Source organism: Polyodon spathula, chromosome 22, assembly GCF_017654505.1.
Source record: "Polyodon spathula isolate WHYD16114869_AA chromosome 22, ASM1765450v1, whole genome shotgun sequence".
Classification (NCBI taxonomy): domain Eukaryota; kingdom Metazoa; phylum Chordata; class Actinopteri; order Acipenseriformes; family Polyodontidae; genus Polyodon; species Polyodon spathula.
Window position 1 is genome coordinate 22294032 of NC_054555.1, and position 472316 is coordinate 22766347.

Below are 472316 nucleotides of genomic sequence, written 5' to 3' on the forward strand. Positions count from 1 at the left end.
TCTCCATGCTGTCACAAGGTCTTTCCTTTGTTGCCAGCGGATGTATCCAGCTCTTTATGATTTCCATTACATGAGAGTAGATGTTGAACTTCATGCTGATTTGAACTCGGCTCTCACCAAGATAAGCACCAACTAAGACGTAGCTTTACAGTAAACTAATGTGATCCATCTCCATCCATTAGCGTTGTTTTCCATCTGATGATGTAAATATCCTTCTGTCTGGTGTTGATTGCTGAAGTGTAATGCTGGCTCCAGGGATCCGCTCATTTTGCCTCCCCAGCGCATCAGCACACATAGCGGCTGCGATGCGATTATAGTGAGTCGTTCGCACGAGATAGTGGCCTCCCATTTAATATTTACACCATGTACCTTTAGGGGTTCCGTAAATTACTATGCCACGCAAACATCACATTTATTTTCCAGCATATCAAACACATGTTTGTGTCCTTCATAAACAAAACCAACATTTTTAAAAAAAAGAAAGAAAAGCTGAAATGGTTATGACAGTTGTAAATATTTGTATACTTGGAAAAGTACACCATAAATAACTTCACTCCAGATGTGTTAATATTCCAGCTAAATTCTGATTAGCTTTTCCAATTTGCATACAATTCTAGGACAACATGAAAACAACCATGGTTGTTCTGATTTTAGACCTCACCTGCCCAATGGTGACTACACACATTGACTGAAGTGTACTCACTTTACAAGTGAGTACTGTATGCTGTTTACAGTATGCGCAGTGGCGGCCTTATCTGACGATGTCCCCGTTTTTTTAGAATTGTCAGTTCTCACCCTCAAGTAGGGTCACAGGGTCACACAGGGTCATCCATTGCCCTTTAAAAATGACCCAGCCCACAAACTGGAGGTTCTACAGCACTTACGCAAATAAAAATAAAAACATATAGTTTAACAAACAAACACAAGGAACACATAGTTACCATCATTAATACGGCTGAAGACACCATCAACCAGGCCCTCCACACAGCAGCCCTGAGTAGACTGGCTTCTTCCTTTACAATTTACAATGATAGCCAGGTGCAGGGGACAATTAATAATAAAACAATTAAACAAAAACAGTTAACTCATGTTTTTAGGCAGGAAGGATATTAACACCATATATATATATATATATATATATATATATATATATATATATATATATATATATATATATATATATATATATATATATATATAATTTCTAATTGGTAATATGATCAATACTGGTGTGCTTTTAACTGCATTAAATCAATCCATAATTATAAAACACTCTATAGTGCTAAATTTAGAAATACTAATAGAATCTTAAACGGATTGCATCTTACAAAACAATTCCTCATCATGCATATCTCTTACTAGAAAGATCTCATGTGCACTTTGAAAAGAAACAAACATGGATTTTTATTTAAAAACATCATGTCTAGCACTATAGTAGTCTCAGGTCTTCCTTTCCAAAACCAAACAGCTGCTTCCCCTTGACTTATATTCTTGACCTCGAAGAGAACTCTGGGGTGAAATGACCAAGGAAGGAAAGCAGTGACAGACTTCCTGGAAGGCAAGGGAAGCAAACTGACAACTTTCTTTAATTCAGTGTAGTACCAGATGTCTTGTTTTCAAGTGAAAATACATGTTTGCTATAGCATGAAATTCTTTCAAAACTGAAAAGAAAATACAGGGAATGAGAGGTAAGATTTATGAAATGCTTTTATTAGTTGTGACTGCTTTAATAAACTGAAATGTTAAAATTAGTTTGAATTCCTATACTTACTATATCATTGGGTGATGTGGACTCCACGCCCAAGTATGAAGGATCTCGGAATGGTCCCATTAAGAAGAATGCTGATTTTGCACTCTTAGACAATTACCTTGCAGAAATGGAAATTAACCACCAATAAAAAGTACTACAAACTTGTATATACAGCTACATTTAAATATATTTTTTGTGCTTCGATCCTGGTCATTCTATCACAGAAAATTGTCTAAGCGTAGTTCAAAAATACCTAGTGTGGCCCAGCAGCAATTTCTGAAACAATTCATTCCAGATGAAGGAGAACTCTAATGGAACAGGTATATCTATAAATGCAAAATGTAACTGTGACAGATGATACAATGAACCTTGGTTGTAAACCTCCCTCCTAACCTGTGAGGTTACTAAGCGAGGACAGAGTTTTTTGGATGGGCTGGCTTGACGGTTATTTCCCCAGGCCGGGAAGTCGGTCAGTCTTGAAAAAAGTGAGACTCCGTTGCAAGAACGTATTGACCTGGAAGGGAAATAATGTAGCAGCTGCAGATTGTAAAGGCAGCTGCATTCGTTTACCAAGGGGTAACAGCATATAAGGGGGACGGAGAATCGTAATCTTTTCCTTCGCATTGGTTTGTAGTGAATAAGAACCAGAAGGACAGTGAAACTATATTGTTACTGAATATTCGTGAGTGTTCTGTTTTTTTGTGTCTGTTAGTAATCGTCTGTGTTTGTAAATCACTAGATGGCTAACACATTGTTGCCAGAGGCCAGCACAAACCCGGGACAGCAGTTCACTTGTATCACTGTAAACTGTATTGTACCACAATCAATAATTCACGCACTAAACAGACTTGTGTATGTGTTTTGTGATAAATGTGGGGATACACTAACGGGACTATTATTTTGGGACCAGCCCAGGGATTATAAATGTAAGTAATACATGCCGCTGTATTACTTACCAGCATTATTATTTACTGTCATGTGTGTTTTGATGTCCGGCACTGGACATAAAAATAAATAAATAAAACAAACCTTTTCACCTGGATTATAATTGCCTGTCTGTTCTTTAATCACCTGCACCTGCACACTATCAACCACTTTGCCACACTCACTCATTTTAATTTAAACCCGTACTTGTTTTTTCCCTGAGAATGTGCTGAGGCTAGCACCCCGCTTACAATTAGTTTCACAGATGGATAGTTATGCGTAACCTCACAGCCTTGTACTGGAGCCAAGGAATGCGTTTCAGATTTTCATTATGTTATGATAGTAATGTTTTTCTGTAATCACAAACCTTAACGTTCTTGTATGTAATCACTGAGTAGAGTACAAGACTGATGTTCCAATTATCAGGTCTTTCATCCTGCTAAGGTGGACATTTTTTTTTTGTTTTTTACAAGGCTAGACTTAATTTTATTCCTTTTAGGTAATTCTGCAAATTTTGGCTTAGCCAAAGTGACCTCCCCCTTGTGTGCATACAGTGGAGACCATTATTATTATTATTTGTTTATTTACCAGACACCTTTATCCAAGGCAACTTACAGAGACTAGGGTGTGTGAACCATGCATCGGCTGCAGAGTCACTTACAACAACGGCTCACCCAAAAGATGGAGCATAAGGAGGTTAAGTGACTTGCTCAGCATCACAGAATGAGTCAGTGAGTGATTGTACTTAACAATGTGTAAAAAAGACCTCTGTAGATAAAGTATTCCATGTATTCTTTGAACAAAAAACTTGAATTTCCCTTTGGATAGGCTGCAATTTCCTTCTTTCCCTGACATCAGGTTTAGATCAATAATTTTCACAACATCTTGACTCAAGCTGGACTTCCTCTAGCTAACACAACACTACTTCTAGCACCGATACAGATTGTCACTCTTAAACTAAAATGTAAACAAAAAGGTAACAGGCACTGAATACAGTGAACTCCAGTTCAGCACCTTTTCTAAGGCTTCAAACTGCAAAATTGCTGCTGAGATTTTAAACAACTTTAAATCATCGTTGTGGCGTAAAACTATAACCCACCCCTGATTTCCAGGGTACTGTCAGACTGGGTGGGCTCTCTGTTTATTTTCGGGGGCACTAACTAGATCACGAAAGCAAACACTGGACCAGTATTTTTCCAAAGGAAGCAGAGTTGAACTTTGGCCTGGCCTAATTGCACCAAAAGTGTGAATTATTTTTATAATGTCATAGGAGTGCAATTGTTAAAAATCATTTTTTTTTACTTCTTAATGGCTTTAGTAGAATGAACCCATGGGTTACTGTGTCGATTTTTTAGCTCTCTGCTTGTATTTGACACGATTTGTAAGTTGCCACTGCTAGTTGATCAATTCTTGTGTACAATGGTCTAGTTGTAAGCAGACCATGTGACCTACAGCAAAACAAGCAGTAAAAATCAACATCATACTGATAGCTCTAAGTGTGAATTTACAGATGTGGAGGGGGGGGGGGGGGGGGGGGGTGTATGTTACTGACATCTTTATTATACCTTGTGTTGGGCAAAATAACAGGAAATATTACCCATTGATTACCAAACCTACAATTCTCTCCTTTGTTTTTTCTGTACCTTTTACCTTTTCTTGCCTATAAAAATGTCATTTTTTTTTTCCTATATCTCTAATTTGTGCAAAATCCACATTCCTCTTAATGGGACAATAAGAGAGCCTTCACACTTTCCCTCTAGGTGATGGGAGGCCCAGATATAAGCATGTGAACCAAAACTCATTTCAACATTCCAAAACATTGAGAATTTGTGTTTAGTATAGAACGCAGCCAGCTCAAACCTCAATTCAAACCTATTTATATTGATGTCAATCTATACTGTGACCTGCTAGACATATTGCACACTACCAGACCACTAAGGTTCTTCTCCCTTGACAAAGGTTAATCACTGTTATTCTGGGATCTGAGTGCCTGTATATGTTGATAGATATTGATCTCCCTGATCTGGATCCATGTGCTTTTATTGTAAATCAATAGGGGCATATTTCATTCTGGTAAGCTTACGCTGAAATATCGAACCATTAAGCAGCGTCCTTGCAAGTATGTAAGTCCTACATAGTCTGTGTAAATAAATTGCCTGAAACAGGAAATATTACTTAAGAATGCATCATATATTCAGTAGTTATGTGAAACAAAAATAATAAACTGCATTATTATAATAAAAAACAATAAGCTTTTTTTAAACAATTCACTAAACTGACATGTATATTATCTGTACAAAAAGTTTGAATTGTGTAGCCACTGTGCTTGATACAAATTACTGGTGGATGTTCCAGTTCCAGTCCAGGCCTCTGTTCCAAATGTACTTCGTTATTTAATTGGCCCAATTCAAGTACTGAATTAGGCTTATTTTAGTGTTCTTTAGCAGGGTGTCTTATTTCAATATTTCCAGGACTCATTCACAGCAGTTAACTTGAGATGTTTATCAACTGGCACTGTATTAGTCTATTACGTGCTTGGAAAGGCAAGGTAGGAGGAGGAGGAGGAGATCCATTACTGCAGTTGACTTAAACGCAGATATTTCAAACATTTCTACACAACCACAATGAATCCCCTTTCCTCCCAAAAATGCACATTTATTTATACACTAAATCTTAACATTTATTTTTGTTTAGTGTATTTGGGACATTTTAGGGTTAAATACCTGTAACCCGTGCTTGCCCTCACTCAGTGCCTACATTTTTAATGATATTTTTATTGGTTTTTGTTATTGCAATACAAACAAAAATACAATACGATACAGGTATAGGTCACTCCTCCCACACAAATAGTATTAGATGAGTGGTGTAATCTTGCCAATACTACCAAAGGGTTTTGAAAGTAGTTTATGTACTACCAGAGCGACCAACTAGTTATCTTTCCTTGACCTGTATAAAGGCCTGCAGTTTTGAAAGAGTTAATATGGGAACTCAAACAAATACCTCATAAGTTCCTTCAATCATGTATTATAAATTGTGAAAAAACAACAGCATCCTAATACCATCACAAACCCGGTATAACAGAGAATCAGTAGCGTAATGTATTTGGGACAAATATTACACAGTGGTCAATATATGGTAGCACACTATCTAGTACTGAAATGGAAATATATTACTGCAATTATTAACAGTGTGTATAGAACTGATGGATCAAAATATGAAAATGTTTCCACAGTGGTACCATTCTACCATTATATTGCCACACAAGCTTACTCTTGCTATTGCAAAGTTGAGGGATTGCAAATAATAAAAAGTAATCTACCTGATCTAATTGCAATAAACCATCGAGCGTCACCTTGTGAAAGTGGCACAGACCTCCTGTTCTTCTTGACATAGCAGCGATATTATCACTCAGTAGCCACACTGGTCCAACACACAATAAATGTGACAATAAAACACACTTCCTCCTCCACATTTTCAAGTCTCAAGCTCAGCTATGAGGAATGTTTGTACTAGGAAACCAAAATCTCTTATTTCACTTTCATTACATCTCCATAAATGTCTCCTCAGTCTAAAAGTGCCTGTATTATGAATTAGCTGGACAAGTAGTGCATGGGTACTTGAAAAAATAGCAAGACCAAAACAGATTCAACCTACAGCTATAGCCAAACGTTTTGCATCACCTAGAATTTTAGGAGTGAGACATACTTAAAAAAAAAAAAAAATTGATCTTTTATTTAACATCATGTAATCAAAGAAACTAAAAAATCATGCAGTTGCAATCATCAGTGCAATAATCTACCGGAAGCCATAATAGTAGCACAGTATTCGTGTTAGATTTTCGAAATCTCACATTTTTCAGTTTTTTCCAGTTTTTTGCTAAGCATATGGAAAACTACAAAGCGGTATGCAATTCAATATGTTAATGTAACATTATTCAACAGGTTTCATTAGACTTTCTGAAGCAAAATGAATTCTAAGGGTGATGCAAAACGTGGTCGTAGCTGTGCACCTGAAGGGTTGTAAAGAAGTAATGCTGTGAGTTTTTACAACATTTAGTTTCTATTTATGGCAAAGTGACCAGGGAAAAAAAAAAATCATTTTAATTTTGAGGTAGTTTATTTGCACGAAAATAAATGTGTTAATATACAAGAAACATTGATATTTCATACCTGTCTATGTATAGTGAATATTGTTGTTGTCATCTTTGTTGAAGCGAACACATTGTTAATAAAATGCTCTGTTGTAATAGTAACAGATTGAGACATCTGTAGCAGTTGTGAAGTTTAGAAAAAGATGTTAATCACTTACACCTATGAATATGGCACATGACATTGTAAGAAAGGAGAGATGTATAAAGATTATATTTAGTGTTTGAGGTATTTTCTTAAGGATGCTGCTTAAAATAACCCTTTGGTGAGCTGTTGCATTTATCCTGTGCATCTGTATTTTAAACCAGCCTCCAATGAGATTAAAATTGCGCTTAGTTTTAGTATGTTTTTAAAGAGACACAGTTTTCGTATTTGTAGGTTGCACACCGTTACAAGCACATTCGTAAAGACCTTAAAACGGCAAAGAAATCTCTCGTCAATAACATTTAAAAGGTTAAAACATCCTTTATTATTTATGAATATGCCCCTGTGACTAGTAACCCCTGCTAATGCATTAATGTCCAGTCAGCATTTAGATGGTTCTTCTATATCAGCTTATAAATTTAAAGCAATAATCATTACACATCAATAGCAGTGGAAATACTTACCATAAATGGATTGGCATTCTTGTTCAAGCTAAATGGCTCCCATCTTTGTTTCTTTCTTGTAATCATCCCCAGATTGCTAACTGAGCACGGATAGATCTTTTAATCAAAAGATGATGTTTTTAAAATGCTTTTTTTTTTTTTTAAAAGTTACATTTCTGTTATTCATTTTAACAGTTGTTAAATATCTTAAAGATGTTTTTCCTTCAACAAAAGAAAATGCTTAAAAGAAATAATTTGAAAGACAGAAACCTGATACTTAATTCAGTCAAAGATATTCAGTGGGCAGACTATTTGTGATTCAAATACTGATAAATTAAGATCCTGTAGAAAACCAAGCATGGTACTCAGTTTTTCTGTATTTTAGAAAAAAAATAAATACATTAAAACAATATATTTTAATCTGTTGATTACGCACACTATTACCAAAAGATATACCAACTTGTTTTGAAGAATGCAAAATGAATTATACTGTGTACAGTGAAGATTAGTCAATGGACAAACAGAATACGGCAATAATGGGCATCTTACTAATACCATCGTGCTTTAATTTTTTTTTTAAAGCATTTATATTATTAAAATAAAAAGCATTAAGATTAAAAGTCATTATATAGATATATATATATATATATATATATATATATAATATATATATTATATTATATAATATCGCAAACCACTTTTGCAAGGCATGATTAGGTTAGTGACAGTGACTTGGCTTATTATAGAAAAAGTGCTTTAAATCTTGATTTGTGAGTAATTTGTCATTACTGGATTAATTTAATAAACTACAGTCAAATACACTCAAGTGGATTCTTTTTGTATTCAGTTAGAACAAAATATGACGTAAGCAATAATACCAGACACGTATGATTATTAGCATTTTTGATTTTGGTTAGAGACTGTTTTGTAAAAGATCAATATATCTAATTGTCCTTTAAAGAGCAGCTGGGTAGGGGTATGATATATCAACGTTATCTCAATGCCACTTCTGGTTTGGATTATCATTTTTTAAACTCACTCGCTTGGCCTCAATTGACCTTTCGGAAATATGTCCAACTAAGTATATCTGGTGCACCAGGTAACCATGTACCCTGCAACACTTCTGGTGAATATAAGAAACATGTTGGTGAGAAACCCCACATAAAATGTATGTTCTAGGAGCAGAGTGTTGCAGGGGGAAAAGTGAATGTATACACTCTGAGGTACCAGCTGCAGTACCAGCTGTACTAAGAGAGAAGGCAAAGCTCAGTTGAGGACACAGGGGTGCTTTAAACTTCAGAGTTGTTAAGTCACCAGGATGTAAAGACTGAAACAGAAAACAGGTGACTCTGAGTAGTAGAATACATGAGTCAACTCGTTTCTATACCAAGCTTTGCTTATTTGCTTTCTTCAGGAGGTCGCTGATCAATGCACTTGGTGCATACAATTCTGATTATACAGAACATGCGTGCACAATCGCACAAATAGAGATCCTACAGCTGCTGGACATTCTTTCTGAAGCAGTTTTTCTGTTGTATCTTTTTGCTGCTTTCTTTCTGCGTAATAAAAACAACCTGCAAGTATTTAGAGGGAATCATAGCAACAAGTGGGCACCTCTTTAAATCTATTAATGTGGATTCTTAGACAGTAATTACAGGCAGTTTATTCATTTTATACACCAAAAATAAAAGACTTGAAACGATTTTTTTTTTTTTTGGAGTTGTGATTGAGCTTTTAAGAAAAGCTCTTATATAAATAAGATGTAATTATTTTCTGAGGTATTCTTATTTCTTTTGGCTGACAATGTCTCTTTCAAAGTCTAAACAAATTGGACCCAGATTGGAGAGTCTGGATTGCAGATGCTGTTTATCTTAAAGGGCCCCTAGTGCTGGAACTCTTTGTTGCAAATATACTCTTTTCCATAGAAACCCTGTAAAACAATTAGATTAAGAACAGATTAAGCATTAAAACACAAATGTACTTTTTGCTGTGGAAGTATGCACTGCAGGTACTGTAGTGTTTTTATGTAATATCATGCTACCCTCACATTTCAGGTGCCTCACCTTGTTGAAGTCTGTATGGTCTACACTGGGTGAATTATACAGTCAAGGGGGTGCAGCTATTCATCAGTGATAATATTGATAGTGCTAATAAGAGGTTAGAAATTGATTTTACAATGAAGAACAGTGAAAACTCTCAACATGAATTAGTGTTATTGTTTCATGTTAATTTAAAATGTGATTTATTTAGTAATGTCCAGCATTGTCTAGAGCAGGGGTGTCCAATCCTGGTCAAGAGGGCTGGTGTCCCTCTCGGCTTTTGTTCTAACTGTACCATAAATTACTTAGTTGGACCAATTAAATGCTTATTAGAAGCTTAATTGGCCCAATTACATTAGGGTACAGTTAGAACTAAAATCAAGCCCTCCAAGACCAGAATTGGACACCCCTGGTCTAGAGTAAAGAAATTTCTATTTACGTGGAGAATCTGTTATAAAAGTTTCCCACAGTAAAAGTCTAGCTAAGTGTAATTAATCACAGTGAAAATGCTGGTAAGGTATAGTTAAGCATTGTGAAACACAGAGGTATGGTAAAGCATATTAAACAAACATGGCAAACCAGTGTAAACTGGTAAATGCATAGCATAGCCTTGGGAAAACAATGCTAAAAGTGCAAAAATGCCATAGTAAACTTGTATAAGGGATATGAAAAGTAAAATTAAACCCAATACATACCATGAATTACGGGAATTATTTAAGTATGTTAAAACATCCAAATATGCACACTGTCTTAGCCAGCACAATATATTAGTCCCATGATGCCAGATCTGAGCGGTTTTACTGTATTGGGTAAAGTGGCCAGGCAATGTACTGTACATAAACCTGCGACACTGTCTCATACTTGCACAACAGAGCCACACTTCTGTGTGTTGTACTGTATGTTATTAAGCAATAAAGCAAAACGTTCTCACATAACTACTTTGTATCTACCGGATCTCTTAACAAGGTCTCTCCCAAGGACAACTGCCTCATATAATAAAAAAAGAGAGAAAAAAAGGCTTTGACAGGTCAGGTAAATAGGTAAACACAGAGTCATCCATATTTCAAGAACTCCGTTACAGTATACCTCAGAGGCCAGGGATGAAATATTAAAAAGAAAAAGCTCTTTTCACAGGCCTTGTTCAACATTCTACAAGTGGAACGCTTTACTTAGAGACATGCACAATTGAGGAAGAAATGTCAGTCTCAAACTTTAAATTAATAATAGCATTGGCAGAAATGCTTTTTATAAGCGAAGGGCTATTATACTGAAAGCTGAGTAATAGTACACCGTATAGTGTATCCTAATAGACAGCCTAAGCGTGTATTAAATAAAGTTAACCTGGACCCAGCTTCTAAAGCGGGCTTTACTCCCCAGCATTTTAACAAGGGCAGCGTAACTTCAGGTATGAAACAGGGGCTCTGTTGACAAAATAACAAAGGTGTTGCTAATAGCACATTAATGTACACTTTAGAAATTAAATGAGGTTGTCATGTATTGTTTAAAAATCATTGATTGAGCAAATTAAATTATTTCAGTGTTTCATTAAAATTCTGTCATTTGCATATGATAATATAATATGTAGTATACTATAATATAATGTAATATTGTATAGGGTGCTGTACAATACTAGGTCATATAGTCAGAGGCTGCCCATGAGTGGCTTTCTGACCACAATTTGAGGTGAAAATCAGATTGAATCTGACAGCACCATATATATATATATATATATATGAGAGAGAGAGAGAGAGCTATATATTACAATGAATGTTGTAAACACATATCTCTAATTGTCTGTTTATGATATATTTTTTTTCTTAAAGGTAAAGTCTGTATCAGAACAAGATGTCCTGATCTTGTTGTGGTTTTAAATATTTTTGAGGAGCTCTGACAGAATTTCAAGACCTCACAAAACTTAAGTGGACTTTTGTTTAAAACCACAAATCCGTGTCTAATTAGGTATATAATGCAACCAAGAGTTTAGGACAGAATCTACTTCTAATTATAACCTTGTAGAATACTGTTTTGGAGAGGAGACATACTGAAATAATCTATACAATGTCCTAAGGCCCTGGGAAGTTCATGCAGTATTTACGTATTGTGTGTGCATGGTTACAGTGTTCAGTAGGTCCAGGAGGCCCAGTATAGACAGTGGGGTTGTGCAATTAACACATTCAATATACTGTTAATGCTTTGTATTTCACTCACAAAATGCACCAGAACCCCTGTTAAGTAGAAGAACAAGCAGATTCCAATATATCAGCACAATGCAAAGGAAATAGCCAGATAGCACTATTGTATCATGCTTCCAGAGTATAATAGGTAATTGTATTTTACCTTTGGTCCGGTGTTGGATGAAAGAGCACCATATTTGTGCTATGGTGCATTTAGTTGGTCACGTTGTTATTTTGTTGTGTCTCCTCTTGAAGTAATCTGTTGTAAACGAGGTCACCGGGTTTCCTGCTGTCTCTGAGGAAGACAAAGTAAATAAAATGCTTCATTGAATCATGAAGATGTGTTCCGTTTCATTTGCTTAGCTAATCCAATACGGTCCGCTGTCCCTGGTTCACTGAACCCATCGACGCAGACTAGCTCATAATTCAAGTGAGGGGCTTCATACTCGGCCTACAGCTTCACAGTATTTAAACAAATAAAACAGCAAAAACATATCTGGGTTCTAGTAAGGTTGACAAGCCCAATGAGCTTTGCTTCTATGGGTTTGTCTCCTCAGGAGCAGTTGTTAACAGAAATGTTATGTACCTTGTTATATACAGTTCACATACGGATTATTTGGCAGTTTTTGTATGAGAACCTTTAAATATGTTTTGGACCGCAATGAGCTAAATAGTAAAATAAAATAACAAATAAATATACAGCAGCATGGATTGACAAACAGTAGTCTAGATTCATTCTTGATTGAATTGTTGTTGTTTTTTTTTAAATTTGTTTGGTTAACTGTACATAAACTAAACAGATTACGGCAACAACAATAAAAATAAAAAAAAAACTGTGCATATATTTATTAAAAGCCCAGCTTTTCCAATGCTAAAAGTATTGGTTGGACAATTATTATTATTATTATTATTATTATTATTATTATTATTATTATTATTATTATTATGTTGTTGGTTGGCCCAAAATGGACCAAAAACTTGCGTTTTTTAAGTAAGCTGTTCTTTCACAGTCTTCTATGAAAGAACTGACTCAATTGCAAATTACATTCAGACTGATTTCACATTAAGCAATTTACTTGTTTAACCTTGTACAAGCTTATTCAAGCTTATTTTAACTGCAATTACACATGTTGCATAATCAGTTGCTCTTCTTTTGTGCATTAAATTATTGCGCCTGGAAATCTGGAGACAAAATCAAGCATTTCAATTACAACCTTATTTAGCAGTTAAGAAAATCAAGACAGATGATGAGCTGCAAAGTTTCCAGTGTCTTCAATTCACAAGATCCTGAGAGCTGCAATATTTATAAGGTGTTTAACTTTCTTTTTAAAATAAAAAATACAGAGCTTTGTATTCCAGTGGAGTTTGTATTTATTTAAATGTATAATATGTGGTGGTGCTTCCCTGTTGTTCATATTTTCTAGTTTTTCCAATTTAAATGTCGCATTTGGGGCTTTGTTAGATCAATTATAAATAGACAACAGCGCTGTTTTCAATTGCAAAGCATTCAGCTGGACATTGTGAATTGAAATGAGTCAAGTGGTTTGAAAAACAAGTTATGGAATCTAAAATAGCACAGCTTTTAGACCAGCAGCGGTGAACCGGGTGCTAATACTGACATGAAAATCCCCAAACTTTTGCAGATTTACATGAATCACTGATGATGATCTGACACCACAGCAGACATCTACTGTCTGATAGAGGTCTGTTAGCGCTGTAACCCAATTGACTTACAGTACTGAATCTAATTGTTTCTTGGATGATCTAACTAGCGGTGCAATCATGTTTTTAAGAAGTGACTTAGGTTAACTTAAACTATATCGTTTAGTATTGTAAAAACTTGGCTTTCTTATTTATAGGCTGAAGACTAAAGTCTAGCAAGCTAAGAGTTAAACAAGTTCCTGTTGGCATCGCAAGTAAATTCCACTTGGAACGTTATCTAAAGTGATCTGCAAAGAAATCACATCGCCTTTTGTTGATCTGTAAGTCACTGTCGCTACAAATTGAAAGCTGTCGTGTTGAACAGCACCTGAGACTTCAGCCTGCGACCTGATAATGCCATATCAAATGTTACCTCTCAAGTAATCGCATGCATTGTCTCCCCAAACAAGAGTTAGTCATGAATAATAAAATACCCCTTTGTTATTTGCATCGGTAGTCTTTTTGTTTTGTTTTTTGGAAAAAATATATCATTCCTTTCCTCGGGTAAGTTTAGATAATCAGCATCTAGGAGACCAAAAGTGTTTGAAGCAAACGTCCGTCTTCTCATGAGTAATACTGTAGAGGATGAACTAAAGCCCTCTGTAATGCTTCTAGTTTTTACACAGCATAATGTATGTTAAGCGGCCACTTAACTAAACGATTATTTTCATACTACTTTAAGATGTATTACTAACCTTGAACATTGTAATTAAGTATTACTGAGGAAATGCCAACACTGGTCACTTTATAATTTCTGTTTGACTTCAAGGTAATATCAAGTTCATGCAATTATTGCTGTAAACAAAAACCTGCAATTATAAGTCCCTTTCTTAAGAAGAGTTTCTATTGGAAGGAGAATTGACAAAAGGTTTATTATATTAAACAGTGCTTTCAAATTAATACCAATAGACAACAGCTACCCTGCTTTTTCTCAATAACAGAACGTGATGTGATCAAATCACATATAAAAGTGACGCATGGTATAGACAGGGTAGTACGTTCTATTTGGAATATAATGCAGAACCAGAGGTTCAGGTAAATAGGTGGCACAGATGGTTTATTCACCAGCCTTAGACTAGCCAGACAATACTAGTGTGGTATCTTACATAAAAAAGCAAGGCAGCGGGTGGGTTTCCCATGGGTAGATCTTTTGGCTGCTAATTGTTTTCTCCAGTTCCCTGGAAGAATTAGTAGACTCTGGGTTACATTTCAGATCTCCAAGTGAGGGTGTGAGGGACTGGGTCATCTTCTTCAGTGATCACATTTCTTTAGAGTAGTCCTTCAGATTAGACCTTCTAAAAACATCCTCTGTGGGGTTTGAAACCAGTTGCAATTACATTGACTGAGTTTTCATTTAAGCCAGTAACTTTCATTTGGTTTTACATTCCACTCAAAAGAGTTAGTGCTTTGCAATGTGGTGGCTGGTTAAAATAAAGTCTGGAAAACTAAACAACTTAAAGCTTCACGTTTAATTTTGTTGGGGCTGCTTACTGCAATTACTTAATGCTGTGTTTTTTTAGCTGCTCTTCAGTTTTAGTTGGCTGCCACTGATGCATACAGTATAACAGGCTAAATCAGCCTAGGTGCTTAGATAAGTGAAAGCCAGCGCCATCTAGTGATTTGCCATTATGGATAAAGTTTATTCTAGTTTTTTTTTTTTTTTTTTTTTTTTTTTTTTATCAAAAAGTACAATGTGAAGTAGTCAAAATAATTACAAACATCAAAATAAGGTAGAGGGCAGTAGAAAATGAATACTATATAATATGACTTACTTACTTCCCTGTTTGGTGACTGCCAAGGCTGGTACAATATTCAATGTAGTATTGTCCTTGAAAGTCTTTAGCCAGAAACCTGTTTTTGAGGATAAAACACAGAGAAAATGTCATACCCAGTCATTCTGCATTGGTAGTAAGTGGGAATATTTGGGGTACCACTGCACTTGTGGAAGAGACTTCTCATTAAAATGTTGTGCTTATGTATAAAGAGGAGAGGGTTACGTATTCAGCGATACAACTGTATTTAGTGAGCAAGTAGGCTGAGTGAGGTTATCCACCACCAAACCACCCATTCCTGTTGCACTGCCTTCCTAGCAATGTTTTGGGATGCCATTATATGTCTGAGATACAGTTCTCATTAAAATCTTTTGCATATTTTAAGTGGGAGAATATTATCTATTCAGAGATACTTACAGTAGCTGGTAAGTAAAGGGTTTGAGTGAGGCTAAGTAGGCAATAAAATCCTCACCAGTAGTCTTGCTGTTAATCAACAAGTATGCTGGACATTGAATTGGAATATATGAACGCTCAAGCTTTTATAAAAAGTTCTGAACTACACCTGCCACAGGCCAAAGCAAAACCCATCCCCAGGTTTCCCAGAAGCCTTTAACAGCATTATCTTACCTATGTTGTCAAATATACTTCAGGAGTGTTTCGGATGGCTACCATTTGTAAAATATATACATTTCCATAGTTACTGCATGCATTACCTCAGAAATAATATTGTAGACTGTGGAGGTATTCAAATTAGTTTTCCTATCAAAAGGTTTCTTTATCCAGAGTTATTGTGCCTCTCCCCTGTACCTTCGTCATCAGGGTGGTTTTGGTTTAAAATTATTCTGGCCTGGTTAGATGAATTGTCCCAGTTATCTTTCTCACCTTTAAATTAAGACTAGAGCTACTAGTTGCAACAAACGCATGGTGTATTTGAAAAAAAAAATCTCAGTAGTAAAATGGTAACACTGTGCCTATTAAAGATTATCCCTTGCTGCCACCAACAGTTAAGGGAAAAAAACTGCTCAATTTGTTTAGTTCAGTAGCAAAGGCATAATATTCCAACTCATTTCAGCAGCAGGCTAATACTGTACACCAATGACAGCGATACCTCGATTGCCTTAATAAAGCAGGCTCAAGGTGTGATCAGATTTCATTTTATGAAAGATTAAGGAGGTACTGTCTATCTCACAGTGTCTGTTATAGAAAGAAAACATGTCCACTTATTTGATTGTATCTTTAACTTTCTTCCCTGTGCAGAGTGTGGGGTGTGCACAATGCTGGAACCCAAACCATACCCCTGTATTCAACTTGTCCTGCACTTGGAGTGAGTCCCCATCTGTTCAGCATCTTCTTAACTGCAAGTAACTTAGGCGTCAATTGATCAAACTATACCCTGCTGGAATAAGCCACAGCTGGATTTATTGAAGCATTTTACTGTTCTGGAGAAATCACCATAAATTTCATATAACCCCAAAATAACTATGAGTGGTTAATGTAATCTAGGGTGATTCGCCAGTGCTGTAAAATGCTCCAAAACCACAGCTATAGCTGCTCCTGGGGAGGTTGTGGGTAATCATACCTTAGTGTAGTACGGTACAAGATACCATGTTTTAAAATGAAGATAGACGTTTGCCTTTCAAAACTGCACATTTGAAACTTATATAGCTAATGGAAATGCCTGTCACATTTTTAAATATGTTTTCATTATCCTGGTTGGAATTCAAATCTTCAAAAAAATAAATAAATAAACAAAACTGCCAGCTTTTTCCAACTTTCCAAAATTCCCCAGTGTGTCTGATTATATATTTTTAAATGTTCATAAAACTAATGAAGTGTTTGATTTCACATCATTGTTTCTTAAAGTGTTAATTAGGTAAACTACATTGATTGAATCGAGATTGTCTTGGGTTTGCCAAGATGCCCCGAAAAAAGGGCCGCCCCCTGTGACCTATGAGCTATGCACCCCTCACCCATCATCTGTGGTTGAATAAACCAAGTAAATTATTCTGGCAGATAGATAATTGAATAATTATTAGCCACAGTGGGTGCCTTGCTAGGATGTGGGTGTTCGGAATTAGCATACAAGACGATGGCTTTGAGGTCTAATTGTTGCAGTACACCAGTGTTACTCATTCATTATTCTTGTCATTTGGGTTGTTAATGCGAGCATTAAGAGACAGGAACAATTTTAGCAGGCAATTAAAGATGTGTCAGGCCAAGCCCACTGGGTTACTGTCACTACAATTGTTTGCATTGCTAACGGACCTCTCCTTTTCTTGTGATCGCACAGGCAGTCGCTTAACTTAACCATGGAGACACAATATTATAGGTTGGACTGCATTGCCACATTAATATGATGTCACTGTAGCTAGCAGTTACTGCAGTTTAAGTTGGTGCCAATAAATAATCCTTTATTGTTGTGCTATTTTGGTCATTTGAAGAATAAATGTTCTGTCTAGAATCAGCTTTCAGACAAATTCACAGCTCTTGTTGAATACTAAGTGGACCTTGGTCTTACAAAATTTAGCTTTTTTTAACTAGGTTTGTTCCACTTGCTTTGGATGTTGTTACAGGACTTTAAATTTACAACAAAGGACAAAGTCAAAAGAACCTTTTAGTTTGATACATTTTTGAGAGTACCTAGGCCACTATAAAGAAGTGTAGGTTTTTCTGTAATTTTTGCTTAGGCCTAATATAGACCTTTTCATAGTATTTATGATTTGTAGTGCTTGAATACTAAAATATTTTTATATTCTAAATTCTCTACACTAAACTAAAATACTCCCCACCACTACATACACACACACGCACACACACACACAAACATATACGGGCGCCACATGTTCCCACCCCCATGTCCCAGAATCAGCCGTCACAATCTGCAGCACAACTGAGGCGATGTGCCATTTGTATAACCAACAATTACGTGTTTCACACTCTAGAGGGCACTATGTGGCTAGAAACTGAAATACATCTGTTCACCAGCAGGTGTCACACGCTGAAGATCATGATACTATGGAGGGCTATCAGTAGTTGTCTTTAGGGGTCAAAACTAGTTAGTACATTTGACATATTATTTATTTATTTGTTGTGTTTATTTATCAGGGGCACATACAATTATAACATAAGTGTTACTTACATAACACAAGATGCATTGCATTTTCAATTTAATCAGTAGGCTAATTTCCATTGACAGTCCCCGGACCGACATTCATGACAACTGTAATAAATCTCCATATTACTTCTACTCTAAACAATAGCAAAACCCCCTATTGAATATCTGATTAAAAATACATACAACATTAAAATGATAAATTACCGATTAAAAGCATGTAACATTCAACAACTTACATAATCCTTTATCCAATGCGGAGCACAAGGAGGTTAAGTTACTTGCTCAGGGTCACACAATGAGTCAGTGATATTGACAAATTTTTAGAATGTGTTCTAAAAATCATATCATTACATGTTTGATCAAACCAATGTAGATGTTGACCACTATTTTAATGCATTAGCTGTGCTATAGCAAAAAACTCAAAACATTTCCCGGTCATTCTATGCAAAACCCACTTCACCCCAGACCTGTCGCAAGAGGGACTGTATAAGCCAGTAGGCGACAAATTCTAGAATATATTCATTTCAAAAGGAACGCTGTTCGTTTGGTAGCTGACGGGTCAGGAACTGGGAATGTGTGTAACATGTGGAAATGACAATGGATAAGGTACATTATTTTCATTTTTGGCATGATGTGAGCAAGGAAATTAACACGAAATGCATCCAGGGGGCTTAAGTAACATATAATGTCATATTAATAGCTTCTTTCCATTTCACTTCCTATTTTCATAGGCTGTTTGCACTCTGGTTCTGGGTTGTGTTACTTCAATGTTGAGTTATTATCATTTTTCACTAAATGTTGCTTTACCTGCCTTGAAGCTGCTTTGAGCTTAACTTGAGTGCCATGACTGAACACTTCTACACTGCTAGCTTTTCTCTAGGATATAGTCCTTCATATATAAGCCTATACTCCTGTATGTATTATTCAATATGCACAATAGCATCAACCCATAAATCAGTTTTAAATATTCATTATTCAGTGCTTTCAATTATTTAAAATGCACGTTTGTGTTTCCCTTAAACTGAGATAACACAAACAAGGTTATAATACAGGACTTTGTTTAAACCTGTGGTATTAGAAAAAAAAGGATAAAGGGAACAGCAACTGTTACTTCAAAGACTGACTCTGACTTCAAAGACTGGATCTCCTAATAGTGATCATTTGATTCTGGTGCACATCTAATCCAGCAACGACTTTTTCTGAAAAAAGATTCAAATAATCTAAATTCAAATAAACAGGATTACATTACATTTTTTAAAAACACACACAATTGCTTTAATAACCACTCAGAATGATTGCAAACATTATAAAACACTAAACACTGTTGATTTTTTTTAGTTTAACTAAAATAATAATAATATAATAATAATAATAATAATAATAATATAATAACATATACCAATTCAAAATAATAATAATTAAATTATGTCTATGTGGAAGTGGCTGCTGTGTGTTAATGGTTTGAAGAAACAAACGGCAAGAGGCTTAATATTAACATAAGCTGCATACAATTCTTCAAATCCAAAAGGTCTCTTTCCTAATTCAGTAGGTCTCAAAGAATAAAGTAGGTGTGAAAATGCTCAGCGAACACGCTCACTGCTTCAGAAATCAAATGGCTCAACAGTCGTTAATGAGGCAGAGAAGCTAGCCTCACTCCCCCCTGAGGAGTTGAAGGGCAGGGGAGAGAGAGGGAGAGAGAAGCAGATTTAGTCACTACATTATTCATCGCGTCTTGTTTGAGTTTCAAACTGTAGAAGAAGCGGCAGTTACATTTTTATATTATTATTCCAAAGACCTGTTTTACACCGAGTGGGCGAGGTATGAAAGTCCTATCACCTAATTCAAATTCCCAATGTGAACCCCCTACCTCAATGCATACTGAAAAAAATTCAAACACTCCTTTAATATGCCCTAGATGGAGGGAGATGGTGGGAAGAAATCAAACAAAACCAGCTCAAACGAAAAAAAAGTTTTATGAGACAAGGAAGCTGTTGTGAGGGTGTTGAGATGGTAGTGTCTGGAATGTTTGGAGTTTATGAGGCCTGTTTGATAAGAAGGGTGTTTTTGGATTTGACAACAGGCCTGCCATTAACAAGTAAGCAGGATTTTTTTTTCTTTTTCTTCAAACGGACTGTTTTTCCAGCAGCTTTGACCTGCCAGTTTCTGCAAGAGAAACTCTCAGCAAGATCCTTCAAAAAAAAAATGCTTGTGACAATCTTATCTTTACAGAGACTAGCAGATGAGTGAAGAAACACTAAGGTGTATTGAAAGTAAAATAATGTAAATGTGGGGTGTATTTGATTGGAACATAAGCTACTGTCCATTTGTAATCCAAAGTGTAAAGAAATGGATTGGAAAGAATCCATTAAATACACAACAGTGCAAAATGTATTGAACATATTATCATCCGCTGATGGAAATAGAGAGGCGGTCATACATACATATCCACAGATATCTGGAGAACTGCTTAGCCAATTGATATTAACATTATTTAGCATACGTCTTTGAGAGCATCAGAATCTGGTAATATATGGGGGTCTCTGTCTGTCTGTACATACGTCCATCTGCATGTCAGATTAGGGTTCAGAGTTTTATAGTACAGTGTCATTATCTTATGGGAGATGCCCTCTGAAGCAAACATGACTTTAGAATCTGGAAGCTTTAAAAACAGAGACCTATATTACAAATTTAATTTCATGTTTCAGTTTTATAAAAGCCTTCTTATCCTCTGCATTGGTCATTTAGCTGAATCCAATATATTTAATCTTTTGTTAGATACCCTCATTCTTGCCTCTAGAATGTGGCAGACATCAGTAAGCAATAGAACCCTGATTTGTAGATTATCATCTGGTCACCTCCCAGATATCAGGGTTTCATTAAGATTAGAAACTGGTCAACAGTGCCTTTATTGTTACTCTTAACATTTTAAACCTCTTTTTTAAAAGCTAGACGTTCTATCTGAAAGTTCTGCGGTCAAATATTGTGCAGCAGTGCCCAGGAATGCAGTGTCCTGATTGGTGGATGGAAGTTTCTAATGCACAGCTACATCATTTTCAGCAAAAAGTTTTCCACAGTTGACAAAGACTAGTTTTTTTATTCTTTCTGTTGCTGTGTCTTATCAGTAGAGGTTGAACGTGACACAGTGTTCTGAAAAAATAAACATTTATAGCCTTGATATAAGTGTTGGGATGTTTGGATGTACAGTTTACTATTGGTGTCCCTGTTACTGGCGGACATGCTGCTGTGAAACCCACCTTATCTAATTACTCCAGAGACACTGATTGGGACAAGGCTGGGAAATGGCCAAATACAGTAACTACCAGCTTTACACAAAACAGAACACAGCGCAGAGTGTACTGTATATTATGTTAAGTGACCCTCTGATCTCTCTCTCTCTCTATATATATATCTCTCTCTCTCTCTCTCTCATATATATTTTTGTAGTTCTTTTCTAAAATGTAAATTTACACTATGGTTAGGGTTCTTCATTCTGCTTTTATTTTTGCCTTCTAAATAGTCATAACAAGACAACTCAGGTTCTTTTTTGAAACATCATTAAAACCTACAAATTGTCCAGTGGATTGGTGGTCATGGAATAAAATTCAATTTACAGTATTTGTTCTTTCTGACCAGCTGAAACACAGCCTGACGTGTATTCGGGGCATCTAGACAGTAAGCCGACAAGTTGAGTGTTGATCATGTCTAACACCACCTTGACTTGCATTGAGTCTAAACACCAAAGAAAATGAATTCTGTTTGTAATACTATGTTTATGAGGGTTTTTTTAGATTCCACATGAAAGATTAAAACAAAATCTGATAGTTACATTAAAAGAATATGCAAGGTTTAGATTTGCAAGTTGATATTTTTTCCATTCACCTCATTCTCTTTCCTATTGCTTTCATGACTATACAGTGTCTGCCATTATAGCATGAAGTGAAAACCTGACAATTAACAGGTTTCACAATATCCCAATAAAGAACCTGTTAGCTAAAAAAAAAAAAAAAAAAAAAAACTTGAATCCGAAAGGTGAGTGATTTAACATGATCCAAAAGGTGAGTGATTTAACATGATATTTTGAGTGTTCCTCAAAAATAAACACCAAAAACATAAATGTCTAACTGTGGTAGGTTAAATAAAAAATCAGAGAAATCTTCAATTACAAGTTTATCCATATCACATTTATATTATATATATATATATATATATATATATATATATATATATATATATATATATATATATTGGTGCAACTTATTTGGTGACATGAAGCTTGACTTTAATCCACATCACAAAAGCACCACGTATTTGGACACAATGTCTTTCGCTACTTGAGAAGACTGAAGGACATTCGGTGCTCAGGTCAAAATACAGACCCCTCACTTATCATGCATAAAAATTACACAATAAAAAAGAAAGTAGAGAAAATATATGAGTTGCTAATTTACACAATCACTAACCAATTTGCATCTTCTCACAAAGAAAAGTTTCAAAGCTTAATTTGTGACTTTCAGTGCCACACATTAATAATGTATTACAGGCATTCACAGTGATGGGAACGCTTTCTTTGTGAGACCCCCTGGAGCTGAAACAACAGACTCTCGTCATTAGTATTGAGTTTCCTATACATTTTAATAGCCTTAATATTGTATAAGCTTCAGGGAGACGGTTTTGTAAAGAAGAATGGTCAAATATTGTCAAATTTAGGTGTGCATGTCTTCACCATCTCTGCTAGGTTGTGGTAGACCGACCTATACGAAGGGTGGACACACTATGACTGTTGATTGCAAGTCAAAACATAAAATTTAGTGGTAAGTAAAAATCAAAATTCCACACTCACCATGTTTTTGTAAGATTGGAGTAATCCCCACAAAAACAACACCCAAAAAACACACAGCAAAGATATCCGTAATCCAAGTTATATATCTATGTACAAGGTTTTTTTCTTCATAAATTTTTTTCTGGTAAAATTTTACAATTCATGGAGTACACAGTTTATTGTGTAAATTTTGTTAGAAAAAAAATCCTGGCACTGACATAACTTATTGTAGGGGGTGACCATATATATTATGTGTCTCCCCTTTCTTTATATTAGATGGTTCTAGTAAACAATTAATATCTGTTGGGGTTACTAGCACTGTTTTATTATAGATAGATAGATAGATAGATAGATAGATACAATACACTGGCTATAACAAACCTGTTGGGGTTCAAGCCTTTTGTTCATTATATCGAGGGGTTCATTAGTGCAAAAGGACAATCAAAATGAATGATAAACTTATTGGAGTAAATGAATGAGATTAACTATATTATTGATAATAAAAGTAGCATTACATGTACCTGCTTGTTTCATGTATGCAGTATTCTGCCTTTGCTTTTGTTAAATAATTAAAACGCAGTACAAAAACAAGAATCCCGCATTTAAGCTAAATTCTTATTCAAAATCAATCTGCCATGAATCGTTTCAAGGTGCACCAAATCTTAATCCAACATGCAAGAATCCCAAAGTGAGCTTTTATTCCAAATCAACCCGACATGAAATGTTTGACCAGGTTTATTATAAATCATATTTATAAATACCACAATAAACTCAATTCAATGTCAAGTGTTTCAACTTAACCTTTTTCAATGTATTCAATGTTGGAATGAGTTTTGATTGATATTCCACTGGGTGATGTGGACTCCACCTCCAATTGGTTAATAAATAGGTATCAAAGTCATGACCTACTGATTTGTAAAGGATGTTTTTCTGTTTTCCTCATACATTCAAATATTAGACAGAATAGGGTGGGAAAACTAACAGTGCGTAAAAGTTTAGTTTATTCTAACCAAGTTGTCAAAGATCTGGGTGACAGCTGTTTTTGTTTGCCTTTAAGTTTCTGAAGACAGTCGAGTAAAAATGTAAACTGACGGCTGATCGCTCTCAGGTGGAACAAAAGTGTGTCGGAAACCACTGAAGAAAACAAACTTCAGACGTTAAATTACACAGCACAGCTAAAGTCTCAACCGAGACTTTTCACAAGATGCAGAAGAAACATTTGTTGTCACCATTCATTAAAGTTTCTTAAACATTTCCTGCGTTCAATATTGCACATCATTATGTCAACTCAAAGCTGCCAAAAATCAATTCCTTTGATGGCTGCACAAGTAGGAAGGGGCATTAGGTTGGGTGGTCAATATCCAGTCTCTTGCTTAATACATTTCCTTCACAAATTGCCCCCACGAAGAAAATAATGTGAATTTAAAGTGTTAGTTTTCTCCTTTTTTTGTCAGTTTGGTTCTTATAAAGGCACTTAAGTTTGGCTTCTGTAAGGCACGGTGCAGGCCAGCAGGCAGGCAGGCAGACAGGTAGGCCCAAGCAGAGCTCCCGCTCGCATCTCTGCAAGAGAGCTCACATCCACCTAACCGAAACAACCCCCTGCTTCTTGGTCAAGCCACTGTGCTGGATTATACTAATGTCCACTGGGGGATAAGTGGAGACCACCAATCTAATTTCAATATGACCTAACCCACTTTAGCTGTCTGGTTTTAAAAAACATATCGTTCAAAGGCTCTATTATTCAGCTGTTATCATTTCCCTCTATCTGCCTTCACCTGGCTTTGAGTTGCTTTGAGCATGTCTGGAGAAAGTATTGGGACATATCAGTCAAGTCATGTGACCATGTGACCTTTCAGCTCTGCCAGAACCATCTGCGCTATAGTTATAAACACTGAGAGTATCAACTGCAAGGGTGGTGTTCATTCCTGTCTAGAGGATCACACTTGACATTCTCCAGTACATTAGGTCCCCTCACTGTGGTCACTATGTATACAGGAGTGTCCCTCTTTAAGGGTGGTCTCATTACAGGTTTGACTGAGGCCTAAATCAGTACTTCTCAAAAACAAGCTCCATTGCTGCTGCCGCCTCAACTTTTCCTCAAAAAACGCAAAGCCTTTTTCTTTCACTTAAAAATTCCATTTCATGTCAGCAGCAACACAAGTCTGCCTGGCAAGCCTTTTGTAGTTGTTTGTCTCCTGTTCACAGTGACAGGGATTCGTTTGGCTCTAAATGATATCAAGCAATCATTACCTGGGTAATTGACACTCCTTACCAGGAGTTGTGAAGGCCGGCACAGCTTCTGTGCTCAGTATTTCTTGTTTAATTCAGTCCCTGGGGGGAGGAGGAGGGGCAGTGACATGTTTTCGTTATTAACTCTGAAATACAGTTCCGACAGGTGACAGTTGCCTTTCTCCCCCAGTTCCCCCCCCCCCCCCCTCCCGGTAGTCTTTGTTTCTTGTTTCTTACCTTCAGCCCTCCTCTGAGTGTCAAATGATATCAGTTTCAGCCTCTGTTTGCTACTAATGAATCAAAAAAGCCATTCTTGCCCGAATCATATTATTACCATTTATAATTTTGATTGTTAATTTGCATACGAAAATTAGTCTGGTGACATGTGCATGATTTTTTTTCTTAATTCTCCTGCTAATTATAAGCAGCAAAGCCACATTATTTACATAACTAATTGTTGTTCCTTCTGCTCTTGTTTTTTTTCTTTGTTCTTATTAAGATTCTATTTTTTTTTTAAAAAGGGGGGATGTTTCTTATATTATCAACAAAGGGTTGGATTCCGCTAAAAGGGCAAAATAATTCAAATTGAAAGAATGTGAGGTTGTTTTTTTTTTTGGTGGAGGTAAACATGGCTCTGTACCATTATGCGTATGCGTTTAATAGTTGAGTTTAGATATTAACATACTCTGGCTTTTCAAAAAAATGCAAAACCTGGGGCGTGTGAAATGTGTTTCTTCTTTTACCCCTTGCTTGTTTACTAACTAGATTAGATAATCATCTTCAAAAATATGCAAAGGATTTTAATGAGCAAGCCATATGACAGTGGCACAATAAGATGTCATTAATTTTCTAGGGATGGCAAACGACTGGGGCCTTTTACTGGTGCCTGGTGAGGCTGGCCTTTATCCATTGTTGGTTGAAAAAGAAAATTGGCTTGGTCAAGAGATTGGAGAACTGCCACTGTGGTGAGGGAATATAATCTGACATACTAAATCATTAAAAAAAAAAGCATTGCAGACTTTTCCCCACCTAAAACCATATATTCTAGGGAGATACATTAGCCATGACAATCTATAACAGAAATGTTTGCTGAATGCAGAATAAACAAGTAAAATATAAACTGTAAAATTATAATAATACATATACTGATGTATCATGTTTTTCTCATTATGTTCCTTGCAAAAGTTATTTGAACACAGCTTCAAGGACACCATAAGGACATCAAAATGCACAAGACCCATTCCCCTGGTTTCTGACGACTCCTTAAATGATACAAAAAAAGTGTAGATTGTGCAATCTTTAAAAAAAAAAAAAATTATAAAAATTCTGAACATTCACTTTGTTCTAAGTGAGATCTTCGAAGTCTTAATAGGAGTGGTAGACCTCCACTCAGATATACACACACATAGCTATCAGAGACCACAGGAAGGTTTATAGCGATCCAGTCACTGTTTCATACTATACACATCAATTGCAGGGTGTGATTAAACTTAATGGCATGGAAAGGAGGACAAACCTGAGCCACACTGACCACATAAGCCACAAGAACAGACTTTTAAGTAACAGCCGAGAGCATAGACAGGAACGAAGTGACCTTTATAAGTGAAGAGCACAAGGTCATCAGTGAAGATCTCAGGTTGTAGATGGGGCTTCTGTTTTTTCAGTACTTATTCTATTTTTCTGTGTTAATTTTTAGAGATGTTCATGTTTTTTGTAGCTGCCAAAAAAGTGTGTTTATCTGGGCTTTTATTTTTTTATACCGTATTAAAAGTGAATTGATTTTTTCTGGTCTTGCCTAAACGTTTTGATGTGTTGAGGCATCCTGAGAACTGCACAAATCAAATCACAGCACAGATGGGAATCACAGTTCAGCAAAATACAGAAAACTGCTAAGTGAGCAGAAAATAAGTAGTAGTCTCTGGTGTTCTTTCCGTGTTTATAGGATAAACACAGCTTTGTTTTTCACCACGCTCTTCTGCATTTGTGCTTATATCTCATCAACAGGGGTCAGAATCAGCAACAACAGTTCAATAGAACACAATACAACACAAAACAATACAGCCCATAGCATATACTGGGTTAAGCAAATATCTCAGTTTGCATGCCTTACTTTCAAGTAGACTGTGATTGTTTCACTTTCTTGGTCTTTTCAGCTCAGCAGTGTCTTTTGTATTTTTTTAAATTGTATGTTTTGCCTCTATCTTTGTAATGTGATCATTCTGAGAGGTTCTTATTACAATTGCAGTTGTTATTCTTCTTCTTTATTAATAGGTCTATGTAAGGTGTTTTGACTATGAGTTCAGGAGCTGCTCTTCAGTTAGTTGTCTCCCGTAGACATACAGTATGTTACGCAGCCAAACCAAGTGCCTTTACAGTAGTAAACACCAGCAGCCTCTTGCTCACAGCCATTGTTTTTAACAGCAAAATGTCAGCAAACAAATGCCGTGGCTTTTCTAAAGACACTTGCTGATTTAGCCCATGTTACCTATACTAGAGCCATAGCAAGCTGCTTGACAGACTTTCAAACTCATGTGATCACTGCCTTGTAGGTTTGCCCTGGAGAGGCAAAGTTTTTGGCAACCCTCTCATTCAAATTCTATTTTGTCTTTGTAAACTGAAAACTTCCAAGCTCATACTTGAGCCTTTGACCCTGAACACATGACTTGCATACCCCAAAATCGCATGTTGAATGAGAGCTAGTGACCCTTCTTCAGCGCTCAGTTGTAAATTAACTGTGTTTTTGTAAGTCACTGATAGAACTGAAAGCCAGATTAATAAAGCAACATAACACTGCTGAAATCGCAATTTAAAAGCAAATTCTAAACAAAAGCACCAAAGAAACTAAATTGCTTTGCTTCCAATAAACCCAGGTGACAGTTGACAGGCTGATTGTTCTTTGTTTTTGATTTATGTAGAACTGTAGTGGGAGAGACTGCTTCTTTCTTTGTCTCTGAAAACAGTAAAAGTATGAAAATAAAAATAAATAAAAAAATGATATTATATATAAATTGTAAAAATTATATATTAATAGTAATTGTATTACTGTACTGATTTTACTTCCTGACTATGTAACTAATATAGCATCAATAACTGTTTAATTTGGGTTGTAGATTAGCTATTTTTTGTATTGTTACACTGCATTGTAACTGAGGAACTCTGACTGAATAGCAGCTTCTGAAAACGCACAGCTTGCCAACATCATAAAAAAGTACAGTAAAAAACAAACAAATTCAGAAGGTACTCTTTCAACAGAACAATCCAAAGCTGGACAGAAAATACGAAAAACATTTTGTTATAAAAACTGCTAACTGTATCTCTGATTCACTGTCACTGATGCAATGGGGCATGCAGCATACTCGAAAGTGCATTGTGGAGCATTCCATGCAAATCAATGTCATTTCACTTGCAGTGGTAGACTGCATAGAGTTAACCTACTTGAGCTAGATGGGATGTTTTCTGCCCCTTGTTAAGACAACAGTTAAAAGGAGTTGTGACATTTACAATGCTCAACGTGAGGCAAACTAACTACTGTCATGTAGCTGGGATTATGACATGTGAAGCGTTGACTAGTAAGACTGCATGCTCCTGTTATTAAGGTTTGGATAACACTGTCAACTACAGTGTATCTTGTTACATAGTACAGAGTGATCGTTTGAGAAATACTGTGTAATTTTACAGTCATTATTGTAATCATTAGATAATTATTTTGCAATTATCTGTACTTAGAAACTACTGCCAATCATATTTTATTAAATATATAAGGAATGAAGTGTAGCTATGGCCAGCAGTTTTGCATGACCTAGAATTTTAGGTTTGAGAAAAAAAAAAAAAAACAATTTAAACAAAATTTACATATTTTACTAAACATCGTGTGATCAACGAAATTACAAAATGAAACTCTCAAAAGTGTACTGGAAGCCATAATAGTAGTACAGTATTTTGTTAGATTTCAAAATGACACATTTTTCAATTTGTGTCGGTTATTTTGTTAAGTATATGGAAAACTATGAATCGGTATGTAATTCAATATATAAACATAACATTATTCGGTAGGTTTCATTGAACTTTGTGTGTGTGTGTGTGTGTGTGTGTGTGTGTGTGTGTGTATATATATATATATATATATATATATACACACACAGTCAGCACTCACATATTCGACACTTAAATTTTTAACTTCAGTGACAGTTAAACGAGTGTGACGCATATCTGATTATTTCATTTTGGCCTGTTCCATCCCTTGTCCATTTTTCAGGGAACACAAAAAAGATTTTAGATAAATAGCTGATAGGACTGTGTTTTAAAAAAAGCAGGCCTCCATTAAGATGTATTTAAGTTTTAGTTTTGTTGGTACAGTATTATATTTTCAACAGATTCAGAACGATATGATTCAGAAAATATCACTTGCCACTGTGGACTGTGGACATGTGGACTGTAATACAGTACATACTTCTGGCATGTATTGTAGCAGTCTGTAAAATTCCCCATTATCGACCCAACAGCAAAATGAAATCAAAATGTCACCCATGCACAGAACTGTGTAAAACGTGAAAGGCAGATTAATTTAAAAAAGCAACAACACAGCTTCCAGAATTAAAACAGTATCCAAAGTCAATATTTAAAATTGCGGAATGTAAAATCCTAATGTCACAATTCACTTGCAAATGAAAATGAACAAAAGCAACAGAAAAACATCACAGTAGTATCAGAAACTGTTTAATGATTTGTTTTGGCTGCCTTTCCATCAGTAAAACTGGAGGAAGCGCTGTGTAACTGCACAGTAAAAACTGATTCGTGCATGCTTAAAAAAAAGAAAACTCTGGCTGTGACAGATAATCAAATAAGTTGTAACATTGAAGAGATGGGCTTTGTATTGGAAAATTGGTGACGGAGTAAGACAGCGCGTGTGACGGGTGAGGGCATTCATTTGTTACATATATATAATGGGGATTGATTTTATTCTGAATACAAGGACAGTAAAATGCGACTGAGTGTCGTATATCCAAGTGCCGACTGTATATAAATGTGAAACACAGGCACAACATCTACAATCAATGTGATTTAATAAATAAAACAAAATGTAATTGTAGTGCAGAACCCTCTAATACGACACACCCTTGTAAAAACAGTTACTTTTTTTATAGCCAGCCCGCTGTGATATAACAACATTAATTTTGTCCCAGTATAATACATGCACACAGCTGTGAAAATAAATAATGAAAGGCACTGTGAAAAACAAGTTCTGAAAGTATACATTTAAAGGATGAATTGATGCACATATGCCTGTTCCATACAGGGTAATGTTATCCTTGTTCCATACAGGGTTTTATGCCTATTCCATACAGGGTAATGTTATTCCTATCCCATACAGGATAATGTTATGCCTGTTCCATACAGGATAATGTTATTCTTATCCCATACAGGATAATGTTATGCCTGTTCCATACAGGATAATGTTATGCATGTTCCATTCAGGGTAATGTTATGCCTATTCCATACAGGGTAATGTTATGCTTATTCCATACAGGGTAATGTTTGTCTAAACCAAGGCGCTGGAATCCCATTTTTTACAGTAATAGCACAGACCCATCAGTCTGCCAAGTGGTCTAATCAAAGCTCATTGCACTCATTGGTCTCCTCTTCTCTAATTTAAAAAGCACAATATGCAATAACAGGGAGTAAATAACCTGGATTAGAGGGAATTGCTATACAAATTACATTAACAGTGAGCTTTGCCAATCCTGCACTGCAGAGTAGCAGCCTAGCAGCAGCCTAATCAATGTATGTATAGCTCTATAATGCAGCTCTGCACTGCAACCACAAGCCGTCATTATTAATATGGCACTGAGATCATGGTTATCCATGTGAAAAATCTTGATGACGGCATTCAGAAAACAAACAAACCTCTACTCTTGGTTTATTGGGGGAGCAAAGACACTGTGTTTGTACAGAGCGTTATACATCCCCATGTGTTGCTACAGCTGTTTAAATAATGTACCTGACATTTCTCTTTTCATTATTTCTTTTCATCCTGACAACTTTTTACACTTAGAATTTTAAAGTCTGTTTCAAAGCTCTTTTTAAAATGTCTGCTCTAGTGCACATTTTTACACTGTCAAACAAGTAACACAGCAGTAACGATCTGTGTGGTACGGAACACAGATGCCAGAGCATTTGTTATGTTTTTGTTTTTTTTCTGTCTCTCTTACTGTAGTGATTTAGAGGACAGATCTCAAACCCCAGTGCACTACAGCGGCCATTTTGAAAAGAGCTTTGAAACAGAGTTTAAAGTTCTAAGTATAAAAAGTTGTCAGGATGTTAACAATGAAAAAATATAGATTACAGGCATGTTATTTAAACAGTTGTAGCAACACATGGGGATGTATAACACTCTATTTTTTTGGAACCCTGCTGTTTACTCTTGATAAAAATGAGTAGTATAAGAATAAAAAATTAAAAAGTAGTAAAACAGGCTGATAAAATGTCCCTGTCACAAAGACGGCTGGAGTGGGTGACATCAGACCAGAAGCAGGAAATAAACGACAGAGAGAGGTGGAGTTTGGTGGAGCTGAGCGAATGGTCTCGCTCAGCATTTAATGATTGAACAGATAATCAGAAAATAAACGGTTGCAACAAACAAAAACAGGACACGGCACTTTCGCCAAAATAAACAGACCAACAAAACGGACTAAACAAAACACGGTGAGCAGATATTTTACTACTACGACTACGACTACTAATATTATTATTCGTATTACCTCCATCTCCCATCCCGTTCTCCACTCACCGGACACACAACCCCGAGTGGGTGAAAACATGTAGCTTTTATGCAGCTGTACCATGACTAGATTGTTAATCAATCATTCAGTTGGAGTTGCGGTACAACTGCACGTGAATTAATAAAGTGCAATTCCCCATGCTCCCATATTATTACGTTTTACTTGCACGTGAAGTGCTGTGCAATCCTCGTGCCTAAATACAAATATACATTTTAAACACTCGTGTTACACAGACCCATTTATATCCCGTGTACCAATGACTATACACCAACATTAACACACAACACAAAACACACACAGGGGCAGGCACTTTGCCACATATACCCCCCCCTTGTGCAAAGCACACATGGCCTCAATGGCCACCTCCCCCCTTAAAATCCCAAAAGTCTCGGTCAAAGTCCTGGGCCAAGAACAGGGACTTTAAGGGGTTGATGGGCGGCAATGTTGCCAGTAGCCAGGCTGCTACTGGCCATGCTGTCAGCAGACGTGCTGACAGTGGGATGAATCTCTCCTTCCGCTGTACCACTGGCAGCGGAAATGCTGCCAATGGTGCGGCTGTCAGCAGATGTACTCCTGACTACAGACTGACTCCTTCAGCCGGGGAAAGTCCAGCAGCGGAAAAGCTTCTGGGGTTGGTGGTCTCCAGACCTCCCCCAAGATCTCCAGCAGCGAAACTGCTGCTGGGGAAGGTGGTCTCCTGACCTCTCCCCCCTTTATTGCCGGCAGCTCCCTCTGGGGGGACTCCAGCCCCCAGAACTCCTGCAGCGAAATTGCTGCGGGGAAAGGTGGTCTCCTGACCTCTCCCTCCTTTTTCATAGCAGGCAGCTCCCTCTGGTGGGGCTCCGGCCACACTGACCCCTTTGGCCAAGCAGAGCCGACTGTGACCTCCAGCGACCCCAGGCAATACGGAGCGACAGGCAACCCCAGGCGATGCGGAGCGACAGGCAACCCCAGGCGAAGCGGAGCGACAGGCAACCCCAGGCGAAGCGAGGCAGCCATCCTTGGGCGAAGCAAGGCACACATCCTTGGGCAAAGCGAGAAGGGCATCCTTGGGCGAAGCGAGGCAGGGAGACAGGACAAGCTGGGGTGTGGGTGTTGGCCCTCTTCTCGGCCACTGCGGCCGGGCGGTTCTTAAAGGGGCGGGCACTTTGCCTCAGTCCCCTTTAAAATACCTATGCTAAATTATAGAAATTGTCTTTAATCTTAATTTAAAAGCAACAACAGGTGATGCATCCATTACAAATCGTGGCAGATCACTCCACAACTTTATTGCTCTAAAGCGGAACACTCTGCCTTCTTTCTCTGTATCCAGGGAATGCTAAGTACAACTTCGTCCTGTGATTTAAGAAAGTGATTAGGTACATATGGGGTCAGCAATCCTTTTAGATGTCACCCACCACTGACAGCATATACTGGTAAAATATAAATGTTTTTCATCCATAACTATAATATTACTTTCTGTACTAGGTCTCAATAATACCATACTCTACTGAGATTTACTATGCTTTCAGTATTATTGTTTTTACCATACTCTACTGTGATTTACCATGCTTTCACTATCATTGTTTTTACCATACTCTACTGTGATTTACCATGCTTTTACTATGCTTTAGTTGTGCATGCTTGGTAATTTCTGTGATTAACCAGATACCTTCGTGCAAATGTATTTAAAACAATGAAACATGGTACTGAGCCAAGCGCAGTGAATTCTACAAACTGTATGTGTGGAAAGCATTAGCTGAATTTGTTTGTCTATTCTTAATTATAAGGTTTGAAGTTTTGAATGAAATACCTTAAACATGCCAAGATCTAAAAAAAAAAAAAAGATTCTGCCATTTATCTCTTGCTAATATTAACCAATATACGTTGATGAAGGCATTAACTGAAAGCATGATTTAGATTCTGATAGTTTTACCTCATGGATGAATGGCGAAGTCTTGTTTCTCTGCAGGACATACTGTGGGTTTTCCACAACAGCAATGCCGACAGTGAGATAGAAGGTGTTTGTATACGAGCCACTGTATCGCTCAGTCACTTGCATGCGCAATTCTCAATAAAGTGACTTAATATTCATCTGGTTTAAGTGTTATAAATTGTAATTATTTTAGATATTCGTGCCAGGAGTGGTGTACCTGTTTGCCAGGCATGTACACAGGTAGGGGGGCATAATACATTTTAACTTCATTACAGTGAACACTTCTACACAGGTCTGAGCAATTCAATTATTTCAAAAAAGATTTTACTTAGATAGTGCTTAATTCACTGCTACTGATAACACGCTTATTTCAGAGAGGCTGACTGGCTGCTGTAGTGTGACTCAGACTGTCTCGGGGGATCTGCATTCAAGAAGCACCTTCTGGATCTCCATTTATATTAGAAAAGCCAGCGGTCTAGAGTAAGGTAACGAGGCAAACCTACCTGTGTAGCAAGTATGTCAATGTGCATACCACGGACAGACAGACACCCCTTACATCTCCAGAATACAATTCTCTCAGACAGTTATGCCAATCAATTTTAATACCAATTTTCATGCCAATTAGGTAATCAGTTTTCTAGATATATTGAGAAATGCATAAAGCGTGCCTTACTTCCATACCTTCACTATATACTAATGCACTCTATTAGCAAAAACATTAGAACCTGCAGATCTTCAGATGTTTAGTTATAGTTGCCAATGATGCCATTAAAACACATTTTCATTTAATTTATTTTCTGTTACTGACATATGAATAATACAAGGAAAAGACTACAGTACCTTGGCTCACTCCATCAAAGCGTTTTTATTTAGTGCTCCTCTTATACAAAGATACTTTGGGTGATCTAGCAATACACCACTATGTATTAGATGCCACTGGCTCTTCCTTCTATAATGGCACTTGGACTGATCTGGCTGTTTACATGTATACATGACAGGCAACAAGGACTGGAGAGCAGCTCCCAAACTCAAAAGCACATAAACAAAAAAAATAGAGCATTTGAGCAGGAGAATGATGGGAAATGTAGCTCTGAGAGGTCTGTGCAGGTACATGGGAAGCCATCTTGAGGCAGGGAATACAATTTAAAAGTTTAAAAAAGTGGTCAAAATGTAAAGAAAAATAAATAAAACAATACACACACCTTACATAAACAGTTGTAGCAATACATGGGAACATGTAACAATAAAATAAAAAAGGTCCTTATGTACCCTTTAAGTGAGCATTAACAACTTTTTAAAAAGGCACCAGGATGTGAGAACTGAAGTAGTAAGTATGAGCAATATCTTAATTAACTTAGTCTCTCTGTATCATTTTGTTTCAGGCATCACGTCCTGGTGACTTTTCATATATTAGAAGTGTAAAGCACCCCTGTAGTCTCAATAGCGAAACACCAGGATATGTAAGAAATGCCACATTACTGGTTCTACTCTGGTGTACCAGATGTTCTAAAAGTGTTACTGAACAGGCTGTAGAGCTAAAAACACAACACATTGCTTTATTTTAGTCTTGTCTAGCTATAAACCTGTTCCAGCCCCTCTGAACCTGTGCCGGAGCGAGCAGGTGGGACAGATGAACCAATCAAAATGCTAAACTTTGGGAGAGGAGTCGGGTGCCACTGAAATGTTTCTGATTGAACAGGCTGAATTTTAGCAGAAGATGTTATGAATTCAGGAAACATTTTGAATGGAAGACTGTGGCAAAGTGGGTAAGGGTGTGCAGGTGAAGGCAATACAGCAGTGCAGAAGAAACAGACAGACAACGATATCCAGGTGCAAGGGTGTTTAATGAGTTTGATTTCCAGTAAACAATAATGATGTAAAGTAATACAGCGGCATACATTAATTTATTTATAATCCCTGGGTTTGACCAGCAACCAATAGTCCCATTCTTTATACACCCACACATAACACAAAACACCTACACAAGTCTTTAATGAGTGAATTAGTCCTTCTTCGTGAAACAAGGGAAGTGCAGATGTCCGGTTTGGTGCTGGCCTTTGGCTTCAGCTCTGGATCATGTTAGAAGTCTAAACAACAAACAAACAGTTCTTAAGGAAGTAAGACAGTACAAACAAACACAACACCCACGTTTTCACCGTTTCTCCTTTTAGGTTTTCTCTAACCATTTACAAAGGAACAGATCACTTTACTACATCCCCTTTTTATACCATCACCCATGTCCTCTTGGTTAACGAGTGCTTCCGCTCCTCCAATCTGCAGATGCCACGTCGTTTTCCGTCCAGGTCATTGAGTTTGTGTACCGTAGCTCTGCCCCTTTTCTAGATAGCTAACTTCCACTTAACCCTGGAAATAAACTGTCATGCTGTTTAGTCCAGGGTACTCTGTTCCCTGTACACAGCACCCTCGCAGGTCAGGAGGCAGATCTAACATCAAGAATCATTAGATCTCTGTCACAGAGCATTTTAAGATGTGAAATGAAAATAGCTAGTCAATACTGATTTATGACCAGTGGTATGTTACTAAAACTATCCAAACAATTGTAATTACGTTGCAGCAATACCTGTATATACAACAAAGCAGCAAACTAGGGAAAGTAATGCGTTGTGCTTTTAATTCTACAGGCTATTCAGTAAGACTTTCAGAGATGAGACACATCAACCAGGATGTGTTGACTGAAAAAAATAGCAAAGTGAATCTAAATAAGAAGAATAAATTGTTTAAGATAACCGTGACCCATACCAAGATGGTCTTTAATTCAAAAACATTAAAATGAAGCATATTCTGGATATAAACACCTTCACACTCTCCTTTTGACAACCAAGTGAAACGATACATAATATTACACCTAACAGCCCACGCTAGCATACAACAGGAAGGGATGACTAACCCCCTAGAAAAAATTAATTTATTCCAGGCCTTCAAACTTACGTTTTTTGTTTTTTTTTGTTTTTTTTTCCAAAACTTTCTCCTGCACTTGGCAGTCAGCCCTCATCCAAAGCTCTTTCGGTATGCATCAGCACACTGTACCATTTTAACGGGGTGGAGAAGTGATTTTGTGAGGGGTGAAAAAAAAAAAAAGTCCTTCAGTTCTTAATCAGGAGTAGCTCTTTAGAGGCCAATTAATATGGAATAGAGAAACAGGCGTGCAATCTGCCATGCTCCCAGTCCGAGCAATAGCTCGCCCCCTTCTCGGTATTAAAATCCTACTAATTGTGAGGTGTTTTATTCATAGGCAGGCTGAGAGTGATAATGTGTTTTCATGGAGGGACTTCATGTAAATTTCATAAACATCTGCAATGAAGTAGATGACCCTACCCACTTTCACAGCACAGACTGTGGAGCTCTGCCAAGAAACCAGGCAGGCCAATGGATGTTGATCCCTCATATGTTCACCAGGGATACGAGTTTTCCAGGCACAACTATGCCCCGGGGTAAACACACACATTAACAGCCCTGGAGTTGCAGTGAAATCTCTCTGGTAGCTGACTAAGTTGAGTTGCTTGTCTGCTTTGCAATGGAGCCTGGCTTTTTTTGACATGGCAGATAGCAGTTTCTGGGGAAACTGAGTTTTGCCTATAATAAAGAAGAATTAGTGGGGGCTAGTATATTTAAAAAGGAGGAAGCTAATATAAACCTTGCTAATACTTTAAGTGCCGAGCAGAAACCAGGACCAAAGGATGGCAACTAAGTGCAGACAGGCTTAGATCAGAGGGAGCAGACACTTCTTTACACAAATTGGTGAGGGTACGGATGGGATCCTTTAAGACCCGACTTGACAAAATTTTGAGATCAACCAGCTACTAGGAACTGGACAAGCACTGATGGGCCCAATGGCCTCCTTTCATTTGCAATTTTTCTTCTTATGAACCAAGAGGACTGGGGTTCCATCCTCAGTTATTCACTGCTCTTATACACATATGAATAGAGATGCATGATAGGTCATGCTTATGAAATTATTTAATTAGCTTTAACCCCTTTAAGTTGTCTGGGAACGTCGAATTGACAAAATATAAGTCTGGGAGTTTAAAAAGAATCCTCTATAGAAAGTGTAAATGAAGCTGCCTTTTTTAAGTACAACCTTTGCATTTAGAATAAACCACACTGAACTATAAAGCAAATGGAAAAAAATGCAATATAGCTTGCAAAAAACATACAAGGCAAACATATGTGTTGCTCTTTTGCAGGTGATTAGACACAGAGTAAATATTCCATTGTTGTTCGTTGCTTGTAGGTTGTATTTCCATTTTCGGTCCCTTTTCCTTTTGCATTTTTCCCATTGTAGTCCCAGGTCCTGTTTCTCCATCTTACGTTGACCAAACACAAGTACTGACTGGCCCTTGTACTGAAAATAAAATGAAATGTTCATGTTCACTTTCACTTTGGTGAGGGTTCAGAAAAAGAAAAATATGATTATAGACTTGAACATTGCCTTGTACAGATCTCAGAAAATACATGTTATGAGCAGAGCCCCAAGGTTACAGCAGAAGTGTACCAGGTATTTGCTATTTCAAATACCTCTCTAAGGACAGTGAAAGAAAACAGTTCCTGAGTAAAATAAATAGGCTCCCCCAACAGCTCTGACAAGTGACTTTTAAATTAAAAATATGTGCTGTTTTGCTTTATAACTTTTGGAAGCCCTTATCATTACATGAGAAACGCTAACAGAATTTCTGTTAGCTCTTGGACATGTTCCAACTCACTGCATATTTTTTTTTTTTTTTTTTGTAACCAGGCTGCACTTATTTTCATTTCAGTAACACCAGAAAGAAAATAAAAAATAGAAAAACATAATTAAGCATCTGTCCAAACTGTATTATTTATTTATTTATTTGTTTGGGGTCTGGAGGAAAACAGTGAATGCAGTAATACTTACTTTGTGAGAAGAGTGATAATTCCTGAAAACCTAAGTAATAAATGTTATGCTATCACTGGAATATAACAATGTTTTTCCATGCAGAAATATAGAGTATCTGTTCTGTGGTGGATTCTTGTGATGTAGATCCTGCTGTAAAAAATAACATTAAATGTTCTACAGGGTGTTCTATAATGCTTCTTTTCCACTGTACAACCGCGCCGCGCCATGTGAGTACAGAGCCCTCAGGGGAGCCTGGGTTGTTTCACCACTGCAGAGCCGAGCTGTTGTTACAGACGTCACACGCAATGAAAGACAGTTCTTATTAATTATTGTTGTTAATGAACTCAGTTTGCCAGAAGATGCACAAACAAATAGTGTTCAAAAATTAATAGACGAACGGTACAGCTGTGTCTTGTATCGTTATTTTTTGTAAATATATTTAGGAATTTCTTTATAATCCACACATTTTACTGATTATATCAACTTACTAAAGTTCAATTAGTTCTGTTGAAGGGGAAAAAGACTCCGGATCTTCCTGAACACTTCTATCTGCCCACAGTCTAGTCGGCGCTCCTCAGCGTCCCAAGGCTATACTTTTCTCTCATCACACTCACTGCTCGCCATGTTTGGTGTTTTTCTTTCTGGAGTGTACTGACTGATGCACCGTAATGATGAAAATCCTAAGCCCCTGGCTTGGCTTAGCTCACAGCCGGATTCAGATGTCTTGTGAGGCCAGAGTTTCACGGTTTGGTTCTCACTCAGCTCAACAAATAGCCAGCGGAGAACCACTTGTACCATACCGAGCCCTCACGGGTCAGATGTGTCAGTGGAGAAGAACTCGTACCCGTACTGTACCGAGCCCTCCCGGGTCAGATGTGCCAGCAGAGAAGTGGTATAAGTCAGGCGTCATAGCCAATATCATACATTACACAAATTATGATGTTCTCTGTTAAATCAGGTAGCCACACCCCATAGACTATCTGCTGATTTTTCCGGTTGGTTTGTACAACTGTTCTGAGGCGGAGCTCTACTAAAAACTGTATTTTTAAAAAAACGATATTCTGCCAGAATCAAGTTGTGTTTAATAGCCTGGAATCAGCTATCTTCTACTTGTATTGCAATAATTGCATGATTTCTAAATTCTGTTTGATGCATTTATAAGGGATATACTTACAGCCATCGATGTTTTCTGATGCACATTGCTGAAATCTTATCTTCAGAAGAGGTATTGCTTTTCTGTCCTGGCAATTGTATTTTAAACCCATCTCCCTCTAACATGATTTTTGTAAATTTCAATGTGTATGTTTTTTCCACTGTGTGCCCACGTCATACATACATGTTGAATCTGTCTTGTTATATTGTTGTGAGACTGGCGTAGGTCCTGAAGTGAAGTGATCTCAGTCATATTTGTGCTGTGGGAATCTAGTAGAAGTTGATTTCCCAGTTTAGCTGACAAAGTTGTACTTATTGCAGTAAGTGATTCTGTCACAGTTTGCGGTTTGGCAATTGAATCGTTTATTGAAATTGTGTTTGTATTTCACAAAGACACCAATGCAACCCAATCACTGATCAGAGGGACTAAAGATCAAAAGCAACCTTCTTTCATATAGAAATCCACAATTTCATCGTTCAGTGATTCCTTTGTATGTGCACAGGAATTAGTCCAACAGTGTTGCACATGATGACATAATGACAATGGCTGCTTTTGGAGTACATGTGTTAAGACGTAGATTGTAATAGGCCAGATGTGTTCATTACTCGATTTTGGAACATTTCCAGTTACAAAAGTGTTTCCTGTACAGCACTAAATTAATAAAGCTCTATGTGTTTTTTTTTTGTTTTTTTTTTTTGTTTGCTGTTGGTCAGTCAGTTGCTAGGGTGATGGACTCCTTTGTTATCTTATTGGCAGTGTCCTAAATCTTCTGTTTTTCTTTTCTCTCAGTCCGTCACTCTGGACGGGTTACCTTCCACCCTATTTCAGTCTCCAAATGTTTGTCGTCCTTTAAAAAAAAAAAAATAATTGTAAATCGAACCAAATGTCTGTATATGGGGAAATATGAAAGTTAAAGCTCAAATAGAAAACTAGCCAAAGGCACTAGAGGTGTACAAACCCACAATAAATATTTTACAAAGTAGTAAATTAAATAATTACTTTGTTTTTACTGTACCAAAAGATTACTGTACATATGTCAGAATTACAGGTGTAACATTTCACTAAAATAGTTGACTTCAGAATCTCATGAGCAACCCACACAAAGGGCAAACATGAAAATGTCTAGTGTCATGAAAACATTTTGTAAAATGTAAATAACTGCAATTTTTTTCATTATTTAATATTAATACTGCCTTATCGCTGTCAGAATGAAAATGGAAATTTGTCTGGTTTATCTCATCATCTCGGTACTGCTGGGTGTCTAATTTGACTTATCGAGTCTAAGAACTCATTATCTGCCTATAGCCCTGTGCTGTGTGTTTTAAGGAGCTGATATAAAATAAAGTGATCAGATGAAATCCCAATAAAAGCTAATTTTTGAGTTGCCGGCGAGGTAGAAAACTGAGAAATATATTTTAGTCAGTAATAAATTAAACCAACAGCCAACCAATTTCTGGAGTTTTAATTGAAAGTAGGGAAAGATCTAAAATAGGATTTGGGAAAATATTGCTTAGTTCTTTCCACAGCATTCTACTTTATAAGTAAAACTGTATACACTAAGAAATGCAAGTATAATGCATGGCATTTGAATTGCCATTGGTTGAAGGATAATTAAAAGGCAAATGCCCTTCAGTAAATTGCTTCAACACACAAAGGTAGATGACTTTTCAGACTGATTAATGGTATTGCTGTTAGCTGGTTCTAACTATGTCAAAAATGGCCCAATCGTCAGCTCCATGCAGGTGATCATGGCAACTCCAGTATTTCAAGTTGTTGTTACATTTCCAGTGCTTTCTATTTGAAGGTCAAGCAGACAGAAACGAAGCTGCTTTCAATGACCAGGAGATGCCACGTCGGGGCTGAGTGGTAATTGGTAGACAGGCTGTTATTAAATTGCACCGGATCGCTTGAACCACAGTGATGAAGAGCCAGAGGAGCATTATGCCAGTCTTGTTTTATTAATATTAATGCGTATCACTCTGTCTATATATATATATGCATGAATACAGACATATTGAATGTATTTTTATGGGGGTTGCACGAGGCCTGCTCCTGTAGCTTAGTCATTTCCTCTGCTGAAGATGATGTCATTGTGACTGAGACCCTTTCTATACATTGCATCCACGTGCTAACATGAGCATAAAAAAAAATGATGCAAAGTAGCATGCAAGAGATTTAATACACATGTCAAAATAAGAATGTGGCAATAGACAAATTGATCAAAGTTTGTGTGTTTTTAATTTTTAAGTAGTATAAGGTGCGCTACTGATGGTCGCTTTGGACATAATTGAAATAGGACCTTGCATTTTCATAGCCTCTGCATGTTGGACAACATGTCATCTGCAACTGTCAGCCAAAAATATCCACCAAACACTCTGCTTGAAATTTGAGCATCAGACTGAAGTGACTGAAGAAGTTGTGTGTCAAAGTTAGTGCACAGTTGAGTTTCCGAAACAACACCTTTCACCCTTTCTGTCTATCACATAGTTAGATATACTGCTCTGCTCTGTTGTTGTAACGTATAATGCCACCCCACCCCCAGCCCTGAGTGCATGTCGGAAATTATGAACAACCCCTTACTGCAGAAAGCAAGTGATTCATAAAGCTAATGATGTCTGGTACCATACAAGTCTCCAGTCCAGACAAATTACTATGACGTAAAGTAGTGGTCTTTCTCTCCAGTTTAACTAGATTTCAGAATACAGCAGAAATGGTATAATGTTTCATGAGCTGTATGTGTAAGCCTGTGTAGCAACTGTGTACTACTTCACTGAGTTCATATTTCAATACAATCGGTTTTTAAATCTGTTACATATGTTGTGAATAACACAATCTTAATTTCTTTAAAAAAATTACCAAAGTGTGGCCATTAAATTTCCAACAATAGGAGTTTCTCTTTCCACTAAAATCTTAATTATATATATCTTGTGACTTCACTTGCAAGACATGTTCATTTACTTTTGCTTTTTAATTTAACATCACTGCCTTAAAATGCTACTTTTAAAAATGAACAATTCACTTTCAATGAAACATATGAAGTAGGTAATTTTGTTTGAGATTCTATTCAGCACTGTTACTGCGGACATTAGAACAACTGTTCCTTTCTCTAAGTGTGTGTGTATATAACACACACACACACACACACACACACACACACACACACACACACACACACTTCAGTTCTAGTTACAGATGACTTTTTATCGTGATATTGTCATTTTCTGTTCAGGTTGTACAGTTCAGGTTTATAAAAAGAGTTAGAAACCAAAAGTTAGATGTGACAAACTATTAACTATTGATCTAGTTTCTGTGTATTAACTATAATTAGTCATGTGGTGGTGCATTAATCAACTGCTTGTAACTCAAGGGTTTAACTATATTCTATAAATTATAGAAATCTGAAAATATGTAACTGACTACAGCATTTAATCAATAATAACTCTCTTACAGTATATATGACTGTTTCTTCCTTGAGGTTCCACCTTCCTAACCACAGCAAAGATCAATCTTAATCGTATCTTTCAAACCCATAATAAAATATTTACCATGGCAATGTCAGTAAGAAGACTTACACCATCAGTTCAGGTCCACAGGGTAAATGTGTTCCATACAGATGTACAGGAGCACAGAGTGTACATTCAAGACCTGGGCTGCTGCCTTTCCACACAGAGTCTAGAGAGTGCTTTGTGAAACTGCTATGGAATATCAGATTACAGGTAACTAGTGAAATAAAAGTGGGGAGGGGTATATACTTATTAATTTAATAATATTTTCTGTAGTCATTGTAGAATTGGAACGACTGTGTTTACCACTAGTGTGGTTTACTATTGTGATCTGCTGTATATCTGCTCTCTCATTTTTGTATTACAATCAAAGAAATGACCTGTACAAACTTTAACTATTCAATACATGAACCTGAAACAGAGAGTACAACAGAGTAAATGTCTAAGAGTACATGACACACAAGTGCAATGGGTAGCCTGGTATTTTACATTCACTACCAATGCAGAACCACCAGAGACATGAAGCCTCTATATTTTCCCCTTAATTAACCTCTTAATTTGTGTGAATGGAGTATCTAACAGTGACAGAAGGATTTAGTTAATCACCTCATCGGTAACATACTGTACATAAGCTATCGCATATGAAACACTGTATTAAGTGTACACTAATGATGCTGGGATTACTATGGGTTACTCTACACAATCCTATGGGAGTATGCTCCAGGTAATATGATATCAACAGGCTTAGTCTGCCTTGTTACTAGTTAGGAACATCAGCTGTTTAGATAGGGCCCGAGATAGGTTAGGTTTTGTTTTGTTTATTTTCTTTTCGTTGTAAATAATAAACACATGCTACAGAGTTTCCTGGCATCCTGTGTCTAAACGTGTTTATTTGAAGAAGAAAAATGTGGATAAGAGGGCAATCCACTGCCACCCCCGCTTAGACTCAGGAGAGGCATAGGTGGACACACGCATCCTCTGAAACATCAGCCGTCCGCTTCTTTTCACTCTGCAGGCCCGCCATGCAGCCGCCTCAGAGCTACAGCATTGGAGGACCACACAGCTCTGGTCTGGGCAGCTTACAGGCAGGCCCGCAGGTGTCCGGATGCACCACTCGGGAGCCCCATACAGGTCACCATTGACCTCTGTGTAATGTCCCATCACAGATTGAATTGTATAATGCAGTCTGATATTAAAATGGGATGAGTTTTGAAGAACAGTTTCATGGTGCAGATGGAAACATTGCATTAGTAGTTTGTCTCTTTCAAAAACACACTGCCTCTATCTGGCTGAATGCATCCCTTCTTTGCCTGTCCTTGAATGCATTGTGTCCACCTGCCACTAATGTATCATTCCTCTCATACACCCTCAAACATCAGACCAGCTAACATCCAGCATCTGACTCCTATATGGTGCCGGAGCCTCACCTGTTACATTACTGTGTCCAGGTCTGGTCACCACAGAACCAAAAGGGCATTGAAGAGAGTCCAACAAAGAACAAGTAGAACAAAGAATAATTACAGAGGGTATGATTAAAGACTTTTTTTTCACAATTTTAAAAAGACTTTAACCAATACTTTGAGCTCAGCACAGAAACCAGAACCAGAGGACAAAGTTGGGAATTAAGTGAAATTAATTAGAAAAACAGAGGCTTATAGTAATTTTGTTATGCTAACAAGGGATGTGAAAATAGATTTAAACCCTGAAAGAATATGTAAAGGTGAAACTGCCACCACATTGGTACAGTACTATTGCCCTTCACAGTTAAAAAAGAAAGAGCCCATCCTGCACCTCATTTGGAATGCAGGAAGCATCCGCACTGCTGCACTCCTCTGTGAGAAACGCAGAACAGACAAGAAAAATGACGGCAGACGCAATCTCATTTTCTGAGGGGCTGCAAGTCAGCCAGGAAATGGCTATTATTCCATCGACACTGTCGGTATTAAGTTATTTCCTACTCTAAATACAAGAATGTTCATGAATATCTATTGAGTTCCAGGTACCGGTGTCTAGCTGCAGTATTGCTCACTGATTGGAGCTTTATATTCTACCTTATACACACACCTCAATCTCAGATTGAAGTGAAAGACAATGGTATTCGAAATTGGTTAATAAATCCTTAGATTGAACCTCTTTGAAGGCACACAGCCACCTCATTCCCTTTTACAGGAATAAAATGAGCAAGGTTTAACCTCTCTCTTACCGGTTTGCCTCAGTGCTTGAGGTTAAAGCTCTGCTTTATTTAAAAAAAAAAAAGAACTATGGCACGTTCTACATTGTAAGGATACCAAGTTACATTATATCTTGCTTAAATGTTAATACAAGGCACCCACACTGCCTGACCACTTTACTAGTGCCTGTACCTAATATTGGGTTGGGCCACTGTTTGCCAGAAAGTGTCATTCAGGTTCATCCCAAACATGCAATTGGATCAATTGGTTCAAGATAAAGGGATTGCAGTGGCCATGGAAGATGCTTGAAGTCCCTGTCATGCTCCGCAAACCATTCACACACAATTCCATCTCTCCAGATGGGTGCATTATGATCTTGAAAGTAACCATTGTCATCAGGGCACAGTTGCAGCATGTTGGGTGGGCATCAATCTAATTTGCATTTCTAATTCAGTAGGTTGACGAATCTCATTCCCAGACAGGCCTTAATAAAGGGTCCAGGTAGTCCATACTGTTCTAGAATCCGACCAGTCTTATTCTGTCATTCTCTTCTGTGTTGTGCTTTACAAGCACTGACCAGCACTTGTTTACACTGGTCAGGGCTGTTCTTTAAACAGGCTGGGCTGGTTTGAAACTGGTTTGAAATTGGTACAAGATCCTGTAATGCTGGTTTAAGAACATATAGTCAATTTAAGTTTATGGTAACAAGGTACAAATAAGTATTTCATAGATATGCAATTACCCTATAACAGAAGTTTATGTTAATAAAACTTCATGTTGTTATAGAAAAAAAAAAATGTGAGTGCCACCTTTCAGTATTCATGACACTTTTGATGTTTCTATTGCCAAAACTGCAGATTTCCTACCGATCCACCTGCTGTGTGGGGTCAGCATCACCCTAGCTGACTCTCAGCCCTTCCTGAAAGCCTGTGACACTGAAAGAAAAGGATCTGTTTAGTGATTGCTTTGCTGATAGCGGTTTAGTTTCTCTGAATGCTCTGTGTATTTCCCTGTACACCGGGATGATTTAACATGCTGGATGTTCAGGGTTAAGTGTCAGCAAGCAATTTTCCGCTGTTATTTCCTTCACTTGAACATTTTTTTTTTTCCAAGCCCAGTTTAGCCTTTACTGCACCAGGTGCACCGCTGTAGAGATGTGTGTGATCACAAGACAAGCCGAGAGGCTGCAGAAAGGTTATTAACAGGCCAGCTCTGTGCTTCCATACATTTGGAGAATGAGAGAATTATTTATTAGGCTGCATCTGGGATTTAATAACAGGAGATATTCCCTAAATGTGAATCCTTAAAGGAGCAGTACATTTAAAGGTTAAATTAAACATATATTTACAAACATCATTCCATACCCTTACCATTTTCTTTATCCTCTACCCTAGGTCTCCACTTAATTTCCAACTGTGTCCACTGGTCCTGGTTTCTGTGATGCGCTTAAAGTATTGGTCAGGGTTAGCTTGGTCAACTCTGTTTAAGATTTCTTTGCTCTGGGATAAATAGATTATTTTCCTTCAGCTTATTTTGTAGCTCTTTCCTTTCAACCCTCGGATTAATCTGGTTGCTCTTCTAAGAGGTCTCGCCAGTGAGTTATACAACCTGATCATAACCTCCTTGGATTTGCACTCTGCACTTTTGACTATATACCCAAGCATTCTGTTTACCTTTTTGATTGCTTCCCCAACTGTTTTAGTTCTATACCACACATTTATTATCCTTCACAAATGCATCAGCCACAAAATTATTTCACTAAGTATTTGCTTTGTTGTTACCGGTACTTTTAACAGTCTAATTTAATAAATTTGTTATTTCTTACTAAATGACAATCACCATTTCCACAATGGAGAGTTTTAAGTTTACCATTTCTGAATTTGTTTCTACTGTCATTGGTCTCTGAATTGCAGTCATCGCATCCTGGTGACTTTTTAAAGCACAGAAGTTTAAACATCTCTGTGGCATCCATAGAGCTCTCAAGTATATCTTCTCTCTAAGTACAGCCAGTACACCACAGTGTAACCATTAACCTTTTCCCCTAGTTGCTGTAGGAAATACACTAGTAAGAAATACCACATGCTGTGCTACTTTCTTACGATTCTACTGTGTGTGGTGGGGGGGGGTGGGGGGGGGGGGGGGGGGGGGGGGGGGGGGCAGGTTAATGGTTACACTCTGGTGTACCAGCTCCACTTAGACGTGGTTTGACAGCTCTATGTAGGCCACAGGGGTGCTTTTAAATTCTGAGATTAAATAGTCAGAGGATATAATGACTGAAACAGAACAGTTAAGATAACTCTGATAATGTTATACGCATAGGAATGTGGTAACATGGAAGACACATATGATTTGAGACCAGCCAGCAATATGTCTGCTAACAGATGAAAGGAGGGATTTTTTTGGAAGTTTCTATAGCTGTAGAGCTCATTAATGGCCCTTGAAATTGGAGGTGGGTGAGCTTGGTAAAGCACAGACTTGTATTCCAGCTATGATTTTTGCCACCGGCTCAGATGAGCTCAGAATATCTCTCTCATTCATGCTCGCTGTTTATTTGTCTCGCACTACAAAACATTGTTTTCTCTCCAGGAGTTGATGGAGTTGTGACTCAGTGAATTGGATTTGCTGGAGAAGATCCAACTTTATGTATCTACTTGTTTGTATGTTAAGAAAAACAGTTACAGCTTTATTATAATCAGGCTGGTTCAAGTTTGTATTTTTTAAAGTATAATTGAACACCCTGCAGTGTTTACAAGAAACACATTATTTTACCTTTGCTTAATAATGTATTGGTTATACCATAGCAATATACTTTTATCACACATCATGGGTGATAAATCACCTGCAGCATATGATTCTTAACTTTAACTTGAGAGCGTTCGTCAGGAAAAAGAGAATTCCTCTTATAAGCAGTGTTCTCATCTTGCTCCCTGTATGCGGTTTGTTCCGCTAGCATTACACCTAATTGACCACAATATTTGAATGCCTTCTTTCCTTTTATTAACCGATTCACAACACCTGAAGACGGTATAAATTTGACTGAGAACTTGTTTTCTAAAAGTGACAAATGCACAGCTTTCCTTTTGGTTTCAGATACAGCCTACCACACAACTGCTGTTCTTGACTGTAGTCGAAAGAAAACCAAACAAGAAAATGAACTACCTTTTCAAACCTCAAAGTTTTACTTTGCTGTTTAAATGTTCCCTTTGCTGTTTATAATTATGATAAGGAATTGCATGTTTAAAATTGTATTATAGGATCCCCAAGGCTTGGTAAAGGCACACCTGGTAAAAGCATGGCTGCATGGTGTGTAGGTTGAGTCATGCAGTGTAGGTTGGTGTCCTGGCTGGGCTAAGCTGCCGCTCTTTGTTGGAATTCCAGAGGGGCCATCTCATTGGATCTGGTCCTCCCGCAATCTAGAGAGGCAAAACTGGCAAAGACTGTTTCTCCTCACCGCACTACAGCAGACCCCGCTGTCCAGGTGTCCAGAGATCTCAAGTGGACACCTACAGGGCTGGCCTTTGTCCTCCAAAGGCCAGTAGCTCGCCGGCATCCTCTTTCAAGTTTCTAGCTATAAAGAGGCAATTGGCTTGATCATGGGATCAGAGAACTCTCACTAACCTTCAGTTCTCTGAGATGTTGTAGGGAATTTCTGCGATAAGGGAGTGTAATTAGACATTCTAAAAATTGGGGTAAAATAATTGAGTACTGCAAAATTTTCAAAAAGAAGAATTGTATTATGTTATTTGTGCACTAGAGCAGGGTTTCCCAGTCCTGGTCCAGGGACCCCTGTGTCTGCTGGTTTTCATTCCAACGGAGTTCTCAATTAGTTAATTGAACCCTTAATTAAACTATTCGTTAGCTTAATTAGACATGTTTTTATTGTTTTCAGCTTTTAAACAGTTGGAGATTTCAATGTAACTATACAATTTTATTTGTAACTTGAAATTGGCAACTTTTTAGGAGCTGAGAACAATTAAAAAGGTCTAATTAAGCAAATTATTTGTTCAATTAAGGGTTCAATTAAGTAATTGAGAACTCAGTTGGAATGAAAACCAGCAGACACAGGGGTCCCCCAGGACCAGGATTGGGAAACCCTGTACTAGACAACATTCAGATGTATACATTTCTACTGATAGTCCCTCAGATCCCACCACCAAGCACATCATCTTTAAAACTAGGAGCTGTAGGTATCCACTTGACATAGTAGTGGCTGTTGTAGAGCAGTGAGGTGACTCAGTCCATGCCACGAGAGCACCAGATCCAATGCAATCCTCCTTGTGGAATACCCAGAGAAGATCACCAACTTGGCACAGACATTCACTCTTAGAATAGGATCAAAAGAACAAGAGAAGTCATAAACTATCCTGCAGCTCCCAGAAAAACCTAACAACCCACTCATACAATCTACCATGTATTTCAGGTAAAAAAAACGACCAAAGGCATTAATGAAATTGCTTAGAGAAATGCTCAGCGTGCGGTGAAAAGAAGCATATGTTGCAAGGCTCATTGTTTTTGGATCCAAGACCTAAGCTGCTGCTATAAAATGAAGTCACTCCAGAGCAATGTCTGCATGTGGTTCTCAGGAAGCAAGTTCAGCAGCACTGAAAAGGGTTATTCTATCTCCTCTCCCCAGTCACGCTAAACTTCTGGGCTGCTTTGCTACTCAAGCGTGGCCTGTTTTCCATGGCTCATTTGCAGAATATAGTTTTCACATTGTCTGGTCAGACTCAGTGTCCAGGGTCAAGTATCAGACATGGAAAATCTAGTAATGTTAGAGAAAGAAAAAAAAGCTATCTGTTTAAGCAATGGATTACATGTGGCTTTTTAAATGTGCCCAATGTAATGGGACATAACTCAACTCTGCTTTTATTAGAGTAATGTATTTTTAAATAACTAGCTTCCTTACTGTTGCCAAACAAAAAATCATTACTAGTTTAGTGAGAGATTTTTTAGAGGCTAGGTGTATTACGTAATAAGGCTTACAAAATGTTTTTCCACATTTCATTAAGCATCCCTGCTGCTATAACTCATAATATCTCATAAAGATTTTCAACTAGTAAGTTAATATTTCAGAGTTATGGAAATGGTAACATCTAACGACACCCTTCACTTTTGCCTGTGGGCTAAGGTGGCTACCTTCAGGACCATGTAACTTTTTGCAATCCGAATAAACATCTGTCTCTTCAAGATTTTGGCTTTTGAATTCACATTTCTTGTAACTTTTTTCTTCATCCACAGAAGCAAAACTTTTGCTACAAAAGATTTTTCCTAAAATTCATTGTTTTCGAGAAATTTCTAGAAATTATAAATTTCCATTTGGGTATGTAAACTTTTGACTATGATTCGAAATATATATATATAAAATTCACATATTTTTTCCACTATATATATATATATATATATATATATATAGGTTGACCACTAGATGTCATAAGTTCCCGAATATATGCAAGCCCACGAAAAGTCCACAGCTGCTTTCCTTAACGAATTATGTATAATAGTCAATTGGTTAACTGCTTGTTAAAGTTAATGACACCTCGATAGAAATTGCTTAGCCGATAGCTTTGTGATGGGGGTATAGAAGCTTAGGGAAGCAGAAGTAACAAAAAGAAACCAAAACGTGAGTAAGACATCTATTGTTTGTTCCACACGAAGTACTGTTAGTTGGTGCTCCAGCTGAGAGCTAGGTTTATTGTGTTTGTTTTATTAGCAGTTGTTTTGCCACTGCCGTATAAGACTAATAAAACCAATACCGGTTTAAAACAGTAAATCAAGACTCCAGCCTGATTATTTACACTGTCCTCGGCCACTCTGTCACATTACAATTAGCAAAAATACAGTATATAGATGTCAATAGTGCTCAATCATTGAGGACAATACATCAAAACAAGTCCTCGTTGGTAAGCAACTTGTTATATGATCACGATTATGTTTGCTCAAGGCTGCAGAATCCTATTTTACTGCAATATACTTGAGAAGCAATCGACTCGTGAGGGTGCCTAGTTTAACTGTTGTGTGGTGTTGCGTGTAATAGCCTTCGAATTAAAATGACTTTACAGTACAATAGTTTACTGTCAGGACTACCACTGCATTTAAGCATCTATGGCTTACTTCTTTTCTGTTGCGATGCAAATCTCATAGTTTTTCATTAAGCAGAGATGCAAAGCTCTGCAATGACCCTGTCCCCTTCCCCATCCCCCGCTCCTCCTCCTCCTCTTCACCGGGCTGCAATCCCACTCCCTCTACATGCATATCACACAATAACACTGCTGTACACAGTATGTATTCAATGAATGTGCATTCACTTTATTGAAACAAATTTTCACTAACAGAGAACACAAAAAACATCCCTGCACTATGCAGTGGTGCAGTCCCATTTGATTAGGAACAATGCACTGTTTCCCGCAACAGTGCACTATCCACGCTGCGTATGTGCCTAATTACACGATATGGGAACAAATTCAAAATTAGCTTTTAGTGGCTGTACACGTCATTGCACTTGGTCAAGTACCAAATTACATGTAGCCAGTTTGCCCCAAAATTATTCTTAGAAACGGATTGCTTGATTCTTACAAGCAGATTATTTTACATTGGCGTTCCAGTGATTCGGATCACAATATGCGGTTGATTCTAATATCAGTGATTCTTATAAACGGACTGCACTGTATATATTATATATCTCACAAAAGAAGGAAAATAAATGTACTGAATGAATAACATATGTAGCAAATCGATATGGAATTATTATGAATCATATAAGAATTGAAGAGGGCTATAAATCGGGCATCACTAAAATATTCTCTTATTCTCCATTCTCTCTATTATTTATTATTATTATTATTATTATTATTATTATTATTATTATTATTATTATTATTATCATCAACAGCAGTAGTTTTTTTTGTTTGTTTTTTTTGTCAAAGACTGAGTTAATGATCCTGCTATGTTCTCCCTGTGCTTTGTTAGCATATAAAAAAACTTATTATAACACTCGTTGTATTTGTGATGAACCCGATACATTAGCATTTTGTGCGTTTGTATTAAGTGTGTCCAGAATGCAAAACAAGCAGTGGCTTGTTTGTGGAGATCTCCTATCAGCCTTTAATGACTGTGCCTAGGGTCATTATGAAGTGCCTGGAGGACTTGAACGACTCCAAATGATTTCTTGAGTAAATTGGCTGCAGAATGCCTAATAAATCTTGAATATATTTTTATTTACTGTGTTTACCTTCTCACAAATCCAGATTCAAGATTCCCAATTTTCAATCTAACATTTCAAACAACTGTTTAGAAAAAAAAAAAATATATATCATTGGTAACTTAATAACTTTTATAAAAATAGCTTTCAAAATGATTTCTGCTACCATAGACAAATATTAAATATTTGGAAAAGTACCTTTTGCAGTCGTGCACTTCCATTAGCTAAATGCATGTTACAGCAAAAGTTCATTATGAAACATCTCGTACTACACTAGGCGAAATGAGAGTTCTGTTACCGAGTCATTTCATCTCAGAAGTGTCTTCAGGGTCAAAGCATGTCGCTTGCTGCAAAGCATGTCAATCTACAGCTGGTTGTTTAATGACAGGAAAGAAGGCTTTGAAATGACCAGAAACATCAAGTGTACCAAGGCTGACAAATAGAGAATTTCATGTGAATATGGGAAACCTTACACATAAAACTAATGGTAACACTTTACAAGTGTCTCTAATTACTGTTTCTTTACACAGTACAGTACACCCTCGCTATGTTGGGGACCAGGCCTTTTGTTCATTATATCAAGGGGTTTGTTATAGCGAAATGACAATCAAAATGAATGATAAACTGTTGGAGTAAGTTAATGAGATGAGATTGTGAATACAAGTAGAATTACATGTACCTGTTCGTCTCATGTATGCAGTATTCTGCCTTTGCTTTATGCTATTCATTAACGAATTAAAACGCATTACAAAAAGCAAAAATCCAGAATTGAAGCTGAACTTTTATACAAAAATCAATCTGACATGAATACACCAAATCTTAATCCAACATTCAAGAATCCCAAACTGAGCATTTATTACAAATCAACCTGACATTGAACATTTTGACATGAACAATTTTTTTTTGGTTGTTGTTTTTTTTTTTTTTTTTTTTCCTTAATCAATTTTGCTTTGCACACAGTTGCTGAATAAGCCAAAAAACAGAGTGCTTTTTCACAACCCATATTCACGACAGAGATATGCCTGCGTTACTGCTTTTTCAAACAATCAGTATAGTTTCCAGCTTTGTTACAACATAAAATTATATTTGTTTCGGGTTCACTGCGCGTACTTTTTATTAAGACAAAAGAGTTGACTTCACTGAGGAGGAGGCATCCTGTGCCTGCAGACTGACATGTTGACAGTGTGTGTTTCTCTTATCTTTCATTTTTGGGGGGTCCAGAGGCCAGGTTTGTTATAGCCGAAGGTTTTTTATAATGAAGGTCATTGTAGAGTACATGTTAAGTACATTGTAATATATTAGCATAATTGTGTAATTGTGTAAGCACATATATATTTACTATGTAAATGCACAGTAATTAGAGACACTTAATGTATGCAGTTGCTATGGAAAACAAAAACTTGTTCAATGCTATATTATGAGATGAATGAAATCCATTTTTAACTTCCCTGTCCTTCCTGAATGTTAATGGCAACAATTGTTGAGAGACCTAGCAGTGACTAACTTTCTGGTATTCAAAGGGAATCTGCCTCATTCATTCAAATCCAACAGAAGCTGTTTAATTAAGGGTTAAGTGTAATGTATTTTTCAGACATTGTTCTTGTTACATAACAAGAATATTCACCCATGAAGGTGACTGTAAAAACAACCCATTCACCTCTTTCAGGGGTTTGTCTACAAATACATGAAAAGGAAGATAACAGCTACCAATCACATGTTAAGTAAACACTTAAGACATATTTCCCCTTGTTTTTAGGAGCTTCCAAATATATGTAATATTCTGTTTCTTTATTACAGTGGAACTAGGCTCTGTATGATCTATAGCATTTGACTACTGAGATACATGTGTTGTGTGTTTCTATTTAAAATCCTCAGACCAGCACGTACTCCCACTGTGTCCCCCTGTCTTGAAGGGCTCTCCTTTTCCTCCCAGTCCCTTTAAGAGTTAACTCCCAGCTGCTATAGAAAGAGAGAGCTGGGTCTGCAGAGCCCTGGCAGCTGTTTGTTTTTTCATTCCTATGGTTCAGTGGGGTCCAGTATTGATTGACAGGGAGCCTATGAGACATGCATCTGCTCAGTTTAAACCAGTTTGAACTGGTTTGTGCACATGACAGATTTGAAAAAAAAAACAAAAAAACAAGCAAAGCCAGCTAGAATTAAAGATATTGTTATGAGAGCTGAGTTGTTTTATTTTATTTCAATTCTCCCAGATTTTAGAGCTTATAATATCTGGAATGCTCTCAGAAATAATATCACAGTACCCTCGGCAAATAATTATAATTTATTTATTTAGCAGGTGTCTTTATCCAAAACGAATTACAGGTGTTGTCAAATATGTGAATATTTTGAGATGTTTGTGTGTATCTGTGAATAAATCACAATGAAAATCAAATAAGAAAGCCTTCTCTAAGTGGATGTAATCTTGGACTCACGCCATACAACTGTTGAAATGTAGTATGTATTGTTGTAGGCTTTGTTATCTTAAATTTGCACATTCTTTTGGAGGTTTTCGGTATATTAACACTTCTTAATAACCTCTTTATACGATTTTCATTTGCACCATTTGATAATTAAACAGTTTAAAAAACACTTGCATTGATTCAGTTTTACATAGCTTAATTTTTTAATTACTTAGTGCTATGTGTTGTGTGAAGGATTGTTTATTGTGGTGTACAGGATGAGTCATACAATCTGAAAATTGTTGATTTTTGCTGGGAATTCTGGGTTTTTTGCTGAGCTTCACATTGAATCAGCAGGGACTGCTTCTTCTCCCCATGCTACATGGGCCCCTACTGTCAGTCAGGGAGACATTAGTGTTAAGGGTTTATTTGCTGTTGGTAATGTTTTCATTGGCTTCTGCATTATTTTTACCATTTGGTCAAAGCATTATAAACTTATATACAGTAACTGGATATACGTTTCCTTAGTGGCTGTTACAATCACACAAAGCCATATTAGTAACCATACAGCTGTACATTCTGACACATCATAACCAATAGAAGATACTGGATAAGGAACCTTGAAGTGATCCACTAGACCATAGCACTTAACATTAACATTAAGCCTAGACAATTTACTTATTTACATTTTTCACACATTTGCCAATTATTATTTCTTGATTATTTCCTTGCACCTATAGTCTCCAAACACCACACATTTTCCTCAGCCAAAAAGGTGGTGTTGCTCTGAATCATTTTAAAACATATAACTTCCTGTTAAAAAAAAAAAAAAAAAATGTATTAGGCAGCACAAAATTTACATTTACGAATTTGAATTTCTAAATCTGCGGTGCGATCTGAGAACACCTATTGACCTTCAGTTCTCCTGAGCTGTTCTGCAACAGCTGTTGGGAACATAATTAAACATTTTAAACACGGTTGAACTTCAACATTTTGTCATAAAGTTAGCCTAGCATAGCTCTGTCAAAGTGTGCAATCAAAACTCATACATTTACTAATTCCTGCATGTGGGAGATCAGTGTGGCTCACTGTGCAGAAAAAAACACAGTTATGAACTAGGTAGGGAGTCTCCTAACTCCTTCCTTTTCCTATAAGGCCAACCTGACAGCATTTTTAGATCAAACAGCAGCTAGGAAATGGCCGAGCATAGATGGGCCGAATGGACACCTCTTGTTCGTATGTTCTGAACACCAAATCTGTTTAGTCATTTACCATTCACCATCTTTATCACAGACCTGGTGTTTGAGGTACAATAAGAAATGTAATTGTTTGTTAAATGAATAGACCATTACCGATGGAGTACCATATTAGGAACCTAATGAAACAAAAACCTGTTTAGTTAACAAAAACTGATTAGTTAAATTTAATCGGTTACAATTTACATGTCAAACAAAACTTTAAGATGATAAATGTGATTTTAGGGTGTTTTCTCCTTTACGGAATTCAACTGCAACACACATGTTCTCAGACAGATAGGAACCAAGTTAACACATTTGACATAAAGGTCACTGTATTAGCCTGGCTTGAAACTCACAGTAGCCTCGCACCCAGTCCTGGGTTTCAAAACTACCTGCAGTTATATTCTTTAAATGATCAGGAGCCAGGAGTTTAATGTTAAATAAACAACTTCTGTTAGCAAAGCTACAGACTCAGGTGAGGCTTATTCATGCTGTGATAAGTGCACTCAGTTCAAGAGCATAATTGGTCAAACTTGGCATCTGGTTATTTCAATAATATATCTAAACAAGGGAAGAACCCCAGGATTGGGTGCAGGGCTAGTGGAAATTCATTCATCCTGTTACAGTAAAGTAACTGTCACAGCTGGAAAGTTAAAGTAAAGTTAATGTACTGTGGACCACATTGCATGTGACACAGCGCTGTACCCAATGAAAAAAAAAATAGTGTTTTGAAAAGGGTTCGTAAAGTCAGGAGCTGTCATTAATTGGCTACCATTGATTGTTTAAAATGAATTTTCAGTTTATAAAAGCAATGAAAGCAGCAATAATCCCTTTGAAATCTTTTTGTCAAACTGGGCCTGTGAAGCGGTCATTAACTATCTGGAATGAATTCTCAGAGCGACTGATAATTTTATAATGTGTTTCTATCTGCTCTTTGAAAGCTGGGTGTAAAGGGAGCTCCATCTCTTGCTGATAATACAGCTGGGATGTTGTTCATTTTCAGTACTCTAATCGTATTGCCTGTAAGTAATTATAACTATCTGATTGGTCACGCTAGCCTCCCTCTTTCAGTGACATATGCATGTAACGCAGCATTTTCGTAGCAGAAGGAACACAAGGCAATAGTCATTTGAGAATGGTCACATATTCCATCCAGAGAAATCTAAATATATTTCAGTCTCGTCGGGTGTGGTCCTCACGGCGAACACACTATTGATAGTGCTATGGCAGGTGTTTCCAATCTTATTTGTCCTCCTGTGAATTTTTCAGCCAAATATTTCCAGGTACACTTGCTTGAAACGAGTGTGTCACACCAATGGTGAGCTGATTGAAACTTTTGACCCGTGTCCCGCAAGGCTTTTCTTGGCTAAGCTTACTGCATTTGACTCTATAATTATACATAAAGTGAAAGAGAGGTGGAGAGAACAACTGTTTTCTTTCCTGCAACTGCAAAATAATTTACATTGAATTGAAAGACCATGCAAAGAAAGCAATATATTTAGCGAGGAATTAAATACAGTACAGTTTTTTAGGTCAGCTGAATATATATACATATATACACACACACACACACACACACACACACACACACACACACACACACACACACACACACACACACACACACAAATACATGTAGGTTCATACCCTGTGCATGCTTTGCAAGTTGGGCCTGTGAAAAGTGTGAAGCACACCTCCATCTGTATCCCGATTCTGATTTGCTTACCAAATTAGAAGCAGCTCTTTCTTGATTCTGTTTTTGTAATGTTAATCCCACACATCACTTGCCATTTTAGAAACCTTAGTGCAAATTCTGGCAAGGTGATAAATTGGTGCAAAATTGGTGCAAGGCAAAACACATTGTGATAATTTTAATATTTATCAACTACGTAATTCATGGCAGACAATGACGTGGATTTTTGCCTTCAAATTCATGTGCAACAATGGTCATTCGAATATTCAGGTAGTTTCTCCACTGCACTAAAGAAAATAATAAATAGTCTGTTGTTTTCACGTCTCACTGCTAAAGCCTTCTCTCGTTTATCAACCAAAGAACACTGACACAAAGTAAAATGGACAGAGATTTGTGACGCATGCCAAAATATCTGATCAGAATGAAAGCTCAGCGTTAATGCTGGCCAATAGCAGCTAACAGAAACCGAAGCAGCATGCGGAATCAAATACAAGCATGGACTGCGCTGAAGGAAAGCGGCACCTATTAAAGGTTGACTAAGAGAGGAGTTACTGGGGGCTGCTTTGGCCGCATGAAATCCCACTGGTGGCCGCGTTTGAGAAACGTTGTGCTAGTGGATTTAGTAAGAGTCAACAGAATGTATGCACTTTGGTTGAAATACTGATAAAATAAGTCAAGGTACCCAGAACCTTCATTAAACTTTCACCTCTGCATTTTCTGTTCCAGTCTTCACACCATGATGACTTTTTAGAACTACGCTCATGTAGCCTCAGTATTATCTCTAAGTATAGGAGGTACCCCTGAGAATAACTATACACACTGCTGCCCCCAGTGGAGGGAAGAAATACCACATTTATTCTATGTGGTATTTCAGCTGATATATCCATAAATGAAGCTGAATAAGAACTATAATTTGCATACCTGTACCTTTGCTGTCGAATTCCTTCTTTACTTGGAAACCTACAGTAACTACCCCCTCAGCTCACAGGTGCATACAGTGAGTGCACATCCTGTGTATCCTGATGGATGGCAAGCTGGTCAGTGCTGGTGGTTATCTGGTTTTCAGCTGGTTGTGCTGGTTCAGGAGACTCTGTACTGCTTGAGGAGCTGGTCCAAGAATAAACAGGTCTATACAACAATCTCTTTACTGTAAAGATCTAAAGAGAGTCTGGATTTGATATACCTGCTGGGTGTCCAGTAAGAGGCCTGTCAATATTTGTACCGATTCTCAACTCTTAGCTGGTCACTAGTTCACTGGTCGGTGCTAGAATTTTCAGTAGGGTAGACCGAAAAATGTTATATAAACCATCACATGGCATCTGCAAAATGCTTCAAAATCTGGTACCAGGGGAAATGAAAAGCTAACACAAGATGTATTGTATTTTCATTCCCCTGATCCCTGACATTTAATTTAAGGTAATACAGGCCTGAGGCTCACTGGGCGTGAGAGATAATTGATTGAAGTCAACTTCATCTTCCAGTAAAGCCTGACGTTAAAAAAGAGGCCCTTTGTTGGCAAATCATGTGACCTCAAAGAAACAACTGTAAAGGCCTGACCTTATATGGTCAGGGCTTCCGCCCATAGCAACAGCAACAACTGAAAATCAAGGCCCATGACTAGGCAGTGACAAATGAATATTGAAATGTACCTTCATTTCAATTAGCTGCAAAATTGTAGATTAACTTTTAGTGTTAAAATATTAAATTCCATAAATCGTACACTTACATTAGCTACATAGGTTTCAAATGTGCAGAAAAAAAGCTTGCATTTTCACTTAAAAGCATGATATCTGCTACTGTTGTAAATTAGATTAAAGAAAGTTTCAAGTTTCGATGTCTTATTTTCAGGAAAACTGTTATGCACTGCCTGTGTCAATTCACCTCAGCATATCTGGGTTAAAGCATTTTATTGTTTGAATGCAATATCGGTTTGAGACCTATATACCCAATGGAAGTCCAAACAGGTAAGATATATGGAATTCAAGTTTTAGTTTCTATCACTTCAAACCCAGTGCTATATGTGTCATGAAACATAATGAAGCTAAAACTAACCTTGGATAACATGTGTGAACTGGGGTTCTGTTACTGTATTTAGTATTGGAACCAGGATTAAGAACCCCTGAGTGCTTAATGCCCCAGATAAGCCCATGCCATCCAGCCTTAATTAGGACATCATTAGGGCACAGAGTGAGAACTCAATATATACTTAATGCTGTAAGATATCACAGTCCACAAAGGATATTTAAACCAGGCTAATATTAAAAACATTATGTTGTGGGATTACAGTAAAGCCAATTCCACAATAAGACGGATTCAAGACGTTCCATTTCACAGTTGTTAGTTCATAATTTCATTTTTGCCCAGAACAGTCCAGGGGCAGACTAGCAAATCCCAGGGGTGAAAGGTCAGTGCATTAAGGTTGTGTATTAATCCAGTAAGTAACTTATCCCAGGTCACTCATCCTAGACTCCTCGTATGTATTAAGGTGCTGGTTTTAATGGAAACTGATGTTCTTTAATGGACTTCTTATCCACAACCTTCAGTTGTAGCTTACAGAAATAGGGAGGCAGAATGGGAGTTTTCTGTTCTGTAGGAGACTCAATAAGGGAGTAGCCCTGACTGACTGGCTGACTCGGGGACACTTTAGGGTGGATGTATCTGAAGGAAGCACAGCTGTGTTGTGCGGGCGACCAGATCATAGAAACTTGTAAAGGTGTGGACAAGGATAGAAAAATGCTTAGTTAGTTTAGAAGACTTTGTGTATTGGTTTCGTTTTCATCCTGGTGAGAAATATAAACTATGGCCTGCCCAGAAGCAAAGGGAAAATCCTCCCCAAACTTTATTCATAGAAAGAGAGAGTTTAACATAAATAAACAGCTGTCATTTTTATTTATAAAGGTGATTATCTATTCTGTGTTTGTCCTGATTTTCTTTTTCGTTGTACTCATTGTTTGAGTTCACCGAATGTCTCTGTGCTAATGTTGTGATCTTCAGCTGTGTGCTCTCTGTCACCCTGAATTAACATTTCAGATGCCTCAAGGCCAGACTGCAAAGCATTGCACCCTGGGGGGCAGGCCAGTCAGATAAACTATTTACATTGTAATTATGTCTTAATTGGACCAATTAAACAAAGAACCCTGATTGCTGCAAACTCCCTGAAGTGTGATCATTGATATGGCCTAGTCATGGGCCTTGATTTTCAGTTGTTGCCATTGCTCAGGGCAAGAGACAAGGCAAGCTTAACTAACCATAGAAGGAGGCCCCTGACCCTGACATTCAAATTATTTGTTTGGGGTAGAGGCTGTTTTTTTCATGTTATCTCTTAGTGAGATACATGTAGTCATGGAATCCCTTAGAATAACAATGTGGATTATTTAGGACTTTGCTGCATAACTTTTTAGGCCCTAGCAATGGAGCCCTTTGTTAAGTTAAATCAATTATGTTAATGCACATCTCAAGTGAGAGAGGTGCCCCAAGTATTAGGTTTGAGGAATGACCTGGTCTCCAAATTAATTTAACTTTAGATCCTCATGGAAATACCATGTGTGCTTAATAAAAGAAAATCGTTATGCATTTTCTGAAACATTTTCTTACCTGTTTAAAGAGTAAATAGTCATATTAATTGCCTTATTATATTTTACATTACATTAGTTGTTCTGGGCTCTGATTTTGTACTGAATGTATCTGGGTTGTTTTTTGTGTTTGGTAAAAAAGAGGATAATTCCATAGAGCTTGCCAAGCCCCAATATAAAATGTGCCCAATCAATAATTCTATTGACTGTTCTGTAGCCCTATTTTCCTAGATACAATACCCACAGCAACTACTGGGGATCTGGGATAGATAGGGTTAACAGACAGCAGAGTTCTACTGCACCCCTGCATAGGAATTTCAGCTCATTAAATATTTACAGTACTGATTTATCTCATTAAATGTTCACACTAAGGGCTGTTTCTGTATGTATATCACACATTTCTGCCACTTAGCATATTCGCAAATCATTTTAAAGTTCTGATAAACCAATGTATTTGATTGATATATTGGGGAAATAAATGTATACAAAACACTGGCTGTCGACTAAAACTATAATAATGAAGACTATGGTATACATGCTTTGTATTATTTTTCTACTCTGGGGACAAGTTCTATGTGAGTTACCATAGATGTGTTTCTAGACAATGCATGTCACCCATCCTTTATGCAAATGAGTCAATAAAGCCTGGAGTCTAAACAGAATCGCAGAGAAGGCAGGCACTGGCAGGGTTAAGAAGAAGCAGCTGTGATGATCAGTGCGTGGGTTTCACACTCTATACAGTACACACATGCCATGGGTTGTCATTATGCTGCCACAGTGCTTGCTTTTTACAGCACTTCTTTGTTAAAGTTTCCCTCCAGGGACCAAGGTAGGCACGGTATTTTGGATCCATTATTAAAGCGCAGAGGTGCTTACAAATTATCAGTCGTGATTCACAGAGATCCACTTGTGATGTTTGAACTGTTCCGAGTTAAAAGAGTCTGTGAGTTCCAGTGCATTTAAGCATTTACTCATTATGAGATTTCATAGAGTAATTACATTTTCTTTTACGTTTTAAACATTGACTGTACTGTGGGGAGTTCTAAATTCAAAGCTTGGTGAAGCTGCTATTGTGACATCACTGGAACACCTACATAGTTTGTGTGTGTGTGTGTGTGTGTGTGTGTATTTATAATTTACCCAACATAGAAATAGGAGAGTACATGGAGGATGATGTGACACCACAAAAGCATTATTCAATAATTTCAACATTAGAATTGAAAACATTGCCAAACAACTTAGTACAATTATATGATACTCTACCTGTCTGTAATATTTAAACCACATACACCTATAGTGGTCTTTAAAAAAGCACGACTGTATATTTTGAATTTCTACCAAACTGGCTGTGAAAAAAGAAAAATATAAATATAAATACATCCCATATAAAAATAACCTGTACAAAATTCATGATCCATTACCTCTTTTCGTGTGCAAGCCACTGCTGATTTGAATAATTCAGCACAGCCCTATTCTCCTGGGCTCCAATGTCTACAGTGAAGGCCAATCAGCTGCCTGTATGGCCTGTTAAGAGGGCCCCAACCTGCTGCCTTCTTTCTGTAAATCAGGATTAATGAGGCAGCTGAGAGAGCCCAAAGCCCACTCCAGCTAGTCTGGCAAATAGAGCTCTTCCCCGTGCTGGAGCTCTGAAGCAGCTTCTGCCTTCATATCCTCAGGCGGTCTCTTGTACCGCTATGGACTTGTTGATAACCACTGTAGCTATCAACCGCCACCTCTCCAACCCTCCCCTTCATTTTCTTTTCCTTGATGTTTGCTGTTTCATGGTTGTTTCCTGCTCAGGGACAGGTTATTATAGTTGCTCACTCATACAGGGCTGGGTGGGGGAGGGCTGTATTGTACAGCATTTCTCAAGGACTGCTAAACATGGCTTTCAAATCCATGTCCTTATTTCTTATTATCCCTGTTGGAGTGATGGAGATATGGTGCCTGCATGGATGCACTTATTTCACATTTTAGAGTTTCGTATACACTGCTGTGCAAAAGTCTTAGACATGTTGCGTTTTTCTACTCTGATGCATTATGAGCATCAGCAATTTACTCAAAGCCACTAGTGTTTTCTGCTATTATAACAACCTTGACTTGCATAAAGAATGAAAAACATTGAGTGAAATAGCTCGCATCACTCGATTTTCAAGGTGTGGTATCCAAAGCATAATCAACAAGTACAGAGAAACATCATCTGTAATTGACAAACCCAGGACTGGAAGACCCAAAAAGCTGTCTAACAAGGATGAGCAAAACATGAAGATAATATCCTTAAGGAATAGAACGAAGACAAGCTTTGAAATGACAACAGAACTGGCAGATGGTCACTCTTGAAATCAGGACTTAAAGGATGTGTTGCAGTAAGATCACCTCTGTTAAGAGAGGGGAACAAGACTAAAAGGCTCAAATATGCACAAGAACACAGAAACTGGAGTATGGAACAATGGTCAAAGGTGTTTTGGGCTGTTGATGGATGGACAACAACACCTGTGCCTTCTGCCAGTTCTGTTGTCAATTCAAAGCTTGTCTTCTTTCTATTCCTTAAGGATATTATTTTCAAGTATTGCTTATCCTTGTTAGACAGCTTTTTGGCTCTTTCAGTCCTGGGTTTGTCAATTACAGATGATGTTTCTCTGTACTTGTTGATTCTGCTTCAGAAACCACACCTTTGAAAATCAATTGATGCAAACTATTTTACTTAATGTTTTTCTTTCTTTATGCAAGCCAAGGTTGTTATAATAGCAGCACTAGTGGAGGCTTTGAGTAAACTGTTGATGCTCATAATGCATCAGAGTAGAAAAATGCAACATGTCTAAGACTTTTGCACAGCAGTGTACATATCTAGAGAACGGCTTCTCAGCTTGATTTGGACATGCTGTAGGTGCCACATAGTTGCCAGTGTAAGGTTTATGAATGACTTTACCATGTACCATGCTCGGTATTTTTACCACATGGGTTTAAAACATACATGACTACAGTATTTTTTTTTTAAATCTTATTAATTATCAATAGAATTTAGCCCTTTATCTGTTACTCCATTCAAGCGCAACCGGCTATTAACCAATCTCTTTCACAAGGTTACCATTGACCCTATTTCAAACCTAAGTTACCCTACTTATGTCCACAGTCACCTCTAGTAAACTGGTTTAACATTGCCAATACATTTTACTCTCATATGATATTACAATTTTGTAGCCCAAATATTGGGAGTATCAGAATACTGGGATAAAAAAAAAAGTCTTGTAAGTTAATCTCCATCATGTGTAGGGTGTCTGTTATTATTGTCAGAGATGTGAGGACCACAAAGTGAAGCTGTTAGCAAGCGTTTACATTTTAAAACAAGGTCTTGTACTACACCAGTTAAAAGAAAGCTCTCAGTTTGCTTGCCGTGCCATCCAGGAAATGTGTTACACTGACACTTCCTAGGTTGTTTCATATCAGTCTTCAGGAGGGGAAGCAGCTGGTTAGTTAGTGGCAGTAAAAAAAAGTTTTTTTGTTTTTTTTTTTTTTTTTGGGGGCGGGGGGGGGGGGGTTCTTTCAAAATTGCACAGCATGCATTCAAATCATTTTGTAAGCTACAATGCCAGCTCAGTCAGCTTCTAATTCTGCCTGTGATTCAAAGAAGAAAATTACACAGCCTGAATTTGTATGTAGTGGCTTATTATGTGCCAAAGAACTCTGCAAAATCTGTCAGGGCTGAACGGCTGTATAAATCAGAACGACTCTAATTACTTGTAATCATTTTTGCATTAAAAAACACATAACTATAGTAATATGAATTTAAGAATGGTTAAGAGGTAAAGCATTTAACAAGCTCCTTTCTTATTCATTTTTATTAAGGACAATTTACTTTGTGTGGTTTTGACTGGATGATCACCCAGAGCCATTCTAATTGTATGTTGCAATAACAAAGAGTGCATGCCTTGTCATTAGTTAAAAAGTCAAACACAATTATTATAAAACCAATTGGCTTGTCACATTAGCATCAATTTAAATGTATTAGCATTTCCGAACAGTGCACATGGTACTTTTTCTTTTAACTCCCTTTCAAAAGCATCCTTCCAATTGTTCTTTTTTTCATTCAGGACAAAAAGCTTTTTTTTTTAGAGTTTAAAAACACAAAAGGCATTTTTTTGAGCTTGAATATACATGTATCCAGCTCTCCAGATAAGGTGTTGGGTCTGGGAGTTGCTTTGAACTGCTGTACAACCGCGCATGTATTCTACAAGGTTCTTTATCGCCTCAGCGCATTTTTGTTCGAGGTATCAGTGGTAGTGTTTATCCCACGCTGTCCCCATGCAAAGCTTGATTCCAGAGCTGCTATTCGCTAGTACTACGGTATACTATGACTTTTAAACAGGGCAACAACAACTGTTTGCGTTGCATTTTACTACAGCAGGGCATCTCAAACTCAGTGCTGGGGACCCCCTGTGTCTGGTGGTTTTCATTCCAACTGAGCTCTCAATTATATACAGTTAGCTATAACATTTTATAAGTAACTTGAACTCTGCAACTGCTTAAGAGCTGAAAACAATAAAAAAAGGTCTAATTTAAGTAAATTATTAGTTCAATTAAGTGTATAGTTAATTGAGAGGTCAGCTGGAATGAAAACCAGCAGACACAGGGGGTCCCCAACATTAGGTTTGATAACCCCTGTACTATAGCAATCACAATTAGAGTTGCCAGCAATTTTACAGCTTCCAGTACCAGTACCATTAACAGTACTAAACGTTTCAGTAAATAGTGCTGAATTACCATTTTTACATAGTAACCATGACCCTATGTGCACTCTATAAGGAGTTATAAGCCAATTTTACATTTGACCTTTATGAAAAGGTCAGAGATCACAGGTATTTAACTTTTTTTTTTAAGAGTATACATGGGTTACTATATGTGTTCCATAGTAACCATGGCCCTATCTACACACTATAAGGAGTTATTAGCCAGTTTTGTATGTTGATGATGTCATCCCAGCCTTTGGCCTGGAAGTCTTAAAAAACACAGACAGTTAGAAATTAACCTTTTGTGCTTTCACAGCGACAAAGTCTGCAATTCTAGCTGAGTGATCCAAGTTTTGGCAAAAGCGTCTCTCTTCTGACATAACAGGCCCAGTCAAAAGCAGACACAAGGCAATATTGAGGTTAGGATACAGGTCCAACAAGTTTCCCTTAAATGTAGTCGAGCATAGCAAGAAGCGAGGACAATACGTTGGCTGGAAACACATTTATTTAAATTTGTGTCCAGGTTCATTCAAACACACAGCCCTATGTGCGTAAGAAGCCTGTGTATTCCCCTCATGGCACACACAAGCTAACTTTGTAGTGTTGAAATTAGTTAATTTTTTTACTGTTTTTATCTTAAATCTCACACGGCTGTTTATGGCTTGTACATAAAAACTGTGTGCAGACTTGAGATAAATACGTTTTTTTTATAGTAACTGAGTCATGACAACAGAGGGCCCCATGCAATTGTATGGGCTATATGTGCCTAAAACCGCTACTGACTGCAAATTAATTACATTACTTATATTTTATTTTAACATTACATTCTTAAACTCAGTGAACATGTTAAAATTCAATATAAAACCATATAGATAACTAAAATAAAATCTCTGCATTAATAAGTTATAAAACAGTTTGTTTAATATTATAGTCACCTTTTTTAGCAGTTGCCTCTGACGATGGTTCTAGTTGGATTTGTAGATGGACTGGGGTGTTTACGCTTCAACCAGTGAAGCATCGAATTTCTTATTCTTACTGTGATTGGCTACAAAGACAACAGGGCTAGCCGGAGATTGGATAGTGTTTGTTAGGTTGGTTTTCTGGTGTACAGATTCCTAGTGACTGAATACATTGTATTCTGGGAGATGCAGTTGTTAGAGGAAGTTTTAGGGGAGGCAGGAGGGGAGGCAGACAAGCTGTGCTGCAAAATTGCTGTGTGTTATCAATTTCAATTGAGTGCATATTTCTGATTTTTTTAATGCATACAAACCTCAGGTACGGAAGCTTATCTGGACCGTTCTTTCTTTTGGTGACAGCCTCGCCTTTTGCTTAGTGCTGCCTTGAAATAATGACATCTCTCAGGTTGAGGACAAGGAGGAAGACTAAATAGCACACAATGGCACAAACTTCAAACAGAGATTTTTAATACTCTTGGTAGCTGCTGTTAAATGAAGGCTGACAGGATTGTAGGAGTTGAGCCTGTATCCAAAGTCTGCTTGACTTTTGGTTCCCTGCAGCATCCCCACAGTGGAAGTGTTGCAGGGGGACAGGTTTATAGTTACCCTCTGGTGTACCAGCTGTATTTGGCAAAAAGATGCTTGAGAGACCTTTTGAGGCCACTTCTAACCAGGATGTGATAACTGTTATACAGTATATTGTGGGTTTGGTGAGACAAATTGAGAATCAAACTGCCAATAGCTTCTTTATTTGCTTATTATATTACAGACACACTGACTCTTGGTGGGGTCTCTTACTATTGAACTACTCCGGTACAAAAGGTTCCTACCTTATTAACTATACAATACAACAATAACTGAAACAGAAAACTGTTTTAAGTGAATCTACACAAAAAGAAAATACTTTTTAGATGTTACATTCAAAAAACTGTACTAATGACAATGTTGGTCCTTGAGAACTAAGGTCAGTGTTGCTAAAGAGATTAGCAGGACTCACAGTTCACCCCAGATGATGGGGGTACCAAGCATGGGGGTTACATTAAAACAGGCACAACCAGTATCAATGTTCATGTTATCATTGACAATTTTCACAGCCTCGCAGTTTGGGCTGCAGGTCAGCAGTTTAAAGATTGTGAAGCTTGTTTGCTTTGCCTGTGTCTTGTTGCTGTAAACACACAGTAATTGAGCTGCTCTTTTCCTCCTGTGTACCTCAGATTATATTTAATGTAATAGCGTGAGGAGGCAGAGGCAGCAAGCTCACCTCAGGGCCACAAGTTCAAGGGATCACATTCTACACAGGGGAAAACCTGCATATAATCTTTCCAACCATTCCCAAACAATGCCAGCTGTTGCTGTGAAACAGATTATCCTCCACAGCACTTCCCTATAAAATACTATACAGAAAAAACATTAAGAACACTTTTTTACAGTCCTGACTGAATTCAGATTGACGTACAGCTTCAATATTAAGGCCACCCCTGTATTCAGTATTAAGGACACCATCAGCAGTGATATCAATCCACTGATAAATGACCTAATAGAACCAAAATGCTGTAAACTACCACAAACTTGCTTTAATGGGATGATACTCATTTTTTTATTTGAGCTGGATTTTTTCTATATATATTTGTAACTAAAACAGTACATTAAGAAAAGTTTGCATGAAGTAGAAGTTAAATTAATAGCACTTAGTAATATCTTCGACAGACTTTTCGCTTATTTCACGTCAGTATTAAGACCCACCCTTCTATTAAGGCCACATTTATTTTTTTCTGTGACTGGCCTTAATAACCTCTCTAATGAGCCAGTAAAAAAACAACAACATGTGAGCTAAAACACTATCCAATCTCTGGCTAGCCCTGTTGTCTTTGCAGCCAATCACAGTGAGAATAAGAAATTCGATGCTGCATAGGTTGAAGCGTAAACACTCCAGTCCAGCTACAAATCCAACTGTAACCATCGCCAGAGGCAACCGCTAAAAAAAACGATAAAATGTGTGGGGTGGCCTTACTAATGAATGGACTGAGACTTTCCTGCAACAAATTAATACCAAAGCTTTGTGACTATAGAACAATTTCTTAGTTTGGACAATTTTATACTTTATTTAACCATTCTTGGGTTTAATTTATTTTTCTTTTTGCAAATTGTTTTAATTCTCTATCTAACTTGAGACTTATCCAGGTTTTTTTTTTTTGTTTGTTTTTTTTTTTTTTAATGAGAATTGACTGCATATGTAGAATGCATTTTTCTGTATTTTTTTCTCTCTCTCTCTACTGCAACTCTATGTAGATTATTGAAATCTGTGATATTGCCAGTTAATTCTATTTGTTGATTTCCATATGTCTGGGAAAATCCAATTGTCATGAAACTGTAAACATTTTTCACGTTCTGGAAAATATCAGATTTAAGGGAATAAGGTAATGTCTGTCCGTCCATCTGTTTGTCACATATGTACATATATCTGGAGAACCTCTATCCTATTGTGATTATCATTTCATATTCTATATAGCACTAAACTATCTAACACCAAATATAAACAGTATTTTATATATGTGGATGGGTTGGGTTAGGGTTAGGTTTAAAAGCATACCTTAATTATGGGCAGTAAAATGGAGGTGCCCAGTTTTTCCCCCAGTTGTCTTGTTTAGCCACTTTTATATTACATCTTTACATGGTTGACCTACTTTATATAACTACGCTTCTTTTATAGCTACCATATATTTATATGGCTGGTCCCTTTCTCCTGACTTGGCTGTTTTTGTACAAGTGAAATGTTTTTGGACAGACATGATACCACAATCTGGTAATAATCGGCTCTATTGTAAATCTAAACATATGCAAATGACTGTGTTATGACCATTAGGCAGTACAGTGTGTGCTTGTTTGAACAGCTTGGATTGATTGTAATATGTCTGGTCCCAGCAATCCACATTGACTGTCATGTGTGATCGGGCACTCCTAGGAATAGCCATTGCATATTGTGATCAGTACTTCTATCTTCCAAATGCAAATGCCCACACACACACACACACACACACACACACACACACTTCTGGTCCTAGCTGTGGTATAAATATCTGAAATCCCATGGCACTTTCTAAAGATAGAACAAGAATTTCATTGTCCAGAAATGGCATATTATTATGGCTGTAAGTACGGGTGCAATAAAGATAATTGTAATTTACAATTCCTGAGAATCACAGGTTTGAGAAGTACTCTGCAGGGGAGCCACTCCACATCTAACCCTCCAGGAACACAAACAAGCACTTATCTTGTAAAAGTTTATTAATACAATATAACAGCAAAAGGTCTGATAAATAATTACATCAGGAGAATCCGCGACAATAGTCTACTCTATATACATACAAACTAAGGCTGTTTTACCTTACCGTCTGGTCGGCAAAGGCACTCAAGCAACCTTCCCATTCCGAACTTCTGGCCCTTCATAAAGATAGCCAAGATATAGCCAATTAGCTTCCCACCCCCCGTAAAAGACGTGACTTGGCAAACCCGATAGCCTCCCAGCTCCAATACCACACAATAGCCTTTACCTCTTATTATGAAGAAAAAAAAGATGTTTGCTTACAAAGTATAGCTAAAAACCATGTAGTACTCCAAACAATCTCATTATAAAATATAAATTAAACAAATCAAAACACACAGGCACGCATTGCTAAAACAAGCAAATGTATTGTGCAAAAAAATAATACAAAGTGACAAATAATCAAACAGTGCTCAACAAAATCTTATAAATAAATCTGTTTGTCAACCTGTAACATCTACATCTGATACACCAGAGTCTAACCTGTGCCCCTCAAACACTCCAGTGAATATAAGAAATATATCAGTAAGAAATAGCACAACTAGTAGGGCAAATGTGGTGTTTCTTACATCCGCTGGGGGGAAGGGGGGCAGTTTAATGGTTACACCCTGGTGTACCACATGGACTTGGAGGTTAGACATGAGAGCTGACATGAAGGTACAGGGGTGCTTTTAAAAAGTCAACGGGATGTGATGACTGAAAGAGAAAATAAAAATAGAAACAAAAAGAAGAATACATGAATGCAGATAGCACTGACATTTTAGATCCATACCCAGGACTGTTTATCCGTACTTTCAAGCACTGCACATACATGGCTTAAAAAATCTAAAGAAATATGTATTTATATCAATTGATTGTGTCCTTATCAATAGAAAACTTTTATGTACGTCAGTAGCAGTAAAGGCATTGAGGCATCTTCTACCATATATAAAATTACTGCTGCTCAACTTTGTGATCTGATGTGGAGATGGAGAAATTGCTCATTATGTACCTTACCTCTGCTCTGCTAGCGATTTGTGGTTTCCAATGTCAACGCAGTTAAAGGAAGCAGCGTATCACAATATTTCTTGTGTGACATGTTAACACTTTTTCATTATACAGTGCATCATTTTTGATTCGCATTAGTCAGTCATGAAAACGCTGCTAGTCCAAAATAAAAAAAGAATAACGATACACTTAGTCTCCTACATACACTGGGTGTCTCTTTATGTAAATCTGCTCTGACCTCTTTTAGATTGATCCCACTTTCTGGGGGTTATCTATTTCAACTGCTCAAGAAGTCTTCTTTTCACAGGCCCTTTCCATTTGATCCAGCAATGCTCAACTGGACAACACATATGTACTATCACGCTTAAAGTGGTATTGCACCTTTTTTCACATTAAACTTGACCTATTATTTTCATTTCAAAGTTTTTCCCCCAAAATGAAATAAGCAGTGATGGAACAGTAATGTCCCACATTTCCTAGAGATGTCTAATTCATGGAGTTTACAACCTTTTTTTGAAACTGTACCTCTTCTGTCAGGAGGTTTCAGCTAAAGTACGCTTTACAATGTTCGCTCACTGACTGCTACCACAGTTGCAGTAAAAGGCAGAATAATCTGTTAACACATTTCTTTTTTCTCTAGTTAATATTTAATTTTACACAACAGTTGTGTTGTGAATTTGTCTGGGACTGACAAATTGCTTAAAACTTAATTACATGTCTTTGGAAGCAAAGAATTAAAAGGTAGTATTTAGGAATCTTTGGAACTACTCATATTCGCTTTCTATTGGGAAAAGTCATTATAAATAATACAAAATAGTCTGCACTGTAAGTGTTTATCATGTTACTATTTACTTCCCCTCTCTGCATAATTATGTGTGCTGTTACTAGCTAAAAATGATCCAAAGGGACTCTGTATAACTTTATGTCGCTTTGCACTTTTTGACTTCTGTGTTTTCCTTCGTTTTTCTATTGCAAGTAAGAAATGTACCAAACAAGGAAAACATATTCAACCAGCCACTACTGCTGTTAATAAAATGCAGCCCTGGTAATAAACTAAAACTGTCCAAGTATAAATATTGTGATGACTATGTGTTTATCAGAACATTTATACTTCTAAAACACGCAGAAACACTGTGTTTCACTGATTATACAAGTTGAAAACAGCAAAGATCATGAGCAGCACAGAACGCTCTCCAGGAACAATCGTCAGACGCCTGCTTCACCTTGGAAATCTTAGCAATCGAAATCATGCGTGTGTAGAGGTGGCAAATGTGTTTGTTTTTTTTCATTAGCGGTTAACTGCTAAACAAAGATTAAATAAGTATACACCGTAGTTTAGAGAATATATAATACCGTTAAACAAATTCAAGATCATTATTTTCTCTTACTTTCATTTTTATTTGTGCATTTCTGACTTGTCCTGCATACCCCCACTGACCCTTAGAAGTACCTTCAGGGGTAAGCGTACCCCTGGTTGAAAACCCCACATTTTTTCAAGTGCTCTGTGCAGGAAAATGACAATTTAATACCAACACGTGTTTAAAATGAGGATCCTTCTTGCAATCTATGCTTTCAAAGAGAGTGGAAGGCTCTCTGTATGCATGTGTGCAGCAGAACACACATGCAGGCCAACTGCTCGTCTTACACAGGCTGTCTCAAGTTTCCCCCTCTTGCTTTGATGACAGCCAGAGGAGGGAAGGAAAGCCACAAGTTTAGTGCAAGCTGCCCTCCACATTGCATCGGACATCTAGAAAGCTTTGCAATTGACAGGACTGCAAGATCTATTTATTTTCTATTTTTCTATAAATCTTTTCTTTTTGTAATCATCACACACTTAATTTTAGAGTCCAGGGTAGGGTTGAGAATAGTTTAGAGTTTAAACATTGACGTTAATTGTGTAGAATTGCACCCATTGTCATAAATATTCAGGAATACAAAATGTATTTTTATACAGCGCCCTTCACGCCATGGCACCCCAGAGCACTGTACAAAGATAAAAACTAAAAAGTAGCTCATATACATATTATAATCCAGTTACAACCAATGATATAAAAGCACATTTAAAAAAGTATGTTTTTAATTTAGACTTAAAAGTATCCAATGTTTCAACCTGCCTAATGGTAACCAGAATAGAGTACCATGACTGAGGTGCACAACAGCAAAAAGTGCTGGCTCCAGTAGATCTAACACAACTTTTTGGAACAACTAAAACATCAGAATTTGCTAATCTCAAAGAACGAGTAGGAAAATACAGAGTTAGTAGTTCTTGGAGAGAAGGTGGCCCTAATCCATGAAGGACCTTATAAGTTATTACAGCAAATTTTAAATCAATTTGGTAGCTCACTGGTAACCAACGAAAGGACCTAAGCACTGGTGTAATGTGTTGAGAATGCTGAGTATGAGAAAGCAGTCTGGCAGCTGTATTCTTGACTAGCTGAAGCCGTCTAAGTTTAGTGACATGGATATCAACAAACAAAGAATTGCAATAATCAAGGCAAGAGGTTATAAATGCATGTGTCAACATCTCTGTATCCCTCATATCCAGCACAGGCTTTAATTTGGCAACCTTTCTCAAATGATAAAAAGCAATTCTGATAACAGAATTAATACGGAAAGCAAAAGAAAGCCCAGGGTCCAAGATGGCACTCAGGTTCTTCGCTCTAGTGGAAGATTAAATGGAATTGCAATCAAAAATAATGTTGCTTAGATTACACGTTTCGCTAAACCCATTTTAGAGCCAGTTAGCAAAACCTCAGTTTTATCTGGGTTTATTTTCAACCAGTTTGTAGCCATCCATGATCAGATCACAGTGAAACACTTTTTATCTATTGCCATATCTGTCTGGGCTGGAAATGATGCATACATTTGTTTATCAGCAGCATAAAAATAAAAGCCAAGATTGCATTTCCTAATAATGTCCCCAAGAGGTAACATATACAGACAGGTATAGGTGTTAGCCTTAGTTTACATAAGTGTACAGTGTAAGCCAATAAGTACAAACTTTTAAACATGTTCAATCTTAAAGTTCAAACGTGTAGGACATTAAACATACACCCCTCGTCCATGCTTCTAGGTGTCAAACCGATATAAAAATATGTGTCCTTGCTTCTCATTAGCTTACAAGCATTGCTTTGTCTTATGACTCAGGTAAAGCCTATTTTTTCCTTGAAATGCACTTCCTGTGTTAAGGGTAATAGGACCCTGCCTGAGCCATAATTTTTAACCGCTCCTGCCACTGTGATACAATAGCACCATAGGGTAAAATGACCCCTCAAAAAACACTTCTATATGCAGTCTTCCTGTCTATCACCACGCAACATCGTTTTGCGTTCATGGCAAGAGAGCATGAAAACCAGCAGCACAGCACTCAGAACAACAAGTACAGTACAGGCTTCACAGATTTTATTTGTGTGGCGACCTAACATGTGTCATGGTTTTTCATGACAGATCTTGTTTATGCCATAAATGTTTTATATTTGTTATAAATAAGTTAACAATCAGAATATTCTGAAAATAGCACGGCACCAACTCGGGCGAGCTGAGTGCAGAGAAGTGCATTCTTCAGACCCGGTAATTTGACATTCCTCTATGAAAATATCTTCCATTAAAATTTCGAGCGAGGTTTACTGATGCAAATAGTTTGAAATGATACAATGTATTCTTAGCAGTAGAATTTGTGTTCCAGTATGCCACAACGCTCACTCACTTTTTTAAATAACTTGAGCCACAAGTGGTGTAAATGAAAATAAATAGACAAAAACAAGTGACATCTGGCAAAAAAGGGTTTATATGTGTTACTGCCTCGAAAGCAAAAACTTAATAGGATTTTGTTGTATTAATTTTACAGGAGGACAAGGCAACCTTTTTTTTTTTTTTTTCCATGTCAGTCCAAAGCTGGCAGGGGTCGTTAAAACTAATAAGGCTGGTCGGTTAGTGTAATTACTTCCTGTATTAGCTATTGATTTTACTATGTGTGAAAAATTTGATAGTGCAATACTTTTAAAAAATATATTCAACTTGTGTAAGTCATTTATACCAATCAGCAGAGTTGTGAATATAGTACAGTACGTTTAAGGAAATAATTTGAACAACCTGGAAAACGAACTTTGTTTGCTTACCAGTTTGTTTACATTATCTCATGTTCAGCTCCAAAGGCTAGGAACACGGGAGGTCGACTAAAAAACTAATAAGGCTGGTCGGCAAACCATGTTTTTTAAGGATGTGTAGATTATTACTTGAATCTACTTAGCTTTTACGCCATAATCCAAATGTATTGGCTATGTTGATTGTTTTTGGGCAGTAAAGAACTATACATGTGATGAAAAAATGTGATAGTGCAACGAATTACTATTTTTATAAAAAATAATGCACTTCAAACAGCCATTAAGTAATTTTTTGCGGAAACTTTCTGGATCCTCTGTATCATGAACAGCAAGGACTGTTAAGAGCATATTCAATGTTTGTTTTAGCTCATGGACGTGATGGGAACGTTTCAGTATATGGGGTAAAAGGCCATCTCCATTGTTGAAATGTTTGGTGTTTTTGTACACTGATAAAATTAAAAGAAACACCTATGAAGTTCAGTAATAGTTTCAAATGTCATGTTATTTGATTATTTACATTTACTTTCAGGCATTGCATTAATTCTGAATGGGTTCTGTTGCTCTGATGTTGAGTTAGCAGCATTTTGTATGTCACATTTTACTTGGCTAGCCGTTTAACAGTCCTAAACCTGGCTTTGAACTTCACTTAGTGACAATGAGTTGAAAGGTCACAATGTGATTTGAGTGAAATGAGAGTCTACTCTGTGCTGCCTGTTAGGATCCCAGATCTGCTCAGAGCAGCTCAAAGCCAAGTAAAGACATAGAAGAAAAATCACCACTTTACAAGTTGGGGGGGTTGTGTAAGCTAAAACATTTTATGTATTGTTATCAATTATAGTAACTGCTTATTATTATAACTGTATTATGTTTATTGACCCATGTGCTAAGATGTTTCTCGTTAGCCAATTTAGGGCAGGAATGTACACAGTTTAAAGAAAGAAAGAAAACATGCAGTACATAGATATTATAAACAGTGCATTACAGTATGTAGTTGTAAACATTTTTTAATATAACTTTTGGGTTCAATTACTTTTTGAAGTCATAAATTATCATTAATTTATTCCAAATGTCGATGTGCTTCCTTAGCAATTTGGTTTCATTTTATGTAACTTTTGGCAAAGAAGGCTATTGTACAGTTAGATTGTGGTATCATAAAAAGCATGAAATGGGCTATATGCATTTCATTTTATATAGCTGTCAGCTGAGAGTAAAAGAACAGTTACTCTGTGGTACTGATTGAAGCAGAAACAGCTCTCATATAGCAAACCAAAAAAAAGTCTCTATATAGTAACTAAGCCTGAAAGGTCAAAATAAGCACATCAAATAATACTGTAATATACAAATCACAATACATATGAAAAATGTATCTTTGACCATGGATTTTTGAGGATTGTATAGTATAAGTGTCTGCAAGATTGGAATTGAGCTTCCACGTGAGAGACTCAATTTATTGATTTTTATATATTTTTGAAGCACCATCTTTAAACAACTTCATATTTCAGTACAGTACGTTATCTAGCACTGAGTGTTAAATATTAAGAGATGATAATGCTTAAATAAGGTTCTCATATTAAAAATGGATGCAAAGGAAAAATTTCCTTTAAATTAGCAAAATTGTCCTACATGCGATTTGTGGCAATTGACAACGTTCTGCAATATACACCCTGCTGTAGCTCCAAAAAATAGTAAAAGAAAATGAACAAGAATGGATACACAACAAGCTCTATTCACAAAATGTATTTAAATCTGTTTTACTTAAATAATACAAAACTGTCATTCATACAAAACTGTATTTAATCCTTCAAAGCAAACACTGCTACCCTATTAATCATTATTATTAATAATGTGACGAAAATAATAGGTGATCCACATGCAGTACTGCCTCAATAAAATATACAGTACTGCTTTCTTAGTGGGATATTATCCTATATAGTGCATTAGCAGCCCATCCTTGTACAGTTCAGTATGGCTTATTGTTGGGGGGGTTAAACAAATTCATCATTCGGTGGTAGGAAATCACTATCTTGCATATTGTCTTGAAAAATGCAAAAACATATTAATATGAACTAAAATATGACTATGACTAAAATATTCATAAATAGCGGTATATTGTGTGCCAATATTAGACTTCTTTTCTTCCACAGTGTTTCACACTTAACACTTCTCAAAGACAGCGTGCCAGGAGGCCTGTAAATTAAAAGGTGTTTTGTTGGCCGCTTTGCATTACTTCAGTCTGCGAATGGGGCCTGTCGTCAGCTCGAGCTAGCTGTAATTGTGAGGAAACAAGTGCTAAACAAGTGTCAACAGTTACCAACCAAGAGCTTCATTTGGGCAGATTAAGCAGGTTTCTTATTGCCTGTGACATAATTTAGATGAATGGTGTGGGTAATCCATCAGGCAAGGTCTGAACGCTAGGCCTCGAGTGGAGCCAATAGGGAATCCCATTACCTTACATGTGTTAACAGCCTGACTCTTTTGTGTAAACAACAAAGTGGCCCTACCTCAAAAGGCTGATTTTCTCTCATTGTCTGCAAAAAAGAAAGGGACTAGCAGTTCTCAATATGATGAATTGGACCAGGGCCTGGATTGACAGGCCAAGCAGGGCAGCTCACCTCGCTGAGCAATCGGAGCTCAAGAGTAGGGGAAGGGGGACACCCTGTGGCAAAAGTGTAGCGCTGTAGTCCAGACCTTTTAAGGGGCTTCAGAGACGTGACAGATTTAAGTGAGGAAAGACTACCTGCCAAGTTCATGTTTTTGGAGGGATACCAACTAGTTGAATTATTTTAGCTGTCATTTTGTTTTTGTTTGTTTGTTTGTTTGTTTTATGTCTCCAGTAAGCAGTATTAGTGTCTAAAAAAGCTAAATGATAAAATAGTATACTATCAATAATTACAAAAATATGTGTACCTCACCATTACTAGTTTAGTATGGTGAATTTGCAATTTTGTAGTACATTTCCATAATACTTTTACAAATTAATGTACTGTGCTTATTTACTGCGGTATACAAAGGGATTTTATTGTGGTTCAAAATTATGTTGAATTTACCATTGTTTGGTACACAGGCCTTGTCAAAAAAGCTTTAACTCCTGAGTTATTTATTTATTTATTTATTTATTATTTTTATTTAGTCATCACCAATGGTTTTTTACCCCGGTTTTCTCCCCAATTTGGAATACCCAATTATTATTATTATCCCAGTTCACCACTGCAACCCCCCAGCGACTCTAGAAACAGAGGCTGGAACACTAGTCCTCAGAAACGTGTTCCTGCCAATTCATCATTTTTTGCACTATGGATCCACAGCAAAGCCACCATACAGTGTCGTAGGACAACACAGATCTGAACGGCTCCGCTGCAGACCCGTAGACGTCCTATCAGCCACAGGGGTCGCTGGTGCACGGTGAACCGTGAATTGCCCTGCCGACCTAAGCTCTCCCTACCCGGGCGGCGCTTGGCCAATTGTGCGCCGCCCCTTCAGAACCCCCGGTTACGGTCGGCAATGACATAGCCTGGATTCTAACCTGTGATCTCCAGGATATGCACTCCACACAGAGCACCTTTACTGGGCGCGCCACTCGGGAGCCCTTCTCTTGAGTTATTTAAACACTGTTGTTGTTAAAGAAGTCTTGATGGATTGATTGTAGTTTGATACTGTATGCATTCAACTTCCTAGGCTGGGGTTGGTTTTTTCAGTGAGTAGTTTCAAAAGTTTATTAGTAAATTCATTTTTTCACATTTCCTTTACCTTTGTATGATGTTTACTATTGCTCTATTACTGTAATTTCACAGCAGCAGTGCAAAATGACTTTACATTTACAAAGTCCAAGTTTAAGGACAGTTGTACTCTTTCGGTTTCTTCTTTGACGATTCTGACAACAACGCATTGGACAAACATATAATTAATACTTATAGATATGGTGTGTTGTTTTTTTTAAGTAATTATGAAGGATTATACTCATAGTGATTTGGTGTTATGTAACCTTTTTGAAGACGATTTGAATGCTGCATAATGTCCAATTCAAATAAAGTGTTATCACTCAAAACTGCAGGCTGCTATTGCTCTACACTCTACACTGCAGCTGGGTGCCCATAACTAATATGCCCATTTTGATTTATTTTTTCATTATGACCTGATGAAAACTCCAGTGGTGAGCTGCAGTAGGAGTTCATAACAAAAACACATCAGCTCTGGCCAGCATACACAACTGCTGGTCAGTACTGGAAATGTCCATTTAGCGGGTTAATTAGACTATTTAGGGCAGTGGTCCTCAAAGCTATCTCCATGGGCAAATGTGTGCCCACAAGACCAGAGATGTACCCCTGATGGCAGCTGATACAACCCCTTGAATATTGCAATACTGATGTATCAGTAGGGGAACTAAAGTCTGCTACATTGCATTTTCCACAGTTTGCTCATTTGAATTCATTGGTAGTAAACATCTCTTATCCTTGGCTGAAAGGCAGTTCGGATCTTTTTGAGAAGCTTGTGCCCCAGGCTAGTTTATGTGGATGCTTTGGATGTGTTTCCTTTTTTTTTATGTCATTTTGATTTAAAACGGAACTTAATTTTGATAGCGGCAAAAAAAAACCCTAAAGGGTGGATGCCCATGCAACTGAAACTCGCTGTAGGGAATGTAAACCAAGTTGAGAGAAAACAAGGCCTGACAAAGTACATTGATCAGAATGGTAAATGCTGTAAAACTGTAGTAAGTAATAAGCCATGAAACTTACTATGTAAAAAAAATTCAACATGAATGTGTGAACACTGCATCTTTGACACATACTGTCGGAGAGGGAAAATATATTTTCTAAATGTTTACTCTAGTCTTTACCTCTGAATAGCAAACACTTATTTGGTTTACAAAACTAGAACCAAACAATGAATACCTAGTACTGTGAAAAGAGATTTTTTGAATCATGTTAATCTAGACGATTGGTTAATTCCAGTAATCTGGCTTCTGATAATCAAATAACATATTTTCACTTACACCTGAAGAAGAGACTTTTGAGTTCCTGAACTCTTAGTATTTGTATCAGGTAGTTCAATAAACAGTATCAACTCTTCTACTCAATTATAACTGCCCTGCCTACTTTATATTTATACAGACAGAAAGCAGGAGGGGCTGGCAGAGTGGAAAGGTCACACTGTCACATGATTTGACTGGAACGAGAAAACCTGCTCAGAATGAATGACTGTAAACACCATAAAACAGGAAAGAGTGTAAAAACAAAGCAATTAAAACAACATTTAAAACCACTTAAGGTGGAATTGTCTCATTTAAAAAAATAGGAGTTCACAAAGAGAGATTTAGTGCTATGTAACTTATTTGTTGTCAAGAGGTTTTTAATTAGCTTTTTTTTTTCATTGTTGAAGTTCATTTTTTGCCATGATAACTTTTGAATTGTGGTGTGAGGCGAGAGGGGGGTGAAAGGGAAAGGCCGAGTCACAGAGGCTTCATCACACATCCAGCAAACCTGCCCTGACAGGAGGAACTGCCTTTTCTTTGCTGCCCTGGGCTGTGCTCAGCTACCTTTTTAATACCATCTTCCAAAACATGCCCTCCATATTACTGCTGCCAGGAAGTAGCAAGCCATGCATTAGATCTTGCTTTGCAGCCATCCTATACCATTGGTAGACCATTATAATGAGAAGCTCTCACAAACAGCTTGTATTTTTATTTATACTGAGATTGACTTGTCCTGTACTTCGTCCTGGTAACAGCTTCAAATTGTACTTGAATTGCAAACTGGAAAACAATTCACTCAAAAAACATAGTTTTCTCCTTTTGGCTTTTCATCCCTTTTCTATCAAATAGATGTTTGATGCCACCATCTGGACAATTTATAACAAAACAAAGTGTTCTACAAACTGCAGTACAGAAGAAATAATACTGCTTCAGACAAAGTGTCTGAATAAATACAAAATCTGCTGTGTGCAAGTACTTTATCACAGCCGACAGATGAAATGCCCCCTCCTTCCAGTAATCACAGGATAGAAGTGGTATATGTTGTTGCTCTCTGTTCTATACACCTTGTTATGAAATATGCTACATTTTGATTTCCAATTTTTTTTCTCAATACCAGAATATAAGGCAGTTATAGAAGTGTCTAAATGTTATAAATGTATTATTATTATTATTATTATTATTATTATTATTATTATTTGATAATATAATAATAATATGAATAATATTATATAATAATAATAAGGACGGATTCCTCCCTATTATCGGGTCAGGAGGTCGTCGAAGCTTAGCGTTGCACATTATTATTATTATTATTATTATTATTATTATTATTATTATTATTATTATTATTATTATTATTATTATTATTGTTGTTGTTGTTGTTAAGAAGATATAGAAGCTGTATGAAAACTAAACCCAACCCTAGATAAATAAGAACATATACAATTTAAGAATGTGCAAGTATAATATATTTGTGTGCTTTTATTGTATTCGACTGTATTATGGTTCTCAAGATATTTCGAAAGCTGTTTCCAAGTTTGTTGGTGCTTTGATGCTTGGTTATTGGTAAGAGCATTCAGATGTTTGTGACTAAATATACACAAGATGATTAATAGTTGTGTCAGTATTTGGAAGACTTTTTCAACTTTACAACAACAAAAAGCTATTGTATAAGTAGAACAACAAGGCTCAGGCAGGGTGTGAACCAGCAACCTTGCACACCACAACCGCTCGTCTTAATGACTGTGCAAAAGAGCCACGCTCCTCTGCATTCATGTAACCACATTGTTCTTAGATAGAATATGAAAACCCTATTTTTTTTTTTTCTAAGTGAACAGGGCCCCATTCACACTTGGCTGATATTCCGTTTCTCGGTACGGTTCGTTTGAGTTTGGAACGTTTGCCCTTAAGTGTGAAAGCTCCAAAAGTTCCCGGGAAAGATTAAAACGAACCATTCAGAGACCACATGAAAGAGGTGGTGTCGGCACGGTTGTATCCATTCTGGGGACAGTTCGCTTATTTTTGCTTCAGTGTGAAAGAAAAGCGTTCTCAATTCAGTTGCGAACGGCAAACGTATCAAAGTGTCAATAACTGATGTAACAGAGTTGGAATTAAAACCAGAAGAATCTTGTATACAATAGTATTATTGCCATCATTGTACTATACCTTGCAATTGAAGATGTCACTTCACGGGGACGAAGAACAAACAAACCCCATTCACGACATCAACAGCATCATTTGTGCTTTATTTTCAAAATCAGTGCTGTTCATGTGAGGCATTTCAAAATTCACTTCAGTTGCAAAGTCAGTACAAAACAGTGATAGCACTTTTTTTTTTTCCACTATTATAAGAAATTTGACTGAAATATAGCTTAGTTTGGGTGAAAAGAAACCAAGCTTGTCATTTAGCAATCTTTAATTCACACTGATCAGAATCTTCAAAAACTTGTGATCACAACTCAAAACTATACATGAGCAGCTAATATGAAGTGTTGTAGTAGCTAATCCATCAGCTCCACTCAGCGGGGGGGGGATATAAAAAAAACAAAAAAAAAAATGTTTTCATTTATTAAAATTGTATATATGACATGACAGTCTGTAGATGGCTGGGTTGATTCTATGATAGTATTAAATCAGGTTGATGTTATGGTAGTATAACATATATATTGTAAACAACACCTTTAAATTACAGTTCCTTGCCCCATTCATCCATAAAAATATATCCAATCTTAGAACTCTCCCCTAAGGCAATGGTAGTCATGACAACCATATCAAAAACCTCCCCTCTTTGTCAGAGGCTGAGAGAGGGAATCCATGAGCAGAGTTTCTGCTGGCTGACCCCCTGCGACCCCTGGCTGTCAGCCTGGCTGTCTGCCTGTGACTCAGATCAGCTCAGCACAGCACACTGAAGACTGCAGCAACATTTCCATTCCTCTCCTCCCCAAGCGCAGCTATAGGAAACCAGACACGCAAACAAACCGTTCAGCTGATGCCTTCATCTCTGTGTAGCGTTGACTGTTTGTGGTGGTCATCTTAAACATTGAATGGGGTGTTTGTTCGGGTGAAATCGGTATAGAGTGTGACAAATAAATGTAGCATTGAAATATCTATTGTTGACCTTACTATAATTTTTATCTAGGTCCACATTAGTAACTGCAACGTTTATTGTAGGCCATGTGGCAATACAAGAATCCCATTTATTAAACACTGAGTTTCTTACTTTTTCTTATCTATTCCAGCATCCTTTTCCTCAAACCGATCAAAACTTTCAAGGCTGCCCAAAGTATGTAGTACAAACAATAATTCCAGTATATTTTACCTATTTTCTATTCCAAACGAGGCATGCATAATGGAAAACTTTCAAAGCTTTTAATGAACAGTATTTACAGACTGCTCTTTGAAGACAGTTCCAGTGTGTTCCTTCATTCCCTCAAGTCAACATTTCTGTTATTATATTGACTGCATTTTTGTATATATAATGTATGATCGATCACAAAGTAACAATAGCAACAGAACAGGGCATCTTTAGTTTTGTTTAGGGGTTCTAGCAATCAGTCTACTCTAAAACGCACTTTTCCAAGTGTAAAATGCAAAGCATTTTTCTACTCTGAGAAATGTGGTCCCCCTTCCATTATTTAAAAACTAGTTGTTATTGATGAATAACTACAATGTTTAATTCACTTTTAGTGAAAGGCAGACCTTGATGTTACTTCCAAAAAACAGTAAGCAGGAATTGTATAATTAATTAATTGTAACTAATTGTGTAATTAGTTTTGCCTGTGTAATTACGTTATTTTCAACATGCCTGCGTTCCTTTATGTGACCTTTTGACGTGGAATAAGCTCCGGACATGCAAAACTGAAACAGCCTTCAGTGAAAAATCAAATACACATTTACCATAATGTGTGGATCTATATAATAAGAGAGATGAATATGGACTTGATTGAAGTTTTGAAAATCATAAAAGGAGCTGACAAAGTTAAGTCTAGTCAATACTTAGCACAGAAACCAAGAGCAGAGGAGACCACTGGAAATTATTTGGAGACAGACGATGGGTCGGAGATACTTTTTTATACCGTGGTGAGGGTATGTTGTTGATGCTGAATCAGTGGGTTCCTTTAAGGCAGAGTTTTGATATCAGTTCGCTACTGGGAACCGGATGTGCACTGATGGGCCAAATTGCCTCCTCTTAAAAAAAAATTATGTTTGCATGTAAACTACAGTAATTCATCTTAGGTAAGATTTACAGGAATTAGTTTGTTATAATTGTGTTGTTTTGCTCTGGCGAACTGTAGGGATTTTCAAACTAGTCATAATAGCAGCTGAAGGTGTGTGCGTGCGCGCGTGCGCGCGTGCGCGCATGCTTAGAAGTCACTGCCAGACTGACCCCTGTGAGGGAATTAAGGTAATCAGGGCAAGTCGGCCTAACTGCAGTTAGAGGTATGGATTGAGAAGTATTTATAGGGATGCACTGTCAGACACTCCTAATATCTTTGTATTCAAATTGCTTCATTACAGCCACTTCTGAGCCTTCTAATCTTGTGTTTTCCCAAGGTGGGCTGGAAATCAGTTGTATGGCTGATAATGTGACTGATTTTGACCAATGACAATAAGCAAAGTGAAATGTAGATTTTATTCCTGTGTTTTTAGAATGTCCAGTTATTGTGGTGTGGAGAAACAGCCCTAGTCCAGTTTGCCAGAGACAATTTCAATGCTTCATGTGGAATCCTTATGAGGATCAGTAATTTAGAGCACAGCCAGGTCTCAAACCTATGCTGTTCTTACTGTATAACATCCTGCATACCACACGGCCGTGCCTTTGCCAGGTGAGGCACTTGGGGGGCCCTTAACATCTATGGGTAAAATGGAGTGGGGGGGATCCTATTACCTGTAACATATGAAGCAAATGTAAATGCAGGATTACCTTATGAACCCATTATTTTACAACCAACCTATTTTTCAGCCAACATTTGCGGTGTTACTAATTATTTTAAGATATCCCACATTCATTTGGTATTTTTCTTAAACTCAAACCTAATACTGTTATATTAGGAAGAAAAAGAATCAGTGTCAGTCAAAGACAGCTTAATGGCTTGAAGGTGTTTGGTTTTCCTAACCTCCTCTCTGGTCCAATTACAGTTTTTAATCTATATGTAGATAATGATGACCAGAAAACCCAGATGAAATGTCAGGTGTGGGGAGGTTATTAGCTGCTTTTTAATTACCGTCCATCACTCAGTGCCGATTGCACTTTCCTTATAAATGAAGTGACTTTACATAGAGCCTATTGAGTTGAATTGAATACTGGCTTAAAATCACAGAGTGTGTGTAAAATGGCCATTTAGGCTTGTGATTTTCTATTAGAATGGCATCTAAAAAGAGTAATAGATATTGAGCACATTTTAAAGCAGTAAAAGTGCATGCAGTGGATTACTGAACCGCTGGAATGAAGTGACCAATCCCCTTGCTGACCGCAGGACAGAAAATCATTCCAGACTCACAATGTCACTATGTCATGAAGCTGGGGTGTAGCGAATCTTTTATACTGACCAGGCTGCTTTAAGCTATGCGTGGCTGTGCTAGAAATGTAGATTTCCCTTCTAAGACTGGCCCCTAAGAAGGAGAAAGCATGAAAAGGTATACTTTGGAGGATTAAACATGATTGTGGGACACTGTAGCTTTAAACCAAGAGAATGGATATTAGACAATTTAATTGAACAGCTGTTTGTGCTTTTTTTTTTTTTGTCCATCCATTATCATGTTTTTAAAATATAATTCTGAAGCAGCCCTGCAGGATACATGATTCATGAATACGTCAGACTGATTGAAATGAAACATAAGTGAGAGAGAGAGAGAGAACACATTGGCATGTTTTTCATATTTGCCAAGAGTCGTTTAAAAGTACTTTTGTTATGGTATTAATGTAGCCACTACATCTCTCAGTCAAAGAACACAGCAGCATTGCACCAGGGTTATTACATTAGTTTACTCCTATGAAATCTGCTACACTTGCATTTCCTAGGTCTTTTCATCTCAGCAGTGTCTTCTGGGTCAAAGCATGTTACTGATTAGAAGCATGTCAGTTGGGAAAGCAGATGATTGGTTAATGACAGGAAAGAAGCCATTGAAGGTGTGGAGACCAAATAAGTGTTACACCATCTGAAAGCATGCATTGCAAACAGAGATTTCTTAAGCTTGAGTAGTACCAGCTAACACAGAAACCAGGACCATAAGACACTTTTAATCGAGCGGAGACAGACTCGGGACAGAGGTTAGGAGACACGGTACCCTGGGTGGTTCAGTTAGCTATTAGGAACCTGATAAGCATTGACGGGCTTACTTACTTTTGATTCTCCAGGTTAATAAACTGCATGCTTTATAATGGGTAGTACTTGAAATATGGGGCTGCATTGTTGTTTCACTAACCTGTATCTAAAGGTCACTTTCAGTGACATTCTTAGAATTGTACCCTATAATATCATTTAGACACACCCACGGCGTCACAGTTTTGTAACACTGATACTGTTTGTGCACTGTATGAAAACTGCTTGGAATTGTTCAAAAACGTTTTTTTTTTTTTTTTTTTTTTTTTAATGTTCATGTGATGGAATGAAAACAAAAGAACACTCCATCACTATGGTCATATATCATTGTATAAAAAGACAAAAAGTATTTTTAATACGGGTTGGTTGTGATTAACATTGTAAAAGTCAAGTGATAACAAACTGCTATGAAAAGATACAGTAAGACTTACTTCCGAGACCACCGCTGGAGCTATTTTTGTATTTGGTAATTAATTGGTGCACATATGATTTACAAGGACACAATGTGTTACTAGCGAGCTGTAAGTTTATTTAAACCTCCGACTTTCTTTTAGTTAAAAAAGAGAAGTGAAAGCCCTTGTTTATTTTTAAAATTCATTTTGTTTTTTTTAATAAGGCGTGGCGGGCACTGTAGAAAGACATTGCTCCTGACCAATCAACAATTTTTGTGGACCTACCTAATAGAATACACTCGTTCGAGTGACTTATGACTGGGATGAAAACACAACAACTTGTAGCTGGAAAAAAATGCAAAAACTCTACAGTGTTGTAAGATTATTTGTTATTGTTTAAGACCAATAAATTCAGGACCAGTAATTATTTTAAAGTAAGGCTAACATTTATATTTACAAAATTAATAATTTGTGTAAAATATAAAAAATGTATAAAAAACATCAGTATTGTGTTTTATAAAATTGTAATAAATAAAAAATACTTACTGTTAAAATATAAGTCAATTGGTTATGTATATTATATATGTATTGGTAAATCGTACATGCAGTTTATTATATAAACTGAAAATTGATGCATTTTGTGTTATTTCTTTTTAAAAACCGAAAAATAATTTTTAAAAACCAACAAATTCAGTCCTATTTGTATGTAATGGATTCATCGCAACTGCTATCCATCTGAAACTGCATGATTCAATTAAGAACATAAGAACATAAGAAAGTTTACAAACGAGAGGAGGCCATTCGGCCCATCTTGCTCGTTTGGTTGTTAGTAGCTTATTGATCCCAAAATCTCATCAAGCAGCTTCTTGAAGGATCCCAGGGTGTATTCAACAACATTACTGGGGAGTTTATTCCAGACCCTCACAATTCTCTGTGTAAAAAAGTGCCTCCTATTTTCTGTTCTGAATGCCCCTTTGTCTAATCTCCATTTGTGACCCCTGGTCCTTGTTTCTTTTTTCAGGCAGAAAAAGTCCCTTGGGTCGACACTGTCAATACCTTTTAGAATTTTGAATGCTTGAATTAGGTTGCCACGTAGTCTTCTTTGTTCAAGACTGAACAGATTCAATTCTTTTAGCCTGTCTGCATATGACATGCCTTTTAAGCCCGGAATAATTCTGGTCGCTCTTCTTTGCACTCTTTCTAGAGCAGCAATATCTTTTTTATAGCGAGGTGACCAGAACTGCACACAATATTCAAGATGAGGTCTTACTAGTGCATTGTACGGTTTTAACATTACTTCCCTTGATATAAATTCAACACTTTTCACAAACTGTATCCGAGCATCTTGTTAGCCTTTTTTATAGCTTCCCCACATTGTCTAGATGAAGACATTTCTGAGTCAACAAAAACTCCTAGGTCTTTTTCATAGATTTCTTCTCCAATTTCAGTATCTCCCATATGATATTTATAATGCACATTTTTATTTCCTGCGTGCAGTACCTTACACTTTTCTCTATTAAATGTCATTTGCCATGTGTCTGCCCAGTTCTGAATCTTGTCTAGTTCATTTTGAATGACCTTTGCTGCTGCAACAGTGTTTGCCACTCCTCCTATTTTTGTGTCGTCTGCAAATTTAACAAGTTTGCTTACTATACCAGAATCTAAATCATTAATGTAGATTAGGAATAGCAGAGGACCTAATACTGATCCCTGTGGTACACCACTGGTTACCACACTCCATTCTGAGGTTTTTCCTCTAATCAGTACTTTCTGTTTTCTACATGTTAACCACTCCCTAATCCATGTACATGTGTTTCCTTGAATCCCAACTGCGTTCAGTTTGAGAATTAATCTTTTGTGCGGGACTTTGTCAAAAGCTTTCTGGAAATCTAAATAAACCATGTCATATGCTTTGCAATTATCCATTATCGATGTTGCATCCTCAAAAAAATCAAGCAAGTTAGTTAGACACGATCTCCCTTTCCTAAAACCATGTTGACTGTCTCCCAGTACCCTGTTACCATATAGGTAATTTTCCATTTTGGATCTTATTATAGTTTCCATAAGTTTGCATATAATAGAAGTCAGGCTTACTGGTCTGTAGTTACCTGGTTCAGTTTTGTTTCCCTTTTTGTGGATCGGTATTACGTTTGCAATTTTCCAGTCTGTCGGTACCACCCCTGTGTCAAGAGACTGCTGCATGATCTTGGTTAGCGGTTTGTAAATTACTTCTTTCATTTCTTTGAGTACTACTGGGAGGATCTCATCCGGCCCAGGGGATTTGTTTATTTTAAGAGCTCCTAGTCCCTTTAACACTTCTGCTTCAGTTATGCTAAAGTTATTTAAAACTGGATAGGAACTGGATGACATGTGGGGCATGTTGTCAGTATCTTCCTTTGTAAAAACTTGTGAAAAGTAATTTAATATATTTGCTATTTTTTTTCTTCATCTACGATTTTGCCATTTGTCTCTCTTAAACATTTAATCTCCTCTTTGAATGTTCGCTTGAATTACTTTCCATTTCAATTCAAACAATTAACATATTGACACTGCCAGTTCACTACCAGTATACACTTTATAACACACACATTACAAAATCAACTACCAGTTTCTGAGATCAACTCACACTTTTCTAGTTGACTATTTGGCGCTACCCCAAATAGCTACCGTGACATTTCCATCTGATATAGGGTGACCAGACGTCCCGGTTTCGCATCAAAGGTCCCGGTGTCCTGACATTTTGCTCAAAATCTTAAAAAAAAAAACTCCCGGTTATCAACCACTTCATGTAGCGCGACACATTCTAAATATATTTTTGTCAAAACAACGTAAATCATCTCTTTCTGACACCAGCAGTGAAAACAAAATAAAAAACAAGGTACTAGCGTAATCAAGAACATCATTTTTATAAAGTGATTAACGCAGGCGTACGTGTTTATTCCTCATTGCACCATGCATTTTCGTTTAGTTTATATTCAATATGAATTTTACAATTGTGTGGAATAAGCTCATTTTGTAGCTGTTCAGTTCTGGCGGGGTTTAGCCGAGTCAAGGCAGCGACAGGTTGCAAGCATCCGAATCCACCAGGTAAAACCACATCAACAACGTCAATAAATAGAGACATACTGATGCAGTAAAAAAAAGAAATAAATGACAAAACATAAATGCATTTAATGTTTTTATTATTATTATATTATTATTATTATTATTATTATTATTATTATTATTATTATATTCTGTATAAAAGTACACAATATATATATAACACAATAGGGCTACTTAAACTAATTAGCTACAAATCATACACCCAGGAGTGTACTGAAATTCGTTAGCAGCTTATAAAAAAAAAGATAATACTGAGTGAGAGGAAGGCTATTTAAATAACTATTAAAATAGCCTATATTTAAATGGTTTAATTAGTCTTATCAATTATTTAACAATGCGTCCTGGTTTTGAGCTTTGAAAATCTGGTCACCCTAAGATACAAATTATCTAATACAAAGAGATTTCCGATGGCTGTATCACATCATTATCAGGGTCTGCTGCTATAGTGCTCGTATGCTACTTAATTAGGACTCTGTCTTGCTTGATTGCGTTGCCCATGCTGTTAATGGAGCCATCTTCTATTGGTTCTGTTGCATTTTCTTCAGGGAAATACGCTTTATCTTAATCATACCCCAATGGTATTTTTCAAACATTGATGTAAGGCCCTGCAAGCTGCTGCTGCTAACTCAGAATGGAGACCTGAAGGCAGAGCTGGAAACTGATCCTGTGCTGTATAGGGTCAGTGCACCAGCATGCATGGATGTAAACCATGGCGCGGGCAGGAACTGACACTTCTGAAACAGAAGGTCAGAGCCTGGCAATCCCCACTGGGATCGCAGACAGTGAAGAACATCAGTCTCACAGGAATGTTTGCTGCGTTCTGTTGTTTCAGTGCTATTGACTCTTGCACGGGGAAATTACATTTTTAGTCTTGCACATTTTATGCTACGATGAGGCCAGTTTTTGTTCAACAACAAACCGTTTAGTTTTTACCCCAACTTTTAAATGATACAAATTAAACACACATAAAGAAAACAAACCCAAAAATACATTCATTTACAGGGGCAGGCCTCAGCCCTGCCATACAAACTTTACAGGCATTTTAAAGTTTGTAAACCTTTCCCATTTACAGGGTCCCAATCTGGCTCCAATTTCCGAGGGCATTTAATAATTAAAATAATAACATAAAGTACATACATAATGAGCATTATATATTTACTCAATATGCACAATGTCAGGTTTTAAATAGTTAAAATAAACAATATCAATATAAACACCACACCTCCTAATGGTCCCCATTAGCATGACCAAGCTTGTATACTATATAATCTCTAGACAACAAACTGCAAGGAAGAATTCAATCAGGGACCAATGTAATCAGAATCTGTACGCTTTCATCTGACAGTGCTTTCATGAAAATAGCATATAATACACAAATCATCTGGGGGGATTTCACATGACAAGACATTGAAATTATTACACAGGAGTGGGTGTCATGTTTGAGCATTCATTGGAGAATTCCAGTGAGCCTCTCTCCCAGCACTCTGCACACAAACACTTAATTGCCCTCCGGATTCTTGCTTTCTTCATGATTGCAAGACAATTTGCTTTGACATACAAAGCAGGAGGCTGTTTTGTGAAGAGGGGGAGGTCTCTGTGGGCTCTTTATAGCTTTCAATCGTGACATGCTCCCCGCAACAGTTTGAACCCTTGATAAAACTGTGAGCAAAAGTTGCTAATTAATCATTCTGCTTGCACGAGTCGCCTTGTGGCATCTTGCAGCACAATCCACTCAATTCTGATAGATCTTGTTTTCACTGCTAATGGGGATATGTGGTTAACTGATATGGAGGGTAGTAAATCAACTGCTGTTGTTTTCCCTTTCATTGGCATCAGTTGGTATTGTGTACAGAGGATACTGAATGTGTTGGATTTACAGAATATAAAACTGGGAAAGGAAGGCTTGGTGGGCAGGTTATTGGAGAATTGCAGATTGTTTAATGACTATCATGTTTTAAATATCTCTGACGGTGTATCATTGAAATATATGCAAGGAGCAATTAGCAAATTCTGTTCATTAATAGCTTCTAAAAAATACTATTGAAAGATATGTTTTACACTAATGAGGGTCTTATTGGGTTTCATGAGATAACAGGAAATATCTTATGGGATATGGGAATTCTTTGCAATCTACAAAATGTCTTTCAAAAGTAGTCCACAAAACAAGTCAGGCCTGCGTCTTACAAAGGATGGACAAAAAGCTTCTGTCAACAGTACAAATAGTGTAGCTCCTAAAAGATCAATTGTGCTTAAACAATTAAATACTGTCAAAGTGATTGTTTCATTCAAACCAGCAAAGAGTGGTTAATTAACACTGTGACATTGATTCATCATGACTGGAATCAATACCATAATACGTATGACTGCTGAATCAATGTGAGCACAGAGCTCAAAGCAGCTCCAGTGGCTGAGATGGGAACACTGGTGCGGCCTGTTTTTATTATCTTAGAAAAGTACTCTGTAGGCTTTTATAAACTCCAGACCTCAGATGCCAACACTACCCATTTTACTTTTTTTATATTTTAGAGGATTTTCTACTGTTTTTTTTTCTCTCTGAAATCAGTTTGTTTCCAAAGTTTTATTTAAATCCTGGTGGATGCACTGTGACATCATGCCTTTTGGCTTCCTTCTACCTCTGATCTCTATCGAATTTCTCCAGACTTAAGATTTACTTTGACTGCCTCAATGTTTTATGATCACTTCATAAGCAACAGATATTAGGGCCCCTAGGCCACATAGATTCTGAGCTGCATAGAATTTAAGCATTGTGCCAGTCAGTGAATATATATATATATATATATATATATATATATATATATATATATATATATATATATATATATAAAAAAAGAATAGTTTGAAAGTTATTTTGTTGATGAGTGGTAGCTTGCCAATATAAATTTCAAGCTCGGTTTTGTGCCAATAATTTTAGCCATGGTGTGCTAATATATTATTAGGTTATTTTAGAGGTTTATGGATTATACAAGAGCAGTGTGTTCCTTTTAATTGCATACCTGATCATTGTATATTCCTGTTTAAAAAGGTGAAGCGCATTTCTGATGAAAATGCACACGCAGTAGATTTCTGTTGATTGCATATCCCATGTGCCCTAACAGTTTTATGCATGTAACCAGAATATGCAATTATCACGAACATATGCATTTTCATAAATGTGCTTCACAATGGTGTGCAATTATCAGATATAGAATTAAATATAATACAATGCATATGTTCCTGATAATTGCATACTCTGGTTAATTGCGTAAAACTGTTAGGCACATGGGCTACGCAATTAACAAGGATCAACTGTAATATGACTTAACATGATGTGCATCTGCTATTATTTAAAGCTGGATTTCAGCAGCCTAATTGTGTGTGTTTACAATTCGATAAACTTGAACTGAGTTTAAAAAATGTCGCCTCACTTCGCTAAGCACATTTTTTCTTAAAAGTAATTACTGTAAAAATGTTTGTATAAGTCTATTTTCTAGGTATTTTTAGGGGGTCCTAAAAAGGTGGGAGCGACTTATACACTAGTGTGACCTATAGGCTTTTTCCTGTAATTGTTGTCTCAAAAAAAGAGTTGCGACTTATACACTGGTAAAACTTATACACTGGTACAACTTATACAGTAGTTTTTAAGGTAGGTGTAATTGTAAAGGTTTTCTTGCATTAATCTGTAGGTTTTTTGGGGGCGATCTGGCATTGATTGCTGGTCTTTACTACAAGCTGGTAATCCTGTTGCCTGTGTGATCAGTCAAATGCATTTCTTGGGATCACTAAACCCTTTGTTATGTAGTGGATTGTTGGATACTAGAAGACTAAAGGCAGTTCTTTATTTTTTAAGGTGTGTTTGGTTACAAACTTACTAGGACTTTCTCCCAAGTTAAATCAGGATTTAACACTTAACTTAGACCCTAGTTGTCACCAGTCTTTCGTGTTGTTACATTGACTTGTATAGTATAGACCAGCGTTCTCCAACCCTGGTCCTGGAGAGCTACTGTGGCTGCTGATTTTCATTTCAACCAATCTCTCAGTTACTTAATTGAATCAATTACTGGATTAATTAGTCAAGATTAACAGGTGTTCCAGATCTTTAGCCACTGATGATGTAAAGACGCCTCTAAAAACTGCTGGATAGGGGCTCTCCAGGACCAGGGTTGGAGACCCCTGGTATAGATTATAAGAAAGACGACAAGAGACTGTACATTAAAGATAGGAAAATGCATTACTGTTTTTGATTAAGATACAAATACAATAGCAGTTTGGATCTTTTTTTTTTTAAAGTTATCATAAAAGGAATCAACTTTATTTAATTTCTTTATATCTTGATTTATATCTGTATGACAATGCAGCTGTGAATACTTTGTTGTGACATTATTTTGCAAGGCTGAATAAAAATGGTCACATGACAGACTTGTAAAGTGTGTGTGTGTGTGTGTATATATATATATATATATATATATATATATATATATATATATATATATATATATATATATATATATATATATATATATATATATAAAGTGCCTTGCAAAAGTATTCAGACCCCTGACCAATTTTCTCATATTACTGAATTACAAATGGTACATTGAAATTTCATTCTGTTTGATATTTTATTTGAAAACGCTTAAACTCAAAATCTATTATTGTAAGGTGACATTGGTTTTATGTTGGGAAATATTTTTAAGAAAAATAAAAAACTGAAATGTCTTGCTTGCATAAGTATTCAACCCCCACACATTAGTATTTGGTAGAGCCACCTTTCGCTGCAATAACAGCTTTAAGTCTTTTGGGGTAAGTATGTACCAGCTTTGCACACAGTGTCGGAGTGATTTTGGCCCATTCTTCTTGGCAGATTTGCTCCAGGTTGTTCAGGTTGGTTGGACGACACTTGTGGACCGCAATTTTCAAATAGTGCCACAGAGTCTCAATGGGATTGAGATCAGGACTTTGACTGGGCCACTGTAGGACATTCACCTTTTTGTTCTTGAGCCACTCCAATGTTGCTTTGGCCTTGTGCCTGGGATCATTGTCCTGCTGAAAGGTGAATTTCCTCCCAAGCTTCAGTTTTTTAGCGGACTGAAGCAGATTCTCTTGCAGTATTTTGTTGTATTTTGCTCCATCCATTCTTCCTTCAATTGTAACAAGATGCCCAGTCCCTGCTGATGAGAAGCATCTCCACAGCATGATGCTGCCACCACCATACTTCACTATAGGGATGGTATGTCTTGAGGCATGGGCATAGGTTTGCGCCACACATAGCGCTTTGAGTTTTGGCCAAAAAGTTCTATCTTGGTCTCATCTGACAACAAAACCTTTTCCCACATCGCAGCTGGGTGACTCTCATGCTTTCTGGCAAACTCCAGACGTCCTTTCAGATGGTACTTTTTGAGTAACGGCTTCTTTCCTGCCACCCTCCCATACAGGCCAGTGTTATGCAGAGCTCTTGATATGGTTGACTGGTGCACCATTACTCCACTCCCAGCCACTGAACTCTGTAGCTCCTTCAAAGTGATTGTTGGCCTCTCTGTGGCTTCTCTCACAAGTCTTCTTGTTTGAGTGCTGAGTTTTGAGGACGGTCTTTTCTTGGCAGTGCCTGGGTGGTGTGATGCAGCTTTCACTTCCTGATTATTGATCCAACTGTGCTCACTGGGATATCCAAACACTTGGATATTATTTTGTACCCTTTCCCTAATCTATGCATTTGTATTAATTTATCTCTTACTTCTGTAGAATGCTTTTTGGTCTTCATTTTCCTTCAGATTCACAGCCTTACCAATGATCCTTCAACAGTGGGGTTTTTATCCAGAAAATGTGACAGAAACTTTAATGGTTCACAGGTGGAGGCCAATGGAAAGGTAATTGTGTCCTCGTTAGGGCAATTTCTTTCATGGGTGCAAACTGGGAGCTTCCACAGCACAGGGGTTGAATACTTATGCAAGCAAGATATTTCAGTTTTTTATTTTTCTTAAAACCAGTGTCACCTTACAAAAATTGATTCTGAGTTTCAGTGTTTAAAAATAAAATATCAAACAGAACGAAATTTCAATGTACCATTTGTAATTCGGTAATTTGAGAGAATTGGTCAGGGGTCTGAATACTTTTGCAAGCCACTGTGTATAATACAGTTATTTAAATATAAGGGTTTCTTCAATATCAGCAATACGTGAGATATAGGGTTTTGATTACATCACCTCATCGTAATGTAAATTCAAATACACTGGGTGATTTTAAAAACACAAGAAAATCTTTATTGATTAATCAATAGGATGTTTTTTTTTTAACTCATGCACTTATTCTAATTGTGAAATTCAACAAGCTTGTGTTTTTAATTCTGCAGCATATCAACATAGTAATACAATACTGTAGGTATTAGTCCTTTCCAAATACAGTGATGGTATTTTATTCAGTTTCAAATGCGATAAAACTCAAAGTGAACAGTCTAAAGCTCAGCATTAATACAGAAAAAATTTAATAATAATACATTCAACCAGAAGTCGCAATAATGTTACCTAAAGCCATGTATGTAGAGAAATGACAAAATGAGGGAGGCGTTGCATTAAATTAATACTTTGAACTTGATCTGCTTTTTCTTGCGCTAAGGCAGAGTTAGTAGCCTACTGTATAGCCTTCTGTTTGTTGCTGTATGAAGAGGAGTGAAGTATTAAAAGCCAATACCACTAAAACAGTATACTATTAAAAATACACATTTTACAATGTGTGCATTTTCCATGGGAGATCTGTGAAGTGCTAGTAATACATATGAGATTTAGTTGAATAATTGTGTTAGCTCTGTGTACTTTAATGCAGAATGCTGGACAGGGGACCTGTTTTTACACCATTGTACTAATATCTAATCAACACATGTTTCTGTAACAAGATTTGGGGGTAGCTGGGAAGGCCAGGGAAGTAAATTCAGTGTTTGTGAATTTTGAAGGTCAAGAATGTGTTTGTCTCTGGGGAATGAAGAAAAAAACAAGTCCTATTTTGAAATGTTAGGATTCCCAATTAGAGAATTCTTGCAGAGTTAAGTAATGATGCAAAGAAGAGTCACTGCAGGCCAGCAGCACCACCAACTGGAAATATACTGCCTGACGCTGCTTTGTGTGAGTGAAGGGGTTTGTATAACATTGTACATGCCTGGAAGTGATGACCCACTGTGGTTTCAGGTAATCAGTCAATTAATGCACAGTGATGATGCATAGAATACTGACGGTTCGCTGCACACTCCAGGGCTTCTGGTGTTTAAATGGTATATGAATATTCCTAAATCATTACTGCCTCTAAATATGATGATAGCTTGAGAGAATTGAATCAGAAAGCATAGCTATTACAGATGCAGATTTGCTTTGACCAGCCTCTGATTTTCAATGACCCTGTCGTGTAGATCTAGATAGTTGTGTATTTAAAGCCATCTTTCTCAGAATCGCATTGACTGCTGTTACCCAGCCAACTCTGGACCCTGAAAGCTTCTATTTTAGTTCTTGAATGTGTCTTGTACTTGGGTATTCTCATTGCTGTCCTGTAATTAGCATTGTTTTGAGTGATTTGCTGTGTGTGTGTGTGTTCTGTTTGAACTGAATGAATATGTTGGTGCCGTATGAGTAGAACATAGAGATACAAAAAGAATGGGTAAGAAGGTAGTCCTCAAAAGTTGTGATTTTATATTCATTTTTTTATGTTTAGAGCACAGGGCCCCGTCTGGATTGACATCAGGCCTGAGAAAAGAGAAATAATTATATTGAGTTGTCTGGCCTTCAGTTTATAGAAACGGAATTTTCTTGAAAAACATTTTCCAGTCCATTGTCCACTAACTTTACTGCATTATATTTTTTGTAATATACTTTATTGCACTGTTCGTTGGCATCCAATGCTTTTCAATGGGTTATATTTTCAAATCTCACAACTTCAGGGGTAAAGATTTTGGTACTTTCCATGATTTTGACTGGTTCTCTACCCTGGTGTGGATTACTGATTATATTAAGCATAGAGGTGAACTCTCACAGCTGAACTACAATCTAATATTCTAGTAGGATGTTGGTAAGGAGAAGCTAACATTACAGCTGTACTGTGCGTACTGTATTTTTACACAAACTGAATGGGAGGGACGTAGTTACGCAGAGGAGCAGAATTCAGGTAAGAGAAATACAATCAACATGGGACCTGCATTTTAGTCACCTATGGCCTCCATGTTAAAGACCTTTCACAAGTCAATACCATTTAAACCTGTCACTTCAGCATTTATGCACTTGTGTGGGTTTTGTGAAAATTTACAAAGTTAGCACAAAAGACTTAACTCTGGAAAAAGTAGGAAACAGACACCTAAGAATATTTTTGCCCCAAACTAAAACCTATTCTGAGTCACTGCAGCTTATTAAAAAATGTTGACACAGAACATTTGAGTTTTTAGCCCGTTTAAGTCTGTGTGCTGGAAACGTAAATGAGTAAATAAACCTGACCTCCAGAGATATTAGAATGCCAAATGCCAGTTTGACATTTCCAGTGTCGCCGGGTTACACCGTCCCGAGCGTCTGTTATTAAACAAGGGTGCGACAGAGATGTCTACGTTGTTCAGAGTCACCAGTTCACAGTCAGCCCCCACCCTTTTACACATGCAAGCTTTGAGGTGTTTGGAGAACTGTAAACAGGCTGGCTGCAGGGGTGACGTCAGGCCAGAAAGAATCACACAAGCAGGCAGTACTGGAGTTGAAACTGAGACCCTGAGGCACCGTACGTTTATTGAATGAAAAAAATAAAAGATTTATACATAAAACAGCACACGGTACTTTAGGCCAAAATAAATTGACAAACAAAACAGACAGTTGACAAAAATTAAACAAGTATCGTGAGAGTCCTCTCGCACGAGTAGCATTTGTTATTTCTTACTTTTTATTTTCTCTCTCCACTGATCCAACACACAACCCTGAGTGAGTAAAATGTGCATCTATATATACTGTTGTGCTGGGATTCAATTACTAATTAATTATTCACTTGAATCCCAGCACGTGAATTAATTTGTGCAATCCTCTGCTCACATACGTTCTAAAGGACACAGTTCGTGTGGGAGAAGTTAGACAACAAGCAGTGGAAGGGTTGAAGAACATAGACAGCAGTGCTTTACCGGGCAAACTGAAACTCTGGTGCTTTCAGTTTGGTCTACGGCCAAGACTGCTGTGGCCACTGACTGTGTATGAGGTTTCTTTGACAACAGTTCAGAAGCTAGAAGCTTTAATCAGTTCATATGTCACGAAATGGTTGGGAGTTCCATGCTGCCTCAGCAGAGTGGGACTTTAGGTAAAGGAATACTGCAGCTACCAGTCTCTGCTCTAATCAAGGAGTTTAAGTGTGCCAAGGTACAACTGGAAATTACATTAGTAGATTCACATGACAAATGCATAAGGGAGGCAGCACCTGTGTTCAAAACTGGAAGAAAGTGGGCGGCAAAGAAAGCTGTGGAAGATGTTCAGCATGGAAGAGGGGGTCTTGGTCTCACTTCAGCTCCTCCTACATGGCACAAGGCAACCCCAGCTCAACGGAGGAAGCTGTTAGTCAACGAGGTGCAAAAGCAGGAGGAGAGGATTAGGTGTGTAAAGGCCATTTCCCAGGCCAAGCAGGGAGAATGGATGAAATGGGAAAGTGTGGAACAACGCAAGATCGGCTGGCAAAACATATGGACAATGGAACAGAGCAGGATCAGTTTCCTCATCAGATCAACATATGATGTTCTCCCATCACCACAGAACCTAAACCTCTGGGTGGGCGAGGATCCCTCATGTCCTTTGTGCTCATCACCTGCAACATTAAGGCACATTTTGATAGGATGTAAGGTGGGTCTTAGCCAAGGGTGGTTTACTTGGCGCCATGACCAGGTGCTTCAATGTTTGGCCTTAGCATTGGAAGACAAGCGTAACCTGACCAATAAGTTGCCAACAGTTTCATCAAAGCATTACACATAAAAGACAATATTCCTATGTCCAGGAGAGTAACCATCAAGAAAAGGTGTTAAAACCAAGCCTCACTCAGGACACCTGGAAGCTGCTAGAGACTGGAAAATGCTGTCAGATGTTGGTCAACGGCTTATTTTTCCACCTGAGATTGCCACCACTAACCTTCAACCAGACAATGTCTTGTGGTCTGGATCAGAACACCTTGTTCATCTGTTAGAGTTAACAGTGCCATGGGAGGATGGTGTGGATGAGACGTATGAGAGGAAGAAACTTCGGTATGCTCAACTAGTTGCTGAAGCGGAACAGCGAGGATGGAGAGTCTGGGTTTACCCAGTGGAGGTGGGTTGTCATGGATTTGTGGCACACTCTACAACCCGTTTTCTCAGAAATGTCGAGTTCAGTGGGCAAGGGTTGCGTCGCACAGTGAAGAACTTATCTGAAGCAGCAGAAAGGAGTAGCAACTGGCTGTGGTTGAGATGGAAAGATTCTGGCTGGGGATCTCAAGCACAATAGGATGAAAGCAACGCTGATGTCATGGTAAGTAAGCTAGGCTGAGTTGAGTGGGGGATGGAGGGGGGTGATGCTGGGATGCCAGAATCACTGTCATAAGAACATAAGAACATAAGAAAGTTTACAAACGAGAGGAGGCCATTTGGCCCATCTTGCTCTTCTGGTTATTAGTAGCTTATTGATCCCAGAATCTCTTCTTGAAGGATCCCAGGGTGTCAGCTTCAACAACATTACTGGGGAGTTGATTCCAGACCCTCACGATTCTCTGTGTAAAAAAGTGCCTCCTATTTTCTGTTCTGAATGCCCCTTTGTCTAATCTCCATTTGTGACCCCTGGTCCTTGTTGCTTTATTCAGGTCGAAAAAGTCCCTTGGGTCGACATTGTCGATACCTTTTAGAATTTTGAATGCTTGAATTAGGTCGCCACGTAGTCTTCTTTGTTCAAGACTGAACAGGTTCAATTCTTTTAGCCTGTCTGCATATGACATGCCTTTTAAGCCCGGAATAATTCTGGTCACTCTTCTTTGCACTCTTTCTAGAGCAGCAATATCTTTTTTATAGTGAGGTGACCAGAACTGAACACAATATTCAAGATGAGGTCTTACTAGTGCATTGTACAGTTTTAACATTACTTCCCTTGATTTAATTCAACACTTTTCACAATATATCCGAGCATCTTGTTAGCCTTTTTTATAGCTTCCCCACATTGTCTAGATGAGCCCTCTTGAGGTGTCGTGGGCTAGTCGATGAAACACCAAGGATGGAAGGTGCCCAGTTGAAGATCCCAGAGATGTATCCTACTTAGCTCAATCCAGACGGTTGTCATGATGATGCGCTGGGCAGACCGCACTGTGGTTGATCCCCGGAGCCAGTACTGCAGCCGTTGTGTGTGCTGATGCGCTGGGGAGGCAAAATAAGCTGATCCCTGGAGTCAGCATTACACTTCAGCCATCAACACCATACAGAAGGATATTATCAGATGGAAAGAAACGCAAATGGATGGAGATGCAGATGAAGCATGAATCAGCACGATCAGCATGAAGTTTTAACAACTACTATCATGTAATGGAAATCACCAACATTAACAAACCATACTCAACATATAACACAAAATACACACGGGGCAGAGCACACTGCCACAAGAACCTTTTGTGGTGTTCATTTCTTTTCAAACACACAATATAAATACATGTTTACATTCTTGCTTCAGGACTGTAATATCTAAACAAACAACCTTAGGCTTTTCTTCCCCTATGATAAAAACAATGATATGGTTGATAAATAAGAGACAAGAGTATTTTTATTAAACAGTCATCAACTATATTTATAATATATGTTTTGAAAGCATGTGTTATAGAAAAACACTAGCGTAGTGGTGGGACGCCCTCTGATCTCCAATGCTCCTGAGATATTGTTGGGATTGATCGCTGAGGTCAAACTGGACATTCGAAATTGGGAAGAAATAGGATATGCATACTACATTAATAAATAAATAAAAACAGTTAAAGGTAATGTGTTTCTTGTTCTTTAACTCTGTTAAGTTATCTTTGAGTTGCCGTTTTTGTAGGGAGGGGCTTGATGGATTTATCCATTTGTGGTGTGTGACTTGTCTTGGGAGGGTTTACTCATTCTCAGTCAAGCTATACTCAATTAAGGATCCTAAATAACATTTGAACATACAGTCAACCAAAGGGTGATAAAATTCTAATCACAATATATTTTCAACTTTTTCCAGTGTGTCCTGTTAATATTAACTGGCTAGCTTGCACTGTAGATTGATTCCAAAGCAATGAATAAAATAAGACAAACTTCATCACTCTGTGATGCCTGACAAGGGCAAACAGCTGCAGCACGAGCTTGATCCTGCAGCTCTAATTGGCTCCTGGGGTCCACAACTGGCACTGGTCTTTAGAAACCCAGCTGATTGTATCTTGAGGACCACCTGCAAACAATCTTTCTGGAGACCCAGCTCGTTCTTCACTAGCAGAATACTGACAGCTTCCCAGGCCTGCTGTGTGGTGTTCTTGTGAGCTGCTTGTCAGAGAACAGGCTTGCACACTACATAATGGAAAACTACAAGGCAGAAATGTCATCTGCCATATGTAGCCCATGCGTTTGTGGAACTAGACTGAAGCTCACATCACTAATCGATTTCTCATGGAAATGAAAGACTAGTAATATATAGGGCTGTAACGATTCATCATGTATCGATGATTGTGATGTATCGTATGTCATGTATGTTTGGAAGTGTTGGGTGGCTACCTCTTATCAAATTGAGTGTGAATTTCTCTCATAGTCTTTGTTGTGTCAGGCTGTGTCGGGTCTGTCATACAAAGCAGCAAGATAAACTGCACTGTCAACTGAATTAGAGGTAGCTACCGACACTAATAAACATTCGAGTTATAACGAAAAGCAGGCTATATTCTATCTGATATTAACACATTTAATCTATTTATGTAGAACCTGTTGCAGTTTAAACATTTTGACATTTTGAATGCGTTGGCATTAACATTGTGAGTGCGAGATCTACACTTATCAGAATTCTAAGTGTAGTTGCCGCTAATGGGTTCCAAGGGAATGTTATAATAGAGGCATGTATCGAGACCTATAACACAGCATAGCACAGTGTGGCTTAATGGTTCTTGAAGAATGTGTTTTATAGCTGGTATGAATACATATTCTGCCCTTGCTCATTTCAGGTTTGTCTTTTAACAAAGTAGTCCATCATTGAATGACCCTTTGATCTTGCTAGGGATCATACGCCTTCAATCATTTACGCAACTGTTGTTACTAACTAGAGTATTTATTTACAAAAACAATACAATGCATTATTTTGTTAGAAATGCCTTTAAAATCTTTTAAATGATTTAAACAGTATCTAGTTTATTTGTCCTATGTGTTTGCAATCTCATATGTCTGCCATATTTAGGTCATGTTACTTATGAAGTCTCAGCTGCATCAACAGTACACCATGAGTTATTGTCAGCACACAGCTGTATTTCTCAATTTCGTACATAGGTTCCATTACCAGTGTGTTCCAGTACAAGTTAACCCCCTCACTGCTGCTTTGCTCCTTACCCTATATTCTCAAAGCTATTTACTTCAGATTGTCATTAATGGACCTGATAAAGTTATTTCAAGTTGAGGATTTCTTGTGTTGCAGTCTTTTGGGGTTTTCTTTTTTTTTCATTCATTTTAGAATTGTAACTTTTCCCCTCAGATAAAGTTGTGCTAATGACACTTTGGACTTCTTGGTTATGAGAATCTAGCCCAGAGTGTTGTATCTGTATAGTCGTTACACTGCTGCATTCTATTATTCTCTCAATAAACTTCCATTACAGGTGGGGTCCAGTAGATATTAACCATTTCATTACCACATTGTTTCAGCATCTGGACACACAGATCATGTGTCCATTTTACTTCAGTTTTATGAACTATTTGATCTGATTCAACATTCCCCTGATTGGTTGCTTTGTTTTTGTTCACAAAGCACTGACATTTCTAGTTGGTATAATAATTCTGTACGTTTTACCACTCGTGCAATCCCCTTTGATATGCAGATGTTTTGAAAGCACATTTATTAAAAAAAAATGGTACCGTACTAAGTTAAAGAAAGCTGTCAGGTTTGATGCCTTACTTTCAGGTAGTCGGTTACACTTGCACTTCCTGTGTACGTGATTTCAGCTCTGCAGTGTCTTCTGGTTATTGACAGGGAAGGGATGGTGACAGTGTCCCTCTCCAGGTGGAATGAGCAGGAAAGTGCAAGACCTGAAAGTAAGGCATGCAAACTTGCTTTTGTTACCTGGTGTGGTGCCGGGGATCATGTTTTTAAATACTTTCTTTCATAACTGCACAAGTGAGACCTGTGCATTGATTGAAGGTTACAACTGGTAAAATTTTTATTTGCCACAAAACCTTTCATGGCAAAAAGTCATTTTGGATACCACAAATACCAATGCCAAAAATTCGTTCCAACTTTCCATCAACCAATAATTCAAATTTTCACTAACTAACTCCCTACAGCCAGTATTCAGTTCAATGTGTGATCAATTTACTTTTATAGACAGACAAGTGTGCTTTAACAGCTTGTAATAAACCTGCAACTGGAAAAATGGTAGCACTTTCTGTAGCAGCAACTAAGTCAATTCTCATCATCTTTAAATACAAACAGTATCTGTTAGGAGGCAGTTCTGGTCAGATGGCCAGGCACTTGGGAATCGGTTTGGAGTTCTAAAAAGGATTTTTAAGTTCTGTTGTGAATTACAGTCGACCCATGAAGACCTCTTTTTCAGTCTTACCTACAGTAACTTGGTGCATCTGGATCACATTGTAGTGGAACTGAAACCAGGTGTTTGAGTCAAGAAAAAAGAAAGAATGGATAAAACTTTTGTTTTATTTTTAATTTTTTGTAAATATGGTTACACTGGGTCCTGGCTTTTCTCAAATGAAAACATTCTGTAAAACGTACTAATGATAAGAATTGGTGGGTACATCAATACTGATAACCTACTACTTATGTTGTATTAATTGTTCATACGGTTAGAGCAAGTAGTTTCAAATTACATTTTCATTATTTTTTTTTTTGTTTTTGCCTTACATATTTATGATGTTTGGAATCATTCTGTGCGGTTCTTATTGCAATTCAAATATTGTGTTATAAGTCTGTGTTAAGGTGCTTGAGTCTGGGAGCTGATCTTCAGTCCCATAGACATATGTAATGTAACTGAAATCAGTCAACATTTCTTCATCTTAATAAGTGGCAGCGCCATCTATTGGGCTGCACTGCGTTGCCAACAAAACAAAACAAAAAAGAGGCGCAGCAAAAGTGGCTGACCCCTAGATGGCGCTGATACTTCTCTAAAAACACTTTATGTGTTCTAGCCTATGTTACATATATCTCAGTCAACTGGAACTGCAGAGCAGCTCCTGAGTTCAGACAAAAGCATTTTAAAGTGTTACAGGATGCCCTGCAGTGTATAATGCATTACGATACCTTTGCTGTTATCCGTATTGAAGCATTGTATTTTTAAGCATATCGCCGACTCTTTTGAAATTTGTAATCGTACATCATGGGACATAAATAAACTGGGGAAAAGATTTCCCAACATTTATTCAGGAGCTTTTGTCAAGAGAAAAAGGATGCCGTGTATCCAGATCACGCTCCCTCCTCTGCATTAGTGCTGCTCCCACAATGCCCATTGTTGCTGGAAGGAACACGATCTGGCTATGTTGCAATGTTTAGAATAAGAAATCTCTTTTTTCTGGCAAACAATCCCAAATAAAAGACGGAAAAAGTTGATTTACCTGTGACGTTTAAATTAAAAATATCAAAGCAATCAGGATTGTGTTGAAAAACATACTGCTGCAATACAGACAACACAGGCTACACAAAGGTAATGTGTTTCTTGTCAGCACTGCAGGGAGTTCAGTAAGACTTTAACACATTGTATCTGAGTAACTGCACAAAAAACAAGGACATGAAATCTGAAGCACTCAAGTACAGTAAGTACCTCGAGTGATAATGTAAATCAGCTTCTCAAACTGTGTCAGAGGCAAGTGTGGACCGGGCAGCGTGGACCTTTATCTCAGGCCAGCCCAGCTAGCTACCGCACAGCACGAGCTATTACACCAGAGCAGCATGTCATGTGATGAAGAGGCTCCATCAGAATGCTTGTGATGAGGTTACTGGGGAGGCTCATGAGACAGGATAATGCTGAACTCAATTCAAGAAACACTGATGTAAAACTGCAATTTTAAGGCAGCACTCAGGGGGATGTATTATAATGCTAAATCATTCAATCAAGTGCTTGTAATGATCAATATCCAGGATATTTTTTTTTACTTTTAAATCAGTGGTTCTCAATCTGTGGTCCGTGGACCACTGGTGGTCCACCAGCTCCCTTCAGGTGGTCTGTGGAAAGGTTACATAATTTCGGAAAGGTAGAGGCAGCATAGTTTATAGATCCCATTGCAAACCCAAAATTTGAGACCTTAAAAACTCAGCTGCAGAAGCAGGAAGAAAATGCATTCATGGAGAATATTTCCAAGTTAAAAAAAGGTCTAAACTGACCTATGTTGTGTATTGGTCAATTAATAATTGAAGCGTGCATCAGCAAGAATAAATTCCTCTATGCATTAAACAGTACTATATAACTGCATGGTAAAAAAAATCCTCAACAGCCAATCGGCGTGCAGCAGCCAAACATTCTGTTTTATAAATAAAAATTACAGCTGGAGATTCATAGCTCATGGGTGGATTATAACTTTCCAGATTATCGATTCACACAAATCAGCTCCTGCTGTAATTATCAATTTAAAAAAACAATCCTTTTTTTCCCTCTCAGTAAATTCACGTTATGAAAAGTAAACTAGAGCCATTCTTAAAACTCCAAATTTAAAATAACTTTGCTCACAGAAACAGGTACACCCATCGCATTAAAACTAAGAAAGGTAAGTCAATGGTTATTCTTAGTATTATAGTGTTTTTTTGTAGGTGCTTATTTTTCAGTCAACTATAGTGTTTGATTGTGTGGTCCGCCGAGATAAAAAGAAATCTAGGTGGTCTGTGAACAAAAAAGTTTGAGAGCCACTGTTTCAACATTATTTAACTTACATTATTGTGAGTGTCAGACTGTCGGGGTATATGAAGGTGTCTCTGTCTGTCACATCTATCTTGAAAACACAATCTACATCCTGTAAATCTGTCATTTTAATGTACTTTATCTCATTTGCTTACCTAATAACATCTTAATTATACCACTTATCCTATTTTCATTAAGCTATTTGTATTCTATATTATTCTGTAATAGTGTTGATATACAGTATGTCATGGTAATCCATTTTTTTCGTCTTACTCTAGTTTTGAATCTGTAGCCATGGCACTGGATGTATGTCACTGACATGCTCGCTTATAAGTGCAGGGCTGTATTGTGTTTTGAACACTGCATTAACTGATTTGCCAATATGTTCATTGTTGAACACTATATTAATAGAATGAAAAAATATTTTATAAACCAACCTACATAGATTTTTAAAATGAGAGGAATTCAAACAAATATTCTGTGCAGTGTGCATTGATTTGAACAGGTTTTACAGTCCTGAATTCTGACCGTGGCAAACTCCATTTAGTGCTGTGAATAACCCACTTCATAAACATTAGCAAGCAACTGTTGTCTTTTCGTCCATTTGTCTACTAGCGTTTATTATGCGAAATGCAGCCTGCTGACCTTTAACCTGACTGGTTGGCATAGCAACAGCAGTGCAGAGAGAATATTTCTCAGAACAGCAATAAGAATGCAATGTGGAAAAGGGCGTATGAGCTTGTCTAAGAAGCTATAAATAGATCCCGTTTTCTAGTCTCAAACCTCCTTGAAGGCTGCAAATGTGTTTGTTCTTTCCAAACTGAGTAGGCTGTTGAGGTTCACAGTACTTCAGCAGGGATTTGTGCTAGCCATTAATTTGGCAGATTTCTGCTGATTTTATTTTGCATATAGAAACTATGATAAACTTCTTAAGCTGTCTGAAGCCTAGGTTAGACTGGTTGTAAGGGGTGCCACTTTTGGTGAATTGCATTGTTTTAAATAAGCAGTTTAGTAAATGCTAAACAGCTGGCCCAGGTCTTGTATTCGGCGTGGTACCAGTCTTGGCCATCTCCATTACAGAAACACCTTTTGGTTTGGTATTTTTACTACAGGTTGGTCTTATTAAACAGGTAATTTAACAGCAGCTTAATACATTTAAGTCTTCCTGAGGGTGACTTTAATTCTAAATACAGAGCTGGCTTTTTATTGCAATAGGAGTTAATCAGGGCTGTAAAAAAGAGGGCTTAATTTTGAGGTGGCCGTAGCAAAGTGTTACTGTGTCTGGGGTGCCGCTGCTCTTCTCAGACATTTTTCATTCTAATGTTTTCCAGGAATTTGAAGAGGTGACAGTTTTCTACACAGGATATTTAGTGCTTTTAAGCATGGTGGGGTTTTGTAAAGGGCAGCTATGTGGGTATGTAATCACATGGCAAGATCACAGAGATTACAGGCACTTTAGGCCAACATTAGTAGTTAAACTGTATGACAACATTTTAAACGTAAAACACCTTTATTCATAATGTGGGTCATGCATGCCTTTATTTTAAGTGGCACTTTTTTAAGTTATTAATTGTTAACAAGAAAATTACTAACATATAAATGCATGCTGTTCAAGTATTTATATGGCAAGTATAAAATCAATCTATTCGTTAATGTGTTGATTTCAAAACAAGAAAAACTGCTCTTCCCTCGCCTTTTTCCTCTCATCCAGGGCACTGATATTTTGACTGCTATACAGAGGCCGTAAACTGACAATAAAAATGTTACTTCTCTTTTATTTATTTTTTCATCTATTTTTATATATATATATATATATATATATATATATATATATATATATATATATATATATATATATATATATTTAGCATTTTCATCCTGTTATCATTCATATCTTTTGGCATGCTTGTTGTCACTTTGGTATGTATTTACAGGTGTATTGGTAAGTTCAAAGGCATGCTAGATTTCAAGCTGTGGTTGGTCGTCTTTGGAACACCTGAAACATTGCCTGATAGTCCAGAACTCCAGGTAGCCAAATAGTTTTAAGTTGTGTTAAACATTTCAGCTCTCTCTGGCATTCCTTAAAATCCAAACCTGCATGGATAAAAATGCTAAAAAAATGTTTTTTAAAAAATGATTTGTTAGCAAAAATATTACACTTTTGTCTAAACTAATGTCAGATTCATAAAGTAGAGGTTTCGTGGCTCTAAGTTGCTTATGTTTTTCAATGTTTCAGAATCTGTGTAGAAAAAAAGCCCAGGAGCTTATGCTTGGATATTTGTTTGTTGCTGTGGAAACGCAGGTACCCCTTAAGTTTCATATACACGTCCAGGTCCCTGTCACCCGTCCATCCCCCCCATTCATAAAGATGAATGCAAGTGCAAGCCGCGGGGCTGAGATATTTACACATGTGTATTCCTAAACACCAGGTTCTGACAGTGACATTGATAAAAGTCACTAAAAAAGTCTTGTAGGTAAAACTATTTTTAAAAATAGTCCCTTACATTAGATCAAGAAGACTGTGTGCATTTGTGCACAACCACCAATATAATAATAATAATAATAATAATAATAATAATAATAGTACCCAATTTATGGACAAAATTGTGGGCAAAGTGTTTGAGATACACGCAGTGTTGGGGAAGTTACTTTTAAAAAGTAATCTGTTACAGTTACAAGTTACTTGAACAAAATTGTAACTAGTTACAGTAATTGTTAATTGTCAACTGACAAACTTGTTTGCCCCGCCCTATTTTGCTGTTCCAAGCCCGCCCACAGACTGGATATAGCATGCAAGGTTTGACTTGCACTGTTGAAGCGCTTTCTGATTCCAATGTTATGTATTAGTCATTGTCCCTTTTTTTATGTTTTTACGAAAAGTAATTGCATCCACTACCACATTTCGTTACGTGTCTGAAAAAGGAACCATTACAGGTACAAGTTAATAAAAAATGTAATCAGATTACACTAATGTGTTATATATAATGTGTTACTTCTCAAACACTCCATACATGTCAGTTTGACTGAAATAATAATAATAACTGAAATTGGAGGATGTTCCTGGGAATTGAAAGTAGATTTTGGAACCCAGATCATCTTGCTCCTAGCCTTCATCTCTTATAAGTAGGCCACACTGCCCCCATCAAACTGTAGAAAAGCAGCTCACATCCCAAACACAATCCCAGTTGAAGTATCCAATTAACCATCGAGCACCAAGAAAGCTGACAGTTGCTGTTCTCAGATTGAAAAAATAACCCATTTCTCCTCCTCCTCCTCCTTTGCAAATGGAATGTGTGCAGTTTACACTAATTAACTGTCATGCACAGGGTGAAGAAGTGGCAACAGTGCAGGATGCATGGTTTCAAAACCCCTGCTCAGAAATCATTTTTTTTCTTATAGGTAAATTAGAATTATTACACTGTTAATTGAAGCGGCAGTTAGCACAGCAATTATAAAGTGTGGGATATTGACAAATATTAAAGTGCCAGAGGGCAGAGCTTTTAATTGGATTCTATTTCGGGGTCATCTTCCGGTTACAATTTAAATCAGGGCTGTCCAGTCAGCAATCCGGGCTGGAAAAGCTGATCAAATTGAAAATGTGATCGGCTAGCGGAGGTTAATAAGCATGCTGAGAAATAAATAGCTTATTGATTTGATAATAACAATAAGCTGGCTTTCAATTTCGACAGAAATGACCCCCACCCCTCCCTATGGTATAGTTTTCCTAAACAATGCACAGAGTTAAAATCTTCTTGTGAGGCAGATTGCATTTGGAAACATCACAGGTGGAATTAAGTGTACAGAGTAACCCTAATAAGTACTCAAATCAAATGTTGGTACAATAATGTTTGATAATAGGTTTTATGTCAAACTGTTGGCTGTCAACACAAATTGTCCAATAACTCTTTTTATAAAAGCAAATTGCACCATGCCTGAAAGGTTACAAATGAAAGTATAAAGCAATCTGTCGGTTTATAGGATGTTAGGACAGTTGGTGCAAAATCAAGACATTTATCATGTTCATCATATAGAGAGTGACAGAGAGACAGGCAGACCGTCACTATCAGCTCGTTTTTTCAATGCAGACACTAAAACTATACAGCAAACTAGTCATTTAGGAATAGTAAAGTTACAAGTATATTACAGCCATAGTTTTTTAAACAAAACCAACACAAATAGTTTAAGATATAGTTTAAAAGTGAAACTCATCCTATATTTTGTTGTTTTTGTTGTTTTTATAAAACTAGTAGTACTGCAGTAATGGTAAAGTATTTATTGTACTTTGTGGATTCTCACTAATCTGAATCTGTGATTTGTTCAGAGTACAGATCATAATGTACCAAATAAGTGTCTTGTCTAGTGTGTGTTTTCTAATAACGCAGAGAGATCTGTAGGTGTTTTACACACTAACGGCTTGGCCTGACAGCCCGGTGAATTGAATGGGCTGGATGTGAACCACAAACCATGCGGTTCAAAGACAAGTGACTTAACATTCAGCTAAAGGGCAAGCTCTATAGCTGAAAGGTAAGCATGTGTCTAATGCTAATGTCACTATTCTTACTCATCAGTCGCTTGAAGACCCATTACATTACTTACACAAATTATATTTAAGTTTGTTTTCAGCATTCATTTCCTTAGGATAGCATGGTTTGGATTATTGGATAATATTGCAAATGCAGTTTTTAAACATAAATACAGTAACAACTCTGGTTTAAGGTTAACCTGGTCCTATAGATATTAATATACAATTATAGTACTATAGCAATTAAAGTAAAATAAGTGTTTTATTAAAACCTATACCAATAGTAATCCTACTGCAAAAATAGGAAACTGCTATACAATAGTAAACTGTATCAATACATTCCAAAGACTGTTTTTTCTTGTAGTTTTATTACATAGCTTGAAACTCACACTATCCCTGTACCCAGTCCTAGGTTTCAAAATGTAATTTTTATTTAAATGATCAGGAGCCAGGAGTTTGATGTTAAATAAATTGTTCTCCCATTATAGCTGCATGATCAGTTTCTATTAGTAAAGCTACAGACTCAGGTGTGACTTATTCATGCTTTGATAAGTGTGATCAGTTCAGAGCAGATTTCCCAGCGGCCTGATTGTTCAAACTCTTGACACCACTTCAATAATATACCTAAACAAGGGGAGTTCTGAAACCCAGCAGTGGGGCAGGTCTGGTATGAGTTTCAGTCTCTGGTTGTACTGACTGTAGTTGTTTTATCAATGCAAACATGCATGTTCTAGATTTAAACAAGTACATTGTATACTCCGGTTAGTAATGCAACAATTTATGACTGTCACAGGGGGTCAGGTGTTTTGCACGTGATGTGTTTGTTACAATGGTAAAGCGTGGATCTGGTCTTGGATTAAATGAAATGTATGGTGCTGACATAGTCATTATAAACTATAGCAATGGTGGTTCCATTAACTGTGATTATACTGAGGCCCTGGTAATCTGAAAGTGCAAATATAACATGATAACCTGTTATGTAGGGTCCCCTGGACTGGTTGACATCCATAACCTAATGTTGCAAGTCTAATATTGCAACAATACAGTTACATTTATATGTGAAATAATATGCTATGCTTTTATCATATACTGTTCTGTTTATAAGGGCACTGTACCATGTATATTCTATATATACTGTACAGGTTCATACTTCATAGTATATATTGCGTATTAATAGAATTAATTTTTAATTATATAGTGCATTAGGTAAAACTACCAGAAGATAGTTCATTACAATTTAAATTCAAATGCAATTATGTATGAATGAACTTATTTTCTATTTAACTTATGTGAAGTAAGCATCAATTCAGGATACAGTAAAAAGGTGCTTATTCATCTTTATAAATGTTAGTGTTATAGATGAGACACCTATTATAAAGCATTACTGTACACTGTAATTAACTTTCCTCTGATAGCTGGCTGGCTTTCATAGTACCACATGTAATATGTCTCTCTACACCAATAAGGGTTAATTATCTTCATTAAAACAATGGCTCGTTTATAAATATTAAATAATTAGAACTCAAGGCTGAGAAAAACCATAAAGGCACTTTGAGTTTTCATAATGGCTACAGTGTGAAACTAAAATAATAATAACAGACAGCAGGGGGCGATGTTTCTGAACCACAATGCTTTCCATCATACAGTGATACAGAAAATAAAATGTTGGGATGTTTTAACATGATTATAAGAACTCTACAGAGAAATATTAGTGATCCCTCTCTATTTCCTCTCCAGCCCAGTGATGGAAGCCCCTGTAGAGATGTAATGGAGTTTGCAATTTCGTTTCAATAAGGTAGCCTTTTATACCTTCCAAAAAGGCTATTGAAACATGTTTTAAACAGTTGCTTTATACAGCTACTTGTTCAAAAATTGGTTCATTGATTTTAATAATAATTAAAAATGGTCAAAGTCAAGGGTACTTTTTGGACTCTCTCTGAGTAACTGCAACATCTGACAGATTTTTATAATGATGGTTCAAATATAAAGTCTCATCTGTGTGCTCTGCAATGGAACCTGGCTCGTTTGGGTCAGAAGACAATCTAGGAACCTGGGTTCGATCCTCAGTCTACCTCTAAGCGGACGTACGTTTCCAGCTACACAATAGTGCCTCATAGGGAAGATACCACCCCCTAATGGTTGAAACAGGGATTTAATCTATCGATGCAATGTGGTTCTGCATGAATCTGTTCCAAATGCTGCTGTGCCTGTTTGCTAGTTTGAGAGCCAAGTGTTTTTATAAGTTACACTAATACTATTTCACAGTTGTCCAGAACGTTCTGTGACGTTACAGGGTGGTCAAAGTTGGCCCTTCCAGTCTTGGTCATTGTTCCAACCCTGTTTTAAATTGTTTTAAACAGAATAACCCATTAAAGCTCTGCCCAGACCCTGAAGCTGTTAATGATCTCTCCAGGACTGTGATTGGAGCCCCCAGGGTTACACTGCTAAACAACAACAACCCCATGAATCATGAATCATTTATGCAATTTTATGTCTTCAGAAATATGCAAGAAAATGAATAACAAATGTTAACACAACTTTAAAAAGGTAGATACAAAAAAACAAGTTGGTTTTCTGCCACACTGACATAATGGAGCAGCAGGGAAGGTAGGAGGACCACATTATTGAAAACCACAGCTTCTTTACCTGCTGCCAGATATGTGAAAGACTCCAAGGGTATTCTCATGCGAATGTGTTAACACAATGGGCCACATTATGAAAGCAAGCATATTGCATTTGGTACTGATATATTTAATTTGGGTGTTACAACTTTTTTAAAGCAAGACTTTGGTCAGATTTGACAAGGCAGGTCTGTCTTTTACCATAGCCCCAGGGCTTAGATTTCCATGCATTTTAATATCTACAGACATTGGTTAAAAAAAAACATGCTTTATTTTTATAAGTGGAAAACAAAGACAGGATTGGAAAGCCAAACAATTAAAGCATGCTTTCCAAAACCACACAGCGTGGAATGTGAAAGGTTTCTAGTGCGCTATTGCCACCTACAGGCAGAAAACAGTTAATGCATCTATTGGTACAATACAATGAAGATCAACTGAACTACTTTTAAAAGCTTTTTTTGTTTGTTTGTTTGTTTGTTTTTGATGCAATAACCCTAATACGTGCAGCGCATTATTCATTTTGATTAAATTCAAATCGAGTATTTTGTAGATTCATATCCATTTTGTACAAATGTAAAGCTGTAGTTGGTGCCAACAATCCATATTCAATTAAATAGAAAGTCGTTTGAAATGGCATTTGCTTTTTATTTGATTGTTTCATAATGATGATTATGATCATTCTGGATAGTTATTGCAATTATTCAAATAGTGTGGGTTTGTGTCTTTGTTAAGCTTCTTTCACCCAAGATCAGGACTCCTGTAGACATGTTTAAATTACAGAAGATCCATCAGTGTCTTTATATTAGTAAGCACCAGCACAATCTAGAGCACTGCTATGTATTGCCGGAAAAACATAATGAAAATCCAAACTGACAAATCACTCCTGTAGGGGGTGCTGTAAAGACACTTGGGCTGTTCTAGCTTGCTGCCCAGTGCTATATATGTGGCATTGAAAAATAGGCATGAAATGGGCATGGGAACGTACCCAGGGCAGGAAAGGGTTAAAGTAATTGCAGCTAACAAAATCATTCCATTCCATTAGCTGCATAGTTCTCAAATGTGCAGTTTCTTTAAAGAAACATATATTATAACAAATATGTATTTTCATTTTAAAACATGATATGTGAGAATACATTACGATCTCAGTTTGCTTGCCTTCCAGGAAATCTGTTACTCCTTTACCACCTTGGTCATTTCACCCAAGCAGTGTCTTCTGGGTAAAAAACATGTTTTAGCACAAGGCTAAAAGCATGGCTTGCAAACAGATTTTTTTAATCTGGCCTCTCATGTTTTAAATTAAAATGACATGTTTTTTTAAAGCATGTGTTTCTGTCAAAACTGCACATTTGAGACTTCTATAATGGGTGGATGTGATTGGCAGAGAAAATGCATGCCTTAAAAAAACAACCTTAAAAACAATCCAGTAAAATCATTTTGCCATCATTTTGTAGGTCTTATATTTTTCTATATCAGTCACATGCACATTAAGGAGAATATATACATATTTTTTTTGTAATGGTATTTTATTTGAAACTATCAGTGAAGAGAATGTAGCAATCAATCCTTGTTCTGCAGTGCTACACTCCGGGTCAATACATTCAACATGACTTTGCATGAAGGAACGCAGTGGATATTGAAAACGCATCAATCATGAAAAAAGCAAAGATTGCTACTGGGAAGGCAAGCCTAGATAGGGCATAATATGAAACAAACATACAGTCTAAAAAAAAACTAAACATTCTGAATTATTTTTCCTTTTTGTTCTCTGTCTACAGTTTCCAAAGATGGAATGTGAGTTATCTCTTTACAATGTAAATGTATACAGTACTGTACCAGGAAAATACTGCAGTTCATTTGTGTCTGTTATATGACGTAGGCTGTAAGGAAACTGCTGCCTGTGCTATCACTGCTTCACCAGCAGAGGTCACTGGAGCTATTAGGACTCACCCAGTAGAGACTACAGGAATCACAGAACACCAGAAAAAAAAGACTAGATGACTATGAAACAAAAAAATCATACTTGCCAATATTTAGAAACAGTTCAGCAGACGATCATCCCCGGGGGTGGGTTATATGCATCATATTCATGGGAGGGGTCATACGCAAAAAAAACACTATCATATAACAATAGACATATCCCCTGAACTTAACACCACACGACCAGCATGACAGTAAACATAGACACAATGAAGCGTTCTTACCTTTGTATACCGGTAAGTTAGTGATCAGCAGATGTGTCAGCCGCACGAAGAGCACAGCGTGTGGTTTTCACTAACACTACTGTGCAGAATAAATTATTTTTTTTTTCTATGGGTAAATATCGGGACTTCCTTCCTATGCATCGGGACGTGGGACATTTGCTAGGAAATCGGGATTGTCTCGACCCTAGAGGGATTGTTGGCATGTATGAAATTGTACACACAGAAAACAGAAAACACAGAAAACACTTGTGTTGTAAGACTTGCCATCTGTTATACGCACTCTGTTTGCTGGTCCTGCAAGACATTATTGAGGACCATTTGCGCTCAATCACTGAGATATACTTTTGGCACCTGAGAAACACAGCGAGGCCTACAATAATACCTTGTTTGTCTTACTGTGATTTCCACTGCAGTGGTTTTATAATTACACCAGTGCTACTTCTTCCCTACATCACTGGGGTCTTGCAGATCAGGTTATTTGTGTTGTGGAGGACGGGGCTCAGTACCAAGAAGGTCTTCGTACATCATAAACAGAACCACGTCATTCACATCACGCCAGGAGTTGCTGTTAATCTTCCTGTATTATTCTGATTTTGTTGCAGCAGCTCATGCTGTCCCAAACCGATGCGGAGACATTCATCGTTCACGCTTTTGTAACCTCAAGGGTTGATTGTTGCAAGTCCTTCTTTGCTGGTCTCCCAGGTGCCTCGATGAAAAGGCTCATTTCAAGTCTACACACGTTTCCCCAGTTTTGAGGTCGCTAAATTACCTTCCAGTGAAGCACCATATTCATTTGAAAACATTGCTCCTCACTTAAATGGCAACCCATGGTGTTCTGCAGGTTTGTGTGAGTTACTATTCCTTACAAATAAGCCCTCACCTCGAGATCGCCAGTAGCAATCTCTTGGTAATTGCCTGTTTAAGAAACTTGGGAGGGGTGTTAGTTCTCTTCACTATGTAGCTCTCATCCCAGATAAATGAGAATGTCATGCCCACCCTTGAGGTGGGATGCTTGGGTAAACCTCTCGAGTAGGCATTCAATTCTCACCTCACATACTACCCCATGAGTTATTCTCTATATAACAAATCTGAAAGTGGAATCTCATTATGGGGAAAATGGGAGCCAGGACAATGCCGCCGCATAACCCATTCTGTGGTATGAAGGATTTCATATAGTAGGGGCCCTGTATATTTAAACCATACACTTTACAATGTGCCTATGAAAGGTAGCAGCAATAACCCCACATGTGTATTTTAAAGTATTGTACATGTGGAAAAACGCTCCGTTGCTGTGTTTGTGTGGATTTACTCATTTTGCACTGGTGCTGACAAAGGAATATGCAAATGTTGTAACTCAAAATCTAGATGTTGAACAAGGGAGGTGATAGAAGTGAGCACATTGAAAAAGACATTGACATTAAAAAAATAAACCCTGCTCATATCACTTGCAGCATAGTGGAAACTCACTATTAAGGCCAGTCAAAAGGACCAACAAAATGTGTTTTGTTAAATTTCTGATATTGAACAGTACTGTACTTTACTCTGTGCCAGGCTGCTTCACCTAGGTTCTGGAGCAGCTGTCGAGTCATAGTTGACAGATTGTCTTTCCCCATGTATAGCACAAGCTACACCAGTAAAGTGTTTGTTGAAGTTTAAGAGCAGCACTGTTTAATGAATCAAGTCTCTTTATGGATTGCTGTCAGTAGATGTACAGTACCTGTACACTAGATGGCGCTGGCTTTTACAACTGCTGTATATCTGACAGCTATAACTGGAGAGCTGTTCCTGAACTCAGGTGCAAGAACCCGAGCACAGGAAAAATCATTAAAGACAATATTTGAGTAATTGCTGTAAGAACCACTCAGAACATTGGAAAAATATGAAAGTACAGGGTGCAAACAAAGTATATTGGCAACGTCTCCATGATTTCATATAATAGGTCTCAGAATGTCCTTAAAAAAAAAATAAAAAAAAGGCTGCGAACGTTCTGATAAATTTTTTTAACGGTAATGTGTTTGAAGTTGCTGGGGAAGAATACTTATCGAAGCTCCTCGCAAATACTTCAATGCTGTACATCGTAAGGTCATTGAAAACACGTCAGTCAAACAGTGATTGCTATTCGAATGCGCGCCAAAGCATTTAGCTTCTAGGTGTTTGAGTTGTTTTTAAAGAAAATACATGGAAAATATTTGCCTGTGTCAATGTCCACACATACTGTGAACAAATTACCTTTCAAAATCCAGTACACTTTTAATATAATGTGTGCGTCTTTCATGTAGGAAAATATGAGATCTACAAAGTGATGATAATGCAGAGTAGATAAGATTTACTGAAATTATTTTGTAAGTATTTTTTTTTCCTTTGATTTACACAACCTGCTCAACACTTTCAATGTGTGAAAAAATGGGAAGGGGGGACAAATCAATCTAAAATAAAAACCTGAAAAGTCTTCATTAGATCAGTATTCACCCCCTTTGCTATGACACTCATAAATAAGCTCAGGTGTAACCAATTGCCTTCAGAATTCACACAATAAGTTAAATAGAGTCCATCTGTGTGCAGTACAAATGGTTCAAATGATTTCAGATTACATCTGTCTCTGTAAGGTCCCACCGTTGGGGAGTGCATTCAAAGCAAAGATACTACCATGGAGACCAAGGGGCTTTCAAAACAACTCTGGGATAAAGTTGTGGAAAGGCACAGATCAGGGGGTATAAAAATATTTCAAAGCCACTGAATATCCCTTCAATGAATCTGCTTAGAGCAGGACGTCCTCCCAAACTGAGCAGCTGGGAAAGAAGGGCATTGGTCAGAGAAGCCATCAAGAAGCCAATGACAACTCTGAATGACCTACAGCGTTCCATGGCTGAGATGGGAGAAACTGTCCATGTGTCAACAACAGTTCAGGTACTCCACAAATCTGGCCTGTATGGAAGAGTGGCAAGAATGAAGCCATTTCTGAAAAAGCCCATGTAAAATCCTGCTTGGAATTTGCAAAAAGGCATGTGGGAGACTCTCAGAAGATGTGGCAAAAGATTTTGTGGTCTGATGAAACAAAAATGGAACTATTTGGCCTAAATGCAACTCAACACAGCACATCACCCAGGTAACACCATCACTACTGTGAAGCATGGTGGTGGCAGCATCATGCTTTGGAGATGCTTTTCACCGGCAGGGACTGGGAAGCTTGTCAGGGTAGAGGGCAAAATGGATGGAGCTAAATACAGGCAAATCCATGAGGAAAACCTGCTTCATTCTGAAAAAGACCTAAGACTGGGACGGAGATTCACCTTTCAGCAGGACAGTGACCCCAAGCACACAATCAAACCGACACTGGAGTGGCTTAAAAACAAGAAAGTGAATGTCCTAGAGTGGCCCAGTCAAAGCCCGGACTTGAACCCGATTGAGAATCTGTGCAAGACATGAAGATTGCTGTCCACCGACGATCCCTATCCAACTTGATAGAGCTTGAACAATTCTGCTAAGAAGAATGGGCGAATATTGCACGATCCAGATGTGCAAACCTGGTAGAGACCTACCCAAAAGACCCACAGCTGTAATTGCTGCCAAAGGTAGTTCTACCAAACATTGACTCAGGGGGGTGAATACTTATCTAACCAAGACATTTCAGTTTTTTTTACTTTTCATTAACTGTTGTTTCACAATAGAAAATTTTCTTGCCTCTTCAAAGTGTTGAGTAAGTTGTGTAAATCAAAGGAAAAAAATCCCATTTAAATAAAACAAGATTTCAGGTTGTAACACAACAAACTGAAAACGTCCAAGGGGGGTGAATACTTACTATAGGCACACTATATATATATATATATATATATATATATATATATATATATATATATATATATATATATATATATATATATATATATATGTGTGTGTGTGTATGTGTGTGTGTGTGTGTATAATTTGAATCTATTTACTCTTTAATGTGGCAGTCTGCATCTGGTGTTATAAATGTTCCTGGCTTGGCCAAATTGAAAACTCTGTCTAGCAAAACCCATTTCTGTAGGTCACATTGCATGAGAAAAAGGGCAAGCTTATTTTCTGAGTAGACTGAAATGCGGCATTCATTTGTGAGCCGATTGAAATGAAAATGGAAATCGCCTGCAACGCACATCAGCAGTGGCTCCCAATCTGTTCCATGACGTGAAGGGACTGACCCACAGCCTCGACCAGCACAGCAATTAAAACATGTATTGTTTGTACGAATCATATCGCTCTGGTACTTTAGATATCCTTATACTCTGTAGTGGAGACAGGCATACGTGTGCATTTGTGTCGCACTTCAGATTTTCACATCTACTGTTTGTAGAGAAATGCTTGTTTATTGTCATTAAACATCCTTCCAGCACGGTTTAAATAATGTGGCTTCTTCTCTGGGAATATGGAGGTTGTCTGTCGGTTCATACGACTGTCTCTCTGCTATTTTACAACTGCTAGCACCAGATAGGCGACTAGTCAAATACAAAAGTGACCTCAGAAACTGGTAGTTGACTAATCTCACGTCACATGGTTGACATAATTGAGAAGTGTGCAATGGAAGTGCAGTTGTGTTTGCGATCTATTAATATACAATAATTGACCAATCAGAACAATAATAGTTTTCAAACAGTTTTAAAAAGTAGTGCACAAACAGCAAAGAAAGAACACCAGACATTATCAGATACTTGAGTAAATTGAATTCTGCAGCAATGTCTCAGACTCTGGAAGTATGTGGAGGCACCTCCTCAGTCACTATGGAAGTGTACCTTTAAATGCAGTGGTTTTGGTGTCAGTCGTGGATTTTCTTGGTATCAATAATTTCACACACTTGAGCGGGCAAAACAGATACCTGGATTTCATTTTGTTTAGTTTTTTTTTTTTTTTCATGGAATATACTGGTTGTATTGTGGTGTATAATTCAAGTCAGAAGAGGGCAGCAAAGTAATGAAATAATAGCTCCCTTATCAAATGATTTTAAGTGGCACTGCAGTGGCAGTGGGCGCTCAAGCACAGCTACAATAGTATACACTATTGGTAGAATGATACCACCGTTGGAACATTTCCATATTTTGACACAATGGTACATGTATAATTTCTATTGCAGTACAACATGGTACAGTCTGTTATCAGCATTAAAAGAATGTTACAATATTGGTTTAATATCCATTAGGTAATGAATATTCATATCCATTGCAGGCAATGCTGTAGTTTGATAGTTATTAGTTTATTTTTTATTTATTACAGTCTTTGCGGTGGAAATTGAACAGTGATGTACAAAAATGAGAAACAAACAACATGAGAGTGCTTGAGACCTGTACTGTAATAGTATGACTTAGCTGTTTGACACTAGATTTGAAAAATCAATGGGGTTTTTCTCCTTTCCCAAAAAGTAGGAGGTAATTTAAAACTGGAAAACATGAAAGGTTTATAATGTGTTTGACCCCTCACTGAAGCCACTTTGAAAATGGTTTCTTTCCTTTTTTTTTTGTTACTTCAGGTTTGTTTTAGTAATACTGAGGAATGCATTAATTTATGCATCAACAATCGTATGATCGTATTTACTGCCCTGTCTTTTGTACCTGTTGGATCAGCTACAGGAATAACTGATCGACTATAATTGTGATGTCACCGAGGGGAGACACTACTGGTAGCCATGGAGATAGTATCAGCACCAATAACCGAAATGAGGAAGTACAAGAGAAATGAGAAGTTCTATAACGAGCTGGGCTTTTCAAAACTGTTCAATTCAGGCCACACATAAAATCACTGTAACTAAATGTGACACCTCAGCAGAGGACTATAATGGGACAGTAAATATATTAATGTAATTAGCCCTTTAATAAGTTACTTGAGAAAAGACTTAATACAATTAATTGGAAATGTGGCCTATTGGACTTGTACAGAGAGACAAGCTAACCCAACAACATTATCTCTAATTATTTCCAACTGATTAGACATTAGACCCTAAACTACTTGACCCATATGTTCCCAAACAACACCCCTGTGCTCCCTTTTAATTATAGATGCACTGATAAGTTTTGATGGTCATGATTGAGCTGTTTTTCTTCTTGATGTAACACTGGCAGGATAACAAAGTCAAACCAGTATAGGGAGTGTGCAAAACTACAACCGGGGCAACTACGCTCAGGCTAAGCCACCACCAAGCCGTGCAGTAATCCGACAACGCCAGCTCTTAAAGAAAGAGCAACTCAAACGTAATGTTTCCCAATTTTGCCCTAGTTTAGCAGCATGAGTTATTTTACTGGAAAGGAGCAATGCATGAACTACAAGGAAAGTAGAGGACAAGCAAAATTTTAATGTTTTTATTTATAAGATAAAATATCCATTTCGCATTTATAAAATATATCAAATGGATCATTTTTTTCCCAGGGCTTCGTAAAAGCAGAGGCATATTAGTTATCAGCTACACACATTGGACACAGTAGTTAACATGTCAGCATCACAGGTTATAAAAGCACTGAAGGGAACCTAAGCAGAATAAAGCAATCCAGAGTTAATTGCATTGGTGAATTGGAGATGTGGTTGAGGACTCGGTCAACAAAATGTATTCAAATCAATATAACTCAGTGCTCCAACTAAACAAAACCTCCAAGCCCTCAATCTCACCTCCAGTGGAGTTCAGATACCGAGCATCTGGCACGTACTCCATTGACTAAATAATCCCATTCTCACAGCTAGCAAAGAAAGAAAATTGATTTTCATTTTACAGGCTAATCACATAGGAGCCATTCTGGATCTCGCTCTACCACTCTCACTACAAGCTGGTACCAGGCTAAGAATGTAGCAGCAGCCGCAACCCGCAAGCTACAATTGCTATATGCAGATACACACCACCACCAGTATACATTACAGTTCATAAACTTCACACACAAAGTCGCAGTTTCTCAAAAAACCCTACCGCTGCTTCTACTTCTCAGCCCGTCATCCATGCTCACATGAACTGCTCGTTATCCTAACGTCGTCCCACCTCTCCCCTCTTCCTGCTTAATGAAGATTTATAAAGTACTCAGCTACAAACAATTGGACTAATTAATCAATTACAACATTTCCTTAAACACATTCACATGTGCTTTAAAAAAAAAAGAAAACATACCAATATAAAAGAATCAAAGTGCAATAAAAAAGACACATCTTAAATTATAAATACAAACTAAAGTGCACAGAAATCTTAACCCTGATACATTAAGAAGGCTTTGCTTGAATTTAAAAGCTTAAAGCATTCTTCTACGACAAAGCGATTGGGCTGTTTTATGTGCACTTGAATATGTGTTGAAATGAGTGATAAGCCTAATGGAAGTTAAAAGCTATTGTTGTCACCATGCAATTCTAAACAATTTGCGTTTCTATAGTGACTGTCAGTGCAACAACGACTTGAGATTTACATGAGTGAAAACATTGACAATAAGCATTGGCAGAAGTGTCTTGTGTACTGAATTAAAACAAGAGAGCCACACATGTCCTTGGGAAGAGAATTCAACTATCATCATTCTGTACAAACAGTCCCTGCAATATAAGACAATGGAAGGCTAAGGTGAATAGCTGGACTCGTGCAAAGAATTGTAGTCCTGTAACTATTATGTGCTGCTTTATTACACATATACAAGCAAAAACATCCAAATATAGATATTTTCTATTTATGACCAACCTTTATTTACTTCTCTGTCATTTTTTATTGAAAAGAGGGGAAAAGGTCCATTTAAGAGACTATTGTTAAATGGCTAAGGTAGGTGGATGTCACTATTGTGAATTGACTTTGCAGTTGAATGGAATTCCAAAAGATGTCTCAGCTGTGTTTTTTTTTTTTGTTTGTTTGTTTTGTTTTTTTAATGCAGGTCAACCATACTGATATAAAGAATAAGCAAAGTAAAACAGTAAAAACTTTCTATGCTACGGCTGACGTCATAAATTGGTTTTCTCTGTGATGTAATGTTGTGAAACTGGCATTCTGATTGTTTGAAAGAACCTTTGTCTTATGATAAGAGCTTAACGTGGCATGGGTATAAAATATAACAATTACCCAGTGGGGTAGTCCTAAATAGGAACGCCACTAAAATATAGATTTTCTTAAACAAGAATTATTATACAAATTCACATTTTGTTTGTATAGGGAACTTCTAGCAAAACATATAATAGGTAATGCATTCATCACATTTCTACAAATATTTCCCAAAGTGTCTTCCTCCGCCTTGTGAGAATGCTTTACTTTATGTGTCTGGCAGAATGTTCATGTCTGAGCTGCTTCTAGAAAACAGTATCAGAACTGTGTTCCGGCACATTCCGGCTCAACTGCACGACTGCAGTGGCTTTAACTATTGTATTCTTGTTGTTTAGATTCACTTTGGATATAATTTTTCTCTTTCAGTCGTTACACGCATTGCCTTTTCCCCTGCAACACGACAGGAACTAAATGAATGCATCCGTTAGAAATATCAATTAGCACACATGTGCTATTTGTTACACCCATGAGTGTTGCAGGGGGACCAGTTATTGGTTACACTCTGGTGTACCAGCTGTTCTTAGGGTGAAGACAAATTTGAGAGCATGTATAGGCAACAGTAATTTTACCTTCAGAAAGTTATGATTGAAATTGAAAATTATGTCCAAAGTGATTCTTAACAAGAAGAAGAATTAGTTAACAGCTGCTGTTTCGTTCACAGACAGATTGCTCATTCTGGTATGGGAATGAAATAGCAGTTATTAAGCATTTCAGAATGTGTATTCTATACTATTCTTTACAGGCTGTTGATACATGTGTCATCATGCTGATAGCTCTGATGCACAGCCATGACGGGGGTGTATGTTACTGACAGACTTGTTTAACATTACAGGATTTGTAATCTATGGTATAGGACTGTGAATAACTCTTGCATGGATGGTCTGGTTAACATTCACTGCCACACTATTTGGCCACTCTGTCCTCCATGTTTGCTAGACAGATGGCAATAGGGGTATCTAACACCTGTTGAGCAGTTTCAATGATGAAAACCAAATGGGACAGCATGTATCAAGTGGATTTTTGACTGGAAAGGGACGCTATCCAGCAAGGATTTATGGAAATATGCCTGTCATAGAAAATAATTAATCTGTGTATCTGCTCTTTTCTGCAGCATTATAATAAGTAACTTGACTTTAATATCGGGAAAAAATGACATGACGCTAAAATGAGATTTGAAGATCCTCCAGATTATAATTTTGTGTTAAAGTCTCTGTTAGGATGGACAAGCTGACAAAAAACCCATCTGTATTATCCATGGGTCTTCAAATCTCAGCTCAAAGATACGCCATTTTTACAATGTGACATACAATTATGTCAAATATTACCTGCACAGGTGATACAATCAGTGGAACACCACTTTTTCAATTGTTTTTGGAATTAACATCATTTAACAGTTATTGGGAGCAAGACCATTTAGTCTAAGTTATTGGGAGCATCAGATTGTGGGGATATATGGATGTCTCCTTCTGTCTATGCCATGCTTCCATTTGCACATGCATCTAGAGAACAGTTATTTCACATACAGTAAATCAGTCAATTTAATACCAAGGATACCGATTTCTCATTGTCTTACCTATTGACAGCTAAGTCTTGAATACCACTTATTCCGTTTGCATTAAACTCTTCATTGCTCTTTCTTATTCCCCTATATTCAGGACATGTTGACATGTTTCATGATCATCAACTTCATCAAACTCATTTTGAATTTACAGCCGTGGCGGCGGATGTATTTCACTGACAGACGTGTTTAACTATCAATACATACTTTGAGTCAGCCAACTTGGGATGAAAAAGGGCCTTCTTGACAATTGTACGTTCTAATTATGTTTAGACATACATGACATTTTTTAAATTTCAGACAGTGGATTTAGTGCTGATGAAAGGTAAGGAACAATAGCCCTAGCTACAAGCCCACTCAATGATTCTGTACTACCATTATTCACCGAGTTATATGCTTTAAAGCAATTTGAGTTTATGAAATGTATTAAACTGTAGGTACGTGTCACTGAAAACCAAACTGTGGATGATGTGACAACTGAGCTGGCTCCAGCTTATCTGTTAATTACCCCAATTGAGCTGGCTCCAGCTTATCGGTTGATCTTTATTGTGTTACCTTGTAAATACCTGTCCCCCCTGTTGTTAATTACCCCAACTGAGCTGGCTCCAGCTTATCGGTTGATCTTTATTATGTTACCTCGTAAATACCTGTCCCCCCTGTTGTTAATTATCCCAACTGAGCTGGCTCCAGCTTATTGGTTGAAAGAGAAATGGCCCTGTCTCTCTGTAAAGGTATAACAACTGTATGCTAACTCTGTATGGCAGAACACTGCTCGGGTTTTTCCTAGCACTGATGTGTTGAGCTGTTCTCGTTTGCACAAACTAATAAAGCTTTATATCTCTGAACACCTGGTGCAGTTGGCTCTTTTAGTTGCGGACCTGAAAAGTTCCACGACACATCAGCAAGTCTGTACAGTAGTTGTTTTTGAGTGACGGTTGGCAATTAAAGATACACATTTTCATGTTCAACTCGAAAGACTTCCAACATGCAAGATGTCTTTGTAGCACCCGACTGTTCACAGTAAGATAAAGAAGGGAGATGCAAGTGATTGAACTGGTTTCCTAGGCAACCAGACGGAGGAGTTTAAGATAACAGTTTTGAAGGCCAGACTGTTACTTAGTGACTAATGATTTTCTTTCTAAAGCAAGCTTGTAAACCCCCACAAAGGCGGTCAGCTGGCTATATCAGCTGAGCTTTCTATCTTTTGCATCCAATTTGATACTGACAGGAGCTTAATTTGTCAGTCATTTTGACTGCCAGTTCTTACATTTCCCAACAAAATTGATTATTTTCGCCAGCAGCAGATTTCCCAGCCTTATCTGAAATGAAGTGATAATTACCATTACATGAGATACCCGGTGAGCAAATGGCTTCAGTCCTCTGTTCAATAAGAAAATGCCCTTGAGGTATAAAAGCAAGTTTTTTGTTTTGCATTTCAAATGACTGCAATGTAAAGTGGTGGGTATATAGCGTAGCCATGAATATTATATTGCCTTTTCAGTGTGAAAGCAAACATTTGGATACCATTAAACTAAAATAAAATAAAATGTGTTTCATGGAACCCATTCCTCTAACCATGCTTCAAACTAATAACTATTCTGAAACCAGTTGAAGGCTTGATGCAAAACAAAATCTGGACTGAAACCAAAAAAATATGCATTACCATGTTGTCATCTCAATTAATACTGCAATCCGAAATACAATTGCGATTGTAAAACAGAAATGGTTAGAATAAAATGGCAATATATTTAGAGAGCAGATGTCTCGGAGGGAGTTTCAACATTACTCGTCCCCAGCGAGCATGTTATAGATACTGTATAAAGCTAAGAACATGAACATTTAATTACCTGTTTTAACCACAGGGGTCAGTATTCTATCCCATAGTGTGCCACTTCGATTAATTGGCTTCTGAGCACATTGAATTGAATGGAAAGGCAAGGGCTGGACGTGAACTGCTAACCTCATGGTTCAAAGATGAGTATCTTACCATTCAACTAAAAAACAAGCTCTGTAATCGAGAGGCAAGTACAGGTCTGATGCCAATGTCAGTATTATTACCATCAGCCGCTAAGAGGAGATCCATTACAGTAGCATTCTACTAACGGCACCCAAATCAATATATTGTTGCCAAGGTGCTACCACAGCACAGAACTATTAAGTTGTCATTGTAGTGTCACTGCTGCTTTGCTATTTAAGGTAATTAAAGGACATGTGGTTGTAACATTTTTGAAAAACTAACGAGGACAAGACTAAATGTATTAACAAGCGTCTTAATTCCCCTTGATTTTACCTTGAGTTGCCGCTTCAGACAGCCCCTGAAGTCACATGCCGAGGGCTTCTCTCCCTACAAGTGCCTCATTTATTTCTACTAGGTTCTTAAACCTAAAGGCAATGTCACATTGGCTTAAGTTAATGGTGAAAGTTGCCTCCTTTTGTGTTCCGGGCCGAAGGGAATATAAAAGGATGCAGAACAGGATTTTAAAAGCCTTTGATTATCGACCTGCAAGCCACTCGTTTCTTTTAAGAAGAATATTTCACTTTAAAGTAGAGTAAATGAAAAAGTTTAACATAACAATTGTTAAGGGGAGTGGTGAACATGTTCTAAAGCAGACAGAGTAGAAACATGTGGCGAGGTGCGGTAGCTAGACCTTTTAAGACTTTGCATCCTGTGTTTGCTAACCCAAAAAGCAAACCCAAATCCTGGATGTAAACTTGATCAAAGCAAAAGTTTCAGTATCTCTGAAATCTTACTCACAGTACTTATGTGCTTACTTTCTATTGAAACACGAGAATCTCTTTGCTATGCTTGTGTTCTTGAAGAACACTTGCCACAGGGATAGGCAGCTTTTATATATTACAGACCATAGACTGTGGAGAATATTTCGGCCAATTACAGCACACATTTCACCTGCTGTATTCTGCAACCTATCACAAAGAGACCCTATTCTCAACATCACAGTACCAAACTAAAGACACTGGCAAAGACTTCAAGTTGACATAATGTATGTCATTGCTTGTAAGTTTCTTTTAGTAGTTCTGGTTTGTGGAAGCAAACATGTAATAGAAAAATGTCAACTTGAACCAAAAGTTCACTTATTCCCCACCTCCCCCCCAAGTGTTGTTTTTTTTAGTTTGTTTCCAAAAGAGTCGAAAAACCAATACTGGAGCAACAGAACTCCAAACCCTGACTACAATCTATTACATTTCTTCAGCACATTGCTTCCCCTGTCTTCTCAGTCAGTCTGTAAAGCCATGCTGCTGTGTTAAGCTGCAGGCACATGGCTGATTAAAGTCAGCCTGCTCCAATTTGTATACAGTGTACGCTCTCATTTAGATAATGATCAAACAGTAAAGACCATGATATAGAATGTAAAGGCCACTGCTTTGAGAGTAATGGGTGATTCAGTGCAGTCCTCTGGCAGGATTTGGCTATTTTCATCCTTTTTTTAAACAAATAAATTTAAGAAATATCTACTGTTCTGTAGTCACCAAGATGATGCTCAGTTACAGAGGGGCCTACAGGTACATATTGCCATTATAAGTTTGCCAAATAGGTTCCACAGTGAAAGTGTGCCACAAGAGCAGACATGCATAGGGGTAGATGGGTCACATGCTAGTACACACTGAACCAGTCGAGAGACAAGGAAAATGCAAACAGTTTGGCTCTTAATTTCAACTTCTATCTTCACAGGTACTTGTAGATTCCATGCCGCTGACCCCAGCCCCCACATGATAACCCAAGGACCACAAAAACAGGCAAGTAAAACTTAAGTTTTTTTATTACATCATTATTTATACACATCTTAGTTGGATAGATAGCTACTGAGAACATGGTAGATGGAAATCTCTACAAATCAGTCAAGTATAAGGGTAGCATGCTATGTGCACACAATTAATTCTTTCCATGATTTGCACGGTCACATGTACCACAATTCAAGCTTCCAGTTAGAGGTAAGAAATACATGTAAACAAAATGACTAGTTAGAAGCACAGTAATCAATCATATAATATGCCTAATATGTAAACAAAACTAGTTAGTAACACAGTAAACAATCATTTAGTATGTTAATTTAATCAGATAAATTACACTTCCCCATAAACCACTTGTTCAAGTGTAACAGGCATAACACTGTTTTTAGACAGCAAAAAAAAATGTAACTGCAATAAGCTTATAAATTAAACACTAGTTCTTCCACAAATTGTTTGTAACATGAAAAACTTCCAAAGAAACAAGTACTTCCCATACATTGTGTATTTTTCCAGTTCTCCATTCACAGGTAACGTCTTTTCATCTCCCGTCTGCTCTTGGTCAGTTCCAAACCGCTTCCCGTGGCTTCCCATGTTTCTCTGCCAAGGTGTACCGAAGTAGCAGTTTATATAGGGAAGGTAAGGCTGTTAATATCTGGATGAATTTCAGCTGTGGATGGTCTGTCAATTAGCAGCCAATTTGTCTATTTAAGTCCCTATGCTGCCTCTTGGTAGGGGTGTGAAATATCACTCTCCTTGTTTAGAATCACTTTCTAAGCCATTTGTGTCGATTGATCATATCTAATAAAAAAGAATGGGAACCATGTCGTAAACACTGATTAGCTAGCTCTGGTATTTGTTTGAGTTTACATTAAAAAGGAAAATAGGTGTGAATGGGAGGTCTTAGCATTGCTCCTTTATTTGGAGGCTCCTTGTGTGAAACTTTCTTCAACTCCCACTCATCAATGAAATCCTTGGTGGTTGCTAGGTTACAGTAAATGTGTACCGTTTTCTACAGAATAAACAAAATGAAATGAATTCACATATATAATACTAGTGGTATACATAGGATAGATGATTGCAGGCCATTAGGTATACAATATTTATCATATTAGTTTCATAATCAGTGGTATAACCTTACTCCATGTTTCACATGTCACTTACTAGATCAATATCATTACTGTTTCAGTCCTGACATCCTGGTTAAAACTCAAAACTTGAAATCAGCCCAGTGGCTTCAATAGAGCTCTCAAACACCTCCAAGTACAGCTGGTACACCAGAGTGTAACCACTAACCCGTCCTCCTGCAACACTTCATGTAAGAAATACCATATTTTTTCAGGTTGTATTTCTTACATCAGGGGGTGTTGCAGGGGGCCAGGTTAATGGTTACAATATCAATACCCAGACAGCATGTGTGAGGCTAAAGGGGATACATTGCCCAAGTACATAGCAGGATGTGCAGAACCCCTTATTCAAAAGCTAATGGAAATCTATGCATATGTTTGTCTATGCAAACCAGTACTTGATCTGTGTCTTCATGTATGTGTGTGTGTGTACTTATGTCTGTGAGTGTCTAGTTCCATATGAGGCTATTATTGCTTAACTATGTTGCCATAAATCTAATTTGTGAACTGAGTGAAAACCAGCTTTATTGGTGTTGCTGTCATGTTAGTTATATGAATAATGAAGGCTTTTAAAGAAATGTGTTAATAAATAATGACACCATAACGGAGCAAAACGGCATCTTGCAATTTTGAAAAAAATGTGTGCTAATGCTGTCAGGTCACTATTTTCATAATCTTCACTTGAACTGAACCCGTGGTTAATAAACTGCTATTTATGATTCTGTCATCTTATATTTATATAACCAGGGCTCATACGGTTTAGCATTTTCTTCTCATTTGCAGAAAATAAATGTTGTGCTGAAAATTAATGCAATTTAAGCAAGCAATATCTCCACTAGACTTAACTTGTCAGATTCCATAACCACAGTAATGTATGACACACAACTCTACATCAGTAAACATGTCGTTAGATTTAATGATGCAGCCAACGCCGTTCATCCGTAACTTTAAACACACAATCGGAAATTCTGAAATGAAAATATAAGAAATAAACATTTTGGTCAATGTTTTCATCCGTGATTAACAATGTATAAAATGTAAATAATCAAAACGCCTGTATGTGTGACTTTCTAATACCAGCACAGCCAATGCATGGCCTGCATAAGGGGTTAAATTGAAAAGGAACACACACATAACTGCCTGTCAAAATGAGTAACGGTTGTAATCTTTAGGACGCCAGTGTCCATTGATTAATATAATTGAGTTTAAAGGAGATAATTGAATCGCAGTTGGCACATTGCAGCTGTTTTTTATGTTGACAGGTTAGGAAAAAAGGCACAGCGAAAAACTCAATTTCTTCCACTCTGTTGCTTCTCCATTAAGAACACTGAACATTACTTCATATGACCTCAGCCACAGAAGTCAGGTAGAGTGTAGGATGTTGACAATGTGATTGCCTCATTTTTCTAGATAGTTCTATCATCCGTCAGGTATTTGGACAGCAGTGAGCACTATAACCACATTTTCAAAGAGTTTTAAGAAGAGAAATGCTTATTGACTTTATTATAACTGAATGACTAAATGTTTTTTTAAAGGTCTTAAGTACTAATTTGTTTCTCAGTTTTGTATATTTACGATTGAATTTTCATCATTCAGAGAAAGGTAATTGAAGACTGGAGTAAATGCTTTGAAGTTTTCAAGTTTGGTCTTAAAGTATCCAAGTGATTCAGGATAAACATGACTAAGTATTCCACACTCCATACCCTCACCATTCTGGAGGGGTATCTCCCTCCATCCGTCCTAAGTCTATTTCCACTTAATTTCCTCCGGTCCTGGTTTCTGTATATTGGTTAGGATTTATTTTTTATTTGATTATTTGAGTTTGATGAAACTCTTATTGGCTTCTCTAGAACAGACCCTCATGCATATCAAACTTGATTTAATTCATAAAACAGACTTTGAAAAGACCTTCTTGATTTAGCTCCTGAGGTAAAGGGTTAGTAGCTTCAAATGCCATTGCCACTTCTTTTTTACACGCCTTTATTGTTTGATGGTACCTGCAATCATTTGGTGGTTCTATTGTTCCTTTTATTTAAATTGGCCTTGACCTGGTATTGAGCTTGCCTGGAGAATCCTAACCTCTCCCTCATTCCATTAAAATCAAATGACAATGTGACTTGTTAACTCTGCCCCCCTCAACTCGCTCTGTGTACCTACATATATATATATATATATATATATATATATATATATATATATATATATATATATATATATATATATATATATATATATATATGGTAATATAATATACATATATATATGTATATATATAATATATGTATATATATATATATATATATATATATATATACATATATATACACACATATATATACATATACATACATATATACATATATATGTATGTATGTGTGTGTGTGTGTATATATATATATATATATTTTGATAGGGGCTGTGGGTTTTACACTGACAGATGAGGAGAGACATGGAGGTGACATTGACAACTCCACTCAGGCACACAGGATTTATTTCAAATAAACACAAAAAAATAACATGTGACGCTACGATTACCAGCAATCGTAGAGCATTGGAGGACATAGAAAACAAGTTTTTATCGAAGGCAAAAATCCCTTAACTAATTCCGTTTTCTTTGAATAATTAAAACTCCCGATGATCGGCGGTTTTGGCTTCCTCTTCACAAAGCTCATGGTGATCGAAAGATTTGGGCTTTTCAGATTTGTTTTTCAGGTAGCGTGGACAGTCTGTGTCCTGTGGTTTTTCAGCAGCCATGAAGTGAGACGCTCCGTCGGGACATGTCCACCTGCCGGTTAGGAATCGGCACCTAGACCAATCAACAGTAGACGGATTGTCTGATAACAACCTTAGGAAAATCCAGCATTTAGGCGCCTTTTCAGATGCATTACTCATGGTTAAAAGGGGAATTAGTTAGTAAGCCAGCAGAAACATAAATAAAGAATTATACAAAACACACAGTCCAACCTTTTTAATATGTACATGAACAGCACACTACAATTATTAAAAACAAACACTATAAACATACACATTGCATTGTACTGTAGGCTATATTTTGAACAGAACATTCCAATACTGTATAGGATCAGTTGTAAAACCAATACATGTGATATACTTGCTTTAATTCAATAGGTCATTATGCAACATTCATAACATAAAGGCCAAAATGACATTACAGTATTCATAAAGTTTTTGCCAACTACAGTGCTACACCATTCTACTTAAGAGACTTCAGTAATAACAGTAAAGATGTTAATGGTGACAGGTTTCCTACACAGACTGAATTCTCAATTACAGTACATTTTAGTTTGTAACAAATACTAAGACATGTTATAAATATTCATATGGGGGTTTTCAAAGTGAACCCGAAGGATTACCCGCATAGTTATACGATGCATGCCACCTTTTTGAAGGTCATATTATTGATACATAGTTTCCTATTTAAAAAAGAAAGAAAAAAAAAGCGATGCTTCTAAAATGCATTTCTTATTAAAAGTTAATTGAATTTGACCACATTTTTTATCTGGAAGATTTTGATTGAATAGCGCCATAAAACAGAGTGTATCAGGCAATCAAACATTGCGGCTGATGCCTTCGTCTGCTTCTTTCCTGTTTACTACATGCTGAAAATAACTATTGCCTTTACTAATATTTGACGAAGAAATACAGTGTGTCGTGGACTAGTCTTTGGGAAGATGGAGATCGGTGTTATACTAGTTCCTTTGGAGGTGCACGGATAGGTCTTTCACATTACAGACTAGAGCAGCTTGCACTGAAACAAGTTATAAACCTCCAAAACATTAAGCATAAAGAAAAGAGTTGCTCCTTATCACCCAGTGAGTGCAGTCATATCTACTCAGCCTGGCATATGATAATACACTGAACTGTAGGTCAATGGTTACGCAACAGAAAAGTCTATCAGTAAACACATAAGGAAACTGGAAGTCTTGAAATGAACTACTGGGGAAAGCATTGCTTTTGCTGACCGAAGAATTAGTCGTATTCATACCCATAAAGACAGCATTGGGTTAGTAAAGAAACCCTTAAGCATTAGTTGGATTAATATTGCAGTGAAGATGCATTTTTATTCTGTCAGTCCAGTGTCTGCTGATTTACTTTAATGTTTTAATAACATTACATACTGTAAGCGTGTGAAATCTCACATCAGGCAGATTCAAAGCACCTTGATATGTTAGTAATATTCAATATGCATTACAACCAGACAGATATATTAGTCGATTAGTAGTCAAGTTAGTCTATTAGTACCAGAATTCCCTGGAAAATCAACGCCCATTGGGGTGAGCTTGTGTTAAGGATTTATTAGCAGTAGCTTCAGTATTCATATTGTTTCATTTTCATTAAACAAAGCACTGTCATCTTAATATATGGATAGTGTTAATACACACATTCAGAAGGGGGAGTGTTTAAAACGTGGTGATTTTAGGACTGCCATGCTGGCAAACTACATATGACTCACAAAATATCAACTCTTTATTTGGTGGTTTATATGTACAGATTTTTAGACTTTCTTGCTTAGAAAGCTTTATTCTTATAGCTTGACAGAGCACATTAATATATGCAAGTTGCTATAGCAACGCATACCCAAAAGCTATTACGAGATCTAGAGAAAACCATTTTCAATCTCATTCTCACGTTCATCTTAAATAGCATTTTTGAATGTCTATTTCTGATACATTTAATATGGTTTTATAAAACTGTTTTCTTGTTCTAAGGGGAGTTTAAGTTTGCACTTTTCAAAACGTCTTTAACTAGCGTTTATCATCACCAAATAAAGCGCAATTTCAGTTTTGAATAGGCACACTTTGTGTTAATCAAACAAGCTGAAAGCCCTCTTTGCCAAAGTGATATTTTTCTGGTTTAGTAATATAATTGTTTTAGTGTCTGGAGTTCATAGTTAGAACAGAAACAGGCATGTTAGAAAACTCAAATGAATGCTTATTAGACCTATTCCCTGTGTGTTCTTTATGATTCTCTTTGGTTTCTTCTTAGATCATTATTGTCCATGCGTATTAACTATTCCATTAACAATGCTTCTGAAAAGACTCCAAGACTAAAGGTGGCGATCCAGTTCACGGATGAAGTGTTGCACACTGCCTGTGCAGCACTTAAGTGCTTTCCCATACAAAGCCTACAGGAGTCTTTTCAGAAAAAGTTTTTGCTGTTAGTTAGTAAGCATGGAAAATAACGATCTAAGCTGAAACAAAATAGAATCAAACAGAACTTCTGTAATAGGATTTTAAACAGGTAAGACATTAACTATTAGGAAATGTCAATGTAAAGCACCCATTTTATAAGATGAAGTGTAAGATGAAAAGCACACAGATAGGGTCCTCTGAAACAGCTGCATTCTCCTAGAACCAAAGTTGACAGCATGCATTTAGCTTTTCATCTTTATAGATTGAGCAGCACTCGCAGGCCATTTTTAAATGTGCCTCTGCACAATGGGGGTCCCAGTCGCTCAGTCCTTAAGCTGTCTGCCTGGATTGTTTTTTTATTCTCTTTTGGGAATTCATCAGCTGCAGGCGACTGCATTATAACACGTACACTATGGCAGTAGGGACATTATATTTCCAGTTTGAGGTCAAATTTCCTAACTGTAGTAAATGCCTTTTTATATAAGGCCAGTCAAGGGACCAACAAAATGTGGACTTACTAATGAAAGTACATAGAATGTATTGCTAGAAATGAAAATTCCATTTGTGGAATAGCCAATATATTGAACTGGTTAGCACTTTATTAAATAGGTTAACTATTTTGATCCTATTTATTTTATTGTAATTTAATTTAATGCAAATTTTCAAACAGCTTTTTTTTTTTGTAGTTTGATAGTTTGCAGAATGATCAGTCTTATCAGACAGGTAATTTCCCAAAGGGTTGATAGATTTGGGACTGCAGATGGTGACCTTAATACTGAATACAGAGGAGCCTTCATATTGAAGGTGACTCAAGGTTTTACTTTATATATAAAATGTCAGAGACATCATATCAAGCCCTAGTTCCATACAGTATTTGTTGAAATAAAACTGTATGCAATAAGAAATATCGGTATACTATAATACATTTTTGAAGAACAGTACCATGTATTATTCCCTTACATATATAAATAACATCCCACAGATCTACGAATGTATAAAAGGTTTAAGACAGTTAGGTATAAAGGAACAATTGTCAAGTGTGCGTATGTTCTGCTTAAGAACTGTAAGCCGATTTTATGTGGCTTTTTAAAAAAGACAGCAACTCCATGGGGTTCTATATAAAGTAGTCTGCATGTACATTAAAGATCACTATTGTAAAGACATGCAAAAATGTAGTCACCCTTCTCACAGTCAATATCCTCCTGTTTTGAGCTGTTCCTAGTTTTTAACATCTTCCTAAATCTGAACTTTCAAACGCTAGCCCACCCGTACCATCCAGATAGAAACAGACACATAGTGTTAGTCACATGTCAGATATACAAAAACATGCTTCAGTTCTCCTGGGTAAGCACCACTGCCACCACACATTCATGCTAGTCAGTGTTTCTGTAACAGAAGTGTTAGTAATAAAAAACACTCATAGCGTATTTTAAAAAGTTCACAGAAAATAATTTAATTGATAGTAGTAGGAAACGTTAGTAATTTTGCAGATTGTACAGTTAGTATAAGTTTCTACTGTAATGCGTTAGTACAGTTTTATTATTTTGTTAGTAAGAGTGGTTAGTATATTTGCAACATTTAGTAACAGTGTTAGTACAATATACATCAGAAGCATACACTATATATAGGAATAGTGCTCTAATGTTAGTTATTAATGAATACAGCGGTTAGTAAAAGCATCAAACCATTTAGCAGCAGTAACTTTAGCAGTTGATTCTCCCAGAGAAGTTAGTAATTGTAACAACATCTGTTAGTATCAGCATTAGTTTTCTATGTTAGTTTGAAATCACCAAATGCACACTGTTATCAAAATGGGATACAAATACAAGCAGCAGACCAAGCACTATCATTCAGAACTAACAGCTGGGTGAAGCAGGGCAGGGGATCTTTCCATTAGTCTTGTAACCACTTTCCAAAATCCTGCATTGCTTCATGATCAATTTGATCCATGTGCAATATGTGTTCCAAATCCATTGTTATGACATTGCTGATAATCTTATGCTCTGTCTGGATTTTTTCCACAGTATTATAATTGTATAATATGTGTTTTTATTTAAAGACTAAGACAGCTGTGTTTTTATTATAGGTCCAAGTTAAGAGGCTGTTACAGCAATTGTGTTTAAAACCGTCAGCTGGCAAGTTTTTAATAGATATTTCAAATCAATGTTGTCACTTTCTGACTGATACATTGTATTCAGTTTTCTAATAAGAATAATAAGTTCGGAAATTTGTAAACTGTAAAAACTATCCTAAAAAAAAAACTAATTTTATATAATTTTAATCAAGTTTACATGACATATTTCCAACATATAAAATTACAATTTTGAAGAGCAAAGAATCTGAAAATATATTTTATACAGCATTTGAATATTATTATGTTTATTAAAAATGTAGATATTACCTAATTATATATATATATATAAACCTTCAACAGGTTTGAGAAGTGGTTAGACTCCCATAAAAGCTGAAAAAAGCTCCCAGTAAGAATTACTGTGGGTCATATAAAATCCAATATATTACAATTCAATAATTTTATATTAGTTGTAATACTGTATAAAAAGGTTAGTACAATGTTAATGTTAGGTTTTGTTAGTTTATTAGGTTGGGAACTGACAATATACCCAACACACACACACACACACATTCTCTATAGTAGTAAACAATAAATAGATGTATATGAATGCATATATAGCTACACAGACAAACAGATACAATAAATTGGTATGATGGACATGGACAGACAGACATATATGGTTAGTTATAATAACTGAGTAGGCTGGATTTAAAAGTTCGTACAGGAAAATAAAAACATACTTACTTTATAGATTTTCTGTTAATTTTAGTTAGTAGTTAGTAACCAGGTTATTCACAAATATTAGTTATTGCACCCCATCCTGTCGGAGGAGTGGCACTCTTCATGCATGATCAAGACAAGGCTTAGAAGAGAAAGCAGAACTGTGTTTGAGCTAAAAAGAGAAGGACAGGAAAGAAGTGGCCATTTTATTAGTAGGAACCGGTGCATTGTACATGCTGGGATAAATATTTGAATATTCCTGTTGTCTTTGGTGAAAATATTGGCAATAAAGACCAAGTTTAGGTTTTAATCTACTGAGCTGAGTTAGAACATATGATAGGCTAGCATGTTTTAATATTTCAATATGTTGTATTGTACAATTAATGAAAGAATATTCGGATATCCATCAGAATCTTAACACAGTTATAATACGAGAGAAGTCAAACAGCATGAAAGTTAGTACAGTGCAGATACCAAGAAGACACACAAAAAGGTTAGATTTGTTAGTCTGCATTGTTAGTATTTGTTTAGTAGTTCAAATAGCAGCAGTTTGTAGTTAGTCATACTTAATTAATTTCAATAACCGGGTAGCATTTAATATGAAACATGCAAAGATTGTAAAAGTAAACAAAAACAAAAGCTTTGTAGTGAAATAAAAGTGCAAGCAACAAACACATTCCTGTTTAAAAATAAAATAATCAGATTTCCCAGTACCTTCTTTCAAAGTTCTCTTCAACTGTTTCCATAGCAAATAGCATGCTAACATAGAGCACCCTGTTGCGTCCCTAATGTATAAAACATTAAGGCCTTTTAAATATTTAAGACGCTTGATGGTTGCCAGTGTACCCATTATAGAAAATATTGCGTTGAAGCTTTCCTCTGCTTGTTCCATTGTGCTTTGAAATGTAAAATCTAATGTTGGTTTTGTGGGGCAAAGAACCTACATTTCATCTGCTATTTAAGCATGTCCCTCCATGGATAATACATGCATTTTTTGTAAGCCTGTTTCTTCCACACACAAAAAAAACCAACATCTTTCTGAAATTTCATTTTCTTAAGCCAGTTCTACTGGGCTAAATTGGCAATTAATCTACATTTAAATATATTATATATATATATATATATATATATATATATATATATATATATATATATATATATATATATATATATATATATATATACTATGATCATTACCAGAGCAAGAAAGCCTTACAGCGCTGGCACTTTCACAAGCTGCCTATTTGGTTCTCCCGTGAAACATAATTTTATTGATTTTGTCTTGATATAATATGGTTGTCCTCATATTCAAGACATTGAAAACAAAAGCTGTTATATGATTCAGTAGTTTAAAGAACCAAGGGTGATAATACTGTTGCTTTAGCTGAAGCAGACTTTCAGTGCACATCGTTAGTATTTGAGAAAACAACATTACAGGATTCATTACAGGCAGTGCATTTTCCACAGCTACTAAACAGCAGCAGCAGCGGCAGGATGATGGTAAAGTGATAAAGGGAAGGCATCTTTCATCCGCTGTCGTGCTTTTTTTACTAACTTCGTAACGCAAAATGATTCAGCATGTCTGACATCTACATCCATCAAGGCCCATTTGTCACCTGAAGTTTTTTGCGTTTTTATAATGAACTTTAACTTATCAATTGAATTTGGTTGGAGGTTTATGAGACCAGAATTCTTGCTGTGCCTTCTTCCCGCTAACCAGTGTCGACCCAGAGCAAGTGCGCACCACGGTAGGCTCCTTCGTTAGGACACAGGGAAATGGCAGCCCCCTCCATTGGTGTGTAACTGGACACTGGCTTTTCACTTCCGCTAGGCGTCACTCAAATCCTGGGAGCAAAACAGTAAAACCACAAGACTTGTAAGCAAGAAAAACAGCTCACAGTCAGCATTTTTCTTTCTGTTGTAATCATGTCTGGGTTGGCTTCAAAGGGCAGTGTTAACTCTTGGGCCAGAGCAATAAATTCTTGCACTGTTGGCAAAATAAAATAACTGTACAGCAGTCCGACATATTTCGGGTGCTAAATGATCTCTCGCTGGCAGTATCAGCACTGTAGTGGAAGTGTGATATATCGGTACTGAGGGTGAAAGGACGAACATTCTGTTGCAATGGGATGAGGCTGCCATTTGCTGAACAGTACCACCGGGCTGTAGTAAGAAATATGTTGGTTTTGCTATAACCCACCCTACACATCATTTTCACATTTTCTTCTCATTTTATTAACCTGCACAGATAGTTTCTGTAACTACAGTTTTCAGTAACCCTAAACAGAAAATATTATAGTCATATATACAAACTGTTGAAGAATTCTACTTCATGTCATCGTTTTAATTGTGTTTATTTCTCTTGCTACTGTTTTGTTATGGTGTTTGCAGCCATTCTGAATGGTTTGGGGTTATTTTTCTCCAATATTAAGTTATCATTTTTCTCTAAATCTGCCTTTAACTGGACTTGCGCTTGTCTGGAGAATTCCGGGACTTTCCAGGAGAAGTTCTGGGACTGAACAGCCTTCCCCATTCCATTCAAATCAAGTGACCTTTCAACTCTTCCAGACCCTCCTAATCTGAATTTTATATAGACAAAGCAGATGTGGGGCTGGCAAGTCACATTGTCACGCGATATAAGTAAAATGAGAAAGGCTGTTGATTCCCACCAGACAAGGTCAAAGCAGCACAGTCATGTAAAGGCAGATTTAGTGAAAATAATAATAATTGGAGCAACGGCACCCTGATTGCAAAACATCATGCAACAGTAACTGTCAGTACAACTGTGTAATGTTACAAATCTATTGCTGGTGATGCCGTGGTAATACACAGGTATTCATAATAGATTTTTTTAATAAAAATAATAATTCAAGAGCTATCGGCTGGACAAAGACTGTGAAGAGCAAAACCTACAGGTAAACCTGGGATTGTTCTCTAGGGATTGCAGACAGATGAACGATATTGAAAATAAATTCCTGATAGTGTCGAGCACTGCAGATAATCCTCTATTGCATCTACACTGAAGCAATCCGATAACGCACATTTTCTAGGCCGATTTGACACAAGCCAAGATATACTGAACTTAATCAGCCATGAAAGAAGATTATATTTATCTGATTTTTTGACTTAACTTAAGCTAGAGGTTACTAAAGCATAGCTGAGTATGGGGTATGAGCGATTGAAAAAAAAAAGAAAAACCTTCAAATTTCTTCCTACATGTAAAATTGATTAAATATTTTTCAAACTCATGTACAAAATGCTAAATGCTGTTAAACACACATAGAAGACGACAGCAATGACTTTGTAAGCTGTATGTAGGAGGTAAGCTTATACCTTGCATCCATACCACTGTCTAAAATGCCTTGGCTGGGCTCCACCATGTGAATCTACTGATTTGTCACAGTATTTAGCATTCTTAGCGGATAGAAGCAACTTAGTAGCATTTCCACCCGTGCCACCATATTTACCCAAAGGACTGGGCAATTAATTATTTGCACCGACTTTTGTTTAAAGAAAATGTAATGTATGAGGCTGTTAGATAACCCTGCACAATGCAGGCAGTGGAAAACCGCATCTGAAACTGACAGTCCATCTTTACACTGGATTCTGAGATCTGTTGCTCCAATTTTGAAGATGAAGTTGTTTATGCTTTGGTATCATACAGCATGTTTAGAATTTCTATAATGAAGACAAGCTAGAAATGACCACAACGGGTGTCCATGTGCATCGAAGCCTATGTAAGCACACATGTACAATTATGCTCATTCTAAGGTAATTTTCCCGATTTTAACGCGAGTGCCAGCTTTCAGTATGTTGTTTAGCGTTATGAGATTAAAGTGTATCACATTAGACCATGGATGCAAGGTAACGACAATGATCTTAAAATGAGCACAAAAGTGGGCCTACATACAGCAGAATTCGATACATAGGGCAATTATAAGAAAGTGGCAATAGACAAGTTCATTTCTGCAAATAAATTCTATTGTAGTTCCATTGAAGGTAAACAACTTCCATAGTAAACAGTTCATCTGTGGTCCTCACTTGTACGTAAAACCCCCATCTTGTTTGTGTTCACACTTATCACCCATGTCATGAAATAAAATTAAATCTACATATGAACCACAAGTTTTCCAATGAATTCCAGTTAGTGTTAAAAATAGTATTTCCCCCTGAGGGCAGTACAGTATTGCTTAGCTCACCTCAGTGCAGCTCGACAGTGACAGATTCAGTAAAGCTCACTCTCAGATGGAGAGTCCAGGAAGAAGAATATCCTTGGTGTGTTCCTGCACTGGGTGATCCGTTACAAAGCTGGAGAGGTACAAAGTAAAACAGAGCAGCAGAAAGTGGAACAAAATCTCACCTGATTTATTTATCTAATGAGTACCGGGACACATTTCAATGGTACACTACCTTCAGGAGTTAAAGGACAAAAGCCTGTATTTATCCAGGGTAAAATTACTGGGTCTCAAACCAACTTTACTCTGAGAACGAGGCCATGTGGTCTTAAAAAGCTTGAGGCCTAAAACTCATGATATATTTGAATACTGTTTTTGATAAACTAAACAGAGCTCCTTAAACTTTTCTATACTGTTCTTAACAAATGTAAAAAATACTCCTTTTTCATTAAGATTAAGTGATATTCATGAAATTGTCAAACAGTACTTTTGGATTCTTTAAATGGTGGCTCAACAACGCTGATAACCATTTTAATTATTTTCTTTTTGTTTCAAAACTAGAAAATGTTAAGAACTTCAAGAGTCAATTTTAAAAATGTAGTCGCCATTGTAAACATAGTACCTGCATAATAAAAATGAATTATTAGTAAATAAAGCAGTGTTTTTTTCTTTGTACTGGGGCAGTTTGTTATTAATCTACCGGTATCCTTTACAGGTAGGGTCACCATAAGTCCCAGGAAAACAGGGCTTGTCCTAGTTGTCAAGTTAAACTTTTGTGTCCTGATCAGAAATAGTAAAATTGTTAAACTGTCCTGGTTCTATCGTCAGATGACAATAGAAAGAAAACAGTGAATTGTTTATTGTATGTTTGCAATAAGTGTTTGGTGGCTCCCTCTAATTATGTTGCTACTGTGTAAGAAATGCACTCTCAACTTGATTAGAGGTAGCTATATAATAATTAGAAACATACAATTAATAAATGGTGTTACTGTATACTATTTTAATGTACTCAGAGTTGGTATGGCATCAATCAAGTCAAAAAAAGTAAAAACATCCCAGTTTTTCTCTCTGAAAATCTATTAACCCTATTTCCAGGTAGCACAGTATAACAATGTACAACAGGGCTGGACTAAAGGGCAGTAACGTTAGAATGAGTCATTGATGGATATGGGATTGGTCACAGTACTGTAATAAGAGGCAGTTTGGGGTCTAGTATTCCGATTCTGTTTTCTATACATTATTTTACCCCCTTTTGTTTCCCCCAGTTTAGAATGTCAAATTATGTGCTAATTGTATATAATCATTTTAAAAATAATCTTAAATAGAAAAGAGATATACAAAACTGTTGTTTTAACAGCTAGTTTCTGTGACAAAGCTACACGGTGTGGGTTTCTTATACTGGAGATATCTTACAGGCATAGCACAATAATAAGCAAGGCTCTTTAATACATTTTGCAGCAGAAAACTATTTATCCAGTAAACAGTAAATGCTCCCCAATCATGATATTTTGAGCTTTCAATGAATGCTTACCTTACCAAAGAAAATAGTGTGATTCAGATACGGCTCATACAGTTTGGGTGGGATTTCCTGATAAGAAAAAAAAAACATTTTATTGATATTGTTTAAATAAAACACGTCTTCATGTATGTTGCCTATATTTTGTATTATATGACCACTGGTTAGCAGTGTGAATTTCGGTTCGGTTTTGCTTCTCAGTTTCACCATTCACTGAAGACCTGATTTGAAAAAATACATTGTGTGGAAAAATGTGTTACTCTTGTTCTAACTAAACATTTTTTAAATATTTCTCTCAGCTTGAAACATGTTATGTAGCCACATACCTACAAATAGACCTACTGTAGCTCTGGTAAATGCTGCATTGCCAGGCAACAGCTTCAAATTCCATTTTGATGTGTTTTTACTCTCCCCTTATCCACTGTATGTGTGGTTATCTCAATTATTAAAATAGTGTGTTTTATTTTTTGAGAATTCGTGTTAAGTGCTTTGACTGTGAGTTCAGTTGTAGCCATGTGTAATGTAGGCTGGATCAGCCAACGTCTCTCTATATTAGTAAGCGCCAGCACCATCTCTTATACTGCAGTGTATAATCTGAAGTGATAGATCACTAGATCAGCTCCTATGTCTCTAAAGACACTGGCTTATCTACAGTAGTCTATATTGCATGTATCTACAGCAGGCAACAAGAACTGAAGAGCAGCTCCTGAGTGCTGGTGAGACCACCTTAACACAGGTGAAGAAATACAACTCAGTATGTGTGTAACTGCAGTGAGATTCACTCTGCAGTGAGATTCACTCTGCACTGAGATTCACTCTGCACTGAGATTCACTCTGCATTGAGATTCACTGTGCATGACTGCACACCTCATAAGAAGGGTACAGTGAAAAACAAAGAAAAAATGAAGTCTGAAGCTGCTTTTTAAGATTTCAGAAAATCCGTACTCATAAGAGAATTGTTTCTTTGAAAATTACCATTTTCTCCGACCTGGTAATCGTGTTTTATGGCTACAACTCAGCTCTCTAAACTAAATTCTATAAAACAATATAGTTTAGTGAGGTATTACAATTAGTTTAGGATTCAAAGCTAGGAGTCCACCGCAATACTACACAATGTATTATTTCTAATCCATATTCTATATATTAATATTCTTGTAATCGTTAATGCTTTTCTCTAGGGGTGAGCAGGAATAAAGCGGCTGATGTGGTATCATCTATCTAATACAGTCCATGAATACAATTACAGTGACCCTGTCAAATCTAATAGCTTTACCTTGTCAGCTAAATAAGAATGTTAACATCCCCAGTACTGTATTTTAATACGATCAGATTTGTACATACACTGCACATACAATTCCCACTTAAGGAAGGGAACAAGAATTTCAGGTTAGTAAAGTTAATGTAGATTACCAATTATATTGTAATATAAAGGTATGAAACAATATATCAATATATTGAGGAAAATATTACAAAATATATTAATAAATACATATATCAAATTAAAACAAACAGCCATGAGCTGTATATTCGCAATAACATGCAATACAAATAATACTGTGATACACCCAATATTGCTTTATCTATAAATATAAATGTAAAGCTATAAAATATTGGTAACTGAAGTTAAATTTAAAAAATCACAAAATAATAATACATTGTGTGCCAATATAAGAGTAGATGCCTTGATTCCTTCACGCAAGCTGCACAGAGAAACTCTACCTGGATTTATTTTTGCAGCATTGGGAGCTCTTGCATTATTAATCCTCTAAACCATGCAGCAGTATCTGCAGGTTTCTCCAAGCATGGCTTAAAAACAAATCCCTGTGCCTGCGCCTCTTCTCCTTGCAGCACGTTGCTGTGGTGTGAAATCCTTTAGGGATGCATATGCTATTGCAATTTGCATTGAAGCTCAATCTCATCAGATCCTCAACAATACCAGTGTTCCACAAAACAGCCCTGTCTCCTAAAACACACCCATCTCCACTAAACCCTTGCCGCTGTGCTTCCTATTAGAAGAGAAGGACTCATCTCTGCTCTGCTTTCTTGCAGTAATCTTTAAACTAAAATAGCACCTCTCATTAATACATGAATTCAATATTTAACCAAAATCCAAAACAATCCTCTTTTTTTATATAGCAAGACCTCAGCCATAAGCAAACTGGTTTATTGAAATAAATGCTGCACATATATATATATATATATATATATATATATATATATATATATATATATATATATATATATATGTGTGTGTGTGTGTGTGTGTGTGTGTGTGTGTGTGTGTGGCTCCTTCAGAAAATAATGTAACATTTAGAAATACAAATAATGAATGATTATCAGAACTGACAAATCCAGCAGTAGCATAGATATGTGTGTTAATTTCTACCTACACTAGGACTCCCACTCACTAACAGCAATCTCCCTTAGATATGGTGTTCAAACACATTCAAAGATCACAATTCTAGGATCTCTCAATCTTTCAAAGACTGAAAATGGTACTCCAGCACCATACCCTGTAACTTTTGAGCACATAAAAAACGAACACCTACAAAAGACACTGCTGATAAATAATAGCAGAACAGTACCTGTATTCCTTTTCTATGGCCTTTTATATGGGGAGGGTCGACTCGCCAAGCCCTGTTCCTCGGATGCTGCTGTAGACTGTTAGCTGATTTGGCTCTGACACTTATCCACAGAGAGATTAGGAAGATATCTGGACGAAATCTAAGCTCCTCCCACTCTCTCTCCCTAATCCTACTCTTTATCCACACCACATTCTGAAAAGACAAAATAATCACCCTCTACTCACTCCCCTTAAAGGACAATAAATGACTGAGCCTGAAGCAGTCAGTGAACAGTACAAAGTACGCGTGCACCTGCCTGTCCTACATTATGATAGGAAATGCATGTATTAAGCAATGCCCTCTAAATTGGAATATTATATCTGGCTAGTTTTCTGAGGTGTTCTTCATCAGCGTTTCTTAATGTTTCTGCACTCGGTTACTTGTTTAAAGTCACCACTATATGTTATCTTTGGGGCTGTCGCTAAGCAAGCCTGAGCAAGGTAGCAAGGCTAGTAAAAAAAAAAATGGCCACTAAGGGTGTGCACAGGAGTGGGGGGTACTGGTAAACACTCTAGTGGACATTTTTTTCAATTTTACCCCCATTTGTCTCTCCAATTACACTCCCTCACAGCGGCAATCTCTGTAGAACTGAAAGTCAGTGGCTGTCCTTCAATCCCACCACCAAGCCATTGACTCTTGACACCCAGGAGCTCGACAGCTGTTGTCGGCAAGCTGCTGCCTCCTGGTGGAGAAAGGCCAGCCCTGTATGTGTCTGCATGATCTCATACTTCAATCCATTTGACAAATAACCTACCATTATAATGTATATATTTATTACTTGTATTTAAATGTCACACTCCAGGAGAAACACAGCCAGTCTACTACTCTGAAGAAACCCTAGCATCAGCTTTAACAGGGATGAGAACACAGTGGATTTGGAACAAATATTGCACTGTGGTCCTGATAGGGTTGCACACAAATTCCCAAAACTATTGGGAAAATCTGCAGTGTCCAATAATGCTAAAAGAAATTGATGAAATTCAATGACAAACATTTTGGATATAAGTGTTAAACATCAATGTGTTTAATCTTGAAATTAAGACATGTAGTCAAAACGTTTAACATTGTTTTTTACAATAATATTAACAACCAATATATTAATTACTACATATACCATCATTGGGTGTTTCATATCTAAACAGTGGTGTCAAAATACGGAAACGTTCCTACTTTTGTACCATTTTCTATATTGCTAGCTGTACTACCATTGTCCCTTAGTTTTGAACCTTTGCCATTCACGATTACCGGGTAAGGAACAGTCGACAAATACATATCCCATATGCTCCCTGTTAAATGACCTTTACAGTGAGTGGTAAACCATTAAGCTTCTCAATGCGTCCACAAACAGTTTAAACCAGGTAGAGAGCAGTGCTTGTGCCAGAAACAATGGAATCTCCTTCCTTGTTAACTTGAGGAAGATGCTGGCTGCTGCTTGACAAAACAGTGCTATTAATGCCAGAGTAAATAAAGAGAGAATTCTGAATAGCTCCTGAATAATGAACCCATCTGTAGTGACTACTGAATGGCTTTTGTGGAGACCCAGCTGCTGCCTTTACACAAAACACCGACCTCCCATTGTCAGCCTGCTGCTGTAGAGCAGACCTGAATGCCATCTGTGTTGCCACGGCAACTTAAACCAAAATAAGCCCAGAGGCAGGAAAAGAGTTGCATTTCAAATAATATTTATCACAACAGCAATACGGTTTCTATTTCCATATTAGAATAAACGCTTCGTGCTTGCGCCAGGGAGTTTTGTTTTGTATTCAGCTATAGAGATTTTAAACCATTCGTTTTTTTGCACTGTAAATAAAAAAAGAAGGGCTTGGAGAGTACTGGCTTGATACTGTTGTTCCAAAGGGCAGGTTTCCCTGAAAAACATTTTATCACCTGCCTGCTTGTATGTCCTCTACCTCACATGACCAATTCTGTTGTTATGCAAATTGCGCCCTTGTCAAATGACAAACCTGTATTTACACACAGCCACCTTACCAGCCATTAAAGGACTAATATATGCAATGTACCCATAAATCACCACTCCTAAGGTTTTGCTGAGAATAATGTGCTACTTTTTTTATCACAATCTGGCTTAAACATTGGTGTTATTCATGGAGTACCTTGAGGTCTTAGCTCAAAGCTTCTCCATATAACTACAAGCCAAGCACCATGCTAAAGAAAAAAGTTATAGACAAGTTTGGTGAAGGGCATAAAAAACAGTTGACATAAAAAAAGGAATTTTTGAAGCAAGTCATGCCAAATTGACACTTTTAGACAGAAACTCCCCAGAGGAATCCTATTTAGCTACAGCAGAGAGGACCAGTAATATCTGTAGGATTGGGAAAATAAAAGAAAATGATACCAAACTCATAGAAAGATTGCACAAGGATAGAGATAGCGGAGTACACTTTGATGGATCTCTCCTAACACAACAGACTAACAGCTCCCACCTGCTCCCACCGCCCCTACAGCACACTCCACACAACAGGCTCCATAACATTAAAGGCCTAGGGGTCGACTGACCTTTCACTGGGCTTGTGTTCATTCAACTTCACTTTACACACAAAGCCACTGACTAACCTATTAAGTAACAGGCCTTTTTGGCCTGTCATCATTGTCTTTTAAACAATCATTACAAATCTCCCTTTCAGAGCAGACTGAGCACACCCAGCAAAACAATGAGTTGCAGCTTTACACAGAGAGAAGATTCTATACTAACGTTACAACCACAGTCAGGGCTGTCGACTGCATGTGAAAAACTCTAGTTTGTGAGGTTGAATTTCAAAAAATAATAATACAGAGGTGTGGCTATGCATTGTATCCCATGTGATTCAGAAATGGGCATTACAGGGTAAAGAAAGCAAGCGCAAAATGGGTAGCAATTTTTGGGGACTTTTTGTTGTTGCTGTAGAACATGAACAATGTTACACAGTAAAATGAAACACAGTTAAAATTTGAATTGACTGGAAAATCAGACAAACAAGATCTTGTTGGTCTATTATATTATGTAGTTCAAATGAATTTGTACTGTAGTATATAAATATCGACTGCAGTTGAGGCTTACAGTGGAAAATTGGTGCCTAGAGGGATAAGATAGTGAGAAATAGTGAGCAGTAATATGTTTTTACTTGATAATGAAGGGTATACATTATGTTTATGGTACCTTGAGTCACTGACGCACTGATACGTGATGTATTGACACTAGTGTAACAAGCAAGTAACAGCCTAAATGTAGCTACAGCACTGACACTGTACCCCCGACACAGTGGGGGGACATGATTACCAGAGGCAACACTGATGAAATGGCACATGTAATTGTGCTGAACAGTATTTTATGTATAGCCAATGACAGATTTCCTCTGTCTTATAATCGCTAAACATATTGTCTAGATTACAACATACTGTATAAGTTTTAATATTTAAGCATAAAAGTAAAAAAGCAGACCTATGATTTTTTCTATTCATAACCAGCCATTATTTATTCCTTTGTCATTTTCATTGAAAAGATGGAAAAGGTTGCTGCAGAGCATACAGATATGGCCTATTGTGATGTTACTGCTTTAAACTGAGCAAAACGAGAGGTGTTTTTTTTAAGCAGGTGATGTCAACTGTACCGATACTGAGAATAAAGCATGGTAGAAACTCAATACAGTACTTTAATTGTTATGAATTGGAATTATTTGTGGATGAATTATTTAATCATTTGACCATTCTATGACTGTTCAACTTTCATTATTCTTATCTTAACTGGTTTCAGCTAGCTTCGTGGTTAGGCCATGGTGGTCTGACTCGAAGGGTATGAAGTTCATCAAACTATACCTCAGCATAAAAGAAAATTCTTTATGGCATACTGCAGGCTGAATTTTAGAATTCGGAGTATTGTTTGTTTTACATACGTAGCTGAAAAGTACATTTTATTTTACTGTTTCTGAAATGTTTGAAATATGACTAATTTGTTTCTCCAATAGTGGTTTTCGCAGAGACATAAATGAGATTTAAATTTGAAGAAAACAGCCATTCGCAAAGTAGTGAAATAGCATTTTCTTTACCAAAACAGCCATTTTATAGTTTGTCCTAGCAAAAATGTATTTTAGTTTCTTGAAAATGTCTAAGAAAACAGACTGTACTGGGTTTTACAATTGAAAGCAATTATATTTGAACCTATGGTGGACAACAGTAACAAAGTAATTTAAAGAATGTTTATTAGATAAGGTATTCCTCTTCTGGTCAACCACAGTTTAACAGATAGCAGCTTAATTGAATTTCACAAAGAAAACGTCCTTCTTTTAACTCATAATTTTTCATGTAGTCACTTCAGAGATAGCCAGCTGTAACATCTTAACATTTAACACATCAGTGTGCTGAATGTGGTCTCTGTATAAAAGGTGCAAAGTGTAACTCTCTGTTCTATGCACAGTATAATGTTATGCTTGTTCCTTGCATACTGAAAAGGTCAAGAAATCTCAAATAAATGCCAGTGTAGCCTAATGCAAATGACAGTGGATTCAGTTGTGATTATAAGAAAGCTTTGCTTGACAGACCTGTTTGGGTCCCCACAGGCAGAGCTAATCTTTAGCGTCTCTGATAGTTTGCTATCTTCTCTCCTCACTATCTTTTCTTGCTGCCAGGCTGACGAAATCTCAGGAAGCCCAGCTAAGAATTCTGTCGTCTTGCTCCGTCGCTCGCTACGCATGCTGAGGTTTGAAAGTCAAAGTGTCAGTCACAATTTACACCCAAAGATGTAGGATTCAAATATCAAATGGGTGGTACAGAACTAGAACGAGAAACACCTTGGTGTTGTAATAGACTTATCGCTGTCAACAACCAGACAGCGTGGGGAAGCAATACAAATAGGAAAACTGTAGAGTGCAACTCAAAGGAGGTTAAGACCAGGTTGTACAATGTACTGGTGAGACCACACTTAGAAAACTGTGTTCAAATCTGATCTCTGCAATACAAAAAGGATAGTGTGGCCTTGTAGAGGATCCAGCTAAGGCTGTACTTACATTGCAATAAACACAGTAAACTGTACCATGAACCAGTATTTATTTTAGGGGTGTTTTTCTGTGATGTACTGTACAATCAACAATCATTACAAATCAAGGGTTAAGTGGTTTCACCCACCCTGCATTTTTTATCTGCCTCCATTATTTGGTTTATTTTGTGAGTTGATTATGGGTGTGCACTATTGAGTAAAGAGTGTTTACCATGCATTTAACTTTAGGTGTGGCTAATAGTAACACACATGCAAATTGGAGCTGAGCGCGTCTTCAACCAAATTCCAACTGGAATTCATAAAACAAATATATGTGACCTGAGAGAGCTGACGATGTTCTTGTATTTTGGTTAGCCGCGTCTACAATTTAGAACAGACTCAAATGCATGTAGAGATAAACTGCAGCCCTGAATGTTTTGCCACTCACTAAACCTTTCAACTTAACTCAAGACATCCTGAATTAATTTAGCACTGTGAGAGGTGAGGACTCGGAGCTGGCTTTCTAGACACATCTGATTCAGCTGTGTGAGAATTTAAGAAATGACAGTGTTTGATTGGCACTGCGCGTTCTCAGGCAGCTTGGCACATCACTGTATGTGATCCAGACAGTGTGGAGCTCTGGGTGTGGGTTTTCACACAAGGTGGTTAGCGCACAGTTTCTGTGAAAGTCTCATTTGTGAAAAGAGTGAAAAGAATACATCAGCATGCTGTAGGGTTAGAACGAGTACTAATTTGATTCCAAACGTTGAGGTAAAACCAGTCGAATAGACAGACTAGTCGCCACTTTAAAAAAATATTAATAAATCATTTGCACTAGATTTTAAAACTGCTATTTATTAATGTTCTAAAATGTAATTTATATGTTAATAGATTAGGACTACTTCTTCACAATCACTTGACATGCAATTAGGACAACTGCTTTTTGAGCTTGACATTCACTGTTGTTATTATTAGACTAGGCAAATATTTAATGCTATCTGTAGTGTGCTGTACTATTGATGGTATCACAGCCACTTTCAGTAATTCAGGACAAACCCCCCACAACACAAAAATAAAGGAGTATGCAATATACAGCATGAACAACTGCCTCCAACTTCCTTGGTTTGAGGGTCCGCCTGCTGGAAGAGGCAGTAGACCCCCACGACATGGGAATGAATCAAACGCAATACTGGGGGAAGTTCTATTGCTCTGCCAGAATCGGAATGAATGTCCTCCCTGTCTGACCCAGGTTTAAAATGTAAATCCATGTGTGAAGCTACACAAACGTGCTAGGGCTACCATGCAACACATGTGATTGTGTAAAATAAATCTAATTTATAAAAGGGCAAGAATGGAAGGAGCCAACTTATTGGCTAACAAGTGTTCCAACATGTGTAAAAATGTCATTACCAGCACAGCTTGGAACCACTTTGCCTGATTTACTTGACAATCTATTCACTTTGGATGGGGTGGAGCGGAGCAGGGTGGAGCAGGGTGGGCGGAGCCATTTTATAAGCACAATAACACACACAGGGTGTTCAAATTGAGTCCAAAATCTTCAGATTGAGCAGTTCATTTACTTTGGTTTATTTTAGTACATTCTGTAAAACCAGAACACCGTTTTTTACTGTCTGAAACATTTACACAATTATTTACACAATTTGACTATTTCATTGCGTGAGCTGTACCAAGGTTTGCTGAATTTGGTACTTAATTTACAAATAACATGGACTCCCTTTCCATTGTCATCGATTGTCACAGTTGTCAGATAATGGCCACTGCCTCAGGCATTAATGTTTCATAATAATAATCGTAATTAATAAACATAATAATTAGGATTAGCAGTTTATTTTTTAACAATATCAGATCAGACTGAATGGTTTGTAAAAATGAAGCAAAATGGTTCTGTGAAAAAGTTTGTGCTACCAACTATAAAGATACTGTGTCAAAGTGTGTGGTCTGTTTCATAGATATGGCCAGGGGTTAAAGCAGTGCGGTAGTGAAAGTGTTAATCGACAAAGAATGTTAAGAGCTGTGTTAACTATTGGGGCCACAGGGGTGTTTCAGCACAAAACAGTAAAAACAAAAACAAAAACGTAGTGACTCCTGTGTGTGGATCATTGCAGTACCCCAAGGAAGCTACAAGATGAAGCAATAACACTAATAAATGTACTATACATTATACCTACTGTACACCCTGTATTGAATGGACAGATGACATGTTGGGTCTATTTGTATGCCCTTTTGATGCTAGGGTCCACAACACCAGTAATGTAATTGCGCACAAAGCTATCTGTTAGATATAATGTAAGTACATTAAAAAGTTCAATAAATACTAGATTACTTTACACAGTGAGTTCAGTAAACTAAATATTAAATTTCCTGGCAGGGCTCATAATTTAATTGATACCCCAAGTATTACCCCAACCTGTAATGTAGCTAAAATAACCTAAACAAACTGGACTGTCAACAAGATATGTTTTCTTGTGAAATGGTGTTCATAGAAAGGCTGATGATGATGCTTTATACAAAAAGGGGGCCCTTACCGTAATAAGCTGAATGCTTTGTCAATTTACATTCTCATAATGAATTACTCGACGCAGTCTGCTTCTCGGCAGGTTCTTGTTAGCAGATCGAAGTGCGTCGTGTGATGATCTTGCAGAAAACAAACACAAAGTAATTTCTTATTAACCTCATTCAAAAAAAAAGAAATCCCTTCAAGTTTTCATGCACACAAAAAAACCCGTTGATTTCAAGTGGAATATTATTGCAGTATTTAAACATGTTAATATACTTCGGGAGTACGTAGCTTTTACCATTTGAAATGCGTTAATGTGCATGTTCATCAATAGCCGGCCTACCCTTTTGTATTGTCTAATATTTTGGAGATAACTCACTTGATAAAGACGATTTCGTCTGAACGCCGTTTGGGAAATGTTAACTCTGATACCGGTGCATCAACGCTTGCATTAGACATTACAGAAAAGGGTAAATAAACCAAAATAAATGGCAATAAATACACTAACAATACAATTAAAAAAAAAAAAAAGTATTTTAAGTGTTCCTGTTCATATTATGTCGTGATGTGATACTTTTTTAAACCAGGGAAATTACATCACCGTTACAATTATATTTTCTACAAAGGTTTCCAAGTGACATATTTTCAAGACAAAACTGAATTCTAAAAAAAAAAGAAAATGTATTTAACCATAAAACTTTATTAGTGTTTTGTACGCCCTTTTTTTTCTGTTTTGTTTTTTTTTTTGTTGTTGTTTTTTTCTAAGACTATCAAAACGCGTTTTAAGTTTGGACCTCTGCATTCCCTGTAAGAAACCAGGAAGTGTCACAGGACAAACCTAAGCCGAGTGATTGTACAGTTGTTGTTTATATAATTCTCAGTGTAAGTACAGTAATGCTAAATGGCACAAACTGTGGTTATTTACGTGCAGTCTGTACTACTGTACACTGAGGGGGTGTTTTTTGTTTTTTGTTTAATAAAAATAATTTTCAGAAACTTGTTATTAATAAACTAGCCCATGTTAAATTAAAAATAACCCTCCCGGTAATGTGGGGTCTCATTTATTCATTTGTTTGCACTGACTTGAATTCCATGTCCAGACATAACTTAATGTATAGTTACATAGTTAGTGAGCATGCCTGTGTTATTATTATTATTATTATTATTATTATTATTATTATTATTATTTTACAAAACAATTAGTATTGTAATTTATTGATTTGCATTTGCAAGATAATCTGTTCTTGGCAGTACAAAAAAGGCTAACGTTAGTAGTTCGGTTAAGATTCGCATGTCCATCACGTAATGGATGCCGACTTGTCCATAAATAAACTTTATATTGTGGTATGATACCACCACGGTATAATATGTTCTTCTTGTGCTTTATCATGTAAAAATACACTTCAAAATAACACTGGACTTTTCCCATCTTTATATTAAGATACCAAGTACGGCAGCAGAGGGAAACAAAGTGCCCCTGCAGTGCCGCGACTGTCTGGCTTGGGGCAGATCACGGACCATTTACACCTTAGCAGTGGCAGAACAGCCAACAATAGTGTCCTGGTCTCAAACAGTAGGATCACCTGTATTATCAATGTCTCCCAAGACGTAGTGAACACGCATTTCCCAGATATCGAGTATGTCAGAGTACCAGTCGCCGACTCACCTCGTTCACGCTTGAATGAGTATTTCGATTTGGTAGCAGGCAGGATTGACGAGGAAGGAGCCAAGAGCGGCCGATCTTTGGTGCATTGCAATGCGGGCGTCAGTCGATTCACAACGCTGTGCCTGGTGTATCTGATGAAATACCGCAATATGACATTGTTAGAGGCGCACCGTTTGCCAATAATGGCTTCTGGAAGCAGCTGATAGATTATGAGAATACACCTCACGGAAAGGCTATTGTCAGAATGGTAAAATCGCCGATTGGGGAGATACCTGATATATATGAAGAGGGCTCCAAAGGGATGATTCCATTTTAAATGTGTTTTTACCACTCACTGTATTTGAACGAAGAAAGCTTGACTCCCCCTATGTAATGCAGTTGTCTTAGGTGTAAAATGCAACCTAAAACGCACATTGTCAATTACCAAATGTGCCTGAAATGTATGTATTTCTGTATGTGTTTGTGATTTTTTCCATTACTACAATATAAAACATATTTAACATAGGGACCAATCGTTATTAATATTAGTTATGCCTGCACAGGATGATGGGTCAAAACACGGGCTGTAGACCAAATACCGGTTGCGCTAATGCACTGCAGTATTCAAGTCGTTTTTTGCAGTCAGTATTATAATGAAAATCCTTAGACACTTTAACAATTGCACATGGCTTAAGCAGAACATGGTGATATTTTAATGTTATATACAATGTTACTGCTGTTTTTGGTTAACAGGAACGTGTTTAAAATAAAAACTACAGTAGAAATGTATTTGTTTTGTTGTCTTTTTGTACCTTTCTGTCATGACAAAATAACAGATGGCCCACATGTTTTAAATAATGTATGTATTTCATAAGGTGTTGGTTGTGTTCATTGATTTAAACAACAGATAGAAGTACAAATGAATTGTGTACAACAGGCAAGAGTTAAGAAATATGACAAAATATATATATATATATATATATATATATATATATATATATATATATATATATATAGATATATATATATATATATATATATTTTTTTTTAATTGAGCTTATCAAGATTCTTAAACATTTTACCAAGAATTCCTACCAGTAATGTTTTTTTTTTTTTGTTTTTTTTTTAATCCAATATAGTAAAACCTGTATTTAAGGTCACCTTAACTAAGTGGTCGCTTACTGTTAATATATAAGCATTACAACACAGAAGTGTTCAAACAACAAATAATTCTACTCATTATTGCATTGATTACAATAGTGTGCATACATACATACATACATGTCAAAAACTTTTTTTAATAGTCTACTGTACTGTACATGTAAAAACTAAAGAAATCCTGAATATACACATTGCAGTGTTCTGTATACTGCACTGTGCCATTATAAGTTATATTTCGGACATTTAATTACAGATATGTTACAATGGTGATTAATAAGAGGAGAGTGACATTAGCAAGAGTGATATTAAGTGGGTTACAATCATTTAGTCCTTTTTTGTCACTGGATATTTGTTGGCACTGGTTGGGCAGCAATTAAGAAACTGGATATTCACAACAAATAATATACATCATTTAAAATAATACATGACTCAACCCTGTTTCTGTGCTGGGCTGAATGGTAGGTTTAGATCTACACAATTCAACCAGAAGTTGGCACAGCTTGTATGGTAGCGGCATTCATTGTAGCTCAGGATGTCTTTGTCTGAAGCAACCTGAAGTTTAAAAACAGGGTGCTTTTAGTAGTAAATCACAAGGCTAAAACTAAGAGTACAGGCTGTGATCAGGAAAGTCAAAAATCCATTGCCTTGGCAAGCTGGGTCATTACACGAGTGAAGTTTAAAGAGTAATTAGCTTCAACTGTAATTCCAATGGCATTATCACATTCCCCATGCTGTTTCCATGAAGCCAGGTAAAGGCAGATTTAAAGAAAAATGATAATAATATTGGAGCAGAAGAACAAGAACCACTGAGAACTATTTCAAACGCCATTCTATAGCAAGATCAGTCTTTTTTTTATCTGAATCCATCTTTTTTTGTGTTTGGGTTATATGTTTTTCTATAAAAGAGAAACTTTGTACTATCACAGTAATCTTAACTGATGTATTCTATTTTATATTCTGTTCTTTTTAAAATGAGAAGTTTAAAACACTTAAAATGCCTCAATGTAGCTCTTAAACAAGTAATCTCTAAATACAGCTGGTACATCAGAGTGTAACCATTAGCACTGCCACTCTTCCCTCAGTGGATGTTAGAAATACCACATTTTGTTTTATACAGGATTTCTTGCTGATGTATTGCTTTAAACTTCTGGGTTTTAAAAAAGTCACTAGGATGTGATGACTGAAACAGAAAATCATATATAAAATAAATCTGAAGATTGCACTAAGATGTATCAAGCTGTGAGTAGTAACCAAAGCAAACATCTTATTACTCAATCACATTCTCACAAAAATGTTTTGCTTTTTATCTTTGTTTCTCCGTCTCACACTAATAATGCATTTGTGAGAAATGTTGTTCTGAAGAGGACGGGTGAGGAAATTTGTTTTTAAAGGCTAGGTAAATGGATATTTAAACTAAACGTGAATTATGGCACCGTTATCCTTATGGTGGCTTTTAAAAAGTACCAAATAACAAAGCCCATGATGGCTGTGCACAATTATCTAATGCTAACACTTCAAGGTGCTTCATTAACCATTATTGATTGCCATGGCTTTTTTTGCAAATCCTGGTGAGTCTCACATTGCTATCTACACAGATGAATGCATTGCACAGAAAAATGATTGAGAATCCTATTTTCTACCATACTCATACTTGCTACAGAGATGTTTTGTTATCTCTTCTTGATTTCTGATTGAATTAAGCAAGGCGAGTTTACTTTCATTCTGTTACCCCTGAGGGAGAAAGAGGCAGCTTCATTTAAAAAATCTAGTGCAAAAATGAGACAGAAAAGCAATTAAAAGTTACGTGTGTGTCAGAAAGAATTACTAACTATGGAGGATGTAGCTCGTATTGGAAGTTAAAACGTGATTGAAGGTAATTGTGGTTATTATTTTTGAATTGTCCAACCCTGTTAATGATTGAATTACATGGAAACTGATTAACAATCATTGAGGGTTATATAACCCAGGGGTCTCCCATCAATAGGTCTTGGCTGACCTCAAAAGAAGAAGGTGAGATCTTGGGGCCAAAGCAGCATAATTATTCCTTTAAGGCTATCCCTACTTAAACCTATCGTAATTATCAAAGGCACTGCTTCGATTTTTCAGTTGTTCATATTAGACAAACAAAAAATCCATTCTTAGATGGTTCATTTGTGCACACAGATTTCTTCTTTGTGCCAAATGATTCATTCTGTTACATCAGACATCCGTTCTCCTTTAATTTAGCTTGTGAAAAATGGTTAGCAGCCGTTAACGACAGTACACATTCTGCAACTGTCTTCTCAAGATAAAGGTGGCTGAAGAGACTCAGCTGGATATGAATGATTGATGGGTATCCTCTGTGTGTAATTTATCACTTGACAGTGTACAGGAGGAATATAACTGTATGTAAAAATGTTGTGGGCCTTGTCATTAGACTGGTGACTCAGTTTCAGAACAGGATGTAAAAGTCTTTTCAATTGAGCAACAGTAGTGGATTTAAGTAGCCCCATACGAAACAGAATTGGCATATATTGCAGGCCCTGATATGGACGTGATGCAGCCATCTGAAGATTATTTGGATCAGGTGGCTTGCCTCAAATGACATCACACTATAATAGCTATACTGTTTAAATGTTTCTTATTTAATTACATGCAGTAAAACGTTGAAGGTCTCAGTACAGTGACCCCCTCACAATTAAGGCCCACTCATTTACAGTCCCCATTTGCTTATCCTGGGACTCTAGTATTAATTTGTTGCAATACATTATATGAACAGTGCCCTCATTGTTAGGGGCTGCGGCTTAAATTGAACCATGCTGTTTATAAAAGCCAACGTAATGACCAATGAGCTCTTAAATAAAACCCCAAATACAAATTCTCTGAGGTATTAAAGGTCATGGTGAATGAATCAGCAGTTACATCATAAATCACAGTTAGTAATATGTCAAATCTGTTTTGCAATACATGCATGTGCAATAAGGAGAAGGGTTTAAAGGTAAAATGAAGGCCCTTTCAAGCTGAAACATACCTTTGTTTCCATGGACACTTGTGATTGACAAACCCCACAGCATTCATATTGGAGATCGGGCTGAGGTACATCAACCAACCCATTTAGACAGGCTTCAGTGGGCTGGAAAGCAATGCAGACTGAGACATTTCACAACACACTGGACCGACACATTTATGTTACTTTTGGTTCAGAAAGTGTGTTGCTGATGTTATTTGAAGCTTAGTTTCACATAAAAAATACTGTACAATTGTATTCTTTATGACATTTCTCATAGTTTTTACAACTTGTGTTTTAACTAGTTAGGAGAAAAAAAAAATGTTTACCTTATTTCCGTTTGCAATTTCTAAATGTAAACAAGCTATACAGTCCAGTAAAGCAAAACACATAGCAAGGGATACTGTGTGAACATGTTGGACAGCATTTTTAAACTTGAAATACTGTATTATGGATTGTAATTTAGGCTGTGGTATATTTTAGAATAGATTTTTTAGAATATTCCTTTAGAAAGTCCATAGCAGCAGCTCCCCACATAGCTCAGAGGAACTGAAGGGAAGTCCTCCAATTCCATGACCAAGCCAATGAGCTCTTTATACCCAAAACTCGAGCGATGTTAATGATCTACCTGCCTCAGCAGGACAAAGGCCAGGCTTGCAGGTGTCAGCCTGAGCTTACCAAGCACCAAGGAGAGCACCAGAGCCAACTAGAGCTCCCTCTGAAATCTCCAACTAACACCAGCAACTTCACGCAGCCAGGACGTAAACCTGTGCTTCCCTGACTCTATGACTCCCCCTGCACACCACGCAGCCGTGCATTTACCAGGAAAGACACGCAGGGACCCCATATCTTTTTGTTTTTAGCCTGTGTTTTTACTTTAAGGTGGTTCACACAGATCATATTACAAACATAAATCGATACACATCTTAGCATCTTTGTTCAACTGTCTTCTGTGGGATTTTTATGTGTTTGTGAGGAATGAACATGTTCAAGTTGTCTTTACTACATGTACACGAATTGTGACATTTTCCTACTGACAATAATAGAAAATAAAGTATATTTTTCCTTATTTTCCTTATTTTGACTTATCTTCCTCTGAAGATATAGTGAAGGAGGTTGTATATGTATGCGTCCGTACCTAAGCCACACTTCAATTTTGGCATATATCTGGAGAAAAGCTGATCCAGTTACCATGAAAGTTAGTATTAACATTATGCAGCATATATTTCTGACAGTATCAGATTCTGGTGATATAGTGAGATGTCTGTCTGTAAATCCTTCCATCTGTATGTCACATTGTTTGCATATATTTTTGCACAGATCCACTTACAGTATGTAATTGTGATTAAACATTTAATTGCTAATTCCTAGCCTATACCATTCTATATGTTTAGAATTTACAATAGTAGTGGGGGATGTGTGTTAGTTACTTGTTTTTAATGTACATGACTTTACTACACTGTAAAAACATGAAAACATTTCCAAGAATAGCATAAACTGTAGCAAACCACCTTAAACTTGAGATTTTTTTTTCTTTAACTTTGTAAAGCGTGCATCAGACCATCAACATTAACCTTTACTACAAGAAGCACTGTTATCCCAGAATAAGACAAATGTTGCCATGGTTTGATGAAGCTTGTTGTAAAATCAAGGCAGTTATCATGTTCACCAAGTGACAGCCAGACAGACGGAAGTATGGACATGATCAGCACATAAGGATCCTCATTTTCTGAATGAATACCCTAAACAAGCAAAGAACAATACGATCTTTAGCACGAGTGTAAGAGGACCAATGAGAATGTTGCTCCTTAAGTCTTTGGTTCAAACACCTTCAAATAGTTTGCTTTCTTACCAGCGTTTGTAATACAGCGGGGCTGAATGTTAGGAACGCCTGTAGATTATTCCACAGTAACTCAATGTCCTTGACACTGCGTTGGAGAGCTTCGTTTGTGACGCCACGGGTTCTCATGCCTCCTTCCACTCTCTTAGACACTTTGTAAACCTCAACTACACCTTAATAAAAAACAACAGCAGGGGTTGAGCTTTATAGAAAATACAATTAATGTCGCATTCCCTATATTTTAACAATATAGCAATATATATATATATATATATTATATATATATATATATATAGATATATCTATATAATATATATATATATATATTATTAAACATCAAATTAAAAAAAATATATAATCCAAAATATTCAGTATTGTAACAACGCAGGACCACTAGAGGGCAGGCTTTTAAAAGATCAAATTCCTTTGAGGACCACAGATATAGACACAGCATTTCTTGTGAATGATCTACTGCCAGATCACTGACAATATGATGGGTTAACCATTGTGTATGATCCCTACGGTAATGTGACCTGTCTTTGAGGACAGAAAGCGGGTGATACAGTTCTGGAAATGGGTGATGGTTTGTAGACCCATATGTAGATTCTGGGTAATACAGCCTGTTTTACATTGATGTGTTTTTAAATCATAAAATCTAGTTTCCAGTTGCGGACTCATTACTATTTTTCCAACAGATCTTTTAACAAAGAAAAAATACTAGTAAATACCGCAGAATGTTTGGCAAGCTCTCTCTTTATTTTCCAGAGTTTATATCTACGTTCCTGTTTGCTCAATTACAGCATACAGGTAGCATACAGGTAAGTTGCTGATGGCTGCTATGAAACTTTTTATTACAGTTCCTACATAGTCCCTGTTTTAGTGATTTTTAAATACCGCACTGTGAATATACCTGAGATGTAGGTCTTCCCTTGAGCAGAGAGCAGCACCTCAGTGCAGACAGAGGGATGGCTGATTCCGCATAGCATATCATTAGCCTTTCTGATCACCTGCACAGGAAACATACAGCAAGCCATCAAAACCCTACTTCTTAAAGGAGTGCTAACCCATGGTTTATACTGGTCCCTTTGTATTGTGTTGGGAATCCTAAAAGGACATTGTCAAATACCACACCATAGATTGCTGCATGTATCTGCTGGTATCTTTGCTGTACGTTACATGATAAGGTACCAGGAAGAAGCAGCAACTTATTAACTATGGTGTAAAGGGCTAAACTAAGGGAGCTCAGTTAATAAGATGTTGGGTCAAGTTTTCAAAAAGTAGTTTCCGTTGTATTATTGCAATTAGCATTATAATAGGTGTAAACTCAGTGAGTGGTGTTCAAACAAAGGCTGGGCTGAACCACACTACAAGAGCTGCACTATCGAAAGCTATCACAAGCACTACTATGAAAGCAGGCCTGAGGTCTGAAATTTAAAAACATTATTGAGATTTCCTTTTATGATATGCCTGCTGAAATGTTTAAGTGTGACGTACACACAGATAGATGAGCAGACAGACTCCAAAAGTCCCCAGAATCTGATACAATAATTTACGATAAAACATTTTTAAAAAGTTTAATGGCAAAAATTTAACGTGATTTAATATCAGGTATGAAACTTAGTGTGCAATTGATGTATCCTTGAAATTATTTCCATACAGGCTGCTTGGATGGTATTTAAGCACAATTGTATTTTTAATTACCTTGTAAATGTTCTCCAGGCACCTCTGCAGTGTATGAATGCTGGAATCCATCTGTGGGAATAAGAAGTACATAGAACGATGTTAGCTTTAATACAAGACTTGACGATGGACTGGTCAGTATTCTCTGACATACAACAAGCAAAACAAAGCTTCTGGGATCACCTGGGATCTAACCCCAGTGACCCACATTATATAGTTACCATATTTTTTAATTAAAACTGCAGGGTCCCTCCGTCATGTTCAAAATTGAATTCCTTTTGAGCTGTTTGCTATATTCTTCCAAACACCTTACTGTGTTGTAAAAAAAATGAAATTGTGTTCAAATTCAACAGGTTTTTATTTAAAAAAAAAATGGGAGTGAATTGACTAAAAGATTAGAAGCCGTCTCAGCACATCTTCTCTCAATAGCAATTGCGGTAGTCAGAAGCACATTGAAAAAACCTCATCTGCATAGAGCAACAACAGGTCAGTAAAATAAGAGATGATGTGCAATCAGTGAGAATATTAAACTGAGAGGAGAGGCCCAGCTGTAGGAGATGAAAATGGTGCATTATTCATTTCTTTCATTTTAAAAAAGGATCTGCCTGGCAGCTGTTCCTGTATAGTGTAGAATCCCATTGGGTTCCAATCCCAGTTTATTACCCTGAATAATTCCTTAGCAGACAAGCCATGGCAACGCAGTGGATTTCGATCATATATTGCCCAGTGATACCATACAGCAGTAGCAAGCGTATTGTGCGTTCATAGCAAAACAAAGTTATGGTAAATAGAGCCCACAGTATGAGGCAGACGCTGTCTGGATAACTAGATCTCCTGAGTCAAGGTAAAAGGCATGCAATGGAATAAGAATCTAAAAGAAAGACCACAGCACTTTAAAATGGAAAGCACACTTACCCTGCTCGTCAGGGCCTGCCCAGTTGTATTAGCCTGCACGCCTCTCCGTGGCTGCGGTAAAACTCAGGAAACAGCTGGATTTAGAAACCTGTGTACAAAAGAAAATGTGTACAATGAAGGTAACTGTTGTAGAAACCAAAATCATCCCATGCAGTCCCTTTTTTAAGAATGAAGTTTCAAGGTTGCTGTACTGCTGAAGGGTGGAGCTTGTCTGTGGTTACTATGCCCTCAGAACAAGGCTGTTTGACAGGGCTTGAGCTTCCTGCCTTTTGGCCATGAATACTTGACAACTTGTCGGATACACCCTGTATAGTGTTGACTCATTTCCTCTGTTCTAACCTACTGTCAATACATATACTGATAGAGCCTTTTAGTGCAGTACAGGACTGTTCAGTAGATACATTGAAGCTGTTTGTTTAATGTACTGTATTATTGCCCTTATACATGTTTCCCATAGTAAAAGCATAGCAGTGTTTAATGGTGTAAGCATTGTGAAAGCATGGTTAAGCAATGTTAAATGCAGAGTATAACAATGGGACACACTTAGGAAAACTGCAAAATGACTGTGCAAATTGATTGTGGTAGTTTTTCAAGAGTGATACGGGTTCATTTCCCCAGCTTTACACAGTAGACTAATAGAATAGAAGTAACTGAGCTGCTTTTCCACACATCCTTCAAAATGACACTGATATTTGTGTGGAAACTGGGAAATGTAGGTGCCAAATGGAAACAGAGGTAAAGAAAGTTGGAAATGTATCTTTTATATTTATTCAGCTGATCCTATTAGGAATTGATATGTTGTGTGCATGGTGTCACTAATTATTATCTCTTTAGTCTGCTCAGACTGTGCAAAATGATTGCTGTCATTTTTTACACAGGACGTATGTGATTAGAAATCAAAATGTAAAATTGTACTCAAACTACTATTAAACTTTTTTTTTAATTTTTAATTTTTTTATTGTGTCACATTATCTATGCATGGGATGACACATAGGATGTTGAGCCATTCTCTTTCACAAGATATTGAGGGTAATTAGTCTATGTAGCTATATGGAGGGCCCTCTTCTGTGTGTAGTTATCAGTAATTCACACAGCAGTACCTATGGTCTATGCAGGTAATGGTGAACAATATTCAGGTCTTTAATACATTTTACAGCTGCGGTAGGGGAAGATATGAACACACTTGTTTGCGTTACATTAGTGTTTAAATATCCCAAAAATAAACATTCTATCCTTTAATCGTGAAGCTGGTATTTCACAAAAATATTTTTTTGAAGAGGGTTTGTAAACTAGAGGTTATAAACAGTTTTGAAAAAATAAGCGTGATCCAAATAATCTGCTGCTTTGCAGAACACCTGGTTTCCTGAGTCAATAATGTTCAACAGATGGGTGTGCAGAAACTCTGCACTGTCAATAGTTTTCTTCATCCTAACGATAAAGATAAATATGCATGGTTATGCATGCTCTGTGGTTTGCATGCTACTTATGCATTCAAATTATTGCAGGCATTTGAAAATCTACCAAATGGGCAAACCTGCATGACTAAAACCTAGCAGCAGACAAGGCTAATGAACTGTACTTCCGCCAACAGACAGCAATGGAATTTACATGTATTTCCATAGAAAAGGAATGTGTCATGTGAGGGACAACCCATTTAAAACCATCAGTCTTATTAGTGATTATCTTATTTTGACATCCTTTCACTCAGTGATCGGGGGAATCTTAGTCCATATCAAAGAGAGCACTGTCACGTGACCATAAACAGTCTTGCACAAAGAAGACTGCACAGCGATCTGATTCAAGCATTCAGCATTCTGAAAGGTAGGGACAATGTCCACCCAAGGGACTTTTTCAACCTGAAAAAAGAAACAAGGACCAGGGGTCACAAGTGGAGATTAGATAAAGGGGCATTCAGAACACAAAACAGGAGGCACTTTTTTTACACAGAGAATCGTGGGAATCTGGAACCAACTCCCCAGAAATGCTATTGAAGCTGACACCCTGGGATTTTTTAAGAAGCTGCTTGATGAGATTCTGGGATCAATAAGTGACTAACAACCAAACGAGCTAGATGGGCTGAATGGCCTTCTCTCGTTTGTAAACTTGTTCGTAACATCCAGGAGTAGATTTAATTATTTCCTGATGATTGGTAACAGTGACAGTCCTAAATTGATGTTTTAGGATTGGTTTTTACTTTATAAGCCTGTCTTATAAATACGACCAGTTTAGGTGGTTACAGTACTCTAAAATAAATGTAATATAATACAGTATTCCAAAAAGACCATTTGGTGATTCCCATCAACGCTGGCTGAAGTATTCTGAATATGTCATGTATGTGAATGTACTGATAAGTGGCAGGTTGGTTTTACTTACATCTCCAGGGGGACTTACATTCCTAAAGCTAAAGCTTCATTAGAGGGGTACAAAAAAAATGGACTATCAGTGATATCTGCTTTCTTCTAATAGGAGTCTGACTTTAATAGAATTAGTAATTGCTCAGCAGGCTGGGCTGTGTTGTGAATGGGAGCCTGTGTGATGGGTTTATTGAAACTGTACAGTATCTTGTCATTGTAGGATAACAGGATTTGGGAATGCAGTGAACGTGTTATGGCAGATGTCATGTAATTAAGTGTCAAATTAAATATCGTTGTGGGACACTGCAGGTGTAATTGGAGATTACAGCCTATATTTATAGCTGACCTTGTCGCATAGCATGAAGCAGACTCCTCATTCCCACATAGGGTAAGAGAAACCATTCTAAGAATAAAAAACAGATGCCTAGAACTGTTCTCTCACATCAGAATCACTGCAAGTTTAACTTAAAAAAAAAAAAAAAAAAAAAATCATTATTTTATTTCATTCAATTTAAATATTTTATCTCTTTTCTTACCGATTTAGAATGTTTAAGAAGAAATGGTCCCTGACGATTTTGCCCACCAATGCAAAAGGCCAGCGTTATCACATAGCCAGGGCAGGTACCAGCACTGCCCCGACTGTACGAGTCACAATGCACGCCACAAGGACATGGCTTTACCAGGTGAGCTACTCAGGGATCAGGTGGTCTATTTTATGGATCAAAACAGTGTTGGATCCAACTACCACTCCTCTATAACGATTTTAATACTGACCTCCTTTTATAAAAAGAAAAAACAGTGGGAATATATCAGTGAAAATACATAAATTTATATAAGCCTGTGTCTTGACTTAAAATAGACAGAAACACACAGACAACAAATCTTTCTTCAACCAGTATTTATACAGTCCTTTGTATTTGTAAAATACACAAATATAAATAAAACAGTTATTTACATCTAATAACAACAGTATCGTTATATACAATACAAGTTATATGAGAGTACATTTCAAAAGTCATCCTTTTAAAAAAAAAAATTATATTGTGCAAATTCACTTTTCGTGTACGGGTAGGTGACATCAACATTTGCATCAGTCCCATGGTGCAATGCTTGTGATAGTATTTGTTTTAATACTAAGCAAAGCTGGGCCTAGTGCCATCATAGTCTCCACCTTATTACCTCAATGATTATGTCAACTTGCAGTTAAAAACCTTCAACCTAAATCTACCTTAAATAGATATGAATACTATTTCAGCCTTTCATAAACTGGAGCTGAAATGCATATTTACCAAGGGTTGGAAATTGTGAACAAAATTATTTCTGGCTGGTGTTCAGAACTGAATCAAACTAATAATGACACAATACTATGGGTACTAACTGGTATAACTCTAGCTGCCTTAAATGCACTTGGTGTGCAAATGTCTTAGCAAGAAAATCCAAGGTGATATTGTGTGCGTGTTACTGCAACAGACCTTACTACAGGATTCTAGCTGTGACTATTTACTTTTATTTTTCTGAAAGGATTAGAATTGTATAGCGTATTTGCAAAGTATTTCCTCCATTATTTGATTCAGTCCTATTCTTTTAAAAAGGAGAAAAACATTGGTTAATTTCACAAATCTAGAACCTGACTTCTGGTAATTGATACAATCCAAGGCCTCATAAGCACTCTCAAGTTGTTTGTTTCATTTTGTAACAGTGAATGTTCTCCTTTCAAAAAAAATAGGAGTTTATTAAATAAAAAAAAAAAAGATGCTCCTAGTTTTATATCCTTTAGTTTTACGTTAATTGATTCTAATTTCAGCTGGGGAAAAAAGGAAACCTTAATATATGGCACTTGTATTAGAGCAGGTTAGTTTGAACAGGCCTTCTTTAGAACGATTATGTAAAAGCCAATGTCTGTGATACAAACAAAGATAGCACACCACCCCTAGAAACACTGTAAACACTCGACACTTCACCCCCCCCCACTTGATCGCTCACGGTGTCCCCTCACTCAGTCTTGGAGTCCTTCTCTGGCTCGGACGGCGTCTTTCTCGAATCTAAATATTCGGCGATGTAGTCTGTGTTCTGATACAGGACGATTCCTGAAAGCGTAAACACAACTCCAGCACAGCTCAGCGCAGAGAGTTCGCTGCCGAACAAGAACTGTGAGAGAAGCAGGTTTCCCACCACGTTTAAATTGCCCAGGATGTGCAGCGTAACGGCCGAGGTGAGGGTGAGGACACAGAAGCTGGCGAGGTTGTACAGGACTGACCCCAGGCAGCTCAGCAGGATGAACACCCACAGTCTGTGGTCATATTTAATAGGAGCCTCCAGTACTGCCCAGTTCTCCAGTGCAAGCGCAGCAATGAAGAGGATGCAAAAACTCGGAATGGCCATCAAGTAGAGCAGGAAGACTGAATTGATCTTTTCCTCTTGGAGGAGAATACCTGAAAACACAGAAGAAAACATGAGAACATTTACTAACAGTTCCAGTTAGCTGGTTGATCACAAAACCTATTCCATCCCCTCACCCCTCATCTCCTACCCTCTATCCTAAGTCGGTCTCCATTTAAGTTCCAACTGTCCTAAAGTCCTGGTTTCAGTGCTGTGCTTAGAATATTGGCAAAGGTTAACTTTGGTAATTTGTTTAAGGATTTTAATTAGGGGAATCCTCCCCTAATTATTATTTGCTATAGGCTAAATAAATTCAGTTTCCTCAGTCTTCACAGCTCAATCCCCAGGATTAGTCTGGTTGATCTTCTTTGGACTGTCTCCAAGGCCGCAATGTCCTTTTGGTACTGTTTTATCAACAGTGCATTTTACAACCTTTCAATCTCTCTATTAGACTGAACTACTATGTCACTCTGCATCACTGTTTGTAATACAGAAGCACCTGCCAAATTAACTATTAAAGTCAGCTTACTCTGATGGCTTTCCATTGTGACTGACATTTTCAAAAGGGAGACGTATCTATTTTAGTGTCTTTACTCAAAAAATAAGAGTCCGCTGATCAGTCTGTCTGTTTGTCTGTCCATCCCCAACTCAGTAACTTCCTTGATTCTGAACCACTATACACCTAATCTCCTACAGATGTTTCAGGGTGCATTTGGCTAGACCCTGATATATAACTTTAAAAGAAAAGATTTGAGGAATGTGCACAAAGTAGAAAATACAATGTATTCAGGACGTTTGCACCACAGAATTTTCCACTCTAAATTTAACTAAATGAATAAAGCCATTATATAGAGCCAACAGACGTCCCCTTCACTATGCAAATACATAAAGCTATATAGTTCAATTTCTACAATATTGATCCAAATCAATGGTTTACTACAGTAGCTCCATCTACTGTAAACAGCCTATAGTGACAGGTAGGGGTATGCTGATCCTCGTACTTTTAAGACATTTGAAGTCATTAGATATTAAATAAATGGAGTGTTAATTACTCAACACAAAGCAATGCGGCCCCTCGGTTGCACACTTAATCAATATCAATCTGGCAGTGCTATTACATATGAAACCTGTCACGATCAAGCTAACTAAAAATATATTTATATCCGATAAGCGATTATTTGTAGTCCCGGATGAGAGGAAAATTTGCTTCCAATTGGCTTTTAAAACTCAGTTGTAAAGGTCAGCTCTTCTTGTTTTGAATTCAGTACATTCACAAACAGGTTTGTTTTTAATTTACTTAATACCTGCTGACATACAGTATTTCTTAAAAGGTAATTACAAGTATCAGCACCCCCTAGGGACAGGAAACATTCACCCCAAAGTCATAGTCAGTTCATTTAACAGAATGTCTATTAATATTCTGCTTCTTAAATAGCATTACCCTTGTGTCACTGTTTCTGCCAAGAAGTGGTTACAAGGAACCAGTCGCAGTCACTTCCTATTCCCATAGATGGAGAAAGATCAGATGAGGGAGTCTTTTTTTTTTTTTACTACAGCTTACTAGACAGATAATAACCCTGTAATTTAAGCACACAAACATGTACAGTAATGTAATACTTGTATGGTATTTTAGAAGCATTACATCACTCTTGAACTAATAGCATGTAAACACTTTCTGATAGGGTTCACTAGAAATTCAATGTTATTTTAGTGTCCTTCAAAATGTGGGCCCTTGTGCACTGATCATCCATCTGTCTGTCTGCAAGTCAGGCTGTCTGCCACACTCTACATGGTGAACAGAACACTGCCTTGAATTTTCAAGACTTTCTCCCTGGCCTCCTGTAGGCCTTTCGGATTGCATTTGGTTATAATCAGAATCACATTTTCTACAATTTGCAAGGCTCTATAAAATGGGAAATTTGCCAAGCCAAAAATGAACTATTGCGTGGAAGCCAATTCACCTTTAATGAAACTACCACAGGGTATATGTTGTCTAGTTTGCATCCATTTATTTATTTATTTTTTATCTCCAGTATCTACCAACATTATGAGATGTGGTAAACATTAAAAGATAAAATTGTTTAAAGATGGTGCTCACATAAAAAAAAAAAAAAAAAAAGAAAAACCAGACCTACATAGGATATGATACAAATGGAAATAATAAAGAAAGAATGTGTCAGTTCATTTCTGCAAATCTACCCTATAGCAATTACATTAAAAGGTGAACTTTCATAGTAAATATTTTTGCCGATCACTTGTAGACAAAATTCCCCATTTGTGCAAGTATTTACAAGACAACGCACATCCTCTGTATGTGCTGCTCTAGTTTTATAATTAACTTGTTGAAATGTGTTAATAAAATTACCAAGTGCCATAAATTAAGCCGATGATATTTCACAAACAACTGGTTCTGCAACACTTTAAAACAAAGGGTGCATATGAATTTCAAAGTAACTTTTGAATAGCTTGTGTTTTGTGTTTTTTGAGTTAAAAACAGCCAGCTAACACTAGCATTGAGAAAAGTCATTCAGGACTCCACAATCTGTAAACCCCACCCATTCCTTTTGCAGTACAGATAGAACAAGCTTTTGTTTTAGATCTCTTGATTTAGGACAAGATTCTGTGAATCTGGGGCGAATAATTAGATATTTAATGTATTTCTTGTTTTTCAGATATTTTAAAAGGCCTGATATACTGAATTGTAAATATGTTATAAGCTCCTGTTAAAATAGTAACCCTTTTTAATTCACTGAGTGGCAGTTTAGGCATGAGGGAAGGTGTGTGCCTGCAACTGAAACTACTTACATGGTACAGATGGAATGTAAACTAATGCAGCAATATCTCATTTCTTATGAAACAGGGGGAAAAAAGGGACACCATGGAAAACGCAGTAAACGGTCACTTGGAATAATATTGGTGTAGAATTGAGCAGCAGGTAAGATAAGCCAACGCTGTATAAATAACACTTACTCTGTTGAATGGATTTGACACCTCGTAGCATTGTAGCAGCACAGACAAAGAAACATCCCTTTGGATGGAACTGCACTTCTCCCATGATGCTGAAAGAGGCTCCCAGGCAAATGGGCATCATGGCTGTGTACTTCAGTATATGATGCTGCTTTCCAAGAATAAGGGCAGAGATGGCAAGGGTAAACAGTGGGGTGGTGGTGTAGATCATCTGTGCAAAGGATAGCTGAACATAATTCAGCCCAATGTTCCCAAAGGCAATACTGGCACAAAAAGTTAAACTTAACATAAAAACCTTGAATTTGGCATTGGCACTGAGATCACGGTCGCTGCCCCTCTGCTTCACGAATCTCAGCTTGATCAGTCCATAATCAATGATAATAGCTGTGAGCATATGCAGGGATGATAATAAGAGAGGATACCTGAAATTATACACTGCGAAAATCCATTTGTTTAAGCTTGATATTGTAGTGCCGGTTACAAGCCATACAGAAACAGCAGTCAGGAGATGGAGCATTTCCTTGGGCGACCTCCCAGTCCGTTTCTTTCCACACTTTAGGAACCCATTAGTTGATGTCATGTTCGAGTCATCTTTTTTTATCTGAAACAAACACATTTAAGAGACAAACTTACTATCCCTTAAAAATCGGATCGCTTTTCTTGTCTGGTGTAGATTCTGAGGTAATGTGAATTATTTCCTTAAAACTGTTCTATTAATAACTGGTTCTCAGATTCAAATAAGTTACACCCCTTGGTTTTAGGGCTTTCAGTACAAACTGTCTGTTGCTAAGAATGTAAACACAGAGGCTTCCACGCCTTTTTAACATGTGTTGTGTGCAGTTGCAGGATGTGGCAATCGTGGGTAATTTAATTCGCTTAGCCTTTGCGCGACCAGAGTATTAAGACACGCTGTACTGCATTGCCGGTGAAAACAAAACATCACAAGTTTACACTGCGTGTGTCTGGTTTGTAAAATGCTAACTCCTAAGTAAAAAAACAAGAAAAAAAAGAAAGAAAAAAAAAACACACACTATGATGTAACTAACATTTTTAAAAAAGCTTTGCCACAAACCTACAGATTGAAAGAACGTCATTCATTGAAATCATGTGACCAGGGCAGAGCACTGCGTCAAGCAGGACCAAAACAATGCTATGTTTAAGCATTCAGAATAATCCCATTCTTCATTATTTCTGAGCAGAAGACAAGCAAATAACGATTAAGTCATGAATAAAACATACGTTAAACTGCTTTCGATTCCGAATGGTCTAAGTTGTGGACCTTTACGATGCCTTTAGTTTAATATAACAATAACTATAATGATATTTTCACCAAGTAAATTACAATTCCAATAAAATAACAGAAAATAAAAAGTATATTGTATACCATAAATATGACGGAAAATACTTACGTTAGTGTTAAATGCCCCAAAAATTCGTAACACGGTCTGCAGTGGTATCACAAAAAAAAAAATCTTCAAGCAACAATGAATGAATGACTAATTACATGTAGTTGTGTATTGTTGATGTGCTAGCCGAAGTATTTGTTAATCTATTTAATCGTTCGATACACAGACGGTATAAATCTGTGTTTGCCCTGAACAATTTTAGAGTAGGTAGACATAAGAACCCTCATTCATTACTTGCTCATCGCTGAGTTGTACAACAGCTCGCCACGCCTAAATCATTACCGCTGCGAGTCGTATCCGTGCGACGAATTAATAGCTTATTTCCTGATATAAATATATTCAAAGGGGAAGCCAACAATTAAACCCCACGTACCGTCTATTCGTTTAAGCTCCACAGAAGCAAGGATCACAACGCGACAAACATCAGGTCCCAAATGTAGACCAGTTCTGCTTAGAGACTGGTGGAAATAATGTGACCCTAGAAACCCCGTAGATTTAGGAGAAAACAGATTTTGTTTTCGCTTTAAAAAAAAAAAGAAAAGAAAAAACAGGACGACAGACGCGTTTACTGCACTGGTGTTATTTGAGAGAATACTGCGTTTTAATTTTAAGATAATGAAAAAGAAGAAAAAAAAAAAAAGTTGTCCAACGTGGGAAATGTAATCAAATCTAGTTGATAGCGTGTAATCTGCTTGACATAGTTTGCAAATCGTTTAAATATTAAGTAAAATAATCTGATTAAAATGTGTCTATGAAAAAGTTCTTCCTGACAAATGCAAATAAAATATATCGCTAATTTAAATATAGCTCATTTTACTCCTCTCAGCCAAATTATCACCTACCTATTTATCCTTTTGCCACAGGGACAGTCTTTTATCCGTGGGTTTGCAAAATTCATCATTCAGCTTGTTGCTAGGGCTGATGACTGTTGCTAACACAGTAACAACCTTGGGCTTTTTGTCACTTGGGGAGGCGGGTGGATAGGCGGTGCTTAGGAAGAGTAACATACATACCTTTCCTTTCGACATCTTCAGAATTGCAAATACAATACCGCAATTCATATGTTAAAATAAATGGCACAGTGCATTCCCATTCTCTGAAAACAGTGTTAGGCAACCATTGATTAGTTGTCGCTGACATTGTGTCTGTCTCTGAAGCTGTTGCCTGAACCAAAGTGTAGGAGTGAATGCTACAGACGAAAACAAATAATAATAATAAAAAAAATAACCAGCATTCCATCAAGCTAGGAACTACACAGACCACCCCTCCCATTTCCAGAGCTTAATATTGACCTTTCCCTACCAGCACAGTTGGGATCCGTCTCCTCTAAACACATCTTACAGACTTCAGGTGCTGGCGAAATTAGTAAAAAGTAATAGCTGTTTCTTTTTTTTTCCTGAAATGTAGTGCTATTCAAGTCTTTGATTCATGTTGAAGCAAGGATACAGCATACACACACCCAGCTCACTTATTCCCTTTCAGAATGTATTTCTTAGTATTATTTAATAACAACAATGCCACACACACACACACCCAAAAAATAGACTGCTTGGCCTACACATTGTAATTACTCATGCGATTCCACAGAAAAGATACATTTATTTTGAGTGCAAATTAAGAATGTGATCTGTTATAGAATGATTTGGGTATACGTCTACCCATTCTGAATCTGCACATGTCGACAGAACCATTCCAAGCCAGGCCAGTGTAGAAAAAGGTACTAATACAATTGTAATGGAAAAACACAAGTAGCACTAACATAAAAATGCTGACAAATTGTGGTTAGCAGATGTCTTTAAATGTTCTTGGTGTTGACCCTGATCCAGACACTCGGGCACGTGTTAATATAGATAACGCTGGTGCAACAGGGTAGCCAGGATAGAGACTCAGAGACCAGGAAAGCTGCAATTAAGCACTCACATGCACTTTATAAAACAAAAAGGCACACAGGCCAAAATAAAGGTATTAACAAAATACAAAAAAACATAAGCTGCACATTCACCTTCACTACTAACAAAAACACAGATCCAAAGACACAATAATAAATAACAAACAAACAAACAACCAACCAAACACACACACACACGACAAAGGATTTTTTCCCCTTTTATCCCATGTGGCTGGAGCCTAATTAATCATCAATTAAATACATTCTTCTGTTTTTGGGAGGGATAGGAAATTAACCCCATCCCTGCCAACCCCCACCAAAACACCACAAACAATATAATTTACAGGCAGGGCTCTGTCCTGTCACAGATGGCCTTGCGCACATATAAAAAATAAAGCTTGCAATAAGATGAAGCTTGTGAAAAAACAACTCCATAATTGGAATGAGTTGTATAGTCCTGTTGCAGGAAATGTGGGGGGTGTATCCTGAATAAACAACATTAAGAGGGTTATTGCTTTTGCTTGAAGCTGTTCCCAGTGTGAAAAATAAACTATTATCTTGGAAGAAATTGTTCAGTGTTTTTGTTCAAGAAAGAAGACATGCATATTGTTACCTACACCAGCCCACTTAGTGCCTAATGATTGGATACCAGCAACACATGTTCAGTGTTTCTATTATTATTGAGTAAAAGCTTCAAATACATTTTTATGTTATCCTCGGTGGATCTTATTGCAATTACTCAAACATTGTTTGTTTGTTTAGATCAGCTAAAGTAAGAACTGGCACCATCGAGTGAACTGCCACTTTGGGTCAAGTTTCCTTTAGTCTTTCTGGCAGTACACTGCTGTGTATGAGAAAGCTTTTGCTGCTCTAACCTACATTACATATATCTATGACAGGCAATCAGAACTGAAGAGCAGCTCCCGAACCTGGGTGAACGCTCCTGAGCACAAACACAAGTTAACTGAAGCTTCTTACTCTTTTAAGGGGCATATGCGTCCCACAAATAAAACGCTGTTAACTTTCTTATTTTTGCAAATGAGGTGCACGAAACAGGGTTTAAAATCTACTGACAGGTTGGATCTTGACATACAAATTGTCAGTTTCCTCCTCGTGATCCTTGAGTCACGCTCAAATGTATTTTAAGAAGAAGAGGTTTGAACAGCCACTCAATTCCTTGTGTACCTGATGGGATTAATGGTTCAACCAGCCCATGCTAGAATGGATAGGATTTTTAATTTCAATGCAACACATATACAAATAAATACAATACCTTCCAATGTTTATTAGTATCAAAAGCTATGACACCACATAGATGAGGTGATATTTTATGTAACGAACCTGACATTGGTTTTTTTTGTCAATCAGATTTTATTTTAATCAGAAACATTCCATCAGCATTAACCCGTGTACTGTTTAAGAAATAAGTGCATCAAGGATTAAAAATCAGAGTAAATAACAAATCACATTTGCTTTATCTTTGTTAGAGAGCTGTAGTAAAAGCAATCCAGAAAACTAATACCCTGAAGCATCTGTGGTAACCTCACCACTGTATAGTAGTACTCACATTTCCACCCATTCTAAACAGCAGTGGCCATGTGTTCTAGTTAGTATCCAGTTCCTTTTAAAATGCAAACGACTAAGAAGTGACTTGTTTTGCTGGTTCAATAAAAGGGATCAACATCAATCTTGGTTTTTCTCTTTGTAATCTTACCTTACCTCAGTTCTACTCTAACCAGTTACAACCCTTTAGCGAATGCAAATTACAGGAAGTGACTGCTTAATGATAACATGGATTATCCAGATCAGCATGAACTGCATAACGTCTTTCTGGAGTTGTTTTGTAAATCATTTCAGAACCCTTTACATCACATCTTTGGTAGATGCAGGTTGAAAATGAGTCCATTTTACACACAAACATGTTTAGTTTATACATTTGTTTATATTCAAAATTCACAATGCTGTCTGCAGACTCTACCAGTATGTATTTTGCAAACAAACGTCCCACACACGCAAACTCAGCATTGCTAGCAATGTTATACAATGTAATACAATCTGTGAGGTGGCTTATTTAACATAGCATTGTGTTGCATACCTCTTACCAAATTAGTAGCAATACAATGGACAATACTTGCTCATTATCCAATCTTAATACTAAACAGTGTGCAGAGTATCAGGACCACTGTGCAATATGTGTTCCATATCCATTTTGTGGCAATTGCTAGTAATTCTGCTAAAGGAGTTTCTTCAGGGTAATATGACAAAATGATAATGTTTTAGGTATGTTTCACAAGAAAACAAACATTTACCAATTACATGTCTTTTCTTTTAAGCAGTGAGTATTTAAACATGAGGTGCACAATATTAGGCCTTAAGTGTCAGATTAAATTGTATCATAGAAAAAATAAATGTGGAATTGAATAAAGTACATTGTGATACATTCTGTTTGTTATCCATGTATTAATTACATTCGTTACAAGTGAATGTGAAAGTTCTAATAATCATGTGGTGAAATGCTGATGATTGCAACAGCTCATTGTCCAAACTACCACTTGCTTTTTCTTAAAATGAATGTGTCTCCGTGTTGAATTTTATAATCTGCAATGCCTGCAACAGAAAAAAAACACAAGTCATAAAAAAATTAGAAACACCTGCCACAACACTGTCAGTAGACCCTCTCAGCTCGAGCGAGTGACTAATGACTTCCTTCTTATTTTTCTCACCTTCTATCAGAGGTGTGTCTGGAAACTTGATGAGCTGCCAGTAGGTTCGGTCTTTGTGCTGGGTCATCACTCCCGCAACAGTGGTCAAGTAAGGACCCCATAGGCTATCCACTGTCTCATACCTGCAGTGTAAAAATAATTAATCAGTATTTTATCAGAGAATAAAAACAGCTGACATGTATCACAGCATTTTCTACTTGTTTGGTTTTGGTGCTGTGCCACATCTTTTCTCTTTGCAATCTGCTTTATAAGCTTTATAATCAGCTCCATGATAAACTGCTATCATCGTTCTCTTTCCAGCTAGTAATCAATTAAAGACTAACTGTGTAAGGCTGTTCACAATAGTTTATTGTATAAGAGATTATCCTCAGTCAGAATTGGGGGCTTGGACCAAGAAAGTTTGCTCTATATTAAACTAGAGTTTGGAAATCCCCCCTCCCCCATGACATATCCAGTACTGATTTTTAAAACTAAAACTAAATGTGTTACTAAAATTATCATGGTCCATCCCATGATAAGTCTTATACATTCCCCTGCATGACTAGACTTTCTCATTTACTGTATACAATATTAATGTGACATCTGAGATTAAAAGTTACCCTGGTGTAATTTAACGAACGTGTTCCACACAAGGTGTAATTCTACTTTTGGGTGCTAAATGTTTGATGCATTGTAACGAGATGTGCGTACAAATTAAGGAAGTTTTTTAATAGCATTTAATCTCACTGGAGGCCAGCTAATAGCATACTGAGAAGCCCAAAAATGTAGACACATTGAAATCTAGCATCTAATAACTTAATATTCAGGAGGTGCTGAGTGTAAACTTTTGCATTTATTCAAATCAAATGACACTGCTGCAAATGACACCATGTTGCTAAGCAAACAAGGAGCTTGATCTAAGGAAAGTAATTTGGTTTGGGGGCTTGTGGGTTATTCATACTTCCTCATTCGTTGAATAACTACAGTACTCCATGAACATTCATGGTACTGTATATCCTCTATGTGCCATCTACCTCTATTGACACAAAATACAGTAAACTGCACCATGAACCAGGGGGGGAGTGAACACAAAATACAGTAAACTGCAGTATGAACCAGGGGGGAGTGTACACAATCTACAGTAAACTGCACCATGAACCAGGCGGGAGAGTAAACACAAAATACATAAACTACATTTGAATTAATGTCACTAAAGCATTGTACACAACTAGGCTGGTGGTTCTTACGAGAATTCCTGTGGTTTCTGTCTCTGCATCTCCTTCAGTGCGTCGTGCAGTGACGAGCCCTCGGGGACCCTCACTCTCCCTCTGTAGATCACATGCCTGGGTTCTGAGCTCTCCACCACCACACGCACCATCACCTTCTCAAGGGTCAGGTCACCAGCAGGGGGCCTTGGCTCCAGCACCAGGCTGTCTGTTACAACAGAGACACACACAAGACACAGGGGCCTTCTTTAGCACACGTTATACAATTAAGCAAGAACTTTAGGGCCGATCAAGATGGATGTCAAATCAAAGTATCTGTACAGTATCCAGACACAATCAGGAATGAGTGTTTTTTATTTTTATTATATAGAAACTAATTTTTTTTTATATACAGTACTGTGCAATAGTTTTAGGCAGGTGTGAAAAAATGCTGTAAAGTAAGAATGCTTTCAAAAATAGACATGTTAATAGTTTATATTTATCAATAACTGAGTGAGTGAACAGAAGAAAAATCTAAATCAAATCCATATTTGGGGTGACCACCCTTTGCCTTCAAAACAGCATCAATTCTTCTAGGTACATTTGCAAAGTCAGGGATTTTGTAGGCATATAGTCAGGTGTATGATTAAACAAATTATACCAAACAGGTGCTAATGATCATCAATTCAATATGTAGGTTGAAACACAATCATTAATCAATCAGAATTGGCAGAAAACAGTGGCACCCTGGTACACCCATCTACTGGCAGGAGAAGTCTGGTCAGAAGTGGCCTTCATGGAAGACTTGTGGCCAAAAAGCCATACCTCCGACGTGGAAACAAGGCCAAGCGACTCAACCATGCACGAAAACACAGGAACTGGGGTGCAGAAAAATGGCAGCAGGTGCTCTGGACTGATGAGTCAAAATTTGAATTTTTATTTTATATAAATATTTGGCTGTAGCAGAAGGCAGTTTGTTCGACGAAGAGCTGGAGAGCGGTATTAAGAAAACCCAGCGGAGCTAAACCAAGTGTGCGTAAAGTGCTGCGCGATCCAGGACTTGCATAAACTAGTAAGTATAATAGAAATGGAGCTAGAAGAAGTGCGACAGCAACAGGATCAGCAAAAGCCACCAGGGAGATAGAAGGTCAGAACAGCTGGGTTCAGGTAGGTGGAAGCAGGGAAAAAAAGAAACTTCGTCAAACACAACCACCAGAAATCAAAACAACCAACAAATTTGAGTCACTTCAGAATTTTGATGAGCAGAAACAACAACAAGAGAACGAAAGGAACAACATCCAGGACCCTATTGACAGTGGTGACCAGACAGCAAAAAGAAGAGAGGTCATGATTGTTGGGGACTCCATATTGAGAAACACAGAAACTTCAATTCGCAGTATGGACCCCCTTACTACAGCAGTGTTCTGCCTTCCGGGAGCCTCGGTCAAGCACATCACTGAGAACGTGGACAGGCTCCTAGAACGAACAGGAGATGACCCTGTAGTAGTCGTCCACATTGGTACAAACAACATTGGAAGAGACAGACCAAAATCCCTCCAAAACAAATTCAGAGAGCTAGGAAGGAAATTAAAAGAGAAAACCAAAACTGTGGTATTTTCTGGTATACTACCGGCACCTTGCAAAGGACCATATGGACAGCTGGAAATAATTAATCAAAACGCATGGCTGAAGACGTGGTGCACACGGGAAGGCTTCACCTATCTTGATCATTGGACCACATTCTACAACGAGGACTATCTGTATAGACGGGACGGACTGCACTTAAATAACAAGAGAACCAGTCTACTTGGAGAAAAGATCCTCGAGCAGGTTCAGAAGCATTTAAACTAGAAAGGAAGGGGGGAGATATCAACAAAAAAACAGAAGGGAGACCGCATCAAAACAAGAACAACAACTCAGGTAAGACAACCATTAAATGTATTTATCTAAATGCTAGAAGTATCAAAAACAAAATTCTAGAACTTGAAGCTACTGCACTAACAAGTAACTATGATGTGATAGGTGTTACAGAAACTTTGTTGTCTGAGAGTGATGGGGACGAATATAATATTTGTGGGTATACACTGTATAGGAAAGACAGGCAGGACAGAAGAGGAGGAGGGGTAGCGCTATACATAAGAAACAGTCTTGAAGCCCAGGTGTTAAACCTGGACAAAGAAAATAAAGCCGAATCAATATGGGTCAGAATAACGGACAAAAATTCAAAAGGGCATAATAATAGGAGCATGCTATAGACCGCCAGATTCAGACGGTGAGCAAAATAATCTGTTATACAATGACATTAGAAATGCGTGTAGCAAAGGAGAAGCCATACTAATGGGGGATTTCAACTTCCCCCATATAAAATGGGAAAACCCAGTGGGCACAAAGGATGAAATAGAAATGGTGGAAATGACAAATGACTGCTTCCTAACACAATTTGTCAAGGCACCGACTAGAGGGGAGGCATGCCTTGATTTAGTCTTTTCAAATAACGAAGACAGAATAACTAAAACAGAGGTCAGAGAACCACTGGCAAACTCAGACCACAACATGGTCTCATTTGAAGTGTTTTTTAAAACCCCAAAAGTAAAGACTAAAGCTAAGGTTTACAATTTTAGAAAAGCAAACTATGAAGGTATGAAACAGAGACTAACAGAAGTAGATTGGAGTAAAATAGAGAAAACACCCACAGAAAAAGGATGGTTGTTCTTCAAAAATGTAGTACTAGAGGTGCAAAACAATTACATCCCTAAAGTAGACAAATCTAAATGTAAAACTAAATGGCCAAAATGGTTTAATAGATCAATTAAAAAACATATTCAGTGAAAAAAGGCATTTTACAGAGCATTAAAAAAGGACCAAAAAGAAAGTACACAGAAAGAGTACACGGAACTGCAAACGCAAGTCAAAAAGGAAGTTAGAAAGGCCAAGAGAGAAATAGAAATGAACATTGCTAAGGGGGCTAAAACCAATTCCAAAATGTTTTTCCAATATTACAACAGCAAGAGAACATTCAAAGAGGAGGTTAAATGTTTAAGAGATACAAATGGCAAAATCGTAGATGAAGAAAAAAATAGCAAATATATTAAATGATTACTTTTCACAAGTTTTTACAAAGGAAGATACGGACAACATGCCCCACATGTCATCCAGTTCCTATCCAGTTTTAAATAACTTTAGCATAACTGAGGCAGAAGTGTTAAAGGGACTAGGAGCTCTTAAAATATCCCCTGGGCCGGATGAGATCCTCCCAATAGTACTCAAAGAAATGAAAGAAGTTATTTACAAACCGCTAACCAAGATCATGCAGCAGTCTCTTGACACAGGGGTGGTACCGACAGACTGGAAAATTGCAAACGTAATACCGATCCACAAAAAGGGAAACAAAACTGAACCAGGTAACTACAGACCAGTAAGCCTGACTTCTATTATATGCAAACTTATGGAAACTGTAATAAGATCCAAAATGGAAAATTACCTATATGGTAACAGGGTCCTGGGAGACAGTCAACATGGTTTTAGGAAAGGGAGATCGTGTCTAACTAACTTGCTTGATTTTTTTGAGGATGCAACATCGATAATGGATAATTGCAAAGCATATGACATGGTTTATTTAGATTTCCAGAAAGTCCCGCACAAAAGATTAATTCTCAAACTGAACGCAGTTGGGATTCAAGGAAACACATGTACATGGATTAGGGAGTGGTTAACATGTAGAAAACAGAAAGTACTGATTAGAGGAAAAACCTCAGAATGGAGTGTGGTAACCAGTGGTGTACCACAGGGATCAGTATTAGGTCCTCTGCTATTCCTAATCTACATTAATGATTTAGATTCTGGTATAGTAAGCAAACTTGTTAAATTTGCAGACAACACAAAAATAGGAGGAGTGACAAACACTGTTACAGCAGCAAAGGTCATTCAAAATGATCTAGACAAGATTAAAAACTGGGCAGACACATGGCAAATGACATTTAATAGAGAAAAGTGTAAGGTACTGCACGCAGGAAATAAAAATGTACATTATAAATATCATATGGGAGACACTGAAATTGGAGAAGGAATCTATGAAAAAGACCTAGGAGTTTTTGTTGACTCAGAAATGTCTTCATCTAGGCAATGTGGGGAAGCTATAAAAAAGGCTAACAAGATGCTCGGATACATTGTGAAAAGTGTTGAATTTAAATCAAGGGAAGTAATGTTAAAACTGTACAATGCACTAGTAAGACCTCATCTTGAATATTGTGTTCAGTTCTGGTCACCTCGCTATAAAAAAAAGGCTAAAAGAATTGAATCTGTTCAGTCCTGAACAAAGAAGACTACGCGGCGACCTAATTCAAGCATTCAAAATTCTAAAAGGTATTGACAATGTCGACCCAAGGAACTTTTTCGACCTGAAAAAAGAAACAAGGACCAGGGGTCACAAATGGAGATTAGACAAAGGGGCATTCAGAACAGAAAATAGGAGGCACTTTTTTTTACACAGAGAATTGTGAGGGTCTGGAATCAACTCCCGAATAATGTTGTTGAAGCTGACACCCTGGGATCCTTCAAGAAGCTGCTTGATGAGATTCTGGGATCAATAAGCTGCTAACAACCAAACGAGCAAGATGGGCTGAATGGCTTCCTCTCGTTTGTAAACTTTCTTATGTTCTTAAGTTTAGCTGTCTCGGTCACTGAAGCTCCTGCCAAGCAAGCCCCAACAATCACCCCTCTTTCAAAGTCACCAAGGTCTCCTCTTGTAGCCATGCTAGCTATAATTATAGACAACCAGGCCTGCCCAGCATTTTTATACATGACCCTAAGCATGCTGGGATGTTATTTGCTTAATTAACGCATGAGCCACACCTGTGTGGCAGCCCTTGCTTTCAATATACTTGGTGTCCCTCATTTCCCCAGGTGTTTCCATTTTTTTGTCAACTACCTGTGTGTGTGTGTGTGTGTGTGTGTGTGTGTGTATATATATATATATATATATATATATATATATATATATATATATATATACACACACAAACACACACACACACACACACACACACACACATATTATATATAATATATATATATATATATATATATATATATATATATATATATATATATATATATACATATATATATACACACACATGCACATATACAGCTCTGGAAAAAATTAAGAGACTACTGCAAAATTATCAGTTTCTCTGGTTTTACTATTTATAGGTATGTGTTTGGGTAAAATGAACATTTTTGTTTTATTCTATAAACTACTGACAACATTTCTCCCAAATTCCAAATAAAAATATTGTCATTTAGAGCATTTGTTTGCAGAAAATGACAACTGGTCAAAATAACAAAAAAGATGCAGTGTTGTCAGACCTTGAATAATGCAAAGAAAATAAGTTCATATTCATTTTTAAACAACACAATACTAATGTTTTAACTTAGGAAGAGTTCTGAAATCAATATTTGGTGGAATAACCCTGATTTTCAAGCACAGCTTTCATGCATCTTGGCATGCTCTCCACCAGTCTTTCACATTGATGTTGGGTGACTTTATGCCACTCCTGGCGCAAAAATTCAAGCAGCTCGGCTTTCTTTGATGGCTTGTGACCATCCATCTTCCTCTTGATCACATTCTAGAGGTATTCAATGGGGTTCAGGTCTGGAGATTGGGCTGGCCATGACAGGGTCTTGATCTGGTGGTCCTCCATCCACACCTTGATTGACCTGGCTGTGTGGCATGGAGCATTGTCCTGCTGGAAAAACCAATCCTCAGAGTTGGGGAACATTGTCAGAGCAGAAGGAGGCAAGTTTTCTTCCAGGACAACCTTGTACTTGGCTTGATTCATGCGTCCTTCACAAAGACAAATCTGCCCGATTCCAGCCTTTCTGAAGCACCCCCAGATCATCACCGATCCTCCACCACATTTCACAGTGGGTGCGAGACACTGTGGCTTGTAGGCCTCTCCAGGTGTTGGGCAAAGCTGAAAATTGGACTCATCAGAGAAGATGACCTTACTACAGTCTTCTACGGTCCAATCCTTATGGTCTTTTGCAAACCTCAGCCTGGCTCTTCTTTGCTTCTCATTGATGAAGGGCTTTTTTCTAGCTTTGCACGACTTCAGCCCTGCCCCTAGGAGCCTGTTTCGAACCGTCCTTGCCGTGTACTTCACCCCAGCTGCCGTTTGCCATTCTTTTTGTAGGTCACTTGATGTCATCCTACAGTTGCTGAGTGACATTTGAATGAGTTGGCGGTCATCCCGGTCAGTGGAGAGTCGTTTTCGCCCTCTGCCGGTCTGTAGCTTTGTTGTCCCCAATGTGTGCTGCTTGACCTTGTTTTATGAACCGCCGTCTTTGAAATTTTAAGGATGGAAGCAACCCGACGCTCACTGTATCCCTCTTCCAGTAAAGCCAGAATTGAACCCTTCTTTTCCTCACTCGTAACTTTCCTTTTCAACTCTTTGGGCATGGTCAATAGTTATTTTTTTATTCCAATTACTTTTGAGGTACTACCAGCACTGTTTTGGCATCCAGCTGGTCCTATTGCAAGAGGATAGTGATGACCACAGGAGTGGTTTTTATACTTTTCCTCGTTAAATAAGATTTGGTTCAGGTGATCCCCTAATCAGTACCTCATTCAGTAGAATTAGGTGTGCCTGTGTTGGAATTCAACAGACACTGGAATGGAATGGCTGCCATACATGTAGAGATGCTGATTTAAGAGAAAATTTGCAGTGGTCTCTTAATTTTTTCCAGAGCTGTATATGTATGTATGTATGTATGTATGTATGTATGTGTGTGTATGTGTATGTGTGTGTGTGTATATATATATATATATATATATATATATATATATATATATATATATATATACACACACACACATTACACATACATATATATATATATATATATATATATATATATATATATATATATATATATATATATATATATATATATATATAGATAGATAGATAGATAGAGAGAGAGAGAGAGAGAGAGAGAGAGAGAGAGAGAGAGAGAGAGAGAGAGAGAGAGAGAGGCTGTCTTTTGAGGGTCTGTCTTTGACCCTTTTGATAATCTAAGCTATGCAAAGAGGGGGTTGAAAGAGCAATTGAAAGCACAATGAAAATAAAGTAGTAAACATCAAGGGTATCTCCAGTTTAGATTGCTCACCGTCCTCTCCAGTGCAGTCCATTTTGCTAATGTCCAGATAGGTCTTTTGATGGAGCACTGGGAGTAGTTGGGATATAGCCATTGGGTTGTGAAAGGTCCCCAAACTCATCTCAGCCTCCAAAGTTTCCATTACTGTAGAGCACTGAGTAGCTACAGAATTCATAGCCATCAGAGCCTAGGATATATGCAAATCAGATTAGTTTTTTCATTAGTTTAAATGTACTGTTTGTGTAATTAATTTTACCTTTTTATTGCCTTTGATGAAGTCCTGTCGTTGTATTTTGTACTCATTGTATTGTAATCTCTTCTAATGTACCATAGCTGCAAGGTCATTAATAGTTCTAAAAAGTTACATATGTAACCATGTAAAATGTACACACTGCCTCATTCTGGTCACATGGGGTCTGATGTTGATCTTGTTGGGAATATCTTGTAAGATCAAAATTGTTTAAAATCACTGTACTGGAGTTTTTTTTCTTCTCAGATTCTATAAATAATGTTATGTGATTTTAAAATGCTTGTATGTAATGTTTGTACAGTAGTTTCAAATTAAACATTTTAATTATTTTATTTACCCTTTCTTTTTTATGAGAGTGTTGAGAGTAAGGAATGAGTTAGCTTGCCACATTGGTGATGCTGCATCCTTCAAGACCCAGCTTGACAAAGTTTTGGAATCAGTTACTAGGAAACTGGATGAGCAGCAGGGGGACACTGTAATGTAGCGAGGGGAAATGACCCTTGTTGATTTTGTCTCCCTAACCCACGGCACGACCAGAGCCAACGTGAGGCATCATGTGGAATCCCCAGTGAAGATCACAGAATTTGCACCGCCAGAACGCAAACATAACTCACTCTGCATACCACGTGGCTGTGCCTTGCACAACTTATTTGTAGTACTGTCTGAAGGCTGTAGTGTGGTTTAAAAAGTATAAACGTAATGACGTTGGGTGTATTGTAGGATCTACAGTCTTGGTATCCCAGTAGAAGCGAATCCCACTGCAGTGCAATGCATCTTAATCCACCATGTGGTGGCTTTGTCTTTCTATTTGTCATCAAAGTTTTCTCAGAGCTAGTGACCCTGGGGTGCAGTTCTAGTGATCTTGGCAGTGAAGAGGTTCAAATCGCCTGCAATCCTATGACCACTGACCTGAATCGCAAGTGGGGTACTAAACACATTCCCGATGAGCCCTTTCTCGTCCTGGGCTTTCACCAGCTCTGCTTCCAATGCTTCCAGAGTGTGCTGGACATGCTTGTTCAGCAAGGCATCGTAAAACTTTGCAGAGTCTTTCAAACACTGAAACGCCAGCCCTGCCATTGCCTGAGTGTCTGACAAAAACAAAATAATATGTAAATAACATGCAGCAGGGATGGAAATACCACTCCCATGTGTAGCAGTGTGATCCATTCCTGGTTTTAGTATGAGTTTATGGAGTGGATAAACCTGCTATGCAATGCAAGTCTTATTTCATTCCTTATACAGGGAGATGATTCAGTGAAAAAAAGAAAAACTATAAAACTTGAAAGGGGGTTACATATGTATATGTAACTAAGATGGATTTACCAGTGAGCAGGAGGATGAAGGGAAATGTAGTTCTGAGAGGTCCATGCGGGTACATGGGAAGCCATCTTGAGGCAGGGAATGCAACGTAAAACTTTTAAAAAGTGGTCAAAATGTAAAAAAAAAAAAAAAACTCACCCCTTACATAAACAGTTGTAGCAACACGATAAAATAAAAAGGTTCCTACTTGATACAGTTTACTTGATACAGGTTTGAAATGGCAGTTATCTTAAATAATGTATTATTCTTGTTTCACGGTATGTATTTTCTTCTGTTTCAGTCATCACTCTCCTGTGAACTCAGCTGAAATCCCAATCATGTTTTTTCTCCCAGTACAGCTGGCTCCAGAGTGTAGCCATTAACCTGAACAGGCAGGGTGTTTCTTACACCCACTGGAGGACAGCCATTCATTCAAGCAGAGCATCACCATGCAGTTATCAGCAGGGAAGCTTGCACAGGAGAGGAAGATGATCAAGAAATCAGTCTCACTCTCACACCTTTAGTGGGGTACTGGACTGCAGTCATCAGCATGTTGCTGTAACTTTGCTGGGCTTAAACTTTTTCCGAATAAATTTCAATGATGTGATGAATTGGAAACTAAATACCATGGATGGCACATGGTTAAAAGCATTACTCAATTTTATAAACCCTTTCCATTCTACCACAAAATACACTTATCAAAAAGTTAAAAACACAGTATTGCATTCGTAATTACAACAAATATCCTAAAAAATGGAACAGTTATAGCTCTACCAAGCAGGTGCACAGTTTGCGTTTGAAAGCAGTTTCCAAGCCTTCAGTAGCTCAGACAGTAAAGCTGTCAAAGTAAACATTAGAAGCGTCTTACCCACGCTGGCAGAGTCTTTGTGTAGGAATGCACCGTGCTTCTCGGCCTCAGTGAGTTTGTGGATGACGTGGGGATTGAGTCGCACTCCATTCACACACAGAGACAGCACTCCCAGGCTGTACTGGTAGTAGTTGGTTAACGGTCTTTTGAAACCTGAGTGGAAGGGTAAGAAAATTAATGAAACAGACTTAAATCGCACCTTTCACCTGAATAATGTCGTCAAATACTTTATTATTAACACATACAATTTATTGTAAAGTCTAGCAATACAATGCCAACAATCTCTTATCAGGACTATTTTTCTATATAATAATTCTCAATTTTAGTTAAACAATAACTAAATTACTTACCTGGTTCCAAATAAAATAAAATAAAAATTCACTAAAATATTTTAGAGAATTATTTTTTGTGTTCCATATTTAATGCTAGCATAATTGTATTCTTCCATTCCAATATTTGATGGTACAATATGAAGAACACAAAGCTCCCAAATGATATGATATTTATTAAATAATTTGGTATTAAGTTATTGTCCCATACTCCAGAATAGAAAATGTCCTATGGGAAAAAATGTTTGTTACTGAAAATAAGGTTTTTTTTGTTTTTGTTTTTGTTTTTTTTTAACTTGAATAAAGTGTTTTATATTTATATAAGTTTTGATTAGAAGGAATCACCACTTTACTAGACATTTTACATGCTGACAGTGCTACAGATTCCATAGCAATGCAACAATAACATATAATGCTTTCCAGCACTCTACTCCTTCCCAGACCTACCAACACTGATAACCTGGTGCAATACTGTGTTCTACAGATTCTAAAACATTCTAATATCGAAGGTTACATTACAGTCTAAAATGACTATAATCCCCGAGTCTAAATGACTACAAATAAAAATAAGTTGTTTTGAAAAAGTGCAGTTTACTGGCAATGTGTTGCTTCTCATGGTGCAGCTGTAGCTTGAGGTGCTGCAGAACCTTCTTGTCGTTGAGAGTGGCTGTGCTGGGGTCTATGCACGCAGCTTGCAGTGTTAAGGCATACAGAGCCAGCAGGCCGGTGACTGGCTGGGGCTTGAGTTCAGACAGGGAGCTGTGCAAGACAAAACGACACTTTATTAAACAAACAATCATTCCAGATGTCTTAGTGCATGCATATTCCTGCCAACTGGGAAAACCCTAAGGCAAACATATATATGTCACATTGAGTTTTACACATTGGCCTCAAAACATATATGGACATGCATTGCCTGTTTTCCATTTCCTCCGCAGGTAATTGTCCACTCTTCAGATATAAACTGACCTCGTGGTACAGCACCACTCCAAACTTTTACCCACTTTCTAGTAATGACAGATGGAGATACACTAATTTGCTATTACACCTATTCAGAGCTTTCTGTTTCAGGTCTTATTGTAGTAATATGAGAAACAAATATATGCATAGTGCATCAAGAAATATTTTGACAGGGGTTTAAATTATGGGTAGGGCAGGTTAAAGAAAAACAGCATCATTTTTATTAGAGGTTTTTCAGGAAGTGGCAAAATTCAAAAGAAATTTAAAGCCATTCAATAAATTGTAAGCTTGATGCCCCATAACTAACATTTACCAAGTGTACTACATAGCTGCTGGTAGTCCATGATGAATAAATGCGATTTAAAGTTGGTATGAACTCATTCTAAATAGTCCATTATTTGTGATCATTTGATTGTACAACACATCCATAACACATCCATAAGGGATCCAGTTCCTCATAATTACCAACTGAAATTGTTAATTCTAAGTTTTATGTGGAAATTGGAAGCTCTATTCTCTAGTATAGCGCCTGTTAAACATCAGTAATCCGTGCAGGCTGGGATACAGAAGCACCTGCCAACTGAGCATCTGCTATCCGCTTTCTATTAATCTGTTAGAACTGCTGACAATGACATGCAACTGGGCTACAGTAATTATATATACAGTATTACAGACACCTCAGTTATACAAGTGTGCTACATGTAACAGGTTATTTTTAATTCTTGTTCCCCACCATTCTATATTAGGATGTGCTGCCATCTGTTGGGGAAATACAGTCAAAACATTCTGATAAAACATTCACTTGCAGCGAATACTGTATGTTAAATAAGCACAGTGGACCTTACCTTATAAAATAACATGTATTTGCATTTCATTAGAAAACAAACTAGACACCTTGAATATTGAAGTTTAAACAGGTTTAATGCCTGCTGCTGACAAGATTTGCAGAAAGAGACAAACTTTTGAAACTGCTGAGGCCAAATGACTTGGGAAGTGAAACAGTAACACTTGTTAATAATTTCATAGCTATGACCCCCATAAAATATGAACCGCTGAACCCAACGGAGGCTACCTGTTCAGGCTGGGCACCAGCGTGGTCTGCAGCTTGGTCAGGTACTCCTGTTCCAGGCTCAGGCTGTGTGTGCTGGAGAGGCGCAGGCCGAGGTACACACTGGGGTTGGGCTGCTCTGATTCATCCTGCACAGACCTCAGCAGCTTCTTGTTCAGTGATGTGATCAGGTTTGTGTTTCCACTCGAAACCTCTGACAACAAACAATGAATACCTTTGTAAGAATTGTGATAATACATTCACAATACTGAGACCTCACACTAGATTGGAGCCAACAAAAAAATTCCATACATCTTACCTATTATGAACTTCCATTCACTCTATAGGTCTCAAATGTGCAGTTTTGAAGAAACATTTTATAGATTAAAACTTTAAATTTAGAATGAGGTTTTAGTCAGGTTTTCTGTTTTTTGTTGTGAGGCTAATGCTTACCAAAATCAACTACAAAATAACTGCTGAGTTAATATGTTTGTACTGTCTAAGTACCACCCAGACGTACAGCAAAAACTAATCCAGCATTATTATATCTAGTGGTGAAAAACTTGCATTGGAAAAAATGCTGACACTGCAACTTCATTCAGCAACTCTGATTTGTGCACTTTTTTTTTTTTTTTTTTTTTTTTTTTTAAATCAGAGCCGTCCTTTAAAATGTGCTGATCTTTTTCTGATTTACTGGTGCATGACTCTGCATCTCACACATCCTCAGCCACAAACATGAGCAAAGTGCAGGGACAGTGAGTGCAGGGCCAGGCTGACCTGTAACAAAAGTACAACACTAAGCTATTCTGATTACAGAGACAGCCAAGGAAGATCACTCAATTAATCACTGGGACTGCACTGCAGTTTGAGTCATTCCAGGTTTTATTATGAGCCTAATTAGACACTCTTGTGCTTCTTCTATTCACTTTGGCTATTCACGCTCACAGCAAAACATGGAATGGCTCGGACTGACATGTAGACATCAATATTACAGACACAGCAGCATAGATGATTTAGGTTAGTAGATGGTGCTGTGGTACTTTCTTAAATATTGTTTTACTGCCTTCTTATCTTTTTATGATGTTTTCCTTTCACGCTTGAGTGGTTCTTTCTGCATTACTAAAATACTGGGTTAGGGTGCTTCCATAGAAACATGTAACTAGATCAGCCAAATCTCCTTATAGGAGCCACTGACCTGCCACTTTGGATTAGGGTTATTTTTGTGTTGCTGGCAATACACAGCTGTGCAGTAAATGACGCTGGCACCTGCTAATATAAACCACTGGCTGATCTAGCCTACATGCCTGCCTATGGCAAGGAACTTAAACTGAAGAGTAGCTCCAGAACTCTGAGCCAAATTACCTTCTGTTGCAACATTTGAGTAACTGATTAGAATGATAACAAAACTCACACAAAGATAAGGAGTTCAGTAAGAAATCATTACTTGTCACTGCTTACTCATATTATTTTGCACATGACAACCACATGATCACAAGGTTCACACAGGTCATCAGCAGACAAGTGGCAATACTTAGCACTTGAATAAGTCTATGCTCTAGTGCCAAGTTTACATAATTTGTTTTCTTAAAGAAAATAAATAGCTTTCAAAAACTTCACAGGCCCCACTGTAATGTTCAGTTTACACTGAAGTGTTATTCACTGAGCTTATAGCTCAGGAATCAAAACATGTATTTTAAATCACTTTTTTAATGACAATACTCTATAGGAAACACCATATTTTAAAGGAGCTTATAATTCCATTTTGTGCTTTAGAGGGCAAGCATTCAGCATCCTCCCTTTTGTACTCAATCTCCACTTCATTTCCAACTGTGTCCTCTGGTCCTGGTTTCTGTGCTATACTTAAAATATTATTTCAGGTTAACTTTGTCTACTAAGACTTCAATAAAGTTCCCCTAATTCTTCTTTGTTCCAAACTAAACAGATTGCTTTCCCTCAACCTTCCAAACTCATTCTTGTAGATCCTGGTTGCTTTTCACTGGACTCTCTCCAGGGCCACAGTGTCTTTTTTGTATTGAGGGGACCATAACTAAACACATTTTTCTACGTGCAGTCTCTACAGTGTATTATACAATCTCATCATAGCCTTCTTTTATTTGTATTCTGCACATTTAACTATAACTAAGTATTCTGATCACCCTTTGAATTGCTTCCCCACACCGTCTGGTTATACAAACTATTGAAATAATACCGCTTTACAATTACAGCATTAGTTTGACTATAAGCGACTAATTACCTCTATATAATCGAGTAGCATTCAGTTAAGTGACTGTATATATAAAAAGAAATACTTATTAAACCCAGGTCCTTTGTGAATGTTCATATCAAGTAGCAAATGACAACAAGTTACCACAGTGCAAGTCGGATTTTTACTGGCACTAAGACAGCTGATTTATCTACTCATTTCTCATTCTCTAAACTTAAGGCCAATAATAAATAAATAAATTATATATATATATAATATATATATATATATATATATATATATATATATATATATATATATATAATTATACTATATATTTATCACGTCAGCCCTGTGTTAGTGTCAGCTGTTTTTGTGGGGGCTTCCTTACTGCCAGTAGAATTTGTAGTGGTAAAGAAACCCCCCAAAAAAGACACTTCACGCTAAAAAAAAACAAAACAAAAAGGCATTTAAAACAAGTAGTATACATATTAGATTTTAAAAAGTTTAATCTCACCACATATCTTTCCAGAGACAATGGAGAAAATCCCAAGCACAATCAGTGCCAAAAACGTCGAATCCATTTTGATATTACCTGTTTCAAAAGACAAACATTTTTAAAATAATTGAAACAGTCCCTTCTGAAAATTGTTTTCAGCGTTCCTTCCCTTATGTCCTTTGAAAAAATATTGAAATGCAGGTGCTCTGACTGTGGTCAAATATCATTGCGAGTAATTTACAGTATCTTGGCACACAATAAGTGACTTTTATATAACTTCAGATCTCAAAATAAATAACATATGCTGTCTTAGGAATCTATTGTAAAGGAATAGAGACACGCAAATATACACAGAACAAACTAAAACCGATATACACTTAACGTGTACAATGGTAAAACTAACAGCATAGCAAAGAACACAAAGTCAAACATAACCAATATATATATATATATATATATATATATATATATATATATATATATATATATATATATATATATATATATATATGGTAAATCCATAGAATATACAGCAAGCATGGTAAAAACACTTACCAAGGTTTTAGTTGTATTGTCTGTTTTACGAGGTTGTTAAGACTGTTATAATATGGCTAGTGTTCCACGGTGCATGTATGTAATCAAACTGTTTGTGACCACAATACTAAAACAGACAGCCGTCACGCTAAAAATCTTAACAAAATGTAAACTCGGTGTTCCCGACAACAGTAACTTCCGATGTGAATCTGTGTTATATAGTTTGTAAAAGCCTACAGTTTGGCATATTCGCTCTCACAATCACATGACATGCCTGGCGAATGACAGCTCTATCAGGGTGGGGTTGTTCTTCGCCTAGACTTCGCTTGATTTATAATGTAAATAGAATCTCTAACGAGGTACATGTAGTGACGTTTTGTTAGCATTACCCAGTATCGGCATGACCCTACCTGCAGCAGGACGTGGTTATGACTGAAAAATGCTCTGCTACATTTTATTTTTTAGGGACAGTCATGTTTCCGTTTCGCTGAAAACGGTCTGTGCTGCGAGAACATGCCATTGACTGCCTTGATATATAGAAATTTCAACCACTCAGGTTTCAACACAGTTTGTCTTGATTGAAAAACACATTGACCAATCACAGCTTGCTTTAACCCGTCAATCAAAAGAGCGTCAGTACGTAGATGGCCCTACATATCTCACGTATCGCGTAGCGGCCGTTGCTTGCTACTTGATAATATTGGCGCAAATTTTAAATCGGTGAAACGTCATAACCAGAACGAAAGTCAGAAAACAAATAAAAAACAAGGTAAGCAGTTTGTTTTTAATTTGTGTTGTGTTCGTAAAGTGACCACGGTTAATATAACATCTCCAAAACGAGATTTTGTATGAAGTTTAGCGAACCGGTACACCGTGTGTTGAAGTTTGAACTGCGATTAGGAGTTTTTAGTGAAAAAAGGGCCTTGACAGAGCTGCTCAATTTATCGTTATCCTGTCCAGTACTTCAGTGCTGATAAATTAAGGTACATTTGACTTTTTAAATGTCAGAGTTTGTTTAAGGAGATTTTTATTCATATATTTTTTTATTATTATTATTTTATTTTGTAATTCTTGTAGTGCGCTACCAGTTGGTAATATGTGCCAGCTGTGCGACTGATTACACAGTACGTCATTAACAAATGTAAGCTAATGTTGAAAACTTCACCTGTTAGTGGTTTCCTTTTTATTGTTCTTTTCTAAGATGTATATTATAAACGGGGTATTTGGGCATAACTGTAAATTACTAGTGACCTAAAAGTATTTTTAAAAAATCGCTTAATCTAAAAAAATAAATAAATAAATAAAAAATCCGGCTTTAGTTTGTCACTATTGCCAGAGCTACCGGTTGAGCAATTGCTTAAATAAAGCATGAATTATCTTAATGTTTTATTGTTATCTTTGGGCATTTTAATAAAATAACACTGGGGACTTTCTTAGAAGGATTCGGAAATGTGCAGTCAATTTTTTATTTTTATTTTTATGATCAGGTCTGGATAATATTAAGATGACAGGATACACGTGAACTGAAAACACAGTGCAAGCTTGATTGAAGCAGTTTATAAATAGTCAAACCCCTTTTATAATTTCAAAGGGACTAAGCATAAATTGTGACAGTGTTGGCAGAGCTGACTATCAGGAGTTTACAAATAAGCATAAACATTTTTGCAACAAATTAGTGGTTTGCTGTGATTTTATACTGTCTGTTACGCTGTACATACAAATAAGAAAACTGTAAAAAAAAAAAACTGCCGTGTTCTGCAAGATATATTTTATACTGTACTTTTTTAAACAAATTGACTACTATACAGCAAATAACTTGTATATAAACCTTATAATCTTATGTGTTTTATTTCCCAAAGTGTTATTTAGTGGGTGGAAATGAGTTGTATTACTGTTAAATGTGAGTGATCTTAACCCATGATATGTCCAAAGTGATATCACATATCACACGCTTGTCCCCAGTGACTCCCATTATATTCTGTCCAGGGCATTTTCAGATGGCGATTCAGTAATAAGAGAAAGGTGACATTAACAGGAGTGATAGTTAACGTGTTTGACTCTGACCGTAGTTTAAATCAAATGTTTTCTTCCCAGGAAGATGAATCGGGCTTCAAGTAGCCGGCAGTCTCTGCTGCCGATGAGGGTAACTGACAATGGCAGAATGAGCCTAGCTACTCCGCAGAGGTGAGTGTTAAGAAAAGCCACTGGTTCAGCACCAGGTAACTTAAATAAAATAAAAATAAAAAATACCAGAGGCAAAGTAATAGAATAATTTCAGTGTTATTTGGAAAATAAACAAATATGGGCACAGATACATGTATTAGGCAAAGTAATTTTGTAGTAGAGGGAAAAAAGAAAGATATGTCCTATTAAAAATAACAAATCTGCAATAATTGTAATTTTGATGGAATTCAGAAAGTAACAAAAAAGATCTGGCAATTCATTAACAGTTAAGTGAAGCAAGTCCATAGTTTTAGTTTTAAAATTCCTACATAAATTGAGTTTTGTGCATTATTAATATTGTCATGTTACATGTGATTTAGACATGAGCGAAAACAATGCCGTGCACACTGATCAATTTTTCAGATTGATTTCGAAAAATGTTGCCCGTTATCACAAAATATTTAGGGTCCGGTGAAAAAATTGGGATGGTTGGGTAACCCGAGCCAGATGTTTTATTTTTTTGGCCTTAAGTAGTTTATTAGATTACCATACTTATCTAATTTTGAGTTATCTTTCCTTGACCTTTGTTTGACTTGTCATAGAATTGAGAATTGAGAATCTTTTTGGTCATAATATTTTCAGTTGGGTTTTTACACAAAAATGTATATTTTTCTACAGTTTAAAATGCTTCAGATCAAGACTTTCTCTTTTCCCCATGAAAACTTGGATCAGAGATTGAGGGATAGAGAACAGGTTTTAGGTTTTAAAAATATAAATTGTTGTGGATTTTAGAAACCCACACTATTCCAGCACACAGTTCTGGGTTTCAGAACTCCCCTTGTTTATGTATGTTATTGAAATGACAGGTGCCTGGAGTTTGAGCAGTCAGGCCTCTGCAAAATCTGCTCATATTATACTTATCACAGGATTAATAAGTATCACCTGAGGTTTAATACAGTAGAGAGGAGTAACAATTTCTTACGTGTCTGTCGTTTTTAATATAGTGAATTGTTTCTCTGGTTTTAGGAAACAGTTGCCTTGTTCTGTCTGCCAACAGAAGGCGCATGGCACTTGCAACCCAATAGGATAATGTAGGAATGAAATAAAACTTTTAAAAAATGTAAAAGTTTAATGGCAATGGCTAGTTCCCGAAACAGTTAACTTAATTTTATCATTTTACAAATCTGCTGAATTCATTGATCTTGACTCCTCCCCCAGACTGCAGGTTACCTAAAAATGATTCTCAAAGTTTCTTTCCTCTTATGGGAACTAGACTCAACCATTGTCTCTCCTAGGATTTCATAAATCAGATGGGAGGGTCCAAGTAATTTAGGGAGTTCTTCCTTTACAATATATCAAAAAAAATTAAATCCTTGTTTTTTCACACAACTATTGCCAATTGGATGGGACATTTGTTTACAAGAGGAACTTTAATCTTCTTATGTGATAATTTATCTCAAGCAGCAAGGGCCCAGGCTTTGGGAAGTTGAACATAGCAAAACCCCAGTCTGGAACGAAGGAAAGAAGAACCAGTTTCTTTGGGAAAAGGTAACTACAAATTACAGTTATGAGAAAAGGGCACTTCTGAGACTGAGAGAGACTTACTTCACTGTTCCTGACTATTATGTAGTACTGTGTTTTACTTGGAATTTGATGAGATGTGGGTAGGGGGATTCTGCATAAAAAGTAAATATACAAGGCATCTCAATCTCCGGCAATACAGTGGATTAATGTACACCATGAAGCTGAATTATGAAATGTCCATGATGTCCTCATTCCAGAAAGTCATGTGAGGGTTGGAGCTTTAAACTACCTACTGCAATACAGTACAAGTGGTGCCAAAAGTTGATTGGTCACTGCCTAACATGACTGTCTGTAATGATGAAATATAAAATGGCAGCTACTGTATAGGGTATGATGTCCTCATTACCAGGGCAGCATAATTCACAATCCTTCAGAATTGCAAACATCCTCAAGCTGTTGGAATTAATTTTAAGTAAACCATAAGTGTATGTATGTATGTAAACACATATCTTATTTTAGGGCAAGTGGTGCAGGAATGTCTCGTAACAGCACTTTTGGTGGTTTTGGAGGCGCTGAGAAAATCAAAGATCCACGTCCCCTCCATGATAAATCCTTTGTCCAGCAGTGCATAAGACAGCTGTGTGAGGTAAAGGAAAACAATCCTTCATTTCTAGCTTTTATTTATTTATTTTTGCAACTGGTTTTAAAAAAATCATTAGTTGATGAAGCCTTATATAATTTGACACCCATTGCAGAGCAGTTTGAGCATGTACCTTTTGTACAGGAAAACCTCAGTTTGCTGTGCAATGGGAGTGTTAAACAATTCCCTGAAACATCCTGTCTTTCTCCTAGTATCTTGGAGAGAATGGTTTCCCTAGTCCAGTTACAGTGAAATCTTTGCAGTCACCTACCTCCAAGGAGTTTCTGAAGATCTTCTCCTTCATATACAGTTTCCTGGATCCAACTTTCCAAATGCCAACTTCAAAAATTGAGGAAGAGATTCCAAGAATTCTTAAAGACCTGGGGTAAGAGAGAGGCATTGGACTATTTCTCCAACTGAGTGAAGGTAGATCTAATTTTTGGGGCTTCTGTTTTTTGGTTTTAAATGATAAAACACCCCTGATACAAAAAAAATAATGAAATCTGTGCTTGGCCAATAAACACCAGGGGAAAAAAGGTGGAAATGGTTATGCAATTCACATTCACCTCTTTCCCATTTAAAGAAAAAAAAAAAAAAAAACTTTCCCACTGCAGCTGGACAATGTCGCTCCTTCCTGACTTGTAGGTTTAAAGTATTCAAAACAAATCTATGATATATACAACAACTATTGAGTGGCAGCACATTTCTAAATTTTTATTGGCGACTCCTGCGAGATTTAAAAACATGATTATAATTAGGGATTTAAAGTTGTGTTACAGTTAAAATATGGAGGATTTAAAAGAGAATTGCAAATTGTGGCAAAGTTAAAAAAAAAAAAAAAAAAAAAAAAATGTGCCTGTGACCATAAGGATTTAGTTGTGGAAGACAGCAAAGGAAAGAAGGTACAACTTAAGTGTGCAAGCACTGTCGAGTTACTACTATACATATTTTGACCAAAACAAAAAAAAAAAAAAAAACGCCCAAGCATTTGGAAAGTGACCGAAAACAATGATTTCATACAGTATAAATAGCGAAAGCCCCGAAAAGAGAAAAGATTTACATAAAATTCAAATAGTTAAAAATAAGCACAGAAATAATTTCATAAATGAAAAACAAGCCCCAATTATAATTCAAAGCTGATGTGTCTGACAATCTTGTTCAGGTTAAATTTAAAATATAGGTCTTTGGTGTTGGTTTTGTCTTGCAATGTTATGCACTCATTAGAACATACCCTTATGACACTCCAATTTTTTTGTTGCTCTCTTATAGACAAATTTTTCCATTCAATTTAAAACTGGTGAATATTAAATATTTAAAATTGTTAAAATACATTTGTTCCCCTTTCATTGCAGATATCCATTTCCTATTTCGAAAAGTTCCATGTACTCCATTGGAGCTCCTCACACTTGGCCACAAATACTGGGAGCATTGATTTGGCTGATAGACAGTGTGAAGGTGAGTGGTGCTGTATGCTATTAGACAGAATTACTTTATAAATGGCAGCCTCGGGTTACTAAAGCCAGTAGATCTCAGTTGTACTGCACATCATACTTATGTTAGTAACATACTAGTAGAAATTGCCTAATTCATCTATTTCTGCAGCTATTTGATACCATGAGGGAACAAGACTTACTGTTTCCAGATTTCTCTGATGGTGGGATTGAAACAGAGGACGGAATTGAATTTAATAAGGTACTGCGTTGAATTATATACTTTGCTTACAGTAACCAACCCCTGTGAATGAAAGTGTATTGAGCCTCTGTGTTATGGAGGTCGATCTGGAATCCAACTCATACTTTGCTCACATTGTATGTTTATATACACCTCAGAATGTATCGGACTGTTTTTGTGTTTTTGAATAATATTGTATGTGTGTAAACCAGTCTGGATAACTAACACTGCATCATATTTAATTTAAATATCACATACAGTACTAGGGGGGGCTATATATATATATATATATATATATATATATATATATATATATATATAGGTATATAATATATATATCTATATATATTACGTTTGAGTGTTTTGACCTGTTTATTTCCACCTCTCTTTTTTTTTGTTTTGCAGCTGTTTATTTCTTACACTTCCAAATGCTATGATCGCTTTATGCAAGGAGCTGACACCTTTGAAGAGGAAGATGCAGAGTTCTTACCTAAATTGAGTATGTATCCTAAGAACAGCAAAATATACCAAACCAATCCAGATTAAATCCAGTCAGTGCAAGGAATTAGGGTGCCTGCAGTTTTGCAGAGCCAGTAATATTACTGCAGATGGGTGCACATGTTTTAGAAGACGCATATTTATGTATATTTTATCTATCAAGAGAAAGCCATGAAACCCCAAGGTATATAACTCCATCTACATATAAAGTATTTCTATTTACAACACAGGTCTCCTAAAGCTATATCTTAACACTGAAATTTACAAACTAGGTCAACTAAACACAGTTGTTGTTGTTATTATTATTATTAGATTTTTTTGGGGGGGGTGTTTTTTTTTTTTTTGTCATGAAACAATTACATATTTTTAAAGTTTTTCTTAACTTTTTGATAACATATCACAGTATAGCTATGGCCAAAAGTTTTGCATCACCCTGTGAAATGATCTCATTTTGGTTCATAGTCGACTGAAACCTGCTGAATAATGTTACGGTAACATTGGATTACATACCACTTTGCAGTTGTTCATATGCTTAATGGAAAACTGACAAATGGAAAAATGTGAAGTTTAGAAATCTAACAGCAAATACTGTACTACAGTTATAGCTTCAGGTAGGCTTTAGCGATATCATTTTGTAGTTTCATAAAATAAATTGTTAAATAAAAGATTTCAAATTATATGTGTGTGTGTATATAATTACATAGCGAAACGTTGGGCAGCTGGCTCTTTGAGCTATATATATATAATATAATATAATATAATATATACACACACACACACACATATACATACAGCTTTGAAAAAAATTGAGACCACTGCAAAATTATCAGTTTCTCTGGTTTTACTATTTATAGGTATGTGTTTGGGTAAAATGAACATTTTTGTTTTATTCTATAAACTACTGACAACATTTCTCCCAAATTCCAAATTAAAATATTGTCATTTAGAGCATTTATTTGCAGAAAATGACAACTGGTTAAAATAACAAAAAAGATGCAGTGTTGTCAGACCTCGAATAATGCAAAGACAATAAGTTCATATTCATTTTTAAACAACACAATACTAATGTTTTAACTTGGGAAGAGTTCAGAAATCAATATTTGGTGGAATAACCCTGATTCATGCGTCTTGGCATGCTCTCCACCAGTCTTTCACATTGATGTTGGGTGACTTTATGCCACTCCTGGCGCAAAAATTCAAGCAGCTCTGCTTTGTTTGATGGCTTGTGACTATCCATCTTCCTCTTGATCACATTCCAGAGGTATTCAATGGGGTTCAGATCTGGAGATTGGGCTGGCCATGACGGGGTCTTGATCTGGTGGTCCTCCATCCACACCTTGATTGACCTGGCTGTGTGGCATGGAGCATTGTCCTGCTGGAAAAACCAATCCTCAGAGTTGGGGAACATTGTCAGAGCAGAAGGAAGCAAGTTTTCTTCCAGGACAACCTTGTACTTGGCTTGATTCATGCCAAAGCTGCCAGATTCCAGCCTTGCTGAAGCAGCCCCAGATCATCACTGATCCTCCACCACATTTTGCAGTGGGTGCGAGACACTGGCTTGTAGGCCTCTCCAGGTCTCCATCTAACCATTAGACGACCAGGTGTTGGGCAAAGCTGAAAATTGGCTTCAGCAAGGCTGGAATCGGGCAGATTTGTCTTTGTGAAGGGCGCATGACTCAAGCCAAGTACAAGGTTGTCCTGGAAGAAAACTTGCTTCCTTCTGCTCTGCTCTGAAATGTTGTCGGTAGTTTATAGAATAAAACAAAAATGTTCATTTTACCCAAACGCATACCTATAAATAGTAAAACTAGAGGAACTGATAATTTTGAAGTGGTCTCAATTTTTTCCAGAGGCGTGTGTGTGTAATGTAATGTAATATAATATATACATTTTTAATTCTGTCTAAAGCCTAAAGTCCTAAGTGGTGCAAAACTTTTGGCCATAGCTGTACATACTCAAAAAATAAATAAATAAATAAATAAAATGATTTTTAAAGACTGAAAGTCAATCCCTATTAACCCAAAATTCTTTTTTTTTTTTTTTTTTTTTTTTTTTTTTTTTTAAGCGATCTTGTTAACAGTGATTTCTGTTGATTTTAATGTTGCGCAATGAGCTGCAAAAACTAAAAGCATACATTTATTTTTGATCTATCCAGAGAAATGTTATGTTTTTGCTAAAAGCAGTTCCTCCTGTATGGGTAAAATTGCATCTTTCAAACTAAACTGGATCTTTTGTTAGTGTCATTTTCGTTACACTTAAGGTGTTCACTTTAAGAAAAGATGCAGCCTAAATAAAGCCTACTGTAATATCTGCAGAAAGTCAGTAAACAATGAGAATCCACGATCCTGCTATCAATTGGAAATGTATCAGTGCAGTATACATTCAAGTCATGTGTAGGATTTGTATGGTTTTGCAGAGGATCTTTATAATGTTGATGAAGCCCATTTGGAATCGCTGGCAGAAAAATACAAAATTCTGACTGATGAGGTGGAAAGACTGGAAAAAGAGAGTCAACAAGTAAGTACATTTTTTTTTAAAACTCAACAAATATTTTGTTTCCCAAGTTATTGAGAGTATCGGAATCTGGGGGTTTCTATTATCAAAATCAGCAATTGTCAGGATTTACGTCTCCATTATTTGAATGAATGTTTTTTTTTTTTTTTTTTTTTTTAAGGATAACGATAATTGGATTAGTGTTCCCCTGTTCAGTATAAACATTTGAACCAATTAAAATAAGATGTTTTTTTTATATCTTTTTGTTTATTTCAACAGGACAGATTAATGACAAAAAAGTCAGAAAAACTTCAACTACAGACAGATTTACAGAAGTACCAAAGTTACCGCAATAATCTGGAGTCTTTCAAAAGCAACCTGGAGCAAAAAGTGATTGCAGTCTCAGAGGAGTTGGATGGGGCAGGTATTGTTGCTTTTCAAGTTTAAATATTTTGAACTTTAACAGAGAAAACCTTCTCCCACACACCTTATCTCAATTGCAACGTCACTTGTTATTAAAGAAAAGTAACTAAATCATTCAATTAATTTTATTTTTATTTTATGATGAGACATTCCCATCATGGCGTCTTTAAAATTATATATTGTGTGTGTGTGTATGTGTTATATATATATATATATGTAAGTTCTTTGTGGAATTTGTGTTTTTTGTATGTTTTTGAATAGTCTTTCAAAACTCAGTTACATTTTTCATTTTGAATTACAGTTGGTGAAAAACATATAATTTGTACTGTATTTCAGAAAATAAATCCCTTGGGAGTATAATTATATGGCACCACATCACATTACCGTATAAAACATTACAATATCTATTTTTGGATATTTTTGTTTTGTTTTGTTAAAGGTAGTCATCTTTGTTATAATAACACTAGTTTTTGTACTGGGTGGTAGTTTTGTACCTATGGGCTGGTTCACACATTAAGATTTGTCTGGTGAAAAACAATCTTACACATGTCTGTTTCCAGGATTGCAGGTTGAAGCTTTAAAACAAGAAAATGGACGACTGCAACACATCTTTGAAAACCAGAAATTCTCTCAAGCTGATATAGAGAGAATAAACCATGAAAGAAATGAACTGCAACAAACAATTACAAACCTGAACAAAAGTCTTGCAGAAGCTGAGCACCATATGTGGAATGAGGAAATCGCCCTTGCAAAGTCTAAAGAAGCTGTATGTTTTATTTATTTTAATGTATTCTTTACACCACCTTGTCCAGTTGCAGCCATCTGTAATATTAGCAGCCTAGCTATTAAAGGGCATTCTCATTTTTTTTTTTAAAGTAGAAAGGAACTTGTCAATTTCACATCAGAATCACTGATTTCATATTTACACATTTCTGTAATCTACAGATGTGGTTTGTTTTTAAATGGGTGCTATCCAGTTTATTTTAATAATGTGTTAACTCCAGTTAAATCAAATAGTCAGGGGTCAGGGTTTGGGACTGTTTCTCCTCACAGTGCTTCAGAAGACCCTACTAAGCTGTTTGGAACTACTACATTGAGAGAGTATACGTTGACATTCTAAAATTGGGGAAAATAAATGGCATTTTAAGTGTCAAACTAAAATCATCAGATTTATCCAGATCAGGTGTTTTTTCTAGTATTGCAAATAAAACTCCACTGTTATCTCCTTATATCCAACAAGTCTTGAAGTACCAATCCAGTGTGGGTAGCTGTTTCTGTTAGTTAATATACCTTCAGAATATTAATGTACTGGTTTTATAGGTAAAATTGTTTTTATTTTTTGTTTTCTCTTAAGGTGGAAGCCGAACTAGCAAAGTATCACACACTTGCCAGAAAGCTTAAACTCATCCCAGCATCAGCTGAAAATGCCTGTGGCCATGACTTTGAAATCAAATTTACCATGGAGTGTGGTCCATCCAGAATCGGTCATTACAAAAATCAAATTCATGTATGTTGATTTATTTTATTTGACAGTCTACTCAACATTTGTTTGCAAAGTGTATTGATTCTGCAATTTTTATCATATTTTGGTGCAAAAAACTAATTAAATTGAAAGGCTTTCCACAGTGCTTACGCATTACTCCAATTTATTAATTGTTTAAATTAGACTCCCCTGATGAATATGATTGCTCAAGTGGAAGAGGAGATCAATAAACTGGTCCCCCAGAAACTAAGCATGGTGGAGACCTCGGAGCAGGTAACAGATATTTAATTGATGTTTAAGGTTTGATTTATTGCCAAGTTATTTTTGTCTGATTGCAGTTTGACTTGTTTTTTCTATAATGGGGTAAATATAAAAAAATATATATAAATCAAGAGGGGTTGTTTTAAGTACTTCAGCTTGATTTTGTATTTACTATTTAGTTAAGTATAATACAATATTTGAATGCTTTATCAAAGTAATTAAGATTTTAGTCTAGCAGAGTTTCACTTTCCCAATAGCCCATGTGATAAAAGCCAAAATATAAGGAGAGCTATTCCTTGCTTAATGTTTGAAAAGCATTCATAACAAATGTGAGTATTTTTACTCCATATCATTTTATAGTGACCTCTGTTTAATTAAGGTGAGCTCCATGATTGCTGACAAAGCAAATGACTTGAAGCTGCTGAAAGAGCAGCTACGAAAGTTGGACGAGCAGCTGGAACAAGAACTGCATGTAAGTCTCAAGGAGAATCAAACCATGATATGCTATCCTAAACGGGTGCCCAGTGCAATATTAACAATGTACAAAAACTGTGATGGCAAAAATAGGCTAGAACAGGTGGGAGCTATCCAAGGTTCTGAAACCATAGTTTGTGCTAAAGATCATCATCCAAACCACAATCACCAATCTAACCAATGCCTAAAGAAGAATGTCTCTGAAAAATGACCTTCTCTTTTAATTATATATGGGAGTTATATTGCAATATTTTATTTACAGAAATACATTGATTAACCAAACAAAGTTGTGGACATCTCCTGATCCCAGTCACAGTCTTTGCTGTTTGTAACGTGGTTGTGTTTGCTGGCTTGCAGGAGGCAGAGCGTGAGGAGCACAAGTGGTCGACTGAACTGGATTCCTTGGAGAGTCATAAGAAGCTTTTGGAGAAGAAAGTTACTGACGGTTACGATGAAGCTGTGGAACAGTTAAAAGCAACTCGGCAAGAGTAAGGAAAATATTCTATTGCATACGTTCTGTCTATCAGAAGTATTTGTTTTCTCTCAGCTGTTTTTATACTGGATGTATATGCAGTCATGCTTATCTTGTATGGCTATTTTATAAGTGGCTATAGTTTGGAAAGAGGATTGTGCACAACTTGTTAGCGGATATCAGAGTTGTAATGACTCGACTCGGAATCAAGTCGCAATTTTTTCATTGCCATCAAATAACTCTAATTGACTCCCTGCTAAAAAGACGTGACTACACTTATGCAAAAAAGTCTCCATCTGACAGTCATTATCTTTATCAAAACAAACTTTTCATTTTCAATACATGCAGCTCCTCTCTAACACACGCAGTCATCTTGTCATTTTGCACATAAACAGGTTCCTGCCATGGTTGCTAAGACCATTGCTAATGAAATAAAAAACACCTTTGCAGCCTGTAGGACCATTCTGTGATCATAATGTCACAAGCAGCAGGGAGCCCTGGAATCAAAATGTGTAGGCAAGAAGCAAAGACAGATTTCTGATCGCAGAAAATGCTGAGGAAAACAGTAATTTTTGAGTTGTCACACACGAAAAAAACAAAACAACAACATCATGACATGGAGAGTTGTTGGGGAGAGAAACAAGCAGCCGCATTGTAATGACAATGACAAAATTTGAGAGAAATAAGCTTTTTGTACATATCAAATTTCTGGGATCTTTTTTCAGAAACATGGGACCAACACTTTTACCTAATTAACAGACCTAACACAGTGGCAAAATTTGCTTATAAATAGATCAAGGAATCAAATTCACTCAAATGGAAAGATGAAACAAACCATGGACTTTTAATGGTGAACATAAGTGGGGCAAGTATAGTATGGGGCCATATTATTGTGTATTCTAATTTTGTATTTAACATCTATATAGATGTATAGATTGCTAATCTCCTGTAAAACTAATCTGATTAAATCAAGGTAGTTTGAACTGTCAGAACCAGTGTTTAGTTTGTGCACAGCCCCGGAAGCTCTAGGCGTATTCCCTATACCTCCTATTTAAAAAATGTCAAAATGCTTTATTTTTAATTTCTCAACACAGTTGTGTCATGTCTGCAAGTTCTTGCGTGCGCGCTAGAGACAGTGCACTGCCATGTTTGTAGCCTACTTTTAAATTACTTTACAATCTCGGCTGAGGGCCTGTATGTAAGATGACACTGGTTGCAACTCTATTGTCATTTTTTTATACACAAATAAGCTTACTTGATTTGAGAAATGTCATGAATGATACAAGCAGCTTCTTACACTTCTTGGTTTGATTAAATGAGTAGTACACAACAAAATATGAAAGCTGAACATTCACTTCAACAAAGAACAACAACTTTAATGAAAAAAATATATTGTAGCCTATTTAAATAAGAACATTAGTTGCTATATTATATTAAACCAAAACAATAACAAAAGAAAGATCTGGTTCTCTTGCCTTTTTCAATGAATATCATTTTAATTAAGAGAATAAAAACATACTAAGGTAACAACTACCTAGCCTAAGCTTTTAATTAATCGTTTTACCAGTGTTTTTTGTTACACATCGATGGTAATAGTGCAGACCGTGGGTCAAACCAATGTTTGTGTTGGGGTGCGTATTTTATTTTATTTTTTAATCCATGTCGTCCTTCTGGATTCCTCATGAATGCCTTTTTAATTTGTTTGTTTTTTAAACCATTTAAATGCAAAACCATAACAACATATATAGGTTTTTTTTATTATTATTTAGTATTTGTCCTGCGATTTGCCTTTTAATTAATTTTTCTGTACATACTATTGCTTTTGTATATGATGTAGAATACGTGCATGTAAACATCTATCACTAGTACGTACAATACTCTTTCAAATAAAGGTGTTATGAATTTGAATGTGCGTTTCTTAAGGACGGCGTTATTGTCATTTCTTGAGCCACGGCACCTCTGGTCAGGACTAATGACTCCAAGCAACTCGAGTCAGATTGGTGACTCGAGCTTGACATGTCAAAGACTCATCTCGAGGCTTTACTCCCCAATGCCTCAACTCAAGTCCCAATTTTGGTGACTTGTTACAACTCTGGAGGATATATTTACAAAATGTTAAGGTATGCTAAGAAGACTGATTGATCTGCATGCAATTGGAGGAGAATCGTAGTATAACTAACTTTAATTTTAAATTGACTGTATGACGATTAACACAGGTTTAGGTATTTTCCAGGCAGTCCTGTATCAGTCTTATGTAGGGGATGTCAAGTTTAAATCTGTACACAATTTTAGTTTAGTACAAGTTACATGTCCAGACTCTAAAACAACTTAAACACCAAATATACTTTAATTCAGTGTTGTTGACTAAAAAATAAAATAGTCAGGTCACAATTATACAGACAGTCGGTCAAAATGTATATATTGAATCATTTACTGGAAAGAACAACCCCTTGTATTGTGAGTGTGTCATTGAATTAATATTTGGATATTTAAAGAAAAGATCATTTGCACCCATGTCCATAACATTTAATACAGAAAAAGATTAGAATTCAGGAATCTGTATCGCAATAACCCTACTAAATAGAGAGCTCTGTTTTAATTACATAGTTTAATCTTCATTACATTTGTGGAATTAAAGCCCGGAACAGACAGGCACGGTACGCTGGCATTTTGCTGCCTGTTTACTTGCCATTGCTTTAATATGGTGTTAGACAGATCAGTGTGGGGCGATACCGCTAGTCCCACTGTGACACCAAGTGGTGCCGCTCAAATCAAATCTTTCTACAGAGGTGTCCAAGCCCTTAGAAGTGTCTAATCCCTCCCATATTTCATAGGACAGATGGGTCAGTATTTTATACATCATTCCTGATAAGCAGGCTTCCTGTAGACAATTTGATACGGTTATCATTTGATTTTTTTTTTTCTGTTTTTTAAATATCATTTCTGTAGTTCACTACTATTTTTACTAAATAACTGGCTGTAAAATGATATATTTTCTAACACCAGTTGTAGGCTATTTACTGTCAGCAACGTATTATGTTTCTTTAATAATAATAATCTATTTTTATATAGCGCCTTTCATAAGACTGCCATCACAAAGTGCTTTAGAAGGTACGAGACTAGGGTGTGTGAACTATGCATTAGCTGCAGAGTCACTTACGACGTCTCGCCCGAAAGACGTAGCACAAGCAGGTTAAGTGACTTGCTGTGGGTCACACAATGAGTCAGTGGTTGAGCTGGGATTTGAACCGGGGACCTCCTGGTTACGAGCCCATTTCTTTAACCACTAAGTTAAAGAAGAACTAAGTTCTTTAAGTTGGTCGCTCATTTCATACAACTGCATATAAATAACAGCTTTGATAAACTTTGATAGCATCACACCCTATAGAATTAAGTATGTTTCAGAAGTTCAAATGAAACTGCTGAATAGTGTTAAGTTAGCATATTGAATTGCATATCACTTTGCAGTTTTCCAAAAAAAAAAAAAAAGTGACATTTCAAAATCTAACAAGAAATACTGTACTACTGTTGTGGTTTCCAGTAGACTTTTGCAATATTGTTTCTTTGATTACATGATAAATTAAAATATTGAAATTATGTTCATATAGGTTTGTTTAATTGTCGCCAAATTCTAAGTGATGCAAAACTTTGGGCCATATATGTAAATTATATTTTGAGTACATAGCGTACAGTGTGGTACTGACAACTACTGTGCCATTTACATTTTTTTGCAGTATTATAAGAAGTCAGTCGCGTACTGCTTGTGTGTGCTCGGGTGTGGACTAGCGGTATTACACTGTTAAAATGCCCAGCAATGCCGCAACATGTCTGTGTTCCAGGCTTAATGCTTTCTGTTCCATCAATGAAGACTACACCATAATTGCCTAATTTTTATAATCACTGTAGTTTGTGCGACTGAACAAAAAATACTAATGAGTTACTTTACTTGTTTGTTTCAGGTACCATCTAGTGTTGCAGGAGACTAGCGAAGAGCGCAGAATTGTGGCAAATAACCTGAGCAGCGTCCTTGACATCGTAACAAACCATGTGTCGCTTGTGGAGGTAAACCAGTTTTATTTAATCTGTTGGGATAGTGTCTGGTATACCTACAGTCAAAGCGAGTGCAGGGTTAGAATAATTAAACTCCCTCCAGAACATTGTCTGTATGGTGCAGGGCTACATGGGAGGGATACAAGACCATTCTGAAGTAGTTACCGCTTCTAATACCTCAGGGCAGTTTAGTGAAAATCTGCAGTGAAGTTAAGGAAGTGTTCTGCATCAGTTAGTTGAATCTTATGAGCTACTATTGCTGAACAAGTTAAACGGAGAGGGATTAAAACAAAGCTTGGTCTGCTTACAGTAATTTAGATCTGAGGTTTACTCTGGTGTCTATAAATGTATAAAATACATTTTAGTGTGAAGGCTCACCTAGTAAAAGCACTACTGCATTGAGTATAAGTTTGAATCTTGTTCATGGTGAATTTCCTGTGGGGAAATACACAGAGCTCTGCATTGGTCTTTGCACTCCTGGGTTAGGCAGAGACTGGGACTTGCTTAGCCACATTTGTTGCTTAAGTTCAACAGGTGAAAGGAGACCATTGGCATGACTGTGTGAACAGAGTTCGTCAGTTGATCTTCAGTCCTACTGAACTTAGTGGGTTTCGTCAGTGGGGAAATATTCAAATTGGAAGGCTTTTCAGAAATCCTAGTTCTTCCATATAGTTTGTAGACTTTAGAATTTAAAAAGTCAATTAAAAAAAATAAATAAATAAATCAAGCAGTATTGTATATCTCTGCTGTACACAAAGCTCAAAATGGTGAATATTTCTTTCCAGAAATTTCTGCAGGACCATCACAAAAGGGTTGATAGAGATTACCAGGATGTAATTAAGGAAGACCCCCTTGAGCAACTGAGGGAAATTGTGGACAAGTATATCCACAAAGCAAACTCTATATAATATGTTTTCTTTTGTGCCGGAGAAGGAATTCAGTACAAAAATAAATAAGTTCTTTGTTATGGATTTCCATTTTCAGTTTTTTTTCTCTTATTGTGTATCTTTTACATGTGTTTTTTTTTTTTTGTTTGTTTTTAAAAATAAAGATTTGACTTGTTTCTGAGACTTGTGTTTGTCAGAAAGAACATTTCTACAGCATTAGAAGCTTCAGTAAAAACATTTATCTAAAACCACTTTTTTTTTTTACAATTCAATACTCAAATAAGGTTTCCGTCTGTGTAATAGACTGCTTAGAATTATCCAGTACATTCCTTTTGCTAGTTAGTAAAGAATAGGTCACTTCCTAAATGAGATGACAAGGAGCATGAAGGTAAGTCTTCTGAATTACTGGACAATTTGGGGATGATGACATAGCTTACTAATGAACAGGGGTGCTAGAAATCAGTTGTTGGAGCATTGGTAACAATCAGTTCAGTTAACAACATCAGTAAATTAGCTCTACCTTTTACATAAGCTTTCATGTCCAATATAACTGTTTCAATGTAGAGAAGTTCACTGGGAAACTGGCTTTTCAGAGCACAAGTTATTAATGCAGAATATTTACAGTAGTTTCTGTCCTTTCTTTGATGTCAGACTGGTAGAAAAGTCATCTTTTCTAAACTGCTTTTCACTGCATTATTTTAAGCATATCTTAAGTCTCTTAGACTTTGATATGGATAGATGCTGACAGTTATCTTACAGTGCAGAGCAAGTTTCTTTTTTTTCCTCTGCGAAAGACCAAAATGATTATTTTATGTTTTATTCATAAGTTGCTACACCATGAAGTTAAAGAAAATGTAACTGAAACTAAGAACAAGAAAGCATGTGAAGACTTTGGAAATCCTCTGGTGATTGAATAAAGAGCTTGAGCTTGTCTTAATTTTAATTTTTTTTTACTGGGAAAGCAAGGTGAGGATTATAGCATTGTCGACTGCATACCTAACATATAAAATAATCCTGTCTATGCATTCGTGATGCAGACTTTTTAGCATTTCTAGATTCATAATCTAAATGGATATTTTTGCACAAAGCATTAATTTAGTCTTCATTCTTCAAGTGACCTCTTAAAATAAGGACTTGTGTATTTTTCTTCACTGGTACGGACTAATAAATTGTGAGAGGATCGACGTTCAACAACAGTTTGCAGTCTGATGGCAACCTTGCGCTCTAAGCAACTGGAATTGTACTGTACAAATAAAGGTATGCTAACTATTTGTATTATCTGAGACTCCAAGATTAAGTTAAAGGGGATGCAAGGTGTGTAGTGGAGAGTGGAAATTAGTTTGGACTACAAGAACAAATGCAAATTTCGTGTAGCATTTGTTAATGTTATTTATTACAGATTTATTTTATTTTGATCTTTGCATAACTTCATATGAAGCTTTTTCTTTAAGTACCAAACTATATTGAACAAGTTTAGCCTCCTATTGTCTGGGAATGTTGAAGTAATCCGGGACACACTGGTGATGCTGACCACTGAAGGTCCAGTGTCCCATGGTGTCTTTTTTTTGTTAATTTTTATTTTATTCTTTTTCTTTTACAAATAAGATTCAAAGAAAAATAAAACATCTAGAATGGTTACAAATGTATAATACAGTGTTGAATATGTTGAAGATCCAATCATTAATTTATCATTAGAAATGTTATCGGTAGTATTTTTTTTTTTTTTTTACAAAATTGAACAGGATTGTAGAAAACTAGCTTTAAGTATGTAACAAGCAGTTACAGAATTGAAGATTAAATATAGCCTGACTACGCCAATGGGAAAATTACACCCCAGAATATTAAAAAAAAAAAAGATTTAGGTTAGGATGCAATTATTATTTATAATGTCTCATTTTATATATATATATATATATATATATGACAGAGAGAGAGAAATGACTGACCTGATGGGGAAGCTAGGTCAGACATCAGAGAGGTCTCTGGCGGTGCAGGTGGCCGCTAGGCGACATCTTTGGCTGACGCAAGCCAAGGTGGTGGAGACAGAAGGCTGCGTTGCTGGATGCCAACCAGATGTGCCCCCTCCTAAGGCCAAGGGAGACCGCCCCTGAGGGGCTCTGGCTGCCACCTTCCCCCCTCACAACTGGACTGACCACTGGACACGACCCATGGCAAGGCTGCACCCAGGACTCCTGGGTATTAACAACTATGAGGCACGGTTACGCTCAGCAATTCTGCTTAGGCCCTCCACCCTTCAAGGGTGTGCTCTTTTTCCACCGGCATGTGTGATTCTCCTTCAACAGGAAATCGCCATTCTTCAGCAGAAGCACGCTGTGCATTTGATAAACCCAAGCGATGCCCCTAGCGGGTTCTACTCCAGGTACTTCCTGGTGCCCAAGAGGGACGGTGGTTTCCAACTTATTCTGGACCTCAGGGTATTCAACATGTTCATCAATAAAAGGAAGTTCAACATGTTAACCGCACAGCGTATCCTCAAGCCCGTCCAGCCGGGAGACTGGTTCACATCGATCGACCTGAAAGACGTCTACTTCCATGTCCCGATCTGTCCCATGCACAGAAAATATCTACGCTTCGCTTCAAGGCAACACGTACAAATTCTGCATGCTGCCGTTTGGCCTCTCACTGGCGCCCCGCACATTTTCCAAGTGCATGGATGGACGCGCCGAGGCGCACACCAGACAGGTCATAGATCATGTGACGAAGTTAGGACTCTCCATACATCAACAGAAGAGCAACTTTGTACCGTCCCGGTCCAGTGTTCCTAGAGATCAAATTGAACTCCGTGAGCATGCTTGCCTCGTCGGAAGACAGGATTCGGTCGTTGGAAGTCACGCTCTCCCAATTCAGAGAGGATGCTCTTCTACAGGTCAGAATGTTTCAAAGGTTATTGGGGCTGATGGCAGCCGCATTGAGAATCCTTCCCCTAAGGCTGCTGAGAATGCGCCCGCTTCAAGCCTGGGTGAATACGCTCAAGGTGCACCTGGTCCGCGATCGACACCGGCTGGTGCGAGTGTCCAGACAATGCCAGAAGACATTGGAGTGATGGCTCTGCCCCGGCAATCTGCGCCTCCGATCTCCCCTCGGCTCTCCTCACAGAAGGGAAGTTGTCACTACGGACTCCTCCAGCCTGGGCGAGGGTGCGGTCTGGAATGGGAGGGAAATATGAGGTCAGTGGAAGGGACCTTGGCAGCAAGCGCATATAAATGTCCAAGAACTGCAAGCAGTAGCCCTGCTGTTATCTCATTTTCGCTAGCAGTTAGAGTAGAAACACATGGTGGTCCAGTCAGACAACACGACAGTGGCAGCCTACCTAAACCATCAAAGCGGCCTGCACTCGCATGCAGCACACAAACTCCTGTCTTGGATGCACAGAAACTTGCATTCAATCAGGGTGGTTCACCTCCCTGATGTGGACAGCAGCAGAACTCCTGTCCAGAGGAGCTCCAGACAGCTCAGAGTGGAGACTGCACCCTCAGGTTCTGAAACAACTTTGGGAAAGGTTTCGTACAGCACAAGTCGACCTTTTCACCATAGCCGAGTCCACTCATTGCCCCCTATGGTTCTCTATGGAGAGAGACGGGGGCCCACTGGGAGTAGACGCGCTAGCTCACCCCTGGCCACTGGGGCTCTTGTATGCATTCCCTCCATTACCTGTGGTGGGAAAATTACATCTTATGCAATTTATGTGTTAACCTCTGAGCTGTCTGTACATGGGTTTGCTTAGCCTGTCACAGCAATGTAATAAGACGTTTGAAGTTTATTTCTATAATGTTTAAAATCAAGAAATACACTTACGTAGTCTGGACGCTTCTCTTCCTCTTTCAGTCTTCATCACACATCTTGTTAAGAGGGTCTAAGGTGGACCGGAAATGTCCATATTTAGTCATGCTTTGAAGTAGACTGCAAAAGAGCCTACGTGACAAGACAGAGATTGTCATGGTGCCAGGAGGAACAAGACATGTTCACTAAAGCCATAATAAGTTTATTATAAGTAGTTATGATATCAGTTACATGATAATTTGATGGGGCACTTTAATGCTGCTACTGCTATGATTGTTTAGGGTTTCCATGCTCGGGTTTAAATGCTATTACAGGTTATAAAATTTAGGTATCATATAGTGATAATGTGTTATTATCATAGTTGTCTGTGAAGATACATCTTCTTTCATTCTGAATGTCAGGTGGCCCTTATAAGGAATTGAAAAAGTACTGACATTTAGCTAGAAAGAGGAAGTATTGTCTCTTTAGCGAACGCAAGCTGCTTCCATGGCACTTTGCAAGAAATGTCACTGACTTAGGGGGGGGGGGGGGGGTGGGGGGGGGGGGCTTGCAATTTAAATATGATTAAAATGAGACCAATCATAACAATCTTCCGAGTTGTTGCTATCTGCTAATATTGAATTAAGCTTCTGTGATTGGCTTGCAATAACTATAGGTTACAAAGTATATATTATGCATACAAGCTCTGCAGAGCTCAGAACTTTGCTCGTTTTCCTAACACCTGCGTGTGTTGATCGTTCTCAGGTTTGCAAACTTTAACTATTCAATTTATTTACCCAATCTTGCCTGTTCTACCGAGTCTCTGTCTTACAGAAGTTTAAAGTGTAAACTTCCACCACATACCACTATTACCACTGACACTAGATAGGATCAGGGTGGAGAACGCCCAGGTTTTGCTGGTCGCACCCAGATGGCTGAGGCGCCCCTAGTTTGTTCTCCTCTCCAACATGTTGTTGGGCCAACCGTAGCAGCTCCCACTCCGCAAGGACCTCCTGAGCCAAGCGGAAGGGTTATTATGGCACCTGAATCCAGCCCAGCTGCAACTCTGGGTCTAGCCATTGAATGGAGCCGTCTATCCAGACAAGGTTTGCCAGATGCAGTGATAGAGACACTACAGTCTGCTAGGGCGCCTAACACTAGAGCCCAGTAATCATATAAATGGAAAGTTTTCCAAGACTGGTGTATTGCTGGGGGCCATGATCCTGTGACCTACCTTATTGAAACAATTCTAACCTTCTTACAACACCTGTTTGATGCAAGAAAAACTCTGAAGGTCTACTTACCAGCAATATCTGTGTGCCATGATAAAATTGTCTCCGTGTCCAGTGGGGCCCACTTCCTGGCAGTGCAATTTCTTAAAGGGGTCCATAGGCTCCGTCCTCCGATGAAAAGCATGGTCCCTAAGTGGGATCTGGAACTGGTGCTGGGGGTCCTTACAGGTTCCCCATTTGAGGATGGCCTCAGCAGAGCTGTGCCCTGTTTCCCTCAGTGGCGTTTTTATTAGCCATTATGTCTGCCAGAAGAGTAAGTGAGCTTCAGGCGCTGTCCATCAATGACATGTGTATGGCTTTCACTGGTAATGACTCTCGGGTAACATTAAGAACAAACCCAGCCTTTTTGCCAAAGATCATCTCCTCATTCCATATTAACCAACCAGTGGTTTTGGAAGCTTTTAGACCTCCCCTGCATGAGTCAGAGGAGAACTGTAGACAGCACATGCTTTGCCGGGTCCAGGCTCTGTGCTGTTACCTGGATTGCACAGTGTCCTGGAGACAGTCCAACCAGCTGTTTGTCTGCTATGGGTCCCACTCTAGAGGTCAAGCCCTGTCGAAGCAACATCTAGCGCACTGGGTGGCAGATGCCATACGCTTGGTGTATGAACAGATGGACTCCCCCGTGCCGGGGGACATTACGGCCCATTCTACCAGGGGCCAGGCAACTTTGTGGGCTTTCCTCCATGGCGCCTCCTTGGATGAGCTTTGTAATGCCGCTACATGGACAGGTAGTCAGACATTTGCATGTTTTTACCACCTTGATGTTGCAAACCGAGCGAGACCCTTGCTGGGCTCTAGGGTGTTGCAGGCGTCATGAGGGCTCTGAGGCTATCGCAGTGGGGCTGTACTGTTGGTAATCTGGAGCCATGACAGCTTTGGTACAGCTTCCCCATTTGGTAATGTTTATCATTCCACTTGAAAGGGAACATTAGGTTATTACCATAACCCTGGTTCCCTGAAAAGAATGACAACCATTACCCTTCCAGAGCATGTCCCCAGCTGACCTTCGATTTCAAAAATGGCCATGTGCTACTGTGAGGACGCCCCTCTTCAGCAGGAAGTGGGATGGACTTCCACCTCACAGCAGTGCCCTGATAGGGCAGCTTTTTTTAAATATATGCTCAGTGATTGACGGGTCAGAGAGGCTCGTCCCATTCGGTAATGGTTGTCATTCTTCATGGAACCAGGGTGATGGTAGTAACCTAACGTTTCTTTAATCCTCTCCTCTTGGTCTGCTGTGTTTTTTTTGTGTGTGTGTGATCGGAACTTCATCTGCGGCTTGGTAAATTGGCTTAATGGTTTGTTTGTTTTAACGTGCTTTTTAATTTTGCCTCCTGTTTGTTTAGGACGGGCGTGTCTGCTTGTGTACACTGTCTGGAGGAATTGTTTTTATTTTATATTTATATATATATTGATTCTTTATGAACTGTAGCTGGTATTATTTTGTAATCCTTGTGTCTGCAGAATTCTGGAGTGCCAGCCACTGTTTCTCTTACTGTTTAGTATTATTTTTTAACTGTATTATATTGCTGGTTTTGACAGCTTTTTTTTCTATTTTATTTTGTTTTACTGATGTACACTCTTACGGTACCTAGCGCACAGGCTTAACATTAAGATTAGACAGTTCTCGTTGAGAATCCCCTTACTAAAACTAACGAAGATTGTTTCATTCTGGTTGTTGGAACTCTGTTCCTCCGACTGCACTATCAGTCGGGATAAATTGTCACTTTAAACTGAGTTTGTGTCCACGTTATCATTTAATTATTATGGTTTAAATCATTGTATCGTGGCTTGTGTTGGTTCTTTTTTAGGTTTCAAGTTTACTTGATTGGCTAGAGCTACAGTTTACATTATTGGCACATTTTGAGCATAAATATACTTTTTATTAGCTAGTAAAGATTCCGTCTGATACGTCATTTAATTATTTGACTCGATAATAAACTCTGTTTTTAACTGCATTACTGTCTCTGTTATCCTTCCTTCCTTCATTTGAGTGGGATGTGAAGGTTTTATTATCTTTTCAACCTCTAGTCATAGTAGACATTAATAACCCGTCCCCTCAACGATATCTCCGACAAATACCTAAACACAACCCCAAAAAGTAATACACATTTAAAAGAAGTGTGCCGGCCGTGCACAAACTAAAATACAAACCTGGCAGCATCGATACGAACGAAAGTGAGAGCGCAGACAGAGAGAAAATACCAAACGCAATCTGCTGTGTACTTTTCCCACCCAAAAGTAAAATGTCTAAACAAGGAACCGGCTCACCACCTCTTTACCACGAACACTATCTTGTACAGGTGCCAACACCAGTGAGCACCGCTTCAAAGTTATGCTTTCTGTAAAATATTCTAATCACTCTCAGCTTCCCACGAGTTCTGTCAGTCCTCTGTTACAGAACAACAGCCTGCCTCTGCTTTTTCTCTCCATATCCACTTTTTAAAAGGGAGATTAATCAGCTAATGACAAACAGGTGAGGAAGGCGAGATCATCTTGTGTAGGTAATTGACCGCTGCGTGCGTGGGGCTGGGAGACTGCAGGGGAAGAGATAGCAAAAATTAGCAGGCTGACTGCATCACGCATGAAATGGGAGGGAAATATAAGCAACTAATGAGAATCACTGTAATATACATAAAGCAAAATATTAAAAACAAATATACTAATAAACACACTTGTTACAAGTATATACATCTCCAGAATCAGAAAATAACTGAAATATTTAACCTTCCAACTGTGGCTTTAAAATACATTTGTGCTTGTCTTGCAATATTATCACTGTGTTCTTTGCTTGTGTGCGATACAGATATTTCAAAGACCACTCTATACCTAAAAAGTTGCCTCTACCAAGAGACACACAGAAAGGTTCCCCAGCATAATAAAACAGCCGTTTATAAAGCTAATAAGAAAATGGATATAAAGCATTGGTTAGTACTCATTTTAAAGGAGGATGCAATATTTACATGCGTGTCATGTTGATTTTGTTCGTGGTGTTTGCAGTCATGAACAACTTGTACCGGCGGCACTCCACAGCAGAGTTTCTGACGCACACGCATCACTCGAGTTAACTGCAACCCTGCATCTTTCCCTTCTAGAAAAAAAAAAATACCTAGGATTGTCTCTTGCTTGTTAAAAATAAATAAATAATAAAAAGCTCTGTGGAGAGGAAAATATAAAGCTTTATTTTTGTCCACAGACAGTCTTGAAAACCATATTTCTTTAATAAGATAATTGGGAGGTCCTTTGTTTCTTCTTAAAGGAGTGATGGCAGTGGATGCTGATCGGGTCAGAGTTCAAATTGTCTAGCATCTTCTCTGCGCAGGGTGGTTTCTCCATCCTTAGCTGTATGTAAAACATGAACTGGTATTCACTGCAACACTACTTGTGTTTAGGGAGCACCCGGAGAGCCAGTGTCCAGTACACTAGAATCGGGGAGCAACTACGTCTGGTGATCCCAGCGCCTGTGCAGTGTTCCGTCGCCTGCGGGGGGCGCCTGTGCAAATATGAAAACCCCATCAAGTGGACCGAGGAGGAGCAGGCAATTAAAGGGTTATACTTGTCGTGGTAAATCGACTTCCTTATCATATCTCCTTCAAAACAGGATGTTCTTTAAGCTTTACATCCACATTTGGTCTTGGTCTTGAAACCAGCTTATATAATATATATATATAACCATTTTATATAATACTGATGCTTGGAACTTTTGTGTTTACATCCTTGAAGGATATTACTTTAGCAGGATTTACTTTGGTCCTTGAGAGACTGTATCAGCTGTTCTAGATCTGTAAAATGAACAAATTAGTATAATTCAACACAAACTTTCTACTTTCCCAGCAGTCAAAACATTAAGCACCTTTTTTTATAGGTCTGAAAACTATTGCTGCAGGTTGAGTGAAGATCTTTGAGATAAATGTTGTGAAGTGCAATACCTGGAGGCAGAGTGTAAGAGAAATTGAGAAACACATACTTTTACATTCCACTTCACAACTGCTGCTCATTCTATCAAAGATGCCATTCCTCTTCGTAATGCTTGGAAATGCACTAGTATCTAGTTATTACAGTATTTTGATGCTGTCTGTGTATTTTATTTCTATTTTTCTTCATTAGGATCACTGAAAGCATTTTAACAATGTCACGGCCCTCTTCTGAAGCCATACAGCAGCATGCCATTATCCAGCAGTTCAAGCAGTAAGTTGGAAGTGCAACGGGACGTGGTCGAAGACGGTGGACCCACATTCAGGATTTCGCAGTTGCATGTAATTCCTTGGCTTCCAGTGTAAAATAAGCAGTCATGGCAGCTACTGGCAGTGACCAATGATGATGTAATACTTGAATGTCTCCCAGGTGACAGGGTAAAGTTTAAAACTGCCAAGCCACGCTGGTCTCTTCCTCGATTTTAGTTCATTTATTTGTTCATTTATTTGATTTTCCAACCTATCAAACAAACCTCCATAGCTACTTCATTTGAAACCGGACCCCTGCCACGCACAAGGCATTCTGAGCAACTACAAAGAGGTCTATACTGTGTACATGAAATGACAAAGGATGGAGAGCTGTTTTCAGGTTTTGAAACAGACATTGATTTAATTATTTTTTGTCACGTAGCATGAATAAGACCTTGTTGAGTGCAGGGTAAGTCATGTAATCAGGAGATTGCCAATCTTGGCTGGGGGGCCCAAAGGATATATTGCTTTTGCTTTTCAGCTCCTGTGAATTGGGGAACAAAATATTATGGGTGCAGCACATCTCTCCGCTCTTCAGCGAACCCTATTAGTCAGGACCTCTCCTCCTCTGTAATATCCATTGCTTAGGTTGGGCTGGTTAGGTAATAGGAAGAGAGCTCGTCTGTTCATCACAAGCTTGCTATGACATCAGCACAACAAGCAGAGAAAAAAATATGGACCACAAATATATACACAAAACAGTACAAAAAGAAAATACAGACAAATAACTTTTTATACTGCAACGTTTTTAAACTAAATTGAGCTTGATTATGGGACACTGAACTGCAATAAATCCCGTCTGCAAATGATGACTGTTTTTCAGTCCTGAACACTGAGGTGTTGTAAGCTTGTGGCCTGGTAACAGTAAGTGCTATATGCTGTGACTTTTTTGAAGGTGACTGTACCTGATTGCCCTGTTGAAGCAGACTGCATTGGTAGCAGCTGGCTCCACTGTGCACAGTGAAACCTGGCCTGTAGGGACTCGTTATTTAAAGGAAGGTTACCTGCGAGTGTCCTTCACAAGAGACCCCTAGCTGAGTGCGAGTCCCAGTGGTCCACCTTTGCTGAATAAATATGGCCAATCTTTGAAGGGAAATGAAAGCAAAATGCCAAGCACTGATTGTAAAATGTCAAGCGCCTGCTTGTTCTTTAATTTATTTTTGTGATCATCTGGGTGACTAGTATATGTAGGAATGCCTATTGGAGTCCTTCAATCTTACCAATACCAACACACATTAATAGCAAAGGATTTGATCATTTAAAAAGTTTAGTTTAGCCAAAACTGGTTTACATTGCATTGAACAGTTTTACAGTTTACAGTTTCAAGTCAATGCAACAATCAAGACCAGAAACAATCTTGATTTTTTTTTTTCCATCTGTCCAATATGACTGACCCGCAGCCATCAGTTTTGCCATTTTCACAACTGCTTTAAAAAAAAAAAACTGAATTTAATTATATTGTCCATTTTAGTGCACTATTATCCTGAGGTCTGTAAGTCAAGTTTGAAGAAAAAACATCACAAATTTCTGAAACCTAGAAAGCAGAAACCCTGAGAATATGATGTTTGCAAGGGGACTGGAGGGTTTCTATCAGGGGTTTAGTTGCAAACATAGCACACTAGGCCACTGTAAACAGACATGTGCTGAGGGCATTGTCAGAAGCATGGAAAAGAGTTCCAGGGTATCATTCAAAAAGAGCAAGTAGTTCCTTTACTATCCTTGTGCCTTTTTTTGCAAAGAGGGCTGTTATTGGTTTAGGGTTCAAATGTTATCCAAGTGTTTAGAATTTTGCCTAAACATCTAACCATTGTCAAATACGCAGGCTGCATATAGGAGTTGGATGTATTGTTTGCATGGTAGTAAGTGTACAGGCCAATTTATTTCATATTCAGTATTTGTTCATAGTACTTTTCATATGCCATTCATACATATTGTAGTCATTTATAAGTGATGGCTTTTCTGATAGGTTACAAACATTTCCAATATGTGAAACATTCAAGGGTTAAACATGTTAATCCTACAGTTGAATAGTTTAGCAAATTAAACAAGTGAACACCCCTACCAATCACTCTGAGTTGTAGTTCTTTTTCTCAGATAATTTCATATTGATATTTTTGTACAGTCTAAGGAAAGAGCTTCTAGTTTTGACATTGCCAGCTCAGACCCAGACGCTTCTGACAACTGCCATCCTTGTTTCATTGAGAAGCTTATGAGGCTTTCTTCATGGCTACCAGTATTACTGTATAATCACAGTAATGGGCACATGGGTTTATACTTGGGTGTTTCCTGTTTTTAAAGTATGCAAATTCAAGAAGTGGTGGCTTAGATAGGATGTTAATAAATCTCTGCCACTGTATACAACAGCAAGCTAAGTGACCCATTAAAAAAGACCACAAAGTCTTGATTTGAAGCTTGATTTTCCAATAGATTTTCCCTTTTCTTTCCCATCAGCTGTTTTCTAACATAATCCTCCATACTATCACGTCTTACAAATAAGTGCAACCCACTTATGTAGAGAAGGCATCTTCTGATGCTAGTATACTCTGCTCGATTCAACCAGGGAACACTACTGGAATCAATGGAGACAGTCTCATATTGGAAGTTACATGTGACTCCGATGGGTCAAATTTAAGCTAGCGTTCCTTATTATTATTATTATTATTATTATTATTATTATTATTATTATTATTATTAATTGTTGTTAAGTTTTTACTGTAACATATGAAAACATATATGAGAAGAAAAAAAAAATCTATATTCTTTTCCAGTTTACTTCTATAACTTCACATGGAAGGACTACAGAGTGGTTTCTCTGGCAGCTGTGCTGGATATTGTGAAGGTCATGGTGTTTGCACTGCAGGAGGGCAGGGTGGCTGTGCACGGTCACGCTGGTCTGGGCAGAACAGGTAAAGCACTTTATCAACCCACCTGTAATAGGAAGTAAATGTACAGCCTTGATTAGCACTAATATTGTACTCCCTAACTTCAAGCAACATTAGTTAGTCAGGATTCGTGAAACCCTCCGAAAGGCATTTACTATTCCAGTATATCAGAAATATAAAAAAGGCTACTGCCCAACCCAGCCCTGAGTCCTGTGAAATCAAAAGGAACACTGTTCTATTAATGTTTTATTGTTTATTATGCACGAGAAAACAACTGGAGGCTATTAATAGAAATAAATTTGTATTTATGTTTTTGCAGCCGTGCTGCTTTATACATTTCTGGGATGTTTAAATAAACCCTTCAGTCATAAAACTTGTTTCATTAATTTCTTGCCACAATTGCCTGCAGGGGTCCTCATCGCTTGCTACCTGGTGTTTGCCACCAGAATGAGTGCTGACAGAGCTATCCTCTACATCCGAACGAAGAGGCCCAGCTCCATTCAGACCAGGGGGCAGCTACTGTGTGTGCACGAGTTTGACCACTTCCTCCAGCCTCTCTGGGCCATGTTCTCCTTGTGCGACTCGACTGCCCACCCCTTCACCCTCTCCCAGTACCTCACCCGGCAGCGCTACCTCCTTCACTGCTTGGAGGCACAAAGACTCAGGAACTTGCCAAAAATCATCTGCTTCATCTGTAGGATCCTAATGGGACTCTGCGAAAATAAGAAATGCAAAACAAGGTCTTCGGCGCAACACTGCAGCCTGCAGGCTTTATCCAGGGAGATAACCGAGACTCTGTCTATGTTATCTGAAAGTGAGGTGATAACTGTGGCAGGGGGAGATCAGGTGTTGACTCCCGCTACCATTTCACTGGCCTCCTCTTTTATTAAAGAACAGAAAGGGCTCAAGAATGGAGAGCTCAAAGATTATCCCCTCAACATCCCTTAAATAGAAGGATGAGCTACTGCGACTCAGACCTGCAACAAATAAGCTTACACTTTACATCTGACAGCAGAGACCTAGTTGAGTCGTTGAGTTGCCTGAAGATCAGGCGACCCCAAGGAGTCCAGACTGTATGTTCCTCTGGTCAGATCGCCAATCAGAAGACACCAGATGATAAGGATTGCCAGAAACTGACATCAAACTGCCCTGCCACTGCCACATGGCAGCAGAGACAGTTGAAGATGTTCAAACGGAGTCAGATGTTTGTGGAGGGAAGTGTTCTGCAAAGTCCTGGTCCACCACTAGGCATAAACCATAACCTAAAGGAATCTCCTGACGGTAACATGAAAGCAAAATGTCCTCAATTTCCCAGGGTGCATCGCTCTCAAAGGATGGGTTTGCATGCTGACAGTAGTTCTCCAGCACCCGTGGAGCAGGCCTTGTCTTGTGCAGTGAAAAGAGAAGGTCACTACAATGGGAAAGGGGAGCCATCATGCAGTAGTGGATCTCGTGGGAGTATGCAGCTGACTGTGGCCCTTACGCTTGCAGACCAGCATGGAAAAAACGGAGACACGTTGGAGAAAATCCTGTCCTGGCAGGTACTCAAAAATGAATCCAAAATGCTAAATCATAAAATCCTGGGTCTCAATTGTAAGAGGTCAGTAAAAGATTTTAGGCAGTAGCCTTTTTTATATTTCTGATATACTGGAATAGTAAATGCCTTTCGGATGGTTTCACGAATCCTGACTAACTAGAAAACTAGACTAAAAGATTTTTTTTTTAATAAATTGTTTTCCCCTTTCAAAGTTTATTTAATTGCTTTAGAGTCTAATGGCATTTTTTATTAAAAGATGAAAGGTTATGTGCCGTGCAATCTACAGTAAATGATTGCATTATGAAGTGAGGCAATTAATCTCTTAATGAACATGTGTATTCATTAATCTCAGAAGTTATTGAATACACTGTACAGTGAGGTAGAACATCAGAATCTTTTGCTTCCACAGTGGACATTGGAGTGCATTACAAAACTACTGCCAAATCTGGCACAATTCTTTGAATTGACTGAACACAGTAAACCAACTGTAACTGCTTAATGGATTTATTTTAAAGTGTATAATGTTATACACAGGCATTTATTGGACATTTGCACTGTAATTGTGCATAAAAAGGTCTGACATACTGACTTCTATCCACACCGTCATACACTCAGTGTGTGTGTGTGTGTGTGTGTGTGTGTGTGTCTATATATATATATATATATATATATATATATATATATATATATATATATATATATATATATATAATCACACACACATACATACATACATACACTGAGTGTACAAAACATTAGGAACACCTTCCTAATATTGAGTTGCACCCCCTTTTGCCCTCAGAACAGCCTCAATTCGTCTGGGCATGGACTCTATAAGGTGTCGAAAGCGTTCCACAGGGATGCTGGCCCATGTTGGCTTCAATGCTTCCCACAGTTGTCTCAAGTTGGCTGGTAGTGGATCTCTGCTCTGAATAGCTCGTTCCATCTCATCACACAGATGCTCAATTGGATTGAGATCTGGTGATTGGGCAGGCCACTGCAGTAGCTGAATTCACTGTCATGTTCGTGGAACCATTCCTGGACAATCACTGGCCTTGTGGCGTGGGGCATTATCCTGCCAAAAAAATCCATTAGCAGATGGATATACTGCTGCCATGAAGGGATGCACCTGATTGGCAGTGATGTTCTGATATCCTGTGGCATTCAAATGTTGCTCCACTTTTATCAAGGGGCCCAATTTGTGCCATGAAAACACACCCAACACCATCACACCACCACAACCAGCCTGCAATATGGACACATGGCATGATGGATGCATGTACTCATGTGGTTTTCTCCATACCCTAGTCCCCCCATCAGCGTGAAACAGCAGGAACCGGGATTCATCAGACCGGCAATGTTTTTCCAGTCCTCCAGTGTCCAGTTTTTTCGTTCCTTAGCCCACTGCAACCGCAGTTTGTTGTGTTTTGCTGAAAGAAGTTGAACTCTGTTAGGTCGTCGGCTGCCATACCCCATTCGTGTCAAGGTATGGCGAGTTGTGCATTCTTTCGGCACTAATGTTGTACTGGACTGTCAGTCTCGGCACAATTCGTGTCAACCTCCTTTGGCCTGTTTCATCAATGAGCCATTTTCAACCACTGGCCTGCCATTGGCTGGATGTCCTTTTGGGTGGTGGACCATCCTTGATACACACGGAAAACTGTTGAACGTGAAAAACCCAGCAGCGTTGCAGTTCTTGACACACTCAAACCGGCGCACCTGGCACCTACTACCATACCCCGTTCAAAGGCACTTAAATCTTTTGTCTTGCCCATTTACCCTCTGAATGGCACACATATACAATCCATGTCTCAATTGTGAAAGGGTTAAAAATCCATCTACACTGATTGAAGTGGATTTAACAGGTTACATCAATAAGGGATCATAACTTTCACCTGGGTTCACCTCGTCAGTCTATTTCATGGAAAGAGCAGGTGTTCCTAATGTTTTATACACTCAGTGTATATATATATATATATATATATATATATATATATATATATATATATATATATATGATTGCAGCAAGAATTGAACTCATCTGAAGAAGCGTGGGAGAAGCTGGAGAAGGAGCTGGACCCAACTGTCCTGAGTGGGCTTATGTGGGGATGGCTAGAACACCTCAAGCAGCCTGTGCTGTCAGAGGCGGACTACAGACAGCCCCCTCCAGCATCTCCACAAGGTAAGTCAGTTATACGTATATTGACTGGAGTTGAGGCTTTTGTGGGAAAACTGATATCCCAAGGATTATGGACAGGGGTTATTTCTCACTGCAGGTCGCTTTTCAACCCAAGGGAACAATTTTCCATATTAAGGTAAAATGCTGTCAATATCGGTTTTATTAAACCTGTGACATCAGAGGGCAATTGTTCTTTGACTGAGTGCTAGAGTTACTTTTTGCCAATTTGTGAGCAAATGCACAAATTATTTTTGATCATGTGACACTATTAGCCAATAGGGTAGCAAGTTTCAATCTAGGCATTTAATAAAGGACACTATCATTTCTGCACCTACTGTTATCCTCTGTAGATATAGTGAAGATAGTTGTATCTATGTTCATATGTTACACTAAATTTAATGAAACCTAAGGAGATCTGAATCTGGGGCTATAGCGAGGTGATCAGTCTGTCAGTTCATCCATCTGTCTGTATGTCACACTTACATTTCTAAATGCCTTATCAGGAGAACCAACCGTCCAATTGTGATAAAGCTTGTTTACATCTTTAATATCAGAATCTCTTGGTATCGGAGGCTGTGCGCATGGTTTACTTTTTCATCACACTGACAGCTCCAATTTTGTATTATTAGCTGTGTGATTGCTGTAGGTTGTCCACTGGAGACACCAAGGCAGAGGTGATGATGTCATGCCACACAGGCATGCAGGATTTATTCATGTAGCAGCACACAGGAAAACCACGGCAGGTACCAATAATGGTAGCAGCCAGGCGACAATACACGGTAGTGTATGATGTAACTTAAAAAAAAAAGGATGGTGAGTAAGTAGATTCAAGAAAATGCACAGAGTCCTTTTCTTCAATCGGTTGTTAGGTTTATTGAAATACGCAGGGAGTCTGGTCCCAGGTACAGGAAAAACAGAATACTTGTTGTTACAATTTTTGCATGACATTAAATACCCTTCTGTATAGATGGTCCACCTCCTCTTTCTCTGACATTTAACCAATAGCAAAGATACAACACATTATTCTGTTACCATATACTATGTGTATTTAATTTAGTGTGTATGTGTGTGTGTGTGTGTGTGTCTGTGTGTGTAGTCTAGCGTGACGACCTCTGAACTCAGTGCATTCTTCAGACCCCTGGCGCCCCAAAAGGTCCATACATCTAGTTTTTGTCATCTTCCTTGTTCATATTTCTCTGTTTTGCTTGAGACTCTTTGAGTCCAGTGGCGTTATCTCTTATTCTCCCTGAGAACCTTTGGGTCCAAAGCTAGTCCCTGGGAGCCTTTTAGCCCCTTTATTTGCTTTTCATTCCAAAAGTTTTAGAGCCTGGCCCCTTCTGGTCCACAGCATTGTTATCTTGTTAGCTTGCAGTCAATTCTGGTCAAGAAGCTTGTAGACGCAATGTCTCTATCAATTGTTAGCAGTACATGCAATTTGAACCAAACAGTCTGCTATCTGCAATATTAGTCTCTTTTCAGAAAAGAACACCAGTATAGCTCTGCCAGTCCACATGCATAGCAAACTGCTAATCAATTCTCGATCCATGTTTTCCAACAGTGTAAAAATACAGAAAGACTAAAAAGATAAGTCAAAACTTTGCTGTAAAATAAAAATTGCTTCGCTGCTCATACTACAAACAAGGTCCTGCTGACACCCCTGCTAAATATACTTTTTAAATGTGATTTTACAAATCCTGAAACCTAAGCCCTGATCCTTTCAGCGATTTTGAGGATTGGCCCTGGCTCTCAGCACTGGGGTGTGAGGGGCTCCTTTTATAGTGAGATGCTCCACCGGGACGCACCCACTAGCCTGTCAAGGTCCCGCAGCTGCCCAATTCTCGGCTATGACACCCAGTTTGCTGCGCATCACAAGCAGTGTCTGGCTTTCTCCTACAAACATGTGCATGCGTCCAAGAAGCCAGTGACAGAGCGCTGTCCATGTTACAAGCTGATACACTCGTTCTCTTTAAAGGACTGATAACCAAGACTTTCAGAACTTACCTTAACTTTTCCAGGGACAAGCTGAAACTTTGCTTTGCGTGTTTGACTGTGTGGCCAAACTGAAGGATTTACCAGCCGACCTTGAGGACAGTCTTCTTGGTAGAATCACTTTCGCCTTCACAGGGGTAACAATTATGAGTGTTATGTTCTATATAAAGTATTACCACAGGAATAACAGTACCAATAAAACATGTGTTTGAGGTTGCTTATAGCTGAAATACCTGTTACAATGAAGCTAATGTTAATAGTTTTAACAAAAATATACTTGTTTAAATGGTATAGCTATTGAAATAATTTCAAATGAAACCGTTTAAAAATAATATATCTTAGCAATTAAAAAGCATGTTATAGCAGTTTGTTTTTTGTTCGTTTGTTTTTGCCAGGTGAGAAGTAAAGATGACAATGCACCAACAGAACAGAGTGAATTCCTAAAGAGAACACTGAAGAAGCTTTTAAAAGAACGAAAAAAGAGTTAATATAAAACGCTGGCTGAGAGCATTGCATTGGCACTGGTCCTCCCGCAGGTTAGGGTGGCAAAACCAGCAGCAACTGTTTCTCCTCATCACACTACAACGAACACCTGTAGGGCTGACATTTCATCCTCCTGAGCTCGTCGGCATTCGCTCAAGAGGCAGTTGGCTTGGTTCATTTGCAAATTTGAGTTACAGTAATTCTAAAATAATACAAACAGGGTTAATCGGCATATATTGTCTCAACAAATGCATTTTAAAATAGCAAAAATGTGGCATTAAATTGTTACAAGAACTTGTATGTATTTGAGTATTAATGCTGCTCCTTTAAGTCCACGTTTTGTTGGTCCACGCTCTGTCAAGAGGAAAGTAGGGGTCCTATGCTGATGTTAGTGTTATGAACTCATCAGCCACTAAGAGGAGATCCACTACAACTTGATGCACCTTTTGAGTTCTTGTTTAAATATGTTCAACTATCTGCCAACTCCAGTCTTTTTTGCAAAAGTATTTTAGTTGCTTTTACTTTGATGTATGAAATGTATTGAAAAAATGTGGAAACAATAAAATAAAGGCTACTTAAAATGTGAGAAACTATAAAGAATTATATGAAATATAATTCCATATTTTCTAGGTTATTAATAAATCAAAGCTACCCTCTAATCCAATGTCTGTTGCTCTAAATAAATCATTATTCAGTTGAACTTCACTTTATTGAAAGGGCAATTCCTATATGTTGCACGTAGCCTGTGTGCCACTGGTTTCTGGATTACTGTTGTAAAGGGCACATCCACAATACCAGGTGAGATTTGTGTCTAGCTCCTGTTGGGCTTGGTGGGTTGAGTATGCAGACATTATTTACATACTCTCACATTTGTTCTCACAGTGAGAAAGATTTTCAAGTTGGAGTTTGGTTTGTGATCACCAAACTGGGCAACGATTCCAGTACTCTACAATGTGTAGCTAGAATGTATTTATTGTATTTATTATTATTATTATTATTATTATTTATTATTATTATTATTATTATTATTATTATTATTATTATTATTATTAACAATGATATATCTAATTCATTTTTTAAATACAAATTCGTACTTCTGCTTGTTCATTTTGCATACCGTATCCTTGTTAACCATTGCGTATACAAAGACCTTAATAATACTTTCGCTTTATACTTGAGGGTGTACAATACAATGTAATTTTGTTATAAAACAAAACTGTTAGGCCTACTTAGTTCCCACTGACACGACCTTTTAAAACTGCTGGAATGTTTACATTAAGTTACGATTTTGCTACAAGGTTGTTTGGCGGCTTATCAATGACCACATGAAGCGAGTTATCTTTAAGCGCCGAGTCTGCTGGCATGTAAACAGACGCCGGAGGAGTAGGAGGAGACGGCGCCATGCAGCTAACGCATACGGTTATTTTCGTAATAATACGGTATTTGTTAATGTTGTTAACGCCCATTGCTCATCTTGTTCGACTGGAGAATATTCTCGAAACGACAGAAAGTTGACGGAACTAATGAGAAGATCTCACTCGTATTTAAAAGGATATCTCCATATTATTTTTTGTTTGTAATACTAAAGGCCCAACCTGGAATATAATATGAGCGGCGCCTCCTCACAAGCACTGGACAGTCTGAAGCCAGGAGAGGAAAACGTACCCAGGTACTGTAAAAGTGACCAAAATCTTAGTCAGTAGAACAGCTGAAATTGCATTACGAGCTCTGAGCGTTTCATTTCATTTGTTGTTTTGTGTCCTTTTCTAATTGCGACAATATGGTAATTTTTGTTTTTTCGCCTGCTTACTGACTCGGCATACAACCAAACCTAGCAGGACGATGCTGGCCCACAGCTGGCCCACAATTGGCGGCCACCGAACCCCACTTGTGCCGGAGGATTTAAACTTTCAGAACCGCGCTGCGGAGGATTGCTTCCAGTCGGGAGACCCAGGTTTGAATGCACAGCTGCTCACAAAGCATTCGGAAATAAACTGGCTTCCTACTAGCCTGAGTTGTGGAAATAATAAAAAACGTCAACACAGTGATGTTGGAATGATAGGACGGAACTGTAAAACTATTAAGATTAACCCCGTCTCATCGTCTCGATATGTGTAAGTACCTCCACTTTATGCTGCACTGTATATGTGATTTTTTTACTTAAACGTTGTTAGTTTATTTTTGTTAGTTTTTTTTTTTTTTTAGAAAAAAATGGTGTCACTGACCCAGAATTGTAATTGCAAAGCTACACGATGTAACTTTTGTGTTTATGAACTTTGGGTACTCCGTGCTGTGGCTTTTTTTTTTTTTTTTAAGCAGTCGCTCATGTTGTTGTCGTCATACTAACTCAAACTAATTTGGCAAATTTATAATGAACTGTTGATTACCTGTTGGCCGGATTACATCATTTGTACTATTACTTAAAAAAACATAGAGATGCATGTTATTATAATAGTTATTGTTGTAAATAAAACTAAACAGGCGTAGCCTTTGTTGTTATAGTTGATTAGTATTGCTTTATTAATGTATTTATAGCCAAGAAGGTCTAAGAACATTTTGTGCATCTTAAATAATACGTGACCTGCAGTCTGACATTGCAGACTAGAGTTGTGTTGTGATCTACAGCGGTATCATGAAGTAGCACACATGTTTTGCTTTATCTTCTAAAAACTGCAAAACCAGATGACTTATGAATTGAAGAAAACTTTCCTTGGACATTGATGTGTGAACTTTAAGAACGGACCGCTTCTCCGAAGAGTTTAACAAAAACTTTACAGGTTTACGCAAATTTGATTTCCCTACAGTAAACCTCGCTTAAGGTCAGTGCTATTTGATCGTATTTTTTGACGTTGCCAGAAAGGTAACAACATGTGCTCTTTGTTTAGGAGCTGTGAAAGACGCTACCAAAGAAAGCATAAGAGGGAACACGATGAAGAGTAAGTATCAGATCTATGGTTTAAATAGAGCTGGGACAAACATTGTATTTTCATGCAAATACAGCACTAATATATATTTTTTAAATAACCTTTTACTATGTATTTGTACACTGAAGGTGTTAGAGATCAATTTTGCAACTAACTTTTACATGCAAATATTGGTAAACTGCCATTAGGGGTATGAAATATTTGTGTGTTTTTCACCACTTATTGATTAGTATATTCCACTGCTCTGTTGCCATGCAGCTCTCAAGTTTCTAATGTGGGTGTGCCTAGGCAGTTAACTCATTTACTTTCATCCTCTTGTGTGTTTTCAGGACTGCCACTCCCAGGAAGAGGCAAGCTACAGAAGAGATGGTGAGAGCCTCATTCCAAGCGCCCTCCTTTCTCCCTGAGGGTGTGGCCCCTCAGCACTGCTGGGGAGACCTCAGTGCCAGCCCCCAGCAGCCTGCAGAGCTGGAGGGGCAGGCAGCCCACATGGAGGTGGAGGGGAGGGAGAGTATGAAGCATTGGGGGGCAGCACACAGGAGACTGCAGGAGATTGAAGACAGGTGAGACAGGTTAATGGACATATAGGTTGCTGCACGGTTATGTCATTTTAGTTACACCTTTAATTCCATACAGAATATTGTTCTGTACGGTATTGTATACAGAGGTCGAGAACATACCACATTGCAATGAAACCTGTAAAGTATCAGAATTTGGGGATATTTAAAGCCAGCCTGTCTGTCTGTTTACACTTTAATCGTATAGTCAGTTATGATTAAACTTAATGAGTGGAAAGGACTTAGAGCCTCTGTTAGTTTTCTTTTTTTTTTTTTTTTTTTTAAACCGTTGGATGTTATTGCTACACTGTGTATTCCTAATTGCTTAACATTTTGAATTTCTATCTCGTTCTATTTTCATTTTGACAAGGCTTTTATTTTGTTTTGTCATTTTCTTAGTATAATTGTGGAGGATGACGACGAGGACTTAGAAACTGCAAGTACGAATTCTAGCTTCCCTGTGCTGGTCATGTCAGACACCCTTCGGGAAGGATTGAAACAGGGACTCGGGGACGTGATACCACGGAAAATAGCACAGTCCCTGTATGTGTGACTCTGCTAATGATGCTTCTGACGTACAGTACCAGTCATTCTACCACTAGATGATTTTCAATTTTTATTTTAAAGGGGAAGTCTCATTTGAGCTTTAAGATCAGTTGTTCATGTACAACATATGAATAAAATATCTGAAATGTGTTGTTCATATACTCATAGCTGTGCATGTTGTGCAGGGCCTTTGAAACAGAGTTCAAACTGACTTTTTAAAAGTTTAATAGCCCTCTCTCAACCATGGCTGGTGGTCAGTCTCATACTTATGGCATTGAGCAAGGGCGTACATGTTTACACAAAACTGAAAATATGAGTTGAAAATACCAAAACAGAAAAGTGCATTGTTAACTAGGGCTTCATAAACAGACACTTCTCAGACAAGAAACTCTAGCTTTGGGAGGGGATGTAGGTTGTTAAGAGATTGTTGTTGCTGACATGTCTTGCTCTTTCTCTTAACTGTAAGGAACCACTCGTGTATGGAGATGGTGATATGGAGACCCCCAGAGGATGTTCTGTGCAGCAAACAGAGAGAATCAATAGAGAGGCTCAGGCAGAGTACAGACTCCAGTCTTGTAGCAGGGGCTCCGGTGTTGAAGGGCGGGGATATTGAGCTCCAGCAACACCCTGCACAGACCCCAGTGTACAGAGATCTCAGCCAGCACAGCTGCACCGAGGAGGATATGGAGCTTTAGGCTACAGCTACAGGCAACGTCATGCAAGGTACCCTTATTTAAAACATACAATTTAGTCGTTATACAGGGTCATTCATAAACATTACACCATAGGGGATTAAAAAAAAAAAAAAAAATCACAATCTCTTGTTTCAGGCTTACAGATAGTCATGGCAGACAGGAAGACCTGTATTTTTACTGAAACTTAGTGTTCATGTGCAAGTCAGTCAACACTGTGTTTTACAATTCTACAGTGAGACACTTATTTGAAATAGGGATAGTTACCCTGAATACCAAGACAATTGTATTAATTTTTTGCTGGATTACTTTCTAGTCCATGCAGATTGTTATATGTATTCCCTCTCTTCGTACATTTCAGTGCTTATGTAAAGTGAGGACCAACTGCATTGGCTACAGTCCGGCACGGTGCTGACAGGCCACTCAAGCAGAGAATGCCAATTGTCCAGAATTGTGCCAAATTCAATGGTGGTATTGTGATGTAGACCTCCATACTCAAGCACAGTCCAGTAGTGAAAGACAAAAGTTATTGCATTGTTGTATATATTGCAGTAATCCTTCGCATATCCAAGTGCAGAGGGACTAGAGTAAGGGCGGATATGTAGTCGGATGAATGAATCCTGTTTTAAGTATCATTATACACAGCTGTAACAATTACTATATTCACACAATTATTGTTTTGAGATTCAGCCTTTATTGGGGAGCTCCCCTAAATCCCTGGTTTAGAAAGATACAGGGTATTAAATCTTTTGACAGAGTATCTGCCTGCAGTGCAGGTGCGTGCATTCGCTGCTGTGACAGGAAAGCAGGATTTATTTACATATCAAAACACTGAACAGCTCACGTGACACTACAAGCAACAGTAGTGCAGAGTACATACAACACAGTGTATGAAAACTTTGGTGGGATCTGCAATATCTGAACTAATCTTTTCTGTTCAGTAATAAACTAACGCTGCTGAAGAGCTAGATCATGGCAGATAAACGGTCAGGGCAGATATGTGACAGATTACTGTATATATTTCTTTAACATTTGTGCTTGTAAATAATGCATTATAAAACTTTTACTTGTATCTTTACTTTGACTTGTAACTAATTCTCAAAGATACTTGGCCTTGGCAGAGCAAAATGTCCAGGGTATGTAATGAAAGAAACTGCAGGCAGCACCATAAATTGAGGTGTGTGTGTGTGTGTGTGTGTGTGTGTGTGTGTTGAGAGAACTAATAACAGTGTACAACCAGATTAAAAAGTCACTTTTAGGTTTTGTGTTCAAAGCAGAATATCACTTTCATATTTTGCAAGACCTATAGTTAGTGCAAGGCTCCACCTTGGAAAGCAGCTGTGAGTTTGGAGTGTTCTATAAATCTCATGGGAAAGCAGTTGTGTGTGTTGTAATATAGACGCCTCACTTTTGTTTTTGGTGTTTTTATTATTCTTTAATTTAAGCATGTGAAATATGGACCGAAATGAAGTGTTCTGTTAAAACGGGCATTCGATAAGCTTTTTTTTTAATTTTTATGGCAAGCCATAGTAAACTATTAAAGTTTGTCGACAGACTTATTGTTTTGTAATAAACGCTGTTGCAACATAAATTCGTTGTTTGGTTCTTTAAACCTACCCGTTTAGTGTTGATTACTTTATGCACCCGAGATTAAAAAAATAACAATGTTTTACAAGGGTACTTGTATATGTGTTTTAATAAAAACCAATTACAATACATCTATACAGGGTATAAAAAAAATGTACATCTGTGTAAATTTAATGTTTATAAATTTACTTTTGAAATTACTTCAGTTCTTCACAGTATAGAAAAAAATGTTACAAAAGCATTGTAGATATTACTAATTTAACAAAAACCATCACCTGCTAAAAATTTGATCTCTTTTTATAATTGTTTTTTACAGACATGTAATCTAGCCCTCAAAAAAACTATTAAATAATGTGTGCATGTATTTAGGTGTGTATGCAGAGCATCCCTGGGATAGTATATACACACAAAGTTCAATTTAAAATGTTATGTTTTCATATTTAGGAATTTAAAGATATTGATTAATATTTCTGCAAAATATACAGTATAAAACACTAACATTGTTACAGTAATGCAAATTGTAATTCTATTGTTGAGAGCAGTAACATGCATTTTTTCTAGCATAAAAACATGTACAGCGAAATCTTTTAAAGCTCTTTCGCAATTAGAGCTGGTCTGTGTCGTTGTGGACTGGATGGAGGTATATAAAGTGTGAACTGTAACAGAGAGGAACGACCCTTCAGAGGAGTGGTTTTCTGGTACTGGATTTGAATCTTGTTGGCAGCCTTTCCGGCATCATACGAATCTATTGAAAGAAGAAAACATTTGGATTACAAATGCTAATAGATTGTGCTGAAGGGGACTTTCTTATAGACTTTTCTTTTTATCTTAAGTCAAACTAAAGCATCCTTTTTCCATGGCTATTTATTTACTTATTTGAACTTTAAAAAGTTTCTCCAGCCAATTTCACTAGCTACCCATCTTGCATGGCAGTGCACCAACCCTACTGTGTGAACAAGACTTCATCTGTTTGACACAGTAGTGCTTTTACTAGGTGATCCACAGGGATGTTCCAGTTGTTCCCTTAACTCAATCGAATGGGGAACGATTGGAACCAAGGAATGAAAATTGAAGGCAACATGGAAATGCTAACATTTCCTTTTCTACTAGGCAAGTATACTAAAAGGTACAATTGCTGTTGGATACTACTACAATAGTTTTACGTTTTTTATTCACCTGTAAATACTGTACACCCTCACTATAACAAACCTGTTGGTGCCCATGCCTTTTGTTCATTATATCGAGGGGTACTGATAGCAAAAGGACAATCAAAATGAACGATAAACTGAGTAAGTTAATGAGATGAGATTGTGAATAGAAGTAGAATGTACCTGTTCGTCTCATATATGTAGTATTCTGCCTTTTGCTTTATCCTATTTGTTAAAAAGAATCAAAATGCAGTACAAAAAGCAAAAATCCCAAATTGATGCTGAACATGAATTGTTTCTAAGTGCACCAAATTTTAATCCAACATCCAGGAATCCCAAACTGATCTTTTATTTCAAATCAACCCGACATGAAAAGTTGCTGAAGTTTTTTTTTTTCATTAAATCAATTTTGCTTTGCCCCATGGTTGATGAACAAGTGTTTTTTGACAACCCACATTCAAGTCATGACAGAGATATGTCAGCGTTACTCCTTTTTTCAGACAATCAATATAGTTTCCAACATTGTTGCAACATAAAATGATTTTCATTTCGGTTGCACAGCACATGCTTTTTATTAAGATGAGAGTTGTCTTCACTACGGAGGTGGCATCCTGTGGCTACAGACAGAGATGTTGACAGTGTGTATTCATATTAATTTTTTTATTTATTTTTTATTTGAGGTTATTATAATGAAGGCCGTTATAGCAAGGGTAACTGTAGTATGTATACTGAGCATCTGTTTTAGAGCAGATGCAGTGACTTTTTATTGTGCTGATTAACAATTGACATCACGAAGATGCTGCAAAATGATCTGTTGAACTTGGGCAGGTGTTGTGCCTGTCATTGACCGGCTGTGTCTGGTTATACCGTCTCGCCAGGTTTGAAATTGCTGAAATTGCGAGCCACAGTACGCTGCCCTTGACCAGCCTCCAATATGCCAATTGCACGAAGGCGCTGCTCTCTTGACAGACAAGCTTTTTTTTTCTGTGATTGTCTTTATTGCTTGCAATTCGACAGCTGAAATCACTCCATATCCAGTGTCCAATCAACTGTCTCACTAATTAGGTGATTTCGTGCATATGCTTCAGTCAGTCACTCAAGCGTGTCATGGTCAAGGATGAATGATCGAGTGATTAAAAATAAACCAAAAAATTTTGTCAACATCCATCATTTTATATACCTTATTTGGTTTTCGAAAATAAATGTGTTATAATAGTGATAAGGTTCGTTTGATGCTTGGTATAGTTTTAAAATTTGACCACTGATGAATGTTCAAAATGTTTTCTAAAATGTGATTGAATAGTTTTTCTCTCTCTGACTAGACTTGTCACTTAGTACAGCAGATGACTCTAAAGCTTTGCTAGTTTGACTCACTGTTTCCCGGTAGGAGCCGGCCATGTCGTCGAGGCTCCCTGGGTGGTAGATGCTGTTCTCAGCACGCAGCTGCTTCACACGACTCTGCAGGTGCCGGAGCAGTTTCAGTGTGCTGAAGTCCTGGGGCCCAGTAGGGGGTGCTGTGCTCAGGGAAGGGGTGGAGGCTGAGCACAGGGGAGCAGTCTCACACCTCTCCTGGGAGGGGGTTAAAAAAAAAAACATTAATCTTTTGAAACTAGTGTCAACAGATCCTGTTGAGAGGCAGCCTGGCACATGTTTTTTTACGGCATTATTGCCTTTAAATTGAACATTGTTCTGCTTTTATTACACAGTAAAAAGTGTAGTAAACAAATGTTTGGCTTGTAGCTACAACATTAACAAAAATGTTGTCTACTTGATTAAGGGGCCAGTTACTTATGGTTCCGTTTAAGTTCACTTAAGTTCATCTTACTGCTGCACAAAAGTTATTCACTGCTGGTTTTGCTTTCATATGCACTGAAACAAACTGCCCAAACAGTTTGGTTCAATTTGAGAAAAGAAAACTCTGAAGACTGCATTCAGATCAATCATAAAAGCCTTCAAATTAACCAAACCATAATCTGTATAACAAACTGTAAAAACAAAATGTGGTTTGGCCCTTAGAGTGTGTGTGTGAGATATAGATATATATATAGATAGATAGATAGATAGATAAAATCACAGAAGCTCAGTTATTACCATTGATAATCTTCTCATTTCTGATTCCAGCTTTTCTATTTTTCTTTGGTGATCAGGTTTGTTCTTGGACATCCGTCTGAAAGGAGTAAATTATATGAAAGGATATACAGTGAAGTCTTCACGAGCATTCTGAATGCCATTTTAAGAAAATGTTGTTGCATCAAAATGCTTATTTTTTCTAACAGAGATCTACTTCATTGTGGTTGGAATTGTAACTTCTGTCAGACATTCTCGTTCTAAAAAGTAACATGAGTTGGCAGGACTGAATTTAGCTGAAGAGAAAGTTAGTGTGTTAGTGTTTGAAAAGCAAGGCATAAACCACTACAGTACATATGAGTACCATTTACTGCACATTAGCATTCTTATACACTATGATTAAGCATTATAAACTATGCATGAGCAACTAACCTACTAATACTGCTATCTCTACTGAGAAGCTAGTTACCTTTGCTTTAACAAATCAGACTTGCATCTGTGGAAGTAAAAACTGCAAGTGAGCAAAATTTCCAAAGCAATTTATCACTATCAAGTGAACACACTGTAGCATAATAATACACCTGATCACTTGATTGGCTTGACAGTCCTGGAGTAAAACAAAAGTGGGGGTAAACATAACTTAAGAAATAAATAAAACGAAAACTAATAGCCTTCACTGTTTTCTACTGTGATTTACATGGACACATACGTTCACGCTAACTGTAACAAACTTGGATCAAATTCAGATGAATAGATCCCAAGAATCAGCCACAAATCATGCTCAAGTAGGTCTCAACAAGATGGCTTTTCACAAAACTATACATGTATAAAAGTAGTGAAAATACAGTAACAAAAAATAAATAACTATATTGGTTTAAAAAGACTAGAAAAAATTTAACGGTAATTCACACATTTTGTTGGGCAAATCCACTTTCCCTGCAATCCAAGCAAGATAAAAAAGGTCTAGATTTATAAAGTTCCATTTTGATAAATGTCTTACTTCTCAAGCTCAGAGTTGAGTTCCTCCTCAAACTTGGCGGCCAGCTTGGCGGCGGTCTCGTCCTTCCAGTGGGTCATGTTCCTCTGGATGGCTCTCAGCTCGCTGTCCTTCTCACGGAGCTGCTGGCGGAGAGACTGGCACTCGCTGCCCCCGGAGTCTTTCAGCAGGGGGCGCTGCAACTTACTGATCTCCTCGATGTGCTCCTGAACCAAAAACACACACAGCAGAGCGGATTACTAACTCATTGATCAAACACAGCTTCAAGCAACGAAGGATGTGGTTACAATCAAGTTGAATACAGTAGTCTGGAGGCTGAACACTTAGGACTCCCTTTCCCAGCAGAGGCAGTAATGTTGGACATTTGCATATTACCTTCACTTCAATTAATGTTAATAAAAAACACAACATCATGTGAAACTTCTGACTCCACTTGAATTTTTGATCCTATGTATTTGTTGTTAAACGGAAAGAGCAGTATTCTCCCTGATTGTTCTGCTGTTGATCTTTTAGTTTTCCAGACTTCATTTTGACTTTGGCACATCTGCGGCCTATTTATCCAGACACAACGCTACAAGCTCACTTCCTGCGTTAGCAGAAACCCCCCCCCCCCCTCCACCTCTCTTACACAACACAATCTAATGCGAGTGCAGACAGGAAGTGAACATGAGGTGTGCTGTTATGCAAATGTGAGTTAAGCTAATGCTGAAGCCAGTATGTCCTGATCCTGATGCTATCGGTGCAGGGTCCGCGTGTACCTGGATGAGGCGCTCCTTGATGGCCTCCACCGCCGCCTCCTTTTCCAGATACAGCTCCTCACGCTGTTGCTTCAGCTCCCGATCCTGCAGCACGCCCAGGGAAGAGCTCAATTACAAAATACATACAAAGTACACCCTGATGAAGACACTTGTGAACCCAGTAAACCCAGGGTACCTTGTCTTGCTGGATGTGCAGGACGGTGCGTCTCTGTGTGTCCAGCTCCTGGTGCAGCTCCAGGATGTGCTGCTGCTGCTCCTCACAAGCCCCGCGCAGGGCCTGCACAGCTTGGGGAAGGGACAGACGAGAGGGGCTGCTGGACAGGGGGAGGAACTACAACTTGGAATGGCATACTGACCAGTATGGGATCAGATGATTTGTCTTTTAAATTGATGTCTAGGATTTTTCTTTTTTGTAATTTATCCAAACATCTTCAGATTTAATGTTTATAATTCTAAATGAGTCTGAAATAAAACTGAAAATAAATGTTCAATTAAATGTAATGTTTCCTTTAGTACACCAAACCATGAAATGTCTGAACTACATAAAGGATTTGCTTATATGGCTGTTTTCACGGACCCTGATTATCACTAATGTTGCACTCTAAGCTAACATTTTCGTCAAAGATCCAACCAGCTGCTAGTGTTTGTTTTGTCAGTCTGATCAAAGCAAAACAAAAACATTACTAGCAAAACAGAAGCGGATAAATGGTGTTGTACTAGTGTTTTGAGAAGTGACTGACCTGGGTCTCTGGTGTGCTGGGCTGGCTCCGGCTTTTTGCTCCCTTGTGCTATGTATGAAGTCCTGGATGCGGTCGCACACCAGGCTGAGGTCCAGCACTGCTCCCCTCTCCAGTCGCTCGGCCTGTGTCTGCAGCTCCTTCTCCCTCCACGCTGCCTTGTCCAGGCCAGCCCTGAGCCTCTGCACCTCTGCCTCCTCCTGCTCCAGCCTCAGCCTGAGCCTCTCCACCTCACGGGCCTTCACCTGCCAGCACAGGCTCTGGTTAACACTTAGCACTCCTACTGCAGTCTATACAGTCTGCATCTTTTCATTGAGTACAACTAATGTACTCAATGAAATGGTCCAAATCTAATATCTTCTTTGGTGCTTCAGTTTCTACTATACAGATATTTTAAAAGACCACACTACAGATGAAAAGTTTCCTGTTGTAGTTCAAACCCACTTCAATGCTGTAAACAGACCATGCAACCTACATCACAGGATGCAGCCATTTAGCTATAGTGTTGTACTTGAAATATTTGCATATCCTGAATTAACATTAAGCCAAACAAAACAAGTGAAGAAACCAAATTCATATAACAACAAAAGGGAGTTCAGGGACTCCAGAGAGGCACATCCAATAAAGGCACTCCACTTGGAGTGCAGGATGCACCCTATAGCTTGAAGGAGGACGCGAGTGCTCATCCTTGTCTCTCCCGAGTTAGTGTGGGGGTTGCAGCGGTAAGCTGGGTTGAATAACTGGGCATTCCAAATTGGGAGAAAAATTTGTCACCACTCCTGGAATTGAACACTATAAAGTAATCTACCATGTCAAAACCTAAAATAATTTAATATAGTGCTAATCACAATATTTCTCAGCAAAACAGAATTTCAGAATGGATATATAAAAAAGGAAGTCCTTTTGAAATGAGACACAGAATAATAAGATGAAGGATGCAAGGCAAAGAGGGGAAACATTTAACATTCCGTTAAGAACGTCTGCCTTATCCTTTGCACTTGCTTTAAAATAAGACTTTCGCACCAAAAAAACAAACTGTAAAGATGCAGAAGTGCGTGGTTTACCTGGTCCATCTCCTCCCTGACTCGGAGTATCTCCTCCTGTTTCTCCTCCCTGAGAGAGCTCCGCACCTCACTGACAGCCTCCTGCTTCTCTCTCTGCAGGGCTCTGCTCTCAAACTCCAGCTCCTGCACTCTCTGGGAGTCCACGGCACAATACAAACAACACTATTAGAATGCCAACATAAAGCCTGTTTCAGCAGAAACACTAATGGGGGCGATTCGGAATGAAATAGTTATGGCACTAGTGGAGTTCCATTACATATATTACAGGAAGTGAACAGTGTGCTAGCAGGAGAAACTGGCTTCAAAGTGGAATAAAAAAAACAGCACAACAAAAGAATGGGGTTAGGAGCAAGGGTGTTAAGGTTAATGTACAGCTTATTCAACATAAACTGAACCAATAAATGTTGGGAGGGGGCAGGTTCATGGCTAGTATGCATACTGTTATTATTTAGTATTTTAAAGTTTAAATGTTCAGGTACTGTCAAGTAGGGGGCGCTCTTTTCTTGTACTGTATTATGTTAAAACTTTCCATCACAGAGCCTTGTATTTAGGAGTAGGAAAAAAACAGCAGTTTAACAAGGAAAATAAAAGAAATAAAAAAAAAAAAAAACACATGATTTGGAACGTTAATTATTTTCATCATTGGTGGAGGGTAGGGAGGTGGGAAAATGTTCATCCAGACTCACAGTTGCTATTGTATTACTAGAACTTACAGTTTGCAGCTCGATAATTTTATTCTGCAGGGGGAGTGCTTTCCTCCTTTCATTCTCCAGGTCCTCCTTGATGGTGTGCATGGCTCTCCTGCTCTCCTCCTCCAGTATCCCACGCTGCCTCTGGAGCTCCTCTGTCTTCTCTGTTTCCCATTTCCTGTGTTCCCGGAGCAAAGCCCCCTGCACCTGACAAGACAAAATAGGGGCTTCAGCACCATCAAACACAAGTGCATTCACGTATTTGGAGCTAACAATATAATTCCAGACATGTTCACTCTTTAAATGTGCAGTTTAGAAAGAAACACATGCTATACCACACATGTGTTTTCATTTAAAACATCTGATCTGGTATGTTAATGAAATCTGTTTGCAGGCCTTGCTTGTCTTGTGTTTTCTTGGCTCAGGACAGTGAAATTGCTGATGCTGATGTAAAATGACCTGGGAAGTGTAGCACTGACATTTCCTGGAAGGCAAGGCAAGCATAACCTTTTCAAACCTTGTGTTGATGTCATGCTTTAAACATGCTTGCTATAATGCGTTTCAATCAAAACTGCACACTTAATAAAAATGCACAACAGGTAAGATTACAACATGTCCATTGCAACCTGTCTAATAAGAGAACCCTTACCATCTCTTTGGCTTCCAGTTTGAGGTCCTCAGCTAGCTTCCTTGTGGACTCCTCTTGCTGCTTGAATGCTTCCTTCAGCTTCATAGTTTCTTCATCTTTTAACTTTAGTAGAAATTGCAATGGAAGTATGAGATCCAAGTACCATTTGATTTCTTAAACACAGTCTGGGCTCCTAACAGTGTATCATCTATAACTATAAAACATTCAATAGTGTGAAATTTGGAAATAGTATTAAAAAAACACCAGTGACTTTTTTTTCTATTTCATTTAGGGTCAAACACTATTTTAATAATGGATCTAAATACATTAAACTCTTTCATGCAGTTTTTTCTGGGTTATTCAAGACAATAAGAAAACAGATGAATGAGGTCTTTTTAATCGCAGTTAAGTTTTGAACTAACTTTGTTTTATTTGAAAGCACCGCCTCTGACCCTGTGCTAGCAAATACAGCATATGATAGATCATTTTGTAAGCGTCATAATTGCAAGTGTGAAATCTAATTCCACTCCCAGCTTATTTGGGCATATTTAAAGTGTTCCGTTTAAGAGCGTCATAAAAACAAAGTCAGTTTAGATAAATGTGGAACGAACCAGTACACAAACTAACTGAAATGAGTGCCGATTCATTAACAACTCACAGCTGACAAGGCTCTCGGGCTGTTCTTGCAAGTGAAAGCCAAAGCAGTCTGAAGTGTAAAGCTCGTGTAAAGCTCACCTGGATTTTCAGGGTGAGTTTCTCCATCTCCAGTGTGAAGGAAAGTGCTTGGTGCTTTACAGCCTCCAGTTTGTCCTCCAATGCTTGGTCCCTAACCTGAAGAAGAGAATAAAAAGAACGCAGAAGTTGCTTAACTAACATGTGTTCACATACCATGCAGAACAATTCTTTTTTAAATATGTATGATATATTTTGTGCTCAATTATCCATCACCCCCCCCCCCCATTACACCCCCTTGCTGCAGCAATTCTCTGCACCTGCTCAGTAGAACTGAAGGTCAGTGGCTGAAAGAGAAATTGAAATATTACAGCACAAGCTTACCTGCTGGATTTCTTGCTGTTTGATTAAATCCAGTTCCTCTTTCAATTGTTGTTTCGCTTGCTCCTAAGGTAGATAGATATAAACAATCAATAAGTTAAAATGGACCAAGTGGGTCTTAAGAACCAATATTAAAATAAAGTGCTTGGAAATTTCTCCATGGGTTCTCCCCCTCCCATCTCCCGTGTGTTATCCCCCTCTGCCTCTCTTCTTTCTCCATGTGTTCTCTCCCTCCCCCTCTCTCCATGTGCTAGCCCTCTCTCTTTGCCTCTCCCCCCTCTCCATGCATTATCCCCCTCTCTCTGCCTCTCCCCTCTGCATGTATTATCCCCTCTGCCTCTCCTCTCCCTCTCTCTAGCAGTTTACTGTCTATCTCTTCTCTACCTCTCACATCCTCCAGGTGTTTGATTGAGTCTCCCCCCTCTTCTCACCTCTCTCCCGGTTTTTGACTGTCTCTCCCCCCCTCTCCTCTCTGCCTCTCCCCCCTCTCCCTCTCACCTCCTCCAGCTGCTTGTCACGGTGGAGCTGCTGCAGCTGGCTCTGGTGTTCCTGTGTCAGGGTCTCTCTGGTTGTGACCAGGGCCTCTTGCTCGGCCTGCAGGGCGGCCTGGCCCTCCCTCAGCCTCAGCAGCTCTAGTTCCTTCTCAGACAGGATGCGCTCCAGTGCCGAGATCTTCCCGTCCTTCTCCAGGAGCTGGACCGATGCCTCCTGTACCTGCCTGCCCAAGGCCTGGCTCGCCTCACTGCTCTGCAGGGCCAGCTTCTGCAACAGTGCAGGACAGGACAGGTGAGATAGGAAATCTATACAGTGGCTTGCGAAAGTATTGACCCCCCCTTGGCATTTTTCCTATTTTGTTGCCTTACAACCTGGAATTAAAATGGATTTTTATTTGGATTTCATGTAATGGACATACACAAAATAGTCCAAATTGGTGAAGTGAAATGAAAAAAATAACTTGTTTCAAAAGATTCTAAAAAATAAATAACAGAAAAGTGGTTTGTGCATATGTATTCACCCCCTTTGCTATTAAGCCTCTAAATAAGATCTGGTGCAACCAATTACCTTCAGAAGTCACATAATTAGTTAAATAAAGTCCACCTGTGTGCAATCTAAGTGTCACATGATCTGTCATATGATCTCAGTATATATACACCTGTTCTGAAAGGCCCCAGAGTCTGCAACACCACTAAGCAAGGGGCACCACCAAGCAAGTGGCACCATGAAGACCAAGGAGCTCTCCAAACAGGTCAGGAACAAAGTTGTGGAGAAGTACAGATCAGGGTTCGGTTATAAAAAAATATCCGAAACTTTGAACATCCCACGGAGCACCATTAAAGCCATTATTAAAAAATGGAAAGAATATGGCACCACAACAAACCTGGCAAGAGAGGGCCGCCCACCAAAACTCACAGACCAGGCAAGGAGGGCATTAATCAGAGAGGCAACAACGAGACCAAAGATAACCCTGAAGGAGCTGCAAAGCTCCACAGCGGAGATTGGAGTATCTGTCCATAGGACCACTTTAAGCCGTACACTCCACAGAGCTGGGCTTTACGGAAGAGTGGCCAGAAAAAAGCCATTGCCTAAAGAACAAAATAAGCAAACGCGTTTGGTGTTCGCCGAAAGGCATGTGGGAGACTCCCCAAACACATGGAAGAAGGTACTCTGGTCAGATGAGACTAAAATTGAGCTTTTTGGCCATCAAGGAAAACGCTATGTCTGGCGCAAACCCAACACCTCTCATCACCCCGAGAACACCATCCCCACAGTGAAGCATGGTGGTGGCAGCATCATGCTGTGGGGATGCTTTTGATTGGCAGGGACTGGGAAACTGGTCAGAATTAAAGGAATGATGGATGGCGCTAAATACAGGGAAATTCTTGAGGGAAACCTGTTTCAGTCTTCCAGAGATTTGAGACTGGGACGGAGGTTCACCTTCCAGCAGGACAATGACCCTAAGCATACTGCTAAAGCAACACTTGAGTGGTTTAAGGGGAAACATTTAAATGTCTTGGAATGGCCTAGTCAAAGCCCAGACCTCAATCCAATTGAGAATCTGTGGTATGACTTAAAGATTGCTGTACACCAGCGGAACCCATCCAACTTGAAGGAGCTGGAGCAGTTTTGCCTTGAAGAATGGGCAAAAATCCCAGTGGCTAGATGTGCCAAGCTTATAGATACATACCCCAAGAGACTTGCAGCTGTAATTGCTTCAAAAGGTGGCTCTACAAAGTATTGACTTTGGGGGGGTGAATACTTATGCACGCTCAAGTTTTCTGTTTTTTTGTCTTATTTCTTGTTTGTTTCACAATAAAAAATATTTTGCATCTTTAAAGTGGTAGGCATGTTGTGTAAATCAAATGATACAAACCCCCAAAAAATCAATTTTAATTCCAGGTTGTAAGGCAACAAAATAGGAAAAATGCCAAGGGGGGTCAATACTTTCGCAAGCCACTGTATATATACATATATATATATCAAGCACTTTCCTCTGACTACATATATACAGTGCTTACCCGTTATAATCTCATTATAGTGCAGAATCAGTCATAAAATGTAGGGTTGTGGCTCCCATTTGCTCCACAATGTCATTACAGTAGCCCTTTTATACTCGTTATAAGTTGGAACACAAATAGCACTGTCTTGTAATTTGGCTCCCCACAATATATATAAAAATAAAACAATATGTTTCTTATAGTCAAACAGAACACATCCCACCTTTTTTTTTTACTGCACATTTATTTTTCACAAAAAGCAATGTATTTAGTAAGGAGCTAAAACAACTTTGAGCTTTTTTTTCTTTGCTCTTTCAGTTGCAATCTTTGTTTAAACTGTGACACTTAGCCTGGTTACTTACATTTTTTTTGAAGATTTCAAATTGAAAAAATGTAGTTAGTCCACTGTTATCCTCGAGAGTTCAAATCTACTGAAGATTTTTGCTAAAATGTTTAATTAGTACCACTTTATCTGAACCTGAACTCACAAGGCAGCACGGATTCAAGTAAACCTGTACCTCTGCCTGCTCCTCCTGCCTCCTGTTCATCTCTCTCAGCTGCTGCTCCAGTCTCCCGCTCCTCTCCTGCAGCAAAGCCTCCTGGGCTGCCCGCTCCTCCAGCTCCACCTGGCAGTCCTCCAGCTGCTGTGGGGTCAAGCACCATCAGCACACACACAAACACACAGATACACACATACATACACACACAAACACAAACACACACACACATATACAAACACACAGATACACAGACACACACACACACTGCTCTGCCTTCATAAGGCATTCTGTGGTTGACCAATTCACAAACCATGTTGATCAAAAGTAAAAAAATCAGACAGCAGTCAACTTTCTTTTGTCTTGAACATCCTACTCTAATAGAGCCAGATTGCTGCTTTTCTTAATAAGAGTACTGAATAGAAGTTTATTGAAATATAAAAGGTAAGGCTTTTTGAAAACTAAAGCAAGTAGACAAATGATTCAGCTCTTGCCTTCTTCAGTGTAACTCTTCAAGGCACAAGGTGAAAACATTTGCCTAATTGACTTAGCTTCTTAGTGTTAAGTTAGAATGAATGGCTGGGACATTAAGATTGAGATATCAGTGCCAATCACATCCCTGTGACTGCGCCGCTGTGCAGAACAGTCTGTCAGTACCTCCTGCAGCAGGCTGATCTTGTTCTGGGCGCTACGTTGCTCTGTGAACAGCTCGCTCCTGGCGCAGCTCAGTTGCCGCTCCAGCTCTTGCCTCTCCAGGACAGACAGACCGCCCTCCTTGAGCCTCAGCCGAGCCCTGAGCTCCTCACGCTCCGCATTCAGAGACGACACCTGCACAGCACAGCACCGGGTCAGCACAAGCAAGGGGCTCTGCCCAGACTGAGGGCTAGTGTCTGCAAGATCTGTCAAGGTTCCTAGCGCTTCAGCCCACAGAAAGTGGGAACCAGTTGATCAATTTATGTCGGACCGCAGTCAAATCGCATCAGAGTCAAATCAGACACTATTCAACCTGTTAGCAAACCACGTTGGATGAAAGACAGAAATCAGACCAGCAGTCAAACTGAAGTTGAAGCCCAAGTGAAAATGAAAAAACTACTGTTTTACAGATGAATAACATTGCTGTATATCAGATGATTACTATATTGCATAATCATAATACTACTACTAATAATAATAATAATAATAATACAAATGAAAGTGCTCCCGTCAGTACTCACTTGGTTCTGTAGGGTGCTCTGCTGGCTGTTGTATGTGGCGGAGCACTGTCTTCTGAGCACGCTCAGTTCCTCCTCTAGACTCTGCACTTCCTGCAGACACGAGTCCCGCTTGTACTCCAGCACTGCCAGCTCTGCCCTGCAGGGAACACCAAAACAAACACTGACTGGGGTTGAGGCTTCTAGTGGAAAATTACTGCCCTGAGGGGTAATCACCACAAAGGGCATCCAATTTATATTTCTGCCCCTCTGCAACAGTGGGAACTGTGTGTTCAGAAATGGAAAACCTCTACACAGTTTGAGGAGACAGGAACACTGTACTGATAAAAGTAAAGAAGAAAAAAGCCTGGAAATGTAATTGGTAGAAAAGGCTGCTTGTTTTCTCAGTACCTCGTCTCCTCTGCCTGGCTCTTGCTGTCTCTGACCCGGGTCTCCAGCCCTCTTGCTTCCTTCTGGCTCTTCTCAACTGCGCACTTCACCGACTCCAGCTCCTGAACTGCATGCTGGAACAACAAAACAACTCTCACACAGTGCTAACCACATCGTGGGGACCATATACTAAGTTCTTTCAACCCCAGTTAGATCATTAAATGTATTAAATGCAATTAACTTATTAGCAGAAATTAGGTCATAGCTTTGGGAAGTGATTTCCTGTAAATTGTTGTTATTAATAAATAACAATCGAAATTGAAACATCTATCTTCTAGATCAAATGTAGTTCATGACAGAAGAAAATGATCAAACGTTCTGTTTGATTGACTGGGTCCAACCTGTCTTTCGTCGACTTGACTTTGGTGCAAGCTAATTACAGGACATGTTTTTCCAAGCCGTCAGCAGAAATAAAGCACTTGGGATATTGTATCCCTGGAATGCCCAAGCATTCTGCAACCCATAATGTACTGCGTATGAACAATGACAGCTTGTGAGGCTGGATTAAAAAAAAATATATAATAGAGGGGTAGCTAAGCATTGTGTCCCATGTGATACAGAAATAGGCATTACAGGGTTAATTAGGGGCTGACAAATTATGTTGTTTCATTTCAGATCTGGAGTAAAGAGCTTTGAGCTCTTGGTATTGGTTCAGTACCTTTTTTTTCTGAAGAGCCTCAGTCAGCGAATGCTCTGTCTCTTGCACCTGGGCCTTCCTGTGTGACAATCTCTCCTCCTCCACAGCAAGATCCTAGCAGTAACATGTAAAACAGTAACATGTCAATAATTTACCTGAACAGAGCTCTGAGAATCATGTCTAAAATGTAAAGACATGATCCTGAAAGCTCCACTGAGGCCAAACTGGATGCAATTTGATGTGCTAAGATTCAGCAAAACTATTTTGATGCAGACACAATGGCCAGGTTTATCGTGGTCTTTACAACAAAATGAAATTTGCACCAGTTTTGTTTGTGAAAGAAAAATAAGGTTTACTTTTAAGTCTTTCAATGAATTTCACAAGCTGTTTATTAACTGTCTTACAAAATGATTTTTACTTAAAACACCAGCAAATGATAGAAAGTGTATCTAAACAGCTACAGGAATACAACTCTGAAACTCACTACCCAAACCAAGCTGCTTCTTAACTCTGTCTTCGATTACCATTCATCGATTTATAGTGTTCAGATTGCCGGAGTGTATTGATTGATCTTAAGCAGAGATTCACAGCATTAATCAACTGTATAAACACAGAGACTAATAAGGATGGATCTTGTAGTGCAAATACAATAGGTGCTTATTAATTGGCACCTTTGTCTTTGTTAATTGTAGTAATACACAGCTTGGGTACAGGCTTGTGTTATCGAGTATTTTCTGTGGTCAGCTTTTAATGAAACTAAGGATTTGGCTGCTAGTGCCAGACTCCACTGACCCGACGCAGCCTGGAAACAGATTCTTCTAAGATCTGCCGATCCGAGTCCAACAAATGGGAAGAACGCTGAAATTAAAAAGGGTGAAGCGGTGATGTCAAACAGACAGAGCTACTACTGTATTGATACAGACCCAACAGCTGCTTTATCAATTTGTACCAGCTTTTGTGAAAGAAAAATAAAACTTTTCAGTAAAGTTTTGTATCTTTAGATGATTTTTTTATTTTTTTTAGGACAGTTATTTTACTTACTTAAAAAAAAAAAACTGCAAATAAATCAGACTCAAACAGCCATAATTTCACAAATTATTTCCCCCTAGTTGCTAATGCTTAGGAAAGCAGCATGCTAAGGACCAAAACAATTTATACAAATATTTTATACAATTTATCCTCAGAATTATTGAATGAAACAAAAACACAGTTAAAAAAATCTACTGACTATCTATGAGATTTATTCATAAATTCAAAACACTCAATCAAAAATACGAGGTAAAATGTATTGTAAGTCAAGTAGACCAATGATTCATCAGTGTACTGAACACACTTAAGGCAAGAACCAAAACGTTTGTCTGCTTGGCACGACACTGAAATGGCAGTTTAACGAGAAGCGAGATTCCCTTTGTTTACTGAAGCGGTCCTCATACCCGGTGTGCCTCGCTGATCTCCGAGCCCAGGCCCCGCCCCCAGGCCAGTTCTCCGCCTCTCTTGGGACACGAGTTCCACTTCACTGGGCTGCTGGTCCTCCACTCTGCACTGCTCTCCATGAAGCGCTGCTCTAAACTCTCCTCCTCCTCCTCGTCAGTCACCATCCTATCAGAGCTCTCGAACCTAAAACACAGGAAAGACTGTATTCCATCCCTATCCACAGACTTGCAACTGTGCAACACACCAAACACATGCATAACATCTTCTAGGGAAGTCATTAATAAGGATGCAAATCTTAAAAACAGTAACTCTCTACATATGAGGTAATAACGCAGTAGTAACACACATTGTGTAGTTACATTGTAACAACAAGCTCACTTACAAACTACAAAAAATAGCAACTGCCATTTTTTTCAATTAAACTGTATTTATACAAACCTGGCTGTGTATTCACAGTGTTATTACAATGTTATTATAGTGCAGTTAGTCACTTAATGTAAAGCATTTTGTTTTGTTAAGTATTGTTTTTTTCTTTAAAGCCTATTTAATTAATTAAATCCCATTATTTCCCAGACCAGCACTTTCCCAGTTTACTTAGGATGCCATTCTCTTACCTGCACGCATCCTTCCTGGGGCTTCGGGATCTTTTAGTGGAGCGACATCCGAACGGAGCAGCCACAGATACACTCTTCAAACCTTTCCAAACAAAACCAGAGCTTTACCATCGCACACAATTTACAACTAGAGAACCACAGGACCCTTTGAAATACCCATGCTTCATCATTTACAACTAGATACCACAGGACGCCTTGAAATATCCATGTTTCAGCATTTACAACTAGATACCACAGGGCCCTTTGAAATACCCATGTTTCAACCACGACTAGTCCCTGTATTTTCTTTCTTCTAACATTGACTTTTGCAAAGAATAACAGACATGCTGGATAAAATGGTTCTCAACAGGCTCTATTCCAGGATGGGATACAAGAAACAAATAAACCACCCACCCTGAGCAGAGCTTTTCTTTCTGCGCAGAATGTCATGGAACGTGCGCTCAATCTGCTGCAGTTTAGCCGTGTCAAGATCACTGTGGTCTGAGTAGAGGTCATCTGGAGCAGCAATCTTAGCAGATACAAAGCCTTGAAGACCAAGAGCCATTGTTAATGGGTAGGAGAAATTGTATTTGCACAAACCTTATTGTGACAGACATTTTTTGAGAGGAATACAACTAAATGGGATACAACTAGCACACACAAAAAAAAAAAAAAAACACTTGTTGCAGAAAGGAACACTAAAATAATTATTCTGGAGTAGTTTGAATTATTTAAAACTCTACTCACATAAAGTCAGAAAAAAACAACATATGAATCCAAATTAACATGTATTTATACTAAAGTAATACAAAAATGACTATAAAAGATTTAGAAGTGAGTAGTTTTTCGAGATTTACGATTGTACTGTATTTCCAGTATAATCGTAAATCTCGAAAAACTACTCACTTCTAAATCTTTTGTAGTCATTTTTGTATTACTTTAGTATAAATACATGTTAATTTGGATTCATATGTTGTTGTTTTTTTACTTTATGTGAACGAAAAGACACACATTTGCCCGTTTTCCCATTGGAAATAGTGATATTTTGAAATATCACTGTCCTTGTCAAAAAAGCAAAGTTTGTGGGGAATAATAGCCATTTTCTATACTTTTGAGGCATAAGCAATTAGGAAATAACACTTACTACCCAGGAACAAAAAAAACAAAAAAAAAATTGTTACACAGTGTAATATATATCTAATATCTTCTATGCAAAAGGTTTGACAAAGTGGAACCCTGTCCCCTGACCCTGTCCATGATGTCCCCTTTCTCAGTGTGAAACGAAAGCTGCTTAAACCTATTCAAAGCCTCAAAGACAGTCTTACCATTTCTGGTACTGAGTGCTTTCTGAAAGTGCTTCCGGACTCTATCTGTTTTCACTGAATCCAGATCGCTGTCTATGGTCACTTCATCAAAACTCTTTACAGGAACCCCTTGTAAAAAAAACAAAAAAACAAACAAACACAATTACATTAAGTTTACAGCAGAACTTGTAACCACAGTTCTAACTTAAAATGTTCTTTTGTGAACAAAAAGAAAGCATCCCCGTGGTAATAAAGTAAAGGGAATGGTTTGTAAACATGAAGTAAAACATGAGTAGTGCTTGTAAAGTCAAAGTAATAAATACAGCCAGGAAATAGTTTCATGATTTTTTTTTTTTTTTTTAATTTAGTCATTGGCAATTATTTTTTATTTTCTCCCAATTTGAAATGGCCAATTATTATTTAGGCTCAGCTCACCGCTACCACCCCTGCGCTGACTCGGGAGCAGAGAAGACGAACACACGCTGTCCTCCGAAACGGGTGCTGTCAGCCGACCGCTTCTTTACATACTGCAGATTCACCCTGCAGCCAGCCAGGAGCTACATCGCCGGAGGACAATGCAGCTCCCGGGCAGCTAACAGGCAAGCCCGCAGGCGCCCGGCCAGACTACAGGGGTCGCTGGTACGCGGTCAGCCGAGGACACCCTGGCCGACCTAAAAGTACAGTTTATGGAAGCTATACTTTGCAATGGCTATGGTGGCACTACCATTTTGATTAAATCCAGGCGCTATTTTATTCTAATTGAATAAGTGAAGGAAAAAGTACTTATTGGACGTAAACAATCTCTTACCAGCAACATGCTTGACTGCCACAGTCTGAAATGAGTCCACATACTCTTCTGTGCCAATGGTATTCAGGCTGGACTCGGAGCCAAAGTTCTCATAGTTTTTTTGGTTTATTCCAGCTGCTGAAAACAAGACGCATAAATCTTGAGACAGAAATTCTCTACCGTCCCTTTCAATGGCAAGGAAACACACACCAAAATTTTAGCAAACTCATTCATAATGTTGTTTTCGCATACAGGGGTTGGACACACACAAAAAAAAAAAAAAAAAAAAAAATCTGTGAAGCAGCACACACTTTCGTGTCACTGGGCTGCCCCTCACCAGGCCGATTAAATTCATATGGATTCTGTAATATAGAAAAGCTGTATCTCAAGTAATGATGCTCGAGACAGCAGCTCCGATAGACTTTGATGGATCCAGTATCACACAGGCCCATTGCGGCTCTACTGAGAAGTGTTATGACAGGTGTTTACATTTTTTTGTCTAAGGTGTAAGACTTCCCTGAAAACAAAGATAAGCTGGTAAACCTGTCACTCCCCCAAAACTGATTTTATGATCTATCTTTCTCAACTTACTTGCTCTATGTGATATTATGATCTTCCTGTCTGAACTGGGGCTAGATGGACAATGGCTATTAAACTGTCCTTTAGCTGCTGAGGATCTAATGCTTAGGCTGCTGCTTCGAATGTGCCTTGACCCCGAAGTGGTTGTATGGTGGTTTGACCCAGGTAATAAGTTAGCTGCTTCAAGTCTGTAGGAAGATCCACGAATATAAGGACAGCTTTCTGATCTGCTTATAGTCTGTTGCTGGAAAGAGGAAAGGGACACCACACCAAATTCATGTTGATGCACCCCTTTCCTTTCTGGCTGATATAAGTTTCCATTTCTTTCTTCTGGGTCACTTCCATTCACTTCTCGTACGCATGAAGTGTTCTCCTTCCCACTGGAGAGTCTGACTGGAGAAGGACACTTATCTTTTGACAATGCATCTTTTTCCTTAGACATAGAGACAGACACATCTGAACAAGTGGATGACTGAGAAACATAAGTGGAACCATATAGGTTTATTCCATTGGCAAAGTTCTCTTGGCCCAACCTACGCTCCCCGTTGCCTCTTACTGAAGATCTCTCACAGCTGGGAAACATCTCTTCAAGGGCTAGAGGTCCACAACTTTCCTGTTGGATGTTCTCTTCATTCATTCCTATCAACAAACAAGGAGGCTCTTTCACATTGTCCTTTTGGGAGACAATAACAGATGGACTACCACCTTCTCTGAACAATCCTACAGGATTACTGCTATGGACGACACTCCTCTCCTTCCCAAGAATGCTCAGAGAATCCGTAATGTTGCTCTGGCTAAGCCTAGAGATCCGGCCACCAAGAGACTCCAAGCTGTCTCTCCGGTTTCTTGATAGAAGACCTGTACCTGGTGTCTCCTCAACGTCCATAACAGTCCCTTGAAGATCGCTTTCTAAATCCTGCTTAAACTGCTGGACGATATCCAGTCTCCTTGCAGTGTTTATCACGACAATTTCATTGTCGGCCTCTCTTTCTGCGGTGCTGGCCTTGCTTATACTCAGAAAAGACTCTGGTTTCACGACACTTTCTTTGCTTGTTATTTTTGAAGAGCGTTTGCCAGAAGGGGAACATCCAGGGGTCCCATCGTCACTGCTCAACTCCCCGCTGAAGTCTGACTGGGGGTCTACCATCCCTTCTTTGAACTTGGTAATAAAATCCTCAGTGCAGACACTCTCTGTAGTATTTAAGTCACTCTGGTACCCTGGGGCATCTGTCTGTTCGCTTCCCAGAAGCTGCTTCAGTCTCCATTTGTATTGTTCCTTTTTGGAGTCTCCTCCTTCCTGCTGGCTCTGTTCAAACTGACAAGCTTCTTTATTCTGGGTTGTGGAGCACAGCCTCGGTTCTTCATGTTCTGTTAGGGCAGGGAAGAAATATCAAATGATAAAGGATCTCCAAGCAAGGGTTGGACTTTGGGGAATGGGGATGTCACTGTGCTCAAATATGACAGGATGACGACCTGGTGAAAGTGCTGGTCATGAACCAACAAACCTGCACAGGGCTTGCCGCCCGGAATCTGATTTGACCAAAGAAAAGATCAAAAATAAGGAACCAAAATAAAAACCTAATTTGCGTCTTCGCTGCTCCGATTCTCCGAAGCCAGGAAACAAAAAACTATGAGGGCGTGAGGAGGGAGTGTTAGAAAATAATAAAAAGAAAAAAAGACCCATTATAATTTATTTTTTAAATTAACATGTGCGATTTAGTGACAGCCTTTTAGGTAAACTGAGTGTGCGGAGTGTGGATGTCACTGTGCTCAAATAACAGGCTGACGACCTGTTAGGGGTTTTCCACCTTCCCGGAGGATTACATACTTGGCAGCAAGGAGTCACCTTCCCGGAGGATTACATACTTGGCAGCAAGGAGTCAAGAGGCTGTATTTTTTATCTGCTGGGTCTTTTTGTTGCGGAGTTGGTGTCAATCACTGCTTCAGAATTTTGTGATCTAACTTTCATAGCACAACAGCTAAAGATAATTCAGTGGGGAGTGGCCATATGCATTATTGTGGTCTACCATCATACTCTTATACCATGGCATCCCCAATCGCTAACATTCTTAAACCCAATCTCCTGCTCAGCTAAAGGATCACGTGAATAGAAAGCTCAGTGATGGGTTCAAGCCACTTACTACAGGCTCTTTGCAACTCAAGTGTTTCCTCCATTTGCAGTTAATGATACATAAAACAACTGGGATTGTGAAAAGGGAGGTTTGTGTTGCAAGGGCTTTCCAACAAAACATTGATTTAACAGTTTTATGTAATGGGTGGAGTAAAAAAACATTGGTCTACCTGCCTTGGAAAGACTCTATAATGTAAATGTATATTTCACATATTACAATGTCTTTCATGTACTTTCATGTATTTATTTCAATGCTATTCCCCTGAGTGGCACCTGCATGTAACACATGTTGATTTTAATTAAATGCTTTACTGGAAGTCGTCATTGAAAGTTAACACAGTATTAAAATAATAATAATAATAATAATAATAATAATAATAATAATAATAATAATAATAAATCAGTATATCTATTTGGCAACAATATATAAAATAGTATTATATTTTCCAGCATAATTACATGCTATTGCCATCATTTTTAATGAATGTATTATTGTTCATTTGTATTTTGCCCAATGCTTTGAAAATTTTAAAATATATTACTATTACAGTTAAAAGGCAACCATAAATAATATATATCTCCAGAATGAAACCAAGGGGTTGTGTGTTGACAGGGAGCATGTGAAACTTACTGTCTCATAGTCTATTCTACATACAGACAAGACTATATTTCGGTACCTGCTGACCACCAATATATTATATGAAACTTTCACAAGCGATCAGTTGAAAATAAACTGGGACTGAACAACATGAAGAGACTCATACCAATTAACACAAGAGTAAAAATGAATTCCCTAGTGAAATTCAGATGATATGAAATGCAAAATAACTTCCCACAGCTGTTTAAACTTTATAAAAATGTAGAAAATGCATAAAAAAATGAACCAATATTTATTTTACTAACAAATCCCAATATAAAATATACCCACAATCTAATTAAAGCTGGCTTCACGGTTCTTGTATTAGTCTATAAACTCTTAAAGCCATGTTTGCACACAATTCTTTGCCTTTCAACACCCAGTAAGATGCTGAACTCTTCAAAAAGTTGGTAGTTACATGTTGGATTCTATCTTTCAATGTTTTTAATATCCATATTTGAGGAACGCTACGACAATGCAGTACCAGTCCACCATACCAGTACTCATGTGTTTCCATTGTGCAATGCTTAACTGAAGTGGCACAAGTTGTTCCCTGGAAAGTCATCTACAAGATCTGTTACAGCAAAAAGCATTTTACAAGAAACATACCTCATTAAATGGCTTATAAGACATACAAGCCATTACTCATTTAAAATAGAACTATGGTGCATCTAGATTTATACACTCACCTGTTCTTGAAGTCTCTGCTTTACATTTATAGGAAATACCCTCAGCAATCCCTCGTCCACTGGGGCTTGGAGCCTGTCCAGAGCAATAGAACCAGCAAGTCATACAATCCTAGCTCAGAATCGGTGACGTCACTCCTCTCTCACACATCTAGACCACAGGAACATCCAGGAACATCCAGACCACTGATTCCAACACTTTCATGACATTAGGGATCCTGACTGAGGACCCCCACACAATGAATCCATAGAAATGTGCAATCTTCTCTTACAATCGCCCACATTACTTTTATTATGGTACACATTGTTAGCGCGTTGGGCATTAGAGCTGACACCTGCAATTATGATATTAAGTGTTGCGTTTAAGCACCCAAAAGCAAATAAATTGGTCTCCCCATTCTGTTCTGTTCTAGAGAACCAGTTTCATTGGGATGAGATAAGAGAATAATTATACTGGAGTAACCTAACTGCCTGTCTATCTGTGTACATGTGTAACCCTAACCCTTTACAGGATGTAGTGACTCAATTATGCAGCTGATTTTGTGGTACTGTTTACCCAATGTATACCCCCTGTTTACTATCTTGGAATCCCCTCTTCAAAATGAAGCAAGACATCCCTTAACATTTTGGGTGCAACACTGATTTTATGAGATGCTCATTAAAACATTTGCAAATGTTTGAAGATACCAAGTAAGGGGACAAGTATAGGTAGTAGAATATTCATTTAGTCACTGTAGTTCACGGTGATGAACTTTCCGATACAGCCAGCTCTCATTCTGGATTTACAGCATGTTAACCAGCGCTCCGACCTGCATTTCACTGAGCTGGGCATCAATGGCATCCAGAAGACAGTCACAGTGGTCTCTTGGCCGTACAGTTGTGCTGGAGCTGGATGACTGATGCTCTTCATCCAGGTCTGAGCAGCATGAAAACACAAAACACACACCACAGCTTCACAAGGTTTCACTGCCATTACCGTCAACACAAATAACTAGCTCTACCTAACCCCCAACTCAAAACAGCAATACAGTATGATCAGCAAAGATGTGTTCACCTGAATGGAACTGCCCATCTGCATCTTCCAGACCAAGGTCAGCGCCCTCACAATCACTGTCTGCCATGACCTGCTGATGAAAAACTAATTAAAACAACTTCACTTCATTTTATTGTGAACATAATTAGTCGGCTTGTAGTAACCAGGCACTTTGCTAGCCCTTACCATATCGTACACTAGCTGGCCACTTTGTCAATTAAAAACCACTCCACAGTAGAATATGTAGTAACATTATTTTACCAGGTCTTCCTATGGATGGAAATAAGATTGTAAAGCAGTTTAATTTATGGTTTTACGACAAGTTTAATAAGACACACCATAGCTTATTTCCTATACACAGTGGCTAACTTGCATTAAATTGAATGAATGGGTGAAACTGCTGTACAATAGTAGTCTTATTTCCACCCCTGTCTTCCCAACACTGGCTTAGCCCTCTTTGTGCCGCAATGACTGAAGGTGTCTTGGACTGTGGCACAGTCCTCCAGAAGCAAATAGTGGGCAGATAACTGTCTCCACAAATCTTTCAAGTTCATCTACTGTAGCTGTGGGCAATACAATTGATTCTTGTTCAGCTATTTCTTCACTGTATTCCTATTTGCCACATTTTTTATGAAATAATGTTGTTGAAGTATCTAGAGCAAAATGTATCTTTCCTGTATCAGTAATTTAATTCAAGCTCTCTTTTAAAAGAGCAATTAGACTCAAATGGCATTCTAACAGTCTGATTTTCCCCTTACCTCTTTGTGATATATTCAGTCTTTTTGAACAGTTTGCCTTTGTTGAAATATATTGTGTTTTTTTTCATATGATCTAGTAAAGTTTTGAAAATCCCAACTTCTTATACCTCTTGCAGGTTCTCATTGTAATAAAACCCAGATAAATTTCAGCAATGGAACTCGGGAACGACTACTACTGCATCGTAAAAAGAGACAAGGATAAAAAAAAAAAAAAAACTAGTTAAAATGTAATCTGAAGCTACTTTAAAATTGGATTTGGAGATATTTCAATTTAATTGTAACATTCTTTTCCATGCTAGGCTAAGTTTACCGCTATGTCCCTCTACTATTCTTGGCAATAGTCTGGAGGCAGTGCTGTCCAGATACAGTGTTTCAGCCCTCCTCCGAACGCTGTGGCTTGGGAGCCGTGTGGCACAAGATGCCAGCAGCCTGCTCAGACATGCCCATGAAAGGGGCTCTGTGTTCAAACTGCATAGAATACACTGTGAACACAGACCCCCCCCTATCAGTGTTAACACAGAAGTACAACATTAGAAAACCCTACCATGTCTAGCATACACTTTGAATAAGCAGACTGCCAACCACTGTGTCTGAGGAATGCATTTCTCTACACCCAGAAGTACAAAGTAATAGATTACTGTACGGTACCTTCACATGAGTTAGGGTAGGTGCAGTATTCACATTGATATCTTATTTATAGGAAATGTAAATCTGTTATCACTGTGTCCGCCCAGGATGCATGCATTTCTAACTTCCCTTTAGTACTACAGCATGTGACGTTAACCTGTGTGTATGGATTGATTTATAAAAACAAGGAAATAACCACTGAAATGTATATATCATTGCTTAATGATATCCCAAAGACTACAGGCAGGTTAATTACAAGAGATCCCTTTTAAATAGACGGAAAGTAAAATTATACCACAGCAGCAGACCGAGAATTGCACTGAGCAATCAGATAAATAGTAAGGTGTCAATTTGCACAATTATAAACTAGTTAATTCAAAGGTAATCTCTCCTATATTCTAGAAGCAGCTGAGTTACTGTAAGTGCAGCAATTTGTTCTAAAGTCTGCACTTATACAGTAAAATTGTCACAGCCAGTAATACAATTACCATTTTTGTACAGTAAAATCCACACAGCCAGTTATACGATTTTTCTCTTATCAACTACTACATGTCACCATTTTCAACTATTAGGTGAAACTGATGTTCATCTTTAATTATAAAAAACAAACCACACCAATGAATACTGTTTGAGTACAAGCAGGTACTGTAGCAGTTAAACCGTGTCACTTCCTGGCGCCTGGTAACTAGGTCTGGAATGTCATTATCATGCGACCGGCCTACAGGTTCAGTCTGGACAACAGGGTCGCCCCGGAAACGCCCTCCCTCAGCGCAAAATGGAAGCAATAAACTTCAAATCCGTTTGCTGCTTTTCAACTGAAGTTTGGTGCCGACTGCTGCGCCAGACAGAGAGAAAACACCAACACCATGTTTTTCTCATGTCAGAAAAGAGGAGGTGTGGCAGTTGAATTTCATATTTGAAACTCCAACCAAGCTGTTTATTTCAATGAACCACTTTGAAAACACAGCCGGAAGAACAAAAGCGACGAGAACTTGTTTCAAACAACCCTTAGAGAACTACTTTAATGCAAATACAGTTTTGGCCCTACAGTAGCAATGTAACAGTTTTGTATTAAGAACCCTGGTTCACAAAAGCACAATGGAACAACTCAAGCAAACAATTTTTTGTTAAAAGCCCAAACCATGCCCGGGTAAAGTTTTGGGGGTTTTTTTTTTTTTTTTTTTTTTTTTAACCAAAATTAATAATAACAGATAAAAGCAAATTACATATTTTATACAGTATTATCAAAAGCTGAAACAAGGAAAAACATCATGCAATGAAGCTAGTGATATGGGCTGGAATATATTTAAATTTCATGTGAAGACTGTCGGTTTAACCTCCCCATGCTAAACGTACTGTCCATCTGATAGGAACATGACATTGGCAAAAGACATGGTATGAAAGCTGCAAGTCTAATCCACACACATAATCTTTGCATTTTAACAACATTTCATTAGCAGCTATGATTGCAGAAAGCTCCAGGACAACATGTGACTGACAGGGAAAGTGATCATACGAGTTTCTGATGTTATTCTTCATTTTGTCCTGTTCCAGGAACACCTCGCCTTAAAGCCACCTCAGTAAAAAGACCACATCACAATGAAGGCTACTTTTCTGCAGTGCTGATTTTCATCCAGTGACGGTGATGTCAAGTCAAAGCAGTTACAAGTGAAGGCAGTGTGATGAATGTTCTTGCTGTGAAAATCCTGGCTCAAGGCTCTATTACAGGGCAAGGCTTGAGAACAGTATAGGCTGAGTAATGGGGGAATAAATGTAAATTAAAGACGAGAAAGCCACAGTCAAGACACGATGGGGAAGCTAGGGAGCAGCACTAATAGCAACTGGAATCACGTGTACTGGTCTCTGCAGGGGCACCACGACACATGGTCCTACTTTCTTTACATGATCATATAGTAATAGAGGCAAGTATTGTTTATACTGTAATTCTAGACAAAAAGCTTATTGCAGTTCACCAAGTGTTTCTGAATGAATGTGATTTATAGTTGGTAAGAAATGAGTTTCTTTTTTGTCGTTTAACAAAACAGTCACTCACAAGGGCGCTGGAACTAGGGGTGCTGGGGGTGTGGGGCAGGCATTGCATGGCTTCCATCATATGCAGGGATTACAGTTTTGTTCAATGGCTTTCAGCACCCCCACTTTAAAAATTGTTCCAGTGCCATTGACCCTTCATGAAATTATCATTTGATCATATTATGCATCATACAAGTAGACCATCAGGACCATCGCATGTATTGTGATAAATATTATATTATGACTTCCTTTAAAATGCACTGGCCATCAATGGCGCTAATTTTCGATTACTTTACCTAAAGTAGTGCTAATCAGGGTCTGTGAAACCTGCCGAATAAGAACCAAGATGATATCTTGCAAAAAACAGCAAAGTTGGTACCTAACTCTGTATTTATACAAAAGATTTTCCTCAGTCCCTGTGTATCACTTAGTTGGTTCGGGGTTGTGTTTCTCCATACTATAAAAGGTGCCAAATGAATAGCATCAGTAACTTCAAAACACTCCATTGGAATTCTAACGTAAAACAAGGATATATTTTTTTGTGGGTATAGTTTTATCATGTAATGAGAAAGTGCTGGCACTTAGGACAAAGAGCTCAAAGTCAGATAAAGGCAGATTCTGGGAAAAAATGTTGTACTGAGAACCCTGAACCACTTTAATAACAAGGGGAATGTAAAAAATGTAATAATTTTAATGACATTTAACGATAGTTAAAGCAGTTGAAGATTAGTGCTAATCCCAGGCTTTGTGTAAAAACTGTAAACTCTCATTCCTTTAACCCTCAATGCCCTCTTTAAAAAGAGTAGCATGAGCTGGAATCTGATCAAACACGGATAACAAGAATGTATCCAAGTACTTCTAGACAGACAAAGTTTAGTTGAAGAGACCTGACTTAAGCACCACTTCCCAGCTGCATTCCTAGTATTATGGAACGCGGGTGATTCTCAGGGTCCAAAGTAACGATGAGCTGGCACACAATCTTCATGCCCACAATGAAGAGTTAGTTTAGATAATCTGCTGGTCTACAGTGGCGATTTCCATGGCAATGCTCATTTTGTCTACCCAGCTGCTAGCCAGGGTGAGGGCACCGCTCCAAATCACTCTGGCATTCTGAAGTGTGCGACAAAAGTTTCAATAACAGCAACTCAAACCAGCTCATTACCATTTCAAATGTAAAGTACTGTCACTAGACATTTTAATTTTGTTACTTATGGATTTGAAAAAACATACTGAGTTGACCTCTAAAAACATACTGAATTTTTTTTGATGATAACAGAGAAATTGATTTGACCTCAGAGCTTGTGTCTGGCTGCAGCAGTCTGCTCTTTGTTTAGTTTTTAACTAAAGCTATTCTATTAGAATTGCATGTAACAGGTAAAACCAAAGCTATTCTATTAGAATTGCATCCAACAGGTAAAACCAAAGCTAGTGTATTACACTGAACAAAAATATAAACGCAACAAGTAAAGTGTTGGTCCCATGTTTCATGAGCTGAAATAAATGATCCCAGAAATTTTCCATATGCACATATTTCCATATTTCTCTTAAATTTTGTACACAAATTTGTTTACATTGCTGTTAGTGAGCGTTTCTCCTTTGCCAAGATAATCCATCCACCTGACAGGTGTGGCATATCAAGAAGCTGATTAAACAGCATAATCATTAAACATGTGCACCTTGTGCTGGGGACAATAAAAGGCCACTCTAAAATGTGCAGTTTTGTCACACAACACAATGCCACAGATGTTTCAAGTTTTGAGGGAGCATGCAGGAATGTCCACCAGAGCTGTTGCCAGAGAACTGAATGTTCATTTCTCTACCATAAGCCGCCTCCAACTTCGTTTTAGAGAATTTGGCAGTACGTCCAATCGGCCTCACAATCGCAGACCTCGTGTAACCATGCCAGCCCAGGACCTCCACATCCGGCTTCTTCACCTGCGGGATCGTCTGAGGCCAGCCACCCAGACAGCTGATTAAACTGTGGGTTTGCACAACCGAAGAATTTCTGCACAAACTGTCAGAAACCGTCTCAGGGAAGCTCATCTGCATGCTCGTCATCCTCACCAGGGTTTTGACCTGACTGCAGTTCGGCGTTGTAACCGACTGCAGTGGGCAAATGCTCACCTTCGATGGCCACTGGCACGCTGAAGAAGTGTGCTCTTCATGGATGAATCCTGGTTTCAACTGTACCGGGCAGATGGCAGACAGTGTGTATGGTGTTGTGTGGGCGAGCGTTTTGCTGATGTCAACATTGTAAACAGAGCGCCCCATGGTGGGAGAGGGGTTACGGTATGGGCAGGCATAAGCTACAGACAACGAACACAATTGCATTGTATCAACGGCAATTTGAATGCATAGAGATACCGTGACGAGATCCTGAGGCCCATTGTCGTGCCATTCATCCGCCGCCATCACCTCATGCTTCAGCATGATAATGCACGGCCCCATGTCGCAAGGATCTGTACACAATTCCTGGAAGCTGAAAATGTCCCAGTTCTTCCATGGCCTGCATACTCACCAGACATGTCACCCATTGAGCATGTTTGGGATGCTCTGGATCGACGTGTACGACAGCGTGTTCGAGTTCCCGCCAATATCCAGCAACTTCGCACAGCCATTGAAGAGGAGTGGGACAACATTCCACAGGCCACAATCAACAGCCTGATCAACAATATGTGAAGGAAATGTGTTGCGCTGCCTACCTTTTTTTATTTTTATTTTTTTTTTTAAAAGATATCTGTGACCAACAGATGCATATCTGTATTCCCAGTCATGTGAAATCCATAGATTAGGGCCTAATGAATTTATTTCAATTGAATGATTTCCTTATATGCTGTAACTCAGTAAAATCTTTGAAATTGTTGCATGTTGCGTTTATATTTTTGTTCAGTGTAGAATCGCATATAACAGGTAAAACCAAAGCTATTGTATTAGAATTGCCTGTAACAGGTAAAACCAAAGCTATGCTATTAGAATTGCATGTAACAGGTAAAACCAAAGACTATTCTACTGAATATTTTGTAAACGCTTGCATGAGGAAGTATGCTTAGGGAACAGAAAAGCAAAGGAAGTGGAGGGACCCTTTTTAAGGCTGCACCCTGGCACTGCATGCTCCAGTCTGCAGTATGAAATCGATTGATCAGTCGCTAATTTGAAGACATTTTGGTTTACACCAATTACTTATTACCCTGTGCCTCTTTAATATTTTAAGGAAAACACAAACTGAAAAACAATTAATGTACAATAATTAACTGCAGGAGATTCTGTTTTAACTACATTAAAAACCCTTCACATTCACACTGATAAATGTTCTTAGTGTAACCGGCGATACTCACTTCAGATCATGCAATTATTTCCAATACAAAATTGATGACACTTTAAAAAAAAAAAAAAAAATCGTGAGTCAACAGTGTCGGTCAAAATTGATGACACTTAAAAAAAAAAAAAAAAAAACTGAGTTGTCACGGTATCGGTAATTATATTTCAATTATCCAACTGACCACATTGTGTAACACAGTATACCCGACCCATATATATATATATATATATATATATATATATATATATATATATATATATATATATATAATGTTTCACATTCAAATCACTTAGGAATTTCGTATCAGACTTCCTCCAGGACTTTTTTTGTGAATAGACATGAACTGCAAGTTATACCCATCACCTCGCAAATCACTTCCCCCGCCCCTAGACTTACCGACACGCTACTTTACAACAGATTACACTTTGAAAAAAAAATACAACTAAAAAAAAAAAAAAAACATTATAGCAAAACATTCTGTACATTGTCGTTCTTAGCATTAGTATTTGCTATATTGGAATAGGGTTACGAAAACAGTAATTTTATTCTGTGCAACTTGCAAATTAATTTAAAAGAATATTTTGGTTTAAAAACTCCTCATTTAAACCAGCTTTACTCTAGCTCTTGTCTGTGCAAACTAAAAAACAATTCACCAAATGTACGTCAAGAGATACTATTTATTCTGCAAATGGGACACAGGACCTGAAAACTTTCAACTGCACACATTCTTACATAATTTAACCGCAGTGCTAATGCGTTAAACATTGCAAAGAAACATTTCCCAATCATTCAAATTCCCCCATAGTTTAGAATAAAAACTGTACTTACTTTTTTTTTTTCAAAAACTAATTCTTAACTGCAATCTTGAGTTAACCTCCAGTTTCTCATGTGTCTGCAACAACTCCTGCACGTTCCGTTCGTAAAAAAAAACGTGATTGACAAACCCCGGCTCAGGTCGCTTAGCAACCACCAAACGCCGGAGATCTTCAGTCGCTCAGCAACCATGTACGCCGGAAGTGTCTGCTTTTCATGATTGGCGGATGCAGCAGCAGCAGTTGTGAACAAGGGTGCAGTGCAGAAATGTGAGGCGGGAGTTCGAGCGCCAGGGCTGCATGTTTACAACTAAAACTGGGGCGTCATCAACATTACCTGCCCCGCTTGGGTTTCACAGCAAAGGCTGGTTATAAAGATAGTGTACTGATAAACATGCAGACTATATACGCCCTACAGGCACTGCAGTCAGACTCACATAACTTATGGGTTGCTGCTTTTCAGCTGGGCATGTTGGTTCAAGAGCCTTGGTTGTGGTTTAAGGTAAAAGCTCCACTTTTCATTTATTTGCATGAATCCTTGAAAAGCTATGTAGGTTGCTATCTTACCTACCTATTACTGCAAGCAGTAGCTGGTGCAGACCTGTTTGGCTGGAGTTATGGAGTGGCAAGCAGATTTAAAGTGGGGAAGAAGCCTGGCTCGAGTCTCTACAGCTTAGCTTTGAGGTTGTAAATAAACTACAGTATATAATCAACAACTTTCTTTATGGTAGATAATACACAGATTCATGCAAAACAATCAAACAATAAACACTTTGGCACAGAGGTATTATATTTAATAAAACTCATTGGGTTACGGTGTGCATAATTCTACCATGTTTCCTATTCATGTATCTATTTTATAATGCATGTTTTTCAGGGTTTTGGCAGGGCTGTGTCATGAATCCCATTGAGTTCATAAGCATTTCTGTGAGGGGAATATGTCATTGCCATTCTGCTGCTGGCACAGGGTTTTTAAAAACTGGCACAAACTACTTGATGAGCCAGCTTCATATTTTCAATGTTATTCACATTGACCTTGACCAAAGACGGCTGACATACTGTGGTCAAGTTCGATCATGAGGATCATATAGAACAATGAACTGTTTTGTGGTGGTGATTTAAAAAGCTGACATCACGCTTCAAAAGCCTCAGCTCTAAGAGGCCATTTGAGGTAGTGACTTATTTTCAGGGTTTTAGAAACATTACATAACCCATATCAATCGTACAGATCTTTTCAATATATTCTTCTTCACAAACTATTTCGTCAAAGATCAGAAAAATTCAGTGTAAAATTGAAATGTTGGGCAAAGAAAATTTAAATTTTTTTTTTTTTTTTCCTCCTAAAATATAATGAAGACAGGTGGCATCAACAGTGCCAGTAAACTGCAATATTGCTGAGCAAACCTGCTTACTCTTTGATGATATAATTCATCTCTTGTGGGAAAAGGATTCACAATACCACCTACACAACCCTACACAGAAAATATGCAAACAGCTCATATAACAGAGTAGTTAAGGATACCATTTGCATATGAGGGATTTGCAAATTTACTAATACAATTCATAATTTGAAAAAAGTTTAGGGTCATTCAAAAATGTGAACCTTTATGCATTGATCTTGTCTTTCTGTCTCAGTCTACACCCTGAAGACGAATACCTTCCATAATCAAATCCTCGTAGAGAGGATGGGTGGAGACTCTCCCATTAGGGGAGGAACGGCTCATTGTCTATAGATGAATCGTGATAGTTTCTTAACGAGATTTCGTGTATCCTACAGTATGTATCATGATACAGGACCGAAAGCACATCCATTGCTGTAGTTCACTAAATGGTTCTTGAATGAGAAATGTGTGTTTTTTATAGTTGGTATGAATACATGCTTTCCCTAACTCACTTATTTTTTGTCTTTTAACAAAATAGTCACATCATCAAATTATCTTTGGACCTTAAGTTTGACACAAGTAGCCCACCAGGACCATTGCATGCGAGATTAGTGTATCTTTACATCACTCTCTCCCATGTCCGATAATTAATTTTAAACTGTTTTTGTATATATAAAATATAAAGCATCCATTTTTGCACACTTCTAAGAACTACAATATGCTCCATAGTCAACAAAACTTTATTTTATTTTTTTTTAAAGAAGTTTGTATAAATTAAAAGGAAACAAAATAAAACAATAAAATATAAACTCCATTAGAAACTATTAAGAGGTTATTACCGATAGGGCAAACATCTGGTGAACACTTCCCACTGGTCTGGCAATAGCACGGAAGTGATTCACCTGTTAATATGTCTCTTCTGTTTTCAAGTCTTCGTGGATATGTAGTGTACTGCTGCTTCTCCTTGAGTGAACCCTTTAATGCCCAAGACGTGTACAAGACATTTGTTACATTGTAATAATTTGATTTGATCTTCACATTTGTACATTCTGGGCCATATTTACAAGGTGTTTGCCATTCAGAAGGTTAATGTAAGTAGTTTCAAATGGAACTGATCATTTTATATATCTGTTCAGGTTGTGTTGATGTTTGCAATCATTCCAGGTAGTTCTTGTTATACTTAATGTTTTGTTTTCATTATTATTTGTATATTTAGAGTTGCTAGATTAGCCAATGTACCATCTAATGTTCTGTTACTTTGGCTCAATTTGCTTTTCCATTGCTGGCAATACACAGCGCTCGATGGTGCACGCACTCACTTATATAAATACCCTGCTCTTTATATTGCATGCAGCAGGCAAATAGAACAAGAGCAGCCCCTGAACTCAAGGTGAATTGATACCTTAATACAGGCTTATTAAAAACAAACAACAAAAAAACACACACACACAAGTTCCAAACCCCATTTGTAACCTGTTGAACAAACTGTCACCTAGTGAGAGTCGAGGAAAGTAGAATGATTTTACACATTTTGTGAACACTAAGCACCAGTTTTACACTGGCAGACTGGGGGAAAACAACTGTAAAAAATGTACACAATGTTTTCATTAGGCACTAAAGGGTTACGTCAAACAGCAGAAGTTCATGATGGTAAAACCTTTAAGATATAAAATTCAGACAGAAAAAAATCTGTCTTCATCATTTTACCTTGATTACAAAGAAGCGTCAAAGATCAAATAATTCATATAACTAATAAAAGCTTTGATAAAGACAGAAAGCAAAGCTAAAACCCCATTAGATTATTATAATTATTAGTTAAGAAGACCCATGAGCACAGTTGAAGGGTTTTGTATGGAAGCTGAGCTATGTACAGTTCTATCTGATCATTCTGTGTATATCCTAAGCACTTTCAGGTTTTGGGTTTATGCATGGAGTTGTTCGCTACAGTTTATATACATCCATATCATGCATCCTGACAAAATCTAACATGCTGTTTATATTTTTATTACCAGAGGAACTTTGGCATTTTGCTGCTGTTTTTGCTACATAAAATGCAGAAAATAGTTACCATTGGAACCACCATTTTATATTTTCCCTAGGCAAGACTTCAATTTCATGTGTCTTAATGAGCATGGAATTAGTACACTTTTATAGAAAAAAGCATACCAGACTTCAGTTTCAGACACAGATTTGAAATTCACAGACTGTAGCGAACTACCAGACATAAGAAAATGCATTATCCAATTCTGCACACCTCACATTATTGATAAACTGAATTTACAAATAATGGTGTCACCTTTCCAATACATCCACATTTCAAACACTAGATAATAACTTTAAATTACAAAGTTAACAGTTTTGCACCAGTCTGTGTAATGGTAAGAACCATCATGATGTTGTTTTTTCTGACACCGATTTTTGTAAAGGTCACCTGACGGGCAAAACATAGCTTTGGTTCAATGTGAATCACTTCACTAAAGACACAGTCAAAAATACATTTGCTCAGTGGTAATGGCATCAGATTAAATGTCTGTCTACTTAATATTGTTTTACTCAATGCAAAGGGGTGGTATTTGAACAGGTGAAGAGTTACATTCAACCAGCTGGGTAGACATGATTCTGAGAGCTCTGTTGAAGCCACAGGGGTGCCTTAAACTTTTGGGAAATAGATGCCATGACTGAAACAGAAAACGATCTTCAAATTGAAACAGCAATCAGTGAGTGAAGATATCTGTGATACTCCATACCTGCACCAAGTTGCTCTTTAAATGAAATGAAGACAAGTTCATTTTTTCACATAGACCAAACTGGAAGTTTTGTTCATTAAAATCAGTCACCTTGGAAGATTACGCCCAAGAAGAACAATAATGTATTATACAAATTATATTAAAAAAATAAATAAAAAAGCAAATCACACCAAGGTGACGGTTACTAGATTCTATTCTGATAAGTTGAAAGTTGTTGTTTTTTTTTAAATGCAAATTTACAATTTGTTTTTTGTTTAAAACAATTGCACTATATACAGTTTTTATTGAATTTTATTTTCTTCACAACATATTCACAGGAGCAGCTGAGTGGTAGGAATTTTTAACCCAGTGACTTTCTATACCTGTTTCCAGTACCAGCAATGATATATTTTAAAAAGCTATGGATGTGCTGCCACAGGTAGATGTTATACAGACACCTGCTTCCAGACTCACAGAAGTAGAGGATGTGTCATTTCCTAAACTGCACCAGTCTAGTGGAGAATTCCTTTTTAGAGTACAAGGGATTCCTCAGTCACAGCCTGCCTAAGCAGATGTAATTGCTGCTACCTGATGTTTAACACATATTTAAACTGGAAAAGCGTATCACCAGTCTTAAATGGGTATCTTTGAAGCACAGTTAAGCTACTTTGACCATGTTCCTTATGGAATTATATAATCGGCATTAAAAACATGTATTTAAAAATGCCACAAAATTTCATAATGTATCATTTAAGAAATGAATAAAACCTTTTGTAGAGTGTGTAGCGTGTCTCTTATTGCATAGGAGACATCATGCTGTTTGGGTGAGAGGTTCTGTCCATTCAAACTGTGTGAAATGACACCTCTTAAATTACACCATAAATCACAAAAAACAACATTGTGGCCAGGAACTACTATTAAACATGAAAGGGCATTTTTTTAGACGCCAGTTTTGAGCTGTTCATCCATGCACAGGATTAGAATACAGTAATTGGTATAGTTCTCATATCATTTATAATATTTTGGATAACTTATTGGTATTTGATGTTACAGTACAATGCCTGATCCGAGATTTACTTTTGTAATGTAAATACTTGTGTGTTGACTGCCGTTAGCAGCAATCATGTGAACCATGACTGAGGCTCTTAGTTGTTCCAATAATACCATCTAGCCAGTTCTGAACCCCTTCTCTAATTTGGCTTTTGACGTCATCAGGAAGCGAATGGCACCTGCTTGGTGTTTTTCAAAGGAAGGCTTTCACATGTTGTCTTAATGCTGCACTGGTGGCTAATTCAAATCTAATAAATCACAAATTAATAAGAACCAACATCTGATGGGCAAAACGCAGCTTCGGTTCTTTGTCAATCAATTCGCTGAAGCTGCACTAAAGAACATCAGTGTGTCCTGTGTTAATGGCATTGGATGAAATGCCAACTTTGTATTGTTTTATCAAAATAACCCTGGAGGACAAATGGCAGGTCCGTTTGAACTCAGTGGACAACAGCATACCGAGCCAAGACACTAATCTACACTCCCTAGAGTATATGACTTGCCCTGCACACCACACGGCCGTGCCCTGACCAGGTCAGCCACTCAGGAACCCCCAATCTTTTAATTCTTTCAAGCATATTTTTGGTGTTGTGCCACCTGATGACCTCTCTCAAAATTACCTTCAATCTTCCAATTCAAATGAGCTTGCTGTATACTTTCCCAGAGCTTTCTTTCCTCTGGGAACTCGGAGAGAAGGTGTTAAGCACCAGATCCTTCATTTCAGTTTGACAGAGCGGTATTGATTGTCTTTTAAAAGTCCAGGACCTACTGGAAAAAGACACATACTGTACCCTTTCCGGCTTACTAATTGCTCTGTTTTTTAAAGGTATTGTTTCCATTAAGTCCCTTGAGAAGGTACCTTCAAAGAAGCTACACTGGTGGCATTTGTTTGCTTGCAGTGTCTTGACACAGCATGACAGCAAAGTAACATTCCTGATTCAACTTTATACCACACACACTGCTAAAACAGCAAAAGATAAAGTATCCTGTATGTGGCCTTTACATACAGTTCACAAATCATACCTTATTTACTGATTCATTCTGCCTTAGTATTACTATTTTGAATTCATGACCCATTCCTTATTTTATGACCATTTGATATAGTTTGTGTAATAGCATACACAACCTTTAGATAATTCACTGTTATATGGACCAGTCCACTAAATATTACAGTTATCAATATCTGTGTTATTGTTGTTGTTTAGAATCACTTTGTATATCATTTTCTGTTTCACTCATCACATCCTGGTCACTTTTTAAAACTCTTTTAAAAGCATCCCTGCAGCTTCAACAGAGCTTTTAGAAACATGTCTCATCTCAAAATGTTACCATTAATTGATTCCGTGCAACACCTGTGGATAGAACATTTACTGCATTTGAGCCAATCACAGGGAGTGTGGCCGGTGAACAGGTTAATGGTTACACTCTGGTGTACCAGCTGTACTTAGAGATAAGACATGTTTGAGAACTCTATTGGTTTCACAGGGGGGTGATTTAAAAAGTCACCTTGATGTATCGATAAACGGACAATGACATACAAAGAGAATCTTAATAAGCTATTTAAGACCATCTTTCAAACCTGTACAATTAAAAAAGAAAATGTTTAGTTTTAGAAATGATCATCAGAAAAAGCTCAGAGGCTGTATTATTTGAAGCACACCCTGCGACAACAGAAATTCTCTAATTAACCCTGTACCGGACATTACACTTGTGTTTACGCGTCACTGCTGTCACTGGATTGCTATCAAATGCCACCACTGTTTTTCTCTCCTTTCTCTGCCTGTGTTTCTTTCAGAGGGTTACACATTGTAGATCACTGTAGTCGCAGCAAGTGGTCGTTACTTTGCTTGGTTAGTGTCACACACCAAGGAGTCTGGCGGTTGTGAGTAGTTTGGGCTCCAGTGCAGTCTAGATAGATAAAGATATTTATATGCATTTCCTCACTCTTTTTCTCTTTTCTATTGCTGAAATAGAGGTTTTCGAGGTCCATCTGTCTCTGTTTCCTCAGAATATATCAGGGCACTTCTTCCAATCCTTTTTCTCTTTTGCCTCCCAGTAACCCCCCTTATATACAAAAGCAGTCTCCCGAGATATGGGGTCCACCTTCTTCTCAAACCATAGTGGTTGATAGCCTTCGTATTCTTTGCCTGCAGAGATAAAAAACAAGGGAAACCCAATTTATTCCATGCTTTGACTACACCATTAACCTTTTCAGTGCCTTCAGTGTCTTGTGATTTAATTGTCTCTCAATGTACCAATGATGACCGGACAGAAATGAAAAAACGTATTAAAGGGATCTTCATTTTCTTAATATTGAACCTATTTATTTCCTATGTTATGCATTTTGTATAAGCAACAATAGAGTACTACCCAATAGAAGCAACAATAGAGTATTAAAATAAAGGGGTAAGAAATGAAATGTAGATGGTTTAAAATATCCCTTTAACATCACATGCTGTTTTATGAAAGAAGTATGTTTGTAACGTTGTTGACTGCATGACTGTACTGAAACACATATGGACGCTGCATGTGCCCTCCTGAGACACACTGTGGAGCAGTCCAATTTGTTCATCTGGTTTGTACAGACAGGACATAAATAAACAGAGGAGTGTGGGGAGCACTGGGACAAGGGCAGCATTAGGATCAAAGTGTTTCTGCTCACAGTATTAGTGAGACTGAACTCACCTTTACACCAACATTGACTAGGTTACTCACCATTATCATGATCAGATCTGAGGCCTACATCTGACCTGCTAACCGACTGCATCCTGGACATATATTTAAACAATAATGTTCCAAACTGGTGGAGAAACACTGCACAGCTGTTGCACTGTTATCGTTCAGGTGATACAGTTTTTATCCCATAAACACGGCTTACCAAATTAGACTTTTGTCCCTTATAGTAATGGCTTATAATACATATTAACAGTAATAATAATAATACCTAGGTTGTCAGAAAACCCAGCCTTGTTTAATATGCTTTTTTTTACTATGTTATCTACATACTATACTACCCTCCCTACACAATGGGATTTCTGTGAACTATAGAAATATTAACACTTTTACCTGTTGGTTTACACTAGATACAAAGTGCTGTCTACTCAACATACTGAAGTCTCACTATAACCTGCAGTAGTTATCTCCATAGGGGACACATATAAGCAATATTATTAATATTTAAAAAATCAAATACTCATTTATATTAGTGAGAAACAAGCCCCATCCATAGGAATGTAAGTGTAAAAGAACAGTCTGAAAGTTTTGGCATTTCTTGGTCCAAGTTATACTCCACATGTGTAATGCAGCCCACTCTCCCTGTCATTAGATTTAGCAATGAGTCACAAGTGCTCACAGTAACCTGAGTCTATACTTATCAGCTGAGTTTTACATACTTGTTTTTTGCATAAGAAGAATGTTTTAGCATTGTTTTAGTTTCTAAATGTGATCACACATGTAAAGATGAAACATTGGGCCCTACTCACAAAACTTGACTGCTTTATGTAATTGTTTTTTTGGCTTGTGTTTATAAACGTTATCATTGGTGAAACATTCTTTGAACATCTAACCCTGTCCAAAACTGTGTTAGAAAGACTATAAGACATAAACTGCATGACTTGATTTCATTAATCAAAATGGTCTTTGAAAAAAAAAAAAAAAACAGTCTGTGGCAGAGCAAAGCTCTGCCCTTTAAATTGGCAGAGATGGGGTTAACTCCCCCTACCTGCCTGGGTTTATTATGTTCAGGTGGCTAGAGTTGATTAGTTGATTAGGTTGATTAACAATCAATCAGCGCCCAGCCACCTGATATAAAAGGAGGCCTCTGCTTCTCATTTGGGGAGAGGGAGCTGAGGAAGCAGGTTGGTGTTTGTTTTGTGGTTTTTGAATTTTTCTAAATCCAGTGAAGGCATTGCCCAGCCTGGAAACTTTATTTTTGTGAGTTGTTTTTGCTTTATTTATGTTTGAGTATCTGTTATTTTGCCCTAGTGCATTTTATTTTTGTTTATTTATAATAAAATTGTTATTTTTTTGAACTGCAGTCTGTCTCTGGGCCTCTATCCACTTGCCAGCCTGCCACACAGTCCTTAAAAACATTCTTAAAATAAAAGTTTTACAAATAGTCTCCATTAAAGCATTTAATGTTTGTTTTGGTGAAGTAAATAAAGTTTTATAATCTTTAAGGCAAAAGTTCTCAAACTGTTTTGGTTTGGGAGACCCATTTTTAAAAACTATTCCTAATAAGAAGCCCAACTAAAAACAAAGCAAATCACAAACTGTATTGCAGTAAACGCAGATGTTTTTATGTAACCTGTCTCTCACTATACAAAGGAAGGGTCATTTTTCAGTACATTGAATATATCTGTTGTTTTACAAAGGGGAGGTTTCTCGAATTTCCTGGGGGCCCAATTGGCACCCTTTGCTGACCCAGTTTGAGAACATCTGTCTTCACAGCTTGTAAAGGGGACCTCATTCTGGACAGTTTCACAGACGGTGTGTATGTTTGTGGCTGATAAATATAGACCCGGGTCTCATATGCTACTGTACCACGACAAGAAGTCTACAGCGAGCTAAAGGAAAGAGCTTGAGATCATCAGGAACTCACCCGAGTCATATTCAGACTCTGAAGTCATAAAGAGAGAAAGAAAAAGGAAAAAGAAACAAGCAGAGGGATAAGTCAGCATTGTCAAGCTTGTCACATCTAGAGGCCACCGTTAGGCCTGTTCTGCTGTAAAATAGCTCACAGGAAAATATGTGGTTCGGAAATGTGATAAACCCTGTTGAAAACAGCGGTGTTTAAATACTACAGTAATGTGGAGTGGCTCTTGAAAACAGATGGCACTGCAGTCACTGCACAGAGTCTAGCCGTGGCAATTTGGAACATCTTAACTCATCTTTCTTACTTCATTCTTTGATATACATAGTGGTCTTTGCGATTTGATTTTGACAGGATTCAATTCGGCTTTCTTTGATGTGTGGTAAAAGCATTGCAGCACGTAGTAAATAGTAAAGCACAGTCAATAACACATACATATCGGAAGAAAGCCTTGATAAACATGTAACTGCAAAGTACAAGCATATGCTAGGAAATATTATGCAAATGAATTTATGTTAATATGGTATGTCAATTAATAGTCTACAGCTCTTTTCTTGTTAAAGTAAAATGCCACTTAAAGAACAGCAGACAAGCATCAAATTATTTTTTTCTATAAAAGGCATACTGTCAGGTAGCAACTGCCATTAACATTTAAGAGTTGAATTTCAAGCAGGCCACAGGCCAAAAAAAGCTAATGCTGCTTGTCTGGACCGTAACTATTTAACATTTAATAGTGCGTGATTCAGAATTGCTAAATGGTGGATGTTTCTACTAGACGCTTCTTGTAGTATTTCTAAAGCACAGTTTTAGCTAAGCAACACACGCAGTGCTAGGAGTCGTGTGGCCCCCGTACCATCATCCTGAGCCTCCACAGCCTCTGCCTCTCTCCTGCGCCGCACGGCTCTCTGCTTCTCCTCCAGACGCTGCTTCTCCACGTTGGCTTCGTCCCAGCGCCCGCTCTCCATGAGCCGCTGGTCCGGCCGCCGCCGGCTGTCCGTCGGACACACCCCCTCCTCGGGCTCGTTCAGGGTGAGAGCCAGCTCGGAGAAGTGGTACATGTTCTCAGCATTCTCCCTGGAGACAGGTTATACACTTGGTTTATGTAGTATAGACTGCTCTTTTGTGATTGGAGCTAACGAAATAGTTCTACAACGCCTGCCTGTTGTACACTTCCATTCACTGTAATGGGTTTTATTTTAAAAGTACACTTTCTGGGTCAAAGAATATTACCGGCTGCAAAGAACGTCAGTCAATAAAGGAAGCAGCTGGTTGGTTCATGACAGGAAAGAAGCCATTGAAAGTGTTGAAATGTCTCCCACTAGTGGACATGACCAAGCAAGTGCAACACATTTGCATGGCTTGCAAACAGATTTCTTTAACCAAGTGTAGTAGCATGTATCATTTCTTAAGATAAAATTCATGTTTGCTATAACATGGGTCTCTTTAAAAACTGGACATTTTAGACCCATACAATGAAACAGGTAAGATTTATGGGATGACTTTGTTAACTATCACCACTTTAAAGGGAAATTGATAGTACAAGGACTGATCAGTATTCACTACTTATAGCTGTTAGCAAGTGCTTTGGTTTTTCCTTGTTTTAAGGCCCTGGATTTTAATAAAAAAAAGGGCAGGCAAGTGCCGCTTGAGATGGATCAGTGATTCAACTCGGCAACAGGCTGCTGTCACTATGTAGTCAATGGGCTCTTTATAACATGTGTTTATCAAGCTGTGTCGAAGGATTTGGAACCCCAGTAACAGTGAATGGTAGAGATTCTGTACAATCTTGGTTGAAACATTGGATTTCAGTTTTTTATTATCGAGTTGAAAAAAGTTTTCAACTGACTTTGGGGGGTCTGGTTTATAGGCATCTTTAGAATCGAACTCAACAAATTCAACATTTAAACATTTGAAAATGGTTGTAAACTAAATATGGCAATGGGACACTGCAGCTTTAATCTGCTCCATGGTCTTAAATAAATCAAACCTGATTTGACTGGACTTGCTTCTACCTGAGACTGCAGATTGTCCTTGCATTCTTTCCAAACCCAGTAAAACCCTTACATGGGATTCTTCAGAAGAGACATTTTATGGAGCTCAGTCAGCCCTACACGGCTCAATGGCCCTGGTTTAAAGACTCACGGGAGTGGGTATTTCTCCCAGAGCAGTTTGGACGGCAGGGTCTGGTACACTGTCTTTTGCTTGCCCTCGGAGCTGCTGTTCCCTTTACTGCTCTGCACGATTTTCGAATACTCCAGCTTATCATCCCACGTGCCTGAGAGGATGTAGTGCGCCTTCGAATCTCCGTCCGTCACCACGCCTGTTACCTGTGAGAGCAGAGCGAGGTCAAAGCAAAATCGAGAGATTCCCCGGAGGTAAATTAAACTTCAAGCCTTTAGTGTTACTTGTCTTTACCACTGCCCTCATGGTCTACCATCCTCTAAGCAAATGGACATAAATCCACTGCAGTCCCCCTCACTGCCAGCAAAACACACAAAACCGCTGCAAATGCAGAAAAGAACTGTTTAACTTGGACAAGTTTGGTCCTCTGCACAAAGCTTTAACTTTAAACAATCATACTCTGTTTCAATTTATAAAATGCAGCTGTTGTAGAAACTGTTCTCGCTTCTTTAACAACAAGGCTGTACAACAGTTATGAATATGAAATAAAAAAAAAAATGTACATACAAATTTGAAAACACTTTGAAAAAACAAGTTTGTCTCATGAGCTTTGTGTAGGACCGGTTATCATCCATGCTGTTTACTGTACAGCTGTTGAACTGAATTCTAAATCCTTTTGATTGCAGCAGCAGGTTTTACACAGAAGGTGACACATAAGGTCCACGAAGGGATACAAAACAAAAATGTAGAGCTCATGTGTAGGTTTTATATTGTTGGCCAGGAGAGGGCGCCTGTTAAATGTTCCAGCAGATATCTCTTATTATCCTGTAACACTTGCAACTGAATTTGACCCAAAGAAAATGTTACATTCACTACATTCATATGTCTTCAGTCCTTACCACTTTATTTTCACTTTGACTTTGTAAGCCCATTTATCTTTCCACCATATAAATGATCTGCCCCACTAGGACAACTTAAGATTGAGGCTATCCCTGTGCAATTAACAAAATCACACCGCTATCCCAAAACATTAACCCTAAATATCCCATTTCACTTCTCTCTCTCTTTTCCTATATCATTGTTATCTATGTGTTTTAGTTTCTTAGTATTACCTTCATTTCTGATGGAATGTTTTGAAGTTATGGATAAATCTCCACAGAAATCCTGGCATCATAGGCATAATATTGGGAGTCTCTGTCTTTCATTCAGGGGTGAAATGTGCAAGCAAATAGGATGGAATTGGGATCATTTTGATGTGTGGTGCAGATAGTCAATGGGGTGTGGCAGCCTGATTTTAACAGAGAATATTCTAAGTGTCAGAACATATAATACTGATTAGTATGCCTACCTTATGGGACAAACTGTACTATGAAGGGTGATTGTTGTAACCAATAGTTCAGTAGTCATAACCTAATACTACTTTTATGTAGTAAAGCAAGACAAATAAATCATACATTATTATTTAATATTGTATAAATTGGGACTGGAAAAATACCAGTTACAATTGTTAAATGAGTGTGGTAGAATAGCTTGTGTTGCACAGTAAAGCTTCTATTACTGAAGACAATCATCTCTGCACTGGTTTCTCTTCAGCAACACACCTACACACTTTCCAAACTCAATATTCACTTACTGGCTGCAGCAGCACTTTCATTAAATTTATCTTTGAGGGTCTGAAGTAAAAATGACATTGTCACTTGCATTGTCACTTACAGATGACAGACTCTGAGCTCTGTTGTAGTGTCAGCTGAGTCAGTGAGACGATCTGCTTCTTACCTTTCTGGCGACGTCCCTGGAGAAGTAGCTGTAGGGCGAGAACTTGAGCTGGCAGGTTTCCTTGGTTTTATGATTAACTATGTCTATATCCCCCGACTGCAAAGGAAAACAGGAAAAACAAGTCAGCAGGTATATCCCCTGATCTGAGTAACAATAACGTGGACTAAGTGTCCTGACAGTTACAGTAGGTAAGAAGGGTGGCATACCACCTACCCTATATCCCCTTCTCAGGGTATTTCAACCCCAGCAGGAGATAAGAAGAATAAACAGTATAGCTAATCTTAATGTGATGTCATTTCCATCTGATACAAACTATTTGTCACAAGCCATGTAATACAAGTTATCTGATACAAAGACATTTTAGATGGAAGAATCACTTTAATATCAGCATCTATTATGCAGGTACATTAAACAGATGTACTATATCATTATGTGGCTCCCAGCTTGAAATTCACTTTCACTATAGAGAAAAGACACATTTTTTTAATGGGACAGTGTGCATATGAACACACTTATATAGTATTTGAATCACGAAAGACAGTTAAACCATGTTAAATGAATTAAAAGGACCAATTTAAAAGGAAAGTAGCCCTCAGTTCAACTTTAATGTGAGGACATGCTGGCTGTAAAGGTCATCTGTCTTTCTTTCTTTCTGTCCCTTGGGCGCCTATTATAGAATAATGTTTGTTCCTATCCCAACATCTCTTTAGCGATCCTGGCGCGAGGCTTGTTGTTCAGTTTATTGGAGAGGAAATGACGCGGGAACCCCAGACAAAACATGTCCCAGTCCAATAGGTGTTTGATTCCTACGATAGTCGATCACAGCTTTCTGTTCCAAAGGTCACTGAGAATACACACGAGATGCCCGACTCTCTGCACACACAGTCAGAAACTATCATTATAACAATAGTGTGTTACATTGAAAACTATCATTATAACACTAGTGTGTTAAATTGAAAACTATCATTATAACACTAGTGTTTTACCCTGAAGAAACCCAACTGATCACAACGTTACCAGAAATACAATGGATCTGGAAAAGCACAGTGGTACACAGTGGTCTAGTAGAGCTATATTACTGTAATTATACCACACAAAATTGTAATGGATCCCACTGCTCAACTCATTTGTAGAAACATTAGAAGAAACTTAAAATCAATGACAAATGTTTAGATGTCTTCAATGCTGAAATTTGATTCACACATCAATGACCACCAAGTGGAGAAATGCGATTGTCTTCCTAATGGCGTAACTTGCACCTTCTACACCTACGCAAGGCTCATTTGATTATTCACCAATTAGGTTCATTCTCGCCATATTAACAATAGATATATTGTATATATGACTGTATAAGGGCCCTTCACTAATTCAGTTTTTTTTTTTTTTTATTACCTGTAAGTCAGATAGCAGAATAAAGTGGGTGTACTTTGCAAAATCATCAGCCGCACATTCTGCTCAATGAGATCATTAGGAGATCCATCACACTTTCTCACTTGGGGTTGGAGACATCAACTAGTCATATAAGGATATGCATTAAAACTCAACACAAAGACCAGTGGAAAGGCTTGCCATTGAATGTATTAAGTTTATTTTAGTATTTCTAAATGTAGAACTTTTTAGTGTTTTCTAGTCAGGAATTAATTGCCACTTGAGGTTGGGAAGCCTGTGGCACTACTATACGGTGAGTCAGCTCCTCTAGTTTTAAATGAAGCTGTAACAGGGAGAGATCTGTGCTGACTCTGCTGGCGTGTTCACGGGCTGCAGGAAGAGGGCGGCAGTCGTCCAACAACCGCCTGTGAGTCATGGCAGTGAGACGGGGAGGTGGGAAAGTGGGTGTGTAGACTTTCCCCCTCTCTGAATGGCTGAGAGGCGCGTCTTGGGAGATTGTTAGCCCTATAAATTAACGCTCCGTTGTTTCCTCAGGTCTGCCCACTTAGACGCAACGAGAGTGCGGGAGCACTGATCCAGGACCGGGAATCAGACGAAACAAAGAGTTTCATAGCGAGACAGAGAGAGCGGGGAACCCTTGGGCAGACCCTGGCGTATTGTGACAGAACAGGCTAGTTAGCCTACAGAGTAGGATGGTGATCCAGGTCATGCGGGTAGCGACGACCGGGATAACGCTGCAGAGTGCAGCACCTTTTATTTGTAGTTTTATTACTGTTTTATTTTCCATTGTTCTTTTCGCCTTCTGTTTTCATTATTATTTCTTTGAGCACCTGCGAGTACACTTGCTGTTCACGTACCAGCTGTGGTATTTCCGTGGTGCTGTCTATCATCGTTGATAGGCAGCCCACGGTCAACAGTGCCCTCTGCCAGAAAAAGCAAGAACTGTTTGAAAATAAAACTGGGCACCTGTGTGGTGTTTTCAAGTACACCTGTCTGTCTCCTAGTCAGTGAATTACCCACACCCCTTCCACAGAAGCCTTCAACATTGCTTGTACCAAACAGGTTTTGCATGAATGCCCATTCTGATGAATAAGCTCAGTTAAAATGCATGATTGTGGACAATCAACTGCAAATCACCCATGTAAGATACTTGCATGTTTTGAGAATCACGGGGTTCAAATGAATGTGCACGGTCAAGATTTGAGTTCAATTTCTACAGTCCAAGGAGAACAAAAACAATCCTTTGCTAATTTTGAGTACAGTATGTATTGGTTTGGCTGCTGTGAAAATGTTACCAGTGTGGTACCATTCTACCAATGGCACCCTCATTCAATTGTAGCTACCCTTGTTCTTTCATTGCTCCTTAGTACCATGGCCATTTACAGTTTCCATGCCAAACTCAATTAATCAACAGTTCTGAACCTATTCTTTAAAATCCAGTTAAACACCCTAACTCAGTTCCAGCTTGAAACTGGTTGATATGCAGAATATATAGAGGATTTGGGAATCAATTCCTTGAACCTCAAATAGATTTTTTTTTTCCCTCAGAGTATTTACGCTGACAAAGGGGCTTTCTAAAGACAACAGACCTGATCGATCCAGAGCTTGCCCACAATGATGTTGTGCACGGTAGAGGTGACTTTCCTCCAAACATAATGGTTTCCGCTGGAGTGGAACTGCAAATGAATGGCACCTGAGGAGACACAGAGACGCGGGTCAGAGAGCAGTGAAGACCATGCAGTACCAACTAACCAGGCAACTCAAACCCACCAGCACACAGTACAAACTAACCAGGCAACTCAAACCCACCAGCACACAGTACAAACTAACCAGGCAACTCAAACCCACCAGCACACAGTACAAACTAACCAGGCAACTCAAACCCACCAGCACACAGTACAAACTAACCAGGCAACTCAAACCCACCAGCACACAGTAGAAACTAACCAGGCAACTCACACCCAATACACAGTACTTCAAAACCCCCAAATATGACGGGTCTTATCTTAAGTGTAATAAAGTAGCCAGCACATTTTCACCCGTGAGCACGTCTGAGTTTTGTAACAAGGCCAGTATAGGGGTGCATTTGAACCAGTCGACAAGGTATATAAAAGAGAGATGGTAGATCAGTATGAGTCACAGAATAAATACAATAGTTTGCTGTACTGAAACTTGAAAGTAAACCACTTCATTTTAAGACCCCTTTAACCTGGCTCAGATGATCTGTGAGACTGACTGGAACATTTTCACAATGCTCTCTCTCGGGGGTTTAAACATTTTGACCCTTGAAACAGAAATTCTATCAAACGTTTGCAAAACATCTGCAAACTACTGCAGGGGATATGCATTGCACAAGCCTGTGAAATTAACTCTGAACTACATTTTTACTTAGCAATCATAAAAATAAAAAAAATGGGGGTAAAGTATAAGAAATTAAGTAAAGCAGATGAACAGTTTGGTCAGCGCCTTTGTCACTACTCTAATGAAGCATTAAATGTTCATCTACTTGACAAATCAATCCCTTAGCTTCTTATAGTTTGAGGTGTTTAACATGGATGTATTTGGGATGCCTATATTTAACATAACTGAATAACTGCATGAGATAATATTGATACCTACTACACTATATAGCTGCAGATGTTTTTTTTCACTTAAGAATACATCAAGAAAATCAATCTTATAAGAATATGAAAACCATAAGAGAATACAGCCATTTGGTATGTGCTATGTGGCTTACCTTACATGAAGACAATTTACAACTGTAATATATAACTGAAATTAAATAACTGTTTGATAAATACAGTGAAATTTATTGCAATTGATACTGTATATGGGTAGGGTGTTTCATTTTTATAAGAAATGTTTTTTTGATTTATGTTATAACAAGAGACACATCCATGCAATGTATTAACTTATTATACATTCACACAAATGAAGACTAACTGTTAATTATGAAACTTTGCCACATGTTCTATGCACTGAATACACAGGATAAGATGTACTGGAATATTACTTAACTGATATTGATATTGTTAGAAAGAAAGACAGCTATTGTGTGCGGATCACAGACAATGACAGTGCTGCCAATGAAAACACACAAAGACAGCAGGGATGTCAGGCTCATTTGGTGACTCGCTGTCAACATCACCAGTATTGTGCAACAGTCACTCACCCAGGCAGAGAGAGCACTTTACAACGTATCCCTCTCACTCCAATGCAAGGACATTAAGAGGTACAAGAATGAACAGGACAACCTCAAAATCACCCCCACTTGAAGCGATAACTTTGAAAAGCAGCAATTTATTTATTTCAAATGACCATATCAATTAAATTGCAGAGTGAAGAAAAACTAGACATGATAGATTGTAGAAATGCTAGATTTAATGAAACATATTTGATAAATGTTTCTATAAGAAGTCTTTATTAATGTTTTCTTAACGATTTCACCGTGTAACAATTTTTTTTTTTTTTTTTTGTTCCTGGGTAGTAAGTGTTATTTCCTAATTGCTTATGCCTCAAAAGCATAGAAAATGGCTATTATTCCCCACAAACTTTGCTTTTGTGACCAGGACAGTGATATTTCAAAATATCACTATTTCCAATGGGAAAATGGGCAAATGTGTGCCTTTTCGTTCACATAAAGTCAGAAAAAAACAACATATGAATCCAAATTAACATGTATTTATACTAAAGTAATACAAAAATGACTACAAAAGATTTAGAAGTGAGTAGTTTTTCGAGATTTACGATTATACTGTAATTTTATACTTTTGAGGCATAAGCAATTAGGAAATAACACTTACTACCCAGGAACAAAAATTGTGTTACATAGTGTTTTCATTCTAAACATTTCCCAAAGAATGTACTAATTTATTTTAGTATTTGACTTATCGTAGTTATTTTGTATTTGAATAAACTAAAATAATGACTGTGAAATATATGAATTACTTATGATTCACTTGCATTTATTATTTGTGTTGTTATTACTAGTATCAAGTAAATCATGCACATTACTAAGAATTACTTCTAGTCCATTTTATAATTTTAATTACGTTGAATAATATAGAAACCTTTTTTTATTGTTGTAATAGATTATTCTAATGGAATATTTATAAAGGTTTATGTATCATGTTTAAACCATGTTTTCATGAACTATTGAAAAGATCAGCCCTGACTTCCAATGCCTGACCAATATTTGGCACCATAGCCAAACCACATTTAACTTGGAAACATACGAGTTTCAGAACATGTCTGCACATGCACACAACAGGCCTTATTATATAGGGGGAATATTTTGGGAGGGACAGAAATGCAGCTGTGAGTGCTAACAATTCAAACAATTGACCATGAGTGACAACAGTTCCATGGTTTACCACAGTGATGCCCAGATATTCTATAAACCAGTGGTGCACAACTTTGACTTTGATATTAAATTAGATCCATTCCAGTCCAGATATTTATTTCAAGCTGGTCTGAAATTTCCTAGTTTCGGGCCTGGCTGGAACAAAAACCCAGACTAGAATGGGTTTTGAGGCCCAGTTGTGCTGTGCGGTTGGCCCAGCCATGTTCTGCTGTGCTGGGCTGCTGTTGGTTCACTCACCCAGTGGCATGATGGAGAGGTATTTCCCGCGGAACTTGCTAGCGATGGTGATCTCCTGTCGCAGCGTCCAGCCTCTCTTTGAGTACACGTGGTGCGCTGCCGCAGGTGGGTGGTGGCTCACCTGTCAGGAGAAACGAGTTCCATCAGCGGGCAAACACCAAGCCCCCTCGCCTCGAGTCACACATCTCCAGAACTCAGCTGAGCCGTGCTGCATGGGACAGCTCAAACCACTGCACTGGACTGCAGGGATCCTATACCATATCACCCTGACCTTTCATCAAGGTCTCTGCTCTCGTTCTTCTTACTTAGAGCCACTTCTGGAGGAACGTATATATTGTCAGCGTGCAACTTTACATGTTAAGATCCCAAGCAGTAATACCGCAGAACCCCATCAACACAGTGGATAATTACATGTTCTAATGACCTTCTTCTCCCATGCCGGCTTGGGAACCCAACACAAGCAGATAAAATGAATTGTATATGCTTGTATTTTACATAACACCCCATATAATATTTTTTATAATATATAGTTAAGTAAGAATAATTCAACAATATAGATTTTAATGAGACATAACTTTCATTGGACACAAAGAAAGGTGTATCACATCAGGGTCTACTATACTTGATTTATATTAAAAAAAAAAAAAAAAAAAAACACGGCATGATTGAAAAACTCTGTACTGAACTATGGGTCTGTTTAGCTGAAACATCCTTAATTTTTATCTTAAGTAGTATCTTACGTTTCCTCTGGGTAGATGTTGCTTTTTATAGTTCCGCAGTGACCCATAAATCCATATATGCCGAGACGGTAAAAAACACATACATAATTAACAGGAACTTAAACTGAAGAACCATAAGCTACAGCTCAGACAGTGAAAACGACTGGTGCTCATGGACATTGAGCCCTAGAAGATGTGACCCAGTGCAGAAGGAAATGGGTGTCTTCAGGGCTGTTTGAAAACACATGCCTGGGCTGCCCAGCAATCTTCCACACGACCCCAGACCACCTTCACTCTACAGCGTTATCGCTACACAGCAGCTGTCTATTGCTTGGCTCTCAGCTCCAGTGATTTCTAATTGTAGCAGCGTTATTAAAATGTGTGACTCACTGCCTCTATCCCAGGAGGGCACACCATGCCCTAATTCCAGAACATGTTAATGGATTCTAATACATTCTGCAACAGTTGAAACTCCAATAAATTCACTTTTTCGACCCCAATTAATATCTATTTAGGTAATTCCTGTAAATGCTTGAATAAAATACAATATATACATTATATCGAAGGCCCTGTATTCTAAGTTTTTAACAATGTTAACTGAAAAATCCTCCAGTTTTACAGAGACTATAGGTCTGTATTTACCGATCTTCACCCACAGTTTGGCAGACTCAAGCATACGAAAATACCGATTTACACCAAGACAATGGTGTATACATTCAGCAGATACTATATATACACACACACACACACACCTATCTGTCTATCTATCTATCTATATATGTTTTTCAGTGCAATATGGGGCTGTCTGATTAACATACTGAACTTAAGTTCCGATACAGTTTAACTTCACCAGCTTCACTCATTTTGCATTCACAAGGAATAGAAGCCGGAGAACTGCTTTTCCATCACAGAGTATTTCCCCCGATATTTACCTGGAAAACTGGGAAATTCATTATTTTCCCAGCTGTCCCTGTTTTCATTGTTTTTAATAAAACACTGATTCATTCCCAGGAAATCTATTGGATGAGGGAGGGAGCTCTTTCTAAATGAACCCCTCTGGTTTGCTTTGTGTTGTTGTTTTGGGTTTCACTTGCGGGAGGGTTTAGGACTGAAATGGAACCTATCAGAAGCAGCTACACTTCGAACTTTGTCGCACTGAGAATGTCAATGATAAAGCATTCTCAGTGTTTGGTGGCTACTAACAAGTTGATCGTGAACTTTCTCTTGCACTCTTTCTATGACAGACCCAACAGAGAAATATGTGTGCGAGAAATACCTTCTCAACTTGATTAGCGGTAGCCACCGCACACTTATAAACAACAGTTTTAACAACTAGTGATTTCTTATGCATGATTTATAAATGAAGCTGCAGTAGCTGCTGTGGGGCACCATGGGGCGCCTCACCTGGTGCCTCTGCCTCACCTGCTCACACAGGGAGCGGTAGCCCTGCTCCTCCAGCCGGTCCAGCTCGTAGGTCTCCCCCAGCAGGGGGTTGAAGGGCTTGGCTGTGCGGTGCACCGTGGTGGAGTAGGAGGACACGGAGAACGCAGCCACGTAGCACATCTGCTCCATGCTGCTCTCACACTTGGCAGCCTTGTCCAGCAAGTCGTGGTACTCCATGTCTTCCGTCAGCCTCTGGAGCATGGACAGCGGCTCATTGAAATTCACCTGCATTGAGAAGAAAGGTTTAAACACCAATGGGGGTGAATCTAGAACATGAACAGCGGCTCATCGAAATTCACCTCTTCTTTAGTGTCTCTATGAAATATGTACAGTATCTTTTAACTTTGAAAATAAAAATCTCTCTGTATTTAATCACAATCGGTTACATTTGTGCATTAATTAAATATCTGGAATACAAAAATGAGGAATTCACCATTTTTATGTATGATTCCTCCTTGCCTACATCCAAGCCTGCTGGCTTTAACTGGCGTGACATGCTATTGTGCAAAGGCAATTTGTGAGAGGAATAAGTAATTAAGTTTCTTCTGAGTAGTTCCTGGCTAGTTTTATATTGTTAAAATATTTATTTCCTCTATAAAAACTTAGGGCCTGGTTGTTATTTCTGTGACACAGTAGGCCATTTCAAGAGAAGGCTGAGGTTGTACTTCATACATAAAACATGTATTGCCCTTTTTGATTTAAGGTTTAAACTTTAAAAGGCCATTTTATTATCATTACATATTGGAAAATGGGCACCTTCAGAAATCTAATTTTGTTGTTTGTGAGGTACAGCATTAAATCATGTCGAAGCACCCCAGGGAGAAGGAACTGGCTCCCAGACAACCTCAAGCAGCTTGCCCTGAATCTACATCATCAATGTCTGGGCTCTTCATAGCACATCACCTCTGTGCCTGAAGCTGATAGATCACTGCAAAAGCAGCATCAGATTTATGGATTCCAGCAGAGAAACACATCAAGGCACAGCTAGACAAGTAACTGTCTGCTTCCCAGGGCCACACTTGTGTAAAAGGATTGTCAACTACCTAGCTTTCAGGCACTCCAATTAAACATGATCGCTGGTGGGGACAATAAGAGCCGATGAGAAAGGGAAGAGAATCACGATGCTATCACTTAAACTCTTGAAGAGCCTTTAAATGTGCCTATGCTTTCCCATGGTTATACTATTCATTCACCATAGCTTACCATGGTTTGCCATGTTTTTAATATGCATTACCATGCACCTCTGTGCTTTAAAATGCTGCCCTATGCTTTCCCACGCTTTCATTTTGCTTTATTAAACGTTGCTATGCTTTTACTGTGGGAGACAGGCATTGTCAGAGAGGCACAGTGAACTCACGTACTGGCATGGGGATCTTGGAGAGCTCCTTGCCGATGCAGTTCTTCATGATGCTCCACAGGTTCAGGCTGTAGTTGGGCTTGTCAGGGATGCGGGTCCGCCTCTTCTTTCTCGGCATGACTTCCCTCATAGCTGATTCATTACAGCCAGCCTGGTGCTGACAGTCTAACACCTGGAACAGGCGCAACACGTTAGCCTTCAGAGGCTGTTCCCATCGCAACGTTTACCTTGGTCAATGTGCACAGTCATCGTCCAGCTGCTTCCATTGTGAACACTACTAAACCAGTGCAAGCTCACATAGAGGCACCTCGTAATTAATTTATTTTTTTAATAATTTATGATTGTGTATTTAAAGCTTTCAGTGAAAACCTGTCTTTGTTTGTCACCAGTAGAAATGTATAGGACTGAAGAACAATAACATGTTACTGTACATGCCAAACTATGATTTCCTGAAGTTGTATTCAGTGCCAGTGGCTAATCTAGCCTGAAGCTAGCCTACACCTCTGTCAGCATAATTCATGACAGTTACTTTCAGAAACACTGAGGCAGACAGCTACTGAATTTAGAGAATGCTGACCACAGGCAGCTCCAGAGCTGTCTGGTCCTAATTACAATTTTCCTGGTTTCTCTACTGAACAACTATTCAACCCTGGAGGTTTAAGTTTGGCCCTAAAGGAAATGAGTTTCAATCTAGCCCCCAGTGGACATTAGTCCACATCACAAAACTAACAGACACTTTACAGCCTCTGCTTGAAAGAAAGCAGGACTCATTGAAAATCATTTGAAGCACTCTGAAAGGAAAAGATTCTCTCCATCCATATCAAATCTTCTATTTCAGGATGGTGTCGATTAATTACTTCATAGCATAACTTCCATTGGTTGGAACTGAATACCTATGACTTGCTGTAGCTTCTAGCATAAGAAACAGTTGAGATGTCCAAAAACTAGGATTATGCCAATTTTCCAAGCAGATTTTACCTTTAACATGTTTCATTGGGCAGGTATTAATTAAACCGGAGAGAAACCTGTCAAGACATGTTAATTGCAAAACACATAATGATGCTTTTCCCCTTTATTTGCAATCTACACATCATTAAAGGGGACTGTAAATAGGGTGTACAACACAGTATACTTACTGTATTATCACTCATGTTTTATGGTTTCTAATAATTGTTTTTTTTTGTGTTTTTCAGTACATCCTTCACTTTTTTTTTTTTTTTTTAAACTCAGCATGGTTTCTAGCAATATTTACTCTAGTAAAGACCATTACAAGATGGTTCTCCACAAGGGCTTTTTGCATCATCAATGCAAGACTAAAGGTAAGAGACTGAGACTATTAAGTTTTCTGTGCAAGTTTCCTTGTAATGAAATTGCCTGCACCAACTACTCCATTGAGACAACTTTAAAGTGGCTTTTCTTTAGGTTGTTCAAAAAATAAAAAAATTGTTTTTCAAAATTTTGCATCACAACATATTGAGTGAAGCTGTGCTGTGTAGTTCAGAGAAATCAAATAATGTGTCTATTGATGCCATGCAGTCTTTTGTAACTAGGGCACATGATGGAAGGGTATTTTTAGTTTTTCTTTGTTCTTTAGGGTTTTTTGTTTTAATATTTTGTAGCTGAGCAAAATATCTGCTCAAAAACAGAACTGACCGTTCCTTTCTGGTAACCAGAGGAGAGTGAACACAAAATACAGTAACCTACACCACGAACCGGGAGGAGTGAACACAAAATACAGTAACCTGCACAATGAACCAGGAGGAGAGTGAACACAAAATACAGTAACCTGCACCATGAACCAGGAGGAGAGTGAACACAAAATACAGTAACCTGCACCATGAACCGGGGGGCGCGAACACAGAATACAGTAAACTGCATCATAAACATGACTAAATGAACGCAAAATAAGCAGTGGCTCTTGGTGTTAATAGGCTATAACCTACAATTAGAAACCCCAGTTATATTTTTGTAACATATTTCAACTTACACTGTGCATTATTTCAACTATTCTTTCTGATTTCTTATTAAATGGTTTGAATTGCTGGATGATTTGTATTTAACATAGCCTCTCATTGTGGTACTTTTTGTCCATCAACCAATTTAGCAGTAACATGAAGGCGCTACCATTTCAATGAAGTTCAATATAACAGGTCTCCTGAGTCCAAATCAGGCTAGGATAGCGTAAGCAAGCCTGCTGAATTGAAATGAATTAGGCTCTGCTTTGAAAAGCCAGCCCCTGTGAAACCAGTCTTTAATGACTACAGAAAAAGCGCTGTTGGCAGAAAAAAGGCATCTTTAATGGGTACCCCACGGAGATTCTAACTGTGTCAACCAAAGCTTTATAATCCATTTCTGTACCTCTTATTAATCCCATTGGGTATCCTAGCCTAGGTCGACAGGTACATAAAATACATATTTTGCACATATGGCTTGCTCCTTTTCAATGTTTATTTTACAGGGACTCGCAAACTATCCTAATAAATCACTCACCTTTGAGAATACGTATTTGACTGGGGTTCTTCATTAGAATCCCATGAAACCTGTTCATTACACAGCAGGCATCGCCACTTTCATGAGCTCCTTCTGAGCTGCTGAGCATGCGGCATGCTGTGATGAAGTAAGGAGTAGATGCTGGTACCTAAAGTCAGCAAGTCAGGTGTGACTGACATCTGTTTGCTGGGATTTTCTTTAGCATGGAAATTTCAGCCGCATTTGGTAAGCTGTTGCTCAGAAGCAAAGAATAATAATTGTACTTAAGGTTTCACGATACAGTATATAAATAAGTTACTCTAAAAGGCTTGTATTACGTAATTTTGTGAGCCTCTGAAAAATAAATGTCAAACAGGCTACATCAATCTAGAGAACAGCTAATCCAACTGTGACGGGACCTGGTTAGGGTATTCTTAACCACAAGCTATAAATAGCACCAGAATCTGAGGATATAATAGTTAGGAAACTCACATGATCCTCCAGGTTCCAATCGTTGGGCTGTCCTCCACTGGCCTCGCTTTGATTGCTCCCTAAATGTCTGGAATCAAGCACAAAACACAGCTCAGGATCCAGGGATCAACAGGGCAGGACGGAGACAGGGCTGCCAAAGTGACAGCTCTGCTGTATTCTACTCCTCCCTGTTCACAAGTGCTGACAGCGTCAACCAAACTATGAACTGAAAGTCATGCTGTGTACAAACTTGTTTACTCCTACTGATTCAGAACTCCAAGATCTGACTCCATAGAAAAGAATCACATGTGAGTATCAAGTCAGTAAATGTCTGTTGCAGTACTTACACAATATTTTGTGGTCTCATACACTGACTGGCCAAAACAAATCATGCAAGTTTGCAATGTTTGTAAATGCATGTGATCCCCTAGACCTATATAAACTGCGTGAGAGCTGCGTGGAACTATTTAGCAACAATAATGGTAAAGCAGAAGGACTTGCTATTAAATTTCCTGTGGTTGCTGTTTCCTATCTAACCAGATCACTTTAAATAACTTTCAGTACTTTTTTGGCATTATGAACTGCTTTGGGCAGCTCCGATCTATACCGAAGCTTGTTGGATTGTTTAGATTTTTGGCTGCAGTCTCGGGATTAGAGTCTTTCATCTATCCTGTCAGGTAGCTGCAAGATTCACCCCGCTAACAGTAGATGCACCCATTACTCTATGCTTCATTTTTGTATTTTTAGACAATTTACATTTTTTATAGCTTCCCCACATTGTCTAGATGAAGACATTTCTGCGTCAACAAAAACTCCTAGGTCTTTTTCATAGATTCCTTCTCCAATTTCAGTATCTCCCATATGATATTTATAATGTACATTTTTATTTCCTGCGTGCAGTACCTTACACTTTTCTCTATTAAATGTCATTTGCCATGTGTCTGCCCAGTTCTGAATCTTGTCTAGATCATTTTGAATGACCTTTGCTGCTGCAACAGTGTTTGCCACTCCTCCTACTTTTGTGTCGTCTGCAAATTTAACAAGTTTGCTTACTATACCAGAATCTAAATCATTAATGTAGATTAGGAATAGCAGAGGACCTAATACTGATCCCTGTGGTACACCACTGGTTACCACACTCCATTCTGAGGTTTTTCCTCTAATCAGTACTTTCTGTTTTCTACATGTTAACCACTCCCTAATCCATGTACATGTGTTTCCTTGAATCCCAACTGCATTCAGTTTGAGAATTAATCTTTTGTGCGGGACTTTGTCAAAAGCTTTCTGGAAATCTAAATAAACCATGTCATATGCTTTGCAATTATCCATTATCGATGTTGCATCCTCAAAAAAATCAAGCAAGTTAGTTAGACACGATCTCCCTTTCCTAAAACCATGTTGACTGTCTCCCAGGACCCTGTTACCATATAGGTAATTTTCCATTTTGGATCTTATTATAGTTTCCATAAGTTTGCATATAATAGAAGTCAGGCTTACTGGTCTGTAGTTACCTGGTTCAGTTTTGTTTCCCTTTTTGTGGATCGGTATTACGTTTGCAATTTTCCAGTCTGTCGGTACCACCCCTGTGTCAAGAGACTGCTGCATGATCTTGGTTAGCGGTTTGTAAATTACTTCTTTCATTTCTTTGAGTACTACTGGGAGGATCTCATCCAGCCCAGGGGATTTGTTTATTTTAAGAGCTCCTAGTCCCTTTAACACTTCTGCCTCAGTTATGCTAAAGTTATTTAAAACTGGATAGGAACTGGATGACATGTGGGGCATGTTGTCAGTATCTTCCTTTGTAAAAACTTGTGAAAAGTAATCATTTAATATATTTGCTATTTTTTTTTCTTCATCTACGATTTTGCCATTTGTATCTCTTAAACATTTAATCTCCTCTTTGAATGTTTGCTTGCTGTTGTAATATTGGAAAAACATTTTGGAATTGGTTTTAGCTCCCTTAGCAATGTTCATTTCTATTTCTCTCTTGGCCTTTCTAACTTCCTTTTTGACTTGCGTTTGCAGTTCTGTGTACTCTTTCTGCATACTTTCTTTTTGGTCCTTTTTTAATGCTCTGTAAAGTGCCTTTTTTCGCTGAATATTTTTTTTTAATTGATCTATTAAACCATTTTGGCAATTTAGTTTTACATTTAGATTTGTCTACTTTAGGGATATAATTGTTTTGCGCCTCTAGTACTACATTTTTGAAGAACAACCATCCTTTTTCTGTGGGTGTTTTCTCTATTTTACTCCAATCTACTTCTGTTAGTCTCTGTTTCATACCTTCATAGTTTGCTTTTCTAAAATTGTAAACCTTAGCTTTAGTCATTACTTTTGGGGATTTAAAAAACACTTCAAATGAGACCATGTTGTGGTCTGAGTTTGCCAGTGGTTGTCTGACCTCTGTTTTAGTTATTCTATCTTCGTTATTTGAAAAGACTAAATCAAGGCATGCCTCCCCTCTAGTCGGTGCCTTGACAAATTGTGTTAGGAAGCAGTCATTTGTCATTTCCACCATTTCTATTTCATCCTTCACGCTACCCACCGGGTTTTCCCATTTTATTTGGGGGAAGTTGAAATCCCCCATTAGTATGGCTTCTCCTTTGATACACGCATTTCTAATGTCATTGTATAACAGATTACTGTGCTCACCATCTGAATCTGGCGGTCTATAGCATGCTCCTATTATTATGCCCTTTGAATTTTTGTCCGTTATTCTGACCCATATTGATTCGGTTTTATTTTCTTTGTCCAGGTTTAACACCTGGGCTTCAAGACTGTTTCTTATGTATAGCGCTACCCCTCCTCCTCTTCTGACCTGCCTGTCTTTCCTATACAGTGTATACCCACAAATATTATATTCGTCCCCATCACTCTCAGACAACCACGTTTCTGTAACACCTATCACATCATAGTTACCTGTTAGTGCAGTAGCTTCAAGTTCTAGAATTTTGTTTCTGATACTTCTAGCATTTAGATAAATACATTTAATGGTTGTCTTACCTGAGTTGTTGTTCTTGTTTTGATGAGGTCTCCCTTCTGTTTTTTTGTTGATAATAACTGTCATAACATTATAATAACTGTTGCTTTGACTAGAGATTGTGTAGACTATCTTTTATATTTTACAACATGAACTCACAGGTTATTCTTTATGATTATTTGAAATACCCATATTCCGAATAGTTGTGTGCTGTCTATGTAGTGACTGTGAAAGTTCCAGCAGTGTTACGATTAAAGGCAGGTGTTTAGCCTGTGGGGAGAGAAGCTGTACTGAAGTGAAGAGCAAGGCAATTGACAGAGCTTGCTGTCACCATCAGTTCTCCTGCTTCTATTTATAACCATTGCTTTAAGGCCCTACAGACAGAGAAACCTGGAACAATACAGAACAGATCCTAATAAAGTGGCCTTCTACATCAACCACGTGAAACACAGAATGAGCTCAGAAAAACCCAAATCAGTGAAAGAGACATAGCGCTACTTCTTATGCGTTACCTTGATCATTACCCTAAATGATTAGTTTACCTAATGCATTAGTAACTTAGAAATAACAGTCAAGGACGCTTCCAGAAGTCATTCTGAATGTGCTGTTAATGATATAATTATTCAGGATGCTTTATGAACACTTGTCTCTGGCTATTCACTTGTAATGATGTGCTGGATAATGCACTTTGCTGCATCTGTCTCTCCAGAACAACTTGCACCGTTTATACAGCCCCCCACTGCGTTTTGCTTAATCCAGTGTCAAATTTCCTTATGATATAAGGTCACTGAGCATAAATAACACAGGCAGAGAAACTGATTTTAACATCCCATGGGAAAGTTAGAAAAATATCCTTTGGGAAATACCATTATAACCCCAGTCTAAGACCTTTAAAAAACCTTTTGCATCAATTGGAAACACAGGGGATTTAGAACAGTATTGAAGAGTAGCTTCAGAATGTCCTTGTAATTTATTTGTTATATGACTCTGACTGCTTCTGGGTGCTTTTGCTCCAGTACAGAGTGCATCGTGTCTCTTGGCTCTGAACTTGCTTTGAGCTTGCCTGGAGAATCATAACTCGCTGCCACTGCACAGCCTTCCTCAGTCCATTTGAGCCATGTGGCAATGTGACCTTTCAACTCTGCTGGCCCCAGCTAATTAAGAGACATAAAGTGGACTTTAACCATCAATAGCTATAAACACACAACCATAAGCTACACAGAAATACTACAAATAAACTTAGACAAACATTTCAACATGTATTTACCCATGTCTTGGTGAGAAGATGAAAAGGTTTACTTTATTTGATCAACCTAAATCTATACTAATTGAGCTAATGAAATCTTCCTTTTGCTATGTACAGGTTTCAGTTTTCATATGATGTTTTAAAAAATACAGTATCTAGTACTATACTAGATTAAAGAAAGCTGTCTGCAAGCTTTACTGCCAGGGAGACTTGCACTTCCTAACTCAGTGAAATGATCCACAATCCTTCAACATCAAGCTTGCTATCAATAACATGACATGCTTTGCAGTCAGTAACATGCCTCAATTGTGCAGACACTGCTGAGGTGATCTAAAAACAGTAACAGACTACCTGAAAATAAGGCAGGCAACTGAGTGCTTTCTTTAACCATGTCTGGTACCATGTAATGAAATACATGTTTGCTATAACACATGCTTCTTTTAAAACTGCACATGAGAGTGTGGAAGTTATGAGCACTAAAATTGCCTTTAACAACTGTAACAGCTCATCCTGGTTTCACAGGACTCACCTGCAGGGGCAGCGAAACAGATGCAAGGTGTAAAACAGATGTTTAGTTAATTGCACTTTTTTCTCATCCATAATTGTATCTCATCTGTCTTGCAGTCAATTGAACTCCTTAATACCTTCACAGAGTCACAGAAAAAGAATCAACTGGTGCACAAATAATCTGCGAGAGGCAAGAGCACATCTCTGGGCCTGTGCTGCATGTTAATGAGGCAGCACTAAAACCAAATGTGACAGCATCTGCCGTTGGATCCATCACATGCTTCAATTTGATTGGACTAATAGGTTGTTAAACAGCTTCTTTATAGATTGCCATCTGGCAGCTTTTAGCCCCAGTAATATAGGCTAACCCATTGTAGCATAGCATATATTGCAATATATTTAAACTACAAGGAGTATCAGGTTTTTTTTAACAGAAAAAGAGCCGTTTCCATTCCGAGACTTTAGCTGAATCAGCTCGTAGACAGGTTGCTGTCACTGTGATCCTCTGTTACTGTTTGCTTATCAAAAAACTCCTGTCACTCTGCAATCTCTTTGCAAGCTTTCAGGTATTCTTGCACTGCCTTGGTAGTTTCACCAGCTATGTGCACGTTCAAACAGCTTAGTTATAGCGTAAGTCTTCACAAACTTTTATACATTTCATGCACATCCATTCATTTCATAGGTTCCAAATGTGCAGTTTTGAAAGAAAGACATGTTTTTGCAAAGTGCATTTCTATTTTAAAAAATGGTATATGGTACTACAACAGTTTAAAGAAATGCTGTTTGCAAGTCATGCTTTCAGACAGTATTGCACTTCCTGAGTCATTCCACCTGAAAGGTGAAATGGTCTTCACCCCTTCACTGGCTTCTAACAAATCAACTGCTTCCCTATTGACTGACAGGCTTTCACCCCGTAACATGTTTTGACCCAGAAGACACTGCTGGGGTGACATGAACCACGAAGTAAAGTCGTACCAAACTTCCTAGGGGGCAGTACCAGATGTCTGTTTTAAAATTAAAATAAATGTCTGTAAACATATGTTTTTTTTTTTAAACTGCACATAACTAATGGAAGTGCAAAATGGGTAAGATTTATAAAAATATTTTGTTAGCTAAGAATTATTACAGTATTTCAGGAGAGTGAAACTGGCCCCACCCTAATGCCTTCTTTACTGTCACTGACTAACCAGCTTTAGCCATGGATTGCCCCTGAAGGCACAGCTGGAAGTTTCAAACAATGAACCCTCCGAAAAGAACAGTGCAAACATCACTCGTCAGTAGTAATTGTGAGCTACGTGAGAGGAGAGGGGCGTTCTTTCCTTCTTTCTTTTCAGAAATGAAGACAAGCTGCTAACTACAACAATGGTTCGAGGGAACCAGCGCTTCTCACATTTCCAATACAAAAATATTCAGATTTGGAGCAGGTGACCTGTACAGGTGGCACTTACTGTAACTCAGGTTTGACAAAGTGCTTCTCACACTTGAAATTGGAATTTAAAACATGTGTAATCCCCGACGTGTAGTCCAATATGCTTCATAAATATCATGATTAAAAAAATGACTCCCTTTTCATAAATACTTTCTTTAAAGTGATTTTCAAGACACTAAACAACTTAACTTTGGAACTCTGAGGTCAGTGTTGTGGATTAACACATTACTCATAGCGCACTATTGTAATCTGATTCCACTGATTGTGGTCCAGCATATGTGGCTAGTTTCCTAGGTTAGCCCTCTCTTCCATTTCCCGTACCTGTGCTGTTTGTGGTCCGCTGCTACTGTGATAAAGGCTGGCGCATCCTCCATGGCATCAAAATACTCAGTCTCTTCATCTTCGTCACTCGCTTCCCCTTTCAAAGGTCGCACACACTCTGCACAGGAAACAACACACTGGTAGAGAGACTGGGCCATGCCACTTTCAAACTGCACAGGAAACAACATGCTCTGTTAGAAACACAAGGTCTAAAAGATTGATAATTGCCTACATCATTAAAAAATAATGGAAGTTGTTTCAACGTGAATGGAACTCATCTATTACCACGTTCATGTACTGAATCTACCGTACGATACTTGCTTTGTTTATTTGTTCAGCCCTCGTGCCATCTTGTTATGTGTTTATTGTTCTTTCTTTCAACTCTCAAATCAGAACATCCCTTCACAGCATCACACATTAACTGCTCCATGCCTATTCTGGAAGAGAACCTACCGAATAAAATACAGCCATTCCACAGATTTTCCACACTATGCACATCCATTCACTATATGGGTCTCAAACGTGTAGCTTGAAAGAAATTTATGTTTAAGCAAACATGTGCTTCATTTTAAAACATGATATCTGGAACTACACTTGGTTAAAGAAATTTCTGCTGAGGCGAAATGACTCATAGAGTGCGGTGCGATTTCCTGGAAGGAAAGGCAAGCAAACTGAGACCTTTCTTTTACCACGTCAGCCTTAAAATGAAAAACACATGTTTGCGATGTTATATTTCTTTCGAAATGCACATTTGAGACCAATGCAGTCAGCAGAATTGCATGACAGGGTAAGAATTAGGAAAGTATTTATTTCATGAGCTAAAACCACTTTGCAATTTGTAATGACCCTTTAGTCTGCCAGTAAATCTATAGTTCTCAGTACCTTTATGAACAGTACTTTCTTTTCTGTATATTAATTGTAAGTAATACCTACCTGGGAGCCAAAAGTAAGTCCTAATAAAGTGACCGGGCAGTGTATAGCCTTATGGAGACCCACCTCCCGGGATTCCGGATATTACAAAATATATTTCAATATATTGCAAAATATGTTCAAATCCATTTCTAAATGTCAATTTACTAAGTGATGTGTGTGTGAGTGGTATGTACAGTGAAGCAGAGTAACTCTGAATATTACTGCATTGCATGGTATGTAGGTGAGGCTTCTATTTTTAACTCATAAAGCAGTCCTCTACAACATATTCACTCCCGGTCAATGACCGCTCCCCCAGTTACTGTTCTTCTCTGTCTGCTGATGAAGAATGCCTTCATTTGCACTTTCACTTCACTCCTTAGGACTGCCAAGAAAGACACACACAGATCTGCAGTGTTGCCACATTCACATCATCTGTATAGCTATTCAGCCCAGTCACCACAATACCATTTAACCCTTCAGTGCCTCGATTCTATAACTGTGATCACCCTCCACAGTGTCTTTCCTGCCTTCAATGTGAACACTCAGTTATAAGATATACAACAGTACTAAAAAAAAAAAAGAGATTGCATTACAACTTATTTTTAAAAAACAGGGCCGTGAGGTTGACCTATAGCACAGAAACTTTTCAAACTGCCCTACAATCCAATTGCATACTGGTGTACTGTTTGTGTGTTTTCAATGTTGTTTGTTTAATATCATAACTAAGTCTGGATATACCGTAGGTCCAGACCTGCTAGTTCAATATTCAACACAATATAAATCAAGCAATCTTGACAGTTAATTGATAGTCACTGTCAAAAGGGTTGCTTTGCTCCAGTCTGCTCAAAACAGGCGAGTCTCGCTGATATAACCAAAGTTCATTAAGGCATGCAAATAAAGTTTTGTTCATTCTGAATTCCTGCAAAAATAAGTGTGGGATGTGTATGTGGCCATTCCCCAAATTGGTTAACTGCTTGCCAGCCTTTGTTCTGGTGCTCATTTAGTTCATAGAGAGAAGCTGTGCTCTCTGTCATATACTGAGATAGCCTTAGCGTGGGTGCATCTTTATGTTGTATTTGTTTGTTTAACTAGAAGCACAGTAAGCTCTGAACTGCAGTCGTCCGCCTGTCTCTGCTCTTCCCACTGTCAGCCAGCCTTGACTGCAACACTACCCTACTGCACTTACTGTATTGAACAAGCCTGCTAAATTCAGGTCTGCATAACAATACAAAAGAGAGATGGACCATGTGGCGCTTTCACAGAGTGTCCGACAAATATTCCAGCATGCTATTCCCTAGCCCTAATATAGACTACATGAGTTCTAATACTCTTTCAGACTAGAGGCTGGTGTGAAAAGCTTCATCATTTGCTCTCTGAACTAAATAGTTTTATCTGCTCCAGAGACAAAGACTGCAGATTCTAGTGCCCCCAGAGACAGCACTGTGATGTGTCGACAGTGGCTTCCATAGTCCCCAGGTTTTATTTACAGCTACCCAAACCAGTAACTACAGAATGATAGCTAGCAGTACCATGGAAAGGTATATCTTCAATAGTAAAATTATTGCTTTAAATTTATTTATTTATTTATTTTCTATCTCCAATCATATGAGTGATCCTTTCAACAATTAACACAGACCTATGGAAAAGAAACAGTATTTGAGTAAAGTGCTCTCACCTGGGTCCAGGCGCTGTTCTTCAGTTACAGTTACCTGCCATAGACTAAATCAGCCAAAGTGCAGAATCAGTGATGTCTAGTGATCTGTCACTTTAGATCAAGTTTTTGCTGGCAATAGATGGTGCTCACACTGGTTGATCTAGTCTGCATTACATATGGCAGGCAACTGGAATTGAAGAGCAGCTCCTGAAGTCATAGTGAAGGTGCTTTAACACTTCTTCATGGGTACCTGAGCTATCTACATTGGAGATAAATTTTGACTGAACTGGTGGGTAACAGAAAGGAGGTTCCAGTCCATTAACAGCTTCTATACTTAGAGCTCTACACAGGGAGGACTGTGAGTCATTCTGACCTGAGCGATACAATCAACAGCAGACCAGGCAGAGGAGCAACTTGAACTGATTGCAGACAGCTAAATAACTGGCTGAATCGTACCTGGTGTGCGCTTCCTTTTGTTACATTATAGAATGTGCAGTTTGGAAACAAACACACGTTATAGTGAAGGTACTCCATTTCGGTTCATTTTGTATACAATTTCCTGGAATTTATCAATGTTTATTAAATGGGTGCAAATCTGTGAAAATAATGTTTTTAATTAATGTTTTTTCTGGGTAAATATCATGGCAGTAATATTTGGGACAGTCGGCTTCTAATCCTTGTTCATGTAAACCGCATAAAGCTGGTGAAGTTTGACAGGAAAGGAGGTGTTCAATGAGTAGGAACAATTTCACCTTCCATGAGAAATGACCATGCAAGTGTAGCACTATCCAAAAGCATGGCTTACAGAGAGACCCTCATAGTACCAGATATTGTGTTTTAAAATGAACATGTTTACTATAGCATGTGTTTCTTTCAAAACTGCACACCTGTGAGCAATATAGGGAATGGAAGTGCCCAACAATTAACATTAATGACATTATTCTGTAAGATACACTTTTCAGTGTCTTATATGGAAGCTGGCAGTTATTTTTCTAGACATCTTTAACTGGCAGACACTGACAATTAACAAAGATTAACAAGCTTGACGTGTTCAAGCTGTTCCTTGTAGTTCCGGTTTTCAATTTATTTCTAATTCTCCACAGCCGATCACTCATGTGAAACCCACAGTGATATACAACAAGGCTGTGTGGAAAGCGTACTGCAAAATAAGATTCATAGATTGCTCCTCCCCTCCCCCTCCAAAGGACACAGGGGAAAATAACCTTGAGAAAAGCAGCTGGGCATTTTGAATCCAGGTCATGCTAATACACTGGGGACTGAGAGGATGGCAGAGCTAACAGACCATGTTTTAAATATAATTCCATGGCCTCTGCTGCACTGCCTGTCTGCCTGCCTGCATTTGAGAGTTCAGCTGAGAAGAGGAGAGGAAAATCTGCGGATTGGTGTGCTCTGGACTGTCACCAAGGAGAGTTTACACCGACCAAACGTTTAGTAAAATCACTCAAATTTATGATTTCGAACAACTAAATGAATCCTGTTTTTAGCTACTTTAGTTTAAAGGGGCTTTCAGCTGTTTCTCAAAGTTGTCCAGTGTCTCTGTTTTGGGTACAGACTATATATAGAGGTATACTCTGCGACAAACTACAGTATAATATTCCAGAAGGATTCTGAGAAGGAGAAGCAAGCTGGTCACGACTCAATAGGAGCTGAAAATGTGAGTCTGTAGTAAAATAAGAAAAACAAATACATATGGGTCAGCTACAATACAATCCATATACTCAATGATGCACCATGTAGTGATCCCTTAAATACATGGGCTGTATTGTAGTTTGTGAGTGTATATCAGGCTTCTGATATCCTAGTGAGGGAGACGGCTGTCTCCAGGTACCTTTGCTTATAGACTTCTGACTTTCCTTCTTTAAGACTCCTGGATGTAAAAAAAACAGTTCTGTTTGTACTTCCAAACAGTCTGACCTCAGACTGTGCTGTGAACTAATGTGATGTTTGTTTATCCAATGCACTGTGTCATGTTGGGATTTGCAATCCCAGTGGAAGTGAATGGCAGAAAGATTGTACTTAGTGACAGACCCAGCTGTGAACAACATTATACAACACGCACCAAGGGGGTGCTGTGCTGTCTTCTAGAACAGATGGTAATTTCTATCCTCTGCTAATCTACTGGGATTCAAGATGTTGCCATGGTTACCAGAGGCCTTCACACTGGTGCTGCTAACAACACTGATCCTAATAATATTTTAAAATACTTATATTTTGCAGGTGTCAACCAGCAGAAAAAACACAACAATAATAAAGGAACTCCCATATATCTGTTCTTTAAAACTACTTCCAGTTTTTTGTTGTTGTTGGAAATGCCTCTTAAGAACTTTACAGTTTTAGGATTTCATTTATAACCTGACCTCCTATTTAGTGCAAGTAGGAGCGCAGTGTGCCTATTTGCTTCACAGAGTACTGCAGAGAAAGCAGGTTTAAAAGGAGGTGGTGTGGGTAGTTGATTCTAAAACTACAATTTAAAAACATAAGAACATTTGACTCAGTGTCATAAATCAGCCTTTACTGTTTTGAGCTTGTCTGGAGAATTCTAAGTGCTGGCACTGACCAGCCTTCCTCATTACAAAATCATGTCACTATATGACCTTTAAACTCAATTCCACACATTTTCCATGCCATGTAAATCCAGTCACTAAACAGGTCCCAATATATAGTTCTGAAGGAAATCTATGTTTTAATGAACATGTATTTTCATTTTAAAAACACGGTATCTGGAACTACGCTAGCTTTGCTTTAAGACAGTCTTGATCATTTCACCAATTGTTCCCAACCCTTCAGTTCTTATATTTCCAGTTAAAAACCAGCCAGCTGCTTCCCCTAATGCCATACATGCTTTGCAGCCAATGAGAAGCTTGACCCCCGCGGTGAAATGACCTAGGGTGTGCAATCAAACCGAGAATTACTGTCAACCTAGTGTAGCAGCAGATGTGATGTTTAATAATGTTTGCAATATCATTTCGTTCTTTCAAACATTTGAGACGTATGAAAGAACTGTATCAGCTACCACCACTGTGAGTCAGCCTGTGCAGTGCATTAGAAAGCCAGGTGGTGGTGTTGTCCCCGAGTATCACTCACCTGTGGCAGTGTTGGAGATGGCTGGGGTGTTGGTCAGAGCAGGCGCTTGCCTGCAGGCTCGCTCCAGGCTGTTGTGCTGCTTTGCTAGTTGCTCGATGGTCTCCTCCAGACGGATCCTCTGCTCACGCTCATACTGCAACGCTCGCTGCCATTTCCGACTGTGGGTCTCTGCTAGCTCCAGGAAATCACGGCATGCCTGCAACACACACGGCACAGCACTTCACTGCACCAGCAACACTTTCTTGAGAACTTCCAGTGAGGAATGTTCAAGTCAGGGCGAGCTATGCACAATATTGGTAGCATGATTCATTTATTTATTTGACACAAATTCTCTAGTCGTAATACTTGGTTTTTAAGAGTGTCATAGAGACAATTGAACTTGGTTATAGTACTAATCCTTTAACACACAGTACATACACAAGGCCCTAGGTCAGTATTTACCGATTTGCACCTAAAATATGGCCCACTGAAGCATGTGAAAATACTGATTTACACCATGAAAATCCATGGATTTAAATTTGGTTGCTATATTTATGCAAATAAAAAATACATGTTTAACACACTGAACTCAATACAATGATACAGTTTAAATTCATCAGCTTTACATGGTTTGCATTCACCAAGAACAGAAGCCGGTGAACTGGGAACTTAATTATTTTCACAGATTTTTTTTCTTCTTCTAATAAGCAGTAAAACATTCCCAGGAAATTGTATATAAAATATTATCCAACAATAATCAGTAATGACAACTAAGAGAGTATGAAGCTGTATCTTAAAACTCAGTAGAGTGTCTACAGATTTAACATCATCAGGCAAGGCATTTCATAAACTGGGGGTCAGAGATGCAAAAGAACGAGGACCAAAATCTGTTTTTAAAATGAGGGACAGGGGCAACTCAGTCTTAAGTCACATTTCAATTCATTCAGCCCTGGTGTTAATCAATTAAACCCTCGCCAAACTTAGAAATCCAAAGGACAAATTGAACCATTTATTTTTAAAACAGTGAATTAAAAATTGCATATTCCCAACCCAGACATGAACCCTGCTATACCCTGTGGAAGCCCAGGACGCTACCTTCTGTGTCATTCGGGGGGGGGGGGGGGGTTCAGCAATATTGAAACCTCTCAGTGACTTTATGTTTGAGAGCAGATACCTCTGGAGTTGTGGGTGTTTCCAGGAGCTGCCTTTACTAGATCAATCAATAACCTGATGATACTACAGTTTAAACACCAGCAACCCATATTACCGTGTGTCTATATCCTAGCAAGCTTTGAGGCAAATAAAGACAGCGTTTCATGAATCCTGTTTGCATGTCGCATTGTGCCTGCTTTAATGGCAAAGCAAATGGGATGGAAACAATGCATTCTGCATCTTGCACTGTATTTACACTCACCCATATAACAGACTATTAAACCCCTTGAACTAATAGAAACATATGTATATAGCTTAAAATGAATAACACCTGCCATAACATTGTCAATAGGGTGTGGAGCCACTGTAGACAGCCAGGACGACACTGATTTGTGTGTCTAAGTTGTTCCAGAGGCATACAGTGACATACAGTGCGACAACTCCCTAACGATTACTGAAGTATGTATATATATATATATATATATATATATATATATATATATATATATATATATATATATATATATATATATATATATATTTGCGCTGTATTGGTAAAATAAGTTAAAGTATGTTTCAGTATGTTGAAAAATATATTCAGTGCAAAAGAAGCTTACCTAAAAAATATCGACACGTATATACAGATACAGGGAGATGCCGCTTTTATATATAACTGAATAGAGTGCTTGTCATGGATGTCATTTGCACAACTAATCAGTCACATGAGGACTAATTTACGCAAAAGTGTGTGCTACAGATGGCAGGTATTTCATTTCATTTCCTATTCTGTATTCCGACATCCGCCTCATATTGCCGTCTTTGAAATACTTTGCTTTCCACTACAGCTGCTACCATTCATACAATGTGCATTACACATTAATACAGGCTAGTTTTAGCTCTGGTTTTCTGTTTTTCTTCCACTAATCCCAAAGAGATCCTTATCAACACAAATCAATGTTCAGCGTTTAAGAAGCCAGACAAAGAACCCTACATCAGCCGTTTAAATCTTAGGAAATTTCCCTGTCTGCTCGTTTAAAACCAGCTCAGCACTAATTTAGGATTCATTAAGGCTTTTTCTGATGACCTCAGAAAAAACTGCTGCCTGCTGCATAGCACTAACCATCTGGGTGATAATATTATTCATGGCATTCAGGAAAGAGTCATAACGCGCACAACAGCCAAAGTACCTCAGCTACCCGAAAACACTATTCATCAATGTGTATAGGGACACAATACTATTCATCAATGTGTATAGGGACACAATACTATTCATCAATGTGTATAGGGACACAATACTTCCATGTGGCTTGGTACAAGAAACAATCACAACTTCAGTTACAGAAGGAAATGATTCTTTAAGCACCGGGCTATGACCCTACTGTGTCCCTCAATCATGTTCACTTTGACACTGCAGCACACGTCCTTATGTTTTAACCGCATTATTCAACAGTAACCCTCTGTGCACTCTGTTTCGGGTGCAGTGTTGTTTTATTTACAAGAGTAGAGACACAAGCTTCCTCTCCACTCGAAAACTGCTTGAAAAAATGTTCGAGACAAATGAGTATTCCTGGTAACCAACTAGAACGGACTGTGGCATCTGCCATTGCCATGTTCATACTGCAGCATCTGCTCTGCGACTTGCTAAAGATGGCAGACCTGCCTTGGTTGAACTGATTCACTAGAAAATCAATTGGAACCTAATGGTGCAACTACACAATTATAACATGAGATGTACGGCAGCACTTCTTGAATGAGCTGGGCACAGCCACGCTGTTTTACGGTATACATGAACAATGAGTGTAGATGGGGTAATGGAAGCCAGGCAGTTTGAATTTGTAACTCAGCTAGTGTCTTCACTTAACAACAAAACACACACACACACATCATTAATAGATACTTTTGTGCTGCAGCGTTTTAAATGGCTGAATAGGAAGAAGCAACTAACACCTTTTTTTTGTTTGTTTTTTTAACCAGCATAGAGGCATAAACTATACTTTCAAGACCACAGAGGTCCTTTCATCAGGTAAAAGTGGATTTGGATAGAATTGCCTTTGCAACCTCAGGTGTAGCAGATTGACTTGAAAAAGCCTCTGCTAACTAGAAATTCATGTTTTTGGACCTGGACAACTGGTGGGGATTGCACAAATAACAGTGGTGTAGCACATACTCTGAATTATTGATTTAGGATTGATTAGGAGCTGTATAAGCAGCTGCATCTCCCTGCTGCAGTCACAACCTGACAGACTGTGGGACAATGGTGGATGCTTTGTTGGCAGGTGCTTCCGTGGGCCATTCTGGAAAACAAACTGCACTACGGTAATCATTGAGAATGGTCTCCAGAACAATTTAAACACCTTGCAGGCCTGGCAGCCCACACTCTACAAAACAGACTGATCTGATGTGCAATTCCTACGCACAGGTATTAAAGTACGTAAGATGTATACATTTTCATAACCATGGACTGCATGACTCAAAGTGTCCCCTTTTCTGAGAAAAACTTTTCACATGAAGTATGAACAAAAAAGCATGTGACCAGTTTCCTAAGCATCAAGGTTTAAATTTAAAAATCATCACTTCCTTATGACACAATCTGCTGTTAACAAAAACAATGCGACTGAGCAAGGAAGCAGACCTGCCCACAGGGCTTCTAAAGGTCAGTACAGGTTCTAGTTCCAGGAGACTAGGTTTCAGGCCACTGCATGGTAGAAACTTGGTGTTTGATACAGCAAAGTTGTCTCCTGGAACCCGGTTTCAAGCCACTGTTCCTGAAAAAGTGGCTTTGTGTTCCCTCAGCTTTATGTTTTTGTTCTGCTAATATCTGAAAATTAAATTCATCCTAAAGTATTGTATGTACTGATGCCAATTTCTTAATTATTACTATAATTTTTTTTAATATAGTGTGCCCAATTATCACGGGGCATCTGGCCAGTAGGGGCCACTGTAATGTGGAGAGGTGCTGATATTGCCTCCTTAACCCGTGGGAGTGCCAGAGCCAATGCATCACTCAATATGGAATCCCTGGGGAAAAACAGCAACTTGGCATAGCCAGGATGCAAACCTGTGCTCCTCTGACTGTACGACTCACCCTGCACACCCTGCTGGCCTTACCTTTGCAGCTGTTCTTGTGCTAAAGTGGTTGTAGCTAATAATTTGAAAAATCATACCTATTGTGCATTTCCATTCATTACAGGATTAAAATGTGCAGTTTTGAAAAAATATAGCAAATCTAGTAAATAGTTATAAAACTATCCCCACCCTTTAAAGGCATTCTTTCCTAACCAACCAGATGCTTCCCCTATTGACTGAAATGCTTTGAAAGAAACTGCTGAGTAATAGTGTGATACCACAATTCATGTTTGATAATGTTTGCAATTTGTACAGAACCGTACTTTTGGACGTAAGTAGCTAATGGAAGTGCTCAGCAGGTAAGATACATACAATGATTCTGTCAGCTAAAATCTAAGGGTATTCCACCCCTGCATATCTATAATATGGAGTGTAAGGACTTCAGGAACTTGAAGGAGTTAGTCATATATTGCTGTGTGGTAATTCACAGTATATAAAGCTGTCTGCATTTTTTAGTGCTAATCCCCTTACTGCCTCAAAACTAATATTTGCTGTAATGAAAAAATAAGCTAATCCAGCATTCATTTTGTACAAGTGCTTTGCTACATTCATAATGCCATGGAAAATTCAAATTTCTCATAAAATCTGCAGACAGGTTTACAGCTGCCTTTTCTTATATGCCAAGCAGGGTGCCATTGTTTCTTGCAATCCCCATAAAATACTGATTTGTAACAGGAGACCAACTTCAAAAGTTCTGTGCCTATGCCCCTAATTAATACCCAGTGGTAACCACATGGAGTCAAGCAGTCCTGGTTATATGAGGCCAGCTGTTGATGATCCAGGAAAGCTATGGCTCTCACATATAACTTTAAAGTAACTGTAGCGAACACAATAGTTACATAAAATTTCTCCACCATGCACATCTATTTTATAGGTCTCAAAAGTGCAGTTTTGAAAGAAACATCTGTTATAGCACTCTTTTTTTATTTTATTTTTTTCATTTCAAAACACAGCAGCTGGTACTACACTAGGTTAAAAAAAACTGTTTGGAAGCCATGCTTTTGACTGTCTTGTACTTCTTATTTGTCCTGGAGAGTGAGCTTGTCCCCTTCCCTTCACTGACTTCTTTCCTGTCAATAACCAATCAGCTGCTTCCCCTATTGACTGACATGCTTCTAGGCAGTAACATGCTTTGGCCCAGAAGACAATGCTGAGGTGAAATGACCTAGGGAGTACAAGTGCAAACAGATAACCGAATAATAAAGCAGAGAAAGTGAGCTTCCTTTAACCTCTGCGGTCCCAGATATCATGCTTTCAAATGGAAATGTGTGCTATAACATGTTTCTTTTAAAACTGCACATTTAACGCTGATGAAAGTGGAAAAAATGACTATAATTTAAGAGAATTATTACTTTAAGGTATAACTTAAAAGAAACTAAAAGTTTTGCCTAGTACACTGAACACTAGCTGAAACCCTTTTTTACTTGGTTTCTTATTAGTTCTACCTCAGAATTCTGATTGAGCCTCAGGTTAAAGGACTGTTGTGACAGATTGTGACAAATATTCTGATTAGCTGTGGAACTTAGTACGAGTTATAATAATTACTACAATATTGTTCACTCACAAAATAAAGCTGTAAACACACATATTGTATATTGTGCTAATGTCCATATAGCAAGAATTCCAATACTGGCATGTTTTTACACTTTGCTATGCTATTACTGTGGAGAACATTTATAAGGGAATAGCCCACTTGTCCCCATTGAATCCCATTCTATTGTGGCTGTGACATTTAAAAGTGGTGATACTAAGCTGAGGCTGACATTAACAGGAATGCTATTCAGACTGTATATCTGGTGATCAGGAGGTCATTTCACAGGCTCTAGGACCCAACCAGCATCCTGGGAACATGATGGCTAAAACATTTCTATCATGCTTTTATTCCAATGGTGAGTTTTTTTATGAACCTCCTTTATACATCCCTGTATATTCGGTAAAACAGACAACACGGCTGCCACTTTATCTATATACTCTCAATATTCTCCCTTCACTTTCCAATAAACCCTTATCAGCAGATAAGGAATTGCAAAACCTGCTTGAGCAGATGGGAGGTTGGGAGATACATATTCTGGTTATCTGTTAGCTTCTCTATTTCCAGGCTGTGGGGATGAGCTGATATCAAACCCGCATTGTGAATCTGTTGAGCCAACAGACTCATTCACGGTCGCATTCTCATTTCTCAGTCAAAATGTCAATCTGATCAACGTGATACCAACCAAAGGGTATTTCTGAAAACACAGGGTATCCAGCGTTTCATTTCAGGCTTAGATTAGACACACATTCCATTACAATTGTAACCTATTAGCAGAAACTACATTTTGAATTCCGCTCAGAGTAGATCTTGCACTCAGAATGTCAATGACAAGCCATTCTAAACGTTTAAACCACCACAGATTCAATATGCTAATATCAGCTGTTCGAATGTTTTATATTTACATTTAAATGACATGTTTATACATGTTCTGGGGCTGAGGCATCAAGTGACCTTGTCTGGGGTGACATTTTCCAATAAGGAAGAAGTTCTTCCATTTTGTTTAATAAACACGGCTGGCCCCATTAATCCCAGAGACAGGTGGGTGCTTTTCAAGGAAAACCGCAAGCTCACAACACCAATTATTCAAGCCAATCCAATCTCAATAGAAAACTGCTTAAACAGGTTATCAAGAGAGGAAAAGATTAATTTGCACCAAACAAAGAGAGGACGATACATTGATGAACTTACAACCCCAACATTATAATCCTCTTCATTACCAGCTATGAATATTTATGTGCCTGGGATGAATATAATAACAGTGTGTCACCAACAACAAAAGGGTATAAATGAGTTCACACACGCAATATATTACTGAACCACTGAAATGATACGCCACTGCCTGCAGACACAAATACAGTGCAGCTGTTTCCACCAAATACAACAAAATTACTCCTTAGTTACTGCACTTGTATTATCTAAATACTAATGCCCCGTCTAAATACAGTGCTCTGCCTTTGTAAGCCAGCTCTTTGTACAATAACTTATGAAGCGGCTGGGGTCCCATAGAGAGCGCTGTACTGGCCTTGGTGCTCCCATGGTTTAGGGTGGAAAACTGGCTGGGGTTAGTTGAGCAACCCTTCAGAATGTAGCCTTTTAATTCACACTTTTTGCTGACAAGACCAGAAGGAGGCTAGCTAAACCGGGCCTCATCTCCAAGGTTCAGAGTCTTTGCAACATCCCCTGCCTATGTCATAAACATGTTCTGTGGGTTCAAGCGCTTGCGTTGCAAGCAAACAGCAGGAGATTGGGAATACCATTCCCCACATTTCACAGAGCACTTCTATGACTGTGGGAATACCATTCCCCACATTTCACAGAACACTTCTATGACTGTGGGAATACCATTCCCCACATTTCACAGAGCACTTCTATGACTGTGGCCTCCATTTTAAGAGATTAGATATCACTCCCACATCACCGACACCACAGCTGCCAGCTTGTATTGTATTTCTGGCCTTCAGTTAAAGGAATATACTGCATTCTACATTTGGTGGTGTTTTTGCTTTCATGGGAATGGGGATGGAAAAGGATTGTAGGTCCATCCTGTGTATTTCTGCATGCAGTGTTGTGACCAATGCAGCCCGCTATATATATATATATATATCATGCAGTATCCTATACTATGTTGTATATATACCCATATCATAAAGTTGTTAGAACCCAGACAGTACTTATACCTAAACAAATGTGCGAAGGAGTCTGTGCTGGCAGATTACAAGTTCACAAAACAATGGACTTGAGTTTATCTTGAGACATGCAACTGTGACCCAGTTTACAGTCAACAAACTGCCAGCTAAGCATTGTAATCTTTCTACTGAATGCTGCAACCTATCATGTGATGTGTCAGTGGTTCCCCTGCATAATATTGCCTCATTGCTTCCTAATAAAGAGTCTGCCCTGTATTGATGGTGTAAAAGAGCTGGGAAGAAGTCCTTCAGTGGACAGCAGGAGTCAGACAGGAGTTCAGTCAAAATGCTTAGAGCCTTCCAGAGGTGATAAATCACCCTGCCTCTGTGACTTTCACACCCTCACAGAATCGATCTTTAAAGAAAACATATTTCATTTTTTTTAGGCTGCACACACAGTTACAACCTTCATGCTTGACAATACATTCAGTATATTGTCAACGCCTTCTGGACAAAGGCTCTGACCAGGTTAAAACAGATGGTTTGATTTGGAAGCCTTACTATTTTCAAAGAACGCCAGCATTTAGAAATCAAAACAGAGACCTTTCAATTAAAAATATTATTAGTGAACACTATTTAGAATTATTATTACTAATTTCACATCACGTATCAGAAATCAACCAATCACTGTTAAAGCACTTGTCGCAATTCCAGCAGATCTTACCTTGTGTATAGATGTTATCCTGCACATAAAACATAAAGCACAGTTCTAAAGTTTAAAAAAAAAAAAAGAAAAAACTTTTAAAAATGTTTGCTAATGACCTGGAGCCCCAGTCAGCCCCCTCTTCTGGATAACTGTTCTGTAAATAAGTTTTAGCATGGAGATTATGGGGTAACCTGTGACCGTTTGCTATTTTATTTTATTTATTTATTTTAAATTTGGAATCGCCAATTTTTTTTTCTTCTCATTTTCTCCCCAATTTGGAAAGCCTAATTATTTTTTTTATTTCAACCCGGCTCACCACTGCCACCCCAGCGCTGACCTGGGAGAGACGAAGACTGACACACGCATCCTCTGAAACACGTGCCGTCAGACCGTCCGCTTCTTTTCACTTTGCAGGCCCTCCACAATGCTACGGTGTAGGAGGATCACGCAACTCTGGGTGACTTACAGGCAGGCCAGTCTACAGGGGTCGCTGGTGCGCAGTGAGCCAAGGACACCCTGGCTGGCCTAAGCCATCCCGACCTGGATGGCGCTCGGCCAATTGTGCGCCGTCCCCTGGGAACTGCCATCCACGGTCGGCAGTGGAATAGCCTATATTACCTATATTATCTATATTACTTCTCATGCACTTCTCTCACTACGTTATATAGATCTTAATGCACTTTCGTTTTGCACAAGGTAAAGAAAGTTTTCAGTTTGCTTGCTCTGCTTTCAAGAAGTTTGTCGCAGTTCCACTACTTTGGTCATTTCACCTCAGTAGTGTCTTTAAAGCATTTTATTGGTTGCAAAGCGTGTCAGTCAATAGGGAAAGCAGCTGGTTGGTTAATGATAGGAAAGGTGGTGTTCAAGAGGTGAGGTCAATTTCACCCTCCAGGTGAAATGATCAAGGAAGTGCAAGAGCTGCTGAAAGCGAGGCTTGAAAACAGAGATGTATTCTACCTATTGCAGGAGCAGGTATTTTAAATTGAAAACGCATGTTTGCTGTAAAAAGCGTTTCTTTCAAAATTGCACATTTGAGATCCATGAAGCGAATGAAAGTAGATGACGGCTATGATTAAAGTAATTACAGCCACTGTAACGGAGAAGCACTGGATGGTGGATATGTGTTCCTGACTTGCAGAAGATGCCCAATTACTTTGATTCATTAGACATGATGCTTTCCTCAAAATACCGCTGATCAGAATTCATGAACGCAGTAAATACATTTACTTGAGAAAGAAGCATTCCAGAACTGATAGGTTTCTTCATCAGGCAAGATACTGGGAGAATAGATGAGAGGAAAGTGCTGATTTTCACAATTCAGATTGGAATTAGAACAACATGAATCACAAAGACACAGCGTGAGCTGAGCAATAAACAGCCAAGAGATGACCCTTACAAAAACACTGCTGCAAACTCCTCACACACATGCAAAACAACAGACTCTTTCTTCATAATGTCCTAACCTAGCTTCATCACACAACGTGGATTGTGAGAGATTTCTATTGAATCTGTCTTTGGTTCCACATACGCGATTGAAACTGTGTTTTTAGAAGCAAGCTTTAAAAAAGAAAGTTAGTTTTCACTGTACATTACTTTATGCAAGAAGTACTGATGAATCCCAGACTTTCTCTTACAATTTGCTCATGAAAAACCTTTTTTTTTTTTTTTTTTTTTTTTTTTAAATTTAGTAGTCGCCAATTGATTTTACCCTGTTTTTCTCCCAATTTGAAATGTCCAATTGCATTTTTAGGCTCAGCTCACCGCTACCACCCCTGCGCGGACTCGGAAGTGGTGAAGACAAACAAACGCTGTCCTCCGAAGTGTGTGCCGTCAGCCCGCAATGCAGCCAACCCAGTGTTACAGTGTCAGAGGATAACGTAGCTCTGGGCAGCTTACAGGCAAGCCCGCAGGCGGCGAGCCAGTCCTCAGGGGTCGCTGATGTGCGGTGAGCCGAGGACACCCTGGCCGACCTAAGCCCCCCCCCCCCCCCCCCCCCCCACCAAATCTTGCCCATCTCCATCTCCATCTCTCTGAAGACTGCATGGGCTATAGTAAAAAGTGTACACTGACTTACATTGATCATAGCATTGGAGGTGATCCTGAAGAGGGTGGCTCTCTCGTGGACTGATTTGATCTTGTCTCCGCTCTCGGTAGGGATCTTCAGGCTCTCCAGCTCGCTCAGGGATCTCTGCAGGGCTGCCCCATGCTTGCCGATGAGGTCGTTGCAGGTGCTCAGATCCTCGAGCTTGCTGGAGAGGGTTTTCAGGGTGCTGTGGATCTCACTCTTATCTGACTGAGAGGTGGACTCCTCATCCCCTGAGTCATCTGCAATACAGAGAAACAAGCTCACTAAATAGTATATGGTGCTGTACGATACAAGCTGAAATTTACGGCAATGGGCTGAAATAGTCACAGACAATGTACAGCATGGCAATATAAAGAAAACAGGGTGAATAAAATGATGTTCACTGCTGGAAAACCTACTAACCCTGATCACCAAACACTACCTGTTGGTATTCCTGAAAGATCTCAGACTGGTAATAGATTCCCGATCAACACAAGTCAAAAATGAATCCTGTGGGGAGCTGAGTGGGTGTGAGATACCGGAGATATTAACAGCAACAGGGTAGAAATCGCTGATGGAAAAGCACACTACAGTTCCTTGAATTTTTTACAGTGTTGCCAATGCTAGAAGGCAACTATCAGAGAATTGGGTGTATGGGGGTATCTCTGTAGTTGTTACTGTCATACATGTAGTGCACAGTGGGCATGTAAAGTCTTATAGAACACTCTGCAGTGTTGAGAAGAAACATACTGTAGATTATATGTGGTCCTTATAGCAGAAATATATTTTTCAACAACTTTCTGCTGGTTTTGCTATTTTTATTCACACATCATGGGCCGTAAATCACATAGGCGATACATTTCTCAACTTTCGACAACTTTGCCTGGGTGGTGTGGGCTGGCTCAGGCAGTGTTTGGCTGGCAGATCTAAGCAGTCAGTTTTAGCCTGGCTTGTTTGATAACATACAGTTTACCTCATGAGGAGAGCAACTGAGTCCATCAAACCGCAACAGCACACAGTAGAAACAGAGATGACATCCTGGAAACGTACTTTAAGCTCAACGCTGTACTGTCTTGAGAGTGAGACAGCAATTACAACATAGACTGCAGCTGTGCCATCCCTACACAGACAGAAGCAGAAAAAAAGTTATACTATGTCTTATAATTGTAGCTGCACTCCCTTTTACAGTGGTCTCCAATTGCATTCTTACATAGTTAAAATTTAAGAATGCAGAATGACGTAATTCTGCTGGTTCCATTTGCAGTCCACAATCTACAACCTGGAGACACAGAATCCGAAGGTCACCTGTATGAATCACATTTTTGAATAATTGCTATTTTTAAATGAATTCACCAGCCTTTCCCTGAAAGCATAATATATTCACAGCTCTACATATTTTGTTTTTCTGCAGTCCAAGCTTCTAGTGTCTTTCGCATTGGGGAGATTGGTTTCTGTCGGTCCGCAATTCTAGCCGAGGCTGACAAGAGTTCAAATGGAAATCATTTTGCCAGCGGCAGACAGAAACGTAGCCTTACAATGAGTTCTCACTGTAGACGTGGCACTTCTGTAATGGCCACTTCATAAAAACAAAGCATTGCTGCAGCTGGGCTGTGCTTCGCCAGTGAAAAAGGCTGCATCTCTCGATGACTGCTCCAAAACTGCAAGGACCCAGCTGCCACACAAGCTGGTGTTCTGCAGGAAAGATGAAGGCTGAGGGCTTCCAACTCACCTGGGTCTGGACACTGCTCTCCGAGTAGGGACACTGGAGTCTCGGCGCTTCAGAAGTTAACATCTAGTTCTGTTTGCCTAAAATGAGGTTCTCTAACAGTACTAAAAATACATTCCGTTTTATAACAAACGCCGTTACAAATATCTTTTTTGGTGAATTTCAATTTTATTGCTTTTTTTTTATTACTACTGTGGTCAAAACTCCCCAATGGTTCAAACTTGTTATTAACACATTTATTTCAGAAACGACAATAAAGTTTCCAAACCAGAAATAAACAACTATTTTTTTTATCTATAGATATTCTGGTCCGTAGAGATCTGTATGTGTATGTGCCTAAACACAGAAAGCCTTGATGCAATGATTAATGAAGAATATCCAGTATTTCACAGCAAAGACACCCACAGATATGTTATTGATATACTGGAGGCGCTTGTTCATTCACTGCTTGGCTGCTGTGTTTGGATTGAGTTGGGCCATCACTTGCCCTGATCAACACATAACTCCATAAAGTACTAGAAGGTGTCTCAAGGGATGTTCATCCATTCACTAATATATCACCAGTCCAATTTCTATGAAACTTGCTAAGGACCTTCTTTGGCTACAGTTATGCAATGGATCATGACCTGGGGGTATAGGAAGGATGTCTGACTGCCTTTGTGTTATGCTTACATTTTCTGTTGGTGAACTTCTGATAAAATCTACTTATTTTCACCATTTTTGCTCAGTCCCTTTTGAAGCGACTAAGAGGTCTGACTAAGAGGTGTGGTGGGCAACGGTGAATAATACACAGCGTTTAAAAACAAATACATACATGTATAAGCATGAGGCATTTATATAACACTTGTGTTTCTAACAGATTAATTATCAGATGCCAAACTGACCCTAGCCCCTTAATGACTCGCAAGGTTAGTGGTAATTTAGGAACAGTTTTCAGAGTTTCACTGACTATACAACTCCTGATGCACAACAGACTACCACCTAACAGCTCATATTTACAACTGATTAACAGAGTCTTTCTGCGTCATACCCAGCTATTCCCAATGGAGAGCACATGAATTCAATTATGGACGTCCAGGATAGTGCATTTTGATTAGCCAGTAATGGAAATAATGCTAATCCTGCTAGTATTTATTCGTATTTATTATTTATGGGATGTGTCAGGGGACCAAGGGTGTTATTATCTCTGCCTGTTAATAAACACTGCAGCAAACACAACCCCAGCCAAACCCGCTAACATCACTCCTACCACCCTTCTCTTGTTATCACCACATTGAGGTGTCCTGGTCAGAATACAATAGGAGTCAATAATAATATAATATCAATAATATAATAGGAGTCTGGCATATAAAGTAAGGTAGCAACATGTTGCATGCAAAGCAGTGTAATGTGTGTGTTTACTGTATGAAAAGAAAGGATATTAAAGAAAATAATAAATGCAAAAAATTGCTGTAAGAACACTTGCAATTGCAGTGCTTTTATTGGACAATACAGATTGTGCAATTATACCTTGTTGAACCAAACTGTGCATGTGCAGTTTGAAAAAATCTGTCACCACACTTTATACTTAATTGCAAATTATACTTAATTTATACTTAATTGCTGCTGTAATCATTTTTATAATATAAAATACAGCTCCTTACCTACTGACAATTATTCTCTTTACTTATTGTTAAGTACTAGAAATCAGTTATGTTTTGTTTCTGCAGTCAGACAATCCTAAATTAATCAATTAAAAAACAGGCAACAATATTCCCAATAACCCTAAATATATATTCACGGTTCTCGGAATTCCTTCCTTTCCTATTTATTATCATTGTAAATTATCGACCTTCAAATGCATGAAAGACATGCCCTTTCAAACACGACCCGATTTACTTGAATTACATAAAACAAACTTAACATCAAGGTTATCGGGGAAAAAACAAGTGTAAGACATGGGGCAGGTGTAACAAAGCTCATCTTTTTGCAGGCACACAAGACCTCCCCTGGAATCTCTCATCATCACAAACAAAGGAAACATCCATTCAGAATTTTCCCACTTTAGCTGGAATTAAAAAAATATACTACAGTGTACAGCCCTATATAGCATTTTACACAGCAGTATGAAAACAGTGGCGGATCTGTTTGAATTTAAATAGAATCCTGCCTGGTCTTGTATACTGCTGATTAGATACATTGATTAGACCCCAGTATGCATGCTAGACGGTATTAAATACAGTGTAATTTCATGTTAAATGGTTCAAGATTGTTCTTAGATTCTGAACATAAGAACATACTGTAAGAACATGAGAATACTTATGGGTGGCTGTTCCACCCATCAATGCTCATCCGGTTCCTAGTAGCTAACTGATCTCAAAACTTTGTCAAGTTGGATCTTAAAGGATGCCAATGATTAAGCATCAACAACATAGCTGGGTTACCCATTCCACACCCTTACAACCCTTTGTATAAAGTGTCAGCCTCCACACCATTGCCAGCTGTGTCTTTTCTGTTCTGAATTAAAACTATTGGCTAGGGTTAACTTAGCCTACTTAAAATTCGTTTTATGAATACACATCAGACTTTGTGAATACGGACCAAAAACAATAAAACATTTTAAAATCATAAAACACACTTTAGCTATTGCTACAGGTAACCTAATGAAGACAGATAGGCTGTAATCTGATCTCTTAACGAGAATAAATATCACAAGTTATCCCTTTAAATGTTCAGTTATTTTTTTTTTTAATTCAGTATTTCTTTTCTGTGCAAAGTGCATTCTAGTTTGGTGGATAAAACGCCTGAACAAACAACTCAACACAACACTGTTAAATTTGCTTTTGAAAAAAGCAGTGCAAACTGCTTTAAACCAAGCCCAGCGTCTCTCCGTGAAAAATGTATCAGTCCCAATTTAGCACAGGTGTGTCCATTAGCGAGCAGCTTTTACAAATCATTTTACAAAACCATCATCCTATCGCAGCAAAACCTAATGCAACATCTGCTTACCACCTATTACATAAAGAAACGAAAGAGATATCTATAAAAATAGACACTGTAACAATGTGTATTACTTACTAGCATAACATCTAAGGCATGAGTTTTTTTGTCAATAGCAGAAAACCTGATAACTTTACAGTCGCCTTATTAATTCTTACCATAAAGGTGACCTTGAGTTTCCATTTCTAAAGCAATTTCCCAGGTAAAAACCTCCACTCCCACGGCCTGCAGTGCATCGGCCTGCAGTAGTACAGGGACTGAAATGGTGAGCCGTGCCCTTGCGTTAAAAGGACTTGCATATAAAAAAAGAACTAATGCAACATGAAGCAGCAAGCCCGACAGCCAGAATCTTCATAGCAAAAGATTGGATTACAGAGGCTGGGGTTTAAATCACACAGCCCTTCTGAACGTGTTCACAAACCTACATGAGCAGCATTGGAATTCTTGGAGGGTTTACTTTGCTATGCCACACCTTCAACAATGTTGGTCTGTTAAGAGAGTATGCTTTGTACAACATGCACAGCTCAGAAACTAAAGTTCAACCAATTACAGTAGCACAGCAAGGGAAAGGTTAAAGATGCAGAGGTCTGTTTTAATGATCTGAACTGTAGCAGATCAAAATACTGCTGTTCTTTATCTATCAAACCAGTTGGGGTTTTCCCCCAGGATAAAGTTACTGATCATTTTTTTAATATTACTACTGTACATGCATTCAAAATTACCGTTCCATTATGTATCCCCATATACTCTCCATAATCAAGCATCACAATTGGAGGCACAATAAGCAAACGTTTTTTTTTTCTTTCTGCAATCAAGATTTACAGTTGAAATTGACAGAGACTCTGTTCTAGGCTATTTGCTTACAACCTCATTGTTTTAAAACACTCAAAACTGTTCAAAAGACTAATCTTGAGCCCATTCATTTTTATGCTACGACATAACAGGCATCTTTGGCTGTAAAAACAAACAAAAGCCAAATAACTTATCGCCACGTCAATTAAGCTGACAGTCTTATAATTTGCTCAGTAAGGTAACTGTCTTTTAAAACACATTTCTAGTTATTCTAAATGAGCTATTTTTCCAGATCCACTTCAATTGGGCATCCTCTATAACTCTATTTAATCAGGTCCTAACACATATCGGTATAAGGGTCAATCCAGCCAACAGGGGTTACTGAAAAAGAACACGCACTGATTGGACAACACGTTTGTAGCCCATAATAGTTCCCTGCACATTGTTTTCATGGAAACAGGTGGGTCTTGTCCAGTGCTGAAGGTTTCTGTGATTTGGGTCACTCATTAAATCACACACACTCATTAATTCTCAGTTGCTGAAAGTAATTAATGAAGATTTCACAGTACTTGTAGTATTAAATTACTTCGCTTTAGTTCTACAAATGAATATTAGTCATTAAGGGCTGTGATTTTTTAGTTTTCATTGCTGTGTGAATATGAACGTGACTCTCTACTATATAGTCTGGTTTTACAGTCCCTGTTTAATCCAAGATTAGTGCTAAGCAGGGCCTGTGAAACCAGTCACACCTCTTTTTATATGCATACTGTGCAAGGAATGTGTTAGACAAATATATATCCAACTGAACTGTGAAAAAACATACATTACTAATTGACCTCGGCACTTAATCATAATCTGTTAATCTATATTTTGAGACCCCTCTTCCCAGTGAGTGGTGAGGGGTTGGAATGGGCTACCTAGTCATGTCGTTAAGGCAGAATCACTTGGATATTTTAAGACCCAACTTGACAGTTTGAAATCAATCAGCTACTTGGAACCAGCTTCGATGGCCAAATGGCCTTCTCTCTTTTGTAAAGTTTCTAATTATGTTCTTAAGTGGTGCAGCCAGACAAAAACCTTTTTTACAGCCTTTTCACGTGAAACCGGGTTTAACCCTAACATCTCCTAGTCACTTACAGTTTTTAGACAAGACACAGACAAGTACAAAACCCATGATGAAACGCATGACAAGCAACACGATCAAATCAAACTGCACTGCACTGAACACACCAAGACCAGCCGTATACCTTAAACCCACTGTACAGGTTCAATGCAGAACTCATTATGCTGTATACCTAGGGTTAAAGTTTTAAAACACTGATCCCAAAAAATAAAACACACCAGGGTAGCCTACTAGTATTTGGTACCCCTGTTCTTGTTGCAGTTTTTATTTTGTAGCAATAGAGGTGCATCAGCTGATTCCCATCCGTGATATTATTTGATTTGAGAACCTCTCAGGATGAATCTCTGCAACAGGACCAGAATTAATACTAAAAGACACTCAGCACTATTGAAGTTATGAATAATACAAGAAGGAACATTCCCATTCACTTTTCCAATTACTTAAAAAAATTAAAAAAAAGATAAACACAGATTTATATCCATCTACAACATGAAAGAACACACACACACAAAAAATAAACATTCTCTTTGGGTAAACAGTGCTCAGACAATGAGAATACACTTCTAACCCTCTCAAACAGTTGAAACAGGTTTCACAAACTGCCAACTTGATTTCATTAATCAAAACAGGCTAGGAAAGAAAAAAGACCTTAAGAAAATAATCCTTTGTGGACAGGACTTAATCTTGTTCGTGCAAATACAAGGTCTGAAAAACCCATAAAACACTGCTTTAAATATAAAGATTTAGAAAGTGTCCACATACTCTATTTAGTTACGCACTCCAGTATTTCAATATTTGTTTTATTCCAATGTCCCTGATAGTGCCCCTCATCGCTTTCTCTACATTTCATCATCTTTTTTTTCTTATCTTCCGTACTCGCTTACTTTGTTTTCACACATGGTCACCGTGTTCCAATGAATAGCAATGCTATGCTTGTATAACTATTCATTATCATTTTGGAAGCTACTCTACAGCATACAGGTGCCCTGCAGGAGTCAAACACATTAGTACAGTTCAGAGTTTTTATAACAGCTCTTATGCAACATAATGCTAGCATGTTATCCTGTTTTTGCATTCTGTGCATAAATGATTCCTTATGAATGCAAATTCATTTCAACATATGCTTATGCCAAAAACCAATCATCCCTGGGTGAATAATGCAAGGGGGATGGTAGCTCAGATGACATTATAACAAAGTCAAATGGATAAGTGAAATGCATTGCTCCACCTGTAATGGCATTGAGGAATCACAGAATATAGCTGTGTACAGCTGAAGACACTGCGGTATATTTTGATGATCTGAAACGGGCAAATCCAGATATCCCATCGCTCTTTTACTCCTTACAGTGATGCTTCCAGATTTAGATATGCAAGGCCAGATTTAGATATGCAAGCACCTACCAGCCAAGCACCTCTATTTATGTCAGATTTGCAGTCTTGACTGTCAAGACTGAAAATTACTTCCAAACAGTAGATGCAGCCATTAGATATAACAGAATAGATATCTGGAATTCCATAACAAATTCAATAACGAGGGAAGGACTGTTTGCACAAAAGTATGAGCTGAATATAAAATATGTGAATGTTGCCTTGTTTGCCAGAGAGGAATGACAGACAGCAGAGTAGACACTCCAGTGCAGTTGTGCTCCTTTTCTGTCATGCTCTCCTCTCCCACCCCTCCCCCCCCATTTAAAGTCAAGTTATTGGAGGCTGTGAATTAAACCGTTGCCATGGAAACAGCTGAGCTACCCACGTGATTGGAAATGGGGGTTATTTTTAGAAGCGTGGTGACGCACTTTAGTCTTCTGTATGAATAGCTCGTCTGCTACGGGGAGGAAGCAGTGGGGAGTTTGAGAACAGACAAATCAGAGAAAGAGGGAACTCGAAAGCCAATGAATTATTTAGTTTGCAAATCGATATTCCCCAGAATCTGCACTCATCTGAGAGGTTCTCTTCACAATAGCCACACATCTTAAAGGAAGGTCTCTATATTCAACACAGGAAAGCAACATCAAAGTGGTGCTTTTTCTGTTGTGTTTTGCATTCCTTTTTTGAGACAGATAATTGTGGTAATGGATTACATTTTACGTGAAAAAATAACATTGTTAGAGGACACTGGCTAATGCATGGAAAATCAGAAAGTGCTTCAACAGTGCAAGTTGAACTTTACATGTCACATGAACACTTTTGACATGTAACGCTTTACAAATGGCATCAGAGGAGGAAACAAGTGAGATGATAGCTGGACCTTTGAAATAATTATTTCAAGCTGAAACTTAACCAAACCGAAACAAATTTCTCTGTGAAATTAAGTCTGAGAAGTAACCATTTGTAACTGTAACTAGTTAGATTGGTCACATTCATATATTGAACAGCCTCTGGGAAGTCAAGGTCAGTGTGAGTTTTAGCACCAGGACTGCCCAGCTTAATATTTCAGAGATGCAGGGGAGAGAACACTGACACAAGAGAGGCAAAATAAACATACAAAACAAGGCTGAATAGAAAAGCTAAGGACCCATTTGGCAAACACATATTTGTTGGATATTAAATACTGAACATTGACACGGTTTACATAAAGGATACTACAGGAATGTTTATGTACTGTGTGGTTCTTTACAGTTTTGGAAAATGAACACAGCACTCTCTATATACGGTTTGTTAATTGAGTATTCAGTTTATATTAGCACTACAATGGACAATGAATATGTTTAAATATGAAATAGCGGGATTTGGGGAATTACTTTCCAAAAAGCCCTGCATCTGCTTGGCAATGTGGTGTAATTTGGAAAAGTGCAATTTGCCAAGTCATTCTGTTGTTGGATTTGAATGAATGCAATCCAAAACTGGATCAGGTAAAAAGTTATTGTCGCTGTAGAGCTAAGTATGAAAAGTAACTCAGTGTCATGACTTGCCTTATGCAAACTTTTTAATGCTTATTGTAAAAAAGTAGCATATTATAGCATTAAGAGTTGGGTCACATGCATGCCAATGAAACACTGGGAGTTAAAACCAAGTTCAAATCAGTCATGACTGTTTCCATCATCAACAGACTGAGATCAAACCGGCTTGAATTGGGACTCTGAAATCTGTCTCTCCAGATCAATCTGATGGAAGATGTTACCTAATGAGCAAGAGGAGGCTTGTATTAATATTGCAAAAGAAAACTGCACAAAGAAAAAAGAAACCACTAAATAAATAAATACGTAAACTCGTAATAACGTAAATACATTTTAGGCTTTTAAAGGTTTCTGACCTGTACCTCTAGCAGTTATGGGCAACACTTTTTTCATTACTAAGTGAACAAATCCTACAAGAAGGAGACTACGGTTTCAATCACAAACTAGAACACATGCAAGTCCCCATTGACCCTGTTACTAAAACTCTGAGCAACAAAATGTGGCGTGTGACAAGTGTGCCACAGATAAATAGAGATAGATGTACATATGAGCATTGCAAGAGTAACACAGATAACAATCGTAAAGACAACCCACATTGTTTAGCCATGTATTAATATACTCTATACAGCTTGAGCTACCATCACATTAAATATATGGTTTATTTATCACTGGTAGTTAATTACAGCTTTTCTAATTGAGAATGCATATTACCGCAAAACAAGACAATACAGCTGCCAACTCGTAATGCAAGCTTTTGTCTTGAAATTAAATCGTCTTCTCATACTGTCTGCTACACAGACTACGTATGTACTGCATTGTATATCACAAAACTTCAAAACACAAATAATCATTTACCGGGGTAAAATAAACTCAGTATTTCAAATTGTTTTTCTAGTTCTAGTCTTTAATTAGTCTAGTCTTTAATTAAAGACTGGGATATTATTACAGACAAACTCAGGTTTCAGAACGCCCGTATTTGTGAGATGTGTAAATAGTGTTTTGCCCCATTAGGTATAATTGGCTATTAAAAAGATCCCCACACAGACAGTGCCAACAGTAGAAAAAATCCAAATCAGCGTTTGACTGACTTTATGAAAAGGGAAGAAAATTATATTAAAACAGTCAGTCAACCAGATGTTTAGAATGAAAGAGAAACCTTAAGGCTGAGCTCATGGACCATGCAGAGCACTATTTCCCTTTGAGAGACTGTCCGAGACTGTCCAGAATATTACTGTTTGGTTTTGTTTTTGTAAATTGAGCAGGTGTTCTCTGTTAAATGTGAAAATATGTCCCGACGTCAAATAAGCGTTCCTGCTAATACTTTTGTGAGTATTGTCAACAGATATTGTAAGCATATTTTCCTTTCTTGTGTTGAGTAAATCTTGTGGTGTTATGGTAGATACACCCATAACTATAAACTATCAATCAAATATTCTAAATTAAAACTCTAATGCACAAACTTTAGAGTGCCCAATTTTTTTTACCCACAGCTACTCCCCAGGAGAAGTGAAGGTCAGTGGGCGTCCTCTGATCCCACAACTAAACCAATTACCTCTTTACACCTCGGAACTCAAGAGCGGATGTCAGTACGCTACAGGCCACTGGAAGACAAAGACCAGCCCTGCAGGAATCCACCTGAGCTCACCAGGCCAGTAGGGTCTACTGTAGGGCAATGAGGAGAAACAGTCCTTGCAGAAGGACCAGAGCCAATGTGACACTCCCTCTGGAATCTCCAGAGAAGACTTTACAGGGCCAGAGTGTGACCCTGTGCTCCACTGCACACTACAAGGCCATTACAAGGCCATGCTTTTACCAGGTGAGCCACTCGGGGACCTCACTAAGGCACAAACTTTTGAGACAAACTATTTCTTAAAACTACAATTTTATAACTAGATATACATATATTATATATATATATATATATAGATAATATATATTGATATATATATGTATATATATATATAGATATATATTTTGAACTTGTACGCATGTATATGTAAATTTGGTTACAATGCAAGTAGCATATAGACCCATTATTCTTTTTTATTTTCAGAATTCCTTCCGCAGTTTCCAAAGTGTGTATTTCGTGCTTTAGATTCTGAATTTTAAATTACCTTCTTCACCTCCCTCCCCCCCAAAGTCTTCGAAGAACACAGCAGTTTCAGAACACTGAACAAATTCTCTGAGCAAACAATTTCCATACCAAAGCAGTCCCATGACATCTGTTATACTAAGCTTCGTTAATTGCAATCCTACAATGACAAGTGGCACCAAAAATACCATTATTTTATGCATTAATGTGTTCTGTAATGTCTATCCAGAAACTGTGGTCTCACAGTGGCTATTCTGTCAACAGGCATTAGCCTGCCTTGCTAAACACCTGCTTCATTAGAGCACAGAAAACAGACCAGCCTTTTAAACACAATAATTCCATTAATCCTACCTGTTGTTCATTAACAATCATTATATATGTTCTCAAATGTGCAGTTAACATGTATTTATATACTGTACTACATTTGGTTAAAGAAATCTCTGTACACAAACCATGCTTTCAGTTCCACTTGCTTGGTCAGTTCATCTGGTCATAGCTTCTTAACTTACCAGCTGAATCCCCTACTCACCGACATGCTTTCAGCCGGTAACATGCTTTGACCCAGAAGACACTGCTGAGGTTACGTGACTCAGGAAGTCTAAGTGTAATTAGATTTTGTTGATAATAAGGCTTTGTACCTGAGAACTTTCTTTAAACTAAAGTAGTACCAGATTTCATGTTTTTAAAAGAAAACAAATCTGATACCTGTATGAAGCTAATGGAAAAGCAAAACCAGTACAACTTCTGAAATGATTTAGTTAGCTTCATCTCTCTTTTTACTGTGTATGTTTCCTATTTAGAGGTTCAGCAGACTCTAATCCAAAACACTTGGGACCAGACCTGGTTCAGGTTATGAATTTGTCTGGAGTGCTGATCATAATCTGTACCACACTAAAAATGAAATATCAAATCTTTTTTTTAGGTTTCTGAAACTTACATTTCATAAAAAGGTGTAATAACTAGGGCTGTCAAGCGATTAAAAAAATGAATCGCGATTAATCTTGAGATTAAAAAAAAAAAAAACGCATGTCAGTTAATCGCATATTTAATTGACACAATTACTGCATCCATCTCATTTAAGTTTCTTATTTCTGATTCTATTATTATTATTATTATTATTATTATTATTATTATTATTATTATTATTATTATCCAAAAAAACAACCCAACATAAAACCCTGTTTTTCTATTTCTTTTTCTATTTCGAGTTTATTACTCACTTTACAGCATTTACAATTATCTGTTTATTATTGCTGTTTATAATAATAATAATAATATTTTATTAATAACTTGTAATTGCCTAAATAAATACAAGTACAAATAACCCTCTTTCTATCTATCAGAAAGTAAAAAACCTTCACAAGCCCTTTAGTTTGAGTGCTTTGCTACATAATGCGTCTCTGTGACTAATGACAACACTCATTCAATCCTGGCATGCACTCGAGTGTATTGAAACTAAGGAGAATTACGGTGTGCTAAGAGGGACAAGAAAGGAGTGCGATTAACATGCATTAAAAAAATGTAATCTCCCAAAAAAATGTTCGAGTTAACTGCGATTAATTGACAGCCCAAGTAATAACCCTTTCCATAAAAACCAAACACAGACAGATGATACAGAAGTTTGGTTTAAACAGCTGCTATCAGCCTGCTTTTCAAGTTTTGGATTTGCAAGATTACTGTATACTGTAATTACTTAGTCGCATCCCTAATTTCAGAACCAAATAAGGTTGTGCATTCTGCTGCTGTTGGTATTATTAACTCATCAGCCGCTTGGAGGAGATCCATTACACTTAATCATAGCTCATCCTCAAGAGCAAGCACAAGTGTGCCTGTCAGCCCAGGATCATAGGGATTCGTATGTGGCCACCCCCAGGATCCAGAGCGACTTTAAAGACAGTCACATGTCTTGCAAGCAGGCATACACGCTACAGCTCACAATGCAAAGAACCATTCAAATAACCAGTTCCAACTTAGGGCTCATAGGGCTCCACTGTAATGGCCTGGCATTTCAGCCTGTTGAATTGAATGGAGAGGCAGGGGCTGGACACGAGCCGCTAACCTCACGATTAAAAAAACTAATGTCTTATCATTCCACTTAAGAGCAAGGTACAATAAGTACGTGTCTTCTGCCGATGTCAGTATTATTAACTAATCTGCCACAACACAATATAACTGAGGAATTTCAACAGGAAACCAAAAGCAGTGCACTTTAAACTGCAATCATGTTATTTCATCACAGACCGTGTTTTGTTGATTATAATCTGCTATGCAACCTGTAAACTAAGGTAGCAGAGTCCTATAAAGTGATGGCAGAGGAAAGAGAGGAGAAAGTCTTCTGGAGATGGCTCCCTTACACCTGACACACACCAGCGATGAGGGATGAATGCTGAATAAAGCCCTTTAACAGTTGGATGCCAGCAATTTAAAGCACAATGTCTGACTGAACAGCAAAGCCTTGTGGCTGTGAAAACAGCAGCTGGGAAGTGTGTTGATCCCAGTAAGGGTGGGCAAACAGCTGATTGCTTTCTGCATACATGCGGCCCGACAGTGAATTGTCACAGTATTGTGACATTTATCATGATGTCCAAGAAACACACATACTGTCGGTTGAAGAGCTTCTGTATTGGCTGTGGGGTGAAATTTGATGGTAAAGTACAGCACGTGCCTGGCTGTTGCATACTTGTAGTCACTCTGAGATCAAAAAACTGAACTCCCACTTTTTGGGTTACCACTTTTAAAATGCGCAGGTCATCACGTCTTAGTGACTTTAAAACGCAAAGGTTTAAAGAACTGATGTGGACTAAATACAGCTCTCTGCATCTTGCCTAAACTTACATCAGTGTAACTATTAACCTGTCCCCCTGCAACACTCTTGCTCTAATTGTGGCATACCACATACAGCAGAGCAAATGTTATATTTCTTTTATCCACTAGGAGCAGCATGTTGCAGGGGAAGAAGTTAATGGTTACACCATAGTGTACTTAAGAGTTTAGACATGATTTTGAGAGCTCTATTGAGGCCCTAGTGCTTTAAATCTCTGAAAGTGGCCAGGATCACTCACACAGAGTCTAAACAAGAAGAAGAACACAGAACATTAGTTAAGATACTCTGATTCCGTACTTAATACCTACACTAAGCTACTTTTTACTGCCAATATTGGTATTTAGCAATGGCAGTAAATAAGATCGTATCCTTCCTGTTTCACAGCTACATCAGTAACGTCTGCTGGTGAATCTGCAGTGAGGCATTGCATTTGGTCAATGAAGAGTATCCTTACTTTTATTTATGTGATATCAACAAAAGCATGCTTTAGAAGTTCTCAAGGTATAGTTAACATTTACAGAGGTCTTAGTCTGATCAAAGCAAAACTACCTTTTAATATGTTTGCCAGGAGAAAGAAGATTTTCCTTCTTCGCATCACAGTATATCCAGATCCATCTCCCTCTGGCAACAATGATCTGTTGTGACTGCCACACACTTCAAATAGGAGCAGGCTCTGAATACATTACAATGTCTAGGACAGAAATTCTTTCTCCTAGTGAACTGTCCTGGGAAGAAGTTGACAAATATTGTTTCCATCTAATTCATAAGCTATGAAAATAAAAATGTCAAAACAATTAAAGAAAAATAACCATATCTCTGTAATACGGACAAATAAGGAAGCAGCAAAAATAGAGGAATGTATTTCTTGAAAACACTGCATGGTCCCTTATAAAAAGGGACATCATAGTAACAGCTTTGCAAATTATAATAAAGCTATGTAAAAGCACGGTAAACCATGGTAACCTATGGTAATTGCATAGTATAACCATGGGAAAACTGTAGAATTACAGTGCAAATTAACCATGATAAACTTTCAAGGGGTGCTCTGCAACCCTTTAAATCTGTTACTGTAATTTATAATAGCAATAATGCCCTAAATGTATAAGCCACTCTAGAGACAACAGTATATATTCAAAGACAAATTCCATCATGCTGCCCACCATGCATGAGAAGTAACCATTGATGTGATTCAACAACATAGGAATACTCTGCAAACTAATGGATTCCAGCCAAAGTCAAGAGCTACATTTTCTACACTACACTGATGCTCATCCCAGTGTAGTTTATAAACACCCACAAGCCTCATACCACACACCTGAAATAGCATCCAGCACTGATTATAACAATTGGTTTAAACTTCCCCATGCTCTAGTTTCCTCAGAAGCACTTGACACTGATAGTGGCATGCAATCGGATAAACCGAGCTTTAATGCATAAATGCATTACACACAGACAATCCTCTGAGTGTCCTCTGTAATTACAGCAGCAAACAAACCAGAGATATACCACAGGAGGTGTTTTTATTAGTCAATTATAGAAATATTGAACAGCTGCAGGCAGCACAAGCATTTAAAACCAGTGCGCTATGTAAAGGCAGTCAAACCACTGACACATGCGGGAGAGGGAGAGGGGGAGAGAGCATGAGAGAGAGGGGAGGAGAGAGCGAGAGAGAGAAAGAGACAGGGGGAGAGCAAGAGACAGTAAGAGGGCGAGAAAGAAAAGGAAATTCAAAGTTGTCATGCTGATGGGAAAATCCTTTCTTGTATGGGCTGGGTTGTATCATTGATCATGCAGTAAAAATAAATAAATAAATAAATAAATACCGGTGAAATGTGATGGCTTAATGGGAGGCCTCAACACAAGGAAGCCCAGACAAGCCACTCACTAACCCTTCTTACATTTACTGAGGCAGCCCGAATTGCAGAAAGACCGAACGGCTCCCGTTTCCCAGCAGCCCCTACCCTTCATAACCTCAGCGCTCGGAGCAGCTTTGGCACTACAGTCGCATGAACAAAATTTGTGTCCTTATTTAGCAGTCAGTTGAAATACTGCATAACTGCATGCGGAGTCCAGGCAGAAGCCTTCTCTCTCTCTCCCTCTCCCTCTCTCTCTCTCTCTGCGCACACACTCTCTCACACACACACACACACACACACACACACTCACGCTATACACATTATCCATTCCTTCCACATTTTTTTTTATCAATGCAGCACCGAAAAGGACTCGGCAGCAGCAGCCATCTAAAGCTTGGACCAGAATGCACTGCTCAGTGCTGTACTTGAGTGCACAAGTCAATACTTAACTACTTCAGAAGCTGCTTAGATCAGATGCTGTGCTGCTTCTTAGAGCGCCAGTCTGGTAGCTTCTATAAAAGGAAGAGGAGGAAATACTGCTGTTCAAGTGTCAGCAGGCCAATTCATTTGTGTTTCTCATTAGAGGAATCAGTTTGGTGGTCTTGAGCTCCACTTCAGTGCAATCGATAACAAAGCCAACACAAGACAATATGAAAACCTGATAGGAAAACAAAAAAGGATACACCATGAATGGCCAGTAAATGGAGTGCTGTGGTTGGTCTATGAATGAGAATGACCGACTTACTGATAAGCACCTGATGGGGACAAATGTGCCGTTTACAGCCATCCCTGTGAGTGAAACAACCATAGCACTCTGTGAACGTTCCTGGAGTCTTCTGTTTAAATACAAGTACAATGTATGCAAGTTGAAGTATGATTTAACCGAAATGAAACCAAGCACTGCATCTGCTTAGCAGCGTCATTTAGAATGGTGTGATTTGCTAGGCAATTCTGTTGTTGGATTACAGTGCATGCGAGATAGAATCCAAAATGAGATCCGCTAAAACATTAAATAGGTGAGTTTAGTTTGGAATATTTGCTGGGGGAAAAAAAAAAAAAACATCGGTCAATATGACACTAATGACATGCAACATCTTAGAGCTGCTCATTGGTTGAAGCACACACAGGCTGACAGTGCTGGGAATCTGAAGTCCTCTTCTCATAAAGCATCAGTGATTTGTGCAGTCTTGGGTAAGGAAGCACCTGACAATTGAGCTCCTGATATCAGCTCTCTACCAGACAATAGTGACTCAAAAACCCACTTGCAAAAAAGACTTCTAAAAATGTAGCGTGCCCAATTATTTTATCCCTGTTATTTTTTACCAGGGGTTTACTTACGTTTCCACATACCCTGAATCTTAATTACTCATTGTTTGTCTAATTCATACATCATTTTGTTTCAAAAGCCATGGAATTGGTTAATATAAACCCTAGTGAATATTTAAGATTCAAGAAGGCTATCATGGTAAAACTATGAAATTTCTATAATTATCATTGGGGTTAACAAACTTTTTCTCGGCACTGTATTTTACTGAAGCACTAAAACCGCTATAGGTACGTCCCCAGTGCTTTGGATAATATACCCTGCTCCATACACAGCAGCGGCTCCATAGAGTTCCTATGGTTTGGCTGGATTTTAATACAAAAACTTCTGTTTAAGTAATATGCATTATACAAATAAAAAGTATGATTTTGCATGTGAGAGACATTTATCGTGCAATTTACAGTATTCACACATTGTCAAATGATTGCGTGAATACAAATTACTAATAAACTCAAATTTGCCAGTCGCTTCTTCCAGATATGTTAATGATGCTTTCCCATCTGAATCCAAATGTCACTTATAACAAAGTGATTTCTATTCACAGCAGAACACACACAAATGCTGTATTTGGTTGGCAGTCAAAAACTTAGATTGTCCGTATTACATATTGTTGGTAGTTTACATATGTATCCATTATATCTCTTATCTAGCGTTAAACAAATTAACCTTTCTTTGACTGAGTACCTGTTCATCTCTTGTCTAATAATTTGTCAAGGAATTTCTACAGAATTACAATGTGCCAGTCCAGGTTTATTCTCACAGTACTGTTTCCTATTACAAAGCTTCAGGAGCTTTGATATGTGGGTCAAAAACATTGTAAGAGCTGCCATCCATTACTGAACCACACATTATTTTTATTACACTGTATACTGTACAGTATTTAATCATTTTTATTACAGGCACTGTGTTCAGCATTCCGTGCAGATTGTATTGAATCTGAACTCACAAATGTACTCATGCATACATCAAAACACAAATAACTTGTGATGTACATAAAAAAAGAGAAACAGGAGTTATTTTAAAATTATATTTTAAATTAATTTTGTTAATTTCAATATTGCAATGAATGCTCATTTGAAATGCAGCCAGCTGCCATGTTGATTGGTTGAGAAACATGGAAAAGTATGTTTAAAATGCCCAATATCACCTCTCCTCTGCAACCCACTTACCAGCCAGGCAGATTAAAGCCAGTCGCCTTCCTTCACCTGTTAAACTCACCACTAACCCTGGAGACGAGGATCTAGTCAGGGAAGCATCCACTTAGCCTGGTTTAGGATTTGTTGAATCGTAATAAGGTCATTTCCATTACTCTCTTTAGCTAATGGGATATAGCTTCACAGTGTTTAACAAACAAAGATACAGAAAAGAATTTTCTCTGCAAGTAAAACGAAACTCTCGTCAAATACCAAGTGCGCTCCCCCTGTTACACCCCTCCCCTCCATTAAAACCCTCTTGAGGTCTGCCGAGTAACAAGCATCAGTTTTTAACATACTTAGTTATGATGGGCAAGACAGCAGATCTGATAGAGGGTGTTTATCCAGCACCACACTCAACTGTATATAATAAGCGCTGCTTGCTTACTTATATGTACAATTTTGGTGTACTTTATATGATTTACAGGACACGGTCCCAGTATAGGAAGACACAATATCGACCATAGCGGCTTTATATTTACATTCCTGAATATGTCAACTACTGGGACAATTTCAAGTCCAAATTAGAGGAAAATAAATGTTTACAATGTAAAAAAAAAAAAAGAAGAATAATAAGAATAAGAATAATAATACATGCAGGTCATCAATATAAAAACAACAAAGCATTTATTCCGAAAAGACTTTTTAATGCATGTCATTAATCCTCCAGATATATAAGTTTGAAGTTCACAAACGAGTTACTAATTCAGTCCTTTCCCATAGCTCTGGGAGCAGCCCTGCAGCTTCTCTAAATTGAGCCAATTTCCCCTGTGTCTCCACACCATCTGCTCTCCTTAAAGGGTTTGCAGCTAACAAAGTCATTCCAGAAATCTTACCTGCTGTGCCAGGTTTATAGCACACCTGTATTTTCGTTTTGAAATATGATATCCGGTAGTAAACTAGGTTAAATAAATCTCTGTTTGCAACCCTTGTTTTCAGGTTGGCACCCACTTCCTTGGTCTATTCACGACTTTGTACAGTAGCTATTAGCATGGCCCCCCGAAGCCACTGCTGAGGTGAAATGGCCTAAGAAATTAAAGGCACTGAACAGACTGCTAGAAGTGCACAGCAGGTCAGTTTGATGGCATGACTTTGATAGTTGCAACTGACAATCTACTTTAATATAGTACTCAAAAAAAAAAATCACACTTATTTTTTTAAAGGATATCAATTCCAATCGACCCCTGTCATGCACCACAGGTCTTAATAATAATCCCAATGATAAATATAATAACCCCAATGATAAATGCTACAGCTGACAGCCCATCAGATAAACCCAGCACCTCAGACTCAACAGCGACATAAATTTGTGAAGCCGCATGTCGATATCTTCTTGAAGGATCACCCTGGCCTTCAGAAGAGACAGATTAAAACACTCCTAGGCATAACACCGATATCCAGATAATTTTTAGTGGAGATGACTTAATTAAAGATATGCTTAATACCTCTGAATTTGTATGATGCCTTTAGCTGCGTTGAGCGAAGCCCTGGAATCATGTGAAAATGTGACCTTTAAAACTGTCTCACTTAATCTATGTATATACAAACACATATAAATGGGAGGGGCTTGCACACTGGTCACAAAATGTCACATGGTTTGAATGAAATGAGGAAGGCTGTTCAGTACCAGCAGTTAGGATTCTCCAGACAAGCTGAATGCAAGTTCAAAGCCAGGTATAGGCAGAAAAACTTAATACTGGAGCAACAGAACCCAGAAACACTCAGAATTATTAAACATATAGTATTAAACACAGCTTTAGCTAAAGATTTCAAATGTATTTTTTATAGTGTATTACGTTATTTCTAACAAGCAAAAATACTGCCGTCCAAATATGCAAAGCAATGCTTGAGAACCAACACAAAGAACAGAAAAAACAGTCAGAAATCCTGACACTGATAGAGACAGTATGCATACACATTACTGCCCCCTGCATGTCAACTCATGAGCCACTTTGGGAAAATTAGAGCTGAAGCCTGCTTCACTGCACATATTTTTTCAGCACGCTTCTTTTTAAAAGATAATGACAAGGTCCAATATCACCTGAGCCAGCAAATTAATGTGACCCTGGCTCAAAAGTGTGAAGGAGATAACATTTAAAAGATATTTTAAGAGCCTGCTATTCATATACTACCAATGTTGTGTTTAGCTTCATTTTACAAGCACACAGTAACATTAAATGTGTTTTGGTGAACAGCAGTCGTTTCTATTAAAGTACCTTCATATTTAATTGTCTTAGTTATTTTTATAATGTTTGGCATCATCCTGTCTGACTGCATTTAGTGAATGCTGTATGGAAGTCTGTGTTAAGGTGCTTTCACTTGAGTGAACAGTTCTTGTTGCCTGCCATAGAGTAATAGGGTAACACCTTCACACAGACCAGCACATAAACCACAACAGTGTTTAGTAATTGCAATAAGAACTACTCATAATGACTGCAGACTCACAAAAAGGTAATGAGGAGAGTAAAAATAAATTGCTCTTAAGTTCTAGCACACAAAACTGATGCATGGATCATTCAATACCAAAGCTTTGGAAAACAGCATATCTAAATTATATATATAAATATATATATATATATATATATATATATTTCACAAAATATATATATAGATATATATATATATATATAATATATATATATATATATAGAATATCAGAATATAGTCAGAATATCCACCTGACAGAGTTTTCAGTAATAATTTAACCCCCCACTAATGCAGTATATTTTTAACAAACACACCTACATTTTACAGAATTCCTTCCCAAATCAAGACTGGAATAAAATCATAATGAAAAAGCCATGTCTATTTGTTTCTGTTTAAAATACAGCATGCTTGCGTTTCCTAGCGTACAGTTGGATGCAGTCCTGACCTTGCCAGTTAATGGAGACAGGCAGCGCATTCTGATAAGCTTGAAGGCAGAGATGACCAATGAAGTTTAGGCACATTATGGTCTGCTTATGATCGCAAGCTGAAAAGCTGGCACTGTCAATAGGCGACTCAGAGAAGCACCAGTGATAACTTTAAAACCAGCCTGAAAACCAGGGGGAAAAAAAAGCACAGAGACTGCCTGATACTTATTTTTAAAAAAATCAATGATATAAAACACAGAGTGGCTCTTTTGAGAGCAATCTCTCACTCCGGCTCAGGAAAATGTCCTCAGTGAGCTTATTAGCAAATAACACAAGGCAAAAACAAGGCCAGGCTATAATTCACCAGAGTACTGCTTTAAATAAATGACACCAAAAGAATAACCTTGTTGTCTTGATGAAACTGCAAAGAAATCAGCAATAACATCTTAACTCAGATCAAAGGTGCAGATATTTTGGTTAAGGTAACAGAAACTCTAAAGTGCAATAAAATATTTTAAAAACCTTTAAACTATTGCTTACAGAATCTAGGAAAACAGCAATTGGTAACAGGAACTGAAGCACCAGAGGAATGCAAGAATCCTTGGGAACGGAAGCTATGCTATTTGCTAGAGAACAGTGTGATGTGCAATTACAGTATGTTTGTATTACCTGCTTGTATATAAGTAAGGGGTCAGACACAGCTAGTCAGGTTCACTTAACTTTCTGCTGCTGCTGTTGACCCAACAACAACTGACTGTACAGCTAATAGTCTAACCATTGTTTTAAAAGCTAGTGACCTACTTTAATCAGTCTAGAATTCAAGTTTGTAAAGTGTATGTTTTAATCTGTATTATTTGGAACTAATAAATATTGTCTAAATAATTTTGAATTGTAATTATACTTTACTGATAATTGTTAGAAATAAATATTACAGTTGTAGGACATAATTAACAAACCAAATTCCTTACAAAACAATAAAGTCTAATTGAGTCGTTGATATTGACAGACATTTTTACATTTTGAATCAGCTATAAATCTGCACCTATTCAGACTGAATTCCAATTGTAAAGCTTACATGTAAGAGCTTAAATCCACAAAAAGGAACATTTTAAAGGTTTTTTTAAACTCCAGTACACATTTAACTGAAAATAAACAGCACCCCCATCAATATGTGTGCATCTCCCACCTGCTGTCCTGAATCTAAACAGGTTAAACGAGTTAAATATAAAAAGCTCCTACTTACAAAAGAAGAATCCACTGTGTCTATCTCCTATCCGCTCTGTCCAGTGCAGAATGCTCACAACTTTCTTGTGCAAATCACCCAGAAAGCTGCTGGATGAAGTTGAAAACTAGAAAGGCTGCTTAATACAGGACTCAGCCCTCTTAATCTGTAGCTGGCTTCAATGTTTAGAGAACAAGCTTACAGAGAGAGAAAGAGCGAGAGTGCAAGGGAGGGAGTGTGAACATATGAGAGAGAGAGAGAGAGAGAGAGAGAGAGAGAGAGAGAGAGAGAGAGAGAGACAGCACCAAGGCAAATCCCCACAGCAGCTCCAGACTAACCAATCAATCAATTGCAATCTATTTCTTCTGCTTTTTGCAAATTAGCACCATGGACAGGTGCTAGTCCCTTCAACAAATATAGCTACAGCACATCCCCTGGCAAACGTACCCAGAAATGAATATGTTAAAGGCAGAACAGTGTTCTCTCATGAAAAGCAGACTTGATGCATAGACTTGATGAGGGGGATATCAGCAGTTTAGAGGGTAAACATTTTAAGTGTTAAATGTTTAGAATTGTCCACATTAAATATCAGCTATAGAGGCCAGCTGTAGTGTTTATACAGTAGAAAGTGTGCAGTGTAAGGTTATTATTTCAATATTTTGGTATTTTCTATACCCCTCAAAATGTTGTACACATGTAGCCTCATCCACACCAGTGTAGCATCCACAAATATAGGGATCTACAGACAAACATCACTAAGGGGTCGGACACATACCTTTAAAAACTTTAGCTTTTTAATATTAACTCCATTGTCGAGCAAACGTTTAAGATGGGCTCAGGGACAGAAATAAGACCTCCATTGCAGTTTGATCCATTCTTGCTTTTACTGTTAGTTTAAATCAGACACACATGTGCGTGTTACCTATAAACTGTGGCTAACCAGGCTCATTTATGAGAGTGATTAAAAATATGGATAAAACACAAATATGCAGGTGACATGAGCTATCTCTGCACAGTTAAGGATTAATCTGACGGTTGTATAAACCTACACTGCTTGGTAGCCAAGCATTTCTACCAGAACAGAGCTTCAAATCACTGGGCTGCTGGAATGACTATTAATCAAGGTGCAGATAGGGTACGGTAGAAACTGCTGCTTCACTTAAAGTGAACAAATAATACATGTAAATCTTACCTAGTATTCTTATCATTTCGTAAGGCTTATATTTTATTGTATGTAACACATGCACACACTATGGTAATGAACACACTACATTTACAAGTATAGGTAACTGCTACATGGTTCCCTTACCTTAATTATGAAACAGGAAAGGTATATTAAAAATGACTTTTTTTTAACTAGTTACTATCCATCAAGTAATTATATACATTAAGTTATTGCAGCTTTAAAATTGCCTGGTTACTATCAATGCATTTCAATGAACAACGGGAGACTGATGATATAATAATACTCTATTTTTATATAGCACTTTTCCTAGTGGACCACCATGACAAAGCACTTTTACAAGATACGAGACTAGGGTGTGTGAACAATGCATCAGTCAGAGTCACTTACAACAATGTTTCACCCAAAATTCAGAGCACAATGAGGTTAAGTGAGGTTAAACTCAGGGTCACACAATGAGTCAGTGGCTGAGCTAGGATTTGAACTGGGGACCTCCTGGTTACAAGCCCACTTCACCATCCCGCCCACTGCAGTACCTCAATGCAGTGGAAGACCTCCTTGGAAATCAGGGTACTTATCTTGGTTACTCAATGCAGAATAAAACTGCTGTTTAAGATCAACCTCCTTTTACTAGCAGATCACAGCGTACGTCTTAATGTAGTACTTCCCTTTTTGAGTTTTAAAGATACTTCCGAAGACTGTCTTAATGTTTTGCTACAGCCAAGCTGTTAGTTAGATATAGCTTCCAACTAGAGCTTTTGCATTACTACGCTAAGGAGTGTTTGAAATATGTATACAAATGTGTTATCTTGACCATATATATTTTTTCTTGTTTAGGTTCACTTTGTATAATATTCAGTTTCAGCCCTCTTATTTTGACTTAATGCACCCCTACAGCCTCAACCGAGCTCCCAGAACATGTCTGACTTCCAAGTCTAGTTGACATCACTATGAAATAAAGCAATTGCAAGGTTAATGGTTACACTCTGGTGTGCCAGATGTACCTGGAGGCTAGACATGATTCTGAGAGCTCTACTGAGGCAACATGGGTGTTCTAAACTTCTGAATTTAAAAAAAGTCACCAGGATGTGAAGACAGAAACACAGAATCAAAGTCAATCTAAACAAGAAGTAGACATACCAAGCTACTTTATAAACCGAGATCGGAGGAGGATTTATTCACAGCAACAGCAGATCACATTCAACTACACACCCTCAGCATTAACAAGGGGTAACATCATTCTACATTATTGATTTACTACAATTCCTTAAAAAGGACAGAACACATGAATTCCCATATTCCCGGTTGATCCATGTTTATGAACACACAGGACTGACCGACTTGCTTCCAAAGACACCAGGACCTAGTGACCTACTGTATCAGAAAGCAGATTAGACAAACGGGCGGAGGATAGAAGCTCCCAAAAGCAATGTCTGGAGATCCTCCAGCAACCAGGTATTAAGCTTTCACATGAGACTACATACTGTTCTGAGCTGCAGTGTTACACAATATTTACAATCGTTCATGTTTGATACGCAGTCCCAGTAGGTCACCCCACCAATTATACCCTTTGCAGTGACCTCAAGCACTGTCATTAGCTAAATCTGCAAGATCTTTTGTTCTTCCCCCGCTTAGAAGAGCTGGAACAGTGAGGCTGGCTCCACTGTAGGCACACTAGCTACACAGCTTTATAAGAGCGAACGCTATCACAACATGTCTTTTCAAGCTTTTTTGTAGTCATTATAAAGTCAATAGAAATAATCATCTGTTGTGTTAATAATTAACCACTAAAGGTGATTATATATATATATATATATATATATATATATATATATATATATATATATATATATATATAGTAAGATAGCAGGGAGGGGGTTAAAATTCCTCCCTGCTAAAACCATGTGAAAATGCACTGTGGGTGAATGGGCTAAGGGTTTTGAATTGTGTTAATTGTTTTTATTGTTTAGTTAATCCCCTGCACCTGGTGCTAATTGTAAATTGGAGCCAGGTGCAGGGTATTTAAGAGAGGCAGCCAGTCTGTTCTAGGCTGCTGAGGAAAGACCCCAACACTCACTCACACTCACACTCACACTCACTCTCACTCTCACTCTCACTCTCACTCTCACTCAGAGAGAGAGAGAGAGAGAGAGAGAGAGAGAAAAGAAGGTAGGAAGGTAGGTAGGTAGGTAGGTAGGTCGGTCGGTCGGTCGGTAGGTAGGTCGTATCAAAGGAAGGTATTGTGTGGAACGTGAGTTTGAGTTTTTGCGTGACAGGTAAACTGCTTAGCCGTCCTGTGGTTTAGTGAGGAACCAGTCTACGTTTAGTCAGAGCTCCAAGAGGGAGCTAGGTGTTTGTTTTGTTTTCATTTCTGTGTTTATTAAAAAGTGTGTGTCAGCGCCGTAAAAAAAAAAAAAATCCATTTTCTGAGTCTTGGGTCTACTTTAATGGGGCAACGAACCGTGTGAGTGCAAAGGATTGTTTACAATATATATATATATATATATATATATATATATATATATATATATATATATATATATATATATATATATATATATATGATCTATCTATCTATTCCAGAACTGTATTAAAAATATCTAAATGGAGTTTTCTAAAATCTGTCATTTCTCTTTTGGTTAGGGTTCCTTATGCATAAAATTGTATCTGCTGCAGTAGTAGTAGTTTTGCTTGTAGAAAGTGGCAAGTAATGGGCTGGAATATGAGACTGCATTTAGAATACTGAGACTCCACTTAGACTACTGTGTTCAACTCTGATCACCATGTTACCAATAGAACATTGGAAAGTCCTGCGGAGAGCAAACTGAATGTACTTAGCCGGAAACACAGAGTGTTTAAGTTAACCCTAGGCAATGCTTTAAGTGCAGAAACCAGGACCAGAGGACCAGGAATTAAATGGAGAGTTCAAGGGTATGGAATGGGCTACCTAGCTCAAAGTAGCTACCAAGAACCAGATGAGCACGTATGGCCTCTCGTTCGTAAACGTTTGAAATTAAATTGCACTTTGCATTGAGGGAGCACGTGACCTAACTCATTTCAACATTTCATTTGTAACCAGATTTAAACCCTGGTCTCTAGAGGTGAAAGACATGTAACCTGCAGGTCATTAGATTTATGTCTGATGTTTTTTTAATGTGTTCTATCTAGATGATTTGCTATATATTCTGATCTCATAATTGGAATTAGAAATACTGCTTGCAGTAGGAATGGGTGTCAATTTCCGCTCTTAAATGAGTCCCTGGGGGAAACTCTTACACGACTCTGATTACCAAGTATAATTTCAGCAGCTCTGTTGATACAGTGACCTTCGTTTGAATATTGTGATTAATGATCCATACGCCTATCAGTGGAGTTGCCAGCACGAGTAATGCAATTGGAATAACAATTAATAAACATGATGTATTACTTCATTCTAAGCATGGTAATTGCACGTCTTAATATGACCTGTTGTATGTCTTTATTGATGAGAAGACCAAAGGACTGATGTCAAAGATACTACCACTAATGTGTGAATTGAAAAAAAAAAACTAAATAAAACCCTTATTAAGCTCTGTGTCAGTAATGAGTAAGTACCGTGGTGTCCACGTTGACTGTCCTACATTAGAATCAGCTGAGGTTTCTCCAATATATATAACATGAAAACCTTACAAATTACCAAATAATGAGCAGAGAAGATTTTTTATGAAGATTGTAAAAGCAAAACAATAGAAAGAATCTACTAGGGATACAGTATTTGTTGCCAATAGAAAATGATCCACATAAAACTGACCCTACTGTATATTTTCTTAACTGTCTAACCCAGATGTACTTGATCCTGTGGTTTGTGGAAAGTGGGGTTGAGCACAAACAAGAACTCTAGTCTCATGTTTATATTTTCTACAGTTTGTGCTGAAATCCCACATTAATACTTAATATTCATTTTATATTTAATATTTACAAAACAATGCTTTGCTCCAGTGTCTGATCCAATTATACATGAATAGAATAGATTACCTATCATTTGAATTAATATATTACTGCAATAATTAATCAGTTACCACAACCTTATGAAAGTTTTCCACAGTAATGTGTGGTTTCCCATGCTTATGCTACAGTACATATCAAATCTAAGTTGTTTAGCATTTCATGTTTGAACACAGTTTACTGTGCTTTCCCAATGCATACTGCAATATGCTATGCATTTACATCAACATGGCACAGCACTATACACCTATATAAATGAAAACAAAATCAATAAAAGTTAATACAAAAAAATTAACAAAACAAAGCCAGTATCTTGAAGCGTTAAGCCTTTAAACCAAAAAGCCACATGACTCCAATATGGGAGTCGTCTTAGGTCGCAGGTGAAAGTAAAGGGTGCAAGGAGTTTTATTAAGACTGTGAATGTGAACTTGCTAGCTGGAATAGGTTATGAGATATTAGCACTAGTAAGTGCAGATTTGCATTTCCTTCCAGGAATGCTTGTAAAAAACTGAAGATTTTAATTGACTAACACAATGATGTGAATTTTTAAGATTGCTTTACAAGCACTACCTTTGTTCCACACCATGACAAAGTGTACTGCATTGAACAAGCGCCTCCTCGCAGGGTTCATGCTTGGCTACCTTTAGCGTTCACTGCTTTTGCTTTTACCAGGAAAACAGACAATAAAAAACTGACAGCACAGTTAACAGTGAAGGATACTCAGACCTAACCAAAGCCATTTCAGAAATCTACCCACTCAATTCACCATAGGGAAGAGCTTTTAGGAAGAATGTCCAGTGTGTAGAGAAAAAACATATAACGTTGTTTTTAAAAATTGTTTACCGGGGATAGCTTTCAGGATTTTGAAAGTGGTTTAACTCACAACACTTTCAGAAAAGCCACATGGAGATATCATTATAAAACCAGTTTGTTTTTTCTGAACCAACCCTTTGTAAACGCAAAGTAAATGGCCGTGCGAAAAAGCACGTGGTCTGTATTATTGACACGGCCTGGAGGCCAAAAAGACGTTGAAGTGAAATGGTTCAAAATTACCAAAGAATGCGTGTAACAGAACTTGATGCAGAGAATCACAGCATACAGTTGTGTACTGATCACATCATCTGAAAAAAAGTCACAGGAACACCTTTTCTTTTGTTTTGCTTGTAATACACAGCAGTGCTCTAGATGGCGCTGGCACTTACTAATATAAAGACACTTGGAAGTAGCCTACATTATATATGTCTATGGTAGGCAACTAAAACTGAACAGCAGCTCCTGAACTCAAAAGACAAAGCGCCTTAACACACACAAAAATACAAAAACACAATATTCAAGTAAGTGCCATAGGATCCACTAAGTAAGGGGATGGTTTAAAATTTTAAAATAAAAATACATACAAAAAATATATCTACCACATGGTACACAACAGATCATTACAGGTCCTACAGTATCTCTTGTAATCTGTGTTCAGGGTTACGTTACCGATTCCTACATGCATCTACAGCAGTAATAAACATGCTGTTGTCAGTAGCAATCCCACACTTTCAGCCTCCTTCCCCTCAGAAGGTATGCCAGCACTGCTCTCCATGGCAACCAGTATCACTGCCTGCCTGAATGGCTTTTCACAACCTATTTACAGCAGACTAATTCACAAAGAACAACCCCTTGTGTATTCATACTACATCAAATCAGATATAACTTGAATACAATTCCAGTAATATTTATAGTTTGGGCGAAAACTGAAATGGAAACACCTTTGATACGTAGCACATACTTTTTGTGGAAATGGGCTTGCATGACCAGTACATTCTGGACACCATCAATGTAGAGAGCTATGGTTGCAGGCTTGAGTAGCTCAGTTGGCGATATATTATATTTGCCTGTAGATAAAAGGATTACAAGTTAAAATCTAGCCTGTGGTGCTAATCTGGTTTACTCCCTACAGCAGCTTCCCATCTCAACCTCCAGCACAGTAACATAATCTCTTTGAAAAGGAGCTCCAGGTGTCTCAAACGATGACAGAGATAGGAGGTGTTGATACAGAATCTATCAGAACAGCCTGTGTCTGTACAGGCATCATTTTCTATTATAAAAGAATGGAGCACAATTAAACTAAGTAGTGTACTACGTGTTATAAAGCAAATGAAATGTGTATTAGTGATGTATCCTACATTACACATGTCTGTGGCAGCCAACTAGACACGAACAGCAGCTCCTGAACTCGGTCAAAGCGCTGTGACAGTAATTGCAGGGTATATACAGTAGGTCTCAAATGTGAAGTTTTCAAAGAAACATGTCATAGTAAACATGTATTTGAATTAAAAACATGATATCTGGTACTACATGAAGTTATAGAAATCTCAGTTTGCAAGCTATGCTTTTAGATTGTCTTACACTTCCTAGAGAAATTGTCCTCCCCCTTCTATGGATTTCTTTACTGTCATTAACCAACCTGCTGCTTCTCCATTTGAATGACATGCTTCCAGCAACATGCTTTGACCCAGAAGACACTGCTCAGGTGAAATGGCCCAGGAACTGTAAAGGTTTCCCGATTATAAGGCATGGAAACTGAGAACTTTCTTTAACAGAGTGTAGCAGCAGATACCATGTTTTAAAATGGAAATACATGTTTGCTATAATATGTTTCTTTCAAAACTGCACAATTGAGACCTATGATGCAAATGGATGTGTAAAATGGATCACTTTAAACCATAGTATTTGAGTAGTATCAATAAGAACCACTCAGAATGATTACAAATGTAAAAGGGAACAGAAGAAAAAAAAATAATGTGAAACTACTTACTTAAGAAGTTTTATGGTATCTAAATTCTACAATAAACCACTTTGATGTCGAAATGTTCAAATGTTTTAGGGCCTGGTTACAAGCACAGAGAAGTTAATTCTCCTTAAAAGGACAAAACAATTTACAATTTTTGTTTTTTTTAATACAAACTTTTCTTGGGAATATTAATTTTTAACACATACATTTCTCAGAAACATTATTCAGAATTTCAGTCATTTATTTCCGTTACAAAGAACTCCCAGAAGCCTCACTCTTCATCTTGTGCTCTCAAAAAAATACAGCTGCCACTTTCACTATGACGAACATGTTTTCAATGCTGTTCGCATTTCTTCATAGAACCACTTGCAGTAGAATGTGGTAACACAAAAGAGCAGCATTGAAATACCTGCAAGGAGTTATAAAAACATTTTCTTCACTAACAGCTTTGAAACAAAAAAAAACGAATACAAAGTTGACAATAATGTGTGCGTCTGAAATGATGGCAATACATATAAGGTAAGACCTACTATACTAGAATTATACTCAACTTACTTTAATACTGAAGTAATCTGCTACTAGAACAGGGATATTGAGAGACACTGTGATGTATTGTGTTGGCATAAGGGGAGGTTGCCATGGTCCCACATCATTGAATGGGAATTATTACTGGAACCAAGAACAGGCCGCAGGCAACTGAGACTCACAGCACATAACTGCATCATTGTCCCAAGAGGAAAGACACAGAGCTCTTACATAGTAACAGACATTTAAAGATATTACCAAATATACAACACGCCACAGTTACAAATCGATTTCAGCATTCAGAAGACATTAGCTTGTCTTTACCTTCAAAAAGGTGTATACACACTGCATGGATACTTTATAAGGACCTGTATTTCATACAGAGTTGGGCTACCATTTGCCCTGATCACAGCCTTGGCACAATGTGGCATAGACTCCACAAAGTGCTTGAAGGTCTCTCGAGATATCCATTATCCACAGATATCCATAACCAGCCAAGCCTCTCTACCGTCTTTTCCCACTGTCCATCATTTACTGTTTGTGGGCAAAGGCAACCACTTTCCTTCGGTTGTGTTGTTGCTGATAAACTCTGACGACCTTGGAGCAGCCTTCCAACACGACTCTTACTTGTAGTGTGGCACTTTCCCCAATCTAGAATGTCCCACAACAGCTCAAAGAAATGAATGACAGTGGCCTCCGACCCCACTAACAAGCCACTCACCTCTTTACAGCCAGGAACTCGACAGCAGATGAGCTACCGGCCCTTGGAAGACAAAGGCCTGCCCTGCAGGTGTTTGCTCAAGCTCACTAGGTACCTGGCCAGTAGGGGTGACGAAGCCAGTGCAACACCCAGAGATCTACAGAGCCAGGAACCTGCGCTCCTCTGACTGTAGGACTCACCCAGCACACCGTACTGTTGTGCCTTTACCAGGCAAGACTTTACTTTAAAACCCTACATAAAAATTCTTTATATATGCAGCGATAACTAATCCTGTTTTTATTTTTATGGAGGCTAGCAAGTCATACCTAACAGTATCATCAGATTTATAGTTGTGACACAGATGGGCTGCTATAAATACTGCAATGATTTGTGGTTTGGCAGATGGTGTTAAAGCAGGTAACGCCAAGCAGAGTGTCTGTGGAAGCCTCAATCAGACAAAGAAGACAGGGAACCTCAGAGGCAACTGGCCTCTGGCCAAAAAATAGGATAACCAAAGACTGACTTCACAGTGTAAAAATAACTTGAAAGTGTTTTTAACTGGGGCAATTTAACCCCTTACAAAAAGGTCTGATCCACAAGATCGCATTACAATCCCAGTGTATTACCCTGAAGAAACTTTAGAAGCACTCTTAGCAGACCACCAGATAATGCAGCACAATGGCTACAGAGCCAGCATTTCACACTGCCTGATGATTTGGTACCTTGGTGACATTATATCTTTGGCATTAAGAAATTTAAATTTAAATTAAATTTTCACTAGATCGCAAGTCAAGCTTTGGGGAAGCTTAATGCTTTATATCATTCTCTTATAAGATTTATAACTAGATCATTGGCTTAGGTTAGTTTATAGAACCCTGCTTGGGAAAACTGCACTATATCTGCACAACCTGTTACAGTTCTCTGCTTCAGTTTACAATTTAAGATCAGACTATGGCCACTGTTTTTGGGTGTAATTCATTTCAGTTTGCAGCTGCTTATGACTGGAATAAATTTCAAATCAAAATGGTGTTTGCCTCTTGATCAGATCGCCGTTTGAAATGATAATTTGTTCCCAGTCTTCTTATCTGGTAAAATAAAGGTTAAATGAAACAAATGAAAATGGAATGTGAAGACTGGAACAATAGCTGACTAACAGAATATTATTGATAACACTGTGTAACAAAAATGTTTTTTTTTTTTTGTTCCTGGGTAGTAAGTGTTATTTCCTAATTGCTTATGCCTCAAAAGTATAGAACATGGCTATTATTCCCCACAAACTTTGCTTTTGTGACCAGGACAGTGATATTTCAAAATATCACTATTTCCAATGGGAAAATAGGCAAATGTGTGTCTTTTCGTTCACATAAAGTCAGAAAAAAACAACATATGAATCCAAATTAACATGTATTTATACTAAAGTAATACACAGATGACTGCCTAGATGGGTTCTTCCTTTGTCTTTTAGTAGACATCCCATTTGTCAAGAATTATATGCCAGGGGCAGTTTTATAAAATACTTTAATTCAGTCCTCTCTCTATTGTGGAAGAGAACAGTGGTATGGTTTCATTTTAAAAAGCCAACCACCTAAAAGAAGACTGTGAAAAAGTGTGTTTAGTGAACGATCAATAACTGTAAATATTATCATTGTCCAATCGTAGTAATGGTGGTAATGGACAACAGACAGATTAAGCAGTCATGACTACAGGCAGTACTGTATATGGACACTCATTGTGGTCCCATTCTACCAATGGCAGCCTCTTCCCATTGCAGCTGCCGTTATCCTACCATTGCCCAAGTACAGATCTACTGTATTGCCATTGATCCGGCAAAGCAAACTTTGGTGTTTTAACTGAGCCGCAATCCAACATGAACATGTACATACTTACAGGCTCCACCGCACTTTACAGAAAAAAAAAAAAAACTTACGTCACACAATTAGCAAACAATGGCACAAACGTACGTTATATAAGCACATTCTGCTTGTCAAAACTATAAAATAGCAGACCATCCTTATTATTGAGAATACTCACATCCTTGATGTTTGCAGCGATGTCTTCTTGAATTCAGCTATCACCAGTACAAAGGCGGGTGTGATTCTAAAAATATCTCTAATGACGGGCTGCAATGAAATCCTGCCCAGCTGTTTCCATGTATCCCTCACCTAAACACACATCCCTGAGATATAACAAGTCTGTGGGGAGATATTATCAGCCAGCAGGGCTCACGCAGTGCCCTGGATTCACAAAGCATGAAAACACTTTCATTACCAGCTTTCTCCGGAAATCCAAAACGCCAACCTTGTCCAAAAATACGCACTCTACAAGCTTTCGTGCTGTTATAACTGATGACCGTTTTCCCTTTGTACTGTTTGATTGCATTTTCTGGTTCTGTACTTCAGGTTCATTATTCCCTGCTGGGATGCATATCCCTGCCAGCATTGATCTAGTGGAGACGCCCATCACTGCATGTTCTCCTGTTTTACCCAGGGCCCCTTTATTACTCTGGAAGGCGGAACAAAAGCTGTAGTTTCATTAAGGATCATTGCAGATCAAGTCCACCTTCCTTGTGAAGTCTATGCCATGTCAAGACTGCGATCAGGGCAAATGGTGGCCCAAACTTATCAGGTAAAAGGTCCTAACACAGTGGCCATCTGGTGTATGTGTGCCCAAATCTTGACCATCATGAATGAACCTTACATCAATAAAAATGTTCCATTGTAAAACATAGCAAAGTGTAATGAAGCACAGTGAACGCATAGAAAAAACAAAGGCAAGCATTGTAATGCACAGGTATGGGAAAAAATGACAAAAAACATGGCATGCCATGGTAAACTATAGTAAATGCATAGTATAACCATAGAAAATTTGCCATGCAAATTTAGTGTGGTAAACTTTTAAAAGGGTATTGCTGGTTCTCCTGTGACCAGCTGGAGGCTGGTAAAAGTTCTGCTACACCTGTATGTGTGAAAAGTGAATTTGTCGAGGGTTAGACAACTCTTGCAGAGCATTCCCCGAGCAGACAATTCCTAATGGAAATCAGTCCAGAGAAATATGCAATTTCAGTGTCATCCCTGATAATATCTATGCAGGCTCTGCCAGCTGTTTAATGAAGCAGAGATGTGTGCGCTGCAGGCCTGCAGATCACTGCCAGTGTGATTCGAGCCTCAGAGCTTACAGTCCACTTTTGGGGTTTTATGATCCATGGTAAATGACTAAATCATTGCAGAGCGGCTACCTCTGTTTAAAAAAGGGCTTGGTTAAATAGCTCTAAATGAAAATCATTGCACATTTAATGAAATCACTGCACAAATCAAACATGCCATGCACTTATAAAAGAATCACAACAAAAACACGGCTTTCCATTTGAAAATACAGTATCAGGCACAAAACTACTCTGAAGAAAGCTTTTTCTATAAAGTGAAATAGCAGCTACCTGTAAGGCATGCGAACTGACTGACAGCTCTTAGTATTGCACCAGATATTTGTGGTGCTTTTGTCGAACTACATTTTTACCTGTGCACACAGTGGATTTAGGTCATAGTGATTTATGTTTCCACTGTACTGATCACTGATTTTACAGATAGGGGGTCGCATGTCACTGACATGCCGATTCAGATTAAATCTGTCTGTGCTAAAGCTCAATCAGACCCAGCACTGAAAGCTCCCAGCTTTCCTACCTGCAGTGCCACCTCCTGTAAAATGTATTCCGACATTCAACACCAATGGCTTGTTTCTGGTTATAGCGCCCCCTCTTGTGGTCACCTAAAAAAACTGCACAAACACAGAGCTCTGCAAGACTCCTTTGTTTTTACTACTGTAATTATCATTTTCAATCCCGATTACATTTTAGCATGACTTTATTATTGAATATAAGCACAGGTGTTTATCTATAAACAAGCAGAAAAAATAATGGGGGTACAGAATGTGTTTTTTCACATATAAAGGGGAAGTCAAGTGCTCCAATTAGACTAAGGGAAAGTCAAGGGATAATCAAACAGAAACTGATAACAGGAATCTCTACAGGTTTAAGGGAAAGTGCTATTACGCTAATGAAAACTAAGAACGGTGTTACTAAAGCCATCATTTCAACCTACTAGATTTCTGCATCAGTTCTAAGCTGGACAAAGCTGGAATTCAAAGTAATTGATGCAAACAAAATAGTTCCATACATTTTCTCAGCCACGCACATCCATTTATAATCCAGATCTAAAAATCTCTACAGTCTTGAAAGAAATACTTTGTTAGTAAAGATGCATTTTCAATTGAAAACAGGATCTCTGGGACTGATGGACCGGGCACGCTAGCAATAATACTGGAACTACAGGGTATGTAAATGCATATTAAACCATGTATTTATCAAATAAAAATATAAAACAGCGATGTGTTAATCAAAGAACTGCAAATTAAAACAGCAGCTTGAGTTTGCAGATATTAGTACATTAAAAGAGCACAATCAAGGCTTTAAAATTAACTTTCTTAATTATAATTAGCGCCTTATGATGGCCTCCCTTTCATTATCATACAAATCTATTGTTTTACTTTAATTCAGGACAGTTTTCAAGTACAGTACAACCCTACAGATAAGACCTTCCTGGTATATAATTATCACTTCCTATACTGCCCGACCATTGGAGTAAACCCACAGCACGGGAATTAACCGTGTACAAGGAAGCAACAGCAACTTTTAATCTGTAGCAAAACATCCCTAATTAAGGAACAGAACATGAGCAGGAAAGATTCACACACAACAAGGATCTGTGGTAATATTTCTAGCGCTAAGAACAGATGAGATATTGGACTTAAAACCTTATACCAGTTTAAAGATTACAGTGCTAACAAGTATAGTATAGAAACAGGGGTTGGGAAGAGTGAATTAATAACATTACATTTCAAAGAGGTTAGTGTAGATTTAATTTCTTTACCTGGATTAATTCTAGCTGAAGTTCTGACTGCATTAAACAGAACGCGCTCATTTAACAGCTGTGAGTCTGTCTGTTTCCTGCTTCTGCAACAGTGCAGCCCTGTAAACAAGAGGCTTCATCTCAATACGGCCATCAGGCATTAACACTTAAAACAGACCCAGAAAAAGCTAGGCTGCTGTAGGTAACAAAACACTTGCATCAGTCTTGTCTGTCGTGCACTTCCATTCATAATAACCACCTGAATTGTGCAGTTTAGAAAGAAACACATCTTATAGCAAACACGTGTTTACATTTTAAAACATGGCATTTGGTACTAAAGAAAGTTCTCAGTTTGCTAGCCTTCCAGTCTGTTATTGCTTTACTTTCTGCACCTCAGCAGAGTCTTCTGGGGTCAAGGCATCTTACTGGCTGAAAGCATGTCAGTCTTTAGGGGAAGCAGCTGGTTGGCTACTGATAGGAAAGAAGGCCCTGAAGGGATGAGGACAATTCTACTCTCCGGGTGAAATGACTAGTTTGCAAGTGCAAGACTACCTGAAAACAGTGCCAGCAAACAGATTTTTTTTAATGTATGGAATTAATTTGTTAGCTAAAATCACTGTAACAGTTAAGATGTTTCCAAAGCAAATGTCAAAGATATGTTAGTGTTCTATACCAGTACTGTAAATACAGTGTAAAATTAATTTTCCCCATACACACACATGATGTACACATTTAATACACACTGATGAGCTGTAATTTACAGATCTATTCTACAGGTAAAAGCAGTTTCAAATATCAAGTTAATTGCCCTTGAGTTCATGCCATTTTTCTTTGCTATTATCCATTCAAATCATGTGATAATATGATAATATGATTATATGATAATATGATTCTCTAGACAGACTCCGGGGAAGCTCAGAACTGACGATAACTCAATATTGTAACAGAATTTTGACCCACTCAGAATGACTGCAAATATAATAAGAAAAAAAGTAAGGGAAATGTAAAAAGGCAATCAAAATACTGACAATACACCCTCTAATGAAAAGGCATGCCTGCTCTCACAAAAACTATTACAAATAATTCCTTTTGTCTACAGTAGTACTGCCTGAGTAATACTGAACTTCATTCACTGTTCTGTAATAATGAGCTATGCCTTATTAATGTTAGGTGCAAAATCATGCTGCAATTGCATCAGTTTCATATGTGTCCCTTTACTCCTAAATTGCATAGATCTTCACATTGCCCTTAAATCAAGAGACTTTTTCAACACAAATGAATAAGGGAAAGTAGAACTCCAGCCCATTGTCACAGAGATAGAAGTAGTTAGTGCCTGCAACATGTAGCACACACTTGTGTGCAACCAGACTGTCCCCACAATGATTCACTTGTGATGGAAATGGATTCCCGGACATGTATTCTGTAATCTCCCTGTTTCAGTCACAATACAAAAGTAAGATATAGGGTGTTTGGTTGACAGGTGCTTCTGTATCCATACCCGCACAAACTAATAATGGTTCACAAGAAAGTGATGATTCTATGGGAATCAGAGATTGCGGTCAAGGCTGTCTATACAGTGTTCTGGCAAGTGTTTGTTTTGCCTCTGTTGCACATTACTGAGAATAAAAACCAACTGAGGGGCTGGGACTGTTTCTGCATTAGAAAGCAGATGCTTTCAACCATTTCCTGTGTCAAAGCTCCACCTGCTGGACAGCTACAGGAATAACAATACAGGGATTTAAAGTGTTGCAGCACAGTCTGCTGTGTTCATGAGCTTGTCTGTAAATTGAGAAATATTTCAATATGAACCACTGTTTTGCTGATGGTCATAAGACAAATGCTCTCTCTTCTGATAAACGTTCCCAAATTAAAGTTAAGAAATACATTTCCAGCTCCTTCGTGATTTGTGATGTGCAAATAAAATATCAAAACAATCTGGATTATGTTGACTAATAACACTGAGATACTGACAACATGGGTTACAACAAAGGTAATGTTTCTTGTAAACACTGCGACTGTGCAATGTTGTATTTCATATTCAAAACTGGTAGGGCTATGCTGTAGTGTTGTACCTTCAGGGACCTTTTAAAACAAGAAGATTTTTTTAATGAATAATTCAACTACACAATGATGGGGGAGAAGTGAAAACAGTGCTGGCAGTGCGATATATATGAACTGGCTGTGTGTTTAAGAAAAACAGCATAAAAATCAAGGTTCAATATAAAACAAACAGCATGGCACAAACTGCAGAAAATCAAAAGAAACAAAAAAAAGCAAAGAAGGACAAAAAAAATAAATAATTACAAATACATAAATAAGTAATACAGTGAATCCTTGCTATCAGGACCAGTCAGGGTCCAGTCACAATGTAGTCTTAACAATTTATTCTAGGATTTTGAATATTTGTTTTGACAATGTAGCCAATATATTTAATTGGTTAACACTTTATTGAAATGTTTAACTGCCCTATGTTTATTTATTTTTAGCATTTTTCCAATTTACAGTTTTGGTTAGTACACAGCATATTGGTCAAGAGGCAATGTAATGTCTTGATATATTTGGGACTGCTGATAATAACCTTAATATTGAATATCAGGAACACCACAATGCTGTGAGTATGCTGAGTCAACCCCTGATGGAGCTGAACTGTCCTAAAATTACCTTTTTTTTATTACTACTCTGCTTTCTGTTGTGTTCAATCATTCACATTCAAAACAGCACGTCAACTCTACCCAAGGAATATTAAACTTGTAATAAATTACGTATTATACAATGTCGCTGTTCTAAACTATCCTTTTCAGATACATTTTGAGGATTCCTGTGGTGTTATGAGATAGGTGTCACAGTGTGCAGGCCCTGCCTTTACAGAAACAAATACATAAGGGTTAATAAATGCCGGAGTGCCTCTCCCAGTGAGCTTTACAAGACTGGTAAAAAAAAAATAAAAAAAGCAAGCCAAAACATATATCTGTGTACTTTGTCTAGAGTTTTTATTTTACACTTTATATATATAAATAGGTGTCTGCAACTAAAATCAGGGCAATTCATAAATAACACCCCATATGAAAAGACACTATAGAACATGTTTTTTTGGGTTCAGGTTTTCAGGTCGGTGGTCATGAAGGGCAGGAAGGCAGTGTTCAGTGTTCAGCCTCAGTGTTCACGTATAGAAGACAGGACTTCTATACATGAACTAGCCGAGGCCTTCCTTACATCCAGGCAGGCCAAACCAAAGTCACACAACAATGCAGCGTGAATCATGTAACGGCTTCTGTGTCAACTGGTAAACCCTCTCAGACCACAGCCAAGTACTGATGAAACAATACAAACAGCTGCTCTGTAATAATGTTCTTTTTACACATGCTGTGTTGCTTAAGAATCTGTGTGCACAGAGGTAGTTATTGAGGACAGAATCCTGACCTCCAGTTCCGCAAACCCACATCTGCTGGGCTAAACTAGGAGTCTGTTATTAGACTCAGATACTGGAAAGAGTTCATTGTAACACACTGTCAACAAAACAGGAAAAACAAAAGCCTGCAGTGACAGGTTTCTAAAGGCAATGCGGCGTCGAGATTGCAGACATTGTGTTAAACTTTAAAAGGAGCGCAAAGCAAGGTTTTAAAACCTGTTTCCTTTCAGTTCTAGTGGACCCAGGGGGTTTATTATTTAAAATAATACTAATATTTTTTGTCATCCCCACATCCCCAAAAGATTTGCAAGCATTAGAAATGTTGTTTTACCATGTGGGGCCGGAGTTACACAACTCTGGAATGTTTTTCTCCATCACATATGGTTTATGTATCAACCACAAATGGAGGAAACACCTCCCCAGAATGTGGTCCACCAGAGCTGAAACTCTGAGGTATGGAAATAGATTTTAAAACCTTGTTTAGCAGAAAATGAAGAAACTGTGACTCCGCTCCCATGCTTTAATAGTTAGCTCCCATGCAGAGGCTCTGCTCTGGACTCTACCTGACTGTTCGTGCATCATTCCAATGGCTTTTGCCTTTGCTAACTCCAGGGCTGTGACCCATCTCTGCCTCTCCACCTCCGAACTTGCCTTCAGGTGGTAGGAGCGGCCCCCGCTGGTCAGTACGATGTTGCACGAGTCCTCCGTGTCGATGTGAGCCATGGCCAGGTTAATGGTGCCTCGACAAGTGTGGGCCATCTCAGCTTGCGTCCTGAACGGCAAAGAGAAGGAGCTTTAAACCACAGAATCAATGCCGGAAGGTCAAAGAAGCTCGACACGAGAAAATCAGTGCAGGTTAATGTGGTCCCCTTGCATGACCTGCCTGTCTGGGATTGTCAGACACACAGCAAGCAATTTCAGCTTGCTAAAGGGAACGTCTGCAAAATGAATTTTATTTGAAGAGGGAACATGATTGGGGATTATAAATGTTTCACCCCAGTCATTGCTGGAAAATGCAGAACATTTTAGGGGTAGCACAGCTCTTGTGAAATGCTCATTAAAACAATTAGCATGTATTTGAAGAGCAGACAATTTCTATCTAAGGACACCAAGATATTTGGTAAAGAAGTGATAAAGACAGGAAAAACATGCTGCAAGCAACACAAACCAGCACAGGAATCGCTTCCCCAAATCCACAGAATGATCTAAATAAATAAAGTAAATAAATAAAAAGTTAGTAGTTCCATAAACTTTAAAAACCGGCCCCTTCGACATGAATCTTTTTGACAAAAGAAGATTTTTTTAATACTTTCTCTCAGCGATAACGATCACTTTCGTAAGAATGAACCCCTGGGTGCTTTTCCTGTTTCTTTTCATCGAGTCTTGTTGACAAAAGACCACACTGACAAATTCTACAGCAAATTGCAGTGCAGAGCTTCAGCAACACTGGGGCTCGCCCATTCCCTGGAGGGCAGCCAGTGCTAATGAACCAAGCACAGGAGCGTCCCAAGACAACAGACAACATTTTAATGAGATTAGCAGTGCATTCCATTAGCAGTTTACAGGATCATCTGAACAGTATACAACGATTTCAAGCAGTGCACTGCAACAGACTAATGTCATTACAATCCGATGAACAGTTCTAATACATTTATAAAACGGATTAAGGAATGTCCATACCAACCTGAACCACAACTGGATGACTGCAGTTATCGATATGTAAACTGTAGGTATGGCATACCTATTAATGGATGGATGGATGGATGAACCAACAAAGGCTCACCATAGATCCAAATGCCATGAAGAATATTTGATCAGGAACTTCCAAGTTTCATCACAATTGGATGAGCGGTTTTCAAGACACAGCTAAATAAAATGTCTCCTTTCTCTAGGGATACGTAAAAAAAGTGCTTGGGAAACACAGAAATATTGCAAGCTTTATATGAAATTTGACTTTTAAAAAAATGTACAAATAAGCAAGCTGTTTAGCAGTATAATTAATGTAAAACACAAAACATTTGAACTCTAAACAGAAATGCTATTCCATCCTGAAGGTGAACCGGTCTTCATGACGCAGATATGAGGAAAATGGTAAATAAACTGTGTACTGAAACAAGAGCAGTGTTACTCAACTTTTATTAAAATGACACACTTGGCTGCATAGTGGAGAACAAGGAGCCAACTGTTTCTGGTAACAAACAAACAAGCCTGTGTGTGCTGGACAAGCACTTGGAGACCAGCGATCCAAACACAGGAATTTAGAGAAAATAGATCTGTTCTACTAATGCAGTGTTTTTTTGACAGTATACAGACAAAATAGTTTTCACTCTAATGTAACATTATTCAGCAGGTTTCTTTCGACTTTATTAAGCAAAATTAGTCAACGCTATAAGCAGATGCAAAACTTTTGGCCATCGCTCACTTTTGATTCCAATCTTACTCATCACACAAGGTTATTGCAGAGTATGATGTACTGGTGGCTCTAAAATATGTGTTTGCTAATGACCCCTCGACAGCACTGAGATATACAGCTTGTCTGAGAACGACTGAGCACTTTTAACATTGACTCCTACCCGCTTCTGTGTAAGGACAATCACTGTAAGTAGGTGGCTACAGCTGAATAACAGTTAAAACATTTCTGTAAGCTGTCATCATCCTTAAATTATCTTGAAATGCACTGTAGTTATTAGACCAAAGCCTTCAGGCACCACAGTGATCATACGCAAGGGAAAAATAGAAACGCAGACTCTGATGAAAGGCAAAGGAGCCCCTGGTGAAGGGCAGTGTGTAATACACTCTGAGAAACGTGTACTGCTTGGAAATGCCTGCTATATTGCTTGCAGTATTTAGCACTGTGTGTCCCATAGTGGCAGAGCAATGGCACAATTAGGTTCAAATTAAGATCATTTATTGATGCTGAATGTTGCATAATTCTAGTTGTATACACTTGAAATCTTAACAGAAATTTGACTATAAGGGCTTACTGGTGTTAACTGGGGCAATTACCTAGTATAACTATACCTCTCTCTCTCTCTCTCTCTCTCTCTCTATATATATATATATATATACACACACACACACACAATGAGCAGGGTTCATTTTCTCCCTGCTGAAAAAAAAATGTGCAAATGCACATTGGTTTAATTTAATTATATTTGTGTTAATTGTTTTATTATTAATTATCCCTTGCACCTGGTGATTATTGTAAATTATAGCCAAGTGCAGGGTATTTAAAGAAAGCCTTTTTGTGTGTTTTGGTTTGTTAGAGTTGTGTAACAGGTAAACAGCTTAGCTGTCCTGTTTTATTGTTTAGGTTCCTGCTTGTGTGTTCAGTTAGTGCTCCGAACAGGAGCTAGGTGTTTATTTTTTTTTGTGTGTTTATTAAAAATAGCGCGCAAGCGCTTTTAAATTTCTATTTCTGGGTCCTGGGTTCTGCTTTGAAAGGGGCAACAATGTGGTGCACCACTGGGCAGTCTGTGTTACAATATATAATATATAATATATATATATATATATATATATATATATATATATATATATATATATATATATATATATATACACACACACACACAGCTGTGCAAAAGTCTTAGACATGTTGCATTTTTCTACTCTGATGCATTATGAGCATCAACAATTTACTCAACAAACTAGTGTTTTCTACTATTAGAACAACCATGACTTGCATAAAGAAGGAAAAACACTGAATGAAACAGCTCGCATCACTTCATTTTCAAGGTGTGGTATCCGAAGATAAATCAACAAGTACAGAGAAACATCATCTGTAATTGACAGACCCAGGACTGTAAGACCCAAAAAGCTGTCTAACAAGGATGAGCAATACTTGAAGATAATATCCTTAAGGAATTGAAAGCAGACAAGTGTTGAATTGATAACAGAACTGGCAAAAGGCACAGGTGTCGTTGTCCATCAAATCAGCAGTACGAAGGTCACTCTTGAAATCAGACTTAAAGGATGTTAAGAAATGGGAACCCAACAAAGGCTAAAATAAGCACAAGAACACAGAAACTGGATTATGGAACAACGGTCAAAGGTGCTTTGAACTGTTGATGGATGGAGAAGGACACATGTGCCTTCTGCCAGTTTTGTTATCTGGTATTGCTCATCCTTTTTAAGAAAGCTTTTTGGGTCTTCCAGTCCTGGGTTTGTCAATTACAGATGATGTTTCTCTGTACTTGTTGATGATGCTTCGGATAATATATACACACACATACACGCACACTAATGTAATTAAGTAAAAATAACAATATGATAAAGTTCCAAGGTGTTTGTGGTTTTTGTATTATTATTAATTGCGGCAAACAAATTTATGCTGTAATCTTGAGATACTGTAGATCAGATCCATACCAAGCTGTTCTTTAAATCTTGGATTAGAAAGCTAGTGTTGTATCTCTACCCAAATCCTCTGTCTGGAATATAGACATGGTCCAGTTTAAGAAGTAAAGGTGTTTGCACTAAGATATCAGGCACATGGTTTAATCTATGTAAAGCACCAACTAGTTTCTATACAACTCGCCACGCAGAAGTCTTGTCTCTAAGATACAGCTTGCCATAACAAGCTTGCTGCTACAGAAAGCAAACTGTAACCAAGCCCAGCAGTATTAGAGGTAGACAGGGGTGCTGAGTACTGGGGTTTTTAATGTGAACAATGCACAAGATGTTAAATATGGCATTCACCTTGGAGGCAAAGTTTTAAAATAAATACAAAATAATAATTACTTGTACCTGCCTGTGACAGGGTCTTCCTTGGGTCACATGTGTGGGTAGCCGCTGTTCAAGCATACAGAGAGACAGAGGTGGTGTTGAAACGCCGGCACAGGCGCGCAGGATTTATTAACAAAAACAGAAAACGAAAGTAAAATAAAGGCGGTCATGTGACGTTACCAGCGGTGGTAACGCACAGAGGACAAATACAGCAAACTGTACAAAAAGTGCAAAATAAAACACAATACCCCAAACTATAACTCAAAAGGTGCCGTGAAAACGGCAGGCCTTGCAGCAGCCCGTGGGTATCCCCACCCTGCCCCAGCTCCCGCCGACACCCCCTGACCAAATCCTGAACTACCCCTTCCCCCGAGTCCCCTCGCCCTCTCCGGGGCCTGTTGAGGGATCGATCCGGTGGCCGCGCTCTTCCCAGACGGTCTCGCCGGCGTTGGCTCCGCCGCCTGGTACTGTTCCGCCAGTTCGACCGCCCGATCCAGAGTATCTGGTGCCTGTCGCTGGACCCATAGCCGAGGTCCCGGGGACAGACACTCCAGAAACCGCTCCACCACGACCAGCTCCACCAACCGGGCTTTGGTGACCGCGTCCGGGTTCAGCCAGCCCATGGCATAATCTTTTAGCCGGTGGGCAATAGCTCGGGGGTGCTCCCCCGCCGCAAACTGCTCCTCCCGGAATTTCTTCCGGTAGCCCTCCGGGGTGGCTCCCACACGACTCAGGATGGCTGCCTTCAGCAGGGGGTAATCCAGCATGTGCTCCGGGGACAGTGTCCTCGCAGCTGCTTGAGCCTCCCCGGTGAGCTGGGGCAACAAACAGCTAGCCCACTGGGCTTGGGGCCACCCGGCCGAGATCGCCATGGCCTCGAACACATCCAAGTAGGCATCAGGTCGATCCTCGGCCGTCATTGGTGGGTCTCTGTAGGGAGTGGTCTGGAGCTGCGGGTCTAGCCGCCCCCTGCACTGCCGCGGTGAGCGTCTGTCGCAGGAGGTCCATCATCGCGGCAAACTGGGTAGCATCCTTTGCCAGTCTGCTCCTTCTGTCAATGCACTGCTTGGGGCAGTGCCACTGTATCCCACTCTCACACCACATGTGGAAGGGTGGTGGGTAATTCACTGACACAGGAGACAGACAGGTGAATTTGGCAACACCGCACAGGTGCCCAGTTTTATTTCAGGGTGCCGTTTTTTCTTTAGTGCAGCAGATGGCGCTGTGGGTCCGTGGTCTGATTTACCAACGATGGTAAACAGAACCACGGGCATACCAAGCGATCGTACACAATACCGGTGCCCTTGCAGGTGCTTCGAAACAATAATTCAAAACAGAAGGCACAAAGAAACAGGGAAAATAAAACAGTAACAAAAACTACAAAGAAAAGGTGCTGCACTTTGCAGCGATATCCCGGTCGCCGCTGCCCGTGCGACCCGGATCACCGACCTACACTGCCGGCTCACTAGCCTGCTCTGATATACTAATCAGGAGCACCCCCGAGCTATTGCCCACCGGCTAAAAGATTACGCCATGGGCTGGCTGAAACCGGACGCGGTCACCCAAGGGTTCCCCGCCTTCAATGTCTCACTCTGAACCTCCGTTTCTTTCTCTCCCACTGGTTCTCGGTCGTTGACTAGCGCTTCCGCACTCTCGGCGCGTTTAACAGGGCAGAGCTGAGGAAACAACAGAGCGTTAATTTATAGGGCTAACAATCTCCCGAGACGCGCCTCTCAGCCATTCAGAGAGGGGGAAAGTCCACACACCCACTTTCCCACCTCCCCGTGTCACTGCCATGACTCACAGGCGGTTGTTGGATGATTGCCGCCCTCTTCCTGCAGCCCGTGAACACGCCAGCAGAGTCAGCACAGATCTCTCCCTGTTACACTGCCATATAATCCATTACTTTGCATTACACTCCCTCTAGTAAGCGAACATACTCAGGTTTTAGTGATGGAAAACGACTATTACTTTGCTCCATAGATGGTTCGGATTTGATTAGTTGCTTTTCTATTTCTGCAATTTCTGTCATATTTTCATCAGAAAAGTTGCTGTCCAGTTTATCCAAATTAAAACAAAGGTTGAAGTTAATAACAGAATTTTCCATTTTGCTATGTTTTAGAGAGTTTTATTTTTAAAATACCGATAATTCTATGCACAGGATGACATTTATACACAAGTGGCATAGGAATGTTTGGACATGCTGCTCTGTGATTGGCTGATTTCTCATATATGATTATAACGGACGGAAATGCACTGCAGTTTTCAAGCACTGAGCCCTTGCTGTGCTGCATAATGAATGCCGTGTTATGGCTAGTCCCAGGGTTATGCAGTGCACTGACACTGAATCCTCCTCTTAACAGCTGCTTGCAAAGAGTGGGCTACACACACCAATGGCTCAGCGGATTTGAGAATTCAATTATTCTCCAACACACAGCATGTCATGTTAGAAAAACTTACCAGAAGACAAAAGTTCTTTTTCATCCCTTGTAGTGAACATTTTACAAGTAGGTTTGTAGGTTGGTAGATTTTTCTATTAAAAATGTACTGATTGATTTATCGTCCTGGTGCCCTTTTTTGTCATCACATATATATTATATCACCAACACAAGTATGTTTTCATGAAGAATCTACATGTTGCAATTTACTTTTTAATAATAAGGTGTTATCAACATGTGAAGTACTGTCGAATGTTACTGCCATCTGATTTGCTGTTCAGTAATTGGTTAAGGAATGCATTTCTGTTGTGGTTTGCATTGGCATTTGTTTCTGCCAACTCGGGGGTCTTTAAGAGTGGAATGTTGCCGAAGTAAGTTGAAAATGAATATTTGCGATGGAATCTGGCTCGTTTTTAATGGGTATATATTTTAATTCATATTTAATCCTATGTAGACCAACTTGTGCAATTCTATCAAATTTTAAGGTAATTTTTCCAACTTCGCTTCCATTTTTTAATAACATATTTAAACAGATTTAGTGTTCATTATTTTTATTTAAGAGATATGATTAATATTACAAGATGATATTGTTTAAAAGATGGCACTCGTGTTAAAAAATTGAAATACGCAGCGCACAATTGGCCGAGCGCTGCCCTGGTTAGGTCGGCCAGGGTGTCCTAGGCTCACTGCCCACCAGCAACCCCCCTGTAGTCTGGCCGAGCGCCTGCGGGCTTGCCTGTAAACTGCCTGGAGCTGCGTTGTCCTCCGACTCTGTAGCTCAGAGGTAGCTGCATGGTGAGTCTGCAGTGTGAAAAGAGGCGATCTGCTGACAGCACAGGCTTTGGAGGGCAGCGTGTGTTCGTCTTCACCACTCCCAAGTCAGCGCAGGGGTGGTAGCAGTGAGCCGAGCTTAAATAATAGAATTACAAGTAATATAAAGTTTTAACATAATGCTATTTACTGCAAATGTTTTATAATGCCAGCTAGTGTTTAATATACATATATTTGACTGTTTGAAAATATTTACGACTAAGATTGCATTTACGACTTCCGTGAAAGGAAAGCACTGATGAGAAAATGTTGCAAGTTGCAGACCCTTTCTCTTCATTCTGAGATATTGTGAAATACTAGGGATACCTTCCAGATGCCCTTTTGCCAAGGTTTGTAGAAGTGCCTTCAGGCATTTTTCAAGATCTCTTTATCGTGCACCATTTTTTGATACCACACTCGGGTAAACATCATATGTAGGGGACAGTAAAAAAAAAAAAAAAAAAAAAAGAAAACTTTATATAAGAACACATGAAGCTGCTTACTCTTTAACTCAACATAAAAAGTGTATAAATATAATCAAGATTTGGGTGATCACTATTATCGAGATTCTTCTACAAGTCCTTAAATTAACCTTTGGTTTGTTTCTTGCTAGTTTTTGTAACTTATCAATAATTTTACTTTGTGAATCGGTGTAGACTGCACACTAAAGTTAACAGGGGTGCAGCTGTTGTCTACCTACTATCATCAGCAGGGGCGCACAGGAAGCCTCCTTCAAACACATTCCTGCAAGGACCTGTAATCTGTTCATACTGGGCTATAACAGACTAGCTTGTTCCAGATATATACCCTGTCTCAATTCTCTGGAGCATGGACACAGCAGCAGGTAGCATTCTCTACATGCATGCACTTTCCCAGAGACAGATATTAGATTCACTTGTTGGGTCCACTGTAAAGTTGTTTCCCATAGTTTTACAATTATAAACAGTTTGTCATATCCCTTATCAAGGTCTGGATATTGATAACATATTGCAGTTATAGTATCACAAGCATGCTGTACTATCATTCCACATGCCGAGTTTCATCATACTTGGCAATGCAAGATTCCACTGTACTTGCTGAAGTGCATTATGGGATACTCTCCAATAGCTCAGCTGATCAAATGCCAATGTATTGTGAAGGAAGTAGCTGTGGCATCATGGCATGTTAACATGCAAAGTTTCACAAAATAAAATGAAACAGCGCCAATGGAAGTTGTTAGTCCTTTAATGAAACCTCAACCTGTCCGTTACCACCACCTTATTTTTTCCATGTGAATCAAATCATATTTCTGCTATTTTTGTTGTATTTTTTCCTCCCACTTTCCATCCACTTTTGTAATGTGAACGCCATTTTTAAATAACATCAGTGATACATATTTTTTAAAAAAGAGGATATTGTTAAAGATTCAGCTCAAATAAAAAAAAAAATGATGCAAGGAAGGAAAAAATACACAAGGGGGTCAAAGTAAGATTGGATGCACAAGGAAAAAACAGAAATCTGGTAAGTTTGGTTAAATGCACCCTCTGGTAGTTCGGTTAAATGTGAAACCACTTCCATGGTAAACATTTCATTTTTAGCCGCCATTTGCCATTCCCATTTTATAGACCCTTGTTCTTTGAGAAGTTTCTATTCAAACAAATCAGGTCTATACTCATGCAAAAGTAGAATGTCCATACCAAGTTTCATCACAGGGAGCAGTTCCTAAGAAAAAGCAAACAAGTGTGACATGCCTCCACTAGCTTTCTCCCTGAACCCATGCAGGGCCTAAGACCAGCAGCCAAGAGCCACAGGGCATGCCCATGCTCCTTCACCCTCCTTAGTTCCTGTAATAATTTAAACTGGTGTTGGGATTTTCCAGAAACACTATGCTTTTGCTCAGACAGTGCAATTGTGCTATTGTTGTAAACTATAACAACATTCTTGAAAGTAAAACAGCACAGAATATAAATTTAGCACTGCATGTGGTTACCTTCTAGCTTTATAGTTGTGTTCCTCTTGCACAGAAGCAAAAGTTTAGTAATCTGAATCCCAATAGATTTGGTCATTAGCAGAATTAAAATGTACCTGGAATTCTCATGGCCACAAATCTCCAGGAAACATAAATCCATAGATCTGACATGGGGAAGAACAAAATATCACATTCACAGCCGTGCTTTCAAAATAACACACATTATTGTCCATTCATTTTCTCTTTGGTTTAAAGAAGAATGTCAAGTTAAATATATAAAATGCATAATCTAAACATAGAAAAAACATAGGTTGGATTCTGTCAATATAAAGTTAGAGAACCCTATATATAACCATGGCCTACATCCACCATGTGTCCATGTGGCCTTAAAGAGACCCCAGCGAAGAGCTACCAGGCTAAACTCAGGGCTTAAAGGATTGAGCTATGAAGATATGTTGAGGGAAATTAATCTACTTCTCCGAGAGTTGACAAAGTTAACCAATATTTCAAGCACAATACAGAAACCTGGATCAGAGGACACCGTTGGAAATTCATTAGAAACTTAGGACAGAGGGTAGGAGACAGTTCTTCACAGAGTGGTGGTATGGAATGGGCTACCTAGTCATGCTGTTGATGCTGAATCGATGGGATCTTTACTTGACACAGTTTTGGGAACAAGTTTTGGGCCAAATGGCCTCTAGTTTATCAATTTTGTTATGTTCTTAAAACTATAATATTTTTGACAAGCCAACAACCTCATTAAAGCTATCAAGATATTTAGTGAGCAAGCTGACTAACTGGGATAAAATAAATGTCTCAATCCCAACCTCAAGTACTAAAACACTGCAGGATTGGAGAATATCGTTTTGAATAACTGTGCTGTACATTGCACCCTATTTGCCATCTGCACTGTTTGGCAATGGCAGGAAAGAAGGCATTGAAAGACAAAAATAGAGCAGGGGTAAAACGCAGGGTCCTTAAACACTTTCAAGCCTGCCACAGCAGCCTGGCAGGGGGGTTTGAAACAACCTAACCATGCAACATCAGGAGCTGTCACTGTCGCATGTACATGCTTAGATACTGATCGTTGTAGCAGCTCCAGCACTGCAACGGTTAGTGGCAGCTTAAGGAAACAAAGCCAGACTAAATAATGCAGGAACCTTTTTACTAAATCATTGTAATCTTTAACACTACATTAAAACCATGTAAAGCTGCAAATTGTAAATTAATGAGGTGTTAGCATTTTAAAGTAAGGTGTTCCAAAGTGGACTGCCAGTAGCTCAAATAATCAGATTAGAACGTGATGTCAAAACTATACTGTTTCATTCAGGAGTTCTCCTATTAGTTGTCAAATAATACAAATGTGTTCCATGTGCGAGATCTAGATAACATTTCAATTTAAAAAATCTGATCCCATACACCAGGTTACAGTAAGCTTGGTTTGCATGCCTGGAAAGAGAAATGGTCTTTCAATGCCTTCTTTCCTGCCATTGCCAGCCAGCTGCTTCTCCTAATAACCCCCTGAAGACAATGATGGGGTGACCTAGTGAGAGACAGACAGTATGAAAGCAAGGAATACAAACGGGGAGCTGACTTTACAGCAGATACAGTATCCATGTTGCAAGTAAAAAAAATGTTCAGTTTAAAGTAACAGATTACATTTATATTAAAAGCCAGCATCGATGCCCTCTGCAACAAGCGATAATTTAAGAAATGTCGAGATTAAGACAATGTCAGAAAAAATATACCTACATTCTTCATACATAGATTTTGTAAGCAAGTGTGTGCACCATATGTTTTAAAATATCACCTGCATACCTACCCAACTTTAGAAGCCGGTCTTTCTGTTTTGCAATACAAAGCTTAATTGTGTCTTTAACCTCCTACTGCTGCAAGTAATAGCAGGTGAATACATTGCAACACTAAAGGATAAACACAGTAGCTTCAAGTGTTATTTCAATTACTTTTGTTACATCTTCCTTACTATATTTGCTATTATCCTGAGTGGTTCTGAGTTCAGTTGCTCCTACATTAAGTTATAATCACTTTTATTTAAATCTGCCTTTACCTGGCTTTCAGCTTATCTGGACTGTCCTAAATGCAGGACTCATTCCATATCAATCACGTGACAATGTGTGACCCAACAACTGTAATAACTCAACATTGTGGCAACAGGACCCAGAAACATTGAAAATGATTGCAAACAGCATACAATGGGAATGGGGCATATAGAGAAGCAACTAAAATGCCATCTGAAGTTATTCACTCTGTCATTATCAGTAATGGGTGATCGCTTGGTAAGAAGTCCTGTCAAATGTAATGACACACGTAGGAACAGACACTTACTGGTTAACAGACTGCGGAAGCCTGCTTTCCACTTGGCCAGTTTCAGACTGTTAAATGACCCTGACCAGGAGACAGGAGACAAGGCATCTAATGCAATAACGTTACAGAATAATAACCATGGGGAAAAAAGATCCATCAAAGGGGAATGCTTCAGTTCTATTGTGTATGAACAGGAACTTTGAACATCCTGGTACAAAGCACAATTCTTTATTCTTGTATCAAGGTTGTCTGTTCTCCTTGAACAAAATACTGCACATGCTGGTCAATGAATTGAAAAATATTTTTCTGAATCCCCTTCTAATCTCCGAGTCACATGATTAAATGATCCTCCCATGATTCTAGCAAACAGGGAAACTTGTAGTGGTAAAGCCCAGGGCAAGCTGAAAACATTTCCTTGTATGATGATTTAGATTTTTAAGTTCTGTTCCTACAAAACTATTATTTCTTTCAAATAACTTCTTAATTGGCTGAGGCCTGAAAACTCCTGGAGTATGTACAGTAGTAAGGCAAGACCAATGGGCTAGTCTCAGATATTTCAACCCCAAGTCAAACTGTTTTAACATAGTGTGCTAATATATTTACTGTATCCACCTTTCTTACTGGAAGCCAAGCAGCAACAAGTACTTTCCCACCATATTTAAAATGGAATTATGAGCTCTAAATATATATATATATATATATATATATATATATATATATATATATATATATATATATACACACACACACACACACACACACACACACACACACACACACACCCTATCCTTTCAATTCGCTGTACTCTACAAAGTTGGATGTTGTATTTCAAAACACAGGGAACAAACAGTACACTCATTGCCAGGTGCATCTCCGCATTAATCACTGATAGCTTTTATAACTGACGCCAAAAAATGCTTTAGACATTTTAACAAATCGCGGTTTAACATAAACGACCACTAGTATTTAATAATTTACTCCTAAGTAACTTTTTGACCATCACTAAGTACGACTTAGAATAACGCATTGTACTGGAAACTGCTTTCAACAACTGACATAATGGTATGTTATGTAAACATCTTTGCACAACGCATACACACTCCTAAATTACCTGTAATATGATAGCAGGCCGTTGCTTAGAACGAACCATCGGCGCTGGTACCCCTTTATGTAGTTTGTCCATTTAAAAAGCCAGCCTTTGTAAGTGTCAGAGCAGGGGGCAGTGGCCCCTACTGGAACCGCTGATGCCGTACTGGAAGCGACGTTTTTAACCGGGTCGCTCATCCTCCTGTCTGACATACTGGGGTTTGCACGATAAACGGGGCACCGCGGTGGGAACTAAGACTATCCCGCCGAAGCAGCTTTCCCATAAACTACTCGCCGAGGACCGTGAAGATGGCAGGAAGGTCCCTGATACATAACCGCGCCCCCTTCACATGACGGCGGGTTCGGTGAAATAGTACAGTTGAGCTAAAAAAAAATCGCAGTCATGTGACTTAGCAAAAACAGCGCCTCACACGTGATCCTAATTGAGAGGCAGTCCTGGGATACAATTGGGATTTTTAAATAGAGAATTAACATGATTTACCGAAATATGTAAGCCTTTGTTTTTTCTAACTTGTTTTTCATTGAGGTGTGAAACCTCAGCCATTAATAATACAATGCGTTGAAAAGGCAATTGTAAAATGAAAATAGCAGCTGAGTTTGCTTTAGTTTGTCAGGGGCTGGACAAAAAAATAGAAACATCTGCGATAACAGTGTCAATAGGAAGACACCGATTCTACGATACATGCATAGTATAATGTGAAATGCATGGAAAAACTGCAAAAATACAGTGGTTGCACTGGTGCAAACATAAAAATCAAGACTAGCGTGCTCATATATAAGGTGTGTAACTGATGCATTAAGATCTCCCCTTCTTGACTGAAGAGCACAGAGGGTACGTCCTCTCCACAGTCACTGACACTGGAGCTGGAAGTGGGCCTCAGTCCCTCAGGGGTCTCTTGCATTGTGGCTGCGCAGTTAGCTGTGCAGCAGGGAGCACGTTTCTAGGGGTTACGGTGGTAAGTGCATTTCTCACATTCGTATGTGTGTCACTCAAAGGTTTTTCACTGTAGGGGCATTTCCTTGAATTTGAATACATTTAGTCTTCATGTACAAACATTGATATAATTTGAAATCTGGGCGTCATTTTGACCTGCTGATTTTGTTATTTTTAACCAGCTGCTCTCGTTCGTTTTTATTATAGGTGGTACGCGCCCATGTCTTACAGAGGTTGATTATCAGCTGTAAATAATAAGGATGTAAACTCCTGAGGTCATTTGCAGAGTACTAGATTTTCTTGTGCTTGCAAATCTGTTTTGTTTGAGTTACACACATTAAAACTGTATGCTTCTTATAACTAATACCGCAGCCATGATATTCTTATATACAATGCATACTTTCAATAAGGGTTTTAAACCTTCTAATACAAGCTGCAATTTTACACTAAAATGCATTACTGTTCTGCGTACTCTACCTCCTCGTACATCATGTGCTTTCACTAAGTGATATTATAATATGCTGATCCATTACACGGATCCTCCAGTCTAGAGATATTAACAACAGAACATACTTCCTACTTTCACTAAAATGCGTTTGATTTGTATGTATATTTGATACTCATGCAAATGTATGCAAATGTAGTCTGGATGGGATTTTTTTTTTTTTTTCATATTAAAATAACCACACAAATAAATTTAGAATATTGATAGTATGAAACCAAACAGTCTTTATCAAGCAGGCTCTGAATCATAAACTGGGGAGTGTAATTTGATTACATTTTTCTTGACGTATCCACAGGCTTTCTTTTTGCACAGGTGGTACTTCTGTCAAGCGTGGTCCAGTAAACTACAGAGCAATGGGGTGTTTGAATACATTTGCACACTGGTGTATTTGTAGTACAACACACCGACAAGGATTTTACACATTGTCTATAGTTCTGGTTTCTATTTTCTATATACTGGTTTGTGGGTTAATTCCTGTGATCCGTCTAGCTTGTTCCACTTGATCAGATTGGCTAAACTAATTAACTGGATCTTCTGTTTAGTACACCACAACGAGGATTCACTTTTTTCAGTTCATTGGGGTTCTCTATTCCTGAAGTTAGTCTGCTTGTATTGGAGTAAACCACTGGTACTCTGCAATTGACATACATTTGTACTACCAACTCTAATAATTTTAATGTTTCATAAATACATTTAAAAAGTCTGTGGTTGCAGGGCTATATTCACTACTGTGCTAAGTTTGCACACATTACAAAACTAGCAAGAAACAACCAAGATGAATGTACAGCAGGACCTCTTAAACTACCCCTGGAGTTAGTCATTTGCAATATTTTGCTTTCTTTTTCTTTGGCCCATTTAAATTGTGTGGTACAGCATATTGTATTCAGAAAAATCCATCTGTGTTAAGATACAGTATCAACTCTCACTTGCAGTACCATTTTTTAACCTAAAGATGGCGTCAAACTACTGTTTGTAGGATATATATCTAATCAAAACATTACATAGGAACAGAAACAACCTTGACTTGCATAAAGAAGGAAAAACATTGAATGAAACAGCTCGCATCACTCGATTTTCAAGGTGTGAAGCATAATAAACAAGTACAGAGAAACATCATCTGTAATTGACAAACTCAGGACTCGAAGACCCAAAAAGCTGTTTAACAAGGATGAGCAATACTTGAAGATAATATCCTTCAGGAATAGAAAGAAGACAAGCGTTGAATTGACAACAGAACTGGCAGAAGGCACAGGTGTCTTCTTTCCATTCTTCTAAGGATATTATTTGTTTATTTTTTATTAAATGAAGACACACGTTTGTTATAACACATTTCTTTCAAAACTGCAGAAATGAGACTCAATATAGAGAATGAAAATGCACTTTAAACATTGAGAAAAATGGAGTGCAATGGAATCTGTATTAAGGTGCTTTGACTGTCTTCAGATGCTGCTCTTTGGTTCTAGGTGCCTGCCCTAGATATATGTTACATAGGGTAGATCAACCAGTGTCTTTATAGAAGTGCTATCGAGTGATCTGCTACTTTGGGTGATGTTTCATTTTGCTGGAGTGCACTGGACAGGGCTGTAGCTTACTAATACAAAGACACTTTGGCTAGCCTAAATTATATAGGCAAATACTGAAGAGCGTCTCCTGTACTCATAGTCAAAGCACATTAAACAGACATACCAAAACCAAAGACATATTTATTTGCATGATTTTAATAAGAACCATGCAGAATGAGTAGTAAGGAGGCAGTACAAAAATGTTTTTTAAAAAATGCAATTTGAAGTTACTGTTTCTAAGGGTCTTGGAGTTCTTCCTCCGTCTCTATGTAATAATAATTCATCAGTCAGTAAAATCATTTCTTCATGAAAATCTTTGCCTCCGATTCCATATGTTAAAACTATAGGTTTGTTTGAACAGTTCAATGTTACAAACATTTGTATTTTTAAAATGCAGTACCTAATTATTTTACCACCTTTTCCCTGCTCATTTTGAATGTTCATAGATAGTACTTTTAATTGGGGGCATTTTCCCAACAGCAAGTACAGGGGAGTTAAGCCACTTTGTTTGATCAACTATCAGGATACCATCCCTAATTTAAATATACCCCTTCTCTGAAAATTTATTGAAGTTGTAAGAAGTCAAGTTGACAGTGTTGGAGTTAAGTTCACTTAAGGGGAGCTTTGACTTTGTCGAAGCCGTTGATTGCCCTCACCTGTACCCTAACTGCAGCTACTCTGCTCGGGGGACCTGAAAGTCAGTGAGTGACCCCTAATCCAATCACCAGTCCTGCAGGGATCTGCTAAAGCTTACCAGGCACCTGGCCAGTAGGGTCCACTGCAGTGTTGGTGCCTTTTTCTCTTCAATAGGAGCACCAGAGCGGACTGAATTACTCACCATGCACACCACGCGGCCTTGCCTTTACCAACCATTGTTATTTGTGTCTCAGTCAGTACCTGTTCATATAGTAAACATGGGCTTCAAAGTTTTTCTAAAAACTATTTTATAACACGTCAAATGTGTAAAGCAATGACATACAGAACAGGCTATTCTGGCAGAACAAGGAGGGAGGATAAACAAAAATGAAGGAGCAATTTAGAAAGCCTTCTTAATCCTGTGCTTAAGTGTTGCACTTTTATAGCCTTTATGATTGGCGTACATAAATGCAGCCATTCAGGCAGCAAGGTACTAAAAAATGTAATTAGTATTGTGTGTATTCTACTTCATACCATAGGAAAATATGAATCAGGCATTTCACTATTCAAAAGGACTCAAATCAATTGACTCCACTTGCTGTGTCTAGTGAAGTGAAATTGATTTATTAGGTACCATGTTGTGCACAAACTATTCAACTGTGGCCAAGTCTGTAGCCCACAAGCTATCATCGGTCACCTCAATCCTTCTGAATGCCAATAGTGCAAGTTCATTATGAAGATTAATCAGATTTAGGTGTGTGAAAAATTTAATTTGTTCATGTAATCTTTACCAATCTGCAATGTTTACAATCAGTCATTGGGACTATTTTAACAAACTAAATAGTGATTGATCTTAAATCTTTCAGAACGATAACTTTGCAAACAGCAAACCCCACTATGACTAAATCATTTCTTATATGGAAATAAGTCATTTAAAAGATGATATACCCAAGACCGACTGCTTTGCCAATATAACTGTTCTGATATATTGCTGTTTTCCCTTGGTTTATTTTTTGACCTCCCATTTTACATTACTAAATACAAGTGTTGTGTTACTAGTTTTAAGACGCAATTGTTAAGATATGTTTAGATCATTACAATAAACACCAGGTTTTTCTGATTTTCATTTTAATTTTTTCCATATACTTTGTGACTACAACATCTTCTAAACCTCTTGTCTATTTCCAACATTGTTTAATTATACTTGAACAAGACTGGTTTCTGCTGTATTAAACCAAGCAAACACTGATAAAGGCATAAGCCAAAATGTGTCTAATTTCTTATGACCATTCTAATGCACTGCAGGCAACACCCCAGCACTGAATTAAACACTAACACATTGTTCTTGTGAATATATTGTTTTTCTTTATTCACAGTAACAGCACCTAAACATGGTCATCCACTGCATCAGCTCACACACACACACACACACACACTGAAGTACAGGAGTAATGGTTAACACAGGACCTGGTCTGGGCAATGTCACATGGGACTTGGAGCAGACATCTGCAGCCAAGAGCTCTCAGGGGGCCCTTGTGAATGTTCTGCACTGGTCTTGGAAGCTCCATGTCTAGAACTGGGCACTGAATGCAGCTCAAGGTGGAAACAAAAGCAACTTTTTATTTCGATAGGAACCCAACTTATTTTAAATGCTGGCACTATGATCTACAAATAAACAAATATGTATTTATTTAGAAGAAGCTCATATACATATTGGAAAGAGGGGTGCATGTAATTCAACTTTCAAATTTATGAGATTGCTGGTGAATACGAATGCCGATTACCTGCATGAGGGTCTATGAATAACAGTGACAAGATTCAATAGCTTTTTTGAACAATCAATTGCTATGCACCTTAATTTAGGGATAGATCAGCTCCAAGCCTCTTCTATTCAGGCCCATTGATAAAGTTACAACACACTTAAAATACAAAACCCACTGAAAAGAATTGGAATGCTTTAAAGGAAAATACTAAACACAGTCCACTGTGCTCACCCACACTCACACATACAGTTACAAACACACGGGCAGATTTGGTCAGCAACCCCAAACAATTAGTTTCAATTAGTAAAGATGCAGCATTCCCTTTCAGACCAGTGAAACAAACAAGCTTGTGAACAATTGCTAGGCAGTGTGCAACTTAAGTTGGAAAACTTGTTAAACTTGAGAGTGCGCCAACAAGGTGTATGTAACTTAGTGGTCAGAAGGTTGGTGTGTAGTGTGGAAGTATTGGGATAAAGCAATAGTTAGTAACTACAGTACTATAGAAGTACATCATATATCTGGGGAAGAGGCAGCCTGTGTAAAAACCATTAGACCCAAATACACAGAAATTAACAATGCTCTCATTCTTCAAACACAGTTTGAGAAAGAACTTCCAATGTAGAAACAAAAATACATGTTGCTTAAGATAAGGGAGGGGGGGATATTTGGATTTAGCTTTGAAACAATTGGTTTCTAATACATGTTCTGCATATCAGGTGATTGGGAAGGCAACGGTTCAAATAGTTTGTCATCACTTGAAGCAGGAGTATTACTCAAGGCTTGTGGGTTTTGGGATCACTGCTTTTAAAGGGAATTAAAAAAAATACTGCATCTCCACTTAAATGATCCAGAAGACACCAAACCTACAACAATAACACTAGGGACCTGCAGATCAGTTGTAAATAGAATAGATTCATGAAGATCTTCAACCTGCTGAGACATGCTTTAAAACAAATAGGGTAGCGTATCAAGAGCCCTGGGTAATGATTGCTCCTGGGAAGGGAACATCAAAGATGTTCATTAAATGGATAAAAGCTACCGCAGCATGCCAATTAGTTGCAGAAGAAGCTTACATTTTAATACACCTGCAGCTCATTCAGAGAGTATGATGATTCTTAAGGTTACAATAACAGCCTTTGTGAACCCACACCATTATCTAGAAACAGGATTCCAAGCTTTCAACGGGCATGTTTACCTGTATTACTGGCAATTCTACTGGCAGTGAATACCTCACTTATCCACCCACAAGCAAACTAGTTACTTTAAACTTTCAGTACATGCAGCATTTGATGTGCAATGAGCTGCCAAAAAACTGTGTATATTAAAAGAGGTCTGGTCATTGGTTTTTACTGTTTCTTAACACAATATGCAGTGTGGCTGCGGAGTTCAGGAGTTGTTCATCCTAACAAAGGTTTATTACATTTTAAATACATCAGGAAATGCTTCACGTTTTATTGTACAGAATTTCTATTGGTGCCCCGTCCTGCCCAGGAAGGGTTGCTGCAATGGTGAACGAGAAGGGGATCCTGGGTGGTGATGTTGCGTGCAGGGTCTCCCAGGTGAACACCCAGCCCCTCCTCACAGCCCCTCTGAGTTCTTCTGCAGTGCTGGCTCAGTTTTTCAGCATTGCCTCGTAGGACTGCAACACAAACTGGGAGATCTCAGGGGCTCGGCATTTCAGGGAGAGCTGCAGGGAGAGGGGGAATTATTAGTTTAAGTGAGAAGAGAGGGAAGTCAGGAGAGATAAAGAGAGAGTAGATGGGTCTGCATTAAAGGATACTGGTAAGTGTGGGCTTAGAAAATGAGAGAACCATATCTTAAAAAAAAAAAAATAAACCTGTTATCTTTAGAATTAAATCTGCAGAGCTGTTGGAAAGTCAAACAGGTTTTATATTGATTATAATGTGCACTGCATACAATCAGAACTGTGGGGTGCACTCTAATCATTTTACACTGAAAATTAGACTTCCAAATGTAATTTATTTTTCCTGTTTATTTGAATGGACATTTTAAGAAAAACACAAAAGGTTTGTTATCCATTCCGAACCTGCATTAAAATATATGTGAAACACACAACCACCACCCAACTTGGAAACAAAGGAAGGTTTGTATAGTATGTGGTTTTCAAAAGCTTGTCTTATTAACATAGTAAACAGATAACACCTGCATGCCATTTCTGCAAAAGTGTAATAGTTTAAACCTTTTCACATAAAGGATGACAAATCATATTTGGTTTTTATATATTTTCAGACTTCTCACTTCATGTATATCATTAACTTTGTGATTAGAAGACTATAAATCCAAACCACACACATAAACATACAGTAACAGTATATGGTGACAGAAAATGAGAACGATGCCCATTCAGATTTAGTTAGATTTTCATAGCAAATAGCAGTGAGTGCATGCGCAAAGAACAAAAACAAAATGAAGTAATAAAAATACAGTTAATACAGTACCTCAGCTGAAACATCAAAATGCATTTTTTTGTTAACTTATTTTGGTTTTGCTTTATATTTGGAAAGATAGCCGCTAAAGAGCTATGAAATTGCTTTGGAGTGGAGAGAAGATCTGTTGTTCGGTTAGTAGCAGAATATAATTCAAAAGATGGAAACAGGAAACTACTAATTTTTTCCCCTATACATTATGCCAAGACCCATAGGTCTAATTTATACGTGTGGTCCTAAAGCAGTTTTGAATTATTATTATTATAATAATAATAATATAATGTGCACCCCACAGTTCTGATTAATAATTATAATTAATAATAATTAATAATAATAATTAATAATAATAATAATAATAATAATAATAATAATAATAATAATAATAATAATAATAATAATAATAATAATATAACTTGATACATCTTGCATTTTATCTGCAGAGGATAGAATCAAGTTGGCGGGGTGTCTCGTGGTTTTGCTATCTTGGCAAATCCCTTAGTAATAAAATTATTTTTATTTGAGATTTCCACTATTAAAACAGTGAACCACAACTGCTGGAAGGCTCAATCTATCACTAGAGAAGTCTCTACAATCTGGGTCAACAGTTTAGGTTCACACAGCCAGTCTTTGTGCTTTCTATACTTCAGGAAGCACACTTCACCAAAACCAAAGTGTTTTGCCAAACCAAACAGCAATCACAGTTTTTTTAAAAATACCAAACTCCTATAATGAATCTGAAGTGCCCCTGTTCCTTATGTCAGATCTCTCTTGTGAAGGTCAAGTGCAAAGAGTAAGGATGCTGACGTTTACCTGACAGTCTGCGGATATATATCCACTGTACAAGAATTGTGCCAATATGTGGGATGAACTTGGACACATTCATAATCACAGTCCTCTGCTACCTCTCTGTTAAATAATAATGACTGATGGATTAACATCCCTCCTGACACATTCCAGCACCTTCAGTGCACAGTCACCATGTCTTAACTTGTAACTCATTTAACACTCAATCTATTCTTGTAGAGGGTCCTCTAAGGGGATTGAAAAAGTGTGGTGCATATTGAAAAAATGTTTTAGTGCCTTTAGGTGACAAATCATCTTGTACTGAAACACGAGAGTGGAGGCTGCTTTCCCAGTGTGTACTCGGTGGGTGAGATGGAGGGGAACATTGCATGGGTAGGTGGGCGGATGGGCTCTCTTCTTGATTTGTATGGTAGCACTGATTCTACTCTGATCAGCCTCTGTGTAAGTGCGAGGTGATTAGAACACAATGCTTGTACTGCCATTTACAAACAAAGTTAATCAAGCGTTCCAGGTGGAAGGCAAAACTGCGTCACAGGCCAAGCTGTTACCATGGGGACCGTGATTAGCAACTACTGCAAAGAGCTGTCCTAAGGCAGAGAACTACAAAAGGGACGACTGGTACGTTAAATCACATTCGCTCTGGTGAACTGAACCACTGTGCTTCAGTTCCACAGCTTAAAGTGATGACATTAGATAAGCCTCCTGCCATTCCATAATAAAAGCAAAAGTTTCTCACCCACTGCAACCATTTATTGTACGAGAAAACCATTCCCTGGAGACGAGGGAGAATGGGAACTACCCACTGACAACATTGAAACCCTAAACCCTGAGATGCTTCATCAAGCTGACACGGACAGAGGTCATACTGAGTAAGCAATGGGATAAAAAGCTCCCCCTGGTGGCACATTCTTTTTATCCTGTTAGCCATGGTACAGCGAATCTACTTACATTGCAGTTTACTCCCTAATCGGTGCAAGTAAAATGGCAACAAAAGTTAACTCCCTCAGTCTGGTGAGATATGAAATCTCATCCCAAAAACGTATCTGTTCTATCCCATAGTTGCTATTAGGATGGCCACCACCTGTATTTCAAGCTCACATAACATGAACGTGAAAATACTGCAGAGTTGGAACACAGCACAACCACAAGGGAACAAAGAAGCACAGAAAGACAAAGTTAAGATAAACTGTCTGTCAATAAGAGAGAAGCGCATAGCAAAGCAGTGAGCAATTAGGTTAGCTGTAACTGAAATAAATCAATAAAAAAAAAAAAAAAAAAACTCTGACCTCCAAATTCTGTAACATTATGTAAATACCATCAGCGGAGGCATGCAACAAAACAAACAAAATTAAAAACATGTGACAAATTACTGAAACAAAATCAGTGACATTTCAGTGTAGAAATAACAGGAAAACATACACAGACATATAAAGACATGTCCTAGGAGCAATGGTTCTCAAACTTTGTTGTTGGGATGCCACTTTGAAGTGAGTTGAGCATGGCACAACACCCCAATAAAATGCTAGTGACCAATAAATTATATCTAAAAATCACATTTTAAACATTCACATGAATAACAAAACAAAAAGACACAGGGCTTGTTTAACATATCAGCACACACAGATTAAAAATGAAATGTCTACTTTCTATATAAATATAATGTATTTGATTCATTGATGCTATAGTAGCTAGTATGAAGAGTTGATCAGCTAGTAATAATTTCATTTCACAACTCCCTGAAAACTTTCTGAGAAGCACCCGAGGTATTCATTTCTAGAAACGAATACTTCACTAACAACCCCGCTGCCATCCTAACATAGGCCTGGCAATCAGTTAAAGACCAAGTAATGTGAGAAGAACATGGTATACATTGCATTATTTGGAATAACAAGGTTTGTATCATCCAGCGGCATTACCTGTGATGCTCAAAGTAAGGGTTTTGGTGGCATGTCACAACTTATTGTGGCCTGTTTTTCTTTGTATTCTCAGTGGTAGCGCTGTGCAGAAACTCAGATTTTCAGTGTAATTCCCTTTAAGTGTTTTAAATCATTTTCAGATTTGATATTTAAGTCAAAATGTCAGTCCCACGGATGAGAGTAACTTTCGCATCTAAGCAGCTTTTAAAAAAAATCACTCAGTGAGGAAGTTTATCGCCATTGACTGGCATTCAATTGTAAATGTGAGGGGAAAGGCAGCTTAAAAAATAGGCTTAGCTTTAATTCAATACCAGCCAAAAAAAACAACATCTTAAAAAGGGAATTACTCAGAAAATCTGAGTATCTGGATTTGCTCATGTACTATTCCGGAAGCAATCCCAGTTGGCCACGGCTTTAGGTTACTATTGTGGGTTTCAAAACCCTTTGCTACTGCTAGAAGATCTAGAACAAGAAAATGTGAAAACATCTAAACAGCCTTACTGTTTCAGTAGGTGGGGCGCTGTGCTGACTACCCTAATAAAAGGAAGTATAGCTCGGGACTCACAGTGAAGTTGGGGCTGCCTGGCTGGATGCGCAGTTCAGCCAGGATCCAGATGCCATTGGTCAGCTTCATGGACTGGTAAAGCATGTCCTGTCCCTCCACATTCCTCTTGGCAATGGTAAAGATATTGTTACTTTGGAGCTTGTTGCTCACAGCATCTGGGAATATAAATCATACAATGTTTAGCCCCTCAAATCTCCCTCACATCTCTCGTCCTCTCTCAACACCTTATGAATTCACATCAGAAACAGAAAAATAATTATTTTTTGTTTGTTTCTGACATCTTTCAGTCAGCCAAATGACTACATATACAATTTGTTGTAATTTTACTATTTTTAGAATCACTAATACATACACACACAACCAACGGACAAACATTTTTCAATATTTTTACTAAAAAAATGAATGAAGTCCTAACACATGTTTACAGGCTACGTTTATAATGACTTTTGGCACTCATAATGGAATGTTCTTTTTCTAGAATTTTGTTATTATAGCACCATCTTACTATACTTTTCTAGATTTTGTATGGAGGGGGTAGACCAGTGCCAGTTTGATACCGTTAACATTGTTCCATGGGTGAAAATGCATTCAATTCCAGGGATACTGTTGTAATCCCAATGCAAATCCTGTGTTAAAGAATGCTTATCACACAACATCAGAACAAACAAAATAAAAAATAAAAGGCTAAGCCAACCAGAAAAGGGCACAAAACTATTGGTACATCAGTGCTGCCCCACGACCGTCAAAAGTATTTCACAACAGACTTGTCTGAATAATTTCAAAACAGGTTAACCGGGTTATACTACATCTTTTTTCATATACATTAAAAATACAACATAGTTGAGATACACACACTGTCAGACTGTCACTGAGAAATTTGTTGCAAAACCATTAAAAAATAAAATAAAAATAAAAAAGAACCAGGTGAAGTGGATTTATTTCAGGAATATTAGTGCTACACAGACAGACAGGATGTCAAGATTTATGAAATTATAATGACTTGATGTACTACCTTGTTCTAAATGAATAACCAAAAAATGCAACCTCTTTAAAAATGCATGTCCAGTCGGACAGCAAGGAAATAGTATTAAACCTATAATTCAAAACCTGCTTGGCATCCTAAACCCTTGCTCTCGCTGCAGCCTGGTTCAGAAGCAGCTCCTGCTCTTAATCCTTCTCCTAAACACTGTGAAAAAGGTCTTCTAAGAATAACCCTGGGAGAAGGCTAAATGGCTGCTTAGTTCTATAACAGACAGCAAATTGATAATCCTCTCGGGAGAGAGAAAAGGATGGCTGCCGTTCTCTCGTACATTACTGTGCTGACAGCAGGGTTCGGGCAAGGTGTTGAGCAGTCAAGAGTCAATTCTTCAGGCATTCAAGCAGCACAGCAGAAAGACACAGTGGAGTGCTGACAGCTTTTATCAGCAAATGGCAGGTATGGGGGACAGTGCATCTGCCTTTTAGATAGTGGTTGAAGGCTTCAGGTCGGCAGTGTCGTAAGCCACTTCACTTTTACAGTCAATTAATCTGCCCTGTGGAAGGATGTAGGGCTTCTATTTCCAGCTCCATCATCACTCCCATTCCTAATACAGGAGTGAGTGTATCAGCACACTGCTAGTGTCTGGAATAGTTTCTCATATAAGGTGTTGAAAAAAAGGACCAAATCCAACAGGTGGTACAGTATTAACAAAATGCAATGTGTGATGATGCAGCTGTTGCTGAATTTTTCATAAACTCGTTAGTGTCAAGTTTACATAGCTTACATTCCAAAGTACTGTAATATGTTTGGAATACATATTTTAGTAATACTCCTGTAGTGTGTTAAACTTGCTAGTCTATGTTTTGTTTTTATTTTTCTCTTGACGCTACCCAGGCGTAATTACCCCAAGCATTCAGCTGTTGTGCACAAGCTTTTACTGAACTGCAATGACAATAAAATGATAACGTCACGGGAAGACGAATGCACTGAAATTGTATGGTACAACCATAGATATTTACTAGAATAATTATATTTTGTGTGTGCCCAATTAATCGATTGCTATTTTGAGGCTTAACTGAACGGCCCTAGTGTGTACTTTCACTACATAATATATATATATATATATATATATATATATATATATATATAGACACACACACACACGTTGAAGTGCTCCCTCGTTATAAGACTCTCGGTTATAATGCGTTTTGGATATAACGCTCCTACATGAGGTCCTCCAATTCCCTACACTAGTGATTCATGCACTATTTCTACAGTAAATACAGTACCGGTTTTCATACTGTAAACAACTTATCAGTCTAATTTCTGTTTCTGTCTCTCCCTTTTGATACAGTATCTGAACTGAAGATAAGCTGAGCTGGCACTTTATAAAACAGACATCTTATTCAGCATTTGTTTTATAACTAAATAAATAGCAGGCCTATTACGTGGTTATCTTTCCTAATGTATTTACTTTTTTTGCTGCGAGAGGAGCTGCAGCTTTCTCTGGGGGACGAGACGCTTCAGCTGCGCTTCAGCCCCACTCCGGCAGCTGAACATGGGATGAGCCCATTCCCTCTTCCTCTCTCCCAAACCGCCTTCTTTCACGCACTTGGTTTGCTTGTCTATCGCTTTGAACTGAACTCCCAACCGCCATTTAGCCAGGCTATTTATAGTTTTAAAACTGCTAATTAAAAATGACCCATGAGTGGGAATGTTACCTTTTGTAAAAAATATAGCATAGTGCTTCATACATAGTTAGTTCACAGAAAATTACATTTTTGCTGCATTATATATCCAATCTAGAGAGGGAGTTATTTTATTTTGTATTTTAGTCAGGTATGTGCTGTGTCCAGCGGTGCCCCCAACCCCCTCTCCCATTTATAACGTTCTTTGATTATAACGCTCATATTGTGTGTACCTCGAGCACTATATATTTTTTTTATAATTTATTTATATAATATAAATCTAATATAAATCTAATCAAACTTGTCCAAGTGCATAAGGTCTTGTTAATATGTAAACATGAAAGTTACACGGTTACATTATTGAAGTCAAGCTTAATTATGTCAGTTATGTCCTCCATAATTGTAAATATTGTTTAAAAATAAATGCCATCATTGAAACAAAACAAATCTACAATGTTAACAGGACTGCAGTTGAAAGCTATCGACATTGCAACAGCACTGGTTATAGTATCGTACATGGCTTGATTCATCCGTTTGCAGCGATCCTGAATTTCTAAAAGAGTACTCTGTCGAAAATGATGCATTTCATTTGCTGTTGTATTGTCTATAGCAGAAGAACTACTAGAAAGTGTATTTTGAGAAGCGAAAGCATGTTTAACCTGCAGGCGGTAGAGGAGACTAGATGCACTTCTATGACTGACAATGGAACTCGCTTTGATAGTAGATACAAGTAACCCTCTAATGAACCCTTTCAATCTAATGAACCATCAGAATGTTTAAAAAAAAAAAAAAAAAAAAAAAAACCTTCACAAGCCCTTCAGTTTGAGTGCTTTGCTACATAATGCGGTTCTGTGATTAATTTTATACTCAAATGATGACGACACTCATTCAAACCTGGCATGCACTCGAGTGTATTGAAATGGTGCTGCAGGAAGTGAATTATGGTGTGCTAGAGGGACAAGACAGGAATGCGATTAACATGCGTTAAAAAAATGTATCTCCCAAAAAATGTATGCGTTAATCACAGAAGTTAACTGTGATTAATTGACAGCCCGAATGAAAATACGTTTGTATCTCAAGCCGTTTGAGATTGAAGCCTTTAAGATTGCAACATCGACAGATTTACTAAAACACGTCGGCTTTGTAGAATAAAAAGAGGACTACAACGATTTGGCTATTCTTCAATCGGGTGGACAGCAAGGCTTTTAGAATGCCATCTCACCTGAGTTTAGGTGGCAGTCCTTGATTTGGAATTGTGCTTCATTATCACTGGGAATGTCTTTCCAGGTGGCCAGAAATACCTGCCGTTCTGTAGAGAGAAAGATAAACAGGGCAGGAATGAATGAGAAAGGCAGACAGAGACAGGGAACCGATACATTGCATTCAAGACAGCAACAAACTATGCAAGTTAATGTGCTGAGCAGCACTGTACTGGAGGAAATAGTTATACAAGATGGCATACCAGATAATACTCCCCTTTCTTACCAGTTTTACTTTTCAATGCATGTATTGACTATTATGAATACTATTAACAGATCTCCAGTGGAAGATCTTATTTATTGTTTTAGGATTCACTGGTGCAGTACAGTACTGTATGTCACATTTTCTAACTCACTAGTGCAAAGAACCAATTACAAACAGCCCTGACCAATAAGGCAAATATGAAAGACCGCAAACCACGATCCATCCCAGAACCATATCCCTAACCCGTTAGTGTGATGTAATGGGGTTACTCACCCATCTTGCCATCTTCTACAAACAGGATGTTAATGGGATAGAGGCTGCTGAAGTAGAACACATCAATATTGTTCTTCACCGCAACCTGTTAGAAAAGAAAAGCTGCAATTACTACTAAGTGGGAATTTAAAACAGACATGAAGGCATATGCTGTTTGGGTATGTTTGTGTTGCGAGATATGTCAGTGTTGCAGTGCGCTGACTGCCGTCTCCTCTAATTGTCTCAATCTTTGCATCTGGCATTTTGTTTGTAACTGTTTATGTAAATTTGCAAGTCAAACAGAGCAAGCAAGCAAGCATAACAAGGTGGGTGGATAATAATAGGCTCCAATGAGACAGCACATTTCTCTCTACAGGAAAAACAAAGACAGTGGTAATCCACTGCTTTAAAATGCAGTTTAAATGTTTGGTATATGATTGGGAAATACAAATACTGGAAATACAGACCCAAGTAGCTCAGTGGTTACTGGGCTCTTGTGCCAGACTTGCTGGGTTCGGTTCATAAAGCCAACCTTACTGTTAATGGAGACCTGGAGTTCAAACCAGGGAAGATTAAAACCAGTTATACGCTGTGCCACTCCTTGGTGTACCAATGGCTTGGGGTTTGTCCAGTTTAATCACGTTAAATAAAAGGGATTCATATCATTACTGTACCATTAGAAAGCTGAAACAAGATGGCATAGACTGAGAAAGCAAGGGAAGAACTGTTTTTGGAATGCTGTTTTGTAAATTGCTTTGTTTTGCAATCATTTGTACAGATTTTCTTTGTATAGTAGGCCTACACGTGCAATACCGTACTTTGGTGTTTCAGACTCAATGATGTACCTGACATTGTTCATTTCTAATGCTCACGCAACTACAATGTAGTACAAATGACTCCCTCTGTGATCCGAAATTTGTACATATCCAGTGGACCCCTGGAACTAATTAAATCAGATGAATGGTTCTACTGTAATTGAAGGAAACCACTGGGAGAAATAGGAAAAAGCAGCCAAAACTGAGACACCTGCTGGAACCCTAACCACCCTTCTCTTTGTGCCCCAACAGTCCTTCACTGACAACTGCAGCTTGGCCAGCACTCATCTGCCCTTGATATCTGAGCCTCAGGGAGTTATTACTCAGCTTGGTGTTATTTATTTATTTTTTTTACAATTGCTAATCCATCATCAGCTGTCAGAAATACCACATCAGCACCAGTGACAGTTCATATTGCCTTCCCTCTGAAGCAGCCACTAAAATGGATGGTGATTCAATTATCTACTTTCAACTCATTCCACTGCTGTCTGTTACAACATTATTCACAACGAGGCTGAAATGAACTTTTTTTTTTTGAGAAAATGCTGCTACGAACACCACCCTCGTTCAAAGATTTGTATTTTTGTCTCGGTATGCTGCCTGCCACATCCTTGGGGTCTTTGGTGCAGAGTACATGACTCAAATCTCTCATAGACATATTTCTGGTGTTCACAATCCTATTCTAATCCTGGCCCTGAATCACGCAGTCTGCCACATAGTAATGAATACAACTTCAATAAGCTTCATTAAGTGAGGAATGGCACCTGGAAGCAGTCCAGAATCACAGTAACTCACCTGAAGGTTGTTCAGTGGGTCCATCTTCATGACGGGCCCCACAGTGCTGAGAGGCAGGGACACCTCGATGGTCTGGTTGGGGCTCAGGGGTGTGGCAAGCTGAAGGGGAGCTGCTGGAGACAGTCCAAAACTGGGTGTGGAAAAGAAGACAAAAACAAGTCAACACTTCCTCTATCCCTCAACACATCACACAGGGAATTATAAACAAGTGTGCAGAAGTACACATCACTTTCAAAATCATGCAGGCGGGCAAAAAAAGATTGATTCAACTAATCCAAAATCTAAACTGTTGGAATCAATCAAAAGAATTGTCATTTGAAAAACCAAGATTTCAACAGTTTGTGAGACTGTACTTATATGCTTAAACCTTGATCCCATTTTACATAATTTATTTTGATCCCAATGACTACTTGTCAGTGTATTTAGTCTGAACTAGTCATAATTTATTTTTATTTTTTTTCCAGTTAAGGAATTGAAACTCAGACACCTTCTATTTTGAAGATGAGATTGTCACAGACCTGGGGCACGTTTAGTGCTACTCTATTTTTGCAGTGGCTGTGCCCACTTCTAAGGTCTAGGTAAATTATACCTTAATCTACAGCAGGGCTACTCAACCTGGCCCTGGAGGGCCGCTGTCCCTCCTGGTTTTTGTTCTAACTATACATTAAATTGATTAATTGGACCAATTATGCTTCTAATAAGCATGTAATTAGTCTAATTAAGTAATTTAGGGCATAGTTGGAACAAAAACCAGAAGGGACACCGGCCCTCCAGGACCAGGATTGAGTAGCCCTGATCTAGTCTTTTCAGGCAACTTCTCAGAGGGTCAAACGTTATCATCACAACCAAATTAGACGCTAGAAGTGTCAACATTGAGATAAATAACACTGGGAAGCAGAAGGCACAGCTGGGTTCAGATGATGGTGCACACTGCCCTCCCCCTCACCTGTTTCTGTTGAACTGTATAGCGAAGTCTGTCATGATCTGCATGGCCTTGTTAGTGAAGGTCACATCCATCTGGATGGTGCCCATCCGACGGGCAAAAGTTCCAGAGATCTCAAGACCTTTGGCTTTCATGGCAGGCAACCACACCTGAGGAACACATAGAACACCTGGTCAACCTACTGTACCAGCCCATCATATCACACCTGCCAAACCTAGTAAGATGTCTGTAATACAATGAAATCTTAATTAACCAGTCTCTCAAAGGACTTAAGATTTGCGGCTGTTTCAAACTGTTTATTCAAGCTGCCTCGATTATTGATGGAATGTGTTCTGGGGCTTAAGAGCAGGAGGTCACTTATTTTCAGATGTGCATGCGATTGCTACTTCTCCATTATGTAAGATGAATATACATATAGAAAAAAAAACCAAGGATCAATACAGCAGTTCAAGCCTCTATTTAAAAGTTTTAGACAGCAAAAAGTAAACAAACCAGATTATGCGCGCATGCATAGTGATCTCTATAGAAAGCCATCTGGGTCAAACAAGCATTGTGCTGCTTTAGAGCGAGTCAGAATCTCACGGGACAGAAAAAAGGCAAGCATGTCATTCTGAAATGCCTTGCTTAAACAGTACCAAACTTCCTAAAAATGCTGTGTAGTGATTTTTATATCCATTGTATATATTATTTATTTTTTTCTGTGACTTTCTGTTACATGGAATGTAATAAACGAGAACGGAAACCCCCCCCCCCCCCCCCCCCCCCCCCCCCCCCCCTTAGTTTCCACGGTTGTTTGAAAAAAGAAAACAAAAAGAAAATGCGTTGTCAACTTTATGTGCTATTTATTTCGGGAATAAACAAAACAACTTTTAACTTGAACTGCTATTTGGCATCCTTTGTTTTGTAGTTAATTCACTGGGGTAAAGTAAGTCCTACACAACTTATTCTTTACTCCTGGGATATTTTTCTATTTTAATGTGTTACATACTGTAACTTCTTGGTGTAAAATAAAGGCACACACACAGGCCACGCCCCCCCGCCCTGCTGCTATGCTGTCTCTGCCTACGTTCAGAGCAATAGAATGGCTTTTATTACATTTGAAAAATGAACAAATATCCAAACAAATATTTAAATTATGAGCAAATATCCAAACATGAAAATCCCGTGTTCAACCCAGGACTAATTTAAATACGGCATGTATCAAGATATGTCCGCAACAACATAAATTATATGTCATATAATAATGGCAGTCTTGTTTTTCACTGCAATAATATTATCACAGCCAATTAGAACAGAAATGTAACAGAATTCTCTCAACAAAAGAAAATGCCGCTAAAACAGAACCAGACCTGAGGTAGGAGATATGAGACAGGAATATGGGAGATATATGCATCTACACCTCTCGAGAACATTCTGCTTCTTAATGAGTTGGATGTTGGTACTTCCTTTACAAATACACTTTGAGTAAATACCCTGTGTGCAAACCATACTTACAGTTTTGGGTATAACATAGGATCCAGTGGGCATTCCCACTCCACTGCCCAGGTCAAACAGGTCTCCGAGACCACCCCCTACTGGGGCATTCAGGGAGGACGGCATAACTGCAGGACCTCCAAACCCGGCTCCAATCTGGTGAAGAAAAAAAAAAAAGGAAAATGACTGACTAGACAAAGCAAACAGAGATACAGTCGGTATAAGTTGTGCCGCAGCGGAGGAATAGTGCTACAGATTTCTTTCCTGTCTGCCTGTGTTACTTATGACTCTTATGATTTGTCTAGTTTATTATGGATCACTGCGTCTAGGGAAAAATATCCAGAATGCCCTTACAATCATCCTCAGCGCATCACTACTTATAAAATAACTACTACTTCTTCTTGGCATCTCTAATCGCCTGTGCCTTGCACCCATCACTGATGTAATTGCAAAGCAACATTTTGAACTGTAGACTCCCACTTCTGCCCTGTGGTGACTGCAGCTTTACCACTATTGCTGGTTTATGCCACTTCTACAGATAACTTTGTTGTCCTGTTAACTTTCTCTGTTATACAGATTTCTGAAATATAAACCAGGTTTCTAAAGCTAAAGATGCAAACAGCTGGGAGTAAGCAAGTTCTGGTTGCTGCTTTGTGCACCAAGAATATTTCCTTTGAAGTTAAAATATTGATTGTGGGCTTGAAAAAAGTACTTGACATTATTACAGCAAGCGGTTCTATGTGCAAAGTATGCAGAATACACTGTCACTGTTCATATTCTGGAGACGTAAATATATTCAATGAATGTGCTCTTCCACTTGAGCCTAACTACCAGGACAAAGAGAGACTCAACAAGACAAGAAATTAGCTTATTTTTCAACAAACAAATAGTCAGACAGCATTCAAAATCAAAGGAGATTGTTCAGTTTAAGGGCAAGTAGGATCCAGGAAAAATGCAATTAGTTTTTACTGTAGCTTTCACCATCAGGATGTTCTTATAAATGAGGTGCATATTTCATTGTCTTACAATCAAATGAAGTTGAATTTTGCAATGATGACATTTCCAGTTAAAGTCTAACCTTGTTGTTAAGCCATACCCCCTCTATTAAATTCCCCAAATATCTATTTAAAAAACAAATATTCTATCTATTTATTTGCTCTCTCCCTGATATATTTATTGAGATGTAACAGCTTAAATGTAGGTTCCAGGAGATGGAAACACAAACACACTATTAAATATTTAATCACACTCAGTTCTTATATTACACTCTGTGCTCCATTCTGGGGTCGCGTTACGATATTCTAATCTATTAAGGGATATAAACTTACCGCTGGACTTCCTCCTAAATCACCACCAAGCTACAAACAAAAACAAAAAAAGATTTTTAAAAACTAAAAAGGTCCACCAACCACCACAATGAACCACCTACTTCATGCCACAAGTTTTATTTTAGCTAATATATTTATAAAACAAAGATAGGCAGCAACATTTTTAAAAAGACAGCATGCTAGAAAGGCTCGCATTCATGCAGAAAATGAGGTTTGACAGCTGACAGTAGCAAAAAGGAATGTCAAGTGTTTTCTTTTTCCAAAGGATGTGCACCAATTTGCTATATTTCACTATTGATGAAATAATGAAAATGCCTTCCCCCTTCCCAGATGAGTGTTCAAGCAAATTCCGTACCCCCCCCCCCCCCCTTAAATTACCGCTTCTGTGTCATCCCCCATCTGTAGGATTGAGGACAGACAGATAGGAGCAAAAGAGAGAGGAATGTGAAACAGAAGAGAAGAGGGGTTAGAGACAACAGAACATAAGAGAACATGCATTTAACACCAAACTGTCCATATAGCCCCCTCCAATGTGTTAATTCACCTACATGAACTAGTCTTAGATCAAACACAGACCTTTACGTAGACCCTTTAGGAATTAGTATGGTAAGCAGGGTTAGGTTTATATATTTGTATTTCTTTCTGTTCACTCTCTTGACTTCCCCCGGCGCCCCCCTTGCATTACCAGGCTGTCGAGTCCTCCACCCAGAAGGTCCATGGCTCCCATCTGCATGGCGGAGGTGATGGCGGGGGTCCCTCCGCTGGTGGGTGGTCCCAGGTCCAGGTTGAGCAGGTCCCCCAGCAGGTCCCCCTGGGAGGGGATGACAGCGGACGGCTGGTCGGCAGGCTGGTCTGCAGCAGGTTGGGCTAACTCAGGGCTCTCTGGGCTCTCGTTCCTGTCAGGACAGCCGGGAGAGAAGGGGAATGGGTGAGCACAGGCTACATGAAAACAAGACGGGCAATCCAGTGCTGTCACACACACAGGCCATTCAAACCAATTTATGCAAAGGATGTTATTTTGGATTTTAGAACACACTGCCAGTGGGGGACTATTTTCTTAAAAGCTGCAGATTCAATATCGCCACACTTTTATTTAATAATAATCGTGCTGGCATTGAGCCAATCCTCATTGATATGCCCACTAGAGTAGCTACAGGGGAAAGTCTGTCTGATCCATAGTCTAGCAGACCGGCAGGACGACTTCAAGGAGAAAGATCTACCTGTAGGAGATGTAAGCAAACGGGAAATACAAGGTCTTTATAAAAAGGATCCTGAACTATGGTAGAATAAAGTAAACGGATAGCAATGAATTGTGTTTTAATGTTAAACTGACCAGGACTGTGTTTAAAACCTCAGAGAATCTAATTGTGTTTTTATTCAATAGATTCTTAAACAAAAAAAAAAAAAGTTGCTCTCTCTGGGAAACTGTATAAATATTTATATATGTAGCTGCAGCATTATCTACTGACAAGAGTAAAGAACCAAGATCACACATCCTAGACAAATTCCAGCTTAGCTGCAGACTCATTGTGACCTTAGCAAGTCTCTCAGATTCTGTCTCTCACAATGTTCCTAAGAGTGCAAGCCACACCCACTGGAACTAATCTTAGGGATTTTGAAATAAAATACATTTGGGCTGTGTAGGAGTAACAGCTTGGGGTATACACAATTCCTTTGTGTCTTCGAAACGGAAACAAATAGTAAGATTTAAGACATATATTTAAAAAAAATGCATGCTAACCCATCCCATTACATTCCATGACTTCCCAAAGACAATTTCCAAAGACAAACATTAAAAATAAGAATTACTGTTACTTTTAAGGAAAATATCAGGCTACACTGCAGAAGCATTAGTCGAACATTTTAAAATACGAGACATATAGAATTTTCACAACTTTATTACAAACATATCAATTTTGGAGAGCATTTTTTTTATATTTAATTAAACGAATATCCCCAACCGCATTTTTAAGCGCCCTTTTAAACCCTGCATATGTTTAATCAAAGACATGAACCCAGCAGGCGACACTCACGATCCAGTCCTGGGTGGGAGGCGCTTGTGCTGCACCCCGCGGCTACCCTCCACAAAGGCGTTGGGGGGTTTGTGGTAGACGGAGGCTAGGGTGCCGATGTGGCAGATGAGCTCATCCAGCAGGGTGGGCTCGATGAGGTCCGTCTCCTCCGAGATCAGGGGTTTCTCTGCCAGAACTACCTCCTTGGCAGCCACTGGATCGGTGGAGAGCAGGCGCCAGTAGATGTAGCCGCGGTCCCTTAGGTCAGGATTATCGGAGTCCTGCAGGGGAGCAATGGTTCAGGGTCAGTTTCAAAGGGGCGCCAATTACTGCTGCACTGCCCTTTATGGGTTCTCAGATTTACATGAATAAATGAATAGAAATTAAAAAAGCATGGAAGAGTATCTACATTTTAAAATAATCAGTATTTCAAAATTAATGCCTATGATAAAATTGCTTTGATTATTGGTTGAGTAAATCACTGTGTCACTTTTCCCTTCTTCTCTAACTACTTACAACCAACTAGTTCCAAAACTGCCTCCTCCAGATTCACATTAAACTGTAGGAAAGTAAATAAATGTTCATATCTCATTTCATTAGCAGCAGCTGTGCACTGGTTTCCTATTCAACCTCCCCCACAGCCTCGTTCCACTTTAGCAGAATTTTAATGCAGCTGTGCGTTTCGATACTGATGATTTATATGGAGCTCTGTTTACCTGCCCTCCCACATGTGACTCATCTCTCACATCTGATCACAACAAAGCATGGCCAGCTCAAGGTCGCTTAGGTGTAATCTAAGAAATTATATTCAAAAAAGGTCACTAAAACCCAGTTCTCTGTTGTGCTGCATGAGACACAAGTCCTCATTAAAAATGAATATGGGTAGCAGACACACTGCAGTCTCTTTGTAGCAGAGCAGATACAATTAACCCTTTCTTCCTACTGTAGACAACCATAGAAAGCAATTACATTATAGCTTTAAAGAGTAGTTTTGCTAAGGTTTTCCAATCAATGTGCTTACCCTTTCATTGCCTTCAGTTCTGTTCCTCTTATTGTGCTGTGAAACATTTCATTTCCTCTTAATGTTATTCAATTGGAACACTATTTGAAGGTAAGACAGTGTGCAGTTCATTTTCATTTTTTCATCTATTAAGAATGCCCTATGCCTCCATTGCTAGGCAAAGAAATGTAGAACTCTGCCCAGCACATGCTAAACCATCCTACGTTACTGAAACTGTAGGACAGCTGAAGGACACAGTTTAATACTACCTCTGAAAGAAAAAATGTCTAGCAGAGAGAGTGCACTGCAGGACCCTGATACTGGGGTCCCACATGAGGAGAAGGCTGCTCTATAGTGTATACCTTGAGATGTTTCAAAGTTGAGACAGCTTATTAGAAAGGGGGTAAAATGATAGAATACGGAGGACGGGAGACACTGACATTGAAGATAAGGATAGAAAACATAGGGACTAAACCTTTAAGGCCAGGAACATACCCACTTCTATCCACTAACAACTTCAAAATTGGATTTCCCACTGACAAAATAGCCCATAAAATGATATATGGCATGGATAAACAGAAGCCATTTTCAAATAATTTTTAATTGGGTTCTATTAAAGCAACAGCTAATTTGATCCCATATCACATATTAAACAGCTAGATCTGAAAGTGCAATTATTGAAGGCTTATCATTTTACATTCTGAGCTACTGTGGATACAAGCATCTTTTAACTTTGCAAACTGATGGGATTACACATTCTAAACCTTTTAACTATAAAACGCTTTTGAGGTCTTATTTTATAGTGTGAAAACCCTGACAAAGCTCAGAGCTCTCAAAGATTTCCTGATGTTCCAGTAAATTTATCAGCTCTGTGGGCTGTGCATTCATTTGTTAAAGGCCAGCAACTGGGTTACATGATTATACCCCTACTACTGCTTTATAAACTGGTTGGGTCAGAACTCAACAGAGCAAACACAGTTTCACTGTGCATTTACAAAAGACGGCTTCCTTACTTGTGTAGCCAGGCTGAGTACTTGCTGCACCAGTTCCTGCGTCTCAGTGGGTTTCTTGAGGAAAAGTTTCACGATGGCCGTCAGCAACTGAAGCTGGACCTGAGAGCGAAAAGATTGGGGCAACAATTTTAGTTTCACTTTAAAAACACAAAAGGTAAGACAGATACTCAGCCCTACAGCAACCTTCATGCTTTAGCAATTTCACAGGTCTCATATGCAACGACCCTTTCATCATTCGACCCTTGCATTACCAGTGCTCCTATACCATGAGATTTCGATCAGACTCTGCTATCTGCTCCTATGGTTGTCTCCCTGACCTCCTGTTAATACCTGTGTGCTTTCATCATGGAATCCTTCCAGGAAGCTCTCCAACAGTTCGTCTGCATTGTCAATGCGCTCAGCATATTCTCCCACGATCCAAATCATAGCAGCCCGGGCCTCTGGCTCATCCAGGGAATCTAAGTTCTCACACAGGGTAGCAATGACACTCTCGTACCTGCAATCACAGGATGGAAAGGAAAGGATTAGCAAAAGATAATATACAGATAAATCCAGTCTGGAATACTGCTTTATGCAATTCTAAGACATTACACTGAAATCTGTTTTGCAGAAATGTGAAGAGGGGCTCATGGAGCACTTGTTTTCTTATTATGAATGTTTAACATATAAACATTAATGGAGGGTGCCTGAGCTAATCTACAGACACTGAAGAAGGTCATTACGCTCAGTGTAAGTAAGTCCAGTGCTATTTAATAAAGAAATTTGTACTCTTTTGGGGTTAACGTTAGGCTGCAGTACTGGCAGATGGAGGGCATCAGTACAAAAGCAAAGACGTGCTAATACAAAGCAAAATAAATAACTACAGTGCAGTGAGTATCACATTTAGATAGGCAGCACAGAAAGTGTAGCAAGACAGAACCTACTTGTTGGGGTACTTGCGGAAAATGTCCTTAATGACCACGATGGCTTCTTGCACCACATAGTTGACCTTGGTTTGTATGAGATCGAGCAGCGTGCTCACACAGCGCTCCGCTGATTGCTGTAAAACAATTGCACCGTTTATCTCAAGAGCATTGCCGATAGACTACAGCATGCTGCTGGGGTTGACTCAGATCTGTGCCCTGCATATTTCAACAGCTTTACGTATTGCTTTTTATCCTTCACATACTTGATTAAATGTATCAAGATATAAAACATTGCCTCAGCTCAATGACTGTTATATTTTCTGGATCTACATGAAACCAATACCTGACCACAAACTACCTAAACAAATTGGTATTTCTAGATTACAATTTAAGATTATATTATTATACAATTTAAGATCATAAGATTATATTACAAGTGCTTCATCATTGTGTCCCCCTACCCTCTCCCCAACAAATATTATGTCCACTGTGTCAACCACATTCTTGATTCAAAAATGATATACAGTATACATGGGAATACATTATAGAAGGGGTCACTATACACAGGAAGTCAATACTTAAAACATGAATTACAATAGGAGGACAGTATAGGTGCCTCTACAATAGTAACTATGTGGCAGGGGCATGAACTTAATCCTTAATGTATTGTAAAACAGTCTTGGGAAGAAGCAATCTAATTGAAGCACCTACCTCAACTTTAATGGCACACCTGCCAATGGCACGGACTGCCTTCCTCACAAAATCCACGTCCACCTCTGTGGCATATTCTTTCAGCTCAGCCAAAACCTGTGGTGACAAATTTACACAATTACTTTAGAATGGCCTTTTAGAATGGTCTTAATGTAGTGGAAATTGTCTAGTCATACAGTACAGTTATGTATATCATGATCTACACTACTAGAGCCAAAAACACACTACTGATTTTACTTTTCATAAACCCAATGTAGTTGCTATATTATTCTACTGTACTTACTGATCTTTTTCTACATTCAATTACCTTTAACCTAAATGCAATTGTTGTGATTGATATACTTGGATACTGTTTTACATTACTCAGCAACAGTCTATTCACATTTTAATGTCATTCTAAACAGAAGGGTTCATATATTTCTCATTGTTTCCACAATAGAAGTTATAGTTGCATACCCTAACATAAATGGTAGATACTGAATGTCAAAGAACAAGAGCAATGTGAATAAAGATACTGTAGGAATACAACCAGAATCCTAAAAATTAGCATTGAAGTGAGAACCTTATAAAAATGACAGAGGTTCACTACCGCTACAAATTCATAATTGTATTCAGCCTTTGTCTACAGTTGCCAAAGCATGCAATTATGTTTCTAGTTTTGGTTTTCACAGACTCATGGCTGCACACAATACATCCCTGAATATTCATTTTTTGTATCAGCAGTTTGGATAATCCTGCACAGATGCAGAGTTTGTGTCAAGACGAAAAGAATATAACATTTCAAACCTGCAATTATTCTACAATACCAAAAGGCACAAAGAAAAAAAAAAAACTGTTTCACTTGGCTTTGCAGTAAATCAATAATGATTATACCCGTGGGGTTAATTGCAACACGCAAGCAATAAATATCTTGGGTTTCACATGCCTTTGTCTGCTGTGCATTACACACAAGTAACAGGCATGGAACATCCCTAGAATATGAATCAGGGTGTTCAAATCAATTTGTTGCCAATATGACAGGCTGTTCTTTTTATTTGTTGAATAAAAAAAACCTTTAAAAGCAGAAAAATCACACTAGTTATGATTCATGTCCTGGGTTTCAGCACAGCCCTCAATTAGAACATTTTTCAAATGAACAGATGCCAGAAATGTTGGCGTATGCCCCGAGCCTGTACGTTTACTATTAAATTGTGCATGGAGCTATAAGGAGGAAGATTTTTGCCTGACTGATCCTGATCATTTAAATAATATACTTAACAACACACCAAGCACTGGGTATACCAGTCCTCCCTTTAGTGAGATACTTGTAAAACAATGTCTTTTTTTATACCGACCTGAGCAATGTTAGCCTGGGAGGCCAGACGTATCATGATGTCCAGTTTCTCCAGTTTGACATAGATTGGATCGTTGTACTTCACAAAGAATACCTTCATCTCGTGTTTCAGGATCTCTGGTCTGGGAGAGGGAGGTTTAATTAATGTCCCACATATAACATACGGGCTAGTTAAACATTAACAGAATTCTGACCACAGAGGCTTTAGGTTTCCTTGGCTATTTGTCGCTTGCCATTCAAAAGTGGTTAAATGTCTTCATTTTTATATTTAGTATGACATTCTGGCTAAGGCCTCCATCACATGCTCTTATCTTGTACTGTGTAGCTCAGAGTGATGGAGTCTCAAATGACCCCAGGTGGAAGATCATACCTTTTCTGCACAATGAGGTTGATGTTACGGAGGGCCACATACTGCAGCTCTGGCTCTGCAGACAGCAGGGTGACCAGAGGGGGTGCTAGTTTCTTCAGCAGCGTGCTGTAATAATCCAGGTCCTTGGGCAGCATCTCCATGAACTTCATCAGCACCTTGACGGCAGACAGCACGACGGCAGAGTTTGCGTGGGAGAGGCGGGGGGTCACACGCTCACAGATGCTGCAAGTGGTGAAGAGAGAGACAACACAGCGGTCAGGGTTTACAATGAGGGACAAGTGATTGGTTGAAAGGGATTCAAAGTTGGGTGAGAGTGTCTTTCTCATATTCTGTTTTATAAGAAAACCTGGCCTTCATCACCAAGACTCATAATAGTTGGCCAATAAAAGTTTTTAAAAAAAGTTAAGTTCACTCTCATACAAGATGCCTATATGAGGGCATTTCAAATGTTAACTCACCTGTATAAAAAGATAATGAGATAATCCCTTGAGTTACCAATATAAGCAGGTTTCATTAAATATTTCTCTGGTAGACCAGAGACATACCAGATTGTGATAAGAACACAAACAGAAATGAACTGTGTCCAGGGGAAAGGCATGGTAGCTTCAACGCACAAACACTGTTGAACAATGTTCAGCCGAAAGGACAGGAGTGGGACAATCCTGCTGACACTCACCTCTGGGACTCCCTGTCATCCCGTGGGGTGTAGTTTGCGAGGCAGTCGAGGATGAAGATCTGGCCCCACTCTGTGCACTCGTTGAGGGCAGTCAGCAGCTTATTTATAGACTGTGGGTTCAGGTCCAGCAGATTGCTATTAGGGTGGGACTCTGCAATCTCTGACAGGGCAGCAACTGCATTTGCCACCACCTATAGGACAGCAGACAGCAAGGGGTTAATACAGTATTGTACAGCACACAAGTATGTGACAGCTCTGAGCACACACACACAGGTGACTCACATACCCAGTTTACACTTGCCAGCCAAAGGCTGTTTATAGTGGCAACATTTTTATTAAATCAGCTGTATCAACTACATGCAATGTCTGAGCAATATCACCTCCCCGCTACCTCTGAATGTAATTTGTATATTTGCTGTTAATATTTGAAATGGCAGTGATCTGAGCACACTCAGCATAGCTGCAAGCTACTGAAACTGCCTGGTTACAGTGCTTCTCTCTGCACCAATAGGTTAATTTAGGGGGAATGTTATGAGCTGCCAGTTTACATTTTAATAATGTCCTGCCCTGTAATAGCAAAAGAAAAACGTACTGTATATTACATTTAACTGTTGCATTACACTGTTGTCCACATCTGTATATACTCTAGGTTTTCACTCCACCTTGCTGTTATTAGGAGCCATGAGACACCTGGTAAATAAAAACTGTTCCTCTCTTATAGCTGCATGAACAATTACACTACATTCATTATTAGGTAAGCGCGATTGGCTCAGAGCAGATTTAGCCTGACTGCTCAAATTATTGGTACCTACTGGGTCTTTCTAATAATATACCTAAACAAGGGGGAGTTCTGAAAGGACTGGGTCTAGTGCAGTTCATTCATCTCGAAGTGCAACAGCAGTACTAATCAGCTAATGAAGTGCTAAAAAACAGCAAATCCACAACCAGTTTACCATGGGATTGGAGTCCGAGATCAGGTCCTTGAGGGTATCCAGAAAGCCCTGATCCTCCACCAGCTGGGCGTTGATGTCGTGCAGCTTGGCCACGCAGACGGCTGCAGTCTTCCTCACGTAGGGGTCCTCGTCCTTCAGGCACTTGCGCAGTGGCTCACACAGGTACTCTGTGATCTTATCCACACGGATACAGCCCATAGTGCGCACAGCCAGAGCGCGGATTAGAGGGTTGGGATCCTCGCAGTCCTGGATGAGAACAAAGTACTTATTTAAATGGGATCATTACTCTTTGTTTGTAGCATTTTCCAAGATTTGACACTTGTGCCACAAGCCATAATGCTCAAACCTAGCTGTGGATACTAAAAATGTACTCTACCCTTTGCTTGTGTTCTTGTACTGTAGTTCTGCTGTGCACAGCTATATAGGTATTGCTTTTAATTGTATTTGTGTATGTTTATGGACTATTTGCTGAAGACACTGTAATAAACACTCATGTCTGTCTATAAAAGTGAATTTAAAGCTTGATAGCTTGATCAGTACTGTTTGGTTTGATTTATTTGCCAATAGAAAAACCAACCACAAATAAAGTGGCACTAGCCGTCAAGCCTGACATAAACCCATTTAACAGTAAAAACTGATACTGGAATGCATCTGAATGGGAGTATCTGGGTTTTTTTGTCCAGCAAATCATAACAAAAGCTAGACGGGCTGTGTTTGGTTTGACCGACCTTACATTCCCTAAGTGCCTCAATCCACCATCAGTATTACCTTTACGAAGGTGTTGACAGCCATAATGGCCATGTCTGGCTGGCTCTTTGCGTAGTTCATCAGATAGAGATACACCAGCTTCTTCAGCTCCAAGTTATCTGTCTGCATGCAGTTCACAACATCAGGGAACAGGGCACTGGAAGTGGGGAAAACCGGGGGGGTTAACTATATGGATACAACTGGAGGGCTCTGATGCATCAGCAAGGAAGCTTTCAACTTTACAGTTGGAAAATCAATTTTATCCATGACCAGCACTAGGAAGCACGATGGTTTCCAATACCCTCATATATACAATCAGCATGTTCCCACGTTAAAGCTAGAATCATGCTGGGGTCTTAATGGGATTCGAGTGCATTGATTCCTCCAAACCTGACTGAGTTTGGCTTGTAAACACATTTGTTTTCGAATCAATATCAATCAGTTAGAAAAGGGCTGATTCTTTGTGCATGATGTCACTCCACCATGCTTCAAAGACACTAACTTTGCTGTCAGTTCTCCCAGACATCCAAGGAAACCCAGTTTCTATACCTGACATCCTTGCCGACGGTCATAGACGCAATCACTTTCTTCACAGCCTCCTTCTTCTTCTCCTTCTTATCGCTGTTTAGCTCTGCCTTCAGCTCGAAGATCTCTCCTGCAGGCAAACAGCCAGATAGTATGAACAAGCACAAACTTAGAACAGGGCAACTCAATACACTGTAAGGAATGGTAAGCAAGCACACATACAAGCAATGCAGTTCTCTCCACAAGCACACATACAATACACATGGTGACTTGTTTGCTTGAGCATGACTATACCTATTATTGCATTTGAGGAGGTAGAGACTAAACGGCATTAACAGGATTAAATGGTTTTATCTTAAATCACAGAATAAAATAATTACATTATTAAAGCACAGGTATAATGGCCTCCCCTGGTTTCATTAATTCTATTTATTCTTATAAAACTTCAGGGTTTGATCCCTTTACAGTGGTCCAGGCGAACCCTCTTCACAGAAAATACAACATATGTGTAAAGAAAGATACAGACTGACATGTACCACCATATTTAGATTTCTTGAAAACTGTCCAGATCAAGTGTGACATACAGGCGCCTCCATTATATTCCTGTTTCCTGAGATATGCATCTTCCATAGGGAATCATAATTGACAAGGGGGACAAGCATTGTAGAACTATGGACCAAATCAATCCAAATACAGGAAAGTGTTAGAAAATGCCACATTTAACTAGTTACTTCAACATTTGTTGCCTGGCCTTGAGAGACACAGTGGGCAAACAAAGCACTATCTCCTTTCCTCCTGGCAAATAATATTACTGAAAATTGTCTGAATCCTCTTAGATAGAAAATAATCTCCAAACAGCTGCTCTGCTGTGTATGGGAAGATAAACACAAAAGCTTAGCAAGCAGACTCAGGGTCCCCAAAGGCCAGGCTTTTCAGAGAGCACCGTAGAAATGTCAAACCTATTTCTTACAATTGCTGCATGTCACTACATGTCAAGAATAATGAACATCTTTTTTTTTTTTTTTCTTCTTATGAATGCAGTACTGGTATTTTAGAAATGACAAAAAACTATCTATCAACAGTGTTGCAAAGATCTAAGAAACTGACGCTTTGATAGAGAACTTATTGTAGTATTCAGGGATTTTATACGCAGTGTTAGACTGATACAGTTATTACAATGTGTAATTGGGCTCTGAAGCTAGAAAAGGACAAGGGTCTATAAGATGGGAATTTTGCCTTTAGAATGTTCAGCATTGCACAGGTGGGCCTACATAGCATTTGAAACACGTGGAAAAATAACAGTATGGCAACCGACAAGTCCTATAAATATACCATATGGTAGCTCCATTAAAGGTGCGACAACTTCCACAGAAACACAAACGCCCTTGTCATTTAATACTAATCAAGTGAGTGCTCGGAGATCCAGAAAATTCAGCAAAGACCAATTTGCCAAGAAATTCAGGTAAAGAGTACTGAAATCGTATAGCAAGCACACACAGACGTGTTCTGTTATTGAGGAGATATGAATAGAAGTGGGCTACTGTATCTTAATCTGTTAGGTATATAAACTTTATTTAAATTATTAAAAGAGACAAAAAAAAAAAAAAAAAACTACAATTAGCTTTAATTCTTTCAAGACAACAGAAACAATCTAACTCCAGTGGTAACTGTTGTGCAGTCCAGTAAACACAGACCCAGTAGGTAACCAATCCCAATGCTGCTATAGTTTTGTATGACATATTTCCATAAAAGACACTGAGAATTATTATTTATAATAATAATAAATTAGAATGCACACAAGTGTATTAATTAATTGTATGCAGTATGTTTTTTGCAAAGTTACTCAGTGCTTAAAGTAAAAAACTAGTGCCAAAATGTTTTTAAAACTGTTGCTCTCTGTTGACCTTTGTTCTGAAGCACTCAACTATTATTCTGTAAATTCCAGCAGTGGCATGCCTTATCTTTCAAAGACCTGACACTGCTGTGTGTGAAGCACGGGTGAAATTTCAAATATGCTTGTTACAAATCTTATTCTGATTAGCTAAGTAATATTTAGTTTTTCCCCCAACCTGTAATTCAGTGCTGCAAAGGGAGATTACATGGAAATGTAGTAGAATAAAAAAAACAGGTTTTTCAAAACCAAATGTAATTATTTGTATTCCTTGGCTATGCTTCCAAAACTAAAGTGGCCATTTACCATTACCAGAATTTAGGTGCCTTCTTCATTGGTTCTGCTTGTTTACAGTGCATTATCTAAACAAAATGTCATTACAGAAAGGTAAGAATAGCACCGCTTACGGTCTGAATAAGATTTGTGAGGACAAGAAAGGTTTGGAGTTTAAGTACTGTGTTTGTTTACGACTAACTGACTTCTATTTAATGCCGTTTTTGTTTGCTCATAGCACGGAATTCTCTGTGAAATTAGTCTGAGGGCTCAGCCAAGCCCTCAGCAAACAATAGTACATTTTGTAAAAGTACCTTACAATCAGGCTCTATTTTCTAATCGCTGCTGGATCAGGTGAGCTTGCAGAGTTGTAGGAGAAAGGGCTCATAAGTAAATAATAAAAAAGTCCTTGTTTTTTACATTTATGAAATACATACAGGGTTAGAAACATCTAGTCCTACACCTACAGTAGTCCTGGGCTTCAGAACTATGTTTAGGTATACTATTGAAATCAAAATGTGCCAGGAGTTTGAACTGCTAAATGTGCTCTGAACTGAGCACACTTGAATAAGCCTGTAGGTATTTGTTGCTATAAGGGAAGGAACAATGTTTAACAGGTGTTGCTCAAACTCCTGGCTACTGAATAATTTAAATATTATACTTAATTCATGGAAGTTCGGAAACCCAGGATGGGGTGCAGGGCTAGTGTGAGTTTCTAACCCTGCATAATTGTAAAGCATCAAATCATAATGCACCTGAATAATGCTGTTGTGTGGCAGTACAGCCTAGTTGTTAGAGCTGAGGGACTGAGAGGAAGACTACTGGTTAACTATAAAGGAATACTATGACCAACAATTTCTTTTTACAACAATGACACATTTTTGTTTCTCTAGAGACTTTGCTGTCTGCTACAGCACAGCTTAACATTGAGCTCAGCTTATCTTGGGTGGCCACCCAGGGTGAAAACACACAGCCAAGAATTCTGCTAGCTGTGAAATATAGTGCTTATCTTTTGCAGGAAGACCATCCCTGCAGTGACAGAACATTAACCCTGATACACTGGTAAACTAAGTTCAATTGTAAACTTTATTATTTTTGCACCTCCCACTTAACCACTAGAATTTGTTTTTTTAAAGCACTGTACCTTTCTTGGTTGTGGTGAAATACTTGGAGTCAGTCATTTTTGTTGCAAGGTGTCAGTTCTCCTGGAATGAAAGCAGACAGTGGGTTAGTGAAGGAGATTGGGAGGATCAGTGTGAGCTTGTGTGACTCTTGGCTGGGGTTTGTGCTAAAGCAGCAGGAGCAGAGGAAGCACTGCAAGGAAATAACAAGGAGAATACCTCTCTCAAAGGCTAGTCTTATCACAGGAAGAGGCACCAAAACAGTCTTAGCTGGCAAAACTAGTGGACAAAACCACAGTTAACATCCCAGGGTAATTCCACAGAAAATAGGATACGACTATCAAAAATGAAAACTATATATATATATATATATATATATATATATATATATATATATATATATATATATATATATATATATATATATATATACACAGACACACACACACACACATGAGTCTGAGAGAGAGTTCACGGTCAAAAGTGTAAAGAAATACACAAAACAATTGCATCAGTTGTCAAAGAAATATAGGGTCCAGTGCCTATAAATAAAATGAATTAGGCCTATTTCAGTGTGCAGATACAACAGAACTGTGTACATCAATTATAAATCCATCACTGATGATCCTGAAAACTGTTTCAGACCTTAAATAAGGAAATCCCTCACCAATGATGAGATTAAATTAGTCGATAGATTTCTAGTTCTAGACCAACTGGTTTTTACAAGATCCAGACAAGACTGTTACTGTACATACTGTATTTATGTCAGTTACATCAAATGTTATTAGTATTACTGTAGAAACTAGCCAAGTGATCACTTGTGAACTACATATTTGATTGTTTCACATTGCATAGGGAATCTAAACTGTTGCAACAAGACAGTGAGTGGATAGAAGTTATGTCAGTTACTGTGGAATTGCTCCCATTTGTTTGCCTTTTATTAAATTTGAGTGCAAATGTTTATTCTGTTTTTTTGTTGAAAATTTTGTTTTAGTATTACATACAACAGTGATCTTTTCTGTTAGTAAATACACAACTTCACCGGGCAGTAAACACGTCCATTTCACCGAATAATCTTTTAAAGACTGCTGATTGTATGTTGTTAAAAGGGAGTGTAATGGGAAACTACCACGAGGGACAGGCCAGAACAAAAGTGGGAAAACAAAAGGGGTAAAATACAGGTGGGGTGGAGTGTGTGAAAAAAAAAAAAATACAAGAACAAGACTGCTTGCAAGAGCTGGTGTTTAACTTGAAAGAAGCAGAGACAACTAGCAACAAGAGAAACAGAGTACACTGATGTAAGCTAGGCTGGAAGCCTTGTTTTCAGTTTGATATAATTTACCATTTATTTCTGTAAAAGCCAAGTAAATAAATGGCAGGTTATGGTTTTCCCAACAAAACACCTAATGTTTGAGGTCTAACCAAACTCAAGAGTTGGCAGTTGTTAGTTCACTGAGAGTGTCACTTCATGAAACCCTGACAGCCCTGTTTAGCTGGTTCTCGGGGAGTAAACCCATGGTCTGAAAATGTACAACAGAAAAGTCAAAGCTTCAAAGAGAAAAGATAGAAGCAATCAGCAGCACAAAAACAATTGTTTCTTGTCAATATCACTACCAAGATGTTGAGCCTGGTGGCTAGAATGGATTTGGCTAGTGCTTGGGTTAAAACTAATGTCATGTCTAACATTATAGGAACAACCCATCCACACTGTTGTGCTTTGTGCTGTAATAGTATGTCATGGGAGGAATAATTCAGTATTGGGAAATCAGTGGTTGGTATATATAAGTGGTCCCATTGTTACCAAGGCTAGTTTGTCAGCTCTGATGAATCTTAATAATAACCTCCTTAATGTGTCTAAATGGACATTAAAAACAATATTGTTAGGACCATAATGAAAGACTGAATATAATGGTTTCCTCATCATACAGATGAGAAATAAAACTATAGTGGATATGTCGATAACTGCCCCCAAATGCTACTATAAATACTACTTCATAGTCAAGGTAGACACTAACATGACAGTTTTAGCCCCGGATTTACTGTATATTTGAAGCCCGCATTCCTTACTCAGATATAAGTCTGTATCACACACCACTGAATGTCACATTTTGTGATTTTGTTAATAAAATCCTAACTCAGGCTCCAGTATGTGATAAGAAAATTGGTAAACAAAACAGATGGAACAGTTGCATAGTGATATAATGCAGTTATCAATGATATTCTGTCAGCATTGCAGAGCGTTGTTTTTACTCTGTAAAAAGAACTCGGATAACATACAGTTATAGCCATTTATACCGCTTTTCATGTTAAGTATACATCTGCTTAGACGGTGTGAGGGGGCCCAAGAAATGCTGCAGACAAATGGTTGATACATATACCAGAAACAAAATAGTCCTGTCACATACCGAACTTGTCAACACTGACGCAAAATAAATAAATAAATAAAAACAATTATTTTTCAGTTGCCCTGAATGTAACAATTAAAAACACCTTAAACTGCTGAAATGAAACGCTTAATATTAACATGACAGCTTGGAGGAGTAGAATGAATGAACACTGCAGCGCAAGGAACCAGTCGTGACCGTCTGCAATCAAATTACACACGACAGTTTTCCATATAAAAACAAGCCATTACTTCAACAGTTTCTCTACTTTTGTTATTGAACGCAAACTAAATGTTTACAATACATAGCACTGGTACTGTATGTACACAACGGCCTCCCCTCACCTCCCCTTGTTGGTGGTAGCAATCATCTGATTCCTACTTCCGGCTCGGCGCTTCCGTGCTCTTAAATCAAAATATTTCAGACGTCAAATATCAGATTTCCCCAATGCAGCGGGTTCACAAAAGCATTACCTCTTTATTTTGATTCACCGCTGTCCTGGGTCGGCGATGAAGTCTAGGTGTGTGTCTCAGCCTTCCCTAACTCAGAACTTCAAAATGTCTGACAGTGCTACGCTGTCACCTGCCAGACGGAAGTGAAGCAGAGCAAGACTTCCTGTTCAGCAGCCGACTATGTGCTGCCAAATGTGGAGTTAGCAACTTGTCCTCTCTGTCTGTCTGTCTGTCTGTCTGTCTGTCAGAAAGGCATCCGCAGGAGATCACAAGCATAACGTCGTTCTATTTAAATGTGAAGGAAAAAAATAACGTCTTACTAGGCTAAGTAATTATTATGCTGTAAATCAACCATAAAATTAAGTCAATGGATTAATTCATTACAGCATTATTTTGCAGTTTTCCCATGGTTATCATATGAAATGATTTAATATGCTTTATCACACCTCTCTGGGCTTTACCATGCTTTAACTATGCAGTATTACATTTTGCTATGCTTTAAACTCTCTTTAGAAATCCCCTATTCATCCAATAGGAGACATTTATAATATTACTATTAAAGTATTGACAACCGATTCATATTGCACGTCTATTGCAGGCATATTTTATCCTGATTTATGTTGTGCTCAATTTACAGTTCTGGCATTTAGTGTCCTGGGAAGGCATGTTGATTTCCCAGGACACCTTCCTCAAAACCGGGATGTAGACCTACTTCATGGATTTACACCGAAACAAAAACATAGGAACCACGTTGATCACCAGTTCTAGTCCTAACGGGAGGACCTTGAAAACAGTGGAATGACCTTGTATTCTGTGACCTTGACCTGAGTTTCCCTGTTTGAGAATGACGTCTGTGAGATACAGAGGGTAAAGGCCAGTATTATTTTAATAAATTGTGCTGCAGTTCTATATATTTTATTATAGACAGCTGAGCATCTTTCAGCCAATCAGAATGCCAGTTTTGTCTGTTGTATTACACGATACATCACAAAGGAACTCCATTCATATCATATTGAGTTTATTTATTTATTTATTTATTTATTTTAATGTAACAATAGAAGTAACACAGGGTAACACATTGTGGACATATACATAAACATATAAATGTAGAGTACATGCATTTTATGTTATTTTATTAATAAATAAAGTAGATATAATCTGACAGGGGGCTCCGGGTGGCTGTGAAGCAGGCCAGCCTCCATTTCCTTACAGCACTTTCTCAATGTTTAAGATGCATCACACTGGACTACATAAAGGTTGGTTATGAATAGAAAAATATCATAGCTGTTACTGATGCTGATATTCCCTCATACGCAGACTTTTGCTCTCCAACTGCATAACACTATAATATAGAATAAGCCTAGAGACTCACCATTGTTACCCTGAACAAGATTGTAGATGACTGGTCCATGCACTATCAAAGCGCAGTGAATTTTCCAGCAGTATGTACATTTCAGAAGGCGACAGATATCCTGGACTCATGCTGGTGACACCTTGAGCTGTCATGGTACCGCTACCCTGGGACTTTTCTTTAAGCACAGCTAAAAGCACGGTTTTGACAGCAGGTGTCTTTTTCCCTTTCATTTTTATTTCAGTCACAGCTCAAGTCCACAGAGGTCAGCACGTCTCATTTCAGAAAGAGCTCCTGGAGAGAGTGTGATCAGCTAGTGTCACTGTCCTCAAGGGCGGTCCAAGGAGACCAACACCCGAGTCTCCTCCCAGTCCCCATTACTCACATAATACAAGGGAGGACTGCAATTAATCTACGAAGACTGGCACAGTATCTGTCTGTCTGATTCTGCATTGCCTTGGAAGTTTTATAATGAATGGGATGAGTAGGTCCATATAATAAAACATAATAGATTCATAATTCACGCAACTTGACTTTCTGTACAGTAACTGCGTGACCACTGCCTTCATATTGAACTTCAAGCATTAGCAAAGTGAAAGATCAGATTACAAGGTACTGTAATCATGTATACATCAAAATACAAATGATAAGAATGTAATGACATATGATAAAAACAAATACAGTTGCTCAGTCAAATCTGTTGACCTTTTAGGCTGTATTGTGTAAGGAAAAAACGGAACTATGAGGATATAAGGACAAAAGTACGATAATATCTGGATTCCTCAATAACTTCTAAGGCAGTAACTTCATACACTAAACGTGGCTAAAGTAAAGTGTATTTCAGGGCACTAAAGATACAATTATCTTTTGTATCAACATGGCCTCTGATGAAAAGGTACATACAAATAATTAAAAACATATAACATAATTGAATGCACTTTCAAACTAACATTCATTCAATGTGTTTCTCAATAGCTAGTCATTCCTCTATTTCATTAAACCCAACAACGAGACTGTCACTTGACATTATAGTACTTCTTGTGATTCCAGCAGTAGACACAGCAGTAGATCATTCCCTATGATGGACATCACAGGTCTCTATTGTGATGTCATAGACAAGCTTTTTTCTGTACCAGGTACCTTTAGAGATGTGTGTTTCTTCAAAGTGATGACATTGTATTAAAAAAAGATATGTTCTGAGCACAGTGAAGTGAAAATGATCTGAACCAGATAAAAGGAGGGGAAATCGATTTTAAAACTTTAGGGACTGCACCTTTAATATGGATTGTCTTCTATATCCAGAGCAAAACTAGAAGCTGTTAACCTTTGATGTATTACTTCTACAATGAAAACCTGTTAAAGTACTGCCCACCGATTCTCTCTCTCTCTCTCTCTCTCTCTCTCTCTCTCTCTCTCTCTCTCTCTCTCTCTCTCTCTCTCTATATATATATATATATATATATATATATATATATATATATATACCTGTGTGTGTGTGTGTGTGTGTGTGTGTGTGTGTGTGTGTGTGTGTGTGTGTGTGTGTATAACCAGTGTAGAAAGGTCACATGATTTGAATGGAATGAAGAAAGGTGTTCAGTGAGAGCAGTTAGGATTCTCCTGACAAGACAGACAGTGAAAAAAAAACTCAATATTGCAGCCTAAGAACTCAAAACCACTCAGAACTTTGGAAAGGAAATGTAAAAAAAAACAAATAAAATTACATTTGAAACCAATTACTCTTGAAGTATTCATTAACTTGTAACAGGACATTCAGACAGATAAATGATTGCTTGAGTGTGACCACATTGTGCCAGTACTGAATGCAGAACATGTCACTTGCTAATTTGATTTTCCTCTGCATATTTCTGAGTATACATCCATCCATTATCATTAAGTGCTTAATCCTTTAGAGGGTTGTGGTGAGCTGGAGCCTAACCTGGTAGACACAGGGTGCAAGGCAGGACTGCACCCTGGATGGGATGCCAGTCCATTGCAGGGCACCACACACACACACAGAGAAAGGGCAATTTAGAATGACCAATCAACCTAAACAGCATGTCTTTGGACTGTGAGAGGAAACTGGAATACCCAGAGAAAACCCATGCAGACATGAGGAGAATGTGCAAACTTCACACAGACAGACGCCAAGGCTGGAACTGAACCCAGGACCCTGGAGCTGTGAGGCAGCAGTGCTAACCACCACAGTATTCAGAGGCTTCTATTTTACCTTACTAAATTAGACATAACAGGTCTTTTCTTAGAATATATTACATTTATTGAGTCACTTTGTATTTGACGTGCCAGTTCCTGTTGAGATGGTGTTACTGGAGTGCACTGGTGTTATTAATCAATGTCATATAGTACTGTACAAAGTAAAAGAACTGCACATCCAAATTACTTTTTTTTTGGGGGGGGGGGGGGGGGGGGGTGATCCTCTGTCCTTCCAGGCTTTCTGCAGACTGTCACACCGCAAAAAAGCAACAATTTACCAGTAAGACGCCATCTGCATTTACTATAACACCAGTGCTTCATGAATAATCAATATATGTTGCATACAGTATATGTGTGTGGAAAATGCACAATATATTCTTCTTTTTCCTTGTAAAGCCCCATGCGTTCCATTCGTACACCTTTTTGTTAAAGATGTTAGTTATTTTAAAGAGTAGTTTCAAAGTCCCTTTTTTTTGTTCCCTTATATTCTTCCAATGTTTGCAGTTATTATGAGTAGTTCTTATTGCAATTACTCAAATCTTTATTATTATTTGAAATCTGTATCGAGGTGCTTTTGACTATGATTCCAAATGCACTTCTGGTTTAGTTCTCTTCCAAATAGACTTCTGTAGTGTAGGTTAGAATATAATTAAACTTGATCCAAAGTGGCAGATCACTACACTGGATCTACTCTCGTGTATAATACATAGAGGACAGGCAACTAGAACTGACATATTCATTGAATTTTACTTTTATAAAGTGGAAAGTATTGGGAGTAATATATATATAAGATATATATGTGCAAAATGAATAGGTTGAAGTGAACTTAAAAATTATCTTTTGGTTTATGGTGGACTTTAAAAGTTGCTGAAGTTTTGGTCACCTCACTACAAAAAGGACATTAGGGGCATGAGCTAAACACTGCTTTCTTAAGATTGTAGAGGGATACAACAGCACTTGTGTAATGTTCATTAAAGTAATTTTGCTTTTGAAGAGCAGACAGATATCTATTCATGATTACAAAGATATTTTGTAAGAAAGTGTTTTGCTTGAGTAAAAATGTCCCACCCCATACTTTACATATTGTACTGTATGGTGTGTATCTATACAGACTAAGGTCACTTAATTCGATGCAAAGAAGCAGAGCTATGTGACATGTTAACTGGATGACACTGAGGAAGGAACTAGCAGAAACGTGTCTACATTGCTGTTAGATTCATTGGTTTGAAATCAAGGACAACAGTGTTAAACGTGAATGGCAAATGTCCCAGAATAATGATCAATCAAAGCTACACTGATGGATTGTAATGGCTCAAAGTTACCATAATAATTCATCACTGAGTGCACATGGTCAGCTGGTTTTATCGATCAGAGGAGTGCACTGGGATTAATGAATGATTATAGTTTAGTTGGAAACCCCACTCTTAAAAGCATCTTCACCCCTATGAATGCCATATTCACAGTCTGGCCACTTTGGACCTGTGCCTAGGGTTGGGTCACCATTTGCCCTGATCACAGTCTTGACACGACCTGCAATAGAAAAAGTGTTGGAAGGTGCTAGAAGAATGTGAATCCATCCACATGTATTAATATTTCACGCAATTAGACATAGGCAGAGGATCATGATGACTAATGTGTTGTTCAAGTTCATCCCAAAGTTGCTCAATTGGATTGAGATCCAGGATTGTGGTGGACATGGAAAATACTTGAAGTCTCTATAATGCTCCTCAAACCACTGGCGCAATTCTGGCATGGTGGATGTGCAGCATTGTTGGGTGCACTTGATTAGAAACTATGCTTCAGTAGATATCGCAGCTTTATTGGGCTGCAGGAATCAGAACACATGATGGACCTAATGTGCATTTCTAATTCAGGGCAATCCAGTCCGGAAGACAATTTTTCAGAAGATGACCAGATATATGCAGAATGATTAATAAGAACCATGGAAAAAAAAAAAAAAAAAACATTATACAAGAACATGCCTTAGACAACACGTTCCCGTTGTGAACTGTGAAACTTTGGTTAGCGGGTATGTGTAGTTCCCGCCAGTTTTTAATTTTTTGGTGGTCCAGCTTTAGTTTGCAATGGTAAACTGCACCGAAAGGGAATCATTGCAAAGACCCCATAATGATATCCTAGACATTTAAGTGACGTGTAAGTGGCTGTGTGCTGGGGATCAATAAATGTCTCACCATCCCGTTTCATCGACAGGCCTCCTACAAGGAGTCTCCAGTAATTTTAGACACGGTGGACAGAAATAGAATTATGGAGTGTAATACAGTATAGTTCAGTTAGAGGTTTATTGATAGCTTTTTTTTTTTTCAATGTCAAATGCAACTAACAATGCAACAAACAAAATAAACAGTTTCTATTTAGTGGAGATTTTAAAATTGTCCTTGTGTCAGACAGCAAAATTTAAACAAAAAAAAAAAGCTGAAGATATTTTTTCAAACAACTTATAATTACTATAATATCCAGATTCATATTAATGTATTATTATTATTATTATTATTATTATTATTAACACATTCTACAATTCCACTGGCATTATTTTGTTTATTAGATAAGGTTCTTTAATTGCATTGGTCTCGGCTTTGCAAAAGTATTGGCCAATGCATTCACACAATCTGTTCAAAAAGCCTCCTGGGATAACATGTAATTATTGTGATATTTTTGGTTCGGCGTTACAGATGTTGCTACGCAAAGTCCTGAACCCGGTTCCAATGAGTGCATATTTAATTAATATAATTAACATCAATCAGACACTGCGTTGTCTGACGGCATGTTAAACGTTTTACGAACACAGCTATCCAAGGTTCTGAAAAGCAGCGCGTTGTGCAAGGATGTCAACCTGTAATATACGTGATTGCGTTTGTAATAGCAGAGTGGCCACTGATGGACTGTCAAAATGAAATAATCGAGCTACATGCGACATGAAGATGATCCTCTGTGTCTGTAACTAGCTTGTTTAACAAAGGGTAGGAGCTCCTAATATCTCATCCAGTATGCCGCTGCGCCTCATTTAGGGAATCGTAATTACTGCTGATTATAGATTGCATTGTATAAACCACGGCCTATAATGATTCAAATATACATGGTGTTACTTGGTGTATGGCTGTAACCCGGGTCTCTTTATTCAGTGACAGGCAATGCTTTCAAGTAAAACAACACTGTAAAACCAGATAATTAAGAAAAATCGTACAAACAGAACACATATCGTTCGTTATTTGTTTGAAAATATACTTTATACGCAAAAAAACACAAGTGTTGTCAAAATAAACTTGGCAGCGTTAGGTATATAATTAATATACAGCTGCATAATATTTTTTGTTTGGTTGTTAATCAAATGTAACTTAATCTTGCTTCTGTTCCGTCTCTTGTCTGTGCGTTTTAATTTGTATTGCAAGCTTTTCATTCAACTGCACAGTTTGTGTTTAAGGACAACGATTAGTGTTGAATGTAACCCAGAACACGATGTACTTAATCAATCACACCGTTGTTAACCAAAGCCTCTTTGAAGAACACTGACTTGCCACTCCGTCACTATCTGTGAACTACCGGTAAACAGCCATTACCTAGAGAGTATACCTTAAGCAGAAGGTCGTGAATTATACTTGCAATCTCCGCTGTAGCTCTATGACTCAATAGTGTTTCTGAGACACTGATAAGACTTTACGGGAAACACTACAATTTATATTTTCAACCTGGATACATAAGGTTGTAACTTCTTAAAATATATTATCTCGAATTGTAATGCACAAGCTAAAGAATAAACAAACACTGCTCACTGCTCACTGGTCGAAGGGCCACGTTCGTTTTGACCACATTACTACCCTATTTTTGTAATAAAATACGGGTCTTATTGTATGACTAGAACTACATGGTGTGCAATGAGACGAATGGACGAATATCGGTACTAATGTTTACAGTGCAATTGCTGCCGGCTCATTACAATCCTACAGCGTGTCGCTTTTTCAGTCTTAGCCATTTTCTCAGTTAGTATGTATGATGGCCTATATTAGGGTAAATGATGTGGAACCAACCTCCAATTGCACACACTGATTACACATTTAGTTGGTTTGACTTTAAATTAAGCAGTAATGTACGAATTGCAATTTTAACAAATACAGGTGTATTAGCAAATGTGTGTGTTGCATTGATTTGATCAATTTACCATGACTGAAAAGTGCCTAAGAGCGAAATGTTTATTTAAATTAATCTTTAGGTTGCTTTTGATGAATTGGAGCGGACACTTCAGTAATATCAATTTAGAAAATATAACCTGAGGCTTGACCCGGGCTATTCTGGGCTGATGACTTAATACGGTGCGACAATAATGAAGAGAGAATGAAGGTCGCAGTATATTAGTACAACCTCTGTGTCAATGACTTTGGAAAACGACAGTACACAGTATAGCAAACGGTAGACAGTTAGCACCAGGGACTACTGAAAAATGCCAGCTGTAAATCTGGATACGCTAAGTGCTCACAGTATTACCAACAGCATGGGATAAAGGCACCTGTTCAATAGTAGTCGTGAAGAAGCACATATTGACAGAAATAAAATAATCAATAACGGTTTGTACTCCCTTTTCTTCATAAACTTACACCCATCTCCATTGCTTGATTTGTCCCACACTGTAAAACAAATACCGTATTTGTACAATAAATTTACCTTAATATTGATGTTTTTCTTTTTTCTTCAGTTTTTTTTTAAATTACGCTAAGTTGTTCAATATTGGTGTAAATACTATGTAGTTCTGTTTTCGCCAACAACCGCCGCTCGTGTTGATAATATATATATATATATATATATATATATATATATATATATATATATATATATATATATATATATATATATATATATATATATATATAACCGTATGAATTTTTAAATATATGACTTGTTAAAAATATTTATTAAAAAATCACATTGTTATGCAATTCAGTAATATTGCATTATATTTACCGTATAGGTGTAATCGCGAGAATTTTGTTTTATTTTTAACATAAGCAGATGTTGTCTTTCTTTGTTTAAACTCTAATTAGTTTTTAAAGAGAACAGTGCTTTGCATAATAATGACAACTTCCCTAAATATACAACCCACACACCGACATTCTCTCGCGCACACACAAACACAAACACACACACACACACACACACACACACACACACAGCGAAGTAAAAATATTCAGGAGGCTTCTGCAGCAGTCCTGGAAAATAACCCACGGCGAGCTGTAAAACTGGAAGACGTGCTTTATTGTTTTATAGACAGCTGTACCCTGGCAGTTGAAATGATAATACAAGAACCACTTTAAACGGATTTGGAAGTGAAGTCTGAGGATCTGAGGAGATGCACTGCAAGAATGCGCACCCCCTGCAAAATATTAACAACTGTACCGAATTTGATTCTTTAAACCAAGCGTAGGTGCTTTGAAAAATAAATATTAATCTTTGTTAGGAAAGAGGATGGCTTCAATTCGCCTGCAATACCGTGGCAAAAAAGAAAGCCTGACAGAGACAATGTGTTCGGGATCTGGGTACTAAAATGAATCGTAACAATAACAATAAGATTGTAGAAACTTACTGCATACAATGGAAGTAAAGACAAAAGCTAAAATAATATAAGGGAGCTGTTTTTTTGTTTTTTCATATGTATAGTTAAAATGAATTAAACATGGAATAACGCTGCCCCGGGACTTGAAGGTTGTAAATGTTTAAAGATCTCCACTGGGTGCAGCCCGTGGGAAGCGAACTCGCGCCGTTCTTGCAGTTGGGTTTTAAGGCTGTGACCTGTCCATGGTCCTGAAGCCCGGGAATGGTCGAGACGCTAAGTATAGCTGTGATTGGAGCCCCTAGAGTGGGGAAAACTTCCATTATCCGACAGTTTCTTTATAATGACTTCACTGAGGGCTACACTACGACCAACTCAAGGTATGCGTACCGACCCTCAGTGATTTTGAATGGTAACATGTTCGATTTGAAGATTATGGACGTCCCGCCTATTTCGTCCTTCCCCGTCAGCACCTTCCAGGTAAGGATTCTAAAGTGCAGCTGCATTCTTTTTGTATAGGCAAGTTTGCGAACTGTTTCAGTGTGTTGCTTCTCTTGGCTTAATGCATTCAGCCAGGGAGCATGTTTTAGAAATATTCATTTGTAATGTGTCACTGTGGGATCAATTTCAAAACATTTTTTAATTTTTTTTTATTTTTATGGAGATACAACTCGAATGAATATTTCAAAACTAGAACGCAATATCTTAATGTCATACGGGTTAATTCATACAGCTATTCTGTTTCGTAATATCTCTATATCGTAATTTTTCCGTTCAGAAAAAAAAAACAAAAACAAAAAAACATTTATCTAGGTAAATCTAGGACAAAACAAGCCCACCTTCAGAAACGGTGTATTTTTTGTATTTTTTGCATGCTGCTCGTTTTATCTCTGTTTATCTCAGAAAGTACAGAGCTCTGTTAAGAAAACAACCCCTCTTTGATCATGCTCATATGCATTTGGTCGGTAGCTGATTCAGTTCTACTCGCTACTCATACGCTCTAATCTGTTTTTCTGCAGGCTCTCGTTGCACGCTATTATTCAATCTCTATTCATAGGTAGTCGACTTCAGAAATGAATTAACATGTTCCCTAAATATACCTCTATTGTTCCCCAGACCCGTAGTATACAGGTGGAATTCTCTCTGCTGGGGCTGGTAGTTAAAAGTACGTATCTGTAGCTTCTGGTCTCCAGCAAGACCATACTGACTCCAGTCCCCGCTGGAAACACATTTTCCAATGTCATCACCTGAGAACAATCACAAGAGCAGTAAGAGTGGCACAATCTAAAGCAATTGTGCAAACTTCGGGTAAGCAACTATGGCGTGACAATCACTGGATGGTAACCCCACAGAATATTCACATCTGCCCTGAAGGTATTATTGTTGGTTGTAATATTGAGAAAACACGCTGTTGAATCGGTGCCGCCCCGGCTGCAAAGCATGGTTGACAGTGTTATGGCAGGCGATCCAAATTTATTGTCAAGCTCCTGTAGTTCATATTGTATAAATTTGTATTTTACCATTCCTGTGATATTTACATGCTTGTAAAAATCTATAATAGTGGAATCACAGTAAATTGTCCTCTGGACTGTGTAATGTTCACAAGAGACCTCAACGCTATTTACTCAAAACCTAAAAAGCCAAATGTATTCCAAAACAATTACAGACTTTACATTGTATGGCTGCTTGTTTAATTTTGGGTTGGTAACCTTATTAGGCTTTTTTTTTCTTTTAAATTCTGCTGATAGAAATGTGGCGTAAAAAGCTTTGAAAATCTTGCCAATTATATTGATTAAACATAAACCCAATAAAAGGCCTTTAGTTAGTCTTTCACAATGTATGCAGAAGTTTATATATATATACATATGTGTGTGTGTGTGTGTTGGTGATAAATGATTATGAAGCTTCTAGGAATTTCAAAACAGACAGCTCTCTGCAGTTTAATGAGAATTCTAAGAACTACTGAATGTGACTCATCACTGACTTTTAAAAAAAAAACATAATCATGTGTGACTTTGTTTTAGGTTATAACTAATTTATATGTTATGAATGTTCAATATAGTTTCATCTACCTTTGATTAAATTATTCTGAGCATTGTACTCGGAATGCAATAGTGAACTATCCCTTAGTCCTGTAGAATGTTTTTATAGCAAACTTGTTGAAAGGAGAAGCATCTATAAGATGGGGAGTTTTCCCACTTTGCACCTGATTTTAATGCGAGTGCCATCAGTCTTCAATATGTTGTTTAGCATGAGAATCATTGAAAGATGCTATACAAAGATGCTTCACATATTTTAAAAAATACATTCAAATGAGCAATACTGCACAATTGAGCCTGCCTAGGATTCGATACACATGGAAAAAATAAGAATGTGGCAAAAGACAAGATAATTTATGCAAAAATACCCTCTGATAGTTCCATTAAAGTATTTTATTATTGTCTGTCAGTTGTAGACAAATCTTAAAGACCCTTCCATTCATGTTTGCTTGCCCTCTTCTAGTTGTTAAATCAGTTATCAACCTAAGGACTTAGGTGATACCTCCAGTATTACTGGTTGGGTAACTTCGTCCAGAGCAAATTTAGCAGGAACCTGCTTGCACAGATTTCCAGAACCTGATTTTATTTGTATTAATTTTCAACAAGAAACAAACTTGGTGCTGAACAAATTGATCTCCCTTCAGTTGAACTGTAGAGATATGATCCACAGTACGCTTAGCATTTCACTCCAATAACATGGCATATGCAGAACACCAATTAAAGTACATAGCGCTAACAAAATGTCTTTCATATACGAGAATAAGAGACCTGCATGAGAATGGTAATAGATATCAGGCTGTGCTTAAGAACTGCTTTAAGAAATGTTCTGGGTTTTTTAAACCAATTTTGATTAATGGAATCAAGTTTGCAATTCACATGGTCACATGATTAGAAGTTTACTGTCAGTTTTCAAAGAACTAATTAATCTAATAGAATAGAAAAAAAATCCTTAAAAAAATGTTCCTTTGTAAATAGTGCCCAATATTTTAATAATAGGGCTTATCTTTGACCACCTAAAGTTAAAACTAAGGAAGAAGGAGGCCCACTGACCTTTAGTTCTCCTGAGCTGTTGTCAGAAGTTGCCACAGTGAGGAAATATAAATATTCTAACAAAGAAAAACAGGCTATGAAAAAATAGCAATCATAATAATTCATGCAACAAATTAACTAATAGTGATCCATTATTACTTAATTAGAAACAATTACCTAAAGACGCTAAAAAAAAAACACTTTAAACCCACCACTTATGAGGATCAAACATCTTTAAGAAGTATACATTCTGTGCTGTTGCTATGGAGACCTGTCCTGTGCAGTGTCAATATGTTTACATGTCTTCTCCCTGGTGTGTTTTTTAAGGCTCTGAAAATATATCAATGATACAAAACAGTTTGCATCAAGAGGTTTTAGAAGGAATTCAAAAGTGGGAGTTTTTAACTGTGTTAAAACTAGGAATTTTCCACCTGTTTCTAAGCAACAGCAGTTTCCTTTAAAAAAGTTTATTAAGCCAGTAGTAGATCCACAGCCCAGTGTAGTGATGTGGGAGTACTTAAATAGCCATGGAAAACACAACAAGTAATAATGAATGGAAAAAAACAAAACATTTAACCAGACTGCACACCGCTCCAGCATTTTTTGCTCATTAAAAAAAAAAAAAAGCTATATATATATATATATATATATATATATATATATATATATATATATATATATATATATATATATACATACACACACACACACACGCACGCACGCACGCACACACCATTCGGTTTTTGCATTTTGACTTGCTTATTTAAATCAGAAGCCATATTATGGGGATTAGAGATATCCATTAGACATCTTTCTTGTTGTGTAAACATGTGTTTTCTATTTTAAACATGATATCAGGTACTATCTTAGGGTAAAAGACGTTAACATTTTCTATGCCTTATGTTCAGGTCATCTGTTATACGGGTCATTTCACCTCAGTGGTGTTATCTGGGTCGAATCATCATTGGCCAAAAGAATGTCAATCAATAGGGAAGCAGCTGGTTGGTTTATGACATGAAAGAAGCCAATTAAAGGGGTGGGAAAAATTTCACACTCCAGGTGATGGTTTATAATAGGCAACTCATTTAACGACAGTGTTATAACAGGGTGTCATCATGATTTTTAAGCCTAGAAATGTTTGTCTTGGAGTCCTTGAGATAAAAACATTAGCATGAGGACAACATGATAGCCATTCTATGCTTCATTATTTTCATTATCCAAATTTAACATTGTGACAGAGAAAAATGAATCCTAGTCAACAATCTCCCTTCTGACCTGATTTAGGAGCTGTTTAACAGGAACAGTGTACCCTGGACTGGATGGTCTGGAAGTTCATTCCAGGGTCAGTCGGAAGCCAGCCATCCAGAAAGGGATGGAGTCACATGTCCAAAGTCATTGCCCTAATGCGGTACTTGATGTGTCAGTCATCGACTGGAGAACTAGCTTGAACTAGTTATCGCAGGTGGCGTGACTTAGGGTATAATGGGGTGTGATGATGTAATCTCTTCCTTCGTTATGGTTACTGAAAGGACCCATTTAGGAAATGGAAGTAATTAATTATCATGACTGTTTCGGGTTTTGTTTGTTTGATTGTGCTAAGTGTTTGTCTTTTGTCACTGTTAGACAGCTAACACAACCGGGGGCTATCGCTATTAGCCAGCGCAAAAGCCCAGACTACACTGCACCACTGTTTCACTAACTGTTGTCTTTCACCCCACCAGCACTCGAGCACTCACTGTCTGGAGAAGTGACCGTGTCTGTGTTTGGTGTTATTATAAAGTGTTGTATTGTTTCCGGACTGCACTCGAGCACTCACTGTCTGGAGAAGTGACCGTGTCTGTGTTTGGTGTTATTATAAAGTGTTGTATTGTTTCCGGACTGCACTCGAGCACTCATTGTCTGGAGAAGTGACCGTGTCTGTGTTTGGTGTTATTATAAAGTGTTGTATTGTTTCCGGACTGCACTCGAGCACTCACTGTCTGGAGAAGTGACCGTGTCTGTGTTTGGTGTTATTATAAAGTGTTGTATTGTTTCCGGACTGCACTCGAGCACTCACTGTCTGGAGAAGTGACCGTGTCTGTGTTTGGTGTTATTATAAAGTGTTGTATTGTTTCCGGACTGCACTCGAGCACTCACTGTCTGGAGAAGTGACCGTGTCTGTGTTTGATGTTATTATAAAGTGTTGTATTGTTTTGGGACTGAAACCCTCGTTTTGCACGGAGTGATGCACATGGCTGTGTAGTGTCTGTGCTTATTATTTAAATGTTGTTGAAACACAGCCCAGTCAAATAAAGGAGCTCTGTTATTGAACTTTCACTCTCTTGTGTGTGTTATTCCTGAGCACAGAGTCAACTACACCTGTGCACTGCAAGTCACTTTGCCACAAACATACAAATTGTATTACTATAGATTTAACAAACATTTCCTAATGTACACCTCAGGTCTGTAATTGTGTTACAACAGTGATTTTGGAATTAAACTAGTGTTATGTGTATTAAACATGACAGCAGCTCATGATATTTACTGTATATAAATATACCCTACTATGCTAAAAATGAAACTAAAAAATATTATTTGAAATAATGAAGCGACATACAAATTATGAAGCAAAATATGAATGTCAAAAAAGGATGAAAATGTATATTTCAGCAATTATCTTTTATTTTGAGCTTAAACGTATTGATTGAATCTGTAAAACCTTTTTTGCAGATTGAATGGAATACATTTTTTTCACATTGAAATGATAGGAGTGTATCAATTATTTGAGCAAGTCGTGGATGAGTTACAAACAACAAGATAAATAGTTGCATTTTCATCCAATAAGAACATGTATGATTATGCGGCTTTTGTGCAGAAGGTGATTTATAACAATACACAGTATTGGCACTCTTTTAAACATAATAGCAGATGGAAGAAAAATAGCAAGCTATGTAGAGAATGAATGTAGAATAAAAGCAGTAATAGTATCACTGTTCCTTCTGTTGGTTCTTTGTATTTAATGCCTCAGTTTTAATATGCTGCTATTTCAAAGGCACTGCTAAGTAAAAGCAGCTGCTACTTCCTCTACATCACTTCCTGTGATGAATCTCACTTTCACTCCAATGGTCTAATTGTAACAAGGGCATTAGACCTACAGGAAGTGATAGATACCAGGAAGAAATCTGTATAAAAAAACAAGAACATAAAGATCTTCAACACAAGTCCAGCTAAATCTTATTAAAAATTGATTTCTTTCACCTGGTGAATGTCTTCTCGTAAGTGTGTGCTTGGCTGGGAAAGTTTAAAGCCCAGAATTTCCTAAAACTTTTTCATAAAATATTTTCAGGGACCACCAGCAGGTGTACTGCCCAGAAAAGTAGAAAAACATGGACCCACTGAGTGGTGCTGTCCAATAATCCCACTGAAACCTTCAGGGCTATTGAACAGAAAAGAGCACACTCCTTAGAACAGGTTCACAAATCCCTGATTTCAGAGTCAAGTGTTATGAAAAGAAAATAATAATCTACTTTAGCAGCTTTCCAAACCATCTTGTATAAAGAAATACACGATCTAGGATCTAACAATTATGTATCACAAAGATAGCTCTGATACATTTGAACATGGATAATATGTGTAAAGAATATTTTCCAGAATAAAGCTCATGTATATTTTATATATACTGAGCATCAATAGAAAGTTATCACTTATATTTGAATAAAATTCACTAGACCAGTTCGTGGCCTGTCATTGACAGAGTGTGTCTGGTTATACCATCTCGTCAGGTTTGAAATTGCTGGCTGTGAGCACCAAAGACAGTGAGCCACAGTACACTGTCCTAGTCCGGCCTCCAACATGCTGATTACATGTTCTCTTGACAGGCGTAGCATATAGGTTTTTTCTGTGATTTTCTTTAATGATCTTATTCAAGTTTGCAATTTAACAGCTGAAATCACTCCATATCCAGTGTCCAATCAACTGTCTCACTAGTGATTGAGTGCATACGCTTCAGTCATAGTCACTCAAGCGTGTCATGGTCAAGGATGAACAATCGAGCGATTAAAAATAAACCAAAAACATTTTGTCAATGTTCATCATTTATATGCCTTATTTTTTTCAAAAATAAATGTGTTATAATAGTGATAAGTTTCTTTTGATTCTCGGTATATATGCAGGGTAAACTATGCAACAGAGGGTCAATTAACATTATTAGACAAATTGATAATTTTAAAGTTTAGGAAAATAAACACCTATAATAATTTGGTTCAAACTTACTGGGTACCATATTTTGCAACCATAACAGGCAACCATATCTACTCAACCTGTGAATCTCAATGGCCTATTCTCCGGTTTAAATATTAATGCAAAATAATAAACATGCTCATTATAGACTTCAGATTGAACACATGACCTCCCACTTCAGAGGTCCCTGCGCTAACAAGCACACCGATTTGCCTGTCATTGGACATATTGGAGGAAGTCACCTGGGTGCTGATGTGTGCTTTCAGGTTTTCAAGAAACACCTTTTAAAGAATTAGAAGCTGTAACTGGCAACACATTAGTTTTAATTTCCATTGAGCAATTATTTTCACTGCATCCCTTATTATTGTGTAGTGCAACACTTCTTGTAAGTTTTCTTCACTTCAAACGATCTATGAATGTTGATCTGCAGGTATATTTGGGCCTTCGAATGAGCTCTGTGTTGGACTGAGCTCTAACTGGAAAGGGACTTGGACCAACCTGGAGGAGAGGGCTGATCAATAGTGGTGCCTCTCTTAAAATTGGCATTTGGCAGAGATTTTACAACTTTGTTTTTTTTTTAATGTTGCTGCTTTTAGTACCAAGGGACTGAGCAAAATTGGTGACAAAATGTTTACTTTCTCAGGACTTTACCAAAAACCTGGCAAAATAAGCATTAGAACACAGAACAATATCAAAATATAGCACTAGACATTGCATTGACTGCAGTAAGGCTCGTCCCTTGTAAGCACACCATTCTCCCTGACTGGATGGATCTTATTTAAAAACACAGAACCTTTTTTGTTATAATATTCCCAGTGTTTCATATCCTACTGTGTCACTTGGTATTCTGTGCATTTATGACTATCTGTGTAAAAAAAATGCTTCCTACCTTCTGTTATAAATTTCTTTTTACTCAGCTTCCGGTTATGCTCCCTTGTTCTGCTCTCTGTGTTAAATTTGAAGTAGTGCCTTGGGTTAACGTTGTCAATACCATTTATGATTTTACAGACTTCAATCAAGTCCCCTCTTTCCCTTCTTTTCTATAGGCTGAAGAGATTGAATAATGTCCATTAAAAACACAAGAAACCTGTAAACATGGTCATTGCAGTGTTCTGTATGTTGCATCTGCTGGAACCCTATATTGAAATACTAGACAGCAACTTAATTACATGTAAACCGTTTCATCATCCACTTTTCTTTCCCACTGTGGTTCATTAAGGAGCTAAACAGGAAGCTTTTAAAAGATTTTGTATGCACTTCAAAAGACAGGTACATTACAACTACAGGTGATTACAAAGTAGTTACCATTTGCTAACATTTATTTATGAAATAATGTTACCAAAATATAGACGCAAGGTAGCTAAGCACAGAAAGCACAATTCCGTCTGTATTTGACTAATTTGAAACGGTTTGTTTCATGTCATTAGGGTCACATGAAGCAAGCTGGAGTTACCATGGCAACGCAACTCTGCTCTGATAAAGTGAAAGCTAAAAGCAGATCCCCTGTGAATTGTTTTGAAATGAGTTTTTGATGAGTAACAGTGAAGTTACAAGTAAATAAACAAAATAAATGAGAAACAGTGTTCATGTAAAAAGAAAAAAAAAAGAAAAAGAAAAAATGGTTTGTGATTTAAGTGATTCAGCTGGAGCTCATTTATAAACAAGCTTGAACAAGGACTGCATTCTCACATTCATTGAACCATTGTTTGTCCTGACAGCCTTCTATATTGAATTGCTGTTGTCTAAGCATAGGCCTTCAAATATTTATCGTACAGCAAATTCACTGTATGTATGCTATTGCTAGTAGTTTTGCAACCATATTTTATGCAGATAATTCCATTGAGGAAGATGATAAATATAAATAGTCTGGGATTAACTAGTTTGTAAAAAGTACTTTTAAAGACATACTACAGACAAAGTTCACTGGGCACCCCCTGATGCCACGACCAAGCCAGCTTCCTCTTCTACACCCAGGAACTCGAGAGCGGATGTCAGCGAGCTACCTACCTCCGGAGGACAAAAGCCAGGCCTGCAGGTTTCTGCATGAGCTCACTAATCACCTGGCTGGTAGGGTCCATTGCAGCGTGATGAGGAGAAACAGTCCTAACCTGAGCCCAGGCCAATGCGATGCTCCTTCTAGAATCGCTGGATATTGGGTTTCATTTTTTAAATAATCTGTGTTAAGGTACTTGGACCTGAGTTTAGGAGCAGGCCTAGTTGTCTTTCACTCATAGACATTTGTAATACAGGCTAGATCAGGGTCTTTACAGTTGCCAGAGCCATCAAGTGAACAGGTGTTGCGTGACAGCAGATTGAGGGTTGTCGTGGCAAAAGCTAATTTTTAGAGAGCAATACAATAATTTAAATAATAATTTTTATAAAGCACCTTTCATAGTGGACCACCATCACAAAGCGCTTTACAATATAAGAGACTAGGGTGAGTGAACTATGCATCAGCTACAGAGTCACTTACAACAATGTCTCACCCGAAAGACGAAGCACAAGGAGGTTAAGTGACAGAATCACACAATGAGTCAGTGGCTGAGCTGGGATTTGAACCAGGGACCTCCTGGTTATAAGCGTTTCTTTAACCCCTGGACCGCACAGCCTCATTATAATAGCAAAACGCTACAGAGAGAAGCAATTTAACCGCTTCCTTTTAACCAAGTGGGTTTTCAGTTGTTGTACCAAAACATTTTTTTCCCCTAATTGCTTCAAATAACCACTTCCTGCGCTGCTGGTCATGGCAACACCATTGGAGTGAGAATGACCTACAACTTTTAATTCACAGTGCTTGTTTTCTGAAAAGACGGCAAAAATGCAAATAACCAAGCTCAAGGGAGAGCAGGGATAATTTAACTTGTGCAAGTGAGAGTTAAGAGGATTATCTGAGGAGATAACTGACAGATACCACATGTTACTGAGTTATTAAACATCTGCAACATGCCAAAAATTTTATTTTTTGGAGTTTGGGGACACTGAGTCAAACCTGTCAACATTCCACGTGCTTTTCTCACTTTTACTTGCATTATTTACCTCATTTCATGTTCATCCATATGCCCGTCCATATGTTTGTCATTCTTTTAAAAGCACAAGAAGGTTTACAGAACTACTTGTGAAACTATTTTTACACATTATTTTCCTAAATTGAAGTTCTCTCTTTCTCTAGACTGATTTATGGCATCAGCCTTGTGAACTTGCATCTCGTCTACTTTGGTGTGCAGATCCTTTTTTTCTCTTTAACTATCAAAGAAAAAAACATGGAAATTGAACAGCACCATATTGTGATGAAAATAATACAGGAAACAAGCTTTGAAACCTGCTGTGAAGAACAGCCCCCCCCCCCCCCCCCCCCCATCTAGGTATTAAGACCAGATTCAGTGCAGGCAATTGGCAGATCTAGTAGTTTTCTTTCAAAGTCAGACTTTGGGGATCCCTATTCACGTGGCCCCAAAGCAGGTTCAAAGAACACAAACCCAGGGCGGTGGTTGTCGTCTTTGGGCAATGTTCACTCGAGTCACTCCAGTTTGCAATGTGCCATATACCTCCTAGCGGTCTATAATAATAGGCTAGCTGTTAGAGGGAAGGTCATTCAATGGATTTATTTTACTTGATATAAACCTCCACAAGCAAGAACACAACTGTTAATTGCTGTGCATATTTGGGCTTGAAACAGAAATTACCAGTAACATGATAACCAGAGTCAGCTGTGGCTTATTGGTATATAGGCCGAACAAATCCTTTCGTAAAATGATGTTGACTACAATATCCAGCCTGTCTATTAATCTCTTACAACAATAAGCTTGAAATCTTTGATCAGGCATGATAAGGTTCAATTGCAATTAAAGAGACACTAGGTGGCTGCCATGCACCTATGAAGGTTCTCAAGTTACAAAATAAATATGTTAGGTGGTTGAAGTTTGGACATATGTAATATGCATTAGCCACCATCAGAATGGAAAAAAAATATATATTAAAAAAAATTAATTACACACACACACACACACACACACACACACACACATATATATATATATATATATATATATATATATATATATATATATATATATATATATCTATATATAGATATATATATATATTAGCATACGTACTTCATCATACATTCTAATTGTTTTCAAATATTAATATCTTAATTTACTTTTCTGTCAATAACAATCTAGGCAGAACAACAATAGAGAATGATACATAACACACATAATATGATATTAAATAAATTAAATATTTGGAAAATGTAAATCACTTTAACATATACATAGATATAAAAAAGTGTGATTTTTCTGAACATGAACTGTTTCTAAACACGTATACATTCATAAGAATGGTGCTCTCTCAACTGTAAAGCATTTCATTGCAAGATAATAATAGTGTTTTCTCTTGGTACAACTGGTCAGGTCTCCTTTAAAAGTGACATATTCTCTGCAGTCAAACGTCATTTGACTCTAGCTGTACACATATTGATTTGTATTTGGCTGTGCCATGTATTCAAAGCGCTCCCATTAGTATGCAGAAATGGTACGGCAGTGGTTAAGGTCAGCGACAATGGGATAAGGCTACATTTACTTGAATGGAACCATTTTCATTTGAAGTTTCATTGCACCATATCGGTACCAAACAGTTCTGTACCCGTATCAGGGCCACTGTATAAATACAGAGTAGGAAAAGCATTGCTTTGTCTTGCTATGATTGTCTCTGTAAAGCTGTGTTCAGCAAATTCTGTAGGCCAACACTGTAAACTAACCCTATCTAAACTAACTAAATACTCTGTCAGTCTGCATTAGTAGTGTGGCTGCCAACTATTGCACCATTAAGCAATCTAATAGGATAAAAGAAGAAATCAAGTCACCCCCTCACTGAAGATAATTGAGATAGAAAGATGAATTTGTAGCACCAGATATTTACTCCACTTACCCAAGCCTCGACAACAATCCTGGTTACTAATAGACTGGATAGTTGAGGGACAGAACGTCAAACTCCAGTGGGATAGCTATTATTATTACTGGTTTCTAACAATTTTACGTATTCATATTTTAACCAGGGTAAGGTCACAGGAATGAGTGTGGCTATTGAAAGTTACAATAATTATCATAGTTATTTTATCATGTGTGTGGTGGTGACATCGTCAGCAAAACAGTAACTGACGTCAAAATTCTCTCACAAAAAATCCAGTCCCTCTTCTGTGATGTGTTTAACAAAAAATATTACATTATTTAAAAATATTAATGACTAATTAATAATGAATGAACAATTCAGCACAGATAACAACATTCTAATTACATAGAATCTCTTCAGAATATGCAAATTCACAATGGTACAAAATGTTGCTAATGAATTGACTTAGAATGACCAATAAACTATAGTTGCACACCCCTAGTGGTCATTTGTAAAATCACTTTACTTTATAAATTCAGCTTTTCAGTGGTTAGAAAAACGCAAATAATGCTAAACAAATAACACATATAACAGGATATTAAACAGGAAAATAATGGCATGTTAAGAAAATGTAGATGCATAAAATATCCATTTAAGTTTGGAATATTTGGCTTTCAGGAGTGGCTGGATCTGCGTTGCCATGGAGTCCGGACTGCCAGTGCTTACATCCTGGTATATGACATCTGCTGCATGGAGAGTTTTGAGTACATAAAAATGATTCGACAGCAGATTGTAGACAACAGGTATGTGTGTGTGTGTCTGTTTATATATATTAATGGAGCTTCAGATATTGTTAAAGCTCATTCCAGGTCAAGTGGACCCAGTGGATGAAACATAATCTGCATGTGATTGAGAAGATGGCTCCCGAGGAGGTGTTGTGTGCATGCTTCAGAAAAGCTGTGTAGCTCCCACCCCACATGGGGGAAATATGATCATTTTGAGGGACATACTAAAAGGAAGGACCCAGAAGGATCTAGAAGGACCCAGCAGGACCACGGTTTAACGAGGAAAGCCTGTGGTTTAAAGGGACGGACTGTTGTAAAAGTGGATTCTAATGAACAGGCTCTCCTACAAGTGCTGTGGCACACCACTTTACACATCTTCTGCAGTCTCCTGTAGTAAACTATAAATTCTATAAATAAAACCTATTTCTGTTTGGGTTTTTTTCCACAGCTGTGGAATCATGTTTTTTCTAGAAGGACAATGAATAGTTTTTACTTTAAGACGTCCTTTTCTGGTATTATAAAGAAATACTCTGGTATGTTATCAAATAAATAAAACAGAGGATTATTAGAGAATATATTTCCATTAAATAACAAGTCCTTTGATGCCACAGCGGTCATTGTGCAAGGAGTGGAGTTTACTTGTCAAAGGGGGTCCCGCATTTCAGTACAATTCATAAAGCACTGGAGGGCTTTTCATAATCTCAAACTCTGCTCCTTTGAGAAAGATTGATTGTGCTTGTCGTGCTGCTTATATTGTGCACACAACAAAGGTGCACAGTGTAACATTATTGAAAATGATTTTCAGAAATGTATTTAGCAAGCTTCTACAAAGCCCAAAACACAGATGCTTACCCCAAAGGTTATGAGCTTCAGTCTTGTATAGCAATACCCTAATGTGATGCGCTGCAATGTACTGACCAGGCTATGGCACTCCTACCAGCTTGGCTGAGAGAAGTGCTTTAGCTTACCTGGTAGAGTCCTAGACAGAAATGTTTCAAACAGAAACCAATGCCACACATGGGAAGAAACATGCATAAAGAAGATTCACAAGATTGTAAAGGGTTGAATGCTTGTCAAACAATGTTGGATGTAATTATCATATGGGGAGTGCCAACGAGTCTAAACCAATTGGGTGGAGAGAGTGACACAATCATGGCTGTATGCTATGACCTCCAATGATGTTGAGAGTGTATTCGGGTCTTTGTCGTTGGGTCTGCCATACATCATACAAAGAGTGCAATAGAAATACATTCTGAATGTGATTAGAGGTACAGTAGCCAACAAACACTTATAGACTTAACACTTACACGTCATAAAACCTAAATAAAAAACAGATGAAAATCTGATGTAATAAGCAATAATGTGAGTGTGCATCTCACCTGGCTGTGTTGTTCCAATGGGATCAGGACTCTCAGTGAGTGTGTGTCTCACCTGACGGACTTGTTCCAATGGGATCAGGACTCTCAGTGAGTGTGTGTCTCACCTGGCTGTGTTGTTCCAATGGGATCAGGACTCTCAGTGAGTGTGTGTCTCACCTGACGGACTTGTTCCAATGGGATCAGGACTCTCAGTGAGTGTGTGTCTCACCTGGCTGTGTTGTTCCAATGGGATCAGGACTCTCAGTGAGTGTGTGTCTCACCTGGCTGTGTTGTTTCAGGGCAGGCAGCAGTGGAGAGGCCCCCATCCTGGTGGTGGGCAGCAAGCGGGACATGCAGAGGCAGCGCTTCACCTCACGCAGGGCTGTCTCTTTGCTGGTCAAGAAGACCTGGAAGTGCGGCTACATCGAGTGCTCAGCCAAGTATAACTGGCACATCACCCTGCTCTTCAAAGAGCTGCTGGCCAGTGCTGTAGCACACGGGCTTAAGCAGAACAACTCCTCCGTTCGCCTGCAGGGGGCGCTGCACAGAAACCGCTGCAGCCTCATGTGACTGAGGGGCGGGATCTAGCTAGGAGCAATACAAGAATTGGAGAATTCCTTCCAGCAGATGGAGGATACTGTCGAAAGAACTTTTGCTGCGTATGCAGTATTTATTTCAGTTGATAGGATCTCCCAATTCCTTATTTCTGTTGATAGGATCTCCCAATTCCATGTATATTCTTTTCTACTCAAATTTTGTTTTACAGCAGGATAGTGTAGCGACCAAAGCTTCTATATCCATTCCATATCCTCACTTCCTTCTTTGTTGTTCAGTTCCACTTTTCATTCCTTGTAACAACTGTGAAACATGGGTGAAATTACTGAATCCTTCACTACAGTAGAGTTTCTAAACCACTTTCTGCAATCCATAAACATAGCTGCTGTATGGCATGTGTTTGTGTGAAATTATGTGCATTGAAGTGTGGTTGCTAGTTGAGGCAATGCAGTATCTGGGAAAACTGCTGTATGTTTTAGTTAAATGCTTCCATCATTCAACAGCAGAAACTCAAGCCGCCAAAAAAAAATCCTAGCTTCACAATCAAAGGTTTAGCATAACATTGACCTGGCCACGAAAATATTGCAGTTAGTGGAACATGGTCCATAAATTCTATGAATAAATATCATGAACACTATACTCCCAGTTCAGCGGACTAGCTCAGATATGTCTTTTTCAAAGAAAATGTGCAGGGATAAATATTTGTAGGTAGCGTTTGTGACTTATTTTGAATTCTATGTTAGTTGCGTATTTGTTCTTGGTAAGTATTGAACTGAATATATTGTATTTTAATGCATGCACGGACCGTGTAAGGGATCAAGTCAAAACTCAGAGCTATCTGTCTTAAACCCAGTACTGCTTATTAATAACCTGACCCCTTGCTGCTGCGTCATTAAAATGATTAGCTGCCAGCAGTCAGGCTGATGTGAAATCTCCTCTGAACTGGATAAAGTCCTAGACCTTGATAGGCACCAAATAATCTCAGACTAATATTACCTTAGGAAAGTAGTTTAAGATTAGTGCTTATCAGGGTCTGTGCACACAGCCACTGAAGACCTCTTTACTGAATGGATGTCGATCTGTGTAGCTCTGAGTAGTTATTTGGGGTGCAGTGAACTGGTTTGAGCCCAGCTCTTCAATAAAGTGGCCACATTCATTTCTCATGCAACTTCCCCACTCCTGTTAGTGAATGAGTACTATCTTTAGTTTGACCTCTCACTCAACGCTCATTGTTTATTGAAAGTACAGTAATAATATTATTGGAGTAATAACATTAGTCACGTAACGCTACAAGTAGCCACAGAAATGCACTCACTGGAATGTGGAAAATAAATTAGTGCCAGCATCATCGATAAGCTACTGGGCTTTTCAAAACAGTTCATATGAACAATAAAAATCAGTATTTTACAGACAACATTCAGAACTACTGAGAATGATTGGAAAATTGATAGAATGTCATTATTACTCTTTACTAATTTTCAGTACAGGTAAGCAAGTCACAGCTGGGTTCTGGGGTCTGAAAATATTAAACTTCTGATCCATCAATTCCTTTGTCCCAATATTGGTTTTGACTGTGCTTTTTTTCTCCCTTGAAATGTACAATGCAATATTGTTCTTGTCTGTTTATTGCAAAAAGTTTCTATATATTCGTTGAACTAAAAGGGCTTCTCTTTTCTAACAGACGAGATAGTTATTAAATAATAAAATTGTTGGAATACTGTGTTTTGCTCTTTTTTCATTATTAACATAGGTTCGATGGCATGGTTTGTGAAAGGTTGTGCAGTTTATGATATTTTCTGCACAAATGTTAAGATGTTACTGGTACTGTATAAAACTGTTTGTAATAAGCTTGTGATCCCAAAAATTCTATATATATAAGTAAAATGTTTTAGAGCATTTTACATCACTGGAGAATCTCCCTGGATTACACCATCTGGTTTAGATGTAGACCTGAAATAAATCAGATGGTGGCTGGTTAAACCTAGGGAGAGATTCCCCTAGTGCTGTAAAACGCAGTGGTGGCTATGACGACTGGATACAGAAACTAGCACATTCCACAGCTAGTTCCTTTTTATAAACAATCAGATTAATTTCAGATATGTTATGGAGTAATTTATCAAGAAGGTGTTATACTGTCCCTTGAGTACAGTGGGTCATTACAAGGAGTAAAAGATTCAGCAACAGGGTTGTATGTTACCACAGGTAAAAATAGGAAGCAATGGAAAAAAAAAATAGAAAACCAACATATTTTATTAAAATGACAATGAAAACCAAAAGCAAATACTGTCTCCGGAAATGGCTACACTTTCCATATTGCTATTTATATAAAGAGACAGAGAGCACAGACAAACTAGTCAGGATACCAAAACAGAACCAAATGTTGAAGAGATATCAAAACTCTAACAGTCGAAAGGAAGTTCAATCCAGCAATTAGAAAAAAAAAAAAAAAAAAAATCTTATTTCTCAAATGCATAACAACCTGTTGATCATTTTTATACTATTTTCAATTAGGACTTTCCTTGACCCATGTATCCTGGAGATGTGGAGCTATATTCGAGGAAAGGAAATCTCCATAAACATTCATGGATTGCCATGGTTCTTTCACCCAAGATGACAGCTGTACATATAGTCCCTGAACTCTCATAAATGCTAGTGCTTATTTAACCTCGTTTCACAGCCAGGAGGAGCAGAATAAAATCAGGAGAATTAAGACTTTTTACGCTAATAAGCGATAAGATTTTTTTTTTTTAAAACTCTTTACCCTTTAAAACTTACATAATACCTTTATCAAGAGCCCCATTACAACTGGGGACCACCGATAAAACATTCTGATAAAAAAACAGTAACACAAATACATTAGAAGACAAATGAACATTTCCACACAACAACATCTTTCAAGTGTTCTTTTAAATTGAAACTACAGCTAACCTTTACCATATTAAAGCTGTTACTGTGCTGTCCCCATACCGTCTTAAGCATATTCTACAACCATTAGTGCAGTGTTTGTGCTGTGCCTTTCTAGGTTATCAAAACATACCTGTTAGAAACACATATACAATTCTGGTTGTAAATACAGCCTTATTTTTATTGACCTTTACCTGCATTCCACAGCCCCAGAATATAATCCTGGGTTCAATTGATTGCCTCAGTGTGATGACTGCAGAGACTAGCATTTTTCACAGCGCCTCCTACTGGTCGTGGTAGCAGCTGAATCTAAAGTAAGCTGATCTGTTGCTCACTTTTTAAGAACAATTTTCCTGGATACCACTTGGTTTGTAGTTCTGATTCCCCTTGGTCCTATTTGGTGTTATACACCTGGTATTATAGCTATAGCACCAGCGAAATCTGCTGTGGTATCCAGGATACAAGGGGTTAAATAAAAATCCTAAATTAAAATCATTAAAATGTAATAACCACTACACCATAAAACGTACCTGTAAATGAAAAATAAATCTAGTTGTAAATGGAAATGAAAAAAAAATCCTAGTTGAATTATGTAAACCTCCAATAATAAAACCCCCAACAGATAACTTGCAGCAGAGGTATTTTTTATACTTGCTGCTCAATTGATTTAAAAAGAAAAAACCACACAAATAATTCCCCATTAGAGTCTGGAAGACATCCCTACACCTAAACACAAAAGTACAATTTTTCATAACTTTGAGAAAATCTTACATACCTTTTAACAAGACATTAAGGTACATGACATAAGGTACAAAATTGCAGGTTAAAATGCCCACTCAAGCCAGTGACCCATAATGGCATCTTTCAATACCTGCCAAATCAACCTGAACAGGTAACTATTTTCAGCTCTGGCAAACAAACAAAGATGACCTCTGATCCCCTCTGCAGACACACAGCTGTGATTGACGGTGGCTTCATTCTGCCTTTGAGGACAGGTGGTTATAAGCAATGAATCGCTTATCGCTTGTCAGTATCAGAAGATGACACGCATCTGCTTGCACGATTCCTGAAATCTCAAAACTAGCGGTAAAACTGGCACACAACTCACCCTCTTTGCTCAAGCTGTCAGTACCCACCAGGGCTCGTCCAGATTTCTTTACAACATGATATAAATATATAAAGCGGAAACACTTTATATAAAACTCACTTCGAGTTACCCAAATTCAATTCAATTAATTTAACAGTCCCAAACCTGTATTTTAGCACCTTAGTATCTATCATGCTACAAGTGATCTTAGTTAATGCATTTAGCACTTCACTGAATTCTTCGTACTATAACTGTTCTGCAGTCCTACTAATAAAAGCAAGCTAGGAGTTACTTTGTGTTTATAGGCATCATCCCAGATGAAATACTGTGAACACAGGACTTTAAAAAGGGATAAAATAAGGTCACAAACAAAACATATTTATCGCAACGTTTGTGTTTTGAACCGAAGTGTGTATTTTGAAAATGATCTAAACGTGTTAAAATGTTCATTTAAAATATGGCATGAAGCAGCTGATTAATGCTGCCAGAACACTGTTATTTGGTTCCACACACCCCGATAAGCACTCATCTTGGAATAACTAATCTTACTTTAGGTAAGGCAGTCCAAGATTAGAACTGAATTAGGATCTGTCAAACCAGCTGTACATGTTTCAGTGAAACACGTTCCTTTAAATGCCATGCTGACTTCAATTTAAAATGATTCAGAAGTGTTTATGAGAACAGAGACTTCAATTTTCTCATATATTATTAAAAATGCTATTTTGGTGTAAAACTGGGGTTCATCATAGTTCGTTGTTGCATTCATCTTAACCATATATAACCGACAACCAAAAGATAAAATCAAATAAAACTGAGTTCACAGAGGACGATCAAACAGCCTAGTGTTCCTTACAAAAGACAGTTCCAATAGTAGCCACGTGCTGTATTTATGGGACAGCTCACAATAAAGAGGGTTAGGACTTCAAAAGGAATTAGAGCGGCACTTTCCTGCTATGCTATTTTAGCGTCAACACAAACCTACTGACCAAAGCAGACTGTGATTGGACCCCAAGGTTGCCATGACTATACATTCTACCTAATCCTGCCAACATTACAAGACTCCAGCAATCACATGAACTTGGATCACTGATTGATAAGACCTGGGATTCAACAGAACAGTAGGGTAAGCAATGCAATACAGACCAGGACACAGACGTTAACGCTTCTTTATAGGAGATCATTAGAATGGGATTTACTCCCTGAGTGCATTACAAACAGAAACCCCAGAGTATGAGTTTTCAGACCATGTTCCTCAAACCCCAGTGCAGTCCTGGGTCACAGTTAACCTGAATTTAACAAGCTGTGTCACACACAGCTTTTAGTGTCTGTAGGAGCAAGTCATAAAACGCATGGCTTTCGCAGTTTACCAAACGTGGTCTTGACTCTTGACTAGCAGTAAGCAAATGGTTCAGAAAACTAAGACACATGCTTTCCGGGGGTAGTGATTTTTTCTTTCTCTCTAAGTGCAAACAAAGCGTGAGTTTTACAAGGTGTTCTCCAGCCTTACCAGGGTTCAGCAGAAAGCGCCACACTTCAAACACAGTAGATGTTGTTTCAAGGTGTTACAGCTTTTGATCACAGCTGACAGACAGTTTTTTGTATTGTGTTACATTAAAAGGTAGCTGAACCTAGTTACCATAAATGTACATACTGAATCCAGTTAAATCTTGAGACACAGAGAGATACAGCTGAGAAAAAGGAATGCATCTCTAGATTGAGACTGATCTTTTCACACAGAGGGTCATCAATCACCCTGGTTCACTTTCCTATCCTGCTGTTCCATGTGACATGCTTGCTGCCTGCTCTCTGCAGCCTCAGGTAAGTGTCCCTGGCTGTGTGGCATCTGACCCCTGGTTACAGACAGACTGGAGCACCAGTGAAAGGCAAAGAGGGATTCAAGGCAACATTGTTAATAGCAGTACTGCATAGCTGAGATATAGCTTACCATATAAATATATACATCTTATTAATATTCTATATACACAGTACAATATAATAAAGAGCAGCAGCTAACAGTTAAGGTCTATACACAGGGATCTCTTGATAAGTAAGGTCCTATGTAATCACTGGTACAACAAACATTAAAAAGATGCAATATTCCTTCTTACATGTTCATTAGTTTTTACATTTGGCCACAAGGGGGTATACTTTATATCAACAAAGGACTATTCTAGAAGAAGCAATCAGCAGGTGGTCAGCAAACAGCAGACTTCATCTAGTGCATGTAAATTGTATAAGTGATTGTTATTCTGGGCTTTTTAAACTGAAGGTAGGTAGGTATATATATATATATATATGCTTTTAAACACATAATATGGAACTTTACTTGTAGTAATTCTTCCAAAAAACATGCAATAAAAAATAAAGGTTTTCTATAATAATCGTACAAGGACAATAACACTGTTTCAGAAAATCTGTTCTGAACTGATTTAAGGTGTTGAATGAAAGTGCAGACCTTTTGAATTTCGTGTTTAATTAATTATATTTCATTTGAATTGATTAAAAAAATAACTAAAAATCGACTAATGTCAACAGATTACATCCCAGAATGAAGTGCTGCAGCTTTTTTTTGGGGGGGGGGGGGGGGGTGGAGGAGGGGTAATGGAATATTGTATTTTTTTTAACACTAGCTTAGTGTTCTGTTTGAAAAATGTCAGAACACTGAAGCCACAGTAAGCTGCCAGTGATTAGATACAAGGTGCTAGAGGAATGCTGTTTAAGTGACGTTAATGCAAATGGATACACTGGAGATTAGGCGAGTGATAGACTGAAGGTTGACTCAGTTTGCTATAGTCTTTAGAATATGTTAATAGTGCTTATCAGCCTTTTACAAGGAGCACAGCATAGATTGAGGGTGGAGTGTTCTATATAAATAGCCTTACTATATCAGAGATGGTATAGTACAGAACCTCTGAATTGCCTATGAGCTATGCATCAGAGACTGGGTTACAGCAGACAGCCTTTGAATGAAGGCGGAGTGAATAGCTGATAAAGCGTTCGTAGTGCTGGTACACAAATCGTTCCAAGCTGTACCCGAAACTCATCAGCATTGACCCTCTTAACATCATGCTTGGGTGTTGGGAGAGGTCTCTGGGTTACCCTTAGTTAAGAACATGTGCTCATCAGTCCCTTGGGTAACTGACTAAGCCAGGTACCATTCAAGTGGGTTCTTCTAGATATACATTAGATATACCACCAACATACACCCAGTTTCTAAAGCGCTAAATAGAGGGCAATACTGTCATCCGGTCCTTGCAAAGTGCACAATGATAGTTAAAAGGGTTTGTTAAGACATTATTTTAAAGCCCAGACATAGACTCCCCCCACACACATACCTAATATGATTCTACCACACTAAAGGAATATGTACAGCTGGCTACAGTATTTTGGTGGAAATAAATTAAGTGCACAGGGAGCTATATTGAGGCTTATAGGAATGGTGACGATCACATTTTGAAAAGGTCTGGCAGTCAGTCGAGACCATTTTCTGTAAAAGGGTTTTAAAAGCCTGGGCTTTTTTCCATCCTGCTTTTCTCCATGTGTTCATTTAGAAGATGTGTCCACTTTAGAATTATAGGAGGCCCCAATTCCAGAGCTCAAATACTGATAATGTTCTCCCCTAATCCAGGTCATTTTCAGACCCAACAATGTAGCAGTCAACTTTTCCTGTTTTTAAATACTATTTTCTATTGCAGGACTACCTCTGAAGCACCACCTGCTTTGACCCAGTGTAAAATACATTCAAAAAGGGGAAGGCAGGATGCTAACCCTCATCACACTCTCCCAAACATTCACCCCATCTATCCTGGTCTCAATCGACATCCCCTGCTCATCACATCTAAGCCTCTTCATCAAAACTGAATGACTCGGAGGAGCAGCCTTTCTGTTCCTCAGTGGGAAACTCGGCTCTGGGATCTAGGAGTTCTGTGAAGGCTTGATACAGAGCCTTCCTGGACTTGTGGTCCATTCCCCACTTGGGATGCCCATTGCTCTTGGAGTTCTGGGGGCAGTTGGCCACCTCTGAAGCATTCTTCTTGTAGCTGACGGGAGTTGGGATCCGGGAGGGGGTCTTTTCCAGGCGATTGTCAGTGCGACGTCGAACTATGGGCCGGAGTTTGAGTTTGTAGATGGAGGGCACTCTCTCAGGCTTCTTCAAGGACTTGGAGTGCAGCACAACCTCCGACTCAACGGTCTGAAACAGGGGAGGAGGTGCACTCTCCGAGCGGGGCTCGCTCAAGCTTACGTACTGAGAAGAGGAGTCTTCACTGGAGGAGTCGAGGAAGGCCAGGTCCTCCGAGAGGGAGAGCCGGCGAACCTCAGTGGGCAGGAGGGTGGTATCGTCCTCATCCTCAAGATCAGAAGCACATTCAAGGTTCTCTGAAATGTCCACGAGGTCATCTCCATTCATTTCGTCCGAATCCAGGCGCAGTCTTGAATTTCTAAAATTTGGAATTCCTCGTGCATTGTGGGTCCCAGAATCCAAAAGGTCCCTTGCATTTAGGTCGTCCAGCTTTGCATGATCTGATTTTAGGCCTGCTGAATTTAAATGATGCCTTGCATTTAGATGTCTAGGATTTAAATCCCTTGAATTCAGCTCTTTTGAATTTAAAATCCCCTTGTCCCTCAAATCATTTAAGGTTGACAGAAAGTGGTTATCCTCCAATGAGCTGGATAGAACAGGCTTTCTTGGGTTGATAGGAGGTTCTGAAGGATTCCCCCACAGGTCCCTGTCTTTGTAGTTTAAGTGTCGACCGCTGACTTGGAGTTCTGATAATACTGGCCCGTAATCTGAGGGGCAGGGTCCCTGTTTGGCAGAAGGCTTCTTCGGACCCCTGAGATCAGGTAGAACCCCCATCTTGTTCCCCACATTCAGAGAAGAGGTGGAGGAGTTAGAGGAGGAATAGGCAGAATCTGTGACACTGAGATCAGCCAAGCGAAGCTGTTGCTGCTGCTGCTGTTTTTGAGGCTGTATTTGGAGGCCACCAAAGTCATCCTCCCAGTTTGCGTCCATTTGAGTGTTGGCCAAAAACTCTGCCTCAAAACTCTGGTACATTTCCTTCTCCTGGTTCGGGTCCAAGCTAGGCAGCACCGGGAAAGTTCTACCCAGATTCTCATCTTCAGGCTCAAAACTGGCATCAAGCCACTCGCTAGAAGCTCCTTGACTTAGGGTGCCATACGACACCCTCGAAGAGGGGAGGCTTATCTGCAGCTCTGGGACCAGTAGGTTGCTTTTTCCTGCTGGGGACTTAGACACCACAGGCCTAAGAGTTGCGGCCTTCTTGTTTTGGCTGTTGTAGGAGACTTTACCTAAAGAGGAAGAAACCTGTTTCCTGGGAAGGGTAGCTGCTGCTGATTTTAGTGTTGAATGTGCCCTGGATTTTGAGGCTGTGCCCCCACTTTTTCTCCCGTCCTCCCAGAAGCCATCAGCTTGAGTTTGATGGGTTTCTCTGCTTTTTGATTTGTCCACAGCTGTCACAACGGGCCTATCCTTGTTAAGAGCTCCTGGTTTAGGCCTGCTCTGAATAGAAGGAGGCAGCGTCTTTCTGAGGCTTTCAGGACCCAATGACCGCAGTCGATCTGGCCTTGTGTTCCCTTCCGGTCTGGGGGTGTCTAGTGGTAGGTGGGGTTTCAACAGTGCGCTGCGGTCTTGTGACTGGCTCCGCGCTCTGCTCTGTGGGAGTCGGGCAGAGGGAGCTGGCATAGCTCCGGGCCTCTCAATCACGTGTTTGCCCTCTCTCCTGTTCACCAGCAGGATCATCTCTTCCCCAGGTTTCCCCAGGAGAGAGGGTCTGTCCCGGCTCCCCTTTGAAGAAGCAGTTGAGGAGTCACTTTCTCCAGAGAGTTTCCGAGTCAATGGTGGCAGTGATTCTTTTGATCTGGAGAACAATAACAAAACAAAACCAGACATATCAGTACCAACCCCTACTAAGGATACAAAAAACACATTACATCAAAACTGGGCAAGCTAAGTGTTAATATCTCAGTACTGTGAAAAGTCAACGTTAGATTACATTCACAGTGTGTGGTAGAGAGGTTCTGAACACGTAACCTTCTTCCGTACAATCAATTGCTTTCTGCAACTCATTCTATTTGGATGAGTATAGAGGCTAAATTTAAGTGTGAATGACTTAACCAGTTTTAATATTTTCTTATTAATATTTTTTAAACTATATCCACCAATAACAAATGTAATCAATTTTTCTGGTGATCTTTAACTCTATTCCTCTTAACCACCACTAGAAGGTGCTCTGAGCACTGCTGACCTCTTTGATGCATGTAAAGAGATGCTTGTCCAGTAGATTCTGTAGGTTTCCTTCAAGCAAAGTGCCTGGAAATGCATGCTTTGCTCACTAAATATCTTGGTATCCATTTTTAAACAGATGCAAAAGACTGCATAATCTATAACCAATCCATCTCAAAGGTGCTGTGGTACCCCAATATGTTATCCATTTTCCAGAAAAGTCAACGTTTCTAGTTTAGTTTTAGTTTTATTGAACTGGGCTTTTGTGACCAGGCCTTAACCAGTGGTTTTTAAACTGATATTTTAGACTGTAGTAAACGGATTGTGTACATGCCCATTGGACGTGGAGAACTGTAATCTACCATCCTGCGTACCTGAATGGGGTGAAGTGCCGGGGCTCGGAGCCGTCCCTGGTGTGTCCGAGTAGTGCGGGGGTCCTGCCTGTGCGGACGCAGCGTTCCCCTGACCCTGGCTCTGCCTGCATAAAAGGGCGAGGATGGCGACCCAGGCTGGAAGGGTCCAGGGTCCGTCTGTCGGGCGTCTTGAACGGGGCCGTGACCTCCGACCTGCAGTGTGGGGTGGGGCTAGTAGCCCGGGAGGAGTGAGCACTGCTGGCTTTCTGGGGGGTCAGTCCGCCTGCTTTGGACTGCTGGTAGCGATGACCTTAAAAACAAATGAAAGGAAAGAACACCTAGTTCACTTTGTTGTGGCCAAACAGAACCAAACAGTTCCCATTCAACAGCATGGTTAACAGGCAGCCAGGATGTTTTCACTTTCCCTGCTCCCTTTAGAATTACATCTCTTCATCATACAAAAAAAGGGGAAAGAGGGGACTTGATTGAAGTCTGTAAAATCCCAGATGGTATAGATAAAGTTAACTTAAGACACTACCTCTAATTTATCACAGAGAGCAGAACAAGAGGGCATAAATGGAAGTAAAAGTAAGTTTAGAACAGAAGGTAGGAAGCACTTTTTTACAGTTATAAATGCATGGAATAGCCTACAATGTGGCGTAGTATGACGCATGTATGTATTGACAAGCAGCCCTCCTGGTATCCCTGAACAGATCGCCCCCGCCTCAAAAGCAGGGGAATATTTCATCTTGCAAGTCGTCCCAGTGGCACAACACACATTTTATCCATTTACTGTAAATGTGATATTTCTTTTGTATTGTACTCCACAACATTAGTTTCTACAGTGGTGACAGACAGCCAAGACCGGTACAACACTCAATGTGAGAAAGTAGTAACATACATACTAGTATTTCCGGCGAAAGACTTAAAACAACAGGATTATAAAAATGAGCGACCCTGAACCCGTGGTTTGATCATTCTTGGCCTTCTATAGCAGGGAAATATCTTGGAAATACTGATGATTATGTCAGTGTTTTTTGCATCAGTGTTATACTGCAGCTGTGGAGAGCTGTACTTACAGAAGGCTGCACAACGGCAGGGGTCATGCTTGTCAAGATAGTGTTCCAGTGTGTCCCAGCCTCCACCCACTCGCACCATCACATGAGCCCGCAGCACCTGAGAGAGAGAGAGAGGGAGGGGGGGGGACGTTTCAAGACTGTTAGGGATGGGTAATTCTAATATTTTTAGAAACACCACTTAATTATGAAAAGCATTTACATTAGGCTACAATGCAGCTACTGTAATTTAATACCAAGGCCAAGCAAGATCCCCACCCAAAGAAATGCCTTTGGTATTTACTGGTTGTGGCATATATATAAGAAATGGCAGTGGCAGGTCGATGGATTATATCACTGCACCTAAAACTACCTTAGGGAAAGAGTGGTCTGATTTCAACTGTGCACGGGTGGTTAAACTATTTTACAGGGAACTAATCTCCAGGGATTCTTTGTTAGTCTTAAAATATTGCCGTAAAGAAATAATATTATAAATTAATTTTCCTGTTTTCCAGCTTGCCAATTTTTGCAAGGCGCTGCCCTGTCAAGTTTCCACATAGGCCTGTGGCAACATTTCAGGCCTATGTGGAAATTTGACTCAGGAAACTGCAGTTCTGCATCAGGCACATCACCCTGACTCATGAAACTGCAGTTCTGCGTCGAGCACGTCACCCTGACTCATGAAACTGCAGTTCTGCGTCGGGCACGTCACCCTGACTCATGAAACTGCAGTTCTGCGTCGGGCACGTCACCCTGACTCATGAAACTGCAGTTCTGCGTCGAGCACGTCACCCTGACTCATGAAACTGCAGTTCTGCGTCGAGCACGTCACCCTGACTCATGAAACTGCAGTTCTGCGTCGAGCACGTCACCCTGACTCATGAAACTGCAGTTCTGCGTCGAGCACGTCACCCTGACTCATGAAACTGCAGTTCTGCGTCGAGCATGTCACCCTGACCCATGAAACTGCAGTTCTGCGTCGAGCACGTCACCCTGACTCATGAAACTGCAGTTCTGCGTCGAGCATGTCACCTTGACTCATGAAACTGCAGTTCTGCGTCGAGCATGTCACCTTGACTAATGAAACTGCAGTTCTGCGTTGGGCACTTAATCCATTTGCTTACGAAAGCTTTTGATAACCTGAGATGACGTAGACTTGAGGGCTTCGGGTTTTACGTTTTAAGATGCAAGCTAGAATGATGAGTGCACATCTATAACTCAAAGCTGTTCTGCAGAATTAAAAGATTGTCAGTGGGTTTCTGCCTGCAGTCAGCCCTTTTGAGAGTAACTCCTGCCCCCTCTATGACTCAGATGGCTCCATGAATCACTGTGACAGGCAATTTCAACAGCTTCACAGAAGAAAGGCAAGCATATGGCTTTTATTTCTTTATCATTAATAACGTCATGATCGGCCAATCAAAAAGCCTGATTGGAGTACATGCTTGAAATGAGATGCCTGCAAATATAATCAATACATCTTACTGTCAGAAGTGGGCGCTATTTCACAAAGCTTTTAATGCTTCAGTAGTCTCTTACTCTGATGAAGATCAACGCACTAGAGTCGCCCACTTTGTACTTCCCTTCGGAAACCTTGCTCATTGGAAACTGCGAAGGACAGGAGCAGCGCCCCAGGATCTCGCGCACCTACGGAAAAAAAAGACACAAACCGGATCAGTTCCCATCTGTTCTGTTCAGTTGCTATGCAACAAGGATAAAAGCTGTGTTTCCAATGTCCGCAGTCAATTGAGGAAAGTGTTCTGGAAAAGCTCTGTGCTATTCCAACGTCTGTCCTTCTCAAGTTCACCAGAGGATGGTTAGTAAAGCATGTTCAGTGCAGGTAAATCAAAATATAAAAATACCGTTATTTAGACTGACGCATGAATTACATTTTTTCTAAAATGTTTTTCCCCAGGTAAAAGTGAATTGATTAAAACTAGCTCATGTTTCCATTTCAGTCCCTTTGATGTTATTTCCGATTAACAATTGAGCTGTTGAAGTGCATTGTTTGAACCAGGCCTCGTTGGTGAGGGTCTGAAACCAAGGCATTTGTACCCAGGCCCTAATGACAACAGTACTGGGGTGAAACCTTCTTTGAGGAATTCACCTTATAGATAGTGAAGACATCCATAACCATTAAACACACAATAGTGGTAAACAGAAATACTAAAAGAAACATTGTTAAATTTAATGACAAACGTTTCGAACAGAAGTCTCTCTCAATACCCTGAAGTCAAACTGTTTTTCATTGAATTATCCCATGTTTCTTTTAGCATTTCTAGACAGCTTGCTTGCCTTATTCATCTACCCCAAGTCCTTTGATTCGCTGTTCCTCGTCTCATTAATGTAATAGCTCTTTTATAGAAGAGAAACGATCAGCTTTCTAATAATGTCTCTCATTACAGCTCATCTCCCTCCCTGGATACGAATGACCCGCAGTGCTCTCTCTTTCAATTAAAAAACAAAAGCTGCTTTATTAGCATGTATTCTAGTTCTGCCAAAGCAAGAGGAACAAGACATGTCAGTAACCTCTCCACGCAGCCATTTAAACACAATATTGCAGTGATCAGGATCCTAAAAGAAGCTGGTCACCCTGACCTACATCTACAGCATGTACAGAACAATAACCTCTCCTGACACAAGAGTCAGAGTTGCCAAGGTGCAGCCTTTGACAGCCCAGCTTTAATATGTCTGCATGTGTTTATTGCATTTACACACAACACATACCATGCACAATAAACAAAAAAAAGACATCTTGCAAGCAGAGCAGGTCAGGAACACAGCAGCAGGTCTACTCAATAAGAGTGAAAACAACCAGATCATCTTAAAACAAGCAAAACGCTTTCTCTTTAATCTTGGCAAAGAGCCTGCATAACACCATCAAGTACCGCATTCCATAAACTGGGTGCGAGAAATACAAAATCTGATTTACAATCACTACAAACACACCTGGTGAGGTAGTGTCTATGTAATCAATTGCTCTGCTGAGCAGTCACTAATTTGATGCAGGGAAGACATGACTATCAGGAATCAGCTTCTTCATCTTGCAACTGTCCTGGTCAACGCAGAGCAGAGTGTCCCTGGTACCTTCATTTGAGTTAGTATAGCACAGCCCTCGCCCTGTGGTCTTTATAACCAGTGTGTTGTGCCCGTTTCAGTGACGAGGCACTACTGGTGTTTATTTTGTGTAATCACACTCCTCCATGTGATCTGTATCTTTTCTTAGAATTCAGCTGTTATTTTTGGCTTGAATGCAGGTCTGGTTTGTTGTCTTTTAGTTGAATAGTGAAGTTTGTGGCCAACCCAATATTAGCTGCAGGTCCTAATAAAGTAGCCAAGTAGGGTACTGTACATACTGTGGTATAACAGTTCTAATGTCTCATTGCCAGCCTGCTTGCTGGCTAATAATAAACTTAGGCGTGGCATTACTCTGCAGGGAACACATTTCCACAAGCTGTCTTCAAAGTAATAGACTCAGCATAATCTTCCAACTTAACCCCCACTGAGATTGAGAATTCGGTTGTTCAGTAAGCTCCACGTAACTCCATGTGCTTGATACAGATAAGGAAGGCTTCTTGGTGTGCAGGGGATCAAAAAAGAAAGTCAGCCTTTTTGTAATATAGCATTTAAAATCGTATCACAATAGTAGCAAGTTAGTTAGCTGCGTGTGTGTAAACTGGAGCTTGGCAAAGAAACACAAAATATATTTTTTCATAATTCATAAGGTAAGATATGATGATAGCCATGTATTGCTTGCAAATGTATTGTGGGTTATGTTAAACATTTATAGCCGGAAGACGACACAGCTACTGATCCATTTGTTTGCATAATATTTACATTTTATACATCTGATCAACATGTGTTGTTCCCCTCATTCTCCTCCACTGCCTAGGGGCCAGTAGTAGATTTACACATTCAACAACTGTTTTTATTTTCAGAACTTTCTTGCATCAGCATCTGTTTTTTAGCCCCTGCTCCACCTGTGCAGGCACGGGCATGACCCATCTGCTGGTTTTACAGAGGTCTGCAATGATCTGCGTTACTAGAACACCTCCTGTATCACTAGGAACCCGAAAAAAGTAAAATGACCACAATGCAGCCGACTAGGTCCCAGGTCAAACTGAAGGTTACATTCTGCTAAAGGGGATTCCATGACATTTAAAAATCAGTCTGTATCTCACAGACTTTATATAAAGCTGTTGAAAAAGCAGCTGACTTACAAAAAACACATTCCCTTAGAGGAAGCTTAATTTGTCACATATGAACCTAGTTAGACAAACCATAAGCCCAAGCACAACTTAATAAAAAATAAAAAAGCCCAATACAGTCTTCCCTCATTATGAAAAATACAACGTTCTGATTGCTACTTTATTACTTTTGTGACATTGCCATCCTCTCTTTTGCCAGCTTGCCCATGTTTTTGGCTGCGTAACGGGGGAGTACTGTACAAGTAATAAAAAGGCTGTATGTTAATATTGTTTTGACATATACAATAACATCAGACCCCCTGGTTAAAATGAAACAATCAGACACATTCCAGCAAGTGCAACAAAAGCCCATATTGACCAGAACACGCCCTTCCATTCCTGCCTCTGGCAAGCAGAGATTGACAATTGTGCAGAATTGTGTGTCTTGAGCGGGAATCAAACCCAGGTATCCAGAAGTCAAAGATAAAAATCGAACCTGCAATTGTGGCGGTCCCTTTGAATGGGACTTTAACATAGTACACTGTGCCACCAAGTGGCCAACTATTGTAACTGCACTCTTGTATTGAAGAGGTCCCTTTGGGATTTAAAAATGTTGCTAAGTACATGATTGCTAGAGTTTCATTTGCACTGTGTTGGCCCTTTGTGTATGTGTGTGTGTGTGTGTGGTTAAGGGGGGGTGAGTAGTACAGTTTCACATGTCAGAATGAGTTTCAGGGCCACAAGGAAACTATCATTGCCAAAAGTCAACAGAGTTTAAATGCTTTGACTCAAACTCAAAAGTCCAAGAGCAAGCATTTCTGAAGTTTCTCTCTAAGCTACAGTACACAAAAGACCTGTTTGAAAAAAAAAAAAAAAAAAACATTAATGGGTTGAATGTCAGCCATACATAGTAACCATGGTAACAGACAAGGCTCTGAAGTCACATTTCCAGCCTGCTTGCTTGCTTTCTTTCTTGTTGGCTAATAATAAACTCAGGCGTGGCTTTACTCTGCTGGGAACACCGTTCCAATACAACTTTCTGTAAAGTATTACACTGGGCACACTCCAGTGTAGTTCCCATGAAAAGACAAGGGGCAGTAGCACTGGTTACAACTCTGCATGAGGTTGAGGGCACCTCAACCCTGACCTGAACACCCACTGCCACTCAATCTGTGCTGAATAATGTGATGTTTTAGAGATTTTGGACCAACATCGTGGGTCTCAGCCACTAAACTCATTACAGTGCTGGATTCAAACCCGCACCTCCAGGGGCCACTTTTTCAAAACTTGTAATATGGATCAAAGTGGTCCGGATTTTGTAATGCTATATTTTGTGATAGACAGATTCCTTTAAAAAAAAAAAAAAAAGAAAAAGAAATTCATAATCATATTATTTGTAACAAGGTTTAATTTTCTGAAAAACTGGATCAAAACGACCAAGTAAAAGTAAAGTAATCTTGATCACAAAATCCGGATCACTTTGATCCAGTTTTGAAAAATAAGTCCTAGAGGTTGAACTAATACAGTGAATTAGAAGACTGTGCCACATTGTATCACTGTAAACAAATATTAAAACAATACACATGTATATAGCAAGTATACCCACTACTGTCAATGTCAAAAGATTGGGATGGAATAACCTCATCACTTCTTGGTACTGGCTAATCAATAAATCATAAATGCATTTAAAAAGGGGTTGCTTGAATGAAAAGCCTACAAATTCAAATTACGTGCCATTTTTAACTGAATGCATCATAGGTTACAACTAATCAATATTCCCCAATATAGCTACTACCACACAGTAGATCAGTGGAAAAAGACTCCTGCATGTTGTGCATCATGTGCATGATGCAATCAGTTCTTGGTCTGAATCAGATGGCCTTCCTTCTGCCATGTTCCCCAGTTCCTCCTTCATAGTAGTTCCCACCCACACATGGCCTTCCGCCTGGCATCCTGTCCTGTGAAGATTACAGAACTGATGGTGACCTTCAGATGATCTGGCCTGTTTATTAGCAGCCACAATGTGCAGATTAATCTTTCAAGAAAGTCCCCAAAGAGACTATGGGAAAATGAGGTGTCATTAGCACAGATCTGAAATACCCCAGCTGTCTTAACTAATGTATTCTTCTTGTTGTTATACTTTGTATATTAATTTCAGTGACTTTTCAGGGAGTTTGAAGCACCTCTTTGACCTTAATGTAGCTCTCTAACACGTCTAGCGTGTAACCATTAACTTGTCCCCCTGCAACACTGCCCTCAGAAATAAATCACTAAGAAATGCCATGCAAAACAAATACCTTTTCATATATATCCACTAGATTGCAGCCATTATTACCCTAATCCAATCTACTTGTGTGTGTATTCTGTCATCAGACACCCTGAACTGAGGAATGCTCACACCAGCTTCAAATCACAACACAATGATTCTCTAAAAGTGTAAAAGCGACATACAGTATATATACACACATCCTTCACAATATCCTCTGGAGGGAAATATTTTTAAAAAGTGTAACAATAACTTAGCCCTGGTAATGTATTATTTGTTGACATTTTAAACATGAACCATATAAGGAAATAATAAAATGTGAAATGTTTTTTAAAGAAATAGTTATGAGCCCCAGTCCAGACTGTACAGCAAATTGTTTCAGACACATCATCACCATGAACTAGCAAGGACGAGTAAACTTTCACATAGCTGACATTTCAGAGTGAGAGAGAGAGAACGTATGCACATGTCAGGGAGTTCAATGGGCAAAGTTCCTGGGGCAAATTAAATTGCTTTTACTTTAGGGCCTGTTAAGTGTAAGAGGAAATACAGACCCCTGAGTAAAGAAACAGTCAAGTCCTTTTGGAGTATTGTTTATACCAATGAGGGAGACTTTCTTATGTGTTACACAACCAGCCCAAGACTTCTCCCAAGTGTTCAACATCACTTTAAAAAGTCAGTTTTGTGAAGGTCCAGGTTGTGATTCACATCGGCGTCAGTCAACTGAATCAGCTGACTTAGCTGGAAGTAAAACTCTGTGGGTTTGAACTTTTAAAAAGAAACCAGAGACCACTGTTGAAAAAAGCAAGAGAGAGTGTATTTTAACACAATACTGTCATTTTGATGGTTTGATATCAGATTTAAAAGAAAAACAAAAGTAATTTAAATATCAAATAATCTGGTATCAGAATACATGTCTTCTTTTATTAATATTATTTCAAAAAGATATAGGCAGCTACATAGAGAAGCAAATATAGTTTTCTTTCAGTGGATGCTGGGAGCTAAGCTGTGATGAGGTTTATAAGGGTTTAAAAATGAGACTGGTCTCCAGGGTTAAAGTATTTCTGACAAAGGGAACAGCTGGTTGAGGGTTGGAGACAAGGTTACTCTTCAGGTCAACACAGACACAGTAAGACCTGAAAATTGAAAGCTATACTGTATTTTTTTTTTTTTTTTTAATATTTGCTATAAAATGTGCTTTTATTCAATTAGTCTCATATGGAGAGACCTATAAAGAGGTGAGATTTATGGCATTATTTCATTATCTGTAAGAAACTGAAAACAGGCATGTCTGGTTCAGACTAGGACATCCCCTAAGAGACTGTGAAACAGGGGGCAGCACACAGAGAGAGAGAACAAAATAAAGTCATGAGCCATAATTATAATCTCAAACAGACACAGTAATAAGGGGGTGATCTCAAACCCAACACTCATGAGAGCAGCCAAACCAAACCAAACTAACCCACTGAACTTGTTCAGAGTTTTCAAGCTAATGGAGCTGTAACCACCTCTGTTAGGACCAGATCTATAGTGTACAGTATAGTGCGTATGCTGGCGGTGTTTGAGAGGGAAATACAAGCAAGCTGTTATACACCTCCATATGAAACAAAGTGGTTTCTCAATATTCAGCTCCAATTGCCTGTTTTATTTACCAAGGTATTTTGATGCAGTGCAGTGCTTCAATGCACCAGCCCTGCCCCCAGCCCTGGGTTTCACAACTCTCCTTATTTAGGTATATTATTGACATGATCGTGTACTAGACCCCTCATTAATGTGCTCTGAACTGATCTCACTTATCACAGCATGAATAAGTCACACCTGAATCTGTAGGGTTACTAACGTTTATTAGATTAACTGTGATATACAACCACTAGATTTTTTCAAATCTATCAACACTATTACTTTGAATAACACAGCAAAAACCACCTCTTTCAAGTTACAAAACTAGAACATGCACCAGTAAATAATCTCACTATAGAAGAAATGTGGCATTTCCACTGTAGGCCCAGTGTTACAGCAGGCAGGTTAGTGGTTACACTCTGGAGTAGCAGCTATACTTAGAGATGTTTGAGAGCTCTATTGAGACCACAGGGCTGTTTTAGACTAAAAACTTAAAAAAAGATACATAAAAACAACAAAAAGAATAGTTAAGATAAGTGATATTTCATTGCTGCACTAAGTTGCTCTTTAAAAGGTCTGTGTGTGGTATGCTTAACTGTTGGTTTGACCAGTAGGGTTTTCTGGAAGCAATACAACTGGACACACTGGTTCCTCTATCCTCAGGCCACTTTCTGCAGCAGAAATTTGCCAGTAAAATTCTCTAGAACCGGTGGTTAAAGTCACAATGGTTCACAAACCCTGGGGGTCTGAAACTATGCATAAGCACACACTCACACACAATAGCACAAACACTAGTCCTCTGTTCAAATCTCTTTTCCTGGAGACTACTCTTTACTTGTGTCTGTGCCAGATAAACAGAGCGCTCTTTCAAAACCCTGTCAAAATGAACAGACTCGAGAATAAGTTCTATGCTGCTGTATAGAAATTTATTGGAGTAAGACAACACACTTACCAACACAACGGGAATATTTAACCAAGCAACACTTCAGTGTGCTGATACAAGTTCATATGCTGTGTGTGGTGTCCATTACTGTTACAATGTTATAGTGCAGTATGGGCCAGCGCAAAGCAAAGCTGAGCTATGGTAAGAAACAGCCAACACACAACATATCAATGAAAAATTAAAATTTTACATATAAATGAATTTTAAAACATAAAGTGTTGTTTTTTCCCCCCCACTTTAGAACTATGCAGTACGTTCTGTGCATGGGATGTACACATTAAATCTACATGTTATGTATGATGTCAGTGACTGCTCACTGTTCCATATAAAACTCAAAATTGAGAGTTCACCCCCCCTGATTTTTATGTTTGCATTAATTATGTTCACCTGAGATAAGGAGCTGTTCTTCGGGTACATGTATCATAGGCTACATTATTCAAAACTTTGGATCAAGTTACCTTTTGTTTTGCTTGCAATACATTGCTGTGCACTAGATGCTTAGTCATAGAAACACATTCTGTCTGACCCAGCTTGCATTACATACATGTCTATGGCAGGTAGCTAGAAATGAAGACCAGCTCCTGAACTCAATCAAAGCACCTCAATACAGACCTAGAAAACAAACAACAAAAAAATAAAACAATTCACTGCAGTAAGTATCACTCCAAATGATTGCAAAATTGATGACATTTGAAACTAAGAAAATGCAACCCGAAACTACTTACTCTTTAATAAATAAACACAAGACTGTCAAGTTCCACGTACAGTTGTAAAATTCAAAGTTCGGTATCAGTTACTGCGTTTCTAAATTGAGATCATTCCTCAGAATGGTTTTAATAACTTCCATCAGGGGAATCGAAAGTGTGGCGTCAAGCACTCTGCATTGCTTTTGGAGGTCACTTTACAAGTTCAAAGATGGATTCATTGATTTATGCTGCACATTGTGCCATTGTCAGTTACAGGAGATAACAGGCACTGAATAAAGCACCCTGGAACCAAGTGGAAGCAATGCTTTTGTTTAAAAAACCCCAATCAACAAAATAGAAAGATTTTACATTTCTGATTTTACAGTTACTGAGGCATAAAGCGCTCCTTCTGTAAGTGCTGCTTTGAGTTGAATGAAAGCTGACTTTCAGCACGCTCCCTTTATTGGGGTTTGTGCATTTCATGTATGCAGTCAGTCTGAATCATACTCCTGCAGCAAAGGCGTTTCTACACTAACAAGAGATAAAACTTGGTAAGGACATTCTTTAGCACAGGTTATTGTGAGTATCTGAATCTGAGGTCCTTTTTTACATGTAGGTCAGGGTGTTTTCATTCTTATCACGCTCTAATTTAGCATTTACAGCGGTGTACGTTACTAACATACTTATTTTAAACGCTTTTTAAATCCATCCTACAGTACATACCCAGTAATGGAATTCAGAAAATAGCTCAAAGAAATTGTCTGTAGCTGGTTCAGTCAGCACTCCTTTATCCACCTCTCATTAATCAGTCACTCTCATTTGGTCAGCACTGCAAAACGTTGATTCCATTATAAAATAGTTCATGGAACCATTTTTTTCCGACTTTTGTCTATTTTTCTGTTAAACTAGCACTATATTGCTTGTTAGTAACCCTCATGTATCCATCCCAAAACATGTGCCTGTGTTAAAAACTAATAGGACCGCTCACGTCAGTAACCACTGAACTGTGTAAGTAGCCTACTGATATTTGTGCTCGTTGCTTTATCATTTAGGTTTTACCAGTTTAAAAATCAACTGGCTTTTAATTTCTTAACTAACTGAACCAAGTTAAAAGTTACAGGACTTGATAAAAGAAAGTGCTAGCTAACAGTGCTGCTTATCATAAGTGGACTCGCACTTTATATTGTAATACAGTACAGTTTGTAGGTTTGATGGTTTTTGTTTTAATGCTTCTATCATGGCTTTAAATAACATTTACTTATAGAACTGTACTGTGAATGTTGTTTTCCGGTACTGCAACTTAAACTGCGATATAAAAATGATATGTTATTGTAAATGTAATGCCATTTGGAAATTTTGGAAATAATAATGATTATTTCTTTTCTTTTTTTCTGGTTCAGATAAACAAGCACTGATTGCATATTTGATGTTTGTCTGTGTATCCTCCATGCTTCCCTTCCACCTTTGCTGCTTGGCAGCTAACATTTGCTACACAGCAAGCCCAATGCATTCACTAGGTGTACAAAGTGCAGTAGAATTAACAACAGCTTAACCTGGAACTAACACAACTGAATATTTCAATTCAAAGAGGTTTTCTTGATCTAAACAGTGGAAGTTCTAATTTATATATTATACATTGCCCTTATGCTTAAAGACGAAAATGCACAAATAATGTCTCCTAAATATTCTCAAACTGTTGAATTCTCATCCTGCAATATTATTTTTTTTCCTTATATAACAGGAGTAAATTACAGGGTAAAACACTTTGAGAAAAGGCTCGCTAGGAGTCTAGAGAGTCTACAGAGAACATGATATTTCATTCTAGCATTCTGAAGCTGCAAACTGTACGCTCACACAAACTACTCCTAATACCACACACACACACACACACACACACACACACCTTCACGGTCAGTACTGGGCCCGGATTACAAGTTGTATTGAAGTTGGGTAAGGATTTGCAAAGCCTGACCAAATTCATTACACATTAAGAAAATGAATCCAGAGGAATATTTTAGAGGTTTAGTGAATGCTACTAAAATCCCTTTGGATTAGGAGAAAGCCCTGGTCAGTAAGTGCTAGAGTGCTGAGGGGATCACTCTGTTACTGCAATGGGAAACCAAGTCAAAATCCAAGCCAGTGGAAACTAATAATGAGTTTCCATTCCCTGTACCATTCCTGTTTGTTATCATTAGGAGCAGTGCTAATTCCAAACTAGCATTTCAGGCTGGTAGAAATCGATCAGTCCAGAGGGAGAAAGTGACATAATCAGTATGTCCAAAGGCAAACACTAGATAGAAGCTGAGGCCAACTATTACTATGTTTACTAGCAAAACAGAAGTCTGTTTAATGTTTTTTGTGGTGATATTGGTGCTTAAGACCCCAAATGGAAACTATATCTTGCAATATTTTGGATATAGTGTGATATTTAGTTTCAAATATATTGTACAACAGTATGTGTGTGTGGTATAACACTATATTACAACACCCGTACAATACAATACTCACAACATCAAAACCAAGTCTCTTATCAGTTGAATAAGTGCTTCTTTAGATATATGCAAAACCCAACTGTGAAATACAAACAGACAGTCAGATAAACTCTGGGATTAGGATTTACTGAAGTAAGTTACAGTTGGACAAGCAGTTCTCTAGATATGACACACTATAAAAGGGGCAGACACACAGAAGTATATACATAGCCTGCATCCAGTGTATCCCGTCTGCAAGGGTATGATGCAGGGGATAATAACATTTCATCCATTTACAATTCCCGGAAATATTTGCAGCCAATTTTTTTTTTTCTTTGCAGCTCTGTCACCATGAGACAATGCCCGTTCACAAGAATGCACATTTAAAATGAGATTTTCTTCCTGAAAACGCTTTGATCACTAAATTGTGTTTAAATAACCAATGCACTACTCATAGCTACAGCAATCAGCTCTTAGAATAGCATGGATTGCAAAGGGTCCAGCTGCCCAGAATAGACAAACATAAACGGATCTTGTATTATTATCTCAAAGCAAATAACCGAAATACTTGGGAGATTTTGTGAACAAAAACAATGCCTCCCAGTGGCACAGCAGCATTTGAATGCCACTTCAGAACACTGTCAACATGCAAATGCATACTGTACACTTGCGGCAGTTTCTATGGGACAACATTCAAACGCATTAGAACTATAGACTACAGCTCTGTCCCAAACCTGGTATATCTTAATAATTTGAACAGTGGATCCTCTCTTAATCCTGCCTTGGTAATTTATTGGTTTGGTTTCCATCACACGTAAACCAAAAAATCACCTAACCACATGGCAGCCATGCTAGGTCTAGGTCACTTTTAGGGGTCTAACAACTCACGATGCAATATGTGTTTCGATCTACTTTATTTCACTTGTTTTTTCGTTGCAATTGTTATTAAGTTAGCTCCGTACTAACTCTGAAAGTTTGCTGCAGTTAACCCAACAATACTAGCTCCAATCAATCAATACATTTATATATATATATATATATATATATATATATATATATATATATATATATATATATAAAAAGAGAGAGAGATAGCAAGAGAGAGAGACAGACACTTTGGTTCACTTACTCTAAAATATTGGTGGGAAATTGATATGCATTCCAATGGAATAGTTATAGTTATATCTCTGGTGCTCTATTAGTTGAAAAAAGCCGGACTCAAGTTAGAACAATGCTTTGAAAGGGCTTCAATGCCTGGCTTTTAATTCTGTCAGTCATTAGAGGCAGCAGCTCATTGGTTAGCACAAGCACAAGTAGTGAAAGGATTATCACAATTAAAGAGGTCAAACATCTGTCTGTATGTTCCTGTTAAATATTCTGCTTTAAATATCAAATAAACAGGTTTGTGTGCTCCACGTTCTTTCAAACCCCACAATGGTAGAGAAGAGTTATGGAATTGTTTCATTAGCCCTAGAGCTCTTTAACCATACACTTCTCATCACCCCTGGCGGGAAGTGGAAATTGATGTAGAAAGTGAATGCGTCTGTCTCCTATAGAGCTCCCCTCAGGTTTCACATTTTGTGAATCTACAACTAATACTAGCAGGAGTCACACTAAGGGCGCGCTGCTAAAATGGCTGCAGTGTACAAAGTATGAATGGTGACACCGGGATTCGAGACAATGAGTAAACCGTCCAATGGCTTCAATAACATTGCACTGTACTATACTGTACTGCGTTTAGCTGAATCTGAGAGCTTTAGCCATGCTGTTGGTCACCACCATCTGAGCCAGTTAACTAACAATGTCCTCATTGTCTTGGAGAATATGCTGAATCCACACACACACCGACAATGAGGTCACTCACATGGAAACCAGTGATGAGGAGGAATGCGCAAGTACTGCCCAGAGTAAAAGCACAGAACTATAGACTATGTGATTACACTCAAAGAAAGATATGAGACAACCTAATATAGATATGTAGGCCTGGGAAAAGGGAAGGCAGTGTGGTTTAGTGGTCAGAATTGCGTGACTGGGAGGGAGTCAATGTGGTCTAGTGGTTAGAGCCGAGAGCCTGGGAGGGAGGGAGGCAGTGTGACTTAGGGTTAGTGTTAAGAGACTGTGAGGGAGGCAGGGAGGCCTAGTAACTAAACCAGTGAACCTAGAAATGAGTACTTTAGTCCTAAATTTCTTTTAGCTACAAGGTTTAGTCTTGTGCAAGAATATGTCCTTCAGGTATCAATTCACACTCACTGTGGAACTTACTTGTGCTCCACCCCACTCTATAGCCAGAGGACCTAAAACACATACTGGTAACAAGTTGTAGATTTGAATACACCGACTCCCATATATTATAAATTAAGTCTGTCAGACCAGAATCAATTATCTCCTTACCCTTACTGGGCTTTTGCACCTGAAGGAAAGATACTTATTTTTGTATTTATTTAATTTAAATAGAACTAGGGTCACATTTAAAATGAGCAGTGTTTTAGTTTTTAATGTTTGCTTCTGGTGCAAAAGAATAAATCTAGCCTTACAACATAGAGGATAAAAATTACATAACAAAATAATTCAAGTGAATCTGTCCTAAGTCCATAACATCATAGGTTACATATTTTCGTAGGTTTGATTTTTAATTAGTGAAGAAAATGTATTGATCTTTGCAGATGTTGCAATGCTATATGTTCGGTTCCCTGGATTCAATGAAGGAAAGCTGCAGACACTGCAAACAGGTCATTGGCTACTGGGAAAGCGATCCACAGCTTTTGGAAGCTTAACTTCTTGTAAAGGAAATCAATGGCAGAAATTTTTATACATTTTTTTTAACACTTAAGTACAGCTATGGCCAAAGGTTTTAACTCATTTTGCTTCATGAAGTCAAATGAAACCTGCTGAATAATGTTATGTTAACATATTGAATTGCATACTGCTTTGTAGTTTTCCATATGCTTAATGAAAAACTGACAAAAATTGTTAATTGTAACATTGCGAAATCCAACATGAAATACTGTATTACTATTATGTCTTCCAGTAGACTTTTGCTATATCATTTTGTTTAGTTTCCTTGATTACATGATGTTAAATACAAGAGCTAAATTATGTTCATGCAGTTTTTTTCTTTTTTTAATTAACATCTCAATCCTTAAAATTCCAGATGATGCAAAACTTTTGGACAGCTGTAAAGTCTAACTTTTACAAGAACGCTAATTCCAAGGGTCAACTTCTTAACAGAAACCACTAAACTGTTGATCCACACCATTATGAGGGTTAGGGACATCATTAGGATTATAATAACAAGTACAATCCATGTAATGACAGCAATCAGACATTTTGTTCTCAGTAAAACAGCGGTGTGTCTTTCCAGGGCGTTCTATATACAGAATGATTAGGGCTACAATTAGTTCACCACAATACACCCTTGTTTATGCATGCAAATTTAGGAAACATACTTAGAAAGGTGTCCACTCATTTTAACAGCTTGTTGCAGCAAATCCCAGCATTGTTTCAACTGGTTTTACCAGCAGTGGGTGTCACGTTATAGGTGTGGTATCCTTTGTGGGTTAGTTTTTTTTGTTTGTTTGTTTTTTGTTTTTTTTACATATCTGAAAGATTGCTCCCCTATAGCCCGTGGTGAAAATATCAATTATTTAGACAATTCCTTTTCTGGAAGTAGAAAAAAAAAAGGCAATCCTCTTAATAAATGCATGTTTTTCTAACCTTCTAAGTTATATAAAATAGCTTAAATGTGTAATTTGTAACACTACTGCTGCAAGTAGTATCTGCCTATCTGTCTCTGAGCCATGTCGTGGCAAGTAAGTTTGAGAACTTGTGTCTATGCAGCTAAAAAGCACATTTAGACATATACAAACTGTACTGTCAACAACGTCTGTTTTATGATTAAGTAGAACGCAAAACATGACAGCAAGTAATTAAGAATATAAAAGTTTCGAAAATGAGGAGGCCATTTGGTCCATCTTGCTCGTTTGGTCGTTAGTAGATTATTCCCAGAATCTCATCAAGCAGCTTCTTGAAGGATACCAGGGTTTCAGCGTCAACAACATTACTGGGGAGTTGGTTCCAGACTCCAGCAATTCTCTGCATAAAAAAGTGCCTCCTATTTTCTGTTCTGAATGCCCCGTTATCTAATCTCCATTTGCGACCCCTGGTCCTTGTTTCTTTTTAAGTCGACAAAGTCCCTTTTGGTCGACAATGTTGATGCCTGATGTGGACGACTACTAACGGGTTGTCTCCTGTTCATTCTAGGAGCCTGTCCACATTCTCAGTGATGTACTTGACAAAGGCTCCTGTTGTTGTAAGGGGGTCCAGACTGTGCATTGAACTCGCTGAGTTTCTCAATATGAAGTCCCTTACAGTCATTACCTCCCTTCTTTTTGCAACACTGTTTATAGGGTCCTAGATGTTGTTCCTTTCGTTCTCTTGATGTTGGTTTTGAGCATCTAAATTTTGAGGTGGCTCAAATTTGTCTGATGTTTTAATTTCTGGTGGTTGTGTTTGAGAAAGTTAATTATATTGTACAATAAAACCAGAAACACACAGTTGTTTGGTCTTGTAGAAATCATATCCATTTCAATGTATGAACTGAGCTATATAGAGTAAACTCTCATTAATACGAATTTTAAGGGATAATCAGTAATTCTTATTATCAGGAGTCTAAACCAAATGCATATTGTCAGTTGTTTTTGAAGTTACAGTAACAGTGACATCTAGTTTTCAATTACTGTACAATGAAAAGCATTTCACATTTAAAAGTGCTGTATATTTTATTAAAAATATGGTTGTAGATGAACATTTAAAAGGTATACATTGCAACTTGAAATCTGCATGTCCCATTCTAATCATGGCCATTTTTAAACCACAAAAGCAAGTCGTCCTCAACATCAGTTATTGATATACGACTTGCATCCACAGTTTGCTGTTCATAGGCCTGCAGTACTGTGCCCTAGTTTTTCAGAACGGTTGGGAAAGTGTTTGTGGGAATGTTGAAATCTACAGCAAAGTCTTTCCTTTTCTTGTACGATGGTGCATTATCCACATTAGCTGCAATGCTCATTTTCTTCTTCAACTCTCTTCAGAAAAATCAGCCTTGATCTTTACAAGCAATTTAATTGAATAATGATTAAGGTACAGAGACCTATAAAGAATACACATAACAGGATGTTAAACATATTATATTTTAGGAAAACAAGTTTTCCAAAGGATCCCTTTAGGTGAAGTACACACATTTTCTGCCTACTCCCTTCAATTTGCACAAACCTATTGAGCTACACCCACAAGAGAGGAATATTTCAGCTGGATGCTGGCAGTTTTAAACCAAAAAAAAAAACAACACAAAAAAAAAAGATCAAGCACAAGTGGAAATATCAATACAGTTGGTCACAGTAAGTCACTGACTTATTCCAAGATATTCCATTATATAGCAGAGCTGACACCATGTATAACCGCACTCAGGAGACATAGACAGGACAATCTGTGCAGCAGAAGAACCTGCATTCTATACTATGAGATACAGCAGATAATACACAGAGAACACTATTTTAACTACACAGCAAGTATCCAACCAAACATTGAAAAGTGCCTCATTTTAAAATCTAAAGTTGGTATTGGCCTGGACATTGCAGTTCATAGAATCACTTCATAGATCATTTTCTGGATCTCAAAGTATAGTGGATACTCCAGCGATTACAACCATTAACCCACCCCCCCTCTGCCCCTAGTAAGAAATAGTCTAATACAAAGAACACACAAGGCATTCCTATGCTCAGAGAGTCTCCCAGGCGACAGGTAAATGCTGTAACAGCTGCACACAGACCTGTTTGAGAGCTCTATAGATGCCACAGGGGTACTTTAAACAGAAAACAATATGCAAAAACATAAACAATATAGTTAAGATAGCTGATATTACATGACAGTACATGTTCCATATCAAGTAAAACCCTCTCAATGTGATCATGTACAGCTGATTCACTGAAGGTAGGAATGGGGTGTTTGATTACAAGATGCCACTGACTCACCTAACCTCCAGCGATACTATCATGTGGTTTTTCACTGTATCCACTGTACCTGGCCTGATGATGTTAGAAAACAGGATGTGGGTTATTCTGCATCAAGGATTTATGACAAGGTAATCTTCCTTTTGTCCTGGGACACAGCTTGAATCACTGTGTCTGTTTTACAGCAAAACTGAGCATGATCGTGGGACACTGCAGGCTTAAGAAGTGTTGGAAATGAATCCAGTAGTTGAAGTGCAGTATGGGGTTAGTGAGCGTTACACTGCAGTAATCACTAAACCTGACAGTGCAGTATGGGGTTAATGAGCGTTACACTGCGGTAATCACTAAACCTGACAGTGCAGTGCAGTGGGGTTAATTAACCCTAGAATGAAACTGCAAACTGGCTTTAAAACCTTCATAGTGCTCTTACCACAACTGCAGTTCAAAGGACTGCTTATGGAGCAGAGATTTCAAAACACTGAGTTTGTAATTTGGAGATGTATTATATTGCTTGGCCTGTTCTGCCCCTGGTTCATTCTTATGACAAGGCAGAGAGGGAAACAGAAAGAAGAGACTAGCTTTTTACAGGAATTCCAACACTGTTTCTTTAAATGTGTGAGCTGTGGTTCTGACCTCCAAAGCCCTTCTGCTTAAAAGTACAGCCTTTGATATCATGGTGGAGTTGACTGAAATTAACTATAAATGTGATGCTGAGCAAATGACTGCCTCTCCAGTTGAATGCAATGATGTTCACAGATGTTCAACATGTACTTCTTACATCGGTTTGTCTTTTAAAAAATATCTGAAGGGCGTATTGGAAAGGTGAAATTGACTGTTGTATTATTCCATATTTAAAGACAAATAATTGTAGACCTATAGAAAAATATGTTTTGGTTTTATTTCTGAATAATTCTAACAAATATTGCACTTCAGAAGGGGTTGATTATTTTTTAACAGTACATTTTTGTACTTAGGCATATAAAACACATAAAGCAACGGGTACAGATTTGTATTCTAAACTCACCAGTTCATCCAGATTTCTCATGTCACATAAGACCCTCTTCTGAGGGAAGTTGGGGTACACCGGGGCGTCAGAGGAGGGATCTTCTGCTGAGTTGCTCCCCACGTAGCCTAGCTGGAGAGGGATCTTCCCCGGGCCCAGATGATGGTTCTCCTGGTCCCTAATCTCCTCCTCAATCTCCTCCTCTAGTTGAATTAGCATAGGGGCCAGCATCCCAAACTTTGCCCCTCTACGGGCCACCTCCAAGAGGCACAGCACGAAATTCTTCTCGTTTCTTTTTAAAACCAGGTCGTTGGTCTCGAACATGAGAACGTCAGGAATTCCCAGCTCCTGTCGACACCAGGTGATGAAGTTGGACACGTTGTCCCGAGCCAGGAAGGAGCCAGGCACGACGTTTCGGGACTGAAAAACCACGTCTTTTTGTGGGACACGCATGGAGTTGACAACCCCCGGGTACTCCAGTTGGAAGTCCTGTGCGGCGCGGTTGACATTGTTGGCGTGCCTACAGAGGACACATCCCGTATCCAGAGCCTCCATGAAGCCATCAGCATGGGCATCCAAGTCATACAGCGTGTTGAGCCACTCCGCCAAATCCTCCTTCATCGCGTACAGGTACTCCTCGCTGGATTTGAAGGGTCGGATACTTCTGGAAGCCGCCGACTGGATGTTGCTTTGGTCGGCCATTTTAATATGATCTTTTAAAACTCAAATTAATAAAACTGCTTTACAAACAAACAAGGTCTTGTTTGCAATTGTGTGCGGTGTTGCCCGAACCAAGCCCCCATGCTGCACAGTCCTCAGTCCTCCTCGCTTTGCTCGACCTCTGCATTGCTTTTAATATAAAACATTCAGCTGCGAAAACAATAAACATGGAATTAGTGCACTGCAGTTCATAATCCAACGCTTCGATGTCTTTATTCCGCTGATGTTATCTATCCAGTGCATTCTGCTTTAATAAAAGCAGCTCCTTTCTATGGGTTAACTTTCCCTATTGCGCCGTCTCATGTCTTGAAGTTCGCTAAACTCAACACACCTTCAACTGTGTTACCTTAATTGTGTTTGCAACTGCTAATGCAGCGAAATGTACCCTGCTGTAATTTTCGTGCAGCAGTCACTTAAGCAAACACTATGACCTGGACTGGCTCAGGCAGGCCGATCTGTGTAGCATATCTCATTACCAGCGGATAATGACAAAGTGGAGGCAAACTAAGCCTATAGAAGACAGATCTCTGCTGTAAGCAGCTCGGAAACTGGCCCTCCACACTCTCAGCTGTTGTGCGGTGCATTCAACATATTTAAAAATACAACAAACATTACCGAATAGAGCTCGTGGTTAGTTATATTTATCTGTTAAGCATCCCTGACAAGTAAAACAATTCAGCTAGTTGATTAAAAATCAATTTAAAATAACCTAGTTTTTTATTTGATATGTGTCATTCAGTACATAAAAGGTTTAACTATTGCGACAGTTATTTGTCGAATATTTTATCAATATAGATATATATCATATATATATATATATATATATATCTATATATATATATATATATATATATATATATATATATATATGAAGTCTTCTCACGTGGCAACAAAACGACAACAAATAAATATTGGTGACAAATTACGTTGGATACATGACCTTATCTCTTTGAAATAGGGCTTTCCGTGAGAAATAATGCTGCAATAAAATGTTAAACTAACTTGTAGCAGAAATGTTGTGGGCATTGTGAAGGGGGATTTCAGAATATACTACTTGACAGAAACCATGCTTTATAAATCTGCTAATACGAAGATGGTAAAATCACTAAACACACACACACTGGACATAAGGAAAACATGGAAACCCAAAACTAATTTGACCTTTGAGCACAATGAAACATTAACACACTGGTACATAATAACATGATGTCAGGTGCTTACCTGGTCAGGTGAGAATAGGTTACACTGTGACGGTTCTTTTTCCCTTCTAGGTGAGTCTCTAGAGACATAGGTATTTGAAAATAGAATACAAAAAACTGAAAATAAAATAGATTTTTTAAAGAGATAAAACCACTGTCCACTTCTACCTAAATAATTCCAAATAATCTTCCAAAGTCACTTGAGCGTTTGCCATTTCGTTGTCGCCAATTTATATAGCTATACAAACTATATAAAACATTAAATGACAGTACTTAAAATAAAATATTCACTTCGTTTTATAAACTCATACATCGCTCCTTAAAAGGAATATTTGCTACTTTTATAGACAGTGTGCTTCTCTTTTGCAGCGCAGTGCTGTTTTCTTTGTGCTCGCCGCATTTCTCCCTTGTTCTGTTAAGAGAAACCAGAATCCTCAAGCGGCGTAAACCCAAACATAAAACGTGTAACTCCTGATTAATGTCAACACACCCTTTCCCCACCCACTTTCCTAATCACCACCATCATTCACCATGAACCCTGTCATTCCGCATCAGTTTCCCAACCATTTCATTCTCGCCTGGGCATGCCTGACCCAAATCTGCCTTCTCGTCTGTTTCCCAAAACAACACATCCTCTGCAGTCTGCGCCCCCTTATCCGCTAATTCCTGGTTTAAATCTAATAACATGTCGTTGTTTTCAAGGCCTTATATTATTTAACTGCCTGCGCTGTACAAGTAACAAACGATGGCTAGCTCCATTTAGCCAAGGTTTAGCTGTGTTTCTTTCAATTTCTATGGAAACTCCTGTTATCCCCCTGCTGGTCGCCCTTTTTTGGGGGGGAATTTTACCAAAACGACTCAGAAGTGATTTGCATGGAATTTTTAAAGGGGAAGTAGCCTGAATTTGTTTAAGGTAGAATGTAGATTTGGGGTATTTGTTTAAAGATGTAGTGCGGCCCTACCTGAGCTTGAATATGTAATATATAACATTATACTCAGTGCTTAATTTGTATAGAAAGAGGTGCCGGTGCGCAAGTAATGACAATAATACCGTCCCTAAGAAGCGCACGTTCATAACACCTATTTGAAAAAGTATTGTACGTACTTGTGCACGTGTTAGATGTTTACTTTCACGTATTTTACATCATATACAAAGTAGTAGTACGTGGAGAAAATTAATTAAAGGCAACCGCAGGATAAAAAATAAATAATTTTTAAAAGCATGTATACATGTTTTGTTATGGTTTTGTATTTAAATGTTTAAAAAAAAAAAAAAAAAAAAACGAATTAAAAGCAGTGGCTGAGGAAGAGGAAGATGGACCCCACTGCAAGACCTTATGAGCCCCCCCTCCCCAAACAATTGAACCCTTATTTATAAATATCAAACATACCAAATCAAGTGTTCAATATTGAACTATATTTAATTGTCAGAATGGTAGCATGTATGAAATAGTATGTCATAAGAACGTTTTCCACTCACCTGCTTAATTTTGCTTTGCTTTATTTTACTACTTTATATCCAACACTACACTATTGTTTTAATCATAAACGAACAGGTTTAATGACTAACCCTACCACGATTCCCCAATTCTGCGATCACAGAAATTATTACATAATTCACAATTTTGCGCAGACATTTGCAGAAATTGTCTCACATGGGACATTTTTTTTTTTTTTAAATATTATTTCTAAATCAGAAAGGCAGGCATGTAAATTGCTGTAGTATATTTTGACGCCCACAGCAGCACCCAACAGCTTCCGTCTGAACTACAGGGTGAATCGTGCACGCAGAATATAACTGCACTTGTCTGTGCTGAATTGTATCCCAAAACCTTCCCCAAAGACGCCCTTCGTCCCAGCCTCCGGGAGAAAAAAGTTAGGATAATTAAGTCAATAGCAGAACCTGTTGAAATGAGAGAGGATATAATCTGAATCACTGGCACCGCACACCGGTACCTACAGCGATACAAATGTGTAACATCTGCAAATATAAATGCGAATGGGTATTATCACTGTAAAAAATAAATAAAAACTTTCGAACCCCTCCGGGGCCCTGTGCAGCTCCACCTGCTATTGCACCGCCACTGATTAAAAGGCATTCAGGGGACTCCAGAAGGACGACACGCGGTCTGCACTATTATCAGCGATGTGTATGCAACAGAACAGAATTACAAAAAAACGATTAATTAAACTTAGGCTAGGTAGTTGTTGTCCTAGTATGTTTTTTATTGTCTATTAATTCAATTATATTCACTGAAAAAGGCAAGAGAACCAGATCAAGATCAACAAGATCATATAATACTTAAAGGCACTCGATCTGAAATCGTAAAGTAATTAAAAGTAGGCTACTAACATGGTAGCGGACTGGCTCTCTTTAGCGCGCACGCAAGAACTTTCAGACATGACACAACTGTGTTGACAATTTAAAAATAAAGCATTTTATGAGATTTTTAACTGGAGGTACCGTGAATATGACACTGCACGCCCAGAGGTTCCAGGGCAGTGCCCCGGCACAAATTAAGTGCCGCTTATACTGCTGCAAACAGCTAATGGCCTCCACAGCAGAGTGGTGGTAAGCTTCCATCCCAACAGCTAAAGCGCCATTGGATATGCAAACTAACTGGACTATTAGCAAGGTAAATAGCACACAGCAAACTAAACTATGAAAATGTTGTAAACAGACAATAAATAATTATATTACAGTGTAAACTGAATTTAAGTTTTGGCCACTTAGTTACGTTTAGTTTATGGTTTTTTAAACTTTTTTTATTTGAGAAATTATGTTTCTAGAACTCTGGGCAAGCCTTCAGTGTTCTGTCTAATCAGTGGATGTAATTCTTGGGCATAACTCAGCCATTGCCCCAGTATGGTGTTAGGGTGGTACTTCAAATGGGCAGTGGGACAGTAAATACAGTATAATCGTAAATCTTGAAAAACTACTCACTTCTAAATCTTTTGTAGTCATTTTTGCATTACTTTAGTATAAATACATGTTAATTTGGATTCATATGTTGTTTTTTTCTGACTTTATGTAAACGAAAAGACACACATTTGCCCGTTTTCCCATTGGAAATAGTGATATTTTGAAATATCACTGTCCTGGTCACAAAAGCAAAGTTTGTGGGGGATAATAGCCATTTTCTATACTTTTGAGGCATAAGCAATTAGGAAATAACACTTACTACCCAGGAACAAAAAAAAAAAAAAAATTGTTACAGAGTGTTATGTAGCTTGTACTAAGGAAGGTCAATAGTAAGCTTCAGCACAATGGGACACGCAGTTCTCTAGAAAAGAGACACAGAATAGCAGTCAGACAGACAGAAAGACAGACTATATTCCCTGAGATTGTGTTAAGTCTGTAGGAGCTGCTCATCACTTCTAGTTGCCGGCCATAGACATGTAATATAGGTTAGATCAGCCAAAGTGTCTTTATATTAGAAAGCTCCAGCACCAGTGTGATGATATGATTCAATAGATTAAGTGATATTTGTGTGAGGGTTTGTCCATCCTCCCAAACCAAAGTTGTAAACTAAATTAAAATTACTTTCTTTAAATGTGGGTCCCATTTAAAAACAAATTACACAAACAGATACAGTGCCTTGCAAAAGTATTCAGACCCCTGACCAATTCTCTCATATTACTGAATTACAAATGGTACATTGAAATTTCATTCTGTTCGATATTTTTTTTTTTAAAACACTGAAACTCAGAATCAATTATTGTAAGGTGACATTGGTTTTATGTTGGGAAATATTTTTAAGAAAAATAAAAAAAAACTGAAATATCTTGCTTGCATAAGTATTCAACCCCTGTGCTGTGGAAGCTCCCAGTTTGCACCGATGAAAGAAATTGCCCAAACGAGGACACAATTACCTTACCATTGGCCTCCACCTGTGAACTATTAAAGTTGCTGTCACATTTTCTGGATAAAAACTCCACTGTTGAATGATCATTAGTAAGGCTGTGAATCTGAAGGAAAATTAAGTCCAAAGAGCATTCTACAGATGTTGGAGATAAAGTAATACAAATACATAGATTAGGGAAAGGGTACAAAATAATATCCAAGTGTTTGGATATCCCAGTGAGCACAGTTGGATCAATAATCAGGAAGTGGAAGCTGCATCACACCACCCAGGCACTGCCAAGAAAAGGCCGTCCCTCAAAACTCAGCGCTCAAACAAGAAGGAGACTTGTGAGAGAAGCCACAGGGAGGACAACAATCACTTTGAAGGATCTACAGAGTTCAGTGGCTGGGAGTGGAGTAATGGTGCACCAGTCAATCATATCAAGAGCTCTGCATAACACTGGCCTGTATGGGAGGGTGGCAAGAAAGAAGCCGTTACTCAAAAAGTACCATCTGAAAGCACGTCTAGAGTTTACCAGAAAGCATGAGAGTGACCCAGCTGCGATGTGGGAAAAGGTTTTGTGGTCAGATGAGACCAAGATAGAACTTTTTGGCCAAAACTCAAAGCGCTATGTGTGGCGCAAACCTAACACTGCCCATGCCTCAAGACATTCCATCCCTACAGTGAAGTATGGTGGTGGCAGCATCATGCTGTGGAGATGCTTCTCATCAGCAGGGACTGGGCATCTTGTTACAATTGAAGGAAGAATGGATGGAGCAAAATACAAGAAAATACTGCAAGAGAATCTGCTTCAGTCCGCTAAAAAACTGAAGCTTGGGAGGAAATTTACCTTTCAGCAGGACAATGATCCCAGGCACAAGGCCAAAGCAACATTGGAGTGGCTCAAGAACAAAAAGGTGAATGTCCTACAGTGGCCCAGTCAAAGTCCTGATCTCAATCCCATTGAGAATCTGTGGCACTATTTGAAAATTGCGGTCCACAAGCGTCGTCCAACCAACCTGAACAACCTGGAGCAAATCTGCCAAGAAGAATGGGCCAAAATCACTCTGACATGTGTGCAAAGCTGGTACATACTTACCCTAAAAGACTTAAAGCTGTTATTGCAGCGAAAGGTGACTCTACCAAATATTAATGTGTGGGGGTTGCATACTTATGCAAGCAAGATATTTCAGTTTTTTATTTTTCTTAAAAATATTTCCCAACATAAAACCAATGTCACCTTACAATAATTGAGTTTGAGTTTCAGTGTTTTTAAAAAAAAAAAAAATCAAACAGAACGAAACTTCAATGTACCATTTGTAATTCAGTAATATGAGAGAATTGGTCAGGGGTCTGAATACTTTTGCAAGGCACTGTATATGATATATATTACCAGTGCCTTTAAGAAAAAAATGCTGCAACACTTTTCTTGCAGCATTTTTTAATGCTGCAATACTTGTCTGAACACTATGGCTGTTATATAATAATTATCACTGAAGGTATGGGTTGTGGGTTTAGACATATATAGACATATTTAGACATATTTGAGAATATGTTTATTATAAAATTGCATGTGTTATTTAAAAATATTAAAAAAAAAACAAAACAGAAGAGCAGCGCCTGAAAACCACTCCAAATGATAGCATATATATGGTAACAGGACAGAGAAAAAAAAAAATGCAGCTACAGTATTTAGACTTTTCAAAGACAAATCGGTATTGTTTTTAACAGCCATGGCATACTTTTACACAAGCCCCTTCGGTCTTTGTAATGGTTTGAATTTCAGACGCTGGCATCTGTTTTGATTTGAAACTACAAGGCGTTTCTTTAAGAGCGGGAGGAAGGGAGGGTGAGAGGGATGAGGTCATTGTCTTTGCTGAAGCTGGAAGAATCAGCCTTTCTGAATCAGGGACCAACTGTCTAGTTTAAATCTTTAAAAGCTCCAACACAAACAGCTGGCTGTAATTCCTGGTTATAAACAATTCAGAACACAGCAGAGCATGTTAAAGAGACACTTTCCCATTCATACCCTATCAAACACTGATGAATAATGCTGAATTAATACATGTTGAAATCATGTGCCATTCACGTCATCTTTTCAGCACGCATTACAGGGGATAATCTTGCGGCTGTCTGCAGTAAACCATAACAAATAAAGCTCCCACAAATTGTACTGCCCCATGTCATATAATAAACTGTAACCAGCCATTGTATAGTTCAGTTAAGAAAAAATAAATAAATAAAAACAATTGCATTAACCGCTCACTAAAAACATCAAAAAAAGGGTGTAATAAAAAAAGGAAAACACAATTCAAAGTGTTTTGCTTTCCACATTTTTTTTAAACGAGGGGATAAATTAATGCAATAAAATAATTGTTTTAAACTATTCAAGCATGTGTTCTGCTTTCAGTACAATTGTTATTGAAATTCAGTACAAATACAATTTGATTAATCACAAAAATGCTCATAACAATCACATTAACATACGATAATTGTGAATTATTTAGGTAGTGAGAACAAGGTTAGAGAAAGACAAAAGCCAAATGTGTTATCAGCGGAGAAAGTTTTTTTTTTTTAATGCAATAAAAAATTGAAGACAGATTGCAGTTGCCTACTTTGCAGAAAGGATGCAAAAAAAAATGTGAACACCACTTAACAAATGGTTATAGACATGCAAAATGATCCAATCCGGGTTTTTCAAATATCCTTCTAATGAAAAACAGGTGTTCAGTGCGTTTCTAATAAGCAATGGCCAAGTATGAAGTAGTTAATAGCTGTGGCTCAAGATAAATTAAACTAAACTAGACTATTGTTGCAAGATGAGGTGTTTTGAAATGTTTTCTTATTTTATATGTTGCTATGCTTTGAAATGTGTAGTTTCTTCAATTTAATGTGAAGACAAGCTTGTGGAAAGTTACTGATAAGGACACATTTCTTATTTGGGTTTGATATATGGAGGTTGTCACTGTCATGTACTGTTCCTGTGTTTTGTAACCTCTTGTAGTAATACCGTTGATCTTATTAGCAGGGTGAGTGCATGAAACTGAGTATGCTTATTAGAAGGACCAAGAAAAGGTACAAGAGGATACCAAGCTGTGCTGGAGAAAGTTACAAAAATTAATAAAAGAACGTAAAACCACAGGTTAGGTATAAAAAGGCTTTTAGAGCTTGTTTGACCAAACAGCTCTAAATTAGAACGCTAAACCCAGTTGTCTCCAAAATTGGTAATTATGCACATTACATGACAAATCATAATGAGCTAATCATTTTGGGTTAATCCCCAAAATAAGACTCACACCAGAGACACTTAATACTATTGTCAAAATTCAACAAACACCCATGTCTCAGTTCACAACAGGGTTTACTGTAAATTTAGTAGGATATCTGACCCCTACAATCACTTGTTTTGCTGCCTGTGAATGAGTCCTAATGTAAACTGGTATGAATAAAATCACTTAGAGAATGATGAATCTTCCCTATACTGTCCAAGTCTGCC

General features: G+C 38.2%; 10 protein-coding genes, 3 long non-coding RNA genes and 1 pseudogene across 31 annotated transcripts; 6 read left to right on the plus strand and 8 right to left on the minus strand.

Moving 5' to 3' along the window:
* Positions 1–140572: 140572 nt before the first annotated feature.
* LOC121297302 lies at positions 140573–147812 on the minus strand. Of its 2 annotated transcripts, XR_005947149.1 has the most exons (4): positions 147699–147812; positions 145129–145185; positions 143622–143730; positions 140573–141267 (listed from the first exon to the last, which is right to left on the minus strand). It is a non-coding gene; the product is annotated as an uncharacterized LOC121297302 (long non-coding RNA). The 2 variants fall into 2 exon arrangements; XR_005947148.1 differs by having other exon boundaries at positions 143622–145185.
* A 6294-nt stretch (positions 147813–154106) lies between these two features.
* On the plus strand, positions 154107–157829 carry LOC121297034 (annotated as a pseudogene).
* Positions 157830–157955: 126 nt separating this feature from the next.
* On the minus strand, positions 157956–165703 carry LOC121296910 (synergin gamma-like). 2 transcript variants are annotated; one of them, XR_005947115.1, is made up of 6 exons: positions 165452–165703; positions 164558–164608; positions 163767–163863; positions 162869–163029; positions 161041–162758; positions 157956–158582 (listed from the first exon to the last, which is right to left on the minus strand). XR_005947115.1 is itself a non-coding variant. In XM_041222818.1 (6 exons), exons 2-6 carry the CDS (start codon positions 164606–164608, stop codon positions 158460–158462), a joined length of 534 nt encoding a protein of 177 aa, XP_041078752.1. In that variant the 5' UTR covers positions 165452–165701; the 3' UTR covers positions 157962–158459. The 2 variants fall into 2 exon arrangements, 1 of the variants encoding a protein (XP_041078752.1); XM_041222818.1 differs by having other exon boundaries at positions 157962–158582; positions 161041–161142; positions 165452–165701.
* A 2985-nt stretch (positions 165704–168688) lies between these two features.
* LOC121297353 (solute carrier family 35 member E4-like) lies at positions 168689–175500 on the minus strand. 5 transcript variants are annotated; one of them, XM_041223632.1, is made up of 4 exons: positions 174561–174924; positions 174228–174342; positions 173155–173752; positions 168689–170237 (listed from the first exon to the last, which is right to left on the minus strand). In XM_041223632.1, the coding sequence occupies exons 2-4, from the start codon at positions 174243–174245 to the stop codon at positions 169798–169800; spliced, it is 1056 nt and encodes a 351-aa protein (XP_041079566.1). In that variant the 5' UTR covers positions 174246–174342; positions 174561–174924; the 3' UTR covers positions 168689–169797. The 5 variants fall into 5 exon arrangements, with proteins under 5 accessions (XP_041079566.1, XP_041079569.1, XP_041079567.1 ...); XM_041223635.1 differs by having other exon boundaries at positions 174224–174342; XM_041223633.1 differs by lacking the exons at positions 174228–174342; positions 174561–174924 and adding an exon at positions 175400–175500.
* Positions 175501–177796: 2296 nt separating this feature from the next.
* tcn2 (transcobalamin II) lies at positions 177797–196011 on the minus strand. Of its 2 annotated transcripts, none has more exons than XM_041223352.1 (10): positions 195911–196011; positions 194985–195062; positions 192289–192478; positions 190852–191015; positions 189928–190080; positions 188670–188848; positions 187523–187697; positions 180395–180581; positions 179169–179290; positions 177797–179052 (listed from the first exon to the last, which is right to left on the minus strand). In XM_041223352.1, the coding sequence occupies exons 2-10, from the start codon at positions 195049–195051 to the stop codon at positions 178991–178993; spliced, it is 1299 nt and encodes a 432-aa protein (XP_041079286.1). In that variant the 5' UTR covers positions 195052–195062; positions 195911–196011; the 3' UTR covers positions 177797–178990. The 2 variants fall into 2 exon arrangements, with proteins under 2 accessions (XP_041079286.1, XP_041079285.1); XM_041223351.1 differs by lacking the exon at positions 195911–196011 and adding an exon at positions 195522–195904.
* A 154-nt stretch (positions 196012–196165) lies between these two features.
* LOC121297208 (kinetochore protein NDC80 homolog) lies at positions 196166–212627 on the plus strand. Its single transcript, XM_041223350.1, has 17 exons — positions 196166–196269; positions 197595–197684; positions 199128–199211; positions 199707–199833; positions 200040–200212; positions 201180–201282; positions 201430–201519; positions 201904–201997; positions 204413–204513; positions 204769–204913; positions 205473–205678; positions 206267–206419; positions 206579–206668; positions 207036–207128; positions 207488–207618; positions 211562–211664; positions 212438–212627. Exons 2-17 carry the CDS (start codon positions 197599–197601, stop codon positions 212558–212560), a joined length of 1902 nt encoding a protein of 633 aa, XP_041079284.1. The 5' UTR covers positions 196166–196269; positions 197595–197598; the 3' UTR covers positions 212561–212627.
* Positions 212628–218803: 6176 nt separating this feature from the next.
* On the plus strand, positions 218804–222081 carry LOC121296799. Its single transcript, XR_005947097.1, has 3 exons — positions 218804–218896; positions 221007–221178; positions 221722–222081. It is a non-coding gene; the product is annotated as an uncharacterized LOC121296799 (long non-coding RNA).
* Positions 222082–224605: 2524 nt separating this feature from the next.
* LOC121297443 lies at positions 224606–231473 on the plus strand. Its single transcript, XR_005947169.1, has 5 exons — positions 224606–224743; positions 225129–226319; positions 228282–228438; positions 230451–230561; positions 230820–231473. It is a non-coding gene; the product is annotated as an uncharacterized LOC121297443 (long non-coding RNA).
* Positions 231474–232251: 778 nt separating this feature from the next.
* On the plus strand, positions 232252–236285 carry LOC121296854 (coiled-coil domain-containing protein 117-like). 2 transcript variants are annotated; one of them, XM_041222720.1, is made up of 7 exons: positions 232252–232576; positions 232743–233021; positions 233793–233843; positions 234161–234394; positions 234788–234931; positions 235401–235657; positions 235988–236285. In XM_041222720.1, the coding sequence occupies exons 1-6, from the start codon at positions 232515–232517 to the stop codon at positions 235627–235629; spliced, it is 999 nt and encodes a 332-aa protein (XP_041078654.1). In that variant the 5' UTR covers positions 232252–232514; the 3' UTR covers positions 235630–235657; positions 235988–236285. The 2 variants fall into 2 exon arrangements, with proteins under 2 accessions (XP_041078654.1, XP_041078655.1); XM_041222721.1 differs by having other exon boundaries at positions 232253–232576; positions 232746–233021.
* A 1499-nt stretch (positions 236286–237784) lies between these two features.
* LOC121296829 (trichohyalin-like) lies at positions 237785–268750 on the minus strand. Of its 3 annotated transcripts, none has more exons than XM_041222662.1 (30): positions 268371–268750; positions 260829–260898; positions 260584–260690; positions 259778–259850; positions 256333–257688; positions 255763–255879; positions 254976–255083; positions 254065–254196; positions 253672–253753; positions 253057–253240; positions 252416–252481; positions 251645–251737; positions 250948–251060; positions 250561–250696; positions 250004–250174; positions 249368–249493; positions 246853–247116; positions 246358–246420; positions 246037–246132; positions 245323–245424; positions 244698–244880; positions 243985–244116; positions 242924–243165; positions 242359–242494; positions 242184–242267; positions 241429–241631; positions 240898–240924; positions 240453–240528; positions 239736–239930; positions 237785–237958 (listed from the first exon to the last, which is right to left on the minus strand). In XM_041222662.1, the coding sequence occupies exons 2-30, from the start codon at positions 260893–260895 to the stop codon at positions 237893–237895; spliced, it is 4800 nt and encodes a 1599-aa protein (XP_041078596.1). In that variant the 5' UTR covers positions 260896–260898; positions 268371–268750; the 3' UTR covers positions 237785–237892. The 3 variants fall into 3 exon arrangements, with proteins under 3 accessions (XP_041078596.1, XP_041078595.1, XP_041078597.1); XM_041222661.1 differs by having other exon boundaries at positions 242359–242497; XM_041222663.1 differs by lacking the exon at positions 256333–257688 and having other exon boundaries at positions 242359–242497; positions 268371–268743.
* A 269-nt stretch (positions 268751–269019) lies between these two features.
* On the minus strand, positions 269020–371328 carry LOC121297086 (oxysterol-binding protein 2-like). Of its 6 annotated transcripts, XM_041223102.1 has the most exons (16): positions 371009–371328; positions 367689–367736; positions 358215–358423; positions 317300–317550; positions 306603–306798; positions 300932–301049; positions 294470–294536; positions 291513–291680; positions 290131–290376; positions 287990–288110; positions 284979–285082; positions 282001–282096; positions 280246–280430; positions 278957–279177; positions 278113–278130; positions 269020–275659 (listed from the first exon to the last, which is right to left on the minus strand). In XM_041223102.1, exons 1-16 carry the CDS (start codon positions 371194–371196, stop codon positions 275517–275519), a joined length of 2379 nt encoding a protein of 792 aa, XP_041079036.1. In that variant the 5' UTR covers positions 371197–371328; the 3' UTR covers positions 269020–275516. The 6 variants fall into 6 exon arrangements, with proteins under 6 accessions (XP_041079036.1, XP_041079038.1, XP_041079037.1 ...); XM_041223104.1 differs by lacking the exon at positions 367689–367736; XM_041223103.1 differs by lacking the exon at positions 278113–278130 and having other exon boundaries at positions 269021–275659; positions 371009–371327.
* Positions 371329–375983: 4655 nt separating this feature from the next.
* LOC121297082 (AP-1 complex subunit beta-1) lies at positions 375984–408385 on the minus strand. 4 transcript variants are annotated; one of them, XM_041223090.1, is made up of 24 exons: positions 408261–408385; positions 405427–405487; positions 402143–402248; positions 401615–401750; positions 400847–401092; positions 399894–400084; positions 399218–399439; positions 398849–398969; positions 397515–397610; positions 396822–396937; positions 396229–396394; positions 395899–395997; positions 393907–394166; positions 392559–392769; positions 392252–392272; positions 391874–391903; positions 390567–390701; positions 389076–389221; positions 388130–388259; positions 386541–386625; positions 386026–386112; positions 382137–382291; positions 380942–380950; positions 375984–378091 (listed from the first exon to the last, which is right to left on the minus strand). In XM_041223090.1, the coding sequence occupies exons 2-24, from the start codon at positions 405461–405463 to the stop codon at positions 378017–378019; spliced, it is 2880 nt and encodes a 959-aa protein (XP_041079024.1). In that variant the 5' UTR covers positions 405464–405487; positions 408261–408385; the 3' UTR covers positions 375984–378016. The 4 variants fall into 4 exon arrangements, with proteins under 4 accessions (XP_041079024.1, XP_041079027.1, XP_041079026.1 ...); XM_041223093.1 differs by lacking the exon at positions 392252–392272 and having other exon boundaries at positions 408261–408384; XM_041223092.1 differs by lacking the exon at positions 380942–380950 and having other exon boundaries at positions 408261–408383.
* Positions 408386–417055: 8670 nt separating this feature from the next.
* Positions 417056–435067, plus strand: LOC121297235 (ras-like protein family member 10B). Its single transcript, XM_041223403.1, has 3 exons — positions 417056–417838; positions 430216–430340; positions 431980–435067. The coding sequence occupies exons 1-3, from the start codon at positions 417623–417625 to the stop codon at positions 432248–432250; spliced, it is 612 nt and encodes a 203-aa protein (XP_041079337.1). The 5' UTR covers positions 417056–417622; the 3' UTR covers positions 432251–435067.
* A 1360-nt stretch (positions 435068–436427) lies between these two features.
* LOC121297234 (GAS2-like protein 2B) lies at positions 436428–465780 on the minus strand. Its single transcript, XM_041223402.1, has 6 exons — positions 464998–465780; positions 463078–463926; positions 445412–445519; positions 443900–443996; positions 442842–443130; positions 436428–442102 (listed from the first exon to the last, which is right to left on the minus strand). The coding sequence occupies exons 2-6, from the start codon at positions 463756–463758 to the stop codon at positions 440065–440067; spliced, it is 3213 nt and encodes a 1070-aa protein (XP_041079336.1). The 5' UTR covers positions 463759–463926; positions 464998–465780; the 3' UTR covers positions 436428–440064.
* Between the last annotated feature and the right edge of the window lie 6536 nt (positions 465781–472316).

Bases quoted from the DNA above. Each gene is read 5' to 3' on its own strand.
- LOC121296910 (XM_041222818.1), bottom strand. From the start codon at position 164,608: ATGGATTCCAGCATTCATACACTGCAGAGGTGCCTGGAGAACATTTAC. The intron at 163,030-163,766 runs GTATATTCACAG...TTTTTTATTAAG, and splicing joins AGGGAAGACCTACATCTCAG to GTGTAGTTGAGGTTTACAAA. The intron at 158,583-161,040 runs GTATGTTTCAGC...TTTAAACTTCAG, and splicing joins AAGTGTCCATGGAAACAAAG to GTTGCTTCAGACAAAGACAT.
- LOC121297208 (XM_041223350.1), top strand. From the start codon at position 197,599: ATGAATCGGGCTTCAAGTAGCCGGCAGTCTCTGCTGCCGATGAGGGTA. The intron at 199,212-199,706 runs GTAACTACAAAT...ATCTTATTTTAG, and splicing joins ACCAGTTTCTTTGGGAAAAG to GGCAAGTGGTGCAGGAATGT. The intron at 201,998-204,412 runs GTATGTATCCTA...ATGGTTTTGCAG, and splicing joins AGAGTTCTTACCTAAATTGA to AGGATCTTTATAATGTTGAT.
- LOC121297086 (XM_041223102.1), bottom strand. From the start codon at position 371,196: ATGTCAGACAGGAGGATGAGCGACCCGGTTAAAAACGTCGCTTCCAGT. The intron at 317,551-358,214 runs GTAGAGTCCAGA...TCTGTATTGCAG, and splicing joins AATGATGCACGAACAGTCAG to ATGACTCAGGGGATGAGGAG. The intron at 282,097-284,978 runs GTCTGTTGTCTT...TTTCCTTTGCAG, and splicing joins GCAAGCTCTGGATCGATCAG to TCGGGGGATATAGACATAGT.
- tcn2 (XM_041223352.1), bottom strand. From the start codon at position 195,051: ATGGATTCGACGTTTTTGGCACTGATTGTGCTTGGGATTTTCTCCATT. The intron at 191,016-192,288 runs GTAGCCTCCGTT...TGTCTTGCACAG, and splicing joins CTGGTGCCCAGCCTGAACAG to CTCCCTGTCTGAACTCAAGC. The intron at 188,849-189,927 runs GTAAGACGCTTC...TGTTTTTGTCAG, and splicing joins CAAAGACTCTGCCAGCGTGG to ACACTCAGGCAATGGCAGGG.
- LOC121297082 (XM_041223090.1), bottom strand. From the start codon at position 405,463: ATGACTGACTCCAAGTATTTCACCACAACCAAGAAAG. The intron at 400,085-400,846 runs GTAAACTGGTTG...GCTGTCCTATAG, and splicing joins TCTCGGACTCCAATCCCATG to GTGGTGGCAAATGCAGTTGC. The intron at 396,938-397,514 runs GTAGGTGCTTCA...ATTGTTTTACAG, and splicing joins GGTGTGCCATTAAAGTTGAG to CAATCAGCGGAGCGCTGTGT.
- LOC121297234 (XM_041223402.1), bottom strand. From the start codon at position 463,758: ATGGCCGACCAAAGCAACATCCAGTCGGCGGCTTCCAGAAGTATCCGA. The intron at 445,520-463,077 runs GTGAGTTTAGAA...TTTTTTCCGTAG, and splicing joins TGAGAAATCTGGATGAACTG to GTGCGCGAGATCCTGGGGCG. The intron at 443,131-443,899 runs GTAAGTACAGCT...TTTGTTTTTAAG, and splicing joins CTGCCGTTGTGCAGCCTTCT to GTCATCGCTACCAGCAGTCC.
- LOC121296829 (XM_041222661.1), bottom strand. From the start codon at position 260,895: ATGGCAGACAGTGATTGTGAGGGCGCTGACCTTGGTCTGGAAGATGCA. The intron at 243,166-243,984 runs GTAAACCACGCA...CTGTGCTGGCAG, and splicing joins TCAGGGAGGAGATGGACCAG to GTGAAGGCCCGTGAGGTGGA. The intron at 237,959-239,735 runs GTGAGTCAAACT...TTCTTTCAATAG, and splicing joins CCGGCTCCTACCGGGAAACA to ATTCGTATGATGCCGGAAAG.
- LOC121297353 (XM_041223632.1), bottom strand. The intron at 170,238-173,154 runs GTAAGTGTTATT...CTGTGTTTTCAG, and splicing joins TGTCAAATCCATTCAACAGA to GTATTCTCCTCCAAGAGGAA.
- LOC121296854 (XM_041222720.1), top strand. From the start codon at position 232,515: ATGAGCGGCGCCTCCTCACAAGCACTGGACAGTCTGAAGCCAGGAGAG. The intron at 232,577-232,742 runs GTACTGTAAAAG...AACCAAACCTAG, and splicing joins GGAGAGGAAAACGTACCCAG to CAGGACGATGCTGGCCCACA. The intron at 233,844-234,160 runs GTAAGTATCAGA...GTGTGTTTTCAG, and splicing joins AAGAGGGAACACGATGAAGA to GACTGCCACTCCCAGGAAGA.
- LOC121297235 (XM_041223403.1), top strand. From the start codon at position 417,623: ATGGTCGAGACGCTAAGTATAGCTGTGATTGGAGCCCCTAGAGTGGGG. The intron at 417,839-430,215 runs GTAAGGATTCTA...TTTGGCTTTCAG, and splicing joins TCCCCGTCAGCACCTTCCAG to GAGTGGCTGGATCTGCGTTG. The intron at 430,341-431,979 runs GTATGTGTGTGT...GTGTTGTTTCAG, and splicing joins CAGCAGATTGTAGACAACAG to GGCAGGCAGCAGTGGAGAGG.